Genomic DNA, 576,716 nt, shown 5'->3' with positions numbered 1-576,716 from the left:
ATCAAGTGACCACTTTTTGATACTTTTTTAAATTAATAGTTAAAACTATAGAATATTCTCTGATTGAAGAGGGAAAACCATAGAGACCTATGGAAGAATTCATCTTTGGCCAGCAATGATCAGAGCTTGTATTACTTTAGAGTTGTCCTGAAAACCAAAGATCTTCAGAGGTCCAGAGAAGGAGAGAAGGAACCTTTCTAAAACCACTACAAAAAAAAAAAAAAAAAGCAGAGGATGGAATGGAGTCACTGGGGGTCAGAATTTCCCCCCTACCCACTCTAGCACAAGAATCAGGAGACTTTTTTGAGAAACAATGTAGTTTTGGGAAAGATAGTATGTGGCTTTGGATAGTGCCTTAAGCTCCACTTTATCACGTGTAATATGTGGATAACAATATCTACCCTAACCTATATCACAGGAATTGGAGAAGATAAAATCATCTAAAAATAATCGGTGTAAAAGATAGCATTTTATGAACTACCAGGTTCCATACCATTATCAGGGTGGAAGAAGCTATGAGATCAAAATATTTTAAAAAGAAGAAAACTCAATATATTGTGCACACCTAATTTATAAACACTCAAATGACCTTGGACGACAGCATGGCCTACTGTAGTGACATATATTCAAGTATTTCAAGCCAAAAGCCCTATCTAAAAACCGATATACTGATTAAAAACTGAAAATTTCTACCAGTCCAAATTCTTTCAAATAGTGATTTATGTGTAAAGACTAGAAATTTAAAAAATATTCATTTTCATTTATATCTGTTTTGTATTTCATACTAGAAATTAATACAAAGACTGGATGGTTACTGACCATCAATGGGAAGCAGGAACTGAGGAAACCCTGAGTTGTAAGCTCTGTGATATTTAAACAGCCAGCAGAAAAAGAAAAAAAAGAAAAAAGACTATCTAAAAAAACCCTGAAAGCCAAAATCTGAGGTCGGGAAGGCTCCTACAATCCAGGCACAGACTGCAAGCAATCTACCCCCAAACACGTGAGCTGCAAAACCTTTGTTGCCCCTCTTAACCAGGCATCATTCTTTCCCTGTGCCAGAGGGCTGCTTGGAGAAAATACTCCTTAATTGGTTTCATCTGTGCTTATTAGGAGTGATTTTTTAAAAACGCATCTCTAAATGATCTTTTCTTTTCCTCACTGCTGATTTGATATGGTTTTTTAATCCTAGCCGCGAGCTTATTCCAGGCGAGGCTGTGCCTTCCTAACAGTCTGGGACTCAGGTAGTAACACTGTGGCGTTCTAGCTGTGAGGTCTATGGGAAGTACTTTTGTACTGAGAAGTATAGACCCTGGATACTCCAAGAAAAGGTCGGCATTGTCACTTCAGAGTTCTCTTTTCTCACGGTAGCCTGGCAACCAAACTGCGTCTCTTTGATGGAGGGCGTTCCTACTAGAAAACAGCTTTATGAAAAGTGTCAGGGTCATCTTTAGAAACCCAAAGAAAACAAAACAAAACCCCCCCAAAAAAAGCCTACCACCAAGAAGGCAAAGAAAAAAAAAAACCTCCACACAACTCAATTATTCAGCTACACACAACTGCGCCTGTCAGGTCTTGGTAACAACACTCACTTGAATTTAATTAAGTTTGTCCGCGTAGCCTGTGAACTGCTCTGCCAGACCTGCCGGATTGGGATGAAAAGCCTGAAGGCAGACCCCGTGAGGCCATTGTTGATAAGGAGGGGCATTGCATTCTGCACTTAGGTAAATTCCCATCCCCTTGCACAGAAAATGCCCTGGGGGAGAACCTTTTGAAGGGAGCATTGGAAGTTGGGTGGCCTGAGAGCAAACACAGATGAGAACTTTTCCCACCAGGGACATGTCCGCCTCTTCTGGTGCTGAGAGTAAAATGCCTGGCTTTTGGAACTTGGAAAACAATTAGAAAGTCAAACAGTTAGATTCAAATGCCAGCTCTGCCACTGACTAGCTCTGTTGCTTTGGGAAAGTCAGCTAATCTCTGTGAGTCTCAGTTCCTTCATTTTGTGTTCTAGGAAAGATCACGATTAGTGAAGTAATATTGGTAAAATGCCTCACACTATTGGCTCTCAATGACTCTACTCCTTATTTCTCGGCTTAAATCCTCTAGAATGTATTCTCGGCTTAAATTCTCTAGAATGTATTCTCATTTATTACAAAATAATTTCCAAACTTGATAACATGATAGGGAACCTTCAAATATAACTAGCCGCACATGCCTGTTGCCTCCAAATGCCTCATAGAACTACCTGCCTTCTCCATTCACCTTTCTCCCTGCTGCACCAGGGCACAAGCTTGTCCTCTGGATGGAAATATCCTTTCCAGTGATTCTTCAAGATCCCATTCTAGTATCCCCAAACCCTCCTGTTCTACCTCTCCCAGGAAGTTAGCCATTCCAGCCTTTGGGTTTTCAGAGCACTTTGTACTTTTCTCAATTAAGGAACTGTACCCATTAAGTTGAGTGTTTCTCCCCAAACGAATCATAATCTTCTCATGGGCATGATTGGGTACCATTGGTTTTTATATTATTCTAATATTTCACAAAGTGTTCAGTAAATATTTAATTGATGAAGGGATAACTTCCAGAACATCTTTATTTTCATCACTTCAAAATTTACATTTAAAAGATTCTAAGAGTAAACTCGTATTATTTTTTTGGCACCTCCCTACATTACCACAGAGCATCTATATAGAGATCAATAAGCCTAAAGTTTGAATCATGGTGAAGAGTACTGGAATAAGAATAAAAGAAAAAGTGAATGGATACTAATTTCCAAATCTATAGACAGCCTGACCAGAGTATGCTGGAAACCCTTTCCTAGTAAGATAACAAATCCAGTGCAAAGACAAGATAAGGTAAATATTAGAAATTTTTGCTATTCAAATATTTTCTAGCAGTTTCATTCCACTAAAATCAAATTATTATTTTGATTTTAATTTTATTTTGATTAATTTGATTTAATCAATCAACAAAGTGGTTTACACTTTTATTTTAAAATAATCAATATTATTTTTATTTATTTGATTTTTTAATTTAGCAAGCCCTTTTCTTTCTGAAAAGTTTATTCTACTGTTGAAAAAAGACACAACTGGAATCAGAGATTTATAAAATTTTAGAATTCAGAAGTACCTGAGATATTAGCTAGTCTTTCATCGTGTTTTTTACAAGTGAGAAAACTAGGACCTGGAAATGTTAAGAAACTTGCCCAAGCCTTGCTACTAGTCAGACTATAATTGACTTATCTGGTCTCCCCATTTTTTTCAGCATGCCACTGAAAAGAAGAACCACCTGGTGCTATGGAAATGGTGGGAACCCTGGAAGAATGTGGACATTTTGCCATTGTGGACATTTTTTATAGTGAACTCATCGTGCTCAGAGCTAAGTTTCTGGGAAGTTTAGGATAAAGAGAAGCCCATTTTCTTCACAGCTCACTGGAAAACCAAATCTTCATTATTAGCATTCTTCATATTATTAATTTACTATCTGGCTAGCACTTAAATCTTGACTTCTTATCATGGCCATTTTGACCTCTACCTTTCTCTGACTAGAACAGTTCTCCACTTATGCAGAGTGTGGTGCCTGTACCAACACCCACCTGCAGAGAAACTTGTATAGCCTTTGACATTCCACATTCACAGGTATGATTGGTGGGCAAAGCTAACTGAACAGGGTGTATTAATTGCCTATATGCACACTTTCAGTGAATGTGTAACCATTTTCATAATTCTTTTTTCTGTTATGCTTGTTCTGATATCACTTAATGAAATATACTTTTATGCTGCTGAAGCTAATTAAGAAATATGGACTTGTATTTTGTATATGCCTTTCTTCATTTCATTTTTATGGTAATTTATATTGTATTTTATCGCAAATAAAACTATCGCAAATTAAAAAAACTTGCACTTCACTACAGATAGTTTGAGAAACACTGTTCTAGAAATCTGCTCCTCCTTCATGCTCCAGCCCTACTGTTGGTGTCCTACTCCCACCCCTCTGCTCTCCCAACTTTCCCAGCAAGCCAAGCTCTCTCTGCCTTTACACTTAGCACTCCTCCTGTCTTGAATGCCCTGCCCACAGGTCTCCGCGTGGCCAGCTCCTTCTTTCACTGAGCCTCATTGTTACCACCCCAGGGCGACCCTGGTGACACTCCTTCATCCTCTACTCTAAACAGCGTGCTCCCATCTACTGGCCCTTCATGTTCACCCAGTTTCTTGCCTAGCTATCACCATTATTTAAACTCCCCTTGCTTCGTTGTGTCTTGACTTGTTTATTACCTACAAGGACCTTGTCTGGTTCACTGTTATCTCCCTGGTACCTAGGACTACACCCACCACATCTTGTCACTGCACCAATATTTGTAGGATGTTGCAGAAGGAAGCCCCACGTATTGTTTCAGGCCCATTACAAAAATTACATTATTCTCATCTTTGCCACAGGCCTATAAGGTAGTTATTATTATCCCTATTAACAGTTGAGGAATCTGACACTCAGAGAAATTCAGGAACTTGTCCAAGATCACACTGTCACAGTGGCCTTTATGATTCCTAAGCTTTCCACTGTGATAGGTAAGAAACTCTTTCAAACCTTGACATCGGTAGTCAATTATCAACATTAGAGCCAACAAGAGGTATTATTCAAGTATTCTGGAATATTTTTTGCCTCTGATATTGGCAGAAAAGGTGTGACTCATTTTAAACTGAAAACACAAGAATGGTTGCTACTATACATGAGTGCTCTTCAAAGTATCTCATTAGGGTTGCCAGATACAGCAAACAAAAATACAGGATTGCCAGTCATATTTGAATTGTGGATAAACGATAAATAATTTTTTTGTATATGAGACATACTTGTACTTAAAAAAGTATTCATTATTTATCTGAAATTCAGATTTAACTGGGAATCTTTTATTTTGTCTGGCAACCCTAATTCAGGAGTAAAAACAATAATGTTAGTCACAAAAATCAGTGGCCATTTCACAAATGGACTGAAGTTTAAATACAGCTAAGGAAGTGTTTCAGGAATATGTAAATTTCTTCCAAAAAGGTTTATAGAAAGTTTCTGACACAATTACATTCCTAACAGGGTTTTACCACCAGGCAGACATGGGTAGGATTATTTGCCAGAAATGAAACCAGTGTTTGCTTCAATGTGACAGATTTAAAAGGAACTAGGATAATTCATCATTTAAAAAGAAACAACTAAGGAATGATTTGCTAACAGTAAACAAATATGTGAGAATGATTATATAATAGTTATCAGCTGCTTTGAATTTCCACTGAGGTCAGAACAAGAAATACATGACTGAAGCTAGAGCATGAGGCATTTAATTTGTTTTGGATGTAGTATTTAAGGACTTCCTGAGAGTTAAGTTTCTAAAAGCTTGTGTGTGGCATTCTTTGATAAAAAAACACTCAATCTGGCTTCAGTCAGTTCCTTTGACAAGCCAGGACTGGTTTCAGCTGTAGGCCAAAGGCGCTGTGTCAGGGGTGTAAAATGAAGAAAGACTGATTTGAATCTCAGAGATGTCAAGGAATAAAAATGTCACCATAATCAAGATCAGGCCGCTATGGTTTACTGTAGACTTTCCTAAACCAGGCATGAACAGTGGTGTATCAAGTTGTTAACTAGGGCCCATAATGAACTACTCTGGGGAAATGTCGCATGACATAACACACTCCAAGAGTCACAACTCACATAAACATACTACGGAGTGTAAAAATCCTGCTTGTTTTTATCCTGAGTGTCTCTACTTGACAAAACCAAGGAAAAACCTCCCCTCCTCTGAGCTGTTTTTTTTCCAAGAAATACCTATTAACAGGTCTCAGAGAGTGGTATTTTGCATGAGAACATTTTGCAAATTCTGTGTGTCTGAATTCTGTCTGAAGGCTTAAACGTGGCCCCTGCTTCAAGCTCTGAAGAAGAAACTGACAGCAACATCCGCCAAAAGTCAATCCTACTGAATGCTCCCGTCACACGGAGTCTCTGCACTACCAGCATGCTGTGGAGTACGGATGCTCCAGAACCTTAACTATTAACATGCGGCTCAGCGGCCACAGCCACTGAGCTGCCTTAACCATCAAAGTCCACATGGCTATCCTCTAGGAGTTTAACCTAATAACACAGATGAGCTGTGGTGCATCTAGAAACAACCATCACCTCAAATGATGGCTGAGCCCCGTTTAGATGGTTTCTGGATCTGAAATAACAGGGAATTCCAGCTCATCATTAATGACTTTCTTAAATGTGTTTACCTTATTTCCCAACAATCTTTTAAGAGCTGTTTGGTTTTCTTGCTAAGTTTGCCTCTTCTCAAAAGCACTTGGCAGGTAGTAAGTAAAACTTTATTTATGAATAAAGACCCACTATCCCTCTAAGTACCTAACCTCCCATAAGGGATGAGGAGACAATGGGGAAGATGTGTTCAACTATTGTGTAACTCCATTATGGAAAAGTGTAGGTCTTTTCTGTGTGAATTTTCACTTACTCTCTAGGTTAGGTTGTAGCGCTCTAGATATCTGGTCTCTCAAAACTCCTTGTACTATTTTTTTTTTTAATTAATGCTTTTGTTTTCTTTTAGACTGTAAATTCTGTGTGGACACAGATTGTATTTCTCATTCACTGCTATCTCCTCAGTACTTAGCTCAGAGTGTGATACATAATAGGCACTCAATAAATATTTCAAACTTAATTCAATTTCTTCCTATTATCTCCAGCTTGGTGCTTGATTAGGTAGAATTGATAAATATACTATACCCTTACTAGAAAAAAGAAAAAACAATCAATGTTAATCAAATACTTTGAAAATTTGGGAAAACACACAAATAAGTGGGAAAAAACAGCCCATTATTCACACTCACAAATTGGGGTTGTATGGCCAATCAATATTACTAAGTGAAATTGTTAAGAACCTTCATGACAAGCCAGTGATAAAGCACTGCTCTTGGGCCTGGAGTTCAGGAATGCATAATCCTGCCTCAGTAAACTCATCCAACCTCATTTCTTACTGCTGACAAATAAGAACTTTGTGATCAAGACAGGGTGACAGCCCCAGCCTCCACGCATGCACGTCTCACACACACACACACACACACACACACACACACACAAACACACACACAGCTATTCCTATTTCTGTACCTTAACTCAAGTGCTTCCTTGTCTAGAATTCCCTCCTTCTCTAGCCCATATATTCATAGAGCACCTATCCTTCCAGGGCCTGCTCAAGGCTTTCTTTAAAAGCCCCAGGCCTTGATGAGCTCTAGTAATTTTCTGATGACTTCTTTAGGATTTTCTATGTATAGTATCATGTCATCTGCAAACAGTGACAGTTTTACTTCTTCTTTTCCAATTTGGGTTCCTTTTATTTCTTTTTCTTCTCTGATTGCTGTGGCTAGGACTTCCAATACTATGTTGAATAATAGTGGCAAGAGTGGGCACCCTTGTCTTGTTCCGGATCTTAGAGGAAATGCTTTCAGTTTTTCGCCATTGAGAATAATGTTTGCTGTGGGTTTGTCATATATGGCCTTCGTTATGTTGAGGTAGGTTCCCTCTATGCCCACTTTCTGGAGAGTTTTTACCATAAATGTGTGTTGAATTTTGTCGAAAGCCTTTTCTGTGTCTATTGAGATGATCATATGGTTTTTATCCTTCAATTTGTTAATATCATGTATCACATTGACTGATTTGCGTATACTGAAGATTCCTTGCATCCCTGTAATAAATCCCACTTGATCATGGTGTATGATCCTTTTAATGTGTTGCTGGATTCTGTTTGCTAGTATTTTGTTGAGGATTTTTGCATCTATGTTCATCAGTGATATTGGCCTGTAATTTTCTTTTCTTGTGATATCTTTGGTTTTGGTATGAGGGAGTGAATTTAGTAAAGTCACAGAATACAAAATTAATAAACAGAAATCTCCTGCATTCCTATATACTAACAAAGAAAAATCAGAAAGTGAAATTAAGGGAACAATCCCATTTACCACTGCAACAAAAAGAATAAAATACCCAGGAATAAACCTACCTAAGGAGGCAAAAGAACTGTATGCAGAAAATTATAAGACACTGATGAAAGAAATCAAAGACGACACAGCAGATGGAGAGATATACCATGTTCTTGGATTGGAAGAATCAACATTGTGAAAATGACTCTACTACCCAAAGCAATCTAGAGTCAATGCAATCCCTATCAAACTACCAATGGCATTTTTCACAGAACTAGAACAAAAAATTTCACAATTTGTATGGAAACACAAAAGACCCCGAATAGCCAGAGCAATCTTGAGAAATAAAAACGGAGCTGGAAGAATCATGCTCCATGACTTCAGACTATACTACAAAGCTACAGTAATCAAGACAGTATGGTACTGGCACAAAAACAGAAATATAGATCAATGGAACAGGATAGAAAGCCCAGAGATAAACCCATGCACATATGGTCACCTTATCTTTGACAAAGGAGGCAAGAATATACAATGGAGAAAAGACAGCCTCTTCAATTAGTGGTGCTGGGAAAACTGGACAGCTACATGTAAAAGAATGAAATTACAACACTTCCTAACACCATACACAAAAATAAATTCAAAATAGATTAAAGACCTACATGTAAGGCCAGACACTGTAAAACTCTTAGAAGAAAGCAGGCAGAATGCTCTTTGACATAAACTGCAGCAAGATCCTTTTTGAGCCAACTCCTAGAGAAATGGAAATAAAAACAAAAATAAATAAATGGGGCCTAATGAAACTTAAAAGCTTTTGCACAGCAAAGGAAACCATAAACAAGATCAAAAGACAACCCTCAGAATGGGAGAAAATATTTGCAAATGAAGCAACTGACAAAGGATTAATCTCCAAAATTTACAAGCAGCTCATGCAGCTCAATATCAAAAAAACAAACATCCCAATCAAAAAATGGGCCAAAGACCAAGACAGACATTTCTCCAAAGAAGACATACAGATTGCCAACAAACACATGAAAAGCTGCTCAACATCACTAATTATTAGAGAAATGCAAAACAAAACCACAATGAGGTATTAGCTCACAATCATCAGAATGGCCATCATCAAAAAATCTGCAAACAATAAATGCTGGAGAGGGTGTGGAGAAAAGAGAACCCTCTTTCACTGTTGGTGGGAATGTAAACTGATACAGCCACTTTGGAGAACAGTATGTAGATTCCTTAAGAAACTAAAAATAGAACTACCATACGACCCAGCAATCCCACTACTGGGCATATACCCTGAGAAAACCCTAATTCAAAAAGAGACCACACTGTTCACTGCAGCACTATTTACAATAGCCAGGACATGGAAGCAACCTAAATGTCCATCGACAGATGAATGGATAAAGAAGATGTGGTACATATATACAATGGAATATTACTCAGTCATAAAAAGGAATGAAATTGGGACATTTGTAGTGATGTGGATGAACCTAGAGTCTGTCAAACAGAGTGAAGCAAGTCAGAAAGAGAAAAACAAATATCGTATATTAACGCATATATATGGAATCTACAAAAATGGTACTGATGAACCTATTTGCGGGGCAGGAAAAGAGACGCAGACTTAGAGAACAGACTTGTGGACACGGGTGGAAAGGGGAGGGTGGGACAAATTGAGAGAGTAGCATAGACATATATAGACTACCATGTGTAAAATAGACAGCTAGTGGGAAGCTGCTGTATAGCATAGGGAGCTGAGCTCCGTGCTCTGTGATGACCTAGGGGGTGGGAGGGAGGCTCAAGAGTGGGGGGATATATATATACATATAGCTGATTCACTTTGTTCTACAGCAGAAACTAACACAACACTGTAAAGCAATTATATTCCAATTAAAAAAAACAAAAAACAATAAAAACAAAACAAAACCCAGCCCTCAGTGGTCTTTATTTCCTTAAATTTCTTTTTAATGCTTGCAGAAAAATTAGCACCTTGTATACCATCTTGGTCTCTTATTGGCCACATATAACTCAACACCTCACTACGTCAATATAATTTTATATAATGTCATCTCATTGCAAAATTGTTTATATATGTATCACTTATTTTAATGTATTGAAATATTATTCAGCATCTCGTAGTTCTTTTATAACCTGCAGTATCTATTATGAAATTGCTTTGGTTTCCTGGTAATGAGTATATTACACAAAAATTGCCATTTGAGGCCCACTTGACTTTTTTGGAGATTAACATCCATAGCGCATGGGATTTCCAAATACTTTATCATCAGGAGATTGAGTGAAGGAAATGGAAAAGAAAATAATGTATTATATAAGAGGCACTCTGAGTAATACTTTACTTGTATTTTCAAATTCAATTCTTAAAATACACTATGAAGTATATTATCATACTTGCTTTCATGGATGTGAAATTTGAGACTTAGACACATTAAGTAACTTATTCAGGGATATATGTATTGGTGAGTTGTTGAGCGATAGAGAAAGAGAGAGGGGGGAAAGATTGATTATGAGCAATACAGAGAGAGACAGAGACAAAATGAAACACAGAGAGAGACAAAGAAAACAGAGAGACAGAGCAAGAGGCAGAAAGAATTTGAACTGATACCTGTTTGGCTTTTTTGAAATCTATGACAAATATGAATTTATCTATTTTTTTAAGTCTATTGTGACTTAAACCTATTGTTTTCACAGACTTTGTCTGAGAATGAGGAATATTTTTTAAAAAGACATCAGAGTCCTATTTTTCAGCAGCACCCTAAATGTTATCTATTCTGCTTATGCTTTTATACTTGGAATAACTACTCATACACTGGATCACCATTAAAATTATTAGCTGTTAATAAATAAGTTTTATAGCAAAAGAGATAAATTTTGGTTAAACCTTTCTTAAATATGGATAATTGTAACATCTAACTTATTGGGTTTTTGTGGGAATAAATAAGCTAATATATGTAAAATGCATGCCATATCATAGGAAGCACTAAACAAATATCAGCTGTTCTTACTATTATTATATTGTTATTATTACTGTCAATCTATTACCAACAAAACTGATACTTTATTCAGCAATCAGTTGTATTGATTCTCGATACATACACCAGTCAGATACTAGAAACAATTCTTTTTTGCCGGTTGGCTGATTTTTCTGATGAATTTGACGACATATAGCTTAATGGAATATATGAGGGGAAAAAGTACAATACTTGGAAGGCAAACTCCAACTTATGACCCATTTTCCTCACTGCTGCTCTGCTTGGGAAAGCTCTAAGGGAGACAAGCAGAGACCACTTCAGACACTGAAAACATCAGGCAGAGCTGACGGGGCACAACATGGAGCAGAACCAAGGTTCCACCAATCTCCTTTCTAGTATTTTATTCCACTTAAAAACTTTACATTTTTGGAAACAAATCTAAATTTTTATTCTTCTTTCTCTGCTGCTGCTGCTAATGATGCAGGCACTTGCTTTCTATGGTGTCATTTTTTCTGAGAAGGAAATATATACTGTGAGAAAGCCCATCATCGTTAAAATACTTTCTGAATTTCAGCATAGGACTTGAGGGATAAATAAGCAAGTATTATACCTTAACACATAAAAAGTATAAAATATCAGCAAACTGTTCAACTCAAACAAAGATTTAATATTCAAATTTGAGCTCTCACTCATAGTATTATGTCTAAAGTACATATGCCTCTCGTTCATAGTAATATGCCTAAAGAAATTTTCTCTTTCAAAAAATAGTTTTCAGTTTCAATAAACTGGTTTTGACATATCCACAGAGATAGTCTGGCAAAAGGTCTTCAGTGAGAGATCCAGGAAACAGGACCAATGAGTTTCATTGAACAAATCCAAAATAGAATTGTAGAGAAATCCTGAAGACAAGATGTTAAGAGCATCTCCTCCACAAAAGGCTTCTGTAATACATTTGCTACTGTTATAATCAATCATAACTTTCATGATCCCTGGTAGAGAGCGGTGCAGCAAATATATGACAGCTCAAGATTGGAGAGATCTAATTGTCCAGTAACTTTTCTAATACTAAACATTTTAGGGTGATCAGAAAGGCAGAAAAAACATTTATTAGTGGTTTGGAATTTGTCATTCCTGTGTTACTCTATGTATTTATGTATGTATGTATTTAATTATTTTTTAATTTATTTTTATGTTTTATTTTTTGGCTGCGCCGTGTGGCATGTGGCAGTGAAAGCGCAGAGTCCCAACCACCGGACCGCCAGGGAATTCCCTGTATGTATGTTTTTAACTAATTCCTATAGCTGATACTCTACATTTAACTTCCTAGATCCAAGTGAATAACTAAATATTTGTTTTATGATTTTAGGAAAAACCCACACAAGCTATGAGAATGATCAATTCTGGTACAAAAGCCTATTGAATTGTAGATTTATTAAATATAATGAAATTAAATTTTGAGTAAACAGAAAAATCAAGGCTTAAAGTCCACTGGATCATCTTTTTTTCTCTTCCCAATTAAGCTGCGTGGCTGCAGCTGTGTCAAGGCTCTCTGAGGCTATTGTCCTCTAATCTCTCATGGTTCCCAGCACATATTGCCATGTTTCTCAGAGGGTGAGCTCTGGCCCCAAATGCCTAAGCACTGTAGCGAAATCTCCAAGATACGTGCTTGTGGCCACTGGAGAGCAGAAGACAGGCTCAGGAAAGCCCTGGGGTAGTTGTATTTTTCCTTTTCACTCTGCAGTAAATTCACCAGAAATCTTTAATAAAGAAAACAGTCCTTGGATCATCTTGTTCATGTTTAGTTTTTTATGGGGGGTCTCATCCCTTCTACAGTAGGTTGACACCTTAAGCCACTAGATTTAGTATCTCAGGCCACTCTGATTTTCTCAGTGTCTACTGAGCTTTTCTAGCGAATCATCACCCTAGGCTTGATCTTGAACAATAAAGGCCTGAGATAGGAATGACTCCATGTGCTGTTAATCTATTCCCTTTTAGAGAACAAACTCCTTCATAAATATGTAAGATATTTTACTATTGTCCTGACAGTGGCCAAATATAACTTACTTTGAGACACTTATTCAATGTATGTTCTATACCACTCTTACAGTAAATTACTCACTTTATAGAACGAGGTCAAACTTTTTCTGAAAATCAAATTATGATCCTTTTAGTTTAACACTCGATAAACTATGGATATGAATTCAAGAAAACACAAGAGTATGCTATTAAAGTGATAAAGTTGTATTAAACAAAAGGTAAATAAACCTGATTACAAAGAGCAAATATGTAGCTAAATCTTATAAATTACACTCATTAATTGCATTTTATGTAAAATTTGGACACTTAAACATAACGTTATTATAAGTGAGACATTATTGAAATAAAACAAATCATTGGATAATTAAAGAAAATCACAATAAAATAGATCTAAGTAGCATGACTAGAAGGAAACTCAATGGGAAATGCTGATGCCTGTAGTCTCGATAGTATGATGCAAAAAGAGAAAAGAAAAAGGAAAAGAAGTACTGATAGTGAATTGAAAAAGTAAAATGTAGGGTTGCACAGCCAAAGGAGTTATTTAAATATCTCTAAGAGGGTTATCAAATGTCAAAATTATAATTTATAACTTCAATACTAAGAACATAATAAAATAAAAATGTTCAAGTCAGAAAGGACCCAGAGCATGAAACAAATTCACCTAGGTCTGGAACTAATCAGTATGTAGGTAAATTATAATTTTAAATCCAATCCAATTCAATTCAGTTCAATACGTTGCCGGTCTTCTGATACCTCCTAAAGTTGAAAGCACTGTGACAGATACACGTAAAAGAGAAGGAAAAGATTTTAGAATGTTTTGTTGAATCAATGTACTACAAGGTTGCTTAGATTATGATCTTCAGTCCTTGTGTGTTACATTCACCTAGGGTGCTTATTAAAAATGCAAAAAATAGGGGCTTCCCTGGTGGCGCAGTGGTTAAGAATCTGCCTGCCAATGCAGGGGACACGGGTTCGAGCCCTGGTCCGGGAGGATCCCACATGCCGTGGAGCAGCTAAGCCCGTGCGCCACAACTACTGAGCCCATGCGCCACAACTACTGAAGCCCATGTGCCTAGAGCCCGTGCTCTGCAATGGGAGAAGCCACCGCAGTGAGAAGCCCGTGTACCGCAGCGAAGAGTGGCCCCCGCTCGCTGCAACCAGAGAAAAGCCCGCGCGCAGCAACGAAGACCCAACGCAGCCAAAAATAAAACTAAATAAATAAATTTTTAAAAAATAAATAAATAAATTTTAAAAATATAGTCTTATCCACCTTATAGAAGCAGAATAAATATATAGGTAGAGAGTAAACAATCTTACCAAGCACACCAAAATACTATGTACACTAAAGTTTGGGTATCTTCTAGGACTTTATTTAATTGTGAAGGTAGAAGCAGCTCTGCAGTGTAGAAGACAGAAAAAGATCAAAGATAAAAAGTTCTTTACAGACCAATTCCCATCATAATTCAAGATATAACAAAGTTTTCCTGGCAGTTGGTAAAAATAGTTATTCTAATTTTCATATTTATAAGGTAGAGATTAGATGTTATAAGCACAAGAAGAAAAGTTGTGACAGAATAAATTTATATCATTATTAAAATTTATAAGAAAACATTTTAGGTTGTTTCTAATAAAACATTTTAACTACTGATGGTAGCAAACCAATTTTCCATCTATTCCTGCCTCCATACTAAAGGATTAATCATGAAAAATATTGCTAAAAGATGTTCACCCTATTTGAAGAAATGAACAAATGAAAAGTCTTTGTCATGTGATAAACTTACTGGAACATGAAAGACATAGACCAGCTGAGGGAAAAGCTTAGAAATCCAAGATGACTATTCATGGTGGATAGAAAGAAGTGTTCTACTTAATTTTCAGGGGAAAGCCAAGGCTAGATTAAGAGTGATGACTAAAGACAGTTTAAAACTGTTTACTGCCACATCAACAATATGGCTATGCCCTAAAATATCCCACTACGTAAAACATGAAGATACTAGGTAAATAATGACAAAAATAACATTAAATAATTCTGAATCACCAGAAAGTAAAAGAAAAACAAAATCACCAATGATCAAACAAAACTGAACGGAGCAAACAACCAAGAAAACAAATGAATGAATCATAAGCTGAAACCAGGATAGCAAGCAAAAATGGAAAACAAGGCTAGCCTGGGATAAATGACAACACCAGCGACATATATCATTGGGACCCAATGGCTGCACATGGAGGAACAGTAAACAGAACCTAGGGTCTACCCCAAATAGGGTAACTGAACTGAAACCCCTGCAGAAAGCTAGCACAACCAAACAGGCTATTCATTCTGTGAAAATGTTCACTGAGAAGAATTGGCATAACAGGTCAGGTAACTAAGAGGAAATTTATTTGTCTCTGGAACTCTGGGTGCAAAAAATAACAGTAATAATACACTCTCCTCTCAGAATTAAAAAGTACAAAACTTCTCTCTCATATACAAATCTAGGGTTCAAATTTACATTACTCCATGTGTTCATGGAATATCCAAACTGAGTAATTAAATTTATCTGGTCTCAGATTGAAAGAAACCCCCTGGTAATGTCTGAAAAGAAAATGCCTGGGAATTTCCAGAATTACTGAAAAATATAAATCCGTTTATAAGAAACATAAGGATAAGCTGCACACAAAAAATTAAACCAGATTCATACCTAAACCATCATAGTGAAACTGCAGAACACCAAAGACAAAGAAAGGTTCTTGAGACCAGCTAGAGAGAAAAGTCAAAATACCTACAAAGATATGGCTGACACATCCTAAAACATGACCCCTGATGTTTTACACGTTTGTAAAAGTATAATTTCCTCCCCTTGTGTTCTATTGTTCATAGCCAATAAAATATGACAGAGGTGATGGGATAGTTATTCTCTTGATTAGGTTTCATTACATAAGATTCTGTCTCCAGAAAGGAATGCAGCCCAGTAGACACCTTGATAACAGGCTTAAGAGACCCTAAACAGACAACCCAGCTCAGCCATGCCTGAACTTCTGACCCACAGAAACTGTGAGATAACAAATGTAATATTGTTTTAAGCCTCTAGTTGGTGCTAACTTGTTAGGTAGTAGTAGAAATCTAATACATATTTGGGTACCAGGAATAGAGTTCAAATCCACACAGACATAGGTTCGGAGTCTGTGGGACACAGCTAAAGCAGTCCTCCAGAGAAATTCATAGCATTTAGCACACATAGCAATAAAATTAAAACAAATCAATAAAACATTCAATTCAAAAAGAATAGAAAAAGACCAACAAGGTAAAGCAAAATAAACAGAAGAAATTCCTAAAGGTAAACATTGAGTTAGAAAACAGAACAAAAAGTTGATTCTTGAAAAATACAAGATAGACAAATTACTAGCTGAGAAAGGGAGATATCTCAGAGAGAATGACAAATACTCAAAATAAGAAATGAAAAAGGGGCAATATCCAAAACACAAATATTAAAAAACTTCTTTGAGATTCTATTGCATAACTATATACACATTAATTTTTTAAAACTAGTTGAAATATATAGCCTGTTAGGAAGATATAATTTATAAAATAAGCTTCAATAGATGTAGAAATTTTAAACAGTCCAATTTTCATAGATGAAATAAAAGAAGTTGTCAAAGAGCCTCCCCATCCCACAAAAGTCATCAGAACAAATGGTATGAAAGGGGAAATCTACAAAACCATAAAGACCAAATGATCTTAATGATTTAAACTATGCCAGGGCATTGATAAAGAAGTATAGCTCCTCAGTTCTTTTCATTATGTGAGTTTAACATTGATATAAAAACTACACACACACACACACACACACATACACAACTACACACACTATATTTCTAAATATAAATGTGAAATCTTAAATGAAATATTAGTAAATAGAATCCAATAGCACTTCAAGATCAAGTGGGTATTTCAATATTAGGAAATCCATTAATAAAATTCATCCTACTATAGATGTAAAAAAAAATTATATGATCATGTCCATATATGCCAGAGAAGCATTTCACATAGGTCAACCTCAATTTTTTTTAAAAAAATTGATAAAATAGAAATTGATGAGTCATTTCTTACTGTGATAGATTATATATATATTCATTGATGCAAAAGCCACCATCTTACTTAATGGAGAAACACTAGATGAATTCCTACTAAGGTAAGGAACGATATAAGGATGCCCATTATCTTTCTTATTATTTCACATTATATTGAAAATTTGAGCCAATGTAATTCAACTGGAGAAAGCAAATCACTGAAGCAGAGCTTCCTATATAGTAGGAGCCAGGTATGTCAAATGTTGTTCCCCTTAGCTCTTGGAATGTCTGAGAGGGTCAAGGCAATTGCCTTTGACCAGAGCAGCCCAATCGACTTGTTCCAGTGAATCACAGTTTGAATGTTAATTCTTAACGTGTGATGTCCTGTCAAAAAGATTGGGAAGCACAGCTTTAGAAAAATTCTTGTATTTGTGCTCTAGGAGGCATGTACAAGAATGTTCATAAGAGCATAAATGTTAGCAAAAAAACTGAAAACAAGTAAATGTCCTCTTGTGAAATGTCCATTGAAAGTCAACTGGATTAATGTATTGTGATACATTAATGCAATATAACACTGAATAGCTGTGACATGGATGAATCTCAAAAAGGAATGTTGAGGGAAAAAAGAAAGTTACAGCAGAATATGTACTGTATAATCCCATATTTTAAGTGCACAAATGTATAATATTTAATTATCACTGTACAGGGATATATACATTTATACATGCAAATACACATAGTGTGTATGTATATTAGTATAAGTATAAAAAAGCAAGGAAATGATACACACAGCTCAGCATAGTGGCCATTCTTCTATGGGGTATGGGGTCAAGGGTAAGGACACCTCAAAGGGGTCTGTAGGGTTCAATTCCTTTTTTTTATTGAGATATAATTGAAATATAACATTATATTAATTTTAGCTGTACAACATGATTTGATATACCTACCTATGGCAAAATGATCACCACAATAAGTTTACTTAACATCCATCACCAAACGTAAATATATTTTTTTTCCTTGTGATGAGAACTTTTAAGATTTCCTAGCAAATTTCAAATATGCAATACATAAATTTTTTTTGAATTGAAATAAGTTTATGATGATTATAAGTTATCAAAATTAAATATTAGAATATAAACAGAATGAAAATAAAGAATGGAAACATTTATGTTTCATATAAACATTAAAAAAAAGATTGTTTAGCTATATTAACAAGGGAGAAATGTCAAGGCAAAAAATTACATGAGAACAGATGTTAAAAAAAAATTGTAAGTCAATCATACTTCAGTAAAAAAAGAAAAAGTGTTAAAATTTACCACAAAGATATAATTCTAAATTTGTACAATCCAATAACATAGCTTTAAAAAAGGTTTAAAGCAAATATGATAAAAGCCAAAAGGAGAAATAGACAAATCTACAATCACTGTGGGGGGTTTTTTATGCAACTCTCAATAACAGATAAGAACGTGTAGACCAGGCTTTGTGGAAATTCAGATGACCAAGAATGTTTGACTATCTCGGGGAAGCGGCGGCATTTGCAGTTCCATATGAATTTGAGGACTGGCTTTTCCGTTTCTGCCAAAAAGGCCACTGGAATTTTGTTAAGGATTGCATTGAATCTTAATTGCTTTGGGTTGTCTTTACAATACATAATTATTAATTATAGTCAACATGCTGTTATGATCATTGCATCCCCAGGCTTATTTATCTTATAACTGGAATTTTGTACCTTTTGACCCCCTTCACTTCTTTCGACCCCACTCCTACAAGTTCTATTTCTTAAACTGCACGGTGGACTCTTGGGAGTTTGCTTTATTATTATTGGTGGCGGGTGGTATGTGTAAATATTTTCATATTTTAAGAACAGAGGGAAAAGGCATAGATATAAATTATCCTCCACAGCTAATATTTCTTTTAATTTTATTTAATAACAATAATTAATAATAATTAATTAAATTGATATTTAGTTATCAATTAAATTAATTAAATAGTAGGTTTAGTGGATTTAAAATTAATTTAATTTAATATTAATTTAATATTAATTAATAAGAATTAATATTTCATTTATTTATTTATTTTTATTCTAATTGTGTCATCTTAACAAGTAAATATAATTATTGATATTGTACAAACAATGGCACCCACATTTTATTTTTCATAGACGCACTATGAAGAGGAAAACCATTCTGGCATTCTTTTCAGACAGCTAAACATTTCTGTAGGTTGTTTGGGTCATGATGTTATAACCAAGGTATCATTACCTTCCTGCTGCAATCTAGAATAAAATAGCTTCTTTAGGGTTGCTGTGAATTTAACCTCATTAAATATAAGAAAGAATTTGGGAACACCTAAAATGTTTATTTTGGGATAGGGAAATTTGGTTGTTCCCTGGGAAATGACTGAAGTAAGATAACTTTCTTTGCTACTACAGAAACAGCACATTCTAGAATTCTGTGATTGGAAAGCAAAAATCCGCCACTTTTCCAATGCTTCATTGTTTCTCAGTAATAAAAATGTCAATGGTCCATGTTTTATATGTGACTGATGACAAACAAATGCAAACAAATTCAAATATTTGTATTATTTAGATTTAATTATAGTATGATCAATTCATTGAATGATGTGGTATCTGCCAGATATTGGGGCGTATCTGCTCTGTCACAATCATATTGATCAGACAACATCTGATAATTAGTCAGATTGCCTTAGCAACTGATTTCTATATCCCTATCTTTTGTGACTTTGGCTGCTGTCCCTCAGTGAGTCTTTATGGTCTTGCTCAAGCAAAGCTCTGATGTGTCCCATTCTCTAACAATATCCCCGTGAATCCCAGGGCCTCAACCTTGACAGACAGAACATGATGCGTTGCTCAGATCACAGATTGAATCATATGTTCACCTTTGCTTCTGAACAACTGACCAAGTTGGCCACAGGCTTTAACACCACCTGGGTTCCCATATACACTCGTGCAGGCTGTGCACTAGGTAGGTCCAGGGAGCTATTCCTTGGACTGCAGTATGAATGGCATCCACCCCTGAGGCTGTGCAAGGCTCTTCATCACATCTGATAGGGCTTATTTCCCCAAACCAGAGCTCTGGTAATAAAGAAGCTGCTTATCCCTTGTCTATCCTGTAAATGGAAAAATCTCACCTCTAGAAGGGGAACTGTGCCCTACAGGCATAAATAATGCCTTCACAGTTACTGTGGGTGTCTTCCTGTTTTTGCACCTGTGAAAATTCTGTGTGTTTCAAGGATTAATAACAAGGTCTGTAATTCAGCTGAGCACTTGCATGAAAGATGTCAGAGCTACATATGCTGTCCAGGTCACAACCCTTATTTATCACTATCTCTTAGAGAAGACATAGAGCTGGACAATCTCAGCAGAGAGCATTTGTGGGAAAAGCAAATCTTTTACTGAAAGGCCATGTTTGTTCCATTATAAGGCAGAGGTCCAGAACCTAGTAAAACAGAAAAATTCAGACATTGACACAAGTTGTGCTCTTTGCTTGATTCAAAATCTAGTTCACTTTTATCCCCCATAGGAAAACTCACCCGGTTTTAGAACCTTGAGCAGTCCTCCTCAGCCCTCTGCCTGTTTGAATCTCATTTTATTAGCACCTGGTCCATTTGCCCATGCCATCTCATAAACGTCTGCCATCCTAGACTTACACCTGGAGGAGGCCTCCATTAGTGAAGCCTGGTAATACATTTGTTTCCACTACCAGGGCACATGCATTCATGCATTCAATTGCACCCTTATGCGAATCCTCATGAGAATGGGCTGGGTTGCATGAAATTGTCCATTCAATATAGCAGAACTGCTGGTGGCTCAGTATTTACCTCTCCCTAAGATTTCTAAGGTAGAATAAGGAGGCTTCTGCTCATGTTGCAAATTTATATCTGTCTAGAGAATTATTTTTCTATTTATTCAAGTCTAGTTGACTTACAATATTATATTGGTTTCAGGCATACAACATAGCGATTCAATATTCTTATAGATTATACACAATTCAAAGTTATTATAAAATATTGAGTTTATTCCCTGTGGTATGCATTATATCCCTGTAACTTATTTATTTTATAACTGGTAGTTTGTACCTTTTAATCCCTTTCACCCATTTCACCCCTCCCCCCACCCTATTCCCTCTGGTAACTAATAGTTTGTTCTCTTTATTATGCTAAGTGAAGTAATTCAGACAGAGAAAGACAAATACTGTATGTTTTCACTTATAGGTGGAATCTAAAAAACAAAATAAAGAAACAAATATAACTAAACAGAAACAGACTCTAGGGAATTGTTTTGATGGGCTTTACCATGAACTAGGGCCATGGCACCATCCTTTTCATTGTAGATGTGCTCATACACACCAAAAGGAACAATCTTTCCACTGCATGAACTCGTCCCCCTGCCCTTCACCATGTTCAACATGGCTACCCTTTTAAGAAAAAAATATCTGGAGATCCCCAATCCAAGGTCAGGTAATCCTGAACTGTGGGCCTCTGCTCATTTTTCCCTTTGAGAAGGCTCAGGGTCGGTATTAGTTTTCCCTTGTTGCATAACAAATTTCCACGAACTTAGAAACTGAAGTCAATATTCAATTATTAGTTCACTGCTTCTGTAGGTCAAACGTCTGGGTCCTCTGCTTAGGGCTTCACAAGGCTGAAATCAAGGTGCCAGACAGACTGCCTTCTCATCTGCAGGCTCTACTAAGAATGGAGCAGCACCCAAGCTCCGTCAGGCTGTTGACAGGATTTAGCTCCTTGAGGCTATAGAGTGCATTGCAGTTTGCTTCCTAAAAACCCGAAACAGGGAGAAAAAGAATCTCTGCTGCTTGGAGTTTCTGCCTTTGGGGAAGGCCTAGGCCCTGGTTTTTTGGGTTTTTTTTTTTTTTTTTTTTCAACATCACTAATCATTAGGCCCTGGTTTTTAAAGGCTCACCTGATTAGTTCAGGCCAACAGAGGACACTCACTCTTTTGATTAACTTAACTATCAACTGACTAAGGATCTAAATTATATCCGAAAAACCCCTTCATCTCGGCCATATTCTGTGGGTTAGAAGGAGACCACAGACTCTACCCACACTCAAGGAGATGGCATTACACAAGGGTGTGACTCAGTGGGGGTCACCCTAGGCTGTATCTGCCACAATATCCTCAAATGAAGATGCACTTGTCTTCTGCTATTATCCATAGTCCAAAGAAGAGGACAAATAGAAAATGTATATGTTGGATCAACACCTACGGGGCCACACATATCAACGTTATCCCTGCCATCCTTCTTCCTCCCTGTGCAGTTATACCATAGTATTGAAAATTGTACCTTCACCGAGAACACCTAAGCTACGGCCACTGGGCATTTCCATTTTGGACCATATTGCCCAGATTTGTTGGCTCAGCAAATGTCATAGATAACAGAGAAGCAGAACTCTGAGCAGACCAGCTGCTAAAGTGAAATATTTTCTTGCCCGAACACAAGCAATACATTTTACTCTTCCAACATGTTCATATTATATAAAAATTAAATTAAAACATTCTTTCTGCATGGAATGATTGAACTGATCCTTTCCTCTATTTTGTTTTATTTTGCTTCTTTTTTTTGTATTAAATTCTCTTCTTTTTTTATGCAAGTATTTTTAAGTTTCTTTTGGGCATGCATTCTTCACTTTAAGAAAGTTTTAGGGGCGAAAACTATAGGGAGTATGATTTAAGACCCCATTGCTTATTTGGCTAGTGATATAAAAGATTTTTTTTTTTAAAAAAAAAGCAAGTTAAAAACAATATCATACCTCCACAGCAACCTGGGAAATGCGATACAGCAAAGAGGTCAGCAAAAGGCTGACGAATGCATGCTTCTCCTTGAGAGGTATGTCTTTTCATTTTCTGCAGTTTCCTCCACAACCACTATGCCCACTAACTGGCCTGAAGAAGACAAGTGGTTCAGAGGTGCCCCCCACAGTCTGCCATTTACATTGCTTCACCTTCTACTCCCTTTCTTGGCTTTGAAGAGTCTGGATTTTTTGGCAAGAGTAAATAAAAGACTAAAAGTTTAGCTGTTTAAAATAATGATTGTGAGGGACTTCCCTGGTGGCACAGTGGTTAAGAATTCACCTGCCAATACAGGAGACACGGGTTCGAGCCCTGGTCCGGGAAGATCCCACATGCCACAGAGCAACTAGGCCCGTGTGCCAAAACTACTGAGTCTGTGCTCTAGAGCCCGCGAGCCACAACTACTGAGCCCACGTGCCACAACTACTGAGCCCACGTGCCACAACTACTGAAGCCCATACACCTAGAACCCGTGCTCCACAACAAGAGAAGCCACCGCAATGAGAAGCCCACGCACCACGACGAAGAGTAGACCCCGCTCGCTGCAACTAGAGAAAGCCTGTGCATAGCAACGAAGACCCAACGCAACCATAAATAAATAAATAAATAAATAAAATTGTAAAATATATATATTGATTGTGAGAATTATTGTCCTGAGCATCATCCGTTTTAGGGTAAAATAAAACAGCTCTGAGTCAACGAAAAAGGAGAAGGCACTTCTCACACATTCTCAAACCACAAGTTCAAGACCATATACCTCCCACTGCAAGGATGATAATCACAGACATTAAGACACCACAGGACCCCTCAGAGTAGTGAACCATATCTAGTAATCCTGCTGGCATATCCCTTTACCTGGCCATTTAAAAGCTACATTAATCTCCATGATCCTCCCTGAGTTCTGAGATTTTAATACCAAGGGCTTCTTTCTATGACTTTCTCCAGGTTTGAGGCAAACACACTGTCCTTCAGGCTCCTTATCTCCACACTCCACCTGAAATCTCACTCCTCTTGCTTCCAAAGCATTAGACTAGAAACATGAATATATTTTCCAGGCTCTGTCAGGCACTCTTCAGTGCCGAGGTGGTGGCTGGGGGACATGGATGAGCACCCGTCTAAGAAACGGACCAGAAAGACTGCTGCACACCATTATGACAACTCGGACGCCCATGTTCCTCAGTTTCCATACAAAAATCCCGTATTATAAGGAGTAGAAGATTAGATTGGGGTTGTGTGGTATCAGGTGTAGAAAATTACCTTGAAGACACTACGCAGTGAGCTCATGCTTGGAGCATTAAATGAGGCATTATCATGCTAAAGGGACACTTTCCAGAAGCAACGGAGATAACCCTAAGAATGGCTTCTTGTATTCCTGTCTCCTGTTACCTCTGCTGCTTTCTCTTACTAATCCTTGGCTTGTTCTCTTGGCTACTCCTCTGGCACCCACCCAGCTCAGCTTCTGGCAAGGTTCCAGTTCTTGGCTTTGGCTGCCTCTTTGCTTATGGATTAAATCTGATGCCTGCTCTAGTTTTCCTGGACTAACCCGGCAAGTCCTGTAATTTTGACCCTGTGTAGCCCCATGTCGCCATCTTGTTTGAACGTCCTTTTCAAGAGTAGCTTTTAAAAACAGTGATAGAACTCTTCAGTGCTTCTTCAGAGTCTCCAGTCACTTTTTTCTTTTTTAAGCATTGTGTCCTCTTATTCCTGGCCATGTTTTGGAATATATATATCCCAATTTTAAATTTAATAAATTTCTCTTCAAATAAAGACGGGGAAGCATCTTTTTAATGAATAAAATTCAATGCATTTTAATGAATAAATTCAATTTTAAATTTTAATAAGTGAATTACAGGAAGGTATGAAATATATTCCACCTGACAGCAAAAATGAGAAATTTATTAATTCATATTGTACACCATCTAATTTTTTTAAAGGACATGGGCATCAAAATCTGTATAGGAAATATCTTAAGTGAGGGACAGTTTTACTGTGGTAGAATAAGCATTGAAAATGTATCAGAACACTTGGATTTATGTCCCAATTCTACCTTTCACTAGGTGAAGTAGCTTTTCTAAGCTTCGGTTTTTATTAACTGTAATATAAGGATAAGAATATTTAAAACTACACAATATTTTATTTATAATGAATACGGTTGATATTATGAGAATTAAATATAACCTCTATTTCTTTGGCTCTTTCCTTGGAAAGATTCCTTCCCTATATTCTGAGACTCACCAAGGAAGTCTCAAATGTGCTCACCAACTATGCAGTAACCCATGTCATCACACATTCAGAACACACTTCTGCCTCTGCTGGTACTGCTGCTAACATCAACACTTCTGGGTACCATCACCCCTTATGCTGGGTACTGCCAAGATCTACTCAATACTAGATCTACCAAGTATCACTTCTCAGAAAGAAAACCAGAGCCAGACAGAAGTCAAAGTAACGAAAGTAGCTCTTACTCTGGAACTATTGCAATGGGGAAAAGGAGACCTCACTACAGAACTGGGCTGAATTTCGAGCACAACGTGGGCAAGTGGGGATATAGCCAAGGGGCAGAAAGGGGATCAGTGGATGAAAAATTACTGAGAGGAAACATCAGGGGTAAGTAAGGAGGGATTCTCAGGCTAAACCAAATTGACAAGATTATTACTGAAGGCAGGCCAGTGTGATCAGATGCCAAGGAAGGAAGATGAAGATTTGATCAGACATCTATAGGGCGATCAGATATTGAGGGTGGAGATTCTTGCAAAACTGACTTAACAAGATTCTTGCTACAATTGGATGTTGCAAGCCCTACAAGGAAAGATGCCAAAGTTCAGGCCTGGAGGGCTCAGAGGAGGCTGACTAAAGCTTAATCAAGGAGATTACTGCCTCTTCTCACACTGAGAATTGCTCCACTGACCTGTTGTTTCCTCTGTATGTGTCTGTGTCTGCCAGCCACTCCTGCTGCTGCTTTCCACAGCTATTCCTCCTTCACCCATTAGTTTCTGTCGCCAGACTCCAATGCCATCTTCCACAAAGCACCACAATCTCCCAGTGGACACTATGGTGAATGTTCTGAAATCCTTGAAGGGCCAAGGTAGGGGGATCTAACGTTTCTTAGGAGAGAACTAAAGCAATGTTGCTTTTCCCTACGCACAAGTTTCAATAAAGTAACCCTTTTTTTTTCTGGTTTTACTTCCACTTCTCCCCAGATGACTTAGACATACGTCCACAGAGACAGAACCAATGACTAACACAAGTGACAAAATGATTATACCCAGAGTCACTCCTCCCCTCCAACTCCGTGGTTTTATTTTGGGGCCAAGCTTGTGAGTGACTCTGTCCTCCTCAGGAGTCTTCCTAGTCACTCAACTGAGCAAACTCTTGGCAGGATGCCCTCTGGTTCATTGCACATGCCTAGGTGTATCTAAATCCCAGCCTACGCTCACATCAGATCGCCTTAGTATACACAGAAAACGTTGTTATAATAACAAAGATTAAAAGAAAGGTCACAAACCATTTAAGAGGAGAGACGGTGCTGTAGCTGGATTTCCCTTCCTGGTAGCTTCTAATGATTTTAGGAGTTCTGGGTGAGATTATTATTATAATTAAGCAATACTTTCCGCTCTAAGCTTTCTGGCTGTCAAGATGAACATAATGCAATCAATGTGTCCCCCCACTTCACCAGCTTGTAGTGCAAAATAAGGTTACATTTCTTTTAATATCCAAATCGATGTCAGGAAGTCCACTTGTGTACTGTGTTCCTCTTCCCAAGTGATTTCTGGGAATCGGGAATCGCTGAGGAATTCTCACATGTTCTACACATCCATCCTGGTCTTCCAACCTCTATTCCAGAGCTCTTGCAGATCACATCACATTATCTCATAACTTGATTCTGTGTTCTCGCTCCCCAGCCCAATTTTCTCCAAGCAAGGGACACAGGCCCCTTGGTTAATTTTCCAAACGTGTCTAGATCCTTACTGCAGTGTTCTGTAAAATTTCATTGAATGTTAAAGGGACAATAGAAGCACAAGTTTCAGTGTCTCACGTGGCTAATTTCTGACTTTTATAGGAATTAAACACACCTTAAGATCCCAAGCTGCTTTTACATGGCAGTTACCAGATTAACCTCCACCAGATTTAGCCTCCATGGTGCTTGTTTTTTGGACATTTCCATGTCTCCAAGTCTGATCTTGCAACTCTTAATCTTACAGAATGGAAGGTCCTCTCCTGCTCACTTTAAAACTTTCTCATCCCACACCCAGGGAAAACCATAGGTTGGAATATCCTTTTCCTCAAAAAGTCACAACCCTTCTCAACTCATGGAGTGTGATCTAGAGCCTAGATACGACAGTAAGAGTAGTTAACAGAGTATTTCCTGAACCTTACATTATTTAATCTTAAGCAGCACCATATGAGGCATGTCTATAGTTCAATCAAAATCTATGTTTTATGTAATGATTACTCTGATTTTTCAAAGGTATAATGCAGAAACAAACACAGCTTTTGCTAGTGAACAAACACAAAACACCTCAATTTGCAGCATCTACATTCAAGTTTAAGATGACCTCACACTACCACCCACTGCGTTGGTACTTAGTGGGGTAACTCAAGAGTCTTACTGGTGATATTCTTAAAATAAAATGTATCTGTTTTAAAAATTTGCTTCTACACTGCCTAAAACCCCAAAACTCCAGAAACTCACAAAGAGCAATTATTTCTTTTCAAATATTAAAGTTCTGGCTTTATCAGGTACTCTAGTGAATTACTAGGACTACCTCTACTAGACTTATTTATAGAAGTACTATTTTATAAAATATGTGAGCTTCCATTATGTCTCAAGCACTGTGCTTGGTGCTGATGCTGTAGCATGAACAGGACAGAATAGGTCCTGGCATCCAGGAAATCGGTAGCTTAACCATTAATGTGTCAGTCACTGTTGTAATTACATGGTCTCCTTGAACAGTTTATTATCTCAACAGCTTATTGAGAGTTAGGGTTTTACTTTCATTCTATAAATGAAGAAACTGAGGCTTAGAGAGTTTAAATAACCTATCCAATTCCTGAAAACAAACATGTAGTAGAACTAGTAGTTGAATCAAAATCCTGTATTAACCACAAAACTATGTTTATTGAGAACCCATAGAAGGTAAATGTTACTCTGGGACCTACACATCTTCTGAGAACAATTGTTTAGTTGCAGACAGAGAATGACTCTGCTTTGGTCAAATTTAGATCAACTAGATTGATGGCATCAGATGTAAATTGGTGGCTGCCCATGACCCAAAACATCATAATTATGCACCAAGAGAGAGGGCCAACCTGTGTGTGAGGTGCGTTAAGTAACTCTCAGGCTTACAAAAACCCCACAACTTTTTTAATAGCATTAGTCATTAACTATTTTTGCACAGACTGTGCCTCCTAGCACTGGCATCCAATTTCTTACATTTCATATACCTTGCATAGCTTTTAAAATTAAAAGATATATATACATATATATCCAACTATTTAGAGTTTAATAACAGGATTTCTAAAATTAAAGTTTGAAATATCTTCTTTTTTTAAGGTTTTTTTTTTTTGATGTGGACCATTTTTGAAAGTTTTTATTGAATTTGTTACAATATTGCTTCTGTTTTATGTTTTTTGGTTTTCTGGCCACAAGGCATGTGGGATCTTAGCTCCCCAACCAGGGATCGAACCTGCACCCCCTGCATTGGAAGACAAAGTCTTAACCACCAGACTGCCAGGGAAGTCCCTTGAAATATCTTCTTAGGTAGGGTTGCCAGACTTAACAAATAAAAAATAAAAATAGAGAACACCTAGTTAAATTTGAATTTCAAATAAATAACAAACGCTTTTTTAGTATAAATATGTCCTATACAATATTTGGGAAATATTTATACTAAAAGAAGTTCATTGCTTCTCTGAAATTCAAACGTAACTGGGTGCCTTGTATTTTATCTTGCACCCTTATTCTACAGACACAGGCTTAAATCTCTAAGGTGTTACCTTAACTTGTCTACTGGTTATTTCAGGGTACTTCATGAGAAATGAACACTTGTTCCAATCTATTTGGAAGTTCTGCTGTGGACCACTTAAATTGCTAAATGGCTTAGTAGGTCCCTGATAGTTACTTGCCATTACAGAGATTTACAGCATATGTGGACCTTGATCTGAACTATAGTCAACTCAAAAAACTGTCTATGATACTCTGTTATTTTCTGCTGTTCAGAAGCCAAGGTAATTATGGATCTCTCTGGAGGAAAACACATCCATTGATTTTAAGTTGTTTTGGGGAATGTTAATTTAATGTAAGTTTCCTTCTGCCGTGACTGCGACTTTCCTATATTGTACACAACAGTTGGGTAGAACACAAAATGCCTTTTGTTAAGAAGTCTGGAGTTTTGCCGTTTTTGTTTGTTTAGCTTTAAGGAGGCAATCTGGGGAGAGGGGTTGGTGAAAGGCAGAGGAAGTTAGTGGAGACTTGAAGCAAAGTTCTTTCACCTTAGGTCACTGAACTTCTGAGGTGCACGTTACATTTTGGTTTGGAGAGTTTTATTTGCCTCAAGTAGCCATCTCAGCAGTCCACCACAGACTAGACAGAAACATGAACGCCCTTCTGTCATTCCGCTGATGTTGGCTCTCAGGACCTCATGGATCCAGCTCCACAGGAAAGCCTAATATTTGAACTTTTCACTCTTGGTTCATTTTATTAGACAGCAGTGAAAGTTAACCTCGTACTAAATGCTGAAGAGAAAATGTAAAACACCCTTATTAATTAGCCTTTGCTTTTCTCCTCTCTTTGAATAGATTTTTAAAGGAGTTATTTCCCCTTAATTCGCTTGTCTGATACTGAAACATATTTGAAAATATAGGTGATAAGAAGAAGAAAAATAAAAAAGATGAGTTACAGGGAGACCACCCAAGAAAAATGTTTTTATATGCTATTAAATACTTTCCAGTCTTTTAAACTCATTTTTACTTCTGACCTGAACAGACTAGAACTGAATTTCTAAAATATTAAAAAAAAAAGAGGAAAATAACATAGTCTGTGTCCAAATTCTTCACAGAACTTGTGGAAGAATCTATAATGTGTTATAACATTTTAGTTATATCCAAAAAGTTCCTAAATAAATAAATATCTTTTAAAAAATAAGAGTTTATTTTAAGATGGAAAACTGTAATTGAATCCTCATTTTTTTCTTTCTTGATGCTATATAGTCAGAGTGTTATCCAAATGCCAGAAAACCTCAACACAGAGCAACCCTAGCTAGGGACTTTTTAACCCAAAAATCAAAAAAGGGAAATTGTGCTGGAATAAAGAGTCAGAAGTGACTTTATCCAAATATTATATTTAATTTTTAGATCTTCTGTCGTAGTATAGAATTATATGTGTATATACACACATAAATAATCTCTAAGGTTACTCTTATGAAACATACTTTGCTTATCATCTTAATACAACACAGCCAAAAGTTCTACATGACCTACATTTAAAAATAACTCTCACATAAAGATCATTGGCTATAAGGTTACAAACTGACCACTGTCAAAATGAGCTGATCCTTGACTACTTCTACAGAGACAATCTAATAACATTCTCTCTCCAGAGAGAGGAAATGCTGCATTGTTATAGGGGGTGATGATTCATTTAGGATCAAACAATCAAAAAGATAAACAAAGAGACATTTCAAGCATGTACTATTAGATTTTAGAAGACTCCATTTTCAAATGAAGGACCAAAGATGTCAAAATAAGTATTTGGGAGGCAATGTGGCTTTACGGTTTGTGTATGGAAAACAGTAGGTTCTAATCCCAAGGAGGGCACTGGTTCACTACATGACTGCCAACAATCATAGAATTACTCTGAGTTGGCTTGCCTGTAATACAGAGAATCAGGCTACCTCCTGTCCCAAGAATACTGGGATTGCCCAAGGGCATACATATTAGGTGGTTTTAAAATTTAAGAAGCCATATATAGAACTAAATAAAAAGGAGAAAATTACTTTGATGAGAACATTGAAAACAAAAAAAAAAAGATTGTCTGTCTTATAGATTGCTAAGTGTGATGTATAGTCACTGGAGTGGATGGGCTTTAGGAGGTCCTGGGCGTCTGTAACCCCACACAACTAGGCAGGTTACAAAGCTGTGAAGCAGCCCCACCAGGCACATCCCAGAAGAAATGCAGCTGCACCCTCACAAAGGGTACTCAGCTTTACTTTTCTCTACTCACTTCACCACAGAATTTTTTATTCAAGAAACATTTGTCGATCACCTACATGGGCATGATGCTGTTTGCTCTAGTCCAGGGTTTCAGCACCACTGACATTCTAGGCTGGATAATTTTTTGTGCTGGGGATTGTCCTGTGCATTGCAGGATGTTGAGGAGTCTTCCTGGCTTCTACCCTCTAGACCCCAGTAACACTGACCCACTCTGTCCCACCTGTGGTGAGCAAAAATGTTTCCAGATGTTGCCAAATATCCCCTTAGGGGTAAAATTACTTCCAGTTAAGAACCACTGCTCTATGCTAAGACAGAGATTCTCAAACTTTGGTGAACACAAGACTCACTTAAGATGCTGATTTAAAAGTAAGGCCCCATCCTCCAAAGATTGTATTCAACAATGCTGAGTTGGGTACCAGTAATCAAGACTTTTAATGGACTCCCCTAATGATTCTGATGCAAGAGAGGTATGGAGAAAACCTTGAAAACCACTCTGCTTGGAGAAGAAAAAGCTTTAAGAAAGCTTGGTTTCTACTCTGAAGGAGTTTATCTTACAGTAAGGACCCCAGACACATGGCTTGTGAGCTTATACACTGCAAGATAAGGCAAAAAGTAGGTTCTATGTGAAAAATATAAAATACTTACTACAGAGTTTAAGAGAACAAAGACGAATTCTATCAAAATGGGGAAAGTTAGAAAAATGTTCAAGTATATAACAAATTGTGAGTTGTGGAACATTAATGGCATTTTCACAGATGGTTTTGAGAGTAAAAGGGGTTCTAAACAGAGGAAATGGCATAAGCCAAAGCAGAGAGGCTGGAAAATCTGTAACTAGAATCTAAGATCTATGCCCTCAAAATATATTTTGAGACAAATATGAAATATACCTAGTGCTGTGCCTGGCTCATAGCAAGCAATGACTAAATGGTGGCTCCTTCATGATTATAATTGTCCCAATCATCCGTTCCCTAAAGATACTACAATAACTCCCTTCCCAGAGAAGTTACCTAGAATACCTATTTTGATCAGGAGTCTGGCCATTCTTCTCTGTCCCATTTTGGTGGGATCAATGAAGAAGTTATTTTTTTTCATGGTTCAGTTTTATGAAATTTAGCATAGAGCTGGAATCAAGATGATGTAATTTAATGAGAGAGCAGAATAGATAATAAATTAATCCTTATAATTTAAAAATGGCCCTGACTTTCCTTCTTCTATATCTTATTAATTTTTCTTAAGGAAGGTAGTTTCACTAAAGTATTTAATAAGAGATCTTATCCTTTGTGAGGTGATGGTCCAGGTGAGGTATACTGTAGATTTTATTCTCTGCTGCAATTCTGTTTTTCCAGGATTAGAACTCACTGCTGACTGCAAGGTCTCTGATGAGCCTTGGATCTAGAGCTGAGCTTGCATCAGGCCAAAGTTCCCCTGGCCATTAGGATTAAACGACGCCTGTCTATATGGAACTAAGTGAATAAACACCTTTTCTTTCCCCTTGAAATACCTAGAGTGAATTTGGGGAGATGAAGGAAAATTTTGTCAAGAAACCTTGCAGCACCTATTTCTGTCCACCCCACCATGGTACCTATAAGGCCTTAAGAGTCAGTCATAACCTACTTCTCTTTTACAAATTATTGGTTCAAAACCATGCTGACCTCCTTGAGGGCAAATAACCTCTGTGCCTAGCAGAGTGCTTGCTGTATACAGGTGTTGGATAAAAGCTATTTTTTGAGTGAATTATTCAAATGGATTATTCATCAGTTTTTGTCACTATTGGTTCCAGAGTGTTTGACTTCTAAGCTGTTGTTTTAAACTAGGTTATTCATGTGGCCTTGCTGGTAGAGATAATCTTCATCTGAAACTATTCAGAGTTGTGTAAAGTCTTTTAGCCAGAGTAGAAGAACAATCTTTCCTTTATCCAAGCTCATGACCCCATTTTGGACACCCACTAGTGCCCTGCTTCCTGTCTGAGATTCTTCAGCCCAAAGCCCATCCATGGAGATGACTGATGTCCCGAGAAGCTTTTGGTCACGAACCCTAACCACTTTCCGAATGTCTCTGTTATTGAAGGATCGTGTAGATATTCCCAAGGGAAGGGTGGAGTTCCCACTGTTTCTTTAATAATATTCATATAAAACATTATCTATTAAACATTGATATTATGCAACCATAATTCTCAGTCAGAAGGCTGTTTGTCCCCAAACTCACAATATTTACTTCTGCTGGAAGAATATCTATTTTCCTCTTATTTATTTTCATTGAAAATTGATACCAGCTAGACGGTCTTGTTTCCTATAAAAGTCTACAATATGTTTTTAGAGAAATAATTCTAAGTTTAGAAGTTTCTTCCCTAAACTTTATTATCTTTACAACATATTTCAGCTATCAGACTCAAAACTAAACAAAAAATTCCAATGAAAGCCAAATTATGGCTACAGTCAGGGGAATAATAGTCAATTTTTATATTGAAAATAATGGTTATTGGTTATAAAAATGCAATATATGTTCAGACTAGAAAATATAAATCATAATGCCTAAATGATATGCTTGTATTAATGTTTCTTGCCATTATACTATGACCTTTTTCCATCTCAATCACAGAATACATTTGTTTTCCATAAAGTCATTTCCAATTTTTCTTTATATGAGTAGAGCTGTCTTTTATTCTGGTACCAATAGTCTCACATGTTAGATGGGTAAAATATTAATCATATTTTACCATAAAATATGTAATTGTATTAATAAACAACAGATGGTGAGTTGATGCCCCCCTAAGAAATCTATGCTACAGGAGTGTCTTAGTCTGTTTGGGCTGCTGTAACAAAATCCCGCGGACTGCTGGCTTATAAACAACAGAAACTTATTTCCCACAGTTCTGGGCCTTACTACTTCCCAAGGGTTCCACCTCTTACAACCATCCCTTTGGGGGTTAAGATTTCAACCTATGAATTTTGAGGGGACACAAACATTCAGACCATAGCAAGGAGTAATTAAGAACATGGTTTCTGAACTTTAACAGCATAGGCTTAAACATCATTTACCAGCTGTGTGACTTTGGACAAGTTTCTTAATCCCAGTATATCTCAGTTTCCTTCTCTACACAATGAGAATAATGTTAGTATCTATCTCACAAGGTGGCTGAAGAAATTAAATAAAATCATGTATCAAATGTTTATGAAAGCATGCTTGTAATAAAATAAACAGTAACTTAATTGTTAGCTCTTACTATTTATCTTATTTTTTAAATCATTTCTCTGATTTTGGGATAAAATAAGTTAGCTAAACTTTTTTACCATTTATTTACTTTGTCTGTGAGAAAAATAATTCAGTTCTATTCTACCCAATTCATTTTTAAAGCAGTTATTTTGAAGTCACTCTATAAAGCTGCTGAACACTGGAGGTTACAAAAGTGGAACCACAAACGATCCTTGCCTTCGTTGCACATAAAATTAATTTGGGGGACAACACTCACATGTAAAGTGGTTAAATAACCAGGTAAGGCAGTCTGTAATTTAGTGCTACAGTTAGGAGTTCAGACATAAATTTGGAAAGGCAATCTAAAAACTTAGAGGGCTTCCCTGGTGGCACAGTGGTTGGGAGTCCGCCTACCAATGCAGGGGACACGGGTTCGAGCCCTGGTCTGGGAAGATCCCACACACCGTGGAGCAACTAGGCTCGTGTGCCACAACTACTGAGCTTGTGCTCTAGGGCCTGTGAGCCACAACTACTGAGCCCACGTGCCACAGCTACTGAAGTTCGTGTGCCTAGAGCCCCTGCTCTGCAACAAGAGAAGCCACCACAATGAGAAGGCTGCGCACCGCAACAAAGAGCAGCCCCCGCTCGCCGCAACTAGAGAAAGCCCGCACGCAGCAACGAAGACCCAACACAGCCAAAAATTAAACAAACAAACAAATAAATAAATAAATAAAATGTAGAAACCATGAGAACTGGAGTAACGATGGAAAAGTTGAGATTTAGGCTGATAAAGAGGAAGGTTAGAGGAAAGAGCTTATTAATCAAAAGATGAGATCGGGTAAAAAAAATCTCAGAAAACATGAAATAGCCAGAAAAATGTGAATAGTGTGGCATAGTGCAGGATGTGTGTTGATGGATACTGGAATGGAGGAGTACCTTGAATGCCCAGCTGTATAGCAGGCAATGAGGAACCATGAGCTGGTATGAACAGATGAGTAAGAGAGCAAGAGTAGTACTTTAAGAATGCTAGTTTGGAAAGGCTGCAGGTTGGATAGAGGAAAAAAGGAGGTAGTTTGCAGATTGGATAGGAGAAAGAGGAGACTGGAGGAAGGAAAATCAGTTAGGAAACTATTACACTCATCCAGGAAGAGGGCGATGAAGTCCTGGAGTAAGCTGGTGACAGAAAGGGGCAGACGGTATAGTTTTGTCGAAGATGAATTGATAGGACTGGGCAAATTCATTGGATGTATGGGGTGAAGTAAAAGGATGAGAAACTGGCTCCAATTCTAATCATAAAAATCCAAGGACAGATGTGTCCTCCTGCAGTCATCTAAATCCTTTCCACCTACGTTGTCCTCACAAAACTTACACGACCATGTTTGAGAATCTATGTTGTTTTTTAGATTCCCAGGGATACAGTACCTAAAACCTATATTCAACAACAACACTGGCAATATAAATTTTGAAAAGCAAAGTTTAAAATCTGTATAATCAGAATATTTTACAGATAATAGTCTATCTACTTAACGTTTTTCACCACACGCCTCTATTTATTCACAGTGCCGTTAAAAATGTTCAGGGTTCATTTCTGAAATGAACCCTGGACTTCTGGATCCAACAATAGAGTCAATTATATGATTGCTTAAACATCAAAGCTTTTCTTCACTAATGTCCTTACCAGGGGACATAAATAGGCAGGTCTTTTCTCTCTGGTTGAGGCAAACGCCTATGTAGTTCAAACCAGCATACTGTACATTCCTGTGTGATTTTATGTGTTTGATTGTTGGCAGATGGAATATCTGCTTTTCCCGTTGCTATCAACTGAATGTGTGCAGTGCACACCCTGCTCAAAGCAGACCTGTTTTGTCGGGCAGAAGTCAGGGCTCACTGCCCTGGGACAGCCCATTTCTTGGAAATGCTCATAGGATCTTCAGTTTCCCTTTTTGAGGTGTACAAGGAAAATATTACTCTGGGGAAATATCAAAGGATTTCCTGACATCAGCCAAAGAAACAGGTGCATGTATATTTGATTTGATAAAAAATGGGGGACACGAGTACAGTGGCCAGAGTCCAAGCATATCACTCGTCCTGTTAACAATTTCAATGGTCCACTCAGAAAACTTCCATCCTCAGTATCACTGTCTCCATAATAATTTGAATGCCTTAGTTTGGAATTCAAGTTCCTTCACAATCTGGCCCCAACTGATCTTTCCAGCCATATTATGCACTACACCCATTCAAGATCCTGCCAGACTAAGCTACTTTCTGTTCCCTGATCCTCAACCCAAGCTCGGTTCTTGTTTATGCACTTTCTTCAGCTTAAAATTATCTTCCCCTACAGTCCAAATTCTCAGCATCCTAAAAGTCCCATTCATTCACCAATCGGTAAATACTTTTCCCCTCACCCAGGGAGAAATCAGCTTTCACTCCTTTATCCTCCCATTGCAAGTTACTCATATTTCTCTGATGGTACATCCAATTTCTACCTTGAATAATGGTCAATTATTATGTGGACTGTATACTTCTTGGACAGTTTATGACTGATTCATCTTTGAGTTCTCCACCATAAGGTCTTGCATCTATGACATAATGGAAAGAATACCTGGACTGAGAAGATTTAGATTCAAGTCTGCCTCTTTCTGCTGTGTCACCATGGTCAAGACCCTTAACTTCTCTATCAGTTCCTAAATTTCAATATATTTTTTAGAGGGATTAGATGTGATAATGGCATGAAAGCCATTAATTAAACCATAAAAGTTAAGATAATTGAATATATTTTATGATATCAAATTAATATTAATATATCATGTATAAGAAAATTGATGGTGAAAAAATATATTTCTTGACATTGCTGGAAAGATTATTTATTCTTCTGTATAACCTCATATACCTGACCAATTCTTTTCACAATTGGGACACTCCCAAATTGGACCTGCTCACGAGAAGAGGACAAATTAAAATATGATCCTGCCACTAAAATTGCTGAGCCTTCCTCCCCCTGTCTGTTAATCATTGGTCTAGCATCTTGGCATTTTTATACTATAGCCAGGCTATGTTACAGTCATTCACGAAAGCTGCCAGTAAGGTGAAACTGAGGTAGTCAGTCACTGAAACCAAAAAGACCACTATTTATTCATTCACTCCACAAATATTTATTGAGTATACTTAAGGGTCAGGCACTCTTCTGGGTTCTAGGGTTAGAGAGGTGTGTAAGAAAAAATTCCTTCTTCCTCTTGAGATGTTTATAAACTAGTAGAGGAGAAATTTGAGCTCACATACAATTTCATTGCAGTACAGCATGGTATGTTAGGTTTTAGAGTGAGGTAGAAGTAGAGAGTGGTCAAGAAAGAGCTTACCTGATGAAACTAATTCTATGGTTTACTATATCCATTCGTCATCAAGCAAAATGTATTCCCCACTTCAGTGTGCCTTTAAAGTGCGTTTAAGTTGAATCCATAGTGAAAAATGTGGATGGTGAGGATGCGATTTACACACCGGTTCCCCACACTCCGTGCTGGACTTGAATCTTGAAATTCCCTAGAGAAAGGTTTGCTTGAAACTCAAGAATTATACTAAGTTTGTCTCTCATTATCCCTAACAAAAGGCCAAGGCTGGAAAGTATTGAAATGGAGAGAGAAATTTCTTAGAGTTCCATTGGCCAAGGGTGAAAGGGAAAGCTGAAACAGAGTAGGAGAGTTAGATGTTGGTTAGTGTTGGAAAGAGAGGGATCCATTCTGCCACTCTGGGGCAGAATGTGTGTGTGGTGGGAAGATGACTGAACACATAGAAGTTTGGTGATAAAGCCTAAGGCAAACTCTGCCCTCCCTTTCTGGGAGGGTCCTAGAAAAGGGAGCAAGATCCTTGGATACCTGTAAACATGGTGAGTGATATAGCAGGGAGGCTGACAAGGTATGTTTAGTCTCTGGGGGCTCAGAAAGGACCAAGAAAACATTCAAAATGTCACTATTCCCTAGAGAAGAGGAGAGCTTCTTTATAAAGTCTTTTTTATTGACAATGAATGACACCACTGAATGTTATTATAATCACTCTTAAGTTGTATAAGCTAAGCATAATTTCCAGACTTGATTTTATGTAATATCTATATGATCTAATTTGAGAAAAATCTAGAAGTTGTAAATGAAAAAAGAAAATCCTGGAAATCATTATTTTGTTTTAATTTTATCGAGGTTCATGTAAGTTGAAGTAACACAAAAAACTAGACTATCCATCTTATTTACATATTCTTGCTCACTTATTTGGCATTTTATTGAGACATTCTCTTAGTTACTAAATTTACCTAGATCTGTGACACATGTCATCTTTGAAGGCATGTTCTTGTTCTTGGAATTAATTTAGCAGTTTAAAGATCATTTAAAGTGGTTGGGTTTGCTCAGACAGTTTCAGGGTCACATACCTGGGAGTTCCTCTGTTTTGAGCATGTTTAGAAGACGATGAATCAGGGTAATCACAAAACACTACCAAATGTAAAATAGATAGCTAGTGGGAAGCAGCCGCATAGCACAGGGAGATCAGCTCGGTGCTTTGTGACCACCTAGAGGGGTGGGATGGGGAGGGTGGGAGGGAGGGAGATGCAAGAGGGAAGAGATATGGGAACATATGTATATGTATAACTGATTCACTTTGTTATAAAGCAGAAACTAACACACCACTGTAAAACAATTATACTTCAATAAAGATGTTTAAAAAAAGAAAACACTAGGCAATGACTCCCATCGCAGTTCAATTGAGGTCACATTTTAAAAATTCTTGCTTCATCTCAAATTATTGTCTCTTTTGTGGCTCAACATTTTGCGGTCTGCATTTCAATATTTCTAAAATCTTATATAATTTTCTGTTGCAGATTAACACATTTATTTACCAATACAGTATGGACATTTAATTAGATAAAAATAGATCCTTCGTCCATGCTATGAGTGTCTTTCTGAAGGCACTCACTGAAATATTAGAAAATATTTTATGGGTTTCTTAAGTGAGCCAACATCTGACTTTGTTAGTTAAACTGAAATATATTGACAACATTATTTCTAATTTTGTATCGATTTGGAATTGTACAGGTAATATAACACAGATACATATATATTGTATATATACACATATATTGCTCATATATACACTGATATATATATGTAATTATACAGATAACATAGCTCACACCCACATATTTTTTTTATTGAGGTATAGTTGTTTAACAATGTTGTGTTAGTTTCTACTGTACAGCAAAGTGAAGCAGAGTTCCCTGTGTCACATATTATTTTTATAGCACATAAGAAAATTGTTTAGCATGTGCAACAGTAGTTTTAAAAATACTCATACTCCTTGACCCATTCATTCCTGTGGATCTGTTCTAAGGAAGTAATTATAAATACACAAGAAACATTAGCCACTAAAATACTTATTGCATCATTATTTGTGCTAGAGAGAAATCCAAAACTATTTACATTTACAGAATAGAAGAATGCTTAGGTAACTGCTTAGGTAACTGTATTTGATGGAATATGATGCAAACGACGCTTACAAAGATTTTATGACGATATGGAAAATGCTTATATTATAATGCTAATTGAAAAGGAATTTAGATACAAAATTGTACACGCGCAGACAGAAACTGGAAAGGAAATAGTGCTCTCAAATTACGCGTTCTTTAGACATTTTACTCACTACTTAATTCTATTTCCTTTACAGGGAGAAAAAGAAAAAAAGCCCTAAACCTATACGGAGATATTTGCTTGAACCCAAATATCTAGTTGTTTTAAAGGTTACAAATTTCAACCAAACAAGAATTAAGTCTCTTTAGTTACAATACAGCACTTGGCATAATCGCTATGTGTTTTTAAATAATTTGTTTAACTTCCCTGAGTCAATTTCGTTTATAAAGTAGTGATGATAATGACAGCATCTTCATGAGATTTTGTGAGAACTAAATTAGTCTGTCTGTTTTTGTGTTGCATCAACAATGGCAGAGTAGTAAACACACTTAGGTAGATATGCCAGAACTCTTCAAATCAATAGGAAACAGAAACTTGAAGGGAAGAAATAGGTAACTCACAGGAGGCAATTTTTTAAAAGGTCAGTTTTAAAAAACAAAAATTACATCTCCCATGGTCTAAACCATCCCTCCTAACATCATCATGAAACTCCGTCATAGTCCACACATGTGCAATTTGAAAATCAACCTACAGCTTGAGAAGCTTCTTAAGGATCTTGCCTTGGTTGTCACCCACCTCTTTCCCTTATTAATAGTTTTCCCAGGCTAAAAACTAGCCTGAGATGACATCAAAGAAACCAGAGGGTGATACTGGATTCATTCTCAGATCTCAGAGCCCCTGAATGATTCTCCCAATTTTCAAGCCAAAAATCTGCTGCGGGGTAAAGGGGTGTGTAGCTGAGATATTCTAGTCTGTCCAGCGTAATCCCATCAGAAGTCCAGGTTAGGTCAAATTCTCGACTGCCCCTTCCAATTGGCAAGGTGGAAAATCCTATGCCTCTGTGGTTTAGCTACCAATTGTTTTGAGTAATGACTTTTCTGATGCTACAGGCTGCTGAGTCAAAATAATATGGGGTCGTAAAAGAGGAATTCCTTTACCAAAAATTGTCTCCATACAGATTGCACTGGAGACTAGCAGAGGGGACATGAGAGCATCTACTTTCTTTTCGTTAACATCAAGGTTAGTAGTGGAGGCCAACCAGGAAAGCTGAAACCTTTTAAGTCCTTTTTAAGTGAAAAATCTCAAATCAGAACACGTACTCCTGGGAATCTCCAGAGTTTATAACATCTGACCCTGACACTAGACATACTTTGTGCTGCCATAGTTAAAATTGCAAACTAGTTCTCTCTTCAAATGGTATTTGCTTGCCTCATGACACGTGCTACAGTGACAGATTTGACAGAAGAGAGAAAGAAAATAAGAGTTCAGGTCTGGTGTCTCTTTTGTGACGTCTCTATGCTGGCACCTAGGTTTTTTCTTTGTGACATGGTACAAACTTGGCCTTCACTTTCATTCCCGCCTATGCACCCATGATATTTCCTGAGAAGTTAGACCACCACCATGAGCTGTATCTGGAGTACAGTGTAGTGCATAGGTTTTCGCATAGTTTCACACTTTATGATCACTCCCATGAGATTTTTTTAGGCAGGAAGCTGCACTGTAACATCTTCAAACCTGGATGGACATTTGGCTGCACCTAAGTAGAATTTCCTTTTTTTTTTTCCCTCAGATTCAAATATAACAGGAGCCAAGTGATGAGGACAGGGAGTACCCTCTATTCTTGGTATGAAAAAATTAAGAGAAAGGGCTTAGTGATGTCCTTAGTACGTAGTCGACACTTTCAGAACATTGAACTTAGTGAAATGGATTCTCCCCACCAATGAGAAAGGGAGACAGGCAGACAAGCACGCATGACAGTGTGCTGATCTGAGTTTATATAAGCTGGTGAGTGAGTGGGCCTAAGAGTACCAGGGCCCAGGCAGAAGCAGGTGGAAACGCATCAGGTGGAAATAAGTAGTGAGAACGGGAACGGGAGAGAGAAGAGAGGCCACTTAATAGACAGTCTGAAAATTAGGCTCATGATGTGAAATGTTAAATTTTGACAACTTAAACAATGTGAATATCATATCTTTGTATCTTAAATTTGGTATTAGGGAGGTGGGATGGGAAAAGAAAAGTATATAAGCATAGGTATGCATAAAGTTTATAACCACATCCTAAAATAAAGACTGTTCTCACAATCTTGTAAAAAGTTATTGTGCAATATTTAAGATACACACAGGTTTAAAGAATAACATACCCAGATTACAAAACAAATATCATTATAATAAAATTGTCCATTTACCCCCCTCAGATTGATCACCCTCTCTCACACTTAAATTAACCAATATCCTGAATTGAGTGGCTATTATTTCTGTGCAATTTTTTATTTGTTACTATATAGGCGTTAAACAACTATTTTATGTAGTGCTATTTTATGTCTAACCTTTTCTTCACTGAATGCCATACTTTCAACACATCTACTCTACTTTGATGTTAACGAAAAAAATGTAGATGCTCTCATTTCTCCTCTACTAGTCTCCAAATGCCATTTGCATGAAGACAAGTTTCAGTGGAGGCATTCCCCCGCTAGCATTAGAATATTGAAGAGTGGCTCCATTTTCTCCACAGGACTGAATAGCTCATACTCAGTTTTACATAATTCTTTCAAAATTCCAGATGCCTAGGGTTATGTTAATTTAAGGTGTCCTATGATAGACAAGTAACATGAAGTTCACAATTGAAGTCCCAGCCCTGTTCAACACAGACTGAGTCCGGCAAGTCATTTTTCTTCCTAGAACTCATTTTGGTAAGTTATAAAATGGAGGAGGTGAACTACGTATAAATTATCTCCATTGCCCTTTCCAACTCTAATATTTCTCCTGTTATTTTGCTCTTTGTCCTCTGCATGGAGAAACGTACTCACCATCCCCTTTGCTAAATTTTCTTTCTTTAAAACTCTCTTTTGTCATTTTCTTTAAAAATTCACTGAACAATAGAGGTGAGAATGTTTCTACACATACTTCCCAAAGTATAAACTAAACCCATTTTCTAGAAGCATTTTTTGGTCAATTTGGTTCAAGTAACCTATCTTAGCCTGCTTAGGATTCGGTGGGATCTGCTGAGGAGTCACAAATATTGCTACTAATAATCTGAGCAATAGATACAACACCCTTCTCTACACAATGGAATTCAATAAGTTAAGCTTAATTTGAAACCCATCTAAGGCAATTACTAACCCAAGTATCTCAAAGCAGATATGTTTCTTCCTATATGAAGCCTCCCCAGGAAAGGATTTAAAGATAGCCTCATACAAAAACACCGGTGCAGTGAGGAGATGATTTCCATTCTCATAGTTTATGCATAGTTGGCTGTTTCTCCTGAAAAAAAAAATTACATTAAACTGAGGCATTCCATGTTTAATCCCTGCCCATTTTTTATTGAAAAGTGTGAGGAAAAATCAATTGAAAAAATTTTAAGTTCCAAGAAAATGAAATAGACTTCCCTATTATACCATTATAAAATGATAAATTACCATTTTGTTTCAATGAATGTAAGAAGTCACGTCCAAGATTCTCTGCTTAGGGGCATTACTCATGGGTCAGCATCCATTCATTCATTTAAGTAATACTTCCCAAGTGCTAACTACTAATTTCAACTCAACAAACAATTATTGAATGCTGCCTGTGTGCCTGGCCCTGCTGAGGTGCTTGACACATCCATACGTAGAATATATACATGGATAGGAGTCACATGCCATAATGTATACCCAGGAGATACATGTCATAGAAAAGCCTCAAGTTTCTCCTTTAAAATAGGGAAGGTAAAGGAGTTGGGGGCATTTCTATTCACAACCTCTAAAGATATAAGCATTATACTTAAGAGTTTGTTAAAATGTTTTCCAGTCCGTTCACCTTTGCTCAGTCTAGAAGTAAACACTATAAAAATCTAGAACATATTACAGTACTTCTGTCCTGGTATCCAAGGGAACTTGAATCGAGTGGCACATTTTCCTTTATAATTAAAATCTTGACATCTTATTTTTTTCTTCCAGTTTTATTGAGTGTAATTGACTATAGTACTGTATAAGTTTAAGGTGCACAGCATAATGATTTGACTTACATGCATCATGAAATAATGACCACAGTAAGTTTAGTGAGCATCCATCCTCTCATACGGATGCAAATTAAAGAAATAGAAAAATTTATTTTCTTGTGATAACTCTTAGGATTTATTTACTCTCAACAAGTTTCATATATAGCAGACAGCAGTGTTAATTATATGTATCAGGCTGTACGTTACATCCCTAGTACTTATTTATCTTATAACTGGAAGTTTGTACCTTTTGACTGCCTTCATCCAATTCCCCCTCCCTTCACCCCCTGTCTCTGGTAACTACAAACATGATCTCCTTTTCTGTGAGTTTTTGTTTGTTTGTTTTTGTATTATAACTGACCTATAACACTGTTAGTTCCTGTTACACAACACTGTGATTTGGTATTTCTATACATTTCAAAATGGTCACAATAAATTTAGTTATGATATGTCACCATCCAAAGATGTTACATAGTTATTTACTATATTCCACACACTGTAGATAGCAATCTATATATACATGATTATTTTAAGTGGCTGATCTCTTAACTTCAAACTCATTTTTAACAACTCTGCATTTTTTACTCCCCATGTTTACTGTTTTAACAACATATTCTACATCATTTTCTTTTCTGTATCCCTTAACTACTTATTGCAGATATAAATGATTTCATTACTTTTATCTTTTAACCTTCCTACTAGGTTGGTACATGGTTAATTTATTACCTTTACTGTATATTTGCCTTTACCAATGAGATTTTTCCTTTCATAATTTTCATATTTCTAGTTGTGGACTTTTCTTTTTCACTTAGTCACTTTAACATTTCTTGTAAAGCTGGTTTGATGATGCTGAACTCTTTTAGCTTTTGCTTGTCTGTAAAACTTTTGATCTCTCCATCAAATCTGAATGAAAGACTTGCTGGGTAGAGTATTCTCAGTGGTAGGTTTTTCACTTTCATCTCTTTAAATATATCATGCTGCTCCCTTCTGGCCTGCAGAGTTTCTGCTGAAAAGTCAGCTGATAGCCTTATGGGAGTTCCCTTGATGCTTTTAATATTCTCTCTTTATCTTTAATTTTTGCCGTTTTAATTACAATGTATCTTGGTGTGGTCCTCTTTGGGTTGATTTTCTTTGAGACTCTCTGTGCTTCCTGGACCTGGATGTCTGTTTTCTTTCCTGGATTAGGGAAGTTTTCAGCTATTATGTCTTCAAATATGTTCTCTACCCCTTTCTTTCTCTCTTCTCCTTCCAGGACCCCTATAATGCAAATGTTAGTACACTTGTCATCACAGAGGTCTCTTAAACTGCCCTCATTTCCTTTTATTCTTTTTTCTTTCTTCTGGTCAGCTTCAGTGATTTCCACTACTCTGTCTTCCAGCTCACTGATCCATTCCTCTGTATCATTTAATCTACTGTTGATTTCTTCTAGTGTATTTTTTATTTCAGTTATTGTATTTTTCATCTCTGGTTCTTCTTTATATTTTCTAAGTCCTTGTTAAAAACTTCTAACTTCTTACTTTATGCATCCATTCTTCTCCCAAGTTCTTTGAACACCTTTATGATCATTACCTTAAACTCTCTATAGGGTAGATTGCCTATTTCCACTTCACTTAGGTTTTATCCTATTTCTTCAGTTGGCAGATATTCCTTTGTCACCTCATTTTGCTAATTTACTGCTTTTATTTCTCAATTTGCTTTTATTTTATTTTATGTATCTGGTAGATTGGTTATGCTTTCTGACCTTGGAGAAGTGGCCTTTTGTAGAAGATGTCCTATGTGCCCCAAAAGTTCATTCCCCTCTGATCACCAGGAGCTACCTGCTCTAGGGGGTGCCCCTATTTGGGCTGCGTGAGTCCTTCTGCTGTGGCAGGCTGACTACTGCGAGCTGTCTTGCAGGTGTGGCTGGCCCCTGGTCTGGCTGTTTGTCAGGTCGTGCCCTGTGTAGAGGCTGCTAGCTACTGGTTGGCAGGGCCAGGTCAAGAGGCTGCTGGCTATGGGGCTCCAGGGGGTCCTGGGGGTAGTGCTGACCCACTAGTGGGTGGACCCAGGCTCTGGAGTGGGTGGTTGTGAGGCTGGGGGTCCCGGATCTAGTGTCAGCCTGCTGGTAGTTGGGGCCAGTTTCTGACATGCCTGGCTGAGGCGTCTGGGGTGTACCAAAGCTGGTGTTGGCCCACTGGTGAGTGGAGCTGGATCCTGCGGCAGCTGACTGGGCGGTCCAAGTTGCACTGGATTTGGCGCTGACCTGCTGGTGGGTGGGCTGGGTGTTTGTATGAGATGCTGCAGGGCTGTGGTGGTCCTGGGGCTGGTGTCCACCCACTAGTGGATGAGGCCAGGTCCTGGGGCTAATGTGGCCCACTGGTGTGTGGAACCAGGACCTGGGGTCTCTGGATGCAGGGCCCTGGGGGTCCCAGAGTTGGTGTTTCAAAACGGGGGGTCCTGGGTGGGCAAAACGGGGGGCCAGGGGTCCTGGGGCTGGTGGGTGAGGCTGGTCCTAGGGTCCTGATGTCAACCCACTGATGGGTGGCACCAGGTTGCAGGACCTCTGGCTGCAGGGCCCTGGGGGTTCCAGGACTAGTGCCAACACACTGGTGTAGGGGGCCGGGTCTTGGGCCCTCTGATGGACAGGGTCAGGTCCTGGGGCAGCTTTGGGCTAAGGGGGTCTTAAGGCAGCAGGCCTTCTGGTTGGTGGGGATGTCTCCCTGCCCAGTTAGTTACTTGGTCTGAGGTGTCCCAGTACTGGTGCAGAGAAGCTGGTGGGTGGGGCTAGGTCCCGGCACTAATGAGCTCGAGGAAGGAGTCCAAAACAATGTTCAGCAGCGCCAGTGTCCATGTGAAAGAACAAGCTCCCAAAGGTGGCTGCCGCCAGGGTCTGTGTCTCCAGAGTGAGCTCCAGTTGCCCTTCTCTGGGAGACTTTCCACGATCAGAAGGTAGTTCTCACCCAGGCTTCTTTCAAATGACCGCTTCTGCCCTGGGTCCTGGAGCACATGAGATTCTGTGTGTGCCTTTTAAGAGTGGAGTCCCTATTTCCCACAGCCCTCTGGCTCTTCCAAAAGGAAACCTCACTGGCCTTCAAAGCCAGACTTTCTGGGAGCTTATCCTCTGGGTGCAGAAGCCCCAGGCTGGGGAGCCTGATGTGGGACTTAGATCACTTGCTCCTTGAGGAGATCCTCTGTAATTATAATTATCCTCCTGTTTGTGGGTTTCCCACCCTGGATCTTGACTATACCAAGTCTCTGCCCTCCTACCTGTCTTGTTGTGGTTTCTTCTTTATATCTTTAGTTATAGAACATCTTTTCTGCTAGGCTTTTGATTTTTCCACTGATAGTTGCTCTGTAAATAGTTGTAATTTTGGTGTGCCCATGGGAGGAGGTGAGCTCAGGGTCTTATTCTACTATCTTGGCCACTCCCCACCTTGGCATCTTATTTTGAATTAACATATTTATGAAGGAATTGTGTTTTCTCTCTCAACACCAGTTTACCTCTGGCAGATATTTACAATACCAAACTTTTTTAAAAGATATTTTTTCCATGAGTGCTAATAGAAATAGCAGTGGAAAGTGCTGCCTTTCCCTTATAAGTTGAAGTTATTAGAATAGTTACCAATATATGTGAAAAATGGCACATTGCTGGGCTAGTCGTTGAATTTGAGTAATCCACTTCTCAACAAGTGCACTATTTTCTTTCAAAATCATGAGACTATTCATATTTAGCTTCCAAAATCTCATTAGACTGTCTCCTTTTGGCAACCAAATTGCTTAACAATAAATAATTCATCAATCTCAAGAGGCTAAGAAAATTTTGAAAGGAGTTCTGGTTTAACAAAAGTGAAATGGTTTAGTTTATATAATGTACCAAGGAACTAATAATAGGTGAAAAGTTCAGATTTGTACTTCGGAAGGATTTTTGATGAGTAATACAACAGCATTTCAATTACATTATGTAAAATGTTTGTTAGATCACATCACCTTTTTTCCCCCCTAACTATTGCACATGACTTTTTTTGATATACGTACTGTCTAAAGTTAATCAGATTAGCTTCTCTTTAATACATTTATAATATCCCTAAAACTTGCTCTTGCAGAGTAAAGATTAGATTTTATAAAGATCTGTGGTCTTCATAACATCTCTGCTCAAATAGTTGCTACTCTCTGGAATATATTATTGGGAAAGATTATATGATACTCTTTCCTAGAGCTCTTTAAGAAGAGAATTTGTCTGCAGTCACTTACAACAGCTATAAAAATAAGCACTAGCCTAAATTTCCCTTTCTCCCTCCTTCTCTCCCTCCATACCTTCCTTTTTAACTTCCCGTCTTCCTGCCTTCCTTCATTTCTTTCCTTTCCTTTCTTTGCCTTTTCCTATCTTTCCTCTTATTTTTCTCTCTTCTAATATATTGTGTACCTATTATTTGTAAGATATCGTGCTGGATGCTGGGACTAAAAAGATGAATAAGTCATGATCCCATAATATCTGCTGTGACACATTATAATAAATACAAAATAATCAATGACATAACAGATTGATAGATAAAGAAAACACTATTGGCACATGCAGGACTGTACAACAGATGCTCTGGAGGCCTGGTGTTTAATTGTAACTTTCTGATTCCATTTGTCTGATTTCTGTGAGGATCCATTAACCCCAAACTGACTGGGAAATCTCATCAAGATTAACTGGTCCCTAGGGCTAGATGAGAAATCAATAGCTATAATGCTTCTAAAATTTCATTTTACAGATATTTAACAGCCAAATCTCTCCACTCTCTTTCTCACATTACCTCCCACGTTCCCATGCATTCAGTCCCAAACCAGAAGCCACTGTCCTTCTCCTTTTATTCTTTTATTCTTTCGGAGCTGCACAGCAGGCATGCAGAGGAGGAAGACAGGAAACAGAAAACTTTTCAATGTGAGCAGCAAGCTGTCAGCCTGTTTCTGCCATATCACTCTGATCCACTCCTCCCCCACTAACCCTACCACAACCACCGCTTATCTACCAAATGCCAGACAGGGAAAGAAAACCCACAATACAAGATGGTGTCTCCAACTAAAAACAAAACTCTTTAATGCCCGTACAACTCACTGAGAACACAAAGAAAAGTATTTGCAGGGCAACTTTCCAAGAGGCCCTCACTGCCTAGTCCCAGGAGGAGAAACAGGCATGCGAAGACAATAGGTCAGGGGCACTGAGTAGCTGTCTATGCCTAATATGCTTCACATACATACATGTAGCTCACCTCAACCTACAAGGTAGCTACAGGATTACTCCCCATTTTACAGTTAAGAAAAATGAGGCCCAGAAAGATCATAGGTGCCAGAGCTAGAAAACCATCTCAAGCAGCACACATTCTTAAAACTTTAGGTGGCCCTGCAGGCCATTTTAACGTAATGTGGTAAAGGATGTTATAGATACAAATGTGCGCAGGGTGCTATTAAATCAAAAAGCTAGAATATACTTCATGAGTGCTACTTCAGAAAGCAACCCTTTTTATTCCCAGTCTAGAGAACATCCTGGAGTAGCACTATGAAACCTGCCCCACACCAAGTGCCTGCATGCCTCCTCTGGGTTAAAAACTACTTTTTATCTCAGTTATTTAATGACAACTGTGCCCTTGCACACATATCACATAATATCCCTTTATATGTAGGTGAGCCCAAATATTTGGAGTTATATTGCCACTTGGCAAAGTTATTTATCCCTATACCCGTAAGTCTTTGATAATTACTACAACTCCTAACTTCCTCACCTCCATCCACTGTTCACTCTACCACAGCACCTTCTCACTAACACTGACGGAGTGTGAAATCAGCTCCATCGCATCTGTCAGATGCTTTTTACAAATTTTTTAAATTTTCAGAAGGGAAAATTTTATAATAACCATTATAAGTATCTGCAAGATGCCAGAGGATCTTTTATAGAAGGTACGTAGGATAGGTTGCCCTTTTGTACACATACAAAAGGAGAAGGTATAATTTTGTCCCAAAAATTAAGCCAAAATTTTGCTAATTTTTGAGAAAAAAATGATAATGTAAAATAGTTATAAATGCCAGTTTTTGTAGCCCTCCAGCTCTCTGCAGTGACTGGATTTGGTCCATCCGAGAATAATTTCTACTGCTAAATCAACATGGAAATGGAGAGAGAAACTTGATAAAGCTATTCTCAGCCTGGTGATTTAGGAGTTAAACTGTAGAGCTGGCACTCCACCATTTGGTAAGCCTAGCACCACATACTTAGCTTTGGCTATAAAATCTGTGAAGCCTCCTTCCGGAAGTCAGGTTTTCTTGTAATACCATAATTGGTTAAGTATGTATTATGGTGTGTTTAGCAAATGAGCCCCTTGATTTTCAGAACAAATGGCACTCACATGCTTGCTATTAACATTCTGAATTGTGACTGACACACTAGGTTGTCATAAACCTGGGTGTTCAAATGACTCCCTCCATGTTTGAGAGGCTATCTACTCTGTAATGAAATGACAAGACAGAACTGTGTCGGAAAGAGAGCACCCATATATACACCCTAAATTGTGCAGACAAACATTTTGAAATTCAGTGGTAAACCAGGAAGGTGTCCTCTAATAGACTTCCTTTTTCTTACATAGGCAAAGCTAACTATTGTGTCCCAAAGCAAAACTGAGGGCTGCTGCAATTGTTCTTACAACTAGCTTATTGCAAGTTAACTGCTGCTGGTAAAATAAGGGTAACTTAGTTACATGTTGGAAAAAAAACTTTAGAATTCCCAACTAACTGTAGAAATAACTAACACATATAATCATATGGAAAGGGTTACATTGTATAAACTGCCAACACAGAAAATTCACTTGGCCGTACTACATCTTTATACACTAAACCTCCAAGTATGGCTTTAGACCATTCATGATAAAGTCAGAGTTCTATCCCATTTTCAGATAAATCGTCTTCAGTTCACCCAGAAGCCTGAAATCCAGTTAACAGTCGGAAGCAAAAACAAGTGACTTATTCACCTACTAAAATTAATTAACTTTGTATACTATAAATAAAATAAATGTAAAAGTACAATACTTTTAGTCAATGCAGTTGAGTTTGGTAGTTAACTGATTAACTGGAAAAGTAGTTAACTTAAACAACAAAAAATTGTAGGTATTATAAACATTTTATGTTAACTTAAATAAATACATACTCAAGTTCCAAACTTTTGATGTGAGGAGAAAGCCATTCTCTTGAGAATATATCCACTGATGGGAATTTCATCTGGCCTTTCTTGCATAAACCACACCCGTAACATTGACTAAGATTTCCAGTTTTAGTTTTTAAAAGGTACAGGAATCTAACTTCTTTAGTGAAGCAAAAAGCATGTTAAATCCTTTTAGATTTCCACGGTTTTATAATCTTTTCTAAATATCTTGCCAACACCTAATTTGACATAATTTTCAGCTGTTTCTCTTTATTGGGACATTCCAACGCATGTAATTTTCATACAAATATTTCTCTTCTATTTCCCATTCATATTTTATTGATTTACATAAATATTTAATTAAATTCTATCGTTAAAATAATAAATACAACTGGCATAAAATGTTTGGGAATAAACTAAACTATCCTTTAACAAGTGGGAGCTACAGTACATTTATAAAAACATACGAGAGTAGACTATAGGCCATAAGCACTCAGGAGGCTACAGGACTCAGACTTTTACCTTTTATAGGAAATGAAGAATGTTTGTTATTCTGTAAAATGTATTATATGAAAGCAAGTTAAGTGAAACCTAAGTTTTAGTAGCTGAAACAGTTGAGGGCGACAATATGTTATGAGAATGTACTAATATATGGCAATACATTTTATGGAAATTTATAAACATTTCAGTTACTTCTTTTTATATAATATAGATAGTTCAGAGAATAAATTTGTCCATGAGTTAAAAAAAAAATATTTCAACTAACAGAGGCAAACCCAGAAAGATATCTATTGTTTCAATTCAGCAAATCTATAACGTGAAGGCCCTGGACCAACAGTGCTAAGATTCTCTTAGCCTCCCCTCATGGTTATCAAACACTGTTGCAGCACCAGGTACTTGAGTTTAAAATTTTTCATTTATCGCCAGATTCATGTTATGCCCTTTTATTTCTGACATTTTAATCTGTTTTCTATTTCCACTAGTTTTTTTTTTTAACATCTTTATTGGAGTATAATTGCTTTACAATGGTGTGTTAGTTTCTGCTTTATAACAAAGTAAATCAGCCTTACATATACATACATCGCCACATCTCCTCCCTCCTGCATCTCCCTCCCACCCTCCCTATCCCACCCCTCCAGGTGGTCACAAAGCACCGAGCTGATCTCCACTAGTATTTAACTCCCCTCTTCCTTTTGTCAAAAGATTATCTTCTCTACTCTATTGTTTACTAGATGGAAAATATTCAAAATTCTATTTTTATTCTCCTAGCATTTACAGTTAAAGTAAACAGAATTAAAATTCATAGTCAGATTTAATATTTTCTAACATTTAGAGTGTATTGATGTCTATGACCTCCCCCAGAACATGTCAGTAACTTGAGAAAGCTTTTACTTTCCTTATTTGTTCTTCATTTTTTTCACAGTCAACACTTGAGGAGAATGAATAATAAGTTTGTATAATTTCTTTGCTCACTATCGAGTCTCACATGCCATTACTTGTTCCTGGAGTCATTAAGCTTCTTTCTGGAGTACATTGTTGAGTCTTTTAATAGTTATGATTCATTTTATGCCTGAGATGCACCATTTTTTAGTTCTCAAAAACTTAAGTATACTCTAGAACCTAATATAATGTAGAAGATGCTTATTATATATTTGTCAAATGTGAGAATGAACAAATGAATGAATGCCAAGCTCTGTGCTAGGCATGTTATGTGTGTATGTCTAATTGTTACAAAAACTATGCAAGGTAGGCATTCTCTCCATTTATGAAGGAGGACACTGAGCTTCAGAGAGGTTAATAAAACTTGCCCAATGTTACATCACTAGTAAGTTTTAACATTTGCATTTAATTCTATGTGTATCCAACATCAAATTACATATTTTGACAAATTTTGGGGTTCTTGAACCCAGGAAATGAAGGATCTCACAACAGAAAAAGGAATATTGAGGTTAATGAAAATGGTACATTTATGGATAAAAAAATATGAGGAGGGACCTTTGTTTCTTTTCTTACTTTTGCCATTCCCCTGTTTGCTTTCTTTTTATTTTTCCCCTCCACTTTGGCTATCAGTACCATAGAACTGACAAACCTAGAACTCAAAGAGTATAATTAGTATAATTTGTAGTGGAAAAGACAATGGAGAGAAGAGAACAGGAATTGAACAGCAAACAAGAAAGGAAGATGCAGAGAATATAAACAAATTCATAGACATTATTATTGTCAAAAGAAGCATCTTAGATTCAATCACTGCCCTGTAGAAAGTTATCTAACAAATATGAAAGATAGTATCTTCAGATTTTTGCAGAAGGTTTCCTTAAAAGTATTTTATATTCAATATTTTTGTCTTTACAATTTCTTTTAAGATTGAATAATGATTAGATGAATGCACTAAAATAAACCTAGTTGAAATCAATATTATTTTCAGATTGCAAACTTATTAGAGATACTGTCCTTAGCTGGCCTTCTTGCTATGATTTATTGTACTAGGATCCAAACTTTAGAAGCTCTAGAAATGTTGGATTTATTATACACTATATTTAAGTTTCAAATACTTGGAAAATTAATTTCATTTATAATGGAGAAACTTTTCCAAGGGACTGTACTGCTTAAATTGCAGTGGGAATGAAAATAGGGCAAAAAATAGCAAACATGTAAATGAAATAGAATATCTTTCTGAGATGTTGATGTTGTGGTCACGTTGTAGAAAACATTTAAAAAAAAAAAAAAGCTAAGAGCTTAGAACTTTTTTTCCTAGTTTCCACCAATATAACCTGTCTCAGTTACATTTGAAAGAGTCAGTTTAGTGTTCTCTAAGATAAAATGTAATTGATTTCCAAAAAAAATTATGTGTCTGATTTTTCCCAACATATAAATGAAAATAAATACTTTATCCATTCAACTTGAAAGATAGAAAGATAAAAAAAATTTTTTTGGAAATCAGGAAGAAGTAATTCATTAGTATAAAAGCAGAAGTTAAAGTTAATTGAAAAGAAAAAAACCAATCAAATTAAGTCATAGTTATTTCAAGGCGTATCTGTTCAGAGTCTATAAGAAATCTGCTCAAAGTCATGGGTTCTTTCTCCTGTTTGATGCCAGGTGTAAGAGAATATGTCTCTGTCCTGATATTTTACCTCTTTCCTCACTTGGGTGATATTTCAGTTTACCAATTACCTGCCACTTAAATAAGAGATTTGGTTCTTTTAACTAAATGCAACCTGTTGAAATAAGAATGACATAGGTACCTTTGATTTGGTATGTACCAATAAGGACTTCATTTCTCAGGAATCTTAAACTGTATCTGCGTTGGGGATGTCATTTGGCTGCATCAACAGAAACCGACTATACTGGTTTAATGAAATAGGACCTTGAGTTGGGTTCCCTAGAAATATATTCAGAGATGGAGAATTGCATCTGAAAGATAAATTGGGACGTACTCGCAGAACACAGAGCTATAAGAAAGTGAGGGAGGCAGGACTGGGCAGGGAAGAAGCACATCTATAATGTTCATACAACTGAGGCCTCAGCCAGTCCCACAGCAAGTTCTGGAGCTAAAATGATCTTTCAAAGTTGTCCCAAATTGAGGCAAAGAGCTTGGGCTTTTGTGTCCCCACATCAGATAGTCATTGACAGCAGGCCACACCCTTTGAAGTAACATAATCTTAGACACATCAATTCCTCCCAGTTAAGAGCTATTCCCAGTGAGTAGTTAGTAGTTGTACTTATCAGCAGATGATGATAGGTATGTCACACTGAAGAGGGGCTCTGGGCTGAATGCCACAGTATACACTGCAAGAGCATCCTTTCCTGCTCAGATCCGCTTGCTGTTATAGCAAGTATGCCCATCTGGGGACAAGATGCTGGTTGCTCTCATTTCCAGGGGAAACATAAAAAGAGAGATATCAAGGGTAAGAACTACATTTCAAGATTGTACATGATCTCCAACCAGTATTCAATGCTTATCATTCTCCTCTTCACCACTCAGTCTAGATCCCCTCACCTCCAGCTAGCACTTTTGCTGGTGGGGCAACCACAACCTCATCCTTGAGGTGTCTGAACTCCAGGTTACCATGCCTGTTTGCAGGCCATGGCTACTGTCCTTGACTGTTCACTGTTAAAACTGGGCATGGGAGCACCAAGAGATACCTCAGTGGATTAATTTAGCACCAAACATATTCTCCCCTGATCCCCAATTCATGCCTAGCCATGACTGGACTACATGGCCAACCTAGGTTGCAAGGTCTCACTCTCTGATGCTTGAGGTATGAGGGAAAGATTAAACTGTGGAGTTGGTCAGCTGTTACTAAGCACCACTGAGTCATCGAAGAGAGAGAATGAGAGATGCAGGGTGATAAATCAAAATTCAAGATAAAATGCAAACGCCAGTGGGTGTCCTGGTGGTATGTAATAAAACCCATACTCTCTCGCAGATGAGGAACAGAATTAGGAACAGGCTGAGGACAATTATAAGAGTAGCAGAGCTTCATGGAAGGCTGAATTCTCAACACTAACAGGCCTCCCATGTCAAGGTCAGTGTCCAAATCAGGTAGGAATAGGACACAGAGACTTGGGATGGAGATATCTGGGTAGATGCATTGAAAACCTTAACCTCCCAAATACCCATGAACATGCTGGGCCTGCATAAACAGTCAACTCCACCTTACACAAAGATATTGCTTTAAGGCCCACTGCTTAAGATTGTGCACAGGACTCAAATAAGGCAGGAGCCTCCTAGATAATGCTTGTCCCCTCAAGATCTACCCTCATATCCTCTCCTGGAAACCAAGCCAATTACAAGGATAAAATACCAGTCTAGCCCAGTTTGAGATAAGAGAGTATCTGGCTAACACATCTTGTAAGAAGCTTGGGAAATTATGCAATGAACTGTCTCTTGAAGGTTCTAGATCAAGGGAGTGAAACATTAAGTTGGATAAGAGAGTCAGTTGAAATGAGATAATACTGTCATAATATAAAATTTAATACACAGGCAAAGACTCTGGGAATTAGAGTTATTACTTCACTAGCATGGTTCTTGGAAACTTGGAAAAAGCAATGGCTCACTATCAGTGAACGATAAGTGGCAGAACTATTGTGCTATATGGTAAAGAAATGGATAAAAATGCTCAGAAAAGTGGACATGATAGAGTAGATACACAACCAAAAGGCTAGAAAACCCACTGGCCAAATATGTTCTGTAGCAGGAGCAGAGAAAATTTCATTTACCAAAGGGGTAGGGAAAGCAGTGGTGAGAGGGGCACCAGCATTGTTGAGAAGTTCAGTGGTGGTATCCTCTGTAGGACAGGAGCAAGTGTAGGAGATGATACTATAGAACTAAGCTCCCACAATAATAGAGGCCAGGTGGTGGTACCTTAACCATGAGAAGCAAAGTGGGTGCCATCACTGCAATGAGACGCAAGGTCAAAGTACTAGTCAGGAGTGACCCAAATTATGGAGAACTATGGAGATAGTTGAAAACATATGTCTTCCTAGAGGCTTGATGGGTAGGCAGCCAACACACACACTGCTTAATTTACATAATGACAAGAAACTGAGGAAGAATGGTTAGGAAGTTGAAGGAAGCTACTCAATAAAAAAGTCACAATCCGTGGCTCATTACCCAGGTTTGAGTTAGTTTCCAGATTCAGAACCCACTGTGTCAAGGAGAAGACAGATCCCTATGAGGACAGATCCTGAGAGACCAGGGCCTATGACATTTACTTGGGTAACTACGACTTAGGGAAAGAATAATACCCAGTTGTTTCAAGGATTATTAGATATGTGGTCTCAATTGATATTGATATCCAGATATCCAAAGTGCTACTATACCCTGATCATTACCTGGAGTGCTAAATAATGGAGTGGCCCAGGTTCAGTTCAAAATGGGTCTGCTGGATCCACAAGCCCACTTGGTAGACAGTGCCTTGAACCAACCTGGTTCCTGTCAAAGCTGCTCTTCTAGGGGTCTACACCCAGAAAATTCTTTTTTATCAAGTCTCACCTCCTAAGGTTGTTGCCTAAGGGAGTTCTGTTCTACACATTCTCATGATTGATTAGGTATTTATTTTGGGTTTCTCATAGGATCCAAGAATGCTCCATGTTTAATTTTCCTCCATACTCCTATTGAAGCCTGATTTCTTTGGAAATTCTCAGTCCTAGCTTATCCTGATTTAGTGTCCATGACAGTCATCAGTTCCAGGGTATATATGTACTTTGTCAATGTGCACTGTTCCACACTGACTCTGACAGGAACCCTTTGGGCATCGGCAATTGCTACCATAGCCAAGAAAGAGCTGATTTCAAAATCATTGCCATCCACTGATGGGTCTATCTGTCACTGCTTTGGAAAGACCATACCCTGGTGTCTTATCAACCATGCTTATTGCTCTGCTCTCCGGGGTCACCAACTCCTTGACAAATATACACACACACACATACACAAAAGAATACAGGTATTTTGTGCATATGCTAAGTGCCGTAATTTTTACCTTGTTTGAAGTCAGTGATGAGACAAGCCCCCAAAAATCTCACATTTAATTTCACCTTCACTTAGAAAGGTTGCACAGATTCAGGAAGGGAAGTGATATACATATATAATTTTTTAATCTAGAGAGGCATTAAACTCCAAGTCATCATAGTCTTTTTGAGAGTAGACTAACTTCCTATATGAATATTAGCATTTATGAACATATTTGAGAGCAGGGGAAAATGGTGGCAAAAAGGGTAGCATAGAATTCCAGAAGACAGACCCTTTGGAGCAGAGCAGAATATAATACACTTGTATTCTTTCCTAACAAAGAGTGAATGTCTCAAAAATGAAAGCAACCTTCACAAGCAGAGCGCTTAGATGTCTCATTCCACTGCTCCCATAACTGCCCTATCTCTAGTGAACTTTATGAATCGCTGGGTAACTGTCCTCTAAAAAGACTTCCTCTGTTGTCTAATTCATAATGTTCGAGTTCCCAGGCTGCCTTTACACACGAGTCTTCCTTACGGTCACTTCCTTGAGGAATAAATTCAGCTTAATTTTAGTATCACACAGAGACAGTTGCACCTCTGTAAATAAGTTCTTTTAAAGCATCTTCTTCAATGAGGGAATTCTCTGTAGAACCTTACGGTTGCTAATTGCTTCCCAGCTGTAATCAACTTTGAAGGGAAACATCTGCCGTTGCCTTCAGGGTGAGTGCTTGGTTTTGTTTCTCTGTTCTCTCACAGCACTCATTTCCCTCTCATTTCTTTGGGATTGTGGTGGTAAGATATTTCCTGATACCTTTTCCTCTGCCTGAGGTAAAACTTACATTATTTAATCAATGAACTGTCAGCGTTGGTTCACTTCCCAGATTTCTATTTGCTTGCTGGTACTGGTTGTAATCATTTTGCTTATGTTGTTTTTTCTTCATTATTTTAAATAGAAATTTCAAGTTAATAGTAACAAAGTTATAGTCTGTCCCCTTGTTGTTCTAAAATCTGAGAAAAATAAACTTGCTACATCTGTGTAACTTCATTAACCATGGCAGCCAAATGATAGGATGTTGAAAACTTTGTGTGTACTATTGTCATAGAATGGCTAATGTGGATATAAACCAGGGTTATAAAATTCACGTTTTACTGGTAGTTTGCCAAACCAAATTAAAAGGCGGTAAGACTTATAATCACTGGTATTGATAGTTCAGGTATTTGTTGTAGTTAGAGACCAATGAATTTTAAAGTTACTTCATATAGAATATTTTATGTATACCAAACCCATTTCTTGAAATGCATTAAGGAAAAAAAGAGAAAACATTTTAAAAAGAGGCATATGATAGTACGCCATATATATACAATAGATAATATATGGCATACTATTGAGATGTATCTTCAAAATTAAGTCCTTTGTCTTGACTATTTCAACCTTATTTTAAGTAATGCTGCTTTTTTAAAAAAAATTAACTCAGATGTACAGAGTTGAATTAATCATAATCTTTGGTTCATGACACACTCTTACCATTGGTCTCTATATGCCCCCCCTCTGGTACATATGTATGAGTGCATTTTTAATAAGGATAGGTCTGTATATCCCTACACCCATCATGAGAACTAGAATTTTAACAAAAAGTTATATCTCCCTGTGATTCTCCTTCATCCTGCCCCTCTTCAACTTTCACTCAAGGTAACTATTATCCTGAATCCCTTGCATATCATTCCCTTGCCTTTTTAAAAATAAAGTTACATTTTATAAATATTCCTAAATATATATGTACTACTCATTTTATTGCTTTTTAATTTTAAAAAAGTGTATTACATTGTATATAATGTTCTGGAACTTTCTTTTTTACTAAATATTATATTTTATATTATACGAACATCCACCCATATTATTGGTTATAGATGTAACTTTTCACTTCTGCACTTTATAACTATTTTAAACTTTTTTCTTACTTTTTTCTTTATCTTCCTATAGACAGTTTTCTAGATAAAATAAATGGATAGCATATATCAGTTTCACACATTCGTATAGCATTGACAATGTTAATATTAAATTCAAATGAAGCCAGCCCAGGGAACCCTCTTACACTGTTGGTGGGAATGTAAATTGATACAGCCACTACGGAGAATAGTATGGAGGTTCCTTAAAAAACTAAAAGTAGAACTACCATATGACCCAGCAATCCCACTACTGGGAATATACCCAGAGAAAACCATAATTCAAAAAGATACATGCACCCCAATGTTCATTGCAGCACTATTTACAGTAGCCAGGACATGGAAGCAACCTAAATGTCCATCAACAGAGGAATGGATAAAGAAGATGTGGTACATATATACAATGGAATATTATTCAGCCACAAAAAGGAATGAAACTGTGTCACTTGCAGAGACATGGATGCACCTAGAGACTGTCAAACAGAGTGAAGTAAGTCAGAAAGAGAAAAATAAATATTGTATACTAACATATATGTGGAATCTAGAAAAATTGTATAGATGATCTTATTTGCAAAGCAGAAATAGAGACACAGACGTAGAGAACAAACCTATGGATACCAGGGGGGAAGGAGGGTGGGATAAATTGGGAGATTGGGATTGACATATATACACTACTATGTATAAAATAGATAACTAATGAGAACCTACTGTATAGCACAGGGAACTCTACTCAGTGCTCTGTGGTGACCTAAATGGGAAGGAAATCTAAAAAAGAGGGGATATATGTATACATATAGCTGATTCACTTTGCTGTACAGCAGAAACTAACACAACATTGTAAAGAACTATACTCCAATAAAAATTAATATAAAAAAAACAAAAAAAAAACAAATGAAGCCAGCCCAAGAGGAGAGTTAATATTATACTATCACTCTGAATGGAAAGAGCAAAAATCTTTGAGTGAGCAGTTTTGCTCCAAAATTAGAAATTAATGAGACTAAGTTTTTACAACTATTCAAAAATGTGAGATTAAGGTTTTTTAAATGTATCTGAAGGATTATATCATTACCAGTATAGTTTAGCTTTCTATTAAAATATTTTGATTAAAACACTGTAACCAAAACTTTTAAACATCATGAACTGAGGGCAAAAGTCAGATATAGGTGCCAAAAAAGCTAAGCTTCTTGCTGTGTCTATTCTAGGTCGGTAAGAACACCTGGGGCAGGTCCTGAGTGCAGGTGGTGAGAGGATCTCTGTTATGCAAACAGTAAGTGGTCAACTTCTCAAATGGCACCTGGGAGTTTGAATAATGCCACCTTCTTACACCCATGCCTTTGACAGTGCCCTCCCACAGTGATGCTGGGCTTGACCATGTGACGTACTTTGGCCAATGGGAAGTACAGGCTTGACTCAAACAGATACTTGAAAAGAGTACTTGCACATTTCCTTTTCCTTTCTTGGCACACTGTCTCTGCCATGAGAACATGCCAGGGCTATCCTAGTGGAGGGATGTGAGAGACACATGAGGAGTCATCCCAGCCAAGGCTCTCTCAGATCAACCAGGTCCAGCCAACCTAACAGCTAATTTCAGACTATGAGCAAGCCTACCTGGCATCAGTCAAGACCAGCCAAGATCATCAGAGCCCACCTGCTTACCAATAACCTAGTGAGAAAAAATAAATGGTTATTGTTGTTTATAATTTCTAACTAACATACCCTTCAAAGTGGTCTTCTTAGGTTCACCAACATGGCAGGTGCTGGGCAGTGGTCTCTCTCTCCCAACCTCCACTCCTGTTTCTTGGACAAATGTTCCAAGATAGTTTTCCAAACTTCTGGGCTGATGTCTTCTTCACTTGTTTTTCCTACCCACACTTCTCTGTCTAGTTTTTGTTTCTGTTTTTGTTTTTGTTTTGTCACTACTTCCTAATCCTTCTATCCCTATCTCCTAGTCAATTAATTCTCCTTTTTGCTTTCTTAACAGATATTGATTGTACATCATAACCAGACACAAATGATTACTAAAAAAAACTGGTTTGTCTTTCCTTGAAGGCAAAGAGAGAGGCTTAATTTTCAAATGCTCTCAGAAGTGAAGATAGCACTTTGGTGTTGGGATGGGAATAATAGAACTGGGGAGAAAATTGAGGCTCTTTGAATGCTCAGATCTTTTTAATACACCAAAAAGAGTAAGAAAAACAAAAAGGATAACCAAATTCTATCCTTCTATACAAGTACTCTTTTCAGGTATGTGTAATCATGTTAACACCAGTAACTCATATTTTAAAGACTCCATCCCTCTATGAAGTTTCACATGTTTATGTTTACTAGTGCTCAGAGAGTATGTCACATATATCATAACCATTCTGTCAGTTGCATTAACTACCTGGAATCTGACCCATTCTTCCTGCTCCTCCTCACTCACTGATGTCCGCTGCCTGTGAAGTTATTCGAGGCAGTATAGTGGGAAGCCCAGAAAGAATTCTTGGCACAAGAATGATTGTGCCAAGACTATTACCTCCTGACTCTCTTGATATTATCGACCTCAGAGTGCTATATTTGAGTGGGGTTGAGAAGTGGAATATTCTTCTTCCTACTACTGTTTCATATCCAAATGCCTGTGTGCTGCCAAGAAAGGTTCCTTGTCTCAAGGTCAGGATTTTGCTTGAAGTTTCTCTTTCCGTTAAGTCTTAGAAATAAGTCCATGACACTGTGTTGGGAGACTAATATTACATCAGATACCTTGCTGCCTTCTGTGTCTCCCATTTTATCCCACTTTCCTCTTTTTTGGCAGTCAATCTCTCCCATACTAATCAACTCATGCAAACAGGTATCTTCAGACCACCCACTATATTAGCTCATTAAATTTTCCTGTGTTTGCATGAGTCTCAGTGATAGATGCAACTTGGGCTCAAGGTGGGATGGGACCCCCCACCCTTTATATTGCCTTAGGAGAACTTTAATATGCTGTTACTATAGACATTACATTAATACTATTCTTTCGTCTTCATTCTCTCACCACATGATCAGATCACATAGAAAATGGATTGGTCTGAGTTGTTTCCAATATCTCATTAAACTTTTTAGTCATCATCTCTCTGGGCTTAAACTGTGAAGAGAGAAAGGAACTCAAATAACCTCCTACATCTCTGCTCCCAACAAACCTACCACACCTGCACAGTGTCTGGCAAATGGGAGGCATTTAGTATCTATCGGATGAATGAAGGAATGTGCAAACTCCTCCCTACCCATCCACAACTTCAGTTTCAAGGAACATGAAAGAAGAAGTGGAAAAAAAGAAAAAGAAAAAAATAGGCAGCAATGAGTAGTTCAAGTTGCGTGGTACCCAAACACTCAATGCAGGAGAGGGTGTGATAGTTGTTCCAGGCATCAGTAAGTACTGGTTGGAATTCTTCAGAATAAACATCAAGTTGAGATATAAAGTAAAGATAGAATGCAATGCCTTCTTTCAAATAATCCTCAACATTTGAAGGAATATGTTGATATGTTTATCCACATCTGCCTTACCTGACACCATGACCAAGAAACTAGGAAGTCTATTTGATTTCTAAAATACGGTATTTGGAAACGAATTTTTGTTGTTGTTAATGAAGATTAAAGTTATTTTGCCAATGACCAAAATGAAAGTAACCGTATTTGTAGGGGCTAGAGTACAGTTGACTCTCAAACAACTTGGGGGTTAGGGGTGCCAACCCCCTATGCAGTCGAAAATCTGTCTGTACCTTACAGCCACCCTCCATATACCAGGATCCTCCTTATCCATGGATTCAGCCGACTAAGTATCATGTAGTACTGTAGTATTTACTACTGAAAAATTTCCAGGTATAAGAAGACCTGCGCAGTTCAAACCCACCTTGTTCAAGGGTCAACTGTACTCATTTTTAAAGGCCCAGTCTCCCAGTAGGTGGCGCTATAATGCTTTTAGAGTGGGACAAACCATCCTGACTCTTTCCTCTTTCTAAATCCTCGCACAGTAATTGGAACTGTTGAAGCTTAGACTAGAGTTTTCTTGCCCTGATATTTGTTTGGTACATTGGTTCTCAGCCTTCATTGTGCGTCAAAATCATTTATGTTGTTTTTTTAAAGTTGCAGACACTTAGGGATGTGCCTAGGAAATGGATATATTTTTTAAAGTACTCCAGTGATTCTGTTTTACAGCCAAGATTAATAACCACTGACCTCGTAGAGGAAAGGAGACACATTCAGAGGTAAGACTATAGCGAAGCAGTAATATCATAAAATAAAAGCCTTTTATTACAAGCTTTTGTGAATTTCATTTCCTACAATAACGCAAAACAATGAACTGCAAACACAATGTTTCTCATTTATAAAAACATGGTTCTTCTTTGCTTAATTTTTGGAAAATAATAAATTTTGTTTTTTAAAACATCTCTATCTCAGGCCTAAGATGTGTTGAATTTTTAAGGGGAACCATATATTACAGACAATATGTTAGTGTAGTCTTTTGTCTGTCACTGTTCCTTGCTTCTTCCAAGAAGTTGAAATTTGCCGAAGCAGCAAATGAATACAATGATTTCTGGAAGCTCTTCCCAGCTGTCCATTAACAAGCACTTCTCATTTTCTGCAGCAGCTAATAGACAGATCACTACCAGACAGATAAAGGTGATCTTATGGTAAATGCATAAGAAGAACAAGGCAAGGGTGGCAGCCACTTCAAAGTAGCCTAAATTTCCCCTTGATTTGTGGTTACCATGGTTGTATAGGAAACATTCAAAATGTCATTCCCACCATGACATCACCAGTAGAGGCTCGTTTACTGTGAAACTGATAGATAACCTTCTGGGCTCTCACTTGCACAGGCCATTCTAAGTCCCTATGAGGGACCCTAGAATTGTGGTTTTTTTAAAAATTGCAAAATATAGGATATTTTTACTGCAATTGGCTAAGACCACTGATTCTTTCCACTCCAACTTCTCCTCTGTCATGCTTTCCCTTGTTTTGGGTGGTGTTGGAAGAGCCACAAGCATCTCGGGGATCCAGCTTAGGGAGATTTGAGGACAGTGTTAGTTTGGTTTAGTGGGATATAGGTATATGATGTACAGTCATTTCTGTGGATAGTTAAGTTATTGGTAGCAAGGTATCATATGCTAGTAAATGGCAGAGCTAGGACTTAGACCTTCCTTAGTCTGACCATATAATGCACTTAACACTTCCATTAGACTGCCCTTCATGTGCTTAGTGATCCATCAGCAGACCTTCTTATGATTGTCTATCTTCAAGCTCCTGTCAGGAAGTGATAGTATGTCCCTACTCCTTTCTGGCTCCGAGAATTTTTTTTTTTTTTTAACTTTTTGCTGCCTCGTGTCTTACCAATACAACATACTTTATCCAAACTGGACTGCTTACACTTGCTGGAATAGAAGTTTGCTCAGTCTCTTCCCTTAGCTAATTATTATATTTTACTGATTCTTGTTGATTTCTTGTTGAGTTGACATAAAACACTGACAATGACAAAGATAATAGAAAAGTTGCATGTTACTACAATGAGGCCATCAATGACACATTAGTTAATGAGTATCAATTCAAAGCATAATTATAATTAATCATTATACACAAAAAAACCTTAAAATCTTATAGTTCATATATAAAAGAAATATGGAAGAGATTTTCCCAAATTTGATAACAATCCTAAAAAATTAAATGACATTTCTAATAAGTTTTGAAGCTGAAAGAAAACTTTGTTAGTAATTAAAAATGAATTTCAATCAATCATTCTAGGAGAATCAAAACTACAAAGAGGTATCACCTCACACCAGTCAGAATGGGCATCATCAAAAAGGCTACAAATAGGGCTTCCCTGGTGGCGCAGTGGTTGAGGGTCTGCCTGCCGGTGCAGGGGACACGGGTTCGAGCCCTGGTCCGGGAGGGTCCCACATGCCGCGGAGCGACTGGGCCCGTGAGCCACAATTACTGAGCCTGCGCGTCTGGAGCCTGTGCTCCGCAACAAGAGAGGCCGCGATAGTGAGAGGCCCGCGCACCGCGATGAAGAGTGGCCCCCGCTTGCCGCAACTGGAGAAAGCCCTCGCACAGAAACGAAGACCCAACACAGCCATAAATAAATAAATAAATAAATAAAAATTAAAAAAAAAAAATTAAAAAAAAAAAAAAAAAAAAAAAAAGGCTACAAATAATAAATGCTGGCGGGGATGTGGAGAAAAAGGAACCCTCCTACAGTGTTGGTGGGAATGTAAATTGGTACAGCCAATATGGAGAACAGTATGAAGGTTCCTTAAAAAACTAAAAACAGAGCTACCATATGATCCTGCAATCCCACTCCTGCGCATATATCTGGAGAAAACCATAATTTGAAAAGATACATGCACCCCAGTGTTCACAGCAGCACTATTTACAATAGCCAACACATGGAAGCAACCCAAGTGTTCATGGTCAGATGAATAAAGAAGATGTGGTACATATATACAATGGAATGATACTCAGCCATGAAAAAGAATCAAATAATGCCATTTGCAGCAACATGGGTGGACCTAGAGATTATCATACTAAATGAAGTAAGTCAGACAGAGAAAGACAAATATCATACAATATCGCTTATATATCATACAATATCGCTTATATGTGAAATCTAAAAAAATGATAAAAATAAACTTATTTACAAAACAGAGGTAGACCCACCAAACTTATGGTTACCAAAGTGGAAAGCAGGAGGAGGATAAATTAGGAGTTTGGGATTATAATACTATATATAAAATAGTTAACTGACAAGTATCTACTATATAGTACAAGGTAATATACCCAATATCTTGTAATAACCTATAATGGAAGAGAATGTAAAAAATTATATATCTATATCTCTCTCTCTCTATATATATATATATAACTGCATCACTTTGCTGTACACCTGAAACTAACACAACATTCATAAACCAACTATATTTCAATAAAATGATTTTTAAAAAATTTTAAAAATTCTGGAAGAAAAATTTATTGTTCTATCTTTTGTATAGATGATGTTTTTACAAAATTGTCTTCATATGAAAAGGTAGAATGAATTATCATGCTATTTTCTAGATGTTAGAATGTTTGTACTATGTGTCAACTTTGTAAAGTGTGTAATTTGTTGTAAACATCTGCGTCTTTATTCCCGTCCTGCCCCTAGGTTCTTCAGAACCATTTTTAGTTTTAGATTCCATACATATGTGTTAGCATACGGTATTTGTTTTTCTCTTTCTGACTTACTTCACTCTGTACAACAGACTCTAGGTCCATCCACCTCACTACAAATAACTCAATTTCATTTCTTTTTATGGCTGAGTAATATTCCATTGTATATATGTGCCACATCTTCTTTATCCATTTATCTGTCGATGGACACTTAGGTTGCTTCCATGTCCTAACTATTATAAATAGGGCTGCAATGAACATTGCGGTACATGACCCTTTTTGAGTTATGGTTTTCTGAGGGTATATGCCCAGTAGTGGAATTGCTGGGTCATATGGTAATTCTATTTTTAGTTTTTTAAGGAACCTCCATACTGTTCTCCATAGTGGCTGTATCAATTCACATTCCCAACAACAGTGTAGGAGGGTTCCCTTTTCTCCACACCCTCTCCAAAATTTTTTGTTTGTAGATTTTTTGATGGTAGCCATTCTCACCAGAGTGATGTGATACCTCATTGTAGTTTTGATTTGCATTTCTCTAATGGTTAGTGATGTTGAGCATCCTTTCATGTGTTTGTTGGCAATCTGTATATCTTCTTTGAAGAAATGTCTATTTAGGTCTTCTGTCATTTTTGGATTGGGTTGTTTGTTTCCTTGATATTGAGCTGCATAAGCTGCTTATATATTTTGGAGATTAATCCTTTGTCAGTTGCTTCATTTGAAAATATTTTCTCCCTTTCTGAGGGTCATCTTTTAGTCTTGTTTATGGTTTCCTTTGTTGTGCAAAAGCTTTTATGTTTCATTGGGTCCAATTTGTTTATTTTTGGCTTTATTTCCATTTTTCTAGGAGATGGGTCAAAAAGGATCTTGTTGTGATTTATGTCATAGAGTGTTCTGCCTATGTTTTCCTGTAAGAGTTTTATAGCGCCTCACCTTGCATTTAAGTCTTTAATCCATTTTGAGTTTATTTTTGTATACAGTGTTAGGGAGTGTTCTAATTTCATTCTTTTACATGCAGCTGTCCAGTTTTCCCAGCACCACTTACTGAAGAGGCTGTCTTTTCTCCATTGTATATTCTTGCCTCCTTTGTCAAAGATAAGGTGACCATATGTGCGTGGGTTTATCTCTGGGTTTTCTATCCTGTTCCATTGATCTATATTTCTGTTTCTGTGCCAGTACCATACTGTCTTGATTATTGTAGCTTTGTGGTATGGTCTGATGTCAGGGAGCCTGATTCCTCCAGCTCCATTTTTATTTCTCAAGATTGCTTTTGCTATTCGGGGTCTTTTGTGTTTCCATACAAATTGTAAAATGTTTTGTTCTAGTTCTGTGAAAAATGCCATTGGTAGTTTGATAGGGATTGCACTGAATCTGTAGATTGCTTTGGGTAGTATAGTCATTTTCAAAATGTTGATTATTCCAATCAAAGAACATGGTATATCTCTTCATCTGTTTGTATCATCTTTGATTTCTTTCATCAGTGTTTTCTTCATACAGGTCTTTTGTCTCCTTAGGTAGGTTTATTCCTAGGTATTTTATTCTTTTCATTGCAATGGTATATGGGAGTGTTTCCTTAATTTCTCTTTCACATTTTTCATCATTAGTGTATAGGAATGCAAGAGATTTCTGTGCATTAATTTTGTATCCTGCTACTTTACCAAATTCATTGATTAGCTCTAGTAGTTTTCTGGTAGCATTTTTAGGATTCTCTATGTATAGTATCCTGTCATCTGCAAACAGTGACAGCTTTACTTCTTCTTTTCAATTTGGATTCCTTTTCTTTCTTTTTCCTCTTTGATTGCTGTGGCTAAAACTTCCAAAATTATGTTGAATAATAGTGGTGAGAGAGGGCAACCTTGTCTTGTTCCTGGTCTTAGTGGAAATGTTTTCAGTTTTTCACCATTGAGAACGATGTTGGCTGTGGGTTTGTCATATATGGTTTTTATTTTGTTGAGGTAAGTTCCCTCTATGCTTACTTTCTGGAGAGGTTTTATCATAAATGGGTGCTGAATTTTGTCAAAGCTTTTTCTGCATCTATTGAGATGATCATATGTTTTTTATCCTTCAATTTATTAATATGGTTTATCACACTGATTGATTTGGGTATATTGAAGAATCCTTGCATTCCTGGGATAAACCCCACTTGATCGTGGTGTATGACCCTTTTAATGTGCTGTTGGATTCTGTTTGCTAGTACTTTGTTGAGGATTTTTGCATCTACGTTCAACAGTGATATTGGCCTGTAGTTTTCTTTTTTTGTGACATCTTTGTCTGGTTTTGGTATAAGGGTGATGGTGGCCTCGTAGAATGAGTTTGAGAGTGTTCCTCCCTCTGCTATATTTTGGAAGAGTTTGAGAAGTATAGGTGTTAGCTCTCCTGTAAATGTTTGTTAGAATTCACCTGTGAAGCCATCTGGTCCTGGGCTTTTGTTTGTTGGAAGATTTTCAATCACAGTTTCAATTTCAGTGCTTGTGATTGGTCTGCTCATATTTTCTATTTCTTCCTGGTTCAGTCTCAGAAGGTTGTGCTTTTCTAAGAATTCGTCCATTTCTTCCAGGTTGTCCATTTTATTGGCATATAGTTGTTTATAGTAATCTCTCATGATCCTTTGTATTTCTGCAGTGTCAGTTGTTACTTCTCCTTTTTCATTTCTAATTCTGTTGATTTGAGTCTTCTCCCTTTTTTTCTTGATGAGTGTGGCTAATGGTTTATCAATTTTATTTATCTTCTCAAAGAACCAGCTTTTAGTTTTATTGATCTTTGCTATTGTCTCCTTCATTTCTTTTTCATTTATTTCTGATCTGATCATTATGTTTTCTTTCCTTCTGCTAACTTTGGGGGTTTTTTGTTCTTCTTTCTCTAATTGCTTTAGGTGCAAGGTTAGGTTGTTTATTTGAAATGTTTCTTTCAGGTAGGATTGTATTGTTATAAACTTCCCTCTTAGAACTGCTTTTGATGCATCCCATAGGTTTTGGGTCACCGTGTTTTCATTTTCATATGTTTCTAGGTAGTTTTTGAATTCCTCTTTGATTTCTTCAGTGATCTCTTGGTTATTTAGTAGTGTATTGTTCAGTCTCCATAGCGTTGTGGTCAGAATAGATACTTGATACGATTTCAATGTTCTTAAATTTACCAAGGCTTGATTTGTGACCCAAGATATGATCTATCCTGAAGAATGTTCCATGAACACTTCAGAATAAAGTGTATTGTGTTGTTTTTGGGTGGAATGTCCTATAAATATCAATTAAGTCCTTCCTTTTTAATGTATCATTTAAAGCTTGTGTTTCCTTATTATATTTTCATTTTTGATGATCTGTTCATTGGTGAAAGTGGGGTGTTAATGTCCCCTACTATTACTGTGTTACTGTCGATTTCCCCTTTTATGGCTGTTAGCATTTGCCTTATGTATTGACGTGCTCCTATGTTGGGTGAATAAATATTTACAATTGTTTTATCTTCATCTTGTATTGATCCCTTGATCATTATGTAGCGTCCTTCTTTGTCTCTTGTAATAGTCTTTATTTTAAAGTCTGTTTTGTCTGATATGAGAGTTGCTACTCCAGCTTTCTTTTGATTTCCATTTGTATAGAATATCTTTTTCCATCCCCTCACTTTCAGTCTGTATGTGTCCCTATTGGGTCTCTTGTAGACAGCATATATATGGGTCTTGTTTTTGTATCCATTCAGCACGTCTATGTCTTTTGGTTGGAGCATTTAATCCATTTACATTTAAGGTAGTTATCGATATGTTTGTTCCTATTACCATTGTCTTAATTGTTTTGGGTTTGTTATTGTAGGTCTTTTCCTTTTCTTGTGTTTCCAGCCTAGAGAAGTTCCTTTAGCATTTTTTGTAAAGCTGGTTTGGTGGTGCTGAATTCTCTTAACTTTTGCTTGTCTGTAAAGGTTTTATTTTCTCTGTCGAATCTGAATGAGATCCCTGCTGGGTAGAGTAATCTCAGTTGTAGGTTTTTCCCTTTCATCACTTTAAATATGTCCTGCCACTCCCTTCTGGCTTGCAGAGTTTTTTCTGAAAGATCAGCTGTTAACCTTATGGGAGTTCCCTTGTATGTTACTTGTTGCTTTTCCCTTGTTGCTTTCAATATTTTTTTCTCTGTATTTAATTTTTGGTAGTTTGATTAATATGTGTCTTGGTGGGTTTCTCCCTTGATTTACCCTGTATGGGACTCTCCATGATTCCTTGACTTGATTGACTATTTCCTTCCCCATATTAGGGAAGTTTTCAATTATAATCTCTTGAAATATTTTCTCAGACTCTTTCTTTTTCTCTTCTTCTTCTGGGACCCCTATAATTCGAATGTTGGTGCATTTAATGTTGTCCCAGAGGTCTCTGAGACTGTCCTCAATTCTTTTCATTCTTTTTTCTTTATTCTGCTCTGGGGTAGTTATTTCCACTATTTTACCTTCCAGGTCACTTATCCGTTCTTCTGCCCCAGTTTTTCTGCTACTGATTCCTTCTAGAGAATTTTTTTTTTTTTTTAACTTTTGGGTTTATTTTATTTACTTATTTATTTATTTATGGCTGTGTTGGGTCTTCGTTTCTGTGCGAGGGCTTTCTCTAGCTGTGGCAAGTGGGGGCCACTCTTCATCGCGGTGCACGAGCCCCTCACTATCACGGCCTCTCTTGTTGCGGAGCACAGGCTCCAGATGCGCAGGCTCAGTAATTGTGGCTCCGCGGCATGTGGGATCCTCCCAGACCAGGGCTCGAACTGCTCCGCGGCATGTGGGATCCTCCCAGACCAGGGCTCGAACCCGTGTCCCCTGCACTGGCAGGCAGATTCTCAACCACTGCGCCACCAGGGAAGCCCCGAGAATTTTTAATTTCATTTATTGTGTTGTTCATCGTTTGTTTGCTCTTTAGTTCTTCTAGGTCCTTGTTAAACGTTTCTTGTATTTTCTCCATTCTATTTCCAAGATTTTGGATCATCTTTACTATCATTACTCTGAATTATTTTTCAGATAGACTGCCTATTTCCTCTTCATTTGTTTGGTCTGGTGGGTTTTTACCTTGCTCCTTCAACTGCTGCGTATTTCTCTGTCTTCTCATTTTGCTTAAATTACTGTGTTTGGGGTCTCCTTTTCACAGGCTGCACCCATTGTTTTTGGTATCTGCCTCCAGTGGGTAAGGTTGGCTCAGTGGGTTGTGTAGGCTTCCTGTTGGAGGGGAATTGTGCCTGTGTTCTGGTGCATGAGGCTGGATCTTGTCTTTCTGGTGGGCAGGACCATGTCTGGTGGTGTGTTTTCGGGTGTCTGTGAAGCTACTGATTTTAGGCAGCCTCTCTGCTAATGGGTGGGGTTGTGTTCCTGTCTTGCTAGTTGTTTGCCATGGGGTATCCCGCACTAGAACTTGCTGGCCATTGGGTGGAGCTGGGTCTTAGCACTGAGACAGAGATCTCTGGGAGAGCTCTCGCTGATTGATATTACATGGGGCCGGGAGGTCTCTGGTGGTCCAATGTCCTGAACTTGGCTCTCTTGCCTCAGAGGCTCAGGTCTGACACCAGTCTGGAGCACCAAGACCCTCTCAGCCACACGGCTCAGAAGAAACAGGAGAATAAAAAGGAAAGAAAGAAAGAAAAGAAAAAAAAGAAAAGAGAAGAAATGAAAAGAAAAAAAAAGAATAGAAAAGAAATAAAGTTATTAAACTAAAAAATTTTTTTAATATTATTAAAATTAAAAAAAATTTAAAGTAATTAAAAAAAAAAATGAAGAGAGCAACCAAACCAATAAACAAATACACCAATGTTAACAAGCACTAAAAACTAATATAAACATAAAAATCAGAAACTGGTCAGTCGCATACAGCAAACCCCGTCTACAGTTGCTCCCAGTGTCCACTGGCTCAACTTTGGGATGATTCGTTGTCTATTCAGGTATTCCACAGATGCACGGTACATCAAGTGGATTGTGGAGGTTTAATCCGCTGCTCCTGAGGCTGCATGGAGAAGTTTCCCTTTCTCTTCTTTGTTAGCACACCTCCTGGTGTTCAGCTTTGGATTGGACTTGCCTCTGCATGTAGGTCACCCTCTGACGTCTGTTCCTTGCCCAGACAGGAGGGGGTTAAAGGAGCGGCTGATTAGGGGGTTCTGGCTCACTCAGGCTGGGCAGAGGGAGGGGTACGGAATGCAGGGTGAGTCTCCGGAGGCAGAGGCCGGCGTGACGTTGCAACAGCCTGAGGCATGCCATGCATTCTCCCAGGGAAGTTGTCCCTGGATCACGGGATCCTGGCAGTGGCAGGCTGCACAGGCTCCTGGGAAGGGAGGTGTGGAGAGTGACCTGTGCTTGCACACAGCATTCTTGGTGGCTGCAGGATCAGCCTTAGCATTTCATGCCCGTCTCTGGTGTCTGTGATGATAGCCATTGCTCTCGCTTCTCTCTGAAGCTCATTTAGGCAGTGCTCTGAATCTCCTCTCCTTGTGCACCCTGAAACAATGGTCTCTTGCCTCTTAGGCAGGTCCAGACTCTTCCCGAACTCCCTCCCGGCTAGCTCTGGGGCACTAGCCTCCTTCAGGCTGTGTTCACGCCGCCAACAACAGTCCTCTCCCTGGGATCCGACCTCCAAAGCCTGAGCCTCAGCTCCCAGCCCCCACCCGCCCTGGCGGGTAAGCAGACAAGCCTCTCAGGCTGGTGAGTGCTGGTCGGCACCAATCCTCTCTGCGGGAATCTCTCAGCTTTGTCCTCTGCACCCCTGTTGCTGCGTTTTCTTCTGTGGCTCCCACGCTTCCCCCCCCCACCTTACCCCCGTCTCCACTAGTGAAGGGGCTTCCTAGTGTTTGCAAAGTTTTCCTCCTTCACAGCTCCCTCCCCGAGGTGTAGGCCCCATCCCTATGCTTTTGTCCCTGTTTTTTTCTTTTTTCTTTTACCCTACCCAGGTACGTGGGGAGCTTCTTGCCTTTTGGGAAGTCTGAGGTCTTCTGCCAGCGTTCAGTAGGTGTTCTGTAGGAGTTGTTCCACATGTAGATGTATTTTTGATGTATTTGTCGGGAGAAACGTGATCTCCACGTCTTACTCCTCTGTCATCTTGAAGGTCCTCTCCTCCCATATACTTTAGATTATCTCTAAATAATTTATAATACCTTAATACAATGTAAATGCTATGTAAATAGTTGCTGGAATTTGGCAAATTCAAGGTTTGCTTTTCTGGAATTTTCTGGAATTTTTTGGAATATCCTTGATCCACATTTGGTTGAATCCACATATGTGGAACCAGTGGATATGGAACCCACAGATAAGAGGCTGACTGTATATAGTATTTCTACCATACAGATACAACAGATGTAAATAACCTCGAGTATAGATAATAGTAAAAGGTAATGAAATAATTAGGTAATGATGAGTTTTAAGAATTTATTACTTTTATTTTTAATTTGATTTATTTAATGGCACATTTATATGATTTAATTTTTAATATCAACAAGTTTGCAAAATTCTTAAAAATTTAATCCTCAGCTCTCACAATACAGTATGAGCCAGCTGCAGTATACCACTGTGTTTATCACATAAAGAAATATTTGAAAAAACAAAAAAAATTTAATGTTAATGTATTTAATCAGTATATATTTTGGAAATCTGCCCCATTACAAACATTGGAATTATAGAGAGTCAGCTCTATTGTTTGCTATAAATAAAGTCACTGTATCATGTGAGTCACAGATACTTATGCAAGAAACTATGCCATATAATGAAAATTGTTAGAGTCCTGACATGTAAAGAGTGTTATGGGAATCCCCTGGAGAAAACAAGCTGCAGGAAACTCTGTGGAGTAAGGCTGGTTACACCTAGTTGGAGAAGACCATAAAGTAAAAGAAATAACATGAGCCAAAATTACATGAAAAAGATATGAAAGACCATGACAAGTGTAGTGAGGTGAGGCTGGGCTAGTGAAGAATCTGTGGATGAAGTAGATTTCAAGTAAAATAAGTTAGAGAAAAAATATTTTAAAGTTAATATAGGTTACTGAAAATATGAAATAAATTTCCAATTTTGAGGTATTAGGAAGGAAAGTGGTCTAAGGAAAAGTATAATAGACCAGCAAGGATATTTGAGAAGAGGAATAGAAAACTCACACAAAGGCAAAGCTTCACGGCCACTGCAATAAATAGCTAATTAATTAAACACAGAACCCCAACAGATGTTAGATTTTGAGGAGAATTGGTTTTGATTATTAAAGGAAAAATAAATTTGGGGAGTAAAAAGATTTTATTAGAAGCATGAAAATATACTAAAACCTTCCTCCTTGCCTTCTCAGTCTACTGTATCTTGGAGACCTTCCTATTGGAACAAATATGATATAGTATCTCTAAAACAGATTCTTATGCCTTATCGTGAACATAAAAAAAGTAAGACTAGCTATAGAAAATAAAAATGTTAAGAACAGGTGTCAAAAAGAAAGAAACAAAGAAAGAAATAAAGAAAAAAGGAAAGAAACAAAGAGGGAGAGAGGGAGGAAAAGAAGAAAGAGAAAAGAAAAGAAAATTCTGTTTTAAGAACAGACTACCTTAAAAGATTATCAAGAATTGCTGAGTATTCCAAAACCCGAAAGTAAGCTCAGATTTTGTAAGTGGAATCTCTCAGTTCCAGAATATAAGGTCTTCATGAAGAGGAGCAGATCTGAGTTCTGGAAGCATCTGTTTGAGTTCAGTCTGAGGTTCTAGGCAGTCTGCTGTCCCTTTACTTAATGCAGACTTACAAGTGGCCAACTCACAGTTGACATCTGTCAGGTGGACCAAACTCATTCAAAACACTCTTTAGACATGATACATGCTCAAAGATGGGAACCAACTACTCATTTTAACTGTCTTGATTAGACACTATTTAACCATTTTGGTTGGCAACCTTCAACTCAATTCAGCTAAACAGAGTGCTCTGAAGTAAACATTTTGTTAAAACATGTCATCAGGATAATTCGTGTTTACTACTGACATATGCACTATTCTATGTCCTTCTCTCTCCAGGCTTTTTGGTTTCTTATAAATACCAAATTTACTCTTGGTTCAATGTCCTAATGGCAACCTAGGAACTTGGAAACATTAATGTAACTTCAAAAAACTACTCACTCCTATAAAGTAGCTTAGATCCACAGAAGATGGTACAATGTGCCTTCTGTATGATTTTTAGTGGCTGCATGAAGTTGTCTATGTGTTTAAGAGTGTGTTTCTGTACCAAGGAACATTTAAAAGGTGCAAAAGTTATAGTAGCTATAGTGTTCCAGCTAAGGAATCATGAGACCCAAAAAAATCATTAAAAACTAAGGCCCAAAGTGACCACAAAGTCAACATGACAGAGTAAGGACTAGAATCTGAATAGAGATTACTTTTAGCTTGGCCTTCAGAGATCAGGGAGTCATTACATGGGATATAGGACCTGTTTTCCTTTGGAGAATAAGTTATACAGCCAAATTTTGTCCTAGATTTTCTAGTGATACTTGAAAAAGTTACTTTCATTTTCCTCCTAGCTTCACAACAATCTTTATTTATTATTATTCCAACTTTGTGTATTTTGGTGTTTGCAATTTTTTGAACAAGATTGAGAAGCCCTAAATTAATGACCAGCAGCTTACTTCTAGAATGTCTAAAGGCAAGAAATACCTAAACATGTTGAGGATCCTTCATCCATTGGATTATTTTCAAAGAGAAGATCAAGAAAAGTTATTACCAGCTAAATAGACATATTTCAGGAGGTCAGAAAGAGAGCTATTGTCAGATCCTGTCTGATGAAGCACCTTAAGAGGAGGATAGAACTAAGGTTAGGAGGAGCCAAGATACAACCTTCCTATAGTCCAAGTAGCCCTGGAAAGGAAGGTTCATCTTCAGGAAACCAGACAACAGGAAGGTCCAAACCAGGTGCAGATGACTTCTGGAGCCAATCCAGTTAATCCAAGTAAAGAGAAGGAGGTAACCCTTTCGTGTGTTAGACATTGAAAGAAACATGTTCCACAGGGCATGAGTGGTTAGAATGGAATCCCTGAATTAGATGAAGGAAGACAGATCTGGAAAGCCTTTTTATTCTTAGAGCCACCAAAATTTGTATTACATGTCAAAATTTCTTTCCTAGGCAGTAAGCGGACCTGGAACCCTAAAATCTGTGGTTCTGGATTCAGAACTTAGAAGTGACATCAAGGAAGCCTGAGAACAAAGGAAATGTTTCCAATTTCTCATTCTTCCCCTCAACCCCCTACTATCCCTTCTAAATTCCTGTTCCCTCTTTTGATTTTGGTATAAGTATGGTACAAATCAAAATGACAGATTGTTCAAACAACCTAACAATAATAAGGTAATATGCTTTTAAAAAGTATCCAGGTTCTGAACCAAAGGATTCTAGGCTATGAAAAAAAGGAGGAAATAAAGTAATTGGGTGATAGAATCTGGAGCAACTCCCCGAGCAAACTGGCTAGCTATCCCAGCTTTTATCATATTCCATTAAACTATGTGTCAGATGGTGTCCTAATGGCTTAAGGCTAACATCCTTGAGTAGACTATGAGTGACACCTGTATTAGCAAGCTTAATAGTACTTAACCCATTTTTTGCATCACGGACCTCTTTGAAAATATCATGAAAGCTTCTGACACTTAATCCACCATAATACACATATGCATTTACACGCAAAAATGTGCATACATTCTCCTTAAAGTTCGAAGATCGCAGCTCATGAAGTACTACAAGCAATATTAGTGCAAAAAATTCTTTAAAAACCCATGAAACCAACAAAGAAACAACTTAATTGAAACTGGAGTTAAACTATTAATATCATAAAGAAAAAGCCATCGAGTGGTACCCTAGTTTCCCTCCCAGCTGCTGGTGAGGAAAGGTAGTCACGGCAACACTTGCACTTGTGTCTTTCAGCTCTTAGAAAAATGGTTTGATTTATTTATGCATAATTTCCTACAATATCTGATGATATGAAGGACAGAGTGCTGAGAGGAAGGACTTGTTGCTATTTCATGATTAGAACCAACATAGGATCTACTGTCAGCTTGCACACAGCAACTGGGTCCCTGGTGAGGGGCCCCAATAACAGTCATAAATACAGTGCCAAAGGAGAGGGCTGAATCCCAAAATTGAGCGTGAGCTCTGTGCAGAACTCCCTTCTGCCTTGTAGGACATGAAAGGGTGAAGGAAAGGAAGAAAATCTTCTGCCTTTAGGTCACCTCTGCTGGCAAGTCCAAAAGTCCCCATTACCTGAGAAGGAAAGCCAGTTGGCCAGGTCACACTCCTCTGGACAGTGCCCTCACCGCCTCGTCCAACTTTTCCACTTGTGGCCTCATTTTGGTTTAATCTGGAACACAAGATCAAGAATATTTTTGACCAAATGATAAAATGTAAGTGGGCAGTTTGGTTTAAAAATGTCATTTCACATGAAGATTTTACAGTTGTCTTTGTGAGTGGAGGAGAATTTTCCCTCAAATGACATAGGGATTATAGAGAAGTGGGCAGAAGAGATTGAAAAAGCATACACGGGAGTGCTCATTATTTCTTGTCTTCTCTCTCAGGACAAACATCAGAATAGACAACTCGTGTGCTGTGGGTGAAATGACTCCTAGACTTGGGGAAGTATCAGTAATTTTGGTAGTTGTTTTTTTTTTTTTTTTTTTCCTGAGAGAGAAAAAAGCATTTAAAATTACTTTCTGATTGAATTCTTCTTTTAATTCAGAAAAAAATCCAGAAATGTTTACATCCTTCCCTAATATCTCTGCAATAGTAAAGCATATTTAAGTCTGGTGTATTTTTTTACTACAGTGTCAAGCCATATTAGCTCAATATTTAAATGTAAGAGCAGACATAGTGGGTCACATTTGCTCAGATTTACTCTAACCTATATTCAGTAAAAATGGAAATTCCCTAGATATGTTAGGAATTACAATATTGGAAGTAAATTAGGAGGAATGTTTGTATGTACAGTACAAATTATCTTTCACTGGCAAAGACCTTGACTAGTTTTCAAGTTGTGTAATTGTACTTTCCATAGGAATAGCATTTTAGCCTTTTTTTCAAAGTGCTTTAGCATACACAATATCCTTGCGATAAACTTATAAGCAGGTTAGGTGGTTATTATCCTATTTTTTCTGTGGGTAAATGGAAACCTGGGGAAGATCTAAGACTTCTACTTGTTCAAGATTATTTATAGACAACAGCAAGACATTAGCTATCCTGACTTACTGACTATCCAAGTGCTCTCTCTCTCTCTCACTCTTGCTCTCTCCCTCACTTTCTCTCTCACTCTGAATCTCTCTTTCTGCTTCTTACCACATTATATCTGAATAGTTCTTGAGACCTTTAAACATAGGACCAAAAAGACATTTGGTTTCTTCTCTCCATTCTCTGGCTTCTCCCTTTTATCCTTAAAAACTGTCATGAGAAGAGATTCTTCCTAATTTCAAGCTCTGTGTTCCCTGCCTCCAACGTGGAAAAAAAGATGACAGTTCTACTAGATCTGGCTGAGTATGTTATAGCAAGACTCATCGTAGCTACACTAAATCACAGGACTTTAATTAACACAGAAAAAATGAATGCCTTTGATTTCACTAAATATAAAATAATCACCAAGTTTATAAAAGAGATCAGAATTTACTATATTTACTGTGTTTTTTTTTAATAAACAAGGGAGTATCTCAGCCACCAACATCTTTCTCTTGAATCACTACTCCTGAACTGCTTTATATCATTTTTCTTCTACAATCCATTCTTCAGAGAGTGAAGATCCTTTAAAACTTAATTCATTTTGTGTCATTTCTTAACTTAAAACCAACCAGTGGTTTTCCATTACCTTTAGAGGAGTGTCCAACTTTTTAATAAAGCCCTTGAGATCCTAAATCATCAGGTCCCTGCATTGATTAGCTGTTGCAACAATAATGATTTAAAAACAACCATGAGGGCTTCCCTGGTGGCGCAGTGGTTGAGAATCTGCCTGCCAATGCAGGGGACACGGGTTCGAGCCCTGGTCTGGGAAGATCCCACATGCCGCGGAGCAGCTGGGCCCGTGAGCCACAAGTACTGAGCCTGCGCGTCTGGAGCCTGTGCTCCGCAACAAGAGAGGCCGCGATAGTGAGAGGCCCGCGCACCGCGATGAAGACTGGCCCCCACTTGCCACAACTAGAGAAAGGCCTCGCACAGAAACGAAGACCCAACACAGCCATAAATAAATAAAATAAATAAAAATAATAAAATAAAAGCCTCTGTTTCAAAAAACAAAAAAAAACAACCGTGAAACTCAAGAATTTCAATCATTTATTCTCATAGATCTGTTAGCTGGCTGAGTAGACCTCACAGCCATTCCTGGGCAGAACTGCTTCAGGCTGCAATAGTTTAGAAGGTTTCACATGCCTCTCTCATCCTTCTCCTGGGACCAGTGAATGAGCTGTGGCAGAAACAGACATGTGCCAGGCCTCTTAAATCCTCTGGTCAGAACTGGCATCCTGTCATCTCTGCTCACTTGCCATTAGCCAAAGAACATCATGTAGGATGATCCCAAGGTCAAACAGCAGGAGATACATTTTAACCTTGACGAGACAATAACAGGTAAAGAATTAGGGCCAATCATTTGATATACCACATACTTAACTTCATCTTCTAATACTTTATCCTGTTTCAATTCCTTTCCAGACTGGGATTTTTTGATGCTCCTCAAGTGTATAGGTTCATCCCAAACTCAGGGCACCAGCCCTTACTGTTCTCTCTCCCTGGCATAGGTTTCTCCCAGACATTCCATGAGAGAATGGGTTCATTCTCTCATTGTGTCTAGATACCTCTTAAATGCCAACTCCTTTGGAAGTCCTTCCCTGATTGCCATATCTAAAATAACTACCACTGCTACCACACGTATACATACTCCCATTATTTTCCATTCTGTTATCTTGCTTTAATTTTCTTTAGAGGAGTTATCCTAAGCATTATAAAAAGTTGTGTGTATTTATTCGTCTCCATCATTCTATTGCAAGTTCCTTGAGGGATCTCTTTTGTCTACCTTGTTCACCATTATTTTTCCAGCACCTAGGATTGTGTCTGGTACATAAGAAATTGTCTACAAGTATTAGTTGCATGGGCAAATGAAAACCATTCCTATTAGAGTTGGAAGAGGGCCGTTCAAAAGTAAGCCTATTCATCACTGGATCTGATCCTCAAGACGAGGAATCAGAAGTTGCTTCATAGATGTTTCTTTTCCAGAAAGGTGCAGATATATTCCAGACCCAAGAAGAATTCTATTTCCCATGGACCCCTTGTTACATATTTGGCCACAGAATGAGAGAACGTGCATTTTTAATTAAGGACCCATAAATGCTATGCCACAGAGCAACATCAAGATATTCTGCTAAATGGATGCAGCAAGCAGAAAAGCTCTCTCAGCCCTGCCAAGAAAGATGGCCCTTCACCTGACTGCTAATTCTCCAGGCAGGCTAGCACTATCTTATATTTCTTTTTAGCTGACAGAATCAAAAGAAAGAAACAAGATGTGAATTTTACCTGGACCCAGCAAATGTCTCAAACAGCAGAGTTCAGGGAATGACGCCAGCTCGAGTGAGGCATTTTTGGACTCTAGGAAACTATGTGGGCCTTCATGTCTCCAGTTCACACTAATAGGCCTCGCAAGACTGTGTTTGGCTTCAAGGAGGAAATTAATGAAGTTCAGATGAACCTGTGCAGTTTTAGCTTTAAAATGTTTCCTTAAAATTTTACAGGGAGCTTAGTTTTTATGAAATTTTCGGAAAGGGTAGCCAGGCTTTTGTTTGAAAACATAGTGAGATGCCTGCTTTAATAATAATGGTAATGGCCATAGTAATAGTAAGAGCAATTGCAAGGCAAAAAGATATGAAACTACAGGCCCCACCAGGTTCATTTGGATATTTATTTACAAAGTTTAAAGGCTGCTAAAACAAAATAATGATCAGCTCTCTTGGAATGTGCTGCATATTCTCTGGGGGATTTTTTTTTTCCCCTTGGGGATGGAAAGGAGGGGAAGGCAGAATGATGCTGAAACTTTCCATCACTTCTTTCTTCTTCTGATTCAGAACAGTTTTTACAAAAGCCCAAGTTCCAAAAAGATACTCATGCCAGTGTATTCTTCAAGGACAAAGAATGTCCTGCTCTGTCTTCATGATCACACTTTCATGTGGGTAGGACCCAGCAGAACACGAACATGCCAAAGCATTGGTGGAAAGAAATTGCCCTTTCCTTCCTTCCCTACCTCTGGTTCTTCTGAAACATATTTCACCCATTGGGAGGGACAGGTATGCCATAGGACAATGAACATATATACATTTGAAGACTTTCTGAATTTTTGGTTTTAAGCAAAACTTGAATATTTAGGGCTGTGTACGTATAGTAGGACTTCTTTGTTTGGATGTGGGGCTAATTTTGGGGTTAGGACAAAAAAGAATAAATACCAGAATCTCAGGAAAATTCTTGGGCTCTGAACCACTCTCATAAAATAATGTTGTGCTGAGTTATATGTAAATGAGTCAGAATTTAGAAATCAAGAGGGAAAATGTTCTGAATATGTTGTGTTTGGGGTTCTACAAACTCCAAAATATTTTTTAAGTATTTTGGAAAAAAATACTTTGCGGATGTGTTTCCTAAATCCAATACCTGGCCATAGTGTTGTTATTTCTGAGGGTTATCAGGAAGAGGAAAAAGTGAACTCTGTTTTTCAGATTGTGGGTGGCCTATAATGAAAGAACAAAACACTAACACTAGCATGGACAAAAAATAATCTTAATAATCCAAGGAGTTAAATTAGTTGTCTGAATCACAAAAAACAAAGCAATATAAATTTGTCCCTTTATGTCCACAAAATGAGCTATTTGAAAGAAGTGGCTCACTCATACTTGAATTCCCAGCATTCAGCACCTTCATGGAAAGAATGAATAGAATATTGAATGAATTAATGAACAAATGAATGAATCAGTGAATGAAGACTGAAAGAGACATTATTCAAAATACTTTTGTATAAAGCATGTATTCTGCTTCATAATTATACATTATATGTTCAGCGGGTAACATCTCAGGGTATGTGCAGGATTTTCTTACATAAAAGAAACAAAACTCATAAGTTATCATCAGAAATTAGGTTTAGACCATGTGCAGTAAAAAAGGCCTCAGGCTAGACTTCCCTGGTGGTCCAGGGGTTAAGATTCTGGGGGCTTCCACTGCAGGGGGCACAGGTTGGGGCACTAAGATCCCACATGCCATGAGGAGTGACAAAAAAAAAAAAGAAAAGCCTCAGACTATAGGTTAGAAAGCCTGGGTTCTATATCCCTGCACTGGATTCCTGGATCCCTTCCTTTGTTACTTAAAGCCAAATTAAATTGTCAGGACCTTTTGTTTTGTTTTGTTTTTAATCTATACAATAGAATTAGAAGAGATCAATTGCCATGCAATGCGTACATTCTTATTTTTTTTATTATCACCATTACTATCACATGAAGTTTAAACTTTAAGGTACTGATTATCTGTTCCTGATAATTTCCAACACTTAACCTTTGTACTAGCTAGTGAGCCTCCTTAATAGTCTACAGAATTGCCACATTCCTGAGTAAACACCCAGAAAGATCAATGATACATACTTGCAGCAAATTTTTGTTCTTCCACAAGTTCAAAATATTTCTGTCATTCAGAGCTCACTCCAAGTGCCCCAAACTCTCACATCACCGTAAGACTGGGGCATGTAATTCAGTGCTGTATAACCCTACTCATTGCTTACTGTCATTTGTATCAGTCTTTTATCTACCAATTAAATTGTACATTTAATTTCTTCTCCTGAAGAAATTTCAGGCCAGAGTCTTTGCCTCTTATAGTTGTCTTGTACGTCTCACAGCACACAAGCACAAAGCAGATACTTGATGAATTAAGAGACATGCAGTTAAACCAAGAATGACCAAAAGACAGGAAAGGAGCTACCAAAGGCTGATAGATTTCACACAACTTTGGAAAGTGGGAAGCAGGTGGAAGAACGGCAACTGATGTAGCATCTCAGAGAAAACCTTAGCTTAGAGTGCTTGTAGAGAGCACAGAATAAAGGAAGCAACATATCCTGCAGAACCTCAGACATAAAGCTAATGTTGGGAGTGGTAATGAAATGACGGGCTGACACCTTAGGATTAGTCAAAAGTCTACAAATGGTCATCCCAAATCTATGTCCACACTACCATACCCCACTTCAGATGGCATAGACAGAAAGGTAGTAGTCAGAAATCTTATTCTTAGATAGAAGAATGAAGGCTTTTTCTCTGGAGAAAATGAAGAAACCCAGAGAACAGATGTCTGATGTTCTGACATTTTGTGAGTCCCTGGCTTTCTGTCTGATCACTAGCAAGCAAGGCTGCCAATTGAAAATGAAATCAGACACAGAGGTTGAAGTCAACTTTGTAATGGGCAATTGAAAATCATCATTTTTTAAAAAAAATAAAACCACGATGTGAAAGACAAATAAGATAAATGAGGAAAAAATATCCTGGAAGAAAAAGAGAGAACTGAGGAGATAGGAGAATAACAGCAACAATAATATCCTCTAATCTGTAAGCCAAACAGATTAATTTTCATTACTGATGCCATTACAAAAATAAGCAATTAAAGGAAACAAAGAGCTCTTGGAAATTAAATACTTGAATACTTAAATTTAAAATCAGCAGAAAGTTTAGAAAGTAAAGAACATTTCTCAGAAAAATAGAAAAAAACAGCAAAGAGCTGACAAAATTTTTTAAATGCAAAAGACAAAAGAGATCTAATATTTGACTAACAAGAGTTTCAGAAAAGAAAAAGGAAAAAAACAAAAACCAAATCAAATGAAAACAAAATAAAAACTTGCTGAAGCTGAAGAACTATAAAGCCCCACACTGAAAAGACAAACTGAATACCCAGAGAAATGATTTTTAAAGATACTGACAGAAAAGTACATCATTATGAAATTTTAGAATTCTGGAAGTAAAAAGAAGATCCTAAAACTTCCACAGAGTAGAAGGAACTACAAAAAATGAAAACCTGAATAACTTCAGAATTCTCATCTACCACCCTGGATGCAAGATGGCAATAGACAATTTCTTCAGCCTCTATGGAAAAATTGTAGCTTGATCTTTCAGTCTGGAGCTTTATCGTTCATTACATTTTTTTTTTTTTAACATCGTTATTAGAGTATAATTGCTTTACAATGGTGTGTCAGTTTCTGCTTTATAACAAACGGAATCAGTTATACATATACATATGTCCCCATATCTCTTCCCTCTTGCATCTCCCTCCCTCCCACCCTCCCTATCCCACCCCTCTAGGTGGTCACAAAGTCTTTACTATTTTTTTAACAACATCCTGCTCCAAGTTTTCTTCGTCTCTTCCCTGGAACACCTATTAGTCAAACATTAGATACCTCAGTTTGTCTCTTACTTTTTTCTTATATTTTAGAGCCCTTTGCTTGTTTCTATATCCTAAAAAATCATCAATCATAATGTAGGTTAAAGACATTTTCAGACATGCAAGGATGCATATACTTACCTTCTGTGCACTCTTTCTAGAAAGCATTTAAGGTTATGGTAATTCTTACACCAAGGACTACACTAAGAAGGAAAAGTCTTATGACCTAGGATACAGTGGATCCTCTTCAGGATCATACACAAAGGAACTCCTAGGACTGTGGTCATGGCCTACCGCCACTGGCCTAGAGTGCAACACAAGAATATTGGGCTCCATTTTTTTTCTATATAGCAAAATAGCTCTGATGAAACACTGTTGAGAAAAATAAACATTTTTATAAGAAAGTTCTCTAATAAGATGTAAAACGATTAGCAACTGTAACAAACAAAATTTTACCAGAAATAAAATGCAATCCAAGGTCAATACTTGACACCGCAGAAATCATTTATTTCTTCTTATTAATGCAAGTATTGTTAGTTGATTTACCTAAAATTGTGATTATTTTGCAAGGATGAGTGTAAAGCTGAAAGGTGGTGTAAGAGAGTAAATCCTCAATATCCCAACAGGAAGCAGAGAATACAATATGTATAGATATATTATTTAGCAATATGGAGGGAATTGCAAGAAAATAGTTTAAAATAGTTGTCTCTACAGAAATTGGACTAGGGGTGAGAAAGAGTAAAAAATCGAACAGTGTTTCCCTCTCATTTTAAGTCTTTTTGGGTTCTACTTTACTTGTCAATAGGTGTATCTTTAGTAAATATTTACAATATATTTAAATAAACCTGTCATATTTATAGCTTTTATTGGAACATGCTGTGGTCTGAATGTTTGTGTCCCCCCAAAGTTCCTATGTTGGAATCCTTAAAAAAAAAAAAGAGAGAGAAATCCTAATCACCAAAGATAATGGTAAGAGGACGTGGAGCTATTGGGAAATGCTTCTGTCGTAAGAGTTATGTTATGATAATGGGATTAATTCCTTATAAAAGAGGCTCCAGAGAGCTCCCTATTCCCTTCCACCATGTGAAAACATAGCAAAAACACACCAGCTATGAACCAGGAAGAGGGCCCTCACCAGAACGCGACCATGATCTTGCACCCTGATCTTGGACTTCTCAGCCTCCAGAACTGTGAGAAATAAATATCTGTTGTTTATAAGCTACCCAGTCTGTGTTATTTTGTTATAGCAACCCAAACGGACTACGAAAGAGTATTAGCAAATTGCTATAGAAGAAGGAAAAAGTACAGAGAGTTTATAATGTTCACTTTGAGGAAGTAATCATTTTTAACCTCAGTCTTCTCTGCCTATAATGGCATTCAGTACAGCATGGACGAAAGAAAGCTAATAACTAAAAAATTAGAATTTCATAGAGTCACATTGCCTAGGCAGTGCTTCTGAGTGCTACTAGTGAAGTTTCTCTTCTGTGTGAATCAGAAAATTATTTGAATACGAGAGGGTCCAGACTTGATCTCCTGAAGGATAGTGACTGTGGCTTCTTAATCTCTTCATTCTTGAACATGGTGAGTTCTATGAACTCAATAAATATTTACTGAATTGAGTTAAATGTGAAGAAATATACTTGTAATATTTTATTCTAGAACATAAAGCAAGCAGTAGCAATAATAGCAGAAACTTTCTGCCTTATTTTAATACCTGTCAATTTCCCCTCAATTTAATGTTATTTCTTTGAGCCCTAAGCATTCTTAACTTGCCAATTAAATATCTATTGTAAATTTTGAATGCCTGACCTTTTGAAGGAAGCAGAAACATACTATTAGATTTTGTTTTTAGCTTCATAGATTTATTTTTCTCTATGGCAATAAAGTCCAAATTTTTATCCTAAAAAAAAAACCTGTGTGTTTTTTATTAACTATGTATGTCCACAATGCAAACTTTAATGAGGTAAATCTCCAAAATGTGTTTGTGAAATATTGCCTAACATATTGATTCCTTTTCTGATAAAGAACCCATTAAAGAGTGTATTTAAATACCTCTAAAACACTTTCTTGTTTATTCTACATGTGGTTTAAATTCATTATTAAAAATTTATATAACAATGATAGATATTTTTGAAGTTTCACATAATCTTATTATCAAATAGATAACATTCTTAACTATTTTGCGGCCAGATATTTCTTTCTGTGTAATAAATATTTGAAATATGTATATCTGAATAGAATACATTAAAAATGTGCTTTTCACAAAAATGGTATTATCTTCTTTTGTAACCTTTATTCATGTGCAAAGCTATCACTAACATAATTCATTTTCATGCTAATACATAGATCTTCATCATCATTCCCAGAAGGTGGGTAGATTCTATTATATGGATATACATTATTATTCAGCCAATATCTTAATGTTGGAAACATATGTTGTCTCTAATTTATAACTAATGAAAACATATTAGAATAAGCCACCTTGTGCATACATCTTTGAGTATGTGTATTTTTATTTCTTTAGAGTACGTTGTCTAGAACTGAAATGTTGGGTCAAATTATCTGCACATTTTGAAGACTTGCCCTTGAGAAAACTGGTCTTAGCTTACATCCCACAAGTAATTACAAAAATGCCCTTTCATTCACATAGTTTACAATACTGGATATCATTATTCTTTTTAATCACCGTGGCTCTGTTGGGTAAAAATATGTAACTTGCACTTCTTTGATTATTATTGAGTTTGAACTTCATTTTTAGTGTTTATAGGGTTTCTTTTGTGAATTGTCTGTTCATGCTCATTGTTATATTATTATTAGGCTGTGAAAAGCTTTTTTAAAAATTCCAACTTTCTCATTATGAATTTCAGTTTCTTACAATTCTGGATTTTAATCTAGGTTTTGGCAAGTTATTATGAACATTCATATGCAGAAGACTCACTAACGTCTTGCATTCACAAGACTTGCCAATGACAAACTGTTTCTTAGTCTTGTAGTAATAGTACAAAACTATGCTGAAATGTTCTCATTTGTTTGCCATAGAAACAGAGGCAGGGAGACAGATCTATTGAAGATATTTATTATTAAGATTATGACTTAAATTTCTGTTTATGACAAAGCTCTTTTGAATGGCCTATAATTTAAAATAGATCACCTCAGCTGCCTTAAAAATTCATTTTCCCCATATTTTTATTCAAGCACTTAACCATATTTTCCTCAAAGAAACCCTTAATTTTTTCACTTGTTTTAAACTACTCTCAAATAACAAGGACTAAACTTTGGTAGCATTATATGAAACATATAATGGTTTGTAATGGTCATTCTCCCTAGAAGTAACTTTTTTCTCTCCTCTCATCCTTCCCTCCTTCTTGTCATTGTATTTCTTCATTCGTTTACCTAAATGATTTTAGTTCACTATGACCACAAGAAAAGCACATTGAATTTAAAACACAAGACAGCATTGTATAGTGCATTGAATGGTGGCCCTCCAAAAGATGTGTCCTTTTTTTTTTATTCGGCTGTGCCATGTGGCATGTGGGATCTTAGACCAGGGATAGAACCTGTGCCCCCTGCATTGGGAGCGCAGAGTCTTAACCTCTGGACCGCCAAGTAAGCCCCAAGATGTGTCCATTTTAAATCAAATCTCTGGAACTTGTAAATGTGACCTCATTTGGAAAAAGAGTTATTTACAGATGTAACTAAGTTAAGGATTTTGAGATGAGGAGATCATCCTGGATTATCTGGGCCCTAAATCCAATGAGAAATGTTGTTATAAGAGACACACAGAGGAGATACACACAGCCAGACAGGCAGCAGGCAATGTGACCATGGAGACAGAGATTGGAGTAATGCAACCAAGAAACACCAAGGAATAACAACAGCCACCAGAAGCTGAAAACGGCAAAGAATGGAATCACCACTGGGGTCTCTGGAGGGACTGTGGCCCTTGAGTTCAGACTTCTGGACTCCAAAACCAAGAGAGAATAAACTTCTGTTGTTTTAAGTGACCCAGTTTGTGGTCACTTGTTATGGCCAACACAGAAAACTAATACAAGCACTAAAACTGAAAAATCTCACAAATTAAGATGGAATCGTCCTAAATTCTGGAAAAATAAATAAATTCTTCTGTAATTTGTCAAATTCTAAGTAATGTGTATGGCAAATTCTCTCTAGGCAATGTATAGTATCCAATGTAGTATTAAGAGTAAAATTAACCCTGTTTATCTTTGAGTTCTGCATCTATGAATTCAACCAACTGCTGATCAAAAAAAAAAAAAAAAATCAAAAAAGTACCTAAAAGGAAAACTTGAATTTGCTGCATGCTGGCAACTATTTACATACCAGTTACATTGTATTTATAACTACTTATATATCATTTACATTTTATTAGGTATTATAAGTAATATAGAGATGATTTAAAGTATACAAGAGTATCTGCATAGGTTACATGCAAATACTATGCCATTTTATAAAAGAGACTTGAGGCTCTGTGCATTTTGTTATCTACAGGGGGTCCTAGAACCAATCCCCTGCAGATACTGAGGGACAACTCTACAGACTCTGCCGTCCAACTACCTAAATTCAAGCTCCAACTTCACTGGGTGATTTAGGAAAACTTTATAACCTTTCTGAGTCTTGGGTTTCCTCATCTACAAAAAGCAGGTAATAAGAGAGATAACACAAATAGATGGAAATATATACCATATTCTTGGATTGGAATAATCACTATTGTCAAAATGACTATGCTACACAAGACAATCTACAGATTCAATGCAACCCCCATCAAATTACCAATGGTATTTTTCACAGAACTAGACCAAAAAGTAAATTTTTAAAAAAATTTTTATGGAAACACATAAGACCCCAAATAGCCAAAGCAATCTTGAGAAAGAAAAATGGAGCTGGAAGAATCAGTCTCCCTGACTTCAGACTATACTACAAAGCTACAGTAATCAAAAGAGTATGGTATTGGCACAAAAACAGAAATATAGATCAATGGACCAGGATAGAAAGCCCGGAAATAAACCTACACACCTATGGTCAATTAATCTATGACAAAGGAGGCAAGAGTATACAATGGAGAAAAGACAGTCTCTTCAATAATGGTGCTGGGAAAACTGGATACCAATGTAAAAGAATGAAATTAGAACATTCTTAACACCACACACAAAAATAAATTCAAAATGGATTAAAGACCTAAATGTAAGGCTGAATACTATAAAACTCCTAGAGGAAAACAAAGGCAGAACACTCTTTGATATAAATCACAGCAATATTTTTTGGATCCGTCTCCTAGAGTAATGGAAATAAAAACAAAAATAAGCTTTTGCACAGCAAAGGAAACCATAAACAAAACAAAAAGAAAACCTATAGAATGGAAGAAAATATTTGCAAATGATGTGACTGACAAGGGATTAATCTCCAAAATAAACAGTTCACATACAGCTTAATATCAAAAAAAAAAAATCAAAAAATGGGCAGAAGATCTAAAAAGGCATTTATCCAAAGAAGACACACAGATGGCCAAAAGGCACATGAAAAGATGCTCAACATTACTAATTATTAGAGAAATGCAAATCAAAACTACAATGGGTATCACTTCACACCAGTCAGAATGGCCATCATCAAAAAGTTTTACAAATAATAAATGCTGGAGTGGGTGCAGAGAAAAAGAAACCCTCCTACACTGTTGCTGGGAATGTAAATTGGTGCAACCACTATGGAGAACTGTATGGAAGTCCCTTTAAAAACTAAAAATAGAGCTACCATATGATCCTGCAATTCCACTCTTGGGCATATATCTGGAGAAAACCATAATTCGAAAAGATACATGCACCCCAATGTTCACAGCAGCCCTATTTACAATAGCCAAGAAATCGAAGCAACCTAAATGTCCATTGACAGATGAATAAAGAAGATGTGGTATATTTATACAATGGAATATTACTCAGCCATAAAAAAGAATGAAATAATGCCATTTGCAGCAACATGGATGGACTGAGAGATTATCATACCAAGTTCAGTAAGCCAGACAAAGACAAATATAAATATGATATCGCTTACATGCGGAATCAAAAAAATATACACAAATGAACTTATTTACAAAACAGAGGTAGACCCACAGACACAGAAAACAAACTTATGGTTACCAAAGGGGAAAGGGAGGGAGGGATAAATTAGGAGTTTGGGATTAACACACTAATATATATAAAAACAGAGAACCAAAAAGGACCCACTGTAAAGCACAGGGAACTATAGTCAATATTTTGTAATAGCCTATAAGGGAAAACAATCTGAAAAAAATAGATATATTTGTATGTGTAACTGAATCACTTTGCTGTACAACTGAAACTAACACAAATTGTAAATCAACTATACTTCAATAAAAAATTTTTTTAATTAAAATTAAAAAAAGAGTACCTACTTCACAGAGATTGTTATAAAGATTAAATGAGTAAATATATTTTTAGATGGTTTAAATCTTTCTAATAACCTGGCACATAGAAGTGATTAAGCAAATTTTATTTAAATAAGCATTTCATTTTTAATTGAGGTATAGTTGATTTACAATATTATATGTTTTAGGTGTACAACATAGTGATTTACAATTTTTAAAAGCTATATCCCATTTATGGTTATTTTAAAATATTGGCTATATTCCCTGTGCTGTACAATATATCCTTGCAGCTTATTTTATACATAATAGTTTGTACCTCTTAATGCCCTACTCCTATATTGCCCCTCCCCCCTTCCCTCTCCCCATTGCTAAGCATTAATTTGTTTTCTACATCTCTGAGTCTGTTTCTCTTTTGTTATATTCACTATATTTGTTATATTCACTAGTTTGTTATTTTTTTTTAGATTCTGCATACAAGTGTTATATGGTATTTGTCTTTCTCTCTCTGACTTTGTAATAAACATTATACTTGTGAACAGTTCCATATAATCTGTTTGAGTTTTGCTAGGCCTACTCTATAACAAAGTACCACAAACTGGATGAATTAAATAACAGAAGTTTATTGTCTCACAGTTTTGGAGGCTATAAGCCTGAAGTCAAAGGTGTCAGCAGTGTTGGAGTGTCAGCTCCATCTGACAGTTTTGAGGGACAGATCTTTTCCAGGTCTCTCTCCATGGTTTGTAGATATCTGTCTTTTCCCTTTGTCTCTTCATGTGATCTTCCCTCTATGTGTTTCTATCACTGTCTCCATATTCCCCCGCTTTTGTAAGAACACCAATCATATCAGATTAGGGCCACCCTAAAGACCTCATTTTAATTTGATCACCTCTGTAAAGGCTTTATCTCTAAATAAGTTCACATTCTGAGACACTGGGGGTTAGGATTCCAACATACCATTTTTTGTGGGGACACAGTCTTATTCCAGTATATATTCCCTTCTTTGGCTTCCATTGTCTTATATCCTAACCAAAGCATAAAGTAATAACTTAATATTTTGAAATGAGGAAACTTGAACTGAAAAAAAGAATATATGTTTCTGTGGGAAGAAGGTGAGGTAATTGTATGAAGGAATAAGTGAAATTTAAGTCAGTGAAAATGGAGTTAAATAATTTTGTTATTAATATCATTTATAATTGCTTTTTCTTTAATAAGCAGAATGACAAAAGAGAAGGCTCCTGTCATCATTTTTTCCTTTAGCATTTATTCAAAAAATTTTTGTTCATTTTTTAACATTATCCACAAGAATCAAATAGTTTTAGAAATATTAAGTAAAGTTTATTTTCCCTTTACTGAATCCTATAAGCATTCTAAAACAAAGCAAATATCTCATCTCTTTATTTCCACTTAATGTACAAAAAGCTATATTTCAACCTGAAAAAAATAGCCATTTCCAATTTGTATGGTGATTTATGAGGCATATAAAGAACCATTTCTGAGAAAGATGGTAAAATGCTCTTCTGTCAAACCCAGGTAGAAAAGTACATTTGTTCATTCCAATAAGAGTGGGAAAAAACAGTGTTACAATTATTCAAAGAAACATTTAGCAAAAATAATTCACTTATATAAGGGGTAAATTAGACATTCTAATAACTGTTTAGCGACACATTTTTGTCCTTTAACCTCCCTCACCACCTTGACTTTCATAAATAGCTTATATTTATGATGTAACTGTTGAGACAAATAAGGAAATGTCCTGATCTCCATATAGCATTTCCTCAACTAACAAATGCCTCTACAATAATTCCAGCTGAAATAACCAAAATTCCACGCCTTGTGACTGAATATCAATGTATATTCTTTTAAATATTTATTGTTAAATTATGTTTGAGTACTTACTATAAGACTCCACGTAATTAAAGAGAGTACAAAGTTTTCCTTTTCAACAAGTGAATAAAATGCTTACTTCTTGAATGTTTGGTAGGATATCCAGCCTCAGTAGTTTATTTAGTAAATTAATATAGTACAGGAATTGGCATTCTTGTTGAAGAATCAAGAAAGAACAAGAGAAAAACTAAAATGATCTGAGATTCATGTGACTGGGCAGTAGACACTGACTTAATTAAAGCTGCCTTTCCCTAGCCTTCAGGGTCTTTTAAGTAAAATGTCTACACAGTGGAGTCCCTCTCATTAGATATCTCTTCTGCTGAAAGCTACACTCAGTGGCCAACAACATAACAATTATTTGTTGAATTATAATGTGTTCTAAAATTTTTCAGGATTTATTAAATTCATTTTTATAAAGGAAGCATTGATCACCAGGAACAAACACAGGCTCAGCTCAAATAAGCAGTACTAAAATACCTTTACTTTTTTATTAGTCAATATATTTGTACAACAGGGAACTCAAAAATATAATACATCTCTATTTAAGAAGCATTTTGGACAAATGCCCTAATATAGAAAAAAATGGGAAAATATGGATTGGATAATAGTATATTTGGTTGAACTGGCTAAACAACTGTATAAGTAGAGAGATGGCTGCTTAATCAGAATGAAGTCAGCTATGATGTGAAAAGGAAGGAGTCTTTGATGATAATCCACGGGATTCTTTTCTAAGCCTTGTTCTTGTTAGTTTTTCTTTATTAATGCTTCTGTGGGGTTAGAGATAACATGTAACTCAAACTTGAAGATAGCAAATAGTTTAGAAAGATAGTTAATAACTGGACAGTAGAATAAAAACTCAAGAATATATGTCAAGCTAAAATAATGGGACAAATAAAAATCAAATATAATTTAACACAAGTAAATGGTAAAGCCTGTATTTTGCTTCAAGAAATCAATTTTACAAGTCCCAGATAGAAAATAACTACAGCCAAAAAAATCTTAAAGATTTATAGCTAAATAAGTTATTTTAGAACAAAGTATATACAATTCCTTGTAAATTGTAAAAGCTATGTACAAGTTTGTTGCTGTTATTGGATGAGTAAATAAATGAATACCATCTTAGACTGCATCAATAAAATAAGGGTGTGCAAAATTAAGTAAGTAACACTGGCATTTCACTTTGTTCTGATTAAGCCACATCTGGAGTATTAGGCGCAGTTCAAGCTACCATACTTCAGAGATATGCTGGCAACTGGAAAATATAGAGAGATGTGTGTATCTAGTGGTGTGTGTATTTGACATCATGTCATAAAAATAGTTGAATAAACTTCCAGTTTCTGATCCTGCATGTAAGGAGCTTGAGAGTTGTTACTCCATCCAAACAACAAATAAAAAGCTAAACAGACTGAAAAATCAACAACTCTTCTTAGATCTATAATTGAGGGGAGGGCCCAGGGCAAACCACTGTCCTCAAGATTGAAGAGACAAGCAGGAAAATACAAGGAGTCATGGCTTAATGGAGCAGACAACTCTTAAGAGTTAAAAACTCCAGAGAAACCCAGTCATATTGTGAGATTTACCTTCAGGATTTTGAGCAGGTTCCCAAAGTAAATATCGGACAAAAATCCCCTCTGGCTTCCAGCAAGTGTGGGGGTTGGAGGGGATGGAGAGCCAGGGGAAGGAACTACTTTGAAATGCATCAGAGCACTCTGTTCTTCTTCATAAGGCCTGACCTCAGTGGAAACTAGTTAACCAGAGCCTAACGTGTTGGGATGTTATCAGAGCCTAACTGACCTGGAAAAGAGAAATGCCCAACTCTAGTCTGATCTATCCTTCTATAACAGAGAAGGAAAATACTCAACTCCAGCCTACTCTAGTCATCCTGTCCCATCTAAGAAGGGGAGAAAAAAGCTTAGAAACACATGTAAAGTTTACAGTCTAGAGGCATAGGCTCACTAAAAGACTGAGATCTAATCATCATATGATAGAACACTTCCCCTCCCCACACAACTTACCACCACATTACGAAAAACCTATTTAGAGAAGTTCCTTTTATTTGGTACATCATAAATAGCTATCAAGAAAAAATAACAAGGCTTACCAAAAGGCAAAAGACACAATAAAAGTACATGGATGGAGAAATATATACCACAGAAACATTAACCAAAAGAAAGTAGGAGCAGCTGTGTTTATTTCAGACAGAGCAGACTTCAAAGTAAGGAAAGTTATCAGGGATAAAGAAAGGCATTACATAATAATAAATGGGTCAGTTCTCCAAGAAGATGTAACAATTCTTAACATGTATGTACCCAATAACAGAGCATCAAACTAGATGAGGTAAAGACTGATAGAGCTGCAAGGAGAAATAGATGACTTCACTCTCAGAGTTGAAACTTCAATACCCCTTCCTCAGAAATGGACAGATCCAGCAAGCAGAAAATCAGCACAAATATAGTTGAACTCAATAACACCATCAATCAATTGTATATAATCAACATCAATAGACTACTTCATCCAAAAACAGTAGAATACACATTTTTCTCAAGCTCACATGGAACTTTCACCAAGATAGCCCAGATTATGGGCCATAAAACACACCTTAATTAGTTTAAAAGAATAAAAAAATATATCATTTCTGCTCTCAAACCACAATGGAATTAAATTAGAAATAAGTAACAGAAAGATAACTAGGAAATCCCAAAATACATGGAAATTAAACAATGCGCTTCTAAACAAAACAGGGACTAAAGAAGAAATCTCAAGATAAATTTTTAAATATTTTGAGCTAAATGAAAATGAGAACACAACTTAACAAAATTTGTGGAATGCAGTGAAACTAGTGCTAGGAGGGATATTATAGAATTAAACGCATACATTAGAAAAGACGAAATATCTAAAATCAATCATCCAAGTTTCCATTTTAGGAAACTATTAAAAAAAGCAAATAAAATCCAGGTAATCAGAAGAAACAAAATAACAATAATTTGAGCAAAAATCAATGAAACTGAAAACAGGAAAGCAATAGAGAAAAATCAATGAAACCCAAATCTAATTTTTTGAAGGAATCAATAAAATCCATAAATCCTTAGCCAGGCTAATGAAGGAAAAAATAGAACACAAACTACTAACATCAAAAATGAGAGAGAAACATCACTTCCATTTCACACAGAAATTAAAAGGATAATAAAGGAGTATTATGAACAGGTCTATGCCCACAAATTTGAAAACCTAGATAAAATGAACCACCTTATTTGAAGGACACAATCTGCCAAAATTCACCCAAGAAGAAATAAATGATATGAATAGGCCTAAATCTATTAAAGAAAATGAATCAATAATTCATAATCCTCCAGAACAGAAAGCAACAGGCCCAGAGGTGTTCACTGGTGAATTCTACCAAGTATTTAAGGACGAAATGATACCAGGCCTCTCTAATCTGTTTCAGAAAATAGAAGAGAGGGAATACTTTCTAAATCATTCCATGAGGCCAGAATTACAATAACAAACCAGACAAAGACATTATAAGAAAACTAAAGACCAATATCTCTTATCAACAGATATGAAAATCCTCAACAAAATATTAGCAAATAAAATTCAAAAAAGTATAAAAAAGGATTAAACACCATGACTCCAAATGGGATTTATCCCAGGGATGTAAGGCTAGTTCAACATCTGAAAATCAATTAATGCAATTCATCACAACAACAGGCTAAAAAAGACACTTTATATTATTATATCAATAGATGCAGAAAAAGCATTTGACAAAATCCAACACCCATTCATGACAAAAGCTCCCAGGAAACTAGGAAAGAGGGGAACTTGTTCAACTTGACAAAGGTTACAAAAAACCCTACAGCGAACATCATACTTAATTGTGAGAAGTTTGAAGCATTTCTACATGTATCAGGTAGAATGCAAGGATGTTCTCTCTCACCACTCCTTTTCAACATCCTACTGGAAGTCCTTGCTGATGCAATAAGGCAAGAAAAGGAAATTCAATGTATACAGATTGGAGGAGATTGGTTCAAGATGGCAGAGTAGAAGGACGTGCTCTCACTCTCTCTTGCGAGAGCAATGGAAGCACTGGTGAACAATCATCAACAGGAGGACACTGGAACTCACCAAAAAAGATACCCCACATCCAAAGACAAAGGAGAAGCCACAATGAGAAGGTAGGAGGGGCGCAATCACAGTAAAATCAAACCCCATAACTGCTGGGTGGGTGACTAACAAACTGGAGAACAATTATACCACAGAAGTCCACCCACTGGAGTGAAGGTTCTGAGCACCACGTCAGGCTTCCCAACCTAGGGGTCCACCAATGGGAGGAATTCCCGGAGAATCAGACTTTGAAGACTAGCGAGATTTGATTGCAGGACTTTGACAGGATTAGGGGAAACAGAGACTCCACTCTTGGAGGGCACACACAAAGTAGTGTGAGCATCAGGACCCAGGGGAAGGAGCAGTGACCCCAAAGGAGACTGAACCAGACCTACCTGCTAGTGTTGGAGGGTCTCCTGCAGATGTGGGGGGTAGCTGTGTCTCACTGTGAGGACAAGGACACCGGCAGCAGAAGTTCTAGGAAGTACTCCCAGAGTCCGCCATTAGCCCCACCAAAGACCCTGGGTAGGCTTCAGTGTTGGGTTGCCTAAGGCCAAACAACCAACAGGGAGGGAACTCAGACGCACTCATCAGCAGGCATGTGGAATAAAGTTTTACTGAGCTTTGCCCACCAGAGTAACACCCAGCTCTACCCACCACCAGTCCCTCCCATCAGGAGACTTGCACAAGCCTCTTAGACAGCCTCATCCACCAGAAGGAAGACAGCAGAAGCAAGAAGAACTACAGTCCTGCAGCTTGTGGAACAAAAACCACATTCACAGAAAGATAGACAAGATGAAAAGGCAAAGGGCTATGTACCAGATGAAGAAACAAGATAAGACCCCAGAAAAACAACTGAATGACGTGGAGATAGACAACCTTCCAGAAAAAGAATTCAGAATAATGATAGTGAAGATGATCCAGGACCTCAGAAAAAGAATGGAAGCAAAGATCGAGAAGATGCAAGAAATGTTTAATGAAGACCTAGAAGAATGAAAGAACAAACAAACAGAGATGAACAATACAGTAACTGAAATGAAAAATACACTAGAAGGAATCAATAGAAGAATAACTGAGGCAGAAGAATGGATAAGTGACCTGGAAGACGGAATGTTAGAAGTCATTGCTGCAGAACAGAATAAAGAAAAAAGAATGAAAAGAAATGAAGACAGCCTAAGAGACCTCTGAGACAATATTAAAACACAACAACATTCGCATTATAGGGGTCCCAGAAGGAGAAGAGAGAGACAAAGGACCTGAGAAAATATTTGAAGAGATCATAGTCGAAAACTTCCCTAACATGCGAAAGGAAATAGCCACCTAATCCAGGAAGCGCAGAGAGTCCAATACAGGATAAACCCAAGGAGAAACACGCTGAGACACATAGTAATCAAATTGGCAAAAATTAAAGACAAAGAAAAATTATTGAAAGCAGCAAGGGAAAAACGACAAATAACATACAAGGGAACTCCCATAAGGTTAACAGCTGATCTTTCAGCAGAATTTCTACAAGCCAGAAGGAAGTGACATGACATATTTAAAGTGATGAAAGGGAAGAACCTACAACCAAGATTACTCTACCCAGGAAGGATCTCATTCAGATTCGATGGAGAAATAAAAAGTTTTACAGACAAGCAAAAGCTAAGAGAATTCAGCACCACCAAACCAGCTCTACAACAAATGCTAAAGGAACTTCTCTAAGTGGGAAACACAAGAGAAGAAAAGGACCTACAAAAACAAACCCAAAACAATTCAGAAAATGGTCATAGGAACATACATATCAATAATTACCTTAAACGTGAACTGATTAAATGCTCCAACCAAAAGACACAGGCTCGCTGAATGGATACAATACAAAGACCCATATATATGCTGTCTACAAGAGACCCACTTCAGACCTAGGGACACAAACAGACTGAGGGAGGGGATGGAGAAGATATTCCATGCAAATGGGAATCAGAAGAAAGCTGGAGTAGCAATACTCATATCAGATAAAATAGACTTTAAAATAAAGAATGTTACAAGAGACAAGAAAAGACACTAGATAATGATCAAGGGATCAATCCAAGAAGAAGATATAACAATTATAACATATATGTATCCAACATAGGAGCACCTCAATACATAAGGCAACTGCTAACAGCTATAAATGAGGAAATTGACAGTAACACAATAATAGTGGGGGACTTTAACACCTCACTTACACCAATGCACAGATTATCCAAACAGAAAATTAATAAGGAAACACAAGCTTTAAATGACACAATAGACCAGATAGATTTAATTAATATTTACAGGACATTCCATCCCAAAACAGCAGATTACACTTTCTTCTCAAGTGCGCACAGAACGTTCTCCAGGACAGATCACATCTTGGGTCACAAATCAAGACTCAGTAAATTTAAGAAAACTGAAATCACATCAACCACCTTTTCTGACCACAATGCTATGAAATTAGAAATCAGTTACAGGGAAAAAAATGTAAAAAACACAAACACATTGAAGTTAAACAATACGTTACTAAATAACCAAGAGATCACTGAAGAAATCAGAGGAAATTAAAAAATACCTTGAGACAGATGACAATGAAAACACGATGATCCAAAACTTATGGGATGTAGGAAAAGCAGTTCTAAGAGGGAAGTTTATAGCAATACAAGCCTACCTAAAGAAACAACAAACATCTCAAATAAACAATCTAACCTTACACCTAAAGGAACTAGAGAAAGACGAACAAACAAAATCCAAAGGTAGCAGAAGGAAAGAAATCATAAATATCAGAGCAAAACTAAATGAAATAGAAACAAAGAAAACAATAGCAAAGATCAATAAAACTAAAAGCTGGTTCTTTGAGAAGATAAACAAAATTGATAAACCATTAGCCAGACTCATCAAGAAAAAGAGGGAGAGGACTCAATAAAATTAGAAATGAAAAAGGAGAAGTTACAACAGACACCGCAGAAATACCAAGCATCCTAAGAGACTACTACAAGCAACTCTATGCCAATAAAATGGACAAATTCTTAGAAAGGTATAACCTTCCAAGACTGAACCAGGAGGAAATAGAAAATATGAACAGACCAATCACAAGTAATGAAATTGAAGCTGTGATGAAAAATCTTTCAATGAAAAAAAGTCCAGGACCAGATGGCCTCACAGGTGAATTCTATCAAACATTTAGAGAAGAGCTAACACCCATCCTTCTCAAACTCTTCCAAAAAATTGCAGAGGAAGGTACACTCCCAAACTCATTCTATGAGACCACCATCACCCTGATATCAAAACCAGACAAAAAAGAAAATTACAGACCAATATCACTGATGAATATAGATTCAAATATCCTCAACAAAATACTAGCAAACAGAATCCAACAACACATTAAAAGGATCATACATCATGATCAAGTGGGATTTATCCCAGGGATGCAAGGATTCTTCAATATACACAAATCAATCAATATGATCCACCATATTAATAAATTGAAGAATAAGAACCATATGATCATCTCAATAGATGCAGAAAAAGCTTTCAACAAAATTCAACACCCATTTATGGTAAAAACTCTCCAGAAAGTTGGCATAGATGGAACCTACCTCAACATAATAAAGGCCATATATGACAAACCCACAGCAAACATCATTCTCAACGGTGAAAAACTGAAAGCATTTCCTCTAAGATCAGGAACAAGACAAGGATGTCCACTCACACCATTATTATTCAACATAGTTTTGGAAGTCCTAGCCACAGCAATCAGAAAAGGAAAAGAAATAAAAGGAATACCCATTGGAAAAGAAGAAGTAAAACTGTCACTATTTGTACATGACATGATACTATACACAGAGAATCCTAAAGATGCCACCAGAAAACTACTAGAGCTAATCAATGAATCTGGTAAAGTAGCATGGTACAAAATTAATGCACAGAAATCTCTTGCATTCCTATACACTAATGATGAAAAATCTGTAAGAGAAATTAAGGAAAACACTCCCATTTACCACTGCAACAAAAAGAATAGAACACCTAGGAATAAATCTACCTAAAGAGGTAAAAGACCTGTACTCAGAAAACTATAAGACACTGATGAAAGAAATTAAAGATGATACAAACAGATAGAGAGATATACCATGTTCTTGGATTGGAAGAATCAATATTGTGAAAATGACTATACTACCCAAAGCAATCTACAGATTCAATGCAATCCCTATCAAATTACCAATGGCATTTTTTACAGAACTAGAACAAAAAGTCTTAAAATTTGTATGGAGACACAAAAGACCCCGAATAGCCAAAGCAGTCTTGAGGGAAAAAAACGAAGCTGGAGGAATCAGACTCCCTGACTTCAGACTATACTACAAAGCTACAGTAATCAAGACAATATGGTACTGCCACAAAAACAGAAACATAGATCAATGGAACAGGATAGAAAGCCCAGAGATAAGCCCACGCACCTATGGTCAACTAATCTATGATAAAGGAGGCAAGGATATACAATGGAGAAAAAACAGTCTCTTCAATAAGTGGAGCTGGGAAAACTGGACAGCTACATGTAAAAGAATGAAATTAGAACACTCCCTAACACCATACACAAAAATAAACTCCAAATGGATTAGAGACATAAATGTAAGACTGGACATTATAAAACTTAGAGGGAAACATAGGAAGAACACTCTTTGACATAAATCACAGCAAGATCTTTTTTGATCCACTTCCTAGAGTAATGGAATTAAAAACAAAAATAAACAAGTGGGACCTAATGAAACTTAAAAGCTTTTGCAAAGCAAACTACAAACAAGGCAAACAGACAACCCTCAGAATGGGAGAAAATATTTGCAAACAAATCAACAGAGAAAGGATTAATCTCCAAAATATATAAACAGCTCATGCAGCTCAATATTAAAAAAAACAAACAACCCAATCAAAAAATGGGCAGAAGACCTAAATAGACATTTCTCCAAAGAAGACATACAATTGGCCCAGAAGCACATGAAAAGCTGCTCAACATCACTAATTATTAGAGAAATGCAAATCAGAACTACAATGAGGTATCACCTCACACCAGTTAGAATGGGCATCATCAGAAAATCTACAAACAACAAATGCTGGAGAGGGTGTGGAGAAAAGGGAACCCTCTTGCACTGTTGGTGGGAATATAAACTGGTACAGCCACTATGGAGAACAGTATGGACGTTCCTTAAAAAACTAAAAATAGAATTACTGTATGACCCAGCAATCCCACTACTGGGCATATTCCCAGAGAAAACCATAATTCAAAAAGACACATGCACCCCAATGTTCATTACAGCACTATTTACAATAGCCAGCTCATGGAAGCAACCTAAATGCCCATCAACAGAAAAATGGATAAAGAAGATGTGGTACATATATACAATGGAATATTACTCAGCCATAAAAAGGAACAAAATTGGGTCATTTGTAGAGACGTGGATGAATCTAGAGACTGTCATACAGAGTGATGTAAGTCAGAAAGAGAAAAACAAATATCGTATATTAACACATATATGTGGAACCTAGAAAAATGGTACAGATGAACCGGTTTGCAGGGCAGAAATTGAGACACAGATGTAGAAAACAAACGTATGGACACCAAGGGGGGAAAGAGGCGCGGGCGGGGTGGTGGTGGTGTGATGAATTGGGAGATTGGGATTGACATGTATACACTAATATGCATAAAATGGATAACTAATAAGAACCTGCTGTATAAAAAAATTAATAAAATAAAATTCATAAATAAATAAATAAATTTACTGTGGAAAAAAAAAGTATACAGATTGGGAAGGGTGAAAGTAAAACTGTCTTTTTCCACATATGAAACGATTGTTTATGTAGAAGTCACAGATAATCAACAACAACAACAAAAATGGAACTAATAAGCAATTATAGCAAAGATGCAGGATACAAAAATCTATTGCTTTCCTGTATACCAACAACGAAAAGTGGGATTAGATATTTAAAACACAATATTATATACATTAGCTTCCCAAAATACTCAGCTAAATCTAACAAGATACATACAAGATCTATATGAAGAAAACTCCAAAACTCTGAATGAAATCAAAGAACTAAATAAATGGATATGTATTCCATGTTTATAGATAAGAAGACAATATTTTGTCAGAGATGTAGAGCAACAGAAACTCTCTCACACATTGCTGGTGCAAATGCAAAATGATACAACAATGTTGGAAGACAAGTTTGGTGGTTTCTTACCAAAGCTAAACATACTCTTACCATATGATCCAGGAATTGCACTCTTTGGTATGAACCCAAAGGAGCTGAAAACTTATGTCTACACAAAAACCTGCACATGGATGTTAATAGTAGCTTTATCCATAATTGCCAAAACTTGAAACAACCAAGATATCCTTCATTAGATGAATGGATGAATAAACTGTGGCTAATCCAGACAATGGAATATTATCCAGTGTTAAAAATAACTGAGCTATCAAGCCATGAAAAGACATGGAGAAACCTTAAATGCATATTACTAAGTGAAAAAAGCCAATGTAAGAACGTTACATACTGTAGGATTCCAATTACATGACATTCTGGAAAAAGCAAAACTATGGACAATAATAATATCAGTGGTTTCCATGGGTGGGGAGAAGACAGTTGGAAGGAGAGATGAATAAGCAAAGCACAGGGGATTTTTAGGGCAGTGAAAATTCTGTACATGATATTATAATGATGAATATATGTCAGTATAATTTTTCCAAACCCAGTGAATGTACAACACCAAGAGTGAGCCCTTATGTAAACTATGGACTTTGGGTGATTATAATATGTCAATATAGGTTCATCCCTGGTTTTAAAAAAAAAGTACCATTTGGTGAGTGATGTTGATAATGGGGGAGGATAAGTATGTGTAGGGGTAGGGGCTACATGGGAAATCTTTGTACCCTCCTTTATTGTAAACCTAAAACTACTCTGAAAAATGAAGTCCTAAAAAAAAAAGAAATTAGACACACACAAAATAGTTGAAGGGCTTTGGAAGTTTTGCCCTGGAGAAGAAAAAATAATATTAACCTGTCTTTGTAAATTTAAGAGTTTTATGTAGATTAGGCAGTTGGCTTTTTTTGTGTGTGTGGACCCTGAGGAGAGAAATTACAAGTAGACTTCAACTTGATATAAAAAAATTGCTTTCTAAGTTTTAAATCTGTCAGCTACATGAGAGTAGTATCTATCTATGTCTTGTTCATCTTTGTATGATCAACGCCTACAAAATGCCTGGTATGTGGAAAATGCTCAGTGAATATTTATTGAATGAGTCAGTAAGTTCCTTGTCTCCAGGATCTAAAGGATATCTTATACGACCCCTGGCAGGGGTTGTGCATTGGGTTGATATGGGATAGAGCAATTGTTTTCACATTTTTATGTTTTGTTTTCTTTTTAGTAGCTGAATCCTTTTTTTGTAAGGATTCTTACCTAGAAATGCAACATATAAAGCAGACAAAATCAGAGAAGCTTTACTGAAATGGCTGAAAGAAGCCTAGATCTACAATTGCTAAACCTTCCTCTTTGTCCCTGTAGCATCTCCAGGAAACAAAAATCTTTGTGAGTTTTAAAATTCTAAGATTCTAGGAACTCCAGATACTAGTTCTGGAGTAATATAACCTTTCTTCATATGTAAACTGAAATGATATTAGCTTATGATTGATTTTGCTTTCATACCTAAAACTTCATTATGCAACTAAAATATTTAAAATATAATAAATGAGAGATATCAGATAAAAAGTAGAAAAGCAGAAGGGAACCAATGTTTAATGAGTGCTTACAAAATGTCAGACTTCGTACTAAGTTCATTATGTTTAATAATTATAAGATTTACGTTCAGGAAAAATTAATTTGGAATGGGCTAACAGAGAAGACCTCATGGAGGAAGGGGAATTTGAGTTATACCTAGAAAAGCTTCAATAGGTAGGAAAAAAGAAAGAATGTTCCAAGGAAGAGGCTTAAGTTTTTGTTTTTTAAAGAACAGGACTACAATAAAGTGACTCTGTGAAGAAATTCCACAAACTTCATGCCATTACATTATAAACATTTAGAACCATGCTATGAGTATCAAGAAAAAAAACTAAAAATGAATCTCCCATCACCAGCAATGGGACAAATCAATACCATGCACTCCTGATATAGTCCATGAAGAACAACATATCTCTGCACTTCTTGACAGAAGTACACAACCTGAATCTAATCATGGGGAAATAGTGACAAACCCAAACTGAAAGATACTCTTCAACATAACTGACCTGCACACTTCACAAGTGTCAAAGACTGAGGAACTATTCCAGATGAAAAGATTCTAAAGGGACATGACACACAAATGAAACACCTGATCTTGGATTTTGTTTTGCTAAAAAGGATATTCTTGGGCCAATTGGCAAAATCTGAATAAAGGCTGTATATTAGATGATTATGATATATCATTGTTATTTGTCATTTGTCTAATTTTGATAATGGCACTTGGGTTATGTAAGCAAGTGTTTTTAGAATATATACACTGAACTATTTACGGATAAGGGGGCATCATGTCTCTGTCTTACCCTCAAATGGTTTAGTAGAAAATTTACACACACACACACACACACACACACACACACAGAAAAAGAAGTATAAAGTAAATGTAAACGTTAATATGTGGGGAAACTTGGTGAAGTATATATAGGGACTCTTTCTACTATTCTTGCAGCTTTTCTGTAGGTCTGAAATTATATCAAAATAAAAAAGTTAAAAGAAGAAAACAGGGAGAAAAATAAATAATGTAATATTTCTATTGGTAGAAGAAAGCAAAATTACTGAAACCACTTAATATACTACAGGAATGGTATAATTCACAACAAGAAAGAAACTTCTTTGCTTAGGAAAATTATTTAGAGACCTCCTGGGTGTCAAATGTATAGCTTCTCATGGGAGAATTTGGAAGAAAATGGTATAACAGAGAGACAGCTGAATTATTCTGTATAATGAAGCAAGAGGAAATCTTGGTTACTTCAGACAAACTGGGGATGGGGCTCAAGAATAAAGAGAAGAGAAGAAACGTAAGTTAGCAATAGGGAAGGAAAAACACAAGAAGTTCTAAATTGGGACCTAAGGAAATAGCCAGCAAGAAATGTCTTGAGAGGGAAATAGTTGATGAAATTGTTGGATAGCAGTGCCTAATACTAAACTTTAAGTTATTTTTATACCATGCTGAACTGATTCTCCTCACTACCCTCAAATATTTAATAAAAGTCTGCTATCTATACAGTCTTCATTTGAAGCATTTTGATTGAAATAGGAATGAGGGTCATATCATATATGGGACAAAGCAGTCTGAGAAGACAGCAATATCAGGAAGAGAAATACAGAGAAAAGACTGAGAATTCAGTGGATTTGTAAAATTACAGAAAAAGGTGACCATACAATATGAAACTTTCAAAATCTTTGGCTTGATGGGAAGGGAAGAATTCTGTGTTTCTCACAACATCCTCAAGAGGACAGGAGATTCAACCATTCTTTTTATTAAAGGGCAAGGCGACCCAAAAAGTTTAGAAAACTTGGGAATGTAACACTGCACATACTTCTGTTACATCGGCAAAAACAGATATTAAATAACATGATCAATATAAAGCGATTTTTTTTTCTACTAAAATACAATCCCATAATTGCACTTCAAGGAATCTTTCTGTGGTAACCTGCCTCCAAGATGGCCTCCAGTGATTCTCATCTCCTGATGTTCATGTCTTCCCACATTAAATTGGGTGACTTGTGTAATGAATGAGATACTGAAAAAATTACAGAGCATGACTTCTGAGGTTACATCATAAAAACTGCCTTACTTTCTCTTAGGTCACCTGTCCTGACCAAGCCAACTTCCACATTGGCTTGAGGACACTCAAGCAGCCCATGGAAAGTCCCACTAAACGAAGAACTAAGGCCTTCTGTCAACAGTCAAGATCAACTTGCCAGTGATGAGAGTGAGTCACTTGGAAGCAAATCCTCCAGCCCTACTCAAGCCGTCAGATTACTGCAGCTCCAGCTGACATCTTGACTGTAATCTTATTAGGAACCTTGAGCCAAAACCACCCAGCTAAACTGCTCCCAAGTTCCTAACCACAAAAACTATGAGATAGTAAATATTTTCAACTCTTTTAATACACTAAATATTGGGATAATTTATTATGCAGCAAAAGATAACTAATACACTCTCCTAAAATAATAACCAGAAAGGTTATCTAACATTCATGTGCAAGTATGTTCAATACCCTGTTATTTATAATAGCGAAAATTGGAATAACCTGTGTCTAAATAGAAAGGATTTTTAATGAATTATTATACAGCAATATCATAATTAAAGCTAAAATTTACTAGTTTTTTTTTCTGTTCAGAGACTGTACTAGGAGGATATACTCTGTAGACATTAACAATAATATTTTTGAAGAATATTAAACAGCACTGTCATAATATAATACTAAATGAAATAAACAGCATATGAAACTATATATATAGTATGATTACATATTTTATAAATAGATTTTGATTTACCTACAACATATATTTATAATTATATATGCTATATTTTTAGAAAATGGAAATCAAATACACACATATGCAAAAGAAAAACACTGGCACCCAATACAACAATTATCAACAGTAGTTATCCTTGGTTGGGGTAGGAAAGATTTTGGTATTTAAATTACTTTTTTATTTTTCTGTAGTTTTCCAAAATTTCCACAAAATGTATGCATTACTTTTATCATCTCATTTTTAAAAATAATAATAGAAAATTTGCCAGAGCACAAAACGTGGGTGTGAGATGGTGCCCACTCATAGAATTTGATTTCTGGGAAAGCCATCTAGTTCAACATCCTCATTTTACAGATGAAAGCATAGAGACACAGGAGAATTAGGCGATTCCCCTGAAGTTCACCTAGTTGGTAATGGCAAAACCTGAAGGCAAACTCAAGTTTCCTAGTTTCTGATCCAATGTTCTCTTTACTATGCTATGTTACTGCCAAGAAATCAAAGACAAAGTCACCACAGGACCTCAAAAAGGAAAAGGGAAAACGAGAAAAATGGCCAAAATAAAAATAATGGTCAAACAACTCTGAGCAGTCATCACTGCAAAAAGAAAACCATACTCTTGGAAATTAGGCACCAACTTCCACTAAATAAGTTAATATTTAAGGACTTTTATAGAGCCACCACAACGGGTGACCTTAGTTAGGAAGGGAGTCAGGTTAGATCCAATAAGACTTTGACCTGAACTGATCCATAACTAACCTATTTATGAGAAAGTGAAAGGGCAAAAGCTATTTCATCACCTGATGAATGGGAACTTCATTTACTGCTGCTGCCTCAGCCATTCTTACCACATCAGAGCAACTTGTATCTACTTTCTCTCTCCACCTCGCTACTTATGCTGCCACGCAGAGCATTATAATGCACAGATATTTATAAGTCCTTTGGAAAGATCTAAATGGAGAATGAAAGGGCCTCTTACATGATGGAAAAAATCAACAGCTGCCTCTTTTCTTACAGAAGAGGCCTAATTGGTTAGTAATTTGGGCCCTATTTGTGTTTGGGGAAGATAGAGTTTGGGAAAACTCACAGAAACTATAAAAACTCTGTGCAAACATTTAAAGGATTCTAAGTTTGTAGGTACTCTGTTGCTTCCAGCTGTAGTAAAATTATCCAGAAATAAGCAAACAAAAACACCTACATTTACTTTCATCTGTTTGTTGTCTCTTGCATGGTAAAATGTTTAATCATCAGAAATAACAGAACCTTCACCTGAAAACTTTTCGGAGCACTGATATATCATCACGAGGAATTAATATTAAAACTTATATGTAGTTAAAGAATTTCCAAGGAATTCTCAATTTTTGGCCTATGATCAAGAGTGGGATATATGGTGTTTCTGAGGAAATATGAAGCAACATGTAATTACTTGAGAAACCTCAAAAGAATCCATCAGATCATCAGTAAGGAAGAACTATTGCTTGGCTATTTAATTCTAAACGTCAAGCAAAATTATAACTTTTGCTCTGGCGTTGAACAAAAACGTAACTAATCTGCTTCTGCTCAAGAAGAGCATTTCTTCACCCAGGAGCCAACAAATGAAGAGTGTTTCAAGTGAATAGGAATGTTTCCAGCAATTGTTGAGTAAAGGACATGAGTGATCCAAAGGGAAAAGAGAAATCTGATTGTCATATCACCTGCTTGGTGAGTTTCTACTAGTTAGGAAAAGAGACTGGGGAAATTCCCATACCATTAGGCAAGGATTTCATGGGTGGCATAACCCCACTGAATCTCAGCCTCTCTGGCCCCCAAGTTAATGCAAAAAAGGGAGATGACTTCATAGATCATTGAACATGACCAATTAGCACACAAGTGGGCCCTCTTTCAATAAATCTCTGTGTGTGCACACATTGTATATATAAGTAGGCATAAATTATTAAAACTCACTTTAAAAACTTATTACTTCTCTATTGATTTTTTTTCAACCTGTGACAATACATGTGTGTTTAAATAAGCAAAATACATATTTTCAAAATATGTTTATACTAGCTGGCATGCTCTGGCCAGGTGTAGAATTAAGTGACCGTACTTTTGCTTCAAGTATCTAAAGTACCTTCCAAGGGGGTGGATAAGCCTTAGCCTGGGGAGTTGGAGGATCTCAGATACCTGAGACTGCCTTTACAAATATACAGAAGAGTCAGCTGTGCCTCCAGGAACCAGAGATGAGGCCCACCCTGCTCTAGCCTGGAGCTCGCATCAGAGCTCTCTTGGTTTGACAAGGCTCTGGTGTCCAGTATCAACCACGCATGAGCCAGTTTCCAAGATCCTACTTGGCTGAACAGGCACAACAGGCAGACAGACCTCAGATCATTCTGACCCATCTTGGCCCAACAAAGACTTGTTTGAAGTGTATGTGGTTGAGAAACCTCCTCTTGATGTCTTTTAAGGGAAGATTTTTATCTGTATGAGATGGTTGAGGTATGGTCTTGCCTTAAGGTAGAAAGGAAATCTTGAAAAAATCATCAAGTTTTGAGGTTTAGAACATTGCCTAGTCAATCTCCTCTTTGAATGACTCTGCTTGTTTTGTGGGTACTTTCTGAACCCACGATAAATTTACCACCCAGTTTCTAGATTCTGTTTGGAGATTGTCTTTTTCCTTTACTACTATCCATAGTCCTAGATTCTAACCTTAAGCCCCCTGTATACAAATATCTTTTATATAAACCTGCACTGAGGAAATTCCCTAGCAGTCCAGTGGTTAGGTCTCAGTGCTTTCTCTGTGGCGGGACAAGGGTTCAATCCCTGGTTGGGGAATTGGGGAACTAAGATCCTGTGGGCCCCGCAGCATGACTGAAAAAACAAAGAAAAACAACCAAAAATAAACAAACAAAAAACCCATAAACCTGCAATGACTGTCTCCTCATCTGTCAATCACATCTCTGGGACATGCCATTGAGTCTCCATTACCGACAAATGCTGAGTTTTAAGTTGGTTTCCATTGGTTTCAATATCTTCCATCAGATTACTATGATTTGCCTACCTGAATTGCCTGACCTACTACTTACTTAGGACAGGGTATCTTAAATTTTTTTATTGTAATTCAAGCGTGGGTTGGAGGATGATAAAAGCAGTCCTTCTAAACTCCAAAGATCTTCCTGAGGACAAAATAAGAAAATGTGTAAGTAATTAGATTATAAAACTATAATAATAATAGAAAGCTGAGATATTATATATAGTAATAAATATAATATTATGAAATATTATTAATATGCTGAAATATTATTATATTTGTCTGTACTGGCTGGGAAAAGCCAGCTTCTCATGTGGTCTGAACACCAGACTTTTCTTCACACTGTTCTAACTGGAATTTCCTCCCTTTCTAAATCTGATTATATTCCAGCCAGCCTAGATCTACCAAACCTCATGCGTTCCAACATTTGGTACCTGTGTGGCCTTGGACAAGCAACTTGGGCAAGAAATATTTAATGAGGATATTCTAGGCTGGATATTAGAGTTTAGAGTGAGAAACTGATTTGCACAAGGTAATATCATAAATGGCAGACTAGAATAGAACTCACATCTTCTGTCTTAAGAGACCAGCCACCGTCTGCTGACCTATCCTGCTTTCTCTGGGGTTACATCAAGGAATTCAAAGATTATTGCCAAACTCAACACAGTTCTACACTGCTGGTTTATTATGTCATATGTGTCCATAGTTTCCTCTTAGAATTTTTGTGGGGACAGCACAATTTTTTCCACCAATGAAAACCTCAGATATTAAGCTCTGTTAATAAGAAGCAAGTTTTTAAATATATTTCAATAATCATATTAAACATTAAAATATTATTTTAGTTCTATTTCATTTTTAAAACTTTTTATCTATTTAATTTTTTCTGATTATAAAATTAATGTCTGCCTCCTTTAATAATTACTTCTCTGCATTTCAGATTATTTTCTTATGATTAATATTTTTATATAATACTTGATACTTCCATAAATATGAATACCTGTCTCCACACTCTTAACAGCAGCAAATGCATCTGTTTTGCCCATGGTTTAACTATTTTATTTCCATACCCCCCACCCTCACTTCTACATAAGGAATCAGTTCTTATTTTTTTAGATCAATTGTCCAATTTTCTAACTAGATAAGATCTTTCATTTGTATAATTAATTTTCTTCAGTTCAAGAAAGTTTTATTCTATTTTTTTAATTTTTGTATATTCCCAATTTGTTCTGCTTTTTTCTCTTTAAATAAATACCTATGACCTATAAGTTAGCTCTTTCTTCATTCTCCCTCGGATCTAAATGTCTCACCCTTGTGTTTAGCACAGTGTCATTGTTAACAAACATGTATTGGAGTCTGACAGATTTGAGTCTCAGTTCTGCTTTGTCACTTCCTGGCTGTTTTCCTGAGCACATTAGGTGACTTTGACAGGTCTCAGTTTCTTCCTCTGTAACATGTGTTTGGTGTCCAGTATGTACTCAAGGACAAGAGCCATCTTTGCTCTCTTTTCTCAGGATTCTTTAAGATTGCTTCTTAACTAAATAGACATTTCTCCAAAGAAGACATACAGATGGCCAACAGGCACAGGAAAAGATGCTCAACATTGATAATTATTAGAGAAATGCAAATCAAAACTACAGTGAGGTACCACCTCACAACAGTCAGAATGGCCATCATTTAAAAAAATCTACAAATAACAAATGCTGAAGAGGTTGTGGAGAAAAGGGAACCCTCCTACACTGTTGGTGGGAATGTAAATTGTTGCAGACACTTTGGAAATCAGCATGGAGGTTCCTCAAAAAACTAAAAATAAAGTTGCCATATGATCTAGCAATCCCACTCCTGGGAATATACCTGGACAAAACTATTAATTCAAAAATATACATGCACCCCTTTGCTCACTGCAGCACTATTTACAATAGCCAAGACACAGAAGCAACCTAAATGTCCATTGACAGATGAATGGATAAAGAAGATATGGTATATTTATACACAGGACTATTACTTAGCCATAAAAAAAGAATGAAATAATGCCATTTACAGCAACATGGATGGGCCTAGAGATTATCACACTAAGTGAAGTAAGTCAGAAAGTGAAAGACAAATACCATATGATATCACTTATATGTGGAATCTAAAATATGACACAAATGAACTTATCTATGAAACAAACAGACTCACAGACATAGAGAACAGAATTGCAGTTGCCAAGGGGGAGGGGAGGGAGGGATGGATTGGGAGTTTGGGATTAGCAGATGCAAACAATTATATAAAGGATGGATAAACAACAAGGTTCTACTATACAGCACAGGGAACTATATTCAGTATCCTGTGATATACCATAATAGAAAAGAATATGAAAAAGAATGTGTGTGTGTGTGTGTGTGTATATATATATATATATATATATATATATATATATATATATATATATATACACACACACACATACATATACATGTGCGTGTGTGTGTGTGTGTGTGTGTATATATATATATATATATATATATATATATATATATATATATAACTGAAACACTTTGTTATACAGCAGAAATTAACACAACTTTGTAAATCAACTATACTTCAATAAAATAAATTTTAAAAAGAAAAAAAAAGAATGCTTCTTGTTAGTCCTCTGTCTCACTGTTTCTGTTTTCTGAATGTGAATTTGGTTCTGTATATGCTGTTTACCACTTTAATTCTATGATTATTCAGTTGATTCCTTCACTCGTTTCTTACCTCCCTCGATCTGCATCCCAACTTATTGTTTTTTTCAATTAATCTTTTGCTTTCAAAGAGATGATGTCTTCTTGTTATTTCACTGGTGGTATAATGCAGAAACTTCTACAGGTTTCTTCTATTTCCTGTGGTATATATTTACCAAAAGTGTGCTTTTCCTCAGCTTTGTTCAGACACTGTAGCTCTCTTTTATATGGCAGAATACCTGCTTGTGTCCTGTTGCTTTCTTCCTGCCCCTTGATAAAATTTTTCAAAAGTCCCATGACTTTTCTGCTTGCTTTTTGGTAATGGACAGTGCTACCCTCACTTTAAATAAAAAACACAGTCTTAATTCAGAAATTAGAGGTGTCCTGCCAGGAAATCAATCAGAACTGGGTTTCTAGTATGCTTCAGGCTGGAAACTTGCAGTAGAAATAGAGTGAAATGGATGGCTTCCTCTCTACTTCTCTGTACTCAATCTCTACCCTGCCTGGCTTACTAACCATTTTGGGACACTTTTGGGTAAAATATGGAAAGAATGAAGTGTTTAGGGATGAAAGTCTTATTTGAACAGACATTCTCATAAGCTGCCCTCAGGCTCCCTGGGACCAGCATATACTTGAAGCTCTGTTTTGGGTGAGTGTGTCTGAGGGATCTTTGGCAATTTCTATCACTTAGGGACCCTCTCCTGCAGCTCTCTTGACCTGGTCAGATGTGTCTCTATTTTGGGTGGTCACTTGCAACTCATTCTTCAGCCCTCAAGAATTCAGGGCTCACCTGGAACTTCTCTCTGCTGGACTCCTTCTCTCCTCCAGGTAGCCCCATTGGACAAGACCTAAGATCATTACCACCCTGGCTCTGTCTCCTGCCTGGCCCATATCTGCTCTATAGCAGGGACTACATGTTTCTTTGAACTAAAAAACTGGCCATAGGATACTTTAATTTTTCTCAGACTTGGGTCAGGCACCAAACTGTGAATACCCATCACCAGTCCCCAGAAAGGGCTTGAAGCAGCTCCCCTTACCATGCCTGAGGGGAATAAAGCAGAGCTCCTTAATCCTTTCACCTCTTATGTGTGTTTGTGTATTGGGGTAAGGGAGCTATCATACAGTAACAGTTTCTTCTCCAAGCAAACATCTTCAAAAGTCATTTTCTGACCTCTTTTCAGATCTCTGATTTGGCTGAGGGGTCCAAGGGTCATTGAACTGGTGAGCAACAATTTCCTCTGTTGTATTAATCAAGCTTTTTAAAATTTTCTTTATGGTATGATGTTTTGACTTCTTAGGGGGCCTTACAGACATGGGGAGAAACTGCCCCTTCCAGGGCTAACAAATTCCTAAAGATGATAACTTACTTGAAAGAACATCTTTTTTATGAAAACTAACCAATTCAGGGCCTTATCAAACTCTCACACATCAAGCCAACATTTCCTGTGTCCTAAATAACCCCGGGTCAGATATCAGACAACTAGAGACTACAGTACAGCTCAGAGCCCACTGACATTCTGAGCTGATTACCCTGTCCCATTTTGCCTTTCCCACAGAAACCTCAGTAAAGGTTCTGGCCTAGACTTTCTCCTTGCTCTGCTTCTGCTTCCTGGCCAAAACTTGATGATTCTCCTGTGGCCCAGTGTGGTATGTTCTGCCTTCTCTGGGGAAATGTAAGAAATACATTTTCTTTCAATGGAATTAGCCATTCTCTGTCATTCCTCAGTCATACCTCTATAACTTAAATCCCAAGTATAATTTTAATAAAATTGTAATGCTGCATATGGAGATGTTTCATAGTCACTTTGATGTCTGATGTATATCAATTTTACCTAAATTGAAACTTCAATATTATCACCTTTTTATAAATTCATAATTAAGTTTTTGATAGAATGCAGAGCTGTCTAAAATTCTGCATATGCCCTCAAACTCCCCGGAGTGTGTTTGTTCATTGAAAAGCTGCTGAGTTGATACTATGTCTACCAGACAGTACACCAAGTGATAAGAATATGAAAATCCCTGTCAGGAGTCTTCTCCAAGATGGCAGAGTAGGAAGACCCTGAATTCAGCTCTTCCCATGGGCACACCAAAATTATAACTACTTACAGAACAACTATCCATGAGAACAACCTGAAGACTAGCAGAAAAGATTTTCCGCAACCAAAGACATAAAGAAGATAGGTAGGAAGGGCAGAGATATGGTATATCCAGGACCCACACACCTGGGTCAGCAAACCACAAGCAAGAGGAATATCATAGCCAGAGAGGTTCTCCCCAAGGAGCGAGGGGTCTAAGTTCTACACTGGGCCCCCCAGCTTGAGGGTCCTGCATTGGAAAGATGAACCCCCAAAATGTCTGGCTTTGAAAACCAGCAGGGCTTATTTCAGGTGAGCTAGAGGACTGTAGGAAACAAAGACTCTCCATTCCTAAAAGACACACACAGAATATCACATGTTCTAAGCCCCAGCACCCAGACAGTGGTTTGAAAGGAGCCTAGGTCAGACCCACTCACTGATGTTGGAGAGCCTCCTAGAGAGGTAGGAGGCAACTGGCTCTCCCTAGGAATGGGGATGCTGGCAGAGGCCATTTTGGGGAACTCATTCTATGACAATGACACAAGAGCTGACAAGTGCCATTTTTAAATCTTCCCTCTTCCTATAATTGCCAGAAACTTGCCCTGCCCACAAGTGGGCCTGCAATAACCACACAGCCCTGTGAGCTGCACAGCCAATCTTATGAGGAACCAACCCCACTGACCAGCAAGTGCAGCCATGCACCATCAGGCCACATGGCCAACCATGCGGGAAGCCTACCCCACCCACCAGAGGACCTGAAGCCACCACACAAGGCAGCACCCAACAGTGTGCCCACACTAGGTGGCCCCATGACAACAGGAGGCACATGCAGCCCACATAAGGACTACTTATAGAGCATATAGCTCTGATGATCAAGGGGAGTGTGCTGCTGGGCCCCCTATGACATCTCCTAATAAGGTCACTTCTCCAAGATTGGGAGACATAACCAACCTACCCAGTTTCTGATTATATATAGTATTAGGCAAATGAGAAGACAGAGGAATATGATCCAAACAAAGGAACAAGACAAAACCTCAGAAAAAGAACTAAACAAAGCAGAGATTAGCAATGTACCTGATAAAGAGTTCAAGGTAATGATCATAAAGATGCTCAATGAACTCTGGAGAATTATGGATAAACACAGTGAGAATTTCAACAGAGTTAGAAAATACAAAAGGAAACAAACAGAGCTAAAGACTACAATAACTGAAATAAAAAATACACTAGAAGAAATCAACAGTAGATTAGATGATACAGAGGAACAAATTAGAGATCTGGAAAACAGAATATTGAAAATCACCCAAGCTGAACAGAAAGAAGAAAAAAGAATTCTAAAAAATGAGGATAGTTTAAGAAACATTTGAGATAAAAACAAGGGTATTAACATTCACATTATCAGGGTCCAGAAGGAGAATAGGGAGATAAAGTGGCAGAGAATTTATGTGAAGAAATTATAGCTGAAAATTTTCCTAACCTGGGGAAGGAAACAAACATCCAAATCCAAGAAGCACAGAAACTCCCATAAAAGACAAATGCAAACAGGTCCACACAAAGACATATTATAATCAAAGTGGTAAAAAATTAAAGAGAGCAAGAGAAAAGAAACAAGTTATATACAAGGAAATTCCCAGAAGATTAGCAGCTGACTTATGAGTGGAAACTGTGCAGACCAAGAGGGAGTGGCAAAATATATACAAAGTGATAAAAGAAAAAACCTACAACCAATAATACTTTACCCAGCAAAGCTATCATTCAGATTTGAAGGAGAGAGAAAGAGTTTTACAGAAAAGCAAAAGCTAAAAGAGTTTAGCACCACTAAAACAGCCTTATAAGAAATGTTAGGGAATTCCCTGACAGTCCATTGGTTAGGACTCAGCACTTTCACTGCCAGGGGCCTGGGTTAGATGCCTGGTCAAGGAACTAAGATCCCACAAGCCACATGGCATGGCCAAAAGAAAAATAGAAATGTTAAAGGGACTTCCCTAAGCAAGAAAAGAAAGGTCACAACTAGAAATGAGAGATTTATGAAAGAAAAAAGTCTCACTGGTAAAGGCAAACATATAGGAAAGACACTAAATCAGACCCGGCTCTTTGGTGGGGCTAATGGTGGACTCTGGGTGGGCTCACGCAAAGGAGCACTTCCCAGAACTTCTGTTGCCAGTGTCCTTGTCCCCATGGTGAGCCACAACCATCCCCCGCCACTGCAGTAGACCCTCCAAAACTAGCAGCCATGTGGCTGACAGGGTCTTGGTGCTCCAGCCGGCTGAGATGGGAGAGCCGAGTTCAGGACACTGGACCACGAGAGACTTCCCGGCCTCTCGTAATATCAGTCAGTGAGAGCTTTCCCAGAGATCTCCATCTCAACGCTAAAACCCACCTCCACTCAATGACCAACAAGCTCCAGTGCCGGACACCCTATACCAAAAAACTAGCAAGACTGGAACACAACACGACCCATTAGCAGAGAGGCTGCCTAAAATCATACTAAGTTCACAGACACTCTAAAACACACCACTGGAAGTGGTCCTGCCCACCAGAAAGACAAGATCAAGCCTCATCCATCAGAACACAGGCACAAGTCCCCTCCACCAGGAAGCCTACACAACCCACCGAACCAAACATAGCCACTGCGGGCAGACAACAAAAACAACAGGGACTACGAAGCTGCAGCCTGTGAAAAGGAGACCCCAAATACAGTAAGTGAATAAAAATGAGAAGGCAGAGAAGTACGCAGCAGATGAAGCAGCAAAGTAAAAACCCACCAGACCAAAAAAATGAAGAGGAAATAGGCAGTCTACCTGAAAAAGAATTCAGAGTAATGATAGTAAAGATGATCCAAAATCTTGGAAATAGAATGGAGAAAATACAAGAAAGATTTAACAAGGATCTAGAAGAACTAAAGAGCAAACAAAAAATGATGAACAACACAGTAAATGAAATTAAAAATTATCTAAACGGAATCAATAGCAGAAAAACTGAGCCAGAAGAACGGAAGACAAAATAGTAGAAATAACTACCACAGAGTAGAATAAAGAAACAAGAATGAAAAGTATTCAGGACACTCGCAGAGACCAGTTGGACAACATTAAAGGCACCAACATTCGAATTATAGGGGTCCCAGAAGAAGAAGAGAAAAAGAAAGGGACTGAGAAAGTATTTGAAGAGATTAGAGTTGAAAACTTCCCTAATATGGAAAAGGAAATAGTCAATCAAGTCCAGGAAGCACAGAGAGTCCCATACAGGATAAATACAAGGAGAAACATGCCAAGACACATATTAATCAAACTATCAAAAATTAAATACAAAGAAAAAAATATTAAAAGCAGCAAGGGAAAGCAACAAATAAATTACAAGGGAATCCCCATAAGGTTAACAGTTGATCTTTCAGCAGAAACTCTGCAAGCCAGAAGGGAGTAGCAGGACATATTTAAAGTGATGAAAAGGAAAAACCTACAACCAAGATTACTCCACCCAGCAAGGATCTCATTCAGATTCGATGGAGAAATTAAAATCTTTACAGACAAGAAAAAGCCAAGAGAACTCAGCGACACCAAACGACCTTTACAACAAAAGCTAAAGGAACTTGTCTAGGCAGGAACTACAAGAAAAGAAAAAGACCTACAAAAGCAAACCCAGAACAATTAAGAAAATGGTAATAGGAACATACATATTGATAATTACCTTAAATGTAAATGGATTAAAGTCTCCACCTAAAAGACAAGACAGGTTGAATGGATACAAAAACAAAACCTGTATATATGCTGTCTATGAGAGACCCACTTCAGACCTAGGGACACATACAGACTGAAAGTGAGGGGATGGAAAAAGATATTCCATGCAAATGGAAATCAAAGGAAAGCTGGAGTAGCAATTCTCATATGAGACAAAATACACTTTAAAATAAAGACTATTACAAGACACAAAGAAGGACACTACATAATGATCAAGGGGTCAATCCAAGTAGAAGATATAAGAATTGTAAATATTTATGCACCCAACATAGAAGCACCTCAATACATAAGGCAAATGCTAACAACCATAAAAGGGGAAATTGACAGTAACACAATCATAGTAGGGGACTTTAACACCCCACTTTCACCAATGGACAGATCATCCAAAATGAAAATATATAAGGAAACACAAGCTTTAAATGATACATTAAACAAGATGGACTTAATTGATATTTATAGGACATTCCATCCAAAAATAACAGAATACACTTTCTTCTCAAGTGTTCATGGAACATTCTCCAGGATAGATCATATCTTGGGTCACAAATCAAGCCTTGGTAAATTTAAGAAAATTGAGATTGTATCAAGTATCTTTTCTGACCTCAACGCTATGAGACTAGATATCAATTACAAGGAAAAAAACCATGAAAAATACAAACATATGGAGGCTAAACAGTATGCAACTAAATAAACAAGAGATCACTGAAGAAATCAAAGAGGAATTCAAACACTACCTAGAAACAAATGACAATGAAAACACGATGACCCAAAACCTATGGGATGCAGCAAAAGCACTTCTAAGAGGGAAGTTTATAGCAATACGATCCTACCTCAAGAAATAAGAAAAATCTCAAATAAACAATCTAACTTTAAACCTAAAGCAATTAGAGAAAGAAGAACAAAAAAACCCCAAAGTTAGCAGAAGGAAAGAAATCACAAAGATCAGATCAAAAATAAAAGAAAAAGAAATGAAGGAAACAACAGAAAAGATCAGTAAAACTAAAAGCTGGTTCTTTGAGAAAATAAACAAAATTGATAAACCATTAGCCAGACTCATCAACAAAAAAAAAGGAAAAGACTCAAATCAACAGAATTAGAAATGCAAAAGAAGTAACCACTGACACTGCAGAAATACAAAGGATCATGAGAGATTACTACAAGCAACTATATGCCAATAAAATGGACAACCTGGAAGAAACGGACAAATTCTTAGAAAAGAACAATCTTCCAAGACTGAACAAGAAGAAATAGAAAACATAAACAGACCAATCACAAGCACTGAAATTGAAACTGTGATTAAAAATCTTCCAACAATGGATAAAGAAGTTGTAATACATATATACAATGGAATATTACTCAGCCATAAAAAGGAACGAAATTGAGTCATTTGTTGAGACGTGGATGGATCTAGAGACTGTCATACAGAGTGAAGTAAGTTAGAAAGAGAAAAACAAATATCGTATATTAACGCATGTATGTGGAACCTAGAAAAATGGTACAGATGAGCCGGTTTGCAGGGCAGAAGTTGAGACACAGATGTAGAGAACAGACATATGGACACCAAGGGGGGAAAACTGCGGTGGGGTGGGGATGGTGGTGTGCTGAATTGGGCGATTGGGATTGACATGTATACACTGATGTGTATAAAACTGATGACTAATAAGAACCTGCAGTATAAAAAAACAAACAAAACAACTAATACTAAACTTTCATTGGGTTATTTGTATGGAAATATGTTAATATAAATGTTTCAGACATTACATGAAATTTCTAAAAATCTTATATGTTCTGGTATAATGTTATAAGTCATCATTCTAGTTATTACTTTAAAATGTATATCTCAGAAATAACTAATTTTCTTGTCAACTGCATTATCATGAACTTTCATCAAATCTTTAACCGTGGTCATTTTTAAGTCTTTTGTCATTTACAGACAGTTCTGGGTGTACTCTGATGATTTTGCAAATATGTTCCTATAAAAGGGTTTCATCTTCAAGAAATTCATGGAAAAGACTCTGACAAGTACAGGTTTCTGGTAACTGACTGTACTGCTGAACTGAATGAATAAGCACTTTCAGAACTCTAATGAAAAACTGATGAACTCATAAAAGTGCTAACAAAAGATCAAGATGAAAAAAAAATTAATTACATGGGACTGAGTGAACTGATGAGGATGAGTATAATTTTTGTGACTTTCTGTTTGAATTAAAAAAAATAAATCCCACAAGGACTCAGAGGCAAAGAATATAAAAATCAATTTTCACTGCAAAGTAAAGGAGCTGCTACAGTGGAGGATTACTGGACTGAATGTCAATATTATGACATAGTATGAGTGTGTTTCATGTTTGGTAATTGCAATCATTGTTGCTTTTGTTGTGGTCATCCATGTACAATGCTTGATGTCAGTCTATTTATCTCTTGTAAAAATAAAATACAGTGTGTGTGTGTGGAAAAAAAAAAGAAATTAAAGATGATACAAACAAACAAAAACAAAAAAAATCTTCCAACAAACAAAAGCCCAGGATCAGATGGCTTCACAGGCGAATTCTAACAAACATTTACAGGAGAGCTAACACCTATCCTCCTCAAAATCTTCCAAAATATAGCAGAGGGAGGAACACTCCCAAACTCATTCTATGAGACCACCATCAGCCTTATACCAAAACCAGGCAAAGATGTCGGAAAGAAAGAAAACTACAGGCCAATATCACTGATGAACATAGATGCAAAAATTCTCAACAAAATACTAGCAAACAGAATCCAACAGCACATTAAAACAATCATACACCATGATCAAGTGGGGTTTATCCCAGGAATGCAAGGATTCTTCAATATACACAAAGCAATCAATGTGATATACCGTACTAAAACATTGATGGATAAAAACCATATGATAATCTCAATAGAGGCAGAAAAAGCTTTTGACAAATTTCAACACCCATTTATGATAAAAACCCTCCAGAAAGTAGGCATAGAGGGAACTTTCCTCAACATAATAAAGGCCATATATGACAAACCCACAGCCAACATTGTCCTCAATGGTGAAAAACTGAAACCATATCCACTAACATCAGGAACAAGACAAGGTTGCCCACTCTCACCACTATTATTCAACATAGTTTTGTAAGTTTTAGCCACAACAATCAGAGAAAAAAAAGAAATAAATGGAATCCAAATTGGAAAAGAAATAAAACTGTCAGTTTGCAGATGACATGATACTATACATAGATAATCCTAATGATGCTACCAGAAAACTACTAGAGCTAATCATTGAATTTGGGAGAGTAGCAGGATACAAAATTAATGTAGAGAAATCTCTTGCATTCCTATACACTAATGATGAAAAATCTGAAAGAGAAATTAAGGACACAGTCCCATTTACCCTTGCAACAAAAAGAATAAAATACCTAGGAATAAACCTACCTAAGGTGATAAAAGACCTGTATGCAGAAAACTATAAGACACTGATGAAAGAAATTAAACATGATACAAACAGATGGAGAGATATACCATGTTCTTGGATTGGAAGAATCAACATTGTGAAAATGACTATACTACCCAAAGTAATCTACAGATTCAGTGCAATCCCTATCAAACTACCAATGGCATTTTTCACAGGACTAGAACAAAAAATTTCACAATTTGTATGGAAACACAAACAACCCCAAATAGCCAAAGCAATCTTGAGAAAGAAAACCGGAGCTGGAGGAATCAGGCTCTCTGACTTCAGACTATACTACAAAGCTACAGTAAACAAGACAGTATGGTACTGGCACAAAAACAGAAATGTAGATCAATGGAACAGGATAGAAAGCCCGGAAATAAACCCATGCACATATAGTCGCCTTATCTTTGATAAAGGAGGCAAGAGTATACAATGGAGAAAAGACAGTCTCTTCAATAAGTGGTGCTGGGAAAACTGGCCAACTACATGTAAAAGAATGAAATTAGAACACTTCCTAACACCATGCAGAAAAATAAACTTAGAATGGATTAAAGACCTAAATCTAAGGGCAGACACTATAAAACTCTTAGAGGAAAACATAGGCAGAACATGCTATGACATAAATCACAGCAAGATCCTTTTTGACCCACCTCCTAAAGAAATGGAAATAAAAACAAAAATAAACAAGTGGGACCTAATGACACTTAAAAGCTTTTGCACAGCAAATGAAACCATAAACAAGACAAAATGACAACCCTCCGAATGGGAGAAAATATTTCCAAACAAAGCAACTTACAAAGGATTAATCTCCAAAATATACAAGCAACTCAATATCAACAAAACAAACAACCCAATCCAAAAATGGGCAGAAGACCTAAACAGACTTTTCTCCAAAGAAGATATACATATTGCCAATAAACACATGAAAAGGTACTCAACATCACTAATCATTAGAGAAATGCAAGTCAAAACTACAATGAGGTATCACGTCACACCAGTCAGAATGGCCATCATCAAAAAATCTACAAACAATAAATGCTGGAGAGGGTGTGGAAATAAGGGAACCCTATTGCCCTGTTGGTGGGAATGTAAATTGATACCGCCACTATGGAGAACAGTATGGAGATTCCTTAAAAACCTAAAAATAGAACTACCATACGACCCAGCAATCCCACTACTGGGCATATACCCTGAGAAAACCATAATTCATAAAGAGTCATGTACCACCATGTTCATTGCAGTCAGGACAACAGCCAGGACATGGAAGCACCCTAACTGTCCATCGACAGATAAATGGATAAAGAAGATGTGGCACATATATACAGTGGAATATTACTCAGCCATAAAAAGAAACGAAATTGAACTATTTGTAGTGAGGCGGATGGACCTAGAGTCTGTCATACAGAGTGAAGTAAGTCAGAAAGAGAAAAACAAATACCATATGCTATCACATATATATGGAATTTGAAAAAAAATGTTTTGATGATCCTAGGGGCAGGACAGGAATAAAGATTGCAGACATAGAGAATGGACTTGAGGAGATGGGGATGAGGAAGGGTAAGCTGGGACGAAGTGAGACAGTAGCATTGACATATATACACTACCAAATGTGAAATAGATAGCTAATGGGAAGCAGCTGCATCTCACAGGGAGGTCAGTTAGGTGCCTTGTGACCACCTAGAAGGGTGGGATAGGGATAGGGGGAGGGAGACAGAAGAGGGAGGGGATATGGGGATATAAGTATGCATATAGCTGATTCACTTTGTTATACAGCAAAAACTAACACAACATTGTAAAGCAATTATACTCCAATAAAGATGTTATAAATAAAAAGATCAATACACCTCCCACCAAATACTTTAGCCTCCATGTTCCTAACTAAAGTTCAATGTTTATTTAAAATATTTTATTTTGATGTGAAATGTAAATTCAATAAAATGCACAAATCAAAAAAAAAAAAGGAACTAAAAGAACTACAAAACCCCAAAACAATTAACAAAATGGTAACAAGTACATACCTATCAATAATTACTTTGAATGTAAATGGACTAAATGCTACAATCAAAAAACAGAGTGGCTGAATCAATAAACAAATAAGACCCATATATGTGCTGCCTGTAAGAGACTCACTTCAGATCTAAAAACACACACAGACTGAAAAGTGAGGGGATGGAAAAAGATATTCCACGCAAATAGAAACGAAAAGAAAGCTGTGATAGCAATGCTAATATCAGACAAATAACTTTATAACAAAGACTGTAATAATAGACAAAAAGGAACATTACATAACGATCAAGGGATCATTTCAAAAAGAAAGTATAACAATTATAAATATATATGCACCCAACATAGGAGCACCTAAATACATAAATCAAATATTAACAAACATAAACAGAGAAACTGACAATGACAGAATAATAATGGGGACTTCTAATACCTCACTTACATCAATGGACAGATTATCCAGACAGAAAATCAATAAGGAAACATTAACCTTAAATGACACATTAGACAGTATGGACTTAATAGATATATATATATATATATATATATATATATATATATATATATATAGAACATTCCATCCAAAAGTAGCATAATACACTATCTTTTCAAGTGCATGTGAAATATTCTCTAGGATAGATCACATGCTAGGCCACAAAACAAATCTCAATAAGTTTAAGAGCACTGAAATTATATCTAGCATTTTTCTGACCACAATGGCATGAGACCAAAATTAACTACAAGAAAAAACCTGCAAAAATCACAAACATGTAGAGAATAAACAATATGCTGCTAAACAACTAGTGGCTCATTGAAGGAATCAAAGAAGAAATAAATAAATACCTGGAGATAAATCAAAATAGAAACACAATGATCCAAAATATATGGGATGCAACAAAAGCAGTTGTAAGTGGGAAGTTTATAGCAATACAAGCCTACCTCAGGAAATAAGAAAAACCTCAAATAAACAATCTAACCTTACACCTAAAGGAACTATAAAAAGAACAAAGAAAACCCCAAGTTAGTAGAAGGAAGGACATCAAAAATCTCAGAGCAGAAATAAATAAAATAGAAACTAAAAAATCAATAGAAAAAAATCAATGAAACAAAGAGCTGGTTCTTTGAAAGGATAAACCAAATTGATAAACCTTCAGCCAGACTCATTAAGAAAAAAAGAGAAAGAGTCCAAAAAATAAATTCAGAAATGAAAGAGAAGTTACAACCAACACACAGAAATACAAAGGATCCTAAGAGATGACTGTGAACAATCATGCATCAATAAACTGGAAAAACATAGAAGAAATGGACAAATTCCTAGAAACATCCAATCTTCCAAGATTGAATAAGGAAGAAATCAAAAATATAAACATACTGACTATGAGTAATAAAACTGAATCAGTAATTTTAAAAACTCCCAACAAACAAAAGTTCAGGGCCAGATGGCTTCACAGATGAATGCTAACAAGCATTTAAAGAAGAGTTAAAACCAATCTTTCTCAAACTATTCCAAAAAACTGAAGAGAAAGGAACTCTTCCAAACTCATTCTATGAGGCCAGCATCACTCTGATACCACAGCCAGACAAAGACACCACGCACACACACACACACACACACACACACACACACACACACACACACACAGATACAGCCAATATGATAAACATCAATGTAAAAATCCTTAATAAAATGTTAGCAAATGGAATTCTACAATACATTAAAAAGATTATATACCATGATCAGGTGGGATTTGTCCCAGGAATGCAAGAATGTCTCAATATCTGCAAATCAATAAATGTGATACACCACATTAACAAATTAAAAAATAAAAACCATAAGATTATATCAATAGATGCAGAAAAAGAATTTGACAAAATTTAACATCTAGTTATGATAAAAACTCTCAACAAAGTGGGTATAGAGGCCATAATATGACAAACCCATAGCCAACATCATATTCAATGGTGTAAAGCTGAAAGCATTTCCTCTAAGATCAGGTAGAGGACAAGGATGCCCACTCTTGCCACTTTTATTCAATATAGTATTGGAAGTCCTAGCCACAGAAGTCAGATAAGAAATAGGAATCCAAATTGGAAATGTAGAAGTAAACTGTCACTGTTTGCAGATGACATGATAATACATATAGAAAATCCTAAAGATAACACTAAAAATCTTACAGGACTAGTAAATGAACTCAGTAATGTTGCAGGATATAAAATTAATAAACAGAAATCTGTTGAACTTCTATACGTTAATAATGACATATCAGAAACAGTAATTAAGAAAATGGTCTCATTTACAATTGCATCAAAAAGAATTAAATACTTAGAAATAAGTCTAACAAAGGAGACAAAAGACTTGTACTCTGAAAACTATAAGACATTGATGAAAGTAATTGAAGACAATACAAACAAATGGAAAGATATAGCATACTCATGGATTGGAAGAATTAATATTGTCAAAATGACCATACTACCCAAGACAATACTCCAATTCATATGAAATCCCTATCAAAATACCAATGACATTTTTCACAGAACTAGAATAAATAATTCTAAAATTTATATAGAACCATAAAAGACCCAAAATAGCCAAATCAATTCTGAGAAAAAAGAACAAAGCTGGAGGTATCATGCTCCCTTATTTCAAACTATATTACAAAGCTACTGTAATCAAAACAGTATAGTACTGGCACCAAAAAAAAAAAAAAAAAAAGACGCATAGATCAATGGAACAAAATAGAGAGCCCAGAAATAAGCCCACAGTTATGTGGTCAATTAACCTATGACAAAGGTGGCAATAATATACAATGGGGAAAAGAGACCCTCTTCAATAAGTGGTGTCGGGACACCATTGCAAACTGGAAAGCTGCATGCAAAGGAATCAAACTGGAGTACTTTCTCACAACACATACAAAAATAAACTCAAAATGGATTAAAGACATAAATGTAAAACCTGAAACCATGAAACTTCTAGAGGAAAATATTGGCAGTATGCTATTTGACATTGGTCTTAGCAATATTTTTTGGATATGTCTCCTCAAGCAAGGGAAAAGCAAAAAAAAAAAACAAATGGGACTACATCAAACTTTGCACAGTGAAGGAAACCATCAACAAAATTAAAAGACAGCCTACTGAATGAAAGAAGATATTTGCAAAAAATATATCTGATAAGGGGTTAATATTCAAAATATACAAAGAACCCATATAACTCAATATCAAAAACCCCAAATAACCAGGTTGAAAAAATGAGCACAGGACCTGAATAGATAAATTTTTTAAAGAAGACATACAGATGGCCAACAGATACATGAAAAGATGCTCAACATCACTAATCATCTGGGAAATGCAAATCAACACCCAATAAGATACCATCTTACACATGTTAGAATGGCAATCATCAAAAAGACAACAAATAACAAGCATTGGTGAGAATGTGAAGTAAAGTGACCCTCATGCACTGTTGGTGGGACTGTAAATTGGTGCAGACACAGTGCAAAACAGTATGGAGCGTCCACAGAAAATTAAAAATAGAACTACCATATGATTCACCAATTTCACTTCTGGCTATTTACCTGAAGAAAACAAAAACACTAATTTGAAAAGATATATGCACCCCAATGTTCACTGCAGTATAATTTACAATAGTCAAGATATGGAAGCAACCTAAGTGCAACCTAAATGCTCATTGTTAGATGAATAAATAAAGAAGATGTGCTGTGTGTGCATATATATATATATATATATATATATGGTATTATATGTAATAATAATATATAATATAACAAATTATATAAATATATAATATATAGTATATATAAGAACAGCCATAAAAACATGAAATCTTGCCATTTGCAACAACATGGATGGCTCTAGACAGCATTATGCTAAATGAAATAAATCAGACAGAAAAAACACATACCATATAATCCACTTAGATGTATAATCTAAAAAACGAAACAAACAAAACCAGACGCATAGATACAGAGAACAAATGGGTGATTGCCAGAGTGTAGGAGGGTGGAAGTTGAGCGAAATAGGTGAAAGGGATTAAGAGGTATAAATTTCTAGTTTGTAGAAAGCCAGGGGGTGTAATATACAGCATTAAGGAATATAGTCAATAATATTGTAACAATTTTGTACGGGGACAGATGGTAACTAGACTTATGATGATTTTGTAATTTTGTATGCAAATGTGAAATCACTAAGTAGTACACCTGAAAATAATATAACATTGTACATCAACTATATTTCAATTTTTAAAAAGGGAGAAATTAAGTTAGTTTAAGGTGAAAGGAAGGAAGGTAGGAAGGAAGGAAGGAAGGAAGGAAGGAATGAAGGAAGGAAGGAAGGAAGGAAGGAAGGAAGGAAGGGAGGGAGGGAGGGAGGGAGGGAGGGAGGAAGTCCCTGCCTCACAGAAGCTTAATGTCTGCTCACACTTGATGCAGCTCATCACACAGAATCAGTGCTCTGGATTAGATAGTCACTTATAACTAGAGACAGGAACTGCCATATGACTTTCAACACTAGATTTCTTAGTTAACCAGTAAAGAACACAGTATTCAGTCAGTGTCTAAAGTCACAGGGAAGCCAAAGACATAGTTATAATGTCATGGACCTGAAGCCCTTTGATGGAGGCATTTACCAAAACACTACCTCAAAGGCATATTTAATGAGATCCAGCATGAAATCAAGATGCCATTTCAAAGGGGAACTAGTAACGATGGGAGCCTAGTGTCATTTAAAGAACATGGAGACTGATAGATAATAAGAAAGTAGTTTGGAGGAGATGATGAGGAATGGAGCCAGGAGACAGTTCTGAGTGGAAAAGCAGGTGGACAAAGAGCTTTTTATCTGGCTCTTGGGAGGCTGGGCATGTTAAAAAGGGCAGCTGGTGGAATAAACATTAGCCCAAGAGATCAGGCATCCACAAAAGCAGAGAGCAGTTCCAGATACTAACTCATAGTCTTCATAGAGTTAAGGACACTCTGTTTTCTTATTTTTCAAGAGTCCAAACCTATTAATCTGGAATCCTGGAACAGACGGTGAGGAAATATTTCTAGTGTCAAATTATGATCTAAAGAAGAAGAGGTCGGTCAAAAAGACCAGAAGGGGACAAAAGTGCAGTGGACACCAGTCCTTAATAGGGTTTCCCCATGTATCTCTAAGGGTTAGGGTCAAATATTTTTCCCAGAAATTGACATTTGGGGTTTATTTAATTGGTCCACAAAACTAGCTGAGGCTGCTGAGGTCATCATCCTCTTGTTCTGGTGACAGAAGCTTGCTACTCTTAGCTCTAAATAATGGGAAATGATATCTCCTTTGGTGCAGAGCATGGCCTAAGGTTTCATACCTCCTGTTGGTAGACTGGGAAAGTACAGAAGGTACAGTGTCCTCACAGACTAAGAACTCTGTCTTTTCTGAGAGCTGAACAACAAAGAGTGAATGTTGTCCAATGTCTTTCTTCATACAAGTGAAGCTGAAGCATTAATATCCACCCAGATAGAAAGTTCCGTGAGCAGTTGGTGCAGATTGCAGGAACAGAGCCCCTTGCCAGCAGTGGTGGCGTATGGAGCCAGGGAAAATTATTAGATTAGAAGCAGAGTTCAAGGGGAAGCCAGGTCAGAAAAAAGGTTTATAATCTGATCATGTGAACAAATAGGTCTATAGAAGAGGAGAGGAAGCATGATAAAAAGTCAGATATTTCATAGATATGAGGGGGTTGAAGCAGACAGACCTGAAGGCATTCCCTACCCATGAATGAATATAGCTAAGGTAGCCCTTTATATAAAATTCAAAACCAGGGCTGTGGGTGATGAAGGGGCCAGAGAGAAGCAGATCCTTCCTTTCCATGACTAAGACAACTTTCACCTCTTGAGGTGAAAAGCTGACTTTTCCCAATTTTAATACTTAAAGATATTATTTACTTCTTAACTTTTTCAAACCTGGTTTTACCTGTATGAAAGTTATTCCTGGAAACTGAACACAGAGTCTACATAAGCCTAGAGATCATCTCAGATCCTACAAACTGAAGACAGTTTGTAGACAATCCCTTGAAGCAAAGAAAGTATAGTCAAGAAATATTTCAGGGCTGACTTTCACTATTTATAAAATTCCAAGTCTCATAGCATTAAAATTGGGGGAAGAATGTTCTACTCCCACTACAGTATGAAAGTTACACCTCTTTAGTCAAGAGACGGTTATGTAGCATTCACATTCAGAACAAATTTGGTATCCCAGACACAGAACTGGAGTGGTTTCTAACTTAAAATTAGATGTTGAAGAAAATAAATCTGGATACTATAAAAAAATTATACCTGTATCAGGCTAAAAGGGATTTTTTAAACAATTGTCAGGCCAACACATCATATTGCCAAGCCCATAAACTGCTTCAAGAAACAGATGGAATTTATATCTGACTCTCAAACCTCATGGGGAGGGATTTTTGAGTCCAATTAACCCCTTGGCAACAGTGTTTAATCTGGAGGGATACGCTCAAAGCATCCAAAAATATTTTGTCTAGACTTATCCACAGCAGAATTTTCTGTGGCACCTTCTCTGGACAGGGCAGCATGAATCTAAGGCAGTGGACAGGGGCTGATGATATCTTCTCAGAATGTAGGTTCTCTCTTCACATATTCTCAAGAATATCTCCATAACAAGTTTATAAGGCAGGTATTCCACCTCAGTTGGATCTGCTGTTCAGACTTGCTTGGATTTCTAATGTAAGCGCCAAGCCCCAAATTAAAAGAAAATACAAAAACATGTCAGTATGTGCTGAGCTACTACCAACAATTTCCAAAGATGACAAAAGCTGGAGAATTAGGGTGTTTTATATAAAATGTCATCAGTGCAATTTTTGTAGATACATTCAACCAATTTTAGAAGGAACTGAGAATTTTAAAACGATCCACCCTCCTTATCATTTTATTAGCATTTTGAATATTATCTCCTTATTAAGTGGTTAAGCCAGGTCAGTTACAAAGCAGTTCATTTATCAGGTTGATTCTTGAGGTCTTAGGTTGCAGGTTGCTGCAGCATTGTGGAAACGGAGAGTCAGAATCTTCTTCCCTGCAGGCCTCGATTACAAGTGTCCAGGCTTTTGTGCCTGAAACCACGTGGATGTGATTCTGTGCAAAGGCAGAAAACAGGATGGACAGGCACCTCTCAAAGGTCCATGGCAAGACTCCAGTCCCTCACCCAAGACCTGATTTGTCTACAAACAGAAGCACTTCATACATCAATGACATTGGGAAGGAAGAGAAAAGGGGGACATTAAGTAAGACATTAAGTAAAAAAGTAGAAGAGGGAGAAAAGAAACGGCAAATCGCAAATTAAAACGGGAGGAAAATGAAAGCAGCTGATTTAGCAATTCATTGATCTTAGATTAGAAAGGAGTCAAATGACAAGATTTAAAAAAGAAAAAAAAGAAGAAAACTTGATAGAAAAAGTCTAGAAGTAAATAACGTGGAAATCTTATTTATGCTGGTGATTATTTTTCAGTGCTTCCATCACCATTATTGAAAGATTCTTCATTAGTTCCTGACAGTGACAGAGTTTTATGTTCATTTCTTTGATAAACCTCTCTTATCTCCTCCTTTGCCTAAGAAAGAATTTCCTCTAAGTATTGACAGTCGTGGCTAAACATGCTCATTATTATTGTTACTATTAAAAGCAACAACTGTGACATTTATAAATGGCTGTACACTTTAGTAAGCACACTTCACAGGCATATCATTTAGTCATCATGGCAACCCTATAGCCTGGTCATCAATATACTTACCCCCATTTTATAGATGAGGAAACTGAGACTTAAAGAGGCTGAGGGACTGACCAAGGTCATTCACTCAGACCTACCCTGCACCAGTTTGGCACCCAGCACTTTTTCTTCTGTACTATGTTACGGCTCCGTAGGCAAAGCAAATTTTTGGAAGTAGGTGATGCATGAAATAAGTGGTCTCAGCAACTTTACTGAATTAAAGTATCTTCAGTACAAAGATACTTACCAGACATCTGTAGATAGTGCAAGAGAAAACTTGTTAGAAGATTAAGTAAATAAAATTAAGGCAAATAATTAAATATGGTCTCTTATTTCAACTTTGTTTTTAAAACTTGATGAAAGTGATCCAGAAGGATTTTCATATACGTGTGAATAGGAGTAAATAAGAGTTGATGGCACAGCATAGCAATTAAGAGTTAGACCCTGGAATTAGACTGCCTGCATCTGAATCTTCGCTGTGCCACCTATCAGCCAAGTGACCTGGGGCAAGTAAATTAACCTATGCCTCAGTTTCCTCATCTCTATAATGAGGACTATGATAGTATTATATCTATCATTAAAATCATCATGAGAGTTAAAAGAATTGACATAAGTAAAGCACTTAGAACAGTACTTATTACCTAGTGACACCATGAAAGTGTTAGCTATTGAGATTATTTCTAAGCATTATGTATGATTTTAATTTTCTCCTTTATATGCTTTTAAATTTCCAAACTTTTAATGAGTGTGTTAATTTAATACCAAAAAACTATTAAAATAATAAAAAGTAGCCAGCAACAGACAACTTTCCACAGCTTGCTTACCTGAAAGTTCTGTCCCTATTTAGATTCAGAGCTCCGTTATAACACTCTCCATTTTTTAGCTCCTTGGAAAATTTGTCTTACTGACAGGTAGGTGCCTTTTTTGCTGAAGGAAAGCTATGTGAATTATAGCTATCCCAAAATCTCCCTGATGAAACTGGAGCAGATGTTTGAGAAAGTATTCGAGGTATCCAGGATTCCTTAAAGGGACAAGGTCCATCTTGAAATCATCAAGCAAAAGAAACAAACACCAATTTTCAGGTAACCTTGTGCAAATTAGATGTCAGGTAAATTAATCAAGTTTTCCTGACACTTTCATTTATACAACCCTTAGCAACTTGCTTTGGGCTATTAGTCTCACTATAAATACGTACTGAAGTAAATGCAAAAGCATTTACCCCAAAAGTTAACAAAACTAGATTCACAAGAAACATGGCACACACTAGACAGTTGGGAACAAATACAGAAAATGGGACTTCTTCCAACCAGATGCTTCTCAAAATATGTGGCAAACGTTTTAAAGAGTCCTGTAAGAATTTCAAGAACCATTCTTCTAGATTAAGAAACGCACGGAAGGAATACAGACAAAGAGCAGATGGTGTGCACAAGCTGTCCAAGATTTTGAAAGGAGAGATTTACAATTTGATAAAGTAGTGGCAGTTTATGTACATTTTAGGCAGCACCGAGCTATATGTATTATATTTCTGTAGGCTGCCCCCTACCCAAGAGAAGCTCCATTACTCTTTCAAATAGGGTTATCTTTCTGACTGTACTGAGCTGGAAACACTGGATATAATCTTCTTCATTACAAATTGTAATTTAAGATACCCAAATTATCAACAACTAGAAATTGGATAATGATTATTTTGTAATTAGCAATATGTATTGAGAACTTAAATTCTGTCCATTTGGCCTCTTTATGGAATTTTTTAACTGTTTTTACTACAGTTGAAAATACAACAGTACTCTTTGTGTTCATATGCTGAACTATGTTTTATGACTATTTACTACCCTTAGAGCACTCTGCTAACTACCATGAGGATACACAGAAGTTGGTACTAACTTTGAAGAAATGAAGCTGTACCAAAGCCAAATATCTGTGTTCTAGAAGCACTAACTTCTACCATCATTCCTGTAATTAAATATGTGAAGAAGTATCAGCATGTAAAGCATAGTCTTTGTGCATCTATCAGTAAACAAATGTTTCCTGAAGGACCCCCTAATGGGACAAGAATTTCAGAGTATAATTGGAATGAGTTTGCCATTAAATATAGTTTCAACTGGAATGGCATTTAAAAGTTTGAAGAAACAGTCTAGCTCTTGTGTGTTGTTTTGAATTTTCTGCCTGTCAATTCCTTTTTGCTTATTTTGAAAATATAACAAACATAATTAGAGTGAAAGAGGAAGGAAAAATTACTCTACTGATTATTTCTCTACTTTTCTAGCCATTCACAACCTATAGATAGATTAAAGGAACCTTAATGTATTACACATAGGCTACTATGCTCTAAATGAGCATTTTCTACTTGTTCTGCTGCATTGCTAAAAGTGGGAACATGCCAACACTGAGCAAATCTAATTATACAGATTCTCCAAATTTATCATGATTTCCATGCAATAGATTCTTGCAGATCGTCTGAGTCTCTTTTCACGCCCATAGCAATTACAGGGCTGCAGCCAACCTATCTATCCAAGAGATATATTAAAATCTTCTCCACTTGATTAGGACTTTCCATTCCAAAGATTAATCTGCTTGACAAATTACAGTGTCTCTCCTGCCAAAATGATATTTTCCTAATACAAATGCAAACTTGTGACAGAGTATGTCTCATCTTCTCCCTTGCTTCAAACCCTACTACCTACCACCAGACAATGTTCCCTTCTGACTGACAGCAAAAAATAAATCTCTATGTGAAGGGACATGGGAAAATTAAAACATTCACATTGGAGGGCACAGATTTTCCAATTCATATTCAAGAACTTATACCAAGGTCTCTTCTGCATGTTAGGTTGTATGCGAAAAGCCAACTACTTTGTAGAAAAATGGATTATTCTTCAATATTTCATAAGGAATTTTTCATCGAGCTAATAACAATTTCTTCCTCAATAGTCTTTGGAACCCAGAGACTAGATGTGAACTGAGTGATGCCACTTTGTTCTTGGAATGGCCCTACTAGCCATTCTAGCTATTATCCTATCTCTGTTTCCTTGATTGACTGTGTCCATTTCCTGCCTGCCCACTCTATTCCATCCCTTGCATTTGGTTTCTGCACTCCCTTTGCTTCCACTCTACGTAAAGCACTCTCTTGATATTATCAGCAGCCATTTTCTCACCAAAATATGATGATCTCCTGTCTTTACCTTGAGCTCCTTGCTGCATTTAGAACTCTCCTGGTCTCTTCTCTTTCTCTGACTGCTCTGTTTCTCTCTTCTTAGATAACTCTTACTCATCATTCCTGCCCTTTCTTGTGTCTCAAGGGTCCTTTGCCCATCATACTTTTCTCTTTTACTCTTTCAGTCAGTGAGTTTATAAATGCCATTGCTTCAACTATCTCCTGAGATGGTAATCCCCAAATCTCCATCTCCAGTTCTTATTTCCCAACAGCCCCTTCTCTATTTATAGATGGCCATGGGCATTTCCATTTGTATGACCTGCTATAACCTCAAATTCAACATTCAACCTATTAGAAACTGACATTCTCTTCTTTTCTTCAGATTAACTCTCCTTCCCCACCACGCCACGTCTATCCTTGATTTCACCATTAATTCAGCTTGCCAAATCACAATACTTGGTATGTTTTTAAACTTTATGTGGTATGACTGACACGTAAAAAGCTATATATATTTAAAATATACCACTTGATGAGTTTGGGAATAAGTATATACCTGTGAAACCATCAGGATCATCAAGGTCATAGATATATCCATTACTTCCCAAAGAGTCCTCCCCCTCTTTATTATCTTTGTGACAAGAACACTCATCATAAGTTCATTTTTTAACATTTTCACTACTTATTGGTTCCAGAATATAAACGTCAGCAGAGCACAGACTTTATTTTGTTCACTGATCAATGTCCAGCTCTAGAAGAGTGCCTGGCACAAAGCAGGTTCCTAATAAAATCTTGCAGAATGAATGAATTGTGAGTATTCAAAGACATAATGTATACAAAATGCTTAACAGTACTTTGCAGGAATAAGCCCTCAATAACTATTACCTATCGTGTTATTATTATTATCGTTATTATTACTATTATTCTTATTTAGTAGTTGCAGCATTAAAAGATGACTACAACCATTTTTGTTGTTGTTGTCTTGCATTTAGGCATTTTGTCATTGTTTTATTTTTCTCCTTCATTTTAGGAGAACAGGTACTTGGTTTGTCTTTATCTTTTTATCACTGGATCCCCAGCATCTAGAACAATGCAAGGGAAAAGGCCTAATGAAGTCTTTCCTGGTTTTGCAGAGTGGGACGCAAACAGAAGGAGGCAGAAATCTGGAGTAAAAAGATCATTTCATCTTATTCAGATATTATTGGTTTTTAATAGGTACTTTATTTGAGGTATGAAATTTTGAGTCTTTTGAAAACTCAATAAATGATAATTGAGCTGAGGAGAATATTAAAACATTTCCAATTTGAATCATCACAAAGGTGTATGGAAGGTGTTTTCAATAAATTTGAACTGATACAAAAACTGGTCTGGTACAAAAATCAAAGAATTAAAAATGCTAAATTATTTTGTAATTAGCATTACAATGTCTCTGGAAAATTGTTACAATTTAATAAGCTTTCTTATTCAATATCATTGGAAAAACAAAACATAACAGCAAACAAACATAATTCAATTATTTTATTCCTGGTTTGTTTTACCATGTTAATATGAGCTTTCAGGGTGTAGATTTGGGAATCTGTGTCTGCTCAGATTCTTTTGATCCATTTTGTTATTTTATATTGTTTCATTAATATAATTTCTCTTCTTGCTCGTTTTGAGCATCTTATCTATCAATCTTTTTTCCACATATTTAATTCCTCTTTTCCAGAACATCTGATTTTGGCAAGTTAAAGTGTATTCATGTTTTGAAAGGCAACGTCAATACATCTCTGATTGTTAGGGAGAATCTTGCTTTAATTCTTCTGCTCTAATCAGTCTCCAAGTTACACCCCGAAAAAATGCAGAGTCTAGACTTATAGTTGGAAAGTACTAGTCCAAATTCCAGTTCTGGCCCTTGGTGGCTCTCTGAGGTTGGATCGACTTCTTATAGTATGTGTAAGCCTTAGGGTGATGATGAAGAAGGCCATTTTCAGAGCCCAGAATGCTGAGTAGCTCTGCCTCAGTGTCCTCACTCTAAAATGGGCATGATAACAATGCCCACCACATATGTTATAAGCATGAACTGAGTTCATAAAAGTAAAGTACTTAGAACACTGCCGGTCATACGGTAAGTACTGGTGTGAGAAATAAAAGGAATTAGGTGAGATGATGATGACTCTAACAATGGTGGTAGCTAACATTTGAGAACTCACTAAGCACCGGACCGTTTTTTAATGTACGAACTCATTCAATCATCACAACAACTTACAAGGTAGGTACAGTTATTGTCCTTATTTTTAAAAAGAGAAAAATAAAACCCAGAGAAATGAAGTAAATTAATAAGTAATAAAATTTATCTTTAGAACAATGAGACATGGTGAAGATGAGCCCAGTACATGAGTAGGTCTCAGTAAATGTCTTATTGTACCTTACTAAGCTCCAATATCTGCATGAAAACTGTTTTAATATTGCAGTCATGTTTAACCTTCTCTTGCAAAGTTCTGTGCCGGAGGCATTTATTTCTGTGTCTTATCTGTTCCTTAGAAATGTATCAATGGCTCAACAATTCCTTTCAAATGTTAGTCTGTATATGACTAACAGACTTAAGGGTTAAGATAAATTTCCACTTTTTTTTTTGCACCTATGTCCTGAATGAAATATATACAGCATAACGGTAAATAATTTCAGCAGTGTCTAGGTTTGAATCTGGCTGTGCCATTTTCCAGCTTTGTAACCTGGGGCAAGTTGCTTCAGTAACTTTCTCAGCCTCAATGAAGAACTCATTCAGAAAATAGAGGTGACAACAGAGCTCCCTTCATAAACTTGTTATAAGTAGTAAATAATACACTGCATTCAAAGCCCTTAGCATAGAGAGACCTTCAAGATGGCGGAGGAGTAAGACGTGGAGGTCACCTTCCTCCCCACAAATACATCAGAAATACATCTACATGTGGAACAACTCCTACAGAACACCTACTGAATGCTGGAAGAAGACCCCAGACTTCCCAAAAGGCAAGAAAGCCCCCATGTACATGGGTAGGGCAAAAGAAAAAAGAAAAAACACAGACAAAAGAATAGGATGGGACCTGCCCCTCGGAGAGGGAGCTGTGAAAGAGGAAACGTTTCCTCACGCTAGGAAGCCCCTTCACTGGTGGAGACGGGGGGTGGGGGGGGGGAGTTTCGGAGCCGTGGAGGAGAGCGCAGCAACAGGGGTGCAGAGGGCAAAGCAGAGAGATTCCCGCACAGAGGATCAGTGCCGAGCAGCACTCAGCAGCCCAAGAGGCTTGTCTGTTCACCCGCCAGGGCGGGCGGGGGCTGGGAGCTGAGGCTCAGGCATCAGAGGTCAGACCCCAGGGAAAGGACTGGGGTTGTCTGTGTGAACACAGCATGAAGGGGGCTAGTGCACCACAGCTAGTGGGGAGGGAGTCCAGGAAAAAGCCTGGAACTGCCTAAGAGGCAAGAGGCAATTGTTTCGGGGTGCGTGAGGAGAGGGCATTCAGAGCACTGCCTTAAGGAGCTCCAGAGACAGGTATGAGCTGCGGTTATCAGCGCGGACCCCAGAGACGGGCATGAAATGCTAAGGCTGCTACTGCAGCCACCAAGAAACCTGTGTGCAAGCACAGGTCACTATCCACACCTCCCCTCCTGGGGGCCTGTGCAGCCTGCCACTGCCAGGATCTGGTGATCCAGGGACAACTTCCCCAGGAGAATACATGGTGTGCCTCAGGCTGTTGCAACATCACACTGGCCTCTGTCACTGCAGGCTCACCCCGCATTCCATACTCCTCCCTCCCCCAAGCATGAGTGAGCCAGAGTCCCCTAATCAGTTGCTACTTTAACCCCGACCTGTCTGAACAAAGAACAGATGCCCTCAGGCAACCTACACGAAGAGGTGGGACCAAATCCAAAGCTGAACGCCAGGAGCTGAGCGAACAAAGAAGAGAAAGGGAAGTTTCTCTCAGCATCCTCAGGAGCAGGGGATTAAATCTCCACAATCAACTTGATGTACCCAGCATCTCTGGAATACCTAAATAGACAACGAATCATCCCAAAATTGAGGCAATGGACTTTGGGAGCAAATGTAGACTTGGGGTTTGCTTTCTGCATTTAATTTGTTTCTGGTTTTATGTTTATCTTAGTTTAGTATTTAGAGTTTATTATCATTAGTAGATTTCTTTATGGATTTGGTTGCTCTCTTCCTTTTTGTTTATATACATATTTTTTTTTTCCTTTTTCTCTTTTTGTGAGTATGTATGTGTATGCTTCTTTCTGTGATTTTGTCTATATAGCTTTGCTCTTACCATTTGTCCTAGAGTTCTGTCTGTCTGTTTTCTGGTTTTTTGGGGGTTTTTTAGTATAGTTTTTAGTGCTTGTTATCATTGGTGGATTTGTTTATTCGTTTGGTTGCTCTCTTCTTTCTTTCTTTTTTTATGACATTTTAATATTTTTATTTTTAATAATTTTTTTTATTTTAATAACATTATTTTATTTTATTTTTTCTTCTTTTTCTTTTCTCCCTTTTCTTCTGAGCCATGTGGCTGACAGGGTCTTGGTGCTCCGGCTGCGTGTCAGGTCTGTGCCTCTGAAGTGGGAGAGCCAAGTTCACAACATTGGACAACCAGAGACCTCCCGGCTCCACATAATATAAAATGGCGAATGCTCTCCCAGAGATCTCCATCTCAACGCTAAGACCCAGGTCCACTCAATGAACAGCAAGCTCCAGTGCTGGACACCCTATACCAAACAACTAGCAAGACAGGAACACAACCCCACCCATTAGCAGAGAGGCTGCCTAAAATCACAATAAGGTCACAAACACCCCAAAACACACCATCGGATGCAGTCCTGCCCTCGAGAAAAACAAGAACCAGCCTCATCCACCAGAACACAGACACCAGTCCCTTCCAGCAGGAAGCCTACACAACTCACTGAACAAACCTTAGCCACTGGGGGCAGACACCAAAAACAACAGGAACTATGAACCTGCAGCCTGCGAAAAGGAGACCCCAAACACAGTAAGTTAATCAAAATGAGAAGACAGAGAAACACACAGCACATGAAGGAGCAAGGTAAAAAGTCACCAGACCAAACAAATGAAGAGGAAACAGGAAGTCTATGTGAAAAAGAATTCAGAAAAATGATAGTAAAGATGATCCAAAATCTTGGACATAGAATGGAGAAAATATAAGAAACGTTTAACAACGACCTAGAAGAATTAACAGCAAATAAACAATGATGAACAACACAATAAATGTAATTAAAAATTCTCTAGAAGGAATCAATAGCAGAATAACTGAGGCAGAAGAACGGATAAGTGACCTGGAAGATAAAATAGTGGAAATAACTACTGCAGAGCAGAATAAAGAAAAAAGAAGGAAAAGAATTGAGGACAGTCTCAGAGACCTCTTGGACAACATTAAACACACCAACATTCGAATTATAGGGGTCCCAGAAGAAGAAGAGAAAAAGAAAGGGACTGAGAAAATATTTGAAGAGATTATAGTTGAAAACTTCTCTAATATGGGAAAGGAAATAGTCAATCAAGTCCAGGAAGTGCAGAGAGTCCCAGGAAGGATAAATCCAAGGAGAAACACGCCAAGATACATATTAATCAAACTATCAAAAATTAAATACAAAGAAAAAACATTAAAAGCAGCAAGGGAAAAACAGCAAATAACATACAAGGGAATCCCTATAAGGTTAACAGCTGATCTTTCAGCAGAAACTCTACAAGCCAGAAGGGAATGACAGGACATATTTAAAGTAATGAAAGGGAAAAAACTACAACCAAGATTACTCTACCCAACAAGGATCTCATTCAGATTTGACAGAGAAATTAAAACCTTTACAGACAAGCAAAAGCTAAGAGAATTCAGCACCACCAAACCAACTTTGCAACAAATGCTAAAGGAATTTCTCTAGGCAGGAAACACAAGAGAAGGAAAAGACCTACAATAACAAACCCAAAACAATTAAGAAAATGGTAATAGGAACATACATATCAATAACTACCTTAAATGTAAATGGATTAAATGCTCCAACCAAAAGACAAAGACTGGCTGAATGGATACATAAACAAGACCCATATATATGCTGTCTACAAGAGATCCACTTCAGACCTAGGGACACACACAGACTGAAAGTGAGGGCATGGAAAAAGATATTCCATGCAAATGGAAATCAAAAGAAAGTTGGCATAGAAATTCTCATATCAGACAAAACAGACTTTAAAATAAAGACTATTACAAGAGACAAAGAAGGACACTACATAATGTTCGAGGGATCAATCCAAGAAGAAGATATAACAATTGTAAATATTTATGCAACCAACATAGGAGCACCTTAATACATAAGGCAAATGCTTACAGATATAAAAGGGGAAAACGACAGTAACCATTAGTAGTAGGGGACTTGAACACCCCACTTTCACCTATGGACAGATCATTCAAAATGAAAATTTATAAGGAAACACAAGCTTTAAATGATACATTAAACAAGATGGACTTAACTGATATTTATAGGACATTCGATCCAAAAACAACAAAATACACTTTCTTCTCAAGTGCTCATGGGCCATTCTCCAGGATAGATCATATCTTGGGTCACAAATGGAGCCTTGGTTAATTTAAGAAAATTGAAATCATATCAAGTATCTTTTCCGACCACAATGCTGTGAGACTAGATATCAATTCCAGAAAAAAATCTGTAAAACATACAAACACATGGAGACTAAACAATACACTACTAAATAAGCAAGAAGTCACTGAAGAAATCAAAGAGGAAATCAAAAAATACCTAGAAACAAATGACAATGAAAACACAATGACCCAAAACCTATGGGATGCAGCAAAAGCAGTTCTAAGAGGGAAGTTATAGCAATACAATCCTACTTCAAGAATCAAGAAACATCTCAAATAAACAACCTAACTTTACACCTAAAGCAATTAGAGAAAAAAGAAAAAAAAAAAACCCTCAAAGTTAGCAGAAGGAAAGAAGTCATGAAGATCAGATCAGAAATAAATGAAAAAGAAATGAGGGAAATGATAGCAAAGATCAATAAATCTAAAAGCTGGTTCTTTGAGAAGATAAATAAAATTGAAAAACCATTAGCCCGACTCATCAAGAAAAAAAGGGAGAATACTCAATAGAATTAGAAATGAAAAAGGAGAAGTAACAACTGACACTGCAGAAATACAAAGGATCATGAGAGATTACTACAAGCAACTACATGCCAATAAATGGACAACCTGGAAGAAATGGACAAATTCTTAGAAAAGCACAACCTTCCAAGACTGAACCAGGAAGAAACAAAATATAAACAGACAAATCACAAGCACCGAAATTGAGACTGTGATTAGAAATCTTCCAACAAACAAAAGTCCAGGACCATATGTCTTTACAGGCGAATTCTATCAAACATTTAGAGAAGAGTAACACCTATCTTTCTCAAACTCTTCCAAAATACAGCAGAGGGAGGACCACTCCCAAACTCATTCAACGAAGCCACCATCACCCTGATACCAAAAGCAGACAAAGATGTCACAAAGAAAGAAAGCTACAGGCCAATATCACTGATGAATGCAGATGCAAAAATCCTCAACAAAATACTGGCAAACAGAATCCAACAGCACATTAAAAGGATCAAACACCATGATCAAGTGGGGTTTATCCCAGGAATGCAAGGATTCTTCAAAATACGCAAATCAATCAATGTGATAAACCATATTAACAAATTGAAGGAGAAAAATGATATGATCATCTAAACAGATGCAGAAAAAGCTTTGACAAAATTCAACACTCATTTATGATTAAAAACCCTCCAGAAAATAGGCATAGAAGGAACTTACCTCAACATAATAAAGGCCATATATGACAAACCCACAACCAACATTGTTCTAAATGGTGAAAAACTGAAACCATTCCCTCTAAGGTCAGGAAGAAGACAAGGTTGTCCACTCTCACCACTATTATTCAACAAAGTTTTGGAATTTTTAGCCACAGCAATCAGAGAAGAAAAGAAATAAAAGTAATCCAAATCGGAAAAGAAGAAGTAAAGCTGTCACTGTTTGCACATGACATGATACAATACATAGAGAATCATAAAGACTCTACCAGAAAACTAGTAGAGCTAATCAATGAATTTGGTAAAGTAGCAGGATACAAAATTAATGCACAGAAATCTCTTTCATTCCTATACACTAATGATGAAAAATCTGAAAGAGAAATTAAGGAAACACTCCCATATACCACTGCAATGAAAAGAATAAAATACCTAGGAATAAACCTACCTAAGGAGACAAAAGACCTGTATGCAGAAAACTACAAGACACTGATGAAAAAATTAAAGATGATACAAATAGAAGGAGAGATATACCATGTTCTTGGATTGGAAGAATCAATATTGTGAAAATGACTGTACTACCCAAAGCAATCTACAGATTCAATGCAATCCCTATCAAACTACCAATGGCATTTTTCACAGAACTAGAACAAAAAATTTCACAATTTGTATGGAAATTCAAAAGACCCTGAATAGCCAAAGCAATGTTAAGAAAGAAAAATGGAGCTGGAGGAATCCAGCTCCCGGACTTCGACTATACAAAGCTACAAGACAGTATGGTACTGGCACAAAAACAGAAATATAGACAAATGGAACAGGATAGAGAGCCCAGAGATAAACCCACGCACTTATGGTCTCCTGATTTCTGATAAAGGAGGCAAGAATATACAATGGAGAAAAGACAGCCTCTTCAATAAATGGTGCATGGAAAACTGGACAGCTACATGTAAAAGAATGAAATTAGAACACTCTCTAACACCATACACAAAAATAAACTCAAACTGGATTAAAGACCTAAATGTAAGGCCAGACACTATAAAACTCTTAGAGAAAAACATAGGCAGAACACTCTATGACATAAATCACAGCAAGATCCTTTTTGATCCACCTCCTAGAGAAATGGAAATAAAAACAAAAATTCCAAGGCCAGAAATCCACGGGGGAGTGGGGGTGGTGGTGTGATGAATTGGGCAATTGGGATTGACATGTATACACTGATGTGTATAAAATTGATGACTAATAAGAACCTGCTGTATAAAAAAATAAATTAAATTTAAAAATTAAAAAAAATAAATTAAAAAAATACAAAGACAAAAATAAACAAATGGGACCTAATGAAATTTAAAAGCTTTTGCACAGCAAAGGAAACCATCAACAAGACGAAAAGACAACCCTTATAATGGGAGAAAATATTTGCAAATGAAGCAACTGACAGAGGATTAATCTCCAAAATTTACAAGCAGCTCATGCAGCTCAACATTAAAAAAACAAACAACCCAATCCAAAAATGGGCAGAAGACCTAAATAGACATTTCTCCAAAGAAGATATACAGATTGCCATCAAACACATGAAAGGATGCTCAACGTCACTAATCATTAGAGAAATGCAAATCAAAACTACAATAAGGTATCACTTCATACCAGTCAGAATGGCCATCATCAAAAAATCTACAAAGAATAAATGCTGGAGAGGGGGTAGAGAAAAGGGAACCCTCTTGCACTGTTGGTGGAAATGTAAATTGATACAGCCATTATGGAGAACCGTATGGAGGTTCCTTAAAAAACTAAAAATAGAACTACCATAAGACCCAGCAATCCCACTACTGGGCGTATACCCTGAGAAAACCATAATTCAAAAAGAGTCATGTACCGCAATGTTCATTGCAGCTCTATTTACAATAGCCAGGACACTGAAGCAACCCAAGTGTCCATCGACAGATGAATGGATAAAGAAGATGTGGCACATATATACAATGAAATATTACTCAGCCATAAAAAGAAATGAAATTGAATTATTTGTAGTGAGGTTGATGGACCTAGAGTCTGTCATACAGAGTGAAGTAAGTCAGAAAGAGAAAAACAAATACCATATACTAACACATATATATGGAATCTAAAACAAAACAAAAAATTGGTTCTAAAGAACTTAGGGGCAGGATAGGAATAAAGATGCAGACGTAGAGAATGGACTTGAGGACATGGGGAGTGGGAAGGGTAAGCTGGGACAAAGTGAGAGAGTGGCATGGATATATATACACTACCAAATGTAAAATAGCTAGTGGGAAGCAGCCGCATAGCACAGGGAGATCAGCTCGGTGCTTTGTGACCACCTAGAGGGGTGGGATAGGGAGGGTGGGAGGGAGACGCAAGAGGGAGGAGATATGGGGATATATGTATCTGTATAGCTGATTCACTTTGATATAAAGCAGAAACTAACACACCATTGTAAAGTAATTATACTCCAATAAAGATGTTAAAAAAAAGTAACCCTTAGCATAGTAACACAATCACTAAGTAAACATCAAAACAGGGGGAAAGGGAAATTTCTTCCTATCATTGTTTCTAACACATGCTTTTCCTATAGGACGGGTTACCGTCCTAAAGTCACTAGACTAATTTCTCATCAGTTGAGCCACTAATTTCTGCTATAGTTCTGGAAATACTGGATTGGTCAAAAAGTTCATTCTGGTTTTTCCGTAAGGATGTTATGGAAAAACCTGAACGATCTTTTTGGCCAACCCAATATATACTTATTAACACTGAATGTCTGACAAACTGGCCTCTGAATTTAAACATGACGTATTAGCTTACTGTATTTTATAGTGAGCTCCATGGTTTATGTATCTTCCACCATTCTCCTTAGGATTAGTTTTTTCCTTGATAACTTTTCTCAATCAAACATCGATTCACTCCATCTATGTTTTTCTCATTCTCATCACACTTGAGAGCTACACCTCTAAATATCTCCCCAATCACTCTCCTCAGACAAATACAATGGGATCTGACCCAACACTCTAGAGCCATCTCAAGAGACTGATTCACACAGAGAAATTCTTACTATTTCAGCATCTCACCCCTGTTGAATGACTGAACTAACCTTATGACAAATTCTGCTTTTAGTGAATAGTATAAAGTTGTTTTGCCCACAAAGACTCTTAATGCCAGAGATTATCAAAGTGGGAAATACGAGCTTTGCCTCGCAGACCAATGCCATCAGTTTCACAACAGTGACAAAGCTTTCTTTCCTCAGAAGCCTCGGCGGTTTCCTCTGAAAGTGACTTGGTGGAGCCTCCCTCAGTGCCTACCCAGCCTTCAGTTACTGACTCCATGGCAAAAAGCAGAGGCGGGCATGCATCCACCCAACCTCCTTCACACTCACTGACAGCTGAACGAGCCCCACACTTCTCCCTCCAAATGACTGGCAACGCCAGCAAAAACTTGGAACAGTAGGCAGACAAAGAAAAACAATTTAATTTCTCTCTGACTGGCTGCTCCTTTCCAAATGTGACAGTTTTTCTAACCAAATGGCTCATATTCTAGTCAGTTAAGACTGGGGTTGAAACAGGGTGAACAGTGACACCAAATGGTTAGAAAGGGTGTTTATTAAGGAAGGGTGTTTCATATGCCATCTCTCATCAGAAACAATTGGGGTGGCTTACATAAATAAATATTATGCCACAAGATAACAAATTAAAAATAGGCAGTAGATAAGGAAACAAAATGCTTTGGGGCTGAAAACGTCTTTCTTGATAGAGGGTCAAAGAAAAAAGAAAGAAAGAGAAGTTGCTTTAGGCCATGAGTTTGACTTCAGTCTTTCTAGCAGTGCATAGGAAAAAAGGAATCTTGTTCAGTTTCAAAGGAGAAGTACAATTCCTCCTGAATCTGTAATGACAGAAATTTCCAATAAAGGGCTCTTAAATATCTACTGACAAGTAAGGACCTTGGAAATGTGTTTCACTCCTTGCTTTTCTCTTCATGTGTATCTTCATTTATGTCTTATTATCTTCTCTAAATCTAACTTGGTTAACCTTTTATTTGGATTTTTATTTGGTACAATTGGATTGTACTTAATTACAGTCTTTACTCGGTCCCTGCCCAATTAAAACCAGGCAAGTAGACAAGTAGATCAGTTGTTCGTAAAATTTTTTTCTTTTAAGAAAACATATCAATGGAAACCCCAGTGAGCAAGAAAGGAAAAAATACAGGCATTGCTGTTTGGCAGGAGTAACCATTCATAATGATGATGTTTGAAACATTTTTAATCTAATCAACATTATCAAACTATTTTAAGCTGCGCAGAAAAGTTCATATATTAAATTTGTTTTAATATGGATTTACTAAAGAAATGGTAGGCAGTAGACCATGTGAGAGAGAACAGAATTAAGTGATATGGACAGGGAACACCCTAGAAAAATAAAGAGAAATGGTAACTAAGGAGGATATGGAAGCTCCAATTAAAGAATAAGAAATGGGAAAGAAGCATGGGTAGGGGAAAGGGGGAGTGAGCTAAATTATAGGAAGCAAAAACATGGCAGACTGTCAGGTTATTGGTTACTTAAGTAAAAAGGGGGAAATGGAGAACAAGGTGAAAGAGACAGATAGGAGGTGGTGAAGAAAATAAAACTTTGAGTCAGGAAGAGAGGAAGTCTAAGAATGCTTTTAAAATAACAGCTGGAAATTTTAGCATACTCAAAGTTTCAAGTGCCAGAAAGTAAAGAGAATGTGGAAAGAAACAAGTACTTGGCTCATAATAGACTCTTAAGAAACACTTGGTAGGCTTTGGTTGCTGTTGAGACAGAAAAGAGATAAGGGAGTGAAAACAAGATTAGAATTTGTAGAAAAAAGAAGCACAGACTGAAATAAATTTCTTTCATGTTCCATGTTCTTTCCATCATGTGATGTAAAGGGATAATTTACCAGAGAACTGTGGGGATGATTGAAATGTGAGAAAATAAGACCTCTGAGAAAAGGTTAAATAAAATCCAATCCTTTCCCCATAAAAGAATAGGTGAATAGTGATTAAAAATGTTTTTTTTTTTTTTTTTTAGGTTCACAAGTCATGCTGCTAGCCATTCCTGAGACATACTAGTGAGCCCGTTGTTAAAACTGTCTATTTACCTCTTGATCATAAGGAAATGATCATAAGGAAAGGTCCTCCTCTTCCACTTTGTTCACATCTCTATCACATTGGATATAAACTTTTATGACGTTTTTGACATGTGTTTCCCCTACTAGACTATGAGTCCTCCAGGACGAGGGAGAGCGTCATATTTATTTCATGTGAATATAAGTATATTCATGCTTAGTACTCAATATATTTCTCTTGTGTATTTATGTCCTACCTTTTCAAGGAAAGATTTAATGTGCTACTTGGGTTTTGTTGGGAGAACTTGCTTCTCCCAGTCTTCATTATTTCCGTTACCAGCAATCATTCATCCAATTGCTCAATCCAAAAACGGAGGAGTCTTTCCTGATTCTTCTCTCTCCCTCTTCCTGATTCAGCCCAGCATCAAATCCTGTCAGTTCTCTTTTCACTATAAATCTTGTATCATCACTTCCCACCACTTCACCTTTACTACCCACCCTGGATTACAGGAGCAGCTTCCCAGTGGTTCTCCCTGCATCCTCTTTTGCGCCCTGCAGTTCGTCCTTTACAGATCTGCCAAACCAACCCTTCAAACCCTAAATCAGATCACATCATTCCCCAGATTAAAATCGTCTCATGTCTTCCCATTGTACTCTGAACATTCCCTACAATCTGGCTTCATTTCTTGCCCTCTCTCTCTTGCTCACTAAGCAACATCTACAGTAGCTTTCTTGTTGTGCCTTGAAGAAGTCAAATTCATTCCTCTCCCTTAACCCTATATCCTTGCACAGCTAACCCTTTCTACTCATTCATTCGCTGCTTAAATACTACTTTCTTGGGAGTATTTTTCAACCATCTTTTCTAAAACAATGCACACAGATTGGCTCACTCTGCCTCATTTTCTTCATAGCACTTGTTACTCTCTAAAATTATATACTTATTTATTTTCTATTTCCAAAATCCAGATACAAACTCCCATAAAAGCATATACTTTGTCTATTCACTGTAGCCCCACATTCCCAGGATCCTGAACACATAGAAGGAGCTGAATAAATAAATGCCAAATAAACAAACAGATATGTTGGACAGAAAGGCCCTGGGTTCAGGGATAGACACTTTCCATTCATTTCCTAACACATATGCCAGTTGTATATCTTGATTTCTTATTATAAAAAATTACTATCTTTCTTGTAAAAAAAAGATTTTAAAAAAGTGAAATTTGGGGCTTCCCTGGTGGCGCAGTGGTTGAGAATCTGCCTGCCAATGCAGGGGACACGGGTTCGAGCCCTGGTCTGGGAAGATCCCACATGCCGCGGAGCAACTAGGCCCATGAGCCACAACTACTGAGCCTGCGCGTCTGGAGCCTGTGCTCCGCAGCGGGAGGGGCCGCGATAGTGAGAGGCCCGCGCATCGCGATGAAGAGTGGCCCCCGCTCGCCGCAACTAGAGAAAGCCCTTGCACAGAAACGAAGACCCAACACAGCCAAAAATAAATAAATAAATAAATAAATAATTCCCCCCCCCCCAAAAAAAGTGAAATTTGTAAAGACTAACATTTCTCAGAAAATGACGCTACATTAATGAAGCAAATCAAAGGAGTTTAGAGGCAAAAACAATTTTGAGCGTCCATCTAGCCAAGTCTCACACCTATTTTTCTTGATTCTCTCTACACCTAGACCCTCTTTAACACTTCAGAGCAGGGCCACCCACTACCCCATGAGGCAGCCTGTCTCACTGTTAGAAGGCTAAAGTTGTCATGCTGTGGGGACTATAATGCTGTACTGCATATTAGAAAGTTGCTAAGAGAGTAGATCTGAAAAGTTCTCATCACAAGGAAGAAAACTATAGCTATGTGTGGTGACAGTAACTAGACTTACTGTGGTGAACACTTTGCAATATTTGCAAATATTGAATCGTTATGCCATACCCCTGAAACTGGTATTTTATTTGTCAATTCTACCTCAAAAAAAAAAAATTGTCATGCAGAACTGAAATGTGTCTCTTTACTAAGTCACAGGTAGCTAAGAGTTACATGAGGTTGGCCAGGATGGGGGGAGCTGTAGCGAGTGAAAGAGCTCTTGCCTAGTCCAAAAGCAGTCACTGCTATTCCACAGCTGATTGGCGCCATGGAGGAAGCAGGCCTGATGTTGCCAAAGTGTTCTCAGTTTTCAAGAGAAGCTTGAAAAGCAGATTTTTATGTGAAATGTTTCCGTTTAAAAAATCCTATATGGCTACACTTGAAGACTGTTGGTTGATAAATTTCTAGTCTAAAGCATCACACAAGAAGCCTTCTCTATCTTCTACAAGAGGGTCTAGAATTTAAAGATATTTAGGAAATTTCCTCTAATATTCTTTTCTTAATCTGTATCTGTTTGGTTAATTTAAACATTTTAAAATTATGCTATAATTATTTATATTGCAAAAATCAAGTAAGCAGATGACCTTAAGAGTCCACTGAATTAACTCAAATATTTGGGTTAGAGTTGAGTTGAAAACAAACAAACAAACAAAAAAACTAAAGTAAATAAATATAGGAGTGATTACAAGGCAAACAGCACTGTGGTAATGTTTTTCTTCTGGTATTTCGTCTTGTGGCATCTTGTCCAGACCACATTTGAATCCTACCATTTCACGTACCGTCAAGATTACTAGTTTCAAACTTCACACAGCACAACATGTACTTGAGGGAATGACCTTCAGTGAACTACATGTTATATGACAAGTTCTAGTGCAGCAAAATTCAGAGTGCTGTTTTAACACAAATACTGTAGCTTACCCACATATACTCAGAGAAGCAGCCCTATCTGAACCCCCCCAAAAAACTTACACTGTGCTACATTGTAAGTAATAAAACATTATAACTTCACTCATCATCTTTTTCTTATTTCAGTTCTAACCCATTTCTGTTTTTTAGACCATTCTTTTTGTGTGTAAACTAATAATGTGGTTTAAGTTGAGGAAGATAATAATTAGTAGAAGATAACTAACAAAGAGGAGAATGTTTGGAATTATAAAAATTTTGAAACTGCTTTTCAAAATAAACCATACATTTATAACTTTTCTAAAGCATTATTTTTATCTTTTCTTAAAATTTTTATAATACATTAATGGTACCAAATTACTTTATGATTATATTACATTGATTTGTCTCTATTCCTACTTTTATCGTATAGACTGCTGTTTTTGTTCATGATCCTGATTCTAATTTTTCCCATCCATCTCAGAGCCATGACCCAGTCTTGGACTTTTATTGTATTTTACAAAAGAGCCTCTCCTCCTTTATTTCATCATCTTTTTGTCTTCCTAACTTTCCAAATAGAAATCATTTTTCCTAGCAGTGAATGGAGTTATGATATTTTTGTTAACCTTATCACTCAAAAGATTGTCCTTAAAAAATAGAACCCCTCATTATAACATTAACATTCATCAATAAATCTCCCTTTTTACTGAGCTTTTTTATAGTATGCTCAAAGCATCCTCCTGATCACCTCACAGGATTGACCTCTCTCATATATTTGAGCCACCAAGGGCAGGAGATTTCCCTAATTGGTTCAGTGAGACCTGGGCAGCATTTGGATTTGGAGGCCACTTGCTGTTAACTCTTCCCATGCTCCAGTGTAGGTAATCCTATGTGTCAGTGAAGTTTCTGTAGGTTTGGATGGGCTCTATAATAAAATTGCCATCTTTGTGGATCATAAGTAGTTTTCTGTAATAAAAAAAAAAGATTCTATAGGTCATAAATGGTTGAATATCAGCAATTTTATATGGTTCGACATAATAAATTTGAAGTTAAAGGATAAAGCAACAAATCAGAGACTTGCATATTATTAGTAGAATAAAACTTTTGAAGCTTGATCACCTGTATTGCCACACTTTTCTACTAAACTATTTCTTAAATACGACCTAAAATCAGGGAATTCATCGTGTGATTAAAATATATTGTTTTCTATTAATGGCAAGAGAAAATGTTCTTATATTGAAAAATTATGAATAGACCTCAAAATATTATTACAAAGCTGGTGAAAAGAAACAAGGAAGGGAGGGAGGGAGGGAGGAGGAAGAAAATGTAGTTTTATAAACAGTTAAATAAAATGAGTACAACATGCTTCTACTCTATGTGACACAAGTTTAAAAGTATCAAAAACATAAACAGACAATATAAAATATCTTTTAAATTCCCAGGAATTAATTTTTATGGACTATGCTACAAATAAATATAAAAACATGACTAAAATATATGTATATATTTTAAAGGTGACTATGTGATTGCATTTTTGACATTGTTTCTTGAATAAATAGCGGTAACACGTATGGTTACTGAAAGATAAAACCCTACTATGCCTTTGAGGAAATATCAATCACTATGAGTAATAGCAAATGTTCATACCCTGTGTTAGTCAAAGTTCTTCAGAGATTCAGAACAGATTACGATGCATTAACAGAGAAAGAGAGAAAAGAAGAAGAAGAAGACGAAGAAGGAGAAGGAGAAGGAGGAGAAGGAGAAGAAGAAGAGGAGGAGGAGGAGGAGATGACGGAGAAGGAGGAGGAGGAGGAGATGAGGGGGAGGAGGAGGAGATGGGGGAGGGGGGAGGAGGGGAGAGGTTGATTTAGTTTGGCAGGCTGGTTGGCAGGCTGGAGAGCCAGGGAAGTGTTGACATTGCAGTCTTGAGTCCAAAGGCAGTATGGAAGCAGAATGCCTTCCTCCTCGTGAGACCTCAGTCTTTCCTCATAAGGTCTTCAACTTATTGGATAAGACCCATCCACATCATGGAGAATAATCTGCTTTATTCAAAGTCTACTGATTTGAATATTAACCACATCTAAAAAATATCTTCACAGCAACATCTAGACTGGTGTTACACCAAACAACCGAGAACCAAGTTAACACAAAAAACTAATCACCACTCAAACTATTCTTGCAGTGGGACCTAGGCTTACAGCAATATGGTGTCTAGATGACTAAATGGAGAATATCCCAGACTAATATCAACGTTTGTGATGTAACTTACTTCTGCTTTCTTGTACAAGTTGGCACCCAATAATAGCCAACACATGAGGCCTCCTCAAATTTAAGACCTGGACCAAGAAGTCTTTTGACACCCCCTAATTCCTGTCCCTTGTAAGTTTTAAGTTATGTTAACTCTCTAAAGGGTGGGAAAATTTGTTCCCTCCTTTCCTTTAAACCTTAAAAATACTTATTAAGAATCCTCCTCAATCATAAAGTCATTCTAGTTTAACCATAGCTGAATTCAGATACTTAAGTGACTAGTCTCAACTCATTCTCTTTGAACCAAGCACCCTTCTGATTTTAGCACTTAATTATTACTACGTGTAATTAGTTTTATGTTATGAGATTGTTAGTTGTATTTCTAAGAACTTTCTCTCTGTATAATTTTTACTTATTTGAAGTTGTGTACTATGTTTTCTACACTTTTTATAAATTCCCACAGCATTACCCCAAAATATTTAAAATTACAAAAATAGAATGAATCTTTGCTAACTAAAGATAAAATGTTCTTTATAGTTAAAGTAACATGTGATAGAATACTATTTATTAAATAGTATAGGTAAACTCTAGGATAATTCTAGTATAGGATAATTCTAGTGCAGTATGTAATAATATGTAATAACTGCTTTTTAAAATTTTTATTTTATATTGGAGGATAGTTGATTAACAATGTTGTATTAGTTTCAGGTGTACAGCAAAGTGTTTCTATGACAAAGGAGCCAAGACTATACAATGGAGGAAAGACAGTCTCTTCAATAAATGGTGCTGGGAAAACTGGACAGCTACATGTAAAAGAATGAAATTAGAACACTCCCTAACATCATACACAAAAATAAACTCAAAATGGATTAAAGACCTAACTGTAAGACCAGATACTATAAAACTCTTAGAGGAAAACACAGGCAGAGCACTCTTTGACATAAACCGCAGCAGTATATTTTTCAAGCCATCTCCTAGAGTAATGGAAATAAAAACAAAAATAAACAAATGGGACCTAATTAAACGCAAAAGCTTTGCACAGCAAAAGAAACCACAGACAGTGCAATTGACAAGAGGTTAGTCTCCAAAATAACTGCTTCTTAAAATTTTATCTGAGAGAAGTTATAAAATAAACTTGCTAACAATTCCAGTAGTATACTCATGCTTATTGTGTCATTATTAACTGAATGAGCACTTTTACCTCCTCTAAAATGAAAATGGGTAACCAACTTAAATCCTTAAATAAAAAATTGATTTGAAATTTCATAACTGCTTATCATCTTGGAGATGCCTCAACAACTGCTGTAACCACATAAAAATTGAGAAAAATAATTCCTGTAGCATTAATCATCTTACAAATTGTGTTTGATATGTCTTAGTGTAAAGCTATCCAAAGACAACCTTCATTTTAAACATCATCTGCAGCCCATATGGGACTCTGACATACGGAACATCCAAGACCTCTGTGGAATGTCTCTGGTTCCCTATTGTAACTAGGACCATATGCAAAATCCTCCACTGACAAACTAAAAAATATTAAAAGAAAGAGAACTTTTTTATACATTTCCATCTATAAACAAAACATATTTTAAAAAACAAAGACATTGAAAAGCTATGATAGCCTTCAGATTTAAGCAATAAAAAAATCCTAACTACTGAGCATACAATGTAATTTGTTACAGCCTATGACTAATGACCACAGAATAATTCCACTGGTGCCAGATGGGGAAAAGTCCTTAATTACTGAAGATATATGTTGTAAGTTTACCAGCACTTTAAACCACTGAATTTGATTAAAGTTAGCAGTGTTATCACAGGAATAATTGCTTTGGGAGAGGAAAGAAGCTTGTCCTTTGCTCATTTTGTGGTTGATGGTAGGCTGTGAAATAAAATTGAAGGAAGCAATAGCATAAAATACAGGGCATGAGAGTAGACCAGTAGTGTCCAGAGTTTCCAGTGGGGATATATATGCAACACAGTCTCTTGGCATCCAAAAAGTTTTAATGCTTTATCTCATCAATTTTAATTTCTATTCTTGTAGTTTATATATGATATGTAATAGGACAGTGATATAAATATAATATAAAGAAATATGTATCTATTTGAGATGCATAATCCAAAATTCCCATCATGTATGCCTTTTAGTAAGAAAACTTGGATTAAACTTTAAAAATACCAATAATGGCTAAGTTCTAGGCACTATTCCAAAAGCTATGCATGTAATATTTCATTTATCCTTTACAGCAACTCTGTAAGATAAAAACTATTACTAGTCCCATTTTATGAATGAGGAAACTGAGACACAGAGAGGTAAAGTTTCTTATTCAAGGTCCCAAAACTGATATGGTAGAATGTATTTGAAGGCACATAATCTGGTCCTAGTGCTTATATTAGAATGATTTCATTATACAAGCAATGGAGATATTAAATTTGATGCTCTGTTTAATTTTAACTAATTTCAGAATCTATACAAAGAAACATATTGCATAGTACCTGGCCAACAAGGACTCTACAGTCCAAAGTCTCAATGTACAGAATGTGGATTCTTTTTGGAAGTACTACTGTTGGCAATGAACAAACATGGATGCGTGGATCATCTCGAAAAATTTCCTAAATATTCAGCAGAATGAATGTTTTCTACTCATCACTGCTCACCCAAGGTGGTCAAAACCAGAAGCTAAAGATAACATGCCTGTAGGAGAAAGGACACACCTTGGAGGAGAGCCAGAGAAACTGCCATTTCCAATGGACTGCCACATAAAGGAAAAGAGAAATTGTTTTCTAGTACTGATTCTGCTACTTACTACCTTTGTGTTTTTTGGTTGGTTTTTTTTTTTTAAAGATTTTTTTGATGTGGACCATTTTTAAAGTCTTCATTGAATCTGTCACAATATTGCTTCTGTTTTATGTTTTGGTTTTTTGGCCGTGAGGCATGTGGGATCTTAGCTCCCCAATCAGGGATCAGGCCCACACCCCCTGAATTGGAAGGCGAAGTCTTAACCACTGGACCGCCAGGGAAGTTCCACTACTTTGTGTTTTTTGAGCAAGTGTTTTAACTTCTCTGGGCCTCAATTTCTTTATTTTTAAAATGAAGGAACTTGAATAAATGAGATCTGAAGTGAATCTGTGAGTCTCTAGCCTTCTACAAAAGCTGAGAGACAAGAGGAAATTTTAACACAGTAACAGCAGGAGCCTGAATAACAGCCCGGCTAACAACCTAGCGAACTAGCACAGTTGCTCAGGTAAATAGGGCCAAAGCTAGAGAACAAAGTTAATGTGTTAATTAATTAGGCTGCCTCTAAAAGAGATTCTGGCAAGAATTATACCGTAATTAACTGTGGCTGAATTATCTAACTGTACCACATAAACTAATATTCTAACTTGTCAATTAAAAACAACTCCATGTGGTTTAGATTGCAAGCAGGCATTCTCAGAGACCTAGAGGGGTTCAGGGCACTTCTATTTTTTGAGGTTCCTCATACAGTTGACCCTGGAACAAGGCAGGGGATTGGGGGTACCAACCTTCCCAGCAGTCCAAAACCTGCTTGTAACTTACAGTTGGCCCTCATGCACTCTCCTCAGTTCCACATCCACAGTTCTGCATCCCTGGAGTCAAAAATTTGCCTCCCCTCATGCTCCGCCTTCATGTCTAAGAGCAAAAGGAAATCCTGCTTTTTACCTACAATGTCCCTATTTTTGTTTCAACCAAATAATAAAAACAATGCCCCTTGCCTGACCTCTCACCATAATGGTGACCACAGGGACTTGACTCCAGGGTCCGAGACAGAGCACAGAGTTAAGATATGGCTCTCACATGAACATGGGAGCTGGGAGACTGACAGAATGGTGGTGCCAGTTACAGACTCAAAACCACAGATTGACAGCTAATTGGCAACAGGAAAACATGTTTCTTAAGTGGAGATTCCAATGGAGTTCATCAGTCTGCTCCTCGTGGGGGTATTTTACTAATACCTGGAAAGTTTCAAAGCCAAGATACATCGACTCAAATGAGAATTCAACTGACAAGAACCGCATCTCCACCTACCCTGGAGGATGAAATTATAAAAGCTGCTAATCTTGTGCTTCTGGGCAGTGGCAAACCAGTGCACAAGACTGATGGAACACTCTCTCTGTCTTCTGACTGAAGAATTTCATGGAAGCACGTTAGATGCATAAACAGAGACCATTATCAGGGTAGGCATTTTTCACTTCTCCCAAAACATCCAGCACCACATCCACTTCTAAAGCTGGAATGCTTGACAAAAGGTTTTGTGCATGGTTACTGAGATATTCTTGTAGCCCCAAACAACAAGCCTTGTTTCAGGTGTGCTACATTTACAACCTATTCTTTACAAGTATATAGTAAACTGTGCTTATGGATAGAGAGGTGACTGAACAGAACCTAAAGAAGAGCCCACAGTACAATCTAGAACAGCCTCCCCACTTTCCTCTTATTTTTGTTAGCTTTTACTTGCTCTTCACTCCAACTAGGCTCGTCTCAGCTTGCGAACTTTGCAGACTAGGAATGCTGTTGGAAAGCCTACCTTGGAACGTTTCCTTGAGTCAGGTGGGGTATGCAGAGTTTGGCCTGCTCTCATCGGAGTAAGAACTGCCTAAGAACTCCAAGGAATGCCTCTCAGCACGCTGTCTGCACTGGCGTGTGCCCAGGAAAAACACTATCCCTCCTGCTAACCTTTGAGGCATAACCTTTTATTCTCCCCAGTGGAGTTTTTTTACCGAAATTGTTCCTCGTGAGTTGTATGGAAGACTATGTTTTGATTATGAAAGTCATTTACAGTGAGTACAAATTTTTCTATCTCTGTATCAGTCACTCTTAATCTTTTAAACTTTTAAACAGAAACCCTTCTTCCACAAAAAATAGACTATCATACTCCAGCCTTGGCAATATCAGTTTACATAACTCATAAAGACATGGCAATAAGGAGTTTATAAGAAATTGGTCAGGCAACTTGAAGCTATGGAGTTTAAAACATTATTTAAAATCCTAAATTATTTGCCTTTTTTGCATTGATCAGAAAAATGGTGAAGTTATTCATAATAAGTTATTACCACATGTTTTGAAGGGTAGTTTCTGATTAATATTTAAATAAACTCAGTTACATGAGCCTGTCATTATTAACTCCACGTAAACAATCGAGAACATCATTGTTCAATGGCTTTCTGTGATTATGGAAATGTTCTCTATTTGCTCTGTCTAGTATGACAGACACTAGCCTCAGGTGGCTTTGAGTGATCAAAATGTGGCTAAAATGACTGATTAATTGAACATTTAATTTTATTTAATTTTAATTACTTTAAATTTAAAGTAGTCACATGGAGCTAATGGCTACCGTACTGGATGATGCAGGTCTAGAGACTTGTTACTCAACATGTAGCCAACTACAGGAAGCATCATCTTTACCTGGGAACTTTTTACAAATGCAACTTTCAGGTCCCACCTCAAGACTACTGAATTTGACTCTGTACCTTAATAAGATCCCCAGATAATTTATGTGTGCATTAATATTTAAGAAGTACTGATCCAAAAGAGTAGTCCTCAACATTGGTTGTACCCTTAAAGTTACCTGAAATCTTTTTGGGGGGCTAATAAGGTCCAAATATTTTCAAAATAAGATGGAAATCTATTGCCTTTTTTTACTACATTGGCATGTTCACTGATGGTTCCAAAGCAATGGAGGATAAAACCTTAGGGGCCTTAGTATGAATCAAGGCACTGGAACCAAACTGTAGAAGTAATTGTTAATTTCTTCACTGTCACACACTTGCAAGAAAAAGAAAAGTCCAGTTACATTTAAGAATGTTTTTGATGATGCAGGAAAACATACTGATTTTCTTAATTCCTGACCATTAAATACACATTTTTTAAATATACTTTGGAAAGAAATAAACAAGAAGTGTGTGTAAAGAATTGCTGCTGCAAAAGGAAGTGTAAAGATTGACTCAAGAAAACCACCTGTGAGGCTGAGTTATAAGTTAACTAGCCCCCTTTCTTTTTTTTTTTTTTTAAACTAGCCTCTTTTTCATGAGGCACCATTTACTTGAAGGAACCAATGATAGATAAACTATGGTTATTCATAATTGGGTATTTGGCAAATACTTTATTCAAAATGAATGAAGTAAGTCTGTCACTTCAAGGAAAATAATTAACAGTATATGTTTCCAGTGATAACCTTTGATGTTTAAAGTGGAAATTAGGATTTTAGAAAACTAGAATTTACCACTAAGATCCTCACATTTTCCTACTACTGAAAGACTTTTCTGATTAGATTGCTGGTGAAATTAACACCACCAGCATTTGAAAGCCCTACATAACTCACAGAACCCATATTTTTAAATGATCAATATATGAGTAAAAGATCCATTCAAGAAGCAAGATAGAACAATGAACTTCAATGTAACAAGAATACACATTTATTGATACGGTTTTAAATTCCAAATTGCACATAAAATGTTATGTAGTTATGAAACTACCTCTTGTCAAGTTTTGATATAGTATCAAAGAATAGCCACAATTATCTGAAAATTATATTAAAATACTCCTCTTTTGCAAATATATTTGTGTGAGGCCAAATTTTCTTTATATTGTTCAACCATAACAACTTACCAGAATGCAGAAGCAGATACCAGAATCCAGCTATCTTCTATTAAGCTGGATATTAAAGAAATGGGCAAAAAAAAAAAAAAAAAAGCCAATGCCATTCTTTCCACTAATTTTTTTGTTTTGGAAATAATAAATACTTTTCATAAAATATATTATCTATGTTAATAGGAAGGCATTTATTATTATCTTTAAAGGAAATCATAATTTTTAAAAATTTCTCAGTTTTAATTTCTTGTACAGTTAATATTGATAGATATTATTTCCACTACAAAAATCTCTCTGGGGTTCTCAATCATTTTTGATAGTGTAAGTTTCCTGAGACCAACAAGTTTGGGTGCTGATGGTTTATACAATGCCTTGATAAGACTGAAGAGGATTAAAGCTAAGAATCACCACTCCCTCCACCCAAAACTTGAGAATTGGTTGCTTTCAAGCATTCAGAAAAATGGAAAGCACTTGGCATCTTCAAAAGAAAAAATGCAGAGTTCCTATATAAACGTGTTGACTCATTTAAGCCACCTTCTTGGCACCCACTATGACAACCCGTAGAAAACCGCTGTAAGAATTTATAAACATGCACATTTATTATAGCATGTTTATAGTATGACCTGAGAACAATCTGAAGGTCCCTCAAGAGTAGAGTGGTTGGTTAAATTATAGTGCATTACATTACAGAATAGTATGCAACATTAAAAAGATTGTATTAATTATTTATGTTTCTAAAACTAGAATGTTGTCTATGATATATTATTAAATGAGAATGCAAGTTTCAAAGTAATGTATGAAGTGTAGCCCCTTTTAACAACAGGGAAACAGAGACATAGTGACATTAACAGTGGTCCAGCTGCTCACTTTGGACAGAGAAAACCAAGAGCTTTGAGATTGGTTCAAGATGGCGGAGTAGAAAGACATGCGCTCACTCCCTCTTGCGAGAGCACCAGAATCACAACTATCTGCTGAACAATCATCGACAGAAAGACACTGGAACTCACCAAAAAAGATACCCCACATCCAAAGACAAAGGAGAAGCCATGGTGAGACAGTCGGAGGGGCGCAACCACAATAAAATCAAATCTCATAACCGCTGGGTGGGTGACTCACGAACTAGAGAACAATTATACCACAGAAGTCCACCCACTGGAGTGAAGGTTCTGAGCCCCATGTCAGGCTTCCCAACCTGGGGGTCCACCAATGGGAGGAGGAATTCCCAGAGAATCAGACTTTGAAGGCTAGTGGGATTTGATTGCAGGATTTCAACAGGACTGGGGGAAACAAAGACTCCACTCTTGGAGAGGACATACAAAGTAGTGTACGCATCAGGACCCGAGGGAAGGAGAAATGGCCCCATAGGAGAGTGAGCCAGACCTACCTGCTAGTGTTGGAGGGTCTCCTGCAGAGGTGGGGAGCAGCTGTGGCTTACCGCAGGGACAGGGACACTGGCAGCAGAGGTTCTGGGAAGCACTCGTTGGCATGAGCCCTCCTGGAGTCTGCCATTAGCCCCACCAAAGAGCCTGTAGGTGCTAGTGCTGGGTCACCTCAGGTGAAAAAACCAACAGGGAGGGAACTCAGCCCCACCCATCAGCAGACAAGAGGATTAAACTTTTACTGAGCTCTGCCCAGCAGAGCAACACACAGCTATACCCACCACCAGTCCCTCTCATCAGGAAATTTGCACAAGCGTCTTAGATAGCCTCATCAACCAGAGGGCAGACAGAAGAAGCAAAAAAGAACTATAATCCTGCAGCCTGTGGAATGACAACCACATTCACAGAAAGACAGACAAAATGAAAAGGCAGAGGACTATGTATCAGTTGAAGGAACAAGATAAAACCCCAGAAAAACAATTAAATGAAGTGGAGATAGGCAACCTTCCAGAAAAAAGAATTCAGAATAATGATAATGAAGATGATCCAGGACCTTGGAAAAAGAATGGAGACAAAGATCGAGAAGATGCAAGAAATGTTTAACAAAGACCTAGAAGAATTAAAGAACAAACACCAAGAAGGATTAAAGAACAAACAAACAGAGATGAACAATACAATAACTGAAATGAAAAAATACACTAGAAGGAATCAACAGCAGAATAACTGAGGCAGAAGAACATATAAGTGACCTGGAAGACAGAATGGTGGATTTCACGGCCAAGGAAGAGAATAAAGAAAAAAGAATGAAAAGAAATGAAGACAGCTTAAGAGACCTCTGGGACAACATTAAACGCACCAACATTCACATTATAAGGGTCCCAGAAGGAGAAGAGAGAGAGAAAGGACTCAAGAAAATATTTGAAGAGATTATAGTCGAAAATTTCCATAACATGAGAAAGGAAATAGCCACCCAAGTCCAGGAAGCGCAGAGAGTCCCATACAGGATAAACCCAAGGAGAAACACGCCGAGACACATAGTAATCAAATTGACAAAAATTAATGACAAAGAAAAATTATTAAAAGCAACAAGGGAAAAACAACAAATAACATATAAGGGAACTCCCATAAGGTTAACAGCTGATTTCTCAGCAGAAACTCTGCAAGCCAGAAGGCAGTGGCAGGATATATTTAAAGTGATGAAAGGAAAGAACCTACAACCAAGATTACTCTACCCGGCAAGGATCTCATTCAGATTCGATGGAGAAATTAAAACCTTTACAGACAAGCAAAAGCTAAGAGAGTTCAGCACCACCAAACCAGCTCTACAACAAATGCTAAAGGAACTTCTCTAAGTGGGAAACACAAGAGAAGAAAAGGACCTACTAAAACAAACCCAAAACAATTAAGAAAATGGTAATAGGAACATATATATATCGATAATTACCTTAAATGTGAATGGATTAAGTACTCTAACCAAAAGACACAGGCTTGCTAAATGGATAGAAAAACAAGACCCATCTATATCCTGTCTATAAGAGACACACTTCAGACCTAGGAACACATACAGACTGAAAGTGAGGGGATGGAAAAAGATTTTCCATGCAAATGGAAATCAAAAGAAAGCTGGACTAGCAACTCTCATATCAGACAAAATAGACTTTAAAATAAAGACTATTACAAGAGACAAAGAAGGACAGTACATAATGATCAAGGGATCAATCCAAGAAGAAGATATAACAATTGTAAATATTTATGCACCCAAAATAGGAGCACCTCAATACATACGGTAAATGCTAACAGCCATAAAAGGGGAAATCCACAGTAACACAGTAATAGTAGGGGACTGTAACACCACACTTTCACCAATAGACAGATCATCCAAAAGGAAAATATATAAGGAAACACAAGCTTTAAATGATACATTAAACAAGATGGACTTAATTGATGTTTATAGGACATTCCATCCAAAAACAATAAATACACTTTCTTCTCAAGTGCTCTTGGAACATTCTCTAGAATAGATCATACCTTGGGTCACAAATCAAGCCTTGTTAAATTTTAGAAAATTGAAATAATATGAAGTATCTTTTCTGACCACAGCACTATGAGACTAGATATCAATTACAGGAAAAAAAACTGTAAAAAACACAAACACATGAAGGTTAAACAATACACTACTAAATAACCAAGAGATCACTGAAGAAATCAAAGAGGAAATCAAAAAATACCTAGAAACAAATGACAATGAAAACACGACAACTCAAAACCTATGGGATGCAGCAAAAGCAGTTCTAAGAAGGAAGTTTATAGCAATACATTCCTACATCAAGAAACAAGAAACATCTCAAATAAACAACCTAACCTTACACCTAAAGCAATTAGAGAAAGAAGAACAATAAAACCCCAAAGTTAGCAGAAGGAAAGAAATCATAAAGATCAGAGCAGAAATAAATGAAAAAGAAATGAAGGAAACAATAGCAAAGATCAATAAAACTAAAAGCTGGTTCTTTGAGAAGATAAACAAAATTGATAAACCATTAGCCAGACTCATCAAGAAAAATAGGGAGAAGGCTCAAATCAACAGAATTAGAAATGAAAAAGAAGTAACAACTGACACTGCAGAAATACAAAGGATCATGAGAGATTACTACAAGCAACTATATGCCAATAAAATGGACAATCTGGAAGAAATGGACAAATTCTTAGAAAACAACAATCTTCCGAGACTGAACCAGGAAGAAATAGAAAATATAAACAGACCAATCACAAGCACTGAAATTGAAATTGCGATTAAAAATCTTCCAACAAACAAAAGCCCAGGACCAGATGGCTTCATAGGTGAATTCTATCAAACATTTACAGGAGAGCTAACACCTATCCTTCTCAAATTCTTCCAAAATATAGCAGAGGGAGGAACACTCCCAAACTCATTCTATGAGGCCACCATCACTCTGATACCAAAACCAGACAAAGATGTCAGAAAGAAAGAAAACTACAGGCCAAGATCACTGATGAAAATAGATGCAAAACTCCTCAACAAAATACTAGCATACAGAATCCAACAGCACATTAAAAGGATCATACACCATTATCAAGTGGGGGTTTATCTCAGGAATGCAAGGGTAAACCCTCACACCCATGGTCAACTAATCTATGACAAAGGAGGCAAGGATATAAAATGGAGAAAAGATAGTCTCTTCAATAATTGGTGCTGGGAAAACTGGACAGCTACATGTAAAAGAATGAAATTAGAACACTCCCTAACACCATACACAAAAATAAACTCAAAGCGGATTAAAGACCTAAATGTAAGGCCAGACACTATAAAACTCTTAGAGGAAAACATAGGCAGAACACTCTTTTACATAAATCACAGCAAGATCTTTTTTGACCCACCTCCTAGAGTAATGGAAATACAAACAAAAATAAACAAATGGGACCTAATGAAACTTAAAAGCTTTTGCACAGCAAAGGAAACCATAAACAAGACGAAAAGACAACCCTCAGAATGGGAGCAAATATCTGCAAACAAATCAACAAAGGATTAATCTCCAAAATATATAAACACTCATGCAGCTCAATAATAAAAAAACAAACAACCCAATCAAAAAATGGGCAGAAGACCTAAATAGACATCTCTCCAAAGAAGACATACAGATGGCCAAGAGGCACATGAAAAGCTGCTCAACATCACTAATTATTAGAGAAATGCAAATCAAAACTACAATGAGGTATCACCTCACACCGGTTAGAAGGGGCATCGTCAGAAAATCTACAAACAACAAACGCTCAGAGGGTGTGGAGCAAAGGGAACCCTCTTGCACTGTTGGTGGGAATGTAAATTGATACAGCCACTATGGGGAACAGTATGGCAGTTCCTTAAAAAACTAAAAATAGAATTACCATATGACCCAGCAATCCCACTACTACTCATCCTACTACTAATCCCAGAGAAAACCATAATTCAGAAAGACACATGCACCCCAGTGTTCATTGCAGCACTATTTACAATAGCCAGGTCATGGAAGCAACCTAAATGCCCAAAAACAGATGAATGGAAAAAGAAGATGTGGTACATATTTACAATGGATTATTACTCAGCCATAAAAAGGAATGAAATTGATTCATTTGTAGAGACATGGATGGACTTGGAGACTGTCATACAGAGTGAAGTAAGTCAGAAAGAGAAAAAGAAATGTTGTATATTAATACATATATTTGGAATCTAGAGAAATGGTACAGGCGAACTGGTTTGTAAGGCAGAATTAGAGACACAGATATAGAGAACAAATGTATGGACAGCAAGGGGGTAAAGCGGGGTGGGGCGGGGGTGCAAGTGGGATGAATTGGGAGATTGGGATTGACATGTATACACTAATATATATAAAACAGACAACTAATTAAGACTCCCCGTAACAAAATAATTAAAATAAATTTTAAAAAAACAACAACAAGGAAAGAGCTCTCTATGTATGTATAGCTTTACTTGTATTTGGTCTTGGCAGAAGGTAGAAAAGGATACACACCAATCTGTTAACACTGGTTATCTCAGCAGAGGATAGGAGTGGATGTGACATGAATTGTATTATTTACTTGTCCTGTATACTTATTATTTTTTTAATTTGTAACAATTTTGAACTCCCTGTTTATTCAGCTGTGTCCTCTTCTACATCCTGTGACCCTTGCTTGTTCTTTGTAGTGCCACACAGTGGTAGACATTGAGAAACGCAAGCGAAGTGACCTTTGTACCACTCTGACCCTTCTGAGCGAAAGAGAATAGGAAGAGTGTAAGGAGAGAAGTAACAATATTCCAATTGCAGCATTTGATTCAGAGCGTGAGAGTGGTCATAAGAATGTTCAGTTTTTCTCCCAAATTCAACAAAAGTTGGTTGCAGCATTGATGTTCCAAAAGCAATTAGCAGATTTGTGCTGGTGACTAAGGTTTTTCTCACTTTAGAGGAGCTAGTTCCAGCTTCAAAGAACTATAGCTATGTCTTTTATGCCCACCACTTTCCATTCTCCCTTCTGCTGCCAACCTCTTCAGCCTTATTTCAAAACAGTGACCCACTGGTACTCTACCTTCCAGTAACCAAATTCCTTTCAGCTCTTAACACATGTCTTGCCCATTCTCAGTTCTGGGTTTTCATGTATGTGTTTCCTGTGTTTGAACCTCCTCTCTTCTCGCTTCCCCACACCACCCATTCCTCATTCAGGTCACAGAGTAGAAAATCACCTTCTCTAGAAAACCCTGAATGCTCCTCAAACACCCTGCTCTGACTTTCCTCCAGCACAGTATTTACCTTACCCTCTGTTACAATTTTTAGTTAGTTGCCCATCTATCCAACTGTAGCTCCCTGAGGGCAAGAACCAAGCCTGTATTGTTCTCTGTTGTCACCCAGCATCAATCTGCAAGACACATTGTAATAATAGTGACTTTTTTTTCAGTTTCTCTTGATTTTATTGTTCTTTTCAAAAAATAAGAGTACCTCTTTTATTTACTGTTGAGGATTACCTTGTGTCAAGCTCTGGGCTAAAGAATTCACATACATTATTCATTTAACCTACTGATAACCCTTAAGCCTACACTACTTTTCCTCCATGTAGACATTCAATATTTTTGGATACCACCTGCTGCCCTGATCTCTATTCTTCCTCTAAGATATCCTGTGCTCTGACTCCATCAAAACACAGTCTTTAACTCTGTTTAAGGAACCTTAACTTGACCTTACATATTACTTAGTTTATTTAGCTTACTGGATCCATGGGATCCAGCTCCTCATGCTAACATAGTAAATCTAAAAATAAATTCATATGAAATTATAATCCAATGGAACATGCACTTTTATGGGGCACATAAGAGTAACAATGCCTTAAACCCAAACAGGGAAAATTTGAGCATCCCAGATGGACTATGAGGAAGATATTTTTAGCAAGGAAACTATTAACACTTGTTTTATAGATAACATCTTTGAAGTACCATCTACTCTGCCTATTTGGAAGGAAAACCCTTGATTTGGAGTACTCTTGTCAATGTTCAGCCCTGTTCCAAGACCTGGAGTTACCACTGCATATCTGCATACCTTCTAACCATAGCAAATAAGAAAACAACGGTATTTATTTCTTTATGTATTGATTTCTAATGTTAAGTTTATCTAAAAAACAAACAGTGAAAAACTGTGTCTGTAACTGTCCTGATCAGACGTGAACTACAGAGGGTTTTGTTTCCCATTATAACGTACTAAATCACCCACACTCCAGTGAGATCAAGTTGAATGTGAACTGACTTCCCAGGTGTCAGGTACAGTGTTATTTACCTTGACACTCAATCCCTCAGCGGTGTCCTTGATGTCAGACCTCCAAAAAATGACAAGAGCCATATGGACATATGCAAGAAAGTTTTATGTTATTGGCTCTTAACTTGACAGGATAATAACCGCACTCTCTGGCTCAAGATGTTTGGCTTGCCTTCTGAGTAATCAAGGCTAGTGAGCCAACAAGTAGCTAGGGAGTGGGGATAGACAATTGCAAACGTGTGGCAAAAAATACTGCTCTTGACAGCTTAAAAGGAGAAGAACTTCAAAATATCAGTTTGAAGGTCTTGGGAGCTAAGCAGGTAGAATAAGAAGGGTAGATTAATGAAAATGTGAAAGAAATAGATGTTTGGCCTAAGAGGTTGGAATAACTAAAGTCAACTGACTTCAATTTAGGATGGACAAACGCGATGCTCCCCTCTGCCATCTAGTGGTGAAAGATCCTTCTAGTCTCTTAGATGGTGCTCCAGGGCTGATTTCTGTTCATTTCACAGAGGACATTCCCATTCATTACCTCATTTACTTCTCAAGGGAAAGCTGTGAGGTAGATAATTTTCTGTTTTACAGATAAGGAAACTAAGACCCAGATAGACTAAATGGCTATAGAAAGAAAGAGCTGATACATATTCTGTTTCCTGAAAGGTAGTCTATACAGTGTACTGAGAAATTCAGGGTGGTGATTGACTCTCCCACCCACCCAGCATAGACAAGGTAAAATATAGAAAAATCTTCATATGGTGACTGAAAAATGTACCCCCCATATTCTTCACACACAAAACAATCCTGCCAGAAAATCTGAAAATAACAGTAAAACAAAGATAAACAATGGCTGCCAAAAAAATCATGCAAAAGAACAGAAAAAAACTGGAAAAATGATGAATACATCACTTCAGTAACATTATGACGGCCTGAGGAAAGGAAAACATAGAATTTAGCAGCGGGAATAACCTTAGATAACTACTAACTCAACTTTCTCACTTTATAGTTGAAGAAAGTGAAGACAAGAAATTCACGTGCCTTTTCCGGGTTTCAAGATGAGTTACTGTGACAACCAAAAGTCTATCTCTTCTTCTTTTCTTTGTTTGAGTTTTTGACAACAGAAATTAATTATTTGTATTTAAACATTTCCGGAAGGAAGGACAAAGGAAAATAAAGGGGAAAGAAAGAAGGAAATGAGGGAGAACAGAGCTAAAACTAATTTCTCCCAATTTGTATTGAGTCACATTCTTATGAAAATAAAAGTATCATAATCAGAGTTAACAGGAACACCTTGTTAGATGGAATTTCAGTTTTAAGAGTTATAAATCAGGCTTTGGCCAAGCCTTCTTCTTTTTAACTCTTACATTTTGGAATGTGTGTAACCATATTTATTACAGTGTAATTACAATGGGAAAAATCCACCACTTGCCCAAAAGTAAGAAATTAGTTATATCAATTATGGTATATCTATTCAATAAAATCTATACAATCACTTAAATTATACTCTATAAGTATATTTAGAGAAAGAGGAAATCGTTTGCAGTTCAACACTAATGAAAAAATGAAATAAAAATACATTGCATATGGTACGATTCCAATTTTGTATTTAAAGGTAGATATGATGAAAATAGCTGAAAAAAATTAAAAGTCATTACCTCTGAAAAGAGACATTATAAATATTTTTAATTTTCTTCTTTATTTTTTCTCTGTATTTTCTAGGTTTTTCTGAAATGTATATTTATAGATTCTATTTATAATCCCACAAAGAATAAATGTAAATTTAAACTATTTTATGAAAATATCCAGTGGTGTCAAGAACTTGTAGAAGAACACACAGTGTAATATTTAAGGAGTGCAATTTGATGGTATGACCCAAAAGTTAGCAATAACTTTCCTGGGATGTTTCAAATCTCCTAAGAATATTTTTAAAGGTTTGTTAGCATTTAGAACATTTGGATCTTAGAAAGTAATAAGATATTTACATAGACCACATGTTTCATAACAACCCCAGCAGAGTCTGGGCAGCAAACCATAATCACACATCTTAATATTGCTATAGAAAGCATGAAGTGTTGAACCACGTTGGATAAATTAAGACTATAAACAGCCTCATGTGAATTCTAGTCAGATTTTTGCCACAAAGTGAATTAACACCAAACATTATAAAATATATTGTTTTTATAGCTTTTTGGATTTCAGAAGTATAGATAAAAGAATGTGGCCTCTATATTATGTCTACCACAACATTGTTTATTATGTCACTAAATGTATACTAGTAATTGATTAGTTAAAAGGAAACTATGGTAATAATCAGACAATGGAATAATATCTGTCTACTGAAAGGATAATATCAATCAGTATTCATCAGAATAGAAAGGTCTTCACGAAACATTACTGAGTAAAACAAGTATGTTGCAAAATGGATTTTGCTTTATCAGGATTTATCATCAGGATTTTTGTTTCTGGGACGATGGAGTAGACATACTTTCCCTATTCCATCTCCTAAGTACAACTAAAACCCCTGCACATTATAAATAAAACAAATCTAAGAAGATTCTGAGAGATGGAAAGAAGACGTCAGACAACCTGGGACATCAAGACCCAAGAAATGGCACATTAGTGAGCTCCTTAAATTTTCTTTTTGCCTCATCTCAGATTTGGAGCAGAAGAAGGCAGCAATCCAATAATGTCAATGGCTAAAGACAAAAATAGCTCCAACAAACACCTATTTTCTCTAGTCAAAGAACCAAGAAAGGAGCAGCAAATCCAGAGCAAAGCTTTTAGACAATACTGCTCTCTTCTAGCCAAACACCAAAGAAAACCTATGGTTCCACCCCTACTCATGCCAGCAAAGGTTGAATGGGAAGTCTAGACTTCTAGCCTAATGAGGCTATAATGAAGCATTCTGACACCTGACCAAGAATCAGAAAAGGCCAAGTAAGGAACTGGGCCTTTCATTCTTGCTAGCTGATAATGGGTCCACCCAATGTGACGACAGTGGGTACCATGTGGTGAACCTACCTCCATCTCCATCCAGCAGTAATGAGGCATCCCTCACCCTCTCCCTGGGGTGGTGTCAGAGGAGGCCTAGTAGAGACTCAGAACTTTGTCACTCATTCAGCACTAACAAGGCCACCCCCACCTAGGAGTCAGTGGAGACCACAGGGAACCATAACTCCCACCCCTGCCTGGCAGTAAGAAAGAGCACCACCAATGTTGGGTATCAACAGAGGCCAAGTGGGGAACTTGAGCTTCTACATACACCTAGCCTGTAATGATGTGGAACCACCCTTCCATGCTAGAGCAATAACAAAAAAGGTCATTTAAAACAGGTTTAAGTAAGATACAGCATACTGTATATAACACAACATAACATGAAAAGGACCAGGATTCAACTAAAAATTACTCATCATACCAAGAACCAAAAAATTCTTAAACTGAATACAAAAGAAAATCAATAGATGCCAACCCTGAGATGACAAAGTTGTTATAATTATATGACAAAGTTCTAGAAGGAGAAGGGAAAGAAAGTAAGGCTGAAAAGTACCTGAGGAAATAATGACTGAAATTTCCCAAACTGAACCAAAAACATAAACCTATAGATTTAATAAGCTGAATGAATCCCAAACATTAAAAACCAAAGAAAATCCACACCAAGACATATCACAGTTAAACATCTGAAAACTAAATACAAAGAAAAAAATCTTGAAAACAGTGAAAGAAAAATGACCCCTTACCTATAGGGAGAAAAACATTTAAAATGACAGCAGATTTCTCAACAGAAACCATGAAGACCAGAAGGAAATGATGTAATATTTTTTACTTCTTGGATAAAAGAACTGGCAACCTAGAATCTCATACCCAGTGAAAACATCTTTCAGAAATGAAGGAGAAATCAGCACATTTTCCAGACGAAGGAAAAGAGAATTTGTTACCATCAGACCTACCCTAAAAGAATGGCTTGAAGGAAGTTCTCTAAAAAGAAAGGAAATTATTTTTTTTATAAAAGAAACTGGAAAGAAGAAAGAATACAGTAAGCAAAAAATGTAGGTAAATATAATAAACACTTCTCCTCTTGAATTTTTTAAATTCGATGGTAGAAACCAAAATTATAACACCGTCTGAAGAATTTCTAATACTGCAGAGGCAAGATTTAAGACAATTATGTTATAAATGGGGAGAGTAAAGGGACTTAAATGGACGTAAGGCTATGCTACACTTCAAACTGGTAAAACAACAATACCAGTAGTCTGTGGAAGAAATATATATGTATGGTGTAATACTTAGAGCAATCACTAAAAAAACACATTCTAAAACACAATCACACAAACACATTAAAAACACATTATAGAATACCTAGAAACAAATGACAATGAAAACACAATGGCCCAAAACCTATGGGATGCAGCAAAAGCAGTTCTAAGAAGGAAGTTTATAGCAATACATTCCTACATCAAGAAACAAGAAACATCTCAAATAAACAACCTAACCTTACACCTAAAGCAATTAGAGAAAGAAGAACAATAAAACCCCAAAGTTAGCAGAAGGAAAGAAATCAAAAAGATCAGATCAGAAATAAATGAAAAACAAATGAAGGAAACAGTAACAAAAATCAATAAAACTAAAAGCTGGTTCTTTGAGAAGATAAACAAAATTGATAAACCATTAGCCAGACTCATCAAGAAAAATAGGGAGAAGACTCAAATCAACAGAATTAGAAATGAAAAAGAAGTAACAACTGACACTGCAGAAATACAAAGGATCATGAGAGATTACTACAAGCAACTATATGCCAATAAAAACAACCTGGAAGAAATGGACAAATTCTTAGAAAACAACAGTCTTCCAAGACTGAACCAGGAAGAAATAGAAAATATAAACAGACCAATCACAAGCACTGAAATTGAAATTGTGATTAAAAATCTTCCAACAAACAAAAGCCCAGGACCAGATGGCTTCATAGGTGAATTCTATCAAACATTTACAGGAGAGCTAACAGCTATCCTTCTCAAACTCTTCCAAAATATAGCAGAGGGATGAACACTCCCAAACTCATTCTACGAGGCCACCATCACCCTGATACCAAAACCAGACAAAGATGTCACAAGAAAAGAAAACTATAGGCCAATATCACTGATGAACATAGATGCAAAAATCCTCAGCAAAACACTAGCAAACAGAATCCAACAGCACGTTAAAAGGATCATACACCATGATCAAGTGGGGTTTATCCCAGGAATGCAAGGATTCTTCAATATACTCAAATAAATCAATGTCACCATATTAACAAACTGAAGGATATAAACAATATGATCATCTCAAAAATGCACAAAAAGCTTTTGACAAAATTCAACACCCATTTATGATAAAAACTCTCTAGAACATGGGCATAGAGGGAACCTATCACAACATAATAGAGGCCATATATGACAAACCTACAGCAGACATCATTCTCAATGGTGAAAAACTGAAAGCATTTCCTCTAAGATCAGGAACAAGACAAGGATGTCCACTCTCGCCACTATAATTCAACATAGTTTTGGAAGTCCTAGCCATGGCAATCAGAGAAGAAAAAGAAATAAAAGGAATACAAGTTGGAAAAGAAAAGTAAAGCTGTCACTGTTTGCAGATGACATGATGCTATACATAGAGAATCCTAAAGATGCCACCAGAAAACTACTAGAGCTAATTAATGAATTTGGTAGAGTTGCAGGATACAAAATTAATGCACAGAAACCGCTGGCATTCCTATACACAAACAACAAAAGATCAGGAAGAGAAATTAAGGAAACAATCCCATTCACCACTGCAACAAAAAGAATAAAATACCTGGAAATAAATCTTCCTAAGGAGACAAAAGACCTGTTTGCAGAACACTGTAAGACACTGATGAAAGAAATTAAAGACAATACAAACAGATGGAGAGATATACCATGCTCTTGGATTGAATCAATATTGTGAAAATGACAATACTACCCAAAGCAATCTACAAATTCAATGCAATCCCTATCAAACTACCAATGGCATTTTCCACAGAGGTAGAACAAAAAATTTCACAATTTGTATGGAAACACAAAAGACCTTAAATAGCCAAAGCAATCTTGAGAAAGAAAAATGGAGCTGGAGGAATGAGGCTACCTGGCTTCAGACTATACTACAAAGCAATAGTAATCAAAACAATATGGTACTGGCACAAAAACAGAAATATAGATCAGTGGAACAGGACAGAAAGCCCAGAGGTAAACCCACACACATATGGTCACCTTATCTTTGACAAAGGAGGCAAGAATATACAATGGAGAAAAGACAGTCTCTTCAATAAGTGGTGCTGGGAAAACTGGACAGCTACATGTAAAAGAATGAAATTAGAACACTCTCTAACACCATACACAAAAATAAACTCAAAATGGATTAAAGACCTAAATGTAAGGCCAGACACTATCAAACTCTTAGAGGAAAACTTAGGCAGAACACTGTATGACATAAATCACAGCAAGGTCCTTTCTGACCCACCTCCTAGAGAAATGGAAATAAAAACAAAAACAAACAAATGGGACCTAATGAAACTTAAAAGATTTTGCACATCAAAGGAGAACATAAGCAAGACGAAAAGACAACCCTCATAACGGGAGAAAATATTTGCAAATGAAGCAACTGACAGAGGATTAATCTCCAAAATTTACAAGCAGCTCATGAAGCTCAATATCAAAAAACAAACAACCCAATCCAAAAATGGGCAGAAAACCTAAATAGACATTTCTCCAAAGAAGATATACAAATTGCCAACAAACACATGAAAGGATGCTCAACATCACTAATCATTAGAGAAATGCAAATCAAAACTACAATGAGGTATCACTTCACACCAGTCAGAATGGCCATCATCAAAAAATCTAGAAACAATAAATGCTGGAGAGGGTGTGGAGAAAAGGGAACCTTCTTGCACTGTTGGTGGGAATGTAAATTGATACAGCCACTATGGAGAACAGTATGGAGATTCCTTAAAAAACTAAAAATGGAAATACCATACGACCCAGCAATCCCACTACTGGGCATATACCCTGAGAAAACCATAATTCAAAAAGAATCATGTACCACAATGTTCACTGCAGCACTATTTACAATAGCCAGGACATGGAAGCAACCTAAGTGTCCATCGACACATGAATGGATAAAGAAGATGTGGCACATATATACAATGGAATATTACTCGGCCATAAAAAGAAATGAAATTGATTTATTTGTAGTGAGGTGGATGGATTTAGAGTCTGTCATACAGAGTAAAGTAAGCAGAAAGAGAAAAGCAAATACTGTATGCTAACACATATATATGGAATCTAAAAAAAAAAAGAAAAATGGTTCTGATGAACCTAGGGGCAGGACAGGAATAAAGACGCAGAAGTAGAGAATGGACTTGAGGACACAAGGAGGGGGAAGGGTAAGCTGGGATGAAGTGAAAGAGTAGCATGGACATATATACACTACCAAATGTAAAATAGATAGCTAGTGGGAAGCAGCTGAATAGCACAGGGAGATCAGCTCAGTGCTTTGTGACCACCTAGAGGGGTGGGATAGGGAGGTTGGGAGGGAGGCGCAAGGGGGAGGGGATATGGGGAAACATGTATACATATATCTGATTCACTTTGTTATACAGCAGAAACTAACACAACATTGTAAAGCAATTATACTCCAATAAAGATGTTAAAAAAAATTATAGGTAAATCAAAACAGAATCGAACAAAATGTTGTAGTAATTAATGTAAGCAGTTAATAAACAAAAAATGAAAAACAGAACAAACAGAAAAAAAATGGCAGACCTAAGCACTAACAGGTCAATAATTTCATTAAATGTAAATGGTCTACAGTTACCAAGTAAATGACAGATTGGAAAAGTGGATGAAATGCTATCTACAAGAAACTCACTTCAAATATAATGATATAGATAAGTTTAAAGTAAAAAGATGGAAAAAGATGTATTATGCAAACATCAACCAAGGGAATTCAGGAATGGCTATATTAATATTAGATAAAGTAGACTTTAGAATATCAAATTACCAGAGCCAGAAAGGGACATTATATAATGATAAAAGGGTCAGTCCACCAAGAAGACTTAGCACTCCTAAATGTGAATGCACCAGAAACAAAGTTGCAAAATTTATGAAGCAAAAAGCTGGCACAAATGAAAGGAAGAATAGAAAAATCCACAATTATAGTTGGAAACCTCAACATCCCTCTCTCAACAATTGATAGAACAGTTAAACTGAAAATCAGCAAGGATAGAGAAGAACTCAATTCCACCATCAAGCAAAAGGATATAATTAGCACTTATAAACAACCACAAAACATATATTCTTTTCAAGAGTCCATGGTCCATGGACTTATCAAATTTATCAAGACAAATTTATATCCTGGGTGATAAAACAAACCTCAACAAATTTAGAAAAACTGAAATCATGCATGGTGTATTCTCTGATCACAATGGAATCAAACTAGAAACTAATAACAAAAAGGTAAGGAGAATCACCAAACACTTGAAAACTAAACAACATATCTCTAAATAAACCATAGTTAAAGAGGAAGTCTCAAGGTAAATTGAAAACAGACATAGAACTGAATGAAAATGAAAATATAGCATGTCAAAATATGTGAGACATAGCTAAAGCAGTACTGAGAAGTAAATTTATAGCACTAAATTCATAGATTAGAAAAGAAGAAATGTCTCAAATCAATAATCTACGTTCCCATCACAAGAAAGTAGAAAAAGAGCAAAATGAACACAAAGTAAGCAAATGGAAGAAAGTAATAATAAAAATAAGAGCAGAATTAATGAATAGAAAAAAAATAGAAAATAATCAAGGAAATAAAGCTGGACTTAAACAAAATGGACCACTTCCTAAAAAAACACAAACTACCACAACTTACCCAATATGAAATAAGATACTTTGAATATACACACTGTTAAAAATTGAATTCATAATTTAAAAACTTCCCCCGAAAAGCCACCTCCAGGCTCATGTTTTCACTATAAAATTCTACCAGTCATTTAAAGAAATAACACCAATTGAAAACAAAAACAAAACAAACAAATCTCTTCCAGAATAGGAGGGAATACTTCCTAATTCATTTCATGAAGCTAGTATTGCCCTAAAACCAAAACTAGATAAAGATAGTAGAAAAAGAAAAAAGAAAAACTATAGACCAATATCTCTCATCAGTGCAGATGATCACTAAGAAAATATTAGCGAAAAGAATTAAGCAGTATGTTAAAGGATTATACACCAAGTTCAAACAGTTTATTTCAGTCATGCAAATCAGTCAACATAATCTACAATATTAGCATCCTTCAAAAAGTGATTGACTAAGAAAATTGTTATATCCATACTGTGGAATACTACTTAGCAATAAAAAGGAATGAACTATCGATACATGCAACAATCTGAATAAATCTCTAGAGAATTATTCTGAGTGAAAAACCCAACCTAGGGGTTGCTACAGGTTAAGTAGGAAGTGGAAGGTGGAAGGTAAGTGAGTGTGACTATGAAAGGACAGTATGAAGTATCCTTGTGGAGATGTAAATGTTCTCTATCTTGACTTCAATGTCAGTATCATGGTTGTGATATTGTACAGATTTACAATATGTTACTATTGGGATAATCAACTTAGTGTACATTAAATCTCTCTGTAGTATTTCTCACAACTGCAAGTGAATCTACAGTTATGTCAAAATAAAAAAGTTTAATTAAAAATTGAGTTAAATGTATTATATATGTATGCTTTCATTTATGGAAAATTAAATATATTTGCATATTCATATTATAATAAGTGGTCTGGACGCATACACAGTAATTGTCCTTTGGTGTGGCATTTCAAGGATTTTTGCTATTTTCTTTTTGAAATTTTAAAATGTCACATGAGTAATATACATAATACATAAATATTCTTATTGTAAAATAATAGAAGTTGAAATTGAAAGCAAATCCTCTCCCAAATCAACTCTCTTCCCTAAAGATAATAATTGTTAACATTTTGGCTTGTATTCTTCCAGACAACTCTATAATTGCATACACATGTGAAAATATATTTTTTTCAGGATCATTTAAAATAAATATAATTATAACTGTAATTCTATCACTCTTTTCACAAAAATATGACTTGAAGATATTTCTCAGTCTGTAAACATTCATAAACTTGATCTTTTTTAACAAGGACATACTTGTCCATAATTAATCAAATTAGTCCATATGGGTTTAGCTTATTTTCCATTTTTTACAGTTAAGAACAATGCCATATATACTTTCTTGAAAACCTTCTTGTAGATATAAAAATGCTTCTATAGGGTCAATTATTAGAGATGAAATTGCTAGGGCGAAGTATATATTCATTTTAAAATATGAAAGAAACTACAAAATTGTCCTCTGGAAAAAGCTAACAAAATACGTACCTTCCAACAGCATATGAGAACGTCTCTTTCAAAATATAGTAAAGCAGAATATTGTCAATCCAATTATTTTTAATTTAATTTTTAAATTTTAATCAAAAAATGCAAAAATAAGCTACATTAAGATATTTTTCACCACCATCAAGACAAATAAAATCTTGGCTTCATTTCACTTCCCTCCTACCTTACCCATACCAGCTCTGCCAGCATTCACATTAGAATCATCTGGGGTTTATAGTTCAGATTGTGATTATTTTTTAACATATGCACCAATTTTTTAGACTTCATTAGTTTTACTGGTACCTTTGTTCTCTAGGGTTACCTGCATCCCTTGCCTTCCTCCTTCTTTTACTTCCTTTTGTTTTTACTAGAATAAGGCCTTGAGTAATTCACACAAATGGTATTTTGGGAATAGAATTCTAAGTTTAAAATAATTTTGTCTCAGTATTGTTTAATAAAAGCCTGATGACAATCTGATATCACTCATTTGTGTTTAAGCTGCTATCTGTGAAAGCTTTTAGGCATTTTTCTTTTATCCTTGGAGATCTGACACTTCACTAGTGTCTAGTTGTAGGTCTCTTTTTATGCAACCGCTTAGTATTGCATGGTCCTTTCAACATAAAGACTTACTGCTTTCTTCAGTGTAGAGAATTTTCTCCCCTTAATGGATCATTTGCTCCATCTGTCCTCTCCTTACTTTCTTGGGGCATTGTTTTTGCATGGATATGGGTATTGAAGGTCTACATTCTATTCCTTTTAATGTTTTTCTCATATTTTCTCTGTAGCAGACAGAATAAAGTCCCACCCCCATAGCCACACCAAAGAGGTCCACATATTACCATACAAAATCTATAAATACATGACCTCTTTTTTACATGGAAAAAGAGACTTTGCAGTGTGATTAAATTAAGGATCTTTAAATGGGAAGATTATCCTGGATTATCTGGGTGAACCTAATGTAGTCACAAGAGTTCTTAAAAGAGGTAGGCAGGAGTATCAAGAGTCAGAGAATATGTGACAACAGAAGCATTCAGACACGAAGGGAGAGAAAGATTTGAAGATGCTCTGTTGCTGGCTTTCAAGATAGAGGAAGAGACCACAAGCAAAGGAATGCAGGTGTCCTCTAGAAGCTAGAAAAGATTCTCTTCTAGAGCTCCCAGAAGAAACACAGCCTGTAGACACCTTGATTTTAGGGCTCTGACATCCAGAACTATAAGATAATAAATTGGGGTTGTTTTAAGCCACTATATTTGTGGTCATTTGTTACAGCAGCAATAGGAAACATACACTTCCTTATTAACCCTTTGTTATTTTGCATTGCTTTCTCTGTGAACTATTGGCTTCATCTTACAGTGTACTGAGTTGGTTTTCAGCTCTGTCCTTTCAGCTATTTAGCCTCTCAATTGAAATGTATTCTATTGGTTATGACTGTTTTTACTTGCAAGAAGTCTAACTGGATTTTTTCCCCTTTAGGGGGGGAAATTTGTCTTTTATTGATGCAAAATCTATTCAAATCTGAGAATATTAATTAGTTCTATGATAAAGCTTTCTTTATTCTTCTTTTATCTCCATTTCCTCAGTGTTTGTTTTTCCATTTGTTGATTTTGGCAGCTCTTCTTGTTCTAGTTTTCATTAAATACATGGCAATTCTCAATTGTTGCTCTTCATTGTATTTGAGAATCTTATTCATCTGGACAAGAGTCTTGTTTATTCTAGCCTGTCCCTGGTGATTGTAGGAGAGGAACAATAAAGACAATTTTATGGAATGAATATAGTTTGCCATTTGAGTCTAGGGAATCCTTTCCATAGATCATTTGGTGATATGAAAAATAAAGACCAGTGCAGCATGGGCTCTAACACTCAGAGCAGATGCCAGCCAGGAGCCTGTTATGGCATACTGGCTGGCGCTTACTCACTGATATCAGCCTTGTCCCTTTCCTTCTGAGAGGTCATATGTTGCACGGACTTCCCTCTCTTCAGAAACCTACGCTTATATGTATGCCTTTGGCAAATGCTAGAGTAAGTTTTCCCCTTTTTGTTATTTTTTAAGCTGTGTGTGTGTATATGTGTGTGCATGCATTTGTGTCCTTGGATCTTTTTGAGTCGTCCTCTCCTGTTCTTGTAGTCATCTAGAGTTATTTCGTCATTTGTTTCTATTAGCCTCCCATTTCTAAACCACTAGATGTAAGTAAAGACTTCTGCCTGAACTCAAATTCTTATTTTATGAAATTTGATTAGCTTCTCTCTGCCCAAAATAATATATGCAAATCACTGTTTCACTTTATTTTTAAATCTTAAATAACATGGAAGCTTGCACTGAAGATTTAGCATTGTTCCCAATTTAAAAAGGGAATCCCTTACAGCTCAAGAGGAACTTCTCTGCCCCAGATTCATATGGAAACAGAAGAGTGGAAGAAGCTCTTGACAATGCATATGTGAAAGGAGTACATTCAGATGTATCCTAGAGTCACTTTTTAAAATATTCTGCTGTCATCTTTAAACATAAAGGTGTCAATAATTAAGTTCTAAAATAAATTTTAAAATAAAAAAGTCTGTTATCCTAGAATAATGCAGAAAGAAAATATCATTAATAATTATCATTAGATTATAGTGTTCTAATTTGATACAAATCCCAAAAGTCCAAAATCACAGATCGGGAAGGAACGTTAAAGCCAAGTAATTTGAGATTCTCATTTTACAAATGAAGAAACTGAATTCCTAAGAGTTTAAATGATTTTCAAAAGAAACAAAGTCTTTGTTTGCAGAAGCAGAATGGATATTCCTAGCCACTGTGCTTCTAAGCTAAATTATTTAGAGTTTTCTTTAGTTTAGCATCACCTAGATATTGGGTAGCACGAGTAAAGTAATGTCCTTGTTTATGCTGAATTATCTGATTAGCTCTGACATTCTAAATACAGAAAACACTGGTTTGTTGCACTTTCTGTCTTCCAAAATTAATAACCAGCCTTTCCATCTATTTCCTAATTTATAAAAAATAAAGTATTATTTTATAGTAAATACAGTCTAAGTAAAATTTCTTTCAAAACAGTTTCCCTTCAAAATAAAATTTTGAAGAAATAAGAAGAAAGAGACCTTTACAGTGGGAGCTGTGGTACTTGAAAGCTAGAAAGGACTTCAGTATTCATGTAGCAAAGAAGAAAAGGCCTGGGGAGACTGCAACCCAATCCTCTCATTTTAAGACCCAGCTTTAGGTGCTAAAGAGCTGGGTGACCTTGAGTGAGGCATGTACCTGCACTAGGTTTGGTTTCTCTGAATTTAGGTCTCAGATTTTACTATTATTATTATCTGGTTTCTTTTAAGATTAAGAGTATTTCTTTTATATTACAGACATGTATAATAATTTTAGCCCAACTAGATGCACTTATAAAATCGGAAGAACACAGTTATCTTTCTAAACAAGGAAACAAAATATTGCATACCAGGACATATAAACTTGATTCACAGATTCATGCTCCCACCACTCTCCAACCCCCAGAGCACAGTGGAATGTCCCCAAATAATCACTCCCACATCAGTGTAGGCTGAGCCAACTTCAGAAACTTATGGTCCACAGACAATTTAGTTGAGGAGACATATCATTACAACTGGTATTTTTCCAAACAGGGATTAAAATTTTCACTGAGAGTTTCTGCACACACCACCCAGAGTGTTACCAGATTTTTCTGAATTGCTAAATGAAAATGAGCCCAATTTAGTACTTAAGTATCATTTTACTGTTACACATTTTAATTTTTTTTGCATTACTTGCTAGCTATACTTTCACAGAATATGAGAAATAATTTCCTTCACTTAATCCTAGTAATTTAGTCCTTTTCCATATGACAATTTTCTCCCTTCATTTTTAATTGATATGAAATTTGCATAGCTGATGTTACTTTCAACTTAAACAGCCCATACATAACTATTGCTATTACATGGGGTGCAATTATAAGTGTCAAAGCTGCAGCTGGCTTCCTCCTCTTCCCTTCAACTAAAGAAAAATCACTGAATAATACCAATGGGATAAAGCTTCTGCCAAGGTCTCTGGGATGAGAATTAAGTATTACATGCAAATCAAGCATGCATTACAATTTTTCGAAATAAATTCCTAGAAAACTCTTAGTTAAGCCTTTTTACTAACCATATATGTAATGATGCTTTTATTAGAATATATAATAGTTTAATCAGTCATTATTCATACTCACTGGCTCACGACTTGAAAGTCCTTTCAATAGCCCACATGGAAACTTAAGTATGTGATATCAGCTATTTTGAAGAAATATTTATTGACAAATTTCTATTAATAAGCTATTAATATTCAATTTTTAATAAGTAATATATGCTAATGCTAATCTTTACAATGTCTCATATTTATAAGCTATGAGATTTATAAATTTTCAAATTATTTACATGTATTATCCTGCTGTGCCACAAAACAACCCACTGATGTAGGTAGAGGTGATCTCTACTCTACAGATATTACATATGAGGTAATATATGACCATTTTCTAGAGCACAGAGGGAGGATTCAATAAACAGTGTTTCTAGCCCTCCAAAATTTGCTGGCAAGTGGCAGAATTGTGCCTGAAAGCCAAATCTTCCAGTTCCCAATCTAATATTTTATATGCTGTACCACACTGACCCTACAGATAAAACATAAACTCTGATAATGAAGCATCAACAAGCCACTCTCCTAATTTCAGGGCAAGAGAGGGCTGCAGTTAGCTCTCAAAGGACCACTCTTCCATCTTCTGGGACCTTGTATGGAGAAAGGAAGCAAATGCTGTTCTCTCCCTGTCAGGGGCACAGCACCTTCAAGCCTGGTATAGTAGTTAGTAGAAGAAAATGAGTTCCCTCACAACAAACACCCAGGCTCCCTGTGGCTGCCCTTTTTTTTAATGGAAAATTTCAAACATATCCAAAAGTATGGAAGGATAGTATAGAGAACCCTCATGAACCGTCACTTGGCTTCCACAACTGCCAACATTTTTCCTATATTTTTTTAGACATGCTATTTCTGAAGGTAAGCTGATGTCTCAAGACTTCTTGCTGTGTGGTTTCCATGAGATCAATGAACCAGCTGCCCTAAGAATAGCTAGAGAGGGAAAAATTATGACTCCACACCTCTTATTTCCTGCTCCACTTTCAAGTCAGAGGACAAATTTACCTTATGTCTCAAGAGCCAAAAAGTACATACAATTAAAGAGATGGCCTAATTCCCCTAATTCTGATTTGCATTAATTTTGACTTGCTGGTCCCAAACCTGATACAACTTGAGTGTCTTCCTCTCAAATGTAAATCCGTGACTTGTGAGCTCTGCCTTTTCTGGATCCCCACAGAGTCTCCTTGCACATGGCTTATGTTGCTTCTGGTATTCTGCCTTAAATTACATTAATTTATGAATGTGTCTTATCCTTCCTGTTGGAGTTTAATGAGGATGTTGCATTCCTTTCACAACCAGAATGTCAATTTTTACAAAATAAGTGTATATGAAGTATTTATTGAATTTATTACTTTCTTCATAAATACCAAAGTTTAACTCATATATTCTGAAAGCTTTTTAAAAATATCCTAAATTAAGGCAAATGGTGGTTCCACAAATTATACAATTTAAAACAACAGAGAAGGAAAGTAACTTAAGGAACCAAAAACTCAAAAAATTTTTTAAAATTTTTTAAGGTCCACAATTATTTACACTGGTTCATCTCAAATTCCTAATATATGAATAAGCTCACCACTGAAACATGTTTTCTTTTTCCTGCTAAACTTTATGTTCTCATCATAAAATAAAACAGCTCTTACATAAACAGCAAATATTAAAATATATGTTAAAACTGGCATGTGACACATATCCATGACCATCTTATGACAGTCATACTCAGCATTTAGGGGATGCTTTCATCCAGCAACTAAAATCCCTTTCAGCAGCACTTTCACAGGTTTTTAAAATACTTTTGAGGAAAAGAAAAGCACTTTGCCTCAACTTTCAGAGTAAGAAAAGTGAGTCATCAAGGCTAAGCTACTGTCTGGTTTATAGAGGAAATCAGTAGGCACCTACGGGTGTGAATTGCCAACTTCTGGATCAATCATACAGTCAGTTAACAAATCTTTATTGAATACATACTATGTACTAGACCCAGCACTAAGCATTAGGGATAAAAAGATAATACCCTGCTTTACCCTTGAGGAATTTACAATTTAATAAAAGGAAACAAACTTTTAAAGTAAATGCAGAGAAGTTATAGGTAATACAATAAAAACATGTACTTATTTTAAAGGGAACCCAAATGTAAGATTAGCCCATTCTACTGAGGTACAGTAGAGAATGTGCCCTATCAACTGAACCTTGAAAAATGATGGAGATATTGACCAGGGGGTCAAGGAAGGGAATGAGTTTTAGGCAGTGGGAGAATCATGTACACAGCATGGAGGTTTGAAATTACACAATCTGCTCATAGAACTGCAAGTGAAGTGGTTTGGAAAAGCTAGACCTATAGCCACTCTACAACCTCAACCCCTGGAGTTCTGAGTCTCCCTTTTAGCCCTGTTAGCATTGGGAATTCAGGACTCCCACCTCTGCTGCTGTTATCTGTCTACTCCATCTGCTTTCAAATTAGGAGGCTGTCCCTCGGATAAGGAGCACAGCTGTAGAAGATTGCCATCAATGTAATCAACCCACACCTGCTTCACGCATCTCTCCTGTTTTCTTAGGCCCTTGGCCCCAGAAAGGAATACCAGCCATCTTTCAATCCCTCCTTCAAAGGAAAGACTGTCATTTAGACCATTTTAGAAAGAACCCCTTGGAAGTAGAGCCTCCTGCTGCCAAAGGGGTATATTAACGCATGTATGAGGAATCTAGAAAAATGGTACAGATGAACCTAGTTCCAGGGCAGGAATAGAGACGGAGAGGTAGAGAAGGGACGTGTGGACACGGTGGGGGAAGGGGAGGGTGGGATGAATTGGGAGAGTATGTTTAACATAAATACACTACCATGTGTAAAATAGATAGCTAATGGGAAACCTGCTGTATAGCACAGGGAGCTCAGCTTGGTGCTCTGTGATGACCTAGATGGGGGGAGGGGGACAGGGAGGGAGGTACATACAGCTGATTCACTTCACTGTAGAGCAGAAATTAACACAACACTGTAAAGCAATTATACTCCAATAAAAAAAAATCTAGTGGAAAAAAGGGCAAGGAAACAAGTAGCTCTAATATGAATCAAAATACCACTTTGATACAAATATAAGTACTGCTAATAGAGGTTTCTGGATGTTCAGATGCAGAAGTCCCACAGGTCAGAATGTAATTATAATGCTTATTAGCACTTACTATGTTCTAGATCCTGTTTTAAGTACATTATTATTTTTTAGTTCATTTAATTCTACCATGTCTGCATTATTATGATGATGATTTTAAAGATCTCATTTTAAAGATGGGGAAATAAGTTCTGGAAGACTAAAATAACTTGTCTGAAGATACTCATCCAATAAGAAGCTAAGTTGGGTAAGCCTATAGCAGTATGCTCTCAGAGCTTATACACTTAACTACCCTGCCATTCTTCCTAGTTTGGAAAAGTCTCTGAGTTGGGATACCTATCCAAAGTTTGCCCCAAGGAAGGGAAGGATTTTTATATTTCTAGTAGGTGGCGGAGGTGGGATTCCCTTGTGGTCATCTCTTTTCTCTGTCATAATGATGCTGTATAAATTGGGGTGCAGGACTGTTTTCTTGCTTTGCAGAGGAAAAATCTCAGGCATTGGGAGATCAAGTGGTTCACCTTAAAGATCATGCAATTAGTTTATGCCAGACAAGGAAATTGGTCTGAGCCTCCCTACTTCCTGCTCAGTGTCCTTTGTATCTGATGGCTCTATATGTCTCCATCCATCCCTATTCAGTCAATAACTCATTAAACACTTCTTGCCCTGAGAGGACTACGCATCCCTTATTTCAAGACAAAATTTGAAGATTAAAGGCTAGGAATTTCCCTCTTACCCAATCTACAATGTGAGGGAGGGGAGGGGGAATATTACTTTTCATTCCTAAAACATAATTGTTTCACTTGTATAAAGACTGTTGTTTCATCCCTTCTTGGTCTTTTCTCACTAGATTAAATGACTGCAATGTTTATGCTTTCCTTTCCAGCTGTAGCTGAAATCCAATTGATTGGACTCAACAGATCTCATTGCCCCCTAATTGGATTCTGGATTCTTGTCATGCTTTGTGAAATTTTGATGATCTCTCACTAGATTCTACATTCATCTAGATATTATCATTATTCCATTAGCCACATTCTCTAGCCATTCTTCTTAAAGAAACTATAGTACTAATTCATTTTAGTTTATGATAGGATTCAAACCCTGGCTCTGTCCATTTCTAGCTCCATGACATGAACAAGTTTTTGGATCTCTCTAAATCTCAGTTTGCTCTTCAATAAAATGGAAAAGAGACAACATAACTAAACCCACTTCACAGGGTTTCATTAGCACTTTGTCAACTGCAAAGAAGCCATTGTAATAAGGTAGGAACTATTCGCATTTCCCAAGAAAAGCAAAAAGACATAAAACAAAAGTTAAGTTTCTCTCCCATACTATTTGGGGATAGGACACATGGAAAACAAGTCATTGTGTTGTCACCAAAATAAGAGATATACTGAAAAATAATGAGACTTCTTTTTCAAACACGTCAGAATGTATACATCCTAATTAATGTTATATTCTTCAAAGTACCTTTGTAATATTACCATTTTCCTTAATAGTTTGGCTCACTTATTTCAGAGTCTGTGATACATTCCTGTTAATATCCACAGTGCTGAGAATTCTTATCCTTTGAAGGTGAATTTGGTTTTAAAAAGAGTCATAAGTCATTTGAATACAAAGTTATACATTGCTAACTGTTTATTAACTGGGGATTGGTTTATACACTGAAGTACTCTACAGCTGTGAAAAAAAATAAATGTGGAGGGCTTCCCTGGTGGCGCAGTGGTTGGGAGTCTTCCTGCCAGTGCAGGGGACATGGGTTCGGGCCCCGGTCTGGGGGGATCCCGCGTACCGCGGAGCGACTGGGCCCGTGAGCCACAGTTGCTGAGCCTGCGCGTCTGGAGCTTGTGCTCCGCAGCGAGAGAGGCTGCGGTGGTGAGGGGCCCGCGCGCCACGGTGAGGAGTGGCCCCCGCTTGCCACGGCTGGAGGAAGCCCTCGCACAGAAACGAAGACCCAACACAGCCATGAATAAATAAATAATAATAATAACAGATTTTAAAAATAAATAAATAAATAAATGTGGAAACTATGTATGGATATGAGATGATCTCCAAGACTTTCCTTAATAAAATAAAGTTGACAAATTGTTTGTGAGCATATTACTATCTATGTTGAAAAATACGAGAGAAATAAACACACTTATGCAATTGTATTTTCTTAAAATATGTCTGAAAGGATACCCACAAAAGGGAAAATTTGGTAGCTTCTGAGTCAGAGAATCATGTGAATACATTTACTATTAACGAAACAGATTTTTTTACAAGTCAGGTGAAGTCTGAAGAATAAAGTAAAAAAAACAAGCTGGGGCTTCCCTGGTGGTGCAGTGGTTGGGAGTCTGCCTGCCAACGCAGGGGACATGGGTTTGAGCCCTGGTCTGGGAGGATCCCACATGCCGCGGAGCGGCTGGGCCCGTGAGCCACAACTACTGAGCCTGCGCGTCTGCAGCCTGTGCTCTGCAATGGGAGAGGCCGCGACAGTGAGAGGCCCGCGCACCGCGATGAAGAGTGGCCCCCGCTTGCCGCAACTGGAGAGGGCCTTCGCACAGAAACGAAGACCCAACATAGCCAAAAATAAATAAATAAATAAATTTTAAAAAAAAACAAGCTGAATAATATTTGTGGATGAGACTGAAAATAAGGAAATGAGAGTGATTTTCTTATGAAACTCAGACTAATTCTTCATGGAGCAATTAAAAAATTCTTTTTCAGAAAAGATTTCACTTCTTCCTTTGATGATCTGATGGACAACACATATTTTGAAGAATACATTCTGTACATTTTAAGCTGTTTGGGTTTTTTTGTTAATGTACAATATTCTCATTACCTTAGAGTCATACTTTATTTTTATTACATATAGAAATAAATCTAATGGAAGAAAACAGCATTTCACTTTCTTATAATTTTGCAAATTATTGTTACAAATGCATAGAAACATATATTCTCCAAGTAAACAAGCTCTTTCTACTACCAGAATTAATCTGGTTTTAAAATTGTCTGTCATCAACTATGAATATGAATAAAACTCCTGATAAATAAATAAGAATTCCTCCAAAATTACATATATTTTCTTCAACACTTAGCATTATAGAATACTATTTTCAACTTAGCCTTTTGTTTGTGTGTACATGTGTGTGTTTTCCAAAACTCTGTGTAATGATTACCAGAGCTTTCTATTCCTTTTGCTGCTGTGCTTGTCTGTGTGTTTGATATAGCATCTAACATTTGTAGGTATGCGTGTTGTACATCGATACATTCCCAAGCATACACCCTCACATTTGAAACATTAGGACTTGCTATAGGTAGCAAGAAAAATAAAGTGTGTTATTAGACTTTTTTCATAGCAGAACTTATTATTATGTTTAAAAAATACACACAGCATTAGTAAAGACAAAAGCACAAAATGGTAAATCACTCTTATTTTCAAGGACTGAACGTTCTTTCAAATAGTTAACTGCAAAATGCATAAAACTGTGAAACACATAAAAATGGTATGTAACAAATAGTAAAACATAATGGAAGTTTAACTGTTAAAAGAATAAAACCTGCTAAATGAATAATAGCAGTAGCCAAGCCGGCTATGATTTCATGCTTTTCCATTGTAAAATGTAGGAATCCATTCACATACAATAATTCCAGAGGGAAAGTTCCACAGTTTTAAGATATTTGTGGAGTAACAAGTCAGCTTCACTAGAATCCTCCTCATTTTAAAGACAAACTAAACCTGCTGATGCTGCACATTCCTGAGAAAAGTAAAGATTAAACCTCCCAAGAATTAGAAATGCTTAGTTATCTGCTTTCCAGAATAATTTGCTGTATGCCCATGCTAAAGACAGCCACATAAGAAAGCACAAAATAAGCACTGTTATCACGAAAGGGCGGATATTGTAAGAGCCAGTATGCTTACTTATACAACAGCTGGTGAGCTCCTTCCTAGTTTTTCTAGTCTTTTATACCATATACTCCCCTCAACAAGACAGATTAGTATATTTTACAAAAGGTTGTTCTTTTCTTCTCTAAGTGTAATAAAAATGGAATTCAACTTACATTTGACAGGAATAACTAAACTGGGAAAACTCTCTTTACTTCCTCCCTAATTCCTTGTGGTAGATTGATTGCACTATTGACCCTAATTCTTTACTATATTATGTGAGTTTGGAGTTCCTCCCATTAAAACAAAGTATATTTCCAACACCCAACGTGACTTGCTTTGGCCAGAAGAATGAAGTAGAAGTTACGGTGCCCAGTTCCAAACCTAGGCCTCAAGAGGCCTTGCATGCTCCCAATTACTATCCTGAATCTCTTCCATCATCATAAGAACATCTTGGGGCTGGCTACCTGCTGGTCATAGGAAGAGGACAATGAGAGATACACTGAGCAGAGCCACATCCAGCCAACTGCAGACATGAAAGTGAACTCAGCCAAGACTGGCAAAACTGTCCACCTGAGCTTAGCCTAGGTAAGTTGACTCACAGTGTCATGAAAAATAATAAATAATTATTGTTTTAAGCCACTGGGTTTTGGCATAGCTTGTTACTCAGCAACACCTGATATTTCCTCCAACACTTTTTTCAGTCGTTTCTTCTTTCTCTTTGAATGTTCCTCCTGATCATTTTGCAGGCTCATGAGCCACAGGAGTATATTAACCATGTAAATAGTATTTCCTTAGAGTAGGAGTTTCAGTTTCATTTTAGGTTTTAAAATTTTTTTCTACTCTCTAAAGAAGTCTTTGAAAAGCACATAACACAGAATAATCTGATTTCTACTTACTCAGCTCTACCTTTAGTCAAATAATTAATTTAATTAAATCTCAATAACATCAGATTACTCAAACGATGACATAATGCAAGGTATTTTAATTATTATATGCTTATAAATTCTTATTTCATGAAGCTACATTCTCAGTCTTTCCAAAATCTTCTACATATCAATTTAGAGGTGGATGGACTATCTTGGGAGAAGCCAAGTGAACATAACTTTACAATGGACTTATAATGGGAATGCACCTAAAAGGACTGATCAATCAATGAAAATGGGACTGCCAAAAAGTAAAAATCAAGAAGGACTAGAGGTGGAGAATATCTAGAAGGGTAGGATGAGAACTTCCACAGAATAATCAACCAAACAGCAAAACAACGGTAAGTAGCAAAAAAAAAAGAGGAAAAAAAAATGTAATACCATTTGAACTCTAGAAATTGTCTTAAGGGCATGCAAATGAAGAAACATTTATTGAAGAAAATCTACTAAATCTCAGTAACACCATGAGAGTCTATGTATCACATCTGAACACACAATGTGCTCCATTCCTACCTCTAAGCTCAGTGTGATGGAAAATCCAATCTGGGTGGGAACACAGGGCTCTCTTCCCAGTCAAGCTCCCAGCCAAGGGCTACAGTATCCCTCAGAAGAGGCAGGTCTCTGACATTTCTCATCCGCACACCCTCAACTCCATGTTGCAGAAGCCCCCTATTCCAGACAAGAACAGTTGAGGGGTAGAGGCTCTCTTTCTCCTCCTGACACTCATTCATAGGGCAGAAATTCTTCCCCAGGTGCAGTAGATCAATAATATTTTTCCAGCTTACTCACAGCACAAGGTTTCATGCCAGGTGACGCAGTCTGAGAAGACTCAGAGGCACAGTCCACGTGCCCAGCATGCTGTTCATAAATCAGGGGTGTCACTTCTAGAGCAGCAGGCCACTAACTCCTCCTCCCAAGATCTGGGGCAGTGGTGCAGAGGTTTTGCCAAGGAGAGAGGTGGGATATAAGAACAAAGGGTTCAAAAGTGTTTCCTAAAGGAACTAACTTCACTAGGAATAGATAATGGGAAGTTCAGGCCTAAGGATACTCTCAAAACACAGTGGGGGTTCTGATGGTAAGTGATTATGAGTAGCTGGTAGCTTCATAGAGCAACAACTAAACCACAGATCAGCCAGAGGTTTATCAGAAAGAACCAGGGAAAGATATAGCTAGGAAGAGCCTTCCTGGCATCAAAACAAACCTTAAAGACCGACCTCAAAAACTTCCCCCTCATATTTAATTGAATCAGACTATGGAAAAATTTATGCCCAAGGCATTGTCAAAAACAAGAGAGCAATCAGTGGAGCCTAATAGGTAGGTCTGATACTAAAAACGGCAGGCAGGATAATAGAACGATAATGGAAAGAGATAGTCAAATAGTGCCCTGTGGGAAGAAAATGATTCATTAAAGTATCCCAACGAAGTCACTAAACAAATAAAGAAGCAAGCAGCACAAAAAGCTCCATAGAGTAGGGAGGAGGAGGAGGAATCTGCATACAGAGGTACTACAACATATTATCTAAAATGTTTGGTTTTCAACAAAAAAATGTGAGACATGCAAAGAAACAGAAAAGTGTGATCTATACACAGGAAAAAAATCAAAAACAAAAACAAAAACAGGCAACTGCAACTGCCTTGAGAAGGGCCTAGATGTCAGTGTAGCCAAAAAAAGATGTTAAAGCAACTATCATGAAGTAAAGAGGTAATCAAAGGTATGATGACAATGTGTCATTAAATAAGGAATATCAACTAAGAGACAGAAATTATATTTTAAAAGAACCAAACGGGTCTTTTGTGTTTCCATACACATTTTAAAATTATTTGTTCTAGTTCTGTGAAAAATGCCACTGGTAATTTGATAGGGATTGCATTGAATCTGCACATTGCCTTGGGTAGTATGGTCATTTTAACAAAATTAATTCTTCCACTCCAAGAACACAGTATATCTTTCCATCTGTTTGTGTCACCTTCAATTTCTTTCATCAGTTGTCTTATAGTTGTCGGAGTACAGGTCTTTTATCTCCTTAGGTTGGTTTATTCCTAGGTATTTTATTCTTTTTGATGCAATGGTAAATGAGATTGTTTCCTTAATTCCTCTTTCTGATATTTTGTTGTTAGTGTATAGAAATGCAACAGATTTCTGTATATTAACTTTGTTTTTTTTTTTCACACACACACACTGTATTTTATTTTTACAAGAGATAAATAGACTGACACCAAGCATTGTACATGGATGACCACAACAAAAGCAACAATGATTGCAATTACCAAACATGAAACACACTCATACTATGTCATAATATTGACATTCAGTCCAGTAATCCTCCACTGTAACAGCTCCTTTACTTTGCAGTGAAAATTGATTTGTATATTCTTTGCCTCTGAGACCTTGTGGGATTTTTTTTTTTTTAATTCAGACAGAAAGTCACAAAAATTATACTCATCCTCATCAGTTGACTCAGTCCCATGTAATTAATTTTTTTTTTCATCTTGATCTTTTTTTTAGCACTTTTATGAGTTCATCAGTTTTTCATTAGAGTTCTGAAAATGCTTATTCATTCAGTTCAGCAGTACAGTCAGTTACCAGAAACCTGTACTTGTCAGAGTGTATATTAACTTTGTATCCTGCAACTTTACCAAATTTATTAATGAGCTCTAGTAGTTTTCTAGTGGTGTCTTTAGGATTTTCTATGTATAGTATCATGTCAACTGCAAACAGTGACAGTTTTACTTCTTTCTTTCCAATTTGGATTCCTTTTATTTCTTTTCCTTGTCTGATTGCTGTGGCTAGGACTTCCAATACTATGTTGAATAAAAGTGATGAAAGTGGGCAAACTGGACAGCCACATGTAAAAGAATGAAGTTAGAACCTTCTCTAACACCATATTAGAAAAATAAACTCAAAATGGATTAAAGACTTAAATGTAAGACCAGAAACCATAAAACTCCTAGAGGAAAACATAGGCAGAACACTCTTTGACATAAATTGTAGCAATATTTTTTTGGATCTGTCTCCTAAAGCAAAGGAAATAAAAGCAAAAATAAACAAATAGGACCCAATTAAACTTAAAAGCTTTCGCACAGCAGAGGAAACCATTGACACAATGAAAGACAACCTACTGAATGGGAGAAAATATTTGCAAATGATATGATGAATAAGCAGTTAATATCCAACATACATAAGCAGTTCATACAACTCAACATCAAAAAAAAAATGAACAACTCAATTAAAAAATGGTCAGAAGAATTGAACAGACACTTTTCCAAAGAGAAAATGCAGATGGCCAACAGGCACATGAAAATATGTTCAACATCACTAATTATCAAGGAAATGTAAATCAAAACCACAATGAGATATCACCTCACACCTGTCAGAATGGCTATCATCAAAAAGAACACAAATAACAAATGTTGGTGAAGATGTGGAGAAAAGGGAATCCTCCTAAACTGTTGGTGGGAATGAAAATTGGTGAAGAAACTGTGGAAAACAGTATGGAGGTTTCTCAAAAAACTAAAAATAGAACTACCATATAATCCGGCAATTCCACTCTTGGGTTTATCCCAAAAAACCCAAAAATGTTCATTCAAAAAGATACATGCACCCCCACGTTCATAGCAGCATTATTTATAATTGCCAAGATATGGAAGCAACCTAAGTGTCCATCAACAGATGAGTGGATAAAGAAGACATAGTACGTATATTCAATGGAATACTACTCAGCTATACAAAAGAAGGATAGTTTGCCATTTGCAACAATATGGTTGGACTTGGAGGGTATTATACTAAATGAAATATGTCAGACTGAGAAAGACAAATACTGTATGATGTCACTTATATAAGGAATCTAAAAAATACAACAAACTAGCAAATATAACAAAAAAGAAGCAGACTCACAGATGTAGAGAACAAATTAGTGGTTACCAGTGGGGAGAGGGAAGGAGGGAGGAGCAATATAGGGGTAGGGGATTAAGAGGTACAAAGTATTATGTATAAAATAAGCTACAAGAATATATTGTACAACACAGGGGATATAGTCAATATTTTATAATAACTATAAATGGAGTATAACATTTAAAAATTGTGAATCACTATATTGTACACCTGTAACTTACATAATATTGTACATCAACTATACTTCAATATAAATAATAAATAAATAAAAGAACCAAATTGAAATTCTGGTATTGAAAAGTACAATAACTGAAATGAAATGCTCACTAGAGGGACTCAACAGTAGATTTGATCTCACAGAAGATACAATCAGCAAACTTGAGGATAGATCAATAGAGATTATGAAATCTGAAGAACAAAGGGAAAAGTAAATAAAGAAAATAAACAGAGCCTCAGAGAAATGTGAGATGACATCAGGCAAACCAGCAAATGTAATGAGAGCACCAGAAGGAGAAAAGAAAGAAAGCAGAAAAATATTTTTGAAGCGATAACAACTTAAAGCTTCCCAAATTTGATTTTTTTAAAAACTACACATCTAAGAAGTTTCATGAATTCCAAGTAGGATAAAAGCAAACAGGTTCACACCCAGACATATCATAGTAAAAATGCTGAAAGCTAAAGACACAAGAGAAAACCTTGAAAGCACCAAAAGAAAAAACAAAACAAGGAAACCACCATAAAATTAAAATCCGACATCATCAGAAACAGTGAAGGCCAGAAGTCAGTGACATGGCATTTTCATAGTATTGAAAGGGGGAAAAAAAAAAACCTGTGAACCAAGAAACTAAGAATTTTATACCATGCAAAACACTTCCAAAAATTAGCACAAAACACATTCCCAAAGCAGAATTTTTATTGCTAGCAGACCCAGCTTACAATAAATACTAAATGAAGTTCTTTAGGCTGAAAGCAGGTAATCCCAGATAATAATTCAAAGTGGTTATATTACTATCAGAAAAAATAAACTTAAAATAAATATATCACTTAGAGATAAAAAGGACATTTTATAATGATAACAGGGTCAAACCATCAGAAGATGTAGCCGTTATAAATACATATGCTACCTAACAACAGAGACCCCAAATACATGAAGCAAAAACTGACAGAATTGAAGGGGAAAATACATCAACATTAATAGCTGAAGACATCAATACCACCCTTTCAATAATGGATAAAACAACAAGACGAGATCAACAAGGGAAGAAAAGATGTGAACAACAGTATAAACCAACAGAACAAAAGTATAAATCGCTGCAACACTCCACCCTACAACATCAGAATACACATTCTTCTTAAGTGCCCATGAAGCATTCTTTAGCATAAACTATATGCTAGACAATAAAACAAGTCTCAATAAATTTTAAAAGATTGAAATAATTCCAAGTATGTTCTCCAACTGACATGAAATGAAATTAGGAATCAATAATAAAGAGACATTGAGGAAAGTTATAAATAAGTGGAAATTAAACAGCACAGATAAATAACCAATACAATAAGTCAAAGAAGAAATCACAAGTGATATTAGAAAATACTTTGAGATGAATAAAAATTAAGACACAACAAACCAAAACTTATGGTGTGTATCTAAAGCAGTGCTTGGAAGGACACTTAAGTTATAAATGCCTATATTAAAAAACAAGAAAGATCTCAAATCAACAGTCTAAACTTCCTTTTAAAGACACTGGAAAAAAGAGCAAACTGAACCTAAAGCAAACAGAAGTAAGAAATTAATAAAATACAGAAAACAGTAGAGAAAATCAACAAAACCAAAACTTGGTTCTTTGAAAAGATCAACAACATTAACAAACTTTTAAACTGACCAAGAAAAAAAAAGATAGAACTTTCAAATTACTAAAATCAGGAATGAAAGAGAGGACATCACTACCAAACTTATAGCAATAAGAAGTGTAATGGAATACTATAAAAATTTTATACCAACAAATTAAATAATGTAGATGAAATGGACAAATTTCTGTAAAGATACAAGTTACTGAAACTCAAGATAAAAATTTAGAAAATCGAATAGACTTACAGCAAATAAAGAAATTGAATTAGTAATGAAAAACTTCCTACAAGAATATCCCAAGCAGAGATGGCTTCACTGATGAATTCGACCAAATATTTAAAGAGGAATTAACACAAATTCTTCACAAACTCATACAAAAAAAAAAAAAAAAAGAAGAGGAAGAAATCATTCCCAACTCACTCTATTATAAGTTCAGTATTACACTGAGACAAAAACCAGACAAAGGCATTGCAAGAAAAGAAAACTACAGATGAGTATTTCTTGTGAATGTAGATGCAAAATTTTCCAACAAAATACTAGGAAACTGAATCCAGCAACATATAAAAATGATTATATACTATGATCAAGTGATATTTATCCAGGAAAGGTTTGTTTAATATCCAGAAATCAGTCTATGAAATAAAACATATGAGTAAAGGACAAAAATTACATGATTATCTCCATAAATGCAGAAAAAGCATTTGCCAAAATCCAACAGTTTTCCATGATATTAAAAAAAAAAAAAATTCAACCAGGAAAAGAAGGAAACCTCCTCAACCTGATAAAGGATATTCATGAAAAATATAGGGATAACATCAAACTTAATGGTGAAAGGCTGAATGTTTTATGCTACATTCAGGAACAAAACACGGATGTCTACTCTTGTTACTTCTAGTCAACATTCTACTGGAGGTTCTAGCCAGGGAAATTAGGCAAGAAAAAGAAATAAATAGCATTCAGATTTGAAACGAAGAAGTAAAGCTATCTCTATTTACTGATGACATGATCATTTATATGAATAATCTTAAGGAATCCACCAAAACACAATTAGAACTAACAAGTTCATCAAGTTTGCAGGGTAAAGTATCAATACACAAATATTAATTGAATTTCTATATCTAGCAATAAGCAACCCTAAAGTGAAATTAGGAAAATAATTCCATTTATAACAGCATCAAAAGAATGAAATTCTTTGGAATAACTTTAACAAGTTAAGTGTAAAACTTATGCTCTGAAAACTATAAAACATTGCTGATAGAAATTAATAAAAACATAAATAAGTGGAAAGACATCTCATGTTCATGAATCAGAAGACTTAATATTGATGATTTCAATATTCATTAAACTGATCTACACTTTTAATGCAATCCTTGTCAAAATTCCACTTGATTTTTTTTTCAGAAATTGACAAGCTTATCCTAAAATTTATATGGATAATTCAAGGGACCCAGAATAGCCACACACATACAGAAAATCTTGAGTGAAAGAACAATTTAAAGGGCACACACTTCCCAATTTCAAAACTTACTACAAAGCTGTAGTAATCAAACAAGTGTGGTACCAGGACAAGGTTAGACATATAGATCAATGAAACAGAGTCTAGAAATAAGAGCTCACTTTTGCATCAATTGATTTTCAACAACTTTACTATATTCTTTTCAACAAATGCTGCTGGGAAAACTGGATACTCACAGGCAAAGAAAAAAAAAAAAAGTTGGAACCCTTCCTCACACCACACACAAAATTAACTCAAGTATATCACAGATATAAATGTAAAAGCTAAAGCTATAAAACTTTTAGAATAAAATATGAAAGCAAATCTCTGTAAGTTTGCATTACTGCAGATAGTGGTTTGGCTTCCTGGGCTTGTTGCTACAGACTGTAGATCAGATTTCAATTTTTATATATGGTCTAGCCATTGTCCACTGATATACTCAGGCTCTCAGAATCAAATGCTAGCTATGGAATCTCCAGCAATATACCCAGTCTTTCTTAGCCTCAGTGCCTTCATTTGTAAAACTAAATTAGTAGTAGCCTCTACTGCACAGGATAATACTGTATAGCCCATACAAATATTTTCTGAACTAAAAAAAAAAACATCCAGTAATGCCAGTACATCAGCTATTTGTGAGAAATGTAACAGGCTTTGATACTGAGGATATACTGAAATAGCACTTAGCACAGTGCCTGACACAAAGTAGGTAAACAATTGCTAGATTTTTTTTCTCTCTCCTTGGTTTTTCACTGTAGGATCATCCTTGTCACCCTGTTTGGGTAGTGTGTATACAAAGTGATAATACACAATTATACATGATAAGAAGCATTGCAATACTATATGACTGCAAAAAGACACTTTTTCTCTTCAAGGGCATACAGATTTACCAAAGAAACCTAGATAATACTGCTGCTAGCTTCCTGGGAATGAGCAACATTCTTAACGAGTTTCTCCATTCATTCAATCACATACTTTAGGCTTCCATCCCTTTTGTAGATGAGTCTATTCCAACTAAGGCTGTCAATGTTTCACAGCAGTTTTATGTATGCAATTAAATAGTTTGGCACTGAAGAAAAAGTCTTCATTTTTCTGTGCTGTCTACTAAAGAACACACAAACAATTGGATCCCAGGGTGCTTTCTCCATTACAAATTTCATCTGGTACAACTTAGGCCTCATCTCTCCTCTCAAGAATAATCTTTATGGAGCATTAGCTTAGATGGTGTGAATGGTTTCTTAGTTTCTCTCATCTCCAGATTAGCATATTCCCACCCCACCCGTAAGATGACAACAGTTAAAACGTGAACAGACACAGCAATATTGAGACCTGGAAAAGATGTGCTTAAGCCCACCCTGGAAGGGCATATGGTACACATCCCAACTCTGGGCAGTCCTACAAAGGACCAGCCCACTCTCACTCCTAATAGATGGCTCAATTTTACCACAGAAATCACTTTACTTTTTCATTCCAGATGTTTTCCTACAATCTGGCCAGGAGCTATAAAATCACAGCTTATATAAAATTAATTCTGGGGCATTCAAGTAAACAGAAGTTGTACCAACCTAGGTGTTGGGGTAGCTTACTAATACAAGAGAAAAATCAGGATACTGACTAAAACCCAAAGATGCTAGTAAGTTACGTGTGGCAAGCATTCCAGTAAAAAGTCATAGAAGTAATAATAAAGAAGAATTCTATAAAAGTTTATTATTTTGGGGACTTCCCTGGTGGTTCAGTGGCTGAGACTCCGTGCTCCCAATGTGGGGGGCCGGGTTCGATCCCTGGTCAGGGAACTAGGTCCCACATACCACAACTAAGAGGTCGCATGCCTCAACTAAGGAGCCCACATGCGGCAACTAAGACCCGGCGCAGCCAAATAAATAAATAAATAAATATTTTTTTTTTAAAGTTTATTATTTTTAATACTTTCTATTAGTAGTCTGAGTTTTTGGGAAAATTGGCCAGCTTTTTCAGAATACACTTGTGGCATATGAAGTATTTTTCTGTTTTTTTCATGAATTTTAAAATTTATTTAGTAACCATTTGTAAATGGGAATGAATAGCAGATAATATATGCAGCATTTAAAAATGAGGCTAACGTTTTAGTATGGACACCAAGGGGGGAAAGCGGGGCAGGGGTGGTGGTGGTGGGATGAACTGGGAGATTGGGATTGACATATATACACTAATTTGTATAAAATACGTAACTAATAAGAACCTGCTGTATAAAATAAAATAAAATAAAATATAATTCAATAAAAAAGTCTAATGTTTTAAAGTGGGCTGATTACCAATTCACAAAATATGGAACATTGTAGTCTTTTTTTAGTACACTCACCTCTAACCCACTTTTTTTTTTTTTTTTGAGCAAGATTACATAAATTTTAATGGCAAAAATCAAAGTTTAAAAGATAAGAATCCTTTCTAAGAATGATGGGGTATATAAACAGGGACTTGAAGGAAAGGGCAAGGAAAACTATAGCTGGAAGACTGCATGGACAAAAGTCAATTCATATTCCAATGTTCATTTTCTAAGACTAAAAATAAAAAGTTCATAACATAAAAGCATGGACTCTTAAGACTTCCTTATCTGCTTAGTTTTAGAAATAAACCATTTGCAGTTTGTTACCAAAAAAAAAAAAGAAGAAAAAAACGTTTTCCAGATTTAGAGAGTAAATCCTAAAAGTAAATTATCAAAATTTCAAAATTACCAAAATATGATAATATGTGAAATTTTAGAAAATATACTCTCTAAATTCCAGAGTACACATGACCCCACTTCGAGAAACTATTCTGTAGGTTATTTTAACTCTGATTAAACTTAAGCATTGTTCATCAGTACAAGATTAAAGATCTGTACTGAATATCAGAAGTGACAGTTTCTAGCATATTTTTATTGATGAAAGTAAAGAATGGTAAACTTTGTCTGTAAGGTAGACACACAATGGAGAAATGGCAGTGGATGTGGGTATCAAGCAGTGGATAAGCTGTAATGAGACATCATTTGCTAATTCCAACTGCATACCTCTGACTTCCCACTGAAACAAAAATCACATTTTCTGAAAAGTTTGGGGGGGCGGTGTATCTTTGACCTTTTTTTTTTTTTTGAATTTCATTTTATTTATTTTTTTATACAGCAGGTTCTCATTAGTTATCCATTTTATACGTATTAGTGTATATACGTCAATTCCAATCTCCCAATTCAACACACCACCACACACTCCCAGCCACTTTCCCCCTTGGTGTCCATATGTTTGTTCTCTACATCTGTGTCTCAATTTCTGCACTGCAAACCAGTCCATCTGTACTATTTTTCTAGTTTCCACATATATGCATTAATATACGGTAATTGTTTTTCTCTTTCTGACTTACTTCACTCTGTATGACAGTCTCTAGATCCATCCACTTCTCTACAAATGACCCTATTTCATTCTTTTTATGGCTGAGTAATATTCCATTGTATACATGTACCACAACTTCTTTATCCATTCGTCTAGCGATGGGCATTTAGGTTGCTTCCGTGACCTGGCTATTGTAAATAGTGCTGCAATGAACATTCGGGTGCATGTGTCTTTTTGAATTATGGTTTTCTTGGGTACATGACCAATAGTGGGATTGCTGCGTCGTATGGTAATTCTATTTTTAGTTTATTAAGGAACCTCCATACTGTTCTCCATAGTGGCTGTATCAATTTAAATTCCACCAACAGTGCAAGAGGGTTCCCTTTTCTCCACACCCTCTCCAGCATTTGTTGTAGATTTTCTGATGATGCCCATTCTAACTGGTGTGAGGTGATACCTCATTGCAGTTTTGATTTGCATTTCTCTAATAATTAGTGATGTTGAGCAGCTTTTCATGTGCTTCTTGGCCATCTGTATATCTTCTTTGGAGAAATGTCTATTTAGGGCTTCTGCACATTTTTGGATTGGGTTGTTTGTTTTTTTAATATTGAGCTGCATGAGCAGTTTATATATTTTGGAGATTAATCCTTTGTCCATTGATTCATTTGCAAATATTTTCGCCCATTCTGAGTGTTGTCTTTTCATCTTGTTTGTAGTTTCCTTTGCTGTGCAAAAGCTTCTAAGTTTCATTAAGTCCCATTTGTTTATTTTTTATTTTTTATTTTTTTTTAAGGGAACGCTGTTTATTTATTTATTTATTTTGGCTATGTTGGGTCTTCGTTTCTGTGTGAGGGCTTTCTCTAGTTGCGGCGAGCGGGGGCCACTCTTCATCGCAGTGCGTGGGCCTCTCACTGTTGCGGCCTCTCTTCCATTTGTTTATTTTTGTTATTATTTCCATTACTCAAGGAAGTGGATCATAAAAGATCTTGGTGTGATTTATGTCAAAGAGTGTTCTGCCTATGTTTTCCTCTAAGAGTTTTAAAGTGTCCAGTCTTACATTTAGGTCTCTAATCCATTTTGAGTTTATTTTTGTGTATGGTGTTAGGGAGTGTTCTAATTTCATTCTTTTACATGTAGCTGTCCAGTTTTCCCAGCACCACTTATTGAAGAGGCTGTCTTTTTTCCATTGTATATCCTTGCCTCCTTTGTCATAGATTACTTGACCATAGATGCATAGGTTTATCTCTGGGCTTTCTATCCTGTTCCATTGATCTATATTTCTGTTTTTATGCCAGTACCATATTGTCTTGATTACTGTAGCTTTGTAGTATAGTCTGAAGTCAGGGAGTCTGATTCCTGCAGCTCCACTTTTTTCCCTCAGGACTGCTTTGGCTATTCGGGGTCTTTTGTGTCTCCATACAAAGTTTAAGATTTTTTGTTCTAGTTCCGTAAAAAATGCCAGTGGTAATTCGATAGGAATTGCATTGAATCTGTAGATTGCTTTGGGTAGTAGACTCATTTTTACAATATTGATTCTTCCAATCCAAGAACATGGTATATCTTTCCATCTGTTCGTATCATCTTTAATCTGTTTCAACAGTGTCTTATAGTTTTCTGCATACAGGTCTTTTGCCTCCCTTGGTAGGTTTATTCCTAGGTATTTTATTCTTTTTGTTGCAATGGTAAATGGGAGTGTTTCCTTAATTTCTCATTCAGATTTTTCATCATTAGTGTATAGAAATACAAGAGATTTCTGTGCATTAATTTTTTATCCTGCAGCTTTACCAAATTCATTGATTAGCTCTAGTAGTTTTCTGGTGGCATCTTTAGGATTCCCTATGTATAGTATCATGTCATCTGCAAACAGTGATAGTTTTACTTCTTCTTTTCCAATTCGTATTCCTTTTATATCTTTTTCTTCTCTAATTGCCGTGGCTAGGACTTCCAAAACTATTTTGAATAACAGTGGTGAGAGTGGACATCCTTGTCTTGTTCCTGATCTTAGAGGAAATGCATCCAGTTTTTCACCACTGAGAATGATGTTTGTTGTGGGTATTTATTATGTTGAAGTAAGTTCCCTCTATGCCCACTTTCTGGACAGTTTTTATCATAAATAGGTGTTGAATTTTGTCAAAAGCTTATTCTGCATCTATTGAGATGATCATATGTTTTTTCTTCTTTACTTTGTTAATATGGTGTATCACATTGATTGATTTGTATATATTGAAGAATCCTTGAATCCCTGGGATAAATCCCACTTGATCATGGTATATGATCCTTTTAATGTGCTGTTGGATTCTGTTTGCTAGTATTTTGTTGAGGATTTTTGCATCTATATTCATGAGTGATATTGGTCTGTAATTTTCTTTTTTTGTAGCATCTTTGGTTTTGGTATCAGGGTGATGGTGGCCTCATTGAACGAGTTTGGGAGTGTTCCTTCCTCTGCAATTTTTTGTAAGAGTTTGAGAAGGATAGGTGTTAGCTCTTCTCTAAATGTTTGATAGAATTCACCTGTGAAGCCATCTGGTCCTGGACTTTTGTTTGTTGGAAGATTTTTAATGACAGTTTCAATTTCGTTACTTGTGATTGGTCTGTTTATATTTTCTATTTCTTCCTGGTTCAGTCTTGGAAGGTTATACCTTTCTAAGAATTTGTCCATTTCTTCCAGGTTGTCCATTTTATTGGCATAGAGTTGCCTGTAGTACTCTCTTAGGATGCTTTGTATTTCTGTGGTGTCTGTTGTAACCTCTCCTTTTTCATTTCTAATTTTATTGATTTGAGTCCTCTCCCTCTTTTTCTTGATGAGGCTGGCTCATGGTTTATCAATTTTGTTTATCTTCTCAAAGAACCAGCTTTCAGTGTTATTGATCTTTGCTATTGTTTTCTTTGTTTCTATTGCATTTATTTCTGCTCTTATTTTTATGATTTCTTTCCTTCTACTAACTTCGGGTTTTGTTTGTTCTTCTTCCTCTACTTCCTTTAGGTGTAAAGTCAGATTGTTTATTTGAGATGTTTGTTGTTTCTTGAGGTAGGATTGTATTGCTATAAACTTCCCTCTTAGAACTGCTTTTGCTGCATCCCATAGGTTTTGGATCATCGTGTTTTCGTTGTTATTTGTCTCTAGGTATTTTTTGATTTCCTCTTTGATTTCTTCAGTGATCTCTTGGTTATTTAGTAACGTATTGTTTACCCTCCATGTGTTTGTGTTTTTTATGTTTTTTTCCCTGTAATTGATTTCTAATCTCATAGCGTTGTGGTCAGAAAAGATGCTTGATATGATTTCAATTTTCTTAAATTTACTGAGGCTTGATTTGTGACCCAAGATGTGATCTATCCTGGAGAATGTTCTGTGTACACTTGAGAAGAAAGTTTAATCTGCTGTTTTTGGCTGGAATGTCCTATAAATATCAATGAAATCTATCTGGTCTATTGTGTCATTTAAAGCTTGTGTTTCTTTTTTAATTTTCTGTTTGGATGATCTGTCCATTGGTGTAAATGAGGTGTTAAAGTCCCCCACTATTATTGTGTTACTGTTGACTTCCTCTTATTATACCCATTAGTGGTTGCCTTATGTATTGAGGTGCTCCTATGTTGGGTAGATATATATTTATAATTGTTATATCTTCTTCTTGGATTGATCCCTTGATCATTATGTAGTGCCCTTCCTTGTCTCTTGTAACATTCTTTATTTTAAAGTCTATTTTATCTGATGTGAGTATTGCTACTGCAGCCTTCTTTTGATTTCCATTTGCATGGAAAATCTTTTTTTTTTCCATCCCCTCACTTTCAGTCTGTATGTGTCCCTAGGTCTGAAGTGGGTTTCTCGTAGACAGCATATATATGGGTCTTGTTTCTGTATCCATTCAGCGAGCCTGTGTCTTTTGGTTGGAGCATTTAATCCATTCACATTTAAGGTAATTATCGATATGTATGTTCCTATTACCATTTTCTTAATTGTTTTGGGTTTGTTTTTAATTATTTATTTTTGGCTGCGTTGGGTCTTCGTTGCAGCACGCAGGCTTCTCATTGAGGTGGTCTCTCCTGCCACGGAGCACGGGCTCCAGGCATGTGGGCTCAGTAGCTGCGGCACGCGGGCCCAGCCGCTCCGTGGCACGCGGGATCCTCCCAGACCTGGGCTCAAACCCGTGCCCCTTGCACTGGCAGGCAGATTCCCAACCACTGCATCACCAGGGAAGCCGTCTGGGTTTGTTTTTGTAGGTCCTTTTCTTCTCTTGTGTCTCCCACTTAGACAAGTTCCTTTAGCATTTGTTGTAGAGCTGGTTTGGTGGTGCTGAATTCTCTTAGCTTTTGCTTGTCTGTAAAGCTTTTGATTTCTCCATGGAATCGGAATGTGATCCTTGCCGGGTAGAGTAATCTTGGTTGTAGGTTCTTCCCTTTCATCACTTTAAATATGTCATGCCACTCCCTTCTGGCTTGTAGAGTTTCTGCTGAAAAATCAGCTGTTAACCTTACGGGAGTTCTCTTGTGTTCTTTGTCATTTTTCCCTTGCTGCTCTCGATAATTTTTCTTTGTCTCTAATTTTTGCCAATTTGATTACTATGTGTCTCTGCCTGTTTCTCCTTGGGTTTATCCTGTATGGGACTCTCTGCACTTCCTGGACCTGGGTGGCTATTTCCTTTCCCATGTTAGGGACGTTTTCGACTATAATCTCTTCAAATATTTTCTGGGTTCCTTTCTCTCTCCTCCTTCTGGGACCCCTATAATGCGAATGCTGTTGCATTTAATGTTGTCCCAGAGGTCTCTTAGGCTATCTTCATTTCTTTTCATTCTTTTTTCTTCATTCTGTTCTTCAGCAGTGAATTCCACCATTTTGTCTTCCAAGTCATTTATCCATTCTTCTGCCTCACTTATTCTGCTGTTGATTCCTTCTAGTGTATTTTTCATTTCAGTTATTGTATTGTTCATCTCTGTTTCTTTGTTCTTTTGTTCTTCTAGGTCTTTGTTAAACATTTCTTGCATCTTCTCGATCTTTGCCTCCATTCTTTTTCCGAGGTCCTGGATCATCTTCACTATCATTATTCTGAATTCTTTTTCTGGAAGTTTGCCCATCTCCACTTCATTTAGTTGTTTTTTTCTGGGGTTTTGTCTTGTTCCTTCATCTGGTACATAGCCCTTTTCATCTTGTCTTTCTTTCTGTGAACGTGGTTTTAGTTCCACAGGCTGCAGGTTTGTAGTTCTTCTTGCTTCTGCTGTCTTCCCTCTGGTGGATTACGTTATCTAAGAGGCCTGTGCAAGTTTCCTGATGGGAGGGACTGGTGGTGGGTAGAGCTGGCTGTTGCTCTGGTGGGCAGAGCTCAGTAAAACTTTAATCTGCTTGTCTGCTGATGGGTGGGGCTGGGTTCCCTCCCTGTTGGTTGTTTGGCCTGAGGCGACCCAGCACTGAAGGCTACAGGCTCTTTGGTGGGGCTAATGGTGGTCTCTGGGAGGGCTCACGCCAAGGAGTACTTCCCAGAACTTCTGCTGCCAGTGTCCCTGTCCCTATGGTGAGCCACAGCCGCCCCCCACCTCTGCAGGAGACCCTTCAACACTAGCAGGTAGGTCTGGTTCAGTCTCCTGTGGGGTCACTGCTCCTTCCCCTGGGTCCCGATGTGCACACTACTTTGTGTGTGTCCTCCAAGAGTGGAGTCTCTGTTCCCCCCAGTCCTGCCAAAGTCCTGCAATCAAATCCTGCTAGCCTTCAAAGTCTGATTCTCCGGGAATTCCTCCTCCCATTGGTGGACCCCTAGGTTGGGAAGCCTGACGTGGGGCTCAGAACCTTCACTCCAGTGGGTGGACTTCTGTGGTATAATTGTTCTCCAGTTTGTGAGTCACCCACCCAGTGGTTATGGGATTTGATTTTATTGTGACTGCCCGCCTCCTACCATGTCATTTTGGCTTCTCCTTTTTCTTTGGATGTGGGGTATCTTTTTTGGTGAGTTCCAGTGTCTTCCTGTCGATGACTGTTCAACAGTTAGCTGTGATTCCGGTGCTCTCACCAGAGGGAGTGAGAGCATGTCCTTCTACTCTGCCATCTTGAACCAATCTCCTCTCTAATCCACTTTTAATTAAGGGATTTAACAGACAAATAAACCATTATATTTCTCATAGATTGCTGATATATTGCTAGCATCAGAACTACTGGAAGTATATTTTAGGGGGACAGTTTAGAGATGATTTAAGTCCTATAAATTATTATCATCATCTAAACCAAAATATCTTTGAGTTCAAAGTGCCTGCCTGTGCAGTGGAACATAAACTAAAATCATCAAAGCTGGAGGTGACTCTAGAACTAGCCTGGCCCTGGGCAAGAGTTTGACATGAGACAAATTGTATTTTCCCAAAGTCATTTTACTTTGCCATTATGCATATATTGATTCCATTTTTTTCTGGCCTTGTCATAGACTCACCCATTCACAGAACTTTATATTCTTTTTTTTTTAATTTATTTATTTATTTATGGCTGTGTTGGGTCTTCGTTTCTGTGCGAAGGCTTTCTCTAGTTGCGGCAAGTGGGGGCCACTCTTCATCGCAGTGCGCGGGCCTCTCATTATCGCGGCCTCTCTTGTTGTGGAGCACAGGCTCCAGATGCACAGGCTCAGTAATTGTGGCTCACGGGCCTAGCTGCTCCGCGGCATGTGGGATCTTCCCAGACCAGGGCTCGAACCTGTGTCCCCTGCATTGGCAGGCAGATTCTCAACCACTGCGCCACCAGGGAAGCCCCTTTTATATTCTTTTAATTGTATCATAAGCCACCTACCATGGTAAGTCACTCTGTAAACAAACCTATACAACATCAACTACCACCTCAGTTTAATAGGTTGGATATTGATAGCTGGTATAAACAAATGGCTCATTAATAAGTTCTTATTGGTTGAAGTCACTCATTGGTTGAAGTCCAATTAAGACAAACAGCAATCCATAATACACATTCTCAAGAATGCAGTAATTCCTAACATTGAGGGCTTATTCTGTACCAGGCACTCTGTACATGCTTTTTATATATTGCCTGAGTTAATACTCAAAATAACTATATGATATTGGTGCCATTATTATCCTCATTTTACACATGAGGAAACTAAGTCACAGAGAGGTTAAATGACTTTAATATCACATAGCTAGTAAATGTCAGATGATCTTTGAACCTAACCATCCAATCATAGCATCTTTTATTATGTACTGTTCATTATTCTCTTTTTACGGGAGTTGCGATAGCCACTCTTATCATATTGTTTTGCATGATTTCTAATTTGCATAACATATGAAAGTTTTCGTTTGTTCTAACTACTTAACAATGTCCAATTTAAATAATTTGAAGATGAAATACCTCTCCAAATACAATCTTCCTCTGAAAAGTTTCATGCACATTTGCCTTGTACTTTATGCAAAATCCACGCTTGTATGAACGAAGCAGAAGCCTGCTAATGTGCAAAGACTGAATGTTTTGAATTTCTGAGTTCAGCCAGGGGGGCGTGCTTACTGTGGCCCAGTACCAGATGTGGGGTCCAGCCAACTGTTAGTCATGTGAGTCTCAATACAGCTGCTTAGTGTGCCAGAGTACAGCCACCTGATTTCATATCTTTGAAACTAAGTACAGTAGCTGTAAGTACACTTAAATCAGTCCTCTTCATAAAATCAGAAAAATTAAAATAGATTTTATAAGGTAATTAAACTCAATTAAACTCAATCAACTTTACCAATTAAACTCAATCAAGAAAACTGATTTTCTTTTGCACTAAAATCACAAGTTATTTGTAGCATAATGTTTGAGAGCCCACAGTACCTGAATTCAGGCTCCAGCAACTCAACTGTGCCTTGGGCAAGTTATTTATAACCTCTAGGCTTCAGTTACCTCAACTGAAAACTGGGAGTTATAAATTGGGGATTAGGATTGTTATGGGTATTGAATTAATTAATGTAGAGTTCTTCTAACAGTATCATCTGATCCTGCTTCCTAAGAAGTACATATTCACACTGTAGGTCTTGCAAAGTACTTTAGTGCCTTGATTCCTATTTCTCATTCTCTATGTCAGTTTTTCTTAGCGAGGTAGAAATGATGGCTGCCCTAATAAAGAGAAGAGAAAAAAACGTCTAGAAGATACGATTTATTAAATGAAAGCTACCATGGATTAGTGAGGGCAATTTTTACCTATGGCTTATGGAAACAAAGGGGGATTATGGAGTACCACTACAATCATGCAGGGTAAACAAAAATGTGTTTAGAGATACAGAGGATGGAAGGACTAGAAAACACCTTACACAGAAATGTTTGTTTTTGATATTACCAATGCAGTGCACCAGCACATTTTCCAGGGTAAAAGCAACTCATAAATACTCTGACATACTATGTTCCTATCTCAACTAACACATTAAGAGCAAAGAAGATGTTCACACACATGTTAGTCGATCCACTTCATTCACCACCCAAAATATTAACTATAATATATTTTATGATAACAAGCATTAAAAAGTAAGCTCTCCATTCTTTTCCCCTCAGCAGCATCCAAAGACCTACACACTTATGTGGAGGATTTCCTCTTGAATAGGAAAATGAAGGGAAATCTCAGGAATGAAAGAAAAAACAAATTTAAACAACAATAACGAATTCAATCTACAAAGAAAGCCAAAACAGGATTTAGTTCTAGCTTTCTCTATTCCCTGGGTTGCACAGCCTATCCAAAATAGGGTGGGGGCTAGTGGCCACATAGACCTCCAGTGTGGTCAGTTGAGGACAAGAGCACTCATTTACCTGAGTTCCCCTATTCTAAAGAATTCAGCAATTATTCATGGCAATGAGGCCAAACATGCTGTTGGCTTGACCACAGAGTCATATAACATCCTTTGCCCCTTCACTCTTGGCTCACCCAGTCCTTGTTCTTGGCCACAGAGGTTTTGGTCTGGCTGCTCACAATCAGTGTATAATCCTGGAAGAAAACGAGAAAAATCAAATAAAGATATGGTCAAACCAAGATTATTCTAGTCATGCTGTCCCAGTTCAATAATATATGCACAACCAAAGGAATATTTGGGGCTTGAAGTAATTTTAAATTAGAGCTTGATAAACAAACTTAATGCAAAAAGCAAGTATCCAAATGTATGAATATCAAACTGTCTTTAGCCCACTTGATTTTGCAATGTTTCTCTGGATAAGAACCATCCTCCTCTCTTTTGCTTCAGGAATCTCACTCCACTGGGAAGAAAACCGGCCATTCAATGTTTATCAATTTCTACATTAAACCTCGTTGTTTATCCATCCCCAAAGAAACAATGCTCCTACAGGCTAAATAATCACAATTTCTGAGCACATATTTTTCTCTCTCTGTTTCCCTTCTACCTGGGAAACTCCCCATGGGTGATCGAAGATGAAGCCAAAATGTTCCACTTTCCCCTTCTCATCCCAAGGCAACTGACTCATCCAGCTTTGTACATACATCTGTTGAAAGCAGCTCTTTTGCCCCTTTCCCGTTTGCACACTTCTGTCCCCCTCTAACCTTGAAAGAACCTAATTATAAGAATGAGATCACTAGGCAATTTAAACTAATTCCTGACTTATGCTCTCCTGAACACACACCATGCCTTGCCTAACCTGTTGACTCTTTTCCTAGATAAAAGAAGAATAAAGAATTAAGCAGTTAAAGAATGACTAGCTCTCTACCCTCAACACCCCCCTTAGCAATCCTGCAGGCAGATCACTCGGGCAAGATAACATCAGCCAGTCTGCTGGCAATGGAGAGTGATGCAGAACACAACCTCCTGCCTCAATGATTCACTGAGATTATTTCTCCCTTTTTCCCTTTAAAAACTATCATGGCTGAGCAGAATCTTTGGAGCTGGTCTCGGGACAAGAGTCCACCTTCTCCCCAGATTGCTGACTTTTCTGATTAAAACACCCTTCCTTCCTACTGACATTCGCCTCTCAATTATTGGCTTTAAGCAGCAAGCAGCCAAAACTAAGCTCAGTAACACTGTTAACTCACATACCATATAGTCCTATCATGCTGGTTTCTATGTCTGTTTTCCTCACTAGATATTTGGTGTCTCAAAGTCAGGAAACCTATATTACTCATCTTTGTAACCCTGGTGCTCAGACACAAAAGATACTCAATAAATACTGTTGAATAAATGAATGAAGAAATCAGTAAATGGTTCGGCTTGTATGTCAATATTCTAATGGATTTCTTGGGAAAAGAATGGGAAATGAAACCAAGCAGGACCTTGTGGGGACCCCCTCCCCCCCACCTCCATACAAATTCTTTCCATCTCCCCTGTTTCTGGTTTCTTGTCTGTAGGAAAGAGTCTTCATCCAGCCTCCTAGACCTTCCCTGATTTCCAAAGGGTAGATTCAAACGATTGCTAAACAGGGAAGGGAGGGAATATAGAAACAAAGGAGGAGCAGTGAATTAACAATAGGCCAGGGAAGGAGCAAGGTTCTGGTTCCTCTTGAAGGAATACACATAACAATATCTTTGAGTTCTTCTGCAGTAACTAAGGCCCCCACCCAGGAGGAGAATGGTAACTTCAGGCTGAGCACAAGATTCCTGGAACACTGCCCCATTACCTCATCACCAAACAATCAGAAGAAAGTCACACACCCTGCAGCCCTCACCCCAAATTTTGCATGTAAAATTTCTCCCCAAAAACCATCAGCGAGTTTGAGTTTTTGAGCATGAGCCACCTGTTCTTCTTTCTTGGCCCAGCAGTAAACCTTTCTCTGCACCAAACACTGATGTTTCCGTTTATTTGCCCTCACTGTGCATTGGGCACAAGACCTTGCATTCCATAACTGAAAGAGGAGTTGTACAACCAGTATAGTATCTAGCAACTGAGTGAAATGCACACTTTGGATTTAGGCAGGCACTGGAAAGTCAAACTCAGTCTTAATGATTGTAGACATTTTTCTGTCTGAAAAAGAGACACTCACATGGGTTATCTGTTCTTATGGCTCATCTAGAAAGCATCCATAAATCTAGAAGGGGAAATCCTGAGTACTACAAGTTGAGTGGTGTTGTAGATTGGGTAGATGACTTATATGTTCTGGGAGTTAGAAATATTAACCCAAATCTGAGAACATTACCAAACAAACTAATAGAGTGACCCACAGGAATTTCTCTTTTTATGTTAAGGTTTCAATCAGAAAATAGGCATACGACAAGAAGAAGATAACGTGAACTAATAGAACGTTCTTTATTCTCCTTAGTGTTTGAATCATTCTCTGTACACAGGAGGAGCTAATTAAATATTGATTCATGCACTAAGTAATTTCCTGCCTTCCAGGCCTGAACTGCCTGTAAAGTGTTCATTGTCCCTCGCTTTTTGCCCAAGTCAAAGCAAGCCTTTACCTTCATGCATGTCAAGAGAAGCATCTCACACTGGGAAGGGCATTTCCGACATGGAGGAAATAGCTCAAGTCCAATACACACATGGATGAGCTCAGGTTTGGAGGTTAAAAAAACAAACAAACAAACCAAAAAAAAAATGTCTTATAGGCAAACAGGTTAAAATTTAATGCAGTTTCTCAGTCTTGGAGAAACAGCCCATTTGGAATTCTTTCCCCAACTCAGCTGACACTCATTTGGGAATAGTGTACTAAAAAATATCTTAGATATTTTATCACTCTCTTCCTCAGAGTCACAAATCTTTCCAGATTTCAGAATATTTTTCCCAAACCAAGCTTCAGACTCATGTAAAATAAAAGGCCCCATCAATGCCAATATTCTGAGACTTGATGAGATTCTATTTCCATTAGAAATACTAGAACAAGGGTCACTAGGAAAATATGGCATCATTTTACAAGAAAACATCATCATGATGACACCTCTAAGTATATGTGCAACTTTAAAGAATGCATGCTTCCTAAGTTTAAGAAATATTTTCATAAGGTATCTGTTTTCTAAGCCTAAAAGAATTCCTATAGAATGAGTATTTGTAATTATTTTTTCTAAAATCTGGAATGGGAACTACATAAGCATGAAAGAACTAAAGAGCCCACAACTAGGGCACCTGCCAGCTGCTGGTGGGGGACTCTGATGCCCAAGGAGACGGGAGGAACCACAAAGTGAACCGGCAGCTTGTGGGATCTTGGTTCACGAGCCCGGGGTCAGGTGGAAGCTCCTGCAGTGGGAGCTCCGAGTCCAAACAACTGTACTAACAGAGAACCCCAGGGAATGTTCATCAGAGTGAGGTCTCACGGAGTTCCTCATCTCAGCACCAAGACCCAGCTCTACCCAATAGCCTACAAACTCTAGTGTTGGAAGCCTCAGGCCAAACAACCAGTAAGACAGGAACACAATCCCACTCATAAAAAAAAAAAAAAAAAAAAAGAGATGGCAAAAAAATATGTCACAGATGAAGAAGCATGGTAAAAACCTACAAGACCAAATAAATGAAGAGGAAATAAGCAGTCTACCTGAAAAAGAATTCAGAATAATGATAGTAAAGATGATCTAGAATCTCAGAAATAAATTGGAGGCATAGACTGAGAAAATACAAGAAATGTTTAAAAAAGATCTAGAAGAACTAAAGAACAAACAGAGATGAACAACACAATCACTGAAATGAAAAATACACTAGAAGGGATCAATAACAGAATAACTGAGGCAGAAGAATGAATAAGTGAGCTGGAAGACAAAATGGTGGAAATAACTGCCGAGGAGCAGAACAAAGAAAAAAGAGTGAAAAGAATTGAAGACAATCTCAGAGACCTCTGGGACAACACTAAACGCATCAACATTCGAATAACAGGGGCCCCAGAAGAAGAGAAAAAGAAAGGGTCTGAGAAAATATTTGAAGAGATTATAGTTGAAAATTTCCCTAACATGGGAAAGGAAATAGTCACCCAAGTCCAGGAAGCACAGAGAGTCCCATACAGGATAAACCCTAGGAAAACACACCAAGACACATATTAATCACACTAACAAAAATTAAATTCAAAGAAAAAATATTAAAAGCAGCAAGGTAAAAACAAAAAATAACATACAAAGGAATCCCCATAAGGTTATCAGCTGATTTTTCAGCGGAAACTCTGCAGGCTAGGAGGCAGTAGCAGGATATACTTAAAGTGATGAAACAGAATAACCTACAACCGAGGTTACTCTACCCAGCAAGGATCTCATTCAGATTTGATGGAGAAGTCAAAAGCTTTTCAGACAAACAAAGGTAAGAGAATTCAGTACCACCAAACCAGCTTTACAACAAATGCTAAAGGAACTTCTCTAGACAGGAAACACAGGAGAAGGAAAAGACCTACAAAAACAAATGCAAAACAATTAAGAAAATGGTAATAAGAACATACATATATATAATAACCTTGAATGTAAATGGATTAAATGCTCCAACCAGAAGACACAGACTGGCTGAATGGATACAAACACGAGATCCATATATATGCTGTCTACAAGAGACCCACTTCAGACCTAGGGACACATACAGACTGAAAGTGAAGGGATGGAAAAAGATATTCCATGCAAAGGGAAATCAAAAGAAAGCTGGAGTAGCAATACTCGTATCAGATAAAATAGACCTTAAAATAAACTCTGTTACAAGAGATAAGGAGGGACACTATATAATGATCGAAGGATCAATTCAAGAAGATATAACAATTATAAATGCTTATGCACCCAATATAGGAGCATCTCAATACATAAGGCAAATGCTATTAACCATGAAAAGAGAAATCGACAGTAACACAATAATAGTAGGGAATTTTAACACCCCACTTAAACCAATGGACAGATCATCCAAGCAGAAAATAAATAAGGGAACAAAAGCTTTAAATGACAAATAGACCAGATAGATGTAATTGGTATTTACAGAACATTCAACCCAAAAGTGGCAGAATACACTTTCTTCTCAAGTGCACATGGAACATTCTACAGGATAGATCACATCTTGGGTCACAAATCAAGCCTTGGAAAATTTAAGAAAATTGAAATTGCATCAAGCATCTTTTCTTGACCACAACGCTATGAGATTGGAAATCAATTACAGGAAAAAAACTGTAAAAAAACACAAATACATGGAGGCTAAACAGTGCACTACTAACCAAGAGATCACTGAAGAAATCAAAGAAGAAATAAAAAAATACATAGAAACAAATGACAATGAAAACACAATGACCCAAAACTTATGGGATGCAGCAAAAGCAGTTCTAAGAGGGAAATTTATAGCAATACAATCTCACCTCAAGAAACAAGAAAAATCTCAAATAAACAATATAACACTACACTTGAAACAACTAGAGAAAAAAGAACAAAGAAAACCCAAAGTCAGTAGAAGGAAAGAAATCATAAGGAACAGAGCAGAAATAAATGAAATAGAAACGAAGAAAACAATAGCAAAGATCAATAAAACTAAAAGCTGGTTCTTTGAGAAGATAAACAAAATTGATAACCCTTAGCCAGACTCATCAAGAAAAAAAGGGAGAGGACACAAATCAATAAAATGAGAAATGAAAAAGGAGAAATCACAACTGACACTGCAGAAATACAAAGGATTATAAGACACTACTACAAACAACTATATGCCAATAAAATGGACAACCACGAAAAAATGGACAAATTCTTGGAAAGGTACAATTTTCCAAGACTGATCCAGGAAAAATTCGAAAATATAAACAGACATCACAAGTAATGAAATTGAAATTGTAATGAAAAATCTTCCAACAAACAAAAGTTCAGGACCAGATGGCTTCACAGGTGAATTCTATCAAACATTTATAGGAGAGCTGACACCCATCCTTCTCAAACTCTTCCAAAATATTGCAGAGGGAGAAACACTCCCAAATTCATTCTACAAAGCCACCATCACCCTGATACCAAAACCAGAAAAGATATCACAAAAAAAGAAAATTACAGGCCAATATTACTGATGAACATAGATGTAAAAATCCTCAACAAAATACAAGCAAACAGAAGCCAACAGCACATTAAAAGGATCGTGCACCATAATCAAGTGGGATTTATCCCAGAGATGCAAGGATTCTTCAATATATGCAAATCAATCAATGTGATACACCATATTAACAAACTGAGGATAAAAACCATATGATCATCTCAAAAATGCAGAAAAAGCTTTTGACAAAATTAAGCACCCATTTATGATAAAAACTCTCTAGATAATGGGCATAGAGGGAACTTACCTCAACATAATAAAGGTCATATATGACAAACTCACAGCAAGCATCATACTCACTGGTGAAAAACTGAAAGCATTTCAACTAAGAGCAGGAACAAGACAAGGATGCCCACTCTTGCCACTCTTATTCAACATAGTTCTGGCAGTCCTAGCCACAGCAATCAGGGAAGAAAAAGAAATAAAAGGAATACAAATTGGAAAAGAAGAAGTGAAACTGTCACTGTTTGCCAATGACATGATACTATACATAGAAAATCCTAAAGATGCCACCAGAAAACGAGTAGAACTAATCAATGAATTTGGTAAGGTTGCAAGATCTAAAATTAATGCACAGAAATCTCTGGCATTCCTATACACCAACAACAAAAAATCAGAAAGAGAAATTAAGGAAACACTCTCATTCACCACTGCAACAAAAAGAATAAAATACCTAGGAATAAACCTTCCTAAGGAGACAAAAGACCTGTTTGCAGAACACTATAAGACACTGATGAAAGAAATTAAAGACGTTACAAACAGATGGAGAGATATACCATGTTCTTGGATTGCAAGAATCAATATTGTGAAAATGACAATAGTACCCAAAGCAATCTACAGATTCAATGCAATCCCTATCAAACTACCAATGGCATTTTTCACAGAGCTAGAACAAAAAATTTCACAATTTGTATGGAAACACAAAAGACCCCGAATAGCCAAAGCAATCTTGAGAAAGAAAAACAGAGCTGGAGGAATCAGGCTCCCTGACTTCAAACTATACCACAAAGCTACAGTACAATACAGTATGGTACTGGCACAAAAACGGAAATATAGATCAATGGTACAGGATACAATGCCCAGAGATAAACCCACGCACATATGGGCACCTAATTTATGACAAAGGAGGCAACAATATACAACGGAGAAAAGACAGCCTCTTCAATAAGTGGTGCTGGGAAAACTGGACAGCTACATGTAAAAGAATGAAATTAGAACACTACCTAATTCCATACACAAAAATAAACTCCAAATGGATTAAAGACTTAAATGTAAGACCAGCCACTATAAAACTCTTAGAGGAAAACATAGGAAAAACACTCTTTGACATAAACCACAGCAAGATCTTTTTTGACCCACCTCCTAGAGTAACAGAAATAAAAACAAAAAGAAACAAATTGGACTTAATTAAACTTAAAAGTTTTTGCACAGCAAAGGCAACCATAAACAAGACAAAAAGACAACCCTCAGAATGGCAGAAAATATTTGCCAATGAAACAAGAGACAAGGGATTAATCTCCAAAATATACTAACAGCTCATGGAGCTCAAAACAAACAAACAATCCAGTTAAAAAACGGGCGGAAGACCTAAATAGACATTTCACCAAGGAAGACATACAGATGGCCAAGAGGCACATGAAAAGATGCTCAACATCACTTATTATTAGAGAAATTCAAATCAAAACTACAACGAGGTGTCACCTCACACCATTCAGAATGGCTATTATCCAAAAAATCTAGAAACAATAAAGGCTGGACAGTGGGTGGTGAAAAGGGATCCCTCCTGCACTGTTGGTGGGAATGTAAATTGATACAGCCACTATTGAAAACAGTATGGAGGTTCCAAAAAAACTAAAAATAGAACTACTGTATGACCCAGCAATCCCACTACTGGGCATATACCCTGAGAAAATCGTAATTCAAAAAGAGTCATGTACCACAATGTTCATTGCAGCACCATTTACAATAGCCAGGACATGGAAGCAACCTAAATGTCCATCGACAGATGAATGGATAAAGAAGATGTGGCACATATATACAATGGAATATTACTCAGCCATAAAAAGAAACAAAATTGAGTTATTTGTAGTGAGGTGGATGGATCTAGAGTGTGTCATACAGAGTCAGTCAGAAAGAGAAAAACAAATACCACATGCTAACGCATATATACGGAATCTAAAAAAAAAAAAAAAGGTACTGATGAACCTAGTTGCAGGGCAGGAATAAAGAGGTAGGCATAGAGAATGGACTTGAGGACATGGGGTGGGAGGGTGAAGCTGGGGCGAAGTGAGAGTAGCATCGACATATATACACTACTGAATGTAAAATAGTTGGCTGGTGGGAATCAGCAGCATAGCACAGGGAGATCAGCTCGGTGCTTTGCGATGACCTAGAGGGGTGGGATAGAGAGGATGGGAGGGAGGCTCAAGAGGGAAGGGATAGGGGGACATGTGTATGCATATGGCTGATTCACTTTGTTGTGCAACAGAAACTAACACAGTAATGTGAAGCAATTATACTCCAATAAAGATCTACTTAAAAAATAAAAAAACTAAAGTAACAGTCATCAAGGCTTAGGTGTAAACATGGGGAGTTAGGGTTGAGGCAGTCACCATCATTAATAGCATATGAGGATGAGGAACTGATGACATTCTTTGTGGAACAAGGAGGGGAATTAATCAGATATTGGGAGGATATCTGCATATCAGGCTGGACAGCCTACAAAGTAAAAAAATATATTTCTCAAACACTCAGAGAGGTCTCTAGGGAAAGAAGAGTGATTTATTAGATTGGTAAAACAAAAAAAAAATTGTGTCTGCACAAGTGTGACCCAGGGTCCAATCTTCCTTCACCTTCAGACTAGTTGGCCTACTGTATGGATACATATTCTTACTTCTACTACAGGAAGCTACAGAGACAGGCTTTGCCCTGAGAGGGGAGGCCTAAGGGTTTCCTGCTTCACTGCCTACAACTGGGTAAAAACGTCCATCCATTTCTGTCAAAAGACTGAGTCATCTAATTGTGGTCTCAGGCTGCATTCTTCAATTCAGCATTACTGTAATAAAACTGGTATGTTGATCTCCATCCGCATCCTGTGTCTACTTCTCCATTGGTTCAGAAGCCACATTGGAAAGAGACATGATTATCACTCCCCAAGCCCCAATAACCACCAATGTTTAAGGAAGGAGACATGGAAAAAACAGTCTTACTGGTGAGTGGTGTACCATGAGAGTGCAGTGTCATGGAAACCAGAAGAGTCGAGTTTCAAGAAGGAGGGGGTGCTTAACCATCAAGTTAACGGAGACTTCCATTTCAGCCAGGATGAGAATGTCCAAGTGAGGTGTAGGGAGTCCGATCAAACTTCATCCTTACTAAAATTGCCAGCTAATCAGCATTCAGCCACCAGATTCCAGCAAAGAAAGAGAATGCAAAGGCAGGTTAAAAAGGTTCTGGTCACCAATTCAAGTGTATGGAGGTGGGGTTTTTCCCACCAGACCAGCAAGCAAGAAATGCTCTGACACCAGCTGGGTGTCCTACAGTTTAACTCAATTTTGACGCTATCTGCCTAGAGATAGCATCAGACCTCACAGGTTGAGGGTTTGGTCCTACAAGACCCTCCCCTCTTCAGACACCAATCGAAAGCCCAGGTTATCACTGTATCTGACTGACAAGCTATAGATTGTAGGTTCCAGTGACCCTCCTCCTTGAATTTCAGGCACCAGTCACACGTTCAGGTTGTCACCTGTACTTCTGACAAACTGGCTATAAATCAAATGTTCCCATGGTCCCCTCCTTGGGTTCAATTAGTTTGCTAGAATGGCTCACAGAATGTAGAGAAACATTTTACTTACTAGATCACCAGTTTATTACAAAAGGATGTAACTCAGGAATAGCCAGGTTGAAGAGATGCATAGGGCAACATATGAAAAAGAGGCACTGAGCTTCCACACCCCCTCCAAGTGCACTATTCTGCCCATACCTCCTTGTGTTTACCAACTGGGAAGTTCACTGAACTCGTCTTTTTTGGTTTTCATGGAGGCTTCAACACATAGATAAGGTTTGATTAAATAATTGTCCATTGGTGATTGATTCAACCTCCAGCCCCTCTCCCCTCCTTCCCAGAGGTTGTGGGGTGGGACTGAAAATTCCAACCCTCTAATCATCTGGTTGGCTCCACTATCAACCAGTTTCCATCCTTAAGTGTTTTCCCCCAAAGTCACCTCATTAACCTAACAAAAGATACATATATTGCTCTCTCTTCATTTAAAAAATTCCAAGGGTTTTCATCATTTCCAATGCCAGAAATGATGAAAACCCTAATATACATTTCTTATAAATCACAGTGTCATGCAGATGCTCTAAAGTAAGATGGCATAAGGATTAAAAGCAAATAATGTATATAACAAAACAGAAACAGACTCAAAGGTATAGAGGACAAACTAGTGGTTACCAGTGGGGAGAGGGAAGTGGGGAGCGGCAAGACAGGGGTATGGGATTGAGATACAAACTACAGCGTTTGAAGTAAATAAGCAACAAGGATATATTGTACAGTGCAGAGAAATATAGCCATTATTTTGTAACAAACTTAAATGGAGTATAATCTATAAAAATATTGAATCACTAGTCATACACCTGAAACTAATATAATACTGTAAATCAACTATACTTCAATTTAAAAAAAAAAGAAAAAATAGGTCCCAATTATAATCATACTTGGAGGTGAGGGGTGTCAGTCTGGTCCCTGGCCACTTTTTACTTAGTCAGTCCAATTAACTGTTCTTGTAATTGCTAAGTAACACATAAATAATGGAGGACTTGGGCCTAACTTTCTCTGCTGTTGCCAATGCCACACTGCACACTGACTAGTGTACCAAGAAGGGACTAAAGTGGATAAGAACAGAACATTCGAAACAGAAGAGTATGAAGGAATCATATGGCCTGTTTAACTTTTGCTGTGTATCTCTTTAACATCTCTTTACGCTGAGAAACAGGCCCATTTGTCTGATTATAAAGGCTCATTCCTCATTATGGAAATTGCTAGGGTGAATGGACCATCCCATAACTTCATAAACGGCTAACATGAAGAATGTGTGCGTGTGTGTGTGTGTATGTGTGTGTGTAGGATATGTATTTGAAATAGCCTTGTTCACTACTAAAGAACTAAAGCAAGAAAATAAAAAACTATCCTCTACCATTCAGGGAAGTGGTTGCACACAGAGGAAAATTTCCTACTAAGAAACCATGCTTCCAGAAATAAAGTTGTATAGGAATTAGGGGAATAGCCCCATGGAAAGAAAAAGCATCAGAGCATCAGGTAATATGAAGAGAAGCAAATAGGAGAAAAGAGATAACAGATGAGATTACATTTTGGGCAACGAGCAAGGGAAGCAGGGACCTAAGGCATGGTTGAATTAGCTAGTGCCAAGCTTCCAGTGGGAGCCAAATCTAAGGTCAAGTTTGGCAAAGTCACTGTGGAGTCAGCCCCATGGCCCTTGAGAAAGGGCAAGCAGAAGTTAAGTGCCAGTGAATTGGGAGATTGGGATTGACACATATACATTAATATGTATAAAACAGGTAACTAATAAGAACCTGCTGTATAAAAAAATAAATAAAATTAAATTAAAAAAATTTTTTTAATTAAAAAAAGAAAAGTTAAGTGCCAGATGGATATGCAGGCTTTGTGTAAGCCCAGAACGAGTAGATTTAAATTCAATTACACTGTAATTCAAGGATGAAATTTTTTAAGAGAAAATGATATAAATCTTTGCCATGAAGATGAAATGAACGTAGACGTTCTTAGAAAAAAGTCTCAGTTCAGAAATAGAGAAAATGTTTTAAACTTTTGAAGACATCTCAACAAAAATTGCATTTCATTAACTGCCTCTATTCCAAATTTCCAATAAAATACTTAAGAAAATACAGTGAAGAATACTTACTACATCAGTGAAATGTAAGGAAAGAAGACAGTAATCCAGAAGTTGGGATAAATTTCTAACTACTAGGTTGGTGTATCAAGATTGAGAAACACAATAAACAACCTATGCATGTTTTACAAGGTCAAAAAGTGGAGCCTGGCTATCCTAGAGTAAGGCTGAAGGAAGCTATAACCAGTTCACATCCTCTATCCAAACACCATCATCACCCTCCCACTACCATCTAACCACAACTCAGCTGCTGGGTCTGTTCCAAACAGAAAAATGAAAAGTCATTACTTTACTGTATCAAAATTATACTAGTGGGACATTCCATGCCATATTCCTCTTCCTTTCCATGTTCCTTCAGCATCTCTTTTACACACATTCAGAGACTGCATTCCTGGCATTATTGGCCAAAGGTGGAGGAAAATGATGGGTGGTGCCAATCTGCAGCTTGTAATCCCCACATGGAAAGCACCGTAGCCTGGGGAATAGACTGGGAGAGTATTTAGAGCAATGCATGCTGCAGGCTGAGGTATTTAACATACTTCATCTTCTCACAGGTTCAGAGAATTATACACTGGGAATTAGAGAGGTTACCTATCTCAGTCCTGCAGATCTGCAAAGGTTGAAAATTTGATGGGCAAAAGAAATTGGCCTAGAAGTTATGCACATTAACCTAGGCAGCAGGCCATCTTGAAATAGCTATAGGAATTCCCTGGCGGTCCAGTGGTTAGGACTCCATGCTTCCTCTGCTGGGGGCACAGGTTCGATCCATGGTCAGGGAACTAAGATCCCGCATGCTGCATGGCACGGGCAAAATAAATAAATAAATCCTTATAAAAGCACACAAATAATATATATTTAAAAAAAAGAAATAGCTACAAACCCTGTGTTTTGACAAACACTGAGTCTGTGTAAATCTTTCCTCATTCATAGAAAATTAAGAATGCGTGTACACAGAGAAAGACAAATACTGCGTGTGGTCATTTATATGTGGAATCTAAAGAAATAAAACAAATGAATGTATATAACGAAACAGAAACAGACTTATAGATATAGAGAACAAACTAGTGGTTACCAGTGGAAAGAAGGAAGCAGGGAGTGGCAAGATATGAGTATGGGATTAAGAGGTACAAATTACTATGTATAAAAAAGATAAGCAACAAGAATATATTGTACAGCACAGGGAAATATAGCCATTGTTTTATAATAACTTTAAACTGTGGAGAATCTATTTTAAAAAAAAGAATGAGTGTACAGAAAACAATCTAGCGTGGATTGAAAATAAAGTAAGGGTTCAGACCAAAAAAATTACTTTAAAAAATTATTATAAAACCCAGAAAAAATAGTTTTTAGAAACTGCTTCATATCTAATTAAGGAAAAGGAAAGCATACCTTCTAAAACAACAGGAAGTGTTTATACAGAAAAATCAAGATGAGAACAGATCACTGGCTCAGATACAAAAATGGAAATAGAGATGAAAAAGAAGATAGATGATATAAAGAATTTCCACAAGGAAAAAAAGTACACTCAATAATTAAAATCTTCATGAGAGGGACCAAAGACTACAAACTATATATGTTAAAAGTCAAATACAATGTGGATATAAAGCTTATAAAGTTCTCCGAGGACAGAGAAGACAAGAGTGAAGGGAGAAAATTACTTGAGAGAGAAGATGAGAGGTTTGAAATAAGGAGAGCAAAGTACCAATCTGTGAGGTATTACTGAATCTTAAAGAAGACCCCAGAAATTAATGAAATAGAATGATTAAAGTTATTATAGGTAAACAACGACAATAAAACTCCTTAGAAGAAAAAGAGAGGCCAGATTAGAAATTTTATCCACTTACCAGCAAAAACTGATGACAGAAAGTGACCTATTACTCGACAAATTTTAGCAAAATAATTTTTATAAAAGTGTACAAAAATAAAAAAAAGTCTCCCTCTCTCTCTCTTTACACATGCGCACACACACACACACACACACACACAAGACAGCCAGACAGAAAAGGCAACAAAATTAATTTCACCTTAGACTTTGTAACACTATGTCTCCTTTAATAACTTTAGAAGATAATAAAACTGTTATCTACAGAGCTGTAAAAAAGATCTATTCAGTGAGATATCAATTGTGTAGAGTGAATAGAAAAAAATTCCTTTACCTTTATAAACAGACCAGATATGTATACTTTTTAAATAAATTACTCAAAGATGTACTTCTAGCCAATCAAAGGATGAATTAAAATGAAGGATTCGAAAATGAGGAATTCATGTTACAAAGGGCTGGTGCTGAACAATAATGTCTTAGCCATGAAGTTAGTTTGAAATAGTTGGATTACTACAGTTAAAATGGTTACACAATAAATGAAAATGTAAAATAATATATTTTTAAAGATAATATGCATAAAATAAAATATTAGTTTATTAATAATAATCTAGATTTATATTTACAGATTATCTTAACAATGACCAGGAAACAGAGGGAAAAAGAAAGTAGAAAGAGAGGTAGATGGAGTGAATAAATACCTTGTCTTATAGGGATGTCTTCACTTGTAGATTTAGAAAAATGTAAATTTAATTATATTTTTACAAAACTTAATGGTGACCATAGAGGGAATTACAAGTAGACATCTTTCAAATCACTCAAAAATAAAGAAGCAAACTATTGTTCCTACATAAAAAGCCAGGAAACTTGGCAATCAGAAAGGTAATACAGAAGAGAAAAAGCATTAAATACAAAGAAAAAAAAATTTAAGTGTAAATGTTGATAATAAATATAAATATAATAACATAAAGAACTTAAACTCCTAGGTAAATGACATAGACTTTGAGAGAAAAGAAGGAACAAAATTCAAATATATGTGTTTAAAAGAAACACGCACAAACCAAATGATACTCGCTGGCTGAAATATAGGTATTATTACCATGTGAAAAAGAAGAAGTCAGGTAGAAAGCAAAAGAATGATGTACAGAATAAATTGATAAACAGAACAAAACTAATTTTAATTAGGTATTTGAACCTATCACTCTTACTGTTTTATAGGTTACATAGAAAAAAATAACACCATTTTAAGACCACAAAGGATTGTAATAATATAAGTGATAATGTCAGATTAAAAAATGATCAGGTTCAATCTTATATCCTATAAACAGAATTATACCTTCTTTGCAAACATCCAGAGAATATACATAGCTGTAGGTACTTGACCAGAAAAGTTATCTGACTAAATTCAAAAGAGTAAAAAAAAGCTATGGGCTTATTGTATGACCACTATGTATATGTAGTGATATTTATTTATCACTATATATAAATACATATATTTTTTAAACCCTAAAGTGTATAGCAAAATTTTAAGAAACAAGCTCCTAAACAACTGAAATAAAACTGGAAACAATACCATTTACAATCACTCCAAAGAAAACAAAATACTTAGACATATATGTAACCAAACAAAAGTAGAACATGAATGCTGGAAATTATAAAATGCTGGAAATTACAAAATTCTGAAGAAAGATATCAGTGACCTTTATCATGGATTGGATATCTTAGTACATAACACATTAATACAGAATAAAGATGTCACTTCTCCCCTAACTGATCCATGGGTTCAATGCAATCCCTACCAAAAGTTTATCTTAATGTTTATATGAAAAGCCAAAGGAACTAGAATAGCCCAAACATTCTGAAAATGAATAAAGTGGGAGGAATCACACTATTTGATTTAAGACTTACTATATAGCTACATTAATTAAAACAATTAATTAAGACAATTAAAAGGAGAGAAAAGTTTTAAGAGGTGAAGTCATAGAGCATTAGCCAGAAAGCCTGAAGCAGAGGCTTTGAGAGGCTTTCAAGGTTTGCTTTGGCCTCTAGTGCTCTTTACATCTACCATGAAAAGTTCAGGCCCTGGGGAGCCACTAGTCTCCAAATGAAGGATACAGGTCAGAGCCGAATTCACTCCATAGCCTGCAATAGAGCTGCCTCAGCAGACCTGCAGCCCTGTGACGGAGAAAAACTAATACACATTGTTGGGCTACAGAGATTTTGTTGTTTGTTAAGCAGTAACATTGAAGTGGAAACTTGACTAAAACAAGTAACCAGGGGCAAGACCATATATGACTCCTTGCCAAGAATATTGGACTTTATCCTAAAATGCGTCTGAAGACATTGGAGGGTTTTGAGCAAAGGAATGACATGATATGGTTTATGTTATAACAGTATAATTCTACTGCTGGGTGAAGAGACTAAGGTGTAAAGGTAGAAGAAGGAACACCATTTTAAGAGTTTAATAATTTAAATCAAGCAAGATATGTTGGTGACATAGTTCAAGGTGGTAGTGGGAAAGATGGTCAGAAATGGTCAAATTCTGGATACAGCTTGAAACATGGAGGCAGCAGGATTTGCTAACGAGCTACACGCAGGTTGTGAGAGAAGACCCAGCTGCCATCAGCTAAGATGGGCAAGACCACAGGAGGAGCAAGTGTGTGGCAAAATCAACATGGACACTTTATTCTTTCTGGTTTAATGGCCAAACACTGAAAATGTAGTCGCTAAATGAAGGAACCCCAGTAGAGAAAATGGCAAAATATTGTTTAAAACAATAGAGTTATACCAAGCTGAATGAAACTCATGAAGGATCATTATCAACCTTGGTATTGCCTAATTTAAGAAATTTAGAAGAAGCGGGAGATATTGAGGCCTCTCTAAATGTAGAAGTAATTTATTTATGAGGACTTATTTAATTTATTAAAATGACCCTAGGATGAATGCATGTAGTCATCGTTACAATAAAACAAAAACGTTTCCATGGAACATTACTTATTTATAGGGTTCTATTCCAGATTGAGTCAAATCAGCTGTGGGAACTATGACAAAAATACAACAGGGTTGTGAAGGTACATTGGCATTTCTTATTGGACAGATAGAGGAAGAGACAGCTGTATGCATTCATGCTTATCAAATAGGCTCAAACACTATCTCGCTCTAGGATGGAGACATGTCTGGGTTCTCCCTAGGAATTCTAGGACTGCCTTTTTCTAAATAAATGAAAACATTTGAAAGAGAATCACAGAATGTCAGAAAAGCAATATTACAAAACATGTATTGCAAGCAGTGGGAATGTGTTGGTAATTAACCATGATTTTTGGAAGATCACAGCTATATCTCCAAACAGTGCATGGCTCCAGTACCTCAGCACCAGCTAATTAACAAGAAAGACTACTCTGAAAGAAAAATTCTATGGCATTAAATTTTTAACCTGCCATCTGTAGAGATCCCCACAAAAAAAGAAAAATATTTTTCCCCACCTGTTACTTTAAAATTTGTTTTGTTAGAAAAAATCTTCTAAAGTAAATTATACTACCAAAAGCTTGCCTTGAAGAAATTTAAAGGTTACTGATCACGCCGACAGGTAATAGCAACACGGTATGATTAGAGAGACTGTGTTGACACATATGCCACACAAATTGTTGAGCCCGTCTGTGGACAAAAGAATTAAAGTCAAAAGTGTGTTGCTATAAAATTTTATTATCCAGTACAAAATCACTGACATTTCTTCTAATGTTTTGAATCCAATCATGGTGGAAAAAATCATTTTCCTTCAGCACTCAACCGGATAAAACTACTTACAAATTTAAGGGCAAATGAGCTCTTATAAGAATTCCTGTTTTGTGAGCCCCTTTTAGAAACTCTAGGGGCTGTCAACATCATTTCTTTGCCAAGAAACACTTCAACTGAAAGAAAATTCTGGTGTTTTGTGCAAAATAGAGCACCTTTGATGCTTGGAAATGTATCTAGTTTTGTTGCTTCGGTGAAGAGAGAAGCAACCCATGACGCTGGAATGCACTGCCGTACAGACTGGTGTGTGTTGTGATCAAAGACTCGGCCAATAACAATGAAAGAAGTCTTTTCTGCTGCTGTGAAAGTTGTCAGCTTCATCAGAGCCAGATCCTTGAGTCACCACTTTAAGAAATTTGGTCAAAAAGTGGAATAAGATTATAATTTTTTTCTACTGTATGGACACTCATTGGCATTCTAGGGGACAAGTCAATGCACATGATTAAACTTCAGAGAAAAAAGAGAAAAATAAAACCCACTCAGAACAATTTGAAAGGGAGATATTTATTCATTGCTTGGCTTACTTGGCAAGTATTTTTGGCCATGTGCAAAAGGTAAATCTTCTGATCCAAGGTCCTGCTGCTAAAAAACCATAAGCAATTTTTTACCAAGATGCCAAAGGAAGTGCTTCACAGGATAAGGTTGAGACTGACAAATCACTGTCGATTTCTCAGCTGGCAGAGTTGGAAATCCTGCAGACATTTTCTGAGGGTTTCCTCAGCTTCTTGGACCTTAATAATAAAATAGGCATTTGAAATCCATTCCTTGCTGACAGGGCATTAGTAGTGAAAATTTTATCAAAGATGATCCCATTGCCTTGGGAACTAAGGAAATGAAGTGACCCAAATTCAACGTGAAGTACCTTATTCAGTTTGCATGCTCCAACACTAGCTCACTCTAATCAAGCAAAGCAATTTTTAGGAGCTTTGATTCATTTTGCTTTTATATATATCTGTGAGTCAGGATTTTCAGAAATGTTGGCTTTAACACAAATATTCATAATCAATCAATTCAAGGCCAAAGATGACTTATATGTTGTATGTCAAAATCCATTCCACTAAACCAAAACAGCATCAGCCTAATTTTGGAAATGTACTACTAAGAATGAAAATTTATTTTGGTTTTATTTGCAAAATTTCAACTTCTTTCCATTTTTTCCCCTCAGAAGTCATGAATTTTTACATGATGTCCCCCCATCCCCAGAAGAATGCATATGAACATATAATCCCACAAAGCTATTGAATTGCTTTGTAACTTGACTTTATACACATACCAAAATAATCTCTAGGAAAGAAGTTGTGTCTTTTTAGGTTCTGTGTGTCTGGAATGCAAAATAAAATTGACAACCAAAGTGATGTAAGCTTCATGAAGATTAAATTGATGAATTGCCTTAATCCACTATTTCTGATACATATATAAAAATTACCACTATATAGACTGATAATCTGAGAACAGTCAACTTGCATCAAAGTTGATGAATCACCATATTTCCCTAGAATACCACGTTTTCAAAGATACACAGAGAACAAAGAAGTCCTGAATGCTTAGGACATGTTGCAATTTCAGAAGTTATCAGCAAATATCCCAGAGCTTAAAAATCCTCAGGATAGCCTGGACATGGAAAATATCATGTGAAGAACACATATATATTACTATCTTTAACTTAACGAACCTAATTCTGATGATTAATTTTATGTGTCAACCTGACTGGGTCACAGAGTACTCAAATATTTGGTTAAACAATATTTCGGGTTTGAAGGTATTTCTAAATAAGATCAGCATTTGAAATGGTAGACCAAGTAAAGCAGACTGCTATCCCCAACGTGGGTAGGCATCATCCAATCCACTGAGGGCCTGAATAAAACAAAAAAGCAGAGGAAGAAAGAACTCACTCTCAGCCTCACTGCATAAGCTGGGACTTATGATGGGTAAGTCGCCTGACCTTGAACTGGAACTTACACCATCAGCACCTCCTGGTTCTCAAGCCTTCAGACTTGGACTGGAGCTACATTACTGACTTTTCTGGGTTTCTAGCTCGCTGATGGCAGAGCCTCCATAATCCTGTGAGCCAACTCCCCACAATAAATCTTTTAATAAATGTACCCCATTGGTCTATTTCTCTGGAGAATCCTTACTAATACATTAACTATCCTAAACCAAAGTGAATAGGCATTCACTGAAGTATCAAAAATGGTTTAAAGCTGAGTCTCATCAGTGCCCTGATTGTGTAATAATATTTTTTAAACCTTCTTCATAAGTTCAAAGAAGGTGTTTTAAAAACTCTTCTGGGACACACTGACTTTTGAACTCACTGCATACAGAGCTAATCTGCATGCTCCTAGGGTATATAGGACTACATCTGGCATAATGTATATCTGGATACTATGAAGAAAATTCTATCTTCCAGCTTACAGACACAGCTTTTTCAACAACAGAAAGTACAAATTTACCTGCATATGAAAAGCCCATATTACGGTTGGAAGCCCATACATCGCTGACAGGTCTAGGGTGGTTATTCAAGACTATTAACCCACTAATTCCAAAATAACAGTAGTAATAATGTTACCACTAGAAGTGGAGCAGAGCAATGGAAAACATCACAGCAAAGAAAGAAATTCACACTCTTTAACAGAGGTTTGTATTACTGTTTTCATCAAAAGTAGCAAGCCACAAACCAAACAACTCACCAAAATTAGATTTTGGTTTATTCCCCTGTATTTAGGGTTATTATTTATTAACCCTATAATCCATCTCTCAAAAGCAATGAGATATTAGTACAAAATTAGGTTCAAGTTTATTGGTAATAGATTTTTCAAATGAACACAGTAAGAGTACTTACAAAACAGTAGTTTGAAGATAGTGATGACTTAGTGTCTAATAAAATAAATGCTGAATTTCTACAAAGATGATGGAATATCAAGCTTTATGGTTGATATTATATACAGTTTTGAAGATTATTGTGTTCTAGGTTTTGAAGATAATTAAAATCTTTATCGTTTGTGTTTGTTACAGAGTATGGTCTTCATTGAACATAAATTTCCATTAGAATTCTTATGTTTTTTCTCTTTTGGCTGCATACTAATACTCAATGAAATATTCTGATATATCTTGGAAAATTTGTCTTTAGTGTATGCATAAGAATGGCATTGTAATTCCTTCAATATTAGTTTTTTCTTTATATTTTGTACCAGTTATTTCATCAAATGATTTATTTTCACATACTTTTGTTACCTGTGTAGGCATTCATGTAAATGAATTTTATTTTACTATTTTAATTTGTATCAATGTTTACTGAGATATTTTCTCCCCTGCATGTTCTGTGTAAATTTTTCCACATTTATTTTATCTTGTGGATTGCTTTTTAGTCCCCAATATTCATTGAGATACAGTACCAGTATGTGTTCTATATGTGGTATGGAATTCAATTTACCAGTAAATTTATTATATTTTATTGGCTGTTATGTGTCACTATGAATATATTTCTTTTTAGCTATATGATTTTATACTTTTGTATAATTTATTGAAAATTACTGTATACTCAGAATTTACAACTTCCTACTGAGTTCTGGTATACTGCACAATGCGGTTTATGACCAACAGAACATCAAAAGAACACAGGAGCCAATATGAAGAGGCTCCCATCAACTAAAGATGAAACAATCTGAGCACGAAAAAAGTTTTGAATGCTAATGACTGAACATATTAACTATATAAAACTCATGTAAAGGAGAGAAAGCTACTCCCTCTCTCCTTCTCCCCCAAAAAACAGAACAGTCCCCAGATTTGTATGGAACCGCAAAAGACCCCAACTAGCCAAAGCAGTTCTTGAGAAAAAGGACACAGCTGGAGGCATCACACTTCCTAAGTTCAAACTATATTACAAAGCTATAGTAATCAAAACAGTAGGGCACTGGCATTAAAAACAGACACATAGACCAATGGAACAGAGTAGAGAGCTCAGAAATAAGCCCACACATACATGGCCTAAACATATATGGTCAATTAATTTACAACAAAAGAGCCAAAAATATACAATGGGTAAAGGACAATCTCTTCAATAAATGGTGCTGGGAAAAGTGGACAGCCAGATGCAAAAGAATGAAACTGGACCACTATCTTAGACCATACACAAAAATCAACTCAAAATGGATTAAAGACTTGAACATAAGAAGAGCTGAAACCATAAAACTACTACCTAGAAGAAAACATATGAGGTAAGCTCCTTGATATTGGTCTTGATGATGATTTTTTGGATTTGACACCAAAAGCAAAGGCAATAAAAGCAAAAATAAACAAGTGGGACTATATCAAACTAAACAGCTTCTGCATAGCAAAGGAAACCATCAACTAAATAAAAAGGCAACCTATAGAATGGGAGAAAATATTTGCAAATCATATATCTGATAAGGGGTTATTATCCAAAATATATAAGGAAATCATATAACTCAATAGGAAAAAAACAAAAAACTCACAATCTGATTTTAAAATGTGCAGAGGATCTGAATAGTCATTTTTCCAAAGAGGACATACAGATGGCCAACAGGTACATAAAAAGGTGCTCAACATCACTAATCATCAAGGAAATGCAAATCACTGTTAGAATGGCTATTACCAAAAAGGACACAAATAACAAGTGCTGGCAAGGATGTGGAAATAAAGGAACCCTCGTGCACTGTTGGTGGAAATGTAAATTGATGTAGCCACTATGGAAAACAGTATGAAGATTCCTCAAAAAATTGAAAATAGAACTACCATATGATCCAACAATTTTACTTCTGGGTATTTATCCAAAGGAAATGAAAATACTAATTTGAAAAAATATCTGCTCCCCCTTGTTCACTGTGGCATTATTTACAACAGCCAAAACATGGAAACAACCTAAGTGACTACAGATGGATGAATGGATAGAGAAAATGTGGTGTATATATATATACAATGGAATATTATTCAGCCATAAAAAGAAGAAAATCCTGCCAGTTTCAACAACATGGAAGGACCTTGAGGATATTATGCTTAGTGAAATAAGTCAGACAAAGACAAACACCATATGATCTCACTTATATGTGGAATTTAAAAAAAAACAAAAAACCGAACTCACAGATACAGAGAACAGATTGGTGGTTGCTCTGAGTGGGAGTGGGGTGAAAGTGCGTGTGTGGAGGGTTGGCAAAATGGGTGAAGGGAGTCAAAATGTACAAACTTCGATTTATAAAATAAGTCCTGAGGATGTAATGTACACCATAGTAACTATAGTTAATGATACTGTATTTTATGTTTGAAAGTTGCTAAAAGAGTAGATTTTTTAAAGTTCTCATCACAAGGGAAAAGAATTTGCAACTACGTGTGATGATGGATGTTAACTAGATTTACTATGGTGATCATTTCACAATATACACGTATATTGAATCATTAAGTTGTACACCTGAAACTAATATATTAATTACATCTCAATAAAAAAAGATTTATAGTAAGTATATGAATATGTATGTATATATGTATATGAATAAACATAAGATTGGAAGTAACACAAAAACCAGGAAAAGGAAAAATAAAAAAATTTGTTCAGTGTTTTTATTTATTATTTTTTATATCTTTATTGGAGTATAATTGCTTTACAATGTTGTGTTAGTTTCTGTTGTACAGCAAAGTGAATCAGCTATACGTATGCATATATCCCCATATCCCCTCCCTCTTGGGCCTCCCTCTCATCCTCCCTATCCCACCCCTCTAGGTCATCACAAAGCATCGAGCTGATCTCCCTGTGCTATGCAGCAGCTTGCCACTAGCCATCCATTTTACATTTGGTAGTGTATCAGTGTTTTTATTTGGTTTGCAAATAGATTCCTTTTTGTATTCTACTAAAATTTAAAAAAAACAAAAAACCCATACCAGACACCACTGAAAGTAACCAGGGGACTTCCCCGGTGGCGCAGCGGTTAAGAACCCACCTGCCAGTGCAGGGGACACGGGTTCAAGCCCTGGTCCAGGAAGATCCCACATGCCACGGAGCAACTAAGCCCGTGCACCACAACTGCTGAGCCTGCCCTCTAGAGTCCGCAAGCCACAACTACTGAGCCAGCGCGCTGCCACAACTACTGAGCCAGCATGCTGCAACTACTGAAGCCCGCGCACCTAGAGCCGGTGCTCCGCCACAAAAGAAGCCACTGCAATGAGAAGCCCGCACACTGCAATGAAGACCCAATGCAGTAAAAAATAAATAAATAACTAATAAAAATCCCAACTCAAAGAAAAAAAAAGTAACAAGGATGCCAACCCAACTCCTTATTCTGAATATTAGCTATTAAAATAAAATATTGAGCATTTATTTTGCCTTATTCCTGGCTTTCCTTTACATCAGGGTAGACAAATAGCCCTAAATGATAAGAAAATTCTGACTATTAAATGTGCAAGAAATCATAGCATTAGAAAAATCATCATTTTGTAACTCCTAATGTAATTATTCGAGCCAGGAAAAGATCATCAATGGATGAAAGCATTAGATGAAAGGGTTTATCAGGAATTTTATAATGGAGGCATCAGCTTGTCGCCACAGGAACTCAATGATCAATCTTAGCATCATAAAAGCGGGACAACCAGATGTTGTATGCTTCCTGCTGCGATATAATATGAAGCATCCAGTTCTACCTTTGAAACACTTTTACCAATAAAGTTAAACAGTCATCTATTAAAACTCCCAGAGCTAACTTCCAATCAAATGTAATACGTTAACTTAACTTGGATGAAGCAAATGTAGTAAAATCATGATAATTATTGAATCTGGGTGTAAAGTACAGAGGGAGTCAATGATCTATTTTTCCTAATTTTGTGTATATTTAAAAATTTTATAATTGAAAATAACCATTTAACAGAATCGGGATGTTACATTCTTATATATCTTAAACCCCCAAAATTTTGCCCCTTAGTGGTATATAGAGGCTAACCAGACCCTAAAACATTATGAAAGGGATGATTTTTTAATCTGATATTTATTGGAGTTGGCACCAGCCAACAATAAGAATTGCATTTTTCACTGAAATTTAAGGGGCCAAAGTAGATGACCAGAGACAATAGCCCAGCTACAGCAGAAATAAATTGAACCCATAATGACTGTTACCAATATTGATAACATTTATTAAGTGCATATTCTGTGCTGGGCACTGTGCTATGTACTTTACCTCATTTCAATTATGATCATCACAACATAGTGAATATTGATATCTCCAGTTTAAAGATAAACTAAGGCTAAGAAAGATGTTAATTATTTTGATTAAGATCACAGAGCTACAATACGGAATTCAAACCCAGCACTTACACCACAAAGATCATATTTTTAATTCTACACCAGGGGCAGTCTGTGCTCATATCCATGACCCCATTCCCCACAACCCAATAGTTCCCACAAAACCACAAAGAGTTTATTGCAAGCATGGTTAATGTAAATACATAATGATGTACTCCTCTATAGTTTCAAGAAAGAAAACTATACAATCTCAGCATCTGAATCTCTCTACTTTGTGAGTTTTGGAGGGAGAAAAAAACTGCCTTCCACTATCATGATTAAAAATGCAGGTGTTGGGCTTCCCTGGTGGCGCAGTGGTTGAGAATCTGCCTGCCAATGCAGGGGACATGGGTTCAAGCCCTGGTCTGGGAAGATCCCACATGCCGCAGAGCAGCTGGGCCCGTGAGCCACAACTGCTGAGCCTGAGCGTCTGGAGCCTGTGCTCCAGAACAAGAGAGGCCGCGATAGTGAGAGGCCCGCGCACCGCGATGAAGAGTGGCCCCCGCTCGCCACAACTAGAGAAAGCCCTTGCACAGAAACGAAGACCCAACACAGCCATAAAAATAAATAAATTTTTTAAAAAAAGAAATTTTCTCCATATTTAAAAAAAAAAAATGCAGGTGTTTACTTCCTCAATTTCCCTTGAGCTAGGGCATGAGCTATGCCCTACACTCTAGCATATAACACACTTGCCCCAGATATGGAATTGAGGACCAGTAGACCAAAGAAGCAGGGAACATGAAGAATTCTCCCTGGTGGCAGTGGTTTTTGCAGCAAGGCTGAGTGTCCTGGGCTGCATGTGCCTGGAATATCCAATGTCCAAAGCCATTGGTTTCAAATGTGTAAACTACAGGCTTCAGTGCTCAGTCGGAGTAGCAGTGGGTCCTCAAGAGCAAATATGAAGCATGATATTAGACTATGCTGTCTGCATAGCCTCCACACTGTTTCCCTAAACCTTTGGTGATTCTGTGACTTACCCAATACCCATTTAATAAGTGTCTTTTCTGCTCATACAGCCAGAGTGAATTTCTTGCTAACTAAAAACATTAGCTAATTTACCAAAAGAGAATCAATTTAGATCCTAATGTCAAAGTATACACCAAAATAAATGCCAAATGAATGAACAGATTAACTGTTTAAAAATAATATGTCTAAAATGAAGAAAATGTAGGTGAATATCTGTATCTGAATAGGAAAGTTCTTTGTGGCATTTCAAGTAAAAAATTTTTGCATGAATAAAAGAGTTTTATAATTGAAAGAATAATTATATAAACAATAAGCTAAAAGAAATATTTGCAACCTTTATGGTACAGTTGTACTATTATATATATATTAAGTGTTTTACAAGTTAAGAATAAAAACATCGATCAGTAAAATGACAAAGGATATGAATAGAAAACTAACAAAAGAAAAAATATGAGCCAATATACATATGAGAAACTATTCAAGCTCACTCAATAATGATAAAAAGCCCACAAGTAACCCAGAATTCCCATTCATTTGTGCAACAAATACCGTGTGCCTTCTGTGTGCTATTTTAAGTGACAATAACAAATCAGTGACCAAAGTCAAGTCAGTGATACTGTTCTGCTATCATCTCAAACCTCCTCTAGGGTTGTCATTAATCGTCGTAATAGCCAGTTGTATTTTTCACTCTTACTTTTTTTCTTGCCTAAAATCTGGTGAGAAAATTTAATGATCAGGAAAGTACTCAAAAGGCAGAGAATTAGAAGTGAGCTATTATACATAATAATCTACAAAGTGGATAAACATATGGGAATAGTTACATGAAATTTATCAGTCTAATGAGTAAGTGAACAATGGTCAGGAGGTGAAAAAATTAGTTACTTCCAAATATAAGTCAAAAAGTAAGTCATTTTCTAGGAAAAAAATGAGGCAGACATGCTATTTTAATTTATGTCTATGACTTGCTTACTCAGACTCCAAAATTTTTCAGAGGAAATTGCAGTATGTGACAAACACTCAAATATTCCCCACAGTCCTACAAACTCTGTACTTGACCTCATTTATCTTCTCTGCAGTGGTGATTTATGCTGGAAATAAAAGTATGCCTTGATTGTTGATTTTCATTTCTAAAACTACAAATTTATCTTTAACTTGGTGTGGTCGGTCAATCACTTAGGAGGGACCAATTTAGCCCTCATGGCTGTGATACATTATGGAAGGAAATTCTCAGAAAGCTACAGGTCATTGGTAATACATTTCATTGTATGACTTTACTGAACTATTCCTAGGGTTCATGGGCCCTGGGAAAGATGTTCACTCCAGGGTATCAATTACATGTTTTTAATTTATCCAGCAGTTTGGGATTTTCTGAGTTCCATCTTTAAAAAGTAATAATTAGATGATGAGAGCAATTAAAACGTGTTGAATTATGGAGTGTTAAATATTAGTTTAGCAATCATGTAGTACAAATCTCTACCAACTGTAGCCATTGATTCTTTCTCCCTCAAGTCCTGACTTATTTCAATTCAACCTGGATTCAGAGTTAGCTTCACCACCTTCCATAAGAAGCCTGAACAAACTTGGTTTATAGCAACAAAGGTTGCATGATATATCCCCTTTGTTCTCACCAAAGAGAAAAATGTCAACATAATTTTGAATTTGATAAATTAATCTAAAACCAGCTAAATTTCCACTTGAAGTAAATAATACTTTTATTGACGTTTTCAAGACTTAAAAATATAAAAATATTTAAATGATGTATTCATGAACTAATAATTTAGGATATTACATTAGTTTTCTATTGCTATGTAACAGTTCACCACAAATTCAGTGCTTTAAAATATCCATGTATTATCTCACAGTTCCATAAGTCAGAAGTCCAGATGGGCTCCCCTAGGATCTCTGCTTATAGTATCCCAAAACCAAAATCATGGTGTCAGCCTGGCTAGGGAAAAATATCCATTTCCAAGTTTATTAGGTCTGCAATAATAAAGATCCACAGACTAAGTGTCTTTAAACAATGGAAGTTTATTTTCTCACAGTTCTGGAAACCAGAAGTCAAGATTTGCTGTCAGGAGCGGTGATTTCTTCTGAGGCTTCTCTCTTTGACTTGCAGATAGCCATCTTTTCTTTGCCTTCACTTTGTCTTCCTTCTGTGCATGTTTGTGTCCTAATTTCCTTTTCTTACTGTATCAGATTAGGGCCCACCCTGATGACCTCTCATTCTAATTAAATTACTTCTTTAATCACCCTATCTCTAAATACAGTCACATTCTGAGGTACTGGCTGTTAGGACTTCAGCATGTAATTTTATAGGACACTATTTAGTCTATAACAAAGCTAACTCAGGTTGCTGATAGAATTCAGTTCTTTGCAGTTGTAGGTCTGAGACTCCCTTTTTTTTAAATGGCTGTCAACAGGGGACAACTCATGGCTCTCGAGGCCACCCATGTTCCTTTTCACCTGATTCCCTTAGTCCTCAAACCAGCCTCCGGTCCTTGAATATTTATACCTCAAATCTCCCTGACTTTCCCTTCTGCTATCAGCTGGAGAAAACTCTCTGCTTCTAAGGACTCATGTGATTAGATTAGGTCCAGAAAGAAAACCTCCCTATCTTAAGGTCAACTGCGCCAAATAATATAACATAATTGTGGGAGAGACAACTCAAACTCACAGGTTCCAGGGATTAGCACAGGACATCTTTGGAAGGCCATATTAGAAATCCTGCTTACCACAAATATTGAAGTTACGTTTTCAACAAATGGGTCATTTTGGCATGGCAAGAATTAAATATATAATGAAAGACATGAACTGGCCTAAAAGAATGTGGGTATGAGGAAGTTCTCCTGTGTGATTCTCATCACCTTCGTTGGATATTCCTTGAAGTCAGCAGATGGAAAAACAGCTCTGTGTTCTGTACTCTACATAGAATTTTACCAATGCTCTAAGCTAGTCCATAATATCTGAAGACAGTTTTAAATTTGGAACAGCAATAGAGCCACTGGCTAAACTTAGAGACAAGAACGTAACAGGAAATAACTTATTTAAAGATGGTTTTTCAGCTATTCAAAAAATACCCAATTTCATTTTCCCAATTGTCTAAATTACTCCCTGTTACTTGCTGAGGTGGTTACACAAGAATAAACTTTCATGCATACTGACTGAGCCCATGTGTATACCACATATGATAAAAAACTAATCACGCAGGCTCTAAACAATTAACATGCTAATGGGAGAGGGTGATTGGTGGTGGGCTTATGGAGGGGGAAATGCACAAAAATTATGTTTAAATGTCACATGATTCATAACTGAAATAAAACTTTGCTGGATTTATCATCATCTCTTGCCCAGATGATTCCAATAGCCTTCTTACTGGTCTCTTTTACTCCAATCTTGTTCTGTCTCCCTCCAATCCATTCCCTTCACTGCTGCCAGAATGATCTTCCCCCTAATACTCCCTACTACCTAGAGGGTGAAATCCAAACTCCTTAGCATGGCACATGTTATCCATGAATCCCTAATGGTCTTCAACTATTTTTCCAGGCCCATCTCCTGTCATGGCACTCTGGTACTCATGCTCTAGCCAAATGATATACCAATGAGTGTTTCTGTAAGCACATTATTTTTTACCATTTTATTCTCAGGATGTAATGGATATTACTAGAATGTGTTAAATGAATGAATAACTTACGTTCTGACCTGCCTCTGTACATTTCTATATGTTGGTACTTAACAGAAATTCTCACTCTAGTCCCTATTGTTTCTCTTTGAATTCTCATTCATGCTACCAAATCCTGCCCAAGTGTCATCCTCTGCTGAAGCTTTTCCTGATCACTACCTCCCTCCTACAGTGGGTTTAATTATTCTCTAATGAATCCCACTTTGTGTAACCTTGCGAATTCTTTAGCACATAAATCACACTTTAATCATACATTTTTATGTTCTTTTTGTGATCCATAGACCAACAGCATCAGCGTCACTTGAGAACTGTTTAAATTTTGGGTTCCCACCTCAGAGCTGCTGAATCAGAAAATTTGGGGGTGGGGTTAAGCAAGCTCTTCAGGTGATTCCGATAAAATTTGAGAACCTACTGTCCTAAGGACTTGCCGTACTCATATCCTTACTCATAGCACAAAGTAGGTAATAAGCAAATGTTTACTGAGCTGAACTTTAGCTTCTAAGCCTTTAATTTAGTACAAACATCACTAGTCTTCTGGATGACTTCCCCAGATAAGATTCTCAAATGTTTAAAAAAAAAAAAAAAAAAAAAAAAGACAGAGATTTGAAAGATAGTTATTGACCCTGAACTAATTTATTTTGGCAATGAAATTGGTAAAAAATATATACATATATAAAGTTGTGATGAACTTTTCCAAATAATCTTTATAAGAATGTTTACAGAATATGTCCAAAAAACATGGGACCAATGCCAGAATTTAGTGCTAATTTATTTTTCCCTTAAAAAAAATTGTCTCTAACCATGAATTTAAGTTATGTGAGGGTCATGAAGTTGTTGGCAGGAATAGTCTCTCATTGAAATGTAGAATCTGTTTGTTGTAGTTGTTGTTGTGAGTTTCTCTTTACCACAAGAAATTATGTGCTGGGCTATGAATCTTAGGCATCTAGGGAATTAAGAAATGCTGTGTCTCTCGCCATTTACCTCCAAATAGCATCCTATTCTAACAAGAATGATACTATTAAATGAAAGAAATTAATTCTCTTCTGGTTGAAATCACCATTGCCTAGTTATCTGACATTGTGTTCTTCCAAAGGAGCCCAAAGGAATTAGAAGCAATCAAAAGTAGAGCCTGGAATGAACCAACATAACAAAACAGAAACAGAGCCATAGACACAGAGAACAACAGGTAGTTGCCAAAGGGCGTGGGGGATAAGTGAAATAGGTGAGGGAGATTAAGAGGTACAAACTTCCAGTTACAAAACAAACGAGTCACAGAGATGAAATGTACAGCATGGGGAACGTAGTCAATAAGAATGTACTATCTTTATATGGGGACAGATGGTAACTAGACTTATCATGGTGATCATTTTGAAATGCACAGAAGTATCGAATCACTACACTGTGCACCAGGAACTAACATAGTCTTATACTTCAAAAAGAAACAAACTCCTAGAAAAAGAGATAGATTTGTTATTACCAGAGGTGGGTGCAGGGCAGGGAGGGCAGGCAGGGAGTGGACTGTATGAAGGTGGTCAAAAGGTACAAACTTCCAGTTATAAGACAAGTAAGTACTACGGATGTAAGGCACAACATGATTAACATAATTAACACTGCTGTATGTGACATATGAAAGTTAAGAGAGTAATCCTGAGTTCTCATCACAAGGAAAAAATATTTTTTCTTTTTCTTTTATTTTGTATTTATATGAGATAATGGATGTTCACTAAACTTATTGCGGTAATCATTTCATGATGTATGTAAGTCAAATTATTATTCTGTACACCTTAAACAGTGCTGAAGATCAATTATACCTCAATAAAACTGGAAGAAAAAAAACGAACAAATTTCAACAACAAAAAATTTTTAATAAAACTTTAAAAAAAAATTTTTTTTAACATCTTATTGGAGTATAATTGCTTTACAATGGTGTGTTAGTTTCTGCTTTATAACAAAGTGAATCATCTATACATATACATATATCCCCATATCTCCTCCCTCTTGCGAGCCTGAAAGCAGCAAATGCTCTCAATTCAATCCCTAGTATTACATTAACCAAATAATAGTAAATAAGGAAATTATTTGACCAAGTAGTAGCCTAGTATTCTTGAACACTGCTTCTGGCACTTTCTTTGCTTAAGACTAGTACCTATATCCAGAATACTCTGAGCAGTTCACTATTGATAACATTCCCGTGGTATAAATCAATACTTTTAATATTCCTCCCTGTGAAAGAGAAGATCAGAGCAGGAGGAGAAAGGTCTTTCATACCTATGATGAGCCTCCTCTCTAGAATGTATTATACCCACCAACACCAACCAATCCATCAACACTTCCTATCCCTTTTTGAAAAGAGCTACTCTTTGTTCCATGAAAGTTAAAGATCAACACAGAAGAGCCTGAGATTGAGGTAAACTTTCTGAGCTGGCAAGAGGGATGTACAGAGCCTCCACGTTCTTTCCTCTGTCTTTCTGCTTACCAACTAAAAAAAAAATGGTTATGCAAATTTCAGCTACAGAGAAATAATACCGGAATTTTGATAAGAGAAGAGCTATAGACTAATAAATCTTTGTCTAAAACATTCAAGTCCTTAGAAGGGATTAAGAAACAAAGTTTTACTCCCTGCAATCAAAGGAACAAGATTCCAGAAACCTCTGCATTGCCTAGCACTATGGTATAAATGTTTGTGTACCCCCAAAATTCCTATGTTGAAATCCTAATCCCCAATGTGATGGTATTAGGATGTGGGACCTTTGGGAAGTGCTGGGGTCGTGAAGGCGGAACCCTCATGAATGGGATTAGTATTCATATAAAAGAGACCCCACAGAGCTCCCTAGCCCCTTCCACCACATGAGGACACAGTGAGAAGCTGTTAGCTAGAACCAAGAAAAAGGCCCTGACCAGAACATGACTATGCAGGCATCATGATCTCAGACTTCCCAGATTCCAAAACTGTAAGAAATAAATTTCTGTTGTTTGTAAACCACCCAAGCTGTGGTATTTTGTTAGAGTAGCTCAAATGGACCAAGACATCTACTATGTATCTGTTAATAGATCTGCTACATATAGATAAAAACTCAAAGGTCTCTGCTTATCTATCCAAATTGCTAAAATCCCTAAATAGCCTACTCTAAGCACCAAGGTCCATGTCAGATAATGCAACAGAAAGACTTGAAAGGTGTTTGGAAGAGCTGAAAAACTAAAGGTGGGTCCTTGAGGCAACCCAGAAATTAGTAACAAAATCTTTAACCCCATCTAGGTCTGAACCGACTAAAAGAGGAGGAGATGAGGGGGCCAATCCCAAAAGCCAAGCTGTGCAGCAAGAGCTGGACCATCAGGGTTAGCAGGAACAATGATGGAGGGCCAGTCCCGCAAAAGCTATAACCGTGATGAGAGGCAGCCAGTGCCCAAGAGGACTCTTCCCAACCCAAGCAAATGAAGGGCGTCTTGTCCCCTGATCTCCCACCAAGATCTTCCATTAGCCAAATCTAGCCAGAAAGCATTTTCAAGAGAATACAAAAGGGCTTCCCTGGTGGCACAGTGGTTGAGAATCCACCTGCCAATGCAGGGGACACGGGTTCGATCACTGGTCTGGGAGGATCCCACATGCCGCGGAGCAACTAAGCCCGTGTGCCACAACTACTGAGCCTGCGCTCTAGAGCCCGTGAGCCACAACTACTGAGCCCACGTGCCACAACTACTGAGCCCGTGTGCCACAACTACTGAAGCCTGCACGCCTAGAGCCCATGCTCCACAACGAGAAGCCACTGCAGTGAGAAGCCTGCACACTGCAACGAAGACCCAACGCAGCCAAAAATTAATTAATTAATTTTTTTAAAAAATAGAGAATACAAAAAAATAGAATGGGTGGAGGGGAGTTAGGAAATGGATCTGAGAGCAAATAGGCCACTCTGAGTAACTCATTATTGATAACATTCCCATGGTATAAATCATCTCACCTACCATTCCTAGTTTTTGTTTTTAATGCTTATTGGGACAATAAAATGCAATGAGACATATAGAGCTGTCACTGTTTAACTTTTGAAGATTAATGAATGAATAGTAGCAGTTCTTCTACATGAACTATTCCTAACTTAGAAACAAAAACTGTTTTAAAGCTGTTCCCAGAGTGCAGCCATGAGAACATATACACTAACACTTTTTATTTATATAGCATCATAAATGTATCCCACATGTTACAGCAATTATGCTTCTCTGAAATGAAATCCTTGCATCCCATGACAGCCTTTGAGAATGGGTTCCCTATGAAAACATACGGTACTAACTTCATAAAACTCACATGGAAACACATGGCATTAAGTAAGGTTGCACATAACTTGTAGAATGTAGAGAGGATTGCTGAGGATCTAGGTAAGAGCATCTTTTTAAAAAAATAGTAACTATGATGATAATAATTAAAATATATTTAATTAAAATATATTGACTAAGTCAAACATTAACTTATTAATCATCTCTTACAAATCTCCACCCACTACAGCCTTTGACCATTTCTCCCCCAAATCCTGACTTACTTCAATTCAACCTGGATTGCATGTCTCTCACCCACAGAGAATTAGATGCTTATGAGGCTACACAGCAAGGTAAAATTAGGTATCATTTGTTGATACCATCTGCAGGTATTGTGCTAAACACATTACATACTGCATCGCATTTAGTCCTCCACAAAATCCTATGATTCAGTTACAGAAAAAATGAGTCACAGGTGTGAGGTGTACCATGTGGGAATATAGTCAATAATAATGTAATATCCTTGTAGGGTGACAGATGACAACTAGACTTATCATGAGGATCATTTTGAAACGTACAGAAATATTGAATCACTACACTGTATACCAGGAACTACACTGTATACCAGGAACTAACAGTGTTATAGGTCAGTTATACTACAAAAACAAACAAACAAAAACTCACAGAAAAAGAGATCAGGTTGGTGGTTACCAGAGGTGGGGATTAAGAGGAGGGGGCATTGGATGAAGGCAGTCAAAAGACACAAACTTCCAGTTATAAGATAAATAAGTACTAGGGATGTAATGTACAACATGATAAATATAATTAACACTGCTCTATGTTATATATGAAAATTGTTGAGAGTAAATCCTATGAGTTCTCATTACTAGGAAAACAAATTTTTTCTATTTCTTTAATGTTATATCTATATGATATGATTGATGTTTACTGAACTTATTGTAGGAATGATTTCATGACATATGTAAGTCAAATTATTACAATGTACACCTTAATCTTTACTTTTTCTTTTTTCTTTAAAGAGATTGGAGTTTATTTATTTATTATTTATTTTTTATTTTTGGCTGTGTTGGGTCTTCGTTTCTGTGCGAGGGCTTTCTCTAGTTGCGGCAAGCGGGGGCCACTCTTCATCGCGGCATGCGGGCCTCTCACTGTGGCAGCCTCTCTTGTTGCAGAGCACAGGCTCCAGACACGCAGGCTCAGTAGTTGTGGCTCACAGGCCTAGTTGCTCCGCGGCATGTGGGATCTTCCCAGACCAGGGCTCGAACCCGTGTCCCCTGCATTGGCAGGCAGATTCCCAACCACTGTGCCACCAGGGAAGCCCTACACCTTAATCTTATACAGTGCTCTATGTAAATTATATCACAATAAAACTGGAAGAAGAAAAAGAAACCCATGAAATGGATATTGTCAATATACTCATTTTACAGACGAAGACACTGAGGCATAGAGAGATTAAGGAATTTGCATATGGTTACACAGCATATTACCTAAGCAGATTTTTAGTCTGGCAGAGTATGCGACTCTGCCACTAAAATACACTGTGTCTCTAAAACAAAGAAAAGCAAAAGAGCAAAACTTAATGTTGAAGGTAAAGTAAATAGAAATGACAATGCCCCAACATGAGTGAAATAAATGCTACAAGGAAAGGTACAGTGTGTTACAGGGGCAGAATCAGGATAGTTTGGTCTATCAGAAGATCATTTAGCCCCTACTAAGTTTCAGCACTGTGCCAGGTTCTAGGCATATGAAGATCAAGAAGATATGGTACCTGCCTAGAAGAGCACACAAGCTAGTAAAGGGATCTGTGTATATACTACTTACAAAAGGACGCATTATACAAATCATATACAAATACAGAATGTGCAACGTGTAAAAGTAGGCACCATCATTTTATTTTATTTTTATTGGAGTATAGTTGCTTTACAATATTGTGTTAGTTTATACTGTACAGCAAAGTGAATCATCTATGCATATACATATATCCCCTTTTTTTGGATTTCCTTCTAATTTAGGTCACCACAGAGCATTGAGTAGAGTTCCCTGTGCTATACAGTAGGTTCTCATTAGGCACCATCATTTTAAAATTAAGATTACAAAAAAATATGTTACTGATCAGTTCTTGAGAAAATTCCCAAGAATTACAAATTCTAATTCGTAACATGCCTTCTAGATAGATGGTTTTATTTCCCTATTACCCGACACTATGCATTCCTTTGCAAAAATTAGTCACTTTTAGGACTGGATGGACCTTGAGAGGTCACCTCCACTCTCCTGCAACCATAACCCATCTCTGTCTTAACATACCAGACAGATGAGAAAACACTACTTCTGTAGGCAGCCAGAGGATGGGATTTCAGTCTCGCTTAGTAGCCCATTCCAAAGTTAAGCAGTCCCTTATAGCAGTCAGCCAGCTTTCCCTTCCATGTTGTCTTTTTTTCTTTTTAGGATTTATTTATTTTTATTTATTTTACTTATTTTTGGCTGCATCAGGTCTTAGTTGCTGCACGCAGGATCATCGTTGAAGCATGCAGGATCTTTTGTTGTGGCACACAGGCTTCTCTCTAGTTGTGGCATGTGGGTTTTCTCTCTCTAGTTGTGGCATGCAGGCTCCAGGGCACGTGGGCTTTGTAGTTTGGGCACGCAGGCTCTCTAGCTGAGGCGCACGAGCTCAGTAGTTGTGGCATGCGGGCTTATTTGCCTCACGGCATGTGGTATCTTAGTTCACTGACCAGAGATGGAACCCGCGTCCCCTGCATTATGAGGCGGATTCTTTACCACTGGACCACCAGGGAAGTCCCCCATGTTGTCTTAAGGGCTGATATTTTGTTCTTTCTAGAAAAGGAAATTCTAGGCTCCTGACATCATATAGACAGATAGATAGATAATGTTTATATATATTTATACATATATGTTTATGTTTATATATAAACATAAACATATATATATATTATGAAAGTTGAAATATCCTCAGCAACTTCAAAGCTGTGCTCAAAACCCTTGATCTCTAGATATCCTAACCACTTGCTGTCATGACCTTCACCTGCAGAACACAGACTAATGGCCTTAAATCAATGCATTGAAAACAAAACAAAACAAAACAAAACTGGTACCTACCAGTCCCACCTAATTCCTACAACCTAAGGTGAAAAAAATGTTATTATATGTGTTCTTTGGAGAATGTCTTTCTATTCTATGGAGGATATTTTTCTCCATAGAATAGCTCTAATAATTTATTTTATTAATAAGATGAATAACATTATTTTTCACATAACAACTTTATTTTCCCCAAAGACAGAAATGAGATTTGAGCTTCACTATGAAAGTCATATATTGTGACACTGGTGATAAGGAAGGAAGCTTAATATTCTCTATTACCCGATTGAGAAATTCTTCCCAGGGCTCATTTTCCCAGGTAAACACCTGGCAAACACACACTTTCTTCTCCTTCTTCCATCAGAGGCTGTCTGCTGTTGAAGGCAAAAATAAACCCAACACTCTCTAGCTGGTTCTTGAATTGAATATTACAAGATGTGCACCACAATTTATTTCTCAGTGGTTTATATAATATTCTTAAAATGTGTGTTATGTTTAAAATTTTAAAATAAAGTCAGGCTTTTTCCAACAGAACATAAATCCAATTTGCTTAATTAATTTGAACACAAAGATTACTTTGGAAATTAGGTTTTTGGCCAATATGTTCTATAAATTGAATGAGCTAAATTTGCAACTTCAATATTTTTGAGAAAAATATATTTAAGGCAATATTAAAAGATAAAAATATATCAAAAATGTTAAATTGGCAAAGATTAAAAAATTACCATTCCAAATTTCCCACTTTTTTAGTATATTGAATTAAACAAGGAGCATCTAAGTTAAAAAGCAGCACATATTACCTGTAATTATTTGTTAAGTCTTGGTAAAGCCATTTTGGATAAGATTCCCAGAAACTGAGAAAGTAAATTATTCTAATGATTGAGTAACAAATGCTTTTACAAGTCAAATGATTTCCTTTTCTTTGCTTTTAACTAAAATTGAAGATGTAAGTTAATAAATTATTAAATATAATTTTTCATGATAGATTTAGAATATGTATGTTATCTATTGCTGAGTGATAGATTTCCTCAAAACTTAGTAGCTTAAGACAGCACACATTTCTTAGCTCATAGTTTCTATGGTTCAGGAGTCCAAGCATGGCTTATTTAGGTCCTCCAGGTAGGGGTATGTCAAGAAGCTGCAATGAAGGTATCAGCAGTGCTAATGTCATTTCAAAATTCAACTGGGGTAGAATCCACTTCCATGCTCAATTAGTGGTTATTGGCAAGATTTAGTTTCTTGCAGGCTCTTGGACTGAAGGCCTCTGTTCTTCATTGGCTGTCAGCCAGAGGCTGCTTCAGTTCCTTGTTATGTGAGCCTCTCCATAGAACAGCTCTTAGCATGGCAACTGGCTTCATCAGAGTGAGCAGGGGAGAGAGTAGGAAAGTGTCAGATGGAAGTCACAGTCTTTTATAACCTAATCTCAGAAGTGATTCCCATTACTTTTGTCATTCTACTCATTAGGAGCAAGTCACTCAGTCTAGCCTGCTCTTAAGAGGAAGGGACCAGAGAAGGGTGTAAATGCCAGGAGGTGGGGGTCAGCGGGACCATCTCAATGGCTGCCTACCTCAAATTGGTTTCTGTTGCTTTTAACAGAAATAGAGTTCTAATTGAGTTTGCTGCGAAGTTTTAATGATATTAAGTTGGTATTATGACCATTGAAATGCAGGAATACCAGAATTCTAACAAAGCCACCCCTTTCGTGAGGTTCCAAATGGAATTTTAATACATGATTAAAACAACAATTTTAAGGCAATGCAAACCTTTTTACTTAACCGAACTTGCACTGAAACCCATACACACACATACACAAAATTAAGTTTAAGCCTGTGGTTTGCCTCATAATCATTCCTAATTCAAAACCCTAACATTACTAAGGGCTGGCCACATAGGAATAAAGGAAACTAAAGAGATGAAAGTGCCTGAGAATAAACATGAGAGTGCCCAAATTTATACATGCCTAAATCCAGAAAACAAAGGAAGAAATGAGTCCTATGAATAAAGAGGGTTTTAAGAGGACATTTGAAAGACAAAACTCAACGTGAACTGAAGCCAAATATGTAATTGTGATAATATGACTGCTTGTTGGCCTTGATGGAAGCAAAACAGAATCTCCTTCTTGTCAACTTCAAAACGTATATGCACTATTCTCAATTTCATAATAATAAAATGTAACTACTCACTTATCCAGATGTCATGTATCCAGCAAATTGAAGTTATTGAAACAGCTAAACACCAGAAAGAGAAATACTACAGAACAGCCTCAATTCATATACAAGGTCCATGTACTTTACTAAAGAAAGACTCTTAGGCTATTATTTTAAAATTATTTGCTCTAAGTACACAGAAGTTTAGAAAGTAAGAAGATGGTAGAGAGCAAGTAAAAGAATGTATCTTTATAGTACTCCTAAGAAAGAGCAGAGACAGGAAATTAATAATCCACAAAATACATGGAGAAATTTAATTCAGAAAAACCTCGATCATCCCTGAGGTCATCACCCTAGTTCATTATGGCATAATAATCAATGTCCTCATCAATAAATATTTATTGAGCACGTACCTTGTGTTAATCCTGGGCACTGTGGATATGACAGATACTAAAACACGTTCTTACCCTGGCACTTGTATTCCAGGGTAGAGGGACATTAAAGAAAGAAAGAAAGAATATATCAGGGAGTGGTAAGTAGGTATTTACAAGGGAGTTCAACAATAACATCTCTCTGCTCTGGTTACAAGCAAACTGAAAAATAAGACAAAAGTGAAAGACTGACAAAAGATCAAATATCAACTTTACTACTGACAAAGGCTAAGTTGGGGGATGTGCCTAACAAGTAAGTTAGCCAGTAATTCTGAACCCCTAAATTGGACAGGTTTTCCCACCCAGTCATAGGCAAGCCTAGAAAAGGGAGGACATTCTCTTATGGGAACAGCCTGGGCTAAGACTTATGGCATGTAGAACCAGGATGTCGCTGACTGCTCAGGAGAGAAATGAAGGAGCTGAACACCAAGTGTGCACAATTTATTCTTCCCAAATGTTTAAATAAGTCAGTTTCTCCTCCTTAGATGTGCTCTGAGCAAAGGATTGAAGAGATACCATTAGTATTACACTTACTTAACTCCTTCGACCTGGAAGGAGACATCAGCATTTAAGAAGCACTTCTACCCCCTTCTTCAAACATTTACCAGCTTTTTGATCTTTTAATCCACTGGGCTTAACCATTAAGTCTATGATTAACTATGGGTTTTGCTATCCCTCAGAGAATAGAAGAAAGCAATTTATTAGAATAATCCTGCTGTTGTCTTCTTGAGGCAACTCCTCCAATACCAGTCACTTCTTTGGGAAGTATATTCTTGGGAGGTTTAGAATTTGCTGCCAGAAAACCCTAAAATATTTAAAGCAACTCCAAGGTCACTCTGTGCCAAGGTTGGCAACCTATTTCTCCTGCCCAATTGTGATAAGCCACGTTGTCCAAAAGAGCACATCAGAGATTCTTCAGTAAAAGTAAACAATTTAAAGGACTTCCCTGGCAATCCAGCGGTTAAGACTCTGCACTTCCACTGCAAGGGGCATGGGTTCGATCCCTGGTCAGGGAACTAAGATCCCATATCCCACATGTCACGCGGCGAGGCCAAAAAACGAAAAAAGTAAACAATTTAAGACACTCTATAATAACATGCCTACATAAAGATGATCGACAATTAATCAGCTCAGTGCTTTGTGACCACTTAGAGGGGTGGGATAGGGAGGGTGGGAGGGAGGCTCAAGAGGGAGGGGAAATGGGGAAATATGTATACATATAGCTGATTCACTTTGTTATACAGCAGAAATTAACACAACATTGTAAAGCAATTATACTCCAATAAAGACGTAAAAAAAAAAAAAGATGATCCACAATTAGATATGAACTCTCTTCTATTATGTAATTTCAGAGAAAAATTAAAAGTTCAAAGATTACATCTCTGCAATTTAATGTCCAAAAGGATTAAAATTCAGTGGAACCAAATATGCTTGCCTATGTATGTTGAAGGTCAATAAAATTCAGATCCAAAATTTTTCCACCAAAGTCTCTTACTCTGCTCCAAAAGGGTTCATGTTGCCAGGGTGAAGTTGGGGGTCTTTTAATCAGTGGCAGTGTGCGCTGTCTCTTACGAGAAGGGAGTGGTTGCCTAGGGGCTACATAAGTGCAATGCCAAGACTTTGATGCACTTCCCTTATTATAGAGTCCAAAAAGTTAACTGGACACATAAGTATGTCCCAGCACCAGCCAGTACCCACTAAGTTAGAACATAAACATATCCCTCCAATACTATTACCTCAGGAAAAACTATGTTTCTTAAACCAAATATTTAGTGTTGCAGAGACTCAATGTTGTCTTTTTTAAAAAATGAGGATAGATAGTTTTGCCAGAATGTCAGTCAGCTTAACCTGATGCCTGAAGCCCAAGACCTGGGGACTTACCTTAGATTGAGTGAAATATTCCAGTAAGAAGTTAAGTTTGGCATTAAACATTTAACATGTGGAGGAGGGAAGAATCCACCTCCCTCCTGTATTCTGTCTCTCTTTTCAGTATGTGGCATTGTTAAGTTGCTGTCTTCTCACAAAACTGAAATTTTACACTGGGAGAGCACCAATCACCACTTCTTTGTCAAGGATCCTTACATTTCCAATGTGCTTATCCGATTTCCGTTTCCCTTTTGAGCTACAAATTACGACACCCCATTCGAAAAGGAGTGTGGGCTCTATCCAGGATCTTCACGTTCATACTCCTTTGAAATCAGGTATCTCTTGGTTCTAGGCTACAATGGCTGTTTCTTCTACTCATCAAGAGAGTATTTAGACCTAAAAACCCTGCCTCCTGTCAATTTCTCCCTCTTACAAAACTAACCAGGTCAGGGCTTTCCTGGTGGCACAGTGGTTGAGAATCTGCCTGCCAATGCAGGGGACACGGGTTCGAGCCCTGGTCTGGGAAGATCCCACATGCCGCGGAGCAGCTGGGCCCGTGAGCCACAATTACTGAGCCTGCGCGTCTGGAGCCTGTGCTCCGCAACAGGAGAGGCCGCAATAATGAGAGGCCCGCGCACCGCGATGAAGAGTGGCCCCCGCTTGCCGCAACTAGAGAAAGCCCTCGCACAGAAACGAAGACCCAACACAGCCATAAATAAATAAACAAATAAATAAATAAATAAAAATTAAAAAAAAAAAAACTAACCAGGTCAAGAACCAACTTGAGACCATGTGGTGAGAAGGAACTCTTGAGCCTATGGAAAGAGCACATAAATCCAAATTTAACTCTCCACAGTCCCTTCCTCAGGAATTCTGAATGGAGTATGGGGCCATGAATTTGGTTCTGCCTGCCAGGCCTGGCACTAACAATTAAAACCGGATCCCAGTAATGCTCTGTAGTATACATAAGACTTAGTTGCCTTGATGTTGAATGGTAATGAATATCTTGCCTTCCCCTAGTGTCATAAAGGGCTGTATATGGAAAGTCCCTTCAGCCTACTGTCAAATCTTTGCCTCAGCAATATCCCAGGCAAAGCTGCATCCACCAATCTGGAGGTCCTTACACCTGCCAAGGCCTGCTCATCCTGCACCTGTGTGTTCCTGCTTTTGTGAGCGCTGCCCACACAGTCAGCATTTGCCAAGGCCCAAGAGACCCCTGTGCCCTTGCTAAGGCCCAAGCAGCCCTGGTTCTCTGAGGCCCAGAATCCACAGTCTTGACCCTGTGGAAATAAAGTGGACTATGGAGACATCTGTCCACAATGTAGTCATCACCAAGGGTAAAATATTGCATGGCCTAAGGCCTAAAGCCTCTTGTCCAGGCCACAGTAATTAATAACTGCCCAAGTATAATCCTCTACAAATAGCTAAAGTCAGTACCCCCTACCCTCACAATAAAATCCCAAACCAAAAAGCTGCATGCTCTCACCACACCAGAATCCTCAATTGTTCACAAATTATTGTACTTCCCCAACATCCAGTCCTTTCTTCATTTCTCAGTGCATCAATCATTAGGGTCTCAAGGTGTCTGGTAAATATCACTCCTTTTCCCTAAGTTCTGAACAAACTAAGATATAAGATGACATAGCATGAAGAGCACAAAATAGCACCCTTGTTACTGATAAAGACTAAATAGGAGAGTCTGGCTAAAAAGGCCAAAACGTCATTGCACCTCAGATTGAGGAAAACTTACCCATGCAGTCACAGATAGCATGAAATGGAACAGATCCCCTCACTTGCCCTTGGAGGGAAACATACCTCCAAGAGAAAAAAAAAAACAAAAACCAATGAGCACTGAGCCAAAAACACCCAGTCTTTTCTTACCAAATATGCCAATCAGATAAGTCAATCCACTTTCCGGGGGTGGAGTGAAAAAAGAGACCAAGAGTTTTACCCTAACTGTGCTCCCTCCACATTGAAGGAAACACCTGGATATAGTAAGTGACTAAAACTAGCCAACAGTAAATGGAACAGAGAAAAATAAAACCGTGTACGGTTGATAGGGAATAAGAGTGGGACAGCTAGTTTATCTTAAGATGGTATTTGAAACAGACCTCACCGAGTGAGGGAGCAAGCCATGTGGTATCTGGGAAAAGGCAGAGAGAACAAAAGAAGAAAAGTTCCTGAGGAAGAAGCATGCTTGATACATTAGAGCAGTGGTTTTTGACCAGGGTGTGTTTTGCTCTCCCATGCCCAGAAGACATTTGGCAAGGTCTGGGGATATTCTTTATTGTCACAACGCACAAATGATACTGTCATCTACTGAGTAGAGGCCAGGGATGCTACCAAACATCTTACAATGTACAGGACAACCCCCCCATAACAAAACATACGCCAGTAGCCTCGAGACTGAGAAACCCTGTATTAGGAGCACACAGAGGAAGCCAGCAATAAAACAGTGAGTCAGTAGAAGAGAAACAGAAGATGAAGTCAGAGAGGAGGTAGAGGCCAAGGCTGTGTGGGACCTTGTAGATCAAGGTAAGGACTTTGGATTTTACTCTGAAGGAGTTGCAAAGCCATTGGAGGGTTTTGACCAGAGAAGTGACATGGTCTGATCACATTTTTAAAGGCTCGATCACCAATAACCACTAGGTAGAGAATGGGTGCTACGGAGGCAAGGGCAGAAGCAGGGAGAGGCTATTGAACTTGGAGTGAGAGGCAATGGTAGTCACGGTAGAGGTGGAGAGACATGGTGGGTTTCTGAATATATTCTGAAGGTAGAGTAAAAAGAGCTTACTGATGGCTTGGATATGTGGGATGAGAGAAAGAGAGAAGTAAAAGATGACACCAAATTTTTTGGCCTAAGCAAATGGAAATGTCACTTGCTGAAATAAAATGACTGCAGGAGGAGGAACTTTTAGAAGGAAAATGAGGGATTCATTTGGAGATGTCAGGTTTGAGATGCTCTATAGGCATCCAAGCGAAAGAGACAACTGTATAATTGGATATAAGCAAGAAGTCCAGAGGGAGGTTATGATGGCAATAAAGTATTTAAAACCAGGAAGTTAGGGAGCTCACCTGAGGACCACGTATGGAAAGAAAAGACTGGATATGCAAGGATTGAGCCCAGGGCACCTGAAAATTTAGGGCTTAGGGAAAACAAGAGGGAACCAACAAAGGAGACAAGAGGAGCCACTAGAGTAGGAGTAAAACAAAGAAAGTGGTATCTTGGACACAAATGGCATTTATAACCATGACTTCACATCATTTATAAAAAGGTGGAATATTATTCAGTATGTTCTTTTTAAGATATGGCAGTTAAGTTAGCTAAAATGCGTAATATTTTAAAAAGATATCCACTAAAATATAATTTAAATAGGCTTTATAAGTTACACTAGTTATTTTGAAAATTCAGGTATGGTAATGCTGGAGTTTCCAAAGAGCATTCTGATGCACTATGGGCACCCAGGACAAAAGCAAAAGACTAACTCATTTGGTTTTCAGCTTACATTGCTATTTTGTTGTATTTCACTGATTTTTAAGACACATATTTTTAACATGTTGACAGCTGTAAAATCAGGATGTGTCTCACAACTGAGGTGAGAAGAAGCATGGTGTTTCAATTGGCAGTGATTTTTTTTTCTTTTACAGTGTATGACAAAATAAAACTATAAAAATAAAGGTGTTATATAAAATAATAAACATAAAAATGAAGGTGCATGATATAATCAGATGATTATAAACTTGATGATATAACTTCTTATGACTATAACTAAGGTTCAGATTTTCACATACTAAATTGTGAAATAAAGACAAGAAAACAAGTCAACATTAGCCTACTGCCATTGCATTAGGCATGCCACCATCTCCCCCTAGAGGCTAAGAGGATTCTCGCCACTCAGGCACAGAGCTGGAAGAGATGTTATCAGCAACCCCTCATATTTTCTCTTAAGTTTCTTAAGTTGCAGCCCAGAAGAAACACACTGACATGAAATGAGGCAGAGCAATAGTCTTCCCACATGAAAAGAGTATTAGGGGATAACTCCCTGCCCCAGCCACACCCCTTCACTACTACACAAAGCCAGCTTTTTACATAAAATCAATAAGCCACTGCCTTAGTTCCCACCAGCATCACCCCTTGTCTGGACTACTGAACTGCCTTCTAACCAGCCAAGCCCCTGCCTGACTTTTACTACTCCTAACCCACATGCAATCCATCCGCAAACCCTGTAATATTTATCTTCAAAGTATCTCCAGAATGCCATAACTTCTCACTTTCATGCCATTATTCTCTGTTGCAATAATCCCCCTACCTTTTCTCCTCCTTCTATATTTGTTTCCCTGTAGTTAATTCTCAACACAGACCCAGGGTGATCCTTTTCTTGTTTTTAAAATTAGAAGGATATCTTTTAATTTTCTTTAAATTTAAATTTTTATACAGTTTTTAAAGGTTACTTTCCATTTACAGTTATTACACCGACTTCCTCCCTATATGCTCCTCCCCCACTTAAGCCTTCACACTCTGAGCTGGCAGAATACACTGCCAGGCAATGTGCATCCAGAGCGCTGACAACACAACGAAGCAAGGAAGAAAACTCAAGAAGGAAGAAAATATAGAAGTCACACCGAACCACAGTTTGAAGAAAGAGTGTGCTGACGAGGAGTTCTAGAAAATGAAAATCCTCCCTGGTGATCACAAATCAAAGGGTATGAGGGTAAAGTTGAAGGGGCATTCAATTTTCATAATGTAAGGCAGCCTTGGATAAAGCTGACAGAATTATATACATTAGTGGGACTTATAAATATACTCATTATGGGAAAAAAGTAAAGGTCATACTTTATTAAATTTAGTTGTAACCCAATTTGTCATCCCTGTAAATAACACAAGTAAATATACAAATTAAATGCATGGTATTTGCTTTTTTATAAAAAAATCTATACTAGAACGATCCAGAGTGATCCTTTTCAAAGGTAAGACTATGCCATCTTTCTGCCCTGAACCCTCTAACAGCATCATTTGTCCTCAGAGTAAAAGCCAAAGTCCTTACAATGGTTGACAAACCTCTACATCAGGTATCAGCAAATTATAATCCACCTGGTTTTGTTTTTAAAAAAAAGTGTTGTTTTCTACTTGGTACACAGCCACATCCCATCCACTTCCATACTGTCTGTGGCTCTTCTCATGCTACAACAGCAGTCATGAGTTGGTTATTCATTTACTGATAATGTTATTAGCACTATGCAACAAGATATAGCTTTTGATTCATCACAATTTCAGGAGAATTAATGCTTATGAGAAAATAAATCCAAATGAGAGAAAACCTAGGCTTCTCAGGGGCTGTACATAGTGGGGCCGGTCATACTTCAGGGGTGGGGAAGTGCATGGGAAGTGTGAGCATGAACTTCAACGGGGAGTTGGCTATTCAGGGAAGAGGGCAGGGGGCAATTAATGGGAAGACAAATTTACCCAAGAAAGTAACTGAGGTTTTAGCAGCTGTCATGAACGCCATGGAATTTGTGGAGACAGTGGAACAAATAACTAGAAATATTCTAGAGTGTTTCTCGGAAGCTTCTTATGTGTTAGACTCTATACAATCTCTGGGCCATCTTCTTTAAGAAAATGACACCAAAGCTCTACATTATTCATCAAGGCTTCTGGAATTGGATTTCTGTTCCCTTCGATTTAATTCCATGTAAAGATTGGGCCACGTGGTACATCCATTTTTATTTATGTTACATTTGCCAACATTTTTTGAAGGCTTACTATGTGCTGGGAACTATACTATGTGCTTTGCATGAATTATCCAATTAAATCCTCCCCCCCAGGGACTTCCCTGGTGGCGCAGTGGTTCAGAAGCCACCTGCCAATGCAGGGGACACGGGTTCAAGCCCTGGTCCAGGAAGATCCCACATGGCTGCAGATCAACTAAGCCTGCGCACCACAGCTACTGAGCCTGCGCCCTAGAGCCCACAAGCCACAACTACTGAGCCCGCGTGCCACAACTACTGAAGCCCAAGTGCCTAGAGCCCGTGCTCCGCAACAAGAGAAGCCACCGCAAGGAGAAGCCCGCGCACCGCAACGAAGAGGAGCCGCCACTCGCCACAACTACAGAAAGCCTGCGCACAGCAACAAAAACCCAACGTAGCCAAAAATAAATAAAATTAAATCTTTAAAAAAAAAATCCTCCCCCAAATAAGCAATTTAGGGATTATTTTTTCCTCATTTTCACAGATGAGGAAATTGGGGCTTGCGGGGGTAAATAAATGTGCTCGAGGTCACAGTTGGTAGGTTGTAGAGCCAAAATCTGAAGTGTCAGATTGGCTCCCTGACTGCGAGTACTGACAGACTTGCTTCCTGAGCGAGGACCTCACAGTAGAATGGGGAAGACAAGGCATGGGGGGTACAACGGGAAACAGAGGAGTGATTAGCATATCACTTGGAATCTCACAACTCTTCCCTGTAACTTAGGTGCTTCACACTCACACAGTGAATGACCTCCTCCTCCTCTAACATTCTCCTTTCACTAACATCTTCAGTGGCTCACTGACAACACGGTTTGTATTTTATGATCTTTGTTTTCATATGTCCAGAACAGCCCCTGGCAAATAGTAGGTTTTATTAAATATGTGTTGAATTAGTTCTAAGACCTAGAATAATATTTTAATCTATATGCCTTTTTGGGTCAAAGGGTGATATTTAGAATAACAGCAAGAAGGAGTCTAAACTGCCTTATCATGGGTTGGTCCTTTGGATAGAGGTGCAGAAAACTATTATTTAAATTACAAATATTACCTAAGAGAGATAACACATTGAACAGTAATTGGTCACTGAAATTATTGCTAAAATAGAATTTTTAGTTTTAGCATCAGAGTCTGAAAGAGCCTCAGGGGAAATGACACAGGAGGAGTTATGATGATGAACGATAAAGACTCTGGGTAACAGGAAAGGAGAGAAGAGCTTGGCAAAAGAGGAGAAAGAAGCTTAGGAAAATTATTTTACCCATGACTTTATTGTTTCTGGTTTCATATAATTATCATGTGTTTCAAGACAGAGCTGAAATTCTGTAACACATGAAATTGAAAGCCCTTCCCCATAAGGTTCACTCTAACTCTGTTAAACTTCCGTCTTTGACATAAAATATATTATCTAACCTTCTTCTCTTAGCCCCCACCAAGAAACCAAAGCAGTTCTCAGAACTGTGCGTTCCCATTAGCACCGAAAATTGCTTATCTGGGGAAACAGCAACAATCTCCCCCGCACTCCACCTTCCTGGATTTATTTTCCTTAGTATTCAAGAGCTGGACCCCTCCAATCTGTAAGTAAAAGCTACTTACTACCCAGAACTCATTTGCCAAGACGTCTGATTTTATTGTTAGAAATTGGCAGGCTATCCCACACTTCCAGGTCTAATTCTTCCTCAAAAGACTACTGTTCTCATACAGACACTGTCTCACAAGTAGCATCTAGTGCATTGCTTTTGCCTTTTGGTTAAATCAAAAATCATGTTATCCAATCCCAAGACAGTCACATAAATAACACCTTATGAGAAAGAAAGTCTGTAAGGAATATATTCTGGATTCAGATACTGGGATATATGGCAAAAGCTTGGACTTGTGGTGAAACTGGGAATGAAATATGAATAGTATTTGACTTTTGGCTATTTGAAGCCTAGGGAAATCAATCCCAGAATCTCCAACTATTATAAGCGTACCTGAGATGGGTGGAAAAGCCTAGGCAAGTACAGACTGGTAAAGCCAGAGTTAGGTTTAGTGCCACTTGATCAATTTCACTAATACCATTGTCTTCCTGCTTATTAAGGCACCTACCCAGTTTATTTCAAAGGCCAAGATAACAGAATTCATCAAAAACATACATTAGAGAACTTATCATACCTATACAGTTTTTCACTCAGATTATTAAAATGCATCTTTCTCCTCTTTCCAACTCTAATTTTTCTTGAAGTTCAATCCAAGTAAACATGTTCTAAGGTCTTAGGGGAACATTTTCTCACTAAACTCAGACCATTTTGCACATAGAAAAAGAAGTGAAATTCAAAACACTGGGTCTCTTCTTTATTTGGTTTCATGGCTGCCTAGGGAATAATAAAAAACCATGCTACAAATGTTTATTTCCTGCACTGATGAATCACAATGTCATATTGTTAAGTGAATGGTGAAATCCATATTAATTAATGGTTAAAAGGCAAAGACAAACTAAAAATCCTCAATAATTACTGTTAATGTTCAACTCCATAAAATACATCAGAAATGTAAGGGATGATTCTGAAGAGTACGCTGTCTTAATTAAGATGCAGTTGTTCAGTTTTTATAAACATGTGAATTCCTCTTAAGCTTGACTTACATTTCTTTCCTTTACTTGTCAATATACTGTACTACATAATGATTTAAGCAGCCATATACTGCTTTGAATCCCAAAGAAGATGTACTATTAGCATAAAATGTAGTATTTTTGAGTGCTTTAATTTAGAACTATTTTTGTTTAGTTTTTTTTTTTTTTTTTTTCAGATCTCCACACTGAATTCAATTTCTTAAGTGTGTATTGCCTGAGCCACCACGTGGGTCATTTTTCTTCATTCTAATACTATTAGAATGTATTAGAATGAGAAAAATCATTCCTAATACTATTGAAACTTGTACTAGTCAGTGTTTTCCAGAGAAACAAAACCAATAGGAGACATTTTTTAAATTTATATTTGTATTTTTATTGCATAAAGAGATTTATTATAAGGAATTGATTCACATGATTACAAAGGTTAAGAAGTCCCAGGATCTGCAGTCAGCTGGAAACTCAAAAGAGCTGATGGATTTAGTTCCAGTCTGAAATCTGGTAGACCTGAGACCAAGAGGAGCCGACCTTTCAATTCAAGTACAAAGACTAAGAAAGGAAAAAAGACCAATGTCCCAGCTCAGCACTCAGGCAGGAAGAGTTCCCTGTTATTCTTGGAAAGGTCAGTCTTTTTATTCTATTCAGGCCTCTAGACTGAATGAGGGCCACCCACATTAGGGAGGGAAACCTGCTTTATTCAGTCTACTGACTTCAATTGTTAATCTCATCAAAAAAAACACACTGACAGACACAAAAAGAATATGTTTGACCAAATATCTGGGTACCCTGTGGCTCAGTCAAGTTGACACACAAAATTAACCATAACATAATTTGAGCATATCCTTCAGTTTGGCTATTTTTCTTCTCCAAATTCTGACTCTCCGGGCATAGTGAAGGAAAATGGAAGGGGGCCACACAGGGACCACAACTCAGGATGGTCTTCCTGGTCCTTAATCTTAGGAACCCATGTGAAAACAGTTTCCACCATTTTTAAACATTCTCAATATCAGTTCTGCTAAGATTTTGCCTTTTCTACAGAACATAAAATGCTTCCTCACCTACCCATTTATGCCACCAATGGCACTGGCACCCAGAGGGTTTGACACGCATAAGTTTCATTACATGATTGGTTCCTTGAGCTGATCTTACCATCCTCTATGAAGATTCTCTCAATTATCTCCTCTTGTTCCCAACCAAGCAGAACAATCTGAACAATCCAACCCATTCAGGGCCTCCTAATAATTATAGCAATTATGTGCACACGTTCTACCTTTGGGGTCTGTTTTTATTTTTAAAGTCAAAGATATGTCTATTCTTTAATTTGACCCCAAATTAAAGATTCCACCATAGTGCTGATGCCTGATACAATTAATCTAATAGTGCTTTTCTGATCAATTTTCTTGCATTAAGTGAAATGCCTTTAAATGTCTCAAATAAATAGGATATGAATAACAAACAATAGCCTAGAAATTATCATTTCGAGAAAGAAAAGAACTTAGGGTCACTAAGAGCCAAAATCAAGAGTTCTTATTCTACGTTTACATGAAAAAAAAATAGTCTGTTGCTTATTTCTATATATTAATGATACCAAGAAGCCTTTCTGCTCTCACTAAAAGTAAATGATGCAGTCTATATGATTCCATTGGATAAAATTCACCTGAATGGTAATACATTACATAAGGCTGAAATTGAACAGAAGAGGGAAGGCACCACTGTCAGCTCCTTCATGGTTTAGAACCCCATTCTTCTCTCAGATTCATAGTTGTTCCTAACACTCATATCATGCTTCTGTATATCAACAACTCTTCCAAACACTTTACATCTATCAGCTCATTTATCTTCAGAACAATTCTATGAGATAAATATTATTTTCATTCCTATTTCACATGTGAGGCAAAAGAGGCACAGAAAGGTTAAGTAATTCATGTAAGTCACACAGATAGTTTGTATAAGAGATGAGACTCAACCCAGGGAATATGGTTGCAAAGTATATGATATTAGCCATACTGCATATTCTCTTTCTATCATGTACCACACATGGTAGCTCTAGTCTAACATGCAATCCAACTTAGGCTACCAGCTTTGATCTGTATATGAAATATCAGCAAAGTTTCATTTCCTTCTTAATTTTTAGATAAAGAATAAGTATAAGCAGAAATTAAATATCTTCTTTCTGCACTCCATCATTTTATCCTTGGGAGCGTGCACCCCTTTTGGAGCCCTCTGGCTAAGATATCTGGCCCATCTTCATCTCCACAACACTCTTGCTACCTGTGAAATTCCTGAATTCCTGTTTTGGAAACTCTGAAACATTTTAGTCTTTTAATTCTCTCCTTGATTTTTACTATTCATATAACCAAAACCCCTTCCAGCATTTATGCATTTCCTTTAAAAAAACTCAACTTGGAGAAGTGTGAGAGGGGAGGTGGAACTAACCAATGCTTCCTGAATGCTGTCCATTTTGTGTATTATAACTCATTAATTTCATAAGCATTTGGCCAGTCAAAACAAGCCTTTATAAATTAAGCAAAATCTGTCATTTTTCTCATCCTATGTTCTTATCTTTAATCAATAATTCTCTTGATTCTTACATAAACTTCCTGGTTTTAAGATTTTTTAAATTTTTTCTAGATAAAACTTGGTGAATTTCACCTATCAACTCCTTGATTTGCTCTTGACACTGCTTCCCAGATTTCAAATAAATGAAAATAACTTCAGGGTCTCTGCTCACTTCACAATGATCTCATTTCTTTAAGAACTGCTCACCACACCATACACACACCCCACCCCTCCCATGCACACACAACTGACCTTAACTAGGCTAAACATATTTTTCTTAGCAATTTGGAATAAAGGTTCAGAGACAGCTAATTAGCTTCTACCATATGACCAGAACCAAGATAAATCCATCTTGAGAACTACGGGTAGCCATCTACCCCCATGCACACAAAGAAGCAGATAACTCCAGTTGATAGAAAAGAATAAAGCAGTATGGTGAGCAAATCAGAGACTAGAGACTGAAGAGAAAAAATTGTTGCCTGGGATAAAGATTTATTTTTTAATTCCTATCCCAGCAGGCTATAGATTCAGATATTTTGGGGTTCCATGAGATACCTAAATATCTTTCCAACAAATACTTTTTCTTGATGTTGTTGACTTTTTAAATTACCTCAAATTAGTTTCTTTTTTCATTAAAAATGAATGTAATATTGTATTTCCAATTTACCCCTAAAGACTATTTATGTCAATTCATGGCCTAACAAGGCCACTTCTATACCAGCTACAAAAAATGCACTTTAGTAGAAATTCCACCCAATATATGCTGACATGCTATAATTAACCCAATCCATTAGCACGATCAGTGACTGGCAGTATACAAAAGATGACACTCAGTTACCCTCAAAGTTGCCAGGATACGCAGTAGCTTAAGGAGGAAAGAACATTTAACAAAAAGAGAAAAACCAATATGACCAAACTGTGATGAAGATGGAGAGTGGCAGGTGCATTAAGAATCATTCAAAGCTTCATTAGTAATTCAGGACTGTATCCTACAGCCAATGAGAATGCAGTATAGGCTGAATTATACTGTAGTAACCCCCAAATCCCAGTGGCTTAAGGAAAAAAAGTTTATTTTTCATTCACGCTATATGTCTATTGCAGGTTGATAGGGACTCTTCTCCCCAAAGCCACTCAAAAATCCAGGCTGAAGGAAACTTGACTGACTTGTAACTTCACCATCGGGAATGTGCTCACAGCACAGACCTCACAGCAGAGGAAAGGCATTTGGTGAGTTAGACTCTAGTTTCTCTCTTCTTCTGCCTAAAACTGACAAGTCACTTCTGCCCACAGTCAACTGGCCAGAACTAGTCCCATAGCCTTCCTAACTCGAGGAGGCTGAGAAATGTCAGGGAGCAGATGGAGGGTTTGGTGAGCATCCTTGTCTCTCCCACAAGTCACATGAACAGATTTGAATTTTTTAAAGATCCCCTTGTCTGCTGAGTAAAGACTAGGAACCAACATAGATGTGAGGAAACCAGACAATCGTTGAGGTCCAAAAAGAGTGAGAAATGATAGTGGTTTGTAATGAAGGTGAAGAAAAATACAAAGATTTGATATACATTTTGTATGTAAAGTTGATAAAACTTGGCAACTTGATTGTAGAAGCTGAGGGACAGGGAAGAATCAAGTATAAATTGTGAGTTCCTGAAATGAGCAATTGAATGAGACAAGTGGTAGAAAAGAGATTTTTGAGGGGCAAAATGAATGTTTCAGAAAATGTAAATCTTAATTGCCTGGAGACATCCAAGTAAAAGTGTCAAGTTCTTTATAAGATAAAGTCATCTCTTTAGGTAACTTCTCATTAATTTATTAAATAGAATATATGTTTAGTAAGTTATTTTCTTTAAGATTAATGGTCTTGAATTTGGTATTTTTCAAATGCAATCAATTCAATAAATATCTGAATATGTTTAAGTATTTTATGAAATCTTGGGGCTCTTATTTTAATTGCTTCATTGAGCATACTTTCTACTTTCTAGAAGCTAAAAAATAACATGCTCTCAGTATAAACAGTATAAAGTGCCACACAAATAGTAGATAGCATTTTTATCATAATAATAATTGTACTTAACTCAGATTAAAGAATAGTAAAAAAGGGCCAAGATAACTTTATGAAATGTTATACCTCAGTGGGAAGATAATGTCTAAAGTGTCCAGTAGCTCAATTTTACTATCTTCACACACACGGAAAACTTCATTGTGATGGAGGAAAAGAAGGAAACTAGGAGTCAGGAAATCTGAGTCTTAGACTTGACTATATTGCTAAACATTTATCACTTTAGCATTAATTCACCTGAATCTCAGTACTTTTTTCTATAGTATGGGCATAAGAAAAGGATGGCATGGCCTGGATCAGTCTTTTCTGAACACTAATCAACAGATTACAAGTGGTTGATAAGTAAACTCTACTCATGTGACAAAATGAGGGAAAAATTAATAATGTAATTTTTCATGAACAAAACTTATTTTATAGAAAGGATTATCCTACATAGTGATAATATATATTTCTTAGTTTTTTACCATGAAATATCTTTTCTTTTAGGAAATGATGGCTATAGTAAGTATAAATTTTCCTTTTTTTTCCTTAATTAGAAAATTAAAAGTTCTTAATCCTACTACAGTCCTCAATTTTATAAATGATATTCATACATGAACCTCTGCTTCTAGCTGAAGAAACAGCAGTGACTGAATTTACCCTCCCACATTAAACAACTAGAAAACTAGACAAAATATATCAACAAATGCTTTCAGACACTGGACAACAGAGAGTGCAGCACTGTGAACTCTGATAGAATAGAAATGAATTAAATAAGCCCTAGTTTCCTGCCTCTGCATAGGGAGAGGAAAGCACAGAGCCCCACCATCTCACTAAGTTGAGGAAATAGAGATCAGAATTTGAGAAGGTAAAAGTATTTAGAATTTGTGGGGCACAGCACGTAAGAGGAGGGAGTTCCTTTTGAATCTTTTGTTGAGTATTGGTCTGTGCCCACAAGGAGTCACACTCCACAATGTGGGGTAAAGAACCACCAAAAAGGGGACTTCCCTGGTGGTGCAGTGGTTGAGTCTGCCTGCCAGTGCAAGGGACACGTGTTCGAGTCCTGCTCTGGGAGGATCCCACATGCTGCAGAGCAACTAAGCCCATGCACCACAACTACTGAGCCTGCAATCTAGAGCCTGCAAGCCACAACTACTGAGTCCCCATGCCACAACTACTGAAGCCCACATGCCTAAGGCCTGTGCTCTACAACAAGAGAAGCCACCGCAATGAGAAGCCCGCACACCGCAAAGAAGAGCAGACCCTGCTCACCACAACTAGAGAAAGCCCAAGCGCAGCAATGAAGACCCAACGCAGCCAAAAATTAGTTAATTAATTTTTAAAAAAGATTTTAAAAAAAAAGAACCACCAAAAAGCAGTGCGCCAAACAATCAAACAATTCCCAGATCTCACCCAGCACTAGGAATGATTTTTGTCCCACAAGACAGACTGAAAAGATTTCATAATAAAGGGGGCCATTGGTAGAGTCCTCAGAAGTATATCTTTATAGCTTTAGTCTATAGACTACTCTATCTGTTTAAAGACTACTCTTAGACATGTCCAAACAAAGCTTAAAAGCAAGACGTAACTGGGTCAAACAGATTCCAAGTACTTACCTGCCTTCCAGAACAAAGCCCAAAATTATTTAAAAGAATACAACAAAATCCAGCAGCCAACAACAAAAAATGCACAATGTCTGACATCAGAACAAAAATTACCAGGCATGAAAAGAAGCAGAAAAATACAGCCCATAAGCAGGAAAAATACCAATCAGTAGAAACAAATCCAAAAATGAGAGTTAATGGAATTAGCAGACAGAGACATTATAACAGTTATATAACAGTTATTTTAAATTTGTTCCATATGCTCAGGAATATAGAGGAAAAACATAAACATTAGGAGGAGAGAAACAGAAGATATAAAAAGGACCCAACTGGTATTTACAGAGATTCTGTAGCCACTTCACAACAGAATATGCATGAATCACCAATAACTATATGAAAAACTGCTCAGCATCTTTGGTTGTCAGGATAATACAAATTAAAACCACTAAATGAGATACCACTACACACCCACTGGAATATTTAAAATTTTAAAACCTAACAATATCAAGGATTGGTGGTAGAGGTAGAGGTAGAGCAACCAGTACTCTCATAAATTGCTAGTGAGGATTTAAAATGGTATCACCATTGTTGGGCTTCCCTGGTGGCGCAGTGGTTGAGAATCTGCCTGCCAGTGCAGGGGACATGGGTTCGAGCCCTGGTCTGGGAAGATCCCACATGCCGCGGAGCAGCTGGGCCCGTGAGCCACAACTACTGAGCCTGCGCGTCTGGAGCCTGTGCTCGGCAACAAGAGAGGCCACGATAGTGAGAGGCTTATGCACCACGATGAAGAGTGGCCCCCACTTGCCGCAACTAGAGAAAGCCCTCGCACAGAAACGAAGACCCAACAGAGCCATAAATAATAAATAAATAAATAAATAAATAAATAAAATTTAAAAATAAATAAATAAATAAATAAATAAAATGGTATCACCATTGTGGAAAAGTCTGCCAGTTTCCCATAGACTTACCATATAACTCAGTCATTCTACTCCTAGATATTTAACAAAGAGAAATAAAAACATATCACTATGTAAAGACTTGTACTTGTTTATGTTCATAGCAGCTTTGTTCATAATAGTCCAAAACTGGCAACTCAAATGTCCATCAGCGAGTGAATAGACCAAATTTAGTAAATCCATACGGTGTAACGCCATGCAGTAATAAAAAGGAGTGCTGTCCTGATACATACAACACTGTGGATTCATTTCAAAAATAATATGATGAGAGAAGGAAGCCAGAAAAATCCATTCACATAAATGTCTAGTAAAGGGAAATCTAATCTATAATGACAGAAAGCAGATTAGTGGTTGCCTGGAGTTGGGGGTTGGTGGAGGAGGGCTGTCTGCAAAGGGGCACAAGGGAATCTTTAGGAGTGCAGAACTATTCTATAGCTTAATTGTGATGGTGATTACACACAGGTACATAGCTGTCAAAACTCATCAACTATGAGCTTAAGAAGTGTAAATTGTACTGAATGTAAATTACACCTCAATAAAGTACTTTTGTAAACAGACATCTAGAGCTCACAGAATACCTACGAAGATTGAAGAAACAGTATGTGAGACTACACATTGAAGAACAATAATCTGCATTTGAAAGGTCATGCAAAGGCAGAGGTAAATTCCAAGGCTGAGGTCATTAAAAGATTACAAGCCATCCTTTCCTTCCTTCACCCCACAACACCAAGACACACACATACACAGACACACACACACACACACACACACAACCTAACTGTGGATTCTGCAACTTGGTGAAAGATCAGGGCCTAAGGAGAGGCATGAAGAGTCTATCAGATATTCCCTAGGGTGGACAAAAGTGATGAAAGTCTAGGAAGGGAGGACTGATATTGAATTTGCTGTTTCCTGTTCTGCATGGAAATTAACACCCCAGCCCCCTTACCCCAGAATCACCAACAAAACCATTGAAAATCTGTTATTCACAATACTGACACATGAATGGTGCTTTGGAGAAAAAGGGAGATGTTCACACAGGGGTGGAGAGAGGGCAGCAACATTGAGTAAAAGGATAGACAGGGAACAGTAACTGAAGTTAAGATGGAGAAAAAGCTTGGAGCAGAGAGTTCAAGTGTCAGGAGGAGAATGGAAGCGCCCCCCAAACCTTCCTTGAGAATCCACAAAAATGTTAGGAAGGCATTGGGTTTCCTACTTTATCTGACAGGAGTCTAAGGACTTTTTTTGATAGAAGGCATGACTTCACATATCTGGAATACTAGGTGACATGAAGTAACTTATTCGCACAATCTCATTAAATCTTCACAATCGTCCTGTGAGGCAAGGTATTATTTTCTCTACTTTATAGACAAGGAAACTGACATTCTCAGAGGCTGAGTAATGAATCAAAGGACACAGAGCCAGGATGTAGCTGTGCCACAATCTCAGGCTGCCGCAAACTGGCCCCTTGAAGGGACCACAGTGAGTGAAATCAACAGGTAAATAAATAACTATAGCAGTCCCCCCTTATCCACTGGTTTCACTTTCCGAGGTTTCAGTTACTTGTAGTCAACTACTGCAGTCCAAAAATATTAAACGGAAAATTCCAGAAATAATCAATTTATAAATTTTAAACTGCATGCCACTCTGAGTAGAGTGATTAAGTCTCTCTTTTTTAAATATAAATTTATTTATTTATTTATTTTTGGCTGTGTAGGGTCTTTGTTGCTGCATGCGGGCTTTCTCTAGTTGCAGCTAGCAGGGGTTACTCTTCATTGTGGTTCGCGGGCTTCTCATTGAGGTGGTTTCTTTTTGCTTTGGAGCACGGGCTCTAAGCACACAGGCTTTAGTAGTTGTGGCACGTGGGCTCAGTAGTTGTGGCTCACAGGCTCTAGAGTGCAGGCTCAGTAGTTGCGGCTCACGGGCTTAGCTGTTCTGCAGCATGTGGGATCTTCCCCGACCAGAGCTTGAACCCATGTCCCCTGCATTGGCAGCCGGATTCTTAACCACTGCACCACCAGCAAAGTGCAAGTGATGAAGTCTCTTGCTCTCCCACTTTGTTTTCCCAGGGTCCCCCACCATCGACACTGTCTGCTCCTGACATCCAGCCAACTACATTGTCATGGTTCAATGATCCAGGATTACTCAAAGCAGATGATCCTCTTTCTGACACATTTTCAGAAGGTCAGTAGTAGCCTAACACTAGTCACCATGCCTATGCCATTCACCTCACTTCATCTTAGCACATAGGTATTTTATCACCTCATTATCACAAGAAGGAGAAGGGTGAGTACAGTATAATAAGATATTTTGAGGAAGACCACATTCACAGAACTTTTATTATAGTATATTATTCTAATTTCTATTTTATTATTAGCTGTTAATCTGTTACTGTGCCTAATTTATAAATTAAACTTTAAGTATGTATAGGAAAAAACATAAGTATATATATAGGGTTTGGTATTACCCAAAGTTTCAGGCATCCAGCAGAGGTCTTGGAATATATCCCCCATGGATAAGGGGGGGGGGGACTACTGTATAAGCAATATCAGCCATAAAAATAAGAACTACAACAGATACAGACTAAGGAATGACAGTAGGCAAAATGCCTAATTTTGCTAGACCAGTCACAGAGAAGAGCAGTGTGGCCACTTGATTTTCTTATTTTGCCAAATATTTGTTTAGGACTTAATAGCTGCTCTGCTCATAAGGAAATATTAACTCCTAAGCATATGCTTCATTTATAATCAGAATTAGCTTTCCTTATTATTAGATAAGTATTAAACATTAAAACAAATGCTACTCTAGTAGAACACGTAATGCAAATCTATGATAAATGTAGACTCATTTATTTCATGAGCATTTATTTAGCACTGGCCTTAAGGTATTATCTAGGTGGACTAGACAGGTACGATAAAACATGGTTCTTACTCAAAATAAACTTAAAGTTCATCATATGCCAACTCTAATAAATTTGCTGGAACCTGTCATCATTCTGAAACTTACACATTGTCCTCTAAACTAATTTTACATCAAAGTCTGGAAGTTTATTTTCAATTCAGTTAACTTAGTAAATTATTTCTGTAGCTGTCTTTTTTCTCAGTCTGCTGCTAAAGTTATTCCACACAGACTTCAACTCCACTCAGTTGTTTTAGCTCTAAATTGACTTATATAAAGAAAAGTTAAGAATCTAGCATCAAGAGAAAAAAATAGCACCTATTATAGTCCAGGAACTGGGCCAGTAGTTGGTATTATAAAGATGAAGAGATAGAGTTTCTGCTCAAGGAGCTCATAGACAATATAAGACAATAAAAATGGAAGCAAATAGCTGTAATATAGTGTGATGTATGCTATACAGGACGTGAGTATGATGTTCTATGAGAGAAGGATAAATGTGCAATTAATTTGGTCAGAGAACTACAAACTACAAAAAAGATCAACTTTTCCCCAAATCACATCATTTTATTACTTATGTTATTTAAAAAGACAGCTCTTTACACAATGCCTAGCATATAGCTAGTATTCAAAAAATGTTTGCTGAGGAAAATGTAACCAGGTTGATTTCTATGTGTGCCTATACTCTTTAGTTTGATCTGAAAACAGCTTTTACAGTTTATCAGTTCATGAATAACCTTTAGACTTCTATGTTTATATACATGAATGTGTGCACGTATGATATGTGCATATATGTGCATAAATAAAAGCTCAAGAAGCTGCCATTTAAAAGTTGTGAGCTGCTTCTAAGTCTCTCAGTGATGATGATCTGTAACTTTAGACAGATCTTCATTCTTTGCTGAATCTTATCAGTGGACTATTTTAATCGTGTTTTATAAGTAGAAGGTAAAACGAGAGTTTCTAGGCTTGACTAAATAATACTCTAGGTATGCAGAATTCAAGGATATAGGAGAAAAGGTGCTTGAATTCACATTAGGAGATTGAGAGCTTCCATATATGAAAGAGATTGAAATTTATTCCCCATCTTTTAGGATTCAGTGCAAATAGAGTATCTCAGCAGCACTGTTAAGGTCCCAGCTGAGGCCATCTATCTGTAATGTATACTAAGGGTTCTGAAGAAGTCATTCAAGTTGACAAAAGAGATAGTCAAATATCGATGAACTTGGCTCAATGACGGGACCTCAGTCGTCATGAGAGAGGCTAGGTTTGGGCATATTAAGTGGCTGAAATTAGAAACCTTTCTCTCTCTCCAATCACCCAACCACTCTAGGTTGGGTGGACTTTAAGGAGGGTGGTCATATAATTTATCATTCAAATCTAGACATTTTTAGAGTGAAAGGGAATACTATTAACAATTTTTGCTTTGTTAAAAGTGGTTGTGTGAATGACTGTCAATTAAAGAGATTAAGAGTGGAAGCCCAGAACCATATGGATATGTCCCACCTTAACAGTTTATAGCACTAAGCATGGGTGAGATGCAATTTTCCTCTCAACATCTTGAAGAATTACTGCAATTTAGTGAATGACCTGCATGAATGGCAATAGAAGATGTAGCCAGAGTCAAGCCCAGCGACATTGCTTCAGCAAAGTGGAGAGGATGAGAATTTAATGCAAGAAGAAACAGCAGCAGTAAGTGGGGGATTTATTTGGAATGCCCAGATACCTCATGCTTGGTGGCTGACTTAAAGCCAAAGCAGCCTTTTCCAGGGCTACTCATTCCCTATAGTGGGTGTACAGTCCTCTGGCCTGTAGAGGTCAGGCCCATACCCCTCCTGTAGGTCTCAGCACTTAATGTCACTCCTCAGAGATCTTTTCTCTGGTCTTTCAATATAAACTGAGTGCCTCATCATAATGTCAGCACAGTGGGGACAGATAAAACCACAGAGTAGATTATATTGCTTAGAAAGGATATGTAAAGTATGACATAAGAGAGAGAGAAAAACCCTGGAAAACACCAATATTTAAAGGGGTAGAGAGGAAAACAGAAGTTAAAGACTGGGGGCCAAAACTGTAGTAGCTAACATTTTTGAGTAATAGCTATATGCCAGGAAACAATAAATTTCTTTTCACATATTATTTTATCTCTTTATTAAATGTTTATTTATGTAAAGTAAAGTGCTACATGCTGTTTACTTAGTTGTTAACAAGCAGACACATTAGCTGTCGTGGAGCTTGTACCATCTGGGAAAGAAGGTATCAAATAACTATTTATACAATTATAACTGTGATAACATTATGATAGAGAAATAGAGGATGATACGAACACTGAAATAGGGAGCTTGACCTAATCTAATAAGTATGGAAAAGATTTCTGGAAAGAAGTGATATTAGAAAACTCTGGATAAATCAGGGTTTGGTGAAGGAAGAGAACAACTTCAGTTTTTAAGGCACAGAGAGTTTGTGGATTCCCTGTGATATACAGGAGTAGATGGATGGATATATAACTGTGCAGCCCAGAGGACAGTTCCAGCTACAAAAATAAATTTAAAAATCATCAGTAGATAGATGAGAACTGAATTCATGACTATGGATGAAATCACCTGGCAAAGAATAGAGAATGAGAAGACAAGAGGGTTTCAAGACACTCTAACCACTTCAATATTAAATAAATAAGGATGAGTCAGAAAAGGTGATTGAAATGGGGGGTGGGGGTGGGTGGCAGAGAGATAGGAGAAAAACCAAGAGGGTATGGTATCCAGGAAACCAAGAGAAGAGAATGTTTTAAAGATAGGCAAGGGTATTGAATACTGTGAGTTCAAAAAGATGAGAATGAAAAATGTGTGGGATTTAATGACACAGAGCTTCACATTGTACTAGGAGAGCCACTTCAGTGGGGCAGTAGGACTGAAGATTTTTAATGCCATGGACTAGAGTGAGTGCTTAGCAGGTACTGTTTTCTATTTAATTCTCACATCTACCCTATTAGGAGGATACTATTATTACCACTATTTCACAAACAGCAAAACTGAGGTTTTGAAAGGTTAAGCCTCACAGTAAGTGGTAGAAGTAGAATGCAAACCCCAGTCTAGAAGATTCCAGAGACTGCACGATGGAGTAATGCCATGAAACCCAAGAAGGGATTTCAAGGAAGAGTTGGTAAATGAGTTAAGTTATGCAGTGAGGAAAGTTGAATGATAAATGAAAAAGAGTCATTGGACTTAGTAATTAAGAATTCAATAGAGGACTTCCCTGGTGGTGCAGTGGTTAAGAATCCACATGCCAATGCAGGGGACACGGGTTCAATCCCTGGTCCGGGAAGATCCCACATGCTGTGGACCAACTAAGCCCGTGTGCCACAACTACTTAAGCCTGTGCACCGCAACTACTGAGCCCACACACCACAACTACTGAAGTCCGTGTTCCTAAAGCCTGTGCTCTGCAACAAGAGAAGCCACTGCAATGAGAAGCCCATGCACCGCAACTAGAGAAAGAATAGCCCCCACTCGCCACAACTAGAGAAAGCGCGTGTGCAGCAACAATGACCCAACGCAGCCACAAAATACATAATAAATTAAAAAAAAAAAAAGAATTCAATGGAGACCTTTATCAGAATAAATTCATTAGACTGGTGGTGTTGAAGCCTGACTTTAATGAGTTAAGAAAAAAAATGGACATAATGAAGAAATCAGTGAGGATAGACTACCCTTTAAAGGTACTTGTTTGTGAAGGGAAGAAGTGGGATAACGTCATGAGGAGACAGGGTAATGGGAAAGAATTCTAAGATGAAGGACACCTAAGTATGTTTACAGGCAGAAAAAGGAGACAGCAGGAGAGAAACTGGCAGTTCAAAAGAGAAGGTGCTAATAGATGGAGTAATGTCCTATATGTGGCTTGAGGGCATGAGATTAAAAGCAATGTAAAGTGGTTACCCCAAGAGTGGAACACCTCCTTTTTTGAAGGCTAGAAGAAAGAGGGGAAGGACCTTCATGATTTAAGGCAAAGAGACAGCTGGCTTGATTTTCCCTTTGAAATAGGAGATTAGATTGTCTTCTGAGACTGAAGGGTGAGAAGAGCAGGCATTAGGGATTTAGGATATTGGTAATAATGGAACATGACATTGGTGGTGAGTGGGGGTGTGCTATTTAAATTAGATGGGGTTTGGAGCTCGGGGATTTAGAACATGAGCCACCTGTCCTCCTTGTATTAGTGCCTTTACAATAAAGATGCACTCTCCTTCACCACAAAATAAAATAAAAATAAAAATAAAGTAGTTGGGGTTTGAGGAAACCAGCAAAAAGCCCCTCCTATCTCCACATAGGTTTGAAAATAACTGAGAAATTGACATGTAAAAGTCAAATAAATGGAGATCAAAATGTTTGCTTTATTACTTTGGGAGCTATGTAAGAATATGCCTTAGATCAGTAGAATGGAAAAAAAAAAAAGCTTCATAATACCTAGAATCTCAGAATTAGGTCTACCCATCCAGTCACAGGCAGCCTGGACAACCTTTGGGTCTTCCCAAAGAGAAGGACCTGCCCCTTAAAATTGACATCGCAGAAGAGCAATGCAGACTGTATACTCCTTCTAGGCAGGCAAACACCAAGACTCAGGCGGAGGAAGATGTGAGCCATACATGCCCAGTCTCTTGTCCCAGATTCACCAAAGAACAGAACAAAGGGACAAGGAGAGGTCACGTGTGTTACCACAATGAAGGGGATGAGAACAAGTCTCCCCAAAATGTGCCACTTTGGCATGTAGACTATTTTGAGCTGAAGGCAATCAAGACCCAGCAGATTCAAGAAAAACTTTAATCTCTCCCTTAGCTGCCTAGAAGAATTTAGGTAGAAGGCCTGGTCCAGGAAAAGCACTATCACCAGAGATAACTACAAAGAATATGGGCTATAAGTGTGGTTAGCTGGAGGGGAGCTCAGCTGGGTCTGGAAATCAAATTCCTCTCTGTGTCCCACTGTCTCTGCATGGCATGGCAAATATTTGTTTACCAAACATTTGCTCTTCCCATCTTCCTGTGAATTGTCTTCTCCCCCTTTGAAGTCCCAGACCCCTACCCCCTTCTCCTTAGCTCAGGATGGCATATAAGCCTCAGTTGTCTGACTGCCTGTGGGTCTCATATTCTTATGAGGCCCCTGTACGTATGTAATTAAGTTTGTTTTTGTCCTGTTAATCTGTCCTATGTTAATTTGATTATTAGATCAGGCAAAGAAGGGTAAAGGAAAAGATTTTCCTTCCCTGCAGTAATGAATGTCTCTCTGCCTGGAAACAAGAAACCTGGGAAGTAAGTATTCTCTATTAACAAAACAGACAAACTGACTGTAGCCTTTTGCTTTCGGAAGGAGGAAAAAGTCCTACCCAAGAAATTGAGCTGGCCCAGGATAAAAGAAAAACTGTCATTTCAAAGCTTCTCATGGTGCTTCATACTGCTAACAGTACAGAAGTTATGTTTAGCAAGCTTTTTGTTGATTTGTTTTGAATATGCAAAAGTAGATCTGGAGATAAGTTTGCAGTCACGGCTGCAGAAAACTGAATTGCTGTGAATGACAGAATAGGATGAATTTTTTTGATCTGGGGAAAGTCAGCAAAGAATAGAGTGGAGAGAAGTAAAATGCAGAGCAGAGAGAGAGTTCAGAGAGGCAGAGGCAGGAATTCACAGCCAGAGACATTCAGGGAAATCATAATCTCTACCCCCCTGCCCAGCACCAAAAAAAATTTATTTGCCCAAAATATTAGGAATTGTTTTGCGTTCCCATCAAATATGATGTGAGGTTAGAGGAAGGGGGTTGTGTCAATTTCAGTGAAATCTAACAGATAAAATAATCCCGGAGAGCTGGAGTACTTGGAGAATATTCAAGCATGGACACTCTCACAGCTTCCCCACCCTCATTGCTGAAATCACACATGTGCAGTAGGGTGCAGAAAGAGAGAGGGATCAGGGATGGGGCGAGCCTCCAAGATCACTGGGAGTCAGACATACTCAAATTTTGATAACTGAAAAATTGTTCTTACGTTTTGACATTAAACATCCATGGGGACCTTGGAAAACTTGTTTCCCGGGGTGCAGGGGTGGGGTGCTGTTGGAAAAGGAATAAAACATGGGGGCCACTCTAGCTAATGTCTCTGAAACTGCCCCTTCCCACCTGTTCCTCTAGGCACACAGCCTGTTTCACTTAATTTATACATCATGACTTTCTAATTATTAACTAAAGTGCCTCACATGGGAGGTTTCCTTAAAAACTGCTTTAGAAACAGTTTAATGTTACAAAATATCTAAACTTAGCCTGAAAACTGAGTAGAAAATTAAAAGACAGTAAGTTGGTGTCCTTATCAGAATAAATGCTGTAACTGGATCTAGCAACAGTCACTGGCATCTGCATCCAAGCCACCGCCTCACATTGCTGGGACTTTTTTCCCCATGTATTCGAAAGAATAAAGATTTCTAAGATTTTTTTTTTTTCTGCCTTTCCCATTTGGAAATGTTTGCATTAAAAAAAAAAAAAAAATCTCCTGCCCAAAGCAGAAACTCAGAGCACTCATAACATCCATTTAAAATCTTTATGCACCAGTCACTGTGCAAAACCACTAGGTCTCAAAAGCACTCTCACTGCAAACTTCGAACTCCTCCTTTCCTTCTAAAAATGTTTAAACATTCAGAACGCTGTGGCAAAAGCAAGTTAGTGTTAACAGGAGGTTAAAGAACTTGCCTTCAAATTTCAGTTCCACCATTTATTATATGACCCTGGGCAAGCTACAAAAACTCACCAGTCAACATTTCCTCATTAATAAAACAGAGATTAAAATGGTATCTATTATACTTGAGGGGTTTGAGAATTAAATGAGACAATGCGTTGTGTCAATCACAGTTTATGCACTCCTCTTTTCCAGTTGCTCAAGCTAAAACATTTATTGAATTCCTATTATATAAATCCCAGGCACCATACCAGGGTACCTTCATCATACAGAGATGAAGATGCAGATCTCTGAGCTCACAGCTTTGTTCTCTTCTCCACAACCTTTATGACACTGATAGGTAGGTTAATAACCACCAGACTCTACAGTGGATCACCTATAAAAATAAATTTCAGTAATAATCATCATCATCCTACACACGACTGCCAGTTGTATGTATGTGCCAGAAGTTTTCAGGAAATGTATTTGGTTACATAAAGGAACGTACTTGAGAGAGTAATAAAGTTTAATATAAAAACAGTGGATACACACTGATTGGGCTTAATCTAAATATGAACTGAGAGTTTTTTTCTAAATGCTGGGACTGGGCTTCCCTGGTGGCGCAGTGGTTAAGAATCCTCCTGCCAATGCAGGGGACACAGGTTCAATTCCTGGTCCGGGAAGATCCCACATGCTGCGGAGCACCTAGGCCCGTGCACAACTACCGAGGCTGTGCTCTGGAGCCCGTGAGCCACAACTACTGAGCCCGTGTGCCTACAGCCCGTGCTCTGCAACAAGAGAAGCCATCGCAATGAGAAGCCTGTGCGCCGCAAAGAAGATCCAGTGCAGCCAAAAATTTTTAAAAAAATTAAAAAAAAATAAATTTAAATGCTGGGACTTTACAGCTTTACATTAAAAAAAAAATAACTGGCATTCTGTGATTTTTTTCCTATTCAGCTAACGAATATTTTTTAAAAATACATATCACAGTTCCTCTGATTTTTTTGTCTAAAGGGAGAACTCAAAGAACTTTCTAGCTCCCACTAGAAACAGAATTTTGGGACCTATTCTATTTTGTCCCTTTCACCCCTCAGCCTCACCCTCATTAAACCTTTAACTGGAAACCTTTCAAAACTGATAAAATATGCTGTTAACATCCCTGAAATAAAAACAGTAAAGTGGTTCTCAAATGAAGGTAATGTGCCCAACCAACAAGGGTTTCACTATAATATAATTAAAAATAGTAACTCTTTCTCCCATTGTAGACAGGAAATCACTAGCAGAACAAGCACCAGCTTCAGATTTACTTCAAGATAACACATGAATGACGTATCTGAAAAGGTTTGGTTCCCTTAATGATTAACACATTTTACGATATTCCTTCAAATGTTGGAGAAATACTACCCAACATCTTACTGCCTTCTGTAGTTCCTGCACATAAAACATCCCTTTTCCTAACACAGAATTTCTTTCCACCTTTTTCTCCCTGCTCCTTTACCAACTGTATCTTATGCATGTTCCCAATCACTTTTGTCTTTCAGTGTGAGTGCTGCTGCGTGAGCAGGCAAAGAGAAGAAACCCTAAGATGGATATAATTTGAACACGTGAAGGAAGAACTCTTTGGAGAAGAAAACTAGATTCATAACTGGTATATGCGAGGGTATAACTATATGTGTATTATACACAATTGAGTATACAAATATACAAAATGTAATATTTAATTTTGTGTTGATAGTAAAGAGTAAGCTCAAGTACCCAATGTTTGATATAAATTTTAAAGAAAGAAAAATCATTATTCTGCTCCTAAACATCAAAAGAATGAACCATTAATAAGCTGAAAGTCTGCTTGTAAGACAAAATCACAAGGTTTAAAGGAAATGACTCAAATATTCACAAATCCTCTTACCTGTCTCTCTCTAGTCCCATGCATACTATTAGTGTTGCATTAAATACCATCTATTCTGTTATAATATGATCGTTATGTTCCTAAGAAACTTCAGTTATCCAAATCCATGCTGTAAAAACAATTGTTTTAGTGGAGGAAAAAAGTGGGAGCTAGAAAATTCCAGAGTCTTAATAACAAATTTAGCTTTCCTGCAGGACTTTCAGTAATAAAGCTGACTTTTTAATGGCTCTCAGGACATAGCTACAAATGGAACTTTCGATTCTTGGTAATTACCAACTTGCTTTAACGTTATTGTACTAAGATTAACACAATATTTCTTAGATTTTTATAACTGATTGCCCATTGTTACAAAGAACAATCTCAAAGCCAGTCAAATAAGCTGCTGCAAACCGAGAGTTTTTTTTACCCATACATTCTGGGTGCTAGTTTTTCATTATGATTTATTGCTTTATAAACTTATGCTCTATATAAGTCTTATTCCTTTATTCATCATTACTTTTTAAGTTTAAAAAAACTGGCATTTTTTTCTCAAAATAAGTATCAGCAAAAGAGTTAAAGTATAAAAACCATCAACTCACAAAGTCTCTCCTTTCTCCACAATAACCACAGAATTTAAGAATATGACAGATATCTATATATGTGGATATTTTTAAGTGCATCTCCTGCTTTGGAGTAGGGAACAGGTCATATGATATCTACTCTCTCAAGGAGTAATCTGGAAATCATTACCACTAGAAATCTGGAAAGGTGTTAAGATATTTGTAATTTATTTTAAAATAATTCAGCAGAGACAGTGTGGTATTATGAATGTGCCAGCTAGTTTAAGCTTCAACTCTAAGGTAAGCAATCACTCTATAAAATTCAGACTACAAGAGAGTTAGCTGGTGTTATTTCAGAAAGGCCACACTCCAACGTGGCCACTGCAGGCAATTTGGTTAGCCACATCTCAGTCAACAGCTGAGACTTTGTTAACTAGTGAAGTAAGCATCAGTGCTTACTTATTTGTCTCACTAATTAACAAACCAGTAATTTCTCCAATAAATTATGAAGTAAGCATAATTTATTGGAGAAATTACTGGTTTGTTAATTAGTGAGACAAATGTTAGAAATAGGCTCAAGGTATTCAAGACGTGGATTAGCTAAAATATTTTCATGACCCTTCAAACATACTTGAACAGAGACTGAGAATCTTGGAAGCTTCTGGCCTGCACCTTGATGGGTAATACTCAGGCTTGGTTCCTGAAAGACCTGCTTTGATCCCTTGGATCAGAAGGAATTCAGTTGCCTTATTCCTGTCTCTGTACTGATGGGTGTGTGCTTTGAGCAAAACATTCTTATGATAAGGCGGCCAAAGCATCTGAGAAGACACAGAGCTGGGACTCGTCAAGCTTACCAAACAAAGAATATCAATTGTTTTGTGGCTTACCAAACAAAGAATATCAATTGTTTTGTGCCTATTTTCTAAAGAATGTCTATTTAACAAATACTTGAATGTGTGGCAATTTTTTTCCCTGCAAATTGCTTTCATTATAACCTAGTAGCCAGGTTGTAGGGGAGTAACTTAGAACAGGTCCCAGTAAAAAGCGTTACAAGTGGTCATATGCGATCGAAAAGCTTACGTCCTGGTTCCCAAACTAAACCTTCTATGTGATACTGACTAAAATAAGGAACAATATTGATTCCTTTATTTCTGGTGAAAGTAGTTTAGGAAGAAAAAGGGATGAGTTTAGAAAAACTAGACAATATATAGTTACTTTACTGCAAAGAAATTCTTTTGAGACCCCAGATTTTTAAAAAATTTAAACTATTACTCTAATCTTCTGATTCTTTTATTTGGATAATGATGATATTCTCAGAATAACAATTTATCCCATGAGTTAAGCAAAGAAATGGTGAACAGAGTAACGTAGAAAAATAACCTGAGGAGTCACATGACAAATCCAGTAGGTAAAAGGCTGATATTTTTTTATTTTATTCTCAATCTTCAACATATCTCTTAGTTTCCAAATCATCTATAATCTAACACTTATAAGAATCAAGTAAGTCATGTAATTGTGTGAAACAAACTGGGTGTAATATCGAAGGACTTTGGTGAGCTAGAAAGCACATGCCTTATTCAAAGTAAAAAAGCTGCTCAGCTCCCATCAGTGGCAGCCAGGTTAACATGTGGGACAGATCATCCAGTTTTTCAAGAGAATCCAAAAATCCATATTTAATGTGAAATCTCTTAAACCTCATAGGTTTTACGATTAATACTGTGCAGCAGAGTATTGGCTGGATACTCTGGATTGGCTGGATTGGCTCTTTACATTCCAAAGAAAGATTGGCCTTTGCTTGGTTCCAAGAAGGTAACCTCTAAGCCCTTGGAATATCCCGCCTGATAAGACTGCTTTGTTTACCTAAGGGCCTTGGACCACATCAGATAGTCTATGCTAACAATGTGATTTATGATAGGGACCTAGTGTCATGTGATATCAGACTGACCTCTGGAGAGAATGGAGAATAAGGCCAGCCACATAGGCAGTCAGTCACACCTATGTGACCAACCAAGAAAAACACTAGACACCAAGGTTCAGGTAGCTTTGCTGGTTGGCAATATTCCAAGCAGGCTGTCATACACTGTTGCTGGAAGAATGAGCACTGTCCCCATGACTACTGGGATAGGACAACTGGAAGCTTCTGCCTGATGTCTCCTGAACTTTGCCCTATGCACCTTTTTTCATTGCTGATTTTAATCTTTATTCTTTTGATGTAATAAACTGTAACCATGAGTAAAACATTTTTCTTTGTTCTATAAGTCCTTCTAGTAAATCACACATTGAACCTGAGGGTGGCTTTAGGGACCCGCAAATACAAATACTAATTTTTAAAATACCAAAAGAAACCAACTATGTGAGCCATATTTGGGTGCAGACCACCAGTTTGCAACTTCTGATTCTAGTTTTAACCCCTCACAAGGCCAGTGTTAGAAATAACCAAATGCAGGTGATAAAGGAAGACACTAATGTATGAGTAGGTACAGAGGGGCATAGCTATTCATTGTTTGGCTTTAAGAGAAAGTTTAGGAAAGAAATTCTGAGGAATAATTGGACTGAACTCATTAGAAATTAACATTTTATCTTCTTTGGGTAGACACTGGAAAAATGTCAAGTTTTCTGTAGACTGAATATAGAAATGGACATTCTATATTTAAGCCTGAAATTTGCCTCTAAGTCTTCTTCTGCATGTTGATTCATAAAAACAGATGACGTAAAAAAAAAAAAAAACAGATGATGTTACTATTTATGTCACTGCTGCTTAGTTGCTTCTTTCTAAGTCTTAAAAGAATAACAATCATAGTAACTCTATGATCCCTCAGTACAGCAGAATAAGCAAATCTAGAATAAATAGCATATAAAAAGAAATCAGTTTAGTTTGCGCAATTTAACAAATATTTCTTTAGCATCCAATCTTATTACAAGACAGATGTGAGGTTCCAGATATACAACAATAAATGAAACACAGTCCTTGTCTTAATAAATCTGGGGAAGCAGGAGGGAAGAAAATGTTCCTGTGGAGAGAGAAATACTAACTCAACTATAGAACACTATATGTTCAAGTTTTTAAAATCTGCCCTTTCTCTTTTAGCCTCTGGCAATAAGTGAATGTTTTTTCTAGAACAATCTCAAAATCTAAAAAAAAAAAAAAATGGTTCTGATGAACCTACGGGCAGGACAGGAAAAGACACAGACATAGAGAATGGACTTGAGGACACCAATAGGGGGAAGGGTAAGCTAGGATGAAGTGAGAGAGTGGTTAGTTGTGGTCATGGTAACTCCTGGCATGAAAAGTATAATTGGTCACATAGTTGAGACAGTTCCCATATGCAAAATAAACCACTCCAACACCAAACCCCCTAGAAGCCCCCAGATAAGGTCCACTCAGACCAGGGGGACATATCCTGGGGAAGGTTTGCAGACTGATTTCACTGTGATGCTGAGAGTATCGGGCAATTTCAGATATCTCTTGGTGCCAGCAGACACATTTTCTGGGTGGATAGAAGCATTCCCTGCTAGAACTGAAATAGCAGCTGAAGTGGCTAAAAGAAATAATCCCCAGGTCTGGGCTCTTAGGATCCCTACAAAGTGATAATGGTCCAGCATTTGTGTCTCAAGTGATGAAGGGGATAACAAGTGCCCTAGGCATAAAATGAACCTTGCACTCAGCCTGGTGACCCCAATCATCGGGGAAAGTAGGGAGATTCAATCAGACCTTGAAACTGGCCTTAGACAAACTATACCAGGAGACTCAAGAAAATTGGATTAAGTTGCTTTTGACTGCCCCAAGGGAAAAATTAAAGTGTGTTTGAATTCAGGTATGGTAGACCCATTCCCCAAGCCCAAGAGAAGGGACACCTTAACCCCCTCAAAATGGAACAACTCAAGTGTGCCCTCCAGGTAGGAGAAACCATGAAAGCCCTCACGGAATATGGTAACCACGTGCTGCCCACACCCACTGACCTGGCTTTCCACTCTTTCTGGTCAGGAGACTGGGTGAACCTAAAAACCTGGAAAACCGGCAGCCTGCAAGATCAGCTCACTCTTAAGGGGAAATGACCCCACTTGGTGACCCCAACCACCCATTCTGCCCTGAAGTTGCAGGGGATCACTTTGTGGGTACATCACACTCCAGTAAAGAGAGACCCTAAGCCCCAAACAGCGGAGAGACAACCTGGGGCAACAGACCCCCTGGACGACTCTTTTTTTTTTTTGTGGAATCATTATTAATTTTATTTGCCACTCTTTATGGACATTGGTCCACTTCCACATGAAAAGTAGGGAGCATTTACTTCCACTTAACACTCTATAGAATGATGTTGTACTGCAAACCAGAGTAACTTACTTACACAAGGGGAAAAATTACTCAAATCATGCCCCAAGATGTCCCCCAAGTATGTTTTTGTGTGTATAATTACAAGCGTCTATAACTCCACAAAGCTAGTTCCTTCTTGGATCAATGTAGTATCTTTAATATCCACACCTGACCATTCGGATCACCAAACTTTCAGAAGAGGTTAAAAAACAGCAACAGACCCCCTGGACTACTCCCTGTGAACCTTTCTCTGCTTCCGAAAAACAACAAAATTGTGACTAGAGATATTCAGGCCATCGCAGTGAGCCTTCACATCAGGCCACACAGGTCTTGTGCCTACGGGCGAAAGACCTAGATACCTTTATTTTTAGAATAATTTGTCACTTGACCATTATTTTCTTGCTATTATTTGGGCCACGTATTTTATTATTTAATTTAATTTTATTTCTCTTTGGCTGCGTTGGGTCTTTGTTGCTGCACACAGGCTTTCTCTAGTTGCGGTGAGCGGGGGCTACTATTTGTTGCAGTGCACGAGCTTCTCATTGCAGTGGCTTCTCTTGCTGCGGAGCACAGACTCTAGGTGTGTGGGCTTCAGTAGTTGTGGCACGCGGGCTCTAGAGCGCAGGCTCAGTATTTGTGGCTCAGGGGCTTAGTTGCTCCGCGGCATGTGGGATCTTCCAGGACCAGGGCTCGAACCCGTGTCCCCTGCATTGGCAGGTGGATTCTTAACCACTGCGCCTCCAGGGAAGCCCTGGGCCATGTATTTTAAATAGTCTGGTGTTCTTTGTCTCCAAAAGGTTAAACAAATGGTGGTCGCTCAGGGATGCAGACAGGGCTGAGGCCTGGGGACAAACGTCTAAACGCAGCTGGGGAGAAGCTCTGTTCCTCTCCCCGCGGTTATGACGATGTCCCAAACCTGCAGGAAACAGTTACAGACGGACCTGCACCCCTCAAGAATGAGGGGCAGGACAAAAGATAGAGGGGGTATTTGTCACCGGCAAAGCCCATTAACAATTCCCGGGAAATAAAAATAGAATCTGAGTAATAAAATCTTACCTTTCTTTTCCTTTTCCTTTGTGTTTCGTCTAGTTTCACTTGCTTGTAGGGGGGCCCTGGGCAGAGGCCTTGCCCCGACCCCTCAAACCAGAGTTCCTAGTGCAAAACCATTGTGCCCGACACTGCAGCTCAGTGGGCCACGTGCAAAAGCGCTGTGCATGACTCAGCAATGCAAAATGGCTGCGGCGGGCCGTGCGCAGAGACACTGCACCCGGCACTGCAATCCGGCACCTGAGCAGCACAGCTGCGCCTGCCTCGCTCGCGCGAGAACTCCACTCTCTCCCCTCCCCGCTGATGAGATCCACAGAAAGCAGCCCCGCCCACGGCCTGTCGGGTAGAGCAGCGGGAGGGCATGTGCCGCGCGAGCTCACACCTCTCCATTCTCTTACCAAGGAATAAAGCTTTCCTTTGCTTCTGACCGAACTCAGTCTCATTCTATTGCCTCAGACGACACTGGGCAGAGGGACCCTTATTGCGGACTTACTCAGGAGGGTCAGGACATAAGGACATAAAAGTAGAACAAAAGTCTCTAGCTTTACACGAAGTTATCTGCATATTTTGAACACAATTTCACTATTTGGTGGGAATTCAAGTGAAGGCGTACGCAAATTTAATACTCAAAAGAGGGAAAAACTGGCATCAGGGCATTCACGGCTTGCCAAGCTGAAAGAATGTTATTGAAGATTCCTTATATAAATGTTCCTTGACCTTTGAGTGAACCAACAGATCTTAAAAGTTGCATTAGCCAAAGCAATTCCCATAGCAAATAAAGTTTTTAGATGAATGCATCAGATTTTTTCCTCTGCAGCCTAAAGAGGAATCAGCCATCATCACAAGCAGCAACTTAACTTCCAGGTTGTTTCTCAAAGACCCCTGGGAGTCTGTGATATAGAGTGAACACTGTCCCAGTTCTAAAGGGTTTCAAGTGGCTGATGGGAAGATGACTTAAAGCTGATGATAAGATTGCCACCTGAAACAATTACTGCTCAAAACATCCAGTCCCCACATTCCATGATGTTCTTATAACTCTGGGGTGTAGATTTTAGGGCCCCTGATGATGTGGGTATTTTAAAATCCATTACAGAAATGGAATGTTTTTAAGATTTTTTTTTTAATGTTTAAAAAAAATTTTTAAGTTGCACTGACTATAGTAGATTTTTATTATAAGACTATTTACTGGTCTAGAAGAAGATTAAGAATCAATTATTGTGGAATTTGCAGAGCTTTTTCATTAATGCTTTGATCACATGCTTAAAAGGGAGAATCCCATTTCCTAGATTGTCTCTGTACTCCTTCCCTGTTCTACTATAGTGTAGCATGAGAATGCATGGTGCTTAGCATTTTCAAAAGCATTTAAATGTCTGTTTTTTCATTATTTATGAAAAGATATGGTCCATTTTATCTTTTTGTCTATCTGGATTTAAGAATGGTGTTAATAGAAAAAAACTTAAAAGTCAGGCCAATTAGGTCAACTTTCTCCTGAGCTGTTGTTAACTGACAATGGCAAAAATTTTCATTCAAGTAACTAGATTCTGAAGACAACCATTAAACTTCAAAAGAAATCAAAGAGTTCAAAAGTGCTGGGAACATAGCAGAAAAGCTATGATTTTGTTTATTTAAGGCTTTTACAAAAGAAAAGATAAACTTTGAAGTGCTGTAGAATTAACTGTGGTACTGTATGAGGGCTCTTAGAGGAAATAATTAACCACAGGCCAAAACTCACTTGCTCTATAGCACTGGCATTGCCATTGTGACTTAAGTTAATTTTTTATTCTTTCTTCCTCTGTTGGATGATTTTAGCAATTGCTAAGAATGAATTTATTGAACAAACAAATACTCCAAATCCAAAATACTTCTTGGAGACTTCACCAAAGTAAATAATAAAAACAAATGACTCTCAACATGATGGCTGCTCCTTCTGGTTTCTTCGTTGCCCCAGATAAGCAGAAGTCAGCAACTGGGCCTCTCCTTTCAGTGGCCTGCACCTAGCTGTTGCACCAATCCAGATAATAACAATCACAGCAACTTCTGTCCACCCCACATTTGCTTCTTCGAAAAGAGAAGTAGTATAATGCAGTGGTTAATGGCTTTGGAATCAGGCAATCATGAACTCTGAACTTTAAAACTTTCTAGACTTCTTCTGATCCTCGATGTCCTCACCAGTGAAAGGTCTTAATAGTCCTATCTCAAAGGCTTATCAAGATGATAAAATGGGATAAGGTTTGGGAAGGGCCTGGCAAATGATCATCATTCATTAATGGTAGCTGAAAATACACAGCCTCTCTTGTGAGTTTCTTCTCCTCCCCCTTTTCTCCTTGCCCTGGAGACATATAGAAAAGGAAGTGTTAGAACAAGGCATGATGGCACTTGCTTTTTCTGATGCATCAAGTCCTTCTCCATGCTATCATCTGTTCTACAACTTACATGTTCAGGCTCTTCCACTCTCTCAGCCTTATCTCCTGCCACTTTTCTACCCCACAATAAACTTTTCTCCAACTGTCCAGCCAAACACTCCATGCATCTTCAAGCTCTATGCAAGATGTTTTCCCTGCTTAGAAGGCTCTTCTCAACCTTATTCCACCAAAGTCCTACTCATCCTTTAGTAGAAATATCACGGAATCTGAAGTACACCACCGTCAGCCTTCTGGGCTTCTTTCCCATCTTTACTCCCATAAGCACTTTGCACTCAGTTTTCTTAAATAAGTCATGGGTCACCTTGGATTTTAATGAAGAACTGCTATGTCTGTGTTTCCTAAAAGAATGTGAGTCTCTCCAGGGCAGGACCCATGTCTTATGCCACCAGTGTTTAGCCCAGGGTCTGGCACCTAGTAAAGGTATGCCTCATTTTATTGCCCTTCACTTTATTGTTTCACAGATGCCGTGTTTTAACAAATTGAATGTTTGTGGCAACTATGCATCAAGCAAGCCTATCAGTGCCATTTTTTTTTTTAACAGCATTTGCTCACTTTGTGTCTCTGTGTCACGTTTTGGTAACTCTTGAAATATTTCAAACTTTTTCATTATTATTATATTTGTTATGATCATCTGTGATCACTGACTTTGATGTTACTATTGCAATTGTTTTGGGGTGCCATGAACATTTCTTTAAGCCAAAGCCTGATCCAGAGCAAAGCCCTAACTCTCTTCAATTCTGTGAAGGCTGAGAGAGGTGAGGAAGCTGCAGAGGAAAGGTTTGAAGCTAGCAGAGGTTGGTTCATGAGGTTTAAGGGAAGAAGCTGTCTCCGTAAGATAAAAGTGCAAAGTGAAACAGCAGGTGCTGATGTAGAAGCTGCAGCAAATTATCAAGGAGCTCTAGCTAAGATCATTAATGAAGGTGGCTACACTAAACAACAGATTTTCAATGTAGATAAAACAGCCTTCTATCAGAATAAGATGCCATCTAGGACTTTCATAGCTAAAGAGGAGAAGTCAATGCCTGGCTTCAAAGGACAGGCTGACTCTCTTATTAGGGACTAATGCAGCTGGTGACTTTAAGTAGAAGCCCATGTTCATTTACCATTCTGAAAACTTTACTGCCCTTAAGAATTATGCTAAAAAAATAAAAGATTTATGCTAAATCTACTCTGCCTGTACTCTATAAATGGAATAACAAAGCCTGGATGACAGCACATCCGTTGACAACATGATTTACTGAATATTTCAAGCCCACTGTTGAGATCTACTGCTCAGAAAAAATTCCTTTCGAAATACTACTGCTCAACGACAATGCACCTGATCACCCAACAGCTCTGATGGAGGTGTTACAACAGATTAATGTTGTTTCCATGTCTCTTAACAAATAAAAATCCACTCTGCATCCCATGGATCAACAAGTAATTTCAACTTCAAGTCTTATTATTTAAGTAATAAATTTCATAAGGCTATAGCTGCCATAGATAGTGATTCCTCTGATGGATCTAGACAAAGTCAACTGAAAACCTTCTGATAAGGATTCATCATTCTGGATGCCATTAAGAACATTTGTGATTCCTGGGAAGAGGTCAATATACCAACATTAACAAGAGATTAGAAGTTGATTCCAACCCTCATTGATGACTTTAAGGGGTTCAAGACTTCAGTGGAGGAAGTAACTGCAGACATGGTAGAAATAGCAAGAGAACTAGAATTAGAAGTGGAGCCTGAGGGCTTCCCTGGTGGCGCAGTGGTTGAGAATCTGCCTGCCAATGCAGGGGACACGGGTTCGAGCCCTGGTCTGGGAAGATCCCACATGCCGCGGAGCGGCTAGGCTCGTGAGCCACAACTACTGAGCCTGCGCGTCTGGAGCCTGTGCTCCGCAACAGGAGAGGCCGCGACAGTGAGAGGCCTGCGCACCGCGATGAAGAGTGGTCCCCGCTCTCCGCAACTGGAGAAAGCCCTTGCACAGAAACGAAGACCCAACACAGCCAAAATTAAATAAAATAAATTTTAAAAAATTTTAAAAATAAAAAGAAATGGGGAGAAATTTTAAAAAAATAAAAAATAAATAAAAATAAAAAAAGAAGTGGAGCCTGAAAATGGGACTGAATTGCTGCAATCTCATGATAAAATTTTAATGAATGAGGATGAGCAAAGAAAGTGGTTTCTTGAGATAAAAATCTACTCCTGGTGAAGATGTTGTGAAAATTATTGACATGCCAACAAAGGATTTACAGTATTACATAAACTTAGTTGATAAAGCAGCAGCAGGGTTTGAAAGGATTGACTCCAATTTTTTTTTTTTTTTTTTTTTTGTATTTCAGCCATATATTTCAGTGTGTATCTCTATGAGAAAATAAACTCTTTTAAAAACAACCATAATACCATTATTGTGCTTCAAGAATTAACAATAATTCCCTAATAGTGCATATTCAGTTGACTCCAATTTTGAAAGAAGTTCTACTACGGGTAAAATGCTGTCAAACAGCATTACATGCTGCAGTGAAATTGTCTGTGGAAGGAAGTGTCAATCAGTGCAGTAAACTTCACTGGTGTCTTATTTTATGAAGCTGTCACGGCCACCCCAAGCTTCAGCAGCCACCACCCTCATCAGTGAGCAGCCATCAGCATCGAGGCAAGACCCTCCACCAGCAAAAAGATTAGGACTCCCTGAGAGCTCAGATGATGGTTGGCATTTTTTAGCAATAAAGTATTTTTTAATTAAGATATGTATACTATTTTTTTAGACATAATGCTATTGCACACTTAATACACTACAGTACAATATAACGTAACTTTTATATGTACTGGGAATACAAAAAATTCGTGTGACTTGCTTTAATGCTCTATTTGCTTTATTGCGGTGGTCTGGGACCAAACCTGCCATATCTCCAAGGTATGCCTGTATTAAATAACATGTTTGTAATTAAAATGAATGGACATTCGTCTTTCCAGTCCCCCCATACATCCCATCCTTTCCCATTTGCATCAAATCTCTTATAATCTGTATTGTGATGAAAACATGAAAGATGCAATATATATGTGTACCAAATCAATACATTTTTCACCTTAAACTTACACAATTATATGTCAATTATATCTCAATTAAGCTGGAAAAATATATAAATTACAAAAGAAAGTCACTGACACCCTGCCTCAGCTTGGCTCCCCCTCAAAGCAGACTCTGAAACAAGGATTTTTAATGCAAGCAATTTACTTGAGAGGTGACCCCAAACACTGGAGGGAGAGTAGGGGAAAGGAGCCAAGGAAGATGAGGCAGCCAGTAAAGGTGAATTATCAAGCCAGTCCCATGTGAGTGACTGGGATGGTTCCCATGGGAAAAGAGTGTAAATGAATATTTTCTCACCCAAGGAGTAAAGAAGTTCAAGAACTCATCCACCAACTCCAAGAGTCATTGGTGAGGGCTGCTCCTGGAGTGTCAATCCCCTGGCCCTTCCACCTGCCACATGCCCAGGCAAAGTAGACATCCTTGGCTTTAGAGAAAATACTGGGCAGATATGGCTGGTCTCACTGAAATAGCGAGGCTTGCCCGAGAGATAAGAGCAGGGCACGTAGAGCAGCATATGCCTCAGACACCGACTCCCAACTGGAAACTTCGGTATAGTCCCATCAGCAGCTAGGCTGATTCCAACCCACTTTCAGAGTGACAAACATGAAATTTCAGTAGCAAAATTTTCCTTCCCAGAGATAGCCAGCCAACACTGAAAGAGTATAAAAAGTATTTTTACAACAGTTGCTCCTTATTTATAGTTTACTTCTAGGACTGTGGACTAGAAAAATACGTAAATGGATCACCTGGAGAAGAATGTTGCCTGCAGACAGAGATGACCCTCTCATATCCTCAGCTGCTCTCAAGTGAAGGATTTAATCCTTTGATGATCCTCTCCAATATTTAAATTGTCCTTGACTTTGAACAATAAAAGTAGCTTACATTTATTGGATGTTTGCTGTGCATCAGGGTGCAGATTTGAGCCCATTTAATCCTCCCCACAACGTGATAAGGTAATTATTGTTATTATCTGTATTTTTCATATGGGAAAACTGAAGGTCAGATAATTAAGGAATCTGCCAAAGTTATAATCTGCTAGCGTTTGGAGATGGGACTCTTACCCAAGTCTATTTGAATCCAGTAATCATATCCTTAACTTATATTCTTTAAGTTCATTATCCTGTGCCCTTAATAAAGAGAAAGATCTAGTCAGCATACTAATTCCATATTAATTGGTCTTCAAACACCCCTTATTTAAGTTAAATTACATCCATTTCTTTAGCCATTTCCCATATATGATTTACATGTTTTTTACTCATGTATGTTTCTTTCTCCCAACCTCTTAATTTTCTCTCTCTCAATAAAATATGTCCAACTGCTCTGTATATAGACTACATCTATTCCTGGCAAGTCCATAAATCACAAAACTATTGTTAAAAAATTATTTATAAGCATTTATGTTTAAATCTTAAGCTAGCTAAACAAAAGCATCATGAAATTACTCCCAGCTTAAAAAATTATAGCATATGGGACATAGGCAATTCTAAAGCAGAGCAAATTCATTACAATCTGCAGAATAACCAAACAGTGCTTTGGGTGGTGAAAGTATTCTGATTATGCCCATAAAATAGGTTAACAAGGACATTCATTCTTTAACCATTCAAGGAAAAGTATGTCTTAAAGTTGATTTATGTTTGCAAAAGTGTAGTGAGTTCTTTCAGCACAAGATCTTTTCCCAGAGTCCTTAAACTGGCAAAATTTCTATTAATTTCATTTTGCTTCTTTGCAATCAGATCTAGGGCATACGATGTACATTGTGTGGTAAGTTTCAATTTTTCTAAAGTTTCACATTACTGTCACTCTGTGGGTCTTAAATTTCCCGTTTCCAAAAATGCAACTGTATATTAATCAAAATCATTAGTTTTTATATGCTATTTTTAACTCCTTACATTAATAACCAGAATATAAGAGGTTTAATGAGGGGAAGCACACTCATGCTTACACAGCCCTGAATAAGAGATGCAGGACTTGCCCACTTACGCTTGGGTGACTCTTGGTGCATATGTTGGCTTTCTCAGTTCGCCCCTCCAGATCCACCCTTCTCTGTTCTGCTTTGTGCCCTTATGATTGACCCGGGTGGACGCTATTGAGCTCCCTTGCCCTCTGCCTTTTACTTGGGTTTGTGCAACAGAGAGCATTTATTCTATATTTAAGTCAGTTTTTAACATATTACAGTGGTTTATTCATTCACTCATGCAATAAATATCTGCTGAGTATCTACTATGTGCCATAAAATATACTAGTCATTGGAGATCCAGTGGTTGCTATATAGAGTTTATATCTCATAATCTTAATATTTTCCCTTTTGAATTCCATGTTGAAAGTATTTTTTATTGGGCTGTATTTATTAAGTAATTTTCCATTTTAAAAATTAATCAAAGACCATCAGCAGATGAGTGGATAAACAGAATATGGCATATACATACAATGGAATATTACTCAGCCATAAAAAAGGAATGAAGTACTGATCTATGCTACAACGTGGACCTTGAAAATATTAAGCTAAGTGAAAGAAGCCAGACATAAAAGGTCACATACTGTATGATTCCATTTATATGAAGTACCCAAAATAGGTAAATCCATAAAGACAGAAAGCAAATTGGTGGCTGCCAGGGGCTAGGGGGAGCAGGAAATGAGGAGTGACTGATTTATGGGCATGAGGTTTTGTTTGGGGTGATGAAATGTTTTGTAACTACATACAGGGAGTGTTTGCACAACACTGTGAATGTAGTAAATGCCAATGAATTGTACACTTTAAAATGGTTACTTGTATGTTATGTGAATTTCACCTCAGTAAAAAGAATTAATCAAAGATAAATTTACTCAGCATTCTATCAGCAGAGGTAAGCAGAGATTACTATAGTAAGATGGGTTCATGCCAGCTAAAAGCAAAATAAATAAATAGATAGATAAATAAATAAATAATTGATGCTTTAATTTGTCTATAAACTGAAATTTTGTCCTCATTAACCAGGCAGCTTTCTAACTATTGGTTCTATATCTAAATTATCTTTAAACCAAGAAATGAAGAGAGGTTACACAAGCATTCCAGGCACTTTCCCATGTTTCATTATAAATTTACATTATATTAACTTTCTGGTTGATATGATATAAATACTCATGGTAGTAATAAAAAGATGAAGAACCACAACAGTCACAACATCATCAACAACAATCATAACATCTAACATTTATTAAGTCTTTAGTATTGCCAGGAGTTGTGCTCAGTGCTTGACAAGCATCATTTCATTCACACTTCATACAGATGAGGTACTGTTATCTTCCTAATTTTTCAGATGATGACACTGAGACCGACAGAGGTCACAAAACTTGACCAATGTTAAAGCCTAGTAAAAACCAAAGCCAGGGTTTCATCAAGCAGTCTGTCTCCAGCAACCCAGGTGATTAACCTCTCTACTAAATTGCTAAAGCTTTACATAAAGCTAAATTACTATACATAAAGGTAGGTGTGCTAATCTGTTTAGTCTCCCTGATGCCTTGTAATTCAAGCACTAAAAAAACTGAGCACCCAGGCCAAAAGGTGAGGCCAGACCATGTTCAGTGGTAGCCCAGAGTTAAGTCCTAAAAAAGCCCAGACTTGGCATGTTGATAGTTGATATACCCAGATAATGTTTTCTATCCAGTTGTTTTTTAATCGTAAATACATGAGCTTTCAAAATATTGAGAATGATATACCCTGTGCTGCTTCCCTGGTGGCACAGTCGTTAAGAATCCGCCTGCCAATGCAGGGGACACCGCTTCGAGCCCTGGTCCGGGAAGATCCCACATGCCGCGGAGCAACTAAGCCCGTGCACCACAACTGCTGTGCCTGTGCTCTAGAGTCCGTGCTCCGCAACAAGAGAAGCCACCGCAATGAGAAGCCCATGCACTGCAATAAGAGTAGCCCCCGCTAGCCACAACTAGAGAAAGCCCATGCACAGCAACGAAGACCCAACGCAGCCAAAAATAAAATTAATTAATTAAAAAAAAAAACTAGGAAATTAAAAATTACCCCTTAATAAATATTTTTATTTAATAATTTACTTAGTGAATCACTAAAATATTAGACTGCAATATCTATAAATAGGTTCTTCAATTTTAGACACATAAAAGTATGTCTATTAAGATATATTCAATTTTACAAAAAAGACAAGAGCAATGTGGGGGCTATGCAGATATAACACCCTGGTCAACTGCTCTGATCTGCTTTGCCCTATAAAGGAGAGTGTTGGCCAAGAGAAAAAACTCTGTACATGTTTTATTCAATTGACTTAACAGCAAAGTTCTATTATACCCGTAGCATTGGTTCTACGTGATAACACACTATTTTAAAAAGTAGTTGTAAAATAAAACCTCCACTTATTTAATCCTTAGGAGAAATAGGTCAGTATTATTACCAAGCATTAGTTTATTGAAACTTTTAAATTGCCAGACATGTGCAGCTGGGTTTAGGTTTTATTATAGAAAACAATAACATAAAAATATTACCCCTCAATTCACAGAAATTAGAGCATGAAATCCCCACTTGGAATTCACTATAATCACTGCTGTTACTATTTAAATGCACATTTCCCAAGTATACCTCACATCATGCTAAAGAAAGATTCAGAAGAAAGTGTATTGAACAACCCAGATATGTCATCATACAAATAATTCTTCATCTGAAACTCACAAAGGAAAATACTGATTACTCAGAATGCTTGGGGAATCGAAGTTCTGATTAAATATTCTGGATTATAAGAAATACTTCTACATTTCCAGAGTGGTTAAGATACTCCCTAAGCCATGTTTGTGTTGAATTTACTGTATGTGGAAACACAGCAAAGCAAAGTAATGATCTCTCTGGGTTAAGAGTTTTTCCAGTTTCTAAAATGATTCTTAATATTCTCACCATGATTCGCGCAAAGCAGATACTCAAAAAAAAAAATTATGTCAACCCATTGGAGAGGCTCTTTGTTATTTATTTATTTATTTATTTTTAAAGTTTTTGGCTGCGTTGGGTCGTCGCTGCTGTGCATGGGCTTTCTCTAGTTGCAGTGAGCAGGGGCTACTCTTTCCTGCGTGTGCGGGCTTCTCATTGTGGTGGCTTCTCTTGTTGCGGAGCACAGGCTCTAGGTGCGCGGGCTTCAGTAGTTGTGGCATGAGGGCTCAGTAGTTGTGGCTCGCAGGCCCTAGAGGGCAGGCTCAGTAGTTGTGGCGCACGGGCTTAGTTCTCTGTGGCATGTGGGATCTTCCCGGCCCAGGGCTTGAACCCGTGTTCCCTGCATTGGCAGGCAGATTCTTAGCCACTGCGCCACCAGGGAAGCCCTCACTGGCTTCTTTTCATTGACTTCTTTACATCCAGTTTGTTTCTTCACATGCTGGGAAAGAGTACAAAATTCCAAGTTCCTGCTTTGCTCACAATCTCCTTCTAAGAACAGCAGCCCTAAGAGACACTTCCTACAAAAAATTTGCAATGATTTACACCAGATATGCCTTGTGAAACTTCTACTCTGGCCTCAGAAAGGAGTGCCCAAGTTAAAGGTAAGTTATCGCACAGTTTGGATGTGGAGGAAGCCACCACGTCTGAAGTGGTTTGGTGAACCTTGCCAGGCCAGGAACTTCATCGTGGGTAATGACAAGAGACCACATCAGATTATTTTTTTCTTGAGAGTACTAATTCCAGTCTTGGAAATTTGGAGATGCAAAGTAACTATATAGTTGAAGACTCTGTAGTCCCTTGAATCCTTGTAATAAAGTCTCATTACCTAGAATCACAACACACTAGCAATAGAGGAGTCCTAAATAATATATACAGGTTACTTCTGATCAATAAATTTTTAATGATTAATCAATTTAAACATAATCAACCCAGATATTATTATGTGGACAATATCGGGGCAGTGGAAAGAATATGGACTTTGGAATCAAAACTAAGTTTAAATCCAGATAACTTGACTTTAGCATTAATAGAATATCAGGTAATATTAGACAAGTTATAAAGACCCTCACTGAGCCTCAGTCTCCCTTCTTTAAAATGGTCATAATAATTCTTACTTCACAGATTCTAACAAGGAAAGGACCTAGTAAAGGGGTCTGTCACAGAGGTAGAACTCAAGAAATATTTTTTCCCTTCCCAATACTCCCACTTATTCCCCATTTTAACTTTTAGATGTATTTATGTCCCAAGATCCAACTAACTAACATTCCCACTGCCAAATTTAAAAAATAGCAGTTAAGTACAATTAAAGGGAGAATTCTGAAAGTAGGCAAAAATGTTGAGAGTTCAGAAAGGAAGGAAAGATTTTAAAATGGTAACATTATTTTTCAAATATTAATATTGGATTGTCTTTTTGTTCATTTTTAAAGGGATACTTAAAATCAGGTCACACTTTCCAAGTCTAACGAATGGAATTCAGAATGGGAAAATAGTCTCTGTTGTTCTATCCATTTCCATAAAAATCCAAGAAAATCAGAGAGAAATCAAAACATGACCAAAGAGTATGACATCTTAAAAACTTTTCCCCCCAACTATGTCAAACTTTTCGTAAGCTCACCTCTGGTTTCAGCTAAAACTTTCCTATTTTGTCTAAATGGGCCCATCTGATTCCTCCAACTGTAAATTCCCTCATGTTCTCAGAACAGGATCTTTTCTCCCTTGGGCCTTCACTTTCCATTTAAATACACTCTGCTACTTTTCTCCAAAATTCCTATCACATATATTAGCTTACATGCAAGGAAAGCAAGCAGAGTTTCAAAATGGGCCAGGGGTGGCATTCTTAAAAATAACTCTGAGGAACAACACTCACTTCTCCAATAAAAACACAAGCAGAATTCAGAATAGTTAACTGTGGGATTTGTACATTTATCTTTTCTTTGAGAAGGTAAAATAAACACGAAAAATTCCATAAAATCCAAACCAAAGTCACCTGCCATCACCACCACTCTGTCCTTTCCAATAAACACTTGTTGGCAGAGGCAGGAGGGAAATCGAAGTTTCTTGCCTCTTGAAGTGACAAGCACATTCTTTCCTCATTCGCCAAGCTGCTTTTCTCCCTCCGAAGCTCCAGCTGCTCTCAACACCCAGACATTGTTCCCTTCCCCGGCCGGCCTGTGGCTCTAACCCTCGGCCAAGACTGCTTCTCCCTGAAATCTCTCGGGGACTCCAGCAGCCAGGACTTGGAAGACGAGTCCAAGCTAGTTTGGTTTCTGGCGGGGAGAGAAAAAAAAGGAGAGAAAAGGGGCAAAGAGATGAATGGGAAATACTGTACGTCAGCACGAGAGCTCACAACAATTGTGTTTGGACAATGCCTGATCCGTTGGTGCTGCCAAGTGGTGGCTGATGAGTCTCAGAGTGGTTTCCAGACTTCGAGACTGTGGGATCATTTCCCCACTGTTGTTCACAGCCTGGGACCCCCCACGTTCTGCTGGGGAAAATAAAATATGCTCACAAGATAAGTATGTCTCTTATAACTACAATTTCTTTCAGCTATCATATAACTGAGAAAATCCATAGGACCACGGGGGTGGCAGGAGGGTGAATTTTTAAACCCATTCATTTATATAAATAAGCTCCACAAAAGACAATGTGAATTAATTATTCCTCAGAGATTATAAGGAGTAAATTGTTTATGTTTCTCCCAATTAACAATGTTCCTGCCTTGGCCATAAGTGTGATAGATGGAGGAGAAAAGGGATACAAAGACACATTTGTTCACTTCCAAACTGCAGGAAATCAACAATCAGAAGAAAAGGTAAACGCCTGCAATTATTTATTAATTCTGGTTTTAAAAACGTCAAAGCTGTCCTATAGCCAGACTATCCTGACTTGATAAGGAACCAAGAGTGAGTTTTTTAACTCCACACATAGCTGTTAATCACTGTCTGCAGTGCTTCTTGAAAGTACTACACATTAACTTGTCATTACATTTAGAGATGTTAGCCAAAGTCTAACCAGCTGAATTAGTTAGAATATAGATTTGGCAAAGTGTGAAAAAGACCTAAAAACAGAGGTCCCTGTACAAAACAATTGTAGTTTTACTTGTCATTCTCATAACAGTATGACTGCACATGGCCCAGAGGCAGGAATTCTGGTTCTTTCTATTTGTTATACCATACCAAGGACATTTCTGCCATCCACACGGTCCAAGGTGATCTTCATTCTAGCCAGTGGGAAGTGAAAAGGGGGGGAATAAAAGGGGAGAATCCACCACTTCCCTTTAAGAGCATGACTCAAAATTTTTACATATCATTTACACCTAATTCCCAGTAACCATAGCGTGGTTACATGGCTACTGTCTGAAAAAAGTGTTGTCTTTATTTTGGGCATCCATGTGCCAGCTAAATATCAAGAATTCTATTACTTTAGTACAGGAATTGGCAAACTACACCGTGAGCCAAATCTGGCCCACTGCCTGGTTTTAAGTGACATACAAGTTAAGAATGGCTTTTACATTTTTGAGTGGGTGAAAAAAGCCAAAAGAAAAATAACATTTCGTGATGTGAAAATTATGTGAAATTCAAATTTCAATGTCCATAAATAAACTTTTATTAGAACATAGCCACACTCATTCATTTAAATATTGTCTACAGCTGCTTTCATGCTACAAGGGCAGAGTTGAGTAATTGTGACAGAGACCACACGGCCTACAAGGCCTAAACTATTTACTATCTGGCCCTCTATAAAAAGGGTTTTCTGACCCTGCTTTGGAAGAAAGAAAAAAGCAGGTATTGCTGGATAAGTAGCTAAGTTGGCAACACCAACGTGGTGAAATTGGGAATACAGGAGGGTGCGTTTTAAAAGAGGCTGTAAATGAGTTTTATTTCTTTAAAAAACTTTAATATAATTGTATTGTTATCCTTTTATACATTAAACATTACTCTGAAACTTAGTGGTTTAAACAGTAAACATGTATTATTCAGTTTCTATTCAGGGTCAGGAATTCAGAAGCGGCTTACCTGGGTGGCTCTGGCTCAGAGCCCCTCATTAGGTTGTAGTTACGACGTTGGCAGATGCTGCAGTCTCACCTGAAGGCCTGACTGGGGCTGGAGGAGCCCTGCTGGATGGCTCACCCACATGTCTATCTGCAGGAGGCCTTGGTTTCTTGCCATGTGGCAGCTAACTTTCCCACAGTGAATCATCTGAGGGAGAGACAGAAAGAGAGAGAGAGAGAAAGAGAATTAGCAGTAAGTCACAGTGCCTTTTATAGCCAGTCTTCAAAGTTTCACACTGTCACTCCCATTATATTCTTTTCATTAGAAGAGATTCACTAAGTCCACTCCAGTCTATACTCAGTGGAAGGGGAATTAGTTTCCCTCCATCAAAGAGAGAAATGTCAAAGAATTTGTGATTATTTTAAAACTACCACAATAGTATTTGAGGGGGAAAAAAATCACCTGTCTTCAGCTAATGCTAGGGAGGTGAGTCTGCTGATTATAAAATAATTGAAGTTATTTGACCAGGAAAAAAGAATATTAAGTCTTACATTATAGATGGCAATATGATCTCTTGTCTACTCCAATCAATTGGTCGTAGTTACCTGGAGTACTATGTTTTGTTTTGTTTTTCCTGGAGTTCTATGTTGAGAAGGAATCTGATTGATAGCTATCAAGTCCACATATTTTCTATCACTGGATTTTTATAAATCTCAAAATTCCAAACAATGAAAATTTGGAGAAGCAGCAGTATGTGAGGCATGTTCAAATCTCCAGAAAGCTCATAAAGCCATGGCTCTTAGACAGCTTTTCCCAGGGTGTTTCTCTGGCGTACTGGTTTCTCATGAGATTTCCTCTCTTCATTAAGCCTTCCTTCCACCAACAAGTATTTATTGAGCACCTATGTGTTACACAGGTACTCTGGCCATAAGAGATAAAGTAGAGAACAAAGTAAATATCCCACTCTCACGGTAAAATAGGAATTTCTGTCTTCTATAAAAAGTCTTAATTTTTTTCCCCTTTTCCAAAAATCATATGTCTTATTTCTGATTATTATTTAACTGCATTAGACTTTCTAGGTCAATACTAAATAATAGTGGTAATTTTACATGTTTCTGGTCCCTGTATTATAGGGTTTCCCAGAGTATCTGTCACATATTTCCAATGGGTATTAATTGACGTAACTTGGAAGAAGGGTTTCATAATCACACAAAAGATTGGGAAATGCTGGATTAAACAAAGTTGAACAGATTTCTCTACTGTAGGCAACTTTAATGGACCTTGAACCACCAGGAAAAGAATGGTATAACACTCCGTATTTCCAAAAGTACTTGAGTTTAAAATCCTGTGTGTTTTGTTTTGTCTGGTTTGTGCAGAATGCTTATTCAGGTGGTCTGACAAATGTTGCTGGAGGGAATCCAAAGTCACTGTTTCCTTATCTCCCTTTCAGCCAATCAGTTCTCTTATGTTTGTCTAAAACCTTAGAGTTCACTGAAACACAAAAATGTCCATTATCACAGCCATATACAAATCCTAACTGGAAAGTAAATAAATAGTGGCTATTATTCTCATAGAGTAATTCTTTAATATCTGAGTATTTTAAAGCCCTACAAGTATTTTTAAACACATAATTTATAATTATAACTATATACAATGTTTGCTCATATATACATTTATGTAAAGATATGTGTGCAAATATGTGTGTGTATATATACACACAATTTGCCAAAACAACTTTCCAAATTGCCCGTAAATATATATTTATTAAGTGCACACAATGTGTCAGACATTTTGGCATTAAATACAGTGATAAGCAAGAGGAAATACTTTACAATTGTTAACTCATTAATGTCATTAATAGCTCAGAGGGTCTGAGAACAAAAATCCTTAAACACGTCATTATCATAATGGATATTTTATAAATAAAAATATAGGTTACAAAAAGAGACTATATCAAGGGCTTTGCATCATTTAGGATTTGTGTGCACTGGATGTAACAGAAACCTGATGACAGTGGCTTAACCAAACAGCCTCACATAATTTTCCTCACATAAAACGAAGTACAGAGAAGAGTGGTCCAGGGGTTCCATGGTGTCATCGGTGCCCCAGGATCCTACTTCTTTTTCACTCCCCCATTCTCATTATGTAGCTTAATTCCTCATCCTTGCTGTGAGATGGTCTCAGGTTGGCCATTACCTTCACCCTCACTACCTGCTTTCCAGGCAAGAATGAGAAGGAAGAAAGAACAAAGGGGCAGAACATAGCAGGTTTTGTTAATTATTTCATCAGCTGAAAACGTCATGTAGTCACCCCTAACTGCAAGCAAGTCTGGGAAAGTATTTTATCTGGACCCATGGACGCACTGAGCGAAATTCGGTTTCTGTTAAACACAAAAAAGAAATGAATGAATATTTGGTAGTCTACTTGCCCTGTCTTTTCCAGACTCACCTAGTTTTGTCAGTCAGAGAGGGCTGAAGCTAATAATAATAATGTTTTAAAATAGATACACTTGTTTCTTTCTACATCATCTCCTATTTATCATACTTTTAGCCTCCAAACACCTTTACACTAGCAATTTACTTTTGTCATAAACACAAACTTTCATGGAATGCCTACTACTTCCCTTGAATAGCAATGAAATAAATGTGTAAAAAATTTTCATTAAATGTTTGAAATTTTCAGCTTCACTATGTTAAGAAATGGTGGCTTGCTTCTACTTTTATTTGAACTGTTTCTGCCAGCAAAAATAATTGTTCACATTAGCAGAAGCAGAACATTTGCCAGCATGCAAAAGCACTGTATAGAACAGCAGCATACCGTAACACATATTTTCTTACTCTCACAAATCTACTTTAAAACCTTAATTTTTTTTATAGCTATGGCCTCAGGACTCCAGAATTTTCTTTTTTTTTTTTTCAACTTTGTAGCATATAAAAGTACATGTGTGAGCTTACAGTGCCAAGAAAAGTTTTCTTAAAGTTATTCCATTTCTACTTGGAATTCTGGCTTCATTTCGCACAGACTATGCGAATGTCTTCTTATACAGAAGACAGAAATACATTATTATAGTCACTAATCTCTCTATTGATGTCTTAAATTCCTCGTTGACTCTCCTTGACACCCAAAGAGCACTTTCCATTCCTTTATTCCTTTTTAATCTTTTTCTATTTTTTAGAATACTAATTCCATGTTACCAACTTTCTAATATTTATCTTCTACAAACGGCTGGTGGAATAGATACTGGGTAACTCTCATTTTTAATAAATCTATAGGTCCATTGAACCCAAGAGGGTTCCTAGAAACCAGATTCCTCCAGATGTAATGAACTGAAGTACCACCTATGAAAAATCTATTTTAAGTTACCCATAAAACTGCATAGCTCCCAATATCCAGCCATGGAGAAATGGTTTTTTATACATAATATGATGAACTAGTATGTTGCCATGTAAAATGATAATAATAAAGACTATGTGGGACTTCCCTGGTGGCGCAGTGGTTAAGAATCTGCCTGCCAACACAGGGGACACGGGTTTGAGCCCTGGTCCGGGAGGATACCACATGCCGCAGAGCAACTAAGCCCATGTGCCACAACTACTGAGCCTGTGCTCTAGAGCCTGTGAGCCACAACTACTGAGCCCACACGCCTGGGGCCCATGCTCCGCAAAAAGAGAAGCCTCCGCAATGAGAATCCCACGCACCGCAACGAAGAGTAGCCCCCGCTCACCGCAACTAGAGAAAGCCCACTCCCAGCAATGAAGACCCAACGCAGCCAAAAATAAATAAATAAAGTTATTAAAAAAAGTAAAATTAAAAATAAAAAAGACTATGTAACAACATGGGAAAATGTTTATGATTTAATATTAAGCAGACTGCAACCTGAGGAAAATGGGAACATTAGAGAAAAATTAGGAGGTAATATGCAGTAATGAGAATAATTGTGGAAAAGGGTCTATAAGTATATTTTTCTTTGGTTCCTTAATTTTTTCTGTACTGTCTGATTATTCTTCAATGTGCATGTGTTATTTTCACAATTATAAAAAGGGGAGTAAAGATAATTTTTAGTGAGAATCTGGTGTCCTAGCACTTTCCTCTTCTGTACTTTTCCCTGTCTTTTGGTTCCTCCTTGAGACGCTCAGCAACCTCCTCTGTCTCCCAAATGGCTCCCTTGGCCACTTCCCTGAACAAGGGAGCCCCCACCGGCCCACCCCTCATCACAGGCCTTTCCCACCTTCAAAAGCTCAGCAGCCTGTCTGAGTCCCATTTCCACTGGCCCTATTTACTGGTTGGGTGCTTTTTAACTGTCCATTTCCACTTGAACACTTTAATAACCTACGTGAGATTCAGTTCCCCAGCTGTAAAGGATGATCATATCTCTTAGGATCACTGTTCAGATTAAAGAAAGTGACAGATATAAATCACTCAAATCGTGGTGCCTGTCACAGAGTTGCCCCCATTACACAATACCAATGGCAGTATTCATAACAACACTAATAGTATTCCTCCCAAATGCATATATATGCATTTAAAGAAAGTTTTGGTCAAAAGAGCTTTCAAGCAAAAGGACAGACCCATGAAAAAGTTATTTGAACCAGAGCCAATGGTAAAGAGTGTTAAGTTTGGAAAGAGAGATTCGAAGATATGAAGGGATTGTACTCAATCCTCCAACTACTTAATGGCAGAACAGAGACAAGAACCCCAATCTCTAGGGTTGCTGGGAGAGTGTGGTGCTCTCCACATTGGAACACCTCCATCAGTGCTCAGTGCTTGGATGACTTAATAGTCCAGCTGTCTGCTTAGAAGAAATCCCTTCTTTCTTTTTCCTCACTGATATTTATCTCTGTCAGACAATCCCATGGCTCCATGGACCTCGGACCACCCACAAGAACAACTTCCTTTTTGCCTTTGGCTGGTAGCACATATGAATTGCTAATCCTTTCTTAAATCTCTAGGTGAACTTCTAATTCTCATGAGACACATATTTCCTCCAAAGAACTCCTAAAGGGCCATCCCCTCTGTAGGGCTCTTTCCTGACTGTTGCTCACAAACAGTTCAATGTGAAAAATTACAACCACTCCTAACTTCATACTCTTAGTTGCCTCTGTCTATCCTTTGGCCTTAATTTTAAGGTAAGATTACCATCGGGTTTTTTCCAACTTTTTGTAGCAAGATTAGGAGGGAAAGGGTGAGTTTTATTGGACACTGAGAGGAAGGTTCCTATAACACCCACATAAAGAGGTAATGTAGGAAAGCCAAAGCAAGCAGAGGGATTTAAAACCAGCTGGAATACAGCCAGGAAAGAAGTTAACACCCCCTAGGCTTTCCATGAACTTTTCTACCATGAATCCTAAGCCAAAGGATCTTTCATGATCAGAAATTATTTGGAAACCTGGTTTCAAACTCACTGGAGAGATGATACAAGAAATGCCTAACAGGGAAGGTTTTACTTAGATTAATTGATTAATGACCACATAACAACTCAAGCTTACTTTGTGCATGTAAAGGTATGAGTAATACCCAAAACCACAAACTCAGGAGCAATAAAAGACCTTAGGTTGAAAGCTCTACATTCAAAATTATCCTGATTTTGCTCTAAGCAACTAGGGGGATGAAAATAATGAAATCAACAGGAAAACTCATAAATCTGTGACTCTGGAAGGAGAGGGTCACCACTCTACTGAGAAGACAGGTACTTTGCCTGGGTCCAGTAGGAATTGCTTTCTATGATGTGCTGGGAAGTGAATCCAGAGTAGAAATGTCCTTTTCAACTTGTGTCTGGACTCACCTACCTCACCTCCTGCTGGCTCACCCACACATTACCACTACCTTTACCCATGGTGAGCTCCATATGCCAAGCCACCTTGGAAGAGAATTATGCTTCTGATGGACCTTCCCAGCCTCCAAACAGTTCTCCAACCAAAGATGAATACCCAGGGACTCAGCTGGATTCCCAAATTTTATTGACTTAGAGCCTGAAAAAAACAAAACAACCCAGAGAACATACAGAATTATCAAGGTTCTTGGTCAATTATCTGGCTACGAGTTAGCAATTTCTTTCCTCTAGAATTCTAACTTTCTCCTTGTTATGGGTTGAATTGTCACCCCCCTCCCCCCACAAACTCACGTTGAAGTTCTAACTCCCAATATGTTAGTATGTGACCTTATTTGGAAATAGGGTTGTTGCAGGTGCAGTTAGTTAGGTTAAGATGAGGTCATGCTGGAACAGGGCAGGCCTCTATTCCAACATGACTGGTGCCCTTATAAAAAGGGGAAACTGAGACACAGAGACTGACAGAGGGAAGATGAGGTAAACACACACAAGGAATAGCCATCTGATAACAGATTGGAGTGATGCATCTGCAAGTCAAGGAATACCAAGGCTTTCTGGCAAACAACAGAAGCTAGAAGAGGCTAAGGATTCTCCACTATAGATTTAAGAGAGAATACGGCCCTGCTGACACCTTGGTACCAGACTTCTAGCCTCTAGAACTGTAAGACAATCAATTTCTGTTGTTTTAAGCTACCCAGTTCGTAGTACTTTGTTATAGCAGACCCAGGAAACTAATACAGGGTTCTGTAACCAAAATTTGTTTAATGCTCTATCAACTGATCAGTTAAACAAAGAATTGGAAAGTAGCTCACTTTGAAAAACATTTGTTACCCACTTTAGAGTCATCCACTGTCTCAATTTTCGGGAGGGATTCCAACAAAGACTCACCAAAACTTCTCAAATAACTATTAACTTTACCTTTTACTCTTACTTAGAGCCTCCTTGTTTACAGCACTAAAGTTAGATAAAACTAGGGCAAAACTGAAATACTGAAAGGAACATTTTACCTGGAGAAAGCTGAGTAGACAGAGAATGGTTTTCCTGGTCATTTTGAGGGAGAGTCCCCCATTTTCAGAATGGGAAGGTGACGAGGAAACTAAGGCTCAGATGAAGCAAGGCCCTTATTTACTGTTAAACAACTAGTGATGAACAGAGCCTGTCTCCCCCACCCCCCGTCCCCCAAAAAACTAGGGCAAAACCAACCCTAAATACTAGAAATTAAATGGTTTAGTTTCCCCTTCCCCACTGGCTATGTTAAGGTATAATTTTTTAAAGACTAATATCATGACTCACACAAATATAAAGTTAACACACGTCAAAAATTTTATTAAACTGATTAATGAGGGCACCAATAATATGTAAAAAAAATACTGCTTCAAAAGAGAATTCAAATAGACACTAAGATGGATTTGCTAATAGATGCATACAGTGGAATCAATTATATCTTCACTGGCCAAAAGTTCTTTGCATTTGAACAGGAATCACCATCAGTTTTCTAGAACTAAGTGTTGTAAAAAGGCAATGTGTTGTTCAAAGGCAATGATTCCTGTTCTGAGTAAGAAATCCACAAATTTATGACCTAATTTCTGCCCTTTGGAAGCTTGGACACCAAGGATATGGGTGCCAGAAATAAGGAGCACTGGAAATGAAGTTCAAAGACCCTTTAGCTTGTACATGAAGCAGGAGAAAACTGTAAGTATAGGATGGTAGGGACAGAGGACAGGGAACATAAGGATAAGAGTAAAGGGCCAGGTGAGGCTTTCTTGATTGTGTGCATTTGAGAGGGAAGTGATGAAGACAGAGACAGAAATGGAGAGGCGGAGGAAAGAGGAGGGCAATTAATTACTCAGTATCTTTCTATTCTCAGGCTTAACGGTCAACAAACAGCAATTCTACATTGCTTCCCATGTGAGTACCTGGCACATAGTCAGAATTTAGCACAGAAGATACAGACAGACACAGATATATAAAGACACATGGGGATAGACAGGGAAGAAGTATAAGATCTTAAGGGAAAATATAGCTACTCCAAAAACACTTTTTCAAATTTGTGGGTGAACCCTGTTTCATGGACTGATAATTGTCAAACCTGGATACTTAGAAAGCAAGGTCAAAAGTTACCAGACAAAGAGCTAACTATGTCTTTTCCTCTTTCTCTTTTTTTTAATAAATGTATTTTTTAAATTTATTTATTTATTTATTTATTTTTGGCTGCATTGGGTCTTCGTTGCTGCAAGCCACCTTTCTCTAGTTGCGGTGAGCGAGGGCTACTCTTCGTTGAGGTGTGTGGGTTTCTCATCACGGTGGCTTCTCTTGTTGCAGAGCACGGGCTCCAGGCGTGCGGGCTTCAGTAGTTGCAGCACGCAGGCTTAGTAGTTGTGGCTCATGGGCTTAGTTGCTCCTCCACATGTGGGATCTTCCTGGACCAGGGCTCGAACCCGTGTCCCCTGCATTGGCAGGTGGATTCTTAACCACTGCGTCACCAGGGAAGTCCCCTCTCTTTTTATTTTATTTGTACTTATACATAAATAATGCTGCACCAAATAGATCTGTGTACGTAAGTGTTTCCATATATTAGATAACTTTCTTATAAACAATTCCTGAAATTAGAATAACTATGACAAACTGTATGAAATACAAGGAACTTTTAAACATATTGAACCAACTAAATTTCCCTACAACAGTGCAGGAAGTCCTATTATCTCCTTTACATGAATGAGACTCAGTTTAAGGTTTTGGCTAAGTGAAAAACAACGCTAGGATGTGACCTGATTCAATAAAGAATCATGTCCTTTCCCCCGAACTGCATGGTACTAGCTTCTTAGTTCACTCTGTCTCCATTTTGGAGGCCCTGGAAGTGATAAATGCGTGTGGTGGGGGTACTTTAGCCTGGAAAATACCAAGGCAGTTTTGTTGATGTTGTTGACCTTTTTGTATGAATATTTTTCTATTAGATTTATAAGATTTAACTTTCACAATGATGTCTTTAACTCTCGAGCTAGCTCGAGATGCTAACCGGAAGTTATAATTTGAATGGTTCCATATCTTTGATTAATTAAGATTAAGAAACAAGTATCTTACAATAAATTCTCTCTGTTGGTAGACATTATTACTCAAAATACAGTTGGAGAAAATTGCTTTAAATCAATATTAAGTTGCATGCATTTTAATGGAAAATAAAGGCTTTAACTTAGGATTGAAAAGCAAAGTATAGCATCTGTCAGGAGATTTTTTTTCTTTTTAAGTGGGGACAAGGGGAACTCTTCTGGAGCCCTGAAGTCATCTGAGTGAGGCTGACTCAAGCTTCTCAGCTTGTCAAAACTATTAAGATTTATGGAAGCTGCTTTTATTCCACAAGGACTTCTGTTTAATAGGTTGTGGGTGAACCCATTACACATGAATACCATGGCCTCATGATTCTTGTTTCCTTGTGAAAGTGTGTTTCCTGCACTGAATCATCCTGTAATTTGCTCCACAGGGTTTCCATCTGTTTAGATCAAGTGTGAAAAAGAATTGCCTGAATCACATACTTAATTTGGTGCAATGAAAACGCATATGGCAATGTAGCAAAGACATGCCACAGACTTTACATTCAGGTATACAGGGGAGAAATGCAGCTTCGTCTTATTTTGAAACTGATCTAATCTCCCATGCCATTTAAAGGCATCTGCATCTCTTCCTGTTTAACTATTTCTACCAGGTTAACTCTCTTTTGGGTAAGTTTTCTGCTTTTTTAGAATATTTCATCTTCCCCTCTCTCCTCTCCAATGTCTGAAAGTATAAGGGAAATCATGTGATTTTAACCACCAGAGGAAAGTGGGCTTATGTTCCTCACCTGTAGGTCTTCATGTCTTTTCTTGGTACCTGGGTTTGTGATGTAGCTGGATATGGTTTGGCCCCTGGGCATTTTATGATGAGTCTACTGAAATGTGGCTGGTCACTCCTAGCCCTACGGAGCAGACACCCACTGGGGAAGTCAGTGGACACAGCCATTGGTTTGTTCTTAGCAAGTCCCCACATGTTGCTGCCTCTTTGTCCTGAGCCCAGTCTCCAGTCCTTTCATTGCCTTCATATCTTCTGCACTGTGGAACCAGGCACAGTACCTCTGGTTCATTTCTCTAGACGCCATTCTCCACTTGTGTTTCTTTCCTTCTCTCACCACGTTAGATGTGGCTCAAGCCAAAAGCAAAGCTTTGCATAAAGACCTGTACAAATAAACCAGACACTTTGTGATTCCCTCATACCTATCCAGATGGCTTTATGGGCATCCCTCAAGACTCAGACCCAAAGGGGAGGATAACAAGTTTACTAGCATCTGACCAACTTGCCCTACTTTCTCCTCTCTTCAAATATTTCATACGTTCATGAGCTCTAACACACATTATTTCATATTTTAACATTACTTATATGTACCTTCATAGATATGTGCAAGAAATTCTCTGGGACAAATACCCAAGAATATGCTAGGCCACAGGGTGTAACAACAATGAACATGCCACTTCACAGACCCACAAGAGAACATAGTATTTATCACTACATATCCTGACCAACACTTTGCATGCGCATTTCTAATGTTTGTATTCTGATAGCTTTGACATGGTGCCTCAGTGTTTCTTTAATTTAATTTCTCTGATTACAGCATTTGAGGACTCTCTTTATGAACTTGTTAGCCATTCAGACTTCCCTCTCTACATTGCCTTTACATATTGTCAACCCATTTTTTCCCTGGGTTTCTTGTCTTTTTTTTGTTGATGTTGTTGACCTTTTTGTATGAATATTTTTCTATTAGATTTATAAGATTTAACTTTCACAATGATGTCTTTAACTCATGCAGAATTGCCTCTGTATACAGTGTAAAGTAGGGATCCAAATTTCCCTGCGAGTGAAAATTTTTGCAATGCCACTAAAATGATCTGTTCTTTCATTTTCTAATATGTCACTTTATCTGTCAGCTGTGTAAGTCTCCCATATATACAGTTTAATTTCTGAGTCTTTATTCTATTCCACTGATCTATTTGTCTGTTCCATAACCAATTATGTGTTTTTTAAACCACATAATTGTCAAATGTCTTAATATCTCATATAATAAACTTTGTCTTTTCTCTTCTTTTTCAGTTGTGGCTTACCTATTCATGGATTTTCATTTTCCCAAACAAATTTTAGAAGAGTTTTTCAAGTTCTTCAGAAAATATAGATGGAATTTTGACTGGAATTGTATTGCATTTATAGATTCATTTGAGGAAAACTGACATCTTTACTACATTAAATTGGCCTATTTATTTATTCAAAACTTTTCTTATGTCTTTAACAGAGTTTTAAATATTTCTCCACAAAGATATTGGCTTTCCTTTTTAGGTTTGTTCCTAGAAATTTATTCATTTTGATTGATATTATACATAGCGTATTATTTCAATTATATTTTCTAGTTGATAGTTGCTGATACAGGAAAATATTATTGACTTTTACAAGTTGGTCTTGTCCCCAAAACTTTCCTAAGTTCTCTTTATAGTGCTAATAGTCTTCTGTTAACTCTGTTGGAATTTCTATGCATATGATCATTTCACCATCAAACTAACACTACATAACACTAACATTTAGCACTATGTTGATTGGCACATAGTAGGCATAGAGGAATATTCTCCCTTTTCCCTCAGCCCATACACTCAAAATCATTCATAATTGATAGTGAGAAATTTTTTAATTAAAATAAAAAAGAGCTAGTTGCCACAATGTGAAAAATTGTCTGCAATTCTTTTTCTGTTGCTTGGCTTAAGTTTTCTTTTATTTTTTTTTGTTTTCAGATTTTGAACTATTTGAATTTATTTCATTGCTATAACTTTAGTGGTTACCCTTATAATTTGCACATGCATAATTTGACTTAAAATCTAAAACAATTTATCTCTTCCTCCTGAATAATAAAAGGTTTTCAGAATTTTTCATTCCAATCATATTCTTTCTATTTTACACATTATTATTGGCTGGTATTTTATTTCCACTTGTGTTTTACCTTCGAAGTAGTCAGCATTACTTTTATTATTTTACAGTTAGTGATTATTTAGATATTCTTATATTTACCAATTTCTTTTTGTCAGATCGCTTCTTGCTTCTCATTCCTTCCTTCTACTTTTAATGTTTTAATTCCTTTAAAGTGCGTCCTTATCTTATCTATTACAGAATGAAATTCAAACTCTGTGGCTTAGCACTAAGATCCTCTATTGTCTGCTCTTCCCTGTCTCTCATTTCTTTTGCTTCTCCCAGGACAGGATGTCAATGCCACTGTTTGTAGATGACCACACCCCATGTTACCCATTTTCTTTATTTTTGAAACTGCTACCTGGACAAATGCTCAGTACTGTGAACTACACTAGTAATTGCAGTAGGTGAACTACACTCCATTTAGGCAAGGATTTTGTTTTGTTCATTGCTGTATTTCTAGTGCTTGGAACAGAACCTGGCATGTAGTAACTATGTGTTGAATAAATGATTAAAGGATTGAATCAATAAACGTAAATACAGGGGAAAAAATAAAGTGTGTCCTTGAGTAATTTTTTCAATGAGAATGAATAACTAGTAAATTCTTTCAAGATTATTAAATGTCTTCATTTTACCTTTGCTCTTAAATCATAGTTTAGTTGGGTATACTAGATTGTCAACTGTTTTCTTGAAAAATATTTTCCTTTTTTCTTTTGTCCTCGATTGTTGCCACTGTGAAGTCTGTTGCAAATCTAACCTGATTATCTACCTTTGTAGATAATGCTTTTTCCTCCCTGTTAGTGTTTCAGGTTTTCTTTTATGTTCTGTCTTTAGTGTTATGCAGTTTAATTATGATGTGTTCAAGTGTAGATTTAGTTATTTATTTACTTAGTCTTCCTTGGATCTAAGTTAACCACAAAATTCAAGGTTGAGCTGATTATTAACCTGCTCTACAGAAGTCCAATTAAAACACTGACATATGAAGAGGTAGCCTAATGAACGTACTATCAAGTCGTTCCTGTCTGGAATATTGTCTATTTAGACCTCATTAGCTTTCCACACTGCAAAATTATGTGAATTAAGTTACATGCTGGTTACATGCTTTTGGATGTTATCAAGGTTCAACACTATCCATATATATAATGTTTTTGTATTGTCTATAAATCATAGTTGAAAACAATATATATAAAACTAAGAGGTTAACAGTTCCAAACTTCTCTACCTCAACCCTCAGATATTAATCATTCTCTCCTTCCATCCTGGCTCTGAGAAACAGAAGAATCTTTCCCTTTCCAAGGTTCACCCACCTTTTCTTCCACTATCTCTGACACTTGGCTCAGTAATTATACCTTCACTCCAAGCTCATTTAAGTCTTTTCCATTCCACCCACTCATTTTTTTGCAGGTAAAGAAATTTCAAGTTTCACATTTTCTAAAAAATAAAAACTTTCACTTATTCTTTCTTGTCTCTCCAGCGAATAACCTCTATTTACCACCCTCACAGCCAAACTTCAAAAAGGAGGGAGAGCTCTCTTATACCCCCCCACCCCCACTTACCCATACACACCAATTTCATCCTGGCTCTGCCGCAATTAAGCTTCTTCTAGCACCACTCACTGAAACCTCTCCAGGCAAAACTACTAATAACTTCCTGACCTCTAAAGCCAAAGGAGTTTTTTTGTAACCAATCCTCTTTGGATGCTCTAAGGCTTTGGACATCTTTGCCTGATTTGTCATTATTGACTCTAGGATTATCACTCTCTCAGAATTCTTCTCTGGCTTTTCAGATTGCTCCTCCTTGGATTACTTTTCATACTGTACCACTATTCCTCTACTCCCCTTTAAATGGAGGAGAACTATGGAGTATTCCTGGTCCTCTTCTCATACCCATTTCCATGTCTTCAGCTAGTACTTATAAAGTGAAGACTCTGAAATATCTCTCTCTAACCCTTGCCTCCATCTTGAGCACAGACCTAATTTCCAGTAGCATGTTTGACATCTTCAGCTGACTGCCTGATAGCACCTCAAACTCACTGTGTCCAAGTCCCTTTCTTTTTCTTTCAAACTTTCTCTTTCTCGTATATTCCCTATTTTGATAAGTATCACTGTCATTCACTGTTCAAATTTAAAACAGAGTAATACTCTAGTCTGGTGCTATCCAGAACGTTCTGTGATGATGGAAATACCCTGTGTCTATGCTGTCCAATATGGTAATACTAACCACTTGTAGCTACAGAGCATTTGAAATGTGGCTAGTATGACTGAGGAAATGAATTTTTACTGCATTTAATGTTGATTAATTTAAATAGCCATGTGTGGCTGTCCTAGTGAAAAGCACAGCTCTAGCCCTTCCTCTCACCTAAATTACTCTTGCCATCAGGACACATAGATTCTATCCCTTAAATTTATCTTGAAAAGATCCTTCTCAAAGCAATCCCTCTTTTCTATCTCTACTGCTACCATTTGAAAACACCAACCTGATTATGTCTTTTCCCTGTCCCAAATGTCTTCACTAACCTCACATTTTATATTTTATATAAGATAATATCTGAACTTCTAGTTGTAGCCTATAAAGACTTCCATAATCTGGTCCCCCAGCCACTCTCATCCACACCACTCTCCCAGCACCCTCTATGACAAGCATACTCAGCGCTTTGCTCTTTCCCTACATGCCCAGGAATACTTCCAAGCTTGTTTACACTCTGTACTTCTACGTAGTTTATACTCTCTCTCTCTCTCTCTCTCTCAGTTCCATGGATTTTTACCTAAACTAAAGGGACCAGATCAAATGCCACCTCCTTCTTATATTTGTTTGTATATCTGTTTCTTTTTCCTCCAGAGTAAGGACAATGTTCTATGGAACATTTTCACTCTCATATGTGAATGAGTGAGTGAATGAATGAATGAATAATAAAATTTCAAACAATTCCTTCTATAATTAAAGGCCAAAAATGTATCACCTGAAAAACTTGAGTGCTTCCTTTTTTCAGATAGCTGAAATTATAAACCTATAGTTTTTTCTTATCTCTATAAGTCATCTATTCTCATATGTATGAAAACAGAGCTTTCTTTATCTTTCCTAACTGAATTTAGGCAAATAACATCACATCTCTAGATTTATCACTTATTATCCCTATAACACAATCCCTCTAAGTCCCAACTTTCCCATCTGAAAAATGGGGATAATTGTGTGGAAGCAGGAAATGGTGGAAAAGGGAAAGAAAGAGAGAGAGAGAGAGGGAAGAAGGAAGGAAGGAAGGAAGAGAGAGAGAGAGGTGGGGAGGGAGGGAAGAAGGAAGCATGCAGTAAATCCTCAGGTGGAGGTACTGATACTTTTCCAGGCCTCCCCAGGTGATCACGGGAATACACAGACGCCAATGATACTACTGATTTAGAGTGAAGTTTCACCAGATCTAAGAAGCATCCCACTTTTTAATTCCCTCTGTGAAGAAAGGTGAGTTGTAGGTCAATTCCCAGATAACCCTGGGTGTTCGATCAGAACTTGGGTCTGAGACATACCTGAAAACCAATTCCCCAATCTATGCCTGACTACACTTTTACATGGATGGTTCTAATTCTGAATTTGGTCTGCAGACCCTAAATATAAATTCATTTCTCTACAATAGTAGTCTATAACTGATAGGATTTTCATGAGGATTCAATGAGATCTTAATGTGCTAATCCTTTCAAAGTGTTTAGCACAGCGCCTCACCCACAATAAGGGCTCAAACGTAATAGTTATGATTATTATTTATGGGATTCAATAATTTTGCATGTTCTGAAACTGCAATAATTTTGAGTGCCAAATCATAAATTTCTTCTGCTCAAGTGCTGGGAAGTCAGACTGGCAAGGAACTAGTAGCTAAAATATGTATATGCGCAGCACGTATCAAGGTTGTATTTTTGTTCGTGTGATTATTTGATTCATATCTGTCTCCCTCACTAGACTGTATTCTCCAATTACAATTGAGCCTTGTCAATTTTTGGTTGTCCTTGGATCCCCAACACTTAACAAAGTGCCTGGCACATGGGAAGCACTTGATAAATATTTGCTGAAATAAATTGTTCACTTATTTGAAAATATTCCAGATACCATGCTAAAAACTTGGGAGACAAAATGTCTCAGAAAAAGTCTTCTGCCATCAATGAACTCTAGTCAACAAGTCCCTAAATCAAACCGATGATTATAATGGAGCAAAGTACGTGTTATGAGAATTGTTCACATGGAGTGCTGTGGGAAAATATAAGAGGGGCATCTAACCAGTCAGGAGATGGGGAGTTAGGAAAAGGTTTCAAGAGGATGTGACAGTTGAGATAATCTCATAATAGTCAAGAAAAAGACAAAGAGCAGTCCAAGGAGAGCAAGAAGCATAGAAATGAGAAAGAGGAAAGGCAAGTTTTTCTGTTTAACTGGAGAAGGATCTGCAAGAAAAGAGTGGCAAGAAACAAGATGGAGAAGTAGGGAGAAATGAGAACATGTGTTGTGAACCATGTTAAGGATTTTGAATTTAATTATGAAGGCAATCTGGAGACACTGGAAGGTTTGAAACAGAGAGAGATGGTAACTTGAAAAATGAGTGGACTGGGCTAGGTCTCTAAAGTGTCTTCTAGTTGTAGAAATCTGTGATTCAGAAACTTTGAATGCTAAATTTAATACTCAAATACAGTAACTGTATGTATTAGAATAGACTAAACTTCTGTAACAAGCAGACTCAAAATGTACGGACAGCAGAGGTTCATTACATGCTCAGATGGCAGCTGAGGGCAGGTGCTTTGATTACCTTGTGGAGGAAAGACAGGATCTGCTCTTAACAGTCATTCTAGGCTAACAAAACTCTGCCATATTCAATGCATGGCTTCCAAGCTCACTCTGGTCTTCACATCACCATTTCATCCTTTGTGAATGGGTTATGGCATGAGAAGCACCCTATAGGAGGCTTTATGAATCAGGTCTGGAACTGGCACAGATCACTTCCATGCAGTAGGACTCACTGGCTAGAACCAAATCACATGGCCACTCTAACTGCAAAGAAGGCTGGCAATTGTAGTCTAGCTGTTTGCTAAGGCAGTCTTCACCACACTATTCTAGCTTAGAATTTGGGGTACATTTGTGTTCCCTTTCCCCTAGATGGTTTTATTTTCTATTTTAATCATCTTAGAGTTTGTGTATTTCATTATAAGACAGCTCAAATTCATTTAAAAAATGCATAGTGAAATTTATAAATAAAGCAAAAATCATATAGCTGGTGAATGTCAACAAGACTGTATGGTATTTTACAGTTCATAAAGGCCTTTCACACTCTTTAGTTTGCTTGTTTAAAGCAACCCTTTGATACAAGCAGGAAACGTTACCACCATTGTTTAAAATATAAGCATGACTCAGAGAGATAAATGACTAACCTGAGGTTGTCCAATTTCACTCATTCTAACAGTTATTTATATGTAGGAAATATTTAATAGTCCTTGAAATCCATCTAAAAATGTAAAAGTATTTTTTTCAAATATTTTTAAGAACTATCAAAAATAAAGGACATATTCATCCAGAGCTCATGTTGAGGTCTATTTTGAAACACTTAGATTCACATAAATCAGCAAAGCTCACCTCAACCACATATACAGAAAGGACATAGAAACATAACCACTCATAACAATACTGCAAACAGACTCCATCTGTGAGCTAGCTATCTTCATGCTATAGAAAAAAAGAGTTTGCAAAAGAGACAGAGAGAGAAGGCACTTGAAGCATAGATTCTGGCACTTACTTTGTTAAAGGTTTTAGATGGTGTGTATTAGTTTCCTAGGGCTGCCATAACAAAGTACCACAAAATGAATGGCTAAAAAACCATAAATTTATTGTCCCGCAGTTCTGGAGGCTAGAAGTTTGAGATCAAGGTGTCAGCAGGACCACACTCCTTCCAAAGGTGTTAGAGAAGGATCTGTTCCAGGCCTCTCTCCCAACTTCTGCTAGTTCTTTGGCTTTTAGTAGCATAACTCCAATTTTCACAGAACTGTGAGACCATAAATTTCTCATTTGCTCACCTTTGGCTTGGATTTAGTCAATGAGACAAAGGCTTACACATTAAGGAATTAACAACCTACAAGAAAATGAAGAGAGCTTTCCTAAGCCCAAGAAGGAGTTGGAAAATGAGGCAACAGAAAGAAGCCAACAAAAAATTCCAAATGCTCAGGCCATGTAAGGTTTGCCCTTCAGAACATTTTACCAGTATTTGGCCTGCTGTCCCCCACCTAAGCCTCCTCTGGAAAGTGAACAATGTGTCAACCTCCCACATCTATGTAAGTTTCCCACTTGTCTCCCCTGAGCAATATTCTTCCCATGAAGTCATGTACAGCTCCTATCGTTATTCCAAATGACTTTTCAATCCTTCTGACACCTAGCTTTTATGTATTTAAAGGATGGGCCCATGAAAACGAAACCAAACAAAAGATATAGTACAAAGACCTCAGCTGTTCTACAGAAAAACACTTTTGCAGTTCTTCTTTCCTTTTCCCAGTCCAACCCAACTTTCCCACCCAACCTTTTCTAATACCACCTCCCCCCCCAAAAAAAAGGAGAATAGACAGTAAAACATCTTCACTATTCACCAGTGGACTGGGAAGGTATTCTTCCTTTAAAGCTCATGCCCAGTACCTGGCACACTGAACACTCTGTTGTTTCATTTTTCTGACTGCCTTAATCACACTTGCCAGGCTAACCTCTGTGGACTGCAAGACTTAACAATTAGAGAAGATGGGGGTTGAAGAACAAGGAGGAGGAGGAGGAAGAGGAAGAGGAGAAGGAGTTGAGAAAGGGGGAAGGAGGGGGAGAAGAAGAAACAAAAAACCAAAAAGAAACAAAAATCTTTTTCAAAGAAGAACACCATCTTCAGAGAAAACATCTGATAGGACTTGCACCTTAAACTTCCACCCACCTACTCACCACTCCAGGATTCTTTTCCCCAAATTTAACCTGTGATGGAATCACCTCTAGTCCAGACTGAGGCAAGTTTGGCAGCTTCAAGGGTTGAATGGTGAAAATTTAGTAACAATCTGTTTTTCTCTGCAAATTGCTAAGGCAACGGTGTTCCTTAGCCAATTCAAAAATCAAGTGATGCCCAAATAAACTACAGCACATTCTTGTCTAGGCCTTTTACCCAGCAGCCACAGCGAGGTGCAGCCAGAGGCTGCTGGTCTTGCCTGAGTCTCCTGCTGAAACAGTCCTATCATGAGATTGGCATTCTGGGGTGTTTTCTTCTAGAAAGGGATGGGAGTTGGGGCAAAAAATTGTATGGTTATAGGGTAAAAGGAAGAGGAGGAAGACAAGAAGAAAGTAACTGTTTGTACAAGGTGGTGCTACCATGAAGGTGGTCATAACAGAGGTCAAATTGGGCATCAGTTTTACAGGATTATCATACCCAGATGAGAACAGGCTGAATTCATTATTAACCTGCAAAGAAGATCTTCCCTGTGATCTTTATTTCAATTCTCTTCCTACTCCCTCCCTTTGGTTGAATGGTACCATGAATAAATTGTATTAACCCCAAACCAGGGTATAATTAGCCTCTCTCTCAGCTTCCACAGTCTATCACAAGTCTTGTCAATGAGAGCTCCTAGATAGGTATCTTTCAGACACACCTGTTTTTCTGCACAGCCACTGCCACTAGTATAGCTCAAGTCATCACCATCTTCTTTGCCTGGATTAATGGCAATGGATTCTTATCTCTCCCTCTCCCCCCACACATACTCTTCTCTTTCCAATTTATCCTGTAATCAGGATGATCTTTCTTAAATGCAAACACAAACATGTCACTCTACCGCTTAAAACTCTTCATGGCTCCCTGCTTTTATACTAAAGTTCGAATTTTCATCATGACTTTCAAGACCCTGCCTCCATGGCTTCTGCCCTACTCTCTAGCTTCTCCTCTTTTTCCTCCAAGTGCTCTATGCTCCATCCATACCAAACTCCTTGAGGTTCCTCTAATGCACCCTGTTTCTCCCCTGTGCCCCTCCTTGCCTCCCACCTACCCTTTAAGCTCTCTTCTGGCCTCTTGAGATCTTCCCATCCTCCCCTCCTTCTTCTCCTTCCCCACTCCTCCTCCTCTTCCTCCTTCTCCTCTTCTTTCTCCTGCTCTTCCTTCTTATTTTCATCATTTGCTAACTCCTACTTACCCTATAGTCTTCAATTGTGATTTCACTTCATCTGTAAAAACTTATTTGCCCCTGTGCCTTGCAAATCTGTGTTAAGTGCTCTTCCCATAAGCTTTCTCAGAACTGTCACTTTCTCCTTCGATAGAGTATAACATTCTACATTATAATTGCTTGGTCACTCATCTCTCTCCTATTCTCCCCACCTGCCCCCCAACCCAGGACTACATACCCCAAGATCAAGGAGCATGTCTGTTTTGCTCACCATGACCCTAGCACCACACAGAGAGCACATTATAAGTGACTTAATCAGTCAGTCAATTAAAATATTCCATGCTGCAGTGGTGGAGGTAAGAAAAGTCTTTGGCTCATACATTGCTTCCCAAGTCTTCCTATTTAATCCTTGTGGTTATACTTCGGCAAAAGGCAAATTCATTGCCTTTTCTGCCTTTCACTGCATAAAAAGCAACTGTGGGATAAAAGATGAACACCACCAACAAAAACACTTACTTCCCTACACAGTTGTTAGAAGACTCAGATAATTTTTTAACAAGTTATGGAGGCTTGATCCTTGATTTAGACTCTTCTCAAGCTTAAATTGTTAGTGATATCAGATCACAGTTGGTTGGACCAGAATTCCTGAATCCTCAAACTCCTTCCATAACCACAGCCATCCCCAGGGGTTCAGGACCAACTTACCCATTAGACCCAGTAGTAACCCCATGCCTAGGGTCCACAATAGGTTTAGAAGCTCACGAAAATGTTTTAATTTATTTTAGAAGCAGAAGGAAAATAAACTTATAGGTCAAAAAAATATTTTAAAATATAATATTTATCTTTATACCAACATAAAACATAATTTTCAATACTTTTTATGGAGGAAGGGGGTAAATTAAATCAACAGTGCCAAATACCCATGAAAATCATAACTTTAGTCCTGCTAAGTGCCTGGAAAATTTTATGTGCACAGAAGACAAGGCTAAGGAATCAAAATCATCTCACTATCTTGGAGCCTTGATGGAGCCCTTAGTCTTGGTGAGAAGGTTGAATCCCATGGAAGATTCAAGGATTGCTCCTGTGCCTCTGACCTGTATGATGAGCCAGCTGAGGTTTCTCTCACCCTTTTTCTTAGGTTTTTACAGGGACTACAGGCAATCCACCAAAGGAAACTAGAATATGTTGCCCCCAAATCTGCCTCTTTAACACAAAAATTCTTTTTTTCAAAATGTGAAAAGTATTTAGCAAGAATAAAATGCACCCAACGGCAACATTAAAAACAAAGTAAACTAAATTTACAGAAAATATGGGCAAGCCTGTCTTTTTTTTTTAATATTTTTTTTAATTTTATTTAATTTATTTTTTTATACAGCAGGTTCTTATTAGTTATCCATTTTATACATACTAGTGTATATATGTCAATCCCAATCTCCCAATTCATCACACCACCACCACCCCTGTCACTTTCCCCCCCTGGTGTCCATACATTTGTCCTCTACATTTGTGTCTCTATTTCTGCCCTGCAAACTGGTTCATCTGTACCGTTTTTCTAGGTTCCACATATATGCGTTAATATACGATATGTGTTTTTCTCTTTCTGACTTACTTCACTCTGTATGGCAGTCTCTAGATCCATCCACGTCTCTACAAATGACCCAATTTCATTCCTTTTTATGGCTGAGTAATATTCCATTGTATATATGTACCACATCTTCTTTATCCATTCATCTGTCAATGGGCATTTAGGTTGCTTCCATGACCTGGCTATTGTAAATAGTGCTGCAATGAACATTGGGGTGCATGTGTCTTTTTGAATTATGGTTTTCTCCGGGTATATGATGGGCAAGCCTGTCTTGACTCCCTCTTGACCCTTCTAGGCAAATGAGAACCTCCTGAGCAGGCAGAGCAATCCACACAGCAGATGGCTCCAGTCCAAGCCAATTTACACAGGTCACAATTTCCCAGTCCAGTGCTTTTTCTGGGCTATGATGGAAGAGATAATGTAGATATGCAACCACATGATTTACTATCTACCCTGCCTTCAACCAGAGTCAGGAAAGAAACATTGCTATGTGCAGTGCTATACCCAGAAGCTTTCAAGCTCAGGGATATTAAAAATTTTTTTTTTTTAATTGAAATCCTTTCCCTTTCATGACCTCATCCTTTGCCTTTAGCAAACTCCTCCCCTAACTTTCCCAGAAGTAGGAGTTGACTTGAACACATATTTCTCCATCTCCAATTCTTACTTCACTCACCCTATGATATTGCTAGCATGGGAAGGGGGCCCTGTTGCCAGGGCAACCAGTAGTGCATAAGTTCAGCCTCAGTTGGATCCTCTATTCTAACTGATCAAATTCCAACTATGCTCTTGACTCATCTCAATTTTATAGACATAAGAAGGTAAAATATTTCATAATTCCTCTGACATATGTTTTATCTATATCTTCATAAGATCCTGCTGACCTGTCTCTTCTCTTGAATTCATTAATTTAACTCATTTATTTCTACTAACCAGAGATGATATTCAAAGTATTTAAAGCAGACATGGTGTGAAAAATACATCAGAATGGATGTATTCACCAAATCAGAATGTATACTAGCTGTAAACAGGAAATGAACCAGAGCATACTAGCCACCAATTGGTCCAGTCTATAACTAAACTTGATACCTTTCCTTCCTGCTATCCAATAGACTTCTCCTCTGACCAGTTACTGTATACTTAATGTCCTAATTGCCCACCGTCACATACAACTGAATAAGAATTTGATGTGAAATTCATCCATGCCTTTTATGTCAATTCATAGTTATAATTTAAAAAAAATTAGATAGTCCCTTCATAGGAAGAAAGATATTGTGTTAGAAGGTGGAGAAGGATGTGAAAGGCACTGTATGTAGGAAGGAGAAGTAGGATATCAGAAAGTACATAATCACTTCCTAATTGAGGTAGGAGTGGTCCCATATAGCAGTCAGCAGTGTTGTTCCTGAAATGCTCTGGTTCCCCCTTCCAGGTATGTGGTACAATTGCACTTCTCAGCCCCATTCTGCTTGGGTAAGGCCAAATAACTAGTTCTAACCAAAGAGTTGTGGGCAGACATGATGTATGTCACTCCCAGGAAGAATGCTGAATTACTGCTGAGACCCCAGAGAGCAACTAGCAACCTTCCACATTCTAGCTGCTATTTCAACTTTGATCCCAGAGGGAGGGTGACTTGCATTAGAGACCTCCAGCTGACTCACAATGAAAATGTAGTGTGAGTAAAAAATAACCTTTGTAGTCTTAGACCATTGAAATTTTTGGCTTTGTTTGTTACTGAGACATATTTTAAGCTATCCTGACTGATATATTTTAGTTTTAAGATCTTATCATTAGAGGCTCCTGTTTAGTGCCCTCATTCAGAGACACCTACTTCAATAGTTTTTAACGTCCATAAACTCCCTCATATTGTAAACAAAATTTAGGAAGCTGGTGAAGAACGTCCAGGGTGTTCATTAAATTCTCCAAAATGTGTGTGTGTGTTGTTTAAGAAACCTTTCCTTACATCAAGTTCATAAACTTATTAAACAGAAAATGAGGAGTGCTAAGTTCCAGCTGAGCATGGTACTTCACTGGTTTGGAAGTCTCAGATACGTAAACAAATCTAAATTTCACAAACAAAGCAGTGAACTTTTAAATATGAGTCATAATGTCTACAAACTGGCAAAGAAATTAAGAAGGCATTTTAACGATTCTTTCAATATTCAAGCTTTGAATGAAAACGAAGAATGACCATGAAATAGCTGTAATTCTTCAATATAGTACAAAACAGCAAATACAAATAATAGCTAATTAAAGTAGTGCTAATGATTATGGTTATCCTGCCTTTCATTTGCTAATGATATTTCACATTTCGAAAAAATTATTTTGAGTCCTAAAATATTTGTGTACTAAAGCATTCTTTTTCTTGGGCTGAAGGAAGCAATTTAATGTTGACAGAAATTGGTTTGAGAAGAGTATGCAATTTAAATTACTGACTCTGAAAAGTAATGGTTGGTTGTTTTCTAAGAAAGCTGACACAAAGGAGAAAGCCCTGAGTGTTGAAAATAAAAACATATTTGGGACCAAAAAAAAAAAAGGGATCATAAACTTATTCTCCTACATTATCTTCTAGGAATTTTATAGATTGCTTAAACTTTTTATATGCAATGATGATCAAACTCAGATACATCTTATTCCACTCTCAAGGTTTCTGTGTGAAACAGTATGAAGCTGGCAAATCTGTGTGAAGACTCTTCAATAACCACAACTTTTCTCCTCAGATGGACCCAGTGCTTGAAGTCAGAAGCACATCACTCCATGAGTTCACACACATTACTACCTGGTTATTACCCTGAGGTGAACTGGGAAACCTGGACAACACCCTCTCCAGGCCATGGGCCTGCGGCGAGGCCTACAAACACCCTCCGAACCTAAATGCAACATACAGAATCCTCTGTCAGAGCACGTGAAGGGTACCACCCTTCAATCACAGCAGGGCAGTGGGTGTAAACTATAAAATATAAGCTTCCTCGTATTTTCAAACTTGTAAGGGAGTCATTGCGTACGTGGAGAAAGCTTTCATCTGGGGAAGTTTATTAAAATGTAAATGTTCAGAGATTCATCTAGAAGAAGTAGAATCAGGTAAGTTATAAAATATAAAATATGTAAATATTACTTCACTGCAAGATTGGTTACTAAAATCTGCACTCTGTAAATGTACAACCAGGCTGATATTTGGACTGACTGGGTCACAGGCAGTCAGCCAACAGAATGGAGAAATCTCCTGACCACTTGGAATCTACAAAGAAAATTGTCTGTTTACATAACTAAGCTGTAGCAGTATCTGATTTTGCATTCTGTACGTAACAGATACCAGATAAAAATTTGAATTTATTCATGATTAGACTACTAATAACACCATTATAAATTTTACAAAAATGTCCAACAGCAAAGGAGCATTAGAACAGAGGAAAACAGAGGGAAAGATCATGTTCCCACTATGGTCAAAAACCTGTTCTGTATTTCCTTCAGAATAAAAGCCTAGATCTTTACAGTGGCCTACACCGCCCCCTCCATCTGGCCCACTTTACCACTCTGAGCTCATCTCCCCTGCCTCTCTGCTCCAGGCACTCACCTCCTCACTGTTCCTCAAATATGCCAAGCATGCTCCTGCCTCAGGGCCTTTGCAAAGAGCGCTCCTGCTGTCTGGAAGTCTCTTCCTCAAGGTGTACACAGGGTTGCTCCCTCATCTTCAAGTCTTTGCTCTAAAGTCACCTTCTCAAGGAGGCCTACCCTAAAAACATAAACCACATAATTTGTTACAGTTAGTGTTTATTGTCTATCTCCCTCTGCTAGAGCCAAGGTCAAGGACGGGGACTTTTTCCAGCTGGTTCATAGATTATTCCTAATCACCTAGTACAAGGCCTGATATATAGAAAATACTGGATGATATATTGTTGAATAATTGAAAAAGCAAATTTAATTTAACCATATAAAAAGACCAAAGTGAGTAATCTGGAAGGAAAAATTCAAGAAATATTGATGTGATTTAATAATTTTTTCAAGTGACAGAAAAATTAAGTACATCTGATTAACACTTCAACAGGAGAAAGGTGCTTTTCCAAACTGACATCAGAGAACTTCAGAAAGAGATGGTATATATCGAGAGAGGTTATCTACATTAGCTTTTGAATATATTTAACTTAATCTGACTTAAAAATAATTGCATTATAGATTACTTTAGCACCTCAATATGTGTTAAAATTATAATTAGAATCTTATTTTTAAAGAAATAATCATGATTCTTTTATAATGCCGTATTTTACTTGCAGGGTTTTCATTCAGGGACTCACTAGCTGCAGAATTAGTGAAAAAGTCTTGCCCGTCACCTGACATTTCCTCTTCATAACCCCAGATGTCGGGGTCTTTCTATGACAGATCAATTTAGGAAGTGCAAAATCACCACATTTACTTAAGAAGGATGCACATAAGCATGATGGAGGCTGATTTTGCAGAGCTGAAAAGATGTAACCTCAACCTTTAAGAACCTATTTAACCACACTGCTCCAAAGAAGCTTTTGGATACTACAGTTAAATGTTGAGCTCCCCTCTGTGTCTGGGAAAAGCCATCCAACAATTTCTAGAAAACCAGACTGGTGGTTGGAAGCCTTCAGTAATAAGAAACAATTTTCTTATTACTGTGCTTCCTCTTCCTTGCTTTATAAGGAGTTCTTCCTCTGCCTGGAGAGAACAAAGCTATCATTCGGCAGGTTCAACTACAGCATGCAGAGAAAGGGTTGCCCAAATCCAAAGAAAGCTATACAAGAGTGGTTATTCAGGGACTTCCCTGGAGGCTCAGTGGTTAAGAATCCACCTGCCAATGCTGGATACACGGGTTCGATCCCTGGTCCGGGAAGATCCCACATGCTGCGGAGCAACTAAGCCCGTGAGCCACAACTACTGAGCCTGTGCTCTGGAGCCTGTGAGCTACAACTATTGAGCCCACGTGCTACAACTACTGAAGCCCGCGCGCCTAGAGCCCGTGCTCCGCAATAAGAGAAGTCACTGCAACGAGAAGCCGACGCACCGCAGCGAAGAGTAGCCCCCACTCGCTGCCACTAGAGAAAGCCCACGCACAGCAAGGAAGACCCAACACAGCCAAAAATTAATTAATTAATTAATTTAAAAAAAACGAATGGTTATTCATATCCCGTGTGTGTAAGCTTGCTTCATGAGGGAAAGAACTATGTCTTCTGTATCCCTGTATCTTATGTATACATGGTTGGCTTTCAGTAAATGGTTATTGAATGAATGAATGGTTCAAAAACAAAAGAACTAATAACTGTTCCCTAGGTTCATAGTGGGACTACAGCTAAGTTCTGAGCACCTATTTCTTATCATTCTAAACACACATATTTTACTTTTTCCTGTCTTTTTTTTTTTCATTATTAAACCCCATAAATGTTTCTTGTTTTTCTGAACTGCTTACTTTTATCTTTTTGCATAACTTAATTCTTTTATCTTTTCATTCATCCAATAAATATTTGTTCATCCTGAGCCAAACTTCCTACTTCAGAGATAATGAAAGAGCAAATGCCTTGGAAACAGACATATGGACCTATATTTATTCCATCAACCTCTTAAGTGTCCTCAAGCAAGCTGCCTAACCTCTCCCAGCCTCAGCAACTACATATGTTATCTAGAATCACACCCATTGAAGTAGATTGTTTGAGGGCCAACTGAGATCATATACGTATATAGTAGGCAATTGATAAGTGTTCATTGTCTTCTATGCTTCCATTTCCTACTAAAAGGTGGGAAATTTAATGACTGATGAGCAAATCCAATTTAAGCTCCCAGAAATTGGAAAAGGTCAGCCTGAGAGATTCCTTCCAATGGCACAGACTATGCTATATGTCATTGAGACGCCACTTTGTTTCCCTCTGTGAACACAGAAAGACTGCAATTCTCAGACCACCTTTTAGTCAGTGGGTTATGTGGCCATTAGAATGTAGAAAAAGTGACATTCACCACTTCCAGAACTAGTGCCTAAAAAAATCTTCCAGGCCTGGGCCCTAACTGAAGCCCAGATGCAGAGAATCCAAGGGAGGACTCCAAGACCTTACATGATATAGAGGCATAGAAAAGAAGGAATCTAGGGCTCTAAACTACTGCGTGGACTAGACCCTTCACCCCCAATGACCTGCAAAAAAGTATGACACGTAAACTGCTCAGTTTGGGAGTTGTTTTGTTTTTACAGCAGTTAGCCTATCTTGAATAATTCATCAAACAAACCACCACTCAGTCCTAGAACTGAAAACCTGGAAACAGATTAATAGTTTATCACTAAATTTGAGAGCTGAGACTGGGTCTTAACTTCTTGGTACCCTACTCGACACTTAGCACAATGCCCTAAATAAATCAGTTGCTTATTATCTATGTGTGACTTGAGTACTGACACAAGATAGGATTAAATATATATATTTATACTTACACACATACATATTTTAAATAAAGTCCACCCTGCACACTGTAGCTATTTTAATTTAAAATATAAAGCTTATTTCCTGAAATCATTCCAGTTTAGGAAACAATCAAGATATGATGACAATTAAGATGTCAATTAGAATATACTCCTGTTTCCCCAGGTCACTTATAAGAAGAGGGCTAGGGTAAGAAGGAGGAAGTTATAGGGACAATCAAGTGAATAGGTAAGAATCCTAGTTGTGTTTGAATAGTAAGCTCTGAGATTTCAAATCCTTAACACTTCTCTGTCTCACTGAGTCCTGGAGGGGTCAGGGGTCGTTTTCTCCTTGGATTATAGTCTCCAACCAATTCTGTTACTGCTACTGTTACTTCCATTCTTTCTTCCAGCAGCCTTACTTGTACCACTGCTGGCCCACTTTTTAACAAATTCTCATATCTCACCTTTGATGAATTTCTCTTTCCATCACACAAGCATCCATTTGCAAGTGTACAAGTATTTGTTTGACAACTAAAGTACAGATGGCTAGTTCAATTTTTATGGTCCCCTCCCTGATGGAACGTGGGACACATTCCCCCACAGCTACACTGGAGAATGTTTTTTAACTGACATTCTCAAAAACATTTCTCCCCCATAACAATCAAACAGTATTCCAAGTTTTAGGGCCAGTTGTCAGCTATCTCCAGGTGAATTTCCTACCTAGAGGTGATATTTTCACCAGAAACCAGCAGTAAGTATATGTCTCTCTTTATTGTTTAAATGCCCTAATGCCAGTGGCCTGGGTACCTGTTAATCCCTAAATACTCTTCCCACTCTTTCTTAATGTAAATTTTGTTAAGTATATCGTATATTCAGAAAGATACACGCAGCACAAGTGTCCAATTCAATGAATCTCTTCGCTGCTGTTAGTCAGTAGGCTACTTAGTTAGTTGGCTTTTCCCAGAAGTCTTAGAGAACCCTCTGCAAAAAGGAATTTTGATAACAGTCCCTGATATCCTAACATCTTTGATGTGAGCAGGAAGAGTCCCCCACCCTTGTCTACTGCCACTCACACATACTCCTACATGCTTTTGCTACATAAATAACAAACTAGAGTTAGCACTGGTAATATGTCATGAAGAAAATCTGAAGGTTTGATATCTAGTTTACACCCTTGCATATATTGATTTTGATAAAGTAGCACTTCTTATTTACACAAAAGCATCTCAGGGATGGAGCACATATTGACACCGCGAACAATACTCTGAAGAAGAGAGATTTGCATGCTTCACTGGAGTCATATTTATCATGGATTTGAGACAACTCTAGAAATGGTGGGGGAAGGTGAGGAGTGGAGAAACTGGCCTCACATCAGACCAAGAAATCCTTTCGAGACTTCCCTGGTGGGGCAGTGGTTAAGAATCCACCTGCCAATGCAGGGGACATGGGTTCGAGCCCTGTTGGGAAGATCCCACATACTGCAGAGCAACTAAGCCTGTGTGCCACAACTACTGAGCCTGTGCTCTAGAGCCCGCAAGCCACAACTACTGAGCCCGCGGGCCACAACTACTGAAGCCTGCGTGCCTAGAGCCCGTGCTCCACCACAAAAGAAGCCACCACAATGAGAAGCCCGTGTACCACAATGAAGAGTATCCCCTGCTCGCTGTAACTAGAGAAAGCCCGTGCGCAGCGACGAAGACCCAATGCAGTCAAAAATAAATAATTAATTAATTTTTAAAAAAAGAAATCCTTTCATGCCTCTATCCACATATTCACCACATGCTGTGCTCCCTCTCACCACCAGCTTCAAAAATCAAGACGTAAACATACTGGATTTATACCTGGATATAAATTTCCATATAATCAAATCTTTCCTGCATTCTCAAGCATATCCAAAACATGTTCTTATTTAAATGCCATAAAAAAATGGAAATTATTTCAAAAGGTGGCATTCTTATGTTCTTAAGAAGACAACTATGCCCACATTTAATTCACAGGAAAGTGGGGGTAATGGACGAAAGAAAAAGCATTCTTAGAATTATTCTTTCATCCCACAAATCATTTTCTCTTTTTTAATACTCCAATTTTGGATTTTATTAAAACATCAGCTTTTCATTTTCCAAAACTATCCATGAACTTGGTCTATCTTATCTATAATCCTACAACTGTCCATCTATCTTCAGACAGAACTAGAACTCCTATTTAAAGAATGCTATGAAAATTCCGTTTTCTCCCATTCATAACTAAACACACACACCACCCTACTGCAGCTGCTTTGCTGCAGTTGGTTGTGCTGGAATTTCTTAACTTATTCACACTACTGCTGCAGGGTCTGAAAGTATGGGTGATATAAGCACCTGGGGCTCTAAATGACTGTCCTCTTCCAACAGGAATATAGACATGTTGAAATTATTTAGACGTCCCTCACATGTTTATTTCACTGCTCTTGGGTGGAGTTAAGTGAAGCCTCTTCACCCACATATTTTATTGTAAATTTTCATGAAAAAAGGAACTGTCTCCTGACACAAGTAATCCTATTTCACCATTATTTAGGTCTAATGATGAAACATGCCCAGTGGGCCTGGAGTAATCTAGTAAAAGGCCAGATGACAGGAAAGGATGGTAGTACACCCTGTGAGCAAGCAGGAAATCTGAATCTATAAGCCACAGTCAGCACTCTTTTTTTTTTTTAATTTTTTATTTATTTTATTTATTTATTTATGGCTGTCCTGGGTCTTCGTGCGAGGGCTTTCTCTAGTTGTGGCAAGTGGGGGCCACTCTTCATCGTGGTGCGCGGGCCTCTCACTATCGCGGCCTCTCTTGTTGCGGAGCATAGGCTCCAGACGTGCAGGCTCAGCAATTGCGGCTCACGGGCCCAGCCACTCTGTGGCATGTGGGATCTTCCCAGACCAGGGCTCGAACCCATGTCCCCTGCATTGGCAGGCGGACTCTCAACCACTGCACCACCAGGGAAGCCCCACAGTCAGCACTCTTAAAAGATGCTGCTGAATTTAATTCCAATCTTTTATATACATGTAACATATATATAGCACATGTTTCTTTAAAAATGTAATTGATTATTAAAAAGTTTTACAAAGTGCAGAGGATTTTTAGGGCAGTGGAACTATTCTGTAAGACACTATAATGGTGGAAACATGACATCACACATTTGTCCAAACCCATAGAAGATACAACACCAAGACTAAACTGTAATATGGACTTTGGGTGCTAATAATGCTTCAATGTAGGTTCATCAGTTTAACAAATGTACCAGTCTGGTGCAGGATGCTCGTAGTTGAGGAGTGTGAGTATGTGGGGGCAGGGGGTATGTCTATTTTTTTTAAGTTTCTTATCTAGATATTTTTTCATTTAAATTAAATCATGTGGAATAAATAAATAAGTACATAATATGGATATGCCTTCTCTGTGCTCTCTCATTCCTCTCTACTGGGCTAAAGATAATATTTTAACTGCTTCCAACATCCCTACAACGTCAGACAAATCACTTTCTGAATGTCTCCTTTTAAAGAGCTTTTTATTCTTTCCTCACACAATTCCTGGAACTACCCTTCTCTTTCTCATTGCGTGCAACTTCTTTTTATTTGTATTTACTGTTGCCTTGGCCACCAATCAGAGATGAAATCAGCTTTTCTAAAAACCTGGCTGTATTTTTAGCAACATGTTTTTGAATCTGTATGAAGAAAGGACTTACAGAGTTAGATGGCACCCCTTCTCTCCAATCTTCTCATACCACCCACCACCCAGTCAATTCTGTGAGCTCCTATCAGAGATGTCATTTCAAAGAGCCCTTATCCAGTCAGTGATTTCTTGGTTGAAAGTTGGGTTGGCTCCCATGTCCACATGGGCATGCCATGCCATGAACGCCCTTCTCAATCTGACCTGCACTTACCTTGTCTCCTTTCATTTTCCCAAGAGATCACGCATGGCACTTTCCCACATCCATCCATTGCCTGGCCTTTGCTTTCCTCCTTCTACAATGCCTTTTCCCCTTCTATGCCTGGAAAAAAATGTTTATACATCCTTGCATTTCAACTTATCTTCTCAGTGAAACCCTCCTTAACATCCCAAGATAATATCAACACAATCCCTCTTCTGGTTTATATCACTAGCATAAAATTTGTTAATTATACTCTGGTTAATTATTCATGCAGTTGTCTTTCCACTGGACTGTAAGAAACTTGGGACTCAAATGACCTTCGTCATTTTTGTATTCCCGACTTTCACCTGAGTGGTTGGCACCAAGAAGGTGTCCTGTGAAGTGATTGTTTGGTGAATGCATTCACTTAATAACCAGGAATAGTTCACCTGACCAAAGAGAGGAGTCAGAACTTTCTAATCTCACCAATGAGAGGAAGCAACAAAGGTTTTTTCTTATTTCTGCTTGACTGATTAGAGTATGTACATTTTATTTCTATTATAGTCTTTCAATGGACATAGTATTACCTTCCTCTACTCTTCAATTTAGTTTAAAATAGCAAAATTTCCCCCTTTTTCATGAAAATGGCAATGTAAATTTGAGTAATGGTCATTTACAAAGATTTATCCATTCAGTCACTCAAATATATTTTGTATCTTCCATAGGGAACAGATGATGTTCTTTTTATCCATGGATTTTATCTGGGAGACAGAGAACAAGACTATTTATATCAAGCTCACAAGCAAAGTACAAAATGTCTCTGAAAATTCAAAATCTTATGAAAATTTTCACATCAGCAAGATCTAACTCTCATGGGTTCCACAAGAATCAACTTCTACAGCACTCACTAAATAATGCTTTCCTCCAGCCGCTTGAAGCCTAAACCAGACTAATGGGCTTGAGGAAAGAGCTGTGGTTTCAGGAAATGGGAAAATATGACGATCTACTGTTGCAAGCTACCCACCACTGCTCCCACTACTACCACTCACCCCTCATTTACCCACTGTCTCATACACACACACACGTCCCCCCAACTCCCCTTTTGAGCTAGGCTGCTGTCAGAGGCATATGTAGAGGAACATTACTCTTACAGCAGTTTTCTAGGTTTACTTAAATAGCACAGAAACCAGGTTAAATGGGGTCAGTCATGTTCCAGATTTTCCTAACTTCCAGAAGCCCTAGTTTCCAGGAACCCATGTGGAAAAGACATCAGGCTAAAACATCTGTCAGAGATTGATGGGAAACCCAATGGGCTGGAAGTCACTGGCCCTGAATTCTCTGCTGATTCTACCATGGTGATCTTAAACAAATCTCCTTACATTTCATGGTGTCACTTCACTCATTTACTATAGGATATAATTGTCCAGTGTACATATTTTATATTGGACATGTACTAAGTGCTACATAAAGGGGAAGGATAAATAGGGACCACTGTACTCATTGGTAAGTAATTTAAAATATTTATTAGAGGGCTTCCCTCGTGGCGCAGTGGTTAAGAATCTGCCTGCCAATGCAAGGGACATGGGTTCGAGCCCTGGTCCGGGAAGATCCCACATGCCGCGGAGCAACTAAGCCCGTGCACCACAACTACTGAGCTTGAGCTCTAGAGCCTGCGCGCCACCGCTACTGAAGCCCGCACGCCTAGAGCCCATGCTCCGCAACAAGAGAAGCCACCGCAGTGAAGCCTGGGCACCGCAACGAAGAGTAGCCCCCGCTGGACACAACTAGAGAAAGCCCACGCACAGCAACAAAGACCCAACACAGCCAAAAATAAATAAAAATAAAATAAATAAATTTAAAAAAACCATTTATTAGAAAATAAGTAAAGATATAACTTGGAGTCAGTTTCAAAGTTGCAGGATCAAAGACATATTATGCTCATTCTGAGGGGAACTATCTCTATACCTCCAGACATCTGGTGAATAGGGTCCTTTTTCCCTGTGTTAGAAATCCCTTACTGAAAAATTATGGCAAAATACTGATAAACACTCTCCAAAAGTCCCTTCTATACCTTTTCATCCTATGATTCTGTGTATTAAAAGACAAACAGACTGTTTGCCAGTTTGATTTAAACCCTAGTTATAGCTCACTATTGAAATATGCTGCTTTGCATAGAGAGAAGTTAAAATTCCAGATTAAGGTATAACACAATCCTGAGTCAAATGTCCTTTCTTCGTGGTAGGGGAAGGAAAAAGTAGAGTTATAATGAGAGAAGATTCTGGCAAATGGGCAACTGATTCTCTACAGATGAGGGATAAAAGCAAGAGTGAGAAGTAAAGGAAACATGTAGAACTTGCCTGGAAATGGAGCTGGGACAGAATGGAACTGTCCCAAAGAGAAGGAGCGGAGAAGGAATGTTTCTGCAAGGTGGAAAAAAGCAACTTCTCCCTACAGGAATGTTGAAAAAACTAGACTCCAGTAAATACAGTCTAGGTAGCTTTACTACTTTGGTTCTGGACATCTCTGAGAAGTAAAGGTCATGAAAGGTTAAATTGTACCATTCCCTTTCTCCATATTTCATGTGTACAGATTAATTGTAAATCTTGGTGTAACATACCTAGTCTTCATTTCATTACTTCATGGTAAATATGATGCATTTGAATACTGTAACTAATCATAATATATCTAGCCAACTCTACAATGGCCCTTGAAATCAAGAATACAAATGCCCACAGATAAATGTGGTAAATTCAGATATTTTATCTTGACAATATCCATCAGCCAGGAAGCATACGCAGCACTGTTATTCATCACAGCTTTTATAAAATAGGAACTGGAAGAAACATGTCTAAACATGTCTAAAATAGACACAAAATGTACTCTTGGAAAGACACATTCATGGGAAAATATTTTCTTGTACTTAAATTTCTGCTAAGGTTGTGATAACAGAGTTTGTGTTATAAGTACTAAACAAGGAATCAGTTTAAAGACTACACTTATGTAAGGGAACACTACTGTAAGTCAAAAGCTTTACAGGCACAACTGCAATTCAGCTGTGTGTGTATCTGGCAATGTGGTCATTTGTACATATTTTTTAAGGAGTGTGAAAAAAATGATATACTGAATAGATTATCCATGATTTATGAAAAGGAGAAATCATTATCTGCTTCCAAATTTATAAGCTCAGCATATTCTTTGTGTCTTATGGCTTCACATATTTATTAAAATAAAGATAAGAAAGGGAAAATGGAAGATGATAATTTTCTTTATGGCAGAGATACATGTTGTAAAATAGCTGGTAAAATAATTAGAACAGATAAATTCACAAGCAAACTGGAAACTTCTATCTTGTACACATAGCTCTAATGAACCTGGAGAAGAAAACATTTTAAAGTCTTAGCTGTAGTGTTTTCTGTGGAGAACAATAAACTTCTGAAACTTTCATTGGGCTCTCCAAACAATTCAGGGTGTTGCCCTGATCTTCAATGCCCCAATATCTTTTGGGTTCAGGTTTCCATAGAAACTGCCTTTATGCAGCAGCATGCTTGTTTCAGCTGGCCAAAGAACAGGTGCCAACAGGCCTTAGGTGAAAATACCAAGGGCTGGAAGCAACACATTTTCCATGGAGAGATTCCATTTTTAGAATTCATTTTTTCAGTTGGTTTCACCAAGTTCAGGAATATTGGCCTTCAGGCCATAGAATAGAGACCAATTACTTGATACTTATGAGAATATTTAGGGGTAAATAAACATCAAGTGACAACATTAAGATGGAATAAGTATCTTGGCTTAAATTCTCAAAATTCTTTGACTTCCTTCTGAATTGCTCCAAGCATGCCAATGTGTGTTGAAACTGTAATTAAGTCCTCCCACTTCTCCACGAAGAAGACTCAAGTCTGTCTAAATAATAAAGGTTCCTTTGCAAATGCAAGGTGTTTTAGAACAACTGGCAATGAGTTATTTAAAAGAAATAAAGCCCTCAGAACTAGAACATTTATTTGTATTGCATATCTGGAGAGCTCGAGTAGGGACACAGAAATTTCCATCAAATGCATTCATCTATGGAGATCCTCAGGGAAGGATCAATCCCCTGCTCCAACCTATGGAAGCAGAGTCTACATTTCAGTCTGAGGACAGCCCACCATCTTTAGGAAACATGACCAAGTCTCAACTCAAGTGTCATCTCCTCAGAGGCCTTCCATATGTACTCTAGCTAAAGTAGTGCCCACTCCAACATTACTCTCTGCTGCTTCTTCATAACAGAACTGGCAGAAGAAAGAATCAGAAAACAGGTCAATTGAGATTAACTAGGCAAGAAACAGAAAGAAAAATGAATGAAGAAAATGAACAGAGCCTCAGATACCTGTGGGAAACCATCAAGCTATCAAATGTATGCACAGTGGAAGTCACAGAAGGAGAGAATAAAGAGTAAGTGGCAGAAGAAAAGTGTGAATAAATAGTGGCCAACAACTTAGCAAAATTGATATAAAAATTAATCTAACAGTCAACTAATATTTGACAAGGGAGCCAAAGAATACTCATATGGGAAAAAGATAGCTTCTTCAATAAATGTTGTTGGGAAAACGGGATAACCACATGCAAAAAAAAAAAAAAAAAAAAAAATTGGACCTCTATCTTATAACCCTCCCCAAAATTAACTCAAAATGGGTTAAAAACATAAATGTTAAGACCTGAAACTGTAAAACTCCTAGAAGAAAACATAGGGGAAAAGCTCCTTGACATAGCTCTTTGCAATGATTTTTTTGAATACGACACAAAAAACACAAGTAACAAGAGCAAAAATAAACAAGTGGGACTACTTCACACTAAAAAGCTTCTGCACAGCAAAAGAAACAATCAACAAAATGAAAAGGCAGGGTTTCCCTGGTGGCGCAGTGGTTAAGAATCTGCCTGCTAATGCAGGGGACACGGGTTCGAGCCCTGGTCCAGGAAGATCCCACATGCCGCGGAGCAACTAGGCCCGTGAGCCACAACTACTGAGCCTGCGCGTCTGGAGCCCGTGCTCCGCAACAAGAGAGGCCGCGATAGTGAGAGGCCCGCGCACCGCGATGAAGAGTGGCCCCCGCTTGCCGCAACTAGAGAAAGCCCTAGCACAGAAACGAAGACCCAACATAGCAATCAATCAATCAATCAATAAAATAAATAAATCTTTAAAAAAAAAAATGAAAAGGCAATCTATGAAACAGGAGAAAATATTTGCAATCCATATATTAGATAAGAGGTTAAAAACCAAAATATGTGAAGAATTTATACAAATCAGTAACATTAAAAAAATCCAATTTAAAAATGAGTAGATGGGGCTTCCCTGGTGGCTCAGTGGTTAAGAATCTGCCTGCCAATGCAATTCTGTGAGCCCTGACTCAGGAAGATCCCACATGCTGTGGAGCAACTAAGCCTGTGCACCACAACTACTGAGCCTGAGCTCTAGAGCCCACAAGGCACAACTACTGAGCCCATATGCCACAACTACTGAAGCCCACGTGCCTAGAGCCTGTGCTCCGCAACAAGAGAAGCTACAACAATGAGAAGCCCGTGCATCACAACGAAGAGTAGCCCCCACTCACCGCAACTAGCGAAAGCCCGTGCACAGCAACGAAGACCCAACACAGCCAAAAATAAATAAATAAATAAATAAATAACAAATAAAAATGAGTAGAGAAACTAAACAGACATTTTTCCAAAGAACACATACAAATGACTAACAGATACCTGTAAAGATGCTCACCATCAATAATCATCAGGGAAATGCAAATCAAAACCACAGTAAAATATTACCTCACATGTGTTAGAATGGATATCATCAAAAAGACAAGAGATAACAAGTATTGTTGAGGATGTGGAGAAAAGAAAACACACACTGTTGACAGGAATGTAAATTGGCACAGACACTATGGAAAACAGGATGAAGGTTCCTCAAAAAATTAAAAAAGAACTACCATATGATCTAGCAATCCCTCTTCTGAGTATACCCAAAGGAAATAAAAACAAGATTTCAAAGAGATACATGAACCCTCATGTTCATTGCAACATTGTTTACAATAGCCAAGCTATGGAAGCAACCTAAGTGTCTATCAATGGATGAATGGTTAAAGAAGATGTGGTAAATATATATGCAATAAAATATTATTCAGCCATGAGAAAGAAAATCCTGGCATTTGTGAACACATGGATGGTCCTTGAGGACATTAGCTAAGTGAAATAAGTCAGAGAGAGAAAGACAAATACTGTATGATGTCACTTATATATGGACATCACTTACACATATTGTACCATAAGTGTAATATAATACTGTACTATACACTTGAAAGTTGCTAAGAGAATAGATCTTAAATGTTGTCACCACAAAAAAGAAATGGTAGTTATGTGATGTAATGGAGGTGTTAGCTAATGCTACCATGGTAACCACATTGTCATATATAAGTTCATCAAATCAACACATTGTATTGTACCTCTTAAAATCACACAATGTTATATTCAATTATATCTCAATAAAGTTAAGGAAAAAATTAATCTATTCACCCAAGAAGCTCAAGAACTCCAAGATAAACTCAAAGGTCAAGTACTTTATTCACTGCTGCATTTTCAGACCCTAAAACAGTGCCTAACACATAGAAGTCTCTCAGCAAATATTTGTTGAATCATTCAATAAATTGATCTTTATTTTGCAAATGAAAAGCCTGAAGCACAGAGAAGCAGAGTAATTTTCCCAAAGTCAAACAGCCAGTAAGTGATGGAGTCTGGTTTTAAATCCTGGCAGGTTGACAACAGAGCTCTCAATCTTAACCTCATGCTAGTGTACATCATGTACCAGCCTTAGAGGTGCTGAAGTGTTCAAATCTACAGCTTCTGTCTGAAACCCATGTTACATAATTAGCCATCTTCTACTGCCTCCCTCTGCTTCCATCTGAAGGACTTGACATTTCTGAAACATCACTTCTCAGATCTTCAAAGGCAGTGAGGTATAGTGGAAAGAAAATGAGCTTTAGTGTCATACAGACCTCGGTTTGGATCTCTAATTGGGCCCTATCTGAGGCTTGTCACCTTGGATAGGTAACTTGATGTGCTTCCCAATTTTCACATCTTGGTAGGCATACAGAATTATAATATTTCTACAGCAGACTGGGGCGAGGTAGCACTTGGTCAAAGGTGACTGGCCTGGAAATCCAGGTGCCTCATGCTCTTCCTACCCACCTCTAGGGCTAAGATGATCATAGGGGGGCACTCCTACAATTGATTTGCATACACAACTCTTGAGATGCTCTAATTTACCCAGTTTCCTTACCTTTAAAAATGGGGCACTGGTTCATAAAATGGGGCAAATGATGTCTATTTCACAGAGCCCTTGTGAACTATAAATAAAACATCATAGATGGGGTTTCCCTGGTGGCGCAGTGGTTGAGAGTCTGCCTGCCAATGCAGGGGACACGGGTTCGAGCCCTGGTCTGGGAAGATCCCACATGCCGCGGAGCAACTAGGCCCGTGAGCCACAATTACTGAGCCTGCGCGTCTGGAGCCTGTGCTCCGCAACAAGAGAGGCCGTGATAATGAGAGGCCCGCGCACCGTGATGAAGAGTGGCCCCCACTTGCCACAACTAGAGAAAGCCCTCGCACAGAAACAAAGACCCAACACAGCCATAAATTAATTAATTAATTAATTAAAAAAAAAAAAACAAAAAAAACCCCACTTATTAAAAAAAAAAAATCATAGACAAAATGCTTGCTATAGACTATCAATATGTAGGTGCTCAGTTGATGGTAGATCAACATGGTTACTATGATTAGTATTGTTTAAAAAGAAATAACAAGTCCCAAATAGAGTCACTTGTGCTGAGCCCCACTTCAGCAAACAAAGACTTAACTGCAGTTTCAACCTCTCCCAGGAATGTGACCTTTAGCAGTCAATCTGGAATCACCTGATCAACACTAGTGAGGTAATCTGCATGACAGACTCCACTCTTCCCCCAAAGGAAGGTGATCTTACCTGAAAAAATCCTTTCTTTTGTTTATGACTTCCTTGTCCCACCCCCCTTCTGCCTTTAAAAACTTTCCATTTTGTACAGCTCCTGGGAGTTCCTTTCTCTTTGCTAGGTGGGATGCTGCCCAATTCATGAATTGTTGACTCAAGCCAATTTGATCTTTAAATTACTCAGGTTGGACTTCCCTGGTGGCCCAGTGGTTAAGAATCCCCCTGCCAATGCAGGGGACACGGGTTCGAGCCCTGGGCTGGGAAGATCCCACATGCCGCGGAGCAGCTAAGCCCGTGCGCCACAACTACTGAGCCCGTGTGCTGCAACTACTGAAGCCTGTGCACCTAGAGCCCGTGCTCCGCAACAAGAGAAGCCACCGCAATGAGAAGCCTGCACACCACAACAAAGAGTAGCCTCCACTCGCCCCAACTAGAGAAAGCCCGCACGCAGCAATGAAGACCCAAAGCAGCCATAAATAAATAAATAAATAAATATTAAAAAAAAAAATCTACTCAGGTGAATTCTGATTTCTAACACTATTAACATCAGCAGTAGCATTTACTTACAGTTTCTATGGGCTCTCTATACCCAAGAAACAGCCTGGGCCAGATTTCATCATGCAGGTTTGTTTCTCTGTTTCCTGTAACACTGAAGTATTGTTGTACATTACTTTTAGTTTATTAATTTTGACTTCCTGTTCACTCAGTGACAAGGCACCTAACTGTGCACTGTGGGAGATTCCAAGGAATACAATCACAGACTCTCAGGACAGGATGAGACCACTACCCTGTTGAATTGCTTCCCTCAAAGGCTTGAGTCCCTTCTAAAACATTCACTGAATGAACATTCGATCAATTTTCAGATACCTCCAATGATGACAGTATAACCATCCAAAGAAGCCCATTCTAACTTGGGACAAGATTTTATTAAAAATTCTTCTTTACATTGATTCCAATCCAGCTTCTGCTTACTGATAATTTTTCAATCTGGAGCCATGTTGAGGAGCTCCAATATATGTCATATAGAGCTCAGCTTGAAAGATCACATTCTAGGACTCAGACATACCTGGGATTGTCTGGAAAGAGGGAAACTGGATCTGGTCTAGGGTATTATTTGTAGGAGGAACTGGAGAGTTTCCTGGAAAAGAAGTCATTCACCTAATCAAAAACTAGCTGTGGAACAGTAGCATATAGGAGCCATGGTCTACAAATACAGGAGAACAAGCAAACCACTTCTTTTCTATAATAACTTAATTTCTGACTAATAAAATAACCTACTTTTATCATGCATTTGTTCACAGATGATGAAAGAAGAGCATATGAGTAGAGCCCAACGTCAGTCTCTGAGACTGTCTTCCAATCCTGCCCCTATGGTCTCATGCTTAAGTCCCAGGGACAGGAAGTGCCTTACAATGGAAAGAGAGATAGTGACTTTTCTGAAATTAAATAATTACTATCTGCAAGTCTGTGCTGATAAATTCCAAAATCTCAATGAAATAAAAGGTTGATAGGAAAAATATATATAATAAAAACTCAGGAAAAAAACCAAACATGAAAAGATCAATAAGCTTGGAAGAAACTGAACATTATCAACTAATTACCTCTAATAAAAGATTTTAGAACCAGACAATTTTGCTGGCAGGTAATTCAGTTCATTTTATTAAGCTAGCATAACCAAAATAGCAGAGGTGACCAAAGACGGTCTAAAATACAAAAGCTGGGGACTTCCCTGGTGGTCCAGTGGGTAAGACTCCATGCTCCCAATGCAGGGGGCCCAAGTTCTACCCCTGGCTGGGGAACTAGATCCTGCATGCATGCTGCAATTCAGAGTCCGCATGCCACAACTAAGAAGTCCACATGCCGCAGCTAAAAATACCAAAAGACAAAAAAGATCCCTCATGCTGCAACGAAGGTCCCACGTGCCACACTAAGACATGGCGCAGCCAAGAATAAATAAATAAATAAATAAATATTTTTAAAAATAAAATACAAAAGCTGTAAATCTCACTTATGTGGATTTGAAAGGTCAAAATAAAATAAGAGCAAATTTTGTAAATTGGAAACAAGTTTAAAAGATGGCTTTTCATTAAAGGAAGGGGTATACAAGGGTTACAAGCACTAAATACCTATTTCTCTAAGATTTCTGGAAGGTATTTTATTTTTTGTTCATTGTCTATATACCCCTGTTAGAATATAAGCTCCATAAAGGCAAGAATCTTGGTTTACTGGTATATCTCAAGCATCTAAACAGTGCCTGGCATATAGGAGACATTCAAGTATTTGTTTCAAAAACAAATGCAATACGAAGAAGTTTATTTTTTAATCATTATTATGTAGTCCCAATGGCAAGATTTAATAGCAGGTTACAACATAACTGTCAAGTGAATACGTCCGTATGTCTATCTCATTCTCTGTTATTATTTATCATGACACAATTTGAGCTTGACTCATTTACTGCATGCCTACTTCAGATATAAAAGTTGCATTCCTTAGTTCTTATATGTAAGAGAAACTGCTAGTTGCCAATCTGATTTCAGTTTCTCTTGCTTTCTTGAAGACCATATACTCAACTAGAAGACCACTTTCTAATCTCCCTTGCAGACAGGTTGTGGTCAGATAATTAATATATCTGATTAATAATGAATATATCTGATAATTAAGATATATATGGAGGGGCTTCCCTGGTGGCACAGTGGTTAAGAATCTGCCTGCCAACGCACGGGACACGGGTTCAATCCCTGGTCTGGGAACATCCTACATGCCACGGAGCAACTAAGCCCATGCGCCACAACTACTGAGCCCACACCCTGCAACTACTGAAGCCCACGCACCTAGAGCCCGTGCTTGGCAACAAGAGAAGCCACCGCAATGAGAAGCCTGCGCACCACAACGAAGAGTAGCCCCCATTCTCCACAACTAGAGAAAGCCTGTGCGCAGCAACGAAGACTCAACACAGCCAAAAAAAACAAAAAACAAAAAAAAGCTGGGGGGAAATAAATAAAAACAAAACACAACGAAGGAAAGAAAGAAATGAAATGGATCTGACAGAAAATCAAAGTGCCATAATGACACAGAATTGAAAATTTCATTATGGGATCTACTTTCTGCCGGCCATATACTGTTTCTTCTTTGCTTTTGTGTGTGTCCTTCACTCAGCAACAGCTGAAAAGAGAAGAGTGTGAGAAAACTATCCATGTTCCTAACTATTGAAACTAACAAGGAAGACTCAGTTCTCTGCTACTCACTGGACATATGACCTGAAACATATCAATTTATTTGGGTCTCAGTTTCTCCTTTTGAAAAACGGAAGAGATTGTCATAGATCAGTGATTCTCTAATGCAGCTCTTGGACCACCAACAAACTAAGAGGGGCTCATCTGTCCTAGGAGAAATGAACAATGTAGAAATCATGTAAGAAATTTAGTTTCTTTTTTGTAATAAATTTATTTATTTTATTTTATTTATTTTTGGCTGCATTGGGTCTTCATTGCTGTGCGCGGGCTTTCTCTAGTTGCGGCGAGTGGGGGCTACTCTTTGTTGTGGTGCGCGGGCTTCTCATTGTGGTGGCTTCTCTTGTGGCAGAGCATGGGCTCTAGGCACACAGGCTTCAGTAGCTGTGGCACGTGGGCTCAGTAGTTGTGGCACGTGGGCTCAGTAGTTGTGGCTCGCAGGCTTAGTTGCTCTGCAGCATGTGGGATCTTCCTGGACCAGGGCTCGAACCCGTGTCCCCTGCATTGGCAGGTGGATTCTTAACCACTGTGCCACCAGGGAAGTTCCAAGAAATTTCATTTCTTACATGAAATTAAGTTACTAAAATAAAAGATTGCCATTGATTCTGAGATCAAATCCTCTTACCCATCTGGTGTTAAAATATTCCTCCCTCTATGAAGCAGTGGTGACATGATTTGAGGGGTGGCTTGAATGTCCTAAGTAAAACACTGCCAACCTAAAAGTGACCTCCAAATTTGGGGTCTATGAAATCATTGAAAATCCACTGAAAAAAAATTTTTTTTCTGAGTGTATAATAGCAAAAAGATAGTTCAGTTTGGAGACTGGTTGACCCAGGCTTCAATCCAGGCTCTGTTAATTACAGATTATGTGACCCAGGATGTGAATAGACTGTCTCTGCTTGAAAAGGTTATTGATCTTGAAAACCAAAAATCTGGAAACTCAGTTCCTTGCTGACCTCTAAAGGCCCTTGCAGCTCTGCTTTCTAAACTAATACATGGATGTCAACTGGAAAAATACACTTGAGTGATCAAATTAAACTTGACAAGCCAAAAACAGTGGATATTCTATATACTCTAGGGCTGAAATACAAAAGAAGAGGAAAAAACAGGCTGTGCATAAACATCACAGAGAAAGATTAGAATTCTAACAGAATGCCTTCTGTATATGCTTGTTACACAACTATTATACACTAATATACGCATGAAAGAGTCATTTCATCATTCCTGAAAACATAAACTGTTTGTCATGAGATTTTTAAATTCCAGATTTTCTTCTTGAATTTCATACTCTTATTTGTATCAGTTTTTTGAACTCTTTCTAAAACAGGAGAAAACAAAGGGAATTGGCAAAATGAGAACTGCATAACTATATTGGGTCCCCAAGCTCCTTTTGGTCTTTTAACACTGCCTCCCCACAGAGCTTGCAAAGTAGGAAACATACACACACACACACACACACACACACACACACACTCACCCACAAAAGCCCCTTCTCCCCTGCAGTGTTTTTCCTCTGCCTCTGACAGACAAAGCTGCCAAATCCAAATGTAGGTCACAGGCACCACCTAGAGGCATTAATCCCAAATCTGACTCTCATTTCTGTGAACTGATACAAGTCAGTTCAAAATCCAGATGAGTTCTCCCTCTCGTCACAGACTTGCAAATTAATTAATCAAGTAAAGTGCTCCCATTTCTAAATGCTGTCAGGGGAAATGAGTAAGACTAAATGAAGAGATGTGCAAATAGACACATCCTGTCAAATTGTTGACTTATCTGTCTCACCATCTCATTCGTTAACATTCTGTGGTTTCACTTGCTGCCTATTCCAAAAGAAAGATGTACAACACAAAGGCCACAATTCTACCTTTGGGGGATCAGGAGATTATGAAACTGGAACCACAATAATTCCACACAAGCCTTAATTCAAGAAATAACATGCCCTTTTAACAACGAAAATGTGTCTGCAAGAAATGATATTAGATCCTCCAGTTACCATTGCTATTTGGGACAAGGAGTCCATTTCCAGAAAGTTCATCTTTCATGTGCCAGCTTTATCTCATCAGCAATAACAAGACAGCTGAGTGCTGTTTTAATCACCTGCACATCTTGTCTAACTGGAATACATAAACAGAGTCCCCAAGATTCAAAGGCTAATCTAAACCCAAGGTATCACAAATCATCATGCAAAGTTAGGAGATAGTTTAAAATAATGAGGAGCTATGAGCATAACTCATATGCATAACTGAGTCCACAACTCAGGACACTGTTTTACAAATACCTCAAACTTTTAGGATGTCAGCAATCTAACTTAGATGGCAGCTCTGCTTGGCAGAAATTATGTTGGCTATAGACACTGGAGTCCCATGTTCTAGCATCTATATCACTATCAAGCTTTGGGATCTATAGCTATTCATTTAACCTCTCAGTTTTCTCATCTGTAAAATAAAGAGGCTGTTTCTTATTAATTATAAAGCTCCACAGGCAGAAAAATATTTCATTATAATTTGAAAGTCTTAGGTGTTAAGACTATTTAAGCCTATAAAAAACACCTATATTAAGCCTATAAAATTACCTATAAAAGCCTATAAAAAACACCTGCCCTTTATTAGCATCGATACTTTTTCTACAAACCACTAGTGGGCAGTGTTGGGCTATCTGGTTAAGACACAACCTGCAGGGTGGGCGAAGAGATTCCTTTAGCACAGAAGAACTGCCTCTGCAACTTTTCTCAGAACTGTCAGCAGGCCACCTGCCCATTGCTACCATCACTACCTCACCTGTGCTATAAGACACACCAATCAAGTAGATCAAGAAAAGTTTGAAGAATAAAAGGCTCAACATTAGATAGCATTTTATTTTCACTGTAAGTTAATCATTAGGCCCCACTCTGATATTTTAAGTTTAATCTTTAATCACTTTAATTACCATATTAATTCATTAAAATCATAATTTTTCAAAAAAGACTTAAGATTTCATTTAATAAGAACAATTATATAAATTTTTGCTTTATCCAAATAAATGTTTCTGAAAAGATGTAACTACATTTTTTATGATGACAAAAGAAATGTTCCACTTTTTAACTTCAAATTATTCAGAAAACTCACAAAAAAGCAAGAAGCCCCTCAAATATTAATGTTTTGAAAATATCACTTTATATTTTGTGGCTTATCCTTTGTGTAAGCATTTAACTTCTGCTTTTTAAAATTTATTTTTTATTGAGCTATAGTTGATTTATAATACTAAATAAGTTTCAGGTGTACAACACAGTGATTCACAATTTTTAAAGATTATACTTCATTTATACTTATTATAAAATGTTGGTTATATTCCTTGTGCTGTACATCTTTGTAGTTTGTTTCATACATAATAGTTTGTACTTCTTAATCCCCTATACTTACATTGCCCCTCTCCTCTCCTCTCTCCCTACTGGTAACCACTAGTTTGTTCTCTGTATCTGTGAGTCTGTTTCTGTTTTGTTATATTCACTAGTTTATTTTTAAAATTTTACATGTAAGTGATAACATACAGTATTTATCTTTCTCTGACTTATTTCACTAAGCATAACACTCTCCAAGTTCATCCATGTTGCTGCAAATGGCTAAATTTCATTTTTTATGGCTGAGTAGTATTCTATTGTGTATATATATATGTATGTGTGTGTATATAAACACACAGTCACACATCTTCTTTATCAATTCATCTGTTGATGGACACAGGTTGCTTCCATATCTTGGCTATTGTAAATAATGCTGCTATAAACATTGGGGTGCATGTATCTTTTCAGATGACTATTTTTGTTTTCTTAGGATATATACCTAGGAGTGGAAGTGCTGGATTATATGGTAGTTCTATTTTTAGTTTTTTGAGGAACCTCCATTACTGTTTTCCATAGTGGCTGCATCAATTTACATTCCCACCAACAGTGTACAAGGGTTCCTTTATTTCCACAACCTTGCCAACATTTGTTATTTGTGGTCTTTCTGATGATAGCCATTCTGACAGGTGTGAAGTGCTGTCTCCTCATGGTTTTGATTTGCATTTCTCTGACGTTTAGCCATGCTGAGCATTTTTTCAGGTGCCTTTTGGTCATCTGCATGTCTTCTTTGGAAAAATGTTTATACAGATCTTCTGCCTATTTTTTAATTGGGCTGTGTGTTTTTCTGATGTTGAGTTCTAAGAGTTATTTATATAGTTTGGATATTAACTCTTTGTTGGTCGTATCATTTGCAAATATTTTCTCCCATTCCATAGGTTGCTTTTCAATTTGCCAATGGTTTCCTTTGCTGTGCAAAAGCTTTTAAGTTTAATTAGGTCCCATTTTTTAATGTCTGCTTTTGTTTCCTTTGCCTTAGGGGACAGATCAAAAAAAATACTGCTACAAGTTACGTCAAAGAGTGTCCTGCCTATGTTTTCTTCTAGGAGTTTTATAGTTTATGATCTTACGTTTAGGTCTTTAATACATTTTGAGTTTATTTTTGTGTATGGTGTGAAAAAATGCTCTAATTTCATTCTTACATGTAGCTGTCCAGTTTTCACAATACCACTTACAGAAGAGTCTTTCTCCATTGTATATTCTTGCCTCCTTTGTCATAGATTAATTGACCATAAGCACATGGGTTTCTGGGCTCTCTATTCAGTTCCATTGGTCTATGTTTCTGTTTTTGTGCCAGTGACCTTCTGTTTTGATTACTGTAGCCTTGTAGTATAGTTTGAAGTCAGGGGGCATGATTCCTCCAGCTCTGTTCTTCTTTTTCAAGATTGTTTTGGCTATTCAGGGACTTTTGTGTTTTCATACATATTTTTAAATATTTGTTCTAGTTCTGAGAAAAATGTCATCGGTATTTTGATAGGGATTGCATTGAATCTGGAGATTGCCTTGGATAGTATGGTCATTTTAACAATATTAATTCTTCCAATACTAGAACATAATATATCTTCCCATCTGTTTGTGTCATATTCAATTGCTTTCATCAGTGTCTTATAGTTTTCTGAGTACAGGTCTTTTGTCTCCTTAGGTAGGTTTATTCCTAGGTATTTTATTCTTTTTTATGTGACTGTAAATGGGATTGCTTCCTTAATTTCTCTGATAGTTTGTTGTTACTGCATAGAAATGCAACAGATTTCTGTATATTAATGCTGTATCCTACAACTTTACCGAATTCATTAATGAGCTCTAGTAAGGTTTTGGTAGTGTCTTTAGGATTTTCTATGTATAGTATCATGCCATCTGCAAACTGTGTGACAGTTTTACTTCTTCCTTTCCAACTTGGATTCCTTTTATTTCTCTTTCTTCCCTGATTACTGTGGCTAAGACTTCCAATACTATGTTGAATAATAGTGGCAAGAGTGGGCATCCGTGTTTTGTTCCTGATCTTACAGGGAATGCTTTCAGTTTTTCACCATTGAGTATGATGTTAGCTGTGGGCTTATCATACATGGCCTTTATTATGTTGAAGCGTGTTCCCTCTATACCCCCTTTTCGGAGTTTTTATAAATGGATGTTGAATTTCGTCAAAAGCTTTTTCTGCATCTACTGAGATGATCATATGGTTTTTAGTCTTTAACTTGTTAATGTGTATCACATTAATTGATTTGTGGATACCAAACCATCCTTGCATCCCTGGGACAAGTCCCACTTGATCATGGTATATTATCCTTTTAATGTATTGTTGGATTTGGCTTGCTAACATTTTGTTGAGGAGTTTTGCATCTACGTTCATAAGTGACACTATTGTGTAATTTTTTTAATGATAGCTTTGTCTGGTTTTGGTATCAGAGTGATGTTGGCCTCAAAGAATGAGTTTAGAACCATTCCTTCCTCTGCAACTTTTTGGAATAGCTTGAGAAGGAGAGGTGTTAACTCTTCTCTAAATGTTTGGTAGAATTCACCTGTGAAGCCATCCAGTCCTAGGCTTTTGTTTGTTGGGAGTTTTTTGTTGTTGTTGTTGAATTACTGATTCAATTTCATTTTAAAGAACCTCTATACATATTGTTCTATAATTTGCTCTTCCCCCATTAATTATGTCATGAATATCTATGTCATTAATTACCTTCTCCATCATCTTTGTTAATGTCTACACAGTATTACATCACAGTCATAGAAAAAACTGAGTCAACTGCCTTTTTGGAAACTTAAGGTTCTTTCTGATTTCACAACACTGAAATGAATATTCTTATTGATAAGTTTCTATACACATTTTTGATATCTAAGCATAACGTAAGGTTTAAAAAATCAGGCAACAATTACAGATGTTTCAATGTTCAGATGTCTTCATTTGAAGACATTTCAGACAGCCTGTTTTAAGTAGATTCCTGGGTATTTGAAGAAGCTTTGGGGTAACTGTTTTCTAATCTTGATTTTTACCAACTCGGATACTGTCTTAGTCCATTTGGGATGCTATAATAGAATACATAGACTGGGTGGCTTAAACAACGAACATTTATTTCTCATAGTTCTGAAGGCTGGGAAGTCCAAAAGCAGAGTCCCAGAGGATTCAAGGTCTGGTGAGGTCCACTGCCTGGTTCATAGACGGCCATCTTCTTGCTGTATCCTCACATGGCAGAAGGGGGCAGGAGCCCTCTAGGGTCTTTTTTTTTAAGGGTACTAGTCTCATTTACAGGAGCTTCACACTCATGCCTAATCACCTCCCAAGGGCCCCACCTCCGAATAACATCATCTTGGGGGTTAATTTGGAAGGGGTGGGACACACACATTCAGCCTATAGCAGATGCTTTGGTTTAAGTTACTGTAAAAGAATCATAAAGTATATGTCCTGGATCCATGTACCCCCATCCACTATTCTCATACAAATCTGGTTAATACTCCTCTCCAGCCAATACCCTCCTTCCTTGCATTCACATTTTAGGATTCAGTAGAGACTTGGATTTAAATCCAGACTGAATTACTTATTACTATGTACTATGAACCCTTGAGCCTGAGATTTTACCTCTTTAAACCTTAATGTCTTCATTTGTCAACTGGGAATTGTAACAGCCTATAACTTACCAGGTTCTTGCAAGGAGTAAATAAGCTAAAGCATGAAAAGCATTCAGGACAGGGTCTGACACAAGTACTATGAAATATGTGGTAAATATTGTTATTATTTTGTTCATTCAGAATTTACTGTCTGTTCGTGTGCTAGGTCTAAGGGGTAAAACCCTGTACCTGACACTCTTTCTGCCCTCATATTGGGTATGTGCTAATGAGGATACACATCCAAGTCAGTTACAATACAGTGTAATAAGGGCCATGTAGAATCAGGCAAGAGCTATGGATGCAAAGAAGAGGACCACTCAACACTAATCTGTGAGGCAAGGGAAAGTTCCCAGAAGAAACGACACTTCAGCTGCAGGATGGCTGAAGTAAGAAGCAGTGTTGCTAGGAATGTGAAAAGTCCTGGGGGAAAAAATCAGGAATAGAGTGACTGCATAAATTAAAGCTGAGTGTATAAGAGTCACCATGTTGAAGACTTTGTATTCTATTTTTAAAAACTGATTAGTAAAGCATTTTAGGCAGGAAACGGCAAGATTCTATTTCCTTTTGAGAAAGGTCTATAGCTACAGAATGAAGAATAGACTGAAAAGACAAGACTGCAGGTAGAGAGCAGTTAGAAAGATGTTGTAGAAATTCAAGTGAAATAATGGTGGCTCACAGGTACCAGCAGTGGGGACTTACAGAAGCAGACACATGCAAAAGAATTTTATAACTTAGAGTATGAGGCAAGAAAGGAAGGTTACAGGAGAGGGTGAATTCAGGATATTTATTTCTCTAACCCGGGCAACCTGGTAGAGAATATAGAAAAAGGAAGGGGTTTGGTCAGAGGGTGATAGTGAGTTGAACTTTAGGTATACTGAATTTACTGCCCACAGACAGCCACGTGTGGAAATGTCCAATAGTCAGGTAACGTTATTAGTCTCAAGCTGTAGAGAGCCAAAGAATTGGAGGTGCAGATTTTGAATACATAAGTGCATAGATGGTACTGTGGCCAACGGAACCAATGAGATCACCCTAGAGGAGGATGTAGCATGAGAAGACCTAGAAAAAACTCTAATGGTCAAGACTTAAGAGGAACAGGAGGCCACAAGGGAGGTATTGGAAATAGGAGAGGAAGACTCAAAGCATGCTTTGCCATGGAAATTAAAAAGGGTGTTTAAAGAAGAAAAAAGTGGTTAAGCATACCAAATGCTGCCAAGAGGTAGAAATCAAGAAGTGAAGCAAAATAAGGATTGAAAAAAGTTTGAGGAGGAATGTGGATGTTTATTGCGGTGGCATAGTGTTTGAAGAGAAAGGAGGAATCCACATAGCAGACTGGGGATACCTGTCTGACTGCTCAAACCTCTAGAAATTACCAAAAAAAAAAAAAAAAAAAAAAAAGGTATTTAAAAAAAATCTATAGCAGCAATGAAAAACGAGGGAATCATTAATGGAATAGAAATGATGAAGAAAACGTACGCAGGGAAGGAGTTACATGAAAGGCGGAAGCAGTTCTGAGGGTACTCTAAGCTTGGAAATTTGGCAAATATGAAGATAGACGAGGGAAAGGGCACTGTCCGCTTGTTTTTAGAGCCCTTCAACCACTTGATCTTGCTTATGTCAAATAACAGCCAGCAGAGTCATCTAACAGCTATAAGAAAAATGCCTGTAAGTCCTTGAATTAGGGGGCAATGCAATGCCCTGAGCGGAGCACTCCTCACAGGAGAAGACATCATTGACACCTTCTGCCTTGCAGCCTTTCCTCACGATTACTGGAGGCTGCTACAGTAACAGATGCTAGCAGAGAAAGCTAAGTCAAAGACAAAAACGCAACCAAGAATGACCAAATAGTTAAGTAAAATCGTGCCCTGAAATATAAGCATTGACCTAAATATGCAGAAGAACTCCTGAGGAAATAAAACTGAAAGTTCTTTTAAAAGAAGTATAATTAATATCTTCAGAAGCATTAAACAGAAAGATCCATGTTGCAAAAGTAGGCTTACCCATGTAGCAAACGTCGGCTTTTGTGAAAAAAGAATTGAAAAGAAGTATAATTAATATCTTCAGAAGCATTAAACAGAAAGATCCATGTAGCAAAAGTAGGCTTACCCATGTAGCAAACGTCGGCTTTTGTGAAAAAAGAATTGATTAGAACAAATAAACTTTTAAATATTGTAACTGAAATTGTCAGGGGAACCACTGACTGAAACCGCCCGCCCTGGCCACGTCCAATAGTAGCCACTAGCATGCGTTATCTTAAACAGGAGGTCCTGGTAAGGAACACAGAACTAACAAGCCACCACCAACCGGAAGAACTCAGGAAAGGTCAAAAGGGGGCAGGAGACGCCGGTCCACATGTCCTTCTCACTGGAATTGATCTTGGCTGAACGATGCGCGTGCCACCGGAAAGGACCCTGAGTCAGAGTGTTTGGCCAGAGATAACCTGGAAACTAATCCCATCACCATAACACCCGAGACTGTGAGCCATGTGGCGGAGCAGTTCTCCAGGGCTCCCTTATTCTCCTGCTCTCCACCTGGGCGCCCCTTCCCAATAAAGTCTCTTGCTTTGTCAGCACGTGTGCCTCCTCGGACAATTCACTTCCAAGTGTTAGACAAGAACCCACTCTCGGGCCCTGGAAGGGGTCCCCCTTCCTGCAACAAAATGAAACTAAGAATACTTAGAACACTTCAGAGTAGACACAACTGAAGAACAGACACATATGAAGAACAAATTAGTGAACCAGAGCACAATGCAAAAGGTCAAAGTAATGGAGAGTGGGAGGCAGTGAAGAATGAGAGACTGAAGACAGCCAGTACAGACAACTTAAAAATAAAATGGCTAGGGAGCTCCCTGGTGCTCCAGTGGTTAGGACTTGGCGCTTTCACTGCCATGGCCTGGGTTCAGGACCACGAGGAAGAATTAGTTATTTGATCAGGCACTACCAGCTCAGCTGTGTTTTAAAAACAGGCTCTTATTCACGAGAGTTCAGGGCCTTTCTCTTCAAGGTGCCACATTTTTCTGCTTCTGCTGAGCTGGCCCTGTGATGGCAAACTCCTGGGGAATCCCTTCTGAGTACTGGAAAAGACCCAGGAATGCTGGGACTGACTGGCCATAGGGTTTAGTGTTATACCCCAGAGGCCCGTCCTCCATACTGTTAGTGACAACGCAGCCTGGCTGGCCCAGGCTCTTTTCCCTAGGACTTAGAAGAACTAAAGGAAAGTAAAACTCAAAGCAGGAGCTTGCCAGGTGGAGTTGGACACTCTCTATTATTTTCCTGTCACTATAGGAGAGGTGTGGCCCAGTGTCACCTACAGGTCCCAACAGGAAAATCTTTCCCCACTGCACTGCCTCTCCCCAGCAGTACCTCCTACAGTCCTCTTTCTGCCTAGCAGTGATAGTAAGTACTGCCATTCTAAACAGCAATGCACTGGGATGCAGTCTAGCAGTGAGGAGGAGGTTTGCTCTGCAGAACGACCCCCAGTCTGTTGTTTCTGAAGAACAGGTCCATAAGAAGCAGTAAGCAGAGAACCAGAAGATGGGCAGTGCAGTAAGGCCTGCCCCTAAACAGGGTCAGGACTCACAGACCACACATCAACAAGCTCTCTGGCGTTGCTTGCTAGACCATGGAACTGTGAGAAAGCAAGTCAAGGGGAAGGCTGGAACGGTTTCAAAGTAAATATTTTGCCAGCAGAACCACAAGCCTGTTAACTCCCGAGGTGCCTCGCAGGCAGGAAAAGCAGTACCAAAAGGGAATTGGTGCAGCTCCGGAAGGGAAGTCCTCCCGGTGCTCATCTCACACGCGGCTGTGGGCAAGACAAGCTAAAACAGCTTTACTTCCCCGTCAGGGAGCCCCAGGGGCTGTGTGTGTGTGTGCTCTATGAACCTGCAGCCACGCGGTGATTTCCCTTCTTCCCTACTTCAAATGGGAACTTCTACTGTGATTTTCCTGTTTTCTCTCCCTTCCACTACTTATTATTGGACACAAGTATATTTCTTACCATGTAGAATCTCATGAACCTAACTCAGAGGGATATATATTATTCAAAGACCTTGGATCTAAAACCAAATGCAGGGCTTCCCTGGTGGTGCAGTGGTTGAGAATCCGCCTGCCAACGCAGGGGGCACGGGTTCGAGCCCTGGTGCGGGAAGATCCCACATGCCGCGGAGGAACTAAGCCCACGCGCCACAACTACTGAACCTGCACCCTACAGCCCGTGAGCCACAGCTACTGAGCCTGTGAGCCACAACTACTGAAGCCCGCGCACCTAGAGCCCGTGCTCTGCAACAAGAGAAGCCACCTCAATGAGACGCCCGCACACCACAATGAAGAGTAACCCCTGCTCACTACAACTAGAGAAAGCCCGTGCGCAGCAACAAAGACCCAACGCAGCCAAAAATAAATAAATTTACTAAAAAATAAATAAATAAAATAAAAGCAAATGCAGGAATTATATGAGAATTTGGAATTTGGGCTGTCTTCTGTTAAGGAGGAATAGTTACATTATGTTTTAAGTTATATTATTTATATAAACTACATATTTATATATAACAAATATAATGTTTAAATTACATTAAAATTAATATTAATTCTACATAATTATATATTAAATAAAATTAATTATACTATTAATTTTAATAATTTTATTAATTTTAAATTAAAATTAATTTTATTCATTAATAATTTTAATAAATTATATTATATACACATATGCTGCTGAGCAGCTAAGGAGCTGAATGGAGAAGTCCTGTATCCTTTGAAAATCCATTCCTTCCCAACACTCCATTCACATGGTTTAGGTTGGAGTTACCCCAACACTGGATCTGGGAGTGGTAAACGTAACCCATATCTGGCCAAACAATATACTACACCCACACAAGCCAATCAAGGTCTTCCCTAGAACATTTTCTAGAAGTACAGGAAGCACTAACTGAAGAGATATTGTAAGCCTAGAGCTACCAGTGGCCATATTTGCCACTTGAGCTTCAAAAATCAGGCCAACCCAAAGGAAAGCAAAGTTGGAAAATAAAATGGTCCTGAGGACACTGTTTAAACTTCTAGGACCACCCATGCCTAAACCCAACATTACCTATAAACTTTGTAGTTATATGAATAAATATAACCTTTTTCTGAAGTTAGATTGAATTAGGGTGCCACCTACTGTGATCAAAAGAGGTCTTATAATCAAACTAAGTAATGGAAAAGTAAACTATAAATCAGGATTTAGGTGTTCTGTATCATTGAATGGGATGTAAAATATGCTAGAGAGAAATAACACTGGCAACATGAAGCCCTCTACTTTTTAGGGAGTAGCCTAGAAAAAAATGGCTTATTAGAGAAAATGACTAACTTAAGCATCATATTAATGAAGTATTAATGTCAGAGTGTCTGGATATTGGAGTGCAACAAAATTAAGACATATGTGGAGTATGGTATGGGACAAATGGGCTAAAACACATCAATATCCCACGTTGGGACTTCAAAATGCTGAAACTGTTGAGCCAGTGCTCGGTGGTGTGGTCCGTGGTGACGGGTTTCTTAAATTTAAGAAATGGGTATTTTCCCAGAGGACTCACCCTGTTGTTATGGGAAACCCTGGGACCCTCTGCTATTACCACATAATGATCTTAGTTCTCATGGAAATCAGATGAATTGGTAGATCGTGAAAACTATCTCTTGTTCTTCCAACTACATACTGCAATTATCTGTCTGTCCCTTCTGAGGGTACATAATGCTACAAAGAAAGTGAATGTATAATGCTTGCGAAATTATTATGAAATAGCCTTCTTTCTGTCTGCAAAACATGCTTGGTCTTTATATATACATTAAAAATAGTGTAAGAGAAAAAAATAGTGTAAGAGACACAAAAACCTTCCACTGGGTCCCTGCAACTGTTCCTCTCTACTCCCTTCTACATATGACCTTAGCCCCTTGTTGTTCTCCACTGCTCTTGATAAAATCCATGCCCAGACCATGGCTATGAATCAGCACAAACTATTCCTCTCTCTTAGGAGAACACCCTTGACTAATTTTCCAAACCATCTAAATGTTAAGTGACCCTTTGTACTAAACTCTATACAATTTTGCCCTCCTCCCCCATGTCAGAATGTTCCATTGGACCTTCTCAGGGCCAGCATTTTAGAATAAAGATTTATGCTAATAGTGCTCTGGGTGGTTACTGTCTATAACAAAAGATAGGGGGAAACAATCCCTTTCCCTTCAATATACTGCATGAGATAAGAAAGTTTTGATTTAATATCACCCCAAGTCCACAATTTCTTTCCCAAAGAAAGCAAGAAAGAATACTTCCTTCCAGAGCAGGCAAAGTCTTGTCTGATGGTAGCAGACCTGCAATCTGACCCCTCAGACCAATTGAACTGATACCATTTTAAACCCATTTGAAGACTTTAAACCCATTTGGCCTCAGAGAGAGGCAAGTGTGCACATAATATCTGAATATACCTGGGAATAAAAGAGAAGAAAAACCTTGTAGACGAGTCAAAAGCAGTCTTATGGCAAGAAAGGAAAAGTTAGATGAAATAAAGGAAAGGTCTAGCTCAGGAAAAAAAAAAAAAAGTTAATCCTACATTTTAGGGAACAAAAACACCAAATCTCTGGGGCTCCAACTACCTTTCAGCAGCTGATCTAGAGAAAGTGCTTGGGAACGCAAATTCCCTGGACATAATGGTGCATCTAGACAATCTCATTATATTTGTTAACTCTTTGGAAGAACAAGAGAAGAGACTTTAAAGCAGTAGACCAGGGCTTCCCTGGTGGTGCAATGGTTAAGAATCCACCTGCTAGTGCAGGGGACAGGAGTTTGAGCCCTGGTCTAGGAAGATCCCACATGCTGCGGAGCAACTAAGCCTGTGCGCCACAACTACTGAGCCTGCGCTCTAGAGCCCATGCTCTTCAACAAGAGAAGCCACCGCAATGAGAAGCCCATGCCCCGCAATGAAGAGTAACCCCCGCTCTCTGCAGCTAGAGAAAGCCCACACGCAGCAACGAAGACCCAATGCAGCCAAAAATAAATAAATAAATTAATAATAAATAAATAAAAATAAAGCAGTAGACCATCTTAAAGAGGCGAATCTGAAACTTCGCCGTGGTAGTCACCAATTGTACTGTATCTACTGTATCCCTGTTAAACATGTGGGGAACTTGTTATCTCAGCCAAAGGCAAACACAAAATCCCTTGGAAGACTTGCTCAAACACTGGCCCTGTCCCATGCACTTTAGAGAACTAGAGATCTTATACCTGGGAGTTATCAGTGGGCTGTTGTTGTTTTTTAAGGATTTGGATTTCCAATTCCTCTCACTATTTTGACTTGAGGCTACACTTTCACCTTGTCTTCTCTCTCCTCTGATGACCCCCAGCAGCCTTGGGCACTGGAAGAGGAGTGGAGTCATTCTATCCTGGTCCCACTGGGAGAAGAAGCCTGCAGGCAAGCATTCTATGCGTAAGTGGATTGACTTCTCAGTGTCACTCACTGTACCAACATCTGACCTACATATGACACACTCACATCTGTTTGGAAGGCTTAGGGGCAGTGCAATATGATTCCAGAGAAGAAAAGAACAGGAACAGGTGGGTTGCCTTTGCTAGTTGAGGGCCTATGGAATTACAGAGCTTTGTACTCCACTTACAAACCAGAATTTTTAGGGAATTCCCTGGCAGTCCAGTAGTTAGGACTCCTTGCTTCCACTGCCATGGGCCCAAGTTCAATCCCTAGTTGGGGAATGGGGAATCAAGATTTTGTAAGACACGTGGTACAGCCAAAAAAAAAAAAAAAGTACAAACTAGAATCTTTAGCACTGGAGTGGGCTATTAGATATAAATTTACGGAATGAAGAGGTACCATTTCAAGTGTGGGCTCATAACTACTCCCTTATCTTCCTATTCTGTGTAAATTGGATGCTTCCCAGGACTACTGTAAGGTGGTATTCTCGAACTATAACTTCAGCATCTATATTCAGTCTGGGGTAACCATGGAGATTCATGTGTCCCACCAGCAAGGGCATCAGAACAGTATGGAATACTGGAGGAGAGAGAAAGTGGCGAGTAGACAGGTACCCGACAACCCACGCCTCTGTACCTGGGCATGTATAAAGCCCTAAATTATATAATCCTAACCCTACTGTATCTCAGATAGAGGTTGAGGACTGGTCAAAGTCTGTCTGGAACATCTGAAGCTTCAGATGCGGTGAAGGGAGAACTGAGTCCTACTTGTGAGGATGAAATGGGAATAAAAGCATTCTTGAAAAAAAAGGCTGTGGGTGCAGCTGGCACCTCCTCAGAAATGCTGCCCATGGGAGGCTGAGGTCTATGCATCTTAACTTTGGACACTTGGGGAACAGAGGCACCCCGAGAGCTCATGTAGAAATGCTTCTTCTCCAGGACAAAGAGAGCTGAGTATCTTGACTAAAATGTGACTCTGGTGGCCAGTGCATTCATTTCAGCTTATTACCCACCACAGTGGGCTATCCAGGCTAATTTTAACGAACAAACTCATAGAATTCATATCCATGAAGCTTTTTCATAAAATCAAAGAGTAAAATCTGTATACACACGTTTGTTAGTGGATCAATCACTTTACTTCCTACCCTCAAGAAGGCCAAATTCTAGCTTAGACATTATGGGGAAAAATATCTCTGCTTTACTCTATGTGGTCAAGGGGGTAAGACTGAGAGGTGGTTACTAAAGAAATGTCTCATTTGGCAGGGCTTTTTTTTTTAAAAAAGTCTATTCCCATTTATCCTCAGAAGAACTGCAATCCTGAGAATTTTAATAGAACTTCATCGACAATGAATGTGAGCTACTCTGCATATAGAAAATAACAATGGAGCCAATGTGTGGGTCATGCTTACAAGGCCACCAGGAATTACCAGCTGCATGACGGCCTCACCTTTTTTGATTTCTGAATATGTGCCCTGCTTCCATTAAACAATTTTAGGGTAAGTGACAAGGTGTCAGAGCTATTAAGCTGGGGCTGAGCTGGGGGAATGAACATCTTACCCCTTGGGCAGTTCAGCACATCACTGACATACAGAAAAGACAAGTTACTCATGTGTAGCAACAGGAATGGCAAGCCAGATATTGGTTCCAGAAATGTCACTTGTGCGTTCCAGACATATAAACAACTGACTACTGGAAGCTTATCATATGTAGTGGCGGACAGGTTAGGTTCCCTGAGGTGGATGATGTCAGAGACCATGGTCAGGATTACCTTGGTAAGGCATTTTAGTAAGCTCCTGCCCACAGGAAGAAGGTAGGGAGAAAACACACCCTGCCCAAGGCACTGACATTAACATCCAAGACACAAATTGGAGGGATTACTCTAAATAGTGTCAGAAAGTGACCCTGCTCTCCCCACCACCATCTAAAGGAAACAGGGGGCTACAGATAGGAAGAAAAAGGGAGGAGATGATGGGAGATGGAGTGACTCCTTAGATTGAGATAGTGCAGTGGCAACATGGAAGACAGAGGAGTGCACTCATCTCCACAGATCTTGATCTAGAAGCGGTGGTGCTTAGACATGAGAAACAAGGTCAAAAAATGTGCCTAAATTAAAGATCTTGAGATGGGAAGATTATCCTGGATTATCAGAGCAGCCCAATATAATTACAAGAGTCCTTATAAGAGGGAGGCAGGAGGGTCATAGTGAAAGAAAGAGATAAGACAAGAAAGAGACTGGGTGTGTGTTGGGGGGGGGGGGGAGGGCGGCCATGAGCTAACTAAGCAACTTGAGCAGCCTCTAGAAGCTGGAAAAGGCGGGAAACTAGAGTCTCTCCTAGAGTCTCCAGAAGGAACGCAGCCCTGTGGATCCATTTCAGACATCTGACCTCCAGAGTTGTAAGATAATAAATGTGGGTTGTTCTAAGTCACTAAGTTTGTGGTAATTCACTACAGCAGCAATAGGAAAATAACACGTGGCTTGAACTTCAAAATCTGGAATTGTGGCTAATTGCTCCATCTCTTAAGGTGGTGGAGTCTATGAGATCTCTCAGTCTCAGCTTCTTTTTGCAAGATGGTGTAATTTTGCCTCCCCTCTTATCATAAGCTTTCTCCGCTACCCTTGCCTTCTCTGCAACATCCTAGTCTTATCACGCATGTGAGTTTGGGCTGGTGGATGGCTGGTCTAGCATTCATTGTGCATGAATCTGTTCCCCAACTGACTTGGTCTCCATACCTTAGTTCAAATCTCCAAGAGAGATTTAATCGGTCCAGCTTGAGCTACCTGAACAACCCTGACCCAATCATCTATGGCCTGCAATGGTAATGACTTGTCACCTGGTAAAAAAACTTACTCCTGAAGGGTGGAAAGGAAATTACAAACCTAGCAAACATAACAGGTGAAACGACTGAGTGGCAAAGCTGTCTGATGGGACATCTGTTTAGCTATCGAAGTCACCCAGTGTGATGGCAGGATTGAAGATAGAGAGGAAGCCAGTAAATAAGAGGGGTGACCAGGCAGCCAGTAGATGTCAGAAAAAAAAGAGGGTAGGCAGTGGTAGATCCAGTTGGCATGTATATCAAGAGAAAGTTATTTTTACATAAGAGTAAGGGGATAGTAATCTATGAGTAAAAATTGGAGGTCCCTTACCTTCTACCATCCTGAGTTACAAGGGGAGTGAGGAAAGAAAGCTGAAAAGGATGTGGAAGTTGTGGGGAGTTTTGTTTACCATGAAGATAAGAGGAGCAGAGTGGAGAGGTTTGGGAGAGTAGGGATACAGTGGCAAGCTTAGTTAAGAGAAGGGAAACCTAGATCAGAATGAGAAGGAGAGCTCCAGAGTCAATAGATGACAGAAAGAACCAGTGATCAGGCATCATGGATTTAGGCAACCACATGTTTTCCCAAATAATTCACTCTAGCTGTGCCCTTTTGCAGGGGTTGGTGTCCACTCAGAGAAACATACTAAGGCCTGGTGGGGTTACTTCTGAATGTGTCCTAACTCATAAGAGCAGGCCAGCGCTGAAATCTGGTTCCAGGGACCAATCCCTTTGGGGCAGCCACTTTAATTTTCTTTTACCACCATTAGAAAGATTCTTAAAATGTTCTTAAAAATATCACTTCAATTCACAGAACATCTTGATGACATCATGTCTTTCCAAAGCCTTTTTGAAGGCATATGTGTATATGTGTGTGTGGGTATATATATATATGTATATATATATATATATATATGTATATATATATATATATACATATATATATATATATACATATATATATATATATATATACATATATATATATATATTTTTTTTTTTTCTCTTTCACCATAGCAGCTAGTTTGGGAATAGTGGGTTATAAAAGTAACAAATAAGTCAATCTGGCTAGATACCAAATTGTTAGGTTCTTTTTGGCAGATAATGATACTCTTTCAAGAGTTTGATAGGGGCGAATGTTAGTTGTTCCCCCATCCCACTCTCCAATTTCACTAGCAAGTTAAAATGAAAGCAAGTCTCAGACTAAACTCTACCACATATACATTTATTAAACAAAAATATCTGATTAGCAAGTAGACACAAAAAGTTCAGCTCTGTGCTCTGAGCTCAAAGAAATCCCAGCCCCTGTCCTTTAGGTGATCTCATCACATCTGGCATGAAGACTTACTACAGGCAGGGTTCTGTTATCCTCGGAAGGAATCAGAACTGCTCACACAGATTAAGCCTTAGGACCATCACTGAGGTTGCAGGTATAGACCTCATCAGATTCTTATCCCCTATTCATTCAAATGTAGGCATGTTGCTAAACTATCTCAACCAATCCAAATGCCTTCATACAACTAATTTGACCAATGAGAATCCATTTCAAATATCCATTGTGGTGATTAAAAAGCCACTAATTTCATCAAATAAAACCCTGTGATACTGTAATATAATAAGAAATATGTATTTGGTCTTCATTCATGATTCCTCCTGGCACAGAGCTCCTAGAACACTTGTAATTTCCTAGGTGAAAAGAGCAATAGAAGGACCTTCTGTTATGCTATTCGTCTTTTGTGCGCCTCAAACAGCTCCTAAAGGAGCTGTGAGTTTTGTTATTCATAACAAGGCCCTTTCAAACACAGCTGAGTTTATAGTAATGAGGTAATTTTTGGAAACCCCCTCCTGGAAAACCAAAGGATGGAGGCTGAATGCCAGAGGAACCAACCACAAGATCAGAGGGTTGAAATGGAAACTTTCAGCCCCATCCCTTGACCTCCCAGGTGGGGAAAGGGGCTGGAGACAGAATCCAATCACCAATGACCAATGATGTAATCACTCGTGCCTACATAATGAAACCTGCAGAGTATGCGAGCTCTGTGTACCCAGCCCTATACATTGACCCAGGCAATCCTTCCATTTAGCTGTTCCTGAGTTGCATCCTTTACAATAAATGGATAATAGTCAGTTAAATGCTTTCCTAAGTTTTGTGAGCTGTTCTAGCAAATTATCAAACCCAAGGAACGGGTTATGGGAACCCCAGATTCGCAACCAAGTCGGGCGGAGGTTGTAGGTAATACTTCAGATTGGTGTCTGGGGGGGCGGTGTTGGGAGGGCAGTCTTGTGGGACTGTGCAATCTGTACTGACTCTGTAAGCAGATAAGGTAGGGGGTGAACTAGGCATGGCTTCCTTGATGTAAGAGAAGCCATTTTTGCCCTAAGCCATTTTGTGATCTAAGCCTGCCTACGATGCTTGCCCTTGAACAGGTCTCTGTAATCAATGATCATAAGGGGATGCAGGAACGAAGGAAATGCAGTCAAGAAACAACAGTTCAGAGATAAAAGCGTCCTAGTTCCTCCTCAAGGGATATACATAACAATCTGATACATCATCTTTGAGTTCTGAAGGCACTAAGACCTCCACCCAGGTGTAGGATGGTAACAACACACTGAGACCTCAGATAGGTCAGAACCTAAGGAATAATGATGTTAACCTTTTCCGACCCTTGGGAGCTTGGACTGTCGACCTTTGCCCCAATTCTGTGCTGAATTCTCCTCTGCTCTAGCCCCTTCGTGAATGTGCACATATCCTTAAGCTTAAAACTTCCCCAATTTTGCAGTTCGGGGAGACATTCCTTTTGGAAAATCCCCCATGTCCTCCTTACTTGCTGCAAGTAATAAATCCTTTCTTCTCCTGATCTTTGGCTTGTTTGTGTGTCTTGGCTGGACACCCACCAAGAGGCAAACCCAGTTTTCAGGTAAAAACTCCAGGTAGTATCAGAACTGAACTAAATTGTAGGACACTCAGTTGATGCCTGCAAAGAACTGGAGAACTGCTTGGTATGGAGAACACACACACACATTTGGTGACCAAAAGGGTTCTGTGGGTAGTGTATAGAGGAAACAGAATTTTCCATTAGTTGTGAGTTTTTTTTTCAAATCCATTCTGCTGTGATGAGATATTCCACTTTAAATTTTCTACTTTTTCTGACCATCGCTTTCCTGCAAGTTGGGAATATCATGATGTCTGGTAATGTCAACATACATCGTGTTCTTTCAGTGCAGCGATAGTGTCATTGCATAATAAACACAATGTTTTGCCATCTAATTCAATAACAAAATAATCCATACTCTACTGTGCTTTAGAAGTATGACATTTGAAATCCACTGTTCTTATTTTGACTGGATATGAACTGGTAATAAAAAATAAAGTGTCGCAGTAGGGCAGTACACATGAAATGCTGTGGAGTTATAACTGTATCACTAAGATCTGTGTGCTGAGCAGAGTATGAAGTACTGTGACATAAAACCTCTGTCACAACCACTCAGCTCTGCAGTTGAAGCATGAAATCCGCAGACAATACATAAACAAACATGGCTGTGCTCCAGTAAAACACTGAAATGTGAACTTCATATAATTTTTATGTGTCACGAAATACTATCTTTTCATTTTTTTTCAATCATTTAAGAATGTAAAAACTACTCTCGGCTTTCAGGCTGTACAAAAAAGGGCAGTGAGCTAGATTTGTGGCCCATGGGTCCTCAATTTCAGGATGCCTGATTTAAACCATCATATGACTATAAAACTGTGTGGCAAAGGCTGAAATACATTCAATTCTCATTATTCACGGCAGTTTTGTTCTATAAAGCCTCCCATCACTCTTAGAGGAAATTCAGAGTTAGGTTCCTTCAAGCCTTTGGTCACAACAACCAATTTCATCCGATCAAGACATAATCACGTCCTCTGTGTGTTTCTGTTTAAAGACACCTTATGTAATATATACTGTTGATTCATTAACACTGAACTCACGGCCAGTAGCACCGTAACTCACACTGGGAAGAGGCTCACCTAACACACATTTTCTCTGTGAGGGCATCACAGTCTCCTTGTACTCAGTGCTTGGGGGCCAGCTGAAACAGAGAAATCATCAACAAAAGTGTAAAAATGAGAAAAACACGGCACTAAATAGACCACAAGAAGGACACATGTTTACAGCATGAGAGTTGGAACAAAACGCAGTGTCACTTGGTTTGACTGCTGCTGGGAATGTGTGCACTGGTCTCATTTTTTGCTGCTCTGAGCGTGCAGCCACATGTCTGCTAGTAACAGCAAAAACATCACGAGCATTTTACAAATAAATTTTAGTGAGTAGGTGAATTCACGAACATGAAACTGTGAATAATGAGGACCGACTGTATTTTAAAGTAAAGTAACACATTATGATGTAGATAGGTGAGAGTTAAAGATAAGGAAGAAGATATTTCATTTTAAAATCTCTACTTGGTTGTGACTGTAATTTTAAATGGGAATTTCTGGTTTTCACTTGCATCCCAAAATGGAACATCTGTATTTGAAAACTCATATAAGCACAACTGAAGCTTCTATAATGAAACCACAAAAAGAGTTTCCTACCTATAGCAACACATGGGACACGTTTTGAATAACATGGAATAAGAAGCTGTTAATTCTCTCAGATACAGAATTCATATTTTTAATACTCCTTACCCTCAGAAGCATCCATCACTCACAGAAAAGCCAGGAAGTTTGAGGTTAATTAGAAGAAATTCCTCAAATTATCAATTGTACTACCGTTGGAACATGCAGAAATGCAGCTGCAATGAAAGGGATATAGTTAGGTATATTTCATATTCCAGTTTTAAGTTTCCCCGGAGAGCTACAATTTAGCCAGAAGACAAAAACCAAAGCTAAATTAAATACAATGCTGCCTTCTCAACTAAGGAAAAACAAATATAACTGCCATATCAGGGATACAAAGGAAGAGGAGCATGACCGTAAAATTTTCTCAAAATAGGAAAGATAGAAATGGGGCATTTTCCCTAGAGGCTTCTTTTTCAAGAAATTCTTGGCCCCCTGGAGTCTAGCAGGGACTTTCAAGGATAGAAATTTCTTTTTTGTTGCCTTAGACAGAATAACTCAGTAACAGTGGCTGCTTTTTTTAAAATTATTTATTTATATTTATTTTTGGCTGCACTGGATCTTCGTTGCTGCACACGGGCTTTCTCTAGTTGCGTCAAGCGGGGGCTACTGTTCGTGGCGGTGCGCAGGCTTCTCATTGCAGTGGCTTCTCTTGTTGTGGAGCACGGGCTCTAGACACGCGGGCTTCAGTAGTTGCAGCACACAGGCTCAATAGTTGTGGCTCACGGGCTCTAGAGCGCAGGCTCAGTAGTTATGGCACACAGGCTTAGTTGCTCCACAGCATGTGGGATCCTCCCGGACCAGGGCTCGAACCCGTGTCCCCTGCACTGGCAGGCGGATTCTTAACCCCTGCGCCACCAGGGAAGCCGGGCTGCTTTCTTAAAGCATTTATTTTGATTTTAAGGTCTTTCCATCAAGGTTTTTGTTCTCAAACACCCAGAAGTCCTCATTTTACAGAAGAAAATCAGCAGTATAGGCCAAGGCAATTAAAGGTAAGACTATCTTGCAAAACTTACATAAAAACTGGGCAGTCAAGAAGGTAGTCAGTGAGAATACAAGGGAACAGGGTTCTCTTGTTACATATTCCTTTGGGACGGTTGTGTCGGAGCTCTCTCATGTTCAAGTTACAGCAAAACAAAAGTTACTGCTCTAGGAACTAGGCAAGGCTTCTGTGTAAAAGTGCTTTCTTGGTTTAATCTCTTTTGCTGCCATTCCTCAGCTGGTAATGTTTTTCTTTTTTTGTGGTAATTGCCAGGCCTTGTGGTTGCTATGGACAGGAATCAACCAGGATCAAAGTGCTTTTATGTACAGTCCTGTCAACAGAAAAATTCATCAACCGTTTAAGAAAAATATGGAAAATTTTCAAGCCAATTTGAGGGTTATAATCTGAGAGATAGACTTTCAGAAAGCTCCGGGGACTGTTCTGCCAATTAGGGGTCAAAGCACAGTTATGTACGTTTTTGAGACAAAGGGTTTAGTTTTATGTCAAATGACGTATTATTAACAGTTTACACGATCCAGACCTACAGGTACAAAGCAAATAGTGGGTCATGAGTCATCATGGTCCCTTACAAGAAGGAAGGTTATCTCCTAAGAGTCAGTGCCCCTTAATGAGATTAAGGAATGTTATCTCCTAAAGAGCTCTGGTTAATGCAGAGGCACAATACCTGCTAAAGGGGAGGCAGGAGGCCCAAAGGGACAAAGAAAAAATTTATGTTTAAACTTTTCTCGTCTTGCCATCAAACATGAATTTTATTTCATCAGTTCTTAACTGAGATTGTGGAAGGTCTTAGGTGAAACAGATAATGAAGCCTAGGCTTTCTGAGTATACGGGTGGAGAACTGTGTGGAGGACCTTCTTTTGTAGGACCTCAGGGGCAATCCCTAAATCTATCCCTTAAAAGAAAAATTTGAAAGACATATATCTTATAATATCAAATACATTCAATAGCATCTTCCTCTTGGTGCATAAGCAGCATAAAGATTTTGTTAACAGCATCCACAGAAAACAAATATACCAGTAAACATCATTAGATATTTTACCTGACAATAAGAGTTCCAAAACAGCAATGCAATATTAACAAGAGCAATACAATTACCAAATAAAGTTCAAAGTTTTCTAATAGTCTTTTTTACTTTGAAACTGTATTCCACAAATGACTACAATCAATATGTTCAAGAGCCACACAATCATTCCCTCTCTGTGGCTATGTTAGTCCTTATCTAATGAAGTCTGGTTCAGCTGTTTGTTGGGATTCTAGCTGCTGACAGTTTGAAGCTCTTAATGGTTGTGGCTTTGGGGCTAGGAGACAGAAGGGTCTACTGTACTTTGAGATGACAGGAAAGACTCAAACAGCTCTGTCTCCAGAATTCTGCACAAGCTTATTTCACAATTATGTGATCTACCTACATTCTCTAATGACTGAATACACAACGTTCATATGCATGCTCTCTGGCTGAATAAGATGATTCTTCACCTACTATTTAATTTCTAGTAATAGTGTAACTAATGTATCTTCATGTATTCAGTCATTATTTTTAAAACTTGCTAAATACTATCCTGATCTTTTGAGCTTTTAAAATTTACTTTGATCCTTTTTTCCAAGCTATGGAATTATGAATTTTGTAATATATAAGATCCTCAGACCAATTTAATGTTATGTATTATCATACCAAGGTGTACAGGTCTAAAGGAGTCTCCCAATTAGCATAACCTTGACCCTAGTACCAGTTTTTCACTTTCTTAAAGGATTAACAGAGATATTGGGTTCCTTCATATTCTATATGATTAGCTTAAGATTTTCTACTTTGGGCTCTAGCAGTACATAGTTCTATGCTCTGTATTCCAAACTTCTTAAATTATAGAGAAAGGAAATGTACACCCTTTGTATCCTTTCAGAGCAAGGTTGAGAAGCAACACTACCTACCCTATTAGGTACTTTCTTCCGTGTGTAGACTACTCCACTGCATGTATCTCAAGTCCTTTTCATTTTAAAATCACACATTAACTCATCATCAATGTATGTTCCATTAGAATAATACTTATTAACCAGGAATTACCAGAAGGGGGGTCAATAAAGGCCTCCATGTTGTGAGTTTCAGGACTTTTCTGAAGAGAAAACCATGGCTTTATTAAATGATGAAACGGGTCTATGATCCTCCACACCCCCAAAATTTTAAGAATCACTTCATTGGATTCTTTTATTTTATAAAACTTCTCTAGTCCTGTTCTCCAAAGTTCTAGCACCTTTCGCAAGTTGTAATTTTATAAACAGGGCCCGACACTTTGATCCCACTTTTATATAATTGAACATACTAAATTTTTAGCACTTAAAAGATTTTAAGTACTGTCAAATATATCTGGATTATATCTTAATCCACAGTACTTCACAGAGCTCATGATTTTAAAAAGCAAATTAAACCATATCTGAATTTCTAAATCTTCTAAATACATTAACAGTGAAACTTGTAATTGTTGCAAAATTACTAGAAAGTATGTCATTTTCTTGAAATGAACTTGGCGTAAAAGGCAGCAAAGAGGTCTTTATAAGGAGTGTCTGAATCTGACTTGGTCAACGGTATTCGACAAAGTTGGCGAAATCTAGGAGAACGCAGCAGCAAGTTCTGTGCAAGGCCCATGAGGCTGGAGCATAACCAGTAGAGAACAAGCGACTGTAAAGAGAAGAAAGGACGTGAAAGTTAGCATCTCTCCATTCTCCAAGGACACCAGTGTCTAGAAATAGGTAGGCAATAAAAAAAAAATTACAATCTCTGTAAATATAAGTACACCAGGACTGACCAAGACCTTCAGTAGCTATTAGATACCTGTGACAGATCTAATAGACAGGTAAGAAAGTTGACAGGAAGACTCAAAAGCGAAAAGAAACAAAAAGGAGAGGTATTCATGACAGAAAGTGGATGACAGAGAACAGCTCCCAAGCAGAGGTCCAAGAGAGATCTCACCTCCGTCTCTGGCAGTTAAGCATACTTTTCCCCACCAAGAGTCTTGACAGGCTGCTACACTGAAGGTATGCTACTGGGGGGACGGCCATTTATCATGGCAAACTTAGCCCCCCTAGACCTATATACAGTCACCTATCTTGCAAATTTTTCCCACTAACCAGTTTCTAAGTGTAGTCAGGACTGCATTATCTTTGCCTTTTCCTGGGACAAAGGGTCTCAGCATTATCTTCAACTTTCTTTTTTACTACCATTCAGATTGACTTATTTAGGTCAAAGACTAAGTTCTGTGGCCACTCAAAACATTCCCATACATACATACATCTTTCCCAAGCCTTTCTTTGGCATCAGAAGGTAATCAGTCCCCAGAGGCAAGACCATGTGGCGGTTGAATCCAGGTCCCGGAGTCAAACTGCCTGAGTTTGAAATCTATTTATTTAACTTTGGGTACGTTATTTTTCTTGTTTCAGTTTTCTCTTCTATAAAATGGAGACAGAACTGTGCCCACCTCAAAGAGATGCTGTGAGGAATAAATGAGAAAATTCAGGTAGAGTGGTAAGCACAGTATATGGCCCATATTAAGCACCTGCATTTGTTCCAGAGCAAGTTTTTAAGGGCAGTAAGCAATACATCCTTAAAGGCAGGTTAACACAGTAGTTAAGAGTAACAGCCAAACGGCCTGGATGTGGGTTAGACTCTGCCACTTAAAAGATGAGTAACCTTCATGAGTTACTTATCCTCTCTGTGCCTCAGTTTCCTCAGCAGTAAAGTGGAGGTTATAATAGCTCCTACTTCAGTGCATTGTTGGGAGAAATATTTGTACTAATATATGTAAATGATTTTTAAAAGGGCCTGGTACAATGTTAATGTTGAATAAATATTAACTACCATCATCGTCAAACTTATCCACGAAGCGAACAGTATCCTGAGCCTCAACTACATCAGGCTAAAAACTGCCTACTAAGTATCATTCTTCTTCCTTAGTAAAAAAAATACTAATTTTCAGCAGGGTATACTGCCATCTACAAAGAAGAAAAAGAAGACTATCCTTCCCAACCTCTTCTGCAGTTAGGCACAGCCACATATTTAAGATGGAAGCACAGTGTTTGGTGGGGCGCCCGGCAAGGGTCCTGAAAGGGGCTGACTGCGCTTGAGGAACCTTTTTACTATTCTCGCAAGACAACAAGCTCCAGTGGCCATCGTGACTATCCTGCGGCCTTCAAGTCCATTACAGGCTGTGGACGATGCAGCACTGAGAGAGAAGCAGGCTGCCTTTCTCAAGTCTTCACAGGGACGCTACATCAGCTCTACATTGAAATACCTAATTCAGAATTTCCTGTATTTGAGGGAATGAATTTTTGGGTACTTAAGACACTGTTTTTCAGGGCTTCCCTGGTGGCGCAGTGGTTAAGAATCTACCTGCCAATGCAGGGGACCCGGGTTCGAGCCCTGGTCTGGGAAGATTCCACATGCTGCGGAGCTACTAAGCCCGTGTGCCACAACTACTGAGCCTGCGCTCCAGAGCCTGCAAGCCACAACTACTGAAGCCTGCGCGCCTAGAGCCCGTGCTCTGCAACAAGAGAAGCCACCGCAATCACAATGAGAAGTCTGCGCACCGCAACCAAGAGTAGCCCCCGCTTGCTGCAACTAGAGAAAGCCTGCCCACAGCAACAAAGACCCAACACAGACAAAAATAAATAAGATAAAATAAATAAGTTAAAAAAAAAAGCTTTAAATAAAAAAAAAAAAAAGACCCTGTTTTTCAGATCTCTATTACTCACTTTGAATCCAACCTCTCACTAAAACTTTACTGCTCCTATTTTACTTGATCTGGGGGTTTCCTCAGTTATAACTGGTATTATTTCTCCTTAGAAATGCAGTGAATTTGTATTGTTCTGTTTTTACAGAGTATTTTACAACAATATTATTATTACATGAAAAGTACTATAACAGACACTTGTCATTTCCTTAATTCTCACAGACATTATGGTGTCTATTTTAGAAACAAGGAAACTTATTTATTTTACACAGGATTAATGATGGTACTATGTCTAAGTGACAGCTTCAAAACATTTAACATTTCATTGAGCCCATGGACACCGCCAAGTAAGCGTCGTTGAAGTCTCCCCCATCTACTGCCGTCATGTCTAAGTCGGAGTCTCCCAAAGAGCCCAAACACCTGCAGAAGCTCTTCATCGGAGGTTTGAGCTTTGAAACAGCCGATGAGAGTCTGGGGAGCCATTTTCAGCAACGGGGAACGCTCCCAGATTGTGTGGTAACGAGGGATCCAAACACCAAGTGCTCCAGAGGCTTCGGGGTTGTCACGTATGCCACTGTGGAGGAGGTGGATGCGGCCATGAAGGCAAGGCCACACAAGGTGGATGGGAGAGTTGGGGAACCAAAGAGGGCTGTCTCAAGAGAAGATTCTCAAAGACCTGGTGCCCACTTCACTGTGAAAAAGATTTTTGTTGGTGGCATTAAAGAAGACACTGAAGAACATCACCAAAGAGATTATTCTGAACAGTACGGGAAAACTGAAGTGATTGAAATCATGACTAACCAAGGCAGCGGCAAAGAGAGACTTTGCTTTTCATAACCTTTGGTGACCATGACTCCATAGACAAGATTGTCATTCAGAAATACCACACTGTGAACGGCCACAGCTGTGAAGTACGGAAAGCCCTATCTCAGCAAGAGAAGGCTAGTGCTTCATCCAGCCAAAGAGATCGAAGTGGTTCTGGAAACTTTGGTGGTGGTCGTGGCAGTGGTTTTGGTGGGAATGACAACTCTGGTGGTGGAGGAAACTTCAGTGGTCGAGATGCCTTTGGTGGCAGCCATGGTGGTGGTGGCTATGGTGGCAGTGGGGATGGCTATAATGGATTTGGTAATGACAGAAGCAATTTCAGAGGTGGCAGAAGCTACAATGATTCTGGCATTTACAACAGTCAATCTTCAAATTCTGGACTGATGAAAGGAGGAAACTGTGGAGGCAAAAGTTCTCGCCTCTATGGTGGTGGAGGCCAGTACTTCGTCAAACGATAAAACCAAGGTGGCTATGGTGGTTCCAGCAGCAGCAGGAGCTATGGCAGTGGCAGAAGGTTTTAATTCCTGCCAGGAAACAAAGCTTAGCAGGAGAGGAGAGGCAGAGAAGTGACAGGGAAGCTACAGGGTACAACAGATTTGTGAACTCAGCCAAGCACAGTGGTAGCAGGGCCTAGATGCTACAAAGAAGACATGTTTTAGACAATACTCATGTGTATGGGCAAAAAAACTCGAGGACTGTATTTGTGACTTAAGTGTATAACAGGGTATTTCAGTTTCTGTTCTGTGGAAAGTGTAAAGCCGTCCAACAAAGGTTTTCACTGTGACTTTTTTTTTTTTTGCACCCATGCTATTGATTGCTAAATGTAATAGTCTGATCATGATGCTGAATAAATGTGTCTTAAAAAAACCAAACATTTAATTCACATTTTTTATGATGAAACATACTATTTCAGATTCCTAAGACAAGTCCTATAAAGTACTTTTATATAAATTATATAACTCTAACTACCAGCAACAAATGACTACTACTTTATGGTCTATGTGTTGGCTCTGAGCTAAGACAGCTCTATACCTGACATAGCTTTACCCATCTTAGCACTAAAGTATCCATGGAAGCAAAAGGCTAAAAATATGAAATAACTACAAATATAACATTTCTTTTTCTATTTCTATAAAAGTTTAATTACATATAAATAGGGACAAGTATACATATCTCATAAAACTGTTATGAGATTAAACAATATTACATATGAACCCATACAAACCTAGCACAAAGTTTTGTTTCTTTTTTCAGTGCTAAAATTCCTTGGACTAGTCTATGAAGACAGAAAGAATTCAATATATCAGTTAATCAAACAGCAAATACTACGTTCATAGTACTGTGTCACGTACTTTGCAAGATTAAAAAAAAAAGAAAAAAAAAAGAGGAAAATGGAGTTTGGTTTAATAGGAGGGTTAAGACACATTCACGTAAAGGAAGATTAACCAATCCCCCAAGAAATATTCAGATGTCACTTGGTGATAGAGACAGTAGATTCGTTACTACAGAAACCTAGAAACCAGTAAGGGATCGAGTAGTCAGAGGAAGCTCAATAGAAGAGGCAGAATCCCAGCCAGTCTAAGCTAGAAACAGAAGATTTATATTTAGCACATGCTTCGCGCAATACTGGTGCTTACTCACTGAAGGTACTGTCGCTGCAATTGGAATCATCAACACTGATACTGCACGAACAAAGTACGTAATGTATGTCTGGAAACGAGACATTCCAATTTTTTGCAGAGCAAAAATCTGAAGGGGTAGAATATATAACACATGCTGATTATTGAAATGCACATTAAATGAAACAAGCTTTAAAATACAAACTGATTTTTGACTGGCCTCTACCTATACTTTAAGAAAAGCAATAAAAATTAAAAATAAAACTGATAAATTTATGTAAAATTCTTAAATGGAACTTTAAATAACAGCAATAAAGAGATTCATCTATACTAAAGAGTATCACAGCACAATTTTTACAAGTCAATGTTTTTTAAAGATTGTGTGTAAAACTGAAGTCCCTTCAAGATAGGTATTATGTATGAATCCCTGTCCTTGTTTTTTAGCACCTAAACACAGGACCTGGCATAAAGAAGGAACTTAACAGGTATCTCAAAGGTTTGTGATCTGGCTACGTGGAGTACGGAAAAGAACCAAGGCTAGGAAAGGCAATTATGGTTTATGAATTACTTATTTAAGAGGCAGCATAACTTAATGATTACGAGCACAGATTCTACACTCAAACTACCTAGATTCACAAGGCAGCCCTGCATTCAGTGGTTATGTGACTTTGCACAAGTTACTCAACCTTTCTGTGCCTTACCTTCTGCACCTTAAAATGGGGGTAATAGTAGCACTGACATCACAGGATTATTTTAAGAAGTAAATGAGTTAATTCATGTAAATTGCTTACAATAGTGCCTGGCACATGGTGAATGTTAAGTAAGAACAGGCTTTTATTAAACTTATGCATGCTGGGTCGTTAGATAGAATGAAAGAAAAGACTAGAGGACTGACACTATTCACTGTGACCCTGTGTTATCGATTCTTTCTTTCTAAGAAATATTCACTAATTACCAACCACGTTAACAGAACTGTGCTAGATGCTCTTAGGCTAACACACTTAGACTACACATAGAGTCTTTCCTCAGGTAAACTTCACCCAAGACCTCAGAGTATCATCCTCACTTTTCTCGTCTGAAAAAATAAGGGGTGTATTAGATTTCCCAAACAGAGAGCAGTGGATATGAGGTCTGTGAAATCTCAACTGAGTTAAGTCTTTTCTAAGGTTTCTTCTAGCTCAAAGAGTCTATGTTCTACTCAGAGTCTGAGAACAGTTCTTTAAGGAATACGGGTCATATTTTATATGTATGTTTCTCCACTCCATCTTATAAAGAAGTTCTATGACTTTTCTAAGGTTGTGTAACTAAAAAATGGCAGTCAGGTACAGACCACCTACAAATTGACATATTAAACATATATACAAAACATCAATATATTGTGGGAAGAAAACCTGATTCATTAGGCATCTTAACTGCTGTCTTTACCAAAAAGCAAATCACAAAACTGTATGTATTAGAATCATATAATTTTAAAGCTAAAAGACATTTTGGAAATGTTCTAATTCAGCTCTCTTATTTTAATTATGAGCATTCTGACCCCCCAGAGATGTTAAGGAACTGGCTTAAGACAATTTATCAACAGCTGATCAGCGACCAAAACTAAGGAGTCCCAATTTTAGCTCAGAGCTATCACCACCAACTCAAATACGTTTACATTTGAGGTCAGAACAGCAACAACAAAAACCCCAATGATTTAAATGGCAAGCAAATCTCATTTAAAACCACTGACCTCCACTATTAATAAATTGATGACACCAATGGAGACAGGCAGAATCCAAGTGGAATCCAGGGCAGTGAGGTCAGGAAACCATAGGACCCCACCAGTAGCTAACTGCTCCTGAACAGAAAAACCTGCTGAAACATTTTTATAAGTAAAACAAAAGAATTTCTAAAATAGCAGAGGGAAGTAATTCCAATAAGGTGTTCCTCACACTAAAGATCTGCACTTTTTATTTAGGTTATTTTCATTCCACAACATAAGTTAGTTCTTCCTGTACTGAGAAAGAGGCAAGAAGCTTTCTGTAGTAAACAGATGTAGAGACAATAAAGATACGTAGCAGTAATCTTTTCAGACTTAAATTTTAAAAATTTTAAAAATTAGACTTTCTTTCAAGTCTATTTAGATTACTTTCTGGTTAGAAATGCCTTTAAATGAAAGTAAAAAACAAGCCCTTTAGTTTATAACCTTTCTTAATTAATGTTTACACTTATAACTGTGAAAGCTTTTCTGGCTTCTTAAATTTATAAATAGAAAAAATTCTTGGCCAGGAAAACGTATTATGGAATTATAACACTAATTTTATCATGACCTCCTAGAAGCAGTACTAGTGACGTCCTTCCTAGATTGATTTGTTTTCTTAACACAGCTAGTTTGCTTTACACTTAATATTCTAAATTCTATATACCCTTGTAAGGGAGATGATAAAAGTGTATTCTAGTTATGAGAAGTATGGATGTTTTTTATTTTTTGCTTGGTTTTTTCTTTTTTTTAAGAGTACAAAGACAATGTTAGAAAACGTATTCGGGGGAAACAGACTTCAATAATAACTACCTTCTGAATGTGTTGCCCCTGTGCTAAAATTCCGGAGAGCAACAGACATGAATATCCACATTGGAAGCTGAATCCAGACCAACACAGTGGCTTTGAAAGGGTGGCAGTTATCCCGAACATACAGCTCTGAAACAAGCCTCCGCATAGTCTTTAGATAAGTGAGCCTAGTTTGAGGGAAGAGGGAAAAAGGGAAAAGAGAAAATGTCATTTGACTACTAGCAGTGCTTCATGCCCACAGCACAAACACACCCGTGCTGTGGTTACTGGCTAAAGGATTTATGCAGGATTTTTGGTTGTCGTAAGCTATACCACGGGGCTGCCTAAACAAAAGGCAAATAAAGCCTTTTACTCAAAGTTCTTTTGCAATGTACGCAAATTACATTAACAATTTGATAAATCTGACACTGTCAGACTACAGTCTTTGCTTCTGGTGATCTCTGGCAAACTAGGCTTTGAGGAGGGAAATTTCACTACTAACATGGTATGACCACAATTTAAATCACAAATACTAGAGGTGAAAGCACATTTTACTCGTATCTCTCCACTCCAGCCAATCACTTGATCCCCGAACATACCTTGCAATGTGGTTCTGTACTGTGTATGCTCTTGGCCCGTCAAAATGGTCTTCACTCTTCAATCAACTCTTTCATAAAGACTTTCTTACTCTGTTTCTCTATTAACCGTATTAGTTATTTCTGTTCCTAAGTCCCACTTTCTAGACTATAGTATTGGGTCTTCTTTAAATCTCTCATAGCATGTTTTGTACAAGGCTGGTTTTCAATAGGTTTGTTGAATTTAATCAAATTATAATGTACTGAACTAAGACAGTATACGGAGACACTGCAGGCTCTTTGTAATTCAGCCTCTGCCTACTTTTCCAACTTTATTTCCTGTTACTCTTCTTTAGACACCTGTATATTCTGGTCCCTCGAATGACTGGGGTCATCCAACAAATCAGACTTCCACATCAGCATGCCTTTGGAAGTTATTATATCATCTGTGTGGACTGCCCAGTTTCCTGGCTGTTCACCTGACAACCTCCCTTTCACGCTTCAAAACCCAGTTCCATTGAAAATGCAGGAAACCTCAGATATGTCTTCCTAGAAAGCCACTCATCTGTTTAAGGATGTGTCTGGACAATCATCCTGCCGGTGCTGCATAAGCAAGGTGCCACAGTCTTGTCTAGGCTGCATTTACAACCCAGGTGAGCAGCTACTAATCTGTTCTTCTGGTCTAGAGCTGTAGTCCTCGGATTTCCCTGATCAGTAAAACTTCAAAACTATAGGTTTACCAACTTTCTATTTTAGCAAGTAAAGACATTAAGCTGTAAAAATGATTTTTTTTAAATGTCAGGTCTTTTTAACTCTATATAAAGAGGAACACAATTTCATACTGAAGATAGTTGGCCAATTTACACCTATATAGATGAAAATATATGGAAAGCTATATATATATATTACATATTCATACTAAAAAACCCTTATTCTTCTCATTGCTGTGAACTGGTGAACACTTTGTCACAGTCTAGTAAGGATCAGAATTTGGGACACTGACTAAGCAGAACTAGCTAGGCTGATAGAAGGAGGTGGACTTAGAAGTTCCTAGTGGATGACTGCAGGCATAGAACTGTGCCATGGTCAAGCACCCTTGGGCAAGGGCTTTCTAAGAGCCCAGGCAGACAACTACACAGGGTAACCACAGCAGAATGACAACACCTTGCCTATCCAGCTGCTTTTACCATGGCATTCATACTTTCTACCTCCCCATTCCTTTGGGCTACTACCTGCTATATGTTGTCAAAAGGTCAAGTTTGTAAATAACCTGTATCATTTGTTGACTAAAATCCCAACAACTGTCACAGTATCATCCTGTGAAGCCTTTCCTGACTTTCCGTGATGACCCAACTCTTGTACATAATCTTTTGTACAGTACTTAGTTCAGTCATTATTTGATTACGTGTCTGTCTTTTTCAGTAGCCTGAAGTCCCTTAAGGACAAGGAACTCTCTCTTCTTGTTTCTCTTATTTTTTTTGCTTTCAGTCCAGTATATAAAACTACCATGCCACATAAACTTATTAAAATATTAAAGAGAAAAAAGAACTACTTTGCTGCTAAAGCTGCAGAATACCAAAACCTATAATAAATATCACTTATACATTATATATATGTATATATATTTTCATGGTCTTATATGCACAGAATTAGCTTACCTGGCAGCTCTTTTGGACCACCCCAACTGATTTGCACGAACTGCAACTTCTTGGTTAAGATGCCTTGCAATGTTTTTTATTTCTGGCTGCAAATTTTCCACCTAGCTAAAGAAAAAGTAGACTTTGTTATGAGAACATAAAAGATCTTTATTCATAACCATTCATAATTTCACTCTCTATCCCCTCAGCTCATCTAAAAATGTGGTTTACTGGTCATGTCAAGAAACCCTAAGTCTGCGTATAAGATGTTAATTTAAGATTTCCTCAGTTGCAACCAAATTCAAACTCCATCTTGTACATCAGTATGATCTTGGACAAATTATTTAACCTCTAAAGTCCTGTTCTCTCATATATAAAACGTGTATCAGCACCTACTTCACAGGGTTATTATAAGGACTATATAAGAACTACACTCTGCACTTTAATGTTTCAATTCCTGGATTTCCCAGTAATGTCAACTGAGGAAACAGAAGTCTATTAAGAATCAATATGCTCTGTGGCAGTCACAGAGCCACCAAAAATTGCATTTACTTCTGCCCTGTGTTAATTCCTTTTTCTAAAGTAGCTCACTGCCTTACTGGTACTGATGACTAACACCAAGCACTCCGGGAGTACCTGGCGACCTTAAGCCCCGGGTAGACGTCGACCACTCCTCACCACCGAACCGGGTCCACGCGCGGCTCGGCGCCCCTCACCTTGGCCAGGATGTAGTGCTGGTAGGCGGCCAGGGGAAGCGTGACAGCGCCGCGCAGGGCCACGGTGGTGAGGAGAATGCTGCCCCACCAGGGCAGGCCCGAGGCGGTGTGCGCAAAGAGCAGCACGTCCTCGGCGCCCTGCACCGGCGCCGACGTAGCCAGGGCTTCATACCAGCCACCCGCGCCACTCGGGCCAACTGCAGAGACTGATGCCACCGCCCACAATGGCAGAGCGGAGGGCTTGGGGCCGCCGGTGGGGGCCGGTGCAGCCGGTGGGCCCAAGCCCCGGAGCTGCAGGGCAGGCCGCGGCTGCAGCCACCTAACGCTCAGTCGGCACAGCATCTCTGCACACGACTGTATCCAGCACGCGGACGACACGGACTAGCTGCGCATACCGCTCCGCCGAGGCCGCTACGCGCATGCGCCGGCGACCCCGGGCGTAAAGATGGCGGGAGCCCGCCGGCAGCCATAATTGACTTCCCCAGTCACACCAGTGACGTCTTGCGTCGCAGTAGAGATGACGCAGGAGGTAGGGAAGTCCCGCCTTTCCCACGCGGCACTAAGCAAGCCTACTGCGCACACGCGAAACTTTCGCGCTGCTGCGGTGGAGCTCCTCAGAGGCTCGACCGGAATTGCAGAGTCGGGGGCGGGGCTTGCTGCCCGGGGCGGGGCGTGCTGCCCGGGGCCGGGGGAGGTGTTTTCTGGGAAGCGCTCACCTCGGAAAGTTGGTCTTCGGGTTGTGCCTTTCCGTTCTTTTTCACTTAAACTAATCGGGTCACGGTTTAAGTTTTAACCTTATGTGATCAGGAGGTAGTCCCCCACGTCTTTTTGTGCGCCCCAATTGCTTCCGCTAGAGATTGAGATAGATTATACTACCCAGGAGTCAACATGTTGCTGAAATGCCAGTTTGGAGAAAGGCGTGTGTTTCTGGATTGTTTTAATCAACAACCTTTATGCACTAGGCATAGTTTAGTCTGTGGTATAAAGAATTGGCTCATCTGTCCTAATAGACATTTTCAGACCCAACTTAAGTGTTTTCTTTCATCATAAAGAGCAGCAAAACACCTTATGTTAAGGGTGAAGTACCATCTCCTGAGTTAAGGGGAATTATCACTGGCAGCGCGGTGAATTCTTTACTGGAGCTTAACACATATCCTATGTAAGCTTTCAAGAGCCTGAACAGCAACATTAGGTGTCTTCTGATTAAAAGGAATAGGCTAAATGTACATGGACTATAATTTTTGGCTTTCTGTTCCTGGCAAAAGCAAACACGGGAATGACATGGAGTTTCCTAAAAGAAGGGTCACCCCTACACCTAGAGGCCAAATTGTGTTGTGAGGAATAAAACGTTGATTAAAACGAAGGCTCCAACCAATGTTGGGGTAATGTCAAACTGAAGCTACTGTTCTTGCTTCATTATGCAGCTACCCAAGGGTACCAGATATACCCTTTCCTCTGGATTCTGGAAGTCATCTTCCTTCAAATTGGCTGATAAATCCATGCATGAATTTTTGAATGTTAACACACACATCCCAATATATGTTATACATAGAATTTCCTTTTTAAAAGTAAAAACCTATCAGTCTATCTCCCTATCCGTTTGTCAAGTTAAAACAAGCAACCTGTTGCTACTGACTACTGATTTAAAGTGGAAAGGAATTTTAGAGGGAAATATCTTGGCCTAAAGATTGTGAGAGTAAAGAAGCAACTTCTATGCTGCTGCATTCGTCTCCTCCGAGAACTGATGACATTAGGAGTTGGCCCTTCCACAGTGGCACATAAGCTTAGGGAATCTGATCTTTTGATATCCAGGAGAAAAGGAGTTGATTAAAGGATAAAGATCCTAAAGTGAAAAATTCATATTTATGCATTCACTGTTCATATAATTTAAATCAAGAGTTTGTCAAGCTATTCCTCAAACTCCTAAGACTTCCTTCTGTTGAGCTGTATCAGTAGTCGGGGCTGGGACCTCTTCAACCAGTAGGTCCACCCTTTCTGCTACATTTTGGGGTCACAAATTACATTCTCATTTACAAATGTTCCATTGTTTTTAAGTTTGAATATTGTGAGGTAAATAAAATTTATGAATATTTAACTTGCTAATTTCATATACATAAACATACATTTTAAAATTTGGATAATGGGGATGATCAGAACTGGCTGCCTACTTGGTAGAGAATGTCAGGAAAAGTATGTCAATTATAAAGCCCAATGCAAAAGAAGTGTTAGCACTCATGTATATGTATGTACTGGTAACAAACATTGTGATACCTTGTATCTTTTGAGTTGCAGAGTACAGTACAAAATGACCATGCAAATATTGGGCAAACCAACCAACTGAAATCACGTACTTTGCAAATGGACATACTAAACATATTTTTAAAGTTCAACATTATTAGCCTATTCCTGTCTTTTATTCTTACTACATCACACTTTTTTCTTAATTTTATTTAAACTCCTTAAAAACAAAGACTATATATTTTATTTACTTTCTAAAGTTTCTGAAATTCTTATCCATCGCTGTGCTGAACATAGGAATGGAGGTCAAAATATGAATGTAGGCTATTATACATAAACTGTATATATGTACAGTCATTTAAATTTCTCATTTCCCATATATGCCTTCTGAAATGTTTGACTTTAAAGGATATTTTCACAAGGAATTGTTAAAGTGTTCCCTGGGAATCAGATTTAATTTCTTCTTTTTTTCCTACTTCTTTAATACATTACTTTTTAAAACCAAAGATACCTAATGTAGAATTAGCTTTTTTCTCTCATTAAAAAATATCCTCTCGTATTATCTTATCACTGATTTTTAACTATTGAGCATGCAAAATTGGCTTTTACTTTTCAAAAGTATGAATTCATTTAAAGGTAGAAGTCTAATATGAGACCCCTTGTAACACATCTATTAGTCCTACATTCCAAGTGTCACATAAAGAAATTCTTATTTCTAAGAATTTCTAAGCCACAGTGGCACACTTTTCTCTATATTCACTTACCCAAAATGGTAAGTGATGGTATTTTTGCAATCAAGGTGTGTAACACAGTAGATTAAGTATTAAAGCACTAATGGTGCTCTCACCCTAAATTCCAGTCACCTGGAATTAACACCAGTTGATTCACAAGAACACCAGTTAATTGAGTGTTGTGACTTGTTTAAGCATTTATCAATAGGATATATATATTTCTAAAGAGATTCAGGAGCATCCAGAATTTACAAAGTATAATGTAAGTGTCCCAAACGTTAATATTAAAAGACATCTGAATAGATACATTTATCTAAAGTAAAAATACATTGAGTACTGGAATACTGAATCTCCATATTAGCAATGAAAAACAGTATAATGGTTTTCCTTTGATATTTTAATCATTTTGAAATAATCCTGATTTAAAAATTTGTTATTTGAAAGTTTTGTCATTCTTTAAATGTTCTGTTCTGTAATGCGAGATTTCCAGTTTAATCTAACACTGTGTATTGTTTTAAAACTAAAGTGAATAACATATTCACTATTGTGCAAAATAGTTTTAATGAAATGCGTATTAGGTCATTTGAATCAAAAGAAAAATGGAATAATACTTTCATGAAAAACAAGACAGGAACAGTTAGTGAACTATTTACCTCCTTCTTTTTCCTGAGAAGAAAAATGACTGTAAGGTAAGTATAGTAATTACCAAAAGAAATTAATTTTCAATTACTAATAAAATGATTTAACTTTACACTAACAGGGAACAGAAGGGGAAAATATATTTCACATGAACACTAAAATTACTTTTTTTGAATATATTGGTATATGTTGAAAAGGCATAAAATGGGGATTCTCTTGGCACAAGTAAACAAAAGTATCTCTAAAATGGAATGGTTGGTATAAACAGATTACACAATAATTGGGATATTAATTATTTTGGGATTTAAGGTGTGAACTAACCTAACTGCTATGTCCAAGAGTTAAGCTGCTTCTTAAAAGAATAAGAGAAAAGAAAGACCTTACATAGTCTGCAATTATACATACCACATACTTTCAAAAAGGGGGGGAAAAAAGACCTGCATGGTCTCAAAAGATTGTTTTATTGTTCAAATAAAAGTGCACTGCATTACATCTGAAATATAAAAAATGTATTTGAAAAATTTTCCTACTACAGACTTCTAAAACCATGGTATTGTATTTAACAAACCTGATCCCCAAAACTAAATAAGGAACATTCCAATCAGTACTCCCCTGTCCTGTAAAGTAAAAAATATATATACAGGGTTTTTTTTTCCTTTTCTTTTTTAGTAAGACACCCTATCTTAAGAAATTCACTTTTGTGAGTCAACACAAGTCATGTGTTTTGATAAATACTGGCTAGTATCTGTTATCTAGCAAGATTATTTTACTTAGAAAATAAACTCTAGTAAACAAAGAAATTAAGCAAAAAATTATAGGATGGTGGCAAAAGTCATACATAAAATACTCTTAAATAGCATTATACCCCTTTCTTAGTAAAGTGCAATCATTTTATGTCATAAGTGTATTTATTTGTAGGATATCATTTAGCTGTTCCTTTAAATTTGGTCATATCAATCAAGGACAGGTAGGAAAACAAATTTATATATTTTAAGACTACCTCCTAAAATAAAAGATATAAATGTGTTGTTTACAAACTTCTGGATATGTTTGAGAAATCCTCTTTTTACTCTTTACTCAGGCTAACAGAGTAAAGAAATCATTTCATTTACTTGAACAGCCAAGGAACCATATTAATATTGTCAATTGTGGGTGATCTATCTGAATTTTAGTTAATGTTTATGTTTCAACAGTGAGGAATTTAGGTCTAGTTTTTTTTAAAAAAAGACAGATTGATATATACATTACTTCACTTTTATGCTTACTTTCTTTTACATTTCAACCATATAATTTATTTTTCCACATGAGACGGTAGGACACATATTCTTCTTGGATATGTTACTGTTTATTGTTTCAAGAGAACTGAATAGATAAATTCCACTGAGTAGTTTAGTGTGGCCCTGTGTCTTATATAAACAGGTTAAATGGAGACTTTATTTTGTAACCTGTGTATTCCTGTCTACCATAAATTGTCTTAATGAAAAATGCAAAATGTATTTTATTACTTGCCCCAAGTTAGCTGTTGATCCCTTTCACTTTTAATATACAAGTGTAGAGATTACGAAGCCTTTAAAATTGAAAAAAAAACCAAATAAACCAAAAATCCAAACACCTTCCACTAAATTACTGAAAATTGGAATTTTTATGTTGACTCCTGATGACTAGAAAGCCAATGTTAAGAATCAATATTATCCAATATAAAATAGTACATTGAATTGTTTAATAATAAACAGTATATTAAGAGCTTATATATGCTGACTGGGAACCAGTGGTGGCTTTTTAAATTCTCAAAAAGACTGTATGTTTTATGGTTAGAAGAAACGACACGTGATGATGAAGATTCTCCATCTCTCTGTAGCAGCCATTAGAGTAAAAATCTTTACAGAATTATTTCACTATCAGCAAGAAAATTTTACCGGTATTAGTGGTAAGGGTGAGGAGAGAAAAAAGAATGAAGAGAGAAGTGTGTATTAGTTTTAAAAGTGTGACAAGGTAATAAAGAGACATGAAAAAGTGATAAATTTCTTATTCTACATGTGCCTTGCTGCAAACAAACTCAAAAGAGAGAAGCATGGGTATTTTAAAAGCCAATGTCGGGAAGCATTCACTGATAATGCCCATTGTTTTACTTTATACTTAAATTACACAAGCAAAAAAGTTGTACTTATTAATAGTTTAATGTATGAAGGAAACATCCAGATTTCTGAATATGAAGGTACATATCTCACATTAATTTAAGTCTACATAAAGTAGAGCCTCTATACTGACATATTGAAATTTACTTTCTGCTTAGCCTTTTCTGTTATGTAAACAATTGTACATTTATTTGCCATTCTAAAACTTCAGGATCAAGTTTACATAATTTTGCTAAATTTCCGTGTTTGCTCAGAAGCAGTTTACAGTACTAAAACCAACCAGCCAAAGAACAGCTTCAACAGAAAGTTATGTCCAAAGGGGAAGAGGGAAAGAAAAAAAGAAAAATGATAAGAAAAATGCTAACTAAGGTAAAACAGATGATGATGGGGAATGGGCAGTCACAAATGTTCACAGAAAATAGGTCAGTTAGTAAGTTCTTCTGCAAAAAGCCTACACACTTCAGTCAAGCACATCAGTAGAATGATTTGGGAGCATAAATTTTTTTTCGGCCACTTGTGATTTCCTCTGAATGAAAAGGAATCTGCAGGCTAACAAGCTGATCCTCATCAGCCAAGCTGGTTCATATGCACACTGTTCATGTGAGGTGCCCAGGGTCCAGTCCACACCTATGAATATAGAGCACACATTTTATTAAATATGTATTGAACATATATTTGATTAAAACAAAACTCTTAAACACTAAGGAAGTGCTCCTAATATTTATGAACTAAAATAGCTAAGTCTCAATCAGTTTGCAACATGCTGGGAAACAATGAAGAAAAGCAGTGATAAACCACTTTTATCTGTTGTTTTCCTGCCTCTCCTCTTATTCCTCAAACAGGATCTGAATTATCATCGTTTTTTAAAAACCATTATCTGAGTACATACAGGTTGATGATTGTGGAAGGAAAATGAATCAGGTATTAAACATATACCATAGGGCTTCCCTGGTGGCGCAGTGGTTGAGAATCTGCCTGCCAATGCAGGGGACACGGGTTCGAGCCCTGGTCTGGGAAGATCCCACATGCCGTGGAACAGCTGGGCCCGTGAGCCACAACTACTGAGCCTGCGCGTCTGGAGCCTGTGCTCCGCAACAAGAGAGGCAGGCCCGCGCACCGCGATGCAGAGTGGCTCCCGCTTGCCACAACTAGAGAAAGCCCTTGCACAGAAACGAAGACCCAACACAGCCATTAATTAATTAATTAATTAATTAATTAATAAAAAAAAAACTAGCTGTTTATATAAAAAAAAAAACATATACCATAATAAGCTAAAATATACAACCATTTCTGTGCATTTTCAGAGTTATATACTGTTTTGACATTTATAATACTTTTAATAAATAACCTCTAGATGGCCCTTTTCACACCACTAGTAAATTTTGATACAGAAAATTACATTACAACACTTTGCAACTTAAAATCTTTTACTTACCACCCGCTACCCAATAGAATATATTATATTATGCCTTTCATAATTTTAGCCCCAAACCACTACCTTTAGTACCATTTTCCATATCACTCTGCTTTATTTCAGCTATATTAAACTTCCCTCAATTTCCTCAACTGCCCATATTCACCATACTCTCTCACAACAATGATTTATCTTTATCCCATTTGTCTTGGCAGCTCATAAACACTAAATAAAAGTTCACTGAATGATCAGCCTTACCGTTTGAGGGCCATTATTTTCTGTGGAGCTTGAAACCATCTTTATCAGGGAATTCCAAGAGGGGTCCGCAGCATGAGGGCCATTAAATATGGGTCCTCCAGCACCATCAGGAATAGGTGCTACTGGAGGAATCATTGCATTCCCATATACAGAAAAAGGCATACCCTTAAAAGAGGAGAAAACAAAGATTATGGACATTCAAGTCACTGGTTACTTTTCCCAGTATAATCAATAGCCTTAAAACTGATATTTGAAACTTCACCTCATTTTGGAAAAGTGTAAGTTATCTAGGTGATGTAAAAATTATTTTCCATAATATGATTTCTTCTAGCACTAAATAGAAGATACTATAAGCCTAGTATATAAAGTATTTTGTCAAAAAACATTTCTCTGGGGGCTTCCCTGGTGGCTCGGTGGTTAAGAATCTGCCTGCTAATGCAGGGGACATGGGTTCGAGCCCTGCTCCGGGAAGATCCCACATGCTGCAGAGCAACTAAGCCCGTGTGCCACGAGGACTGAAGCCCACGTCCCGTAGAGCCCGTGCTCTGCAACAAGAGAAGCCACCGCAATGAGAAGCCTGTGCACCACCACAAAGAGTAGCCCCTGCTCGCTGCAACTAGAGAAAGCCCGCAGGCAGCAACGAAGACCCAATGCAGCCATAAATAAATTAAAAAAAAAAAAAAAAAAAAAATTTCTCTGAACAACTGGGACAAAATCACAATTTATAAATGTTTATATTTTAGCCAGATTTTGACCTATAATTCCAAGCCAAAGCTCCAGCATCATTTCAGAAACGCTTATACACTGGTAAGTGAAATAAGGCTAATAATCAGAAAATCATTTCGAAATAATGAAAATGCTTTTAAATCACCATTACCCCAACTTTAGGAAAGTCCATGTATCCTGCAGGAACATGCTGATGGAATGTACCAGAAGGAGTTACAATTCCTGTACTCTCTCGCTCCATTGCTTGATGCTGTGAAAACACTCCTGGATCAGACATTGGCCTGTGCATCATAGGATTTCCCATCCCAGGGTTACACCAGTCTACTTTGTCTGAGGGAAAATGAAGAGGCAGAAAAAAATAATTGGTGATATTCAAAATCAAAAAACAGCAAAAAAAATTTATATATTTTGAATATTTTCCACATTGAACTGTGAATTCCTTCAGAATAATTACCTACTTTTATATATTTACCACAGTATTTCCATGTTTGTAGGTAGTGACATAATAGCCTAACAAAGTAACATAAACACTTTGTGTTACAAAACAAAAAAAGCCAAGATAAAAGCTTAAGAGACCCAAAAGAAATATTAATATTTCCTTAATATGAAGAAAATAATATGCTTGCATTAAACTATCTTCAGAAAGCAATGATAAATTCAGTAAGAGCTCACATGGGAACAAAAAAATGTTTCAAACTCTTAAATAAATTGATTAGTCAAAACAAAAAGATACGAATACAGATTTTTTAAGAATGCCTATGATAATTAAATACTGCTTACAATATTTTAGTTAAATGCATAAACTTACTTTCCAGTAAGCAGAATAGCATATCATACCTTGATTGCCACCAATCCCTTCAAAGGACCAGATGCCACTATGCCCTACTGATGTGGACAAATTACTCCCAATAACAGATGGAGCTGAAGTTCCAGTTTGCCTGATACGTGCAGAACGTTCCGTCCCAATAGGGACTGGAACTTTTCTATCCTGAGAGACGTTGCTGGGCTTTTCTGACCCTAAAGGTACTGATGATGGGGCAGGAGAAGGTGCACGAACTCCGGAGGATACCGACTGTGCAGGAGAATCTAGAGAAAAGATATTTTCAAATAATATACATGTCAACTATACAGCCTGTACTTTTGTAAAACAAAATCTTAAATTCTAAAGACACCTTAAATATGCATTCTTTGAGGAAAAAATGAAATTTGAGTATAATGCTTAGATAATAAATTATGTATATTAAAATTTGGTTAAAGTTCTATGACTTCGCAGTTTTTAATTTGGCTCACAATTTTCCCATTTAGTTTCATGATAGTAGAATGGGAAGATGTGAATGCTGCAACTACACACTAATTAATATTTAAATAAATTTACCCTTGACAGTGAGTAAAATATAACACCAGAGCAATGAGAAGACAATGTTTAAATTAAAAAAACAAACAACGACAACAACAAAATGGAGGTGGGGAAAACCACTGCCTGTATTGGCAATTCTCAAACTATTTTCCTTGGGAACATTTGTCCCTTGGTATGTTATGATGAAAAAACAAAGATATTCAGGTATCTAACAAATTTGGAAGATCAAGCTTAAGAAAAAAATAAGTTTCTTTAAATCAGGACTTCAAAGAACTTTAATATGCTGATAAAATACCAACAGAAGGCTATGCTTCATAACCCAACTGTTTCATTGTATCTTGTGGGTATTCCACAGAACACTTTTAGAAATGACGGTTTAAGCTCTACTTATCAAAACACGGCTAGTTCTTAATATAGGCAATTTGGGAGCATTCATTAGTGATTTAATCTCTTTACACACTACAGAGAAGAAGGATAAACAAAAAAAAACAAACCTGTATTTCTTTTTTTTTTTTTTTTTTAAAGATTTATTTATTGATTGATTGATTGTTATGTTGGGTCTTCATTTCTGTGCTAGGGCTTTCTCTAGTTGCGGCAAGCGGGGGCCACTCTTCATCGCGGTTCGCAGGCCTCTCACTATCGTGGCCTCTCTTGTTGCAGAGCACAGGCTCCAGACGCGCAGGCTCAGTAGTTGTGGCTCACGGGCCTAGTTGCTCCGCGGCATGTGGGATCTTCCCAGACCAGGGCTCGAACCCGTGTCCCCTGCATTAGCAGGCAGATTCGCAACCGCTGCGCCACCAGGGAAGCCCCAAACCTGTATTTCTTATGAAAAGTTCAAATCTCAAGCACATTTAAATTTAAATAGAGTCTAAATTGTGGAGGAGCTTGAAGCTTAAAAGTCAAAACAGTTGGGCTTCCCTGGTTGTGCAGTGGTTAAGAATGCGCCTACCAGTGCAAGAGACACGGGTTCGAGCCCTGGTCCGGGAAGATCCCACGTGCCGCAGAGCAACTAGCCCATGCGCCACAACTACTGAAGCCTGTGCTCTAGAGCTCACGAGCCACAAGTACTGAGCCCGTGTGCCACAACCACTGAAGCCCACGAGCCTAGAGCCTGTGCTCCGCAATAAGAGAAGCCACTGCAATGAGAAGCCTGTGCACTGCAACGAAGAGCAGCCCCCACTCGCCACAGCTAGAGAAAGCCTGTGTGCAGCAACGAAGACCCAACGTAGCCAAAAATGAATAAATTAATTTTTTAAAAAAAGTCAAAACAGTTACCTGCATAGATACAATTTATTCATAACTGTCTAACTCTATGCCCTAGTGATAGTCATTAAATATTTTTTCATTTATCTTTGCATTTAAGTTTTCTATATGTATGTGTGTGCGTGGGAGTGTGTGTGTGTGTGTGTGTGTGTGTGTGTGTGTGTGTGTGTGTGTGTGTGTATATGTATGTGTATCTATCCAAAAGGACTCAGGTAGCTAATAAATTTACAAAATCAATCAATCTATCTATCTGTACACACAAACATAGTGCTTCTATATCCTGAGGTACTTTTCAGGGAACTTGGAAGACAAAGAAAATTCAATATTATTGGCCTGAACATGTTTTTTAGAAGACTTCTCACATATATTTTAGAATCATACAAAATTGGAAAGTACTGTGGAGATCAATTCCATCTTACGAGTACTTGCAGAGGTCTATTTTGGTTAAATTGATAGTACCGCCACTCAATGAGATGTAGTGACTATTAACTAAAAGGAATGAATGCTAAAGTACCTTATAAATTATAATTTATTGTATGGATACTGATTTCATTGGGGAACAAAAACATGAAACATGGACTTAACTGTAAAAGTAAACCAAGAAAACTACTACCTTCTAAAAATTAAAATATATTTCCTGTGGTCATGGATCCATTAGCATTACTTGACAGCATTTACTTTTAACAAATGATAAGAAAATGGAAAAGCCACATGTGTCTTTAAAAAAATTATAAATATTTAAAAATTCATCTTACAGTGGTATAAGAAGGAATTCTAGGATGATGGAAGTAACAGTAGCACAGGTTTTGATTCTTCCCATTAAAAAAAGCCACTAAGTTAGCTAAGCCCAAAACCCATGGATAACATCTATAACAAAACAGACAAGATATCCAAATGAATCCAAAGATACAAGTGAATGGGGACAAATCACCAACAGCTGTTAAGACTTGTGTAGTAGCAGCATCTGTGTGGAAGGAAGCAATTCTCTAGACCTGAGAACAGGAGAGCCACAAAACAGTCAAAGGTATTCAAAGGAAAGCAGGGCACGCCAATCTGAGAACAGCAGGTGAAAGTGGGAGAGTTCTGCCTATGCATGGGTGATTGTAAGGGATTCACAGTAAGGTCTGAAAAAGCTGGAGCAACTTGGGCCCTATGACTTTTAAAAAATATTTATTTATTTATTTATTTATTCAGCTGCATTGGGTCTCAGTTGCGGCACGCAGGATCTTCGTTGCAGCATGTGGGATCTTTCATTGTGGTGCACGGGCTTCTCTCTAGTTGTGGCGTGTGGGCTCCAGAGCGCGCGAGCTCCAGGGCAGAGGTCCCCAACCTTTTTGGCACCCCAGGGACCAGTTTTGTGGAAGACAATTTTTCCACAGGGTGGGGAATGTGTGTGGGGGGGTGGGGAATGGTTCCCCAACCTTTTTGGCACCCCAGGGACCAGTTTTGTGGAAGACAGTTTTTCCACAGGGTGGGGAATGTGTGTGGGGGTGGGGAATGGTTCAGGTGGCAATGGGGGTGATGATTCAGGTGGTAATGTGAGCAATGCGGAGCGATGGGGAGCTGCAGATGAAGCTTTGCTCGCTCGCCCGCCACTCACCTCCTGCTGTGAGGCCCGGTTCCTAACAGGCTGCAGACCGGGGGCTGGGAACCCCTGCTCTAGAGCATGCAGGCTTAGTTGTCCCACAGCATGTGGAATCTTAGTTCCCCGAGCAGGGCTCGAACCCACGTCCCCTGCATTGGAAGGCAGATTCTTAACCACTGGACCATCAAGAAAGTCCCTGCTATGACCTCTTAAAGGTACCTGCTGATAAAGTCCTATACTGACAAGAAACTTCTGGCAACAGATTCTAAACTGAACAGGAAAGCGACAACAAAAGCAAAGTGAAGAGAATATCCAGTCAAGAGTAGGGCAGAGGTGGAAGTAGGTGGGTAGGTTGGATGGGTGGGTAGGGACAACAAAGCCAGGAGATTTAACAAAGTATAAGACCACATTTTTGCACACTTCCTTATAAGAGGAAATTCTAGAGTCTTTACGCCAGAGAAGATATCCTGATCCACTTATTCCTTCTAAATGTTCTGGAAAACTCACTTCATTAAAAAATGCAAAACAAAATAGAACTGCAGTCGAATTCCATGCAGAGCTATTATATGAACTAAAGGAGATATGGACCCATAATAACTTGTAGACCAGAGGTCCCCAACCCCTGGGCCGCAGACCGGTACTGGTCCGCGGCCTGTTAGGAACCGGGCCGCACAGCAGGAGGTGAGCGGCGGGCAAGCGAGCGAAGCTTCATCTGCCGCTCCCCAGGGCTCCCGTTACCCCCATCCATAGAAAACTGTCTTCCACGAAACCAGTCCCTGCTGCCAAAAAAACCAGTCCCTGCTGCTGTCCTTGGGGGCCGCTGTTGCAGACAATAAAAGCATGCCAGAAAGAAAGCTATAGTCTAGTCTAATATTCTAAAGGCACATCAGAAAGAGACTATAATCTAAAATTCCGAAGTGAGCTTAAAGAAATAAAAGGAAAAGATTTGAAAGAACAGCATAATTCAGAATTAGTAAAACTAGAAACAAGATGACAAAACCCAGGAAAGCATTAGAAATGAAAGAATATTCCAGAAAAGACTAAATCAAACTGCAAGGAACACAAGAAGTTGTAAATATGATACACAGAGTTCTATTTTTTGTTTTTTTAAACTACATATTGAAAGGGCACAATTATATACCTGAGAAAAATCAACCCAGAAAACTAACACGAAGACATAGTCAAAGGTGACCGGGAGGAAGGAAGCAGAGATGGAAGGCAAGCAGGAAGGACTGATGGAAGGAGGATGAATGAATCCTACCTTCCCTCAGACTCATCTCTGGGACCCTGCCCTAACTTCTACGTTAGAGCTAATTTTTCACTCTTTTACTGTATCCTTCAAAAAACAAAAGCAAAGCAAAATAACAGAAACCCTCCACATTCTGTTTTTTTTTTTTGTTTGTTTGTTTTATTTTTGGCTGCGTTGCGTCTTCATTGCTGCAAGCGGACTTTCTCTAGTTGCGGCGAGCAAGGGCTACTCTTCGTTGCGGTGCGCGGGCTTCCCATTGCAGTGGCTTCTCTTGCTGTGGAGCACAGGCTCTAGGCGCGTGGGCTTCAGTAGTTGTGGCATGCGGGCTCAGTAGTTGTGGCTCGTGGGCTCTAGAGCACAGGCTCAGTAGTTGTGGTGCACAGGATTAGTTGCTCTGTGGCATGTGGGATCTTCCCCGACCAGGGATCGAACCTGTGTGCCCTGCATTGGCAGGTGGATTCTTAATCACTGTGCCACTAGGGAGGTCCCAAGAAACCCTCCATATTCTGTTTAAATGAGCAGAATAACTAGGCTTGCCTGCTAACCCACCTCATTTAAGAAATTTGCCCTGGGACTTCCTTTGGCAGTCTGTTTTAGAAAAAGAATGCGAAACTACAAATACAAAATCAGGTACAGGACCTTGGCAGGGCCCCTTGCAAATAAGATTATCCTGAAACTGAAGCTTCAGTAAATCCACCTCAGTTCTGAAATGACAACAGGGTCCTGAATTCAAATTGAAAGAGCAGTGTGACTTACAAATGGAAAAAGTGCTCCTGCAGGAAAATTACACTGTACTTTCATGCTTCAGTTCAGTGTTGATTAAACTATAGTAGATCATGAGATGAATGTGGTTGGTCATGACTAACGTAAAAAACTTTTTTAAAGGTTAAAGAAAACAGAATAGAAAATACCAGCATGCAACATATATTGTAAGGATAAGTATTGTTTTGTAAATATATTTCAATCACACACAGGTACATGTGTACTGAGTCACGATGTAAAATTAGTTTTTTCCTTAAAAAACTGTAATGCTTTTTTACTGCTTTTTGATCCGACAACAGCTTTGTAAGACTGAATGTCAAAATGGCCCACTGACTAAATTTGCCAAGGCCTGAAACTCACAGACCAGAGCCAGTAATCAGTGCTCAATGCATGGACTGGTTGAATGTTGGTAGGATAGACCTTAGCAGTTTGAGTGGGATAAGGGCCGAAGTGATCTCTGCCCAGCCTGTATGCAGAAGGATCTCGGGCATCACCAATCTGCTGTTTGGGGGCCTCAAGAAAGGTTCTTTGCTTTCTTCCTTTTTTTTTTTGAAGTAAGGGACCCATGTCCCCCACATCCCAACTTAATTTGCCAGAGTCCTAATACCATGTCCTGATGTCCTAAAGAGGGGGAGGGAAAAGAGAAGTGGAATGTATGGAGAAGTGTTGATAAAACCTGTTCACGTACAGAAACCAGATACATATATTGTGAAAAATAAGCCATGCTTCTGTGGTTAGTTCTACAACAGCACCCAGAATGGCAATTTTTAAGAAAAATATAAATACTAAAAACAAAATTTTAAAAGACTACCATAAATAAACAAAAATATGAAATTACACTCATGTGAACAGATTACCTAAAGAAGGGTTAGAAGTCAGATGAAACAAACTAAACGGTCATTAAAAAGTATTAAGATTTACATTAGGTAAGGAAAATGCAAACTAGTTAAAAACTCAGTATTAAAGGTAAAAGTCTGAGAGTCTTGCCTGAATCATCCTAACAGTTGCAAAATGATGACTCAAATTATAATTCCTCTACATTTATGAGTTGTCATTATACTGTAAGGAGCAACATTCCCTCTTCTGCATTTTAAAATTTTACTTACAATCATTATGTACACATGGGTTCTTGTTTTATTCAATGAGCTAACATTATTCATTTTGATGGTCAAATTGTCCGGAATTTGGCTAGTGGGAGCCCCTTTCAAGCCGCCTCCTGTGTCCTTCTGACATGTCCCAATCATCTGAGCACTGAATTACTTTCTGACACCATAAGACTTTTGCAGGCTCCCCTTATACTTTCCCTGCCCGAGCTCAGCTATTTCCCCAAGAAGACCTAGTTTCTTTTAGTGAACTAAAATATTTAACAGACAGATCTGGACACTGAATATGCTTACCGCTACTGAAAATTCATTGCTTCTAGGCCCTTTCAGTAGGCAGTGCTGGGGGGGTGGGGGTGGGGAAATGGCAATTTTATATGATTCAATGCAACACATAACGTCATTTTAAAATTATGAGTTCAGGGACTTCCCTGGTGGCACAGCGGTTAAGAATCCACCTGCCAAAGCAGGGGACATGGGTTCAAGCCCTGGTCCGGGAAGATCCCACATGCCGCAGAGCTACTAAGCCCGTGCGGCACAGCTACTAAGCCTGCACTCCAGAGCCCGAGCTCCGCAATACGAGAAGCCACCACAATGAGAAGCCCGTGCACCTCAACGAAAAGTAGCCCCTACTCGCTGCAACTAGAGAAAGCCCACTCGCAGCAAGACCCATCGCAGCCAAAAATAAATAAATAAATTTATTTTTAAAAATAATAATAAAAAAATAAAATAAAATAATGAGTTCATATTGATCCTCTAATTCCAATCCAATTCCATAGGGTTCTTCCTTGCCTTACTCTACTCTACATTTCTCTCTTCTTACAGTGAGAATCCTGGATCCCATCATCATCAATATTTTTACTTATTCATTTGCTCAACCTTACAATACACCCCATATAGTTTTAAAATTGTTTATCCATAATATTATAAAAAAACAAATGTCCTAAGTAGAATTGCAGATTTGTCTGAAGTTTATTTGCCTTTAGACTGAAGGGTATACGAAATACTACTGTCTTCAAGAGTTTTTTGGATTGTTTTTCTTTTAGTAGGTTTATGTTAATAATCTAAAATACAGATAGGTTTACTTGTTTCTATCTGCATTCAATTTTAGTGTTTTTCCCTTCATCGAGGTTGGTTTTGTTTTAAATTTATAAACATTAACATGGTTACAAAAATAAAACTATTATTTCTACTGAGGTAAGTGCTACTTCTTCCCCCCCCTTCCCTTATATTCTGCCTGAAAGTCTGATGAGGAATAAGAATTGTCTCAAAGCAACTCCCCACAGATTAATTATAAACTACAAAGGGGAAAATGACAATTTGACAGTGTAGAAATCTGTGAAACCAAGTGATCAAAGTTAACAGCACCAATAATAGCACAAACTGACTTTTTATACCTTCTAATGTCAGTGAGAACGGTGCAATGGTGACTAATACTAATATTTGTGTCAAAAATATATAACTTAAACTTAATCATGAAGAAATATCAGAAAAACAAACTGAGGTATTTTACCAAACAACTGACCTATAATCTGAAAAAAAAAAGAAAAAAGCTTTCTTTGAAAGATACAGAAAGGCTAAGGAAACAGTTCCAGATTGTCTGAGACTAAAAGACATGGGAATTAAAAGAAATTTGTGATACTGATTTGAATCTTGAGTGAGAGGAAGTAATAAAGGCATTATTGGGACAAGTGATGAAATGTGAATATGGACTATACATTAGATAATAATAACGTATCAATGTAAAATTTGCTGAAATTGACAACTGCATTGTAGTTGTGGAAGAGAATGTTCTTGTTCTTCCAAAATATTATAATCTGGAGTATTTAGGGGAAATCAGCTTGATATGTGCAACTAACTCTAAAATGATTCAGGAAAAAAAAAACAACCCTACAATCCCTACACATACTCTACACACACACACATACACAGACACACACTCACTCACTCATACACACAGGGATACATGGTGGGGAAAGGGAGGAATGTGGCAACACGTTAACAATTAGTGAGTGGGGGTGGGGGGATATACACGGGTTTTCTGTGCTACTCTTTAAAGATCCTAGAGATATAATCAAATGCAACATGTTTACCTTGACTGGTTCACGGTTCAAAAGGGGAAAAAAAAATCTCTAGTGTATTTCCTAAAGTAATAAACATTAATATCAGTAAGTATGTTTTATTTTATTTTAAAACATTCTCTGCTTCTGAGAATCCATTCTATTTTAAAGATTAACTACCAAAAAATTTCAGGTAACACATTTCAATAGCAATGATGTTACAATTTTAACACCTTTTCTCCCAATTCCTATTTTTTTATGAACATGAAAATCAAAGACTATCCTTATTTTTATATATAAATAGGTGAATATGAATCACCCATATGTAGATACTATAAGGAAGATGTTTTTATTCCTATAACGGTTTAGTTTGAGCTCAACATACTCAGAAGACACTGATCCAGATCTGTTATATACTTAGGAATAAAAACTAATTTTAAGAGGAGTCAAAGAAAAAACTAAGCAGGTAAAATCATTCAAAAATTATGTTTCAGACTTTTTAATCACTGGCTATTTATAAAAACGTTTGCTCTTCTGTTACCATTCCATTAGTACATTTCTAAAACTATTAGAAAACGGGACTAGCACTTACTGTTCATTATCATCAAAAAGAAGAAAGACCAACAGTAATAGTAGATAACAGCAGATAGTAGTAGTAATAGTAGATAATAGTAGACCAATAGTAATAGTAGATTATCCCATTTACTCCACATAAACTAATCCAGTGTGGTAGATATTAACAGATCAGAAAATTGAGGTTCACTGAGATGACTTGTCTAAGCTCACCTAACTGTTTATAATAGGATTTTGCTGACAAAGGCAATCTGGGGGGAAAATTACCTTGAAAATTATCTAAACCTCAGTAAATTAACTGTTGTTACTGTTATTATTATTATCATTTAACATATGGTTATTAGCTACACTACAAACAGAGTTTGTTGGTAATCCTCAATATTTTACTTTTCTGGGTTTTTTTTCCTTAATTGTTGTAACTTGCCCTAAAATCTCTTCAAATACACCTCCCTAAAGGGAGAGAATCCTGAATTAATTAGGATAAAGTACCAATTTTTTCTTTTTTTTGCTGCACCACGTGGCGCGGCTTGCAGGATCTCAGTTCCCTGACAAGGAATTGAACCCGTGCCCCTGGCAATGGAAACTCGGAGTCCTAACCACTGGACCGCCAGGGAATTCCCCCCCTTTTTTTGGGCCAACTTTTAAAATAAATTTATTTATTTATTTATTTATTTTTGGCTGTGTCGGGTCTTTGTTGCTGTGCGCAGGCTTCCTCTATTTCTCTAGCTGCAGCAAGTGGAGGCTACTCTTGGTTGCAGTGTGCAGGCTTCTCATTGCGTTGGCTTCTCTTGTTGCAGAGCATGGGCTCTAGGCACGCGGACTTCAGTAGTTGTGGCTCACGGGCTCTAGAGCACAGGCTCAGTAGTTGTGGTGCACGGGCTTAGTTGCTCCGCGGCACGTGGGATCTTCCCAGACCAGGGCTCGAACCCGAGTCCCCTGCATTGGCAGGCGGATTCTTAACCACTGTGCCACCAGGAAAGCCCAGGCCAATTTTTAATATAGAGTGAATTACCTTCCATTCAATACGTACCTATCAATCTTCCTTATAATAAACTAAATAAATAAAACAAATATCCATATTCCTCTAGTACACAGAAATTTATGTTGCATTGAATACAGCTTTAAATAACTGAGGCTATAACCTTTCCTTATAAGCCAGATAGTTAAGACTAAAATGTCATAATCAGTTATTCCTTAGAGTTATATTTAGTTTCAGTGTTCTGTTAATAGCTTATGTTTAGATAAGCCAGGCTAGGTAGCTATGTCATACTATATTCACTTTATCTCAATTATGATTCCTAAGAAATTTTCTAAAGCTTTTTCTATGATGGGTAAAGTATCCTCAATGAGAACTGCTGTAAACCTTTTTTCTTCTTACATTCGTACTTTATTTTCATACTTCTCACTTTGTTTCTGGCATGTTTTTATCACAGTCACTTTGAATTCTTTCTTAAACCACTTCTTTTCACTTAGGGACACCTGTACAAGGATAATTAATATTCCAAGTGACAGTCCTTGTTATTTGACAAACACAAGAAAAACTATAAATATGTAAATTCACTATATGCTACACCTTACTTCATGCTTTCACTGGCAATGTACTTTCATATGCATCTCTCAAATACTAATATTTTTTTACTCCTTCATTCAGTTAACCAGTCTCTGTTAACTGGGCTCTAACATTGTTAGAAGAAATTTGGTAGTTTAAAAGAAAATGGATTCTTATTAAAATTTCCTCAAGGTGAAAGCAATTTGATGCCTTTAGCCTTGCTAAATAAATAAATAACCACAAATAATAGCCCCACTATGGAATTCTCTTAATGTGAGTTGAATTCCCTAGTGAAGAATGATCTTCCTTGGTTTGAAAAATCTGATCAATGCTTCAAAGTCTGACTACAGTTAAAAACACACATCTGGTAATGTGAAATCAGTTGTATTATTTATGTAATAGATGAGATTTAAAGGTAGACCAAAAGCACATGATATTTATACTACTTTTAAGGCTACAAATCTTTCTTCTTGGGAGCTATATTCTCAAACCTGAAAGTAAATGTAAATCAATAGATGATACAACAAGATTTTTTATTCTCAAAAAATGATCCCTCTTAGAAATTAACTTCAATATAATATGCTAGGTTTGATAGAGCCGAAGTTGATTCTAATACTTTAAAAACCTGGAAATTCTATTTAAATTCCTTCTGATTTCAGATTGCCATGAATACAAATTACATTTTTATAGAATTTAAATTATTAAGAGATTTAAAACTTAAAAATTCCAAACTTTGAAAAACTTAAAAACCTTTTGATTTTTAAGGGAACATACAGACAAACTCTTCCTCTGGAACTACAGTGTATATTACTCACCATTTGATGCTGATGAACACGGAGTCAACAAACTAAGTGGGGAAAAATGTTGTCTGTTAAAGTTAGCAGCTGTGGGTGCTCCTCCAAGGGGTGCCCCAGGTCCATACATTTGACCTCCTGAAAGGTTTGAGGCAAAGTTTCCCAAATGTGTAGAAGAAGGTGTTACAGAACCATATGGTGAGTCCATATTGACAATACCTATAATGTAGAAGATAATCATAATTTATAACAGTTACCCCTAGGAGATATAATTAGAAAAACCTAAAATTCCAAGAGGTCCCTAATATATCCAAAAATATTTTAGATTATTAAAAAAATTTCTCCTTGCTTACTTCTTCCAGTCATTCCACTCATTATCCCACTCATTATTTCCCCCTTTATTTTATAAAGATAGCTATAAAAAAGAAATTACCAAGGAAAACATTTTACATTTAATTTTAATTTTGACATTTTATTACTTATTATAGAGTACGTATAGATTTAATATTAACACTAGAATTTAAATAGGTTTGGTGGCCAAGGAGTTGTATAAAATTTTACCTTTAAAAAACGTATGGGGAAGGGAGGGATGAGTAGGCAAACCACAAAGGATTTTTAAGGCACTGAAAATACTCTGGATGATAGTATAATGGTTACTATACTAGACTTTCATTCAAACCCACAGAACGTACAGCACCAAGAATGAACCCTCATGTAAACTACAGACTTTGATAAGGATGTGTGACTGTAGGTTCATCGACTGTAACAAAAATACCATTCTGGAGTGGATGTTGGTAATAAAGGAGGCTATGCCTGTGTGAAGGCAGGGGGTATATGGAAAACCCCTGTACTTTTCTCTCAATTTTGCTGTGAACTTAAGAGTGCTACTAAAATAAAAAAAGAAAAACAAAACCGAAAAAACCCCACAAAACCAAAAACACACCAGAAAAAAACTATAGGAGAAAAAAAAGATTGTAGCTATACTTCATAATAGAGAGACCTGACAATCAGCATCTTAACTAAGTGGCCATGCTTTCCATAGATAAGAGAAGGACAATCTGTCATTGACTGCCTCCTGATACAATACAGTGTGAGATTCAAACATTACCTATCTGATGTTCCTGCTAGAAATGTTTAACCAGAATGTAACCACAGATTGAGAAAACGGGTGAATCTGAAATGCAGGACATTCTTCAGTACAACTGGACTCTTCAAAGGATTCAATGTCAAGAAGAACAAAAGAAGGTGGTGAGATGTTTTAGACTGTGGGAGATCAAAGAGACATAATAGCCAAAAGCAATGTGTGAATCTTGATTGGTTGGATCAAAAGGAGAGAAAAAAGAAACATACAGGCATAAAGGGTATATTTGGGATGATGGTACTACATATTGGGTGCTATTACTGAATTAATGTTAATTTCTAGGTTGTAGAAATAGTGGTATAGCTGTAAAGGCAAACATGCCTATGTTGACCTGAATCTAATACTTCCCTCTGATAAACTCTTAAGATAAACTTCATTGCTAATTTTGGCTCTAATCAACTGTACACCCCAAAACCTTACCTCCCGATGGAGCACGTCTTTTTTCTATACTTTTCCACAAAACAAGAATTTACTTCTTTTTTCTCTAAATCTTAATTTTAGTCTTTCTTAACACATTACCTAGATTTCACATTTTTTGAAAAGTGAAGTATTTTCACTAAATTCCAACTTTACAAAAATGAAATATAAAAGCATTTCCAATTAATCCCCAAAATATACAAACAGCTCATGCAGCTCAATATCAAAAAAAAACAAACAACCCAATCAAAAAATGGGCAGAAGATCTAAATAGACATTTCTTCAAAGAAGACATACAGATGGCTAAAATCACATGAAAAAATGCTCAACATCACTAATTATTAGAGAAATGCAAATCAAAACTACAATGTGGTATCACCTCATACCGGTCAGAATGGTCATCATCAAAAAATCTACAAACAATAAATGCTGGAGAGGGTGTGGAGAAAAGGGAACTGGCCTACGCTGTTGGTGGGAATGTAAATTGGTACAGCCACTATGGAGAACAGTACGGAGGTTCCTTAAAAAACTAAAAGCAGAGCTACCATATGATCCAGCAATCCCACTCCTGGGCATATATCCAGAGAAAACCGTAATTCGAAAAGATACACGCACCCCAATGTTCACTGCAGCACTGTTTACAATAGCCAGGATATGGAAGCAACCTAGATGTCCATCAACGGAGGAATGGGCAAAGAAGATGTGGTATACATATACAATGGAATATTACTCAGCCATAAAAAAAGAACGAAATAATGCCATTTGCAGCAACATCAATGGACCTAGAGATTGTCATACTGAGTGAAGTCAGACAGAGAAAGACAAATATCATATATTGCTTATATGTGGAATCTAAAAAAAGAGTACAAATGAACTTATCTACGAAACAGAAATAGAGTTACAGAGGTAGAGAACAAACTTATAGTTACCAAGGGGTAAGGGGCAGGGAGGGACAAATTGGGAGATTGGGATTGACATATACACACTACTAGACATAAAATATATAACTAATAAGAACCTACTGTATAGCACAGGGAACGCTACTCAATGCTCTGTTATAGCCTATATGGGAAAAGAATCTAAAAAAGAGTGGATATATGTATATGTATAACTGATTCACTTTGCTGTACACCCGAAACTAACACAACACTGTAAATCAACTATACTCCAATAAAAATTTTTAAAAAATAAAAAAATGAAAAAAATAAAAGCATTTCCAATGTACTAATCAGCATATGAAGCTTTTACAACCAAATCATATTGATTCTATTTAGTATTCAAGAGAAAGTGTTTTTGAAAGTACATGAAAATATTTCAATCAACCCCCAGAGAGGAAATATTTACTGACCATGTTCTTTACATTATATTTACGTGTTATAGAAATACGTAAAAATAACAATCAGTTCCCATTATATTTAGAAATTTTTGGTCCCAGAATGTCATCTCTTCAATAACAAATAACAAGTTGGCAACCTTTCTGTAAAGGGCTAAATAATAAATATTTTTAGGCTGTCAGCAGAGCATGGAAGCGGCCATAAGACAATATGTAAATGAATGGGCATAGATGTATTTCAATAAAACTTTTATTTATGAACACTGAAATTTGAATGCACTATTTTTTTTTAAAAATATTTATTTATTTATTTATTTTTGGCTGCATCGAGTCTTAGCTGCGGCACGCGGGCTTCTCTAGTTGTGGCACATGGGCTCCAGAGCAGGTGGGCTCTCTAGTTGCAACACCAGGACTTAGTTGCCCCAGGGCATGTGGGATCTTAGTTTCCCGACCAGGGACTGAACCCACATTCCCTGCACTGGAAGGCGGATTCTTAACCACTAGACCACCAGGGGAGTTCCGAATGTACTATTTTTTGTGTCACATATTATTCTTTTTAAAAATAAAAAAAAGTTTTTTTAAAAATCTTACACAATTGTTATGACTCAATTAAAAAAAAACCACAAATGTAAAATCAGGTAGTATGCCATACTTGGCACATGGACCATAGTTTGTCTATCTCTAGCATGAAATTATCTTTATTTATTCTTATTTTATTACTGCTTTAATGGTAGACTTTTTTTTTTAACATCTTTGTCGGAGTATAACTGCTTTACATGGTGTGTTAGTTTCTGCTTTTTAACAAAGTGAATCAGCTATACATATACATATATCCCCGTATCTCTTTCCTCTTGCGTCTCCCTCCCACCCTCCCTATCCCACCGCTCTAGGTGGTCACAAAGCACCGAGCTGATCTCCCTGTGCTACGAGCTGATCTCCCTGTGCTACGAGGCTGCTTCCCACTAGCCATCTATTTTACATTTGGTAGTGTATATACGTCCATGCCACTCTCTCACTTCGTCCTAGCTTACCCTTCCCCCCTGCCCATGTCCTCAAGTCCATTCTCTACGTCTACGTCTTTATTCCTGTCCTGATCCTAGGTTCTACAGAATCATATTTTTTTTCCGATTCTATATATACGTGTTAGCATACAGTATTTGTTTTTCTCTTTCTAATTACTTCACTCTGTATGACAGACTCTAGGTCCATCCACCTCACTACAAATAACTCAATGAAATTATCTTTAATTATTTGAAATATTCATATTAAAACACAAAGCTCAAAATGCAACTTGGTATCCTGGACACTGCAACAGAAAAAGAACATTATTGGAAAAACTGTGGAATCTGAATAAAGTCTGTAGTCCAGTTAATTGTACTGTACCAATATTAATTTCTTAGTTTTAATAAATATATGGTGTTTATGTAAGAATGTTTAATTAGGGGAAATTGGGGTAATTATAGAAGAACTCTTCTATAAATCTAAAAATATTTCAAAGTAAAAAGTTAAAAAAGAAAAAGCAGTCACTCAAAACCAGATCTTTAGATCCTCTTTAGATATCAGCACTGTCTAACAGAACTTTTTATGTTAATAGATGTGTTCAATATCTGGGCTCTCCAATATTGCAGCTACCAGCCATTATGTGCTTATTAAGGAAGCACTTGAAATATGACCAGCCTACAGCCACTATGGAAAGCAGTATGGGGGATCCTCAGAAAACTAAAAATAGAACTACCACATGATCCAGCAATTCCACTTCTGGAACTATATCCAAAAGAAACAAAAACACTAACTCGAAAAGATACCTACACTTCCATGTTCGTAACAGCATTATTTACAATAGCTAAGACATGGAAACAACCTAAGTATCCATCCATGGATGAATGGATAAAGAAGCTGTGGTATGTATACATATATGTATATATACCACACACATACACACACACAATGAGATATTATTTAGTCATTTAAAAAAACCACACAAAAAAACACGAGGAAATCCTGCCATTTCTGACAAAATGGATGGGCCGTGAGGGCATTATGCTAAGTACAATAAGTCAGACAGAGAAAGACAAAAACTGTATGATCTCACTTATATGTGGAATCTCAAACAAACAAACTCATAGAAATCAGATTTGTGGTTACTAGAGATCAGATTTGTGGTTACTAGAGGTGGAGGTGGGGTGGGGGGGAATTGGAGGAAGGTGGTCAAAAGGTACAAACTTCCAGTTACGAGATAAGTAAGTATTAGGGATGTAATGTGCAACATAGTAACGGTAGTTAACACTACTGTATGATACATAGGAAAGCTGTTAAGAGAGACTAAATCCTAAGAGCTCTCATCACAAGGAAAAATACTTTTTCCTTTTTCTTTTTTTAAAAAAATTGTATCTATAGGAGATGATGAATGCTAACCAAATTTACTGCCGTAATCATCTCACAATGTATGTAAGTCAAACCATTATGCTCTACACCTTAAACTCATATACAGTGATGTACGTCAATTATATCTCAACAAAACTGGGAAAAAATTTTTAAAATGGCCAGCTTGACTGAGATGAATTTTTAATTTTATTAAATTTAAATAGCACATATAGTTAGTGCCTACCCTATTGAACTATGTAGCTCTATATTTTTCTCATTATTTTTAAAACAAAAAAGACAGTCGGAAGTGAAATCAAATTTTAAAAATCTTTGGTAATTATTTTTTATTTGAACTAAAAGCAAACTTTTGATGGCATTATCTTATTAAATTAAAATATGAGATTTTTCAAAATTTATTTATTTATTTATTTTAAAAAATTTATTTATTTATTTATTTGGCTGCTCCCGGTCTTAGTTGCGGCATGTGGGATTTATTTCCCTGACCAGGGATCGAACCCGGGCCCCCTGCATTGGGAGTGTGGAGTCTTAACCACTGGACTACCAGGGAAGTCCCCTTTTCTTTATTTTGAGAGAGAAAAATATACCTGATGAAGAAATTTATTTATAGTAAATTTAAGATAAAAATCCATTACAGCTTCTAAATAGATTTAAAAAATAATAATGCCATACTAGACATACTCAATACTCACAATAGCATTTGAATTAGTACTACAATCTGTCTATCTGACCCAGTCACAGAGTAAAAATATTAGAAAATAACCAAGAGTTTCAACATCATTTGTAGAAATGAGCAGCTGCAGAATGTCAGAAAATACAAACTTACCTGAGGGACTTGGAGCAGGTCTCTGTAATGGTGGTCTAAAACCTGGAGCTTTGGAAGTATCAGACTGATGTAAAGGATCTGAATTTGGCAAATATGAGGATTTTCCTGATAGCATAGATTCTGGTGTTGACTGAGATGAAACAACAGATCCTCCCCAGAAGGCATGAGCAGAAGTAGGGCTATTTTCAAACAATGTGCTAAAGGGCCCAAATGGTAAGGGGGCACTGAAATTGGGAGCAATAGGCTTATTTGCTGGATGTACTGAATTTTGACAAGCACTTTGTGTACTTAAGGTCGAAGGTAGCTGGACAGAAGAGGGAACACTGTGAGGTCTTTTAATGTGATTGACACTGAGGACTGCAACAGATGAATTTTGCACAGGAGCTGGATTCTTGTGAGGGGCAGTTGTGCCATGAGAGGGTGGTCTAATAGTAGGGGGTTCCATTTTAGGCGGAGGCTGGGAGCATCCCATTTGTGTCTGAGGCATAGGGTAAGTCACTGGGGCAGTAGAAGGCACCGCCACTGGAGCAGAACTTGTTGTTACTAAAGGAGGAACAGTCATTCTAACTTCCGGGGGAGGAACCTGAGACTGCTGAAGAGGTGGTCTTGGCTCCTGAGAAACAGATCCCGGAGGTTGCTGCTGAGTAGAATGAACTGATGAACTCCCAGAAGAACTGCTGCTGTTTGGAGGTCTACTGTTTGTTGTTTCTACTACTGGTGGACTACCTGCTTCCTGTTCAGAGGAAGATGCCCCTTTATTTGGAGATGCTGTTCCACAATCCAAAGGGCTGTTTCTAGAAACCCCTCCTGGCTGGGCTGGTGGTGATGGGGAAGATGGGGATGATACTGGGTAGTGTTCTTTGGCAGTAGGCATAGGATATGTGGCATTTGTGGGTGCAGTGCTGTTGTTACTTGCTGTGGTTGTGACTGTTGTGGTGGTGGCATTGGATGTCTTCACAACTGTGACAAAAAGCTGCCTTCTAACAGAAGGTGAACTTGGACTGCCATTTGTAGATGTACCAGGCACCGCTGAAGCTGATGAACTGGTTGTAGTTGTTGGACTTGAAGTTAAAGAACCTGCTGAATTCACCTGAGAACCACTGCTATTCTGATTGCTATGGCGAGGCACCATGTGAGGCTTAGGCGAGTTAGTAGCTCTGGCAGGGCTCAAAGGCCTGACAGGAAAAGGACCCCAAGTGGATTGAGCTGGTGGAAAAGTACCTCCAAAGTGCGTCATGGGCAACCTTGGTGGACGGATCTGCTGGAAAGTCTGAGCAGCAAGCAAAGCATGTGCAAACTGTGGAGGAGGATATGCTAATGGAAGAGAAACTGGAAAACCAGGCCTCACATTATTCACTGGGTTCTTAATGGTTTTGTGAGTAGATGCAGAAGAAATTGCAGGCACAGTGAGTGCTGTGGCAGTCTGAGATGTTGATGACAGAGCTACAGTCGTCATTTTAATCCCCATTAAGGAACTGTTAGCAGCAGTGGTGGTAGGTGCTGATGACCCAATTTTGGAATTTGCTGAGGAGCTTTTCAAACGATTCTTTGGAATAAGTTCATCAATTTCTTTGTCTGGATCCTTGATCAGAGCATTGATCAACTGAGTTGCTTGTCTTGTTGATTCAGTGCCACCCCTATAAGTTGACAAAAAAAAAAAAAAATTAGGTCCAATTTCCCCTTTTCAATATGTAAAGCCTAAATTAATTCGTGTGTGTATGTGTATGTACACACATACAGAGAACAGATAAAAGTTAAGAAGCAATTATCTGACTATTTTTGAGGTATTATGCAAACAAAGCAATAAACTGTCCTGACACACCACTATATTTTTCAAAGGAAAAGTAAATGACTTCCTTTCCAAGAAATTTAATTTCACTACTGTTTCCTCAGACTAAGCAATCATCTTCCTACTGTGAAATACATTCTAGACAGAAAAACCATTGCACTTTAAAATCCTATGTAATCCATATTGTTACCATGAAGTTAAACAGCTGATCGATATTAAAAGCAGTACAAATAAGCAAGAAAAATAATACCACTGAGTAAGAAAATAGTATTTTATTTTAAATCCTGGTAGCTAAGATGACCCCATTTATATTTATTAGTGGTTTCTCTATTAGTAGAGTGATTATTATAACTCTTTTGGACAGATGTCTCAAAATGAGAGAAGAATCCTGATAATGACAACAATGGCCATAAGGTCAAACCCCAGTCTTGGATGTTCAGGAAAATATTTGATTGAAAGGAAAGCCTTATGGAGACCCTAAGGGGGAAATTACTTATAAAGGGTATATGCTTCCCCTCTTCTCTGGATAAGGCAAGTTGTGACTACACTTATCCCAGGGGAGGGATAAACAAGATAGGAGAAGTGGATAGGTGCAAAACAGAGCTGGTTAATTGCCTCCTTCCTCTTGAGGCAGGCTAAAAAACTATCTGCCCCTCCATCACTGGGAAGGGCACCTGTCTCTCACAACCAAATTTATGATTTCTTAGAATATCATCTTTACTCTAAGGGTATTCAGGCACAGACATGTTCAAATATTCAATTTAAAACAAACATCCACTTCAGATTTAAATCTATTACTGAGCTCATATTCTAAGGATACAATCTCAGAATAACAAATCTCAAATGCTAATTTAAGAGAAAGATGGAAAACTACAGATTAGAATGTGTTAGAAACCCATTTCTTCTTAAAAAGTTTTTAAGAATGTCATATTAAAATTTTATATAAGGAAAAGATTATTCAAACCTTTGCCATACACACACAAAAGAAAAATTCCTTTAAAGCCCTTTGAAATACTTCACAAGAGCATATAAATAAGAAAAAAAAACTGTAAAGGTTATCTTAAACATTAATCAAATTCCCATTTAAAAAAGTATGCTATTAAATACAAAGTTCAATTGAAAACTCAAATGCTTATATATATTGATAATTAAGCTCTAGTGCAATAAAATACAAAAGAAAAAAACCGTAAGAGACAAAACTTTGCCTTATAGTTATTATCCGGTCTCCTGTCTTGTCTTTCTGCTTATCAATATCTATGTGTGCACCAGTGAACTCCCGAATAGCGTTAATATTACAGCCTCCTCTTCCAATCACTCTGGATATCACAGTTGATGGAACAGATACTTTCTTTGACCTGTTTAACAGTTGCAAAAATAAATTAAGATAAATCATAAGTATCAGTGGTTGTACTTAAAATAAGAATTATTACTAAAATATGTGTCTGTAAATGCAGAATATTGTCGAATAAGCCTCTTCTACCTACTCTCACTCTAAGTGATAAAAGGCAACTAAGAGCCACAGAAAAAAAGAGAGAGAGAGAGAGTGAGCTTTACCACAGCTTCTCATCTCATTACCAAAAACTGTTTGCTTTTTTGACTTCCGTCCTTCATTAATATCTGTGAAGCACATACATGTAGATATACACTGTGTTAATACAAATACTAATGGCAAATCAGACAGACAGAGGTTCTTGCCCACATATACTGACTATGTAGAAACCAAGTAAGAAAACTACAACATGATGTTGTAAGTGCTCTAATAGGGTATCATAAAGACACATTGGTTGGGGCATCTAATCTACCCCAAGGAGTCAAGAAAGGCTTCTTGTGGGTACCTTTGGGTGTTTGACTCACATGATTGTTTTTATTCCCGAATACATAACTGAAAGGATGATACTACAAATTCATTGCTGCCTTGCATTCTTCTAGAGGCATTAAAATGATTATCCACAAATATGGAAACTTGCTAAGGGATGTTTAGTTGTGTGAGGAAAGAGAAAAGTCTGCTGGAATTCCAAAAAAAGCAAAACCCACCTAACACTTACAAAATTACAATTTTAAACACTCAGATTCAGGAAAGGTAGATATAAATTTCTGACAAGTCTAAATTAAAGAATACTTCTAAAAGAAAAACAGTATAACTCTCAATAAAAAGAAGGAGCCAATTGTGCTTCAATGAATAAGTAAATTATTTATTTAGACTAGATTAAATATGAAATTATACATTATTTTTTTAAATGGTAAGGTATGATCCCTGCCCTTTTGTATACATAACTAAGTTACTTGATAATTCCTTTTTCCCTAAAGGACATAATAATCAGTCAGTGATCATTATTTTAAGTTAGTTAAGAATTTGCTTGCATACTACAATATAAAATACAAGCAGGAAAACTGAATTCTCTTACTTTTGTACAGAGAGTATTCTGATGTTGTGATTTCAGTTAGTTCAAAAGAATGTGTGTGAGACAGAGAAAGAGATAAAGATAGAGATGGGGGTTGAGGGGAAGTGTTGGCCCAAAATAAGATAAAAAAATGTACAGTATATCCTGAGATTAACAGTAATAAGCTTGGCTCACTACAGATTTTGTTTTAAAACAATCAAAAGTTTAATTTTTTGATGGAATTTCTGGAGAGTTCCTTAAAATAGGTTATCAAAGATTTATAATGGATCACATCCTTTCTAGGTCTGTGGTATCTTACCACCTTTTAGTTTCTGGGATGTTGTTTTACTTTTTAACACATATTATTTAAAAGTTCCAAGCAAAATACAGCAAACTATTTTAGTCCTAAAACCCTTGAAATAAAGGTATCCTATGATTTGAAGACAAGAATAGTTTAAAACCAATACTTAATTCATTCTCCAAATATTTACAAGTTTGTTGTAGACACTACATATTGGGCTCTGAGGTTACAAAGCTGAACAAGACAATCTATCACCTTAAATAAATTAGTTCACTACCAAATACCAATACCCATGGGGGTCAAGCAGACACCACAATGATCTAACTTTTTATGTAAAATTTCCCAATTTTAAAAGTGTTAACATATACTCTTTTTTTTCCATCTAAAATATAGTATAGGTTGTCTCTGTTGGCCAGATGCAGCCTTGGGCCACGAGTTTGTTTGCAACCTTTGGAAGAGTTAGGGGAATTTAACTGTAAGGTAAACTATGCTTCATTGTGAAATAGAGCACATATAAAAATGAGAAAAACAATCAAAGAAATAATCAGTCACCTTCTTACAACTTCTTTCCATCCTTCTTCCCTCTTTTGTCCACGCTTAGGACTTGCTACTGTTAATTTCCCATTTGGAGAGGAAAGGGGAGATGGACCAGATTTTGTGCAAGTGGAGAGAGAATTACTGGTCACTTCACTGATAGTCTCTGACAATCTTAGACAGGGAGGAAAAACACATTAAATATAGAAGAGATGTAGAATTTTTTAATGATAAAGGCAAACTATTATATGATTTTATTCTTTATTTTAAGAATACTATGATGAATAAATGAGAAATTTATTTTTCACTTTTCAATACTTAGCATAATATGAAGGGCCAATTTTAAGAAGATAATATCTAGAGGTCAAATTTAGCAGAACTGAAATACAATAATAATCCCTGAGAAACCATAATCAATACTTTCCATGGGTTAAGTTTAACAACCAAAACGAAGAAATTACACAGTAATTCTTTAATTCAAATTAAATCATGCCTTCTTTAGAACAAAGACAAATCCTTATTTTGTCAGTTGTTCATCTGCCTGCTTTACTAAAAAATTCAGCAACAAAGTGTTTCATAATGATACTATAAATCATGAAAATGAAAATTGGAACTAACTTTATTGAAGCCTTGCCAGAAACAGATTTTCTCTCTTCCTTTGGAAATGTAACCAGAACTGATGGCTGCTTCTTGCTGGTCACAGTGGTGGTGACCATAGCAGGTGAATGATTGTCACTCTTTCGGCTGCTGTTGCTGTTACTACTTTCATCACTGCAACTGGAAATTCTCATGTTATCACTGTCTCCACTCTCACTGGTACTGCTGCTCTTGGACTCTCCATTCACCTTCTCTGGCTGACTGTATGAGATTGGTAGTGGATCATCAAATATAATTTGAACATTTTCTGGAGTAATTTTATTTTTCCTGTTTTTCCTCTTTGAACTGGTTGTAGTTATGGTATTGTTTCTTTTACCATGGGAACCTGCCAAAGTGGTCCAGGTTGCAGATATACCTATGGTAGTAGTGGTTGTGGCACTTGGAGGCTCTGTCAAGACTTCAGGCTCATCTGTAGAAGTAGCAATACTGAATTAGCAAGTTCTAGCGTTCTTGGCATATATTTAGCTTTAAGCACTCGACAAAAATAAACGCTGAATTTACTACTACTATTAGATATAAAGTTATCAGTCATTCCAGCATTCACTGGTAATGAGATGGATATGACTGATCTATTCTCTCTGTCCCTAAGTTCTAAACAACGCATAGTAGGCAGTTATAAAAAATATTTCGGGGACACTTTGGGAAATATGAATATGTACTGTATATTACATATTATTACATAATTATTAAATGTCTTAAGTAATTAAATGTCTTAAATGTCTTAAATGTAATAATGTTATTGTGGTTATGTAAAATAATGTTCTTTTACTGGGAAACACTGCTCAAGTATTCAGGGGTAATTTCGTATGATGTGTACAACATATATAAGACTATTCAAAAAAAGAGAGAGGAAAAAAGATAAACAAATGTGCCAAATTGTTATATGAATCTAGGTGACTTACAGGTGTTCATTATACTAATCCTTAAATTTTTCTGTAGTTTGAAAGTTTTCAAAAAAGGCTGGAGGAGGGGGAAATTAACACACACACACAGCATAAATATTTGGTGGTTTAATGACAACGGTTCTTTCTAACAATATCCTCATCTCAAATAATATTTTAGTTAGAACCTAGTTAAAAATAATTCCCTCATTTAAGAAAAATCTGAATATGGTCTTGACTGTAGATGAAATTATGGAATTACTGTTAATTTTTTAAGGTATTATAAATGGTATTGCAATTATGTAAGCAAATGTCATTCCTTGGATGTGTGCTGATATTTTATAGATGCAATGTCAGATGTCTGCAATTTACTTTCAGACGGCTTAGGAAAAAACTATGTATGTATATTTAGAGAAAAAGATAAAGCAAATATAGTAAAATGTTTATTTTTAAATTAGGTGAAGGGTATTTCAGGTGTTTGTTTCATTATTCTTTCAACTTGTGTGTAGGTTTGAAACTCTTTATAATAAAAAGCTGGGAAGAAGTCAATAAATGAAAATAGCATATAAATACTTAAGGCCTTAGTAACGTAGAGATGTTTTTTCACCTTAAGTTACCGATATTTAAGGAAATATAATTTTGAGTAGAATGTATTACATGAAACAAATTAGATGGTTTAGAGAAAATACCTTCAACTTTATGCTTTTCTTTTTCTTGAGCAGCTTGGAGTTCAAAGTTTTCTTTATTTTTGGCTTCGATCTCTTCTAGTTTTCTTCTTTGTTCTTCTTTTTTCTTTCTTCTCTTCTCCTTTCTCTTTTCTCTTTTTGCAGCCAAAGCCAGCCTCCGGCTTTCTTCCCTTAACTGTTTAAGAATCAATAAAACAGAATTATAACACTGGAATTTACCTTGGAAAAAAGTTGTCATATAATGTTATTTTATCATTAAGGGTACTGGGCTATCATACAATTCAAAGTCATCTTAGTTCAATTCATTGTTTGATCAAGATCATACTCAAATCACTGTAAAGAGAAAATAATATTTTTAAATGTCAAGATCAAATTAATGATAAAAGACAACCTAATCTCAAAATGGATGAATGATAAAGATATACATAACTTCACAATCACTATGGAAATATAAATCAAAATAACAAGTTACCATGTGTTGTTCTTTAATTTGGGAAAATTAAAAAAGATATCAGGTAGCAAAAGTTTGGGAAAATTATTTCTTCCCTACACTGCTGTCAGTATAAACATTAACATTTTTAGAAGGGTAATTTGAAAGCCTCCTATGAAAATTACAAAGTGCTTATCCTAAGAATATATTCTATAAAATGACTACCTCTAGTGGAAAAATATAGGCTCAATACTTTCCACTGCAAAGCTGATTACAATAGTAGTAAATGGAAACTAGGTAAATCCATGGGGTGGGGTCGGGGGTGGGGATAAATTAACAACAGTATACATTCACAGAATACTAGGCAGCCATTAAAAGTTATAAATGTATACCTGGGAAAATGCTCACAATTTACATTTGCTAGGGAAAAAAAGGCAAATTGCAAATCAATGATCTCATTTATTGGGGGGGGCAGTGCTTTACGTGAATCTATCGGTGGGAATTTAAAAAAAAGGCTAAGAGGATACAAATCAAAGGCTTACTTAGTGATGACCTCTAGAGCATGGGCTTGGACAAGAAGTAGCAGAAAGATGGTGACTTTCAATGTTACTTTATATGACTGTACATTGTTTCTATTTGTTAAACTGGATACATATTGCTTTCACAGTCAAAAAAACTAGGAATAAGTTTTAAAGTCCAATAACATCTCTTAATAAGCTATTTTAACTATTAAATTTTCCTCTTTGGCTCATAAAATGGTAAAATCATCTACAAACTCTTTTGTTTGCGTGTTCTCTAAATGACATTTTCAAAGTACATATTCCTTGATCTAGCTTTTTATATATTTTATGTGTATTTTAAATATGTGTCAAAACAATGATACTCAGTTTATGGAAAATGTCACAATATCCTAACTACTGAAACCAGCCCTTAAAGACAAACTTATAAGCCAAATCAGACTTACTTTTCTTGAGAAAAAGTCTGACTTTTTAAGTCTCTAGCTTGTGCTAGACACTCCTCCTCCCTTTTGAAATAATCCCTGTTGGGTGCCTAAAAGGTTTTGCCCACCTTGAAAGTTTTCACACCCTGGGGCAATGCACCATAATTACATTCTCTTGGGTAAGAGATATGACCTTTGTTTCCAAAAAGGTAAATAATTAAGGAGAATCTATAGAACACCAGGTACTTTCTCAAGCAGATGGATTTTAGGAAAGAACACAAATGGAAACTGGAGATATAAAAATTGTCTGCATAGTACCTACCCCCTAGAAATTTTTGCTGGTCTTCCAGAAGTACCCAAGTTTCCTCTGAAGACCAGTAAAGGAGGAGCTTTTGACCTTTCCAAAGGACTGAGAAGAAAATAGTAATTGCTGACCTTCACACCCTAGTTCACTACAAGGGAGGAGTACTACCTGATTGGTGAGTTTGAAAGAAGGAACTGAGCATGTATGACTCAGCTCATTCAGCCTTGCTTTAATGTAGCTAAGATGCCTGTCCTCAGGAACTGTACTTTCTACATCTTTGCCTGAGCTCCAGTGTGGGAGGCCTGGGGTTGATCTGTTTTGCTGATATAAATAAATACGTAAGTGTAAAGGGAAGAGAAGGAGTAGAAAGGGGGGTGAAGGGTGTGCCAGAGACATTTTCAAAGCAACTGTGGCTATAGATAGATACTAACCTCTCCAATTTAGAATCAGGAATAATAAAACTGATATTTTATCTATATCACATCTGTATGGACAAAAAAGCCTTGAGAAAGGTACAGGGAATAGCTTTGGGGGGATAAAAATAACAAGTGAGGTTTAAGACTTTTGGCTCGGCCAGATGAGTTATTAATTTTGCTTGATTTTAAAAATGTGTCCAGTGGTAAGAAGTAATTGTGATTGGTATTCAAGGGGGGAAGAACGTTTAAAAATAGTAAAACTAGAAAGCAGGCTTTCCTCTAAAACCATCTGGCCTTAGGGGTGGGTAGAGGTGATGGGCTGGGATAGGCCTTAGTGTGTAGGTGTGGCTGGGTCCTTAGGTATGAATGTGCCTCAGGGCTTACAGAGTTCAGTCAGTGGAGGCTGGCCCGCTGGCAACAGTCTGAATTATGAAATTTTAGAGTTTAGCCCTAAGGGATAAGTAGTTACTCTTATTTCTAAATTTTGAAGTTATAAGGCTGGTATTTTGATAATTTCATAGATCTTACTAACCCTTTAGATGCATTAAAAAGTGAGACACAAATTCAGAGGTCCTAGGGAAACAATTTCTTTCTAGGGGAGAGATCTCAGACTATGGCTGCAAAAGGACCTACAAGGTATGGAGCTCTCTAAAACTAAGCAGAATTTGACAAGATAGATACAGACTTAAGAGGCATTATTAGTTTGCAGGTGGTAGCTGAAACTAATAAATTAAAGGAAATCACCAAAGGTAAAAGGCTATAACAATGTGTGTGTGTGTGTGTGTGTGTGTGTGTGTGTGTGTGTACGTACACATAAAGAGGGGGAAGGTAGTGGGGAGGGAATATCCGTTATTAAAAGGAAGACCAAATGAGACTTTTAGAAAGGCATATATCAGGCAGAAGAAGACAATCAGGAGAAAGCAGCTTCAATGGGAGAAGAGTTTCATAAAGGAAGGCAAATCGACATTGGTAAGTATCACAAAGTATCAGTAAGGACACAAGTATGAGATGTCTAATCTTATTCTGGATTTGGCAGTAAGATGCCATTGGTGACCTCTGCCATATTTAGTTCACTGAATTAGTGGAGAAGTAAACAAATGGTCCTGGACGGAGAATTAAAAAGAAAAGTAGAGTCAACAAGACATAGATTATTCCCTTAAAATATTTAGGTAAGGAAACAAAATACTAAATTTGAGGTAAGGTTTCATTAGGATAGTTAACTTCATGAAGTTGTAGAAAGAGGGTAGCAGTTAATGAAACAGCAGGCACTAAAGTATGGGAGAGGTGGTAATAACTGATACGAGATCCGAAAGAGAAACGATGAAAACAGAGTATTTAAACCATGAGACTCGAGTAAGTCTGGAGGTGCAGGTAAACAGGGTTAGAAATTCAGCCTACATTCTATATTTTCTCACAAGGTACATGCCTAGACCTCATTTCACTTACCGGGGAACTACTACATGTTTGTGAGCATATGTGGGGGAGGGTAGAGGTTTTGAAGAAAAGAGTCAAATTGCAGAATAAATAACCTCATTGTGGAAAAGGAAAGAAAGCGCACTAGTCCAACTGATTTTTTTTTTTTTGGCTGCAGGATCTTACTTAGTTCCCCAACCCAGGCCCCAGCAGTAGTGAAAACACTGAGTCCTAACCACTGGACTGCCAGGGAATTCCCTAACTGGTGATTTCTAATTATAGATTCAGGAAACAAATTGATGTTTGAGAGTTAAGCTTTTTAAGATGAGAATTTAAGGATTTAGGGAGAGGCAGTCCAGACTGAAGAAATACCATGTGCAAATTTGTTTTTTTCTTTTTTTGGCCGCACCTCGAGGCATGCGGGATCTTAGATCCCTGACCAGAGATAGAACCCACGCCCCCTGCATTGGAAGCTCGGAGTCTTAACCACTGGACCGCCAGGGAAGTCCCCCATGTGCATATTTGGATGCAGTTATGTGAATGAGACATGTGAGTAGAAAACCATAGTGAGTGAGGAGCCTAGAGAAGACAGGAAGAGCTGAATGTTTGAAATTTCCCATGCAGACAATGAAGACAGACTGAAGGATTTCGAGTAGGGAGTAAAGGCAATCTTATCTGTGTATCAGAAACTATGGGAACTGGAAAAGTTACATTGGAACAAAGAAGGATTAAACTGAAGGCAAAAGATGACAGAGGCAAGGTATTTATTTATAGACAGACTATTAAGAAGCCCACTGCAATACTTCAGGCGAGAAGTGATAATTTAGGAGAGGATGGAACAGAAGACATAAAGAGACTGCCAAAGCTCAATTAAAGGTGATGATGATGATACTGATACCATTAATATTTAGGGGGTTAATATGTGCCAGATACTGGATTAAGTTAATTTACTACACTAACTTATTTGATGGATATAGAGAATGCGGAGCAAAGATAATTGGGAATCTGAAAACGACATCAAGATTTCAGTTATTTCTGAATAATCAGTAGTGGTATCAATAACAGAAAAAGAGATCAAGGAGTACAGGGGAAGGGAAGGGCAGGATCCAGCGAACATTTTTTGATAACTATGTACTAAGCATGGTTCTAGTCTCTTAGGACTCAGCAGCAGACAAAATATCCCTGCCCTCATGAAGCTTACATTTAGTTGCTGGGGGGGGGGGGCACACAGATAGCAAACATAATACATTATATAGTTTTTTAAAAAGGTGTTAAGTACAATGTAAAACAGGAATACTGGAGCAGAGGAAGAGAAGTGTGTATATGGGGACATGTAGGGGAACATGAAGGTGAAGTTTAAGTAAACATTTAAAAGATTTGAAGTATAGCAGGCAAAGAGAACAGTCAGTATATAAGCTGTATGTTCAAGTAGGCCTGGAATGTTTAAGTAGGCCAGTCTGGTTGAGAATAATAGAAAATGACTTTCAGAAAGCATATCAGGAGACTTCATCACCTAAGGTCCCACGGGGCATTTTAGAGACTTTTTATCTTTTGCTCTGAGGCAAATGGCACTGTAGGGTTTTGAGCAAAAGAGTGATTTGATTTAAGTGATATAGAGGATCACTCTAAGTGTTAAATAGAGCACAGACTGCAGAGCAATGATGGAATCAGGGAGACCAGTTAAATGACTACTGTGGAAATACAGGTAAAAGATGATATTAATGACTTCAATCAGGGTGAGAAGTGATAAACAGTGACTAGGATCCTAGATATAGTTCTAAGGCAAAGGTAACTAGATTTTCCAACACAATGGAGGACAGAGAGAAATCGAGCATGATATCAATATCTTTAGCCTGAGCAATTACAAGACAGAGCTGTGGGTTTGGAGTGGGCAAAGATCAGGAGTTCACATTTGAACATAAGTATGAGATGTCTAATTAGGTATCCAAAAGGACATGTTGAGTAGCTAGCTAGATATAAGAGACTGGAATGTAGGGAAGAGGTCTGGGCTAAAGATATAAATTTGGGATCAGCTAGATTATATTTAAAGGTAAGAAGCAGGATGAGATGACCAGTGGATAAAGAAGATCATGTAATAAGCTAAATGACCTGCCAACTAAGAGGGGAGAAGAGGAGGAACTAGAGATACAGAAGGAACATTCAGAAAGATAAGAGAAAAACCAAGAGTGTGTAGTGTAATGGAGGCCAAGTAAATAGAGTATGTCAGGTGTTATTAGGCTTAGTACGATAAGGATAGAGACGTAATCACTGGATTTAGCTAGTGAGAGTTCCCAAAGACCGTAAAGGCATAGTTTTGGTGGAGCTGTAGGAGTGAGAACCTGGTAGGAGTAGATTCAAGACAAAAAAGAACTGGAACACCCAAAATAGACAAGTTTTGCTGCAAATGGGAGCAGGAATGGGCTTGTAGAAAGAAAAGAGTAAAGCCAGTGAAGGGTAGTACGATAAATGGATCCTACAATTTATTGGTAGACAGAATGTTTTCAGGATTGCTGGAGGTAGAATTCTAGAGGGAGTAAAGCTGAAAAGACAAGAGGTGATAATCATAGAATGAAATGTATGAAACTGAGATTGTGAGGTGGGCATATTAATAGCTTCAGTGGTGGCAAAAAACCCAACAGAAAACATCTATGAGGAATATTTTAAAAATATACCGTACATAGCTCCCTAAAAGATTATGAAAGTTTACAAAGAGAAAAAACAATAAGTGATAAAGTAGAGGGGTAAAACATTAAAAATGCAGACCAATAATACCCACTATGGATTCTAACAGCCTAAAATATAACCTAGTTGTTAATGTCCTAAGAGAAGAAGCAATCAACTGCCAGAGTATTCCACAGTTAGACCAGATGAACTGCTCTAAAGCATGGACTCTTCCACATAGTGTTTGCTGCATAAGGAGATAAGGGAATCTGCTGAATATAATGAGCAGTATTCTCAGCAGCAATGTTTACAAACCTATTACCCAACATTTTCAAATTAGAAAGGTTGATCACAGGAGCATTTTTACACAAGCAGTAAGTTACCCATGCAGAACATCCAAGTCAGACCAGACAAGACCACTGCAATGATACTTCTAAATCAAAAAGGGTGGAGCCAGAATGTACTGAGCTCAAAAGGCAAAACAGTATATTTTTCCAGATGTAAATCATACATAAAAAATAGTGAACCAAACCCTAACACATCTCAATCTGATAATTTTTCAAATAGAAATAGAAAGGGGCTGGAGTTCAGGAAAGAAGAGTCTCGTCCACAGTCTAGAATTCTATCTATGTACCATCCCCATTCAAAACTGTTTATAAAGTATCAGTGCATGCAGAAGAATTTGCATCTGATTAACTTATGATGAGGAATTAATACTGGAAAATATGCAATGACATTGAAAGAAGTTCCTTTTGAATCGCTTTAAATCTGAGGCTCTGAAAGCATGAACATCTAGGTTAAGAAAGACTGGCGAGAATTCAAGGAAACAACACTTATGTATTGCTGATGGTAGTAGGAAAATATTCTGAAAGTATCAAATTTAAAATATACTGACCCAAGTGAATAAACTTACTCCATAAAAATAAAAGCACCAAAATATAAAGAAATATGTATAATGATGTTTATTGCAACATTATTTGTAGTGACAAAACTGGAAACAAACCTACTATGGAGTATATTATGCAGTTATAAATCACTATCAGTTGACAATATTCTTCACTTATTGAGAGAGGGAAAAGCAAGTATTAGAGTAATATGTTCCCATGATTCTAATTTTTAAAAAGTACAGTTTTCATATACATGGATATTTATTTGTTCAACAAATGTTCACTAACATGCCAGGCACCATTTTGTAGTTTATACAATCTCATGGTAGAGAGAGACAAACAAGATAACTAAGTAAAATACAGTATTTAGAATATTAGAACATGAAAATAAAGAAGGGAAGAAGAGTAGGAAGAATGTAAAAGGGAGACTAAAATATGAGGCAAGTGAAGTGACATTCAAGGCAGAAGGCATAGCAAGAGCAAAAAGGACGGTCATTATGGATAGAGCAAAGTGACCAAGAGAAAGTTGTAAAATAAGATCAGACAGGTGTAAGAAGTGGTGTGAGTGGGCAGAACATGTAAGGTCTTAAAAGGCTTTAAAGGTTAGAAGTGAGGACTTTTAGTTAATTACCATACCAGGTTTTGAACTTCAGTTACCTTACAATGATGGCGTATGCTTTTCTTTTAGTTATCTTTGCATAGGTCACAGTTTAAACTGAACACATTATTGTAATAAAGAAAAAAGAAAAAAAATCATTGAAGTTGATTGAGAATAGACATGCACAATAGGACATTCCTAAAAGCTGCTTCTTGACTTTGTGATCCACAGGTATGCAGTAAATCTCTAAATGTATTTCATGTAACGTATAAACAACAAAGGTTTGAAACAATTAAAGATTTTATTTAAAAACAGATATCTATGTCTCAGCTATAGAAAGGATGCCTTCTAAGATTTATAAAAATGCAAAAAGAAACAATATTATGAAATAACTATTACTTAGCAATTCTAACATCTAAAAATGAGAGAGTAATGCAAAAACAGGATATTATAATATTATAAGGAGAAAGCACTAAAAGGTAGGTTGACTTCAATTAAGGGAGGAGAGGAAAGCAGGGAATTTAGAATAAAAAAAGTGGATTTAAATCTTAGCCTAGCTTTGGCAAGTTACTTAACTTCCCATAGATTCAGTTTCTCCATCTGTAATATGAGGGTAATAATATTTCTTACAGAGAAGACTCAAATAATACATAATCTGTCAAACAACTTGGCCCTATTACATTGCCTGGTATTTAGTTAACATTAAATAAATATTTGATGAAACTGAATATTAAAAATAGGTAAAGTAACAGTTACAATAATTATAACAATATCTGTTCTCAATGTGTTCATATTCAATTAAAACTTCAAAGTGGCCAAAAAAGCTAATTTTCATTTGATCAGAATCTAAACTAGAAAGTTTTTAAAATGAAGAACCTCTGATTTTAAATATATTTTTCAGAAAATAATAGTGTATTTTCACATTGACTTTACAACAAAATGTTTAAAATAATTCATCTTTTCTTTATGTGAGATGAAATATATAGCTTAACAAAGTCAGTAAGTCTAATTAAAAAGAATGGACCTGACTCAAATGAAAAATGTTATACATACAATTGACCTGTGAACAACACTGTGCAGGCCCACTTTATGCAGATTCTTTAAAATAAATAAGTACTACAGTACTACATAATCTGTGGTTGGTTGAAATCCATAGACTTGAAACTGCAGATACGGAGGGCCCAAGTGTAAAGTTACACATTGATTTTCAACTGCATGGGGGTGGGGGGCCCCAGCCCCCACTATCACTGCATATCCTTTATAAATCTAAAAAGTATATGTTAAATTTCCATAGCATTTTTAACCTTTTTAAAAAAGATGAAATATGGCAGAATATATATTCCATAATATTCAATACCAACCAATTCTTTTCCTACTATTACATTCTAGAGTACAGTTATTGATAGGAACAGAGAGTAAAGAAGCAGCTATGGGACTGCCCAAACTGTACATTGTTTGGAGTGTTTTACTCCCCACGGGAATAAATGGGAATGATACTGCAGTGTGCCTGAAAGAGAAAAATACAAGAGAAGTCATCCATTTAAAAAGGTACGCATTAAGGGGCAGGAAAGGAATAAAGACACAGACGTAGAGAATGGACTTGAGGACACGGGGAGGGGGAAAGGTAAGCTGGGACGAAGTGAGAGAGTGGCATGGACTTATATACACTAACAAATGTAAAATAGGTAGCTAGTGGGAAGCAGCTGCATAGCACAGGGAGATCAGCTCCGTTGCTTTGTGACCACCTAGAGGGGTGGGATAGGGAGGGTGGGAGGGAGACGCAAGAGGGAGGAGATATGGGGATATATGTATATGTATAGCTGATTCACTTTGTTATAAAGCAGAAACTAACACACTATTGTAAAGCAATTATACTCTAATAAAGATGTTAAAAAAATAATAGATATACAGTAAATTTCATGCATTTAAATTGTACAATTTTATAAAAATAAAATAAAATAAAAAGGTACGCATTAAACATTCCATCAACTGGTCGTATTTCACTAGTTGGTCATGGTTTGGTAGTGTATGCCTTCGTAGTGTATTTGGTACTTCTGATAAATACGTTGGCAACAAATTACAAGGTCTAGGATCAATGAAGTACAGAGTTGGATGGGGATTAAGAGAACAGTTGAGATAACTGAGCATTAGAGGCGCTAGGTTCCCTGACTTGCAGATCAGTGCAATTCCTACAATAACATTTTGTTAATTTGATTATAAAGAAAACTATTTTAACGATATAATGATGTTTAAAATACTTATAATTCTCTCCACTATCTGAGCCAAACTTGGAGAGAAAACCATGTACATAATTTAAAGCAAAACCAAAACAAAACAAAAAACCACAGATTAGGAGGAAGAGAAGCTGAAAGGAAAAAAGTAGGTATTTTTCATATGTAAAGGTTACCATTACCTTTTCCAAGTCTAACTCCTCTAATAAAATGCTGGCATTTTTGTTTGCTTCAGCAGCCTGTCTATCTTTGGCTTGTACTATCGACTCCATACAAAGGTGACACTTCTTCAGCATCTCCTAAAATGAAAAATTAAGATGTTTCCAGACTCAAAAAATTAACATTTAGAGATTCCTGAAAACATGAAAATATTAATTAAGGTACTTGAATGAACATAAGCAATAAAGATCAGTAGTAGGGCAAAAAAAGAGTGCAAATAAAAACATAATTTAAATGGTATATTTTTAAAAATACATAAGCAAAGAGCCTCTGTTGTTCTTCAAAATAATATCCATTTGACTGGTACTAAAATTATTTACTCCTGTAATTTAAATATGAGAAATCATACTGCAAATAGAGCTGCAATAATCTGTCAGCTGGTTAATGGGCTAAAGGAAAAGGTCAATGTTAACAAAAGAAAATGGGTTTAAAACAATTTAAAATACTTATTTGGCAAGAACTGTTCTCAAATATTTAAGCTTTGTTGCTATAACTTCTTGTGCTAGAATCATTCATAAAAAGCACGTATTTATAGACTTATCTCAGTGATTTCATTCTTAGAACATACACTTTTTGACAGGAAAGGGATGTTTCCCTATTAAGACAAAAGCTTTATTTTTAATCTCTGCCCCCCTTCCATAAGGGGTATCCAGTATTAATTGTCATAAATGAATCTAGAGGTAGGCAAGACAGTGGATTAGCTATGTTAAATAAAACTTATGGGAAAAAGCTGTTCACTATCATGTGATAACTGCTGAGAAAATGAAAGACATTTTTAGATTTTTCAGAGGCATGTCTTAGGATTTTATTCAAATATTTTGATCTCAATTAGAATTCTAAAGGGATTTATTTTATTTTCCGTACTTTCCCTGCAAAAATCCTAGCAAATTCATTCTTAAACTGACAGTTACTCCAACTTTTATATTATGTTGAACATGTTAAGAGTTTTCTTGACCATAATTAAAAGTACTGTGTTAATTTTTGTTTAGGTATAAAAAAAATCCACTGACTTGTTCCTCTCAGAAGAGATATCTGTCTGGATAGATTATAGCACTAATGAATAGTAACAATAATTTGCTTTAGATTGTTTAGTATTTACATTAAATTTAAATTAGCTTAAGTACTATTTTAAAAGATAAAGTAATTCTAAAACAGAAAATGTTTTATTACTTCATGAGGTAAGTAAATCATCTGAAGAGTTTCTTAAATATTATACTTCATTCCCAAATACTAGATAAATGAAAATTGCTATGTACCACACATTATTGCTCAAACTAAGACTTTTTTTACCTTAGTGTGGAATATACATATATATAAAAAGCCAAATGGGATCCCAAGCTCATATAATGGGGATGAATTTAATCAGTATATTACCTTATCAGTGATCGTTGCTATGTATCTCATACATTCAGAATCTGATGGAAACTGATTGACTTCTTTGACTAAGTAGCGCACCACCTTCACATGACCCTAAAAAATAGATATCAATGTCAGACTGAAAACAGACTCTATCAGGATTCAGTGAATCTAGTCTGTCTTAACTAAGATTCCATTAACATTAGTGCCACAAACTAAAGACTTAAATTGGGTATTATTCGCACTTTAAATGAAAAAGAGACAGGCTTTGGTTCTAATAAGTTAGATAAATCTACATTGTTCATTTTCATCCTACCCTCCAAAAAAAAAAATACAGAATAACGTGACCTAAAATTCTAAACCATTCTGAATTTAAAAAACAATGAAGTCAGTATGAAGAAATGCAGGATATGTGTGAAAGAAAAGAAAAACCTCATCTTTTTTTTCTAGCTAATTCATTAGAACTGAGCATCCTGTTTCAATTTTAAACATTAAAAGAGTAGAATTAACAATTTTGCTCTTTCTTTGAGATAAAACCTGAATGCATAGCACTATACTAGGTAGTGCAAAAGAAATAACATAACTTCCTTAAAGCTTGAGCGATGATATTATTCACTGTAACACAGTTCACTAAGTTCAAAACCTTTAGACCAGTCTTCAAGAGGCTCTCTACTTTCTCTAATCCACACTATTACTGATACAACACATATAAACAGATGAATAAACATCTGTTTATATTTAGTATATTTCCTCTATTGCATTTATTTCTTCCTTCTCATCTGCATCCTTTTGAACTATCCCTATCTTTTAATGAATAGCTTAAATGCCATTTGCACCTTTCCTTGATATCTCACCAACACCTCTACAGTATTTAAACTATTTATATGGGACAACTCATACAGCTACCTGACTTTGTGTGTGGATCCCTGATTATTACATTTTGTACAAAATGCAACAGTTGGAATCTGTACAATGTAATATGCCAACAATTACAGTTGTACATGGTCGGTACTAAGAAAATAAATAATGGAATGAATACAAAGAGTATAAAAGATAAGTGCCTTTCTTAAGGAGCAAAGTCTATTTGGAAAGATGAGATATATGCATGTTAGATGTTAAGGTAATAACAATATATATTTGTCAAAATAAATGATAAAGATAATAATGAATTGTAGAATTTCTACAACCTTTAAGAGATTAGATATCTCAATGTGAGCTCAAATGGAATGGGAAGAGTTTCTGTAGAAGGGGAGATTTACACTGTACCCAGAGAATGAGTAATTTTGGAAGAATGAGGAAGGACATGGGCGTTCCCAAGATGAGAACAAAGGTGCTATGAGAGACAATGACAAAAGACCAAGCAAGGAGAAGACTCCACATTAGGGACTCAATGGGAGATGAGTTCTAAAAGCACTAGATTGGGCCTTGAATAACAAACTAAGATTGGATTTCAAAGGATTACAGAGACTGGGGAGACATGAAAAGGGACTTGAAGAGGATACTAACATAGTGAAATGGTTTGGATGATAAACTTGATATGCTAGCTTGCTTGGAGAAGAGGTAGGTAGCCACTGAGAATAAGTTTGATTAGCGAGGAAAAAAAAAAATTCAGAGAGCCAGTGGGAAGGTAGTCTAGAACACCCAGGGAGGAGGTGGTATAAAGAACAAGAAGAGTCAGAGAGAATAATAAGAGAAAAAGGAAAAGATGATTTTTTACAATTTATATTATTAAAAATTTTCAATACAACAAAGTAATTTGGAATCTATAAGAGATTTTACCTACGTGAATGACAAAACTCAAAATTATACCTACAGAATGACAAAACTCAAAATTATAATCCCTGGAATAGTAGTCTGGCTTCCCCAATAACAAATCAGATCTGCATTTAAGAGATCAACCAAAACATTAAATCAAATTACTTATACACAGTTCTGTGCTATGCATTACAGAAAGTTTCAATTTCACAAAATTTATTTCTACTTCTGAAGGTTTCAAATACTGGCAGCTGAATTTTCATTTTTCCTTTTTTCCTAGAAATTAAAGTGAATAATTAAAAATGAAATCAATTTAAGTTAAATTTTTCTCTGCTGTGCTAATACAAGAAAACACTCATTCATAAACAAGTAATTAATTACTCTTAGTTGGATTTATATTTTGTGAAAGATTAAGATTGCAACTAGATTTTGAAAATACTACTTAGAACAACTTTTTAGAAGTTTACTTAGCTTTGACATCCAATATGGATACTATTAATGACTTTTCTGGCATGCCTGTATCTACCTTTCAAAGTTGCCATCAGAGTGATTATTTGCTTATTATTTTACTGCTTTCATCAGTACTGTTAGATCCTAAAATGAGAGTCTTTAGTGATAATTAAATTATGCACTTCCTAGCCTAAGTGAAAAATATCCAAGTGACTGAGGATGAAAGACTTCTACCTTTCTAAATGCTGCCATAAGAGGAGTTATCTTGCGGTTATCAGCTGCATCCACATCTGCACCTGCTTGCACCAGTAACTGAACCACGTCAAGGTGTCCACCATTTGCTGCCAGCCACAATGGAGTGTTCCCCTTCTTGTTACGTACATCAATGTGAGCACCCCTAAATGAATGACACAAATATCACTTTTAAATGAAATGACACAGATAATAATAAAAATCAACTAAGAATTTTGTGAAAATATTTTGTAAAGGAAAAAATTGTTTAAAATATATAGGACTAAAATATATTTCTCTCTCAGAATTACATTACAAAGAATTTCCAGTCATCAAATTAAAAGCCACTGAATCAAAACTAACGATACATCAATAATTGCTTTCTTATTTTAAAAATAATGACTGTGCATAATTCTGAGCTTCAAATCCTGAGAAAATGTAAAATTTTCTTTAGTGAAAAATAATGGTACATCCTGTTAATATCATAATATATTAAACAGTATCCTAGAGCATAAACAGTATCCTATGAGGCGATTATATCTTTCAGACTATTTGTATTCATGTATTTATATTATGTGGCTTCATAAAAGAATGAATCTTAAAATAACATGAAGGTTTAGCACTCAGTGGGCATCATGGTAGATAAGACTCATGGTAAATAACTAGTTGATAGTAGCTACTACTAATTACTAGTTAGGACACCATGCAAAAGTCTTTCAGACTGTTAAAGTAGGAAATCCAATTCAGCATACAAGCAACTTTGAAAGACTGGCAAGTAACTCCTAAGTGACTGAAAACAAAAAATATCCTGGACTCTAGCTTATATCTTGAACAGTTCCATAACTGTCTCTTAAAAGCCCTAATTACCATAAAGAACAAGAAAATCAACAATGAAGCCTTAGATTATTGCCAGACTTACAAGACTTAAGGTGATATCTTTGCAAAACTGTGTGGGAGATGTGAATATGGATGACAATAGCTGGATGTTCAAATAGCTTATTATAGTACTTTAAAAGTATATACACAGACAAAAAAGGAAGAAAAGAAGTATTTCAAGATTGTACTGAAATATATTAAACAAAGCAGCATAGCTCTGGATGGGTGGAAAATAATAGAGGTAGGTTTAAAACATAAAAAAAATACACTGCAGTTTATAGAAGTAATCACATTTGATTTTTTAATAGTTCAATTTGCACAGAGAATAGTAATCACTAGTAACGCCATGTTCATATATGAAGGGTATGGTAGCATCATACCTGCCAATGAGAAGCTCACAGAATTTATAATGCCCTTTATCTGCTGCTATGGTTAAAGCTGTATCTCTCGAGGAGGGCACTGGAGGGGCATTAACATCAGCACCTTTATCCAAAAGAACTCGGCCCACCTCTGCATATCCACCAGAGGCAGCTTCCATTAGCGGTGTGAGGCCAGTCTAGGTTTAGTGAAAAACAAAAAACAACATGTAAGAGACCAGAAAGTACTAAAATGTTAAAGAACAACGATCTGCGGGAGCAATACGCTATAGCTATTACAAAATTCACGACTAAATTTCAGCACTGACACTGCTAACCTCTCTCAGTTACAGTGAGGTCTACTGAAAGCAGATGATTCTACCTAATGTCCATTTGTTGGTAAAAATTTTAAGACACATGTACTTGGCATATAACTGGCACTTAATAAATGCTCCCTCTCTTCTCTTTCATAATACTACATAGTTTTCAGCTGATAACCCCAATGTCATTATTACCTATAAAAATCTATTGCTGAGGTATTTTCAAGAGTTAATGCTTAACTGAGTCATACAGAATGATTTCTGTTTAAATATATATGTAAGAGATAAATGTTACTACAAAGTACTAGAAGTATAATTAGCATATTGCTAATGTACACCTTAAATGTCAAAGCAATAAATCCATGGGTAAATCTCAGACTTTTTCTTACCTTAGCTCTGTGTTCCACATTTGCTTTTCTATCAAGCAGAAGACTAACCACTTCAGTTCTTCCTTGGAAGCAGGCTAAGGTAAGGGCAGTGTTCCGATTGGTTTCTATTTGAGCATTTATGTCAGAGCCCATGTCTAACAGGAGCTTAACGGCAGCTGTGTGCCCATTCATAGCTGCTAACATCAGAGGAGAAATACCCAATTTGCTACCAGTTCTGGGGGTGGAAGTATGGGGAGAACAAAGGGAAAAATATATTTTTTAAATATCCCAGAAAAACTAGATGATAATACAGAATTCTATCTTAGGATTTAAGATTCTTTATTTTGCAGAATTATTTAAAATAATCATTCTTCTCAGCCCTACTAAATCCTTGAGATATTACCAAGACTACACTACAAATCTTTTACTACCCAGAACTAGAATACTTTCTGTATCTCATTCAACATAATGACTTGGGCTGAAAAGTGATAAATTATTAAGTCATTATTAAAAATGAACTTTCCATTCTAAAGTATATACTTGCTTGCTTAATAAAAACATAAGACAGATGTGTTTATGTTTAGCATAAGAAATAAAGTAATTGATAATTTTTTCAAGTTCTATGTCAACAGTTTTAAACACTTAAATTTGAATTCTAAATTTTTAATGAAGGCATTTCCTAAATATGGCATTAAAAAAAGTGTTCTACAAATATCTTTAACATAACACTGTTAAGGGACTTGGAGAGAGAGAATAAAACTTGCCTAGAATTAATCTCAGCTCCTGCATTTAGTAATATTTTGATAATGTTCACATAGCCACCAGAAGCAGCCAGGCTTAGAGGTGTGTAATCAGAAACATTCCTGTGCTCTTTATTTGCCCCTCGAGCTAACAATAGCTCCACCACCTGGAAAAAGAAAAGGAAAAATGTGTTTTCTTCTTATGGTGAGACAACTTGCAAGGTGTATATTTCTGATTTCTCTTTTTTTCTGCTTTATTGTATAACAAAAGAAGGGGAAAGTCATTCATCCTTTGCACAAAATCAGTCTCAAATGAAAGCAAAAGGTCTTAGAGGCCAATAAAGGGATAGTTTCTCAAGTAAAATCCATTTTGGATTCTGCTGAAATGGCACAGTGTTTTCATTGAAAGATCCTGACCTCATGTGTTTCTGTGCAATGCTGTTTTGGAAATTAGTATTTCTGTATTATTCTACCACATAGTGGTAAAATAGAATAAGATTTTTTCATTTATACATGTAAATGTCCTTAAAATATTTTTTAAACTTAAAATCAAAAACTAAATGTTAAAAACATTTTTGGAATAAAGCTAACACTTATCTTCCCCCAACATTTTACCATAAAAATTTTTAAGCACACAGAAAAGTTGAAAAAAATTTACATACGATCATCACCTAGATTCTACGATTAACATTCTCCTCTACTTACTTTATCACATTTATTCGTCTGTCCATCATTTTTTGATGCATTTCATTTCTAAGTAAATTGCAGACACCTGCAATTTCCCTTAAACACATCAGCATGTGTACCATGAACTAAACTCTTATTTGTTTTTAAGCTTTTTAGGTTTTTTTTTAGGTGAAATTTGTAACTTTCAATAAATGCACAAAACTTAAGTGTATATTCACTGAGTATCGACAAATGCATAAACCTAATTTAAATTTGTTATTTACTCATGTTCTTTCTCAGTCAATCCTACCCAAAGATTAGTTTCATTTACCATAGATCTTCATATAAATCAATCACACAGTGTTTGAGAGTCATCTGTGTGTACTGCGTAGCATTCCATTATGTGAATATGCTGCTTTATTCTATTGATAAACATCTCTACTGTTTCTAGTTTTGGGCAATTCTGAATAAAGTTGCTATGAACATTTCTTGTGGAAATATATTTTCATTGCTCATGGGCTCCACCTAGTAGCAGAATTTCTGGGTGCATGTTTAGTTAAGAAATTGCCTGGGGCTTCCCTGGTGGCACAGTGGTTGAGAATCTGCCTGCCAATGCAGGGGACACGGGTTCGAGCCCTGGTCTGGGAAGATCCCACATGCCGCGGAGCAACTAGGCCCGTGAGCCACAATTACTGAGCCTGCGCGTCTGGAACCTGTGCTCCGCAACAAGAGAGGCCGTGACAGTGAAAGGCGCGAGCACCGCAATGAAGCGTGGCCCCCACTTGCCGCCAACTAGAGAAAGCCCTCGCACAGAAACGAAGACCCAACACAGCCATAAATAAATAAATAAAAAATAAATTAAAAACAAAAAACAAAAAAAAAGGATTATAAAAAAAAAAAAAAAAAAAAGAAAGAAATCGCCAAACCTGTTCCTAAAGCGGTTGTACTAGTTACACTCTCATCAACAAGGAGTTCTGGTTGCTCCACATCCTCAGCAAAACTTGGTATTGTCAATCTTTATAATTTTAGCCATTCTAGTGGATGTGGCTGGTGGTATCTCACTGGGGTCTTAATTTGCATTCCCTGATAGCTAAGAATATTTAGCATTTATTTAAGTGCCATTCATAGATCTTTTGTCCATTATGCCATTTAATGCACGAAACAACTCTTTGACACAGGTACTAGCATCTTCATCTTCATTTTTACAAATGAGGCATAAGGAAGTTAAGGATTGTTCAAGATCACAGCACTTATCCTTGCTCTTACTGTTAAAAATATATCTAACTGGGAAACAAATAAATGTTAATGAACAGTGCTTTGCCTTACTACCAGCTAAAACTTTACTCGTTTGAATAAAGCTATGACCAATTTTATTTTTTTTTGTTTTTTGGGTTTTTTAAAGTTCACATTCATAAGCATTTTCTTTTTTAAATTTCATTAAAAAAAATTTTTTTTGAAGTACAGTTGATTTACAAAGTTGTGTTAGTTTCAGGTGTACAGCAAAGTGATTCAATTATACATACATATACATACTTTTTTTTTTTTTCAGATTCTTTTTCCTTAGAGGTTACTATAAAATATTGAGTCTAGTTCCCTGTGCTATACAGTAGGTCCTTGTTGGTCATCTATTCCATACACAGCAGTGTGTATATGTTAATCCCAACTTCCTAATTTATCCCTCCCCCACTCCTTTCCCCTTTGGTAACCATAAGTTTGTTTTCTGTGTCTGTGGGTCTATTTCTGTTTTGTATATAAGTTCATTTGTATTTTTTTTTTTTTAAGATTCCATGTATAAGCGATATGATTCTTATCTTCCTCTGAAGCTATGACTAATCTTAGATGACTTTCTATCACATTTTTGCTTTTAGAGCCAGTAAGACTAACTGGCTTATGTAACAAGATCATAAAAACAAGCCCCCAAATTGGCATTAGGCTATTTTATTTTACAAAGAGTCCCTTAAGCAATAAAGTGGAAAACCCTAATCAAATTTCTAAAGTTTTCTTAATTCCTTTATACAAAGATAACTGACCCTAGTTATCTCTCAGAGGGAATGGTCTATTCCCCAAAAGTAATAAACATTCAATATAAAAGAATTATTTTGTGATTTTATAGTAAAATGACTTCCTAATATTTTATTAATTACTTCAAAATACTTTACTGTTCTAATGACACCAAATAAAAGCAAGAGTGTTATAGGCAAAATTATTACCCTAAAAGACTTCTATAATTATTATAACCTCATCTGTTACATTTTAGTAAGAATACATAAAGATTACAGTAGGCTTTAACATTGCTTTGAAAGGAAGAAAATCAACTGATTTCTTTTTGATTCAATATTGAAAAATGTTATGAGACAAGTATTATTTCAAACCACACAGTGATTGAAAATTTCAGTTAAGTCAAAATTTTACTTTCATTATATACCAAAAACAGAACATCTACATTTCTGACTGACAGAATCACCTCCACTGTGGAATACAGAAAATAATTAGAATGGTGAAATAAAAAAGAAAAAGATTTTTAAGCTGAGAGTAGGAAACTCACCTGGAATGACCTAGAGTGCTTCCTAAATATAAGATTCAACAACTCCCTAATTGAGAAGTTACCAATCCATAGAGACAGCACGACTGGTGAATAGAACTGGATTTAAAAAACTGATTTAAAATGAGGTTATCCAACTAATTATTAAATGCCAGAAGAATGAGGTTATCCAACTGATTATTAAATGTCCGAAGAAGACACACAATGGAGCAAAGCTATGACCTCTTGGGCCTACACTTAAGCACACCAGCTGTTCTACCTAAAGAAACTAAAAGGTCATATAATATAACCGAGAACCTTTCCTCCAGAGTTGAGAAGGGCTGGGGAACAATTAAGAGACAAAAGTACTCAGGACAACTAAAAATTGAACACTCTTAATTCCCTACTAACCTTATACATAGAGAGCAACAGAGGCTGAGCTTAAGTACCTTTCACACTAAGTACTCTGGGACGGGAAAAGATGAGTGAATATAGGCCCCACTTATCAGGAACTTGCTGATTTGATTTGGGATGTCTTAATCATTCTCTTAGCCTGAATGCAATATAGAGGGATTCCTATGGCAGTTCGTACTTTTAGATGAGCAGGAAAATAAACAATGTATGATTTTTCTGGCAAGACAGCTTATGCTAACACTAATTCTTATCCTTTTGCTAAAAGATTATAGTTTCAGTTACTGTGATAAATCTTAATGTCTGTCCACTGTTACCACAAAATCATATAAATTGAAGTGCACATCTGTTAAACAGAGAGAGAAAAAAAATTACACTTGGGGAAAATAATACCTCCTGTCTTCCCCCAGAACAAGCCAAAGATAGTGGTGTGTCCTTGGTTCTTTCTGACTGGGCTTCAATGTCTGCACCATTGTCCAGCAATATTTCCACAACACCAACATGACCAGCTGTAGCAGCCAAGATGAGCGGAGTAAAACCTGGAGTAAAATAAAGATCTTCTTAGCTAAGCAAAGAAACAGTGCTGTTTTCCATCAAAATAGGGCTACAAGTAGTATTTCGTCACAGAACACAAATAATTCAGAAGAAAAGTTAACAAAAGTAGGCCTTACCTTTCTTGTCTCTGTGCTCAATACTAGCTCCTCTCTCTAGCAATGTCTGTACCAGTTCCTCATGACCACCAGCACAGGCAAGCGTTAGCGCCGTGTCATGATTACTCTCAGTCTGTAAAAAATTGTTGATTAGCTCATTAGACAATTAAAAATGTTAACATCAATTACATAATATGTACATATACCAAATACACACACACACACACACACACACACATATACCATTCTACTATATCAAACATTTGGATAGTAAGTTTCTTTTTTTTTTTTCCACTAATGGTCAACTTGTGATTTTTTTAAAGACTACAAATAATATTTGAACTTTATGGGCAATTCTTAAAGCAAGCAAGAAGAAAAAAAAGTATGATTTTCAACATATGCTATTTTCAACTACATGCTTTAAGAAATACTACTGTGGACTCACTTTCCCTTCTACCCATAAATGGAGTAGCATAGACAAGATTTATCTTCCTATCCCAAATGACAAAAAAAGACAAACTATTTGAAATGATGTTAGTTAGACAGGCAACACATGACAGTGATCACTGAGGACAGAAATGATTAACTTATTGTATTGCCTGGAGAGTTTCCAGGCTAAAGTGCAGGAAGAGGGTACCCAAACAGAGCCTGGCATTCTCCCTGAGTTGAAAAGAGAGTTTGGAGAAGTGAAGGTGGCTAGAATTCATGGGGTAGACTACTGGAGAGGAAGGCACTACATACAGAGAGTACTCCAGAGATCTGCAGAGGGCTCCCCTTGAGTCTTCAGCTGAGTTCTGATCAACACACGTGCATAAGAAAAATTACTGGAGGCCAGGGAAAGACTACCAGAAGGGACTGAACAACACCTAGAGCTTACACAGAACTGGGAATAGTTTGGTTCCCACAGCCAGAGCAGAAAGACCCTCAAAACACACAGAATATTAAGAAAAATCCTCAGCCATTAGGCCAAATTAGCTACTCTGGACCCATCTAACAAAGCTGAAAAACAAGTCTTGAAATGAAAAAATTATTTCCAAGTAACTTAACTGCATTCGAGGAACAAAGCCCCTAAAAATTTAAAGGAACAAAAAAATATAATATACAATGTATTTTGAAAGACAAACACAATTATAATTGAGACATGACACTGTTTAAATACAGTTTACTTCTGACTTACGCCAGTGATAGTGACCAATAATAGATTTAACCAGTGGTCACACTCTATCATAGTTTAAATACTTATTTAGTGAACTAAGTCCTCATGCTTTTAGTACTCTAAGCTTGTGCTATACAAAAAAGGTAACTACTAGCTACATGTGGCTATCAGTACCTGAAATATGGCTAGTGTGACTGAGGAACTAAATTTTAAATTTTATTTACTTTTAATTAATTTAAATTTAAAATGTGATACTCGATTTGGTTATTGGAAACCTTTCCTGTATGTCTGGAGCAAATTGAGTAATGAAATCTACTTTTTAGCCATACATTTAATCAAATCTAAATGTAAAACAAGTATTTCCAATGAAGTCCAAGTTGAGATATATTTTAAATAGGGTGGCAAACCATCTGGATTTGCCCAGGATGGAAGGGATTACTGGGATGAGAGACTTTTGGTGCTAGAGTCAGGAAAGTCCTGGGAAAACCAGGATGATCTGACCACTCTAACCTGTAAGTATAACATACACACTGGATTTTGAAGACTTTTAGTATGAAATAAAAATGAAAAACACCTTAGTAACTTTTTAGTTTTGATTACATGTTTAAACAATATTATGGATATATTAGGTTAAATAAAATATTCTTTAAATTAATTCCTATTTCTTTTTGCTTTTTATTAAAATAAATTTATTTATTTATTATGGCTGCGTTGGGTCTTCATTGCTGTGCGCGGGATTTCTCTAGTTGCGGTGAGCAGGGGCTACTCTTCGTTGCTGTGCGCGGGCTTCTCATTGCGGTGGCTTCTCTTGTTGCAGAGCATGGGCTCTGGGCACGCGGGCTTCAGCAGTTGTGGTGCATCGGCTCAGTAGTTGTGACTCGCGGGCTCTAGAGCACAGGCTCAGTTGTTGTGGCACACGGGCTTCGATGATCCACGGCATGTGGGATATTCCTGGACCAGGGGTCGAACCTGTGTCTCCTGCATTGGCAGGCGGATTCTTAACCACTGGGCCACCAGGGAGGTCCCTCTTTTTGCTTTTTTTAATGTGGCTACCAGAAAACATAAAATTATATGAGTCTTGCATTATTTTTTTATTGCATAGCTCTGTCTAAGCCATCTTCCCGCTTTTACATATTCACCTCTATTACAGCATTTATCACCAATCTTCCTTATGTTAATATTACTTATGTGTCTATCACCCTCAGGGGACTATAAATTCCTGGAAGGTAATGAACATGTCTTATTTATGTTTGCATTCTCTACCTATTAGTGATGTCTTGCCTAGGAAACAATAAATGATAGTTAAGTTGAATGAATGACAGTAGCTGTAAGGGTCATAGAATAAAAGACTATCACTAATAAAACAAAGGATTACATATATGAAATATATATTTACTGTGTTATATAATATTATATTTATTTCAGGTTTATAGGGAAGGAATTATTACGTCTGATTTCAGAGAAAAGGAGACCAAGGTCAGAGAAATAACCTTCCGATGGTCACACATGCTAACAACTGGGAAAGACTGCTGTAAAAAAAACACAAGAGGATCATGGATAACAAAATGCTGTTTACCCTCTTACATCAGAGAGCAGCCCTAAGGCACAGCTGACTGCGGTGAACAGAATGCTAAGTCCGTCTGTATTATGTGCGCTCCATGTTAGCGTATAGACAATCAGTAGAAGAGTCATCTTTATGATGAAGAGTCAACTTTATGATGAAGTTCATGAGGTTTCTAGAAGCCTTCTAGGGGTTAAAGAGTAATTTAGGAAACTGGTGCCAATCGTAATAGAGAATGAAGAGACAAACAAAACTTGTAAAAGGTAAGCATGGAAAATTTTAGAGGATCAGTAAAATTTGGGTTTTTTTCCACATTATAAAACATCAATTCAGTTGGCATTTATTAAGCACCTTTTATATTCAAAGTACTCTGCTAGATACTCTAGGGCTGACAAAGTTAAGTAAATATAGTCTCTGCTCACTAGGAGTTTACAGGTTACTTGTACAGAGCAAATTTAGGTTGAAGCTAAGAGAGAAATAGGAACAATGTGAGAGTTGAAGGAAAAGATATTTAAAGCTGAAGAAGAGGGGGAGGTTAGTCAAATTCCCTGGGCAACTTGAAAGAAGGTAACTTCACTATATTTCTGCATTAAGGTGAAATTAAAGCAACTAATATTTTACAACAATCTTTTTAAAACAATAATGAAAGAATTTAAAGATTATGAAGTGAGACTTTCACCACCCTCCCCCCAAATACATACTACACATTCCCAAAATGGTAAGAAATATCCTGATTTGCAATATATCAAGAAACAATTTAACTGAAGTAGGAGTTTGGGTTAAAATTAACTACTGATAAGATACAGGTAGTTTTGAATTAAAGAAAACAGGTGTTTCGAATATTTCTAATCAAGGAAATGAAATGTAGGTGATGACTTTCTAGAAGGCAAAGTAACACTAAAGTTATGTTATTATACAGGTTACCAAGTCACATTCTTGGTCATATATCTAAGAGAAACCTGGAAAGGAAAAAGATGCCCAGAGCTTTGTTAAGAGCTTTCCAGGTTTATATTCTAAAGAAAATTTCCATTTAGCTCACAATATCATAAAGTATATCATTCTGTATCATAACATGTTATGATGATTCAGGCTTATAAAAAATGATAAAATTATATTCAATGTAAATTAATATTCTGTAAATTACCAGTATGACTATTCAATTTTACAAGATAAAAAAAACAAGCAAGAATCATAAGACAAATGCAATATTAAAGGAAAAGGCAACTTTTAATGAGCTAGAATATAAGTGAAAAAAACATATCTGAACTATAAAAAAGGAAGTATATATATTAATTTCATCTGAAGTAACTAAATAAATTACTTTGAAAACTATTAGGATTTAAAGGGCTGAATATTTTTAGACCTCCGTAGTCCCAAATATCTCATCCTCTAACCATGTTAGGGGTCATATATAAGATTAAAAAGGATGGCACTTTAGGGCATTCAATAAATGAGAAAAATCAGTAAGATAGTAAATAACCTATTTAAAACACTTCATATAAACAAGTAGAATGCATGCATTTTAAAGTAGAATGCTTTAATGGCAGAGTATTTCATATTACTATTATGAGTTAAATGAGTTTTTTCCTGGTCTCCTTAATTTCTCATTAAATCGTGGTGAAACTGTTTTCCACGTTGCAAAAACAGAAGAAGAGAGAAATACCAATGATATTTATACCATTAAAGGTAAAACATAATTTTACATACTCTACAATTTCAGTCTTGATATGTAGGTTAAATTTAACATCTACCTTCTTTAAAAGATAATGGAGGGCTTCCCTGGTGGCGCAGTGGTTGAGAATCCACCTGCCAATACAGGGGACCCGGGTTCGAGCCCTGGTCTGGGAAGATCCCACATGCCGCGGAGCAACTGGGCCCATGAGCCACAACTACTGAGCCTGCGCGTCTGGAGCCTGTACTCCGCAACAAGAGAGGCCGCGATAATGAGAGGCCCACGCACCGCGATGAAGAGTGGCCCCCGCTTGCCGCAACTAGAGAAAGCCCTCGCACAGAAACGAAGACCCAACACAGCCAAAAATAAATAGATAAATAAATAAATTTAAAAAAGAAAAGACGACTACTATCTTTAAAAAAAAAAAAAAGATAATGGATACATGTTAATTATTAAAAACAGGAAAAAAAGGCAAAATTACATGAGGAGGTATTTATTTTTCTCATTTTTGAGATGTGCTAGAATAAGCTACTCCAAGTTCAAGGAAAGCCTTTAGAAATTTGAGAATAAAATGTCAAGCAGTTCAGAACTGGAACACAAGTTCAGTTCATGCCAGAACACAGGTTTTAGAACCTATGAACAGAACAACTAATTCTTTCTCACTTTTTGTGGCTAGTAGAGTTAATAAAAAGTTCACACTATAAAATACAGAAAATATTTAATTAATTCAGGGGATTCAACTCTAACCTTCAACCAGATTTATTGTTTCATATAAAACCACAGTTCTTAAAAATCTATATGTGATTCCTAATTTCCATATCTAGAGTACCCAGGTATAAGTTTTATTACACCACTCAAGCAAAATAAAAATAGAGATTAGAGCTATGTTATCAGAATGTATAGTAAAACAGTCCCAAATAATTACTTCAAACTATCATTTATTGATGTTTCCTAAAATAAATTTTGGTAACAGCAGTGTGTAGTATTAATCTTAAAAGTTTTGATAGTATCCAGACAAACTTAATTCAATAAAACCATTACATGAGAGGTGGAGAGCCTGTGGCACACAAACCAAGGGTGATTCCTAGTTACAGAACATAAGATTTGAGGAATGTTATAAAGAATGCAAACTCTTACCGTTAGCATTCTTTAAGGGCCAGAAATTACACATATGATTCCAGCTAATCCTTGTTTAAAATATTAGTTCCCTACTATAATGATCAACTAAAGGATCATTTTTCAAGAATCATTAGCATTATAAAAAAGAGACTTACACACTGAGGCATTAAAAAAATCACAATTCTTTTGTTCTTCCTTAAGTGAAGATTTGCGGTAAATATGTCGTATGGCCAAGGAAATATGCTAAACAGATGTAAAGATTAAACACACATGACCCTCTGCTATCTAGGCAGACCCATTTTCTAGATTTTAGACCCAGAGTCTTTTTTTCGTTTGTTTGAAAGCTGGCTCCACTAAAAATTGGCTGTTGAGCAAGGCCTCTTTCCTTACCTGTAAAATGGTAATAGTAACAGTACCTACTTCATGGGATTGTTACAGAGATTAATTTAAAGAAGTAAGTATCTGTAAAGAGTTAAGAATGTACATGTTAAGTTTTGTTAACTAAACAAATGAAAGATCCAATTATTAGAGGATTTTTAATCTTTCAAAATAGAGGAAGAATATTAGTATTAACTTTTTCATCATATCACCTGTCTGTAATGGCACAGTATTGTCACACATAAACCAAAATATCCATTACGTAAAATCTCATGGAATTTGTATTGAGAATCTAGAAAAAACTTCAGGTGAATTAAGCATAAAAGAATCTTTGTATTTATCACTTTAAGTACCTTCTTGGTATCATAAAAACTAGTAAGTTAAAAAAACTAACACTAAAGGTTAAAGAAAAAATGGTGAACAATTATTTCCAAATGATTATTTTGTATTATGTGTTCCAAAACAGGAAATTTCTAATTTCTAACTATGCAATTATGGTAAACTCCATGAAAAGTATTGTAACTCATATTAGGCTAACCCAACTGAAAAGCCTCAATGTAAAGACCGGATAAAGAAGCAGATTTTTAAGGAGCCACAGTCAAATCTTTTTACATAAGTATGTCTACTACATTTAAAATGTACATCATTTTTTCAAATTTACTTTTTAAAAGTATTTATATGTAACTTCTCAGAAATTAATTTATGGTTGGTGGAGTGGTATAGTCAGGTAAAATTTCATTATCACGATAATCTCAAATTCAATAAAATCATGATCATACTTGATGGAACCTTTTCTGTAGCTGATTGATTGATTTAATTTTGGCTGCACCGTGCAGCATGCGGGATCTTAGTTCCCCAACCAGGGATCGAACCTGCCCCACTGCAGTGAAAGTGCAGAGTCTTAACCACTGGACCACCAGGGAAGTCCCTGTGGCTGTTTTATTTCAAAGCACTAAAAAAAAAAAAAAAAAAGAAAGAAACCCTTTATATTTTGGTGAAGTTTTACTTTTGCTTATGGATCAATTCTTGATCCCACAAAATTAGAAAATATACTTCTGGTTAAAACATTAACAGACTCAGAGCAAAACAGATTAGAGGAAAATAATGCAAATTCAATAAAAAGTTCAATCCAATTCTATAATGCTATCAATATGAAATGTAAACTATTGTGGTTCACCAAATGAATGTCTAATTTTTTTTATGAGACTAAAAATGAAGCTCTATAGTATGGTATTTGGAAGGGTGCCTTTGAAGTCAAACCAACCTAAGTTTGACTCCCAGCCCCACCATTTCTTAGTTAAATGAAGTGATCGTAAGCCAAATGCTTACATTAATCTCTGCTTAATCTCTCTCTTAGCCTAGGTTTCTTCATCAGGAAAATGGGTGTTTAAAAGTAGCTACCTTATACGTGTACTCTGAAGATTGAATAAAGTTATTCCTTAAAAAAAGCCCCTAACTATTTTAGGTGCTCAAAAAAAAGTTAGCTCATATAAAATAAGGGAAGCAAGTAAGAACAGAAATGAAATTCCTTTTTCATAGTATTACCAAGAAACATCTTAATGAAAAGGAGGCTTTATTTCAATAGCTTAATAGTACAGGCCCTTAAGGATGCAATAATGCAAACACATACACACACATGCACACACACACACACACTCTCTCTCTCCCCCCATCCCCCCTCCCTAAAATTGATGCTTATAAAGAAGTGATCATTTATAAAACTGCAAGTTTTATAATGTACACCATCACCCTCACACTAGTCTCTCCATCAGGCATTCATCAAAACACAAAACTAAATAAACTGCAAACATTTCTCAGTCCTGAAGAAAGCCATATACCCTTACCTCATTCAACAGTCTTCTAAGCTAGGCTGCTTGGCATTTCTTCAGGACAAAACACAAGCTACCTTCTCTTTTCCAACCTCACTTTGCTCTGACATTTCATGGTAAACGAATTCTTTTAAAAAACTTTTTTTTTAAACTTAACAGTGTTACAGAAACAGACACATAGACTTACTACATATTTCAGTCAGCAAGATCAGAATTTTCAAAGACAATATAAATGCAACTGAGTATATATGCTATATAAATGGAATCCAATATGAATTTTAAAACCCATCTTCTAATTTAAGTTTAGAAGAAAATACATAATCTTAAATAAGTTCTTTCTTTATACATCCCTTTTGAAACTAAAGTTTAAGAAAAAAAGATTACTTGATGACATCAGAAACCAGATCTTCACAATAATTATCAGTAGTAATCTGTATTTGGCATTTTATTTCTTTAAATGTGGATTCTAATTTATAACTGTGGTTCAGGTCTTTGCCCAGAGACAAAGCAGTCTAAGATGATTTAAATAACTGATTAATGTTTCTAATGATGATATAATTCCAGTTAAAAACTATCACTCCTGAGTTTGGAGCTTACCTGTGCATCAATATCAATGGCAGGGTAGATAGGAAGCATGGCTGAAGGAGAGATGATAGGACTTGGAGTTGGAGTCTGAGGTTGGGAAATGGAAGCAGCGATACTGTGGGTAGGAGTGTTTGACATTGCAGATGCTCTTCCACTGACTGCTGTTGAACAAAATAACTGTACTTAATGAGGATGAAACGTTGTTAGGTAACAGCAAGAAACAGTTGTCAGAAAATATTTAAATATCTTTAAAAACAAAATATCTACAGGTAGACTGCCATAGCACTAATAACTGATTTTCCTGGTTATTTCTGACACTGGACAACAGACCAAAATTTAAATATATATTGAGAGTAACTCATTTGCTAAACAATAAACCATATGAAAAACAAATGCCCCTCTTTCGGTATGTAATCACAAAACCTTAATTCAAAATAACCCTGAAAACAAAAATATTTTTATGAATTAAAATTAAATATATATGCAAATGGTTACCCATTATATCTTCTTAATCAGAAAAGGAATAAAAGTTAAAATAGTCAAGTTCAGAAGGAGAAAATGTGTCTTTTACCTGCCAATTTCACACCTTATTTTCTAGAACTAATGAAAGTAATATCACTGTTTGGGGACATTCGCTATTGAATATTTAAAATACTTCCTATTCTTTTATTAACTGCAGACAGGGGGTGGCCCTCAGTATGACAGCATATATATATAAAAATTTGATCCTCACACAGAAACAGTTTCTCACATACAGAATTATTCTGAAGGGCATAAAATGCTCACCAATCAATCTAGCAATCACACTGACTTAGGAGGACAAAATTAAAACATTAGGGTAGAAATAAATGCATGCAATCAGCCTTCAAATATAGATTACTGTTAGTTCTTCTAAGTATAATTTTGCCATGATATTATTTTCACCAAAATAAGCAAATTAAGAAGGGGCTAATTAGGTCAGTACTTGAGATGGGAGAATTCCAAAGGTGGTAGCAGTTGAGGGTACTTTATTCCCTCATCAACTCACTTCTGGAGTTGACATGTGAACATCAATCCTTTTTCCCCCTTATTAAAAATGCTATAGCACTAGAGTCTGGGCATTAATCTTTGAATGATCAACAGTAGTGTGGATGTATGTTACCAACGTAGTTATCAACTACATCAGACAGAAAACAATCATGATTCACAACTGGATCTGAAACCAGGCAAAAGAGGTTATGCTCCTACCAAGAACAAAACTGAAATAGACCTTATCATAACAATTATAAACACAATTGTCAATTAAGAAATCTATTTTACATGAAATCCTTAGTTCAGGCACAAACATACACTATACATTATAGCAACACACATTCTATAATTATACATTTTTAAGTCCACTTAAAAGCCAAAGGAAGAACAAAGGAGGAAACAAAACAAAACAAAACAAAACAAAACACACTATTTGAATCCTTAGGGATCCAGATCAATAGAAAAGGGCATGTATTCAACACTAGTATGTTAATCATCTAATGATCTTGATATTGTTACTCCACATTGATAGTTTTGTATGTTAAGAAAAAGAGCAAGACAATTCAAATTTACACATTCTAGATATAAATTTCAAAACCATATAAAATCTGTGGCTCTTAAAATGGGTTCCATATTCTCCTCTGATTAGACTGATTTTCACAAATGAAAATGCTAAACACAAAATTAGCTTAAACGGAATGAACACCAATCTGTCCGAAAAACTGAATTTTATTTCATGATACTGAACAAAAAAATCTAAGCTTTATTGTTAAATGACTAAATTATAGTTTACATTTCAATTTGAATAAGTTCTTTTAAAGAACATTATTAGTTTTCTTATTTTTGGTCAAACTGGTTGTTCTTATCACCTCTTCTAGAAGGAGATAGGAAAAATCAATTCCCTCATTTAATTCCCTTGGGGTACCTATGAAATTGGTTTACTAAAACTAAATAGCTGCCTGTCACTCATCCATTCTCTACAATTAAAAGTAGCAATTGTAAATATGTAGGTACCTGAAGGAACCATGGTACAGACCAGATCTTTACATGTGGAACTTCATTTTAGGGTTAGATTTCAGAGAGGGAAAACCAGATGCTCAAAGAAGTTTTAACATCCGGTAAGGAAAGAGGGAACTTGACAGCACAGCAAAGGCAAGTTGTTAAGACTGGTTAAATAGGGAACTGATTTTGCTTTGGCTAGTACAGAAAACAAGGAAGATAGAAGATTCTGACCAGCCAAGTACTAGAGAAAAAAAGACTGAATCTTATAAAAGCAGTCTAATAAATGGGGACTAAGGAATAAAGAACAGAGATTATGCTGAAGGAGAGAAACAAGACTGAGCCTAATGAAGTTGTAAGATATTAAAAAACCCAAAGAAAGAAATGGAAATGGTCATTAGTCAACTGAAATAACAAGTACTACCATAGAAGAAGTTAAAAGGCTGTGGAAGTGAGTGTATATGTGTATGTTTGTGCACGTACACATGCATGATGCAGGAATGGGTTGCAGGGAGGTAGTTGGATGTTTTTAATCCTGTTCTTTCTTCTGGCCATCTCTCCTCTCCCCATATAAATGAGAATAAACAGGTAAAGTATTTTTATAATATGACAAGTATCTGTCATATTTCCTAAACAGTTATAAGCTTTAAAAGATAATTTTATATGAAAACACCTGGAACACATAGGGAGAATTTAATTGTTTTTGTTTGGTAAACAAATCAACAGAAAAACTACTTTACAAACCTCCAATAATTCTGATCAGCATAAAAATTATACAACTGGCAAATCATTATTGATAACTATGCCCAAGAACATCAGGTAAATTCTGATAGCATATCAAAATTTTTTAAATATTCATTGGTATGGAATGTCCATTCTTCATTTAACTGAATAAATAACACTTAATTCTACACATTCTTTGGTAGTTCAATTGACATAATATAAAGAACACCATTATGATCTAGATTAATGGCCATGAAAGTAATATCAAATTTGGCATTTGGAGCTACTGTGCTTCAATTTTCATAAGATATCTACTGTTTTTAAAATTACATTCCCAATTATTATAACCCACTAATGGTGATTAGTAGTAACTTTCAAATCTATAGGAAAAATGTATACTTCTTAATATAAGAAGCTTTATAGTTCTTACTAACAATTAATAGCATTTTTTCCGATGTAGTTACTGTACCCTCTAAGATTAGCAGAGACTTTCATTCCACATACTATTGTTGAGGTGATACTAAAAGAGGACTGGGAAACTTTAGAGCAATTTCTAAGTACAAAATCTGTCTCATTAGCTGGTTTCTTAGTTTCTGAATGTTAGCTAAATATCTCAACACTATACAATTTCATTTTCTTTTATTCTTTTAAAAGATTAAAGTTAAATTATGTATAATCTCATCATAATATATAATGCTACTTAAACATAGTTTCAAAATAAGAGAAAATTCAATCAACCTTTAAGTATAGACCAAAGAATTAAAAGGGGGGAAGAGAGCAGATGAAAATTATCAAAATTCACCTATTTACTCCCTTTGTTTTCCCCTGTTCCTTCTTTTTCTGGTTTTTTTTTTCTTTACTTTTTTTTTTAAATGAAGAAAATTATTCTTTTCAGTACAGTATTCTTATGGCTTATAATCCTGTAAAATCTCATTCTACTACTTTGTTACAGAGCTCACAAAAACTAAGTTCCCAAAACTAGAACCATCAAAACAACCCCTAAAATATTTCTTTTTGCCAATGAAACTAATTAAAATGGAAAAAAATTTCTCTGCCTACCCATTTAAAGATATATCATTTATGATACTATCAGGGGACCACACCTTCTCATAATACAATTAGAAAGAAACTACACATTAACATTCACAGGGGATAAATCACTGACATACAGTATAATCAAACCTTATTTGGTTTGGTACTTTATTATTGTTGTAAAAGTATTTACGTTTTTTGTTTTTTTTAAATATCCATCAGGTTTGAAGTCTGATCCATTACAATATAAAGTATTTCTGTTCACAAATAAGCCTTCGGATATATCCTACTAGTTTTGCACTTCAACTTCTATCAATTTCCCGGTTTATTGGTGTGAATACAGAAGCAAAAAAGCCAAAATTCTATCAGTATTCTGAACTTAAAGGGAAAAAAACAAAAACAAAACAAAACAAAAAATCAAACATCAAACCTGACTACTGAAAACCCTAGATTCCCAGCCTACCCACCTAAGTCAGAAAGTTTCAGCCACTTGCATTGAATGAGCTAATCTTTAATTTGACCTGTATCCATCTGAGAACGTCTGAGATTGAACTAATATTTCTAAAGATATACATGGTTCAAGAGTCCAGAAATAGTTCTCAAGTTGGGTAACGGCAAAAAATTCTGGCACACTCTTACTCGCCTTAAGCAAATCATATTTGATACCTGCTCATAACAATATAACCCACCTGCCATGATGTCATCCAGCGTGTCATTGAGGGTCTGAGCAGGGCTGGCTACCATTAACCCTTGTTGTGTTTCTGTCAGAATTCCTTGCCCCAGCCCTGCCAACTGTGCTTGGCCCAGTACTGGCTGTCCAACTATCACTCCTTGCAGTTCTGTAAGATTTGCGATGGACCCTGGAGGCAAGGGACCTGCCGCCAGAGGCAAAGCTTGAGGCATGGCCAGAGGCTGGACTGGTGCAAAACCCATCTGAGCAGCAGTTTGCTGGGGTTCATCTTTAAGCAAAACGGGATCCACTTGCTGTAACCGTGCATAGTCTCCCTCGGAAAGCTGTTCTCCAACCCCAACAGGAGTTAGCAGTCCCAGATGTTGGCAAGACTGTTGCTGCTGCTGCTGAAGTTGAATTCTTTGAGCTTTAACCTCTAGATACTGCTTTTTTAGCTGCTGCTGAGTTTTCAGTTGTAATTCTCGTTCTACTTTCTGTAGTTCCTCCAAAATCTTTTGTTTCTTCTGAATTTGTTCCTCCCTTGTTTTGTTCAGCTCCTCGATCTTCTCCTTGGTAAGTTGGTCAGCATGAGCCAGTTCCAAGGACTGCAGCTGTGCATTCTTTTCTATGGCTTCTTTTATCCTCTGTTCCAGTTCTGTTAACTTTCCCTGAGCCTCTTCTACAATGCTCTCTGGAGACTGATTGGTGATGTAACCCTGTACATCCTGGCTGTTTGCTGGCAAATGGCTGCTGGACTTTTGTTTAGAAGCAGCTGTGTGAAAAAGAAACCCCCTCAGAAGTGCACATGAATGGCATCCTCATTACAGAGTTACTGTTGGGAGGTTTAGTGCCAACAGTTATGCACCAAGTTATTATATCCATAGAAGGTGAAAATGCACTGTTAAGGAGTTAAAAACAAATCCACCTTCTTTATCATAAATATAAAATGTATGTATTTTATGTGCATAGAGTAATCTTTGGGAAATTAATTTCAGAATTTTAAAAATATCACATGGTTAAAATTAGACAATAGAGGGATGCAGGTCTGTGATATCTAAGTGGTACAATTAAAGTAAAATCTAAGGCTATGTGTAGATAGATACCTCATCTGGTCATAAAGATGTAAAAACTTATCATAAGAACAGAAAAATAATGCTAAATTATTAAGATGTAGGGAAAACTTAAACCTCTAAGTCAAGATTTTTCTACATTTAATAGTCTGTGCCTTTTAAACACACACACATACACACAAAGAGTACTCAAACCACTGAGAAGTACCAGGAAATTAAAATCCAACTAAAATATATGTCTTTGTTGGGGCCTACAATCTTCAAGACTGATAAAGGTTAAGATAGAAATTCACATATTCACAAAGCTACCTGGCCAGTAGAGAACTGGGATTCAGTTTCCCTGGAAGAAAAGATGCTGAACTATGACATCCACTGTATCTTCTGACAGCCAGGTGAATAAACATATCTGGCTATCGGTATAGCAATCATTTGCTTGCTATACCTACTGAAAAAGGTGCCAAGGCTCTAGATTGGTAGTGGTGATTGAAAAGAACTGGTGGAAATACTTAGTATGCTTGTTGGTAAAATAATATAGGTAGCCAAAAACCAAAAAATTAAAAAGACATTGGTTCCTCAGGTAAAACTTTCTAAAAGGAAAAACTGATTCAAACTGGTAGCTGTAATCTTTTGGGACATAACTTATGAACATGCATGATGTAACTTCCACAAATCAAATATGGACCTCAGAGTTCTAGAGCAACAAACAACCATATCTGAAGTAACTTTGAATTCTTGGTTGAGAAAAGGTATTCCAGATATAAAATCTACATTAAAACCAGTTATTGTAAAATAAAATTTAATTTTGATCTAGCTTATTAATCTTATGCCTCATATCACTACAGAAATTTTAGTAATTTACAAAAATGTCACCCAATTATACGCAGCCTAACATTTTAACATGAATAGAAATGACTAGTTATTAGAGGAAATCATGGATAATCAGAATTGCATCAAAGATGAGCATCTGAATTTCTACTGCTAATACTTCTGATTCCAGCACAAATTAGTGTTCTTAACTATGTTCTCTCCCAATAACATGGTTTTTTCATTGTTAAAAAAAAAAATCTTCAATTATGCCGACCTAGTAAAATTCATTTTTTGTGGAATAATAGTTTTAAATGGCTAGTTTTTGGTTTTTTTTGCAATCTTATCATTTTTACTTGGACAACTTGTAAGTCTTTAGAAGTATAACTGACCTTTATTCCTGATGGGAAGAGTAGTGGCAACATTGGCAGGTGGTTTGTCAGGCTCCTGAGGTGGGACAACCATGGGCAGTGCTTGAACCGGTACACGAGGAGCCTAAGACAAATGAAACTGATTATATATCTGCTTTTCCTACACCTTCCGTTATATAATTTGCTTTAAATGAAGAATAAGTTACAAAGATCCATTCAAAATATTTTTTCATATGACAATCTCAGGTGACATATTTACTTAAAATGTGCTGGTATCAAATTATTTTCCATGACTTTTTTTTTCGGCCATGCCGCACAGCTTGCGGGATGGGATCTTAGTTCCCCGACCAAGGATTGAACCCAGGACCCAGCAGTGAAAGCGCTGAGTCCCAACCACTGGACACCAGGGAATTCCCTCCATGACATTTTTTTAATGAACTTTGAAATCAAAAGATTATTCTGGCCACAGTAAGAAAGCAAAGCAAAATCATATCAATCTAGAATCTGAATATTACACCAGATGTTCATTAACCATATCAAGTATGTTATCTATAAAAAGAACTACATATTATAACAAAAAACAATCTAGTTTAATCTTGAACTATGACCGAAAAAGGGAAAAAGATGATATAACATAAAATGCTTTAGTTTAGAAGCTTACCCTATTTAAATCGTGGGATGGGGGCGTTAACTGAGTGACATCAGGTGGAGGGGCTGAAAGCAAGTTATTAGGATAGTCCAAAAGATAGCAAACAACGCTTGTATGACCACCTTTTGCTGCTTCTATCAACATAGTCGAGCCATCCTAAAAGAGTGAATACGGAAGGGGAAAAATTTTTTTTTAAAGTTAATTTACAGAAACATAAGGAAGATATAGCCAACAGGCCCCAGACACATTAAAGTTTTAGGTTTAGTAAAGAACACTTTCCTCTAAAGACAGAAGAAAATGAACACATTTAGAATGCCAATACAAGTGGAACTTATAGATAATAATTTGTTATGCTCAAGAGTGAAGATTAATTCACAATGCTACCTGAAACATTTGAGTTACATACTTTTAAACGGTGAGTAGGATCTGCCCCATGAGCCAAAAGTAGTTCCACCACTGCCAGATGACCCCCTGCACAAGCCAGGGACAGTACAGTATGGTCATTGTTAGCTGTGGTTCTATTCACATTTGCTCCTAAAACAGACAAGGCATGAAAAATCATGTTAATAGAGTGTTGTTTCTTAAATTATGGTAAACTTCAAAATCGAAGAGTAGAGAGAACAGTATTACTGAAGCCCCACATACCCATTACCCAGCTTCAATGATTATAAACATGGCCAATCTCATTTCACGTATACCCACATCCATTCTCCTCTCCCATCTTGAATTATTCTAAAACAAATCCCAAACAAACATGATATAATTTCATCCATAAATGTTTCAGTATGTACCGTTAAAAGATAATGATAAAAGTATATATTATTCCTAATATAATCACTTTTAAAAAAGTAAAATATAAAATTTTATCTACATTTTAGTATCTTCAGTGGGAAAGATGACTAAAAACCAATAAAAAATAAACCACACTGCCCTCTATGGGCCAAATATGGAAGGAATTAACAAAAAATAGTAAGTAATAGTAGTATAATCTTTTTTCATTGGGAAATATCTGAGAATGAAAACAGGTACATTTTCCCCTTAATATGAATTCATCCCTGATTTGGAGCACTGTGCTATGCATGTGGGAAATGGAAGTAAAATACCAGGAAGAAACTGGAATCAGATTCATTAAAATTAACCAAAGAAGAGAGAAGATGATAACTGAAAATAATTTCATTCTTGAGAATACTATGTCTTATTTATAAACGTATAACACAAGGAAGTGTTCAAATTGCCTAAAATAATTTGACCAGTAAGTTATTTCTGATTTATTTTCTCTACCTACAGATGATTTCAAACTTTAGTATTTTTGGTAAGAAGGAAATGGCATATGTTGCCTTTTTAATTGTATATGGTCTACACAGTCTCACTTTTACTAATGTTGAATCAAAAATAAAATCTTTAATCTCCTATACTTAAGAATATAATGAAATCTCTAATCTTCTATACTTAAGTTCATGAAAAACTTTCAACTTGAACTTATACAGTGAATACCTAAAAAGTAATTTAAAGGAAGTAATAATATGCTACTTTTGTTATTAAGGATTTTGGTATTCAAAGTAGAATAAATGACCATGAATGAAAATGCATTTTTGGCATATTTGTTCCATTTCAATTTTGATTTTTTTTGGGGGTGCTATATTTATGACCACCTCTCTATATTTTACAAAGAAGGAAACTTAGGCCCAAGGAAATATAAAGAAGAAAAGTGACTTGCCCTCAAATTAATCAGTGGCAGAAACAACATAAAAATCCAGGTTTCAAGATATATTATTACATGAACAGAAAAGACTTCAAGGTATCTAAACCCTCAAAGTTTTTTACATAGAGAAATTTTTCTGTATTGAAATGTTTTTTAACAAGGGTGGTATTCGGTATCAGAACTCTTCACAGTTTGGAATGGTTCTATGTGTTGCAGGATGTTTATCAACTACCCACTCACAAAAATCTCAGTAGCATCCCTCTACCACGTGACACCTCCAAAATGTCCTTTACCTGTAAATCTCTTAATACCCAAGGGCAGGGGATAGGTACCTGTGGAAAAAAATTACTGCCTTACACAAACCTACCTTTACTAATTAGGAACTGAACGGTACAAACATGACCAGCTCTTGCAGCTTTCATTAAAGGAGTTCTTCCACCTTCAGATTCATGCTCCTGTTTAAAAAACACAGACTTACTTGATATTTAATTTCTAATGAACAATTATTCTTTTTCATGAAAATCAAAAGGAAGAGAACTGAACAAATTTCAGAATCTAAATATATTAAATAACATGCTTTGAAGTAAATCAAGGAATACATTCTTTAATTTAAACAATCTCAAATTAGAAACATGTTCTATGGAAATATAGATAAATTAAGAACTGGGGTTATATTCATTTGATAGTTACACCCTCATCTAAATCCATCTGGGTAATTTTTCCTTCTCTCTACAAAAAGGACTGTGGAACTTGAACAATGAATGGCACTCTAGCACAGCCCTCTCCAAACAATCAACATTATCAACATTATCCTAATCCACTACAAGTGATTTTCTTTTCATAAGTTTGTATCCTACGTGTATGAATTTCTCTAAGTATATCACTCTCTGCCTTTACAGACTTCCCATTATCTCTATTTTACCGTACATAAAAATAACAAGGCTAGTGATATTTAATACCATCAATTATAAGATATTACTAGAGATTTCTGGCTTTCAAAAGGATGGAGAACCAGCTGCATTTTTGCAATTCAGAATATCAGCATAGGAAAAATTTTCAGATCTTACGGTATAAAGGTTTGAGAAAAAAACACCTTTTATAAAGCATTTTATATGTCAATATTTTTTACACTTACATCTGATGATTTTTCTCTTAAGTCATACACTAAGTTGTTTTAATTGCAATTCACCTAGCAAGATTACATTGCTGTATGTTTCACAGTCACTGTAGTAAACACTGGAAATTTAGTTCCTAAGCTGAAGAAGCTCAAAACCTAGTAAGAGGAATATGCGCATGACTAGCTAGAATATAATGTGCGTCATAAGTTCTCCAAGAGTTGTACCAACACAGACAGAGCTGAAGGAGGCCACAATAGTAATCTAATTTAACCCTCTCCTTTCATAAATGAGGAAAGAGAAGTTAAGTAAATTTTAAGTTAAGAAACCAGTTAATTGAGGAGCCTGTTTCTGCCTGCATGTGAGGTTCTGTCATAAACTATGAACTTCTACAGGAAAACACATTTACTTATTAATCTCAGCCCCATGAACACACGGGTGCTTATGTTTTAACTAAAACCTACCTTTCTTACTCCCTCACAGGCTAAACTGGAAGAATGACTATTTTCCCCCCACACAATTGCTTTATTCTTCCCTACCTCTCAGGCTGTACTCATACTATTTCTTCCAACTGGAGTATCTCTTTTGTAACAAGAGCACAGTATCTACCTTTCTAAACCTTACCCAGCCCCAAACATAACATCTCAGATGACGTCTTCACCTCTTCTGAGCTTTTTTACTGTCTGTCCTTTCCCTATGACATCTCTTTGTAATCTACCTTAAAATGACCTCAGTAGGGACTTCCCTGGTGGCGTAGTGGTTAAGAATCTGCCTGCCAATGCAGGCGACACGGGTTCGAGCCCTGGTCTGGGAAGATCCCCAATGCCGTGGAGCAACTAAGCCCATGCGCCACAACTACTGAGCCTGAGTGCCACAACTACTGAAGCCCATGCACCTAGAGCCCATGCTCCACAACAAGAGAAGCCACCACAACTAGAGAAAGCCCGTGCACAGCAACGAAGACCCAACATGGCCCTAAATAAATAAATAAATAAATAAATATTTTAAAAAATGACCTCAGTATTTCATCCTTCTCACTAAATAAAAAGTTATTTGAGGGAAACATATTATTTACTGAATACTTATCTTTTTAACTCCTTTATTTAATAATGCTTTGAATGGTATAGGTACAATTTATTTCCTAAACGACAGTGAAATGCCACCTCTAAGCCATAGTTGCCTTTTTATGACAAATCAGAAAAGCTTCTAAAAATAGCTAAGTACTTAAGAGAAAATTTGTATTAATTATTACGATTAATTATTAACATATCAAACACAAAATTTTCCCTTTTTTGTAGGGGAAAAGGGGTAGTAGACTGGATAGTCCTGCTAACAAGGAAAATAAGAATGGACACCAAACAGCATAGGAAAAAAATATGACTAAATGAGATAAAAGAATGGCAAAAAGGCCAACATAAAATTAGAAGTAAAGAAATACCTTTTGTCTATAATCTCCTTTCAATTAATTTCTTGTCCTAGCTTTAAATATTAAGATTTAGAAAGTGACATAGCTTACCAGATCTGCTCCTGCCTGAAGTAAGACATCTGCTACATCGGTATGACCATTTTCACAGGCGTATGTTAGTGCTGTATCCCCTGTTGCTGTTGTTGCATGAACATTAGCTCCTGCAGTAGTGTTAGATACACAGCCTTAATAAAAGAATCATAAGACACAAATGTGGATACTGAAATTTCTTCTAGATAAGCCATATCTCCTCAAATTAGACAAAACAGCCTTATCCATTTCTAGAAATAGAGAATATTGTCAGCATCTTTAAAAGCAAAAAAGAAAAAAAATTAGAAATAGATTACTGCTTAAAATTAAAACTGCAGATATTTCAAACAGCAATAAGGTAAATTATTTATTCAGAATACACTAAAAAATTTATCACATTATTTTTCTATACACATTCAGTGCATCATACGTCAAAAAAAAGCTATTTGCATTGTAATATTTTTACTTAAATAAATCATGTAAAAAAACTCCCAAATGCAAAAATGCCTACCTGCAGCTAATAAGTATTTAACTAACTCCAAATGACCCTCTTGAGCAGCTTCCATTAAAGGGGTAGAACACCCTAGTTCTATATCAGCTCCTGCCTTAATTAGAAAGTCTGCCACTTCCAGAAAGCCTCCACAGCAAGCCAAAGTCAAGGCAGTTTCTTGAGTTTCTTCTGTCTGTGCATTGATATTTGCTCCTAAAATAAAGATTCTAATTATTTAAAGAAAGTCATTAACTTATTTCAGAGATAAGCAAAACATGATTATTTCCTAGTAAACTATACTTCAAAAATGAACATTTATATTAATTTACTAAATGATGAAGTACCTCTCCCCTATTCTAGGAGGCAGTTAAAAATAAAGAAATCCACCAGTCCATATTTGATGTACACTGCTGGAATAAGATTTATTCAGCCAGAAGGTACAAGTCATGTGATTTAAGGCCTGAGAAAATAAACCACATTCCCTCGTTATAAAGATTCAAAATAATGATGATAAAGATGTTGATGAAAATGATAATAGATAATATTTAATATGCTGTTATTTGTCAGGCACTATTTAAAGCATTTTACATATTTTTGTTAGCTCCATTTTTACAGCTATGGAAATTGAGATTAACTAACTTGCCCAAGGTCACAACAACATTATCATCATCACTACTACCACCATCACCACAGTTAACACTTAACAGGCACTATATGACAAACAGTGTTCGAAAAGCTTTATACACATCTATAAACTCTCACAACAACCCTACAGACAACAAAATTGAGGCACAGAAGGTTAGAAACTTGCCTAAAGTTACAAAATCGGCAAGCAGTGGATTTGTGATTCGAACCTAAGAAGTCTGCTCCGAAAACTACGCTTTTAAAATTCTAGTCAATATTACCTCTCAGTAAAAGGTTTTTAAAACATGTGCCATTCCTCTTAAATTTGTACAAACAAAACCTTTACTACTAAAAGAGATATAAAACCAGGCTACCAATATGGATAGAGATGTGAGATTACTTCTAAACTTAAGGTATCTTAATACAGTCAAGTAACTGTTTCACTTTCCCCAAAAGAGAGGCCCACTGTGTACTGAGCTCCTTGACAGATTCTTATACATGCATTCTTGCATTCTCATCAAGTTAGCCCTTATGGCAAGATTTCCCATAGTGTACTTTATGAAACACTAGAAACATCAAATATTTATTAATAGGTATTCTGCCCTAAGAGGCATTCTCTCAATATATTAGCTGCAGAAATGCTGAATCTCATACATGCCCCCACATAACCTACAACCCTATCCCACCCTCACTTCTCTCTATTTTTATTCATACAGCACAAAATGGCTCTGAAAGCTCTTAAATACTAAAGAAGTCCATCTGATTTTATTTAGTACAGTATGAGAGCTGTTTTCAAAGAAAATATTTCATCTTTAATTTTTGTGATAGCAACTCATTACAAATCTACTAGAAAAATGAAATAAATTCAATTTTATAAAATCATAATCTTACATTTTACACATTTATGCGTTAGTGTCTTGATTGGTATTGGTTACCTTGGCCTAAAAGTAATGCCACCATTTCTTCATGTCCTTCACGAGCAGCTTCCATCAATGGTGTATAACCTTCATCATTGACCTCTTCCAGGCTAGCTCCTCTTTCAATAAGTAAAGCCGCAAGTTCCACATGCCCACCACATGCAGCCAAAGTCAATGGTGATTCAAATGAATCAGCAGGCATGTTCACTTGGGCACCACTGTCAAGAAGTAACCTAGCTACTTCAACGTGGCCATCCTGATTACAATGCAATTAAAAAAACTGAATCAGTACCATTAAAAAATCTTTAAAAATACTTCTCAATTGCTATACAATGAAGTTTGCTGATCTCAATTCAAATAAGAATTAATAAATCTACATTTAACAGGTGAGTAAGCAAGCATTAATTAAGACATATCTACAGTTTACTCTAGTAGTAAATAGCAATTGAGGATATAAAATATGTAGAAAAATACCTTCAGTCAAAAAGCTTATTAACCGTCAGAAAAAAAAAACCCAGTAAGCACATAAAATAAGAGATTACTGTGAGATAACATCAACACTGCATAGTATAAGCTTAAATGCTAAAAGGATAAAGTTTAGAAAGGGAAAGTAGGATTTTCATAGAAACCTTAAGGATAAGCAAAGTTTTGGCTAGGTAGAAAAAGAAAAATCCAATACTTTTTAGAGGAGTGGGGGAATTGAGCATGATGTGTTAGGGAAAAGGGAACACAATATGTACATGGTAATTCCTTTGTTGTTCGACAATCAAATGGCAGTGAAAATTAAGAAAAGGAAAAAGAAGTTCTCTCTTAATATCTTCCGTCTTCTTTACCGGTCTCCCTTTCTCAGTTTCCCTAAATATTGGCAACCCCAAGGCTCACTTTTCCATTCCTTCTTCCTTTGATACAATTTTTCCTTCTGTATTACCTCACAGACATTTCAACTTCTTCTGAATATGTCATGCCCATTTTTGCCTTGGTACTTGCCATATTACACAACTTTAAAGTCTTATCACTGTGGTTACTTTGCTGTTCCTTTAGCTCAGAATTTTCTCCCTCCATAAGGAGTCAACTCCTACATTTCCTTTAAAGTCCAGTTTAAAACCTCAGTCTCTTAGCAAGTCTCCAAACGTATGGCCCCTACTAGTATCTTTCATCTACTTATAACACTTCCATTGCATGCAGAGTAGGTCTACAGAATATTCCACTTTAATTTTTTAATCTACATACAGTTTGTTTCTCTAATGGGGGTGGCAAGGATGTTTTAAGTTCCTTACACACATTATGTCATTTAATCCTCACAACAACCCTAGAGAAGGATATTATTTTAACAGATGGGGAACTCAAAACACTCCCAGAAAACTTGTTTAATCAAAAGAATAATTTACTAAAGCAAACACTGGTATGGCAATAAGAAAAACAAAAAATAACTCAAGTCTTAAATGGCTACTTAATTTTTTTTTAAATTAGTAATTAAAATTTAACATCCTTTCAATAATTCTCTGAAGGGAAGTTGAGACAAGAAACTTAAAATTAATTTTGGGTCTGTTTTATCTTTGGTGTGTTTTTCTCATAAATCTGTCTATAATGTTATTCTGATTCATTTCTGTGCCACAAGTCATAGACTGAGATACAAAAGTTTAGAGTACTATTATTACGCATTCTCAAGTACAAATTTAAAAAAAAGTTCTTGAAGAAAGGAATTCAGGGCTGAGAAAAGACCACGATAGAGGATATTTGGGAAGGGAGAATCTTTGGAAAGGGATCTTTGGGAAAGGAGAATGACAGAGGAAGAATTATGTAATGCAAATAATATTTTAATTTCAAATTTTTCATAAACTTTACATTACGGGTTTGATGAACATGTTTTACTTAGTAGTATTATGTGCATACTCTGTGGATTATGTTCTCATTTTTAATATCCTTGATCAATCTTTTAAAAAGTCACTTTTTGTGCCAATTACATAAAACCAGAAAATGAAGGTAGTGCTACAAAGCTTCAGAAAGCACCTCTGATAGAAGTTAATATTGCACAACTGGCTCTTATAACTCAGATAGCTGAGGTTCTGATCCACAAGTCATGATAAACAGAATCTTTCAACCCAAGGAAATGGCACTCACTATACACTGGCTCTGTCTCTACCTAATATATAAATATATTTCATGTATGTATTTCACCAATCTTACCATGCAAGCCTCCATTAAAGCAGTGTGCATTTCATCTGTTTTATGCTCTTGATCTGCGCCTGCTTCCAAAAGAAATCGCACCATCTCTAGATGTCCTAAACCAAAAGTTTATAAGATTACTTAAAAATATTTTATTATTCCCCGAAAATAAAATTACAATATTTTGAAAAGTTATATTTAACTTAATAGCAATACATTTATTACCACAATACTAAAGTCAGCTACAAGCCACCCTCAACTGCCCAACACAAATTATACAAGTGATCTGTGCTGTTCTACTCCTTACCCTGTTACCCTAGAAACTGCTATTACTAAAATCCTTGCTGTAGGTGAGCAAAGGTGGCCCTAAAATGCAACACCCAGAATAACCCCTCTACAACCTTTTTACGGCCCAGGCATGCCATAGTTATTTTATTTATACTATAGACTAAATTAGCTTTTGTGAACTAGTAGCCTGGGATGATAATCATCACTGAAGTTATTTCTATGAGGAAATGAGCTTTAAGTTTCAATAACTAACTCACAGACATCTTAGGAACAACCTGCTTGTAAGTTGGAAACCGTATATATAAAAATATTCTTGAAACAACACCATTTATATTTATTCATTTATTTAGATATAAATATATATATACACATACATATATATACACACACACATATATTTATGTAGTTTCAAATAAACCATATGCTTCAGTTCAGATAAAGATTACCTTGTGAGTAGTTACAATGAACATAAATTATATTTTAAAAAGGACTTCAGATACTATGTAAGAAACAGTAGAAAAGTGACTAATTTTTTTCCAACTTCATCTGGAATGAGCTGCAGTCAATTTTCAGTCAACTGGGAATGGAGGAAGGAGTGGATGGCGGAAGGAGTGGATGGCGGAATCATGAACAGTTAAAATTAACTCTGGTGAATAAGTGTAGCACCTGCCATACCTTGTTTTTGCTAACAAACTATCTCTCCTTCCTCTCTGTCATTCTCCCTTCCCAAAGATCCACATCAATGTTTAGTCTCAGCCTGAATTCTATCCCTTCCCCATCTCCTCCTTGTCAATCTGTATCCTAAGAGACCTCACCAGAAATAGAGGAAAGTAAGAGTGTCCATGGATCCTTGGAAGTAGTAGAGATGTTCTCCACCAGCTCAGTTCTATATCCAGTTTCTCTAACGAAAGCCTGCAAGCCCCAACCTCAGCAGGGTGGGGCTACAAGCATTGGAGAGAGGCAAGAGTAGTTATACATTGCCCCATCTCAAAGCTCATTGGCCAGCTGGGTCTCAGTAGTAAAATGGAGCTAGTTCCGGTTTCAAAAGTATTTGCTGGAAAGATGAGAGAGAGCCACCCAATCAGCCTGCCCTGGAGAGGCTGCCCCAAGGCTTAATTTCTCCCCTCCCAATGAAGATCAACCTCTGCGTAACTACTAAACAGAACTGGAGAAGTAAGAGACCTCAGCTGTGCTTCCTAAGTACCCTTAATCTGAATTATCTGTAACACGAGATAATCAAAAGTCCTTTAGAGCACATTTTTACATTTAACTTAAATTTTAGTCATTTATGTGTCTAAGGAGTATTTTAGCCATGTTTTTTAAGTGAAGTTATTCCAAAAGACCTAACAAAACCCTGGCCACTCTGAAGTACTGATAGAATGAAACAAAACAACAGGAGGGCCAACGCAAGGGTGAAGGAATCAAAGCCCTGGGTGCAAAATTTAAGGAGACATTCGCTCACAAGCTAGTGTACGTGAAGATTCAGCCATTGAGAGTGAGTGCCTCCTTAACTTTTGTACCTTGCCTTGCAAGAGCTTTTTCTTGATGCCTCTGGGTCAAAAATGTATCACTTATTTTATGATACAATCATGACACAGCTGCAGATGGTAGAAAACATTGAAGTGAATGGCTATGCAGGTATAAAATTTCATGAAATTTTCTTTTTAAAAAGTTTCTTAGTTTATAGCAATTTATCTGTCAAAAAGGTTGATTCCGAAAACTGTCTGGCTCTGTGGCTGTCTTTTTAGAATCTAGAATCTAGATTAACTAGCTGAAGACCAAGTATCTTTCCAGACAATTATCTTGCTCCCCCCAAAAGAAGATATTTTACTCTATTATCAATATTTTCAGGTTGATCGACATCATTTAGAACACTATGTACCCCCTTTGTACAGCTATATATTGGTAGGTATTCTCAATTTCTACCAGCTCTTCCTTCTAACTTTATTAAACATGTTGATACTCTAAAATTGTTCTTTTGAATACAAACTCCCTCCACACCACTTTTTATTTTTCTTTTCATATATCCTCCTTTCTCTTCAATTTTTTTCCTTTCTTCTTGGTATCATGAGAAATAGCTTAAGCACCTTCTTGTTAATAAATCATTCTAGCTTCTATTTATTTATTTCTTTACTGGCCATATTGCATGGCACGTGGGATCTTAGTTCCCCTACCAGGGATCTAACCCACGCCTCCTGCAGTGGAAGTGAGGAGTCTTAACCACTGGACTGCCAGGGAAGCCCCTCATTCTAGCTTTTATTGCATTTACTTTAAATTTACAGGCTAAATACTTCTGGATTCAATAGGATTCTTTTGTGTAAACCAGGCAAAATACTCTGACAAGCAAAATCATTAAAAAATACAGTGCATATTAAAATTAAATAACTGTTTCTAATAAAACAACTGGATCAATAGTCATTTTTCATTGACAATATTTATAATATTGAGTGTATATTTTAAAAGTTTAATATATAAAGTTTATATATTAAACTTTTAAACTCTAAAACACTTTAAACACTTACTTATAACGTACTATATACTATTACCATATTTTATTTTTTATTTTAAGTGACTAACCATTCTATATGAAGTAACTGTCATTTCATGAGTTTAAAAACTTTGTTTAAAAAAACAAGTTCTTTACTGTACCTTTGTAACAAGCTAACGTAAGGGCACTCTCTTTAAATTCATTGGAATGCGTATTAATGCCAGCCCCATTTTCTAGCAGCAATCTGGCTACTTCCACATGTCCAGCACTTCCAGCTTCCATAAGAGGAGTATGACCATTTTCATTATGGTCCTCAATACTAGCACCGGATTCCAAGAGCACCTTTACAACGTCTACATAACCTCCAGCACAAGCATATGTAAGTGCTGTATTGCCTATTTGAATGAAGAAAAACAAAGACATTAACATAAAATACCAAAATAAAACAGAGGTTTATTTAGAATCAAACACAAAACTGAAATGAGAGACTATAATCTTAATAAATTTAGCTATTACACTTATATATATAATTCTTTTCTTCATTACATTTTATCTTACTGAAATCAACTCCCTATTCTTTCCATTTAAAAATCAGGGTCAAACACATGTGGAAAATCAGATACACTTAACACAATTGTAGAGTTATAAAAGAACTGAGCAATTCTGAAACTAACTTCCCACATGAGGAAAAAGTTACAACGATTCTAACTTTAATCAGAGAAATGTTTCCCAAGCTTTATTTTTTCTTTGGATTATAATTATTCATCATATATAGATATACCTCATACCGTTACTTTTAATCATGTACTGTTTTCACTACAACTTTACACATCAGTTAACTGGTGGCCAAAGTTAAAATAATTTCAAAAACATTCCCTCATAATGATAAAAATCTCCCATGTTACAGGGGAAAAAAAGTTAACTTTTGGGTAAAATAAGAATTCCTAAAACCCCCTCAAACCAGAACATGCAGACCTTTAAAATTATTTTAAATATTTAATAAATTTAAAAATCTTGCATGAAGGAAATGCACAAAATATATTTTCATATATTTTAGAGCTTTTACACAAATCCATCTATGCCCAAATTTGAAAGAAAAAAAACTGATTTAGATTAACATTGTCTCTTGTGTAACACGTTTTCATAATACTTTCTTTTTCTATAGGCCACAATTTATTAACACTCGGCAATGACAGACCTGCCTTCTGTTGCATATCCTTCTTATTCTCCCTGCCCTCCCTTCCATTTTCCCCTGATAAATAGGAAACTTGGGTTTGAGAGGTGGAGACCATCCTCTCCACTTCCAAGAGTATAGTCCTTTTAACTGGGCCAGTGTTTAATATAAAAGAACCAAGGCCAGTTAATAGCACTCATACACAAAACAGGAGAAATTTCATTCAAAATACATGCTATGTATTTTAAGCCTAATGCACAGATATATACAAATGTGCAGCATTGATAATTGCAAAAGCATCACTAATGATCACTTTCATGTGAATTAATTACTATCAGAGGGTGTTAATATTTAAAAACTGAAAAAGAAGTATGCATAACCTGTTGAAGACTGTGCATTGACATCAGCTTTATGAGCTAGCAGCAACTTCACAATTTTGACATGTCCTCCATTAGCAGCAGCCATTAAAGGTGTAATGTCACCTTTGATCCCCCTATCTTCCACATTGGCATGCATTGCCAACAAAACCTTATGAAAGAAAAAGTTTAAAAGATATTAGAAAATGATATTTTCACCAAAATTTTTTGAACATATATTTATGTTAACACCTACCTAGTCATACTACAGAGCCAATAAGCAAAAGAGCCAATAAATAAAAAAAATGTATCTAACAAAACTATTTCTTGAAATGAGCCTGATGGTTGATTTTATTTTATTATTTCCCTAATACACAGTCCAAATTAAGACAAAACAATCAAAAAACTGTGAGCTTTATTTTGATAATACAAACCTGTGCAAGCTCATAATATCCAGCAGAACAAGCTAAACAAAGGAGGCTCTCCCCTTCCTCAGTGTGTTCATTTACACTTCGCCCTTCAATGAGTAACTTTCGCACAGCATTTACATCTCCTTCTGAACAGGCTTCTGCCAAACTGCGGCTATTGGGGGAAGAATATTGTAATATCAGGATATAAGAATATAAAAAATTGCCCAGCATAAGTGTTGATTTTTGAAATTAATCTGGACAGTAGTGCTAAAAAGAATGATTATTTCAATATGACTCATAACAAAAAGAAAATAAAATGATTCAGTTCACTGAGTTTTTAAAATCTACATATAAAAGTCATTGAATTAAAATTATCCACATTACAAAATGTTTTCAGTCATGTAACTGAAAGATAAAGTCTAATTTACTATAAGTAGGGAAAAAATCCAAAATTTTAAAATATAAAATTGTATAGAAAAATCACATGAAGGAAATACAAGTTATAATTACACTTCTGTTTGTTTAGTCACTAGAAAAATTTTATAAGATTTAATGAAATGGGTAAAACTTTTACTAATTATAAATGCCTATCTGAGTTCTTCAATCAGGTAAAGGGAAATCAGATAGGAAAGTTGTGAGCATGTAATTTTGACTAATCTATGAATAACTGAGAAGGAGATTCTTTTTTTGAAGTATTTACTTATGCCATCATGTTTTGGGGAAGTATGAAAAATATCCAGGTAAGGCAAAGGCTTAATTCAAGCAAAAGGAGAGTGGAAAAAGTGGTGGAACAACAGAAAGTTATATTTAGAGTAAAGCATTTGCCCTGTAAATCTTCCAAAAGAATTTCAACTATGGACATTTCTAAAGATTCCTTCACTTGCGGCTAAAATTCATTCTTAGAAAAACACTAAATCCAAGTCTCTTCATTAATATTCTCTTTATTTCAAATATACCTCAATTCTTACAACCTCCTCTTAAAACGTGGCCCTGTCACTTCAGGTACTAAAGCCATCATCCATGGATAACCTGTTTTCTACACCCATATTATCACTACCACCCAGTTTTAAGAACATCATCCTCAGCCAAGATTATGGCGAAGTCTCCTAAGCAGTCTCCCTGCTTTTACCCTTGCTCTCCTTCAGGCTCTTTTCAGTGAAGGAGCCAGAGAGATCTTGCTTAAAAGGAAGTAGACCTGTCACTCCTCTGCTCAGAATCCTCCACTGGCCTTTAACCTTACCCACAGTAAAAGTCAGAATCCTTGTAAGACCTGTCCAGTGGTAGGATCTCAAACTCCTCCTTTTACTTCTCTGGTTCCATCACCTACTATTCTCACTTACTCTTTCCGCTTTAGCCAAATTGGCTTTCCCATTTTTCATCAAAAATGCTAATTAAGCTGCAACTCCAAGATTTACGTATCTGCTATCCCTCTGACAAAAAAGCTTCTCCCAGGCGCAGCTCACTGCCTTATCTATTTCAGGTCTTTGCTAAAAAGCCACCTTTTAAATGAGGGTTTCCCTGACTACCCTATTAAAAATGCAACATGATCCCTAACCCCAAACACTGCCTTAGCACTTCCCCATTCAATTTCTTCTGCCCATAATCGTTATCATTGTATGCCATATTTTGTCTACCTGTTAACTGTACTGTCCCCTGCCAAAGTGAAAGTCTCAAATAGCACTTAATAAGTTTGTCTCTTAATTTCCCATTTTATAGGCAAAGACAGTCTCTAGACTCAATGTTCTCTATCACCTTCAAGTAAGTTCAGGACAAATCCCTCCCACAAGACATTTCATGTATAAGAACATACTTTTTCTCCCTTTCGGGTGGTCTCTCATTCTCTCTCTCCCCCTCAGGCACACATCCTCCTTTATTTCCCCATTTGAACTTTCATTCAATTTCCTTAGGTGTGTTAGCTTTAAAAGAGCCTTTCAGGAACTACTCTAGCAACAGTTGAACTTCACAACTTCTGAGCAAAGGGTATGTTAAATCTGGCACATGGCACCACACTTAACTAATGTAAAACCTGGCACATAACACCCACTGCGTGCCACTGTTTCTCAAGCTTTGCTGAACAAATATGACTGTCACAAACATGGTCTAGTGTTTTGCTGATCACTTTTAGTAGTGTCAGTGCCAAAGAATCTATGACTCTTTATTTTTCTATTCTATTTCCTGCTTGAACTAGCTTTAATATACTCTTCAAGGTGTCTTGCCAGTCCCAGAAGGCACATTAAAAAATATCTGGAGAATATCAATAATATCGTAGGCTAGAAAAACTCAACGTTAACTAAGGAATAGAACTGGAAGTTAACTAAAGAAGGAGAGTCAATCTATGAGAAGGATGGTAAAATAAACTAATAAAAACAGAAAACTTAGATGAATGAAGACAAACACAGAGTTAAGAGAAACAGCAAATTCACACTCTTGTTAATAATAAAAGATGTTGCATAAAAACACTATTATATAAAAGACAATTCTTGAATGCTATTTTTTATTCTCTAAACTCATATATAAAAGAGTATTCTCATTTTTTCAACTATTTAAAGGTAACTGCTAAAATACAGTTGACCCTTGAACAACACGGGGGTTAGGGGTAACCACACTCCACTCAGCTGAAAATCTGCAAATAACTTAATCAGTCTGCCCTCCATAAATGCAGTTCCTCCATATCTCTATATCCACGTTTCTGCATCCATGGATTCAACCAACCACAGGCTGTGCAGCAATGTAGTATTCACCACTGAAAAAAACCTGTGCTGGGAGTTCGCTGGTAGTCTAGTGGTTAGAATTTGGCTTTCACTGCCGTGGCCTGGGTTTAATCCCTGGTCGGGAAACTGAGATCCACAAGCCACGTGGCATGGACAAAAGAAAAAAAAAAAAGAAAGAAGAAAAGAAAGAATAAAAACCTGTGTATAAGTGGACCTGTGCAGTGCAGACCTGTGTTGTTCATGAGTCAACTGTAAATAAAATTGCTTTAATGGCTTCTTTTCAGTTAAAGGAAAAAAAAAGAAGTCTCTGAAGGGTGAAGACAGTAACATGTATTAATGGTTCTTTTCCAGCTGCTTCCTTGGCATTGTATTTTTCATTATACTATCCATAATTGTTTTATATACAAGATGGTGTGATTGTTTTTTATTGCATAACATCATCAGAAAAACTTTAAACGCCAAGTCAGAAAATATTTACTGAGTTCTTACTAATCGTGAAATATTATATAAAAGGAATTATAGGACAAATAAAAATAACATCCCTGGAACTCACTTACATTCAAGTTACAGAAACTAGATCTTTGACGTTTTTGAACATTCATAAAACAAATAAACAAATAAAAACCCTGCCCTTTAAAATGGTCAGAACTATGCACATGAAGTAGAAAATGGCATGACTAATTAGAAATCATTTACTTCTTTGTCACCAAAACATTAAAAGAAAACAAAATCTAAATAAGCAAAAGGTCTTTTATAACATATTGGCTAAGAAGTCAGCCTTGTAGTCAGACACTGGTGTCCTGCCTCTGCTACTTGTTACCTATTCAATCTTAAGTTGCTTCTTTTCAGCTTTTCATGAGTAAAATGGGAATAAAAACAAAATCCATGCCTAAGGCTTTTCGTGAGTATAAGTAAGATATCACAGGTAAAGTGGTTAGCATAGTGCCAGGCACAAAATACATGCTCAGTAAATGTTAGCTATTTTAATTATTTTTAAGAAAATGTTTTTATACCGATCACGGTGGAAACACACTTACTTGTCCGACTGCCCTGCATTTGCTGTGCTTTCAGCTCTCATACGGGTAAGTGCAGCAGCAGCTTCATCCAACGCACAACTAACAGATGATGTCAACCTCCGAAGCACTTCAGGATCTGCAAAGGCTTTACCATCAGCCGTAGATAATTTGCCTATTCCTATTATATTATTTTCACACCAATTCGGATATACCCAAAAGGAGAAACAAAGCAAAATTCAAGTTACTTAACTCTATTTATGTTAAACTCCAAATGATATACTGGACATATATATTGCCTGGCCAGAATCTTCTGGGAAATCACTGTTCTCCAGTTTTCTATTAGTCTTATTCCTTCCATGTGGTCCATAAGTGCTCAACTCTGTGACTCTCTGGTTCTAGAAATGGGTCGTTGGTCTATGCTGGGACAATCGGGTGTCCTCACTCAGACTTCTGCCGTACGTTTGCAAGAAGAACCTATGCTCAAAGGTTGCTAAATTGTGAGTCATGAGCTATTTGGTCACTTTTATCACCACAAAGAGAAAAAGACTACCCAAAATAAGTCAACATAGAGGAGAGGAGAGCAGAGAAATAGGAAGGAGACAGTTCTGATAAAGTTATATTTGACTCATTGACACTAGTAGTGCCAGAAGCCAGCACCATCCCTATGCCTTTGGTAAATGCCCATTTTCGTTTAAGAATGTTTAGTTGGGCTACTACCACTTGTGACCAAAAAAATGGCCATATAAGACATTATAGGTTATATAAAAGATAACCTATCTATGAGTACTTATTTGCTTCAAATTATGACTACAATTTACTACATACACCCAAAATCATGTCTAAAAACACCATATCTAAAAAATATTCAGAATAGACAAATTTTTTTTAAATTTCAAAAGCAGAAATGGTTAGTTACCATGTACATGAAACACAACTTGTTGCTATTCTACATATCACTATAAAGCAAGCTGATCTCTAACCTTTATTATTCTAAACTCAGTGCTGCTTAATCCAGGCTGCCCATCAGTGGAGCCTTTCAAAAGTACAGATGCTGAACTCTCCTATATCTAAAGATATAATTCAGTAAGTAAAAGGAAGGCCTAGGGATCTACATACTTTAAAGGCTCTAAGGAGATTCTGATGCACAGCCAGGATTAAGAACCTTTGCTCTAACTTGAAGATAAAACATCTAATGTTATAATGGATATTACAGAACCCCACTACTCAACATGTGGTTCATGAACTACTGATAGAAGCATTACTGTCACTTGGGAGCTTGTTAGAAATGCAGAATCTGAGACCCTAAAATTTACTGATCAATAACCTGCATTTTTTTTTAATTTTTTTTAATAGCTACTTTATTTATTTATTTATTTATTTTTGGCTGTGATGGGTCTTCGGTTCGTGCGAGGGCTTTCTCCAGTTGTGGCAAGCGGGGGCCACTCTTCATCGCGGTGCGGGGACCGCTCTTCATCGCGGTGCGCGGGCCCCTCACCACCGCGGCCCCCCCCGCCGCGGGGCACAGGCTCCAGACGCGCAGGCTCAGCAGTCGTGGCCCACGGGCCCAGCCGCTCCGCGGCATGTGGGATCCTCCCAGACCAGGGCTCGAACCCGCGCCCCCTGCATTAGCAGGCAGACTCTCAACCACTGCGCCACCAGGGAAGCCCAATAACCTGCATTTTTAAAAAAGATCCCCAAGTGATTCAAACGCAATTAAGGTTTAAGAAACACTATTAGAGGTTTTAAAACAAACTATTTAACTAAGACAAAGACCAAAAAGATCTCCCAAGTGATAATAAACATATCTGTACAGATTTCTTTTAATAGTGGAAGGACTCAATAATATCATGTAAGTTCGTGTTTGAAGTTTATTTTAAAAAAACTTTATACGCATTTGCTTTTCCTTCTGACAAATCCAAGATATGAAATATTACATCTTATGGAATAACTATGGCAAAAAGCATTTCTGATTTTAGATATTTAGATATAACAAATGTTCAGAGCAGTCAAATTTAGTGTCTGCTACAATCAAGATGTACAAAGGATAAATAAAAGCAGTCTTAATCTGGTAAGACTGATACCTACTGCATAATTTGTGCCACTAATATTAAAAGCCAACTGTAGTCTGAACGTGCTATAGTAGTATTTATTCAATAAGATATCTGTGGTTAGTTAAGTATCCTAACATTATTGAGACCAATATCACAGATGCATTCTCACATGAGAGAATTAGCTCCAATATTTTAGCCAACTCAGATTGGCTATGTAACAACTATTTGTCAGTGACAAAAAAGAACTAAACAAGAGGATACGTCCAGATCAGAAGAAAGTAATCTCTGTTTTAAAAAAAAATAACATTTAAAATAAAATATTCCATATTAAATTTTTATGAACTTCTCATATCTTCATAAGTAAAGGTAACTATTTTAGTAAAAATATCTAGGAAGTAACCTAAGAAATACATAGTAACCTTTCAAATAAATAAACAGTGATTGGAAATTAATTTATCTAGCTACTCTGGATTATGGTGATCTTTTTTACTAGTCTTATTCAATTATTAGATATTAATCAGTGAAGATCAGTAACAGAAAAGATACACGATGACCAAATTATTCTTTCCAAGTTATGACATTTAATCAATTGAACAGAACCATATAATTTCAGAGAAAAGGTGTATCAAATGATTATCTAGATTTCTGATTTCAAGATGATTTTAAGACAATTATTTCCCCCCTTTTTCTTCTCAGAACTTACTCAAAGGAGAACTAAAATACAACAGGAACTCCATCTGTGATAAAACTAGAAGAAATTTGTAAATCAAAGCTAATATTCATGAAGACATAGTAAAGAGGAGATTAACTGACTTAGCAGAACAGAATAAGCAGAAATATAGAAATCAGTGAGAAACAAAGTGATCAGCCCAATAGGACTCAGGAGTTATATACAGGTTCCAGGTTCAGGGGTGAGGCTTGGGTTGGAAAACAGAGAGACTGGCTGAACACCTGTGAGGAGCAGTCAGACATTTAAGACTCCATCCCAAACTGCAAAGCCAGATAATTATTCTCTAAGGAGACTAAACCAGAAAGACCCTGGGCTAGAAGATATTGGGTATAGATGAGGAAGAGATAATACTAAATTGAAAATGAGGATTAAGTGAACATATGCATGATAAACAGTGAGATCCTTAGCCCCTTTTCTACTCTCAGCTCCCAAAATGCTGGCAGCCAGCATTTATAATTCACTAGACAAAAACAGGCAGATGGGGCTTCCCTGGTGGCACAGTGGTTGAGAATCTGCCTGCCAATGCAGGGGACACGGGTTCGAGCCCTGGTCTGGGAAGATCCCACATGCCGCGGAGCAACTAGGCCCGTGAGCCACAATTACTGAGCCTGCATGTCTGGAGCCTGTGCTCCGCAACAAGAGAGGCCGCGACAGTGAGAGGCCCGTGCACCGCGATGAAGAGTGGCCCCCACTTGCCACAACTAGAGAAAGCCCTCGCACAGAAACGAAGACCCAACGCAGCCATAAATAAATAAATAAATAAACCTAAAGTTAGGGGCTTCCCTGGTGGCACAGTGGTTGAGAATCTGCCTGCCAATGCAGGGGACAAGGGTTCGAGCCCTGGTCTGGGAAGATCCCACATGCCGCGGAGCAAATTGGCCCGTGAGCCACGATTACCGAGCCTGCGCGTCTGGAGCCTGTGCTCTGCAATAAGAGAGGGCGTGATAGTGAGAGGCCCACGCACCGCGATGAAGAGTGGCCCCCACTTGCCACAACTAGAGAAAGCCCTCGCACAGAAACGAAGACCCAACACAGCCATAAATTAAAAAAAAATAAATAAATTAATTAATTAAAAAAAAAATAAACCCAAAGTTAAAAAAAAAAAAAAAGTTGTGCCATTTAAAAAACAAACAAACAAACAAAAAAAAACAGGCAGATGTGTCTCTCAAGAAATTAAACAGCCACAGAGAAAAGACTGACATTTGGGGGTTCTCAAAGAAATGGAGAGGCTTTTGTCCAATCACTAGTATACTAGGAATTCTAAAATATTCCCAAGATTACCCAGCTCTGGTGTACACACTCTATATAATCTTTGGGACTGTGAATTTGATAGATTCTATCCCCATGATTAGGTTATGCTATATGGCATAGTTGACCTGAAGATAAGAAGGCTATCTGGGTGGGCCTGACCTTATCACATGACTGCAGGACGACAAAAGAGATTTCTTTGGCTGGTTGGAGAAAAGGAAATCAGAGATTCAAAGCACAAGGATTCCACATGCCATGCTGATGTGAAGATGGGGGGAATGTGGGCAGCCTCAAAGAGGTGAGAGCAGTTTCAGCTGACAGTCTGTACGAATATCAGGATCTCAGTCCCACAATTCCAAGGAATTAAATTCTGCTGCCAACAATAATAAACTTGGAAATGGATTTTCTTCTACAGCCTACAGATGAGAACTCAGCTTAGCCGACACCTTGATTGACTGTTAGCTATTATAAAGAAAACGGGAAAAAAAAGGGAATAAACACAGAAAGGAGAAAAATGAAGCAACTATTAGCATCCTATAAAAAGGAACTCTACCTCCAAAAGTAGCTCCTTTCAGCTGAAATCTACCTTCATGTAGCATCTTTAAGCCTGGTTCTGCCTCTTCAAACCACAGAAAACAAATATCCCTCTTATATTCAACTTGACTCTTCTCATCTTCAGGAGAAACATTCCCTGTTCCTCTTATGACGTGGTTTCAAATAATTTCACAATCCTCATTTCTCTCAGGTAAACTCCTAAAGCAACATCAAATTTCAGGCAAATGCTAAATTATATCACTGCTACCCTGTACAGTTTTCCATACTCAAGGAAAGAACCTTGCATGTGCCCCTACTATGTTTTCATCTGTATTTGGTCAAGATTCCCTTAATAATCCATTCTAGAATTTTACCCAGGATAGAAATCAAACTTAACCATGAGTCCTTCAAATATTTAGATGCTGTGTTATGAGATATTTATTGACAGAATTATCAAACAGCAATAGGTCAGTTTTATGCTATAATGAAATATCAGTTTATATGCATTGAATGTACAGAATCTAGCATTGGTTCAGGGTGCTCAAGCCATGAACAATTAATGTTCACCATATATTTATGTCCACTTTAGGAAAGTTAAGAAAATATGGTTATTTTAAATGATCACAGAGATTTAGAGTTACTGTTCCCTTATATTTAAGGCATATTACATATCATGATGCTTACTCTTGGTTATGTATATAAACTCTAATTAAAACACTTCCTGTGAGGACAATATAATGATGATCCACTTTACAAAAATATAATGATGATTCACTTTACAAGGTTTTAAAAGACAATCTGTGACAAAAAAGTGGAGGGAATTATACACAGTCAATTCTTATTATTCATGGTAGTTATGTTCTGTAAAGTCACTGGGAACACTGAACTAATGAATACTGAACCACTGCTCCAAGGGGAAATACAGGGCTAGGTGCCTGGAAGTCTCTGGCCACAGCATTTGCATTAACCAGTCAATACATAAGCTTGTTTTATGTGTGTTTTTGTGTAAATACAATTTATTTAATATATTATACTTGATTTATTAACATTGAACTCACAGCCAACAGCACTATAACTCATGCTGAAGAGGCTTATCTAATACACATATATTCTACAAAAGGCACATCACAGCCTTCTCACATTTAGTAACACTAGATAGCACTTCAGCATTATACTTGGAGGCCATTTGAAATCACCAACAAAAGGCACAAAAATGTGGAAAATGTGGCACTAAGTAGACCATGGAAAGGACACTTGTTTACAGGATGAGTGCTGAAACAAGAAGGCAGAGAGCATCACTTCAGCAGAAAACATGCACGCAGAACAACTCAAAATTTTCACCATTCTGTGCATTTCTATGAAAGACTGAGAAAGCACTATAATTTGGGGGTATAAATACATTTTATAAAGTAGGTGAATTTGCAAAGATGGAATTCAGGACTAATTAAAACTAACTGTATAAGAAGTCTCTGTTTGGACTTCCCTGGTGGCGCAGTGGTTAAGAATCCGCCTGCCAATGCAGGGGACACAGGTTCGAGCCCTGGTCCAGGAAGATCCCACATGCCACGGAGCAACTAAGCCTGTGCACCACAACTACTGAGCCTGTGCTCTAGAGTCTGTGAGCCACAACTACTGAGCCCATGTGCCACAACTACTGAAGCCCGCACACCTAGAGCCCATGCTCCACAACAAGAGAAGCCACCGCAATGAGGAGCCCACACACCACAACACAGTAGCCCTGCTCGCCGTAACTAGAGAAAGCCCACGCGGAGCAACGGAGACCCAACGCAGCCAAAATAAATAAAATTAAAAAAGAAGTCTCTGTTTATAAGGTTTACAACAACCTGTCAACTTTATTCTGGTAATGAAACTATGCTTATATGAAATGTTGCATGTAGTGCTCTAGAAAGTAATCCATTAACCTTTATGAACAGTCTTATACTAAATATACAACATCATACATTTATAATAACTGGAGTTTTTAAGAGTTATATAGAACTTTGGAAAATTAGGCTTATTATATATGTAGAGTTTGCAGACTTACCTGCAGCTTCTAGTAAAGCTTCCAGTCTAGCTTGTGTTTCTGGATCTACTGTCCTGAGGTCTGCACCATCAGCAGCACCTGACAAGAGTAACTTGGAAGCCGTTTCCAGCATTGGATTTTCCAAATCATCCTGATCCAAAATGAAAGACTCCACCTAGAAAACAAATACCAAAAAGAGAAGAAAGGGAGGAATGAAAGGAGAAAAGGAAAGTTGGAAGAGAAATAAACAGAAGAAAAAGGAAGAGAAGAGAAAAATATTTTAACATCAAAATCAATGATAAATACAATGCAATCCTGAATAATTTCAATGGGATAGATAAGCCCACAGTTTAAAGGAGAAAATTACATTTGTAGAATAATTTAAGAATGTATTATTCATATCATATATAGTCTATTTTCTTTTCTTACTGAAATCATATGTATTCTTTTCTATTCTAATTTCATGGGGGAAGGGTAGTGGATGGGAGAGGTTATGAGGTTAATACTTAGACATGAAACCTCTGACTTTGGTAGAGGACCTAAATTAGCTGTTCTTAAATCTTTTGTTCTCAGGACACCTTTATACACCTATAAAGTACTGTGCTGCTCCCAAGGACTTCATATAAGGGTTATATTGATTAATATTTACCATATTCGAAATCAAACTACAATATCACAAAATCAAAACATTAATATCACTACTCGTTTCATTACAAAAGTTTTTAAGTACTGGAACGCTGTCAAGCCCAGGCAAATAAAATTTCCAAAATTCTAGTTTGTGCTTGAAAGCTTAATTTTATCATTGGTGACAAATACTGTTGATTGTTTCCCTTAAAGTAATAGGCTCACTTCGATCATTTCTGAGAACATTTGCCAAATGCCCAAGTTTGACAGGCATAGTACGTCTGTCTTTTATATTTTTCCAGCAAAAAAGACATTTCATGAAAAAAAAAAGTGGACTATTCACCTCACATCTCAAAAAAGCCCAAGTGCTTTTCCCTCAAACACCACCATACTTTTATATGCATAAGTGCTTTATGTGTACTTCCCATTTTGTCACACAATAACATTAAAAGGACATGTATTCAAAAGTGGAAATTTCAAAAAATTAATATTTATTGCTCTATCAAGATTATTCTTCAGGTGAAACTGGGCTTTCATTTTATTTTTTTAACTGTGAGTATATGGCAGTGATAACTACAATGATACTAGCACAATTTGGTGCCATGGCCTTAAGAGGCCAGCAGTTTTACCTACCATTGCTTTTGTATCATCAGTGCAAATATCAACCCAGTAAAAAGGCAAATAACGTATTAGTATTGTGATGAAAACATTTTTGACCTCTTGAACATCCTGAAATGATTTCTGGGAACTTGAGAGGGCTGCAGACCATACACTGAGAACCACTGATACAGTAACATAGACCAGATTCAATTAAAAGAAATGTAAAGAATTAGAAAACAGCAACTCTTAAGAGATGGGGAAAAGTTTTGTTTTGACATCCCTTGTCATAGTGCTACTTACAAATAGGTATAAAGATATAATTCTTTACAGTTTGCTGATAAAAAGTTGATAATTATTATATAAAAATCACTAACATCAGGTGAAATTTATTTCACAAGTCTAAAGTACTTCTAACACTGTAATAACTAAAATAGATATAAAAGTTACTAATAACCTAGAACACAATTACCCTCATGCTTAGTATCTAGCTGTCAGAAATAAGATTTTAAAACTTCAGAAATAAAATTCTTAACCAACATAACATCAGAAACTCTATTGTTCCATCTTTAAAAGTCACCTGTCTAGCAACCAGGCATAAATCCTCTATTTAATCAATATATATTTAATATTGAATGTTAAATTTAGGGGGAAATAATATGCTTCTTTCTAAATTTCCATTAAGCTAATGCAGTTTAATATGAAATAACATTTCAGATTTCTAGTATTTCAAATATAAATAGACACAGAACACTGAAAATAATCTCCGTAAATATTTGAAAATTTTCAAAAATTTTGCTATATATTAACCTTAAATATCTATATGATAGGAGGGAGTTAAGAAAAAGACAATAATTTTTTTTAAACTTTTATTTTTAAAGGCAGTAGTGAAAGCATAAGTGTTATACATTAGGAAGGGGACTTTTCAGCATGGTTTGGTCATAGACACATGTGATTCAATATTATAGAGTGGTAAAAACTATGTCCTCCTATCTTTAACCATGGTCCAGACAATGAGTCTTTCTAGAGAAAAAGTTGCATCCCAATGAAATTTTCTGTTAAAATATCTACAATTTTTCAATCCAATGGGAGAAGACAAAAAAAAAAAGAGAGAGGAAATAATCATGGAAAAATGAAAACAGGTTAAAATGAACAGGTGAAAAATTAAATAATGTTTCAGATTAAGGTTTTAGAAAACAAAAGATATCAAAGAGCAGTGCAAAGTGCCAAACCAAAAGTACAGATCAAAGGTACTAAAACTGTTTAAAGGAGACAATGCATGCAGAAAGAATATGAAAGGATTTTGACCAAAATAACTAATTGGTATAAGAAAAAAAGAGAAGAAGGAGTATAGCACTGGTAGACAAGCATAAAATTTCTAAATGCTAGAATACAGGGTTTACTATAGGAAAAGTCAGAAAGTTACAAGTTAGATCACAGAAGGTATTAAATTTCAAACAAAAGTGATTTTCTGACACAAGGTCCCCTTATGCCACATTGTATCTTAACTAAGTTCGGTGAAAATTTACTAAGAAAAATGCATCTCAATCTTTTCATGAGGGATACTAAGTGCAGAAGAAATATGTTTTCTTATTGATTTAAATCGTCTCCATAAAAGTTCTTTTTCTTTGGCCACGCAGCACAACTTGTGGGATCTTCGATCTCTGATCAGGGATCCAACCCGTGCCCTCAGCAGTGAAAGCCCGGAGTCCTAACCACTGGACCGCCAGGGAATTCCCATCCATAAAAGTTTTCATATTGATTTTTAAAGTCCACTATTCTTGATATGTGAAAAACTTGATAACTTAAAAATCAGTAGATTCAAGTGACTATGAAATTCTATATATAGATTTTTAAAAAGACATTAGTATGAAAGAAAAGAATAGGAATGGATGTCTATTATAGTCTCTACCACCTCCCAGTTTAAGATTAATGAAGAATAAACTAATTTCAAGGATACTGTTAGGATCTAAAGACCTAGGTACCATTACTGCTTCATCTGCTACCTGTGAGACCTAAGCAAGTCTCTCAGCCATCTCTAGATGCTTATTCTGCATAATTTTTTCATGAATTTTTCACATGACTTATTATACATATTTACTGTCTTTCTAAACTCCATGGAAATAGGCACTTTGTTTGGAGCACTGATATATATACAGCAACTAGAACTATGCTCATCACATTGTCAGGACTCAAATAACTCTTGAATAAATAAAAAGATGGTTTGGGGACCCTTCCCTTTCAGATTCTAAAAGGTTGCAGTGTATTTGGAGAAGGGAGAGGTAGTTACAAAAAATAAATTTAAAGGTATATTTTATAGATATAGAAAAATCAAATATTAGGTAGCAGGTAGGGCAAAATGCTATCTTCACTGATTTATTAAACACACTTTTATTACAAACAGTCTTTGTACAAGAGATATTGCTGTTTACTACTATGAGATGTGTAAAATTAAGCCTACTACCTAGGAGCTTATTTCTTTAATGTGAGGGTAAAAGTATACAATAACAATAATACAAAGTAGAAAGTGCATAAGACGAAGAGAGGAAAAAAAAAGAGCCATAGGAGTTCTGAAGAGGAAGCAGAAGAGGACTTCCTCCTTTAACACCAATTCCTCTTTTCCCACCTGGAAAAATTCTTGTGCTACATTACAGAACAAGTAGAGAGACTGATATAAGGAGATGCAGTCTTATAAAAATACAAAAATAAGTAACCCTTTATTCAAATGTCAACTAAGTTATGGGCATATACCTCTTTAACATATCCTTAGTTGAGGAAATTCAGATTAAAAACTAAAATGCATTTTCCCATTGAAACCTAACTCATTTTTATCATATTATTTCTATAGAAAAAAATTCATTTTGAATAATGGCCAAGTTCTGGAACATTAAAAATGGTCTGAATAAGAAATTCACATAAATATTCTGAAACATTTTCCTTAAATGAAATGTATAAATAACTTTCCTGAAGAGGGGAGAGACAGAAGGAAAGGGATGTCCTTATTAAGTTTATTCATCCCTAAGGGAAATAATCTGTCAAAGTTATCAATATTCAAAGCATGACAATTTAAGTTATATCTAAGCTATTTTGGATGTGCTGTTTTGACTAGCTGGATATTTTATGAAATGGTATTTTGTGCATCAAATTCTTGTCTAATACAAAGAACCATCAAAATGCAAGGGTCTTAGAAACCACCAGGTTCAATTCATTGCTACAGATGAGAAAACAGAAGCACAGGATCCTTATATAAATAGCAAGTTTCTAAAGATCTAACGCCAAGAGATCAGTTATCCAATTAACAAGTTCAATATTCTTTCCACCAGAAAAAGAGGCTGTTGTTTGACTCTACTCTAGAAAAGCTGACTTTAAATTCTATATTTAAGGGATAAAGCTGTCAACACCTGAACCCAATGTTTAATTACTAAAAGTGAGACAACTAAACATTATATGCCCCTGATTTACGCAACATAAAATACACAGTACCTCCTATGAAGTACTCTTGCCTCCCTGAAATAACCTGCAGTTTATAAAAATTATTAAGGCAAATATCAGGAAAAAGTTAAATCAGGGCTCCTCAATCTTGGCACCACTGACATTTTGAGCCAGATATTTCTTTATTGTTGGGAGCTGTCCTATATATATATACACTTCAAGACGTTTAGCAGCATCCCTGGCCTCTACCCACTACATGCCAGTAGCAACCCTATCACAGGTTGTGATACTAAAAATATCTCCAGACATTGCCAAATGTCCCCCTGGAGGAAAAAACAAAAAAAACCCCTGGGGGTGGGAAACTGGGAACCACTGAATTAAACAGAAGCACACAGACTAAACTAAAATCTAGAACATGTTTTAAAAGAGAGAGACAGTAAAAGGGAAGAACTGTTCTAAATTAAAGAAATTCCAGAGACATAACCATCAAAATAATATAGACCTTATTTGAAATTTTTAAGGAAAATGAAGAAATCTGAATATGAACTGTACATTAAGTAGTATAAAGGAATTACTCTGGTTAGGTAAGAAAATGCCCTTATCTTTTAGAGATGCATATTGTAGTATACAGAAATATTGTCAGGAATTTAAAACAAAGTGGTGTGGCAAATTTTTGATAATGGTGACCTGAAAAAGAGATTTATAGAGGCTTTATTTTACTAGTCTCTATACTTTTGTGCACATTAAATCCTTTTAGTTTTTAAAGATTAAAGGTGATGTTTTACTGCAGAGGTTGTTTTTGTTTAAAAAAAATTATTTAACGGTAATACTATTCGATTAACAAAGTATTTTTTAACCGGTTTGCAGGGCAGAAATAGAGACACAGATGTAGAGAACAAACGTATGGACACCAAGGGGGGAAAGTGGGGGTGGGGTGGTGGTGTGATGAACTGGGAGATTGGGATTGACATGTATACACTAATATATGTAAAACAGATAACTAATAAGAACCTGCTGTATAAAAAAATAAAATAAAATTCATAAAAAGTATTTTTTTACTTTCTCCCCAAAATAAACTTAACACAAATGCTTAACAATAAAAAGCAAGGTCTTTTAACAATGGTCAGAGCTGAATGAAGTTGTTTATGCTATTAATGGTATTCCCAATCCTTGTATACTCAAAACACAAAGTCACATGAAAATGTGAAATGTAGCGTCATTTGGACCAACTGTGAAAATTAGCATAACATTTCAAACTAACTCCTCTTCAGAACAAATGTATTATCACTGCTATATAAGAGAAGAGCAGTCCATTTGGTAGTGTAATAAACTGGTATTCACTCCAAAGAATAAGGATACAGTATATTCTGATTAACTAGACATCATATATACAAACTCCATTCAATTTAACGAATAAATTCACTGTCAATTACATACTATGTGCTAAGCAGCAGGACAGCCATAGAAGAATGGTAATACAAGATGATTTTTTTAAATAATCAATGCTGTCCACAAATATAAATATAGAAAGGCAACTCTATGTACAAATAGCTAACTATATCAAACAAGATTGGAAAACAGTACAAAATAGATACTAATACAGTGATTGTACAGAGGAAGGAAAAGACAGTTCTGAATGAAAATAGTAAAAAGAATAATGCTTAAGTAAGATGGGGGTCTTTCAGTATCTTGCTGAGAAGTTCAGAATTTATATGGTAGCTTACTGAAGGGTTTAAGCATTAAAATAAATACTCAGTGTTCTAGAAAGATAGAGGCCACGTGAAAGATGGTTTTGGATAGACAGGACAACAGAGACAAATAAACCAATTAGGAATTATCAATCATTTGATCAATATATCAAACGAAAGATTATGCAAGGTGGGGATAGGAAAAAGGGTCAGTCTTCGAAAGTAAACATACTTTAAAAAACGAGAATGCTAGCAACTACAGAATTTGGATTTCTTGACCTTTAACACTCCCCATCCTCCCATCTCATCACTATCCACCAATTTATTACTGCTTTTGTTGTTCTGGAAACCACCCTCCACTTATCATTGAATGTCAAGCTGGTAATCTGAATTTCAAGATGATAATAATATTAAAAGGCTGTATATAGAAAGGTAAATATTAAAAAAGAGATTAATTTGAATCTATGATAATTTTATAACACTGATTGAATAAATTCTTAATAGTTTACACTACGTCTCTCAAAAAAGCCCAGAAAAATATGGTATGTGTTCTTCCTAGTTCTTTGAATACAAACACATATTTATTATTATAAGAAATAGTCATCATCATAGTCATCATAATTATTTTCTTCTGTACATCATAATTATTTTCTTCTGTACATGGTCCTAAAATCTAATAAAAATTTCTTTGCTCTGTATTTTTTATAGTCTTTTTTTGGGGGGGCATTGGGGGGTAGGAGGTATAGTTGTTTTACAATGTTGTATTAGTTTCTACTGCACAGCAAAGTGAAGTAGAGTTCCCTGTGTTATACAGCAGGTTCTCATTAGTTATCTATTTTATACATATTAGTGTATATATGTGAATCCCAGTCTCCCAATTCATCCCACTCTATATAGTCTTAAATAGGGTAAAATTCAGCTAAAATACTGCAACTCTTAATAAAGAGTAAATTATCCTAAAATTAATACATTTGGGGTATAATTTTTCTGTACTAGTGGAGTCCCTGAATACTGATTTATGTATACATTAAAATAAGAAAATAAAATAAAAGCCCACTTAAAGTCCTTGTAAAAAGAGTATCAATTAATAGTCTGACATTATGGTATTGGTATCCTGAGATTAAAGCAAATAAAACTAAAGTGAAGCTGACTAAAATAAATTTAGCTTTTAAAAGTCTATTCATTAAGAAAACACTGATTTATACCTATATTCTTTCATTCATAGTCATCTATCTATCTAATAAATTTTAGTTAAGATCTAGGAATGTGCTAAGCATCAGTGATATACTGGAAAACACAGCAGTGTTCTCACAGAGCTAATACAAGACATGACGTCTTTTCTTATGCTTCAATGTACTTACCTGCCTGCAACAACTCAGTATTAAACTATCAATACAATATGAAATTTTTGACATTAATTATAAACTTTATAAAGTGAACAAATTATTAATGTTTAAAATAAGTAAAAATTGTATGGAATTCTCAAATCTAGAGTTTTTAAGTAGATTTTTTGCTAACAGAATTAGTTATAGATTATTTCAAGGGTTTCCTTAAGTTCAGTATCAATAATACAATGCAATTTAATTATAAATTTAGCCTACTTCTGCTATTTATCATTATTCATCAATTATCATAAAAAGAGCCTCAAAATAAAACAATTTCCTGTAAGATGGCATTAAAATGCACATGCAGATATACACACACATAAAGATTACACACCTACACACAGAGTCATGACCTGGTAAAATTTGAGAATTCCAAGGATATAAAGTCTAGAAAGATTCCAGGGGGGTGCTGTTAATAAGAGAATTAAAAATCAGATTGATATTAGACTTTTCAAATACAAAACTAGATGCTAGAAGACAATTTGCAATGAAAAGAAATGAAGCACAATTATTTCTAAAAAGTCTAAACTGTAGAACAAGGTAAATTTTTAGAGATGTAAGCACTCTGAAAATTTAAAAACCACAAACATGTCTCAATTTAGAGAATGTATGCCTTAACAACAAAAATGAATCCAAGAAAAGGACAGCCTTGGAATCATAAGACTAAGGAGTTAGAAAAGAAATTAGTAGAATATAATCTTTCATTAACATTTCAGGTAGTTATTAATAATTCCTTAAAGTTAAAAAAGTAAAAGCATATTAAAACAAATATATTACTAAAATTTCAAATTATTTAAAAAATAGTAAAGTCAAGTTTGAATGAAATAATGTGAAAAGCCTACGTTAAGGGAAAGGGAGCAAATAGTTACAAACAGTGTTTAATTCAATCCAATGCCTGCTGAAGAACAGGAAGAAAACATATTTTTCAAACTGGAAGGGAAACAGAATTTTAAAAACTCCAGTTCAGTTAAAGACAAGGGGGTGGGGTGTGGGATAATAAGAAAATACATCTTCGCCATAATCTTCAATGTTAGGAAAAAGAACAAAGACCAAAAGACCAAGTTAATATAAAAGTGAATGGGAAAATTCCTCTTATTTTAAAACTGACATGTAGATTAGGATTTAAAAAAAAAAAAAGGAAAAATCTCAACTATATGCTATTACAAGAGAGAGATCTAAATTTTTTTGTCATAAAAGTTGAAAACAGAGGTGTGAAAAAGCAATCCCAGTCAAAGGTGCCATTATTAATATCAGTCAAAGAAGAATTCAAGGCAAAAAGCATTATACAGAAAAAAACATTTCATAATAATAATAGATACAATACACCAGGAGTGTGTGATAGCTCAACTTCTATGTACCCTAACAATATAACAGAAACATATAAAGTAAAAATACTAGAAATTTAAGCAACTTGAAAATTCACACAACTTAGGGGGAACCTTTCCACACACCTTTCTCAGAAAATGAGGAAAGCAAGTAGATTATGCAAAGATATGGACAATTCAGAAATAGAATTAATGAACTACACTTATACTTCATAGTAAAATAGACCTGATCATATCTTAAGCAAAGGAAAATCTCAACAGATTTTTTTTAATTAATACATTTTTTAAATTAATTACATTCTTGGTCCATTAAGCTAAAAGAAACTAAAAATTATCAATAAAAGAATAACACTGTACTTGAAAATTTAAAAAGAAAAGAAAAAAAGCCTACTCATGAACTCTCAGAATATGGAGGAAAAGAAAATTAAAATTGTGAGCATATTATTTCCAATGGAATTTGGTCACAGCAACCCTTAAAGAAAAATTTAGAGCATAAATGTATTCAGAAGAGCACAAGAAAGGTTTAAAATACATAAAATCTTCAAAAATAAAATACAAATCAAAATATATCAACATAATTTATAGTGATATAGAAATGAAGAAATTCAGAGAGATACAAAAGTAATTAATAAAACCAAAAATTCCTTCTTGGGTAAGTCTAACAAGAAAGAAACAAGCCTTTGACAAGTCTGATTACAGAAAATCAGAGAAAGAAAAAAAAAAAGGGAGAAAACTGAGCACAACTATACATCAATAAATGTGAAAGTCTAAACAAAATGGATGGTTTTCTAAGAAAAGAAATCATCAAAATTACCTCAAGGAAAGGTAGAAATGTAATAGAATATATCCATAGAAGAAATCTTAAGGGTAGTCCTTTCAGAAGGAACAGAACATTATTATCTTATTTACGAAGTCCAGAAATCAGATGGTGAAACTCCCTAGCTCATAAGCATAAATAACCCTATTAGCAAACCTAAACAGAAAAAAAAAAACCTAAATAAAACAAAAACTTAAATAAAACACCACTAGAAAATTCAGCAGTTGTGTAAAAAGTATAGCACACACACATATAGGAAAGGGGATCAAGAAGACATTAAGAAATACAGTTAGTGTGTGATCTTCCCCTACCTGGAATGTTTTTCGCAATGCTTGCATCATTCTTCAGGTCTTAGTTTATATTTTACCTTCTCAGATGATAATACCAAAGGAGGTACTCTCCTCATCTCTCTACCATACCATTCTCTTTATTTCCTCCACAGTACTACCACAGTCTAAAATTATCTTGTCCTTGGGTACTTGCTTATTATCTCTCTTCTCCATATAAAAAAGAGAGGAACCATTCAGACTTAGCACTATCACCAGTTTGTGGCAAAGTTCCTGGCACAATGCAATATCCGATATTGCAAGTATCCAAATACTTGCTGAATAAATACTAAAAATAAGAAACACCATTACCAATATTAGGTCAATGTATTAATGCAATTCACTACATTAAAATGTTAGAGGTGAAAAGAATATGTATCATCTCAACAAAAACACATGATAAAACACAGTATCTATTACCATGGAAATACCTGGTAAGCCAAGAAGGACACTTTTGTTCTTGACAATGTATTCTATCAGAAATCTAAGGCATATATAAAGTAGGAGTTTAAAAATTAGAAGCATTCCATTTAAATCAGAAAAGATGCCCAAATCAGAACTAGTAGGGAACAGATCTGGAAACCTAACCAATGCAACAAGACCAGAAAACAAAATAAAACAAACAAAAAAACAAAATAGAGAAGTAAATACTGAAAAAAGGAAACAACAAAATGCCATCATTTGCAGAAAACATAATAATCCTTCTAGAAATTTCAAGAGAATCAACTGAAAATTAAGTAAATGGTAAGATCAACATACAAAAATCAATAGATTTCCTATACAGTAGCAATAACCAATTGAAAAATAAAGTGCAAAATGGAAGAAAAGATGTAATTCACAATAACAACAAAAACTACAAAATACCCAGGAGTAAACCTAACAAGAAAAATGTAAGACCTACATGAAAAAAAACGATAAAACTTTACTAAAGGACATAAAAGAACACCTGAAGAAATGGAGAGGCATACCATGTTCCTGGATGGGAAGATTCAATAGTGTAAAGATGTCAATTCTCCCCAAATTAATCTGTAAATTCAATGCACTTCCAATCAAAATCCCAAAGGGATTTTTAATGGAACTTGACATGTTGATTCTAAAGTTCATCTGGAAGAGAAAATACACAGAAATTGCCAAAATTTTTTTGAAAAAGACAATGGGGAGGGATGCCCTACCAGATGTCAAATATAAAATGACAATCATCAAAACAATGGAGTATTAAATCCAGAACAAATATATTTTGGACTTTTAAAATATGATACAGATTGTATATCAAGTCAGTGGGAAAAAAAGACATACTGTTCAATAAATTATTTTGGGAGAATGGTTACAAAACTGAAAAAATTAGGTCCCAACCACAGAATATATATTCTCAAAATTCCAGATGAATTAAAATCTACTAGAAACATAAATAAAACTAAGAAGTAGTAGAAGAAAATATAAGAGACTAAATTACTATTAGAAGGCTTTTCTGGAAAGACACAAAACCTAGAAGCTAGGAAGGAAAAGACTGATAGATTTTGACAGTATAAAAATGAAAAATCCAAAGATTCCATAAAGTAAGACAATTGACAGGTTAGGAGAAAATGTTATAAAATATGATGAGTATATTATAAACAGAATTATAAAGAAATCCTAAAATTTCAGTAAGAAAAAGGCAAATCCCACAATGGGCAAAATGATATGAGTAGGCAATTTATACAAGACATAACAAATGACCAATAAATATGCTCAACTTCACTGGGAATCAGGTAAATACAAATTAAAAATGTGGTACTATTTTTTATCCATTGACAGATAATGCCTATTTTGGAGATTTGGCAGAATCTATAATCGACATTTAAAAATGCAGTTTTCCTTCTAAGAATTTAGTGTACAGAAATACTTGTACATGTAAGCAAAAAAATATGTACAAGGATGTTCATTAAAGTATTGATTATAACAAAAAAAAATCTAAGTAATCCATATGCCCAACAGAATAAGTTAAATAAATTATACTATGAAATAATAAATAACCATCTAAAGAATAAAGTAGGTCTACATATAAAAGCCTACACCACGACTATCTAAGGTACGTATCCTGCTCATTCTGTCCCTTCACTTTTCATCTCTTTACACTTCATTATTTATCTTTATGAAACTTAACAATATAGTGACATTTTCCCCCCAACTTGTTTATTATCTTCTTCTTACTTGAATATAAATTCACTTAGGCAAGGACCATATTTGGTTCTTTGCTCTGTCCTTTGCAACTAGAACAGAGCCGTAAACATAAAAATATTTCCTGAATAAATACATGAATACTGATGTAGAAAGATATCAACACTACATCAGGTGAAAAATGCCTCAGTAAAGCAGGCGTGGTATGTGCCTGCTTAAGTTGATTTTAAAAACAAAATGTATGTGTACAAGAACACAAACAAAAATTTTCAAGATATATAAACCCAAGCGATTAACAGTGTAATCAAAGAGTGAAATCAATGAGAGAATTTTACATTTTTACTTGTCTGTACCCTTCTATATTGCTTACCTTTAAAAACAACAACAACAAAAAAGACCACATAGTTTCCTATTGTGTAATCTTCGCAAATAATTAAAAAAAAACCTTTATCTTCAAAGAAAAATATCAAGAATAACTTATTTCCAACAAAAATTCCAAAAGAACTACCATAATAATTTGTATTATTTTGAGGTATATAGGATTAACTTGCTGGTATATGTAATTCAGTCTGAAATGCACATGCAACCCAATCATTTTTAAATGAATGAAAGAAGTCTTGGCATCAAAATCAGTCATTGTAAGATTCAGTTAAAGCAACTGCTTGGTTTCCCAAGAGAAGAAAAATCAGGAGAATATTATATTCTTTCCCTTCATTCTTTTTCCTTCTGCATCCAATTAAATTTTTTTGAAAGTCAGGTTTATTGAAGTATAATTTCGAATATATTCACCCATTTTTAGTTGTATAAATCTGTGAATTTTGACAACTATATAGTTACGTAATTGCCACCATAAACAAGATAGACAATATTTCTTATATTCAAAAATTTCTCTTGTTCCTTTCTTTATAGGCAATCTCTTACCACTACCCTCTGCCCCTAGCAATCATGTTTTGTTACTTTCATTTTCTCTTTCACAGAATGAAATGGAATCATCCAGTTTTGAGTGCAGCTTCTTTCACAAATGCACAATGCCTTTAAGATTCATCCACCCTACAGCATGCGTTAGCAGTTCATTCCTTTTTATTGCTGAATAAAAGTTTTTTTAAACTTACCTGACTAGGATCTCTAGTACTATGTTGAGTAGGAATGATGAGAATGGGCAACTCTGCCTTGTTCTCAACCTTAGGGGAAAAGCATTCATTCTCACCATTAAGTATGACATTAGTTCCAGGTTTTTCATAAATACCCTTTATGAGGTTAAAAAAATTCTCAGCAAACACAAGAATTCTCTGAAAATTTTGCTGAAAATTTTTTCAACAATGCATGTTGAATTTTGCCAAATTCTTTCTGTATATATAGTGAGATTATAAAATAATTTTTCTTGAGTATATAAATGTAGTGAATTACACTGATTGATTAGCAAATGTTAAATCAACTTTGCATTCCTAGAATGTACACCATTTGTTCATGATGTATAATCTTGTTTATATATTGCTAGATTCTGTTTGCTAATATTTTGTTAGGATTTTACATCTAGGTTCATTGCATATTGGTCTATAATTTTCTTTTCTTATAATATCTTTGCTTGGGTTTTGGTATTAGGGTAATAATGCAGGTCTTATGAGTTGGGAAGTGACTCCTCATCATCTATTTTCTGGAAAAGTTTCTGCAGAATTTGAATTATGTCTTCCTTTAATGTTTCATATAATTCACAGATGAAGCCATTCAGATGTGGAGTTTTCTTTGCTGGAGGGTTTTTAATTAGAAATACTATTTCTCTGTTAGATATAATATTATTCTGGTTATTTATTTATCTTGAGTGAAATTTGATATTCTGTGTTTTTCACAGAATTGTTCATTTCATCTAAGTTAAATTAGCTGGCAAAGTAATTCATAATACTCCCTTATTAACCTTTTAATGTATATGGCTGGGATAGCTTGTCTTTTCTCTCTCTTTCTCTCAATCACTTTTAATGATTCTTTCAAAGAACCTACTTCCAACTTTCAGTTTTATTTTCTATTTCATTAATTTCTAGTTATGTTTATTTATTTTTGTTAATTTATATTCTACTGTTATGTTTATTACTGCTTGCATTCTGCCTGCTTTGGTTTAATTTGCTCTTCTTTATCCAATTTCTTTTTTTTTTTAATTTATTTTTAATTAATTAATTATTTATTTCTGGTTGCATTGGGTCTTCATTGCTGCGTGCGGACTTTCTCTAGTTGCATCGAGTGGGGGCTGTTCTTTGCTGTGGTGTGTGGGCTTCTCACTGTGATGTCTTCTCTTGTTTCGGAGCATGGGCTCCAAGCGCGTGGGTTTCAGTAGTTATGGCATGTGGGCTCAGTAGTTGTGGCTCGCAGGCTCTAGAGAACAGGCTCAGTAGTTGTGGTGCATTGGCTTCGTTGCTCCATGGCATGTGGGATCTTCCCAGACCAGGGCTCGAACCCATGTCTCCTGCATTGGCAGGTGGATTCTTAATCACTGCGCCACCAGGGAAGTCCTTCAATTTCTTAATGTAGAGCTTGAGGTCACTGACTTTACTCTTTTTTAATATAAGCATTTAGTGTTATAAATTTCCCTCTAAGCACTGCTTTAGTTGCATACCACAAATTCTGATATATTTCATTCAATTCAAAATATTTTCTAATTTTCCATGTGGCTTCCTCTTTGACTTATGTATTATTTTTAAGGTATGTTATTTAATTTCTAGATATTTGGGGGTTTTCCAGAGATCTTTCCATTTTTTATTTTTAGTGTAATTCCATTAGTCAGAGAACACAGAATCTTTTAATCAAAGTCAAAATATTTTTGAAGTTTTATAGGAATTTTAAATAAAGTTAATGGAATGATAATTGACAGAAAGTCATACTGTACCAAAGCTGTATGCTTAAAAATGATAAAAATGATAAAATTTTACTACTCAATAAACATCAAATATGAGAAGGTTAAAAGTCAATTAAAAAGAAAGATTTCTAGTATCAATATTTCTTTTATATTTAACAACAAAAAAAAATGAATGCTCCATTCTAAGAATCCTAAATTTTTGAAGGTGGAAAGGATCTTAAACATCACCTAATCAATGATAACCTATTCTCATGGTTATACATTGAACATTTACACCTTTTTCTAACTCTGAAGTTTTACATTTTAATATCTAGCCTCTATAATTCTATCATTTTGTTCTTATCTATTAAATCTTATTTAACCGCATTCTAGGATCCTAAACCTTTCCTCTTTCGTTCAGTCTATCTGTTCCCTTCTGGATCATTTCTTTCCCGACCAATTCACAAATAAATGTGCCCACCATCTCAAGTATTTTATAATCATGCCCTTCTGAGCTTCTCTTCCTTGACTAACTCATTTAAATACTAATATGTCCCCTTCGTTTCATCTTGAGTCTTTTTGTCTAAGTTATGTTTAAGTTAGGTAAGTTAACAAGGTAACGTCATCCATAAACACGTTTTAACTGATAATTTAAAATACCAGTTTCCACTGATAATTTTCAAATATTTCTCTCTCCCAAATAGACTTCTCTGCTGAGCTTCAGTTCTATTTTATCTAAACTGTTTGATATCTCTTCCTGGATGTGCTATAGACACCTCAATTAAACATATCTTAAATTGATATCTTTCTGTACTCTTTTCCCCATCTCCAAGAAAAGAAAGCTCTTCTTCCTCCTGTATTTCTTCTCAGAGGAACGTACAGAGCCTTGCCTTTACTATCTTCACTGTCTCACTGGCTCCACTGCTCAGAGATAATACTCTGCAATGGACAGCAACAGAGGAGGGGATAGACTATCATCCAAATAAATGATTGAACCCTATCTAAATTATATATGTTTTAGGTTTTATATATATATAAATAAATAATATATATATAAAACCTAAAACTTAATCAAGCACAAATAATTAAAAGTCAGATTTCTAAGTATTCCAATTCCTTTTAAAATGTAAATAAGATTTATGACTCTTTTGTTAAAAACTGGCCAATGGCTCCCATTTCACTTAAAGCAATGCCAAAGTCTTTACAATGTCCCAAGGTAGGAAAAATTATTATATTTCAGTGACTTATGTAACCAAAGCTCTAAGAACACAATAGGTACTCAATAAAATAATTGCTGAATGAATAATTTCCAATATTTGGGTAAGATCTAAAAAAAAGAATATTCTTGGCATATCAAACAATGGTGAGCAGCAGCAACATTAGGACACTAGATACTTGCTCACTTAAATTCATAAGTATTTATGTACCATATTTGATACATTTCAGTAATAACTGGAACAGGTCACTGCTACCTATCATAAAAAATACTTTTCTTTATCCATTAATTTTACTTTATTTGAGTTGAGGTAGTATTTAAAAGGAGGTACATTTTTTATGCCATGTGATAAGAATAAAGACACTACTGCTCGCTTGTGACTTTCACTAAATTTTTAAATCCTGAAACTAGAAAAAATGGTAACCCTTTTCGTAGGTGAGGCTTTAGAACATTTGTATTATCAATCTCAATGAACTTACAAAAGGATACTTTTTAATTTTAAAATTAATTGTATTTTGCATAGAAATGAGTCCTAAAAATCTGAATTTATATATAGAAGCCAAATAGACTATACAACCAAATAAAGGGTAAAGCAATGCTTACCCTCCTCCACCCACACCAAAAAATGCTTCAGAAAACAGGCAATCACCTTGTCATGCTTCCTGGTTTGGGGAAGACACATTAGTCCAAAACAGTGCAAGACTAAGATATAAATATATACAAAATTCACATGATAATTTTTTTAAGGCAAAGAAATATAACAAGGTTAAAAATTTATTCCCAGTCTTCAATTCTAAATGCTGGATGGATGTTATTATAAAGAAACCTTTCAAAGAGCACATTTTAAACTACTTAGTAAATGATTTCACTGTAGCAATCAAGAATGGATAGCTACAGAGAGGAAAAATGAAAACCCCAACTGTCTTAAGCTATAAAGAATAGGTGTTTGTGGCTTTAGATACAATCATTATAGACAGCTGTGAAAGTACTTTATCTCACTAATCTTAAACTGAAAGAAAGATGTATTTTGGCAAGCTGTGCTAATGACCCAAAACACTGTGTTAAAGACATGTATGTCAAGGTATATGGGAAGAATAATGAATAAAATTAATTCATAAAATTTTAGCATGGACAAGAATCAATATTTTTCAAAATTACTTCATAAACTAAGTAGACATTTAAGTAGATCCTCTATATCCTAAAGTTTATACTTAAGTAGCTATTATCAAGTAACTAGATTCCTTGCTTAGCACCGACCTCAAGAACCATTTCAAAGGACTGAAATACAGTAAGAGCTCTCCCTAACTAAGTTTGTGAGTATTTTTTGGCATGACCTGATAAAAGGGTCACAAAATTAGTCAAATGGCCCCTGGAAATTATACTGCCCTTTGCAAGCTGTCATTAAATAACTCTTACTCTGGAATAATTTTACTAGACATACATAAAATCACAATCATGAAAATACACGCCTGGGAAAAAAACCTCAAACTTTGTCCTATCTTGGTTTCCCCAGTGAAATCTTACTTTTTAAATTCACTGATTTTGTTGTCTGCTGGCAGACAAGAAGTAGCAGGCATGCAGTCTGCATCACATAGTGTTTCCACAAAAGTTTTGTTTCCATCCTAGGAATACGACTATTTTGCAGTGAGTTAACGCAAATATGAAATTTAAATATCTTAAATTGCAAAGATTAAAAACTAATTATCGTTTACATTATTAAAAGAAACTTCATGGCCGATTCAACTCAGTAGATTTTCTTAGCTAATTAATTTGGATGTGAGTCTTAATAATGGGATCAGTAACTCCTGGTTGGTAGGATCTCTGTCTTTACTAATCTATTTCTACCATAGCACTTCACACATCAAATGTCACAGACATAGCATATTTTATTTACTACATTTAAAACGTTTGAAAGAAAGTAATACATTCAATTTTCAGAAAGAGCTTTGTAAGCATTCTCTAACTAAAATGTTCTATTTGTCTGCTGGTTATCAAGAACTCAGGATGCATTCTGAATAGCACCCTTTTAGCCTCCAACTCCCCACCAAACACTCTAAACTGAGAAGCTCTGAAATAGTTGTTAGCTCTTGTGTTGCTAATATATCCTACCCACAGTAAGAAGGGTTCTTGTGGTAGAAGGTGGAAAAGCAGTTATTATGCAAATACCACTGAAGTCTTATATTCCTATAGTCATATAGTAAATACCATTTACATTATGGAAATCAAGGTTTATGCAATGTTTATGGCATAGACAATTGTGTTATATAACACAATAAATGCATCCTGATGAACCTCACATTCTGCAAAATAGCACATTAAAAATAATATGACTTAGGGAAAAAATAGGACTGGGGACATTCCACTCAAAACTTAAGCAACTCTAATCAGAACACCACAAATAAAGAAATATGTCTTAACTTTTAAAAGAAAAGAGAACCCTGCTACAGCACTTTCAAGAAAGAACATTTAGCCAAACTAAGCCAAGACAAAGAAACTCAGGTGAATGAGAATCACATTAAATATATTATTTACTCTTTGACTTGGGGTATTCAAGTGTGTTAGTATACTTTACATTCAGCTCCTATTATCCCGTGGTACAAAACCTAAAAATATTGGGAAAAACCATGTATGAACCAAAGTACCCTCAGACTTATACTACTGCCATCATTCACCTTAGATATCCATATGTATAATCTAAATCAACACATTTTTGAAATTACCCCAGGAAAACAAATATAGACTAGAATTGTCCCAAGCAAACTGAAACATGGTCCCTGCATCTACTTAATAATTGTACATGAGCATTCATTTGCTTTAAATAAACATTCAATGGAGCAGAACAGTTTTACTAAAATATCACTGACTTTGATCCATTACATAGAGTCATGATAATAAAGTAATATAAATTATTATTTAATTAGCAATAAAATATTTAAGTCTATACACCGAACTCCTTAAATTACCCAAATACATCATTTACTTTAGTTTCTCTTTGCAAATGAAAATCCCATTTGTTGCATTGCAAATATACACCCAACAAATTAACTGAATAGCTATGGGCACTATGTTCCATTTGATAAAACGTTAGATTATTCAAGAATATGTCTACTTGACACTCAAAAGCTCAAGACTTCCTAAGATATGTGGCTAAGTTGTCTATAAGATATGCTGGCAAAATGGCTTTGAAATATATGCATATGCGAAATCTCATCCCAAATCCATATTTTTGTAAAAGAAAAAAGACAATTTGAATGTTGAAAGGCACATGATTTATAATTAATAACTTCAGACGTAATTCCTTAGTATAAATAGTCTAATACCGGAGAAAGAAAAAAAAATTAAGGTAATTTACTTTAGCATACTACAGCTTCATCCCAAATCACAAAGGAGATTAAACCAAAATTATAAAATTCCTTTCACTGGACATCCGGCCCCCACCACATATCCCCCAACAAAATCAAAGCCATCCTTTCCCAAAATGATACCCAAATACATTCTCCAATGAATTACATAATAAATGAGATGAGTCAGGAACAAAACAAATTACAAAGTTTTAAAACTGTGAAGGTAAAATATACTAGCTAAGGAAGGTGACCTAAAACTTACATAAAAATATATATAAGAATTTGAAGAGTTTGATATCAAAAATCTTAACAAACTCTTACTTCCTGTGAGTAAATCCAAGAGAAAGTAGCTATAGTACATTCTAAAAATTCCCCATTCTCTTCCCAACACACCTCCTTCTATTCATGGCTCCATTTGCCTCAAATTATGGCAACAGGACATCAGCAATTATACCACAGCTATAGAAATTATTTCCACACTTGCCCCGGGGGCCCTTCCCCTGTAGGTCGCAAAAAAATGTAGCCTGCCTCTGCAGGTGCCCATGCATGTTGGTAGGGCAGGAAGAGGAGGGGTAGAAAGAGAGGGAGACAAGCAAAGTGGGAGGGAAAAAAAGGGGGGGGGGGAATCCAGCAGGACAAAGAAATAGGCTCCCAGGCACTTTTCAGCAAGAAGTCATCTATTTACCTGAAGAAAACACTTTCTCAATTTTCCATTACCTTATATAAATATCCTCATTAATGCTACCTCTTCTAATCCCCTTCGAAACATTAACTGTAGAGGCATACCCCAGAAATTTACAATTACAGTTCCCTCTGCCTAGAATTCACTAAGATTTTCAAATACCTAGTTTCTTCTGAACATTCAGGTTTCTATTTAAATTTGTCATTCCTTAGAGCAGTACTTTTTGACCCTATGAACCCTCCTCCTCTCTGTCATGGTCTACCCCCATCACCTTGACTTCATTTTTTAATAGTATTAATGATAATATTAAATTGTATTATTTATTTTCTAGTCAAATTATATACTGTCAGTCTTTTCAACTAAAATATAAGTCCCAAGAAAGTAGGAACTTCATCTGTCTTTTTCACTGCTGTAGCCAAAGCAGTACACCTAGGAGGCAGTCAATAAGTATTTGTTGAATGACTATTATATCATTAAAGATATTTAACTTTGACAAGTCCTTTACTTTGAGACCCTGAAATATGTCTCTATGCTTTTCATATTTTTTCATTGCCTTAAAAAAATTTCTGACAACAGAGTATATCCATGAAGTCTATCTTTTTCACCTAGAGGAGTATTATTGTAATGAAAACTCATACAGTTAGTATATATCCTTTTTTGAAGCTAGAAAAACATTAAACACTAAAAATGTTCTTGTGCTAACAGAGATTTACTTATATATATATATATATATTTTTTTTTTTGATGTGGACCATTTTTAAAGTCTTTATTGAATTTGTTATAATATTGCTTCTGTTTTATGTTTTGGTTTTTTGGCCCTGAGGCATGTGGGATCTTAGCTCCCTAACCAGGGATCGAACCCGCACCCCCTGCATTTGGAAGGTAAAGTCTTAACCACTGGACTGCCAGGGAAGTCCCTACTTATATTTTTAACCCATCATGAATTTCAGAATCCTAAAAAAGAACACAGAAGAGCTTTTGTCTCTTGTCTGCAATGATTACAGAACAAAATAGGTTTATACTATAAAATAAAATAAAGACAGGAGGAACATTTTTGTCCAGATTATTTAAATATTGAAAAAGTCTATCATAATAGACTACAGAATCTCCCCACCTGAATTTTTTTAGAAAGTGCCAGCCAATTCAAAGGTCTGCTTCCATTCAGCATTTAATAAAGAAGCAACTTTACTTCCTTGATGCTATGGACTAAAATGCTTGTGTCCCTTACAAAATCATATGTTGAAATCTACCTCACAATGTAATGGTATTAAGAGGTGAGGCCTTTGGGAAGTAATCAGGATTATATGTCATGAGAATGGAGCCCTCATGAATGGGATTAGTGCCCTTTTAAAAGTCATAAGAGAACTTGCTTCCTCTTTTTGCTCTCCACCACATGAGTACAAGAAATCGGCTGTCTGCAACCTGGAAGAGGGTCCTCACTAGAACCTGACACCACACTGGAACCCTGAGATCTCAGACTTCCAGCCTCCAGAACTATGAGATGTAAATTTCTGCTGTTGACAAACCACTCAGTCTATGGTACTTTGTTATAGCAGCCTGAATTGGCTAAGATATTTGGAGAGTTTGGGGGCATATCACTTCATATTTTCTTTATCCACACTCTTAGAGCAGTGGTTCTCAACTTTAGCTGTACACTAGAATTAACAGACAAAGTACTAATGCCTGGGCCACATCCTCAGATATTCTGATTTAATCATTCGGGGGTATGGCTTGGGCATAAGAATTTTGAAAAGCTCTCTAGGTAATACAAATGCAAGACTAAGGTTAAACCACTGCTTAAAAGATAAAGATTAATAATTCCATCATGAAAGTAGTTTACTATATGAAGACAAAAATAACTTCCCTTAATTGAAAGGCATTTAGTCATTCTAACTGCCATTAGCTTTTGTTTACATTCAAAAACAGCCAAACATTTTATAAATCACATAAAAGACATCAGAACCTTTCTTTCTCATGCTTTCTCTCCATTCACAGGTGGGCAGGGTCAGATTGTCTCCCTGTGAGCTGAACAAAGGCACTTTAGTTTAACATTCAGGCAGAGGGGCAGGGTTCTCTGAGGCAGGCCATTATGTATGATTATAATAACGAAAGCAATGAAAAGCAAAGGTTAAAGTAAAAGAAACAGATCCAACACAGAGTCAGATTTTGCTCTTCCCTGTTACACTCTCAGGAAAGCAGGTTGGTGCCCTGGGAGGTGTGCTGAGGGTGAAGCTCAGTTATTAAACAAACACATCAAAATACCTCTAATGTACTCAGCACTATGCTAGGCACTGATGAATAAAACTGGATCACAGTAGTCTTGTAATCAGGCATCCACCTCTACCTTTCAGATGCCCCCACCTCAACCAACACCATGATCACTCTCTCCTTTCCATCAGGGGTTGGACTGTAACAGGAATACAACTGTAATGCCAAATGATTACCTTTGGGGAACTAGTGTTCAAGTTTAACTACAGGTCTGTTGAATGTCAAGCTCTGTTTTTACTCAAGGATTACTCATAGGATTTAGTCAATCCTAGTAAAAAAGAAATTGATTCTGTAAAGAACAGGTATCTTGGAATACAAAATGACCTCACTAATTAAACATCTGTTTAAATGGTGCTAGGGTAAAAAGTTAAGATTCTTATCTCATCACATCATGTATCACAATATAAAATAAATTCTACTAAGACTGGATTAAAAACCATATAGACTAATATTATCTGATCTCCAGAAGAGGAAAGATTTTTTAAATATAAAATAAGAGAAATTATTCACAAAGAAAAAGATACACTTACATAAAAATTTTGCAAAAAAAAAAAAACCATACCAAAAAAATGTAAATAACTCAGAAAAAAATCATCACATTTGACAAAGATTCACATCAATACATAAAGGTTCTCTCAAAAAATAAAGCCACATTTCCTTAGCAAAATGGCCAAAGGACATTTAAAAAATGTTTTTCCAGTAGAAAAACTAAAAATAACCCAGATATCCAACAATATAAATGCACAGTAAGTTATATTCTCAGGCTAGAATATTATGCAATCACCAAAAGAATTATTTTCAAGAAAAAGTAATAAAATAGAATAAAGCTCAAGGCATATATATTAAAAGGACATAAAATTCTAAAGTCTAGTAAAAATAAACCAGATGTGAGCAAAAAGACAGATACAAATATTAAAATACTTATGTTTTTCCTTTATGCTTCAAAATCTTTACACTAAATACGTATTAATGTAATTAACAAAAAAGTTTCAAAATCCATATCCCTTGATCTAGAAATGTACAATAAGTTTTCCGAAATCTAAAGGAAAACACAGGAAAATACTCATTGCAGTATTATTTATAATAGCAAAAGAAGAAATAAAAGTAAATTTGACATATTTATTTAAATTGATACTCCCAGCAAATATTTAAGGACACAGCAAAATATAAATAATGTGTGAGGGGAAAAAGATAATCAAGACATATAATATTTTTAAATAATATGGTCCCAATTTGTTAAAAAGGTGCATATATCTGTATTTGCATAAAGAATGGACTGAAAGGAAACATACCAAAATATAACATTGTTCATTTTAACTTTCTTTGAACCATTTTATAATTTCCAAGTTTTCTATAAGATTTTATAATTAATAAAGTTTTCCACCTCATTCCTAAAGACCTGACAATAGAGTGTTTGCCGTTAGTAATAACCTGAAACAGTTTATTTTAAATTGCTTCAAAATGTATTTACTTTTCTAAACATAGGCAGCTGAGAGCAATTTTTAGAATTTTTCACTAAGTATGTTTAGGCCTCCTTAAAATGTACTATGAAACATAAGCATATTAGATGCTGGTATATAAACACAGTACGCTATCAACAGTTAACATTGGCAGTCGATTGTGTCAGAAGTATGTGCAGTGTCAGAAGTATGTGCAATGGAACTGCTCGACACTGAGTAAATATTGCATGTATAAGATATGAAATGACTTTACAACTAAACAGATGAGGGCTAGAAAGACTATAAGATGTGGCACTCTATTAGCCATGAAAGATATTTCATTGCAAATTTGCCACAACTTAGTCTATTTCAGTATAATTCTCTCCACAACCCAGAAGTTTAAATATAGTGACTATATGGTTTACAGTTACAACAAAATAACTGGCACTTGACTAAGCTTCCCATCTCTTTTCAGACAATGGACAACAGGTAAACAGGGGTATGATAACTGAAAAGAAAGAAGTGAACACTACTACTTCTCCATCTTTCTGCTATATCCAGCAGTATTTGAGGAAAACAAAGCTGAGAACTGAAGTCCTATTTAGTTCAGGAGACAAAGACCAGAGGTTGGAGAAGCTGAGAAAGCTAAAATTTGTAAGGCAGAAAACTGGAGAGAAGAACCGGGAACAGAACCACTACAGAACTATAATCTAACAACCACAGGGGCTCCCACAGGGCTGGGATACAAAAGATTCAACCAGCCAGAGGAGAGAGATTTCACTGAACACTTGGGGTACTCGGTAGAGAATCCAGAAAGGTCACACATACGAATGAGTAGGGCTTCTCTAACTTTAGAGCACAGAATACTAGATAAGAATGCTTCAAAACAAGCCTCAAAAGAACGAAGCTTATTTGCAAGTAACCTGCTAGCCAAAATTAACGTCAATACTTTTTAAAGGACAATAATATTTAGACATTTGAATGTTATATCACACTGTCCAACACCAAATAAAAATTACTAGACTTGCAAAGAAGCAAGAAAGTATGTCTTGTAACTGGGGGAAAAAAAACAGATAAACAGAAACAGACCTTAAAATGACAGGCATAGAATTAGCGAACAAGACTCTTAAGCTCTTTAAAATATTCTCAAAGACACAAAGAAAAATGTGAACATATTGAAGACAGAAATAAAAAATATAAAAGATCAAACAGAATTTCCATAGCTGAAAAACACAGTATTTGTTACTGAAAATTAACTGAATCACACTGCAGAATAAAGGACCAATGAACCTGAGACAGAGCAATAGAAACTATCCAAACTAAAGCTCAAAGAGAAAAAGACTGAAAAAATGTACAGAGGCAATGCTACCTTTAGCAGGATGTAACAGTGTGTAATTCCCAGGAAGAGAGAGGAAGAGGACAGAAAAAAAAATGCTTGAAGAAATACTGCTGAGAAATTCTTGAAATGAGAAAAATATAAACTCACAAATTCAATAGGCTCAACAAATTTCAAGCAGGATGAACTCAACAAATTTCAAGCAGGATAAACACAAAGCAAACTGCACCAAGGCATGTAACAATAAACCCACTGAAAATCAATAATAAAGGAAAAAATCTTACAACAGCTAGAACGCTACATGCAGTGAAAATATACTTCAAACCTAAGGGGAAATAGATATTTACAGACAAAATCTTAGAAAGTTTGTTGCCAGCAGACCTGCACCATAAGAAACATGAAGGAAAATTATTCAAGTGGATGTAAATTATTCAAGTAGATACCCAATAAAACTGAATTCGTGCAAAGTAATGAAGAACACCAGAAGTGATATAAAAATGGGTATCTTTTCCTCATTAAAAAAAAATCTTTAAATAATAGTAATCTATTCTGGAGATTCACAACATATGTAGAAATAAAATATATGGCAATAATTCCACAAGAGACACAGGAGAGAAATAAAATCAACTGGTGTAAGGTTCCTAACATTATGTGTTAAGTGGTATATTATTATGTGAAGGCAGCTATGGGTTAAAATATGTATATTGCAAACCCTAAAACAACCACCTAAAAATAATAAAAAGAGGTATTAAGGCAACAGAGGTAATAAAATGGAATACTAAAAATACTCAATCTAATAAAATGCATTAACAATGGAAAAAGGGGCAATAACAAATGGGACAAATAGAAAATAATTAGCAAGATGGTAGACTCAAACATAAAATATTGATAATTACATTAAGTAAAAATGGACCAAATACATTGACTAAAAGGCAAAATTGACAGTCTGGATAAAAAGGCAAGAGATAACTATATGCTGTCTATAAGAAACACACCTTAAATATAAAGACAGAGAGAGGTTAAAAGAATGGAGAAAGATATACCAACAAAGTAGAATCTAGACAAAACAAGGGATACTAACAAAGATAAAGAGGGACATTTAATTACATAAAAGGATCAATTTAGCAACAAGACATAATAATCCTAAATGTTTATGTACCTCATAACCGACCTCCAAAATATAATGGAGCAAAAACTGACAGATCAGAAAGAAAACACGAGACTCTCCATAATTATAGTTGAAAATTTCAAAACTCATCTCTTAGTAGTTGGTAGACAAGTAGACAGAAAATCAGTCAGGATATAAAAGACTTGAACATTATTAATTAACATAATCTAATTGACATTTATGGTACACTCACCCCAACAACTGCAGAGAATATATTCTTTTTAGGTATGCATGGAATATTTACCAAAATGAACCATATTTTGGACCATAAAACAAGTTTCAATACATTTAAAAGAATTGAAATCAGAGTACAGTATATTCTCTGACCACACGTAATTGGAAACCTACAACACCCCAACATTTTAGAAATAAAATAAAACACTTTTAAATAATCCACAGAACCTTTCTCAAAAATAGTTCCTCATCTGAACCACAGATGACCAAAAATGACTTGAATGACTATTTTCTCAATTCTCCCAAGGATGTTATATAAACAGTATCATTATACAGGCACAGGAGAAAAGAGATGTCTTAAGCATTAAAGCGTAATTCTCCCATGAAACCCCAGCTGAGAAAGGCAGAATGAGTCAAAGAGGAAATCACAAGGAAAATTATAAAACATTTAGAACTAAGTAATAATGAAAACACAACACATAAAAATGTGTGGTATAACCAGTGCATGAAAAGGAAATTTATAGCTTTTGATACTCACAGTAGAAAAGAAGAAACATTAAAAATGCAAATTATCAATATCAGGATTGAAAGAGGGAAGATTATTACAGATCTTACCGTCATTTAAAGAGTACAAGACTATTATGAACAACTCTATGTCAATTAATTCAACAACTTAGATTGAAATAGACAAATTCCTTACAATACTTAGAACTATCAAAACTGACAATGAAAAGCTAAATAGCTATATTTCTATCAAAGAAACTGAAATTTTCATTAAAAATTTTCCCACAAATAAAACACAAGGTATAGATGGCTTCACTGGTCAATTCAATCATTCAAACAAGCTTTCAGGAAATAGAAGAGAAAGATATACTTCCAATTACTTTATGAGGTTAACATTTCTCTAATACAAAAATGGTCAAAGGTTTTTTAAGAAAAGAAAACTAAAGACCACAATGCCTTGTGAAGAACATTAATCTTTAATAACATACTAGTAAACCAAAGCCAGCCATATCCCAAAGGGGTCATACATCATGACCAAATGAAGTTTATCCCAAGAATACAAAGTTGGCTTAAAATCCAAGAGTCAATTAATATAATTCACACAATAACAGAATAAAAGAGGAAAATCATAGGATCATCTTAATAAAAACAGATAGAACACCCGACAATTCAATATCTTTTGAACCTAGGCGCCAAGTTCAGCTCTCACTAACCCACCTTAGAGGTGCTCACAGTACATGTTTTGAGTACAGTTGACCCTTGAACAACACAGGGCAGGGGTGGGGGGGGGCACCGTTAGCGGCGCTGACTCCCATGTAACTGAAAGTCAGAAGCCTTACAGTAAGCCCTCTGTATCCACAGTTCTGCATCTGAGAACCAACTGTTCAACTGCTTGCGGATCACGTAGTATCAATACTTTAGTATGGAATTATTGAAAAAAAATCTATGTATAAGTGGACCTGCCCAGTTCAAGCCTGTGTTGTTCAAGGGTCAACTGTATTATAGTTACATTTTAACATGCTCTTTTTTGTCTCCATTGATTCTTTTTTTTATTTCATATGTATTTTTGTAAGCCACATAAGTAACTTGGAACAAAGTAGAGAGTTATCAACAAATGTAAAATACCTTATTCAGTGAAATAAACTGAAATGCTTCAACTAAAAAAAAAAAAAAAAATTATTGTTTTTGATAATAAAAATTCCTAGCAAACTAGGGATAGAAGGGAACATCTCAACCAGATAAGGGAATCAAAAAAAGAGTATAGATAACATCATACTTAATTAGGAAAAACTGAACTTTTCCCCCTAAGATCAGGAACAAGGCAGTGTTGTCCACAGATCACCAATTCTATTCAGCATTTTATTGGAGGTCCTACCTAGGGCAATAAAGGAAGAAATAAAAAATTAAAGGCATAAAAATAGGGGAGAAAAAACTGACTTAATTTGCAGTGGTGACCATGTATGTAGAAAATCCTACCATCAAACAAACAAACAAACAATCCTGGTAGAACTAGTGAATTTAGCAAGCCAGTAGGATACAAGGTCAATATACAAATGTCCATTGCATTTCTATATATAAGCAACAAGCAACTGCCAAATAAAATATAAAGAATTACCATTCACAATAATTTAAAAAAACATAAAACACTTAGGGGATAAAGGACATTAGAATATGCTACCCCAAAATATACCATTTTGGCATAAGGATTATTTTGACTGAAGGCAACTGAGAGGCAGATGCAGAGAAGGAACTCTATGCCCTACCCCTTTCTGCCTAAAAGTAGTACACAAATTTCCCCTTTGTGAAGTATACCCTCCTGCCCTCTCCCAAACCAGGAAGAGGAGAAAGACTCAATCACTGGAGATGACTCTTTTCACTGGTGATGGCTCCCACTTAAGTCTGCATAAGAAACTTCAATAAATAATCCTTATCTACCAATTAGTTTTCCCATATAGCTACCTTCCTACAATTTACCACCCTAGAAGCCCAAATTCTTTTTCCTTTGTCTAGTCAGGACACAATTTATCACCCTTTGTTAAAATGGCATATAAGCTCCCAAGCCTAACTGCTTCTTTGGGTTTTCACTTCTTTTCCATGAGGCCCCACCATGTGCATGTGTAATAAATCTTCTCTCCTGCTAATCTGCTATCAGTTTAATTTGCAGGTCTCAGTCACTGAATCTAAGAGGGTAGAGAAGTTTTTCCTCCCCTAAAGGGACAAATTTAACAGAACATTTGCAAGGCCTGAACAGTGAAAACTACACAAAAGTTCTGAGATAATTAAAGAAAATGTAAATAAATGGCCATCATGTGGGCCAACATTATGTGAGCTATACAAAATACATTTCTAAATCTGATATAGCCAAGAAACCACGAGTTTGCAACCTCTGCTCCAGATGTTCTAAATTTTATCCTTGAAACAAACCAGACCACCAGAAAACTGAGTACTCAGGCTACAGTACTATTTTTTTTTAACCCAACTGAATTTTAACAGAAAACTCTTCGCTTACATTCTGTAGAAACAATATAAAGCTTGTTTACTTTTGGAATGATGAACTTATTTATTACAACAAGCAGTTCCTCCAATACAGGGGCCCAAAGAAAAAAATTTTTTGAGACCTAAATTGCACGACATATATTAGTTATCCAGATCATGTAGTATGCTTATGGAGTTTATGAATAACACAAACCTCAAAACTCATCAAGTTTCTAATTTGGCTCTGGTTGCTAGTTAATTCAATCTAAGCCTAGTAATTATATATTGTATATGCATTTTTTTTTTTAATTTTTATTTATTTATTTATTTATTTATTTATGGCTGTGTTGGGTCTTCGTTTCTGTGCGAGGGCTTTCTCTAGTTGTGGCAAGTGGGGGCCACTCTTCTTCACGGTGCGTGGGCCTCTCATTATCGCGGCCTCTCTTGTTGCGGAGCACAGGCTCCAGACGCGCAGGCTCAGTAATTCTGGCTCACGGGCCTAGTTGCTCCGTGGCATGTGGGATCTTCCCAGACCAGGGCTCGAACCCGTGTCCCCTGCATTGACAGGCAGATTCTCAACCACTGCGCCACCAGGGAAGCCCCTGTATATGCATTTCTGTGTACTACTTTTACCTCTGGTCTTCATTTACTAATTCTGCCTTTTGTATTTTTATTTTTTATAATATATACTTTTATAAGCTACTTCAAATTCTTTTGTGGGATGAAATATCTTTTACATAAATACAGAAGTAATTTTTTTAATTTAAAAAGAGCCAAGGTATCCATATTAAAGAATTTAACATTTACCAAGGACATTACAGAGACATTAAAATATTTTAAATGTACACAGTCTCGCATTACTTTTTAAGAGCAGAAAAGGGTAGGAGATAATCAACTTGAAAGGAAAGCTAAAGAGAGAAAACCCTAGGGAAGGAGTAGGACTTTGAATAATGAATAGATGTTGAAGAGGGTAGCAGGTAAACAATGTAAGCACTAACAGAATATTAGAATACAATGTAAAGGCAAACAATTCAGATTAAATATGGTAAAGATAAAGTTGGGTGGGTATAAGAATGTCAAATAAAAGATAGTTCAGGTGCAAAACTAAGCTTGGATTTGGTTCTTAAATGTGAAGTAACAAAGAAAAACAGGTTATAAAGCTTTTGAAATACATGAGAGATACACACCATCACCTCAAACTTTTTGTTTAGAAGTTACTGAAGCCACTGTCTTAAGAGTTCTAGTTAAGACTTTTATATCTAGAAGGGATCTTAGAGAAACTATATGGTACAATTTAACTTTAGAGATTAAGAAGCACGAGAATAAAAAAAAACTTATTTCAAGTAATATACGAAGACTCTAAGTCTTAGAACTCCAACCTACTGATCACCTGGGTTGATTTGAGTAATGTGATTAACTTTTAGTTCTTCCTCATTCCATGTATATACCTAACCGAAGCTAAGAGTTCAAAGAATTTCCCAAGAGAAAAAGATAGGAGGGTAATTCCTTCATTGTATAACTCAAATTAAAATGAGAAACAAGCATTTACTGTGTTCAAGATACAATGCTAAGTCATGGAAGACACCAAGAATAAAACTATTCACAGAAAATCATATAATAACACTATAAGCTCAAGACAATGAAAAAGGAAGCCTATTAAATATACTCTAGAAATACTTAAAAATTAATGTCAACATAATTCCGCATTCTCACTTACCTATCACACTTTATAAAAGACATATTCTTTGTAATTCATAAAATATTTACAAAATGATGATCCACCTGACAAGATTTTTTTCAAATGACATTTATAGGGCTTAATCTTAATATTTTGGTTTTTTAAATAAAGTTTCATAGAAGAAAGCAGTTTTCCATCTACTATTATCTCCATTTACTTTATTTCATAGATAAAACCAAGAAAATCAGGAAAAAGAAACTGAGAAAGATATTTTGGGAAGATAACAAATACTGTACAAATGTGACAAAATAATAAAAAGGAAAACTTTCCAATGTCTGTGAACGCTTAAACACCAGCACAAGTTTTTGGAAAATCTTAACCAGTATTTCCTTATGGAACATAAGAATTTAGAAACTGTATTTCTCAAACTTGCTTAAACAGTTCATACAAATATATGTTGATCTTTTCATGATGACAGGGCATAAATTACAAATGTAGAACATGTGACAAAGACTAGGGAAATGGCAACAGGACAAATTCAAGGTTAGAACCAGTTAAGGATAAACACTAGTTAGACAAATGAGAAGGTCAACAAATGAGAAGGTCTGTAATCAAGGAGTTAGGCTGGTCACAATAGTCAAACATCAAGTAGAAGAGCAGAATCTAGACAATCTGTAGCAGGAATAAGAAATCAAAATAAAGTGGGCAGCAGGTATCAAAACTCAGAGAAAGAGGCTAAATGATAAAAGGTCTGAGACTAAAGAAGGAATTCAGAGAGCAGAAAACACCAACAAGCAGTTTAACACTGGCTCAACATTGCTCCTCATCTCAACAGTCCCTTGGAATTTGGAGGTTGGGAGAAGAGTTGCAGCACTTAAGAAGTGTAAAGACAGAGATGTGCAGATGTAACTGACCATCTTTTCCTATGGGACCACATGATTTCAGTGCCAATTTCAAAATTAAATTGTGGCAAAAACACAGTACATATAAATACAAGAGGAAAGTATGAAGTAGATTTTAAATGACTTAATTTGCTACTATGCAAAGGAATCTGAAACAGCTTAGTCTTTGGATAACCAAGATATATATTATCTTAATCTCATTTTTCATTTTCATAGACAATATAAAATAGAACTAGTCTCAAAAAAAGAACTTCTGTGACTGGATGAAAACCAGCTGGCACCTGTGACAGAATATAGAAAAGAAGCCTAAAACCTTCAAAAAGAAAAATATTCAAATTTGACAAATACTTCATATACTTGTTTCCACTTGCTAAGATAGGAATATTCAAATAGTTATAATTTATAAAGTCCTTTCCTAATCATTTAGAACTGTAACATATGACATTTGATGAAATTTATAACCCATTTAAGTTTTTAATTACCCTTACCAAAATCAAAAGTGTTACTTACGGAATATTATTCCTCAAGCAAAACCACTTTCTACTTATGTCTAGCTTCTTTCACTCAATATTTCACTCGGGAATCCTCAAAATCCTTTTTCATAAATTCTGAATGACTAATCTAGGGCTTATAATTGTAAAGCAGTATTTAAATTTTTTTCCACAAAACTTTTCCCATGTCTTAAATCTGCTACATTGTAGTTGAAGGAAAAAGAAACCTAGAGAGTGACAAAAGAGATTAGAGAAGTTGGGACTATGTGATAAATTAAGAAATTTGATAAAATGGTAAAAGAAAACATTTTAATCAAATAGACTTAAATCTAAATCTTAGTTTTATGCCATTACTGACTGTAAACTTGGGCAATATACTAAACCAGCGGTTATTCAGGTATGGTCCACAGGATCAATGGGGATCCTCAAGACTCTTTCAGAGGGTCTCTGAAGTTAAAACTATTTTTATAATACAGTACTAAAATGTTATTTGCCTGTTTCACTGTGTTGACACTTGTACTGATGATACAAAAGTAATGGTGGGTAAAACTGCTGGTCCCTTTACATGAATCATGGCCATATCACGAATCATCATATTCTTCTGTCATGCACTCATAATTAAATGAAAGAAAAAGAAAAAAAAAAGGTGAGTTTCCATTATGAAGTAGTAAAAAGTACTAATTTTAAAATTTTCAACCTTGGGTGTATTACTTTTTAATATTCTGTGTAACAAAATGGGAAACATTTCTGCTGCATACCAAGGTACTGTAGTTGTCTCAAGAAGACACTTATATAAATGTGAGCTAAACCAATAGTTTTTTTCACGAACACCAATATCATTTCAAGGAAAACAACTCACTTTCTTTGTCATCAGTGATAAAATCAAGCTTTCAAGTGTACATTAGAATTTTGGAAAACTTATATCTGTCACTGAATGTGACAGCTTCCCACTTTTTTACTTTTCTAAGGAGAACAGTGGTGATATTAGCAAATGTTATTATTGCAGAATAAAATGCAGCAATATTTGGAAGTCAGTAAATCAGTATTTTCCAATTGCCAATGTATGGTGCTACAATATCATGCACCAAAAGATCTATTCAAAATGCACAAAAAACCAGTGGGTTTTAATTGAACAAAGTTCAGAAAATTCATTATTAATGTTTCAGATTCCACACTGCAACTGATCTCCAGGAAACCCCCATTTGAGTAGTTTTAGGAGTGGTATCAAAGAAGAATATCCACAATTATCAAAAGGGTTATTAAAATATCCTTCCCCTTTTTTTACCCTCATATAAACGTAAGACATTTTCTTCTTAGACTTCCTCCAAAATAATGTATTGCAACAGACTGAATATAAAAGCAGATATATGAGCCCAGTTATCTTCTATTAAGCCAGACTTAAAAGATATTTGTAAAAATGTAAAATAAGGCCATTCTTCTCAGTTGTTTTTCTTTTGGATAACAGTTATTTTTTTATAAAATTATGTTAACATGTAATGACACAATCTCTCTGTATAATAACTTAAATTTTCAACAAATTGTAACTAATGTGGTCAATTTCTATTGCCACCATAAAATTATGTGGGCATCCTATGTACCTATCTATCAACATATAGCCAGTTAGTTAGAAGCGTGATTCCATCCAAGACCAATATTAATGGCCAATATTAATCTAACCACTCATTAAACCAAAAGTTATCTCACATACATTTACAAACACCTCATGAAAAACCTTTGTCTTGGCAAATCTGGAAGCTATGTATTAAAACCAAACCAACGATTAAGCAGGACTCTGATACTCAGCAAGTTTGTAGTGATCAAGTCATTTCACGTCAGACTGAGTACTTCAGTAAAGGGTCAGAACAGGGCCCCTAATAATTCAGAACCAGGAAAGTGCCAATGTTGCTACATGTATATGCAGGTAATACATGATGTAGACTTTTCCTAATGCATGCTTCACAGCATCCTACACATTAACCACTGGACTATGTTGGATTAATGTGGGACCAGTGGCATTTGGATGACCCTGCCTTTACTCTCATGTGAGAGTAATAACAGATTAATTCACATACCTCTAGTTATACTATCTTTTTGCAAGCTGTTTGAAGTCTTTATACTCCACTAAAATATCAGTCTTCTTTAGAGGGATTATTAACTAACATAAGTGTATCTCTTAGTCATCTTCTACTACTCCTATATGCATTCTCCCAAAGTTGATGTGTGAAAGCAATGTTGCAACTTCTGCTCCTCTGTTCAAGATAGACTCAACTTTCAAATAAGAGTATTCATAAAACATAATATAGCAGGGACATGAATGTGTGTATGCAGAGTATATGTAAGCATATATGTAAGTGTGTTGCATGAACATACACATATATACATAAGAGTATTCATAAAGCATAAAGTAGCATGAACATGGATGTGTGTATACAGAGTATATGTAAGCATATATGTGAGTGTGTTGCATGAACATACACATATATACATACACATTATGTATAACAACATACTGATTGAATTGGTAATAGAAAAATCTTTACAGATAAAAAGATGAAAATGGGATCTAGGGGACTTTCTAGACAGCCTGACATTCATAAATATGCATAACAATTAGATAAGCACAAAAAAGATAACGTAAAGGTGCTTAAAGAAAAATATTTGTGTACTAAAAATTTCAGAATGCTAAAAACATGGGTTTCAAACTATTCAGATGAACAAATGAAGTAAAATACTAGTATTCAAATACAAATCTATACACATCCTGAATCCAAGAATGTTTAAATACCAATCACAGACATTCTATCTTCCGAATTTTTACTTTTATGAAGCAAAGTTAGCTGGACTAATAAGCTCATTGAATTTCAAGTGCCTAGCATGTTAAAGATGCACAACACTGGAGCGAAATTATATAAGATTCAATCTGCCCAAAATGTCTAATCTTCTTTTTTTTTTTTTAATTGATTTATTTATTTATTGGCTGCGTTGGGTCTTCGTTGCTGCATGCGGGCTTTCTCTAGTTGCGGTGAGCGGGGGCTACTCTTAGTTGCGGTGCGCGGGCTTCTCATTGCGGTGGCTTCTCTTGTTGCGGAGCACAGGCTCTAGGCGCGTGGGCTTCAGTAGTTGTGGCACAAGGGCTCAGTAGTTATGGCTCCCGGGCTCTAGAGCACAGGCTCAGTAGTTGTGGCGCACGGGCTTAGTTGCTCCGCAGCATGTGGGATCTTCCCGGACCAGGGCTCAAACCCATGTTCCATGCATTGGCAGGCAGATTCTTAACCACTGCGCCACCAAGGAAGTCCCCTAAAATGTCTAATCCTTCCAAAGCCTCTTAATGAATGGAAAATGTTACTTACAGTAATTCAAATAATTTACATATTTAGCTAAACTCTTCTGTCTCCAGATCAAATTATATTTATGTCCTAAGAGTAACTCCAACTCTTCCTAGTGAAAAATGTCACCAGTATTATACTAACTATATAGATACAGAACTTTAGAAACCCATGGAAGACTTACTGATAAAATATATAAATGATGTGCATTACATAAGCCAATTTATTTTACAGACTAAAAAGAAATATAGGAAGTAACTGTCAAAAGAGTCTACTTCACAGAGATTTCATATCATTACTAAAAGTAATTTTTATGATAAATAGCAAATGGACTTACCCTGTTTAGATGAAAATACACTATTTACCACTAGTCCATAATGGTGACAAATCAAAAGGAAACAATAGTGTCCCTGTGACTCTTTCAAGCTTATTTTATTAAAAACCCTCTGATGTCAAGATAAATACAGAGCAAGAAATGGTTCCATAATAAACCTACTTAATATGTTTAAATCTGACCCTTAATTTAGTTACACCCTGAAGAGTTCAGCCAAATCCTCAACCACTGAATCTCTAAGGAACAACGACAGAGATTTAAGGCTTTTAGATTATGTATTACAACCCGTCAAATCAAGTACAGATGAAGCTAGAAACTGGCTCTAGCTGACAAAGGAACAAGATCGGGCATGAGAGTTATTATACTTAACACTGTAAATATTTTTATTTTCAAAAACTTGCTACTTTTTTAAAGCAAAAATATATCAAATGCTATAACCTGAAGAAAGTATTTTGAATTTGATTAAAATTAAAAGATTTGTGAAAATTTCTCATTTCTAAAGCAATTCTTATAGAAAAACTACTAAACATGGTTCAAATAGAAACAATGAAACCAGAATATATAGTAATCAAGTTTCTGAAATGACCTCTCATATGTTTTATATTTTCATATTTAAAAAGCTTTTGTATAAACCTCAGGTTTATATACACAGCACTTGGTCACACAAATTTGGAATATACCCTTCCAAAAAAAAAGTTCGGAGGACTTTTTCTTCTTACTGATCTTTCTGAGTACTAAGATTCATTATTAATTATTATATATGACTTAGAGGAAGAACATCAAAATTCTAAAATTATAATCATGTCTCAGCAAAACTAACATAAGCAATACAAAAAAAGAGATATTTAAGAAGCCCCCCAGCCCTTTTCCATCATCTGTATTTGGCTGTTTTCCTGAGTATTAGTTAAGGTGGGCAAAAGGAACAGAAACACTTTGACTACTTTGGTTTGGAGAAGAAAATTACTGACTGGATTATTTGCATAATTAAAATAACCAAGTTATTCTATTAAATCCATTACCTTGGATAGCTGAGAAGCAATGATATAAGTTGAAATCAAGCTTTTCCAGTTTTACTATAAGTTTTAGAAACTTGCAGTATTTTACTCAAGATTTTGAAGATCATCTAAAAATTTAGGTTAAATACACAGGGGTATATATAATAAGCAATCACAATTTAAAAGGTAAACCATAGCATTATGAGAATTAATCGGCACTAATTCACTGATGATATTTTGTTTTCTTTTTATTAAGACTTAAATAAAAGCACCTTTTAAAAATGTATGATTCATGCAGAAAATTATAAGATACTGATGAAAGAAATTAAAGATGATACAAATAGATGGAGAGATATACCATATTCTTGGATTGGAAGAATCAACATTGTGAAAATGACTCTACTACCCAAAGCAATCTACAGATTCAATGCAATCCCTATCAAACTACCACTGGCATTTTTCACAGAACTAGAACAAAAAATTTCACAATTTGTATGGAAACACAAAAGACCCCGAATAGCCAAAGCAATCTTGAGAGCAAAAAATGGAGCTGGAGGAATCAGGCTCCCTGACATCAGACTATACTACAAAGCTACAGTAATCAAGACAGTATGGTACTGGCACAAAAACAGAAATATAGATCAATGGTACAGGATAGAAAGCCCAGAAATAAACCCATGTACATATGGTCACCGTATCTTTGATAAAGGAGGCAAGCATATACAGTGGAGAAAAGACAGCCTCTTCAATAAGTGGTGCTGGGAAAACTGAACAGGTACATGTAAAAGAAAGAAATTAGAACACTCCCTAACACCATACACAAAAATAAACTCAAAATGGATTAAAGACCTAAATGTAAGGCCAGACACTATCAAACTCTTAGAGGAAAACATAGGCAGAACACTCTATGACATAAATCACAGCAAGATCCTTCTTGACCCAGCTCCTAGAGAAATGGAAATAAAAACAAAAACAAATGGGACCTAATGAAACTTAAAAGCTTTTGCACAGCAAAGGAAACCATAAACAAGACCAAAAGACAACCCTCAGAATGGGAGAAAATATTTGCAAATGAAGCAACTGACAAAGGATTAATCTCCAAGATTTACAAGCAGCTCATGCAGCTCAATAACAAAAAAACAAACAACCCAATCCAAAAATGGGCAGAAGACCTAAATAGACATTTCTCCAAAGAAGATATACAGATTGCCAACAAACACATGAAAGAATGCTCAACATCATTAATCATTAGAGAAATTCAAATCAAAACTACAATGAGATATCTCACACCGGTCAGAATGGCCATCATCAAAAAATCTAGAAACAATAAATGCTGGAGAGGGGGTGGAGAAAAGGGAACACTCTTGCACTGTTGGTGGGAATGTAAATTGATACAGCCACTATGGAGAACAGTATGGAGGTTCCTTATAAAACTAAAAATAGAACTACCATACGACCCAGCAATCCCACTACTGGGCATATACCCTGAGAAAACCATAATTCAAAAAGAGTCATGTACCAAAATGTTCACTGCAGCTCTATTTACAACAGCCAGGACATGGAAGCAACCTAAGTGTCCATCATTGGATGAATGGATAAAGAAGATGTGGCACAAATATACAATGGAATATTACTCAGCCATAAAAAGAAACGAAATTGAGTTATTTGTAGTGAGGTGGATGGAGTTAGAGTCTGTCATACACAGTGAAGTCAGAAAGAGAAAAACAAATACAGTATGCTAACACATATATATGGAATCTAAGAGAAAAAAAAAAAAAGGTCATGAAGAACCTAGTGGTAAGACGGGAATAAAGACATAGACCTACTAGAAAATGGACTTGAGGATATGGGGAGCGGGAAGGGTAAGCTGTGACAAAGTGAGAGAGTGGCATGGACATATATACACTACCAAACGTAAAATAGATAGCTAGTGGGAAGCAGCCGCATAGCACAGGAAGATGAGCTCGGTGCTTAGTGGCCACCTAGAGGGGTGGGATAGGGAGGGTGGGAGGGAGGGAGATGCAAGAGGGAAGAGATATGGGAACATATGTATATGTATAACTGATTCACTTTGTTATAAAGCAGAAACTAACACACCATTGTAAGACAATTATATTCCAATAAAGATGTTAAAAAAAAAAAAGTATGATTCAAAAGACCAAGTTACATTCAAAGAAGAAAAAAAAATAACAGGAATTCAATGTTTAATGTAAATAATCAGAAATCTATATAAAATTCCAGATAAACAGTCATAAAGATGAAAATTATGGTGACAAACTTCAAATATTAGAAGTTTGTTTGGCTCAGTATTAGATACAATAATAAAATTGTCACTGTGGCATATAGATGAACTTCATTATTCATTATTAGACATTTACACAAGGAGCTAACCCGTTAAAAAAATTTTTCTAGAAAGCTCACTGTATAAAATATATCTATTCACTTGCAATATGAGGTACTTTAGAAAATGGTATATTTAGCTTCAGAGTTAGCAAGTCTATTCTTTTTAAACTTTTATTTTTAGCATTAGGTCATTATGAGTACTTTTAATTTTGGAAAAGAATATTTTATTACTAGTTGGAAAATTTTCACTTCTAGTCTGCCAGTAATTGCCAAATAGTTAAATAAAATAATATTAAATAAAGAGAAAACTCACTTAGTATGGTTTAATGCAACAGGTGTATAGGAACCAAATTAAGAGAAACTGAAAATTAGGACAAACAATCAAAATTACAGAGGTAAAATAACCTCTGTAACTAACTAGTAACTATGAACAAATTAGGCAACATAAAATCTTTACATGATGTTAAACACTTTTGTGTTTTAGTGGGAATAATGAAAAGCCAATTTTTAAGATAGTATTAGAAAAACCTATACTTAAGGCATAAAACTATGCCCAAGTGGGTTTTCCCCAGAAAATAAGACTTCTAAAATCCATCATATGCTGAAATTTTAAATGACCAAAGAAAATGTCATATAAATTTACTGAAATCTATAAGGTACGCTTCTTTTAAAATCCAAAGCAAAATTTTTAAAAAGCAAATAAAAATGTCCCACTAGAACTTTATAATTAGACTTGTTTAATCTGAACCACTAATAGTCATGTGACCACTGCTAATTATTGAAGTTCCCTGATGAAAGTATATATCACTATTTATAAGATTCACCATACCACTTCTAAGGAAACTCACTAGTTCTATCAAAATATAAAAAAGAAAAAGAAAGGAAAAGAATGGAAATTAACCAGAGAATTCAACTCAGACAATAGCTCTTAGGGCAGGGGTAAAGAGTATGTTGGCAGGTGTCTGCAAGGAGCTAGATAATACAATGGAATCAGTTTTCACTCTGCAGAACAACCATGAGACTTGCTGCAATGTCAGCTCCAAGCATACACTGAGGGACTCCAGAAAATGCTCATTGATCATGCAGCACTTTATAATGCGCATAGGCTTTTTTCTCCTGTTAACCCCGCCTAGCTTCCCTTTGCAGCTTATTCTCCCAAGCCCTCTCCCCCTAACAAATTCTCTTCCTGAAGATAGTAAAATATTTAATGAATTATCTTAACATTCTAAGTATTAGGAATACCACTCACCATCATTACACCATCATGAAAATTAGCCAGTTTTTTTAATGGGGGGGAACCCTACAACCCCCAAAATAAGAAAATGGGATTTAAATATCTATATATCTGTAAATACAAATATTTGATGGTGTATTACATCCAAGGCCAAAACCAATTATAGTTTCACTTTGACATGTATTTTCTTGAACTGATTTATACGCAAATAGGTTCTATAACACTGACACAAACAGGAAAAAAAAGAAAATATAATTTAAAATTCTCATGACTCAAAATGCAGATTTTTGTGAGCTCTCAAGCATTAGTTAAATTTTACAGTCCTTTAATTTTTAATTTAATAACTTATTTTATAATAAAGTCACATGAAAAACCTAGAAGCAGAATGTACCAGCTAAATTAAGCAATTAGATTAATATATATGCTTAATTTTACCCTAGAAACTAAAATAACCAGCTGTTTTTAATAGTTAACTGCAAGCGGAGTTTTGGGCTTAGATATGTAAATGAATTCTAAGACATATGATACTAAACCTACTCAAAGCTGCTTTGCAGACCCCACCTTCTAATGAGTTAATCTAAAGGTCACCACCAGCACAAGGCTTTTTATTAAGTCCGAGGCCCTTTCTTTCTTTTTCTTTTTTCCCCTATCAAACATATATCTACAATTTACAAAACATTAGGTTTAAACAAAATAAGGTTTTAGTAATCATGTGAACTAGATTGGCACATTCTCACACAGAATAAGGTCTGACCGTATCTTGCTTTTATGCTCTGCCTCTCTTTGCTCTCTCCTCTTATCTATTCATCTGTAAAATAATTCCGGCAGATAAGATTTCTTTGTTCAGATTTCAACTTTCATTTCATTTACAAACCTAGCCCTACCTCAAGAATGTCTTCTAGAACATATGCTTCCATTTCAGCCGCTGTCTCCACCATGTTTTATCAAACTGCCATGTTTCTTACTGCACTATGATTAGATCATTGCCAGCAGGAACACTCCTCTGTGTCAGCAAGGGAACAGGAAATGGAATGTTCTATTACATGCCTAAAGCAGCTTAGCTGTTCACTAGCCAGGCATCTACCAAAAGAGCAGGGGGTGACTCACTGTGTATTTTTTAAAGATACAGAAGCTCTATTCCAAAGCAAACTTCTGTCAAGTAATTTCAACAAGCAAAATAAAGTCTCTTATTTTACCATTTCAAATTTTAAAACTCTAAAATTTCAAAAAAGAAGTAATAATGTATTTTTTAAAAACCTATTTAAACACGTCTGGCTTTCTGGTTGAACAAAAGAGGTTGAAGTGGGTTACGTAGCAATTTATCCTTAGTAAAGCCTTGTAGTAAGATTAATGGCTGTATTAAATATGCAAAGAAGGAGGCAAGGTAATACCAAATTAGGAATTTGTTACATCAGCCATATGTATTATTTAACACATATATTACAGGTGCTGACTTGAGGGTACCAAAAATAATAATTTAATGTAGTTTTTTAATGGTAAACTGGTTTTCTATAAACTAATCTGTTTGGAAATATCTAAGAGAAATGAGATTAACATTCAACAGATTTACAATCACTGAAGCAAGCCATAACACATCACGGTTATATGCATTTTCTAGGAATGTCTTTAACTTAATTTACTAACCAAGGAACTGGCCTCCCCCCACCTTATCATAAATACCACAAGAGACTAAAATATTTCAGATGAATGAAATTCAGAAACACTGTTTCTGGATCATTAAATAGCAAAGTGGGTGAGTAACAGTAGAGCTAATTTTATATTTATCACTGTAATTGAGCCTCAGTTTAGTAAAATTTTTTACTTTGTCAAATTTCTTCCTTATATAATATATAATACAGAAAATGCAATGGGAGAGGAACAATGTTTTGTGCTCTGCAGTATTAACAAAATAACCCTGTACTTGTGAGAGTGCTATACAAACTGAACTTGAAGTGATCCCTCAATGAGGTTAACCAATCTAATTATAACTCTAAGGTGAACAGTTCTTCTAGTCTAAATTTTCCTAACCTAACTAGAGAAAGTGAATTTTTTAAAGGAAAGGAAAATGACAGGAAAGACCATTCACATATGGTCAAATCTAAGTGATGATATGAATGGCCTTTCCAGTAATGTCTCCTCAAAGTGATGCCATGTTTTAGTAGAAAGATTCTGTCATTCTCTTGGGCCTTAGTTTATTTATCTGTAAAAAGGGATAACATTCACTCAACAATGGATTTTCTACTGTATATCAGAAACTGTCCTGGGTACAGTCAACAAAACAGATAAAATTTCTTCTAAACAGGTTTATAAGAAGATTAAATGAGATAAAGTATCTACTACTCAGTTTCTGATATTTAGGAGACATCCTCACTGTGTCAGGCAATATACAAGTCATTGCTTTTCAAATAAACATGTTATTTAACCCTCACAATACCTTAGATGATAATAATTCAAAATAATAACATTAATAATTACCTTGTGCTTACTATATGTGATACACCATTTTAAGTGCCTTGTATATATTAACTCATTAAATCTCACAATAATCCTAAAAGAAAGGTAGCTACTATTATTATCTCCATTCTGGAAACTGAAGTACACAGAAGTTAAGCAACTTCCCCAACTTACTCACAACTAAGCTAATTAAGTTAAGAAGCTAAGATCTGGACCCAGGTACCTGACTCCAGAGTCTGTCCTCTGAACCATCTACTATACTTCCTCCAGATGATATGACCCTCATTTTACAGATGAGAAAATCAAGTCGCAGACAATACACAGTTATATAGCAGAGTTGAGATTCAAACCCAGAATGGTCTGACTTCAAAGGATGTGTGAAATTAATGGAAAACAAATGATATTAAAAATGTTTTCCCTCAGACCATATACAGTGCTTTCATTTATGTATGAGTGTGTCTGGTATTTGGAGGTTCTCAAACAAAATAATGTCCATTGTTAAGACACAGCTTATGAATAACTAGAAAACTGATCTTACTATTTTCCTCCTTCCAGCTCAATCCGCTCCATACTTCAAATAAACTGCTTCATCCTTAGGAGAAGTCATCAACGAAATTTCTGTTTCTCAAACCTTCTTCCAACAGAAGCAAGTAATGGTAGATTTGAGTTCAAGGAACTCATATGTTCATACATTCTTATTTCCCATAAGCCAAGAACAGGCTTTCCAACTCTGACAAGAAATCGGGCCCCCTAAGGTTCAAATCAATCAAACCATTCACTGTCTCCTTCCCTCCTGTTCTAGGATTATATGGTGCTTCCCTTATGTTTTCTGACATATACTGTTAACTTTTTACTAATAAAGATGTGATTATGGCTTTCTTACAGAATTACAGATATTTATATATCATTTATCATGTCTCTCCCTTACGGATCACAAGCTTGATGAAAGCAGGCAATGCTCTGTTTGCCAAGGTATACCCAGGGCCAGCACAGTCTCTGGCATAGAGCAAGGACTTAAGTATTTGTTGATTAAATAACAAATGCATGAATAGAGGAATCATCTGATATTCAGTTTTGTATCTTAATCCCTTTTAAATTATTGCTACCACTAGGAATTATTTCTGATGACAAGAACATGTGTTCTGTGACTATTATCTTTAGGTCACTGAAATAAGATATTAGAAATGTTAAATATAAACAGACTCTATATTTGAGAATTTCTATTGTTGTTTTTTTAAATAAATTTATTTATTTATTTTTGGCTGCGTTGGGTCTTCGTTGTTGAGCACAGGTTTTCTCTAGTTGTGGTGATCGGGGGCTACTCTTCATTGTGGTGGGCGGGCTTCTCATTGCAGTGGCTTCTCTTGTGGAGGAGCACGGGCTCTAGGCGCGCGGGCTTCAGTAGTTGTGGCACGCAGACTCAGTAGTTGTGGCTTGCGGGCTCTAGAGCACAGGGTCAGTAGTTGTGGCGCACGGGCTTCGTTGCTCCATGGAATGTGGGATCTTCCCAGACCAGGGATTGAACCCGTATCCCTTGCACTGGCAGGCGGATTCTTAACCACTGCGCCACCAGGGAACTCCCTGTAATTCTTTGTTATACAGAAAAGTAATTATTTATTCTTAATTTTATTTTCTGGTTCTTTTGTTAATATGAGGATCTATGCCACAGCATAGGATACTTTGGGCAAAAGGGTGTGTGAAAGGAGATTCATATACATCTGCTATAAGACCCTACATCCTAATAGTAAGCCACTTTCCTTCTAGTTCAACCTCAATTTGTAGGCAAAAAAACCTGTTTTCCCATTTGCCTAAAATGGATTTCAAAATCTTTAATTTTCACCTATGGCAAAAGCATTAAAGCATAAATGACAGTTAACCTACTAACAGTTATGCAAACAAACACAAACTCACAGATATAAGTAACTTAATTCATAAAGGAAAATACTTACTACAATAAGAAGATTCAAACGTCCAAAGTGAAGAGAAAAGCCTCCCATAAAAAGTGGGGGAAAGGACAGAAGAAGCTTAATAAATACCAAGACTGCATAAAGGAATCTTCTGAAAGTTACAATTTTATTTAGGACCAGCACTGATTTCTTTGAACAAGGAGCAAGAAAACCAAACACACACACACACACACACACACACACACACACACAGAGAAATATGTTGACAAGCAAACAACCCTATTTTGTATGGTTTAACATTTTGTTGATGTTTGTTCCTCCACATAAAACATTTTTTTTTCAATCAAATATTCCTTGTAAAGAAATTCTGCTCCCATCAAATATTTTTTTTCTATTTAGGGAAGGGCAAGACTTTTCAAAATCCACATTTTCAAACAAAACAAGGACAAATAATTGGTTGTGGCATAAATATAATTATTTCACCCACCTACATAAAAACAAACTACTAGAAAAACAAAATCTGAACCAACTTCACCTCTCAAAATGTGTGAAATGTAGTCATTACTTTATAACATCTCTATTTTTCTCTTTTCTACTCTGTAAGTTATATTTTAGCAGAAGTGTAAAATAGCCTGGACCAAGCATAAGTGGCATACATACATTAAAGAGTTAAACAGAATTTAAATTAAAAGGCTAACAAAATCTGGTCAAATTTCTGATACCCTATATACATTATTAAAATAACTCTACCCCCATGAATTTACCTTATATTTCTCCTAAACCAAATCATGCCACAATATGACTGGGGGTTCTCGATGTATGTCTTTTTTTTTTTTTTAATTTATTTGTTTTATTTTAGTTTTGGCTGCGTTGGGTCTTTGTTGAGGTGCGTGGGCATGGGCTCTAGGCACGTGGGCTTCAGTAGTTGTGGCTCACAGGCTCTAGAGTGCAGATTCAGTAGTTGCGGTGCACGGGCTTAGTTGCTCCGTGGCATGTGGGATCTTCCCGGACCAGGGCTCAAACCCTTGTCCCCTGCATGGGCAGGCGGATTCTTAACAACTGCGCTACCAGTGAAGCCCTCGATATATGTCTAATGTAGCACAGTAATATTCTTTTCATTACCACCACAGATTACTTTCTTTTCTTTTTTTTAAACTATGGTTTTTATCTGCAAAGTAATACATGTACATGGAAAACATTCCTATATAAAAGAGAACATAGGGAAAAGTAAACCTATCTCTCACCAACTCCTAAAAGCACAACTAGTGTATTCTTCCAGAAATAACCTACATATATAAAGCATATCTTAGTGTAGATTATTTTTTATACAAATGGAAGCATATTGTGCATACTTTTCTTCATCTCCATTTTAAAAACGTAATACTCCATGATTGTTTCAGATTAGTATATGTATCTCTCTCTCTTTGATTGTGATAGTTGCTCAAATTTTCACTAAAAAACTGTACTATAATTTATTTAATCAGTTCCCTTTTGATGGGCATTTGTATTGCTTCAACATTTCACAATACTGCAATGAACATGCCCAACAAAAGGGCACACATACTCTGCACATACCTGAATATAACTGTACTGTAAATTTCTTGATGGGTACATGTATTTAAAACTTTATTTAAAACTTTATGTTACCAAATTGCCCTCTAAGGTTGAATTTACACTCTGACAGTGAATGAGACTGCTTGCTTCCCTACAAATAGTAAGTATTAATGATACAAAATCTATTAAGAGAAACCCAGATCAGAAATAAGCATGTTTTAAAACATGTATCTAGATTTATCCTTACTCCCTCATCATTTCCACTTTTCAAGGAATTGCAAATGCAAATTACATCTCCTCTCATCTAACTTCTGTCCCCTTAACAAAAAAACACATTCATTCCCTGACAGATTAAGAATTTATTTACCACAAAAAAAAACAAAAAACAAAATAAGGAGCCACAATGCAGATTCTATCTATATGTATGTACTTGGAGAAGAGAGAAGAATGGTGAGTCAAACGACACTTTTAAAAAATCTACTTCTGTTAAATACAAATTCCATCCAGGTTTAATGGACTCTTTAACTAAGTTGTGAAGTTTCTGCCGGAATTTAGTATTATAAAGATCCAGAATTCTTTGGGTATATTCTTACTAAACTAAATTAATAAAATACTGTTGGGTGTTCATTTGTTTGCCTTCCACATTTATTTCAAACTATTCATTTTTAAAGCACAAATTTCTAAAGTAATCCTTCCGTCATTATTGGAAAAAAAATCGAATGCAAACTAAGACGAAGAAGATAGGTTTTTGTTAACACAAAGAGCACTAAACAGCTTCTATCACAGTTTCTTGACATGTATCCCAGGTCTAATTTTGATGATAATGTTTAAAAATAAGAATGATTAAAACTTCACCAGAACCTCCAAAATAAATGTAAATAGTTGGACAGGCTTCTAGATATGTGAGGAACACCTAAAAGGCTTAGGTAACAAGGGATTAAGTAAGGATATATAAAATTATAACCTAATACATAAAATCATGCAAAGGCCATCCATTAGTATATTCTAAATGTGAGGAAGGATATTTATTGCTTAAATAAAATTTTTCTCAAGGCTAATGCTGTAACAAGGTCCTAGTAAACTTTCTTTTGAAAGATCATCATTACTATTTTGATCATTCATTTATGCAAATATTTACTGAGTGCTTACTAGGTGACAGGCTTTATACTACACAATGGATATAGAATGACAAATAGTTACTACACCTTCAAGAGTCTATAATCTAGAAAAACTTGATCCTGATTTTCAAAGTCTAAAATCAAAATCTGCAATGATTTTTTCATCTTCTCTGATATACAGTCCCTTTCCATTTTTCTTTAATCTAAGTAATAAATAAAACTCAAACCTCCATTCAGGACAGTACAGAAAGTATTATTATATTTAAACAAATATTTCATCCAGATGTGTCCCATGTATAGAATTAAATACAACCACAGTCTTGTCCAAATGTAAGTAACAGACTAAGCAAAGTAAGAAACAAAACAGCTTTCCCTCTTTTCACATCTCCAATTACAGTTGTGCCTGCTGGACACTTGCACTTGTCTCTACCGATGCTAGGTCACACCATGAATTCATTCTTTTCCTAGTATTTCACAATAGGTTCTATGTATACAAAATTGACAAGATTTTTATTGTTTTTAGACAGCATTCACCTCCCAAATTTCTCTGTACAACATTTCAAATAAAAATAAACAAGTACATATATAATAGGAATAACTTACTTCAACATTTTTTGGTTTTGTTTCAAATAGGCTAAATCTACTGATAGTACAGTGCTCTCAATTTCTTCTGTTCCAAAGCAACAAGTATCTACCAACAAAAATAAATATACCACACACACACACACACACACACACACACACACACAGCCTACCTCCCTACCCCAACCCCACAAGCACAGTGGTGGGGATAGTAGAGAGACTGGGGATAAAAATGCAAATTACAACAAGACAAGTCCAAAGCCAATTTTTTTGAGTAACCAATTTCTACCTTCTGGAAGGACGAATGTCCTACTCTAGGGCAGCGGTCCCCAATCTTTTTGGAACCAGGGACCGGTTTCGTGGAAGATGATTTTTCCAAGGACCTGGCAGTGTGGGGGGGGGATGGTTCAGGCGGTAATGTGAGCCATGGGGAGTGAAGGGAAGTGGCAGATGGAGCTCCGCTCCATCACCGCTGACCTCCTGCTGTGCGGCCTGGGTTCCTAACAGGCCAGGGACAGGTAGTGGTCCGCGGCCCAGGGATTGGGGACCCCTGCTCTAGGGGATACAAGAAACAGCTCTAGGTCACTTAAGACAGTATCAAAGGCACGGAAAATAATCAGGATGCAAAAACTACCCAAGGAACCTTGCAATCTCAACTCCTTCTCTGGTTGCTTGATGGCCTGGAGTTGCTGGCAGCAAGCTCCAATCAGTCTGGTTTCTCATGATGCCAATTACCACTCTGCTGTTTCTAGCCTAGTCTATTCATAACAAATCTGGAAAGGTTTGCCTGCAAGCAATTACTGCAAGTACTCTTTCAGACTCATAATTCCGTCTCCTAAGAAATATATTACATTAAATTGTCTATATCCTCAAAAAACTAGGCCAAAAATTGTAAAATGGGGCCTCTTTTCCACTAACCTGATCCTGACCAGAGATCCCAACACAAACCCCATATATATATACATATATATAAAGAAATACTGATTTCATTCAATGTAACTGTGACTCTTTGGTCATCATGAAGATATCTCACAACACAGCCACGTTAGAAGCAATGTTACCATTACTTTCAACTTCCCCCACAAATTTCAGATATTCAGTTTTACTACCAAATCTAACAAAAACTAACACCAGATAAGAAAACAGAAGTTAATATATAACAACTTTTCTGTGTGTAATAGATAAACACTAGCATGTTTTATGAAACCACTACTATGTTTTATGAAACCAAATTTAACTCACATTCATATCTTTCAATAGCTCTTTCATCAATTTCTTAACAGAGTCAACTATATTTACAATTACTTGACAATTCCCATCCTCTTCAAGAACATATATGCCAATGTCTCTCAGTGAAGGCAGTTAATATTCTTTAAAGGGTAGCCACTAAAAAACCAATAACTTACAAAATGTTTAAAAGCATAACTGAATTGCCAAATATAATTTCATACTTTAATATTCATTTTTGTACGCTCAGGTAAACCATCTCTCTCTCTAACACAAATTCCACAATTTCCAGTAAAATGCTTAGTTTTTAAAGTATTTCTCATAAGTTATTTTAAGGGTATATGTTTGCATAATTTGATTTCTTTTTAAGCACTCCAGCTTGCCTAGAAAACTATGTATAATTTAAGTAGAATCATTATAGATAGTGTACTTAGGTCTTAGGGTCTTGGCAGTTTACACTCTCAGTACTTAAAGGCATATAACAGCATAATATTTTATGATTTTTAAAATCAAATATGAAAAACATACAATTAGCAATGTGCTTCCCAAAAGATGTTTCTGATGCAACACTCCTAAAATTAGGCTTTCAAAAAACATTTTACCTATGTACAGTAGAAACAGGATGCCAACCTACCTTTAAGTTGAAGTGGCATCAAAATAAATTCTTTCATTCAACAAATATTGTCCAGCTAGGGACATAAGATAAGCCCTATCTTTAGAAGGATAAGAAAGGCCATCTCTATTCCCATCTTTTCTTCCAGTTCTTCCAGAAGATATACCCTGCCTCCAGTAGCTGTAGCTCTCCTTGATCACATGCCTTTCTTCTTATGGAAAAACCAGGCTTCTAATCCCAGTCTTCAGTATGTCAGAGAAAATGTCATCTTATTTAAAGGCACTGGTGGGAAGAAGGACTCAGAATTTTCCCATACATCCAAATTTTTAACAAACTTTTTTTTTAAAAAGAATCATGGAAAGGACTCTGGAATTGACATACAAAATCAAGAGTGTAAGCCAGTCAAGAAATAATTACGCATCTTACATAAAAATATTCATATTTGTATTCTATGCAACTTTCCAATTTCCTGGAATTAATTTCCATATGCCCTCCATTTCTACCTCACAGAATTTCTAAAAACCATGTGGTCCTGGAATGGCACTTTATAAATAAAAGTATTATCTAAGTGAGTAAATGCAACACATCTGCAATCTTTTTAATATTATAAATATGATGCATTAAAGTGCGATTTTTAAAAAATTCAAAGGCCACAAAGGCACAAGATGAACAGTAAGTCTTTTTGTTACTGGCCTGAAACAAAATGGCAATACACTGTTAACGCTGTTAACTGACTTCTAGTGCGGTTTCAAGCTTAACTTTAACACCATTTTACTTCTGTTTCTTGATTTACCAATTTTTTTAAAAATTAATTAATTAATTAATTTATTTTTGGCTGTGTTGGGTCTTCATTTCTGTGCGAGGGCTTTCTCTAGTTGCGGCAAGCGGGGGCCACTCTTCATCACGGTGCGTGGGCCTTTCACTGTCGCGGCCTCTCTTGTTGCGGAGCACAGGCTCCAGACGCGCAGGCTCAGTAGTTGTGGCTCACAGGCCTGGTTGCTCCACGGCATGTAGGATCTTCCCAGACCAGGGCTCAAACCCGTGTCCCCTGCATTGGCAGGCAGATTCTCAACCACTGCGCCACCAGGGAAGCCCTGATTTACCAATTTTTATGTGCTATCTATTAACTGACTGTCCACTGAAGAAATGAGCACTAACCCTTCCTTTGTTGCCCTCTATCTCCCAATTTTATAGGTTATATTATTTTTATATTATAAAGGTTTATAACTATACTCCTTAACTATTCCATAACTATAATCAAGTCTATTTTATATATTTTCTAGGTTGATTCTAAAAACTAAAAATTAATTAATTGCATTTATAATGTGACTAAGTAAATACTAATCACTGAAGAGAATGTAATTTTATATCATTTAGACATTACTGGTTGAAATAGAATTGTCCATGTTTTCTAAGAGTGGCAGCAATTGAATTTTCTTCTAGCTCTCTTTGGTTCTTTTTGAAGGCCCAAGACTGCCACTGTAGCTACCAGTTTCCTCCCCCCCGACACTGCCCTACCACCATATCCTCTATCGTGGATTATATTTTCCACTGTATTATAGTATCTCAAATATTTTCATATAAAGTACACAGTTTTTCTAAATATAAAAATATACTTGTCCTCATATGATAAATAATGTGGTTAAGTATAAAAAATTTAAGTTCAACATTTTCCCCCAAATGATGAAAATACTGCTTCACTATCTTTAAGCATTCAGCATGGCTGCTAAGAACTCAGTTATTTGATTTTCCATTTTTTATTCCCTATCTCTAGCAGTAACTGAGGATTTTCTTTTTATCCTTAGAGTTCTGAAATTTTGCCAGATGTGTCTAGATATAGGTCTTTTTCCATTCATCCTGTGTAGTATTAGATGGGTTCCTTTAATCTGAAATTCATTATCTTTCTCTGGCTCATGAAATTTCTTCAATTATTTCTTTCAATATTTTTCTCCTTTCCACCTTCCTGTTCTTTACTTCTAGAACTCATATTTACAGATATGAAAACTTTGTGATGTATTTTCCATACTCTTTTTCTCTCAATTTTTCCAGATTTTTTTTTTTTTCTTCACATATACAGAGTTCCTCCTCTTTGGCTCCAAATCAACAACTCAGTCTTGATTCATGCTAAATTGTTATTTAACCCATCCATTAAAATTTATCTTCATAATTTTCAAAATCTTTTCTGGTTCTCTGCCACTTTTTCAATGAAACTATGATTAATCATTGCAACAGGTTCCTGAATCTTAGTAAAATACATATTACACTTTTTTTTCTTTGAAGTTTTCTTCTGAATTTTATCTGAGGTCAGCTGTTCTTTCTTTCATCTTAATCCTCTTCCATCTTTATTCTCCTCAATTGTCTGTCTGTTTACATTGGCATACAAAAGATTACTTTTAGCTCTCTCTGAGGTTGTTCGAATTTGTTTTCCCAAATGGTGTCTCCCTTAAATGGGAGGGTAGTACTATTTAAGCAGGTATCCCAGAAAGGTACCTAGACAGGAAGTTAAACTTGCTGGGATCCGCCAAAACTGCTTTTCTCTGAAGAGGCATGCCTCAGTGCCTCTGCTTCTCTCTCAGGTGCCAACACCTCAGATGTCCTACTGAATTGCTCATCTACTTTCTTAAAAGAGAACAGTTCTTAGACTTCAGGCCTGAGGGCAGGCATGACTGCCACGAGGGCTGTTAAGACTGGAGAAAGGGCAAGAAGGAGGTCCAACTAACACAGCACTTTGGAAAATAGTTCTTTAAAAAATTCTTGATTATTACCCAATTGCCCACTACTGTTCTCTGTACTTGCTGACTCCAAGCTTGGAGTCTTTCTGAGGTTCCCCTAGGAAAATCTGAGCTTACCTCTGGTATCTTTAGTTCCAGTTTCCTTTGAGATTTTGCTGTCAATCCAATCCCATGAACTTCCTATCTTCTTCATAATTTCTTGTCCTCTGATGGTACCTGTAGTGGACTGTCAACTGTAATTTTACTGTTCAACATGCTTTCTCCCCGGTCCCTTTTTCTAGTAATATAATCCCTCTTGTCCGTGGGGAAAATATTACATGTGATTTGGGTGGAGGTGAGTCTTCCCAGCTACCACTGGGGTGGCCACATGACCCAGGTCTGGCTAGAATATCCCATCCCCCCCTCTCCTCTGGCAGCCATCTTTGCCTGGCTGAAAATAAAACTAATACAGAAGAAAAGAGAGACTAAAATGTTGAAAGAAAACCAGTACTGATGATATTATTCAAATATGGACTTATCCATGCCTAAAGATGGATCTTCTCCCCTCCTTCCCCACACACATCCAAGCACACATAAAGCTACAGAGCTAATGAGGTCCTTTTACTCCTCTTTAAGGTAGTTTGACCAATGTAATAACATTTGTTCCTTGCTTTTCAAAACTGTGGTTTAGTTCAATCTTTAAACAATATAAGTGGGATGTTGGGAAGAAAGAAAGTTAAAGGAATGTGCTCAATGCACCATATTTAAAAGGAAAGTTAAGACAAAAATTGTAAAATAAGCCAGAAGAAATACAATTAAAGCTTTATAGTTTGGTGTAAAACACAGAATGAGGAAATAGCTATAAACTTTATTAAGTACATCCTATCATTCCCTAAGACATCCTTCATACCTCTAGGGGAAGAAAAGCATATATAGAAACCAATTATCTCTTAACTAGTTTTTTCTCTGAGTCAAGATTCCAATGGTTTCAAAAAGAACAAAGGAGGAAAGACTGGTAGTGATTTAAAATGTTCTAATCTATTATATATCCAAAGAAAACTCTCTGAAAGGTTATATAGTATCAACTTCTGGAAGAAAAATTCTTTAGCTTTGATATGATTATTTGAGGAGAGGTATGGAAGGGGTTGTTTACTTTTTAATTTTAGAGGTGATAAAAAGCACAGAAGGTCATTGAACTCCTCAGTGGATGAAAGGTGAAATCCAGTACTCGTCACCTAAGGTAAATAATTCACGGTTCATAGACCTATGCCTCAAAAGTTCTATCCTCCTGAAACAATCTGCAAAATGCTGTATGTATATATTTAAGTACATCTGAGGGAGAAAGGGTCCTCAGTTTTCATCAGAATCTAACTAAAATCCATGACCTAAAAAAGGTAAAGAAAACTGCTCCTGACTGGAAAAGAACAATGACAACTTCATTCAAGAATTACATTTAACAATTAAATACAAAAAAACTAAGTAATGAATACCTCCAACATACAAGACAGTGTACTAGATATAGACATTATCTCCATTCTTTAGAAAAACTGTTAGAAAAAATTATTAGTCCCAACAGGGATGAAAAAAATGAGGTTAAACAGCAATTTTCCCAAAGTCACAAAGTATTAAAGCAGGATGCAAAAGTTTCCCAACTTGATTTTAAACTCTTTCCATATAATGCTTTTTTTCCAGGAGAAATGTTGGAAAACAAATACAAAGGCAATGGATTATTTCATAATGGAATGTAATTTTACGTCAGGCACAGAAATTGCCAAGTATTCACATGCCTGGGGTTCAATGAAATTGGAATCTGACCCTTCAATTAAGATTTTCAGGGAAACTTCTGCTTCTAGTAGTAAGGTCAGAAGCCCTCAGTACTTGATTAAGATTTATGAATCTTAACATTCAAGGCTGTCTAAGCCAATGAATGGCTCCCCTTGCTATTCTTCTGGGCTCCATGGGAAACAAAACCCAAAAGCTGCAATACCAAGCCCATGTTTTTTATGTCTTGGCATACAAGATAAGAGGATCTGGTGATAAGGCTAAAGTAGGTAAGAACTTCTACATATGAAAACACCTCCCACATACCTAGAGCACATTAACAACTTAAAATATATTCCAGAACACGGCTCTGACTAAGAGAACTCAGTACCAGAGTTTGGGTTGGAGCCAGAAACCTGGGTCGAATAGTGGAGAGGATCTTGGACTGAGAGGTGGTAATACTGGGTAGAGTAAGAAAAAAAAAGGAAGGGAAGGTACAAATGAAAGAACAATCCACAAAGTAAGTTAGGGATATGTTTTCAAAGTTCTGAGACTTAAGGGGCTTCCCTGGTGCCGCAGTGGTTAAGAATCTGCCTGCCAATGCAGGGGACACGGGTTCAAGCCCTGGTCCAGGAAGATCCCACATGTCGTGGAGCAACTAAGCCAGTGCGCCACAATTACTGAGCCTGAGCTCTAGGGCCCGCGAACCACAACTACTGAGCCCACGTGCCACAAATACTGAAGCCCATATGCCTAGAGCCCATGCTCCACAACGAGAAGCCACCGCAATGAGAAGCCCACGCAACACAACGAAGAGTAGCCCCCACTTGCCACAACTAGAGAAAGCCCGTGCACAGCAACGAAGACCCAATGCAGCCAAAAATAAATAAATAAAATAAATAAATTTATTTTTAAAAAAAGTTCTGAGACTTAAGAAAACAGCATGGTCAGATCTTTGCTTTGATACTTTGCCATTTTATCTAGAACGACTGAATCACCTGCTAAGCCTACAGCAGAGAAGTCACCGAAATACGGTTTGCCTCATCATTCCCAGAAAAGGAGATAAAAGAGTAAGAAAAGGATGCTGACTTCCCCATTACTCTTATCTGTTCCTCTTTATTAACAGTATGATTAAATAGTAAAAAACTCTAAATTCTGGGGGAATTTAAGAATATATTCTATTTAAATACTAAAGATCTAATGAATCCAGAATATAATCCTAAAAGATCATCTAACCCACACAACTATTATTTGTGGAATCTTCATTACAGAATCCCACTTCCTATGCTAACAATGGCTCCACCTAAAATAAATTAACCCACATGCACAATTACAGCCGAAGAGTTTTACTGGCAGTCTATGAATTCAATAAAATAAACAAATTAAGTGGAGTCAGGAAAGAAAATAAAACAGTCAGATTTTTCTAACTTACAGATTTTAAATTGTATTTTTTAAAAACAGCCAAACATATTGCTAGTCAGTAACCCCATTTTTACAACACTCTCCATTCTTCCTCAAACTTCAGTTTTAAAAACTAGTATTTACGGAGACTGTTATAGTTCACAAATGTTTTCACACAATTAGCTCATCTGACCCCCACCAAAAGAAGGTATTATGATGTCCCTTTTATGTGAGGCTCTGAGAGATTTAGCTTGCATCTCACACTTACGTGACAGCATGAATTAAGAGATGTAGTAGGGTCTAAGACAGCATTCTTCTCACTTCACATTTTAAGAACTTACTATAAAAGAGGTCATCTACAAGGTATCTATTTTCATTTGATGTTCCAGAAAAGGGGAAGAATAGTATATGATTCACTCACAATCTATGAAATCCATCTCAAGATCAATCACATGAATTTTTCCCAAGATGGAGTTAGGGAAACAACAAGATGTAACAGAACAGAGCAACATTAACTACACTCCAATAAAGTTTTTTTTTTGAAAGGGGTGGGGTGCAGTTTTATAATCTGGTGTTCTAACCAACTCTTAAACGTACCAGGACTATTACTGCTTACATACAATGACCCAGGGTAGGTCATAAATTAGACAAAGATGTCATTCACACAGATCTGTAAAGATGACCAAAATGCAACATGTGACCAAAATGCAACGTGAAATAAGCTAGTGAGTTCTACAATTTATACAAAACATCTCTGGAGCAATTACTAGGGAGACCATGAAAGAGTAGTAGGGAGGCAGTGAACTACAGGAGTTAAAAAAAAGCAGACTTTGATGTGAGACTGCCCATGTTTATATCTTATTTCCATCATTTACTGTGACCTTGAGTAAGTTACTCATTTCCTTGATTTTTTTTTCAACTACAAACTGTGGATAATAATATTATCTACCTCTTAGAGTTGTGAGGGTTAAATGAGATACTATACATAAAGCAATTAGAACTGTGCCTGGTATATAGTAAGCACTCATTAAAATACTAGTTATTAAAATATTAGTTATTGAGGTTATAATTACCCAATGTTCTAAGTGTTATGAATACTTTCAGGGAAGAGGTGATATTTTATCTGGCTCTTAATGGGTAAAGCAGCTAACAGAGTGACATCCACAGAGAACCGATATTAATGGGGCTTGAAAGCTGACATCTGACATAGCACATCCTAAAACATACTAAACCACTACAAAACCACTGTAGTTTAAAAAAATACAGTGCTCATACAGATAATAAAATGAGAGTTACAGAAACAGACCCATGTACCCTTGGTCTAGCACTTTCACCATTGGAATACATATTACCAAAATACAGACATACATACACAGAGATACATATCAAAAAGAGTCCACTGCAGTATTGTTTGTAGTAGAACACTGGACACAGCCAAAACACTGGCTATAAACACTCAGTAAAACCAGGGGAGTCATGATACCTGACAAGGGAACACTCCACAGCCATTAAGAAGAATAAGATAAACGATAAGTGTATTTATATGGGAAAAGTCTATGATAAGACCACTAATTTTAAAAAGAAATTTTCATAATATTTTTATAATGACCCCATTTATGCAAAACAAAAATTTGTTTACACAAGTACACAATTTATATTTACATTTCCTACATGATTTAATAAAAACAGAAAAAAGATAATGCAATCTCCCTTTAAGACTCCACCAACATTAAATAATCAAACATCAGTCATAGTTTGGTAACTTTGCTACATACTTTAGCATAGGTTCAGTTTAAAAGATGTATCATCCCTTCAATAGAATTAAAACTTATCTATCTCAGGGCATATAGCAGCTCTTCTATTTTGGCATTTCCTGAATAGCAACTGCATAAGTATTAAATTATTCCTGGTTTATTTGAAATATATTTTTAAAATATTGAAACAAAACTAAAGAACACTGGAATGATAATGCAAGAGAACTAAAACACATTTATAGTTTGTAGATCCTGCCCTAATAGTGTTATGGAGGTGTTCAAGCCCAAAGGCAGCCTAGTTAAGACTAATGACATCACAAATCAATAAGAACATGGTATAGATGCTGGTGCTGAAGGCACCTTTACTTCTTTAGTAGAAATCTGGAAAAGAGGGAGGGAAGAAAGGAAAGAAAGAAGCCAACTCTGCTTACAGGCTTAACAGGCAGTAAAAAAAAAAAAAATATATATATATATATATATATATATATATATATATATTTCAAAAGACCACTGACTAAGTAAGATGAAAAATATGGAACATTATTTTGTTAACCATAAAACCCTACAGATGTTAGCTACTTATCAAAAAGCACAGGAAATTGCTTAGTACAAACAACTAATTTTAGTATGTGGGCCTTAAGGTTATACAAATGTAATACATATAAAGATGTACATACTGAGCAGATATAACCCAGTCTATTGTTCTATTGTCTAAATATATGAAATAAAGGTAGTACTTCAAATAGTGGGAAAGGATAGATGATGAAATAGCTAAATCAACTGATTAACTATTTGGAAACATAAGACTAAGTTCATGTCTTCCTCCAAAGCCAGTATAAATTCGAATTACAAGAATTGAGTGTAAAAATTCAGGCACAATAAGCCAAGAGGTGGAAGCAACCCGAATGTCCGTCGATGGATATATGGATAAAACAAAATGTGGTATATATACATACAACGGGATATTCAGTCTTAGAAGGGAAGGAAATCCTGTTACATGACACAACATGTATGAATCTTAGGACGTCATGTTAAGTGAAATAAGCCAGTCACAAAAAGACAAGTACTATATGATTCTACTTATATGAAGTATCTAAAGTAGTCAAATTCATAGAAACAGAAAGTAGAATGTTGGCTGCCAGGAGTTGGCAGAAAGGAGAATGGAAGGTTGCTGTCTAATGAGTATAGAATTTCAGTTTTACCAGATGAAAAAGTTCTGAAGATCTGTTACACAACAATGTGAATACACTTAACATTACTGAACTATACACTTAAGTGGTTAAAACAATAAAACTTTTGTTGTGTTGTTAACAATTAAATTGTTTTAATTATACAAAATTAAGAAGTACACACTAAATTACTTAAGCCACTTAAAAAATTACTTGACTATAAAGAGTTCAAATAAAGCACTTGATCAAACTTCTAACAACTCAATGGCAAAAACAGTTAAAAATACAACATACGATTGAAAGGAAAAGGGACGCATATAAATTAAACCTATAAAACACAAATTTTATAAGACTGATGTCAGAAGGAAATTATCTATAGTTTCTCCCAATAAATTTGAAAATCTAATATGAAATGAATAAGCTCCATAGAAAATATAAATTAAAAGGTTAATGAAATCAAACCCAACAGTATGTTAAAAGAAAATTACATCATAATAAGTATCTCAAACACAGGTAATTAGGAAATTTATTATCGCAATTCATTATATGAAGAGATTGGAGGGAAAGGGAAGAAATGATCTTTTCAATAGATGCCAAAAAAGCATTTGATAAAATTCAGTATACATTTCTGCTAATATTTAGTAGGGTAAAAGAAAGAGATATACTAAATTGATAAAGGATTATACTTAATAGTGACCCAACAGCACTCCCATTAAAACAAGGGAAAGATAAGGATAGCCTATATTACCACTTCTATTCAACATTTTGGGCCTGTTCAAATCTGATGCAATAAGAGAAGAAAAACAAACGACAGATATAAATACTGAAAAAGAGACAAAAGACAATCATTTATTGGAGTCAATATAACATCCTAAGGCCAAGTTAGAAGTTTGGGCTTTATTCTAAGAGCGATGAGAAGTCAAATAACAATTTACATTTCAGAAAGATTAGCTTAGTTGTTGCATAAATAATAAATGGAGTATGGTGAGACCAGAAGAGAGAACTAGGAGATCAAATTAGGAGGCTGCTATGAAGTCTAAGTAAGATAATAGCCAGCGCTAGGGTAATGGCAGCAAAGATGGAGAGAGGTAGGACGTTTCAAGGTATAATTTGGAGGTCTTATGTCCAGTATCCTTTCCCTTCCCACTCTCCTACTTCACCTTTCTGGCAATAGAAACACTCTTTGGGAAACCATTCCATGAGGCTCAGGTGGGAATGACCTCTCCTAGTCCACCTCCAAGATGGAGCGGAAAGATATGATGTAGGCCTGAACAAAGATATCTTCTTCCGTAGTAGAAGTTGCTGACTCAGGAATGGACACATGACCCAAACTAGGCCAAAAAGAATATTTCAGGAACCAGAAGTGACATTTTTTCTTATATTGCTGGCCATAAGGACAATGTAATCCTAGAATTATATTGGTGTAAGTCTTTAATTATCCCCCAATATCCACACTCCCCTTTTTCTTTTAGTAAAACACTTCTCCCACAAGTTATATCTGGGTATAATGGCCACAGAGCAAGAGCTAGGTCCTCGGTATGGACATATAACTAAGTTCTGGCCAACAGGATATAACAGGAAGTTAGGTTTGCAATTTCTTGGTCAACTCCTTAAAAGGAAGCTATCTGTGCTCACTTTTCTATTTCTTATTTCTCATGGGCTGTGTATTAGTTTGCTAGGGCTGCCTTGCAAAATACATAGACTGGGTGGCTTAAACAACAGCAAATTATTTTCTCACAGTTACTGAGGCTAGAAGTCCAAGATCAAGGTGTCAGCAGGTGTGGTTTCTCCTAAGGCCTCTCTCCTTGGCTTACAGATGGCCATTTTCTCATTGTGTCCTCACATGGCCTTTTCTCTCTGCGTACACATCCCTGGTGTCTCTTTTTATGTCCAAATTTCTTCTTCTTATAAGGATGCCTCTCAGACTGGATTAGAGCACACCCCACATGACCTGATTTAACCTGTCACATCCTGAGATACTGGGGGTTAGGGCTTCAGCATGAATTGTGAGGAAACACAATTCAGCCCACAATAGGGTGAAACATGGACATAATGCTGGGAAGCCAGATTAGAACTTGTAGATGAAGTCAACACTCTAAGGCACAGCTATTCAATAAAACTTTCTGTGATGATTCTCCAATATGGTAGCCACTAGCCACATATGATTAAATTACATTAATTTGAAATTAAATAAAATTAAAAATCCAGACCCACATTTCAAGTGCTCAGTAGCCACATATGGCTAGTTACTACCATACTAGACAGCACAGATTAAGGGATGGTGTAACAAAACAGTAGAAACTTAGATCTACGAATGACCTGAAGGACTACCCCCAGATTACCACATAATCTATCCTGTTTGAACTTCATGTATTTTGGAGTCTCTTTGTTCAAATAACACATCCTATACCGTAACTAATACAGTAAGTTAGTAGTGGAATGCTGCAATAATAAATTCCTAAAAATTCTGATAAGGCTTAGAAGACAGGTAGCAAGGAAGCGTATCAGGCTGGGAAGCCAGCAAGTCTTATGCAGTAGCAAACAATCCTGTAAAACTCTTGCCTGCAATAACGAGTAGGGCACATCACATGACTACCAGGTATGGAGCTCTAAGAAAAGCAATTAGAAAAACTCAAAATATTGATGTGTTAGCTGTTTAAAGAATAACTAGAAAGATCAACTCAACTATGAATAAGGCAGTTTGTAAGCAGAGATAGACACAAAAATAGTGCCACTGAGAGAAGATCTCTCAGTAGCAAACCCTACTCTGTAACAGTCCAGTAATTTGAGGTCTCTCAGGTTTGGGAAAGGCAGTTGTTTCTGCATTCCAAATACAAGGAGTTAACTTTGTGACCTCAAAGATTCTTTGTCAGACAGTAGCAAAGATCAGGTAAAGAGTGTTTCTTTCCCACCTATGATGATTTTTGATGTGTTAAGTTGGTTAGGGTAAACTAAGAGGAAAGAAGGGCAACAGCCATTTGGTAAATACTTTCTCTCAGTTATTCAGACAGACACTAATCTAGGTGCTGCTGTTAGAGGTGGGGGGCAGGATTTGCAGATATAATTAAAGTCCCTAATAAGCTAGGGTGATCATCCTTAGTGAGCTGGACCTAGTCAGCTGAGCTCTTAAAAGAGACTGGGTTCTTCCTGACAAATGTGACTCCAAATACCAGCTGAGTCTATAACTGCTATCCCTTCACCAGATCTTCCTTTTCTAATTGCCTATGGAGAACAGCTTCAGCATATGTCCATGTGTTCCAGCCTGCCTGAGTCTTACCTTTTCAACTGCTTACCTTACAAATTTCAGATTTGTTAGCCAGCCCCCAGAATTGTGTAAGCCAATTCCTTGTAATAAATTTCTTAATATATACCTATCTATCTATCTAGCATAATTAAACCTCCTACTTGTCCTGCCTCTCTGGTTAAATCTTGACTGATATGTCACCCAAGCCTATTATTTCAGCTGCCCTCAAGGTAGCCAGGTAACACAGGGAGAAAGGAAAAGGCCTAGTAGAGAGAGAAGTAAGAGAATGAGTTGATTTCAAAAAAATATGACAAAAAGAGATCTTCTGCTGTAGTTAATATCACATGGTACTGACGTAAAGAAAACAGAATAGAAATCTATTAAATGTTTGAGACAGATTTACCATCAAACCACATTACTGGCCTATAAAACTCTATAACTGAACTTTAAGTAACCGTGCAGCCCCTAAATGTATGCTAACTGGTACAGTGCTATAAAAGTTTTGCAACCTCAAATGCCTACTACTTCAGATGTGGCAAAGGAAGATAACAAGGAATAATCACCAAAGAACAAAGCCAAGGACACACACAATATTCAAAAGGGCATTCCTCCCAGAGAGCAAAATCAGAGTTTAACCAAGGATTTTACATAGTTGCCAGGGCAGTCTTCTCCTGTCCAGAAGGATTTCATTATTACTATGGACCAATGACTGCTGTCTACTTATTCCTTCCTTCTCCAAAGAAGCTATCATTATGATTATCCTATTCCTATTCACCACTGTACAATGGGTTGGGCAAACGATGGATAGATACATTTTTTATTATTTTACAGATTACTGGACTGAATTAAGAGGACAAGCATTATGTAGATATCCTACACTGTGAGCTATATGTAGTATCCAGATGGGACTGTGGATTGATTCTCTTGAGGAAGAAAGAAGACTATGTGTTGGAAGAAAGGTTTGTACAACTGTTGGGTGGCCAGAAGTTTTAGCCCGGTACTCAAGAAGAAAGGTTTATATTGGAGATATAAACTTGAGAGTCATTAGCAAATGCATATATAAAGACACAATACTAGATAAAATCACCTAAGAAGTAAGCAGATAAGAGACCAAAAAGGGCCCAGGAATGAGCAACGATGTACTAAATAACCAAAGGATGCACAGTGAAGGGGGTGGAAGGAAGCAAAAAGACCAAAAAAAGCAGCTAGTAATGTAAAAATAGGAGAGGGTGGTATTACATTAGCAAAGAGAATAGCACTTTTTAAGAGGCAAGGATTGGTCAGCAAGGTCAAATGCTAATGAAAAGAGTAAATAAGAAATGGATAAACAATTAAATACTATATCCAAAAAGATATCCATGTATCTTTGGGAAAAAAAGTATAGAAGTATCAAAAGAAAATATCTAAGAAATTTTGTTTAAATACTGGGGTAAAGAAGGAGTCATAAAAGAATAACTCATCTTACTACAAAAAAATAAAAAATTTTCTACATTGTGAAAATAATGTAAACAGATAGAGAATATGTTGCAACAACACCATGAAGGATTAATACCCATAAATATAAACAGCATCACAAATCACTAAGAAACAAAAAACTCTAATAGAATAATAAGTAACAACTCTAATAATAGATAAAACAGGAAATTTTCAAAAGAAATCCAAATAAAAAATAAACAGGAAAATTTGCTCAATGTCAACAGTAATAAGGAAAACAAAAACAAAACACTATTTTTTGTTTAACAGATTTTTAAAACTAAGATGATCAAATCCAGTAGCATTCTTAAACACTGTTGATGGAAGTAAAACTTGGGAGCATTTATCAAATTAACACGTGAATAACCTCTGGCCCTTAAATTCCATTTCCAGGAATCCATTCCAAAGAAGTACTTTTGTACTCAAAAATAACTGTAGGGGCTTCCCTGGTGGCGCAGTGGTTGAGAATCTGCCTGCCAATGCAGGGGGCACGGGTTCGAGCCCTGGTCTGGGAAGATCCCACATGCCGCGGAGCAACTAGTCCCGTGAGCCACAACTACTGAGCCTGCGCGTCTGGAGCCTGTGCCCCGCAACGGGAGGGGCCGCGATAGTGAGAGGCCCGCGCACCGCGATGAAGAGTGGCCCCCACTTGCTGCAACTAGAGAAAAGCCCTCGCACAGAAACGAAGACCCAACACAGCCAAAAAAAATAAATAAATAACTGTAAAAGGATGTTCACTTCAGCAATGTATATGTGATAGCAATGTACTGAAAACAATCTGTCTACCAACATAAAAGATCAAATAAATTATGAACATCATACTGTGAAACATTCATAAGTAAATGAGAATGAGCCAAATCCTAACATACTCTCTGACACACCCCCCCCCACACACACACATACCCACACCCACACCTTCTCTCTCATTCAACTCACTCGCACCAACAAAGAAACTAGACCATTTGATATACACCAAGCTGTTAGCAGCATTTACTCTAAGAGTTGGATAAAACCTTCATGTATTAGAAGACTCCTTTTTTTTTTACAAAACAAGCATCACTAGTTTTTACAGTTAAATAAATATGTAATCATTATCTGAGAAAAAAAAGAATGCAAAGATGATTTCAAATAATAATGATTAATTCTGGAAAAAAGATTAGGTGATTTTTGTATCCCTTAGATATTTTTTGATTTTGTCAAATTTTCTACAAATATGTGTAAGTTTCTACAAATATGTATGCTTAATTAATAATGTTTAATTACAGAAACACTGTATTTAAGATCTAATTTAAAAGATATTTAACATTGCACTTGATATTGTCCTGTAACTCAACTTTTCATACTTTAACCCATCTCTACCTGCAGCAACCATAAGTATACTAGTATAGCTACCTCTTTTCTGACTACAAAATCTTCAGGGTAAAATTAGAATCAATGTTTCTTTGGTGTAACTTAGTAGTCACAGACACTCTAAAAAAGTATCACATAACAGGCCTCCTTTTAAAAAAATTTTTTAAATAAAAAAAAAAAACCCAAAATTAGTGAGTATTCCAAGAGACACTCATAAAAGATGTAAAGTCTACACTATCAGTATGCAAAAACAGAACAATCCCTATAATGAGACCAATTCTAAAGGCACACAGATACATTGAAAACTGTTAGACTCCCAAGTAAAGTAATCATACAGGATTAAAATCATCCTCACAGTTTTAAATTATTATTAATTTTGTCTCAACAAGATTTAAATTTTATGAAGCTGGGAATAATGTCTCAATTTCTTCAAAACCCTCAAAATTCCTAAGTGATTATGCTAGGTCTCAATAATGCCTCTTAAATAAACTTAGTTAGAAAAATATACTAATAGTGATACTTATCTTCTAAAAATCATAAAAAACAGAATTCCATCACTGTGTTAAGTTTTCGTGTATGCAAGTTTAAAAGTTTTACTAACTATATAGAGCTATGATTTTAAATATAGCTAACTTTTTCATATTCCCTGAGAAGGAAATGTTTGAGATTATTATATAGTAAAAACAGCCACACATAGTAGATACAGAATAAATGTTTGGCAAGTAAAAGAATCAACTCCTATACCAAATCTCACACTAGTAAGAACTACACTAGAGGCTTTGCAACAGGACTATTTTTGTTATTAACTTCATATAAAAAACAAGAGGGAAATGTGGCACAGAGAAGGGAAAAGACAATAATGGGGTCAAAGACTGAACTGAAAACAGATTTGGTGTAACACAAACAGGAAGACTTCCTTTTCTTCTCAGGTTTCAGATTTAGGGCAATAGGAAAGAAGAAAAGGAAAACAGAACTTCATGTTAATATTTTTTTATTCCAAATTCAAAACTGACGAAACCAATTTTTCCACAGATCTCTCTGAAATATTTTTCATTCAAATGTTCTTTAATTAAAAAACACTCCACGAGGAAAGACCAAGCCAAGAATTAATTTTAGGATAGGTCTTTTATTTCTTCACTTTTCTTTTTTTATTTTCCATTCCTTTCTTTTTTACTGGGGGGCAGGGAGGATTAAAATATTAAAGATTAAATGAGACCAAATGATAGCTCGGGAGGGGAATATGCCCTACTAGAGATGCACAGCTACAAACTAGTTTCATAAATTTGCCATGTCTAGTCTATACTTTCAAATAATCTCAAGAAATGAGAAATGAGGAGTTTACTTATTTTCAAAATTGAAATAACACTAATACACCTCACGTTTTTCTTCATGTTGTGACTCAGTTTGAGTAACTGGTTAATTTGAACATTAAATAATAAGAGCAATGAGAATATAATTAAGGATAATCAGCAGTCCTCCTTGATCATGGATTCCATCCCTCACCCTCCAATCATTTTTAAACTCTTTCTCTAGAACTTCCCTACTTTTAGTCATCATTTTCATGGTACAGCAGGCAGAAATATATATAATCTATTTTTTGCAGATGTATCTTAGCATTGTTTAAAATTAGAATTATGACTTTGGTTATCTCTAATACCTTATTTAATCTTGCTTAACGTTATGTTGAACTTCTACTGAAAAAGCATGCTTTGTTTCAGACCATTTAATCAAAAAAGCACATTTTTTTACCCATGACTCATATAAACCTATTTAAAAATTTCAATCTATTCTCAATAATCTTGTTGTCCATTCCCATCAGTACAATTCAATATGATCTATCTGCATACTTTGAGAAAGATTTTATTATATATCAAAATTATCTATAAGAACACTAATAATATTGGCTCCAAAAGGAATTCCTAAAGTACTGTGATAGTTACATGTTTTTCCACCTGACCCTCTTTTATCTCTAGTTTCACCCTGAAGTAAACATAAAAAGTCAACTCTAAAAAGATCAGGTAATGTTTACGAGTTTCATAGGATGACAGAAGTCAACCTAAGTTATGCTTTCAATAATTAAGTCTATATTGATTTTTGCATAGCATTCTTGGGGAAGATAAAATTTTCACCATGTCCCTTTTCAATAATTAAAACTCCAAATTACAAATCATGATAAAATGATACCTATAATGCTCTACAATTCCACTTCCCCTCATGACTGGATAAGAATAGTTTCTAAAGACAAAAGAAAAAAAAAGTTAAGAAGTAAAAACACCATTAAGTCAGGAAGGGTATTTTGCTTCTGGGTAGCAAATGGATAGGCATAACTCTACCAGAAAGGTAAGGCTCCAGGCACTAGAAGGAGTATTCATATTTACCCTTCACCTTCTATTCCCTAATGACTTGTTTTTTTTTTCCAAAAGGTAAAAGCTGAAGGAAGTTAGTCAGATTTGGCATAGGTTACCATGGATGTTGGTGCCCCCTATCGGTCCTAACAAAAATATAAGTGGTATCAGCAGGCACTAATTCACATACCATTAGGAAGTGAAAATTCCTTTTTGTCTATGGTCAAGTACAGAAAAATTATAAGGAAGCTCATTATATCCACATTTCCTAAGCCACTAAATTATCCTTACAAAAATGCAGAATATACTGTCATAAGTGCAAATACTCTCAAGGGCCTAAAAATCAACCTCCTAGTCAACTGATGGTCTAATTTGGATGCTAGTAGAAGCAGTCTAGCAAATAGTCCAGTGAATTTCTGGGACTCAAAATGTACTGCTTTGATGATTATTCAACAGTTAAAACTTTCACAATACTAACTCCAATTAGGTTGATGACGTTAATGACTAGACTAAACTGAGTAATTAGAATCCAATAAAAGCATCTGACAGGGGTCCACCATAAATAGCTGCAACCAAGTTCTGTTACCTTAAGACTTGAGGTCCAGGGACTTCCCTGGTGGCGCAGTGGATAAGACTCTGCGCTCCCAATGCAGGGCGCCCGGGTTCGATCCCTGGTCAGGGACCTAGATCCCACATGCACACTGCAACTAAGAGTTCGCATGCTACAACTAAGGAGACTACATGCTGCAACTAAAGAGCCGGCGAGCCACAATTAAGGAGCCCGCAAGCCACAACTAAGGGGCCTGCCTGCCGCAACTAAGACCCAATGCAACCAAATAAATAAATACATAAATATTTTGAAAAAAGAAGAAAAGAAATCTTTAAAAAAATTAAAAAGACTTGAGGTCCCAAATATGTCCAAAGTAACTAAATAAGATATATTTATAAACTATTTTTACTTCAGAGATCTGACTGCACCAAATCCTAGCAAAGGTAAGACGCTATGACTTATTAATAACACACACGGTACGGTGCAGTAGGAGATAGAGAGATGTGTAAGACAAGGTTTCTTCTTTGGATCTGACAGAACATAGCAGACTAGATGAAAATGCTTCATCGATTAAAAGGCAAAATATGAGGATTTAAGAGAAGAGAGAGTAGGCATAGGGCTAATTTAACAGAAAGAACAGATAAATCTGCGACCCCCCTACTTCACAACACAAATATGCCTTCTTCATTACCACATTACCTTAGAAGCAAGTTTCCCAATTCTAAACAATCCATATAAATGCTCGCCTGATTTCCCACAACCATGGCAGTGAGAATGTTTCAAAATAAAAAGGTAGGAAGGAGGGAGGAGGTGGTCATATACTTCTGAGTATGGTATCTAATGAAAGTTTTACACACATACTACAGGTTAAGGGAAGAAAAGAAAAACAACAACAACAACAACTTATAAGCACCTTCAACAAAATCTTGGGTTTAACTCCAGGGTATTCACAGCCTATCCAGACCCCAGGTTAACATCTCCTATTTAAAAGGAAATTTTTTTTTTCTAAGATAACCTTAAAAAGCATGTCTTGAAAGGCAGGGAGAAGCAAAAAGATTGCCTCTAGACAAGGTGGTTTTCACTATAAAGTTTCATTCTGTTAACAACTGTTAATTCTAAATGGTGGAAATATGAATATATTTATCTGTATTTCTTTTTTTTTCAATGAGCTTTTCAGAACAAGAAAAGCTCAGCGTAGCTAATTTGTCTTCAGTGGTTGTCCTACTGCCAAAAAGTATCTTCTCCTATGCCATCTGAGTTTGTTTTAACTTATCTGAAATGCCCACATCACTGATGTCGCACTCAACATCATATGGCATACCAGAGCATATGAATGAGTGAATGAATAGGCAGGCTTTGAATCAAACAAACACAGGTTAAGTCCCGCTCTGCCACTTATCAGCTACGTGACCCTGATGAAGTTACCTAAAACCCTTCCAACCCAGTATCTTTGCCTTTAAAATGAGTATGAATATCCCCTCCAAACATCTGTATACTTTTCACATACTTTATTCAGGATATACATTTAACCATTTGTTTTCACTCTCATACTTCCTCAAACTTATATTTAATCATTGGTGTATTTTTAAATCAATGTCTTAAAATAGTTTTGCTCACCGTTGCTTACTCAGTACAGCAAAATTCCTACCATATAGTAGAAACTCCAAACATTTATGACTAATGAAACAAATATGACGACACCACAGTGTAAGGGTGAAAATGGGAATACATGAAAACTGTATTAACTCATTTAATTCTCAAAACAATGCTATAAGATAGAATCTACTATTATCACCATTAACATATAAGGAAACTGGAGAGAGGTTATGTAACTTGCCCAAGATCACAAACGTAGTGTGTGATGGACCAAAGATATGAATCCAAGCTCCATTCCTGCTCTTAACCATTATGTTAGACTTGACACACATTAGGCACGGATTAAGTAATTGTTTTTATTATGTTTTTAAAATGTAAATATATCTAGGATGCTTAAGGTACTTATCAGGCATTCAACAATCAATGTCTTGGTTTAAATGGCTTTCCCTCAATACCTATGAGAGATCACCATCACTAAAAGAAGTAATTAAGTAATTGAAAGATGTTAAAATCCAAACTTCAGTTATTCAGCAGCTGTGGATCCAAGAAGGACGGAAGAAACTCTATGCCTCCTCCTGGTTTCCCAAATGAATTCTGGATCCTCCTTAGTTACTGAAAAAATTTTTATTAAGTACTATGCTTAAGCAGAATAGGAGACGAGATAATTATGACAGAACTATTGTTTCAAAGATCTTAACATCTTATTTACAAATACTGCTTCATCAATTAAGAGATGAAACTGGGGAACAAATAAGCTTCTCTGGGCTAATCTGGGATTCTACCATTACAGCAGAAGAACTTAGCATTTTTCTATTAAAAAACTAACAAAAAAAGGTTTGGAAGTAAACTTGAAGAAACGCAATCTACTTAAATAATTGTTCTTTCTCCTTCTTTTCTCAACCCTACCTCTTTCCTGTTTGTCTATAAACAGATTCTCCCTGGCCATGCAAATCCTTTCAAAAGTGAATGAATAAGTCAGTACTAACTTATTTACTGGCTCTCCTTGTCTGAAATTTCTTCACTAGGTTTGTTACTTAAATTTAAAGCCTCAAGTTACCTACCAAATATAGATGGAATTCTGATCAACTCCTACTGTACTAATATTTTATGCATCTTTAACAGAAATGTCACTTTTGAACATGAGTTCTACCTTCAATAGCAAGCTTTTTCCATTTTGAATTCTGCTTTAGCCAACACTGATGCCATTCAATTTACATTTGAAAATAGATTCAATAGAATGCAACGTTGATTCTGAAATGGACTATCAACTCTTGCAATTTCAACATTTTTTTCTTGTAATATTTGAGCAAGCTATTTAATTAATTTAATCCACTAATCAGAAAAGATGTGCATTACAACCTTTATGTTAGGAAATACATTTCTATTTTCCATATTGGTTAGTCACCCATTGAAAGCTGAGAAAATTACTGCAATTTTCAATTTTTGATCTAAGGTTTTGCATCAGATTGGGGAGGTGGGTAAAGGAATATCTGAAGTTACACAAATTATCTAAAACATGATTATCCGTATTCTGAAATACTGAAGAGAAAATCCAATTCTCAATAACCTACACTAACGTTTAGTAAAAATTAGATTCTTGTTCTTGAACATTCAAATAAAGCTTTTATTTAAATTGAATCTCCTTTCCTTCCAGTGTTCCCTCTTTCAGCAGATATACAAAATATCCAGCTAGCGTTTCATCGAAGTAAACATATATACTGTTGTTAAATTATCCTCCACTTTTGTAGGTTAAATACCCCAAAACTATAACCTTTCTTATTCCTTCTTAACTTTTCAATGATTTTTATTGGAAGGATAATCTCAAAGACGTTATCCATATTTTCCATTGTGTAGCCAATAACAGAAAGGACGTAAGTACAATTAAGTATTAGCCACAAGATTTCCTAGCTCTAGAAAGTTAAACTTCTGCTAACATGTCAATAAAATGGTAATGAAATGAAAAACACTGCACAACTCATCCATTTAGCTTATAGTGTACAGTGACAATTATGTTCATTTATTTCTCTATTCTGGTCAAGGATGGAGGCAGGTGCAGAGACATACTGTCCTTCTGTCTGCTTATCCCTCATCATGTACCTGTATAGATTTATACAAATGGTTGTGCTTTCTTCCACTTATTTCTCCTGACTCAGCTCCATAACAAATGACGAACCCACTGTTTACATCACTGTACAGAAGACAAAATAAAGCATATTAAAAATAAAGAAAACACTCCCCTAGTTGATCAGTCAACATGTACCATTCCTATCTTCCAAGGAAAACAAACCCAACTCACAAAACTAACACACCTACAAACTTAAGCCTATTCTACATGATTTAATGAATTACTAAAAGTTTTGCTTATTAGGCTCAATTCCAATGGACAGAACTATCTAGGTATGTGAAGTTTAGAGAATAATATTTCAGTAAGTACTGCACTCAACTTCATATTGAGTTCCAAACCAGAGCGTGATATTTTATCTGAGAATTTTAAATCTTAATAAAATATTGGTATTTTGCCCATAGCTGCATGATTGTGTTACCTTGCAATTGACCGCCTACTTTTTGAAAAATGTCAGAAGGGAGATACAGGGAATAAATTGTCATGAAAAGTATACTGGTCTGAACCATTAGAAAACTCCGATTTCCACTTTTGCTGCTACCACCACAACCAGTTTCCTTTAAAAAAAAAAAAAAACTCTCATTTTCCTCATTTTTAAAATAAAAGGGTTAGATGAGATTATCTCTAAAATGTTTCTCATCTCTGTAAAAATAATACAGTTGAATGATTCTAACTACCATATAAAAGATTTTACTGGAAATAAGGATCCTGTCACATCCTTCTCTTCACTGTTTCATATGCAGGCTGAGCAACACACTATCCTGAAACACCCAAGTAGGTCAATACAAAATCTATCAATACAAACCTCCCCTTAGAATTCAGTAGGCTAAATGAAATAGCAGGGAGTGTCCATCTTTTTGGTATACATACACGAACTATTTATTACATCTCTACCGATATAACTTCATCCAGTCTGAGGTAAAAGAGAATCTGGTCTTCTACTAACAGACAAGTCTCAAATTCTTTAAAAGGTATTTCCCTATTTGAAATTAGGGAACCCAAGTTCCAATAATGCAATTTTCGAAAAACCAGCCTTGTACCAAAATTAGCAGTGCTTGTGAAAAAGAATAAATGGCAAGTGGTACTTCTAGATAATTCAGTTGTTCTCTCTTATAAGTAAATTTATAATCAGCCTTTAAAGCTGCTTTCCTTCTGCTACCTTAAGTTACAACTTCTTTCTTCAGATCAAGATTTTCGAGCTTCCATTTCAGGGAGTGGACAAAAGAGTTACAAAAGAGCTGCTAACTAGTAAGGCTAACTCCTCTTCGCTTGTTCTCAGTATGGTTGGTACGTTTTACTGAGTTTTGGTTAAATGGTCTTCTTTGAAGAATGAGGTCCTGCAACGCCGCCTGTCTGTGGACCCAGGAAAAATTATAAACAGTTATTATGAAACCAGATCACTAGGACAAACCAAGAGGCCTTCCTATTCCAACTCACCACAACCAAGCCTGCCTCCAAAGCAGACTCTTCAGCTGCCTCACGTTATGTGGAAAGCAACAGGGCCTGGCTTAATTCTTCCTCACCAAGGAAGCATTTGAAAATGTAAGAGTATGACATGTCAGGATCAAACATAGTTTTCAACCACTGAGTTACATATAAATGTATATGGACATAAGATCAGTTCATCCAAAATCCTTGAGAGATTGAGGAAGTGAAGGTTACTTCAGCAGCCACAATAGTTATGAAAAAAAAAAAAAAAAACTGCAGCAGAACAGTATGGAAAAGTACAGCTTCTCACGTGTCTCTCACATACACAAATACTTAGCTCTGAGTCCATTACAACCTTGCCTCCCCCCAAAACTGCTCCCCTCCAACCTCACAAGCGGGAGAAATTGACCAACCTCCTAGTCGTTCCTCACGAGACTCATCTACCTATTATCTTACCCCTCCCGCTTTGGTCCCGCCCCCGCCCCAGGAGTAACACGGCCCTACTGGCCCGAGGCCGACCCCGCCGGCTGTGCAAAGAGGGAATCTAAGCGATTCCCTCCATCCTAAACCGAGCGAACCATGCCAGGGTAACGTGCTGTTCACCAACTCTGTGCACTCCGTGGTCCTCCCACCCCCACGTGTCAGCTACCCTCCCCCACATGTCCACACCTCACAATTTCGGCCGGGGAAAGAAAGGGGGCAGTGGAAAGAAAGCCTGGCCCCTAAGACAGATCAAGCCCACAGGAATCTGTCCCACCGCAAGTCCCCTCCCACCTTTGGCCCCTACCCTTTACGCTCCCTTCCTCCCTCCTTCCCTTGAAACCAGGCCCTTGCCTCAGAAACCTCCTCTTCCTCGTCGTCGTCGTCCTCTTCTTCCTCGCTGTTGTTGCTGCTGGTGCCGCCGCCGCCGCCGCCTCCGCCGCCACCGCCTCCACCGCCGCCGCTGTTGTCGCTGTCGCTGCTGCTTTCGCTGCTGCTGGGGGGTCGGCAAGTCCGGTTACGCTTGGCCTTGTGGTGTTGCTGCGGCGGCGGCTTCTTCTTCAGGAGCAGGTCGCAGACTCGCACCATCCCACGAGGAGACGAGGCCGAGCGAGCCCCGCTGCCGCCGCCGCCGCCGCCAACGCCGCTGCCGACCTCCGCCGCCGGTGCAGCCGCGGGGGGGCCCACCACAGCCGCCACCGCCGGGGGGCTCCCTTCTCCCTCAGCTGCCGCCGCCGCCGCCGCCGCCACCGGAACCGTCGCCTTCTCCATCTCCGGGGAAAGAGGGAGGGCGCGGACGGGGGAGGGGCGTGGGGGCTACGCTCTACCGCGACTTCGGCCGCACCGGGGCCAACACAGCGTTCGGTGCCGCCTCCGCCGCCACCGCCTCGGTCACCTCTACTGCTGCTGCCGCCGCCGCCGCTCCGCCAGCTCTCACCTCGTCTCGCGATACTGAGGGCGGGGAGCCTGACGATGGGAGGGAGGGAGAGGGAGGGAGCGTGAGGGAGCTAGGAGGGGGTGGTTAGAGGCGAAGAGGGAGACCAGGGTGTCGGGAGATCAAGCGGAGGGGAGACTACCCAAAGTCGGGGGAAGTGTGCCTAGGGCGACTTCCGATGGGGGGACGCCGGGGACAGAGGAGGGCCGCGGTTACTGCCGTAGCGCCCGCTACACCCGGATTTCTTCTCTTTCCTCGCTATTTCCCCCGCACACAGCCCCTTCAGACCTCCCTTCTTCCTTCCTCGCTGGTGACTAGAACGCAGCCGCAGGCGGAAGTACGGGTGACGCCATCAGCCGTCGCCTGAGCGGTGGCGCGCGGGTGGCCGAAAGACGAAAGTGAGATTTCGAGGGTCGGGTCTTGGGCCCCCGCGGGCGGGCAGTGTTGCGGTGCGGGGGGGCGGGCGGGCAGGCTGGAGAGGAGCAGCCCGGGCCGGGTGGGGAAGCCCATACCGAAGCACGGACCAGACGCTTTGTTAGCTGGAGGCCCGGACTGCCTGATCCGGGAGGTGGAGCCTGGTTCTGGACTCTTGTACGTAGTTTCGTTTCTGGCCATTTTTTCTACCGCCAAATGGTGAGTTAGGGCTGTGGATCTTGAGAGATGGCGTCGTGTAAAGGAAAGAGCCTACTTTGACTAAGTCTTGGGTCAGACTTCCTGAACCTGAGCTTACACCTGTGTAACATAAAGGAGTTCGACTAAGTGAAGTCTGAGATCACTACAACTCTGAAGTTTCCAAAGGGGAGAAGACAGGAGAAGGAAGCAGAATCTGTGCCAAACTCTGCAGACGATTCAGTGAATGACCCCGATTTAGTCCTTCCACCCCTCACCTACTCAGCTTTTTATCTGTGAAGTAAGCATCATAAGTAATCATCCTTGTCTGTGAATCTCTTGAAAGGAATATTGTGATGGGGGTTGTGAGTTCAGTTGTAGGTGTCTGAAGAACTTTCAGGACTTTTGGAATAATAACGTAGCTTATTGAACTCAGAATTATCCCTTTCAGGTTCAGTAAGAACACAGTAGCATAAGGAAAATGAAGGAAACATCAAAGAAAGATGTACTGGCACAAGATAAAAAGTATGTCTCAGCTGACATAGTTGCCGTTTTAAGACTGCTAAGTTTAGCTGAGTATGCCTGAATTTTTTTAGCCTTTTTTTTTTTCTTTTTAACACTGGCATACCATATGAAATGTGGGCAGTTGCCAGTACTCTACAGAGTACTATGGCAGAATTGGCAATGATTGAATCAATTCATTCAAGCAAAAATTCATCATGTGCCTACTGTGTGCATAGTTTACAAAATCTAAGTCTCTGCTTCCTGGGGCTTTACAGTGTAATAAGTGTTATAGTAAATATACACACGAAGTGCTAATCATCTGCCTGTTCCTCTCCTACAGTGGTTGCTAAGTTCTGTGCAGAACAGTACACTACATTATGTATCTTAACATTACAGATTTAGGTCTTAACCTCAGCTGGATTCCTCCCTCCTTCTTATATATTCTTCAGCACCTTTTTCTCCCTTCCCACCAGAATACTTTTGCAGTCTTTAAATCCCAACCACATTTCATTATGTGACTTTACTTCAAACTTCACAAGAAGATCGATGCTGTTAGGCACAAACTCCTTCAATTTTCCAAATACTAGAAACTTAGGTACTTCTGAATCTTTCTTTTCCTCCAATATCAGAGGAATGAGACACTCCCTGCTCTTATATAAGATGAATTATCCGTCTGTACTCTAGTTCCAATCCCTGAGTTCTCTTCTATTATCCTTTCTGTCTTCAGTCCTCTACATTTGTGGTTCCACTCTGTTTCCTTTCCATCACAACCAAGCTTTAAAGAGTATTCTACATTCAATGTCTCTTTTTGTTATCTGAATTTCAGTTATTAACCCTGTGCAATCTAACTTATGTACCTATCACACCATCACAAATACTCTGTTTGAAGTAATCCCATTATTTAGAAGAAAATGAATTCTTACTCTTTTATATAATAGGGAAATGATTATTTTGTTGGAACTATTAGAATAAGGTCACACCTATTAGAATGGACAAAGCCCCTGGAGTGACTTTCTGTTCTTTTTATGTAGCATTTTTTTTCCTTTTAGAACCTTGTAACAGAGACTTGATTAGTCATTCATGAAACTTATTTCTTCTTCCTGGGCATACAGCTAGACTAAATATACCAACTTCCCTTTAGTTATTTGTGGTCATGTGAATGACTTTTAGCCAGTGAAATGTAAATGGAAGTGACATGCTCATTTCCAGGCTTAATGAAGTCCTTCCATCTTCACTCTTTGTCCACCAACTTGAAGCTAGTGAGTATGGTGATCTTAAAAACTGTATTCTGAAGATGCCAGAGCCAGAAGAGAGAAGGAGCATGAGTGGCTAAATTACTACTTGGAAGACAGACACCTCCAAATTAGAAACACTGCTTTTTGGACTTCTTGTAAGAGAGAAAGTTGAGATTTGAGAATTCATATGTTACAGGAGCTAGAATGACCATGACTAACCCAGAAATTGGTGCTGGAAGTGGGGTACTGCTTAGACAGTACCCCATATTTTTATGTTATAAAATATGCTGTATTGGCTTACTGATGATGCAGCAGATGTTGGAGAAACTGGTATCAGAGGCTGGAAGGAGACCCATGTTTTGCAGTGGCAAAATGGGTGGTAAAACTATTACCTACCTATTGAGACTGTAGCTCAGTACAATCTCAAGAGGAAATAGTTCAAAAGAGTATAAGTAATACTGTATTTTGCATTTTAGCATTTTACTTTTAGCAACACTTTGCTGAAGAGATAAGCTCAGGAAACAATTGCAGAAATGAATGTGCATAGGAATATTTGGAATTCTTGACCGGGAACAGTAAAACAATGAAACTAGAAGAGGCCTTGAGTACAGTCCTCCCAAGATTTAGTCCCGGAACAAAAATCAGATCAAGGCTTTGGCCTTTCCATCCAAGGCCATTATTTTCGATGGCCTCAAGGAGGCTGGGATGAAGTTCTTGAGAAACTGACATGGGGGCAAGGAAGCAAAGGAATAAATTGGGTTAGAGAATTATGTAAGAACTTTGGGTGTAGTTACTAGAAGCAAATAGATCATAGGACTAAATTTTTGAAGGAATTTTATTACTGATCAAATCATGAACCTGATTCAAATATTGTTCAAGTGTTAAAACCTTGAGGCAGCTGTTCCACCCCAAACTTGCATAAGTAGAAAATAGAGCATAAATGCTTTACAACTCCCCAGTACTCACATAGGATGTGGCCATGGGGAATAATGGGCAGAAAACATTTCAGAGGCCAGTATTGGGCCATACAGAAGACAGAGGACAAACAAATTCCTCTACAAAACTAGATTGCGATCTCATCAAAACTTCCTCCACTCTCACAGCAGATGGACCACAAAATGCCTGCTCAGTATTTCATCGTTGTTATGTATCTGTATTGCCTAGTGTCTCACAGTTTTCTCTTTTCCTAATGAGAGCATATTGTAGTTACCTGTTTCTGATCTACCACTGTACAATTTGTTTCCTGGAATTTGGGGTGATATTAGAGATAACTTGTGTTTTTTAATTCATAGGTTGTATCTGGATCTAATGAAGAGGACTGCACATTACCTAAAAACTAGACTTTAAGCCCAACCTAGTAACTGGATAGAACTTTTAGGTTGTCTTTATTTGGGTAGGATGTGTTCTTTATGTGGGAAGAGAGGTAAAATGGATATTTAGTGATCAGAATAGTGGACTCTTGCAGACACTAGATTCTTCTGAGCACACAGTTAGATTACATTTCCCAGCCTCCTTTGCAATTAGGCTTACCAGTTAGATGTGCCAATTAGATTCTAACCAGTGGAATGTGAGTATAAGTGACGTGCTCCTATGGCATCTCTGGTCCATAAAAAATATCACATGAAAAGTTCTCCAGTATCTCCCATTCCCCAGCAACTTAAGGCATTTGTATTGGAAGCCATGTGTTGAAGATGGCAAAGCCACAAGGTGTAAGGACTCTGGTTTCCTGAATCTTCACTTGGAGGATAACTGCCTGCCTATTAACTTGTGTTAGAGTTCTTATGCGTTCTTTTGTGTGACCCACTGATATTTGAGAGTTTGTCCTAACTAGTATAGATCTACCCTTGTTTCTCCAGGTGCAACCATCCATTTCCTGGTCTTAACTCCCATACCACAGGAGTGGGCCCATGAATCAAGCCAACCAAAGTACCATAATTCCTCAGTCATAGGGATTGGTTTAGGAATGGGCAGGTTAACAAAAGGAGCCAATCAGAGACAACCTCACCATTTTGGCTAGCATTATTGAGAAAGAGGCACCTCACTCTGGCTGAAGTTAAGCAAAAACTTAAATTATCTGTAGCCTTTGGTCACCATGTGGCATGAACATGTCTGAGAAAGAAATCATTACAAGACAATAGAGGCAGTCTCGATGGTATTGCAAGAGGTAAAAAGTGCTCATGAATTGAGACATATTTCTTGGCTCTCTCCTCAGAGTTGAAACCCTAAGGGGTAAGGGATAGACACTGCCAGGAAGACTTCGGAATTCAAAAACAGGGAGCTTGTGGCTTGGGCCCTGTTTCCCACCTGGAACTTTGCCCAACACAGGCAACTACAATCAAGTAGAAATGGCAACATAATATGTTTAAGCAGATGGCCAGGCAGCATTGATAACCACTCCCACTCCTGCATGTTCCTTGACTACACTGAACTGAAAAGGAGATACAGAATTCCTTAAGAGGTATGTAAATTTGATTCACAGTAAGAGCGCAATTGCTTTACACAGGCTTGCTGCAGTACAGGGTGATTGAAACTCATGGCACAGGCTGTGGTATGAATCCATGGGTTGGATAGAGGATCCTATTGAGAAGACACACCCATAAATTCTAAAGTAAGGGCAGAGGAAAAACAATCACATTTTGAGAGAATAGATTGCAAATTGTATCAACAATAGACATTACAGCAACAAATTTAGTCAGCAAGCAGGCCAGATGCCCCTCCAACAATGCCATGATAGTGAAGGACTTACCTCCAGCAACCAGATAAACTCTTAGAGAGAAAAGCCTAATAATATGTTAAACTTTGAATTCTCTGAACTTGCATCCAAAATTAATGTGAAATTCAAAACGGACTATTAAACTGGAAAAGAGTAAGAAATCTCAAAATGGCAAGGTTTGGGTTTTTATTCCTGACTAGTACATAAAATAATACCAGTGTCAACAAATGACACACCCTGAAATGCAAAACTGGTAAGTCTAGGTGGCATGCACAGTGATAACAGTTCCTTGGCCCTGGCTAGGAGGTTCGTTAATATTTACTATGTTGTAGCAAGCAAGCAAATTGTTAAATTTTAGATCTTAGACAATATCTATATCAAGGTTAACGTTTTAGGGGAATTGGTAGAAAAATGTCAGGATTTTGCAGTGTGTCCATTAGCAAGGTCCTACAAGAAAGGGATACATTTCAGTTCAAGCTGCCTGTATGAATGCAGGAGAAAGAATACAGTTGACCCTTAAACTGTGCGAATTTTTAAAAATAAATACAGTGGCCCTCAGTATTGGGGGACTGCACATACATGGTTAAATCTGCAAATGCAGAATCCACAGATCTGGAGGTTTGACTACTGGACCCAAGCATCCGCAGATTTTGCTATCTGTGGCAGGTGCTGGAACCAGTCCCCTTTGAGTACCGAGGAACAACTGTATATTTCTAAGACACCCCCTTTCTGCATGTACTCAGTAATCCATGTGACTGAGAATCAACTAAACCTGCAATTTACAGGTTTGGAAAACCCATATTCTCTGTCCTGAGCTAAAGTTAGTGCAAACACAGGTAAGGAGTTGAAAACTCAGTAAAAGATATAATTGGAACCCTGAAAAAAGCCTGATTCTTGATCACCTCATGCATCTCTTGCTGTGTATATCCTATCTGACAAAGGTTGACAAATTAGTCCCATTGTGAGGAACCATTCCCTGAGATACAACTTGGAGGCAAGTGGACAGAGATAAATTCTAGCTGCATTATCCCTAAACTCATTGCTCAGCTTATGATTTTGGATACAAAGGCCAAAATAGAAATACATAGTTAATTTAGTTGACTGGAGGATAGACATTGCATTCCAACCTTGTAACACATTGCTAAGGGACAGAAAACAGATAACACACCATGTCTGTTTTTGGTTTCTAAACCAGAGTTACCAAAGAGCAAGGTGACCAGCAGCCAACTAAGATTGTAAGAGACTTGTATAGACAAAAAATACCAAGTCTTGCAAACAAAGGCCTATGATTGCTTAATTCCAATACCCTCTTACGTGTGGGCAAGGGATCAGGGAGCACCTTCCAGAGCACAAACTCAAGACATATTAACTGGACTTCCCTGGTGGTGCAGTAGTTAAGAATCCACCTGCCAATGCAGGGGGCATGGGTTCGAGCCCTGGTCCAGGAAGATCCCACATGCTGTGGAGCAACTAAGCCCATGCACCACAACTACTGAGCCTGCGCTCTAGAGCCCACAAGCCACAACTACTGAGCCCACACGCCGCAACTACTGAAGCCTGCGCACCTAGAGCCCCTGCTCTGCAACAAGAGAAGCCACCGCAATGAGAAGCCCACACACCGCAATAAAGAGTACCCCCACTCGCCTCAAGTAGAGAAAGCCTGCACGCAGCAACGAAGACCCAACACAGCCAAAAAAAAAAAAAAAAAAGGACATATTAACTGACCAAGAACCTCATCTACTAGCTAATTAGAGTGCCCTTACTTTCCTTAAGTGTATACCAATATCTAATAAAATTATCTTTATCGTGCTGTACCATGATGTGCTACATTCAAACCTGGTTTAAGAAATGCATATCACCTAGAACTCTTGGTTTCCAAGAGCAAGATGGAAAAATTGGATGAGACTTTGGCATGTCTCCTGTTGGAGAAGAGAGTATTTCAGTTGTCCATGGTATAATTACATTGTCTTAGACTAGGGTATTTTTAAAATTCTGTGTACTGAAAAAAGCACAAGTAGAGGTGCCAGGTAGCCAAGGGGTAGAATGTAGTGAAAAACACTTTTGTATGTCCATCTTTTCAGGAGATTCCTATCCTTTATGTAATAAAGCTGTCAATTATGTGACTTTTCCCCTGTCGTAAAGATAGGTACATGAGCCAAGCCAATCTCCAGAGTAATGTATAACAATTTTACTGAGGCTAGACCCCACTGACCATCTTTGGCACAACAGGGAGCAAACCTACCTTACCATATACAGGTGTACCTTGGAGGTATTGCAGGTTCGGTTCCAGACTACCACAAGAAAGCAAATATCAATAAAGTGAGTCACGAATTTGTTGGTTTCCCAGTGTTTACAAAAGTTATTTTTACACTATAGTCTATTAAGTGTGCAATAGCATTATGTCTTAAACATATTAAAGCATTGCGTCTTAAGCATGTTTAAGCATTATACCTTAAATAAAAATACTTTACTGCTAAAAAATGCTACCATCATCTGAGTCTTCAGCGAGTCGTAGTAGTAACATCAAAGTAGTTTCACAGATAACCAAATCATATATAGTAATAATGAAAAAGTTTGAAATGTGAGAATTACAAAATGTGACACAGAAATACAAAGGGAGCAAATGCTATTGGAAAAGTGGTGCCACTAGGTATGCTCAGTGCGGAGTTGCCACAAACCTTTTATTTAAAAAATGCAGTATCTGCAAAATGCAATAAAGTGAAATGTAACAAAACAAGGTTTGCCTGTAGAAAAAACAGACCAAGGCATTATAAGTAATAGAGAGTAGAGTCCAGATAGCATTTGAAATCCAGGATCGTAGACTAACCCACTGTCCGTTAATTAAGTGGCCAATAAGTTCTGTCTTTTTTCCCTCCCACACCTGCTGCTCTCATTTAAGCTATCAAGGTACATTTTATACATGCGCAACTAAAATATCCCTGACTAATATAGGCCCCTGGGTGGCATAGTTCCATTCTTAGAGAATCTTACAAAACAAGGATTGGGGCAGTAGTTAACATTGTCCCACCAAAATCTCCATGGAGACATTTCCTCAATTGCCTTCCTTGGAAAAACTGTTTGACTTTATTAAGGAAGATAGTGATTTATGATTACTTCCTAATTGCCAAAGTCATTAGCCTCTCCCAGTCTCTACCTTACCTGGTGTGGAATTTGGCATCAATTGTTGCCGTTTCCAAGTGGGTCCCAGTAAACTAATCCCCCTCTTCTTGCCTAGGTTCTGAACAATTTGGGAAATAAAGCAAAGAATAGAAATGGGGGCCAAAATATCACTTTATTACTGATAAAGTTAAGTTGGTTGATGTTGCGTAGTGGGAAAACCAAATAAGCCTGCCAACTGATCCCCAGAATTAGGCAGATTTATACCTCCAATTCCTAGCAACAACACTTGACAGGGACAGAATGGAGGATCAAATGGGAATTCGGTCTCTGGACAACCTTGTTCTTTGAGGTTGGAAGACAAAGCTAAATCAGACATTCTTCACAAATTTACTAATTTTATAAGTCACTCAATCTCCCCAAGTGTATAGGAAGACGCAGAACTAATTGAGGTCCTTTCACAGGGAGCAAACTTCAGAAGCAAGCAAGATGCTTTCTCTGCTAGCATCATTGACCAATTCCTACTTGAACCTTCCTTCCTTTAGTTTCCATGATAACCTAGTTGCTTTACCTTTTTAATCAATCCTGCTTATTCTTTATAGGCCTTTCTTCCTCTCTCTGGCTCTTAAATGTTAAGAGTTCCCCATGATTCTGGCCATTGCCCTATTTCTATTTTATATACTGTCCCTAAGGAATCTCATTTAAGTTCACAATTTCATTTACCATATATAAGACTAATGAATTCATATCCCTTATCTCCACCCCAACCCATATAGATCCAGGGTTACCAATGGAATTACAGTGTTCAATGTTTCCTTAGCCTTTATCTCCAACCTAAATGGATCCAAGATTACCAAATCCTATTCATTCGTTCTATGTTCTATGTTCTCACTACCTAATTACTTTCTTTGCCTCACAACCACTGCCTTAATTTGGCTTCTACCATCTTTCATCCATTCTACTGCAAAAGTCTATTAATCTCTCTGCCTCTGATCCTACTATACTCCATTTTATCCTCTACATTGCCACCCAAGTTAATTCTCTACCTTGTAAAAACAATTTACTTCTGGATACAAAAACAATACATATTCATTGTAGAGCGTTAACAAAATATAGAAAAGCACACACACAGGAACATATAATTCCATCAGCTAGAGATAACCACTGATGACATTTTAGTCCAACTCTTTTCAGTGTTTTTTAGGTGTATTTTTAAATAAAACGAGAATGCTGCTGCTGCTTGTTTAGCATGCTTTTGTTTTTGTTTTACTTAATATATGTGAGCATATTCTCAGGGCATTAAATATCATTTGTATTGAATATATAATGGATATATCAACTTAAGCATTGCAAACTGGCAGCCTATAACCAATAGTGAATATACAGTGGATATATCAATTTAAGAATTGTTTTAAAAAGTTCTTCAGAGAGAAGGAAAGTAATATAAGTTAATAATATAGGTGGTTTCAACTTGGCAGGCACCTTTCTGGTTTTGGGAGGACCAGTAGCTCCTCTGGTGGCCCTATTCTGAGGTGTGGCTTTGGGTTGTAATTCTGGACGGTCACCTAAAATCCATTTCATCTGTCCATCAAAATAATTCTATAAGCTATTTAATGTCCTATAATATATCCCTTTCTGCTTAAAGCACAGTATATTCTACTCTCTTCAACTTAACTCTGACCAATAAAGTAGTACCAGAGTGGCTATAGACAGCATCCTCAAGAAAATATGAACTTGTGATCGGTTATCTGACCTGAGTGGGTTTTAAACAAGCAAGAATCCTTTTGGCATCAGTAGGTGGGACTCAGGAAATCTGTTGCTTAAGTGCTCACTTGTGATTGCCTGGAATGAAGTGCCTACTGATGTCAAGACTTTGGCAAGCCCTGTGAATATAATGAGAATGAGGAACACAGGTTTGTGGAGTGGGTTGTCTGCTTTTAACTATACCAAACAAAGCTTAAATGAAGACCATGACAAATCCAGGATTTTAAATTCCAGGCTCCAGGCATGATTAGAGTTTTAGGGAGCTTCTATAATTGCCCTAAAAGAAACTTGCATCTTTAGGTCCAGAGCAATCATATCTGAAAATAAGATGTAGAGTCTGATCTTCAAAATTGCAGGATTAAAATGAAGGTTGAATTTACGGTATTTCTGGGGCTTATATATAAAAATCAAGGACTATTTGGGATACAGTGAGACCCTGAGAACATTTGGGTGAATTCAGATAACCCTGAGGTTCATAAAACATCAAACCTCACTGTGTATTCCTTACCAGCAGGCCCTCTTCCCTTTATGTTAAGACTGTCCTCTCCCTGCCTGAAATCTCTGTAGCAACCCCACTTGAGGGAGCTACCACATGCCATATCTCTACCACTTCTTGTATCCAGACCAGATCTATAACTAGAGTCATAATCCATTAAGAGGTCTATGTGTAACAGTGGCAAGCTTTTGATATGCTCCAGAAAACCGGAAATAGGTATAAAGATGAAAAAAGAATACAAGTTTAGATAGAGTCAAACTTATTGATATAGGATTCTCAATTCCACATGGTTATAACTATTTTAGATGTAGTCATTTTGGAGTGATTATAATCATTTGTTTGCTTGAGTGACTGAAATGTATTTTTGCTGGTGGACAATGTTAAGTGGATTTGAGATATCAGAAGTTCCTTAGCAAAATGTAGAGGAAGGGATAGAAAGATTGAAGGAGAAAGGAAAACTTGAGTGATTTATCATGTTCACTCTTTCTCCTACTTTCCATGGTCTCCCAGAAGAGCCCAGAGGATACTCCCTTCATCAAGATATTGAGAAGGTAGTGACAAGTGTCAGTAGTCTTGAAAAGCTCAACACTCTGGTTTCCATCATCTAAAGGCTGGGGATAAAGTGGGGGGGGGGGGGAAATGCTATTGAAAGAGGCTCTCTGATTTTAATAGAAATGGTGTAATCCTATAGTAGTACAGACCAATTTATTGCATTTAAGCAACAGAGGCAAGGTAGGTGTGATTGCCATAACTGTAAGACTACAGTGGAATTCAGAATGAGAGGTCTTTGGTAACGACAAATTGACCATGAAGCTCCTTAGGACTTAAATAGATAGGCAGCTTACAAGAATAGCCAGGGTTACCACATTGCATGTAGCTCTTAGCAACATTTACATTGTAGTCTATATAGATGGTATCTCCTGGAGTACAAGACCTACTACAGTGAGAATTGTACACCCTTGAATTGTGCAAAATGGTGGCCTGGATATAACTTAAAACATACTGAAAATTGCAGCTTCTTACCTAATCTCTAAACCTGAGTCATTTTAGAGTCCCTAAGAACCCCAAGAAATGTTCACATGAAGAAGATACATGCATCACAGGTACATGCTGCAAATGTTTCTCCTTACTTTCTATAAGGGACCCATGGATACTTACTAATGCTTGGCCCCATTTCTTTAACCCTATCTCTAGCCACATCCTTGCTATGTCCTTACCATAGCCAGAGTGTATTTTCCTGCTTCCTCACTTTGGGCCCAGCAATATGATTTGTTTTAGCCAGGTCATATAGATGGAAGTAACGTTGTGTCGTTTGTACATGTCTGCTTGACTTCTTGCCTCTCTATCACTGTCATGAGAAAACATCCTAGCTAGTTCACATATTCAAGGAAAAAGAGTGGAACAGACCCACACCAGCAAACTTGCACCTCAGCTAAACTTAAGATATATGAATAAGCCCAGCTGAGATGAACAGAGCTACCAGTAAAAATGAAGAGCAACACCCAGTGGGCCTCTTTGGGTTTTTAAGGATAACATATGGCATTTGTGTATGCTTCTTCAACCTATCTAATCCTTTCTAGGGAAGCTGACCCACCAATGTGAACAAGAACAAATAATTGTTGTTAACCGCTGATTTTTGGGAAAATTTGTTATGTAGCAATAGCTGATCAATACTTGGAAGCTATTCATTGAAAAAAGGGAATACCCAGGAATTACTGGACGCTGACTCTTAGCATACTTGAATCCCCAGGACTTGGACTGCCACTGTGATCCACCAACTAGAATTGTTGCTTATGGAAGTAAGGTAAAGCTGCATTCCTGGGAAAATTGCATGATTAGTGCTACCATAAAAGACTTGAAAGATGTAGTGGCAATGATTTCTTTCTATTCACATTTATGTGTCCTCTTTTGCCTATGTAGAACAGATGAGTCTTGGAGAATAGCAGTGGATTACTGTAAATATAATCAGGTAGTGACTCTAGTTACAGCTGCTGTTCCAGACATGCTCCCTTTAATAAAGCAAATCAACATAGCCTCTATCAGTTAGAATATAACTATTAATCTGGCAATTGTTTTTTTCCCTCTATCTCAGTAAGAAGAGGACTCCAAAAAAGTGTTTGTTTTTACATTGAAGGAACACAAATATACTTTCATTGATCTATTTCAGCTCTCTAGCTCTGGGTTACAGTCTAGCCTGCAGAGACCTTTACCATCTCACCATCTCATAATCCTACATAACATCACACTGGCCAACTACTTTGATGATATACTCATGGTAATGGGTGACTGGATTTCAGGGAGTGGGAGGTAAATTCCAGTGAAAATACAGGTAACTGTGACCTCACTGAAATTTCTGAGGATCAGGTGGTCTCAGCATCTCAGGATATCCCTCCAGCACAATAGGAAAAGTGGTGCACCTTTTCCCCATATCACTAAGAAAGCACTTGATGAGCCTCTTCGAATTTTATAGGTAGAATATACTACATTTGGATGCGCTACTCCAGTCTATTTAATGAGTTACCAACTTTGAAATATCCTCAAAGTAAGAGAACTTTCTAGCTGGTCTAGGCTGTAGATTAAGGTTCTATAACAGATTTAGAGTCTATAACAGATCAAGGTGCTGTTTGGAACCAGGAGAAGAATCATGGTGTAGCCTACTAGGGCTTTGAATCAGTGCCATATAATCAACTCTTCTCCTTTTGGAATATTCCTGGGCTTGTCTTGTGAGCCTTAGCGGAGACTGAACACCTTACCTTGAGAATTTAAAGCCGTGAAGTCTGGGATGACCATCACCAACTGGGTTTTATCTAACCTAACAAACCCAAACCATAAAGCTGTATATAACCAGAATCAGTTTAACATCAACTGGAAGTGACATATAGAAGATTGGAGTCACTGAAGCCACTGGTAAATGACATGACCTAGTAGGTGGTTCACATTACCAGGTGCCTACTCTGTCTACATTGCCACCATTCTATCAACCCACACTTGTGACCACATAGGGAATTCTCTTTGACTAGTTGACTCAGGAAGAAAAAATTCAATCCCGGTTTGCAGATGGTTCTGGAAAATGAGCTGGCCCCTGCCAGAAGCAGATTGCTATAGCATTACAATCTCACTCAAAGGTAACTCCAAGGGGGAAGAACTTTAATCAGTGTATGTCATTTTCAATTTGGAAAAACAGTGTACTTTGTCTATTTATGGGTAGTGGTTAATGGTCTGGCTGGACATACAGGGACATGGGAGAAATAAGACCAAAGGATTAAGGGATAAGTACATTTGGGGAAGTGATATGTAGATGGACCTCCTGTAATGTTAACAGAGTGTGAGCATATTTATATCTCATGTAAATGCTAACAGCAGTAGCAGCAGCAGCAGCAGCAAAAGAGGTCACCTGTGCAGGGGAGGCTTATCATTAATCAGGTAGCCAATGTGACCTCTTCTGTGGCTACTAGTTAGCCTCTTTCTCCAGCTAGTCATTGCTTGGTCAATGGTTCCCTGAACAAAGTATGATGACAGAGATGGAAGTCATTTATGATCTCAGAAAAACATGGACTTCTCTTCCAGAGGGCTGATCTATCTACTGCTATAGTTGAGAGCCTAATCTTCCAGCAGCAGAAAGCCAATGCTGAGCACTTGAAACGCCATACACCAGGGGGACCAGTCAGCCACCTGGTGGCAGGTTGATTATATTAGACTTCATCTATATATAGGTGGAATCAATTTGCCTTCATAGAATGGATCATTATTGTGCAGCTATATTTGTTCTTCTTGCCTGCCATACTTCCTGTAGCAATGCTATTTATAAAATGATGGAATGGCTTATTCAGCATTAGAGAATCTCATACAACATTGCATCTGTCCAAAGAACTAATTTTAATGTAGATGAACTAAAGCAAAAGAATAACAACCATTAACAACCATGTGGTCACTGGTTTTAAATGGTTTATAAATCCATGTGATTACTGAACTATAAAGCAATGACTTTATAGAATGGTGGGATGGTCTATTGAAGAACTCAGTTATGATGTAAGAAGCAAGTTGGGAAGTACTGTCTTAAAGGATTCAGATACTCATTCTAATAACAACACATTTGTCTGAGGACAAAGTGGTGGCAGTGGAATGGCACAAGTCACTCTTAGACCTAATGACAACAAATTTATGTTGTCCAGACTGAGACACTTTTAATAATTGAAATGGAGGGACTTCCCTGGTGGTCCAGTGGTTAAGACTTCGCCTTCCAATGCAGGGGGTGCCGATTCAATCCCTGGTCGGGGAGCTGAGATCCCACATGCCTCGCGACCAAAAAACCAAAACATAAAACAGAAGCAATATTGTAACAAATTCAATAAAGACTTTAAAATTGGTCCACATCAAAAAAATCTTTAAAAAAAATTGAAATAGAGCATTAAACAATTAAACTTACATAATATTTAAAAATATGTATTAAACAACAAATTGATTTTGTTATATTGGTGGGCCTATAAAATAGTCTGTTTGAAAACTATTTTCAAAAATAAATCTGGATACACTAGAGAAAACTAAAAATTGCTTAATACTGATTATTAGTGCATTAAAAATAACAACCAATAATCTCGGCCTCCAGGAGGCCGAGAAGTTGATCTGTGAACTTAGTTCCCGCTTCTCCAGAGCCTGTGCTGTGCTGTGCTGTGCTGGTCTCAGCTTTGGTTTTGTTATTTGCCACCCCAGATGGGGTGGGCCCTGGAGCAGATACTGTCTTTCCTGCTTCCACTCATTGTATCCTTTTTAAGACAAATCTCATCAAATAAATGATCTCTATTTATGATTCTTTGAATGTAATATCAAATATAGATGTTGTACAATAATAGGTAAATTCTCAATTTCATTCTATTCTTGTACAGAATATAAATTTATTCAAGTAAAAATAGAAGCTCCACGAAAGAATCTCCTCATAAGTCAAGGGTATTTGTTTCTTACTGCTGTTGTATTAAATTACCACAAACATAGTGGCTTAAAACAACACAAATTTATCAGCTTACAATTCTGGGGGTCAGAAATCTGAAATGGATTTCTCTGGGCTAAAATGTGAAGGTGTTGTCAGGATTGCATTCTTTTTGCATGCTCTAAGGGAAATTCTGTTTATTTGGCTTTTCTAGCTTCTAGAGTTTGCCAGCATTCCTTGGCATGTGGCCTCTTCCTCCACCTTAAAGTGCATTCCTCCAACTTCTGTTTCCATCATCACATCTTCTGGGACTGTTCTGCCTTCCTCTTTCATCTTTTAAGAACCCTTAGATTACATTGGGCTCACCTGGATAAGGCAGGATAGTCTCTCCATCTCAGGAGTCTTAACTTAATCACACCTGTCAAGTCCCCTTTGCCATGTAAGGTTACGTATTGCCATGTACAGTTTCCTGAGATTAGGGCATGACCAGGAATATTTTCATATGACATGGAAATGGCTGGGTCATATTGTAGGTACATGTTTACCTTCTAATAATGGGTGAAATAATTGAATAAACAATTCACTAAGTAAGATACATGAGTGGCAAATAAGTGCATGAAATGATGCTCTGCTCTATATAGAAATATAATTGATTTTTGTATATGAATCTGATATCCTGAAACACTGCTAAACTTCCTTATTAATTCTAGTAACTTATTTGTACACATCATAGGATTTACTTCACAGAAATCATGTTGTCTGTGAATAAAGGGAGTTATACTTCTTTTCCAGTCTAGATGTTTTAAAATTCTTTTTCTTTCCTAATTCACTGGCTAGAACCAGCAGTACAATGTTGATTAAAAGTGGTAAGGTAAACATCCTTTCCCTGTTCCTGATTTTAGAAAGAAAGTATTCAGTCTTTCACTATAAGTATAATGTTAACTGTAGGTTTCGCATATATTTTGTCTATGAGTTTAAGGAAGTTCCCTTCTGTTTCTGGTTTTACGAGAGTTTTTACCAGGCATGTATTTTGTATTTCTCAAATGTTTTTTTCTGTATTTATTGAGATGATCATGTAGTTTTTCTTTCTTAGTCAGTTATTACCCAGAATTACATAGGTTGGTTTTTGAATATTAAAACAATTTTACATTCCTGGGATAAACCCCATTTATGATGTATTATCTGTTTGTATATTATTGTATTTTATTTGATGACATTTTGTTAAGAAGCTTTGCACATATAAGCATGAGATATATTGGTCTGTAGTTTTCTTTTCTTATAATGTAATTTTATGGTTTTGGTATTGAGTAATGTGGTCCTCACAGAATGATTTGGGAAGTATTCCCTCATCAATTTTCTGGAAGAGTTTGGTAGAATTGGTATTATTTCTTGTTTAAATATTTGGTAGAATTTGCCAGTGAAGCTATATGACCCTAGGATTTTCTTTGTGGGGAGGTTTTTAACTAAAAATTCAATGTCTTTAATAGCTATAGAGTTATTTAGATTATCTGTTTCTTTTTTTTAATTTATTTTTGTTTATTTATTTATTTTTGGCTGCATTGGGTCTTCATTGCTGCATGTGGGCTTTCTCTAGTTGAGGCAAAGCAGGCTACTCTTCGTTGCGGTGCGCGGGCTTCTCATTGTGGTGGCTTCTCTTGTTGCGGAGCACAGGTTCTAGGTGCGCAGGCTTCAGCAGTTGTGGCATGCAGGCTCAGTAGTTGTAGCACACGGGCTTAGTTGCTCCGCGGCGTGTGTAATCTTCCCAGACCAGAGCTCGAACCTGTGTCCCCTGCATTGGCAGGCAGATCCCTAACCACTGCGCCACCAGGGAAGCGCCCTATCTGTTTCCTCTTGAATGAGCTTTGGTAGTTTGTGTATTTCAAGGAATTTGTTCATTTTATGTCCTTCTTCAACTCTGGTAATATTATATGCTCTGAAATCTATTTTGTTTGATATTTATATAACCATCCCAGCTTTCTTTTGATTAGTCTTAGCATGGTGTGGTTTTTTCATCCTTTTTTTTTAAACCTATATGTTAACATAGCTGGATCTTGCTTTTTTTTTTTTTTTTTTTGGATGGGCAGTTAATTGAACCCAGTGTTTATATTTTATTTATTTATGGCTGTGTTGGGTCTTTGTTTCTGTGCAAGGGCTTTCTCTAGTTGTGGCAAGCGGGGGCCACTCTTCATCACGGTGCACGGGCCTTTCACTGTTGCAGCCTCTCTTGTTGCGGAGCACAGGCTCCAGACACACAGGCTCAGTAATTGTGGCTCACGGGCCTAGTTGCTCCGCGGCATGTGGGATCTTCCCAGACCAGGGCTCCAACCCGTGTCCCCTGCATTGGCAGGCAGATTCTCAACCACTGTGCCACCAGGGAAGCCCCTGGATCTTGCTTTTTGCCCAATCTTAGAATCTCCAGTTTTTAAATGAGACTATTTAGACCATTTACATTTAATGTGATCATTGGTATGTTTAAATTTAAATATATGGTCTTGGTATTTGTTTTCTGTTTGTCCCATCTGTTCTTTGTTCCCATTTTCCTATTTTTCTACTTTTTTAGAGCAATTATACAATTTTTATTTCATTTTATCTCCTTTGTCAGCTTATTAGCTATAACTCTTTATTATTCACAATAAAGAGATACAGAGTTTTAGTTGTTGATTTAGGGTTTATATTATACGTCTTTAACTTATCACATTGTACCTTCAAATGTTATTATATTCTTTAATGTATAGTGTAAAAATCTTTAATAGAAGTAATAGATAATAGGTGTTATAGAAGTATAATTGTATTTTCGCTTTCTGGACTTCTTACAATTTTTGCCTTACATTTTACTTCTACATATTTTATAAACCTCCCTCCCTCCAGGGAACCTGGACTTCCCTAGCAGTCCAGTGGTTAAGACTCCACACTTCCATTGTAGGGGGCATGGGTTCAATCCCTGGTCAGGGAACTAAGATCCCGCATACCATGCGGTGTGGCCGAAAATAAGTAAATAAATAAATAAACAAATAAACCTCACAATATGTTTTTTTAAGGAGTCAATTATCTATTAAAGGCATTTAAATAAGAAAATTCTTTTTTTTCTTTTTTGCAGCTTTACTGAGGTATGATTAACAAAAATTTCATATCCTTAAGATGTACAATATGTTTTTATATACATTTACATTGAAAGATGATTACCACAATCAAGCTAATTAACATATCCATTAACTCACACAGTTATCTTCTTTTGTGTGTGGTGAGAACACTTAAGAACTACTCTATTAGCAAATTTCAAGTATGTAATATATTATTATTAACTCTAGTCACCATGCTGAACATTAGGTCTCCAGAACTTATTTGTCTTATAACTAAAAGTTTGTATTCTTTGACCAACATCTTCCCTTTTCGCCCAACCCCTGCTAACTACCGTTCTACTCTTTGTTACTATGAGTTCAACATTTTTTTAAGATTCCTTCTATAAGTGAGATCATGCAATATTTGTCTATGTCTGGCTTATTTCATTTAGCATAATGTCCTCCAGGTTCATCCATGTTATTACAATGCAATTTCTATGCTTACTTCAGGCAGAAGGGTAAATCTAATACTGGTTACTTGTCTTGCCAAGGAGCAAAAGTCCAAAGTGACTTTTTTAAAAAGCAGAAAGCTTTCATATTATGTTCCTCACAAAATCTGTCAATAGCTTCTCGCTGTTCATAGGATAAAGTCCATAATCCTTGGCAAGGTCTTCAAAATCTGGCTGCTTCTAGCTTATCTTGTGCCATCTCCTTACTCTTTCTGTTTCAGCCACACAAGCCTTCTTTCAGTTGCGGAAACTCAGCAGCCACTTCTGTCTCTCCCCCAGGCTTTACCCTATATTTTGTGCACCCCTTTTTCACCTAGCTAATTCATACGTGTAGTTCAAAATTTGCTTTGAATGTCATTTTTTTCAGGGAAACTGTTCTTGGCTTCTATCAGTTAGTTATGTTTTTATTATTGTCCCCATAGGCATAGAGATCAAGATTAATATCAAGGAGATAGTCTGTAATTCATCAAGGTGTATGTTAAATTACTTCTGAGGGTGTTTCTAATTGTAAGTTTCTATGATTGGATATAATACATGTTCTTTATTTCTTCCAGTTTTATTGAGATATAATTGACATACAACACTATACATTTAAGGTGTTCAGCACAATGATTTGACTTGCATACATCATGAAATGATTACCACAGTTAAGTCTAGTGAACATCCATTATCTCACATAGATACAAAATAAAAGATAAAGAAAAAAATTTTCCTTGTGATAAGAATTCTTAGGATTTACTCTCTTGACAACTTTTCATATATCACATACAGCAGTGTTAATTATATTAATCATGTTGACATTGCATCCCTGGTACTTGTCTGTCTTATAACTGGGAGCTTGTAACTTTGACTGTCTTCATTCAATTTCCCCTCCCCCTCTGCCCCTAGTAACCATAAATCTAATTGCTTTTTCTATGAGCTTGTTTATTTGTTTGTTTGCTTTGTGAAGTATAATTGACCCACAACACTGTGTGAGCTCCTGATGCACGCATAGTGATTCAGTATTTCTATACATTACAACATGATCACCATGATAAGCCTAGTTACCATCCGTCACCATACAAAAATATTGTATTATAATTGACTATATTCCCCACACTGCCCATTTCATCCCCATCACTCATTTCTTTGATAAGTGGAAGTTTGTACCATGCAATCTCCCTCGCTTATTTCACTCATCCGCTCAGCCCCTCTGTTTGTGCTCTGTATCTATGACTCTGTTTCTTTTTGATTATTGGTCCATTTATTTTGTTTTTTAGATTCCACATATAAGCGATAACATACCGTATTTGCCTTTCTTTGACTGACTTATTCCACTAAGCAAAATACCCTCCAGGGGACTTCCCAGGTGGCGCAGTGTTTAAGAATCCGCCTGCCAACGCAGGACACATGGGTTCGAGCCCTGGTCCGGGAAGATCCCACATGCTGCAGAGCAACTAAGCCCGTGCGCCACAACTACTGAGCCTGCGCTCTAGAGCCTGCAAGCCACAACTACTGAAGCCTGCGCACGTAGAGCCCGTGCTCCGCAACAAGAGAAGCCACCGCAATGAGAAGCCCGCGCACTGCAACGAAGAGTAACCCCCGCTCGCCGCAACTAGAGAAAGCCCGCGCAGCAACGAAGACCCAATGCAGCCAAAAATAAATAAATAAATTAAAAAAAAAAAACCCTCCAGGTCCATCCATCCTGTTGCAAAGGGCATAATTCATTTTTTAATGTCTGAGTAATATTCCATTGTATATAGATACCACATCTTCTTTATCCATTCATCTATCAGTGGGCACTTAGATTGCTTCCATATCTTGGCTATTGAAAATAATGCAATGAACATAGGGATGCATATATCTTTTTGAATTAGTATTTTTGTTTTCTTCAAAAAAATACCCAGAAGGGGAATTGCTGTATTGTATGGTAGTTCTATTTTTAATTTTTTGAGGAAACTACATACTGTTTTCCATAGTGAATGTACCAATTTACATTCTCACCAACAGCGTACAAGGGTTCCCTTTTTTCAACATCCATGCCAACACTTGTTATTTGTTGTCTTTTTGATAATACCCATTCTGACAGGTGTGAGGTGATATCTTATTGTGGTTTTGATTTGCATTTCCCTAATGATTAGTGCTGTTGAGCATTTTTTCACATGTCTGTTGGCCAACTGTTTGTCTTCTTTGGAAAAATGACTATCAGGTCCTCTGCTTATTTTTTAATCAAATTGTTTGTTTTTTTGATGTTGAGTTGAATGAGTTCTTTTATATCTTGGATATTAACTACTCCTTACCAGATAACAGTTTGCAAATATCTTCTCCCATTCAGTAGGTGACCTTTTCATTTTGTTGATACTTTCCTTGGCTGTGCAAAAGTGTTTTAGTGATGTAGTGCCATTTGTTTTGTGTCCCTTGCCTGAGGAAACAAATCCAAAAAAAATGTATTCCTAAAACTGATGTCAGAGAATGTAATGCCTATGTTTTCCTTTAGGAGTTTTATGGTTTCCGGTCTTAAATTTAAGACTTTAATTTGTTTTGAATTTATTTTTCTATATGATGTGAGAAAGTAGTCCAGTTTGATTCTTTTGCATGTAGCTGTGCAGTTTTCCCAACACCACTTACTGAAGAGGCTGTCTATTCCCCATTGCATATTCTTGCTTCCTTTGTCATAGATTAATCACCCATATAACTGTGGGTTTATTTCTGGCCTCTCTATTCTGTTCTATTCATCTATGTGTCTGTTTTTGTGCCAGTATCATACTGTTTTGATTACTGTGGCTTTGTTGTATGGTTTGAAATCAGGGTGCATGATTACCTCCAGCTTTGTTCTTTCTCAAGATTGTTTTGGCTATCTGGAGGTCTTTTGTGGTTCTGTACTAATTTTAGAATTACTTGTTCTAGTTCTGTGAAAAACGTCATTGGTATTTTGGTAGAGATTGCACTGAATCTGTAGATTGCCTTGGGTATTATGGTCATTTTGACAATATTAATTCTTCCAATCCATGTTCATGGTATATCTTTCCACTTGTTTGTGTTGTCTATAATTTCTTTCATCAGTATCTTACAATTTTCAGAATATAGGTCTTCTGACTCCTTTGTTAAGTTTATTCCTAGGTATTTTATTCTTTTTGATGCAATAGTAAATGTGATTCTTTTCTTAATTTCTCTTTCTGACCGTTCATTGTTAGTGTACAGAAAGGCAACAGATTTTCGAATATCTAAATTTTGTATCCTGTAACTTTACTGAATTCATTTATTAGTTCTAATAGTTTTTAGGAGTTGGTTTAGGATTTTCTATATACAGTATCTTGTCACCTGCAAACAGTGACAGTCTAAATTCTTCCTTTCCAATTTGCATTCCTTTTGTTTGTTTGTTTGTTTTTTCTTGTCCAATTGCTGTGGCTAGGACTTCCAATACTATGTTGAATGAAAATGGCAAGAGTGGGCATCCTTGTCTTGTGCCTGATCTTAGAGAAAATTCTTTCTTTTTCACCACTGAGTATGATGTTGGCTGTAGGTTTGTCAAATATGGCCTTTATTATATTATATTCCCTCTATACCAACTTTTATGAGAGTTTTTTATCATAAACGGACATTGAATTCTGTCAAAAGCTTTTCCTACATTTATTGAGGTGATCATATGATTTTTATTCCTCAATTTGTTAATGTGCTTTATCACATTGACTGATTTTTGGATATTGATCATTGTGTGTGTTACTTTCAATGTATGGTTGAATTCGATTTGCTAATATTTTGTTTAGGATTTTTGAATCTATGTTCATCAGTGTCATTGGGCTGTAATTTTCTTTTTTGTGGTGACTGGTTTTGGTATCAGGGTGATGCTGGCTTTACAGAATAAGTTTGGAAGTGTTCCTTTCTCTTCGATTTTTTTGGAATAGTTTGGAAAAATAGGTGTTAAATCTTTTGTAAATATTTGGTAGAACTCGGACTGCCCTGGTGGAACAGTGGTTAAGAATTCGCCTCCCAATGCAGGGGACATGGGTTCGAGCCCTGGTCCGGGAAGATCCCACACCCGTGGAGCAAGTAAGCCCATGCGCCACAACTACTGAGCCTGTGCTGTAAAGCCCATGAACCACAACTACTGAGCCCACATGCCACAACTACTGAAGCCCACATGCCTAAAAGCCTGTGCTCCAACCAAAAAAAGCCACCACAACAAGAAGCCCATGCACCGCAATGAAGAGTAGCCCATGCTCGACACAACTAGAGAAAGGCCGCGCGCAGCAACAAAGACCCAATGCAGCCATAAATAAATAAATAAATAAATAAATAAATAAATAAATAAAATAGATAAATTTATAAAAAAACAATTGATAGAACTCACCTGTAGAGCCATCTCATTCTGGACTTATGTTTGTTAACAGTTTTTTGATTACTGATTCAGTATCATTACTGGTAATTTGTTTGTATCTTGTATTTCTTTCTGATTCAGTCTTGGGAGATTTTATGTTGCTTGGAATTCACCCATTTTTTTTTTAGGTTATCCATTTTAATGGCTTGTAATTGTTCATAGTAATCTCTTATGAGCCTTTGTATTTCTGTGCTGTTGGTGGTAACTTCTTTTATTTTTATTTATTTTTAATTTATTTTATTTTTTTTACACAGCATGTTCTTATAAGTTATCTATTTCATACATATTAGTATATATATGTCAATCCCAATTTCCCAATTCATCCCACCACCACCACCACCGCCCCCCACCCCTCTGTCTCCCCCCTTGGTGTCCATACGTTTGTTCTCTACATTTGTGTCTCTATTTCTGCCTTGCAAACCGGTTCATCTGTACCATTTTTCTAGATTCCACATATATGTGTTAATATACAATATTTGTTTTTCTCTTTCCACTTACTTCACTCTGTATGACAGTCTCTAGGTCCATCTACGTCTCTACAAATGACCCACTTTCGTTCCTCTTTATGGCTGAGTAATATTCCATTGTATATATGTACCACATCTTCTTTATCCATTCATCTGTCAATGGGCATTTAGGTTGCTTCCATGACCTGGCTATTGTAAAGAGTGATGCAATGAACATTGGGGTGCGTGTGTCTTTTTGAATTACGGTTTTCTCTGGGTATATGCCCAGTAGTGGGATTGCTGGGTCATATGGTAATTCTATTTTTAGTTTTTTAAGGAACCTCCATACTGTTCTCCATAGTGGCTGTATCAATTTACATTCCCACCAATGGTGCAAGAGGGTTCCCTTTTCTCCACACCCTCTCCAGCATCTGTTTGTAGATTTTCTGATGATGCCCATTCTACCCGTTATGAGGTGATACCTCATTATAGTTTTGATTTGCATTTCTCTAATAATTAGTGATGTTGAGCAGCTATTCATGTGCCTTTTGGCCATCTGTATGTCTTTGGAGAAATGTCTGTTTAGGTCTTCTGCCCATTTTTTGATTGGGTTGTTTGTTTTTTTAATATTGAGCTGCATGAGCAGTTTATATATTTTGGAGATTAATCCTTTGTCCGTTGATTCGTTTGCAAATATTTTCTCCCATTCTGAGGGTTGTCTTTTCATTGTGTTTATAGTTTCCTTTGCTGTGCAAAAGCTTTTAAGTTTCATTAGGTCCCATTTGTTTATTTTTGTTTTCATTTCCATTACTCTAGAAGGTGGGTCAAAAAAGATCTTGCTGTGATTTATGTCAAAGAGTGTTCTTCCTAAGTTTCTCTCTAAGAGTTTTATAGTGTCCGGTCTTACATTTAGGTCTTTAATCTATTTTGAGTTTATTTTTGTGTATGGTGTTAGGGAGTGTTCTAATTTCATTCTTTTACATGTAGCTGTCCAGTTTTCCCAGTACCACTTATTGAAGAGACTGTCTTTTCTCCATTGTATATCCTTGCTTCCTTTGTCATAGGTTAGTTGACCATAGGTGTGTGGGTTTATCTCTGGGCTTTCTATCCTGTTCCACTGATCTATATTTCTGTTTTTGTGCCTGTAGCATATTGTCTTGATTACTGTAGCTTTGTAGTATAATCTGATGTCAGGGAGTCTGATTCTTCCAGCTCCATTTTTTCCCCTCAACCAACATTGCTTTGGCTATTTGGGGTCTTTTGTGTCTCCATACAAATTTTAATATTTTTTTGTTCTAGTTCTGTAAAAAATGCCATTGGTAATTTGATAGGGATTGCATTGAATCTGTAGATTGCTTTGGGGAGTATAGTCATTCTCACAATATTTATTCTTCCAACCCAAGAACATGGTATATCTCTCCATCTGTTTGTGTCATCTTTGATTTCTTTCATCAGTGTCTTATAGTTTTCAGAGTACAGGTCTTTTACTTCCTTAGGTAGGTTTATTCCTAGGTATCTTATTCTTTTTGTTGCAATGGTGAATGGGATTGTTTTCTTAATTTCTGTTTCTGGTCTTTCATTGTTAGTGTATAGGAATGCAAGAGATTTCTGTGCATTAATTCTGTATCCTGCAACTTTACCAAATTCATTGATTAGCTCTAGTAGTTTTCTGGTGGCATCTTTAGGATTCTCTATGTATAGTATCATGTCATCTGCTAATAGTGACAGTTTTACTTCTTCTTTTACAATTTGTATTCCTTTTATTTCTTTTTCTTCTCTGATTGTCGTGGCTAGGACTTCCAAAACTATGTTGAATAATAGTGGTGAGAGTGGACATCCTTGTCTTGTTTCCGATCTTAGAGGAAATGCTTTCAGTTTTTCACCATTGAGAATGATGTTTGCTGTGGCTATTTATTATGTTGAGGTAGTTCCCTCTATGCCCACTTTCTGGAGAGTTTTTATCATAAATGGGTGTTGAATTTTGTCAAAAGCTTTTTTTGCATCTATTGAGATGATCATATGGTTTTTATTCTTCAATTTATTAATATGGTGTATCACATTGATTGATTTGTGTATACTGAAGAGTCCTTGCATCTCTGGGGTAAATCCCACTTGATCATGGTGTATGATCCTTTTAATGTGTTGTTGGATTCTGTTTGATAGTATTTTGTTGAGGATTTTTGCATCTATATTCATCAGGGATATTGGTCTGTAATTTTCTCTTTTTGTAGTATCTTTGTCTGGTTTTGGTATAAGGGTGATGATGGTCTTGTAAAATGAGTTTGGGAGTGTTCCTTCCTCTGAAATGTTTTGGAAGAGTTTGAGAACGGTGGGTGTTAGCTCTTCTCTAAATGTTTGTTAGAATTCACCTGTGAAGCCATCTAGTCCTGGACTTCTGTTTGTTGGAAGATTTTTAATCACAGTTTCAAGTTCATTACTTGTGATTTGTCTCTTCATATTTTCTATTTCTTCCTGGTTCAGTCTTGGAAGGTTATACCTTTCTAAGAATTTGTCCACTTCTTCCAGGTTGTCCATTTTATTGGCATAGAGTTGTAGTAGTCTCTTATGATGCTTTCATTTCTAATTTTATTGATTTGAGTCCTCTCCCTCATTTTCTTCATGAGTCTGGCTAAAGGTTTATCAGTTTTGTTTATTTTCTCAAAGAACCAGCTTTTAGTTTCATTGATCTTTGCTATTGTTTGTTTCTATTACATTTATTTGTGCTCTGATCTTTATGATTTCTTTCATTCTACTAACTTTGTGTTTTCTTTATTTTTCTTTCTCTAGTTCCTTTAGGTGTAAGGTTAGATTGTTTATTTGAGATTTTTCTTGTTTCTTGAGGTAGGATTGTATTGCTATAAACTTCCCTTTTAGAACTGCTTTTGCTGCATCCCATAGGTTTTGGATCGTCATGTTTCTGTTGTCATTTGTCTCTAGGTATTTTTGATTTCCTTCAGTGATCTCTTGGTAATTTAGTAATGTATTGTTTACCCTCCATGTGTTTGTGTTTTATACATTTTTTCCCTGTGAATTATTTCTAATCTCATAGCGTTGTGGTCAGAAAAGATGCTTGATATGATTTCAATTCTCTGAAATTTACCTAGGCTTGATCTGTGACCCAAGATGTGATCTATCCCGGAAAATGTTCCATGTGCACTTGAGAAGAAAGTGTAATCTGGTGTTTTCAGATGGAATGTCCTATAAATATCAATTCAATCTATCTGGTCTCTTGTGTCATTTAAAGCTTGTGTTTCCTTATTAAATTACTGACTGGCTGATCTGTCCATTGGTGTAAGTGAGGTGTTAAAGTCCCCCATTATTACTGTGTTACCATTGATTTCCTCTTTTATACCTGTTAGCGTTTGCCTTATGTATTGAGGTGCTCATATGTTGGATGCATATATATTTATAATTTTTATATCCTCTTTTTGGATTGATCCCTTGATCATTACGTAGTGTCCTTCCTTGTCTCTTGTAACATTCTTTATTTTAAAATCGATTTTATCTGATATGAGTATTGCTACTCCAGCTTTCTTCTGATTTCTATTTGCATGGAATATCTTTTTCTATCCCCTCACTTTCAGTCTGTATGTGTCCCTAGGTCTGAAGAGGGTCTCTTGTAGATAGCATATATATGGGTCTTGTTTTTGTATCCATTCAGCAAGCCTGTGTCTTTTGGTTGGAGTATTTAATCCATTCACATTTAAGGTAATTTTCGATATGTATGTTCCTATTACCATTTTCTCTATTGTTTTGGGTTTGTTTTTGTAGGTCCTTTTCTTCTCTTGTGTTACCTGCTTAGAGAAGTTCCTTTAGCATTTGCTGCAGAGCTGGTTTGGTTGTTGTGAATTCTCTTAGCTTTTGCTTATCTTTCAAGTTTTGATTTCTCTGTCAAATCTGAATGAGACCCTTGCTGGGTAGAGTAATCTTGGCTGTAGGTTCTTCCCTTTCATCACTTTAAATATATCATGCCACTTCCATCTGGCTTGTAGAGTTTCTGCTGAGAAATCAGCTGTTAACCTTACGGGAGTTCCCTTGTATGTTATATGTCATTTTTCCTTTGTTGCTTTTAATAATTTTTCTTTGTCTTTAATTTTTGTCAGTTTGATTACTATGTGTCTTGGCGTGTTTCTCCTTGGGTTTATCCTGCCTGGGACTCTCTGTGCTTCCTGGACGTGGGTGGCTAGTTCCTTTCCCATGTTAGGGAAGTTTTCGACTATAATCTCTTCAAATATTTTCTCGGGTCATTTCTCTCTCTCTTCTCCTTCTGGGACCCCTATAATGCGAATGTTGTTGCATTTAATGTTGTCCCAGAGGTCTCTTAGGCTGTCTTCATTTCTTTTCATTCTTTTTTCTTTATTCTGTTCCTCAGCAGTGAATTCCACCATTCTGTCTTCCAGGTCACTTATCCGTTCTTCTGCCTCAGTTATTCTGCTATTGATTCTTTCTAGTGTATTTTTCATTTCAGTTATTGTATTCTTCATCTCTGTTTGTTTGTTCTTTAATTCTTTGAGGTGTTTGTTCTTTAATTCTTCTGGGTCTTTCTTAAACATTTCTTGTATCTTCTTGATCTTTGCCTCCATTGTTTTTCCGAGGTCCTGTATCATCTTCACTATCATTATTCTGAATTACTTTTCTGGAAGGTTGCCTATCTCCACTTGATTTAGTTGTTTTTCTGGGGTTTTATCTTGTTCCTTCATCTGGTACATAGTCCTCTGCCTTTTCATTTTGTCTATCTTTCTGTAAATGTGCTTTTCATTCCACAGGCTGCAGGATTGTAGTTCTTCTTGATTTTACTGTCTGCCCTCTGTTGGATGAGGCTATCTAAGAGGCTTGTGCAAGCTTCCTGATTGGAAGGACTGGTGGTGGGTAGAGCTGGCAGTTGCTCTGGTGGGTAGAGCTCAGTAAAACTTTAATCTGCTTGTCTGCTGATGGGTGGGGCTGAGTTCGCTCCCTGTTGGTTGTTTGGCCTGAGGCAACTCAGCACTGGAGGCTACAGGCTTTTTGGTGGAGCTAATGGCAGACTCTGGGAGGGCTCATGGCAAGGAGTACTTCCCAGAGCTTCTGCTGCCAGTGTCCTTGTCCCTGCAGTGAGCCACAGCCACCCCCCGCCTCTGCAGGAGACCCTCCAACACTAGGTGGTAGGTCTGGTTCAGTCTCCTGTGGGGTCACTGCTCCTTCCCCCTGAGTCCTGATGAACACACTACTTTGTGTGTGCCCTCCAAGAGTGGAGTCTCTGTTTCCCCCAGTCCTGTCGAAGTCCTGCAATCAAATCCCACTAGCCTTCAAAGTCGGATTCTCTCGGAATTCCTCCTCCTGTTGCCGGACCCCCAGGTTGGGAAGCCTGACGTGGGACTCAGAACCTTCACTCCAGTGGGTGGACTTCTGTGGTATAATTGTTCTCCAGTTTGTGAGTTAGCCACCCAGCAGTTATGGGATTTGATTTTATTGTGATTGACTCCCTCCTACCATCTCATTGCAGCTTCTCCTTTGTCTTTGGATGTGGGGTATGTTTTTTGGTGAATTCCAGTGTCTTCCTGCCGTTGATTGTTCAGCAGTTGTGATTCTGGTGCTCTCACAAGAGGGAGTCTCCAGAGCTCTGCTTTTCCAAATGTGGTGAGATGGAAAAAATGGGTCAAATGACTTGAACTGACATTTCACAAAAGAAGGTCTCAAAGTTGTTTTTATGAAGATCAAATGACATCTTAGTGCTTAAAATGGTACCTTCACTTTTCTTTGGCCAGCTCTTGGATTCTTTCCTGCGTCGTGAAGCCAAGAACCCTCACTTGGTAGTCAGTCCATCCTAAGGACTCTTGCAGGTCTCAGGACATGGCATCTCCCTCTCCTGCCACAGAGCAACACTCCACTGTGTGCAGCAGGCAGTGGGCAGGACATGGCAGGCTGTTGTAACTTCTTTTAAATTCTGATTTTATTCATTTGGGTCCTCTCTTTTTCTTGATCAGTCTGGCTAAAGGTTTATCAATGTTTTTATCTTTTTAAAGAACCAGCTCGTAGTTTTTTTGGCCTTTTCTATTTTTTTTTGTTTGTTTTTTTACTGGTTTCTTTAAGTGTAAGGTTAGGTTTTTTGTTTGAGATTTTTCTTATTTCCCAAAGTAGGCTTGTATCGCTATAAAATTCCCTGTTAGAACTGCTTTTGTTACATTCCATAGATTTTGGATTGTTTTATTTTCATTTTCATTTGTCTCCAGGTATTACTTAATCTCTTCTTTGATTTCTTTAGTGACCTATTGGTTGTTTAGCAGTGTATTGTTTTGCCTCCACTTTTTTGTTTGTTTTGTTTTGTTTTTTGCATTTTCTTGTAGTGATTGCTAGTCTCATATCTTTGTGGTCAGAAGAGATGTTTCATATTATTTCAGTCTCCTTAAATTTACTGAGACTTGTTTTGTGGTCCAGGATGTGATCTATCCTGGTGAATATGCCCTGTGCACTTGGAAAGAATGTCTGTCTCACTGATTTTGGATAGAATGTTCTATATATATCTATGAAGTCCATCTGGTCTAATGGGTCATTTAAGGCCAGTGTTTCCTTATTGATTTTCTGTCTGGATGGTCTTTCCATTGAGGTAAGTGGAGTAGTAAAGTCCCCTACTATTATTAGATTACTCTCAATTTTTCCCTTTATGTTTGTTAATATTTGCTGTATGTATTTAGGTGCTCCTATGTGGGGTTCATTTACATTTATAATTGTTATAGCTTATTGTTGGATAGATCTCTTTATCATTATGTAGTGTTCTTCTTTGTCTCTTGTTACACTTACACTCTTTGTTTTAAAGTCAGTTTCATCTAATGTAAGTATTGCTACTCAAGCTTCCCTTTCCTTTTGTTTCCCCTCAGTTTTAGCCTGTGTGTGTGTTTAGACTTGAAGGCAGCATATATGTGGGTCTTGTTTTTTTGTTTGTTTGTTTTTTTAATCCATTCAGCCACTCTATGTCTTTTGACTGGAGCATTTAGTCCATTTACATTTATAATAATTATTGATAGGTATGAACTTGTTATCATCTTGTTAATTGTTTTGGGGTTGTTTTTGTAGTTCTTTTCTGCTCCTTTCTTCTTTTGGTGTCTTGCCTTGTTATTTGATGACTACCTTTAGTGCTGTGTTTGGATTTCTTTCTCTTTTGTGTGTGTGAATCTGTTACAGATTTTTGGTTTGTAGTTACTATGAGATTGATATATAGCAGTCTATATATATATACGTGATTATTTTGATGATGATGATGATCAAACTTAAGTTGATGATCACTTAAGTTCAAACACATTCTAACAACCCTGCATTCTTTTGCCCCCCACATGTTTAATGTTTTTGACATCATATTTTACATATTTTTATTTTTTTAATCCCTTAAATACTTAACTGTGGATACAGATGATTTTACTACTTTTGTCTTTAACCTTCCTACTAGATTTGTATGTGATTGATCCACTACCTTTACTGCATATTTGCCTTTACTAATGAGATTTTTTATTTCATAATTTTCATATTTCTAGTTATGATCTTTTCCACTTAGAGAAGTACTTTTAATTTTTTTGTAAAACTAGTTTGGTGGTGCTGGAC

At 36.9% G+C, this 576,716-nt stretch overlaps 3 protein-coding genes and 1 long non-coding RNA gene across 27 annotated transcripts; 1 reads left to right on the top strand and 3 right to left on the bottom strand.

Annotated features, from left to right (window-relative positions):
• Nucleotides 1-204,562: 204,562 nt before the first annotated feature.
• On the bottom strand, nt 204,563-298,491 carry LOC309627934 (uncharacterized protein). 2 transcript variants are annotated; one of them, XM_082390333.1, is made up of 4 exons: nt 298,385-298,491; nt 297,545-297,588; nt 296,356-296,635; nt 204,563-209,851 (listed from the first exon to the last, which is right to left on the bottom strand). In XM_082390333.1, exons 1-4 carry the CDS (start codon nt 298,411-298,413, stop codon nt 209,839-209,841), a joined length of 366 nt encoding a protein of 121 aa, XP_082246459.1. In that variant the 5' UTR covers nt 298,414-298,491; the 3' UTR covers nt 204,563-209,838. The 2 variants fall into 2 exon arrangements, with proteins under 2 accessions (XP_082246459.1, XP_082246460.1); XM_082390334.1 differs by lacking the exon at nt 204,563-209,851 and adding an exon at nt 293,888-294,807.
• ANKRD17 (ankyrin repeat domain 17) lies at nt 295,250-545,809 on the bottom strand. Of its 19 annotated transcripts, none has more exons than XM_082390034.1 (34): nt 544,832-545,809; nt 470,576-470,729; nt 463,990-464,146; nt 460,266-460,413; nt 459,856-460,003; nt 458,463-458,696; nt 455,547-455,641; nt 453,378-453,615; nt 451,840-452,031; nt 451,350-451,483; nt 449,086-449,173; nt 447,423-447,550; nt 447,029-447,172; nt 446,389-446,491; nt 444,142-444,894; nt 439,700-439,848; nt 431,409-431,520; nt 431,131-431,276; nt 427,164-427,306; nt 426,421-426,634; nt 425,736-425,911; nt 424,483-424,645; nt 422,062-422,157; nt 420,651-420,767; nt 410,592-410,763; nt 408,983-409,430; nt 408,383-408,538; nt 406,354-406,503; nt 403,360-404,996; nt 397,282-397,479; nt 385,806-386,054; nt 385,120-385,298; nt 384,243-384,407; nt 381,759-383,197 (listed from the first exon to the last, which is right to left on the bottom strand). In XM_082390034.1, exons 1-34 carry the CDS (start codon nt 545,246-545,248, stop codon nt 383,138-383,140), a joined length of 7,863 nt encoding a protein of 2,620 aa, XP_082246160.1. In that variant the 5' UTR covers nt 545,249-545,809; the 3' UTR covers nt 381,759-383,137. The 19 variants fall into 19 exon arrangements, 18 of the variants coding, with proteins under 18 accessions (XP_082246160.1, XP_082246170.1, XP_082246171.1 ...); XM_082390044.1 differs by having other exon boundaries at nt 439,700-439,845; XM_082390045.1 differs by having other exon boundaries at nt 451,350-451,459.
• Nucleotides 359,823-377,323, bottom strand: COX18 (cytochrome c oxidase assembly factor COX18; the record flags this gene model as incomplete). Of its 5 annotated transcripts, XR_014244014.1 has the most annotated exons (7): nt 376,828-377,313; nt 376,133-376,233; nt 373,924-374,087; nt 373,102-373,226; nt 371,395-371,502; nt 363,280-366,881; nt 359,823-362,684 (listed from the first exon to the last, which is right to left on the bottom strand). XR_014244014.1 is itself a non-coding variant. In XM_082390271.1 (6 exons), exons 1-6 carry the CDS (start codon nt 377,167-377,169, stop codon nt 366,708-366,710), a joined length of 1,014 nt encoding a protein of 337 aa, XP_082246397.1. In that variant the 5' UTR covers nt 377,170-377,313. The 5 variants fall into 5 exon arrangements, 4 of the variants coding, with proteins under 4 accessions (XP_082246397.1, XP_082246399.1, XP_082246400.1 ...); XM_082390271.1 differs by having other exon boundaries at nt 359,823-366,881; XM_082390273.1 differs by lacking the exons at nt 359,823-362,684; nt 363,280-366,881 and adding an exon at nt 370,097-370,249 and having other exon boundaries at nt 376,828-377,316.
• Nucleotides 545,810-545,818: 9 nt separating the features above from the next.
• On the top strand, nt 545,819-552,286 carry LOC309627953. Its single transcript, XR_014244050.1, has 3 exons — nt 545,819-546,321; nt 549,972-550,217; nt 551,668-552,286. It is a non-coding gene; the product is annotated as an uncharacterized lncRNA (long non-coding RNA).
• The last annotated feature ends 24,430 nt before the right edge of the window (nt 552,287-576,716 follow it).

The sequence above is a fragment of the Balaenoptera borealis genome, assembly GCF_965194805.1.
Source record: "Balaenoptera borealis genome assembly, chromosome: 4".
NCBI classification, from domain to species: Eukaryota; Metazoa; Chordata; class Mammalia; order Artiodactyla; family Balaenopteridae; genus Balaenoptera; species Balaenoptera borealis.
This window is presented reverse-complemented; position numbering and strand designations above follow the sequence as displayed.

Bases quoted from the DNA above. Each gene is read 5' to 3' on its own strand.
- ANKRD17 (XM_082390034.1), bottom strand. From the start codon at position 545,248: ATGGAGAAGGCGACGGTTCCGGTGGCGGCGGCGGCGGCGGCGGCAGCT. The intron at 425,912-426,420 runs GTAAGAAAAAGT...CACTAAACCTAG, and splicing joins ATGTGGAACACAGAGCTAAG to ACTGGCCTCACACCGCTAAT. The intron at 408,539-408,982 runs GTTAGTTCCAAT...TCCCTGTCTAAG, and splicing joins TCTGGCAAGGCTTCAATAAA to ATTGTCAGAGACTATCAGTG.
- LOC309627934 (XM_082390333.1), bottom strand. From the start codon at position 298,413: ATGAGGGGCTCTGAGCCAGAGCCACCCAG. The intron at 297,589-298,384 runs GTAAGCCGCTTC...CCCACTGGCTAG, and splicing joins TCTGAGCCAGAGCCACCCAG to AATGAAGATCACCTTGGACC. The intron at 296,636-297,544 runs GTATGGTATAAC...TCTCCCCGCCAG, and splicing joins GGATGGCAGAAATGTCCTTG to AAACCAAACTAGCTTGGACT.